The sequence below is a fragment of the Melospiza melodia genome, chromosome 2 (genome assembly GCF_035770615.1).
Source record: "Melospiza melodia melodia isolate bMelMel2 chromosome 2, bMelMel2.pri, whole genome shotgun sequence".
Lineage (NCBI taxonomy): Eukaryota > Metazoa > Chordata > Aves > Passeriformes > Passerellidae > Melospiza > Melospiza melodia.
In genome coordinates this window covers 123,968,099-124,544,814 of record NC_086195.1, presented here as the reverse complement: position 1 = coordinate 124,544,814, position 576,716 = coordinate 123,968,099, and the positions used below count along the sequence as shown (strand labels likewise).

General features: G+C 39.6%; 3 protein-coding genes across 5 annotated transcripts; 2 read left to right on the top strand and 1 right to left on the bottom strand.

Moving 5' to 3' along the window:
* Positions 1 to 181,749: 181,749 nt before the first annotated feature.
* On the top strand, positions 181,750 to 356,468 carry ST6GAL2 (ST6 beta-galactoside alpha-2,6-sialyltransferase 2). Of its 3 annotated transcripts, XM_063149857.1 has the most exons (7): positions 181,750 to 181,822; positions 244,319 to 244,384; positions 330,409 to 331,411; positions 335,317 to 335,414; positions 338,559 to 338,660; positions 339,750 to 339,924; positions 351,555 to 356,468. In XM_063149857.1, the coding sequence occupies exons 3-7, from the start codon at positions 330,466 to 330,468 to the stop codon at positions 351,827 to 351,829; spliced, it is 1,596 nt and encodes a 531-aa protein (XP_063005927.1). In that variant the 5' UTR covers positions 181,750 to 181,822; positions 244,319 to 244,384; positions 330,409 to 330,465; the 3' UTR covers positions 351,830 to 356,468. The 3 variants fall into 3 exon arrangements, with proteins under 3 accessions (XP_063005927.1, XP_063005928.1, XP_063005926.1); XM_063149858.1 differs by lacking the exons at positions 181,750 to 181,822; positions 244,319 to 244,384 and adding an exon at positions 305,836 to 306,001; XM_063149856.1 differs by lacking the exons at positions 181,750 to 181,822; positions 244,319 to 244,384 and adding an exon at positions 306,764 to 306,825.
* On the bottom strand, positions 349,279 to 420,023 carry LOC134414782 (pinopsin-like). Its single transcript, XM_063149859.1, has 4 exons — positions 419,298 to 420,023; positions 396,155 to 396,480; positions 371,575 to 371,808; positions 349,279 to 349,494 (listed from the first exon to the last, which is right to left on the bottom strand). The coding sequence occupies exons 1-4, from the start codon at positions 419,632 to 419,634 to the stop codon at positions 349,279 to 349,281; spliced, it is 1,113 nt and encodes a 370-aa protein (XP_063005929.1). The 5' UTR covers positions 419,635 to 420,023.
* A 97,515-nt stretch (positions 420,024 to 517,538) lies between these two features.
* Positions 517,539 to 572,473, top strand: UXS1 (UDP-glucuronate decarboxylase 1). Its single transcript, XM_063149855.1, has 15 exons — positions 517,539 to 517,690; positions 529,706 to 529,733; positions 532,416 to 532,464; positions 534,561 to 534,604; positions 538,091 to 538,151; positions 542,842 to 543,022; positions 553,679 to 553,783; positions 554,992 to 555,051; positions 557,067 to 557,188; positions 563,689 to 563,808; positions 565,817 to 565,860; positions 566,912 to 566,972; positions 568,416 to 568,473; positions 570,297 to 570,400; positions 571,640 to 572,473. Exons 1-15 carry the CDS (start codon positions 517,594 to 517,596, stop codon positions 571,769 to 571,771), a joined length of 1,266 nt encoding a protein of 421 aa, XP_063005925.1. The 5' UTR covers positions 517,539 to 517,593; the 3' UTR covers positions 571,772 to 572,473.
* The last annotated feature ends 4,243 nt before the right edge of the window (positions 572,474 to 576,716 follow it).

Here is a 576,716-nt window from a genome sequence, read left to right as displayed (position 1 = left end):
GAATGGGTGTACTCTGGAATGCCCACAATAGGAATGAAGTCTTTTTATGAGGAATATTTTTCTCTAGCACATGAAGCAAAATCTTAGTTTGGTAATTAATATTTGTGCAAACACAGCACAGAAAATTGATCAGCTTCCTCCCAGTTCTGGGCAGAAACCTTCAGCACTGTTCGCAGCAACTGCAGTTTAGGGAAGGTGCCCAGACTTCTTGGTTGTTGCGCACAAGTGCCTCTAGATTTACTCATTTCAAACCTAGCTTTTTGCTGCCTCCATGAGTAATGGTTTTGGATGTCACCAAAAATATTCTATATTCACAGGTGGAAAAGGAAAAAGGACAGAACAACACTGTTTGTTTTGTCCCCTGCCTCCAAACCTTATCTGAGAAAACAACTATTTACAGCAAAATAAGCTTCTAAAAAACCAAGGGACAATATGGAAAAGGTTTTTTCTTCCGAATTCACAATTCTGTCCTGATGCTGGCAGAAAGTACAGACATGTTGTAAGCATTGTGTGGCTGCTATGGATAAGCTGAGGCTCTTAGTTTAAATCTTCACTGACCTCAGAGCAAAACTATATCCAGACCTGGCTATTAAAGATGGGCACTTGCTTCTAGTTCAGGTTAGACATTCATGCTTTCTAATAATCAAGGACTTTGTGCATACCTCAGGAGATCTCTGAAGGCATGGATACCACATTCAGGAGGAGAGGATTTGCTATTAGCTATTCTACTGCTATTACTCACTAACGCGTGCTGCTTCATTTGTAGATGAACAACAGCTTAATCTCAGTTTCACCTAGGGATAAGCTGCCTCTCAATTATCTTGTGGTAAACACAAAGAGTTACCACAACATAGCTGACATGTTACAGATCAATGTATTACTTTATGCAGTACTATCTTATTCTTGTGGTCCTGACCAAAATTATGTTCCTGCCATGTGTCATGTGTGGCTTCCCCTTTCCCTGACAAGGGACTTCACCTTCAGCAAGACACCATTATTAAATGACATATTCTAAGAATATATATTTTGTTTTGTAATAATGAGCTTTTCTTGGTGTGTGTTTACATGGTGCATCTCCCTCTGGAGTTGAAATGATTTATACATTGCATAGAAAGGGGGGATTGGATCTATTCTTTCTGTAGCAGAGCCAGCATCAGATCAGAACTGATGCTACTACTTGTGCTAGGCTTAAGTGAAAAAATACAGATGTTCCATTCCTGATGCTGCCAGTTAGAGACGTTCTACAAGTTGAAAACTCATAGAAGTGCCAAAAGAAAAAAAAATAGCGGGAATCTAAATGCAGACATTGGATATTGGAAGAAAAAAATCTTAGTTGCAGCCCCTTTGTCACCAAATGATGAATGAAATTCTTTCAGATTTCAAAGTAAAAAAAAAATTGGAAAGTATAAAAGGGAAGATTTTCAGAGCAGTATGAAGTTGCTGCTTATCCTGTTTGTTTTAGGAGAAAATATAAATCTATATATAAATACCTTATAGGAAGTTATAAACAGTAGCCTAACAATAAAACATGAAGTAATTTGCAGCAACAAAGTAGAAGAAAAAATGTAGGGAACTAATCATTTAAGGAGAAAATAGAATTTTAACATAAGACTATGTAGAGCATATTTCTGTATGATGTGTGTTTAATGTAGTTATGGAGACATTATCTCTTTCAATATCTGAGAATAAACTGTTAGCTCATGAAGAACAGCAAAAAATTCCAAAAGAACTTAAAACTTATGTCTCTCATCCTTTGCATTATGCATTCCTTTGAGGCAGACCTTTGAGGAAATAAGAGATCTGTCTCAGAGAAGAAATTTAAAGATAAAAAGAGCATTAAACAGTGAAACCCTTAGGAGAGATAGAGCTTCACGCAAAGGAGACTGGGGAGTGGTTGCAAGTATTTTTGAGGAATGAGTGATGCTGAACTTGGAAACATGAAGCTAATCCATCTGGAGATAAAAAAATACACATTTATGAAATGAGAAGGAAAAATCTCTGGACCAGTAGTGCTAAAAGCAGAGAGGATGTGGATGCATTTGCAATGCAATATCACTTAGGAAGAAAAGGCTGGTAGAGCGTGCAGCTGGGCGGAGGGGAGAGGGGGGATGTGAGGGCACAGATCAGCTGCTAAGAAGCAACAGCAGCGTTCTTTGCACATGATCCTGCTGCTCCAGGCCTTGCTGGTTACACATGGCTAGAATGACTCCATAGGTAAGTGGGGCTGATTTGTTGTAAATGTTTTAAAATACGAAAAATAATTCACTTTAACTAAAGACAGAACTCAACAGAAGTATCAACTAGCAATTAATTGACAGGTGAAATCAGCAAAGGAAAAAGCTGATTATTATTTTGTATTAACCAATCAAATATTTTCCTAGTGATGAGCACAAAAAATATTCTGGTAATGTGATGTTTTTGAAGACAGAAAAGTAAATAAATCCCTGTGTAAGACATGGAAAAGGGGAAAACAAAGCAATAAAAAAGAAACTGTACTGCTCAAGAAGTTGTTTAAAGCTCTGCTTAAATAAGACTCTCTGTGTGAAAGGTATTGAATGCTCAGGCTTTAAAAGCTAAAGAAACAGTCTTTAGGGTGCAAAACTTATTTCTGGGCTAAACAGATGAATGAGGACACAAGCATCATAAAGTCACCCCAGGATATTGTCCTTGAATTCTTTGACAGATACATCTTTGAATCTCTTCCTTACAGCTAATTTAAACCTATCCACTCTAAGTTTAAATACCCGTTTCCCTGTATAAAGTAGCTCTCCAGATTTCTTGTAAACCCCTTTAAGGGGGAAAGCTAACACACTTTTGTCAGAATAGCTTAATGGCATGTTCTATTTTCATAGTATTTCAGAGTTGCATTTGTGGTCAGACAATGAAATATAGCCCCCAGGAAACGGCTTTGTCTCCTCTATTTTGGAAAGGTCGTGTGCACCTCCTGGGGACAGTGGCAGTGGGATCAGGGACGAGGGGAGCGAGCAGGGCTGCCCCACCAGCAAAGGACAGGGGCAGCTTTCCTTCTCATTTCGAGGGATGCTCTTAGAGAAAAAGAAGTCGGAGGGTTCCACCTGCCGGCCAGACGATCGAGCCACTTGCTTCTGAAAAGGGGAAGGTTTCCATCTGCGATTCTGTGCGTTCGTCCGTGCGGGGCAGAGGGAGACCAGCAGCACAGCTCTGACTGCTTCCCTGCCCATGCCCACCGGCAAGCACAGCCGCATGCAAAGGGGATTTCATTACTGAAATGTTTTCTCTTGCAATGATTTTCTCTTGAGGTTAAATAGATTAGTATCAGAGGTTCCCAAATTTCCTAATTAGCTACAAACAAGCCATCAGCTCAGGTTTATTTACATGCAAACCCCACTGTCCTGTCTGTTCTGCTGGGGGTTGCTGAAATAAATAATATAGCTCTTAAGAAGTCATCTTCCTTATGACTAATAGGGACTGAGAGTTGCAGGTCATGATGCTCATTACCTAATAGGAGGATTTTTTCTGGTGAGTCAGAGCTAACCTGATGCCCTAGAATGGAGAAATGAGACAGTGTTTATTAGTCAAGTGTCACAAACCCTGAAAACTTGTCACTTTTAGAAGCTGAAATTTGAAACACAGGTAATAAATTACTGATTTTCTGTCACCTTTCAAGCACTATCCAAAGTACCAATACAGCAGGTTGAATTTTCTGCAGATCTCGCCTGACTTGATTCATGACCTTGTCAACTGACACATTTTGGAAATCCAAGGAGCAACATTTTGCATCTTTATGATTTTTATTTCAAGTTGTCTTTAGACAGCCTGGGGCAGGTGCTGTTTTGAGTTCCTTCGAGCCCTACTGCAACAGTGGCAAAACCACCTGCAGGAATTTGCCACCATGCTGGGCTTCTGGAAGAAAGAGGAGCTGAGGACTTACCTATCAAAAACTCAATATACATATTATATGGACATAATATATGCAACATGTAATATTGCAGTTAGTAACATTATTTTCACTGAATTTGCACCTATTTTTTGTCTCCTGTGGGATATTGAATAGGATGTAAGGTAGAATACATCTGAAAACTCTGTACAGCCTGCTAGATAGCAATTGATTTCCTTTTTCTCTCTAAAATGTACATTCTTACAGTACATCCTGCAGCAGAGAAAACCACTAACACCAATTATTGAGCATGTTTTGAAAAAAATCTAGTGCATGCTGGGAATATATAAAGTCAGAGACAGACATTAAAAGAAAAAAAGAAAAACCACGAATGTAGACAGTTGAGTCTTCTGCTTCTATAATTCCATAACAGTACCAGAATAAAAACAACAGAAATGTGTGGAATGCAAATCTCCTGAAGTCAAGGATGTTTGCAGTTAGAGTGTGTAAACAGTATCTAATTTTGTGGGGGAACTGATTAGAAGTACCACTCGTCCTTGAAAGAGCCACATAACATATTTAAAAATCAATCTGTAGCTGAATAAATGTACAGTTGAAAAGGCTTAACAAATCCCCAGGATTAAATGGACTCTTGTTGCAGGTTAACCATGATGTAAAGGTAGCATTTGTCTTCTCTCATTACCCTCCTGGGACTCACTTTCCCTCCTGCTATATGTTAATCACCTATTTGATGGGAGAGAGAGATACCACCTTGTGGAACTGGTTAAGCATTCCCTCTTGATTTTAAATTATTGTCATAGAAAAATATTGCCCTTCTGTAGTATGTAAAGATAGAGACAGACATCTCTCAGACATTTCCTCTGTGTAGGCCTGTTGAGATGTGACTGACAAGCGTGCTCCTTAGTGACCAAATGGCAACTCAGTGTGTGAAGGAAGGACCAGTCCAGAATGGAGATCTGGACCTTGTAGCAGGTGAGAATTTGCAAGCTGGCTTCTTACTTTCCTACTTGTGCAGGAACAATTCACCAAATGTGAGAAGTCAGATTCTGCTTTTGTCTTTGCAGTCACAAAAAAATACGAACCTCAAGATTATAATGAGTGCAGAATGAAGAACTTCTCATGTGCTGTACTTACTGGTCAGATATGAAGCTTTAAATTAATTTTAAGGTAATCTTGGCTTTAAACTAGTAGGACCACACTAATCTGTTTTAGGGTGCTGCATGTATATATACTGTCTGCATTCCAAAGAGAAGGCATATGACACATAACATTAATCACTATTTTTGACATGCTGTTGCACTGTAAGATCATGTCAGGAGGATGTAACTAATTACATTGGCTGCTGGTCTCCACAATGCTGCTTTCTATAACACAAAATTAATTGTGGTGCAGCTGACAGATAGACCAGATCCAAACATCCTCCAACATGCTCTTTAAAGTGGAATAATCAAATCCCATTTACTAGTCAGATACATAGAAATAACAATGGCTGCTTAGATGCTGTCATCAAAATTTATTAACTCATTCATCTTGCTTACATTTTGTTAGTACAAATAAGCATGCAGTGATTTTTCTTTTTCAAACACCTGGAGTAGTTTTGCCATCATCAGGAAAAGCTTAGTCACCACTCCTGTGAGCTGAAAGAAAAGAATATGAGAAGAACAACAGAGCAAAATATATATATAAATCTATATATAAAATTTTGCATGCTGCCCAGATCTTGTGCTTGGCTTTAGTTTGGATTTTTTTGTTTGTTTTTTTTTGGTTTTTTTTTGGTGCTGTTTTGGTTTTTTTTAGTTTTGGAGGAAGAGTATGGCAGTATGTGCAATAAAGCTAAAGAAAACAGAATACCAGCTTTGTTTGGTGAATGAATGCCTGAAGATGCAGCAAAATGAAACATGAGGCGGCAGCAGCTGCCCCTCCCAGGCGCTGCTGCTTCGCTAGAGGGAGATAGAGCAGCAGCTTAGAGTTTTGTTTCATCTGTTTTTAGCCCTTGGAAAGTTTTTTTTCTGTGAGAAGGCTTCTTGTTAATTTGCCTTCTAAATCCTTCCCTTCTCTTTCCCGAGTGCCCATGGCTGATAAAAGAGACCCAGCAGAGGCTCCTGCAGAAATGTTTGAGATTCAAAATATACAAAGTGCAGTGCCACTACATATAGTATATGGATCTTTGTAATATGCTGGCATCGGGCCATATTCTAGGATAATTTCTCCCTTATTCCTGCTAGGGAATGGATGACTGGGCATTTGTACTGTGCTTGTGAAAGGAGAAAGTTTCTCTTCAGGCCAGGCAGGGGGCTGGCATCTGCAGTTTGCCTTTCTTTGTGTTGTTTTGCCAATGCCATCAATCTACACCCCCCCCTTGAAAAGAGTGAAAGGCAATCTGAGAATAGTGGAGTAGCTACCTTAAATAAAATAAATCCTCAATGACAGATCAGGCTTGCAGCACAGACCCCACTTGTTTCAGCCCCAGGGTGGCAATAACCTCTTTGCCCTGGCCAAAGTGGCTGGGGCAAAGGAGGGCACATGGATTTGTGGAAAGGGGGTCCTGGTTTCTGAACAAAACCCCCGTTCAGGGCGTGAACTCATGGACATGTCCAGCATAGATGGCCAAGGCAAGGCACAGAATATGCTGAGCAAAGACTATGCTGAATAGGAAGAAACCCACAAGGATCATTAAATCCAACCCTTGGCCCTGTGCTGGACACTCTGAGAGTCCCATCATGAGCCAGAGAGCATGTTCCAAATTTTGAACTCTGTCAGGCTTGGTGCTGTGACTACTTCCCTGGGAAGGATGTTCCAGCGCCCAACATGCTCTGCATGAGGAACATTTTCCTGGTATCCAGCTTCTCCTGACACGACTTCGTGTCATTCCCTTGGGTCTTGTCATTGGTCACCACAGAGGAGAGGTCAGGCCTGCCCCTCTCTTCCCCTTGTGAGGAAGCTGTAGCTGCAATGAGGTCTACCCTCAGTCTCCTCATCTCCAGGCAGAACAAGCCCAGTGATCTCAGGAGCTACAATATGGCTTCCTTCAAGGGCCTTCATTGTCTTTGTGTGCATTCTTTGGGTGCTCTCTAACAGCTTTATATCTTTCCTGAACTGAAGCACCCAAAACTGCCCACAGGACTTGAGGTGAGGCTGCCCCAGTGTAGGGCAGAGAGGGATGGTCACTTCCCTCAGCCTGCTGCTGGAGCTGTGCCTGATGCACCTGAGGACACAGTTGGCCCCTTTGGGTGTTGAGATGGAAAATCTATTCCACTGTGCATGGACATGGAGGCAACATCCCTCTGGAGAGTACTGTGGGCAAGTCTGGGCACTTCAAGGGAAGGAGCAATAGTCCTAGGGGTCAGGACAGGAGGAAATAAGGGAGGAGAAGGGAAAAATGAGAGTGTGCAGAGTTCTCTTTGAGGGAGGAGGGAAATGAGGTGTTAGAACAGACGTAGAAGGAAAATATGCAATCAGGTAGGTTACTGCAACCAGGAACAGCAAGAGATCTTTTTTCTTTTTTTTTTTTTTTTATTCTTTTTAAATTACGGAACAATCAGTACTTCATTTCATTTCAAAATGGAAAACTGTTCCTTTTTCATTAAAAATGTACGTTCCATAAAATATAGATCAGCAGCAGGCCCCTCTGGCGAACAGTGAGTTACAGTCCTCCCAATCTGAGCTAAATTATTTGTGTTGGTTTTACGATCTGAAATGCAAAGTCCTGTGTTCCAGTGCTTCTTTCCAATGACTTTAAGCAATTTTTTATAATATTTGCAGCTTTTTAATGTCTGAACAAAGCAATACATTCAGGAATTATGAGAGGAAAAAGGGGAAGGAAACCAGAAGAACACGACTTACAATGGAAAATAGTAATAAAAAGTTGCAAAGCACTCCTGTGTAGGGGAATGTGGAAAGGGAAGCAGGACTGGGTAATGGAACCTCGGCATATAATCTCTTCAAAAATTAAGTACTACATATTGAATCATTTGACTTGAATCTGAACCAACAGTTATAATTAAAAGCCAGCTCTAGAACATGAAGGGCCTTGCCCCTGCAAAAGGCAGAACATTTTGCCTAAGGATTGCCTTATTCAAACCCAGTTTAGTTCAGCACTGTCTTGTGTTGAAACTCAACTTATCATGTATGACATCCATCATTAGTTGCAGCTACGAAGGAACATCAGAACATGAAGAAGTGTATGTCTTATCTCCAAAGAACAGAATCAAGCTCAGCCTTGGCTTCTTTTAGATTTGAAATTAAAACACTTTTCCATATATTTGCTCAAAACCAAAACTAATAAAGCTGTTGGGCTGTCCTGAGTTGAAAAAAGAAAGTTGGAGAGGGACTTTTTACAAGGGTTTGTAATGATAGGATAAAGGAGAATGGTTGTAAACTGAAAGAGGGCAGGTTTAAATTAGATATTAAGAAGAAATTCTTTACTGTGAGGGTGGTGCAACAGTGGAAGAGGTTGCTCAGAGAAGCTGTGGATGCTCCATCCCTGGAATTGTTCAAGGCCAGGTAGGATGGAGCTCTGAGCAATGTGGTGTAGTGAAAGCTGTCCCTGCCCATGGCAGGGGAGTTTGAGCTAAATGGCTTTCAAGGTCCTTTCCAACCCAAACCATTCTATGATTCTATGACTCCTTAGAAGTTATGCATCATACTTGCCATATTGAAAGAGTAATTTGTACAGATTGTTCAGAGTATTGCCCCAAAACCTCCCTGAACATCTATCAACTTATTTTATTTGAGATGTCTTGAAAACTACCTCATTCTTCTGGGTACTGCATTGCTACATGCTCTATAGGCTCCTTCCACATATATTCACAAATATTGTAGTGCAAATATAAATATATATTATATAGACTTATTCAAATGTAAATGCATTTACTCTGAATGCCTTAGCTGTTTCCTGCTGAACACCCCTCCTTTCACTGAAACTTATTGAAATGACTTTGAATTTTAGAGCTGCTCACCAGTGCCTGATGCAGCTCCCTCTGAAGTCAGTGTGGGCGACTGTTGATTTCAGGGAGAGATAGTTTTGCTCTTCAAAGTAAATTTTGCTGACAGATCCCTGAAGATATTAAGGACAGCAAAACTTCCTTGAGGCTCTTCACACTGAATGTCACAGGTACCTAAGAACAAACCTGTTTAATAATTTTGTTGTAAATTGTAAATGTCAAATAATTATTATGTGCCTCTAACACAGTTAAACCTTTTTTTTCCAAAATTTGAGCCATTGACTCTGTGATCATTAGAGTTTATAAACATAATACCCTTATAACAGTTTTTATAAACAATAAACTTTCAATAGGCAAAATTTCTAGTCTGCCAACAAGACTAATTATGGTTTAAATTTTGTCCCATTCACAGAGATATATAAATTCTCTCTTTCAATATAGCACCTTTTACATAGTACTCCTAATTGTTGCTGTGCAGACTTCTGTTGCTCTCTCTTTGAAATTACTCTCATTTATACATTTAATCTCTTTACAAGGTTTTAACACTTGGCTGTGTATACATTCACAGCCTTGAAAATTTTCACCTCTAAGTCTCAGAGCCTTTTTTCCCATCAATGTTTCACAAAAGTCTATATGGTTGTCCTTAATTTGAAGGAGTGCAGAAGAAGCAACTTGTGGAATCCAGATATTTACCCATATTCCTGAAATCCACAGCAGGCACCTTGGTGTTTTCAGCTGGGAGGTATTCCAGGAGAAGACACAGAGTCAGAAATTCCAAGTGGTTGCTTCCTGCCAGCACATTGCAATTTACTAGGACAGAACAGGTTTGGCACTTCTGAAGATGGGGAAGGGAAACTTTTACCATTTTTCCTACCTTCCCAACTGTGAAAAAGAAAGCTGCTGCACACCAGCAGCATGTGCTGTAATGAGACACAGGACAAAGAGATTGCAAAAGGCAGTCTATGAATTCTCTTCCTGCGATGGCTGGGAAGATATGTAATTGGTACATCACTGTGACAGATGGCTCTTCTTATTCTCCTTAAGCATTTATAAGTGGTAGCAAGCCCAGTAAGAGCAGCCACAGGCCTTTTGCTAACCCTAGCCCTTACCCTGCCTGTCCCTGCCCCGTCCTGCCAGGCTTGTCCCCATCTGGCTGCTGTGAGAGTCTGCTGTGTGGGACAGAGCCAGGAGTGCTTGTGTCTGACGGGGGGTCTGAGTGTGGAATAACAGCTAAGGACTAAAAAGTCAGGGCACAGGTTGTATGTGGAGGGTGCATGGCTATGGACAGCTCCATGACAGTTACTGGCTGTTGGAGAGGAGCAGTCTTGAGGGATGAGAAGAAATCACTTTGTATCAAAATATGAAAATATGACAAAGAAGAGAAGCAGTGGCAAAGCATGGAAACACCCAGGCTGATCAGCAAGGTGCCATCTCTGCCACAGCCTGGAAAAATAACACCCAATGGAGTCCCCCTGTGTTTTGTCTGGAGTGGAGGCCTAACCATTCAGAAATAGAAGTATCTTGCAAGAGCCCCAGATCCTGAATTTGGGGAGAAGAGTGGGATCACCATCTGCTCTTCCTGTATGTCACTGAACTTGGCAGGAACCACATGCAGCAGAGCAAGTGGGTGGGGAGGTTTGAAGATATGCCCAAATTATATATTTTTTATATATATATATAAACCATTATATATATAAACCATTAGCAAAAAATAATAACAGATCAAGAGGTAGGTTCAAGACTTTGTTACTTGCCATCTCTGCCTAAGCACTTATATGAGACTAAGTGGTAGGTGCATAACAATCTATTAAAACAAAATTCCCTAATTACAATACCCATACAAATTGTCCTGTCAGGATTTTAGTGGTAGAAAATTGAGACTTCAGATATGAGCAAATTTGAAAAAAGTGAAATTAATGACTGAAAAGCAATTGGGTAAAGAAAAAATGAAGAAGACAACAGCTGTGAACAAAAGATTTAAACCAATTTCTAGACAGAAAACTGAGTCCAGTATATGCAACTATTCTATATATATTAACAAATCCCTTCAAGTACTTACACTTGCTAGAATGTATGTGAGTATTCTGTGGGAAAATTAAATGTAGGTTGGGAATCTGGGGTATGTAAAAAAGATCCAGGCTGAAATCCAGATGTTGAAGGGTCAGGTCCCAGCACATGCCTTCCACAGTGTTGGCTCAAGATTTCACACCTTTCATTGTTTGATTCTTGGGAAGGAAATCAAGCTGGAATGTTATGGGGAGAGGAACCTAGTGATCTACTTAATACCAGAACAGAATAGCTGTACCCTTCGGTTCAGAGCCTGCTCAGCCTAAATCCTTAAGGAGAGCTATACTCAGCTGTATTTATACATTTATGCCCTCAGTTTATTTGGGCTCAGTTTTAAGATGGTTTTCTGAAGAGATGGAGCCAGGTCCATATGACGGTTCAGAATTAAGCCACACTCTACACTCATGTTATGCACATTCTTTATCTGCCTCCTGGCTTTTGTGAATAATTTAACCAAACTTTAGGCCTGTCCCAATGCCAACACTTACACAGCACTCACATCCTCCAGTAATTGAACCATGCCCCTCTTGGTGAAATTAAGCATCTGGTCTGTTGGGATAAGAAATAAAAATAAATTGCCCCTGCTGTGAAACCTGGAAGAGGCATCTGCAGTAGCAAATACTCTGACAGTGAAAATGTTTAGAGAACCAAAGGTGCATGAGCCACGATGCACAGCAGCATCTCTAGGAAATAAGTGTGTGCTGAAGTCAATGGGAGTAGCAGGAGAGCAGCACCTCTAGGAAAAAGAAAAAAATAAAAGAATCTTCCATATGTTTTGAGTTGGAGGCCAGTACATAAAAGAATGGAATGTGAATCTTTCTAATGCCTAAAGAATACATAAAGAGGGGTGCTTACTAATTATCTTTTAAATTGGCTAATATGTCACCTGATGAGTACGTGCCTCTGCTGGGCCATCTGGGAGTTTAGTAGCTGCATGAGGCATTAGGTTACATTACAAAATACGCAGGAATTCATTATCTGGGGCAATTCTCTTTCAGCCATCAAGCTATTCTCCCTACTTGAAGCCAATGAGTTTACTTTCCCATGAAACCTACTCTGTATTCACTCCCTAAAATAAGTACTAATTAGCTAAAGATAACAGTCAAATAAACCACTTTAATTGGGAAACAGAAATTGGCAGTTAAACATAAAAGTGTGTATGTAAATATGCTGATTATCTTCGGAGTTTGATAAAACATCTGTTTTCTCTGTAGAATGCAGGTATTTCTTCCCAAACCATGAGAACACTACTATTATCTCAATGTCTTAATTATATAAATTAAAAAGAAATCCCAAACAATAAACCTGACATCATTTTTTTTCTATTTAAGAGACTCTGGACTGCATTTTGCCTTAATACACTCCTTTAAGTACTGGTAGTTAAAAAATGAAAAACTCTGTATCCTTTCATTCCTTCTTCATGTTGAGAATGAGAAGATTTTCAAAGAGCAAATTAAAAAGGGTGAGAAACATTGATGTGAGTTTATTGAAAGTCTTCACACTTAGTTTCTTGCTTTGAACTTTATATTGTACCTTATGCATTTCAAATACTGGTGCATTAGTTCAAACAGAGTTTTGAGATCACATTAAGTTGCAAATTATTCAAACAAACAAGGTAAATAATTTTGTGTCAAATTCTTCAGGACAATATATATGTTCTTCTGCAATGTCCCAGTTTTGGGATCATTCTCTAATAGAAAAACATTGTATCAGAACATTTTCAGCCACCTTGACTCTCCAATCTTACCAGGTCATTCACTGGGAAGCAGCAAGGTCATAGAGCAATTATCCTCTCTAGACATCTTGGTTTTATTAGCTTTAGTGTGGTTATTACTGGAATGCTCATCTGCATTCTGTGACAGAATTAACATATTGCTGTAGATGACATCTACTTGGACTGATCTTTCTCTCGTGGAGATTGATTTTTGAGGTTCTTGAGCATGCATTAAATTTTAATTTGCCCAGAATTGTCACAGCTAAACAGGTTTGCAGGACTGAAGCCATTCACAAAGCTAGTGGTCCTGAATTTTTGCAAAAGGTACATGGGATCAGCACAGAACCTCTAGGTTTCCTGATAGCAAAAAAAAAGCTTATAGAATTGTTAAAAATATTAATATTGTTTAATTGGTTGTTTTGAACAGGGAAATCCAAAGCAAATAGTGAGGCAAATGATGCACAGTCATCACTGAAGTGTTATCCTAAAATTATGCCAGAAATTTGTTTGGAAAAGTACCCTGGGATATGGCCCTGGAGAGAAGAGAGATCCAGGAGAGCTGATTGTTTTTCAAGAATCACTTCCTCAATTTCCAAGCATGTTCCATCCTGACACAAAAGAAGTCAAGTAATGATGGCAACAGGTCTGCTAGATGAACAAGGAGATCCTGATGGAACTTGGACATAAGCCCAAAATGTACACAAAGAAGAAACAGGGACAAAATATCCAGGAGAGATGCAGAACCATTGTCTGAAGGATGGGGGCTTTCCCTGGTTACACCAGCTCTGAGCTGGCCATGAACCCCAACGCTGAGGAGGTGGAATGTTCTAATGCCAAAGCCCATCTGAGGCTGAGCACAGCTGTGAAAGACAACAGAAAGGGCTCCTACACATGTATCAGGTTACAGTCAGAGATTTTTATTTTTGCATTTTACTAATACAAGGAAATGGTCAGTTATCATTAATGAAAAAGAAACACTTACTTGACCTTCTTTTTCTCTCCCTTTTTTTCTTCTCTTTAGCTTCTTTCTTTTTATGCTTAACAGCCAAGGCACATGCCTGATTTGGGGGAACATGGATTTATACCAGCTTTCTCCTGGGCAAAGAAGGCAGCAGATTTTAACCCAGTCTTCCTCCATTCTGCAGTGTCAGCTGCCAGCAGAGGACATTGTATGGCAGAGCCAGGGGGAAAAGGGCCTTTCCATCAATTCTGTGTAAAAATGTGAGCAGGTGGCAAGGCATATTGAACACTTAAAATTGATCGCATGGTTCTTAAAGACCTCTGGATGTAGGTCAGTATAAACTTGAACCTTAGGTCAGAGAGTCAAATACACGTGCTCTAATTTGTAAATAAAAATCTGTAGATTAACAGCAAAGTTTCTTCTTCCCTAGCAGTATGCTTACCTCAATCCTGTGGTGTCCTTATTGAATTTGTATATGAGCTTTTATTTCCAAGTTCCTTTAACCTATCTTTATTTGCCTTATTCTGAAAAATAGAAATCCCCCTGCTAGTTTAAACACAGGGCGAGTATGGCAGCAAGGAGACAGCATAGAAACAACAGCTGGTGCAGGAAATTATGCACTTGTTAATAATGACCGTAATAGTAAACAACACTGTTCCTGCACCAGCTTTCACAGAAGGTGCAGTCCTTGGTCTACTTACTCACAATTGTCCCTAGAAAAATGTCCATTGGAAACTGCAAAGCACTGAATATGAAATGCCTTGAGACATTTGTACTAGAATACCAGTTTTCTAAGAGGTTAAAATACTTGGAAAACCTCATGCCCTGCAGTGTATGTTCTGTATTAAGGAGTCACTGCTGGAATGAATACAGCTGTATTTTCACTTGGGTAAACAGTGTTCCATAGACTTGCACTGTTATCTGGGGTCTGCACTCCTGTTTCCAATTATGGGCCTTTATTTTTCTCATTCCAGTGGTGAGGGAAATGTCTTCCCCACATCAATATCACAACAAGAGTTGACTGAAAAGTTCCAAAATATAGGATTAAAAAAAAAAAAAAAAGAGAAAAGAAAAGAAAAAGAAAAAAAAAGGAAGAGATTAAAAATGAATCTTGTGTTTTTGAGTCAGCTGGAGAACTGATGAAAACTATAGTGAGAGAATGCTTTAGCAATGTGGACATCAATGACTAGGCAAGATACAACAGGTATAAATTTTTCACAGCCATTAACAGACTTACTGATGCTTTTTGGTTTCTGGAGAAGGTACGAAGAAACATTTGATTGCAGCAGCAGGGCTCCTGCAGTCTGTAGCCTTTATCAAGAGAGAGGCCAACAATATGCTATTGCTAGAACTAATGTGAGTGCAAAATTCTTACTGGCAGAATTAATCAGACTACCAAAAGATTTATCAACTCCATCTGCTACCTATTCCTATTTCAAATCATAGCACCTCTGCACCAAGACATTTCCACCTTTCTGCAGGCAAAGACAAATGCAACAAGGAGGGCTTGATGAGAATGAAAATGCTCTGAGCATCCTTGCCCAAAGGTCAGTTCATACATCTGAAAGTTCTCCCAGAGATAAAAGCCAAGCAGCAGAGAGACTCTGAAATCTAATTGCTATTGCTAACAAAAGCTCCTCATGCAGCTGTGCCAAAATACATCATCAGCACAAAGTAGCAGCCACGCGGTGAAGGAGTTCATATAATTTTCATCATTTTTGGCAAATGGCAAAAATGCTTACTGAAGACGAGGACTTTAAGTCCTGCCAAACATCAGCCTGCTGATGTTTGAACCCTCCTCCCCTGTGGGCATCCACAGACTTTGGAGCAGGTTGGAAGAGCATGGGGAGGAGCAGCCCTTCTGCCAAGGCTGACCAGCTGGGCAGCAGTGATCGCCCCCGTTTCTTGAGTGGAAAAGCTCATGAAGAGCTGTCTTTAATACATCTCAGCTTTTCCTTGTGCCCAGGCCCCTTAGCATCAGGCTTCGTGTATGGACATAGCACGGGGCCTATTAGTGATCTCCTCAGGGCCAAGGGCACAGCATGAGCATTCACACCTGCATTTTAGAGCAGCCAGAGAAGATCACGAAGTACAGAGGTGGCAGGGTAGGCTTGTGTGCACCCAGCTGGCAATAAGACAGTCTGATTTCCTTCTTTGTGTTGTGGGGTGTTTACGTGTGTTGAAAGTTTGCTTTCTCCCCTGCCTGCCAGTTAAATGCATTTTCTTTCATGTCTGAATTGATTTTTGGTCCCAGAAAGGTGAAGGGGTCTATTAAGCAGAAGTGTGCTGGCTGCAGGGCAGTGTGTTCTGGGGAACTGCAGGCACAGCATGGCAACTCATTTCTTTGCTACTCTGTTGTTTTGCCATGAAAGGAAAGCCTAATTGAAGATAGTCAGTCCTTAATGAATAAAGCTCTCTGTAATTTCCAGCTGTGGCCATGTAATCAGCGTTCATCTGCATGAAAAGGACTTTCTGTGCCCATATTTCATTCTGATGTGCATCTGTGCCTGTGTTTTGCCCTTCTGATTGGGTTGACAGTTTTCATCTTTATTAGCTCTGCCTTTCACTTCTGTCTTCCTATTTGCGTTAGAAAACAGAAACAAAATCCCAGAACTCCCCCCCAAATAGATTATATTATCTAATAGTTTATTAGAGTGTTTCTCTGAACTTGATCATTGAAATTAATTAAATTCTGTTTGGTTTTGCTTACTGTTTTCCAAATCATTTTTGTAGTAGTACTTCAGAATTTTTCTATCATGTTATTTTTGGTCATTCTCTTGCTCCACAGCACCAGTGTGCCACTGCAACACACTTTTTAATTAGTTTCACCACAGTCATCAGCTTTGTGATTATCTCTGCATCTTGAACACCTGGTCTGACTTTAGAAATGACTTGCCATCTGGTCAAATACTGGGTAATTATAACAATTTAATGGCAGGATAAAATAGTGTTGGTTAAGAGAGTTGATTGTTCCCTCCATTCCTTCCTCTCATGCAGTTTGGTTGCATTACTTCAAATTAAATTAAAATCCCATCATCAAGTTATCGCTCTTGGGTGGGTTTTTTATCCCTCATTCACTATACTCATAAACATCTCCTGGAGTTAGTTTAGTTTGAGACTCTCCAGACATTATGTCTCTAAGAACAGTGCAAATTACTGATTTAGATTCACTGATATGATACTTGTTCTATAACTTGCATTGCATATCAATAAATGAAGCAATAAATGGGTCTTGTCTGGAAACTTAATGCTTAGACAACTGCAGGGGAGCCATTTGTCAGGAACACACAAATGGAATCTCACTAATGTTATACAAATGGTAGGGGGTTTTTTTTTCTGTAAAAGTAGTTTAATACTGCTGTATGCTACTCTTGGCAGCTGATATGCATCACCAGATTATAAATAAGCTGATTGTTGTGAAAAAGTCAGTGGATCAGATAACGAATTTGGTGCAGACTTGTCATTTTATGATTGGCTCATTTTATGACACTCGGGTGAATCAGGGTTTATTTTCCCATTAGATATTGGCTGAGAAAGTTATTTGGGAAGCAACTTATCCAGTGTTTTTAGTATACTAATAGAAGCTGCTTTGGAAAAGTAAATATATGTGATTCATATTACTTTCACATTATGCAAAGGAAAAAACACTAGGTTCTTTTACATTTCATTCCTTTCAGCATTTTTAGTTTGCTGAAGTATATTATTATAATTATTCAGATTTCATTATGATAATGATGCTAACAAAAGCAATAATGAAGTATCTTTCCACTGAGAAATGAATGAGAAGAAGAACCCTTTTGAAACTTTTTTTCAGGTACTTCTGGCAAGAAAAAATAGCCTACTTAATTTTCTAGGGATTCTTTCTTGTATAAGTAACAAAGAGTATTGGATTGATTTCTGAACCAGGTCCCTGGGAAATTAAATATTTTTGTCATGTAATACTTCTTCCTAGCACACACCTGTTTTGTCTGTAACAGCACCACATCTATGAAACAAAGAAAACATTATTGAAGGGGACATGGAATTAAATCTGGAAAGCCAATGAAAATCAACAATATTGTCCATGTAGCAAATAAAAATCCCCTTATTATATCCAACACATGTAGGATGTGACAGGGCAGGCTTAAAGTTCATCATTATCCACTGGAGACTGCCCTGCCCACATCTCCCTTTAGGCTGCCCACTCTACTCTTTAGCCTCACAGCACAAGGACTTCTGATGCCAGGCACATTTGCTCTAGGTCCTGGATGTGCCCTTCTCTTTGTCAAGGATATATTTTTATTTAAATTCTTAAAACCTGTTAGCAGCTAGGCCAAAGTACCCATCAGATAGGAGACACCTGGTGCATGCACGAGCTGGTGAGAGAACATCAGTCTCTCCATGAGTCTAATGCACATTCATTTCCCTGCTCACCCGTGGGTGACAAACTAGCACTCTCCAGAGCTTTAGGGATTCTATATAAAAGCTCCTGAAGCCATGAAAGAACTAACTGGTAACAAAATGAAAAAACCCAAAAAAAAAAAAAAAAAGAAAAAAAAAAAAAGACCAAGAAGTATGCATGGTATGCATGTACATCATGAATAGAGAGGAAAATTATTTTTGTTATAAATTCAATCAAAATTCAAATAATTCTTTAATCAGAAAATACAGGGAAATTGAGGTTTTTGCTTAAGTATTTTCATCAGGACCTCATCACTGCTTCCAGTTCTCCTAGGTAAATTTAGGTCTTAGGTCTGCAGTCAATTCCCCTTGGGTAAAGCCTTGTATGGTACCACACTGGTGTCTGATTGCAGAACTGGGGTCATGGCAATGTAGCTACACTGTAGTCCTATGTTCCTCATGTTACAATCCTGACTGACAAATGTCTAAATTTTCACCTATTATTTGACTTACATTATCTAGGAAGTCTGAGGAACAAAACCTCAAGGTTGAAGAAAATTACTTGTTGTTGGCTTGCATGAACATGTAGCAGCAAAATTTCTTTTTTCATTTTTAAGTTATACATTTCCTTCATAAGTAAAATACTCTCTGTTGTAAAATAATAAGAGACGGCAATTGGTTTGTCTCATTTGTGTGTGTGTGACATTTTTAGATAGGGCATGAAGCAGCAGAGAGTTCTTCTCACTGTCATTGCATGTTTTCAGGTGGCATGAGGGATGTGCTGCAGAAAGGAGCAATAGTCCCAACACACATTTGTCTTGCTCCACAGTCTTCCAGGTCCAAATGAAAATATTCTTTCTCTTCACTTGTGTCCCCAGCTGGTGTGATTGTGCTGGCTAAAGAGCACATCTGAGCAGACGGCCAGCTCTGGTTAAAATTCACTGATCCCAGAGCAGGTCCTTGGTCTGGTGCCCCGTCCTTGTTCTTGCTGAAGGGTGAGAGAGGGTGAGGGCAGAGAGCAGGGAGAGAGGAAGGGGCTCCCTTTGGTTGCTGAGCTGTCTGGAACTGCCTGAAGGAGCTCCTGGGCACAGCACATTCCCTGGTTGGTCCAGCACACCCAGGCACCAGGGAGCATTCAGGAGTCGCTTGTTCCTCCATCTTGGCTAAGCATGCCTCAGCTCTGTGGCTCTCCAGGGACCTTTACCAAAATTTCATGGAGGTGCCTCTTTCAAGCAAATTGTTTGCCTGCTCACATCAACTCATCAGGACGCCTTTGGTATACAAAGGGAATGAAAATTGAGGCTTCTAGAAATAAAAGCAAAAGTCCCACTTAGTGCAACAAGGGCCACATGTCACTTGGGAATAGAATAAAAATACTAAAGAGAGGGTGATTTGTCTCAAAATTAAATAAATTTAGGTTATGAACCAGGTGAACAGAGGTGGTCTTAATGCTAAAGAAAGTAACTGCTGTGATGAAACTTAGAGAAATACAGGGAACAACTTGTATTCATAACCCCATTGAAACTCCAGTCCCATCAATTTGTATGTGTGTGTAAGTAAACTTATTTCCCATGTCTTTAATTTTATTTTATAAAAAACTATATCATACTGTTCCAAGCTCACAAATATGAAGCCACTAAATCTAATTTCAGCTAAAAAAGGAAATTATACAGATTGTGAGTTTCATAGTGTTGATCACAGTGTTTCTCCTGAAACATGAGGCACTCCTAGCAGAGGACAGTTGGTTGATCTACAGATACATCAACCAAAAGAACTAAGGACATTTGCAAAACCGCAGGCAGTCCAAACTAGTAAAATAAGCCATGTTTAAAACATCAGCTTCAACTTTGTGCCTTGAAATCATTAAAGGTGTTCTGGCTGATCTTGAGTGAAGCTAATAGGAGACACAGAAAGCATAAACCCCAGACTTTATTCTGTATTTCCTTCCCCATAGGTGTTGCAACAAATGTCAACAGAGACAACTGATCTTACAGTGTACTCTTTTAATTTTTTGTAATGAAAGGATGATGGAAAAGAGAGAAATAAAAATGTGGGGGAGGGAGCTGAGCTGTGTGGCTTAGGCTCTGGATGTGATACTGAGATAGCAGCAGCCAAAAGGCAAAATAGCCATTCTGTCCTTGGCTGTAGCAAGACAATCCCCATGGGAACTCACACATGAAGTACTCATGTTCATGCAATCCCTTACATAAGTTACTTCTCTTAAAGTGTCATCATTTTAGAGAGTGGATCAAATTAATTTTATTCTCTCTCCTTTGCTCCTCTCCTAATATACATTTTTTCTCATGCTGCCAATATGATGGCAGGTTGGTGCAGGCTGCAAACAGGGCACTCAGGACCTCAAGGTGAGAGGATAAGCCAAGTGAACTCAAAGAATAAATTAATTGCTTCAAAGACAGTAGCAGATTCAAAGCTCCAGGTGAAGTCTAACCACTCCTGGAAGAAAGACAGAGGGACAGTGTCAGGGTGCTTTATTCCATGTGTCTCCAGAAAACAAAGAAATAATCAATCAAAGAAATAAAACCTCCCAACTATCATTCTTACAGACTAGTGTTGTATATAGCCTTAGCCAAGCTCCAGGGAAATGCTGTTAATCTTGATGTTCTCCTGGTGCAGACTCAATAACTATACAAGTGAATACAAAGGAAGACTTTCTTGGAAATCAAATGCTATCCTCAAACAAAGAGCCTTTTTTTTCTTCTTTTTTGTGCAGGTACATGACTGTTATTAGCACAGATTCTACTAGTGATTCATCTAGCCTGATATTATTTCTCAGAAAATGGTGAATATTCCCAATAAATGGACAAGAAATCCTTGCTAGCATTTTGCCATAACCCATTAATTTCCCCTCACTAGTATTAGTCCTATGCCTCAAAATGGGAGGGTTTATAGTTTTCTATTGAAATTTCTAACTGATAGCAATGCCACTATATAATATTGTTTCATAGTTTCTTGATATTTTAGTGAAAATTTAATCATTCAGAAAATGCTGCATGATTTCAAATTTTATGGTGAAATGATGACATTATCTGACTGTCCTGCTGTCTGTGTCTGTAGGCAATTCTTCAATCTGAGCAGCTTCTTAAGGACCAGGATTAGCCAGCTTGACTGAGACTCCTTGTAGTGGAAAACAACAAGTTTTCTTTCCTGTGGCTTGTTTTGTGAAATTCATGTATGAATAAAAACAGACCAAGCTGGAATGTACATTGTACTCCATGCCAGTGACTTTTCTTCTTGCTAAATCAATGTAGTGTCCCCAAATGTTGCCATTTTTTTGACCAGGTGAAGAGCATGTCATCAGAAGCATCTGAGAAAATGGAGTCTGAATGAGGGTCTGAGTGTGTATCAGTACTCTTGTAGGGACACCTAAGCCCAGTTGCTAAAAACCGTGGTTTATTGCCTCGAACCAATACTTAGTGCAATAGCATGACTACTAAAGTGATGCTGGTGGAGGCTCAGAGGCCACACCAGCCATGCACCTCAGCTGGAATCATTGCAAGCCTCCCTTTGCTGCCTGTGTGAGAGCCAGTGCCTGCCCACAGCCCACGTTGTGTCTGAGTGAGGTGTGCCTTACCCTGCTGCTCACAGCCCCGGCCAGACACGGTCTGTTGTCACTGTCAGAAGCCACCAGGCACTGCTGAGTGACAGTCCCTTGCTGTTGCAGTCGTCCCACCTGGAGCTGGCCAGAGCCCCACCGACTCTGCCAGCGTGTTTGCACGGAACAATGCTGTCTTTGTTGGGTACTGAGAGCATTTGAACAGCTGCACTTCCATGGGAATATAGCCCACAAATAAAGCTTTGCCTGTATTTAGGCCCAAACAGAATCCCTCCTTCACACCCAATTTCAAGGGTTGAAGATTGAACACAGTATTTACATTTCATATACAGGCAAGATGTCTGGAACCCTTATAAAAACATCATTATTTTTATATTCTGTAGATGCAGAACCACAGGCTCATTATGCCAAAGTGATGCCAAATCAGAGCCTAACACCTACACCTGATTATTAAGCAATAATATTTTTTTGCTAGAAAATATTTGTGTTATATATGGTATTTCCATCATGTCTACAATAGCACCAGTGATCAATTATAAATCTTGCAAAGCTTACTTGCCTCACTTGTCAAGTGGTTTATTATGAAAAGGTCCCTAAAGACTGTCAAGTGACATAAGTTATTCCACATTAAATGGAAAATTGATCTAGTGGCTAAAGAAGCTAATGTTGAGATGTTTTCTGCAGCAGGAATCTTGAATTTCCAGCTAGCTACAGTTTGAAAAGAAATCTAGTGCACTTTATAATGTAACTGAAGTAATCTCTAGTAAAATATTGCAAAGAGGTAGTTTTTCCAAGCAAACAGAAGCGGGAGTAGTTTCTGGATGGACAGCAGCTCACAGGGTGCTTTGCTGAAGCAGCAGAGAGCAGCGCTGTGGGGCAGCCTGTGAGCTTTCCCTGCACCCCAGCACGGGGGTGTCTGTCAGACAGCAGAGCTGAGGAAGCAGCCGAGCCTGCAGAGACTCTGGGACATGCAGGGTCCTGAATGAGCACCTGGAGCCCAGGTTTGGCCCAGACACTGCACCTCCCAGAGACTGGCTGCCCTAGGAATTTGTGAAAGAGCTCAGAAGAGATGTTGTCTGATACCTACTTGCACAAAAACATTTCTGGTACAGCGATCACCTCAGCCTCCTACTATATTTTGGATAATCTTGCTCTCCTGGATGAACTGGGATATTTGAACAAACAATTGATGAATGTGTGTGAAGGCTTCACTGCCTTGGGTGGCTTAGCATTAATCAGGTGGAACCAAAGCAGCAGAGGGTAGTCAGATTGTAGACTGACCTGATTCTGACTGCATCACAGCTGGTCTGGTATGTGCTGCATTTTGGCTTCAGTCTTTCACCTAATAAATGTAAATAGGCTTTATTGTTGTCAGTATATTGACAGTACAAGGTAGTAAAGTCTTTGCAGAGAGCAGAGCAGACTCAATAACATCAATTCTGTCATTGGTCATACAGGACATTTAACACCTCCTCTATCACAGTGTAGCAAACTGAAAGAAACTAAAGAAATTTTTCACGATCAGTTGGAAACCCAGGAAAATCCAACCTTTGCCAAAAATCCAACAGTCACCCATGCATATTCCATGCATGTGTCCAGCAGTTAGTCATTCAGTTCTAAAGGATATGACAAAAATGAGTGGGATATTACAGGCAAAGCTTCTCAGATTTTATTGATTTATTACTATACACATATGCATGGACTGAAATAGGAATCCAAGAGGAGGAAGATATGTTCCCATTGTTTTCTTTCTTTACAAAAAAATGCTTACACATCCACATTTGATTTGACAGCATGACTTATCAGGGCGTGCAGGTTTCCTTCAGTGGCAGAGGTGTCACAGGGAGGCTCTTGGCACAATGTACAAACATGGACTCTGTCTGGTCTTACTGTACATTTCTTGTTCCTTCCTTTGTGTCTCCCACCTGTCAGCTGTGACCCCACACAGCAATCCTGTTTCAGCCAAAGATTATCTGAGTGTTGTTTTGGAATAAGGGCAGCCTGAGACCTCAGTCCTGGTGGATCACTTCTTAGGATGGCCCTGAACATGTTAGTGATATCCCTCATTTGCTGTTGTCCTGGAAGAAGTCCTACTTTCCTAGTTTGTCATCTGACTAAGGAGCTGTACACTCATCAGCAGCTTCCAGATGAGTGTGTAAAACCTCCCTGAACAACAGTGTTTCTTCTTCATTCAGGCAGGAGCACCCATGTCCCTTACAGCTACCATCCAGAGAGCACAGTGCACATACAGAAACACAGAGTGGAAAATGTGCTAGACAGTTAATCAAGTACCATATAATGCTTATGGGGCTTATTCTTAGTTCTTCAAATCAAAACCCAGAGAAGCCACCAAGTCCATCCCACATGGCCTTTGAGAGTTATGCCCCTTTCAACAGTGAGAAAAATGCAAAACCTCTGAAGCAATGTGAAGTGAACAGGGATAGTCAACTTCAATGAGAGCTTCCTTTTCTGGAGGGGCAACAGAACAAGGTCCAGCAGGCAAATGTAGAAACTCAGGGAATCCCAGACAGCTCAGAAATCACCACTGATGTGTTGGTATGAAGTATTTCCTGTGCAGTGAGTTCTGCCCTTGTAAAGGAGATATAGAAAAAGCAAGCAGAAACAATGAAGAGGGAAATTTAATTTAGTAGTATTTCACTCCTACATAGGAGGCTTGCAGATTACTACGCCGAGCTTGTGAAAAGCAGGGTGAGGAATCAAGGAATGTGAGAGTTGGAATTCAGTGCCAATTGGAGCTGCTTATTTATTTCTCTCCATATCACTCTGCCTCCTAAGATATCACATAAACAGGTTAAAGGCATAGATTTTGGAAAAAAAAAAAAAAAAGAAAAGAGCATCCACATGATGCAAATATGGCACCTTTTTTGTCTGGATGTCATTTTTGCTGAGGAGATTGCCAAAGGCTGTAGATGGCCTGGGCTGGTTTTTGCAAAAGAAAAGAATATTCACACTAGGGGATGGGAGGCCACTCTCTATCCAAACTCTGCAAACCAGATGCTGTGAAAAAGCAAGTGGGAAGTTTTATCCTTCCTTTTCCATGTTAAGAGGTCCATTGCAGATTATTTGATAATAGCTGTTTTGATATGATAAATTCTTTCTGCTTGAAAAAGTGACACTTCTCCAAAGTATGTAAAGCTAGGCATTGTCATGGTAAGTTACTCTTTCAAGTAATTGCTCTCTTTGTAAGAGGTCATTCTATGCATTTTTAATAGATTAACTTGAAACTATATAAAAAAGGCAACTGTGTTAATTTTAAATAAGTAACTTCTGTGGTTTATGAAGTTTTATTACTTTCTTTGATATGCAGATTTGTATTAGCTGAGCATGAAATAAAAGACCATGGTGGCTGTACATGAGAGATAAGTAGGAGCATTCACATATTCATGCTTCAGCTCCCTTTTTGGGGTAGGTTTTGTATTTACATTACTATGGACGCTGTCTGAGGGGTGAGATTGTCACCTGCGTTTTAGGCACAGCAAGAGAAGCATGTTAAAGGATTACTTTACTTCTGCTAATTTCTTTCTTAGCTTTGCTTTTTAGGCAAACAGCCTAGCAAGAACCTCTTTTCAAATCAGATAGTTTTAAGAGAGAAAATGTGAGGCTTTGCAGGACTGCCTTACTTACAACAGTTTTATCTTTTGAGCATCCTTTGGTCCTTGCAACTATCCCAAATTAATTTACATTTTGTGTACCTAATCAGAATACATGATGGCAGCAGTGACATTTTACATCCACTTGGTTTAAGAGTAACTAAACATGCAATACTAGGGCAATGAAGAGTGAAAGTCCTAATTTTAACTTCATTCAACTAGTACTTTAGATCCAAGCAATCCATTTCCCAACCTATGCAATTAACTTTGCTCTCATACATTAGCAGAACAGAGTAGCATAGGAATGCATAAGTAAAAAAAAAAATCTATTTTTCCTTGAATTTTAAACAAAGACACCTCAAGTCTGGTGCTTCAAATTTCATTGATTATAATTACTGAGAAGACCTTAAAATTGAAGATGCTGATTCTTAAATGTTCTTACATCCAAGAGTCATGCTATACAAATGCCTTCTTCCTCTTCCATTTTTTTCTTTGAGAAAAATCCCAGAAAAATGAAAAACTCAAATGAAGAATTTGAAAATTTTACTGACCCAATATAGGAACTTATTCTAATAACCACATTAGTATTCTCCCAAATGGCATTGGATGTAAGCAGGAACTGTAGACTTTATGCATTCCATTCAGCTATTCTCTCTTTTTCTTCCATTAAACTGCATTTACAGAGGGATCAAGAAATACCACAGAAAACCCTTTAATGAAGTTCTAACATAATACCCTCTTGAAAGCAGATGTGGTCCTAATTTTTAGAAATGCCCCAGAAATCTGCCTCAGAGCCACGACAATATTTTTTTAACCTATATATTGAAGGAACCCAAACTAAATCCACTTACTGCTCTAAACACAAACTTCTATTTTAAGTCCTGCAGAAGAGAGATTGCCTATAAAAAAGAGGATCTAAATGACAACTGAAGCAACCCAAATTAATGTTGCTCTTGGGCATACAGCTCTCTATAGCAGAAGCAGGCAAGGCCCCAGGCTTCTCTAACCTCCCTCCCCATGTCTACCTAATTGTGGGAGGATAGAATGGAGGAGAATAGTGTACAAGGTATCTCACCCTTGAGGAGTAGCAGCTCTACTGATCACCAGTTAGGAACAGGCCTGCCCTTAACAGGCCACAGCTGTGTCCAACGAGGATGAGTGCTGAAAAAGAGTGGGTTGTGCTGGGAAGAGATTTGGAGTTTGTTGGCTGTGCTGGGAAGAAGGAGTCAGTGCTGTGATGAGATGCCCATGAGAAATCACCAAGAAGGTATTAAGTTTTGCAATATGATAACACCTAATAACCTCCCATGACAAAACACTGATTGGGCCACGAGTTCTTCATTTGGTTACAGAGTTCTGTGGCAGCTGCACTGAAGCTGTATGACAATTTCACTTCACATTTGCATGGAGGATGTCAGAGACCTAGAAGCAACCCTTATGGAAAAGACTTATTCCAGCAAAACTTCTGTTGTAAGAGCTTATTTCTCTGCAGAACTATAATTTGTTAGGTATTATTTCTTTTATGCTTCACCATAGCTTTAAAGTAAACAAAAGGATGTTTTGAACAACATAGAACCCCCCAAAATCAAACCAGCAAACACACACAACCACTCTGCATCTTTTACAACCAAAAAATGAGCAAGATGAGCTGCAGGTTTGCTGCCATTTCTTAGCTACAACTCATCATTGAAATACAATAGTAACTTGTGTAAATACTGAGGCAGATTTACACACCATGAAAGTGCAGCTCTTTTTTCATGAAATCATCTGACACCTTGACTGAACCCCAGTGAATCCAAATGTGCTTTCCAAACTGTTTGGGAACAGAGACTAAGGAATTTGGCTACTCACACAAAAAGCCTTTGAGGCAGGAAAGATGTGAAACAATGTGAGGCAGACTTGCTATGTGGAGGAGGAAAGTTCATTAAAGGTTTGAGGGCTGATAAATGAGATAGGAAAAAGGATGTGTAAATATGAGAGAGATAAGGATATTCCTCTAAAGAATGAGATTTTGGGAGAGGAGGAAGATGGAGCATCAGATATCTTTTAAAAATATCATTTCAAGACCTTTAAAAAAACCCCTAAGTATTTTTTTGTCACTAAGCTCTGAGGAGCAGATCAGATGTCTCATATCTGAACACTTATTCCAGATAGCAGAAACAGTAAAATTTAATGAAAATGTCTTATTAAAAATATTTCATATGGCAAACTATAAAATTAAGGTTGTATTGTATTTCTATTATGTATAGCATACTTAGATTAGGCTATTTAACAGCAGCTTCTTGTGAGATAAGCATATTTTAGGGGCCTGAAGTTTTTTTGTAATTACTTGCATGCACACTGGTTCCTCTCTAATGAAAATAGGAAATACAATGAGAGTGGATGAATACATTACTACCAATATGGGAATAAAAAGCCAATCTACTTTTGTTGGAATGAACACCTAATAGGTTAAAATAATTACTGTGTTATTTTTCCAGTGTTGCATGTGGTTCTTTAAGTATTCCCCTGCTCTTGTTTCACCATTCATGTGGAGTGCTGACAGTATCCTTCCATCTCATGTCTGTGAAACAAATCTTCCTTGCCCAGGCTGACTTGTTCCTGTTATCCTGAAGCTTTAGCTGACAGCTCACTACTATTCAATATCTGAATATTCTGAAAGACCAATATTCTGCCAGTTCCAGAAATGAAACAGCATCAGCTCAAATGCCTGATGTTTCATGTGCTGCTTCACTAAAGCCACAGCAGCAGCAATGTCTGTGTGTGGCTGTGAACAGCCAGTGGCTCATTAAGTTGATTAAGCAAATGATCACCTCATTTCTTGTGGGGAAGTTTCATTTGGCCAAGTCCTTGTCTTGGGCACATCTTCGTTCCCTGAGAAAAGGTCTCATAACCTTTGTGTGCCTTTTGCCATGTTCCCTTCTCAGTGATTCGGGATAACTCAGTGAGTCAAGTTCAGTGTATTTGGCCCACACGCATCTCAGAACACCAAAACTAGAACCATATCAAATCACGTAGCAGAGTATGTGCTAGAAATGCCCAAGACTAGGAAAGCAGTGAGGCTTGCATTTTGTAATTCAGGTTCAGCACCAGACATACTGAGCTGAAGCAACACAATATTATGAAACTAATCACAAATTTGTATGTAAATGAAAAGTCAATAGCTTTTTGTCATGTTGCTGTGAGAGAGTATGATAGAATTATTTGAAACAAATACTTGAGGTCCCAGTAAAGAAGCTGTGTTATGACCATAATAGCTTATGTCACTATAGGTTGTTAAATATAATATTTATAAATATTATGAAGGGGCAACTTTACTGCATACTCCCTCGCTGTAACTTATGGGAATAATGACTATCCTCATTACAATAATAAATAATACTATTTCCTTTGTGCTTCACATATTAGTCAGGAACCATAGGATGGATCTGTTCCCTGCCAGAGTTTGCTGTGTTCACTTGGCAGAGAGTGACACAATTGTATATTGTTACTCTGGGGCAAATGCCAAGAAAGTGTTCCATGGCAGAAGGCAGGGAGCAGAGGAGAGGGTAACCCCTTTGGAGATCCAGAAGTTCCACCAGACTCCATGCTGGTTTTCTCCTGAAGGTTGAAGTTCACAGCAGAGCACTAAATTTTACTCTAGTGCTGGGTCCCCAGGTCCTGCTGCAACTGGAGGCAACAGAGGAGCATTGCTTGCATTCAAACATAAATATGTTCCAGGTGTCATTCCAGCTGAAGGAAAGAGTTATAGCTGATAAAGCCATTCCAACTGTTTTCAAGGCACAAGTGTGCACAGCCCACTGCATCCTGCAACATCTTCAAGCAGCCATGGGAAAGCAAGCAAAGCTTGGAACTTGCCAAGACTGGTCAGTTGTTCTTAGCTAAACTTTGACATGACTGGAGCCTATGGATGGGTTTTCAGTGAATTACTGCTAATGGCATTTATTACCAGCTTTGAGAGTAATTTACCCACTGTAATCAGAGCAGCCAGCTAAGAACTTCTCAGTCATTCTGAGTTCTCACTTTGCCAGTTGACTAAAATATTTTATGCTACCATAAGTCACAAAGCCTCAGTAAACAGCTTGTAAATTTAGACAGAGCCTGGGATCTTGAGAAGTTACACCCTGCTTGTGTCTAATTTATCGTCACTGTTTACATTTGTGCCAAGACTGGGGCTTTCCCACTGATCAAGATTTTAAAATATATAGTAATAAAATGTTCTCCTGGAATGGGCCATCAGATTACTAGTAGAATATCACATTCTGCTTAGTAGAGATATTAGTGGTACTTTCATTACAGGAGAAAGTAGATCTTCCTGTCTGCAAGGCTGGCAGATTTTGCTTGGTTCATTTAACTTGCTACCTGCAGGACTTGCTGAAATTCTCACCCATGTCTGTGTTCACTGAACTGCAGGACACATTTACAGATATGGTGGTGTCAGAGCCTTGTTCAGGACACATGAATAGGCTGTTATCAAGAGAGGGGTCTGGTTCCCCACTTCCCCTGTGGAAGATCCAGCTGTCTCACTTGAACCGAAACTGTAAAAACATCCTTCTGTGTGTCAAGCTATAATATCAGTGACAATTAGTCTTCACTGAAAAACAGGAGAGAAGGGTAACACTGAAAAGCAAAATAATCTCAAGTTAGAACCTCTTTGTGTTTAAAAGGGCAGAAAGGACAGTCTAGCTAGTGATGCATTTATATTAGGGATGCCCAAAGGGAGGGACAAAGAGGGCGGGGGTGCCTTTGTTAACATACCAACCAGCTCTTTATTAATTCATGCCAGAAGCAGAGTCTGTGCTCCCTCCACAAAGTTCTTGTAACAAAAAGCATTTTAGAAGCGAAATGTTTTCTGGAAATCAATTTAAGATGGCCACTCTGCTTAATCAGCATGAAGTTCAGTTCTGCATCAGATTACTAAAGCATACCATTACCCCCAAGGGCTTAAAATTCCTGTAGTTTCATATCAGTCATTTTGCCATGAGCGCTGCAATTCCCATAACATGATCCAGGTCTTGGAAATAAGGATAGGAACACTTAAAGTATCAACATTAACTTGTCTGACACAGGCTACACTGATAAAATATATATTTCCAGATGTTTGGCTTCAGAGCATTATTCAAACTGACATATTGCAAAGACTTATCTTTATCCAGCCTATATGATACAACCTGGTCAGACACAAAAAAAAATGAAATATTTTCTCTTTAAATAAAATGGAAGGTTATTGAAACCTACAAGTGGAATTCTGTCCAGTTTTGATAGTGATTCACTCACCCCCTGGCTGGTTAGCCAGCAGTGTGTCAGAGGGAAGTGGGTGACTGGACATGGAGCAGCCCTAGATGCCAGTGCCCATGGCCTTGGAAGGACTCAGAGGAGGCCAGCCAAGGGAGCTGCTGTTCCCTACATGGGGTACAGTCCTTTCCTCTCCCAGATATTTTTTATGTTTAAACTGCAAAAATTTTTGTTCAAATGGGAATAAAACCAAAACATGCATTTCTTCCTAAAAATGAAGTTATTCTCAGCTCAAGTCTTAACATGTAAATTCCTGCTCTGTCTGTCTGTAGGCAAGTAAGAATTACTGTGTTTGAATAGCTGAAATGGTCTCAGGAAAAATGTGAGTGCTGCGTTTTACGTAGGTGTAATAATTTTGATTAGCTCAGTGAACTATGCTGGACAATACAAATACATTTTGGGCACAATCCTTTCCACAGATATGAAACACAAATGTGTCTAAGACTCTGACTAATAAACTGCTTATATATTTTTTATCTAAAAAAAGCTACTTCCTTATAGCTCTGTGTCCTTCCACGTAATATTTGTGGGTGCTTTTGGTAAGAAGAAATGGTAAAATGGCCCTTGTGTATATCTGGGATCAGATCCTGGATAATTTCCCAAAAAGAAACAGATAGAGAGTACTTTGTTCTGAATTTGCATGCTGTGGCATTGAATTATTTCCTTTCAAGAGTTTAAATGTGAATTTAAGGAACTGCCACTGACACTGGATGTTCTGCTTCAGGGTTACAGTGGTTTTACACAGGCCTGACTCTGCTTTGGCATATTCTTTAACATCTTGATACATGCTGGAAAGGCCCTTTGTCCTGCCCCTGTTAGTGTCTCTCCTGACCCCATGAGAGCAGGTCATGTACTGGTGTACAGTCTGGAGGGTCCTTGGCCCACTGGGAAGGCTGAGAAATGGGCTGGGGATGCCGAGGTTGAGGTATCTGGTTAAGATGTTCCACTACTCCGGTTTGTACATTCCTGCAAATCCTTAGGGAAGGAATGCTTTGCTGTCAGCCAAAATCGCTCTTAATTTCAGCCAAGTTATGGTAGAATGGTGGGGGAGAGTGTGGAAAAGGTGGATTTATTTAAGCAAAATTGACAACAGGGTTGCCAATGTTTATAAAAGACATAGATCAAGAAATGAAAGAAAAGAACTTGCTGACTCTATTTAATTTAAACCAAGGGTTTTTCTCACCTCTCTGCTCCTTGGTTTGCTGTAGACATTCCTAGGTCTACCTGCTTAGAGATTTTGTCTCTGCATTTCTTCTGTCTCAGATTGCATTTGCCACAGAGAAAAGTATTTCCTGATAGGACAATTTTGCTTTCCTAGCTAATCTAACTTTCAGATTCCACCAAATTAATCTTTTTCTTCATAATACATCTCCCTTCTTTTGCAAAAGATATAGTCTTGCTGCTCCCTTTCTAATTGAAATAAACAATGTTATTTTATAGTCAGTCTGCTAAACCAGCTGTTATCTTCTTGATTTTAATTAACCCTTGTGTGACAGTGTTATCAATGCTATTATTGACCAAAGCATAAGTTCCAGATGAAAGCTTGAGGGATCTACCAGAGTTAGATCAGTAGCCAGGATAGTGACAAATGTACGTGGCAGTAGAAGGGAGCTCATATTGAAAGGAAATGGTAACACTTTTCATCCAGATTTTTTTTTTTTTAATTTTCCATCTAAATAGAGTGGAAAAAGTATGTTTTGAGAGATGAGGAAAACATTGGCCCCATGAGGAAAAGCAATATAAAAACAGATAATTAGAAGCTACTGCATGTATCAGGGTTTGAAAACAGTCTGTGAGTCAGTGCTGTCTCCACATTTTACATCTTATGCAGTTTTGGTCATTCCTGTTGCTAAAGGGTAAAACTATAATCCAGATGGAGTAATGAAGTGATTACTGACATAAAAGGTTTCTATGTTATATTAGGAAGAAAGCGAAAACCCCATATTTTCAATACTTTTATTCAAAAAAGGTAATATTTTAACAGATACTGCTTATGATTTTTTTTGTTGCTGGCTAGCTACTGTTATTACTAGTCTAGAGAGGAAATGTATAAGGTGATATTAAACTGTCATCTAAAACGAATGGAAAGATATGTGTTGGATGCTGCAGATAAAAATTTTAAAAAATCAATTGGAAAAGGAAACATTTAAAAACTAACATTTAAAACCAGAGTACATAATTCAGTTCTGTAACCACAAGACAAATATCACTCAAGAGAAACACTTTGCAGAAGGTTAGAAAGGATTAGACACAGATAGGTGATCAAGATGAATATCATTCAGTTACACTTGTTAAAATCAAATTTATAAGGTAAAAAAGCCATTTGCAGGCAAATAGCTCCGTGAAGTGAAAAAGAAACTTTCCTTTAGCCGTATCACAATGCAATAGCTCATTTTAGGTTGTTTTCACCTTTGCTTGAAGCCCTTGCCCTCAGCTGCTGGCAGGCACAGGATATTGATCAGTAATGACTGGTAGCTGAGGGCAGGATGGAGGGGATCTTTTCACAGAGGTTTCCTGCCCTTTTTCCTTGCATGCAATTCTTTCACCTTTTACTCCTCCCACAGTTTTCATTTCATGTCCCCACTTTTTCTACTTCCTATTTCTCCTGCACTTCTGCCTTTAACCAGTTTCTCCCAGTTGTACCTCTCCCTGCAGTTCTTGTCCCTGTGACCTTTTCATGCTGTTTGTTTGGCCTAGACACAGAATCATAACATGGTTGTGTTGAAAGGTACCTTAAAGGCCACCTAGTTCCAGCCTTCCTGCTACTGGCTGGGACATCTGCCACTATAGCAGGTTGCTCAAAGCCCCATCCAACCTGGTCTTGAACACTTCCAAGGAGTTGAACTGCATGACCTTGTAGGCGGACATGGCCTTCAAACAGGGGCTGGGATTGACTTCTGATCACAGCAGCCTGTGACATCTCCAGGACTGTGATCTCTGTGCTATGTTCTGGTTCTGAGATGGACCCATCTGAAGATCACCCAGTCTATTCTAGACTGGTTCCCATGTGCATTGGTTATGCACAGCCTGGTTTTTGGTAGCGGGGGGGGGGGGCCACAAAGATGGTTCCTGTGAGGAGCTGCTGGAAGCTTCCACCATACCTAGCAGAGCCAATCTGATGACTGTGAAAATGGACATGCTGTTGGCCAAAACTGGGCCAATGAGAGAGGTTCGTAATGCCTCTGTGATTACATATTTAAGAAGAAAATCAAAACGAAGGACACATGGTCTTGCTTCTAGTCAGAGGAGAGGAGGAAGTGAGGACATGTGAGGGAATACAACATAGTGGCACCAAGGTCAGTAGAGAGGGAGGGCAGGAGGTGCTCCAGGTGTTGGAGCTGAGATTCCTCACTGCGGTGCAGATCATAGTGAAGCATCTGTGCCCCTGCAGCCTGTGGGAATCCATGGGGGATGCAGAGATCCACCCACAGCCTGTGGGGATCCATGGGGGATGCAGAGATCCACCCACAGCCTGTGGGGATCCATGGGGGATGCAGAGATCCACCTGCAGGCCATGGGGGATGTGCCCATGTAGGTGCAGGTGGATGCCTGCAGGAGGCTGTGATCCAGTGGGAGTCCTGGTGGAGAGAGGGCACCTTTGCTTCCAGGCTGGAGCAGCCTGTCCTTGAAGGAGTGCACCCCATGGAAGAGAGGCCCACGCCACAGCAGTTTCTTGGGACTGTGTGCCCGTGGGGGGAGCTCACACTGCAGCAGGCGTGGTTTGGCTGCTGCTCGAGAGAGGGGACCCAGGCTGGGGCAGTTCACAGAGAGCTGTCTCCTGTGGGAGGGACCCCATGGTGTCACAGGGGAAGGACTCCCCTCTACCAGAGCAGCAGAAGAAAATCTCAGTGATGAACTGACCAAACCCCCATGCCCTGTCTTCCTGTGCTGTCAGTGGGAAGGAGGGAGGGGCTGGAGCAAAAAGGTGTTTTTAAGGGCTTATTTTGATTCTCATTAGCCTCCTCTGATTCTGTTAGTAATAAATTCACTTTGCAACTTTTAGCTGAGCCTGTTTTGCCCTTGAAATGTTTTCTCCTGCTCCTTATCTCAACCCTTCATTGATTTTTTTCTCTCCTCTGCCCAGCTGTGGCAGGAGAGGGTGAGTGAGTGACTCTCCTGGGTGCCTGGTGTTGGGCCAGTGTCAAACCACCACACCATGCCTGCAAGCCAGGCAGCCCATTCTGCATCGTGAAAGCCTCCTTCCTAATGATTTGGTAACACCGAGCAAGCTTGACTCAGAGCACTGAATAAAAGATATTAAGATCTTTGCTATAGTTGGATAAATCAATCAATAGATTGATTTTAGAAAAGTCCACCTTTGCCTGACATAATTATTTTGCTGCTTTGAGACATTGGTATGTGCATCCTGTGAATGCTGAAAAGGAAATTAATCCAGTCAACACAGAGTAGTTTATTTTTCCTCTTTTTTTTTTTTTTTTTTTTTTTTACCATCTTCCATGTACGTGCAGGTACAACTAAGTAAAAATGTCCAAGTGACTAGATGGCAAGAACACCTGGTCAGGATGACTTTGTCTCACTGTTCAACTGTATGAAGCGAAGCGATGCAGAGTCCCCAGGCAAGTGCAAAGAAGAGTCCCTTTATTGCAAAAACCAGGCCTTTTCAAGCAGTTAGCCCATTATCAGCTACATTCCATTTAAGTATAACAAATAAAATTCACCCAACCACCATAAACCATGATGGAGCATGTAATGGTTATATAACTTGTTTTTCTATGTCCAATTCAGCTCAGTTCTTTACCCACAGCCCTTTTCTCCTTAGCTGAAGTAACAGGCCTGAGCCATGATTTTGCAAGGATGACAAGGCCCTTATTTTATAAGACTTTATTTGAGCCATGATTTTGCAAGGATGACAAGGCCCTTATTTTATAAGACTTTATTTGAGCCATGATTTTGCAAGGGTTACAAGGCCCTTATTTTATAAGACTTTATTCACATGCAACATTCAACTTCTACTCTTAAAGAAAATTAGGGCATTATGACTCTTCCATTTGCAGTTCATGAGGATCAAATGGATCCTCATCCAGCATCATCCCCACAGAAAGCATGCAAAAACTACTTAGATGATTACTACATTCACTGCTTTCTGGTGTTTAAAAGGTGACTCAGCTGATGATGACAAACTCTGTTGTCTTTTCATGAACTGCCACTTAGTGGCCCAAATAATTTCACATATATGTAGTCTTTTTCAAACAGCAGCCCTCTTTATATTAATTTCATTTCCTTGACATTCAGCTTCAAAGCAAAATCACAATTTTATTGTCATTTCCTCCCCAAAGGTAAAGCCTGTGAAGATCCAGAAGAAGAGAGATTTGAGGCAGTATACCCATCTTTTACTGATGGTGTAGCTCATGTCCTGGCTGCAGTAACGTTTATTCTTTTAAAATAAACGTTACTGAAAAGTTTATTCTTTTAGAATCTGTGCAATTACCAGATAGTGTTTAAGTATTATACTGTGGAGGTGCATAGATAGTATCACACACAGCACATTCCATCCTGTAAATACTCCAAAACAATAATCATACAGAGGCATGCAGTCTCTTTTCTGTTTGGTCCCAATGAGCCAATTTACAAGAAGAGCATTTCTTCATCCAAAAGGTCCAAGACCTCAAATTATTTGCATAAATTTACTTTGTCCAGTCTTGACAGGTTTTAAAGATTAAATTAAATCCAGACAGTTTCCAGACAGTAAAGAAGGTAGATTCCTCACCCACAGGAATTACAATCAAAGGATGGACAGATGGACAAAAAGCTAGTGAGGGGAAGCCAGGAGACATGAAGTTCAGCACAAATTCAAAAGGTGAATTAAGGAATTGCTTTTAACCCAATCATTTCCAAAACAGAGTGGGAAATGTATCAGAGTGATGTTCATTGTCTTGACAGCTTTTTTTGCCTGCCTTCCTTCTCCTCTTTTCCTTGATTTTTGTTGGCATCTGTTTCCTTTTCTTTGTCTGGTGCATAGCTTATCCTCATGTGTGCAAGAGTAGGTGTTTAAGACAATTGCTCAAGCTTGAAAGGAATTCCTCTCTGCAATCACTGACTGTCTAAGAAGGATTTTCCTCCTGCACAATAATTATCATCCACCTATGACCTCTTTTTGGTAAACTCTTGGTTGTCTCATTATTGCTTTAAAAAAATGGTGCTTGGAATAAGAATGTGTTCCATTAAGCAGGCAAGTTTAAGCAAGTGTCTAATGCCAGTGCCTATGAAGTTCATCAGAGGAATGCAGATTGATTTTCTTTAAATAGACCAGACAAAGGGCAGAGCATTAGGCTTGTCTAAACAATATGCAAGTCAGCATGGGGCTATGTGTTTTCAAGGAGAGCAAAAATGGATTCATTCCAACAGCAGAATATTGCACCAAGAACAGCCTAAGTATAGAAATTTATTCTGAAACTTTTAAAGGCATATTTTCCATTGGATTTAAGAGGAAATATTCCCATCCTTCATGAGCAGATACTTCTACTTTTAAAATTATGGCATTAGCACCTGAATGCAGTTTATTTTTATCAGTGTACCTGAGAGTTTCATAATAGTTGCTGAATGATTGCTCAGAAAGGGATGTGAAGGGGACCTGAATTGAAAAAATAATTTTGGTCCCTAGAACTAGAGTATTAATATATTTTAGAGCTCAAATATTTGTTCATGGAATCATAGAATCACAAAATCATAGAATATGCTGAGTTGGAAAGAATCCATCAGGATTATTTAGTCCAAATCCTGGCCCTGCATAGGAGACCCCAAGAATCACACTCTGTGCCTGGGGGTTTTGTCCAAATGCTTCTTGAACTCAGGCAGGCTTGATGCTGTGATCACTTGTCTTGGGATCCTGTTTCCATGCAGTAACCACCCTCTGGGGGGAAGTTAATTTTCCTGATATCTAACTAAACCTTTCCTGACTCAGTTTCATGCTGCTTTCTTGAGTCTTGTCACCGGTCACGAGCGTGAAGAGATCAGTGCCTGCCCCTCTGCCTGCCCTTGTGAGGATGTTGAAGATAGCAATGAGATGTCTCCTCAATCTCTTCTTCTCCAGGCTGAAGGAACCAAGTGTTAAACACCTAGCACAATTTTCAGGAAGCTGAAATTTGTCTAAGATAGCAGACTTTGGGTTCTTACCTGCTGAAGGAAAGAAAAGACCAGAATCCCTGTGGTCCAGTAAGGCCTGCCCCAAACAATTTTACATCAGAGCAGCATCCAGCAAAATGGAATTTCATATTGCATAGGAAAGGATCCATAATTTGTTTCAGTATGTAAAACTGCTGTCAAACAATCCTAACCATAATTGACAAGATTCCCTCATCTGCCTGGCTTTTCCAGCTGTCTGGCTTCAGAGCTGCTAAGAAGCTCAGTGTCTGGCAGCCTTTACCTGCCTTGATTTTATTCCCAGGCTTTGAGGTTGCCAGGCTTCCTGCTGCAGAGCTGGGCCCCAACTATCAGGACGAGCTGGCAGAAGATCAGTCAGGAAATATTCAGGAGAAGTCCCTTTCCACTGTCAAGTGAATTAAGATTTTCTTTTCCTTATTTGATCTGCATCAGCAGGACAGGAAAATTTGGATGATCGGTTCTGAGCAAAGAGCAACAACCACTCTGATCAAACCCATGTGTTTGTTCAAGGATATCTGCTGGAGACAGGAGTTGTATTTTTAACAATAATGTTGGTTCTTGCATTTGAGTTATGGTTCAGGACAGGTAGTGCCAGTACATCTTGAAGAGATGTTTGCATTGGCAGGAAAGTAAGGGGGCCTGAGGCTCTGTTCCCCTCTCCTTCACCAACATCCAAACACTGCTAATGGCTGCCACTCTGGACAATAGGGAAAATCAAATCCAAGGCTGCACAGATAAATCTCCTTCCCCTCCCCTGCCCCCCCTCCCTCCACTAAATAATAAAGAGCTCCAGCTCTCATGTAATTGTAACGGAGAAGCACACTTGGATTATTCTGAAGCTTTTGGGGACAAATTTTCTTATGTATATTTTCAATCACTTATTCAACTTCTTTGCTGTTCTTGGCATAACTCACAGAACTAATATTTCATGAATGCTTGAAATTGCATCAGCTGTAACCACAGGGTCAGAGCCTATGCTGGTGCAGATTGCCTCAGCTTTCTTGAGCTGCCTGGAGGCAAGTCAGTGTCTGCACTTGAGCAAGCACCCCACGGTGAGTACTCAGAGCACACAGAGGGGGCAGTCCCTTCCAGTCACAGAGGCAGGGAGGAGCAAAGGGCATCTCCAGCCTAATAGCAGCCTTAGCACCTTTATTTACTGTGCAGCCTGGCAGCAGGAGAGGAAGGATAGGGCAGCCTTAATTGAGGGTTTTCCATGTAATGTGCAGCCCCTTGCAGGACAGGGGTGGTAAGCATGGAACAGCAGCAGCGTAAGTGACACCTTTGGGGCAGTCTTTGCTGTCTAACTGAGAGGTGTCTGTGGATTCCTGCTGGCACTGCACAGCCCTTCACAATGCTGCTGCCAATTGTGCTGTGACTCTCTGCTTAGAGACAGTTTTTAAGTGTGCTGTCACAGACATAATTTATGAAAAATCCTTTTGCTAGGCTTTTTTCCCCTGAGAAGCTGAGAGGCCTCAGAAATGAAATGTAAACAATAATTATCTGCTGCTGTGGAATGCAACAGGTGGATCTGTGATTGGTCTCATGTGATTGTTTTTAATTAATGGCAAATCACAGTCCAGCGGTCTCAGACTCTCTGGTGAGTCACAAGATTTTATTATCATTCCTTTCCATTCCTTGCTAGTCTTCTGATGAAATCCTTTCTTCTATTCTTTTAGTATAGCTTTAATATATAATTTTCTTTTAAGATAATATATATCATAAAATAATAAATCAACCTTCTGAAACATGGAGTCAAGATTCTCATCTCTTCCCTCGTCCTGGGACCTCTGCAAACACCACCACAGTGTGCTGATGAGATTTTCTCCAGATAGGTCTTTAACCCAGAGATGTGTTGGCTATCTCTGTATTATTGAAGTCAGTCACATACCTCCTTCTTGGCACAGACTAAACACCCCATGGAAGTCAAAGGATCAGAAGATAAGGGCTCAGTGGGCACTGTAGACTCTCAAATGCTTGCTGACTCATTTCAAATAAACCACCTTCTGTGCTATGTCAGGAGCTAATTCAGGGTCTATATCTGTAAGTTACATGCACTACCATTTTGGTGTAGAGACAAGATGTAGATCAGAAACTGGTGCTAAATGCAGGATGGAAGTTTAAATAAAGCCTGCTTTTCAGAATGAAGCTCATCCCTGGCTCTTCAGCTGGTTTTCAGAATACTCATGATTTTGGAAAGTGTGCTCTGGTTGCACAGAGTCCAAATCAGGACTGCCATGGTTATCTAGCTAGCACAACCCATGCAAATGAATTGCCCTTGACACTGAGTTTATTTTCAGCTGTTTAATCAGCTCATGATTTCAGAGGCTGCTTTGAGAAGACAAACATCTCTCAAACATATATCCCTTCAATTCTCCATAAGCCTCAAAGACTGAGTTGTAGAGAGAAGGAAAAGAGAGTTTTGTTAAAAGGAGCTTTACAAATAATTTATAAGAAATCCAAACCAGCATGGCTGATATTTTGCCCTCAACCAGGACACAGACACCAGCTGTGAGACCAATCCCAAAGATAATTTTTTTGGGTACCATCATCACAGAAAGAAAGTGGCATTTCACCATCCCTGCACAGGATTGGAGGTGCCACATGGACACCTGATGGAGGGATGCTTCCAGTCCTGCTTGACTCCAGTAAGGGCTCCCAAGCTAGACTTTTTCAGTGACTTCTACTCTGGAGTAGCTCACCAACTTCCAAAGTGATCTGCTGCATTTAGGAAAGCCTATTGATATTCCTGTGCATGGTGTGTGAGTCCTAAAGGTGGTAATTTTCTCAGTGTTTGTTGTTCCAAAAAGTATAAAATAAGAACTACACAGCTGGAGGATCCTTTTCCATCTTTTACACTTGACAAATTCACTATTCTATATTTCCCTTATCACAGCCAGTTGCATCAAAATTGAAAATAATATATAGTGATCTGAAGGTGCAGGAAAAGACATATTTAGATACCCACAGAAGGGGGTAGAAATGATTATAAAGAATGTGCTTTCCCTACCTTTGAATTTTATCTATTCTGAAATTGAACGTTACAAGGGTAGAACTCAGTCTAGAATAACATACAATTTAGAAAAAAATTTTCTTTTTCTTTTCTTTTCTTTTCTTTTCTTTTCTTTTCTTTTCTTTTCTTTTCTTTTCTTTTCTTTTCTTTTCTTTTCTTTTCTTTTCTTTTCTTTTCTTTTCTTTTCTTTTCTTTCCTTTTCTTTTCTTTTCCTCTTTCTTTTTTTTTTCTTCCTTTTCTTTTCTCTATTCTTTTCTTCCCTTTCCTTTACCCTTTCCCTTTCCCTTTTTTAATTTGTTTTTTTTTCCACTGGGATTTCATCTTTGGGCCTGGGTTTTCATGAGCTGGTTTGTTATCTGTCATCACTAACTCAATAAAAAAATATGTATTCCTTGATTGAGGATTTCCCAAGTACACAGGGGAGATATGTGCCTTTAAGTCTATTCTGTCTTTTCACGTTATTTACTTGCAGTTCTAAAGATTGTCAGATCAGCAGTTTCACTGGTACCATGATGATTATTACTGCCCCAAAATCCTGCTCTACAGATTTGTGATCTTGCTTTGTAAGTTTTGGAATTGTGTGCCAGTCTTTTTTTTTTTTTTTTTTTTTTTTCATCTTGAGAGTAGAGATTTGTACTTTCAAGGGCAAGGAGTGAATTCAGGGTGAATAACTACATCTGCCCAAAAATCCTCATAAATTCCCTATGGTTTACAAATTATGCCCTTTTGTATTGAGGAATCATAACAAGACAAGTAATGAAGCAGAAGACACTGGTGAATTTCTAAGATCAATGAGGACACTATGGGAGAAGCTGATAGATAATTCAAAATGTGTAGAAAAAGCATGTTATAACATTACCAATATTTCTACATGAAATAATTTCTAAAAACTCAGTCATCTCTTAGCTAACATAATAGTCATATAAGAACATTTTTTTGAGATATTTGTTTCTGAACCTCTATCTTCTTTCACAGCATTCACAGGTTTCATCAAAAAGTCTAAGGGTTTATCAAAATATTTTTCACTTACCTGCCAGAGGATCTTTGGACTTGGATATTGAAAAATTGAAACTATGTCTTAAAAGGAATTTTAAAGCAAACTGTCCTGTGAAGCCCCTGAAGTTTTCAGATGTATGTCTGTTTTAATTTCTCAGATCTCTTCAGTTCCTCTGGCAAACCTTCCCCAGCACTGAAAAGTCCAGGACAGCAACAATGAGCAAAACTCACAACTACAGAAAGAATCTTGCTGTTGGAGTTTCACTGAAGAGAACAATTTTCTGACTATGGTCATGATATCTTCAAGTGATCAAGGGAACAGTGACTCCAACTACCTCTGGAGTACCTATGAGGTTTTCTATGACTTGATCTCTGTGAAGCATTTTATGGATCTCTGCTTCTTAAGCAGGATTTCTCCAAAGTCACAGTTTGAGAAGAATTTGAGGCTTTTCAGGAAACATCAACATTTGACATTTTTTACATCGCACCTCCTCTTAATCCTATTCATGGTCCTATGGCATTTCAAGGATTCTGTATTTAGCACAGACTTTCCCAAAATCTGGTAGCTGTTATAAGCTGAATGCCTGTCACCTGTCTACTCAACATCTGCACTTCAGATATGATACAGCATAGAATCCAGATGTTCCATAAGTACTGTGTTGTGCAGACACAAGTTCCAGTACTTTTGGGAAACTCCTGTACTATACAGTTGTTTTCCTCAAAGAAAGAATGTTTAGACAGATTAGGAGAGAATTAATGGACTTGCTGAGTACAGGCTGTGTGCATGCTGCCTCTGACAAGTTCTGACAGCATCCACATGGAGCTGGAGGAGGAGTTCACAAGGGTGAACCCCCAAAGGACTGGATTGGCATCATCTGTATGTGCACAAATCTCTTCCGAAGTAAATGCTGGTTATTCTTTTAGAAGACCAACATTCTGGGCCTCCCTCTCCTGCACTGGGTACTTGCAAACTGTCTGCAGTGCCGTGGTGAAATCAGATGTGTGACTTTAGGAGGCAGCAGGAGCATTGCACTAATGCAGCGTGGCTCGCCTGCCTCGAAAGGGGGGAAATCTTAGCAAGGTCCTCATAGGAAAATGCAGTGTATTGACACAGGGGTTATGAACAGACATAAACTCAGTATGATAAATAACCAAATGATGGCTAGCACTATATATTTTGTGGAAGAATCCAATTTTTGGCAAAAGTCCTGTCAAAACTGGCTGCTCCTGCCCAAGTATATGATCTGGCAGAATTATCTTCAAAATATGTACACTCTCTAATGGCTATGGTTACAAAATTTTAATCCAAACCTATAAATACTGAAAGGAGCAGAAATAAACCTGACTTCAGAAAGTAATATTTCTTTTAAAATACATTTAAAATGTGCAGCATCCATGATAGCACAAAAAATGTCTGTATTTGAGATGTGTTTGCCACTGTAATTCAGATATACAATACCTCAGGCTTATTGTTGTTTGAGACATCAGGGCCAGCAATGACCACAGTCCCAGTGCATATCCAGCTACATGGGAAACCAGAAAAACACAACTTCTTGGAAAATTAATGTGTGAGGGAACAAACGTAAAGACATTTGAAAACAATTCTACCAAATGTGCTACTACTCTGTAAACTGAAATTGGGTAAATGTGCTTTTTGTTGGGCTGCAGCATACATATGAAATCTGAATTTGTTATCTTAGTGAAAAAAAAGCCCACTGTCTATGCAATGTGGGGTTTTGGTGGGTTTTTTGGGTTTTTTTTTTGTTATGCTCTTTGGCATTCTGTTACTGTTTGATCTAGACCTGTACAAATTTATCTGATCTGTGTGGTTTTCATGGGTACTGTTAACCATCTGCTGTTGTAATCAATTTTATGTTACAGGCACCAAGTTGGACCATCACAAATAAAAAGAAGAAAATCTCAAGGAATAAATAATTTAGTGCTGCCATTCATTGTGCTGGATTCTCTTTGAAACATCTTCTTTGGGAAATGGAATCGAAATCGTTCTACCCTAAAGCAGAGTGTTAGGACTTTTATTTGCATTGGGGAGCTGAAGGTACGTGAACCAGCAATAGATGAGGAAAAGTGCCAGAGTAAACTGTCAAAAGTAAAGACATTTGATCAGTTTAAGAAAAAGGCAGAAGGAGCACAAGTCAACTCCTCAGTATTGCATTTAAGCTTACTTCCTGGTGGATTAGATGAAATTCAAGCTACTCAGGTTGTGTTATGTTTCTCTTCTTACATGGAGCATGCACAGTTTTCCTTCCTCCAGAGGACAAGTGAGCTGTCAATTAACAGAGGGCATGACCTCTGCTCACACAACAATATTTTAGCAGAGGTTAGAGCTGCTGGAATCTGGAAAGCAGCAAAGAATCTGGAGACAATTTTTATGCTAAAATAATCTCCATGGTTTTCATTCTGAAGTTTACATATTTTTGTACTCAATGTGAGACTTTTATGGAATGTACTGATAGAATCTGCATATTTTTTTAAATTATATTTTGGTCTCAATGGCCACTTAGGCCAGACCAGCCTAAGTGGGGAGAAAATGTGCAGCAGTTTCATCTGCTTCAGTAACACCCCAAAAAGCCGGACAAAATACAGAAATACAAAAATCACCATTCAGTCAAGATTTATTGTATTTACTTTGTGCTTTGCTGCACGTTGATCACTATATAAGTCTTTCCTGTGGATCTAGTAGGTCATTGATAAGAAAGGATAAAGATTAAGAAAGTTTATAAGCATTGAAGGAGCACACTTCTGGGAGAGGCTTCCAATTAGAGGAGAAAAGGGTAAAAATCTGAAATGGCTGATAGTAGTTCTATTGTAAAGTGAGAGTAATCCCAGAGGCTGTAATTCAAGCATGTGATTAAGGTTTCCAATGCCTCCTTTGCTGATAGATATAAGTGAGGGTTGAAGACATTTGGTCATGTATTTTTATTCCACATATTGCCAGTGCTTTAAACTGAAACTGTGTTTTAGGGTTCTTGACCACATGCAGGCACAGGATGAAATTTGTGGTTTTGGTGTGGTTTTTCCACTCCAGATATACAAGTTGGCTTTGATGAAGAGGGGGGAGGAATTTGGGGTTTTCCTTCTTTTGGAAGACTGAAAACTAGCCACAGCTAGCAAAAGGACTTTTCATTGGCATCTATAGTGCTAGCAAATTGTCTTTTGGTTAGTGGTATGTGTCTTGCTTATGCATTTAGGACTAAAAAAATTGTGTTATGGGACACAGGAAGGGTTTTTTTACCCCATTATACAATCAAGGACTGCTGACTTTTTTTTTTCCCTTCTGTGTTGTGGTCCACTTCCTAGGAACTTTTGGTCATTTCCACCCCAGATTTGTCATAATATTTCTCAATTGGAAGTCCTCTCATCCTGCAGGCAGAAATTATGTAAAATTCTAGTCATTGTTCTAAAGGGATGAAGACTGTTACATGGGATCAGGGACAGTTTCATGAATTTTGGTTTGGGGACATCTGGATCATATTGATCCAGATGTGTCTTACTGTCATATGACACAGCAAAGCAAACTTAGCAAACAGAATTAGACCCATCATTGGTGGAGCACTCTGATAATCATCCACCAGAATTTAGGGGGTGATGAACTTCAAAGGGCTCAGTCTTGGATGCTGCTCACCTGAAAGGACTTGGCTTCAGAGGCTATATTTAACCAGATACACATCTTTGTTTAAAATACAGACTTTACTAGTGTCAGCTATGATTCTATGTCTTGGTTTATCACCTACATTCCTTAATTTAAAGGTCTGAACTAGAAAAGCAATTGATCTACCATTTTCTCTGTAGGGCAGCAGTGCTTAACATTCTGGACTGGTCTGCTTATTTTTGAAAGGACCGTCATACATTTGTTTAGACTAAGAGTACAAGGTCAGTGAGATTGCTCATGTGTTAAAACTACACACACTGCTGAATCCAGTCTTCCTGCAATTTGAGATTTGCTTATCTGACAGACACCCAACTTTGCTTTATGGAGATATTCAGGCTGTTGGTCTCCTGGCTTAAAAAGAGGGAGTTGGTTTCAGGACAGGGCTTATGAAAATCCTGGCTTAGAACTCACTTTCAGCTTCAGTAAAAAACCCCAGTTTTTAGTACCTTAAAATCATGTTGAAAAGCAGATCTTTACTTTTACTCAGAAGAACCTAAAAAATCTCAAAATGTAAATGGGAGATACTTCCATCAATATGACTTGAAGTTCGTAACTGAGTCTGCCTAGATCAATCTTCCTTTGTTTCTATTAATTGTGCATTTTTCATACTTTATATATAGACATGATAAAACTGTAAAATATAAATATATGTATACATACACATATATGTACATGCAAATGTGATCTGCCTATTTAATATAACATGCTTTGTCAAAATTATAAATCTAAAGAAACAATTAAGGAAAACATAGTTAAAAATTGCTTGAAACATCAAACTGATGAGTCAAGCATTGTGTTTATCTCTTTATTAACCCCAAATATTAGGCACAATACAGAATACATGAGCCAATCAGGCTGCACATGAAAATAATGCCTTGTGAATCACCAAGACTGCTGAAAATTACAGTCATCACCAATGAACCCATCTAATAAACACATGCTCATCATCTTCCTGACTGGTTTTAAAAGATGAACAATATTTCTCCACCTGACCCTCCTACCAAACTACTGATTCAATTTCTCAGTTTTAAAGAGCACTCCTACACACAAAGCCCCCTGGAGCTGGAATGAAGAGGCTTAAGTACCTTCTGATGAAAATATACAACACCTGGTTCCTCAGTGCTTTTTGTAGGCAACCCTGCATGTGTTCAACCAGAGCTATGTGTGGAGGATCTCTGCAGGATGTGGACCTGAGAACATGTGGAATACATATGGATGTATTCAGATTCCTCTTGTAAGAGCAAAGATGAGCACTTGCAGAAAGATCAGAAAGATCAGCACGTGCTGGATTGAGAGAGCCAGAGGTACAAACAGGGCAGATACATTAGTTAGGCAACTTTTCCATGGTCACAGTCTCTGTCTGGGGTGTAAAGGACATTAAAGCAGCCCTCTGGTGATTCTGCCCCTGCTGGGAATATGTCTGTACAGGTGGAATCCCAGGAGTCTTATTAAGGCAGCTTTTAATTTGCTTCTCTGCTTTAGGAGAGATTCAGAATCTGTGCTTCTTGACCCCTGGCTTTAAGAAACATTAATTGTATAATTTCTCAGCAGGGGTTTGGCCAATGTTTATTTTCTGGATTAATAATTTTTAGTATTCACCTCCTAAAGTAAATGTTTTACATCCTTGAGTGAGGCAGATAAATAGTACACCAAGAAAAACTCTGTTTTTCTTTTCTGTGACCCTTTTCTGTGCAGCAAAAGGCAGCTGTATGAGAACTGCAGCTCCAATGTATGCTCATAAAATCATTCATTTATTATTTATATAATTATTTGCAGAGAGCTGTTGCCATGACAACTTTTACACATGGTGAGATAAATCCTTACATAGGCAGTAGTCACGACTCCAAACACTGTCACATGAAGATAAGTCTACATGGACATTTCAGGCTTTGCCAGATTTTTCTAAAGTAGTTATTGATACAAGAATAACTTTCTTCTGCTAAATTAGAGAAAATAGCCTTGTTTTAGCCTGTCTTACTGAAAAAGAAAGTTTAATGAATAATTTTTTCAATCCATCTGCTTATCCTCTCCTAATATCCTCCAAATCTGTTGACATAATTTCAATTACCTTTCCCTATGATGTCTCAAAGATACTTAAATCTGACACACTTCAGGGAAAGTGGTTGTATGAAGGTGCAAGAGTACTAAAATAGTGTGTTACAGAAATAAATATTCCACCATGACTATGACTGTGGTGAACTGCTTTTGTACACTTGTTCAGACAGCATCACACTGGCCAAAACTCCTGCTATTTGTGTTGTAACTAGGGAGGAGTCAAGGCAGAAAAGGTGGAGTTGCAGGAAGGTGGAGGCATGAGGGGTTCTGGTGGAGACTGGAGATGTGGCAGGCAGGACAAGAGGAAAGTTCCTGCGGTGATGGGGCTGTGGGCTTGCAGGACACAAATTAAAATGGAATTAAAGCTTCATTGGATTCTGTCACTCAAGGACAACAGTTTCCAATTTGGCTCCAGGCTAGAGCAACCTCCAGTTTGGAGAGCTAGAGCTTAGCAATATCTGAGACAGTCTAGGCTGCTTGGCTCCTCCAGCCTCACTCTTGGGGCAGAGACTTCCAAGCATAATGAATTACATACACTACATGTGCAGGGCTTAGGAACTTCCCATCAGACAATCCAGGCAATCAGCTGGCACCACAGCCTGGTGTTTGGGAGTGATAGTGCAAGGCAGACTTTATCCTGGGACAACCTGAAATGGATTTTCATCCTTGGACTGAAAGAAATGGAGCTCCTCGAAGTTTCACACCTTCTGGCCACTCAACAGGGACACCTAAAGCCACCAAAAGCTCTCCAGGCCTCCCAGATCTATTGGACTACGGGAATCTGGTTTGATATTTGGAAATACAAGATGGCCTTTTTTGGAAATGCAATATGTGTTTGGAAATGCAATGATAGATATATAGATGTTAGTTTTTGTTGAGCAATTTTATATTTTGTATTTGCACTCACTCAAGTTAGTTGCTCTGAAGTGTTAGGATTGAGGGAAAGAGACACATTCTTTGAATGATAAAATTTAAACCATTCCAATCACAACATTCCAAAGCAAATGAGAAATAAGGTCAGTCTTTTGCACCATAATGCCTAAATAAGTATTCTGTATGTGTTTACTTCACTGACTTCTTTACTGCAGATATTGGTCTCCCTGTTATCAGTGATATAAGTTCAGAATCTTTAAGTCATTCCAGCTTTAGGTGTCTGTACATGAGAGTTTGATGCCTGTGATCAACCATTTTGTTTTAATTTGATTATTATTCACTACAGAACATGTCAAAAGCCTAATAGTATATCAGAAGGCTGGAAGATGTAGTGGATTGACCATGGCTGGATGCCAGATGCCCAAAAAGGCCACTTTATCATTCCCCTTCTGAGCAGGGCAGGACTGGGCGGCACAACATTGCCTCAGATGATGATGAAGAAAGGCAGGTTTCTTTTGTCATCTTAATTTATCCACTGTACTCCTTAAATTGTGCTTTGAAACACATCACATTTAACACTTTTTCTCTCATCACTCCTTCTCTTCCACTCTCAAGGAAGCTTGGCAGTCAAAGATTAGTGATTCATGCACTGCATGATTTTTCAATACAGTAATGAAATTCTCTAAATTCAAAAGGAATTAAATAAAACATTTTCTAAGAGCACAAAGTAAACCTAATAGCCAAACAACAGTGTGAGAAATTTTCAGGCAATGCAGAAATAGCCAATAAAACAAGCCAGTTAAGGCTGCCAAGAAGCCAGATGCTGTGTTAGGAAGAGCATTTTTCACAGCTTTCAATCAGTGTCATGTGATTTCCAGCTGAGGAAAGAAAGAAGACACTCTAATGGTATTCATTTGTTAAGATTGGTGACACCTTAAGTGTTTAATTTCCTAATCTTTTTCTTTAAAGTTTGACAGGAATTTGAGAATAATTAAAAGCCCTTCTGATATCTGGGTCTGATTTTGGTGGCCTCATACTTATCCTCATTCATTTTTATTACCAGATCACCATAAATGTCATCATAATTCATTAACTAGGCACTATTTGAACAAGTATGGGCTGGGACTGAAGTAGAAAGGGTTTTGGAAATCAGGCTATTAGGTACTTAAGCAAGCTTTCCCCTATAGCTCTTCCACAATTTCCTGGCACTATGCCTGGCTTGTGCTAGCACTGATAATATTTCGTTTTCTTAAGCACCACCTTCATTTACAGTTTTGTCCAGAATGAAATAATGCACTCAATCTGTAAGTGGAGAGTATTTTATCTGTGTTTTTTTTCATTCCTCTCTATATGCAGTTCATTCACTTTCAGAAATAGGCAAATAGAATTAATATTTTGACATGAAAGTGGTGAAAAATGTTTGGAACAGTATACAAGATCATTTGAATAGTTTGATTTCAACATGTTTTTTTAACAACTTATAACCATGATATCTTTGGTTTTATGTATCTGTATTGCTTGTGCTACTGAAAAAGTCACAAAACAGAAAAAAAGGGGAAGAAGTTTGATGTGTTTACCTATTCTCACAAACATGACACCTCATTAAATCTGGTTGCCACATGAGGGGCCTGCATACTTTGAAATATTTCTGAGGGTATTCCTGGGGATTCTAGGACAGAGAATACCACCTTGATAGAAAGTCAGTCTGTTGGAAACCCACGCTGCTTCAGGACAGGAATACAGCCTCCTAGATAAGCAGATTTTCTGACAGCGTCAACAAATAAAGCGACAAAGGTTGGCATACTTCCTGGACACTTTCAGCTAAGGCATCAATTTTCTTTTTGTCTTTGCAAATAACTTTTCATTATAAACTTTGGAAAGTTTCCAAGAGGATTTGGACTTAGACCTATCTTTCCCAAATGGAAATAGATTTTCCTACCTGCAATAATCATGTTAGTGTAATGAGGGCCACTTTACTGCTACTAGGCTTTTAGGAATTAGTCACTGAACAAACCACCTGTAACTCTCAATTACTTTCATCCCTCCTGTATTCTGAGAGAGAAAAATCCTTTTATAGACATAGAGAATGCTGGAGGAAGAATGGAGAATTCCTACTAAGCCAGAGAAAGTGAAGCAAAATAATAAAGACATATATTTCCCTTAATATTAGCTGAGAGGTCTAATTGTGTCATCACCACAATTAAACATGCAATGTTGCTGTTACTTAAGGAAAGGGAGGTGCATAAAAAATTTAGAAAACTATGCTGCAAAAAGAACAACATAAACTTCTTACATAGATCTTCTGAAGAAGAAAAGAGTATTCCTCCCTGTCAGTTCAAGGGCATTTCTCAGGAGACTTTCAGCTGAAAGAATGACAGGCTTGCTCCACTACTTGACCTTCCTACCTCAAACTGCAGCAAAGAAATGCATCTTCTTTCACAGGAAAGCATTTTCCTTCAAAGATGATGAATGTGAAGGTAAGAATTAGTCAAGGGCCTATTCCAAGTGCAAGAATTGCAGAAAATGGTGGAAATCATTTAATTCATATTAGCTAGTTAAACTTAGTGATGGGAAACAGAAGGACATATCTCTTTACCCCAGCCTCAGTCATGGAAGTAACAAGTGCAGAGAAATGGCTTTTGTTTTCTTTTTCATCTTTGCACTGCCCACAGCATTCCCAGCTGCAAAAAAGCTTTCATGCCTCTGTGCCAGAGAAACCCAAAGGCAGCACAGGCCCCAGACTGATCACACAGGCATGCCAACACTCATGGCAATTTCAATTGCTGTGTTGTATCAGTTAAATCAACACACCAGTTGATCTGCTGGGTAAAAAATTTGAAAAGCTCTTCTCCCTGAAGAGAATAAAGTCTCAGTGTTGTTTTCCGTTCTTTAATGTACTCTTGTAACTATGCACCCTTCCCTTGGGAACAGCAGGAGAAACCAAGCTACTCAAACTGTGCTTGAACTGCAGACACCTCTGTGGAGATAAGAGGCTATGATGAGCTCTCTTTGGCTGATTCTCAGCTTATTGCTGAGAGTACATGTTGTCACAGCAACGCACCATCTTTCACAAGAATGACATAATCTCTCCATTGGAAAGACTTTTTTAAACAAGACTGCACTCCCATTCACCTCCTAAAACAATCTCTCAGTGACTCTCAGAAACTGAATGCAGACCAGCATGTGTAGCAGAGTGGGTGTCCTTGCATTGTAGGAGGCTCTGGTTGTTATTCACCTTTCTGCTAGAACAAACCTCTCTCAGCATTCATTGATGCCATTGTGAAATACTGGCAAATTAAAATGCAAATGGTTTAACCTCAGATGACACAACAGAAGAAAAAAGCACTTCAGGCTGAAAAGCTAAATTTTCAAAGTGACATATGACATAGACTAAACTGTGTGAGAACTCACCATCCAAGTGTGTTGTTTGGTTCTGAATGGAGACAGTAATTTCAATTAATTATTCCACTCAGGAATGCCTCTCTTTGCTGCCCACCCCAATCCTTCCCTCAGTGGGAAGGATCAATGACACTGGCAGATGACAATCACCTATGTCCTTAAAGAACCTCAAGCTTGCCCAAACAGGTCAGCTCATTTATAACCTGTTCCTAGGAAGAACTCATGTTCCTATGACATTACATCAGTTTTTTTGGTGTTGAGTCCATTAACTCTTGTATGCCTAGTATGGTCATGGAGAACTGGTTCTTCTTCAGCCTTTCAGTAACATTTTCCATCCTTGAAAATTGTTGTCACATCCTCTCTCAGGCTCCTCTTTGCAAGCTAAACTGCCTCAAGTTCAGATTTTTATTGGAACTCATCACCCATTTCTGGATGTCTTGACCAAGCCAAAAGAGAGCATCTGATGCAGCAACTCAGACACACTTAACTTGAAACAAATGATCATTAAAGTATTTTCAAAGTGAAGTTTTGTTTTGTTCCTTTTCATAAGTATTTTATGAGTTCATATCCCAATATGGAATGAAAACAAGTGTAGGAATATCTGATTTTCACATGGAAATTAAATTTTAGCATCCAGGTGGCACTTGTGGGTGGTTTGGCTCCCTGCAGCTTCAAGTCAGAGGATGATGTACATGAACATGCAGGTTGTTAGGTTAAAACTGAAAGATAGAACACATTACCAAACTGCAAAATATCTGTTCTGTTGATTGATAGTGTAGCAGGCAGGTTATTGTAGATTAAGAGCAAAATCTGTTTTGGAGAGTTATTTCTAATGGGTGAATCTTGTACCCCTTAACTTCACTGTGCATAAATTAACAGCACAGTCTGAAAGCCTTGTCTTGCAGCTCACTGGGGTGCACACTGCTTCTCTCTTATTCCCTTATTCAAGTCCCCTATTCTCTGTCTGGGCCAGGGCCTTGACCAGGTTTAACTGTAATTTCAATGGCTACAGTTCTACACTTGATCTCTGACATTTCTCACCCTAATGTTGGGTTTCATTTTTTTTATGGTTGGGGTCTAAATCTGTGTTCCTGCTGACAGGCTTGCTCTCGTCACTGTGGATCTGAATTTTGAACCTCACCTTGTCACCTTCTTAGCATTTAACACTAAGAGTAGGCAGAGAAATGTTGTAAGCATTTCAATTTCTTCCAAGCCGATGTCCACCAGAATACTGAGCTGGCTGAAAATTAATTGTTTGCTGCTGGTTTCAGATTAGGCTTTAGTCCTGCAGCATGTAACCCATGTTTATATAGATAAAGTGCTGGGAATGTGTGACTGGAAATAGGATGGTGTAGAAACATCTTTTTGAGTGGAAACTGAGAGTTTGGCTTAGATTGTTGTGACCCCAATGTATTTAACTACTAACTTTACAATTTCTCCAGTTTCACTGTTGCTTCTGGTCATGTCTGCTCCTTTACAGAGCAATTCAAACATGTTAATCCAGCAGAAAACCACCTAAAAAAATCTACTTAGTTTGCTGCACCTAAAAAAATCCACTTAGTTTGCTGAAATGTCTCAGGAGGGTGTTGGGCAGTAGTGGCACAAGAGTCAACTTTCCTTGTGTGTACCTTCATCTGTGGATTAAGGATGAAGCAAAACCTGGCACTTCAGAACCCTTGGCAACCTTAGGGCTAGCAACATCAAAATGAGATCCCTTGTATGCAGTATGCTCATGTTGCTCTAAGGATGATCACTTTTAAATGTGCTTATCTTCTGTGTTGTTGTGTGCTTCTTTTGCTTAAAATTGTCTCCAATTACCAGCTTTTCATTTATAATCAATACTTCCCCTTTATTTGTCACATCCTCCTGGACATTTGCTTCTCAGATTCTTCAGTACTCATCTGCTACCTCACATGATGCTAAATGACTTTCTTAGAATGATGGAAAGAATCCTCTGTGGAGTAGCACTAAATTAAACAGTAGCAGGTAGCTGAAAATTAACAGTAACAAACTTAACCAGGAGTGTGCAAAGAAAATGTGACTTTTCACTTCACTTATTTCTAAAAAAAAAGCTGCTAAAGTTATAGTACAGCTATTTTGCATATAATTTATTTTTAGATGCAACACATCTATAGAATAGTTTTGGGATTCATTTGATCAAGCATAGGTCTTCTACATCAGAGCTAGTCACTATAGACTTCCTTCACAGCTAGTGGAGAGAATTGCTCTTACTAGATGGCAACATCCTTGTGTAAACTAGGTCATCTAAATTGTATCCTAAATTCTATTGCCTGTAAAGGGAAGTCATAGCTATTGGTTTAGATACAGTATTATTTTATTATGGCGGCACAAAGCCAGAGAAAGACAGGGAAAAGTTGGGTTTTTTTTACATGATGCAATGTCTGTCATTAGGCCAGATAACTATTTTTGAGACAATGACACTAGATTTTGAGTGAGTAATTTTTTTTCCAATATAAAATAAAAGATATAGATTTTTGAGGAAAACACAAACTGAGAACAATTTCTCAGCAGTTATTTAGAAAGAGATGCAAAATTAACAGTCTCTTGCCCTTGCTCTGCCAGTGGCCTGTGTAAGAGTGGTGAAGATAAAAGATAGAGGATAGAGAGAAGATGCAGACTGGGGACAGGCTTGTCAGGCTTGTCAAGAGAAGCAAAAGCAGGAGAAGGAGAGCTCACAGGCCAGCGATCATTGCCTTCATCCACATGAATGACAATGTCAGCTCGAGTAATGACCAAGAAATTATTTGAATATCTGTTCTTCCTCTGTCTGGTTCTGGCTCTTTGGGGTTGTTTTTTCCTGTGTATTAGGTACGACATTCAATAAAACATAAAAACAACTCCAAAAAGGAGAGAGGTTTGCCCTCTGACAGGGGTGTGCCTTCTTCAGTAGACCAAAAAGCTCTTGTAAATATGTTCTGGTGATTCTTTTGTCTATTTCCTCCTCCATCTTATCTCAAATAGTATGAGGATATGAATTGGTGCCTCATCCTGGGGTCTTCAGGCAATCCCCTGACCTGTGACCACTTGGGGACAGGAGAAAACCCAAGGAACAAATGACCTTCAGAAGAAACAGAATCACAGAATGGTTTGGGTTGGAACAGACCTTAACAACATCTGGTTCCAACCCCTCTCTGGCATGGAAAGGGTTCCTTTCCACTAAACAGGATAGTCCAATAGGATCAATCTCTGGGCCAGTGACAGCTCCACATGGTGCCGAGTGACAGGGCTCAGCCTGGACAGCAGAAGACCCTGCCTGGATCCATGGGAACCCACGGAGTTGCCTTTTTAAATTGCTGACAAGGAGTCCCAGGGCTCTGTGGTTGTGTGCCCACAGGGAGCAGCGTCACCCACTGCCGGGGCTCCTTGGAGCTGCAGCTGCCAGTCAGAAGCTGCTCCAGGTGGCTGGGGCAGATGAAGCTCCTCATGAAATGCCTCTGCACTCTCTGGCTGCTTGTTAGGCAGCAAACCTGACCAACCATCAAAATTAAACTACTTCTTCAAAATCCATAATCCAATTTACAATATAATTTGCATTTAGTAAATGTTTGTTAATTGTTAATGAGATAACAGTTGGTAAATATGAATTATTAAGGCCTGGCAAATATGATTTGATGGCTTCTTGGCCAAATTTTCAAGGGAATAATTATAGTAATAGTGAATTAGAGTAAGCTGCATGCTTTTGTCTGTAGAAACTGGCTAATCAGAAGGCTAACCAAACATTCTGTGGTGCAAATTTGACCACACAAGCCAAAAGGCTATGCATGGATCCATAAGCACATTTAAAGTCTGCATGTGAAAGCAAATTACCCTGTGATTTAACAAATCTGTCTTAATCTCTATAACAAAATAATTCCATTTTAGCAATTTTTCACTCTAGCAGACTGCATTTTGTTTTTTTTTTTTTTTGTTTGTTTTTTCTGTTTTATTGTTATGGAAGAAATATGTTCTCATTTATAAAGTATTTATTTTATATTAATTAAATATCTAAATAAATCTAAAAGAAATGTACCTAAAGTATTTAAGTACTACTAAAACTGACAAACAAATAAAATCTCCATGGAAAGGTATAGTCCCAAATCAAGTTTATTTTGACTGCAGTTTTGCTTAGATTTTCATCACCATTTTTGCATACTAATATTTTTAGTATATAAGTGGGCTTCAAGAGCATGTATCCAAGAGCTGAGGATCTCATATAATGAATCTTTTACATCTGCTAGCTCTGTGATTCCACTGTTTGCTATTGAATAATGTATTCAACTTTTCCAGGCTCCTTCTGTTTGCCATATGAGACCTGTAATAGTTTCTTCATGTTCATTTATTCTCTGTATCTGAGTGAGACCACATTAACAGCCATTATGCTGCTGTGGTTTAACAACAGAAATAAATTATAAAATAGGTCAGAGAACCTGCCTAGATTTACCTTTCCACTGAAAACAAGGAAAAAGCATGTAGCACCTTCCTACTGTCAGTGTCCATGTAATGTATGCCTACATGGACATGGAAACACCAGCTGCTAAACATGGAGAACTGTGGTCTTGTCTTCCACTAAGACATGTTAGTTAATTTCAAGGAAAGCAGAGCTGTCAGCAGTGGCATTTGGTGATCTGTGCTCATTTCCACTATTCTGTCTTCGTCATAATTTTCAGGTAAGCTTGCAGCTCATCCTCTGTTTTGATCATGTAAGTATTGTAGTGGAAATCAATTACAGGTGGAAAACTTCCTTTTCTATTAATATTGTGTTTTTCATTATGATTGAGACTGCTAAGGAAGAGACCTGGATATCCCATTACCCCAGTGGAAGAGCAGAGATGGTAGATGAGCTGTAGGTAAAGCTATTGGGAATTAGAAGCGAGGTGAGGTATGCCCGAGCAGCCATTTCATCACTCAGTATATTCACTTGAAAAACACAGGAATAAAGGGCTCCCAGAAGTTAAGTTTTGCAAAGAAATAGTGTGGCTGACATGCTTGTGAGAAAGAGAATTTGGTGTGATTTTTACCTAAGGGGTTGGGAAATGATATGCTAAAGGATGTAGAGGAGAAAACATCTAGGGGTGAAAATTGTCTAAATAGCCACGTAGAGTGAGGACAGGGAAGGTGGGACAGATCAAGCATGCTAGAGCAGACCTGTGAGTCCTGAGAGCATAAATATCTTAATAAAATATCAAGAGAAATATATTAATCCTCCACCCAAACCATATCATATTTATAAGAGAAAAAAGGACCTTCCTCTAGCCAGTTATTAATGACCATGACAAAGTGCAAGGGAATTAGAACCTCTCTCCAGTCACTTAATAATGTCCATGACAATTTTTAAAGGAATTAATCTATTGTGTAAACCCAACTAGAAGGTTTAGTATAATCCCTGTAACACAAAAATAATTTGCATTGTGCAATCAAGAAAGAAGAAATGTACCCATCCAAATGCTATATTAATATATATCATGAACATATTGAATGCTAAAGCAGAATCAAGGAGGACAGTTTATATTCACTTTTGTAAGCCTGCTTTCATCAGGGTTTAATTTCTGAAGTTTTATATCCATTCAGGATCCAGCATTATGAAAGAACAATGTTTTTAAAGTTCAGATCTGAGCAAAGTGGACACTGGTATATGTAGCTATTACACTTCACTACATTAGCACAGTTAATCAGGACTGATCATCCCTCTTCAAGGAGACAGAAAGACCACAATAAACTAGGCTAAAATGTGCTCTTGGGCCTGAAGAAGTTTTACAGCTGCAGAAACATTCATCACTGGTAACTCAAGGCTAATAGCTGTGAAATTTCTAAAGGGAATATTTTGCTTCAACATTGAAATGACCTGAGGTTTAACAATGTTTCATTGCAGATGAATTAAATGTCTTGATATCTGGAGAAATGATGTAAAATCCTCCCTTAACTCATTCTGTGCCCTTTCTGTACATGTGTGTCAATTCTGTTTAATAAGAGAGACTTATGGATCTGTAGATTTGCACAAAAAAAAATAGAAAAACCCCTGAAAACAATCCATCCATAGTCCCATGCTTTTGTTGTGTTGGTTTTATGTTTGTTTGGTTTTTTTTCCTGTTTTCTGGTTTCCTTTTTATTTTGTTTGTTTTTGGAGTTTTGTTTTTTTAATGAAAAATATCCCTAAGCGTAAAAATTTTTCATCCGAGGGAACAGTCAGATATAGGTCATTGCATAGTCCTGGGAACACATTTTCTAATTTTGCCATTGAAGTTATATGGTGCCATTTGGCTTATGCATAGATTCTGGGCATGATTAAAATCTTTGGAGTGATTCTTCAGTTGCTTAAATTAAAAAGGATTTTATCCAGGAAGATGAAATGAAGCTAAATGTTGGTCATTTGCCACAATAGCTAATCTACTTAAAGGTACTATTACCAGAAGGATAACTAAGAGCAATTATTAATGATGAACATTTTGGGGGAAATTCACGCACAAGACCCACTTGAAACAAGTTCATGTTTATCATTGCCTGTCTTTTCTATGCTTAATTAAATCAGCATAAAGACTTTAACAAGAGATGAAATATAGTACTGAAATGAAACAAGTTGTGGCACCTTCGAAGTTCTGTTGAATTTTCCAGTAGGCAAAAGACAAAGAGGCAAAATAAAAACCATGCACCGTCTCTCATGCAAGTGTCACAAGTGAATTTTGTGGGTTTTTGTTTCTGATTTTCATCAGACCTTGCCTATAAACCCTATTTCTCTTCTACCAGTTACCTTGCACTTCTGAAACTTTTCCTACAAAATCTGCAAGACTGAACAAAGACTGTGATGCAAGCCTATCTATATGAACATGAAAAAATATCACCTTAAGGAAGATACATCCTTGCCCTTCTGCCTTCTGTACCCAAGAAGCAAGTACAAGCCCAGTATACCTTTTCATAGTATTTGGGATCTTTCTTGGAAACACCAAAGTAGAATGTAAATTTGGACTGTTGGAAGGACAAGGCATTTTTATCTGTGGTGATTTTAGTAGCTATTGCAGTCACTTTTCTCATTGCCCATAACTTTATACCATCAAATAGTGCATTTCATGTTTCTTAATGAGGGCTTTGCATTAAGGCTGAAGTGCTTTGAACTCTGTCTGCTTCTTTTCAGCACAGCATGGATCCTTGGCAGAAAGTCTACTGATCACAAGGAAGACTGAGAAAAAAGAGTGTAAGGGCAAATTAAGGCATTCTTGTGGAAGCTAAATTTTGTCTTCTACCACCAGTGAAGGCTATATTTTATTTGCTGAGTACATCAAGCTGTGCTGCTAAAGTAATGTGATTGTGGCTCTGCCTGCGGTTCCTTTTTCTACAAACTCCATCTCATTCACAGGAGCTGCATGGAGTAACATAGTCCAGGAAACTGAGGGCTCCGAGCAGCATGTGTTAAAGTGGGGAGAAGAGGAGAAAGTCAAATCATTTGCCAAAGTTCAGAGCAAAGTAGTGGCAAATGTCTTGCTAGACTTCAGGGATATTTTGCTGGGACTTTTGTTTGCCTAGTAACCAGTCAACTTTTAAAAGTGCTTTGGAGGCTTCAGGCCTTCAAGCAGATAAGGTTTATTAAAAGAGAAATCATCATACAATAAAAAATATAACCGAAATCAAACCAAAGCAGTAATGGAAAAGACACTAATTTGCAAGCAATAAGAGAAAGCATGAGTGCAAATCAACCCTGCTTCAATATTACAGGGAGTTTTTCTTGAAATAATTCCAGTCAAATTCATTTGACTGGAAGAAGTTGAAGCTGTCCTGAGAAGTTTTTCCACTGCCCTCACTTCTCCACAGTACTGTGCTAAATGTGACCATGTCAACCCATTTCAGTTACCTTGCAGCTTCCCAAGGAACTGAACTGAGGGCACTCTTATGGCCTAGGGATACAATTATCCTAATTAGCTTAATTAAGTGGTTCCTTTACATCTAGAGCACAGGAAAGGGAACAGTAATTTACATCTATATTTAATCAGAAAATTTGAAAACTCTGCAGGGATACACCACTGGTACAATAAAAGTTACTGCCACTGGTCAATCCTCAGAGACATCTTATGACTCCCATGAATCACAGAGAGGGAGTTCAGATGGCTATCCCAGATGTAAAAAACCCCAGCGAACACACAACCATTTAAATAAACCAGACAGGAGCAATTTCTTTTCCTGTAATCTACAGAAACAAATGCCTCTGCAGGATGGAGAGTCAAACAGGATAGTGAATGACATCTTTCTATGGACAATGTGACTGGTATTCTAAGCTTCTTTCCTTTTGGGGTGGTCATCTACAGCTGTCTAATATTAAATTACATGAAGGGAATCTTGCCCAGCCATTTCCAATGGAGCCCCTAAGCAAGAATGGAAGGATTTTATTTGGCTTCCCAATGGGGAATTTTGTGCCCAGAATGAGCTGAAAAACAATAAAACTTTTTATTGTCACTGATGGAAACAATTATAAAACAGACCAAATCTTGTTACCCTCATAGAACAAGAATGAGGGAATATGTTGTATTTGTACTGTATTGGCAATATTTTCAGTTTCTGAGAACTTTTGGTGACCAGAAAACTGGGCCAGAGGGAATTCTAGGTCAGGTTAGAATATTTAACCATGTGGGCAGGGCATACAAATGCAACTTACGGCTTCAACTTACCATGTGGTAGATTTATACTTCAGGTTGTCTTTTATAGTCAGATGCATTTTAGCAAGAATCACTTTGTTTCACCTTTTTGACTCCTGATGTTATATTTTTTCACTCTCTCAGTGTTTCAGATCAGATTTTTCTTGAAACTCTTAGACTAAATATTACTGAAACTAATGGTCTCTCAGAAATTTTGAAGTAGAAATAGAAATGAATGTGGCTGCAAAATCACACTTGCAGTGGACTTTAATTCTTTTAAATTAATTCCTCTTTTAACTGGTGCTGGAGCTCTACAGAAAGTTCACTATCATTAGTAGAGATCTGGCTGTATTATTGAGGGAAAAGAGTAAACCACAATTCATTACGCTCTGAGATCAAAAACTGAAAGATACTGAACAGAAGATTTTGAGACCAAACCAAAACAGATGTTGGAAGTGTAGGGATAAAGTAAGAGGAGCCTTAACCCTCAGAATGTGCTGACCAATATATTAAAGGAAGAAAAAAAAAAGGAAGAATAAAAAAATCAAACAAAAACAAAACCCCAAATATGAAACTATAGTGGGTTGATGCTGGCTGGGTGCCAAGCATCCACCAAAGCTGCTCTATTGCTGCACTCTGCAGCTGGACAGGGGAGAGAAAATATAATGAAGCGTTCATGGGTTGAGATAAGGACTGGGAAAGAACACTCATCAAATACTGTCGTGGGCAAAACAAGAGAGAAATAGAGATATTAATTGAATTTATTGCTAACAAAACCAGGGCAGAATAATGAGAAGTAGAATAAGACATTAAAAATCCCCTTCCTTCCACCCCCAGGGAACAGGGATTGTGGTCAGTTCATCACCTGTGGTTTGCCCTGCTGCTCAGGGAGGGGAGTCATTCCCCTGCTGCACCATGGGTCCCTCCCATGGGAGACAGTTTTCAATGAACTTCTCAGATGGGATTCCATCTCACAGGTAACAGTTCTCCCCCAACTGCTGCAAAGTGAGTCCCTCCCATGGGCAGCAGTCCTCCCAAAACTGCTGCAACTGAGTCACTCTTCCATGGGGTGCAGTCCTTCAAGGGCAGGCTGTTCCAGCAGGGGCTCCTCTCTCCACGGGTCTCCCATGGCATCACAGCCTCCTCTCAGGAACCCACCTGCCCTAGCATGGGTCTCCTGCATGGGCTGCAGGTGGATCTCTGCATCCCTGGACCTCCATGGGCTAGAGGTGGATCTCTGCATCCCCTGGACCTCCATGGGCTGCAGGGGGACAGCTGCTTCACCATGGGCTGCACCATGGGCTGCAGGGGAATCTCAGCTCCTCCATCTCCTTCTTCACTGACCTTGGTGTCTGCAGAGTTGTTCTTCTCACCTGTTCTCACCCTTGTCTTCTTTGGATGCAAATACAACTGTGCCATAACTTTTTTTGTTTCTTCTTAAATAGTTTATCACAGATTTATTACCACCATTTCTAACTGGCCCAGCCTTGACCAGCAGCACATCAGTCTTTGGACTGATTCTGCCAGGCATGGAGCTGCTTCTGGCAGCTTCTCACTGAAGCCACCCCTGTAGCCCCTCTTGCTACCAAAGCTTGGCCATGCAAACCTAACACAGAAATATATACATGCCATTTAGGAAGACCTGGAAAATATCCTGAAAGGGGAGAAACTCTTAAGTGACCTAATCTTGGCTCCAATTTAAGATTTTTTTAATCCTGGTTTTAGGATTCAGCCTGTCAAATTCTTGCAATGTATGCTAAAATGAATAGGGTGGAGTAAATGAAAAGTCCAATTTTCTAAAATTACATCAGCAGTGTGTTGCAAATTATTGCAGCATGGAAGGAGATCAGAATTTGAAACAGTTGACTTTTTCATTCAAGTACACTTTACTTTTTCATTCAAGTAGAAATTGCTGTTGAAGGCTTAAGAAAATTTAAAAGACACGTTCCAAGCAGTAGCTTTTCTGCTGCCTGCAAGAAGACATAGACATTTTAAAATACCTTTTAATTTAGGATAGCTACTTATTTATCTGTCTATTTTTAAGAGAAAACAGAGAAAGTAAATTGAATGACCGCCCAAAGCATTCTGAATATGCAGCTCAGCTTTCTGAGCTTTATGCATGGACTGTCCTTTTATGTGTAAGAGTGCCACATGGGAGTGATAGGTGCTCAGAAGAGTATAGGTTTTCTGTTGACATAAAGGGCTAGGAGAGCCCAATGTGTTTAGCTATCAAAAAGAATGCTGAGAGGTGATTTGATTACAGTATATGAATACCTCATGGGGAGAAAATACCAAAGGAGTCTTTTGTATAGCTGAGATGTGACTTAGCAAGAATCAGTGATGGGAATAAAAGGCTGAGAATTCACATTGTTAATGACTTTATTTAGTGAAAGCAAAGGTATGTAAGAACTGAAACAAAGTCCTAACCAGACACTGGAATTTATTCTTCAAGTAAGAGAGCAGCTTTTTATACAATGTGTTATTTACATGTTGGACAGATTATAAGGGAAGCAGGGTACAATATAACAGCCACAGTACAAAGGAACTTAATTCAAGCTTTAGAGGTGCTGTGTACAGCTGGGCTAAATCCCACTTAAAATGTAAAACTTTAATGTTCTGTGTCTCTAAGCCTGAGCAAACTGTCAGGGATCTCTCCTTGGAGAGACCGCTCGTCATCCACTGAAGAGCCTCATATCAGTCTGTATCTACATGTTAGTCCACTTGCTACTTTGGCTTGTCCTGATGTTTATACTGTGGTCAGCTTTAAACATGTCCTCCAAAAATACTTTACTTGTGGATGATGCAGTTTTATCAGGATCAGCTGCCACCTTTCTGCAGTGATCTATAGCACATGCCTAGGACACAGAACTTCCTCCCTTCAAGTCTAAGAAGACAGAACTATGTTCACATCTTCTGAATGTCTCAGTCATCACAAAACCAGGACTGAACCACAGACAGGGTCTGGTGGCCTGAGGAAAATACAGACTGACACTTTTGCCTTGGGTAGTGGAGAGAATCTCAATTCCTCTTCTCAGTCTGCTTCTGGCACTTGGGCCACTAAATTTTACAGACAATCACAGAATGACAGAATGGGTGGGTTTGGAATGGATCACAGGGTAACTTGAACGGTAAGGATGTTCTTTCCCATGATCAGGTGGAACTTCCTGTACATCAGTTTCTGCCCATTGCCACTTGTTCTGTTGCTTGGCCCTAGTAAGCAGAGCCTGGCTCCCTCCCTACCTCTTTACACCTCCCTTCAATCCTCATAGACATTCATAAGGTTCTCTCTCAGCACAAAAATGTGAAAACACTTCTGGGAACAGTGGCTTGGGGTACCTCTCTATTCCAGGCATGCTTGTACAAATACCTACACGAGGCACAAGAATTCCATGTAGGACCCATGTGAGGTTACACATTTGTTGAAAGTTATGCATGAGTTACTTCAGTTATGCAAAGCTTTCATTGCAGCAGTGGAGCATGAGTCACAGATTGCACATTGCCCTTCACAGCAGTGCACAGTGCCTAACAGGGAAGAAATAACTCTTTCCAGGCCTGCTTTAGCTGTTATATGAGAGGATTTTTTCTTGTGCAACTTAGAGGGACAGAAGGTAACTGGTGTCATTATATCTGAGATTGTTACAGTTTTCTGCAACTGAAAGTAACAGATTGTCAGACACTGGGCATATGTGTGCTTCATGTTCTTTTCTATTCAGTTAATCAATAAAAATAATATTTTCCACGTCAAAGAGAGAATGTGTTGCCTTTTCACACTGAAATACATTGGGGATGGGGGATGGTGGCAGCAGAAAGCAGCAACTTTAGGAAGTGGAAAGACAGAAATGGATGTGTTCAGTCTTGGGTAAACTGACAAGAAAAAAAGGAGGAAATGAGAAGAATGAATCAAAACTGAGTCAGCTACCTTAACTGTTTTTTAAATGAGGTGTGCTTCAACCTGTGCTGATAAGGATGTTGACCAAACTTCCAAATCCCACTATATCTACTGAAACATGTGTGGCTCTTGTTACCCCAAAATCATGTACCCTTTCAGAGATACCCTGGCTGAAGGAAATAATATTTCTTTGGTTAATCAGACTCACAATGGTCAGACTGGCACATAATTTCTCTCTATCTCAGTCATGGCCAAAAAGCTGGGGGAAAAGACAGGCATTAGACGAGGAAATTGCATCTTTATAAATGAGATGGATAAAAGATATCTTTGTAAGAGATCAAACATATGGCTGGGGTTTTTTTGCAATAGTGTGGTTGTTCAGAGCCCTGGCTGAAAGGGACAACATGAGGAAAAGTTCAGCAAAGGATAACTGAGAGGAGAACAGCTTGAGGATATTGAGATTGCCAGTAGAAAAGACAAGCAAGGCCTTTTTATTTTTTGTTTATAAGTTTGACAGAGGTAATGAGAAAGCAAGGATATAATCCTTTCAGTTGCATGAGTGTGCCTGGGGATTTCTCTGAGTTGTGGTGTATAGGTATCTTGGTTTAACTCAGCCCACCACTAAACACCACTCAACAACTTTCTCAAACCATCCCCAATGGTGGCACGGGAAGAAGAATTGGATAAAAGTAAAAAAATTGCCAAATTTCATGGCTCGTGATAGAACAGTTAAATAACTGAAGCAATATAAAGTTATACAAATAACAATAAAAAAATGAGGAGAAAGCAGGAGAAATAAAACCCAAAAGAAGACCCAAGCAATTCATGATACAAGTGCTCAACACCCAGGTACAAGTGCTCAACACCCTATAAGCAATGCCCACCCCATTACCAGCAATCCTCTGGTGATTGTCCCCTCCGAATTAACTTCCTCCAGTTTGTGTAGTGAGATTGGCATTTTATGGTGTGGAATATCCCTTTGGCAAGTTTGGGGCAGCTGTCCCTGATGTCCTCAAGGCAACTTGTGCAGCTCCTCACTGACAGAGCACGGGCAAATGAGAATTCCTTGACCCAGGTTAAGCACTATTTGGCAACAACCAAAACATCAGTGTGCTGTCAACATTATTCTATACTAGATCCAAAATACAGAACTGTACCAGCTACAAGGAAGAAAATGACCTCTGTATCAGCAGAAATCAGGACAATAGGATCAAAGTTCAAGAGAAGGGCATGCTTTAGGTGTAATGAGCCAAGAATAATGTCAAGTCTCAGAAAATAGGTGGAAATTTTCCTGCAACAAATGCGTATGTAAGAAACTGATTACAAAAAGCAAACACACAGAAGTCAGTCTACTTTATTCGGAGCAGGTTCATTATGCAAGGGCTTGCTGAAAAGTAAGAAGCAGTTTTATATCAATTTTTTACATTTCCCAGGGCAGACATGCTGTCCACAAGAGGATCTCTTCCAGAAATTTATCAGAGTCCTAATCCTTTGGCATTCACCACTTGGATGCCTACAATAAATACATTAAAGTCTGAGACATGCCTAGATTTTGTGCCTTCTCAGCAGAGAGGAATAAATGCTTACAGGACACAAGCCATCTTCTCCTAAGTGGATTGCTGGAAAAGATCAGATGAATCATAAGCCAAAAGTGCCTATTTCTCTTTATTGACTGTAAAGGGAGTACAGGCTCATCCATATGCTGCTATGTGTGTCATTTTCTGTGAAAAGCTCAAACAATTTATTAGTCACCCTCAAACAGTCAGTACTAGAATTAAGTAGAAAAAAGGCTTTGGAGCACTGAGGTGCTCAGATATTTGCTTTCTTTCTAACTTGGAAAGGAAGGACAAAATGTCTGCATTAACCTGTATGAGAAAATGAAGACTCCTCACAGAGTCCTAAGGATCTGTACATTTGAGGACATGTATACAAAGGAGACTTCCAGACAGGAAGGATACTGAGCAGACAAGGAGATAAAGAGCAAAGAAATAGTCTGATGGGAAAGAAATCACATTAGAAGTCTTCCCTTTTTGATGTTTTGCCATGTTTCCCAGTGTTGTCCTCCTTTCAGAGGTCAAAAAGAACCCCAACCCTTTCTAGTTTTGTGATGCACCTGAATTGATTCTTTTACACCAAAATAACTTTCCTCTCTAGAGGACTGAAAGACAGAGGGACTGGCAGATGTTATAGATATGTAATTTTGGAAGCAAACTATTATTTACTAATTATGGGCTGATGATGCTTTGATCTCTCTTGAGAAGTGGTTTTGGGGTCCTACCATACCCAGTACTAAGACCACTCTGTCTTCCATACTGAAGACTACTGTGAACTTTAATTAAGCTCTGAGCCTTATTTCACCATGATCTCCCTACTATAACTGGGGAGGGAATGGCAGACAAGATGGATAGCAGTGGAAATAATTAAGAATGAAAAGTGGAAAGCATGGCAAGACAGCACTAAAAGCCAGCAAGAAGTGGTTTTAGCAGATATGTATAAGATGTAATTTCAAGTCCCTGGAAAAGTCCAAGCTCCCCCAGAGAAGGAGTTTTCCCCACAAGTGGCTCTGCTGACACAATTAGGATGCCCTTTGGTTAAGTTTCTCATCTATGTATCCAAATACTACCTCAGGCAACCACTAAGGTTCAGTCAGTGCTGTTGGTAATGCAGCTTGTGAATCACTGGTGTAGGATGAACCTGGGTGAGACGAAAAGGCATAACCTGACAAGGAAAAAAATCTCATCATGCCTCAGTATTTCTCAGGCTGCCACAGAGGGTTGGGAGGGGTGTAAACTCATTTGTTGGGAAGGCTATGTACTCAGTTTCAGCAGTGTGATGCAGCAGTCATCTCTCCACAGGGATCAAAGAGAGGCACGCAGCTTGACATGCCTCTGGGTCAAACATCAAATGATGGGCAACAACAGAAACAGGAAAATATTTCATCCTAAAGTACATACAGCAGGACAAAGACTTTAGGAACATTATCTCCCCCACTCTGCCTTTTTTTTAAAGTTAAGTACTTAGCTTATTAAAATTGTCTCTCTTTTTCCTACAAATGAAGCAGTTAATGTAAAATTGCTTAACTACTAGCAAGATTTTTTGTCTGTTTGAATTAAAAGAAAAAGAGTGTAATCACACCATTATTAACTGAAATTACATTTAAAGAATTTGAATCCAGTCAGGGTTCTTTTTCTAAGGTTCTCAGCTAAAGCAGATTTCACCCTAGAAGACAGCAAAACTTTGGGCACTCAGTGAATTGACAGCAGAGGCAATATATATGACACCTCAGTATCCTAAAAGACTCTAAAACCTTTTCATAGTTGGACTTTTTATTCCTGTTCCTAGCCTTGACCAATTTTCATTTGAAAGTGTACTTGAGGCCCTCTTGAGACTCAAACCCCACTGTAATTATATTATAATGCTCTTCTAGACATATATTCAAATGAATGGAAACTTCCTAGTCAAAGAATGATAATGCACTTATTTCCTTGATTTTTTTTTTCTAAATGCATTGATTATAATTGTAATCTACAGAGGGAAGGAAATAGAAATAATAGTTTTTATTCTCCCATGAAAATAATAGTTTTCATTCTCCCAAAACCAATGACAAAAACCATGAACCAACAAAACCTAAATCCGAACAACCAAAAACCCCAAACAAAAAATCAACCCTAGACAAAAACAAACAAACAAACAAACAAACAAAAAAAAACCAAACAAAAAACAAAACAGCCCTGAGAACAATGAAAAATAAATTCTCAGTACACTAAGCAGACTGCAGGCAGAGGATGCAACCTGTTCCTTTTTGCCTTGGTACCAATGGGATTGTACTGACAGGGAGCATCAAGATGGAAGATCAGCTCCAAACCATTTAGCACTGCTTGACTGTTTGAACCAGTGGGATACAGGCTGCATGGCAAAAGACACAGGTGGAAGAAATTGCTGAATGTTTTCTGCAAACATTGAGCAATTCCATAAGCTGAAGACAAGGTCTGCAGGGGAGTCTGGCTGCAGCCTTGAGCACCCATAAGTGGGCTTTGGAAAATAATATCACCTATTCCCATTCCTGTCATTTCTGAACCTTCCAGATCCTTCCTGATATCTGTAACAATGACAGAGTTGACAACCCTCCCTGCTGTCAAAGAAAAGTGATGTAGGACAGACACATATATCATTGGATCAAGAGAAAGTTAGAAGTATCCAAATTATGTCTATCTGTGGGAGAGAAATTCCATAGTATGTTCAGAGGGAGTTTAAAAGAAATTTTAAAGTCTTTCCACTGCTTCTAGATAGGCAGCATGAACACCAAGATCCCTTGAAACTCTTTAACATCTGCACTGCGTCACATAAGTTGATGGTCATCACCCACACATGTAAAAAAGTGTGACTGAGAACCTATAGCCCTTATAAAAATGAGTAGTTTTGCAGGAATGACCACTTCAGGTTTGAGAGAAGTTGTTTTGCCCTGTCCTTCAAGTAGAAGTTCCCTTAGAGGGAATGTTTCTTTGATGACTGGTAATTGAAAACTCCTAAAATACAGAAACTCAATCCTGTGATGAACATGAAGTTGGATGCAATGATCCTTATGGGTCAACTTGAGATAATGCATCATTCCATGAAAAAAATCAGCACCATTGCTTACTTTTGCATGGAAAACAGGTGAAAATGAAAAGTTTCATTAGAACTTAGCAGACCACACTCATAACTCTCCTGACCCCAGGGAGGAATCTAGATTTGTACTATTAATCATAATTAATGCTTATGTTTTGGTAATATGACATCTTGTGGGAGCCAAGCCACTGAAAACAGGATCTTACTTCTCCTGAAAATATAATCAACTTTTCAGTGGATTGCTGCTAAATTTTGCAGGTTTGTAGTGAAAACTGATATTTGGGAGCAAAGCAGCAAAATGAGTCAGTATGTGCCAGAGATATGAAAGCAGTATAACAGCTTTTGGAAGCTTACCAGAGGGAAGAAACCAGGTCTACTCATAAATAAGGAAGACATGAAATTAATAATATTTCAGAAGTGACTGAGATAACTTATAGTGGTATCAAGCCTGTCATCAGTAAAAATATACATCAAAAAAATGTTGAAATATTAGGTACAGAGAAAACTTACTCAAATACTTTTGGAAATCTGAATGCATACAATCCAGCTGGTCTTGATCATATCTTAGGGCAATCACCTCCCAGAGTTATATAAGCTGTAGGCTTCACCTACTCTTGAAAGTTACAGCAATAAAACTGATGATGTGGCCCCATATTGAGCATGATTGAATTACTGCAGGTAGGCAAGTTACTTCATGCCAACTGAGCTGTGGTGACTGGCTCGGTGTGCTCTCCTCTAAGTAATGTCTATTGCTTTCACTAGCAGCATAAAAACAATTTACAGAAACTGAAGGTAAAAGGCAGGGCCCCCTTTTCCAGTTAAAGAGTGGCATATTTCACTTTGGCTTAGGTAGATTCATAATTTTGTCTCAAGTAAACTATAAGTTGAGAGGTATAAATATCTGGGGTAAAACTAAGATAAAAGTAAATTACTTAAGAAGTTAATAAAAAAATACTACTGTGGCCTTCAGAATAGGAAGGAATAACCTTTGGAAATGTTCTGTGAAAAAAAATTTCTAAGAATTAGGGGCAGTGAAAATAAAAATCATGTAAAAAAACACAGCTCACAGGCCTGTTTTTTTCCACTATTATTTCATGAATGGATCCTTCTTTTTTAATTCACTTTTCTTGCTTTTCTTTCAGCAAATTGTGGAATAAAATATTTTGAGAAGTCAGTGAATTAATCAAAACAAGGCTCCAGTTACCCCCCTGCTAGACAATACACACAAATTGCTGAAGAACAAACACTGGCCAAAACATTTACTTTTCTATAAGTAATTCAACATATATTTGTATATTTACTTCAGCACTAACCATCCCATTTCCCAAGGTCTTATCTGGAAAAAAATAGTAAGATTACCCTGAGCAGAAGATACCTTCTGTATCAACAGCCTGGAAAAAAGTTTTGAATGCAAGAAAGTTTCAGGAGCATTTTATTTGCACATTACTGAGATTGGAGATTTTTCTCTTAACCTGAGCACCCCATTAATGAGAAAGCAAACAGCACATTATTGAAAGCCTGCAGGTCATATTGCACATGAATTTGTATTAGAGTAACCCAATCAAGCACCAGCTTAGTAACATAAATATAGATAGAGAGAGAATAAAAGGGATTTAGAGAGATTTGAAAACCAGATTCAATTGAAGACTACCCCTACTAATCTAACATATGTTCAGGATGAAAAGAAGCAAAAAAAAAAAAGAGAGGCAACAATGCTGAAAGGTACAGAAAGGTGACAAAACAGCATGCATGAATTTGAAATGTGTGATGGCAGCTGAAAGTGCTTGTGCAAATTGATGCTGTGTATGCAAGTGCTTGGTACACTGCACATGATACTTCTGGCTCTATATTCTCAAGCAGTGTCTTTAAGCCAGGATGCTCAACTCATGCATTTTAAGAGGAGAAGGATGCCAACAAGTTTTAGGAAGCAGAAACACGGGTTATGAGACTGAAAGATATACAAAAATTTGAGGCATCTCATTTAATGAAGCAATAAAAAACCAGGGAAGAGAAGGGAAGAAAGGTAATAAGTGGCAACTGCCTGAAATAAGTAGAAGCCTAAAGAAGGTAAATGGAACTAAGAAATGGAAAAAATAGATATTAGGAATGTAAAATGGTAAATGAGCTTATTTTTCTTTTATTTTTTTACCTTCTGAAATAATCTGCAGATAATCAAAGTTCTTTGACTTGTTATTTTCCTGGAGGCCAAAGTCATCATCATCAAGTCTTTAGTATGAACCACATACTGGCAGCGAGCAGGTTAATGGGAACTAACAAATCTTCATCTTTCCATTAATTTTACCTGCAGTTTTTCTCATTATGTACCAAAGTTTCCTCAGAGGTCCAGTGTTGAGATATATAAAATTAAAAAGCTGCTTGCATTATTTCTGGGTAACCATGATTCTCTGAATATACATTGCCTGATCCGCAAGCTTTCCCCTTACTGGGGAGAGATGTTTCCAACTGGTTGCATATGAAGCAGGTCCTTTCCTTTCTTCTTCTTTCCATCAGGTTTAGAGTGAGTAATGTTCCAAATCCACATTTCATTAGCTTCTTCTTCTTCAGCAGTTTTTCAGCATCTCAAATCACCATTTCCTGTGCTTGTTGCAGAGACAGAAATTCCTCCATATAAACATTGGAGTACCTAAGATCAATTTTCTCCTCTTCTCCTCTTCCAGTTTTCTTCAAACTCAAGCAATCTATCCAAAATTTCACTCTTACATTTTTCTAGCAAACCATACCTCCAAAAACATTATAGAGAAACCCAGTCAGCTTATTTTTTAGAAGCTGTAACTTAAAAAAAAAAAAAAAGCACTGCAGCCTTTGAAAAAATGTTTTGAAAGATGAGTGTCTGCAAAATTACAGTGTATAAGCCCAGAATCTACTAGATTCAGCAAAATCTAAGCAAGATCTGATGGCTCTGGCTGAGTTAAAATAGCCGAGAAGTCTTTTTTCAGACTTGAATAGTCCAGATTTTTATGAAGGTGTCTCCAGTGAGAACAGGTTAAGAATGACATCACTGTGTGCTTTGGCTTTCAGAAGGGATGTGCAGTTGTGAAGGCAAAGGGCAGGTCCCCCAGGGCAGACCAGTCTGAAATCCACAGACCTTTCAGTTGGTGAGCTGAATGCATGTTTTAGTGTTTTTCTTTGCAAAAATGAAACAATTTTCAAGGTTTCTCAGACAGTAAAATAAAATTTTGGAATTGTTCTGATTTCCCTTAATTAAGGTCTTTTTCCTACTGTTTATACATTATCCAAATTGCTGGATTTTAAATTTTTTTTATCACTGCTGAGGAGATCTGTAATTAACATCCCTTGGGTTTGGGTTTTTGGTTTTTCTTTTTTTTCCCTAGATCTGAAGATCTTATCTGGTCAGTAGTGAGTAGCTTGACATAGGCGTGCTTTTCATTTCCCCAGCTGTGGGGATGGGCATCAGCACCACATTGCGATACCTAGATGTGTGCCAGCAGTGCCCGTGTGCACCCTGCAGAGCTCCAGACACTCCTGCCCTGGGGTGTCTGGGGCCATTTGAAGCTCCTGGGTTGCCTGAACCATCTGCACAGGTCAGGCAGTGAGGACAAAACACCCAAGAGTGATCTGGGCTGTTGCAGACAATCCTTGTCTGTAGCTGGGAGGCCCCTGTGGACTTGATGGTCCTGGAGGTCCTTTCCAGCCTTACTGATTTTATGATACTATGATCCCAAGTGACCATAACGGCTTCATTTAGACTGTAGGATTGCTCTCCATGTTCCAATGTTGCCAGCATTGAAGCCTTTGGAATCTTGGACATTTGGTGCACATACAGAAACTAAAATTTATGTGTCTTAATCTGGAAAACAATGCCACCTAAAGGGCAGGATCTTGATGCTTAAATTTACACACCTCATGCCATGTGAGCTATTCTGGGGTATCTAAGAACCCTCATGGGGCAAGCAGATATAACAACAGACACACAGGTAGCTCAGGCCACAGTGGAATAACAGCTGAATGTCAAGTGGGATGCCTAAAATGTCCCACATGGCAGTAGACATCTAAGTTTAGTCAGCTGAATCTACTCTGGATATCTATGACAACTGAATAATTTTTTAAAATCTTATTTTCTACCAAAAAAAAAAAAAAAAAAAAAAAGACAAAAAGGAAAAAAAAGGAAACAAAAGTATCAGACAACTTGGATTCACTCTGTAATCCAACACTGTCTGAGATGATCAGGCTGTCCCACCTGCCCTGCCATTCCAGGTGGAAACATATCTCCCTAAGGATGTCTTAGATACCCTTGTATCTCTCAGATGACAAAGAATACCGATATAATTTACAGAATGAGGCCCTGATGGAGTGCTTTTCTTGCCCTAAGCTTGAGGTCTAAAACAAAGTAGACAAAATAAACTTCAACAGTGCTCTAACTTGACTATGAGGGGATTTTTCACATAACTTAGCCATATAACACCTGAAATGAATCCCATGTAAGGTGTCAGACTCTTCTTAAATAACTGTTGCTCTCAAAGATTAAAGCAATGTTTTGGCAGCTTTTTTTAGCTGCAATGTTCTCCAGGTCAGAGTTTGAAATGTGAACTGTAAAATACATGACAAATGCAAAATCAAGGACAACAGAAAATTATATAAAAATGTACAAGTCAAAATAGCTCAATGTGATAACATTAACATTTGGAATTTTGAAATCTGTAAACTTTCCAAAATAAAAATGTCAAGACATTTTCTTTTTTTATTTCTCCACAGTAACTTTTGCAAAATGATTATCAGGAAATGTTTTGAAAATGGATTTTTGACAGCTCCAGATTTTGAAGAAAACAAGACTGAGATAATAAATGCAGAAGAACTACCAATATGGCATTCCCATCAGCTCCCCAGTATCATGGTGCATAGCTCTTTCTGCAGGCTGCAGAGTAATTGAGACTCAGTCACTATGACTGGTAGGTGGGTGGCTATTACAGATTTCACCAGTTCTCGTTTTCCTGTTAATGAACATGAACATTAGTTTTGATATCTCATGACATACCTCCTTCTTATGGGTACATCAGAGAAATCAAAAATTAGTGTAATTATCAGTAGAAATTTTCGAGGAGGTGATCCTGATGGGGAAACACAATTATCAGGATAGTAAATAAAAAGGTACCAGTGACATTTTCAGAGGTGTTTAATTATTGACCTAATAATGGTCTCACTGGAGGAACTGGTAAATACCCTACTTGTTTAAAGGGCCTAGAGTGTTACACATTTTGTAAAAACCTTAACCTATTGGGAAGAGATGGAAAGAAGAGGAGAGGAGAGGAGAGGAGAGGAGAGGAGAGGAGAGGAGAGGAGAGGAGAGGAGAGGAGAGGAGAGGAGAGGAGAGGAGAGGAGAGGAGAGGAGAGGAGAGGAGAGGAGAGGAGAGGAGAGGAGAGGAGAGGAGAGGAGAGGAGAGGAGAGGAGAGGAGAGGAGAGGAGAGGAGAGGAGAGGAGAGGAGAGGAGAGGAGAGGAGAGGAGAGGAGAGGAGAGGAGAGGAGAGGAGAGGGCCCAAGTATGAGCTCATGTGATTTTGGAGGCTGAGGGAATGAATTTATTTCTGAAGGCAGTTCTGACTTCCTTACATATGAAACACATAAGTGAAAGAAGATGGAAATTTCTTTCAATACTCCCCTATGTGGGAAACACATATGTAAAAGAAGACAGAAATTTCCTCTCCACACTGAAATTTCCATTTGAATTTTGATGGGCTAGGTCTGAAGAGTCACTTTGGCTTGCATTCTTCTGAAATGCCTTGCAGTGCAGTAAAGGAGCACTTACTGCGCAGGCAATGGACCACAGAAGGTGTGTGTTCCCACAGATATGTTGGTAATGATATAATCGTGAGCTAGGAATTCACTGAAGAGGACACTGCAAAGCAGTGCTTGAGCTCCACCTTCCCCACTGGCTCCATCTCTGTCCCTCATGCCAGCAACACATCTCTGCAGAGGACTGGCATTCTTCTCACATGGATCTCCTCCAAGGCTGTTATGACAGGAGCTAGATCAGCATCAGTGCAATGGGCTTTTTATTTCAGCTTCTTTTGAGAAGATCCAAAGATGGCTGATGTGTAGATGGTACTTATGTTTTTTATTTTCTTTCTCTGCAACGAAAGCTTATGCATTCTTACCTCTTGCTGAGACACACTTCAATTCTCCAATTGCCTGCACTGATGTTTTTCCTGTGCCAGTAGTGACATCCAGCTTCTCACTCATTAACCTCTTTCCACTGAGACTACTAATACAGCTATCCATATTTATACATTCATTTCTCCCCTCTTACTTAAGATAACAATTATTTGTAATGGAACAAACTGTGTCTTTGGAATGTATTTTAACATATCAGATGAAATAAGGACTGAAGACTTTTTGTTTTGAGGTCAATTGTAAAATTCACCCAGCAGAAGCAGAACGAGACCCTGAAGCCCAAAGGTAATAGGACAAGAGCAAGCTGAAGAGTGGAGTGCCCATTAATTATTAAGCCTTCATTTCCTCTCTCACCACAATAGCATTAAAAACTAGTACAGACATGTAAATTGAAAATAAATACTCTGTAGTTCAAGACATTAATTTAACCTTAATACTGAGGACTCTCTCTAGGGATACAGGCTGAGGGTTTTTTAATCGCAGGCTGCTAATTCAGTGGATTCTGCTCAAATATAAATTAGAACAATCTTTTTGCATTAAAAACACACAGATTATGTTCCCAGAACACCATTCTCTCATCTTCAGCAAGAGGGGTGACATCTCTGCCACCTTTAGGATGTTTGGTCATCCAGAGTGGAGCTTGGCAACCAACCCTGTCCCCCTGACCATATGGCAGGGAATGGGACTGCTGTGCCTCAGGGGGTGATGGATCTTCTTCTTTCTGTGCATCCCTGTCTTTAGTATGCATGAGGATGGAGATGGAAAAAAACACTACATCAGTAAGAATCCCTGTCCAAATGATGTATACACATCCTCAACCAAATACCACTTTTGCTCCAGTCAGAGGCAGTTGACAGGGGAAGAAGATTACTTCAACTGCTAGCTTAGAAAGAAGAACAAAAATTAAAAATAGAATTTACAGGTGAGGCCAGAAATATTTAATTCCTATGTAGGCTGAGAGGTTAAAAAATGGCACATAAATGGCACTGTATTTAGTTCAGTTAGAATTCATACCCTTCTGCCTGCACCCTTAGTTTCTCACTGTTAGTGATTGAGACAATCCTTACTCTCCATTTATCAACAAGAGACACAGACAATGCCCATATTAAGCACTGTTTGAGAAAATTAATAAGAAGTTGTGACTGAAGTGGGAATTAAACTATATCTTAAGCTGTGTGATAGTGCTTAGTCCTCCAAACTAAAAGCCTGCACAGGCTTTGTTAGGCAACTCCCTCACAGTGAACCGCTCATTTCTCATCTGCATTGTAGGACCATCCTCTACAGCTGACTGTTCTGGAGATATACTGGGAAGGTCTACCAAGGTAAATTAACCTAGTAAATGTAGCCTTCCACTGCCTGGAGCACAGTGCAGACTTCTGTTAACTAACAACAATGGTCATATCACTTCTCACACTTTGTTTGGACTTTGTTTGGCTTTCCTGGAAACTTATTTTAGCTGACACCAGCAATCCTTAAGACAACATACCTGATCTGGATTTTTCTTAGCTTTGGTATAACACTTTATGCTTCATGTATACTTATAATATCATCTACTAATAGTAATAACAAATAGTTCTTTCATGCAGACTGGCTTTTGAGCCCAGAAAGAAATACAGCTTGGAGAACTATAGGCTTGAGAAAATAGAAGACAACCTTGAAAACCTAGGCAAAGGATGTGCTCCCAGGGCTATAAGTAGCTCACCAGTACTCACTAGTACTTACTAATCACCAGAGGAGTGCAACCCTGAGAGATGGGTGAAATGGTTTTAGAAGTGACTTCTATCTGATGTTGTAAATTGTGGCATTGAGAGATTTACTCATAACGTGGACTTGTAGATCAATGAAGAAAGAGAAGAGATTGAAATTTCTTGGCAGACATGCAAAAATTACCCCAAACTTTCCAAGGATGAGAAGGAAGAAATGATCAGTGTTGCATTCCAGCTGGAGAAGGACTTGTTCATAAATTCCCAGTAGCAAGCACTCTCAGGAACCTTGGAGCAGTGATGGGTACCAAAGAAATTTTGCTATTTAAAAGTTTTTGTATATATCGTTTAATGCTATGTACTTTGAAGTATTTGTGTCAGTATCATCATAACTGTACTGATAATTTTTTAACTGGACTATTAAGACTAATTAGAATAACAATGAACTATTGTCTTTGCCTGTATAATGTGCTCATTTTGCCCATAAAAAGACTTTAGGCATAACAAATTAGTGAGAATTCAAGCAAGCTCTTCTGTAACTTGGATGCAACAAGCTGTTAACAATGTGTATCCCAGAAGCTCTTGTTCACCTTTCAAACATTTCTAGGATGAGCAGGGGAGCAGCCTCCTGTTGCCTTTCTGTTCATTTCACCATGGCAGGATGATACAATTTGTTTGACATAATTTTGGCAAGAGAAAGTCTCAGAACCATAAGCAAGAAGGAGCAAAACACTGGATGACTAACTACCTCATCCCACTTGCCACAGACCTTAAATTAATATCTTTTTCAGGGTAGTGGAAATGTCACAGGGGGAAGTCCTGCTGAGTCACCTAGCAACTCCATCCTGTGCCATGCTGCTCTTCTGTGAGGCTCTGGAGGAATAATGCCCCTGCAGTGAGTTAGCATTGGCTGTGGAGCAGCCAGGGTCCTTACCTGGTCCAATACTGGGTAAACAAGGTACTCAAGAGGCTGGCCAGGCCACTGTGCCTACTGGGTTACCTCTGCTGAGTTCACTGTGTTGCAGTGCTATGAAGCGCCCAACATCATGTCCTGTGCCTCTCTGAATGTGTTCCACAGCACTCTGGACATCATTTAGGAAGAGCATCCTGCTCTGGTCTGTTAGGTTGTTTGTAGGAGAGATAGTCTGACTGATAGTCAGAGAGGAGGAAGAGAAGTAGAGGCCATAACTGCTGAAATAGTGAAGGGCCAAAGCCTTGCTAAAAGTTGTGGCAAATTTATTCTGGAAATCTGGAATCTTCATCTTATTACAGCATATCACCTTATTCTTGTACACAAGATTGATGTGGGGGGTGTGATGATGCTAAGCTCAGAGCCAAAATTTATTCCCTGTGCAGTAACAGATGGTGTCTGATCCAGGGATCCTCGCCAGGAGTTCATCAGCTCTGTTTGGGTAGCTCGAGCCACTGTCTGTGAGATCAGCCTGTTGGCAGAGTGAGGAGCAGCATCATCACCATGGCCTGCTGCACATTTCACATGCTGCCAGTGAGTCATGTGGCTGAAGGCAGGCCAGGTGCTCACTGGATCCCACCTCGCCTTAGGCAAACCTGGGGGATTGAATAAGTGACAGCCTCCAATGGTGAAGGAAAGAACACTTAAGCGCAATGCAATACGGGCTCTGCAAGCACCATGGACTTTCTGCCTTGTCCACAATCTCTCCATCCTTTCCTTAAATTATCTTGCCTCCTCAGTCTTGGAGAGAAAAAATTCCTCTCTTTATCATCCTGAGACCAACAGCAAAATGTCCAACATGTTTACAATAGTAGCCCCTAATCTCTTCCCTCAGCATAAAGTAACTCCTTTTGTAAGAAACATTATTCTAGTGAAGAAAGCAAATTCTTATTCTATGCTAAGAACTATCCATTTCTGTCCTTTCCAAACAGTAAACTCACCAGAGGGCTGTGGAAAGAGAGACACCTGATGCCATCCAGACCTCACTGGAACTCACCCCTGACCTGTCATGGGGTCATCCTCAGACAGTCAGAACTCCTAAAAACAGGTGAATCTTGTTTGCTTCAGTTTTAAGGGCAACAGGGACAGTATTCTCATCAAGGAACTGGACTAATAGTGGAATATAATCTATTCAATTTTGGCCCAGTGCAAGCATGGTGATAATATGAGGTTTGAGAAAGCTACTATTCTTTCAAATGGAAGCTAATTTGCAGAAGGGTACATCAATCAGCCAGGCCATAAGTAACAGCTAGGACACACTAGCTATCCCACTGGAAGAAGAAAAAAGATTTGATTTGGCTTGGCCTTTCTTTTTAAATAGATGCCCATGCCTTTTTCATGGGAGATTTCTGGGATTATGTCTTTATTTTGCTCAAGCTTTGAATAAAGTTTATTCTTGTGAGGACTGGCTTGGCTTCTGTGTTTACACATTACTGATTGCCAGACAAGCTATCCTTAATTAGTTAGGCCAGCTGATATTAGTCACAGCCATCAGCACAGTCAGCTGAGGCTGCTGCAGCATCATCTGGAATCACCTAGAACATTCACTTAGAATAGCAGCACTCCTGCACACTCACACTGGCATTTTGCAGGGGAAGAAAAGCAGAGCCTTTGTACCTCTGGTCCATACTGCAATTAGCAGTGGCACAAACGACCTTTGTGTCTGAGACAGGTGTGTACCAAGTGCTCAGGTATACATTCCTGAGTGCAATATCTGATATATTTATTCACTAAACAGTTGCTGGAAATGTTGAGATAATGTTATGTTAGATGTGGTTTTCAAGAGTTGTGAGAATGTCATAGAGAGTCATGGAGGATAGTCTTGGATTAAGTGATTACGCTTTTTCTAAATAGAACAAATTTCAGTAAACTGGGAATACTGATTAGGAAATTCAAATGACCTCAGAAACCAGGGACTAGAATGCTAAAGTTATTTGAGATTTATTTGGATCAAAGTTAAAACAACCAGTCAGCAATGTGCATGACAAGCAAGTTGCAGGCTTCCTTGCTTTAGTAATCTCTCCCTCCTTCCCAAGAGAGGTATTAGAAAGAAGCTGAGAGCTTGGAAGGAGTGAAAAAGGCTAGATCAGCTCAAGCTATGACTGCATTACTTGACTGGGAGTACGTCCAAGTTCCTTTGTCTGGGTCTGTCCTTCTGATGTATCCCAAATCCCATCTCTTGTTCTTCCTCCAAATGCACTCATTTCTGTGCAAGGCAAGTTTTAGGAAATAGCGGATCTGAGTCACTGCAGGACCAGCATCCCTGAACAAACATCAGGTAAGTCTGATGTTTGGAAGCTGGAATCAGGTAATATATTGATACAGTAATAATTTTCCATGGTGGAGACAAGCTAGGTTTAACTTTTAATCTTAAAGCAAGAAACAGGAGATGATTTAGATGTCTGATAGGGAAACTGAGAAAAGAAATGGATAATAATGCAATATATATACATGGGGAAAAGTTAGGACTGTTCTTGTTTTACCCTAGATAACACATGGCAATGACTTTGGGAGACAGGGCAGCCAGAATGAGGGCAGGAAAATGGAAATCATCACAAAACAATGCCTAGACTACGCTGACAAGAGTAGTGCAAATATCTTTGAACAGATGTATCAGCTTGACTTATAAGTAGCCTAACTATGCTTTCAGGAGGGCAAAATCATCTTCTGTAGAGGGAAGTATGTAGCAGGGTCTTCCCTGCTACAGGAGGGCTTATCTGTTCTGCCTGTCAGCTGGAGTGTTAGCTCAGGACATTGTCCCCCTCACATGAATCTGCTGACTGGTGAGATAACCCAAGCTGGACATCTGTCCCATGGGGAGTTACCTCTGGTGCTATGGAGGTGGCATTCCCAGCTGACAATAACCACCTTGCCTTGAGAGCAGATTGAAGGGAGATAAGCCTTGAATTTTTCACTGACAGACACTTCACTTGACAAACTATAAAAGATACACAAAATTTTTACAAAGTAGAAGTCTTGTGCACATTCCCCAGAGGGGATCTCTTCCCAAGGTGTGGGATGCTAGAGTTTGGAGTTTCTCTCCCAGGGACTGAGTGAAAGGAATCTATGTACCCCATCATCAATTTGGTGGTAAGTTACATTGACTGCTAATCTATACTGTCTTTGCTGGCAGTAATATGGGTACCTTTATGTTGTGCACTGTTTTATGTAAATCTACTAGTAGTTCTTTGTTTTAACCTGTGTAGTAAGGAACTTGGTTTGAGGCCTTTTGTTTGTTAGTCTTCTGTCTATCCAATAAATAACTCATTTTATATTAGATCTGATTTGCCATTTTTTAGAACTTGTGAGCCAGGGTGGTTTAGACGTGGGTCACCTGAATTTAAGCTGCTGCCAAAAATCTGAACCTAAGGCAGGGTTGTCTAACACTTTCACTCAGTCCATAACAAAGTAAGGGTGTTGGGAAGAGGCGCAGTGAAAGCACCACCTCTTTTGAGCACCAGCCTGCACTGTCTTAAAATGCCCTCACATGGCATTTCCAAGACAAAGGCTGAAGGAGGTTACTCCCACTCAGCTGCAGAAATGCTTATCCTGAGGGGAGACACTATCTTAGGAAGTTGACTAAAGTCAGCAGAGTCTGTGATAGTAGATATTGGTGAAACTGGGAAGAAATTACTACTAACTGAAGAGCAGCACCTGAACATTTGACATTGAAAGACTCAGGAGTAAACAGATATGAATTGACCATGAATAGGCAGAGGCTGGAGATTAAAAGACTTTTAGACATCAAGGCAGAAAATTTCCAAAGGAGCCTTCCAAAATTGTATAGGACTAAGAAAAATAAATGCTCTAGATAATTTGCAGATGAGTCTTGGCTGGATTGTGAATGAATCCATAAGGAAATCAACCAGGGAGAGAAAGAAAAGTCATGCAGAATTTGCTGTAAGGTTTTTTTCTTCATGTGCAATTTTTTGTAGGCTCATCTTGGATGATATTCCTGCAAAGGAAACAGTTCAATTTACAATTAGTCCTACTTTGACGTGGCTTGTGCTGCTCAACAGCAAGGATAGTGCCAAAAATAGTTCCAGCTCAGGACTGGAAAGTGCTCAGTGATGATACAAGAGTCATCTGACACCCCAAGGAGTTTCCACAGATTTCCATTTCATTTGGCTATATGTTAGAATTAGAATAGTTCTTCTTTTCTCAGGAAGTGTGAAAAATGGTGAAATGCTTTGAAAAAGCCCCTTTTTGGGGTTGTTATGTTAAACCACAGTGCTTCAAGTCAATTTTGCCTTGCTGTGGCAAGTTAATTCTTTGATGTTACTTGCATTGGTTTTCACAAGTTTCCTTCCTAGGCAGAGCCAGCCAAAGAGCAAGAAGGCAGGAGAATTTTCAGGCTTTTCTCACAGTCCCCACTACTCTGTGGCTTCCTGGACCCAATCCATGGGCATGGTGAATTGAAGAAAGCTTAGGAAAAGAGAAGGGGAGAAGTAGTCCAAATCAGATGTTTGCCATGGAGAGTGGCATTGAAGTAGCCCACTTTCATAAACATTGAATAGTACACTTGTGTATTTAAAGCAATTCCTTTTCTCTACTGCTGTAGCCTATGCTGGAGGGGCTAATGGGTTTGCTAAAGAGATGTCAGTAGCAATGAAGATCTGAAAAGTATTGTCATAAGTGATAGCTCTTCATTGGGTGATCCTTTATTGCACAAGACAGCATCTCTAGTGACTGTGTTGCTTCATACATGTGACTTTAGTTGCTTTCCAATGAATTATGCATGAGGTAGATATCCCAAAGTCCCCTCTGCAGACAGGCTAGAGAAATTTGCTTTCATACTAGAGCCTTGTAATGAACTCTCAGCTCACATAATCACCAAGATATTAACAGTGGCATTTACTTTCTCCTATTACAGCAGGTACTCACCTATATGAAATATATATAATGTAAATCTGTTTACTTCAGTCATCTCCCATGTATTTTAAACTGAATTAAAGTGCAGTAGTGCATGCACACATGCCCTTTTATTGTCAATAACACAGGTTTCTGTTTTAGCCAGTCACAAAAAAACATGGTTCCATTTTACCCTGCTGAAGAGTATGAAACAAAGTATTGCACATGTTGGAAGCTAATCTGTGAAATGAGGATTGTATTTTTAGGGGTAAAGTCATAGCATGGCTGAATACACTCACAGTGCTGTTACACAGCACCTCTGTGGGATCTTGCTTCTGCACCAATCTCTTGTAGCCAACACACAACAAACCTGAGGCTATGACTTGCTCTGAGCTACAATAGCTTTTGAAAACAACCTAATGACATCTCTGGGAATCCATCTCTACTTTCCTGTCGCTGTTGATGAATAGCATATGTATATTTTCTCAATCAATAGGCTTAGTGCTCCTGACACCCTCCCAAAAATTTAGCACAAGTATGAGTCTTCCAACAATAAAATTTTCTGCTAAGTGCAATCCATTCTACTCATTGTGTAGAGTCTTAACGCATTGATTAGAGCCATGCTTTTTAAAGATTTAACCCATCCTTTGGAATATATAACCACATTCTTGCTGTGATTGTATAAGAAACCTGAAAGGAATCTAATTCATTTTCATAAATTTGAAAGCAATTTCTATATCCCTCTTTACAGTTTTATCTTAGGAAAATGCTTCTAAACATCAAAAAAGACTCCAAATATGAAGAGGCTTTCCATGATAGAAAATGCCACAATTTCTACAAGGCTATTCCATAGACTCTTTCAATCCTTTGGTGTAAATTCATTTAATTATAAGGTCTATCAAGACCAGTTTATTTTGTCTCTCACTGGGGTGGGGGAAGGTAGTGGCTTGTGGTTTTCTCTCTAGTGTGAGTGCTAAACTGGGGAATATAATTTCTAAACCACAACAGCCACCATGCTTTAGCTTTACCTATATAATTGGTAGTGAGAATTTCAGGAAAGCATGTAGTGATCAGCTACTTTGTGTTTTAAACAGGAAATCAGAAGTTGTCCAAGGGCAACAGAAGGCACTTCTTGACAGTCAGAAACACCCTTCTGGTGGTATTTGATCTTCAGACCTGCTCATGTGAAATCCCAGCCAAAAGCTATAATATTCCTGCAAGAAAAAAAAGCTGGGTTTTTTTGGTACTCTGATAAAACTCAGGCTTTATCTTTGTGAAGAAAGGGAGTAATGTTTTTTTTTTTGGTTTTTTGACAGTTTGATATAGTTAGAAAAAAGACAGAGAAGTATTCAGATACACCAATACTTTTCAGATTTGAAACATAAATCAAAATGCCTATGCTTTCCTCATGCTATTGTGGCATAAAGTATTCTCTGTGTAATAGCAGACTTGGAAAGGTCCACAAAAGATTGGATCATTAATGTTCCTTCTCAAAGGGAAGTCCTACCATACTGCTAAGAAGTTTTCAAACAGCCTTGATGTAGTGGCTTCAGCTACCCAGAGCAAGTCCTATGTCAGAAGTGATTGAGAAGAGTGGAAAGCTTTATTTTATTGGAAAACAACAACAACAAAAGTCCTTTTAGAGTCAGTTCTGGATGACATCGAATGAAGGAACACAACACCAAAGGGATATCACTGGGATTTGAGAAAAACACAAATGCAAGCTGAAATGCAGGAGTTGGTATAACCTACACACCAAGGTAAGACAACTTATTCCCACTTCTACTTTCTGCTAAAAGCAAAATTTTTCAAACCATAAAGAGCTTATATGCTGGCTAATTATGAAGCATAGGTGTATTTTGGCTGGAAGGAGGAGCACAGGAGAAGAAATGCCACTTTTCTACTCTGACAAGGAGTTATAAGTTTATTAAAAATGGATGTTAGTATTGGCTCTGTTATGTCACATTACCAGGACTTTATTGAGTGAGATTCTCAAAGTCAGCCAGAGCAAATGGGCAGCAGGCAGTGGAAGGTGGGCTGCCAATTTGGTTTGGCAGAAAACCAGTGCTTTCTGTACTGGTCTGGTTGAGTTTTTAATGTATAGTGGGAGCAATGAGGCCAGAGCCTCTAGAGAGATGTAAGCTCACTGCTTATTTTTATTTCATGCTTCTGAATATTTTCTACAGATGAAATAACATTAAACCTGTAAATCATGCCCTCTTTCATATTTTGGAGGATCAAGGCATATATTCTGGTGGAGAGTTGGCCTTGAAACTCTTCAGAGGTCTTTTTAACCCACCTGATTTTCTTTGATAACTTATCTTCCCACCACCTACCCCCAGCAGTCAGGTTGGAATACCTTAAGATGGAACAGAGAAAAAATTATTTCCTTGCATTTATTTTACTGAATCTAAGGCCTGAAATAATTCATAGAATGTGCTTTGCAAAACCTTTTTACTACAAGTATTTAATTTTATGACTTGAGCAGAGCTATGCATATACATAAGACATATTTTGAAAAGAGACATTCAGAGACCCTGTGAGATTCAGTATTCAGTAAATTCATTCCTTTGGTACAAAACAGCTAGCAAAATTTGACATAATCACATATTAAAACTCATAGTTTATGGAAAGACTGAAAAATTACAGCTTTCTCTAAGGAGATTTTACAGTCAAAACTTAGCCCTCACAAAAGTAAGAGATTTTAATATCAATTTTCTCCTCCTTCCATGTAACATTTAAAGAAATCTGTTGCAGGTAGATTTTTTAGTGTGTTAGTCCATCAAACAATTTATCAAGATAATCATGACGCTGAAGTCTGGAATTCAGAATGGAGAGAACCAATAAGCATCACATATCAGTGTCCCAAACCAAAACCCCATTCAGTATTTCACAGTACATACAGAAAAATTGGCTCCTCAGTCAGTTGCCTGTATTCTTGTCCACCCTCTGAGTTTTTAAAAAACTTTTGCTGCCACTCCAGAGATGCTAGCCATTCCTTGAATGCTGTTTATCCATAGACTCTTAACATAAATACAAAACTTGTTCCCTAATTTGTCAGAGAGATTTTAGAAGAGGCCCTTTCCTGCTAAAATATCTTTCTCTTTCAATCTGCCATTGCTATCAGTGGAAAGGGATGATTGAGTTGGATGCATTCACCCCCCTTGCATGAGGAAATAGATGCCTTTACAATGCAGTCACTGGAGCATTTTGATTGGTTGTTTCCTTTGAGTGACCACTACAATATTTTATAAGTGGATTTAAATAAAATCTTAGGATATACAGGACTTTCCTTGAAACCAGGAATTCTACTTTTGCAGTACCTTAACCCATGGTTATCCGTCTGAAACCAAGAGGCCAATTTGCCTTTCAAAACATTCTCTTTCATGGATCTCATAGTGATTTTAATGATGTGCTGACATGTTACATGCATCCATGCATTTTAACCAAAAACAATTTAAGAACGCCCATATATTTTAACTTCAAAACCCTCACCTCAAAAGAATTTTACTGTTCAAAGCAATCTATTTAATTTTATTCAGTAAAGTTCAGTTTTTAAAATATAAGAGTTATATGGTGCAAACAGTGAGATAAATTTTCTGGTATTTCTTTATAACACTACTGGTTCACCCTAACAGCTAAGACAAAATTCTTTCTGTACTTGCTATTGTTGATAGGGTTGGGATATTTGTATTTTCTGCTGCTCTGAAACACACAAAAGAGAAATCAAAGTATTTCATTATGAGTGGATAGCTCGCACTCTTGTATAAAATGCTTTTATATGTTTGATCATTCAGGGAAGCAGCAAACACCCACTTAAAATCAGTTGGTAACTGCTTTCTGCTGAGTGACTCATCCTGCAAATCAGTGGGTCTTATTGTTGAGACTTCAGCTTTTAATTTTTTTTTTCAAGTTGCCCTGAATGTTCAGAGGTGAGCCCAAGCAGTCTGGTTATATAAATCAGGTGTTGTTTGATGCTGTCTGTTTTTATGAGACAATGGATGACATTACAGGTGTCATCCACCTTGCTGTTGCTGGCAGCAAACAACTATTTTCTCCTATTCATCTCTTCTCACTACCTTTTCTATCAGTCTCTCTGATGAGCAGTTATCCAGTTACCTTCAGCAACAGGAAAGGTGGCAGTTTGCCAGCACAGGTGTTTTGGGACACAGATTGGCATAAGAGAGCTTCAGTATTTCTGTCTCAGGATGCAAGTGTATATGTCTATATATATATGTATATATATATATATATAAAAGCATGCACAAGTGTACGGATATATATAAAATTGATGTGTATGCATGTTTAAAACACTCTGCACCCTCCCTCTGGTGAGGAGGATGCACACATGGCAGCAGTGACTGGGACCATGCCCAGGCTCCTGGCAGATCACTCAGAGATTTTCTCTCAGGTAGCGAAGGTGAAAGGGATTTGCTGCTTTGTCTCCCATGACAGATGGAGTCACCTACCTGCTTTCAGCATGGACACTGGCCCTCTTCAAGCTGCCTGTCAGCCAACACTCCAATCCCATCATGGAAGCATATTTTGAGTCAAGGTCTAAGACCTTCCCTACCTCTTCTCACCAGCCTGCAGCAGGCTGAGCTTTTCCTCTTTGACTTTCCCTCTTGTAAGGACAGTGCAGCAGAATCCTCTTTCTTTAGCTGCTGAAAGCATTTGAACCATCACAATTAGAGCTTAAACCCATTAAATTATTTCAGAGTGACAAGAAATCCTTTTGTGTCCTTTTGCATTGAAAAGGCTTTGGTGGTGGGTGGCCTGCAGAGGTGGTTTCAGTGAAATGACACCAGGAACTGCTCCATGTCACACAGTGCCAGTTCCAGACAGCTCTGAGACAGACTTGTCACTGCCCAAAGCAGAGCTCATGAGTGGCTGTGCAGGACCTCATGGCAGAGCAGGTGGAGATGCCTTGAAGGAAGCTGGAGCCTGCAGAGAGGCCTTGCTGGAGCTGTAGCCCACAGAGAGAACGCTGTGTAGGAGCATGTTTTCAGGCAGGACCCAGGGCCAGTTCCTGAAGGACTCCACCCTGTTGAAAAGGACCCATGCTGGAGCAGTTCTTTGAGAACTGCAGCCTGTGGGAAGGACCCAGGACACAGGAAAAAGCTGGTATCCTGGAGCTGGGATGCTGTGGGAGGGACTCCATGTGGGAGCAAGGGAACAGTGTGAGAAGGAAAGACTGGCACACAAAGTGTTCTGTACTGACCATAACCACAATTACTGATTCTTGTGGTCTGCTAAGGGGAGGAGAGAAAAGACTCAGCAGTGAATTGGAGGCTGGGAAGAATTGGAGGTGTGAGAAAAGTGTTTCTAGTTTTGGTTTTGCTTTGTTTTATTTCTTTCTGTCCTACCCTGTTAGCAATAAATTAATTTCCCCAAATCAAGTCTGTTTGCCCAGGATGGCAGCTGGTGAGTGATATCCTTGTCCTTACCTCAAGCTATGATTTGTTTGCTTTTTTTATTGCATTTTCTACCCCTGTTTTGTGAGAAGTGTGAGTGGGAAAATGGTTAGAGAGGCAACTGTAATTAAGCTAATTTTAACCTACCACAGTCCTTGGAAGTGTAGAAAGTAATTATTAATGCTTACAATTTTTAGATGTGGTTCTTGGGTAGAGACGGTCTTCTGAGAACACCTGAATTCTCCTATGCTAGCACCCTTTGCTCATCATACCAGCCACCTCCTGCACATTCCCATCTTCTTCAAACAGCCCACAAATACAGGACAGCCAAAATAAATCTGTTCCTTCTTGCAAAATTTTCATTCTGCCGACTCTTCTTTTTACTGAAACCTCTTATCTGGAGGGCCTCAACTAATCTTCCCTATGGAATTGCTCAGTAGGTCTTGAGAACAGATAAAGCTCTGCTAGAGCTGGTGTGACCTTGCTTTATTCCATGCCTCAGCACCTCTCTCTCAACTCCCATATTTACTAGCAAAGTGGACCAGTGCAAGCTCTTGCTCTGCTCTGAGCCTTAATCATGCATTTTAGGCAGTGTGAGGAAAAGCTACCTTAAGAGCACTGTTCAGACCTTAGCTCGAGGATTCAGGATTCCCCTTCCATCCCTGTATTCCAGTGCTTGAAGTGCCAGGAGAAAGCAAAGTGGTTTCCTCAGAGAAACCAAGAAGAAAGGCTATACTCCCAATTGCTGCACCTTTGCCTTCAACAGTATTGTGATAACTCAATTCTCTTCTCATTATTTCCAGGTGATGTGATCCCTGCACTCCACTCCACATGGCTAGAAATAGCCAGGTTCCAAGGAGCATGAAGAAAAACCTTGAATGATAGAGCTCTTTATAAATCAAATCAGATATGCCTTTTTTTCCCCAGATGTATATGCAATAGGAAAGTCAGGTGGGAAAGACCTGTCCCAGGAACTGGTATGTGGCTGAAAGAGAAGCAGACAGCAGTGAAAGTCACTCAGAGATGTACAAACATGAACAAAGCAGGGAAGAGCAATGAGTCATTCTGGAGCAGTAGAAGAAACAGAATATTAGTTAAGCATTTTAATGCCATCTGGGGTAGACTTTCTCCTCAGCACCTTAAACTGAATCTTCCTTTTCTATACAAGTGGGAACTATTACCTTGAGTAGACTTGAATGAAATATTAACCAACTAAAAACTATGTTCTGCAGAGAGATGTAGTTTATGGATGGCTGCCATTCCAAGAAAATTTTAACATTGGAAAACCATCTGACATATTGGGAGTGGAACACAGATATGCAAAGTGCTGCTTGAGAAAGGATCAAAAACACTATTCAACTTTAATCTGGTGCATATTCTGGCAAAAAATCCCCTCAAACCTTAATGGCTGAGATTTGGAAATGCATGTTCTCATATCATGAAGGGATATATCTGGAACTGCTTCTGCTAGAAGTATTTGCTCAACATCAGAACAGAATTATTCAAATGTACTTTACGTTTACTGTGTGGAGACTCCTTGAGCACTTTCCTCCTCAGGGACGCAAAAATGTGTCCATGTTGCAGTGAAACACATGATGGATGGTTTTGTAAACACCCAAACTGGCTTTACCAAATGTAGTCAAATATTGATATTACCTTTCCAAATACTTTCCTTCAGTCCCAAGTCGACTTACAGCCTACATTAATCCACAAATTGCAGAAGTCCTCACTGCTCTGCCAACTTTTCTATTATGAGCTAGACATGAATATGCTTAAGTTATGCTGAGGTCACATCTTTGGCTGCAGCAAAACTTGCTGTAAAACAGTAATGACATATAATCAAGAAAGTCCCTTTCTTTATCACAGAACTGTCCAGCTTGGTGAACCCTGCCAGTTCTCAGGATATTTGGAGTGAAATCCAGCAATTGCATGTCCTGATCTTTAAGACCTGCCTATCACAAGGAAATTTGCACAATAAATAGCAGAGCTATTTATAATGCTAGAGCAAGACAAAACTTTCATTCTGCAAAACGAGAGAGCAAACTGCTCCAGTGCGTGTCTGTTCTGCACCAAAAGCAGTCAGGATTGCAAGGGGGAGCTGTTGAGAAAGGGTTTCTCATTACAGTGCTCAAACCCTTATTTTTAACTAATCAAATACAAAAGTGGTTTTGAAACTAAGGCTCCAATCTGTTAGATTCAGGAGGGAGGATGTAAAGCTGATTTACCCTGAGTGTGTAGGTCAGAAGGATGTGAGAACTGATCCACAGAAAGAAAACCAGAGAGGGAAGATCAATTTGTTTATGAATATCAGTTTCAGAATTAATGAAGCCTGCTTTCCTGTGAGTGTATGTCTCATGGTTGATTGACTTTTTAATTAAATGATATCAAGGCTGCAGCATGAACTCAAGCCTTTAAAGATCCTAGTGAAACTGCAGAGGATACACTGCCTGACTGGAGTCCCTCATGCTGAGCAAGGTAAGAATTAAGACAAAAGAACTCTCAACAATTTCCCTGCATAACTGACCACTAAGTCAATGAATAACCACCTTGCTCCAGTTCTTTAGGAAAACAAGTTTAAAAATGATAATTTAAATGGGACAATATATTTCTGATAAAACTCTCCTTCATACAGACATCCCTTGGGTTATGTGTTCTGTCTCCATCACCCTTTGTCATTTTTACTTTACACTGTACATTCTGCAGGACAAGCACTATGTCTGCTGCTGGTCTGAAAAATACCCAGAATATTTTGGATCCTAACACAATTAAAACAATGTTAATAATGAAACAGGATGGCTTCTAGACCAGAACTTGTAGTCTATGATCCTAGAACAGCTGGATATCAGGTATAGATATTGACCAGAACTGTATTCAATTTACAGCCCTATACATCCACAAGAAATCCATTACTATTTGCAGAAGTACTTCAGATGGCTTTAAATTTTCACCTGAATTGCTGAAGTCAGAATCTGACCCAGGCTCATAGATATTATTGGATCAGGAGTAGGAGTGCAATAAATCATAAACCAGAGAGAGAGGGGAGTTTGGTCTCTCACCAGTGAATTTAATAAAGGGCACTCTAAAGTAAGAGTCTTTGTATTATTCACTTTCTATTAGATTATTTTCCTTTTATATGTCCTCCCAATACCACTCTGGCAGGTAATTTTCACCCACTTTTATCTCCTGTATGTACAGAGGGGAATGGATCTCAGAGCTATGCAGAACTGAAGCCACATATATTTAAGTCAGGAATCTGACAATATTCTCCTGGCACAATGGGCTGCATCTTACAGCTTATTGCATCTGTGTGTAGAAGTGGGATAAACAGGTGAGTCACTTCAGATGCTAGCACCTGGACAGGCTTCATTTTAAAGTGCATTCTCACCCTGATTTCCATTCCTTAAGCTACACAGGTACCATTCAAACTTGCTCAAGATGAAGGTTTCATTTATTGTCCCCAGCTTACCCCTCCTCCTTGACGCTGTGGAATATTTGAAAGAAGTTTGACTAAAATAAACAAGCACATAAAGTCAGATGGGAAGGAAGAATCTCTTTGTGAAATCTTCACAGCTACAGTAACCACCTTCTTCCTTTTGCAGATTCAGGGGACTGGAGGACAGGCAGATGAGAACTTTCTCTTTTATTGATGTGTTTACATCTCATTGGCATTTTTGGACATCATGTTTGATAGTCTTGAATACTAATCATTGGCTACATTAAGGTTGGTTTTTTATATTCCTTACTCTTACTCATGTGTGTGCTCTCACTTTAGGGTGAAAAGACAGCAGTCTGGAGAAAAACCCATTCAAAGAAAATATAAGGTAGAAATAAGCGACTGATGCTGACTTGATGGTCACCATATTTATTCACCCTGCTCAATATAGTTTACAAAACTTGCAGCAGACAAAAAGAAAGAAGCAGAATAATAAGAAGTAACTGCCAGTTTGATTTCTATTCAATACTAAAAATAAAGGGAAAGAAAAAATATCCACATTTGAATTTATTTCCTTTAACTAATTTAGCTGTCTAAAAATGCATAAATCTGCTTGCTCTTCCTTGCTTCTTCAGTTTTGCAACAGAGACCCTTCACTTCACCTTGAACTTCCCAGCAGTGTAATCAGAATTACTAGTAATTATTCTAGAAAGTGCTTTATGGATCTCCATTGCCTCCTTCATGTTTTCCTGCTACTCATCTTTCATGGGGAGCTGTCCTGTATATTCTGGAGACAGACTTCTTTGTTTCACCACACACACCTTCTGCAAGACTGAAAAAATCTCCCCACTGAAAGATGATAAAGATCTGGTTATACAGACTTATCCAAGCATCATGGCAACTTTCCCCACTGTCAAAGGGGATTATTAAAATGATTAATGATTATTAATGATTATTCATGATTACGAAAATATGGAGGTTTATAGGAATCTCATGAAAAATACTTTGACTATTTTGGGCATTGGTTGAATCTAAAGAAATTAACTAAGATGTCTTAAACAAGATTACCAAGTCCAGCTTATGAGTTTGGTGGAAGGTCACCTGGGCAATAAAAAAGGTCAGAAGGTTGAAAATAAAGCACTTCCCAAAGCATTTTGGTGTAATTCATTCATGGTCCAGACAGCAGAAAATGTTCAGAAATACAGTCCTCTCTCCTTTTCTTTTTAAATGCATGGAATTTTAGACTTTGTGAACCCAGATTCTGCTTCCCATATGTAAATTAAAATACCTTTGAAAATCAATTTCTACGATCAGAAAAGCCTATCCAGCACAACAGTGTACACAGAGGATTGCTAATATGCTGAAGTCAGGGAAATACATACGTGCAGTACAATATCATTGTAAGTTCACTGGAAGAGTAATTTAACTTCATGAATGCAATGTATCATTGCCACAAACATGGCTGTAATACCCAGTTCTGAGTAGTGCCAAATGCCACCTAGAAAGTGCTGGTAGGCTGTTGACAAATATGTTCAGCCCAGAAGATTGAGGCCTGAGGGCAGACTGTATCTTTACAAAGGCAGCTCAATCACTGAGCCGTCTGAGCCGTCATTACACATTGCTTTCTGAAACAGTATTTTTCAGCCTTTTAATTATCTTTTGTTTCCCGCAATGGGGCTCAGAAGAAAAATTGTTAGCAAAGCTGTGTGTAGTTATGCCTGCCAAAATCTCCCTGCAGCTATTTCCAAACCGATTTTTTCTATAGAATAATTTAGACTCATACCTGCAATGTCCATGCAAGAATAAAAACAAACAATAGGAAGAGCTGACTGACTGAACTATAAAATTGTTCCCATTGAGTTGAGGTTTGACCTTACAGCTCTAATCTCCTTACTGCATCCCCTAACTCTACATCCTAGCTGCACCTGGGCTGGGGACCAGGGAACTGGACACTGGATCTGGATCTGGACACTGGCAGATCTGCAAGGTCTCACGTGCTGTGCTCCCAGGAGGGTGTGCACACCAGCAAGTGTCTCAGCGCAGGGAGGAGCTCCATTCCTTTCACTAGAACCTGTGCCATAAACTCTGTGCCACTGCCTCTGGTCCAGCAAACATAATTGCAGTCTTCTCCTTATTGCAGGGGGTGGGGAGCAGTCTCCAAGGGCCTGTGTCCACACCAGCCCAAGGTTTCGCCAAAGACTGACTCTGTGAAGCCTCCTAAGTGCAGAACATCCTGCTGTAATCCTGCAGCAACCACAGGGATGAGGCCCCTGCTGCTGCTGGGCACGGGGCTGTACCCTTTCACTATGGTATGGCATCCTTAGATGTGCCTGGAGCAGCTGCAGGTGTTTTCATTCCAGCCTGACAGCTGTGTCACCCACATCCTCTGATGACCACCCTGCAGCTTTGGGTAAGGCAATGTTTACACAAATGCTTATAAAAATGTGTGGGTTTACACTAATAATAAAAATCACACCCTGGTGCACCAGAATTTCCCACTGTCCCCACTAGACTTGTCTGTGTCTTCTTGGCAGCTGAAGCAAGGGCTGGCAAATCTGGACCCACTCACATGGACTTGGTCTGCCTGATGGGCCCAAGACCACTGGAATGTCCTCAATTTTTCACTGAGAACCCTTCTGGGGTTTGGTCATGCCAGAGGGTCCAAGAGAACCTTTAAGAGCAGGGGAAGAAATTGATGAAGGGGGAATTAGGATCCCTTACCTCATACAGATGGTGTGAGTTCAGGAGCTAATGTCCTTCCCTGGGGTACAGCAGGAGACAAGGTGACACTGTAGACATGTAACTGTTTCCCAGTGAGGACCAGAAATAGCGGCTGTTGCCCAGGACAGACAACAGACAAGATCACTGGGACACTTGCATTGTGAGGTATCCCAGATAAACAGATAATTTTCTTGAAGAAATGTGCCAAACATGAGTGAACAAGTCCACTGGGAAAGGAGCAGCTATGGGATATGCTGTACTGCAGTTTGGGCTATTTAATGGCTTCTGCAACATTTTTCAAGCACAGGATACTCTTAAACATGTTTATTGAATCACCCCAGAGGACATTTCAAGGCTGAAATGTTCATCCTAATGTGTGAACAGGAATATCCCTGAAGGTCCTCCGCAGGAAATGTAGGCAATCAACAGGGACTCTAAAACTCAAAACAAACCAGTATTAAAATAATGCTATTGGAGCTCTCTAAAGTGATACATGGAAATCTTCACAAATGCAAGACTTTGTGTATTAAAACCATGTTCATGATGTGAATAGTTCTGTACTTTAAGGGCAAAACCTTTTGTCTGATTGGTCTATGCTGAGAAGAAAATTTTTGATGTTTTTTTTTCCTCCCTGGAAAGGTAGAATGAACCAGTGGGAACAAACACACACAAAATCTTTCAAAAGCTAGCTGCCTTCAAAAGATTTTTTTAAACTTACTTTGGGGAAAAAATAACTCCATAAAACCTATTTGCTTTGTTGCCATGGGATGATTTTTTGAGGAATTATAGAACCATCCAAGAAACACAATCAGTCTGCAGTAAAATGAAGTGCTGAGGCAATGTAGCATATTTAAAAAGCTCTGACAGCATAAAACTAGAGTCAGCATGAAATGTACAGACTTGCCTGTTATGAATTTATAATGAACAAAAATTAATTCTGTTTTAGATATCTATTTAATGGATATTCTCAATACACAGCTGTTCACTGTGCCTTTGAGAAGATGATATGTTTATCTTTCTGTTTATAGCAGTACACAGGAGCTCTTCAGCTCTGTGTAAGTCAGGCAGAATATTCCTTGACATACAGAATATGGCTGAATTGAAGTTTTCTTTAAACAAAGAAATAAAAACTTTGTGATTCATTAAGGTGGTCCATTGCTTTCTTAGCCTTAGTTCACTTATTGTGCTTAATGCTTATCTTTGTTTTTCCAATTCTTCCTGCAAAAGAATTCTGCCCTGCCAAAAATAAACCCCAGATTCACTACGATGACTTCAGAAAAATGACCTCAGGAGAACAGTTAGACAGGGGACCAGCCTATGTTTCTAAAATTCTTTTATTAGTTATTTTACCTTTGATATTAAACCACTCCCCGATTAGATCTTCTTGTATTGTTACTCTATCCATCCTTGCTTTGTTTCTCATGTGTCAGGTGAGCCCATGTGAACCTCATGATGTTCAGCAAGGCCCACAGCAAGATCCTCTATGCCTGGCTGGGGCATCCTTGGTATCAATACAGGCTGGGGATGAACAGACCAAGAGCAGCCCTTGGGGCTGGGCAGGACTTGGGGGTGCTGGGGGATCAGAGGCTGGACATGAGCCAACAGTGTGCACTTGCAGCCCAGAAAGGCAACAGTATCCTGGGCTTCATCTGAAGCAGTATGGGCAGCAGGGCAAGGGAAGTGATTCTCCTTCTCTACCTGTGATTCTCCTCCTCTACTCACCTCAGGAGTCCCCACCTGTGATGCTGCATCCATCTCTGGGCTCCTCAACACAAGAAGGACACAGACCTGTCGGAGTGGGTCCAGGGGAGTAGGTCCAATGATCAGAGGGAACTTTTCATATGTGAAAAGACTGAGAGAGATGGGATTGTTCAGCCTCGAGAAGCTACTGAAAATTCTTCCCTGTGGCCTTTTAATACTTAAAGGGGTCTTGTAAGAAAGACATAGGCACTTTAGCACGGCCTATTGCAATAGGACAAGGGCTAGCTGTTTTAAACTGAAGAATGGTTTATTCACACTATAAGTTTTTCCTACATAAAGGAAAAACTTTTTACAAACAGGTAACAAGTTGCCCAGAGAGATGACAGATATCTCAACCTTGAAAACATTCAAGGTCAGGTTGGATGAGGCTCTGAGCTGATTAAATTGAAGATGTCCATGGCAGGGTAGTTGGACTAGATGACCTTTAAATGTCCCTTCCAGAGGCTATTATATGATAGCAAAACTGCTTTCCATAGAATAGAATTGAAGAAATTTCCTGTGAACTTTTGATTCATTTGGGTTAAACAGGAAGACCAGGCTTTTATAGCCTGGAAGAGCAGGCAGACTGTGTCTTTCATGTCGTTTGTGTGAGAGCTTGCCAGAGTCGATGGTAAGTGAGTTGGAAAGATGATGCATATTACTCACACTAATTGCTGTGACCGCCCCAAGCTTGACATAAACAGCTGGTGTAATAGAAAGATCCATAGCCCATGTCTGATTTCACATCAGCCAGGAGACATAGAGTAATAGGGCTGTTTAATATTTTCCTAGAATATATTTCTAACCCATAACTGTTGTCAGAATATGCACTGATATGCTGTGTCCTCACACACAGTACGACAGTGTCTGGATATTTTGTGTCACTCCTTTCTTGTAATGGCTGCTAACAGGGGAAGAGTGCATGCAGAAATCTGTAAGGTTTGGCAGCAGATATCTGAAAAAAAAATTCCTTTACAATCAAATTTGGATCATATATGCTGCAATATATATGGTTAAACCCTTGCTCTTCAAGCAAACAAAAATCTACATAAGTCATACCAAAATTTTTATCAATAGCAAAATGATATAAAGAATCTCATACAAAGTAGTACCTCTTCTCTGGGAAACATAATGAATAAAAAATACAAAAAACATCCTGTCATAAGCAGAGAACATTGCCTGACACTCAGAAAGTTAGCAAGAAAACAACAGCATCTCCTCTGTATACTTCATTGTATCCCCAAGTACCTAATCCAGGCTTTATAAAGTGTTTATAGTCTTTCAGAAGAAAGTTGCATAAAAGTAAAAAGGGAGTTTAGAGTGGTTTTTGATTGATAAATTGCCCTTTAAAAAGCACATTTTCATTTAAAATACACACTTTTCTCAGGAAAACACATCTTCACTATGTGCTTTCATGTTTGATGGATGATTCTGTAATGTCTTACCTTTTTCCTTCCAGGGCTTGAATGGTATGAAGGCATAGGGCCTTGTTTATTGTTTGTAATCCACAAAACTCTGGAAATTTGAGGAAAAACATCCCATCTCTAACAAATCTATTTGTTTTCTATTTCAAAAATCTCTATTTACCACTCTTGTTGAATGTTTTTCTGTTTTAGGAAAAGAAATTGACATATGCTAGAAACTAGATAATAGCAAAGTTGTTCAGTCAGATCTCACTGTCTTTTCTTACGTGTTGCAGTTGTAGTTATCCCAAGTCTGGATTGTGGGATCTTGTTCTACTTTGCCCCTCCTGCTCTTGGATCCCTCTCTCAACATCGGGATGCTAATCCCACCTCTGCACTGCGGGTCCTTCTGTTAAAGCTGTGCGTGCTAACCCCCTCTGACAACCAAGGTCTGGTACACAGCAATGCTGCCTACATATTTGTTATTAACGTGCTCAATCCAAGAAACTAATAATTTTATAAGGTGATTTCACTTCTTTTTCTTCTTTTACTTCTTTTACTACTTTTACTTTACTTATTTTAATGTTATTGGGTGGATTTCGCCCAACTGGAAAATTGATCCAACTGTAAGATAAACACAATTTTTGGAGAAATGAGTCTGGCCTCATCCAGAGCATGACTCCAAATGCTACTCACTGGAGGCTGCTTGTGGAGATGAAAGGGTAGGTAAGGTTCACTCAGCTCTCAGCATCTTCTGTTAGAACTGTACAGGATAGGGTGACTTGGTGAAGCACAAGACCCTTCTGAGCTCATCATAAAAGATGTGGTAAGTAGATGCTGCTGAGAGAATAACCAGCACAGCTCCCATCCATCCTTTCACCGCCGCCCCTTGGCACACAGCTCACTCTTTGCTCAGGGCCAGCCAGCTGATGGTTTGCCAGCAAAGGGGATTTTGCAGCTGTGTTGTGCTGCTGAAGTCTCCAGCAGTGCCCCTGGCTGACCTTCTGCCTCAAGATCCTTCTGGTAATCTAAGCCACCAGATGCCAGCCTGGAGACTGGAAAAGAGAAGCAGAATTATAACAGAGAAATTAATTTTGCCTAGAAAAAAGGAAGGATGTTCTTTCTGTCCAGTTTCTGTGAGTGAGTGCTACAGGCTGAACACAGACTGGCTATAAAATCTTGAATTGCTGGATCCATGGGGTCTTTCATTTATTTTCTTCTAATAAATCATCAGTGTGAGAATAGACTGATGAGTCAGACCATGCTGACAAGAGCATCTTCTGAAGTGGCTGAGGAACCAGCAGAGACCTTGACGATTTCAGACAATTTTTGATCAGTATTTAAGCCTCTGGGAATAAAAGCTTTAAAATATGCCCCCAAACTAATGGCTGATGCACTGGGGATATGAAGATTTAACATCCCAACAAGCATGGGGGGAAGGACATGTGGCTTGCCAAGCATCCACTGCATGTTTCCAGCCCGCTGGAATACTTTGATGAACATAAAGCATGTCGATGATGGTATTAACCAAATGAGATAGAAAGCACTGTCTCTAAAGAATAAGGGAAGTCTTAAAGATGACATTGTCACATTTAAACTTTTCTCAACAAATGAAATAACTTGGAAGATTCTAGTTTGGTTTTTTTTTAATGAATCTGCAAGGACACAAAAAAAAAAGTAGCTAAAAACCTAGCCTGATATATTTGCAGTTCCCACTGATCCTAAGTTAGAGATACCTTTTCCTCTGGGGCAGGATTTTCAGAAGTTCTTCATGTTCTGTAAACCTCTTCATAAAGTGGATGACAAATATGAGATGCAGATTTGCTTTGAGGGAAGATGGGTTAGTAAGTGGGGATTTAACCCCATGACAATACACAAATTCTGGGTGTTGTGTTTCATGTCACCTGGAAAAAGCTACTTCATCTACACTGGATCAGCATCTCTGCAAATACCTGTGGGAGCTGAGGTGGGCCCAATAAGGAACTATTCAAAAAACCCCAAGTACATTTGTACCGCAGCTGGATAAATACATGTGCAGGGACCAAGTGTAAAATAGTCTGACATTAAAATGAAACCAATGCATACAGCTATGACTGTACAAAATTGCCACAGCTTTATTGTCTCCTTTCTTTTGCAAGTTCACACATGAAATGCCAAGCTTCCCTTAAGACATAGTTTCTTCTTTTGAAGATATTGCATAAACTGTTAGATGTAAAGGTTTAAAAGGCTCTTGCCTCCCTTCAAAATGTACCTTTTGTCTAAATGGCTTTATCTAAGATCTTATAAAAGGGACCTCACTGGTTATTCTTTAGTGTGAAAAATGAAGGTAGCTCATGTTTTTTATAGTACAGGCACTTTTATTAATGCTGTGCAGTAAGAAAGAATATTTGCAGTGCTGCAGTGGTGAGATGGATGTTCAGGATAATAACAGAGGATGCCTACCATGAGCCTAAGAGATTTTGCCCTTTAAAATAATATATAAGGCTAATCTAGGAACATGCTGGAACTATGAATATTTATTTATAATGTGGCTTTATCTCATCAGTGAATTTCCCTTAAGAGAGAAATACTTTCTTTAAGGATATCTATTGTTTGAACAAACCTATGGTATGCACTTTTCTACTTTGTGCCTGTAGTCAGTACACAATGCAAGATTACACTGAAAAAACTACATAGTATTTCTTAGCTTACATACCAAACTTTTAAGGGAAGTAGGTGAAAAAGTACACCAGACCATCAAAGGGAAATAAACTGCAGAAAAATAATACAAGCAACTTTTTAAAAACAGGTTATCTCTTCTAGTTTTTTTTAAGTTACCTTTCATGCTTGCATGTCAGCACCAAATTCCTAAGAGAAAAAATTCTTGGGCCTCCTGCTGTATTGCACTGATGCCAATAATATGGCTTTAACAGTCTTGTTTTAAATTTTGCCTTGAGCTACATTTCTCCAAGGAGGTACAGGTGGTTGTAGCCAAAGCCAGACAGAGGTGTCTGTCTCTGAGAGCAGAGTGGAAAAAGCTCACAAAGAGAAGGCTTCTAAGACCACATTCCCCTCACCTCTGCTCACTGTTGTTACACTGGACAAGACTAAATAGGATCAACCCACCAACCTCAAAGTAAAATCAAGCTGTAGATGTGGTACAGGAGCCAGTGCACAAAAGTGCTCCTTCTGTCTATAAAGTGTCATACTGATGAGTCATCTTGTCATCATTACATAGAAAATGAGTAAGTTTCTTAAATATGTCAGCTAATCTGTTGAAGTTTGATTTAATGGCAATCAATATAATCTATTACACATCACATTAATCCATTAATGAAGCAACATCTGCAAGTCAACTGGCTCCGCTTTTATCTGGTGCATTTAAACGGTGCATTTAAAAAGACTGCCCATAAAATGTGACTATTTATCAAGCCATAAGTGTTCTGCTTAGCATTTAAGGCATTGTTCATTAATAGTCTTCCATTGTGTACTTTAATTGGGCTCTGAGCAGATGAGTGGCATGCCTGTGCAGAGTGATTAATTAATAGTTTTTCAGATACGATTTTAACCATGTAGCTTAAATGACTGAAAACTTTTCTTTCATAATGGGTACAGGCACCTGTATAATGTGTGCTGAAGCTGTTTCTCCAGCTGCAGAGCTCAGTTACATGCAAACAAGCCTTAGCCATTTCAGTCAGACAAAAGAGCATCATCAAAATGACTGGGCTGTCTCATATCATTAAGTTGAGGAGATACAATGTGTGACTGAAATGGATAACTACAGAACTACTCCTTCACACACATCTCTGACATACTTTACACTGAATGACTAAGGAGAAGGGCTGAAAAGTTGAGATTCACCTCACCAAACATAAAACCATTTCAAAAAACTGAGTTTCCTTTAGAAGCAACTGGAAGAAGAGGCATTTTCAAAGTATGATTCACCATTCTGCAGGTGACTAGAATAGGTCACATAAGTTGTGTGCTATTAGTACTGGTTTTGCCCTTTTGACTATAGGTCATCTGACTAGCTTAGGTGTAAACACTTCTTCTGTAGTCATTTAAAATGAATGGTGAGTGTATGCATGGACTGAAGGATGGTGTTGGAGGAGTGGGTTTGTTACTAGTGTCCATCTTGGGCACCAGGACAGTGTCACAACTGCACTGACTACAGATATATGTGGTGTGATAGATGAGTAATGATGGTTGACCCTCAGCATTAAAAGGCAAATATTATATATATGTTAAGAGAAGTTTTAGAGATGTATAGTTATGCTTTACCCCCCCTTGCATTATTATCATGGGATGGCCTGGGTAGTCGGGGCATTTGGGCGGGTTGGCTTGTTACTATGGTAACACCTGACCTCCAATCAAGATGTAAGAAAGTGATCTCCACCTCTGGACAGCAAAGAAGAAGTTGATTAACAAGACTGTGGGAGGGGCTAAAGTGTTAAAAGGAGGAACATCCGTTGTGTGGATGACCACAGGGTGAGAAAAAATCCTTTGCTCCTGGTGCTGTATTAGTTCCTCTGTTCAGTCTTCTGTTGTATTTTATGATAAGATTTTAACAAATTGTGTTAAATTTTTGGAAGTGAGTGGCATTTCTCACATGTGGCATGTGGCCTTTCCCTCCACACTGACATTGAGATGGCTGGGCTCCATGGATCCTCAAGCTGTTGCCTTCATCACAACAGTAGTTTGATCTTGCAGACAAACTCCTCTTTTTAGCATTTCCCCTGACACCTGTTCTCTTCTCCTGACATTGCTCTGCAGCTTGTGGGGGCAGTTTGCTTCAGAAAGTGGCATCTGCCTCTGCCCCTGCCACCAAGGCTCCCACTCCTGACAATGCCAGGCTGAAATCCTTGCTCAGGAAGACATGAGAGGGAGTTGTTCCCTTTCTCCTACTGGTCAGCAAATACAGTTTCCACAGCAAAAGTTTCAGACCAGCAGTTCCTTCTTAATCACAAGTATGACCATCAGTTCCCTATCCCTACTTGTTCTTCAGCAATCTTTTGTAGATTTTCAGTTGCATTTTCACTAACAGAACCAAAATGCACTCACAAATCTCCATATCTCCTTTTTCAATCTTCTTTCTCCACTTTGTCCTCCTAGCCATTGCTGAGCTGCTTTTCAAAGTTTACTTGTAAGGCAATCATACAGGTCCAGCAAGACTACCAAGATAACAAGAACATATGTATGCACATTCAGTTTGCTGCTTACTGAGGAAGGTTTGTGGGGATGCTGTGGTTTTTAAGCCCAGCCGGAGATCAACCATCACACAGGTGCTCATCCAATAGTCCCTTTCTTGCCCCCCAACCCCAGTGAAATTGGGAGGAGAATCAAAGCTCAACCTGTATATGGAGATGAGGACAGTTTAATAACTTAAAATAAAGGAAAATATAACAATAATGTTAAATAATAATAATGGTGATAATAAAAGGAAGAAATCAAGTGCTGCAAAATACCATTGCACACCACCTGCTGACAAATGTCAGACCCCACTTCCTGAACACAGATTAGCTTCTTCCAGGTAAATTCCCCTAGTTCATATTCTAGGTATGATGCTCTATGGTGTGGAACATCCCTTTGGTCAGGGTCACCTGTTTCAGCTATGCTCCCTCCCAGTTTGTTTTGCATCTGTCCTCACTGGCAGACCATGAGAAAAGGAAAAAATGTCCTTGACTTAGGATAAACAAGACTTAGCAAAAAACCCAAAACATCAGTGTGTTATCTACACCATTCTCATTCCAAATCCAAAACACAGCATTGTGACAGCTACTAAGAAGAAATTAACTCTAGCCTAGTTGACAATCAGGACAGGGGAGATAATAATATCCCTTATTTGGACATTTAACACAGTTACAAAAATTACAGTAGGTGTTGGGCATCTCTGAGCTGCTGTTCAGGTTACCTAGTACTGATGATTTAATATTAGGAGAAACTACAGGGTTTTACTATTATTCTTTATTTCACACACAATACTTTAACAGACAATCAATGATGGCCTTTCCCATCTCCCAAGGAGTATATAGACAATTTATGTTTCACAGAAAGAATCTCTTTTGTTCCTTATCTTGTTTCTTTTCTTTCTAATCTGCTATGATCTATTAGCACATGAGAGAATTAATGGTGCAATTTAGGCTTTAAGCCTTCCTTTCATAAATTCTTAATTGAATGTGAATTTCAGGAATGCAGCAAATGCGGAATGAGGATTTTCATCTGTATTCTTCAGGTAGATATTTCTCAGACTGATCTGCAAATAGTGCAAGTTAATAGAGTTATGAAGCGAAGTCTGTGTGGAGTTTTGTAAATTTACACAAGATACACAGGTTTGTTTGGTTTGTTGTTTTGTTTGGGTTTTTTGTTGTGTTGGGTGGTTTTGTTTGTTGGTTTTTTTTTTTTTTTTTTGGTCTGCTTTCCTATTTGTAGTGCAATCTGTATATTCTGCAAGTTTCAAAAGTGACTTAGCTTTGAAATTTTGTGGGCAATGACAAACACTCATTTATACAAATGATCCAGGGGGATCACTCATTTGCCAGCCAAGGATATGGTTTTATTCTGATACTACAAGAATCCATTAAGTGGGTCTTTGATGTTATTTTGGGCCCAGTTTGATGTCATATTCTAGCAGTATGGTGGCTTTTGCTTTTTTATGGTGTGGAAAGCAGGAACCAAGGCAGCATTAGGAACAGGAAGGTAATCAGAACCTATACATGAAAGTGACACAGGAATTTTCTGATTGATGAAAAAGAGGGGCAATCAGATGGATTATCTGTCACTTTTACATCTTTTCCTTATTCTGTTCTTAATCAGTTTTCCTTTTCCTTCACCTGCTTCTTCTCTTTTGTCTCCCAATGCTTTTCACTTATGTTCTCTCTTCCTATGTAACTTCAAATATGGAAAGGTAATGGAGACTGACGTGCTACCTGCAACCATGATTCATTGTTCTGGTGTGCTCTGTCCTTGTCCCACACTGGGATGACTTGTCTGTTTCAAATCTTGTCTGTTCCACATGTCCTTTGAGGACCCACTCACGGATGTCCTAGTTGCATCACCATTAAGTGTGTTAATAAAAATCCACATTTATAAGTGAGTAAACAGAGATTAAAGGGTCTTATCTTCACTAATTCAGATGAAGATGGCCTCCTGCAGCTTTGGAATGATCCCAGCTCATGGGTTTTGATGTCTGCCCTACCAGCTTTTCATTGGTTCAGCTTCTCATTGGTTCTCAAGGTTCAGCTTCTCATTGGGATGAGCTCCAGGGGCATACAAAATTTTCTGCTTGCTACTACTGAGCACTCAGTGGTAAACAATTGTGCAGGCTAGAAATGAGCCATGATGTTCCCTAAAGCCTCTCAGTGTATTCCAATGGAGTATAGGAACCAGTCTGTAAGATGTCCCACAGTGTGTTCTCATCTCTCAGAATTGCCATTGCCCCTGTGGAATAATGGCAGTGCCTTCCCTTTGACAACTCTTTGCTGCTTCATCTCATCTGTCCCTGTCTACTCTCGGAGACTGAACAGCCAGAGTGTAGGTGTGTGCTGCAATGGGAAATGGTCAGCTCTGTTCCCAGTCACTCCTAGTGATCCTGAGCTGAGTGCAACCACAGAGAAACACAGAGCTTTTTCTGGCTCTTCATATTTTAATATAATTTGATTTAGTTTTTTCAAGAGTCTGCAAATAGCAAAGACGTGGAGGAAATACTGTTCATTTTAATATCAGGACACCTGTTCTAACACCAGTGTCTTTCTTTGCTTTACCAAATCTTTTACTTTGCTTTCTTCACACTTCCTAATACAATGCCCAATTGCAAATTAATTATTTAATATGTGTGTTGAATACAGTAGGTGTCTTTTGAAACATTGGTTGTTACAAAACAATTAAGATAGTAGCATAGATACAGAAAGTGTAAAAGCAGCAAGAAAACTATGTTTGGCATTTGCTGATTTCCAAATTTTTGATTTGGCAATTTATGCTGAGGTGTTCTTTCACTGTGAGTGTTTGAATTGAGCATCATTTCCTCCACTGCATTAGTAGGAGGCAATGGGAAGCCAGGCATCAATGTCTGAACTTGAACTTTACAAATAAGCTGCGGCCACCTGATGCAAAGAAGAACCCAAGGAGGAGCTGTCACCCTGCACCAGGCTGGGCTGCTGGGCCACCTGCTCCCTGAGAGTGTGCCTGGTGCCCTGCTCTGCTGCCTCACCCGAGCTGAGCTTTCTTTGCTCCTCTGTGGGCCCTCAGTGAGACTGGAACCTTTCTGTCCATCCCCTCTTCGGCATGAGCTGGACTCACAATGCAAATATGACAACTGGATTTTTCTGTTAATATTATGTACCAGCTAAACGTGTAAAGAATTTTACAGGGTGTTTCCTGAGCCCAGATGGTTTGGAAAGATCTGACTAATGTCAACAGCAGGAGTTTCTCCAGAAAATACCTCTGAAATATTTTTTAACAGAAAATGTTAGGCAGTTTAGTTTTATGAGCTTTAACCATAATTTTCAGTAAGAAATTTACTGTAAATAAATGGAGTTTTCCTGGTGTAAAACTGAGGACAGTGGCAAGTTAGATGCACCTGTGCAGCAGTTCATAACTGATGTATTAGATTTTCTCTTTCATAAGAAATATACTTGCAATTTAAACTAAAACAAACCAGTAAATATTCCTGTCTAAGTTTGAAACTTAGGCCTATTTTTCCTCCACGATCTGTAACTCAAACCCTCTGGTACATATGAAGACTAACTTTTATGCCTTTAATTTTCACTTTTCAGCTATTCAATTTTTAAGATATTTACACCTAAACTTACGACAACAGGCTTATCTGAATTGGTTGCACCTGGTTGTACATGACACAGTTAAAAAGATGAAGACTATGGCATTGGACTGACAAAAGTCCCTATCAAACATGTCCACAAGTGCCAAACTCATCCTTTCTAGTGCTGTGACTCACCCAGTCATCTTGCCTCAAGCAAAGGCAGAAAGATAAACATTCAGTTGCATCCTGAAGGACAGCATTTATCATTGCTAACATCAAGCTAAAGCAGATTTGTAATCTGTTTCCTTTCTGTTTCACAAAAATTAGGTGGTATCTTTTAACTGTGGAGGTGGTATTGTAGACAATGTCCTACTTCCTAGTCATTAAAGACCAATACATTAAAATATTTGGATTTTTGTACTTGTAATTACTATATGTAAAATACATGCCTCTACAGACTGTCTGGATAAGTCTTTTTACAGAAAGTCATCCCTCCCGCTCCCTGACAGCAGGCCAGTCAAGTTGTAATATTTAAAAAGTGGTAAATAAAGATTAAATCTTCTTTAACATGATTGGAAGTCTTTTGCTTCACAACAGAAATATTTGAAATTAGGGACTTGAAATTACAATTTCAATCAAAATTACAGTGTCAGTACTGTGAAGTTATAATCGCCATAGGAGCAATTGTTGCATATATCCTATTATAGAGGAGAATGCCTGAACCAATTAATAGAAGAAAAGTGTTAAGTTGACGAATCAGAACTTCTGCTATGAAGATCAAACCAATAAAATGTTCTGACTTTCTCTGTGTACTTACAGCTTGCATGGAAGTTTGAACACAGTATGAACCCAATTGATCATGCAAACATTCAGATAATAAAGCTACTTGGTCATTACCAAAGCAGGTCAGGCTTCACCCAGCAACCTCATCCATTCTCTCCAGTCATCCATTCCTCAAAGGTCTTTTTTGATGAATTTTACTGTTTTTTTTGCTTCAAGCTAAAGCTGAGTCTTTGTACTGCCAGTTTCTCCCCATGCCATGAGCATTGCCAAGTCAGCCATGGAGCTCACCACGCAGCAATCTCTGCTGATGTTTTGTGTGAGACATCTAATTGGTTTTGCTTATTTTATGCTGTGAGAATTACAGGAAAAGAACAACAGCCCACTGCTCAGTGTTTGTTGCCTCTTCCTGAGAGGCACCTAGATTAAATTCTTTTAGAAGCTCAAAGTAGAGTTTTAATAACATCTTGCAGCTAAAGAAATTCCTCAGTTAGCTGCAGAGCAGTGGCTCTTTATCAGTCCCACTCTCTCTTGCTGCTCTAGCTTTTGGCAAGATCACTATCTTCCTGAAGTGATGAAAGACAATATTAAGTACATACATCAAAATGAAAGACATGGTAAGTCGTTTTTTATCTTAGTGTTTATTAAGACTGTTCATCCATGATTTATTAAGAGTGGTGCTTTTAATTGATAGTAGTGAAAATTAAATCTCTGTCATAATAGATCATATCAATATCTCCTTGTATCCAAGACTACAACCCAAACCCCTGTTATTTACCTCTTATAAGGAATACTGTGCTGCATGATTTCATATGGGAAGTTATTATTTCAGGTTTTACTTCTAGGCTAGAGTGGCAGTTCAGAAATATGGAGTGATAATTCAGATATACTGGTACAATTAGAAACCAAATAAAAATTTACAAATTAGGCAGGCTGGTGAGAGAATGCTAGGAGAGAGAAAGAGTGAGACATAATTATCAGGCAGATATGCAGAGAAGCAGGTAGAAATCAGCAGTCTGGACTGTCACAATATTACAAGAGCAGTTTCAGCTCTTTCTGGTAACACTTCCCCTGTTTTCCTCTCAGAAGTCTAGAATCTGTCAGTAAGAATAGTGCAGCGAGAATATGGCTTGCGGGGGAAAAGTGCCTTGAAAAACATCCAAGGTCCAAGGTACTCGGGAGTGCACAGATTTGTTTTGGCATCCAAACTGCCATCACATAAACTTCAGAGCATTGGACCTGTGTTTCATACTTGCAAACTTCTCACTTTTACAGAAGTGTGTAAAATAAACTGGTTATTTCCTGAGACCAAAACTCATGGTCATTAACTTTGTCTGTGTCCAGCCTTTGATAACAGCTGGCTAACTTAAACTTTGTGATAAGACTAAGGCAATTCACATGTATTTACTGAACCTTTGGGCAAAATGCTGAAAGTACCACCTGTTCCCTGGAAGCTCAGGATGCATTAATATTTCCCACTTGAAGGTAGTTAGGTGATTTCATGTAGGGTGGCCTTAAACACTAAGTTGGTTATTCCCATTTTTATCACTTCCATACTACCCTGCCACTGATGTCAGTCAGCTTCTGACATGTTGCTGGCTGCTCCCTTGGAGACTGGCACTTGCTTTTATATTCACACAGAGAAGGATTTCTTTGCAGGCATTACCATGGGAATTTGCTGGGTACATGAAAATGCAGGAATGTAGCAAGAGGCAAACTCCAAAAAGTGATCCAACTTCAAGGAGAAGCAATCTGCATTACCCTGGATGACTTTTTTTTACCCCAGTAGATACTTAAGATCCACATTTATCTTGAAGCAGATTTCTGTCCTATTACTATATTTTTTCTGAGTTATAATTTCACCCAAAGAGGAGTGAACTATATAGTTGCCAGGGAAAGTAACCTGTTCTCAGGTGTAGAACAAGCAGGATTAGAAGAGACTGTCAAGATCTGATTAGTAAGGTTCTGAGAAATGCCTCTGCCCGAATTAAGGTGCAAACGAGACCACATGTCTGTGACAATAGCGTGGGTAGGAAAATCCAGGTGCCTCCCTTGGGGGAGGATTTGCTGCTGTCTCTTACAGCAGACTCTGGGTTTGCTGCATCACGTGCAGTGCTGTGATGGGTGCAGGGCTTCAGGAATGACTCTGCGGGGCGCTTTGGGGGCCCTTTGGTGGATTAAGGCACCCCCTCAGCTGCCTCTCACATGAATGCCCTGTGGATGTGGCCTTCCCAGGGCTGGGGGTTCCATAGACAGTTGTTTCAGGAAGGATGGGCTCACTGCCCCTGAGCAGAGGTTACAGCACACCAACATCTCCTCCTCCCTACCTCAGCTGGGGAAATCTGTGCAAACCTGCTCCCAGCAAAGGGGTCTGTGGGCTACGGCCTCCCCTGCCCTGAAGCAAACCAAAGATGATTCTTAGCCCAACTGCTGGGTTTGGATCACATTCTTTTCCTTGTTTACTTGTTTGTTTCAGGTGATTTTAGAATGGGTTTTCCCTTTATCTAATCTCAGCAGTTTGATTTTCAGTCCAAAGTCTCCATCAGGTATCTTCAGGGAGGCTTCTTTGGTTGTAGATTCTTCGTACTGCTTTTGTTATAATGAGAAAAACTTTTTATCAATGTTTGAGGCACGAACTATTTAAGTCTCTGACAACATTCTCAGTCACTAAATCTGTTACCTTGCTGTCACAGAAAACTATGTCTCAAAGGCAGGAGTTCAATGTAGCAAGGGGGGCACAGTCCTGCTGAAGGCTTTATCTATGTCACTGTCTTAGAAGGACTGACTGGTTTCCAGTGCATTTCTGTCATCAATAAAATGAGTTAAAATATTTGGCATTGGAGCTACTGCTGCAGTATCTTTTTCCAGAAGCAAAGGTTGAGCCTTTGGTTATCCAATAGGTGCAAAGATAGCCAGCCAAATTCCTGAGTGCTTTCCTCCCAGTGACTTATTCCTTTCTGGCACACTAAGACCCAGCCTTGTGCTGGGCTTAGGCCCTCATTCCTAAGCATTAACCTCCAAGTTTGGTCACCCTGCAGATGAAACTCAGCTTGGCTGGTGACATCAGGCACTCTCTCTGTATGAGCTTTTCATGCTGTAGCTGCATACTTGGTTACAACTCTAAGTATCAGCAAAAGTTCTCTGGTCCTGCAGCCATTGCAGGCAAAACTGCTTTGCCTTCTGCAATTTGTGCTTAGTTTAATCTTTTTGACACAATAAACCAATCATTGACTTTAATTAACACAAGATTCTGATCACTAGTTTTGTCATTAAAAAAATATACAAGCAAACATTTTAAAAGAAAGTTTTTCTTTCCCAGGCTCAACTTCAGCCAAACACTCTTCTCTCACCCTCACATCAAATTCCCTTATTTTCACTGTGGTTACACTCAGGCTCTTCCAATGCCTTCTGTGAAGAGATAGGGAGTATAGGTTGTTTGGATTGTGTGCATGATTTTTCCTGCTAACTTCTGCTTCTTACTAGCTCCCTTCTACCCTATTGTGGCTCACCAATGACTGCAGTCCCTTGGACATGTCCTTGTCCTGGCATCTCTCACACTGGTATTGGAGCAGACTGGATCCATTATGTACATCCCAGGCAGTTCCTATGCTTTCCTTCCACACAGGACACCTGCAGATCCTGCTGCCCAAACCTATTATACCCAGAGGAGGTTATTCCAGAACAACACAGCCCTAAGGGGAACATTTTCTCTTGTCCCTAAGTCCTAGCTCTGTTGGTGTATAATTTATTTCTCTAAAAGCATAGCTCTTTAGCTTTAGTTGTTATCCACCCTTCCAGGTGTTCAGCTGGGACTTGAACCAAATGAAAGAGGAGGAAATTTACAGCAAATCCCAAAACTGTGTTTTGGCCACGTCTCAGTGCTACAGGTAACTCTTTCAAGTTTTCACACACAGTAATATCTTGGTCATTAGCCATTTTCCATGTCTGATATTTAAAGCAGGTACTTATGGTAACTTTATGGTGACTGCTTATTAAGATTGGCCCTTAATAAACTGGTAGGGAGGACCCAGTGGGGAACACTGCAATGAGCAAATGTTTTTAAGGATAACTGCTTCTGACAGGGATTTCCAATAAGAATCGATTGTTCACAGAATCCTTGTGGCTTTAAATAAATTGATTGAAGCATCTGTCACAGCCAAGCTTGGAAAAGAAAATTCCCCAAAAAGCAGATTACATAAAATGTATATTTATGAAAATTTTATGCTGACAGAAACAGCCCATGGATTGCCATGCCATTTCCACTTTCAATTTTTCAGCTTTTAAAATATATGTATTTACATATTCTGCCTTTTACCAGTGATTTCTTATACAGATTGACAATAAGACACAACCATTTCTGCCTTTTCTTTGCTTTTGCTTTTCATTTTGCCATTGTGTTTGAAGTGGAATAATATACACTGGCATAGATTATGTTTTCTGTTACTTTTGATTACTCACCAAATCTTTCCGGAGACTTCATTGGGCTTTTTTCCTAATTATTTGGTTTGATCTCTGCTTGGGGAATAGGGCATTCTTTGCTGTGCTGTCCTGAAAATAATTGCATTTGCAGTAATTGTTTTCTAATAACAGTTCTGTGGAATAAGTGCTTTGAGGCTATATCCGGCTTTATTTATGAGAACAAAAGAATTCTGCCCAAATAATAATTTAGTAAGGACTTTGTGTGTTGGTTCACTATTTGTAAAATATTTATGCACCCCATGAAAGCTACTACATATCTTCACTTCTCCAGTACAATAAAGAACAACCATCATGTCAAACCAACTCTTATAACGTTGTCATCCAGTCTGGGCAGCACAGTGCCTTGGGATGGACATGAGGCTGTCCAGATATTCATGAGAGGTGATGGCCCAGACAGAGCACAAAAATCTGCAGCAAATATCATTCTGTAAGATAATATTTGTTGGGTTTTTTTAATTATAATAACAGGCCAAGGTGATTGTGACACTTTTGGCAACACTGAAAAACTATTTGCTTCCCCAAAGTATTCTCATTTATTTTAGACGGAATATTCAGGATGATAGAAAGGTAATGAGAAAGAATGACAGTGTTTTAACTGGGTTCTCAGCATGTATTTGGGTTTTGAATAATACCTAGTGATTATGTGGCATTCATTCAAAGTGTTCCACAGGTTTGTGCCTAGGTATCCTGCAGTGCCGCTCTTCCTGACTTTCATTTGGAGCAGAGTTCATAACAGTTCAGACAAAGGCTTTCCATTGATATTAGTGGTGGATCAGAGCAAATAATTCCTGCATAGAACAAAGACACTATCATTCTCCAGCTCCTCTTTATTCTTGTGCTACAACTAACATTCAAAGTAGTATTTTCCGTGATATAATTTTTATTTTTAATTTACACTTTGTGGGATATTGAATATTTCAATACATGCTTTTTCCAAGTTTTCTCTTCTCAGCTGCATAAATCTAACACAGAAGCTCTATCCTTAATTATTTATGCTATTCCAGTGCAAGAGTGTAATTCTTTTAACATATCTCGTGGGTTTAATTTTGCTTTTTATATTCTATAACCTGTAAGAGTACAGTTCTTTTAAAAGTTGCTTCAAGAAATAGTTTTTGCTTCTTTGAGAAGTCAAGAATCAAGTATAATAGTTAGAATTATATCTAGAGAATTATCATTCTGAAGAATCATTGTGACAAGCTGTAAAATAAATGAAACCAATTAGTAAACATCAGTTATCCTTGAATACAGAAAATAAACCAAATGGAAACAGAGCTTCCAGAACTCTGTTCTGCGGGTGTCAATTAATTATTTATTATTATTATTTGTCAAACAAAACCTCATTGTTAATGCGATATATTGACCATTATTTTGACATCTGCTAACTGATCTGCCTGCATATACACATTTCAGAGAAGTTATATTGATTAATATGTCATCAGCACTGTTTATACAGTACAGATACAGTGGCTTGTTCAGACTATCAGAAACCCATAAAAAATTATAAATTTAGATATCATTAAGGTTAAATAGCCATAGTTTCTGTCTTTTCCTCTCCCTTCTTAAAAAATCTGGCCATTCCTTTTATTTTGCTATACTGACTTTTACATGTTCCTTTCTCCTTTCTCCCTACATAAACCTATTTTTTCATCAGCCAGCAGGGAGTTATAGTCTGTAATAAAAAAATTGCTGCTTTTCATCCTTTTATAAGGTAACTGTGATTAATTTTCATGGGTATTATACAAAAAGGAAGAGGACAGAATTTATCCCCAATTTGAGGGATACAACAATTAGTGCTTAGGTACAATTAAATGCTTAGGTGTACCTTGCTCAAGTAAACCTTCCAGTGACATAATTTAGAAAAAAATAGATCAACCAAACAAAGTGGAAGACTATGAGGATTGAATTTATTGCTATATATTTTTCCTGACATCACTGATTACTGCAGTGGTCAGAGCCTTGCTGGTAATGACCTATTGATATTCATGAACATCTTGGGGTTGGGCCCCAAACAGAGAAAAATGTGATTGCAAATTCCCTTAATGGCAGCCAAAGTCTTTGTTGGCTCATCTGGCACTTTTCCTTTAGTTATCAGTCCTACATGGACCTGAGATCATAAACTCAGCCATTTTTAGCTCCTAACTCCAGTCATAACCAACAAAGAATCCACGGGATTAAAAGCAATCTTTTTTTACTGCTTCCTCATCTGTTTTATAGGCTATCCTATCAAGAGAGGTTTAAACCATGTATTATAGAGAATTTGTAATGATTTCATATGGCTTTGTTCTTTAATTTAGATGAAGTAAAAGTTGTAAAGGTCGATTAAAATATCAAGTTTCTGCATGCCTTTTCTTTAGTTTCCTTGCTATTTTGGAGCATTCCCTGTGGCAGTAATTTGCAGTTTCAGACTTCCCCCATAAAGAAGTGCCCAGTGAGGGACATTTTCTTTATCTGAAGATGTTATATATTTTTTATATGTGTCACCAAACTTAAAAAAAAATCCTCAGTACATTAATATTTTTGTAGCAGGGTATATGAGGGTATGAACTTCTTTGCCTAAGAAGGCTCTGGTTTGAACAGTGTGATATGGAAGTGTAACAATGCTCTGTTGTCAGGAATGGCTAAGTGTAAATGTATCTCCCCAGATATCTTCCATACTGCAAAAAATTATGGAAGAGTTCAGGTCTACACTCAAAATGGTCTCAGAAAAGAAAATAGGGCTTGAAATCTGAAGAAATTTAGAGAAAAAACACTAATCCAGGATATGGTTTATACTGAAACATGCTGAAGAAGCAGACATGCTTTTATGTACCTTACGTTTTCTGTTGTTGAATATTGTAATATATTCAGCAAATATTCCTGATAGGGTTTGATCATCTCTATCTGATCAATGACTCTTCTCTGAATAATTTATTCAAATATTAATGACAAACCAGATCAAATAAGTTATGGGTTCAGTATTTTTTCAGTGTAGTCACTGGCCCTAAAAGCTATTACAGGCTTTAATTCATAATACATACTATTCTATATATAACAATTTAACAAGCACCATGAATTATGGAAATAAAATTTTATCAAAGGTGACATTGTAAACCAAAAATTAGTCTCCAGCAGTTCAGAGAGACACAAATATTACAAAACAGAGTGATAGCCCCATAATTCAAAGCACACTTACATTTTAATTAATACTAAGATTCTGTGTAACAGTAAATCTTCTTTCTTCTTCACTACATAGCCTTATTTGTCCTCTTTCTACTTCAAGCCCTCTCTGCATAATCAGTTCTGTTCCTCCCAATCCTGGTGCTTCTCCCCAGCTCCCACTGCACCCTCTCAGTAGATGTCAGTGTGCATCAATCTCCATCTAAGAAAAATGCTAAAATTCTTGCTTATAAGGCAAGGGAGTTGTGCTGCTGAAGCCAATGGGACAATGGCACATCTTGACCAGTGCTCAAGGACTTGGAGACTGCCCAAGGGGGTGGATGCCAGAGGGATCCTATTGCCCTGCCTCTTTTCATGTCTCTTTCACACACTGTGCGCAAAATGTTGTCTAATCATATCCTGTTTTTTACAGAAAAGGGAGAGAAAGCTCTTCTCCCCTACCCTTCACACTGGCAATTGTTTTTCAGTAAGTCTCTGTCTAATTTTAAATTTGACTAATAAATATATGATTTGAAAAATAGAAACTAGATGGTTTTGCTGCTGTTCAAAACAGATTATTTTCTTGCCTCTCTAAATAATTTTACTTTTCTGAATTCTTGTAATTTTACTTCTTACTGTTCAGGAAGCATTTCCAGCCTCAGGTTTGGAGTGTTTACATTGTCATTGCTCTCACAGAATGGTGAACAAAGATTGAAAACTAAATCCTGTGCCCTGAAGCATACTAGCTTAAAAAGAGAACCTGGTTCCACCCCATAAAATACACCTGTCTTGAACCATCAAGAAAAGCACTTTGACATTACTGAATTCTGAAAAATTGCATTGAATCCCCTCCTCCCCTATCCCTGTGTAGATTTTTTACCCCCCAGAATTTGGTTTAACACTGTTTTTTGATGGAAATTTTGAGGCACAAAAATGAGAAGGAATATGCTCAGTTGTGTTTGGTACTCTCTAATTTTTCTCCTCTTTTTCCTGCCCTTTAAGCTCCATGGTTGCTTCAGCCTCTCTTTCTCCACATACTGAGGCCAGACATGTTGAGGAATCAGCTTGTGGTCCCTCGACCACAGTTACAGAGTCCCAGGTGCAGGAGAAATTTCTTCCCATACTTAAAGAGTCACTTCAATTTTGCTTCAAAAGAGAGGACTGTCTAGAGGTCTAGAACTGCCAGAATAGTTTAATTCTGTTTAGAAAATGTGTTCTGTGTACTTTGGGTTTAACCACTAGCTGGAGTACTGCAGATACTGTGATGTGACTGCCTCTCTTGCTTTTCCCCCAGCTCATTTTATAAAAGGCTGTATGTAGTTAGTGCTGTTACTTTGAGAGTGTGTCAAGTTGGCAAAAATAGCATCTCAGGTTTCTGTCCTCGGTAGCTTTCTAGTTAGGGGTATCCCTCTTCTACCAGCAGATTTTAACAGAACTCAAGCTACTCTGAGAGTCACAGAGTCTTAATATGATTCAGCTTCCAGATTAATAAAATTTCTCTCTCTAATGAAGGTTCTCTTCTCTTTCATTCATCAGTATTTTGATTTTGCTGGCACTTTGGAAAGTGTCACACATTTTCTTCTTCCCTATTCTAAAGAAATTATATATTTTCTTTAAAAAAAATCTGATCTCCACCAAACCACTGGATATTGTAGGTAAATGCAAAGATAAAACAGTTTTAGGTGATGCTGTCTGGATAGGAGAGAAGGTGATATTCTGGTCTAAGTTGGACCTACCTTGAATGGTTGGAAACAGGTGACTTCTCAAGGTGTTTTACAAACCGAGCTACTCCATGAATCTATGATACTCCTCCCTACTGAGAAAACTGCTTCTTCTCAATGATGCCAGTCGTCTTGAGGCTGGTTCCTGGAACTCCATGAACTCAGATTTTTTTCATTCTGGATGAAGCTCACAGCTACAGCATCACTCTGCATTTGAAATACATAAAAAGCAGATACTACTTTGTTTAAAGCGCATGAAAACGTTTCTTTGTACCACAAGTACAAGAGAATATGAATAAGATTTCTTGTGTTTGTGATGTAAAAGATTAAATGAACAGTGCCTCATTTTCTGAAGAACAAGATCCAGTAAATTGAACAGGAGCAATGCCAGCTGAAAGGACAAGAAGATGTATTTGTCTGTTTCAGGGCCCTGGAAGCGTTTTATCAATTCCTCCAGCCTGCCTTTTCTCTGTCACAGCAGGAAAGACTTCAGAGAGGAATACCAGAGCAAACAGATATACAAACCCTTAATGACAGCAGTGGGTCTTATTACTACAATACACTCCAGAAATGTTATTCCCACCTTTAGCAGTTTGTGGTGGTTGACATTTTAAAAAATAGTCAGAAGGAAGGGTGTTGTGCTTTGTGATATCAAAGTTCATCAGCACCAGGCACTGTGAGAGTAGATTCCAGCTGCAAGTGTGTGAACTTTAATTCGTGTGAAGCTGTTTTATCTTCTAAAAGAGTTTTTTCCCCTTCATGTGCCTTTTCTCAACTTTTTAAAAAGGCCCTTTTGTGCCATCTGAAATGCAATTTCACAAATGGACTGCCAGGATACATTGAATCCTAAGGCTCTCCCACCCAGAAAAGCAAAATTAGAGAAGAATATTCACCCCCAAAGCACCTATTCTGCCATAAAAAGATTTTTCTGGCAGCTCTCTTTTATCTTACTGTACTTTTAAAATAGAATGCTGAGTTTTTTCCTTAAAAGCCTGAGAAAGCTCTCAGGCATTTTAACCTTCTTGACAAGGTAATGTCTGTTGCCATTTCCATATGTTTTGAGTGATGGCTTATGTACCATCCAGTTGAGGGTGGGGCACTTGAGAGGAAGGCAGGACTACAGGACTGTATGTCCCTGTAAACCTTCACCTCAGCTTCTGGCAAAGCCATCCTACTGGCTTGCCCAAACACTGAGAACTTCAGTGCAGGGGTTGGATTGTAATGTATCTCCTGACAAAAATGAGAGGGCTCCAGTTTTTATGAGAGCCATGAGACATTGCAATGTTATCATTAAATCATATCATTAACGTTGTCAGAAAAAGGGCTCACCTCCCTGCCAAAAACCTGAACTCATTGAAGTCCAAACATATACCCCTACCCCACCCTTCTGTTGAAATATTTAAGCCTTAGCAACATTTCAGTTGTTGAAAAGTTCAGGAATGGAAACAACTACTTTTTTCCAAAAACCGATGCTGTTGCAAATAAATAAAGACTTACAACTTACTGTTCAATTGAGACTATTGAGACCAGAGTATGGTTAGACTCCTCAAAGCCCCTTCTCAAGTAGAGACTTACCAGCCATTTGTGTTTATAAAGTCTGTGTTAAAAGCCTCAGTCCAAGACCCAGAAAGCTCTGAAGGGACAGAGAGGAAGTTTCTTTCAACTTCTTAGAAAGTTTATTAAAATCTTGTGTTCACAAGGAAAAAAATCCAGCTTAGGCAAGTATAAATGGTTTGTCTGCCACAATCAGCAGATTTCTTAAATTGGGCTGTTCTTAAAAGCAATGCAAACACTTTCAGGGTGGGTGTAGGTTAAAAGAACCTGGCCATGGGGTCTTCAAGCTCGCATTGCTTCTTTTAGGTGCAGTCATGATTTAGGGATAGAAATCCTTGAAGGCAATGACTTCAGAGCCAGAATGAGAAAGAAGATATTGGACCTTTACAGACACAAAAGGATTTACTGTAAAGGATTATTGCGTAGAAGTTCACTGTCATAGGCTGTAAACAGGTCCAACAGCATTAGGCTGTGGTCACAGCTGATTCCTCAGATCAGTCTAATGGGAGCAGACAGCACTAAAGCTATATGGCCATGATGCCCTCCAAGCCTGGATCCAAGTAGAGAGCAAAGAGGAGGAGCAGAAGTGTGGCATTTGTATAAACACTAAATTAGAAGAAATGTTAAATATTAAGCTAAATCCATAAAAAAAAAAAAAAGTAAAAAAGTAATTTAGGAGATTTGCAGCTCAGTTAAGAACTCTTCAAATGACTCTATTAATGTTAAATTGGGGTGAAAATAGGTCTAATACATAGTAATGAAGCTGAAATTTAGCCTGCAGAGTTAAATGGACAAGCCCGTCATTCCGTGTTAGCGTGAGTGGAAATCAGGAGGGACAAAGGGTGGATAGACAAAATGATAGCATTGGCAGACAAAAGCTGTGGCAAGCTGTTCACCAGATATTCAGTCTCTGCTGAGCAAACTCATCACTCGCTTGCTCTGAAAAGCTCACAAATTCCCTGCCTTTCACCTTTTGGACAGAATGAAAGATGTGCAGGCCGGCTGCCAACTGCTAATTCAAGTGCTTTATTGAGGAGTACGACAGTAATTCAGCCAGGGAGAGACAAGGAGTTTGTGTGGATCCAGAAGAGACTCTTTATATTTTTCCTGGAGATTTCTTGGTTGACCCTGACTAATTTCCTCTTACTGGATTTGCACCCCTAGAAACCTTTCTTTGAAGAACATTTGCTCATCAGAGGAAACTGTTCAGACCATCACAGGTTGGAGAGACAATCACTGAAGGGAAGAAATTCAATCTTTGCTGACCAATGGAAATTCATGAAAGCTTCTCTGAAGCCTTGTAAAAACCTGTCTTTTTAGGACAGCAATGTACACAGTACATAGGGCCAAACCTGGCATCCTCATCCATCCTCATCCTAGAGAACATGGAGGGGTTTTTCGAGCATTTGGCTAGTTTTTTCTTATTCTTTCTCAGCCCCTTGTACTGCCCAATGCCAGCATTTCTTTGAGATAAGAAGAGACAATTTTTCCTGTAGGGAATCATCCTCAAAGTTGAATCCAAACAGTAGTTCCTGAGTGACAGCCTGGAGCCGTGGCAGTGCCGTGTGGCAGAAGGAAGTGCCAGTGACTGGCTGCATGGACCAGCAAGGGAAGCAGAGGGGACGAAAGGATGCAAACACTGCCTCTTCCTTGTGCCTGAGGACAGAGGGAGGGAGAACTTCAGACCCTCTCAAGAGGCTATGAGGGGCCTGGGGTTAAGTGTCTGCCGTTTGAAAGTACTTAATTTTGTTCCATGATTTTAATGCTGGGGGTGCTGGTGGGAGGTGTACTCTTTGACTTCTGTTTCTGCTTTGAACACAATGCAAAATTCACATCCCCTGGTATAAAACTCTGCCTTTACTCTTCCTCCACCTTCCTGTCCTCAGTTACTTTGAGTCCATGGTCTGACCAAATTATAGAACACATAAAAATAAACCTTCTGTTCGAGTGGCAAACCAGACATAGGTTTTGATTTAATATAGAGTATGTCTTATGTTAAGAAATTATTTTATATATTCATTTTATGTTGCTGTCCTGATTTGGCTGTCTGAACAGGTTATATGAGTTATTGAAATGTTATTTTCCTTCCAAAGTTTATGCCTCATTCCTCCACTTGTATCAATGTACTGTATTCTCCTGACCATGTATTTAGAAGTGAAAAAATATGACTATTAAATTTGTATGACATTTACCATCCACAAACATATTAGACTCATGTATGGCATTTGAAATGAGTTATTTGGTCTGCACTGACAACTGTGTAGGGGGGAGTTAAGTCAACAGTGCAGTATTGATGGAAAAGAAAGCTTAATAATATTAAAAACCACTTCTGATAGAAAGAGCAGATAGCAACTCAGTCTCACTGAGATCACGACTTATGTTTTTGTCCTCCCTGAAGTGATGTTTGAGAGCTGCAATCTCCTGTCTTTGTTTTCCAGTCCAAGAAGGATGAATAATAAGAGAAAATAAGAGACCAGAAAACAGGAGGAATCTCTCCAGGAACCTCTAAATACCTGTAAGTACATGCATGCACACCTGAACAGTTTTAGATTTGTTTTAAATACCCAAATGCAAATCATTGGGTGTGTGTGTGTGTGTGTGTCTGTGTGAATTAAATGTGCTAGGTAAAAAATATCACAACGATAATGCACATTAAAAAAAAAAAATGTTCTGCTCATATGATCATTAAGGTGATACTTTTAGCAGAACTGTGGGCTGTCACATCTCTTGAATTGCATGAATAGTTCTCATGTCAAAGGTGAGTTTCAGAGACAGGCACTCCTTTTAGTCTGAATTCCTAAGGAAAAAGGTGCAGTTCCTCAAGTACATGTAACAACATGGCTTTTTTTCAAATCCATCATCCCCCATTTCACAGAGGCAGATGGATGTCTCAGACATGATAATTACTGGCAAAGCTGTTCAAGGTGAGGGGCTGCTCAGAGGAGAGACAGCTCCTGCTGCTTTCACTGAGGGCAGGACGGAGCACTCAGCACTCCTGCAGGCTGCCCAGCTCAGCAGCCCAGCCCTGCCTGCAGCATTGTCTGGGGCCTGTGGCACACACATATTCCCAGCTGGTGGGTGGCAGAGGTACTCAGGGGATGGGGACAATGTCTGGGGTAGCCAAGGGGAATGTGTAGGAGATGTAGAGTGCTTCCCAAGGCAGTTAGAAGGGGTGTGGGGGGCATAGGAGAGTGGGAAGGAAGATCTCTGCTCCAGTGGTAAGCTCACACTGTTTGCCTTCTTACAAAATAATATTTCCTGCATTATTTTCACTACCCTATTACTCCATGATAATTTTTTTTTCCGCTACCTGAGCAGTACCTTATCTAAGATATGTGGTTTATCGTTTGTTCTGACAGAATACAGCTGTTTTTCCTCACCTGATTTTCTAAGCAGAGGATATGGCTGAGCACATTTGTGTTTGCCTTCATCTCGTCAGTAACTGTAAAACTTCATGGCTGACCTCAGTTAAAGGATGGAGGAAGAAAGGAAACCTCAAAAATGCTAAATTCTTAAACGAAATTTAGCTGCAGGTGAGAAGAGGGATGTCTTTAATATTCTGACCAAGGAAAGGGACTACATGTCTCATCCTCAGAAAGGGGAAATCTGTAAGTTAATGAATGAGATTTTATCACTGTCTTTGCTGCAGAAAAGTTACTCTAGAAACCCCAGTCCAGCCCAAGATACCAACCTGGACTGAACCCTGTACTCTGACAGAGCGTTTCTTCCCAAAAGGTGAGACTGGGGAGACACAATTTACTACAGAGGAGAATATGCAGTGTATTTTCTTTCTCAGAACACTTTTTTAACTTTCTTATTTTTTCTCCCTTCATTTGAAATGAATCATTCAATCTGTGTCACTCTTCCACATTAGATTGTACCAGTTTGATTTTGTTTGATGCAGGGGAGAGGGGAAGCAGTGATGGGATGTGACATGCACTTTATCTTGAGTATTATTTGTCTCTACAAGCCTGCGGTGAGATAAAACCTCGGAAAGGCCCATGGTAAAGGACAGTCATTACTTTGTAAGTGCTTACGCAAATGTGTTGGAAGATTACATTTGGAAAAAAAGCTTTTCAGGCTGTCACAGGCTCCACACACATTTTCTCTTTGAGAGCTGAGTTAATCAGAGCACACTGACAGACGGGTGGAGATGATGCAAATTTACAAGTTAGAGGCTTGGTGACTGACAGACACAACACATAATACAGGAGAAGGAACAATATGTGAGAACACTTTCCCCAGATTTAGAGTATTTTGGCTAGAGATAAGAGTATAATTCCAGCTTTATTATTAAGTCATCTTGTAAAGTATATTATTTCAGTGTTATTTATTTTATTGAACAAGTCAGAAAGTATTCCTCACTTTCAGAGAGTAATGAGTTTGTAGGTTTGGGCAGAGAGGAGAGAGGGCACTGCTCTTTTCTTAGAAAGTGTCAAATTCCCAGGTAGAGCACAGGACTCACTATCACCTTTCTGCAATGACTGAGAAATTGTCTTGGAGAAATTAGAGGACAAAATCAAATGGGTGCATATGTATGAAGGCATAAAATCTGACATTTCCTATTTAACCACAAATCTGCAACAGACCTAAGCATGGTAGAAGGAGGGGGATCTGTAGGAGTAGCATAAGTAGATCTGCACTCTAAGAGTTCATGAAAGCCACTTGTAGTGGTATTTATGGTGTGTTACACCATTTGCAGCATTTTTTCTGAACATTTATTGTTTTTCTAAATAATGATGAAAATTACTTCCTTCTGACTTTAATTCAAAACTATTAAGAACTTGATATCAACTGCACCATGTAGTAGCCTTGATGTTTAATGTTGAATAATTTCTAAAAAGTCCTGAAATTCTGGAAGGTTGGGCAGTGGTTCAACAATGAGATGTACTGAGGCAGATATAAAATGGTAAAACACAGCAGTAAGTTGTTATTCTTATTCCATGTTATATCTACACTTTGTATTTCAGGCCTTTAATTTCCTAGTGAGTCCCTATAACATATTCACTTTTCTCCCTGGGAAGATTTCAGCACTCTAGTAGTTTTTTTTTTTGTGTCTCCACTTTGCAAAGGACTTCTATTTAATCAAGCAGTAAAAAAAAAATGATACCATACAAGAGGGCTGACATCCAACCAGAGAACTCTAAATAACAAACACTTGAAGTACTCACAATATTCAGGCTCAGATATGTTTGGAAAAAGCTCTTCATCAGCCAAATAATAAAAGCCATGATAAATTCACAGATAATTCTGGAAGAGATAAAGGGTCAAATCTGATGAATGAATTGTTCATGAGGGCCGTTTTGATGAGCTATAATTATGTGAGCAAAATCCCATCATCTTTTGTCTCCTGATTGCATGATAACCACATAAAAGGAAGAGAATAGCAAGGAGATTAAGTTCTCGCAGTGAGTAAGAGATGTTGCATTGATTCTAAGTTGTTGCTAGGTAAATAATTAAACCATGATTTCACTGTTGATTTTATTTGTCTGCTGTGTGTAAAAGGTTACTTAGATGCATCAGTGAAAAATTAATTAATATATTTCTGGCACTGCTCAAATAATGGAAATCCATGAAAATAAAATTACTGTAGTGGTTTGAAACCACTCATTAATGATCTGCCTCAGCTTCAGAAAATGCCTCAGAAGTCTAATGGTCCTGACAGCTCAAACCATCTTTCTTCCTGTTTTTTTAAAGTCTTCACCACGGTTGCTACAATAAATAGATATCTATGAATGTAGCTTAACCAACCAGATTTGGTGTGTTGAGGTTTACCAAGGCTGTATACTCACCTTGTGTATTCTTGGTGTCCCACCTGGCAGAGCCCATCCCTGTGCAGATCCAAAGCTGTGCTCCTGCAGTGCACTAAGGGAAGGGCAGCGCTGAGCAGGCTGAGGATGTCACACAGGGGTTATCACTGAAAGCTTTCCTTTCCCACAATAAAACTTGGCTGCAATGTGACAGTACCTAGGAACTGCAGGAAAAAAACAAAAGGCATTGAAGGTCTGGATGATGAAGCCTCTGAATAATTAGCATGGTAAAACCTGAGGCACATTTGTTCGCACCACATCCGTGCTAATTGCCCATTTACCAGGCTAATTTAGCATCAGTTATTTCTGGGTTCATTCCATCATCAGTATATTTCTCTTGTAACTAGGCCACTGTAATTTCAACTTCAACTGTGTTTTGACTTACATTCCTTTGTAACCCTTAAATATCCACAGGGGAGCTCAATTTGCTGTGAGTTTTACTGTTTAAATATCTTATATATAAAAAAAGCTGGGGAGTTTGCATTTCAGATACCAACATGCCCATTTCAAGCACACATGATACAGTAACTCCTGATCACCATGTGGTCACCCAATGCAGTTTTGACAGTTCTGTTTTCTGAAGATTTCATACTATTTCATTTCCCCCAAAATTCAATCATTCAAAAAGGTCGCCCAGTCATTAAAATGATTAATTTCTTTTATGGATTTGAATGATTGTGGTAAATAAGAATTAGAAAGGACAAATGATATTGTGTAGTGTGAAACAGAACTTGATTTGCAAGGAGATTAACTAATTGATCTGGTGTGTCCTTTCCCATTTTACTGTGTTGGCTTCTGTGATAGCTATAGACATTCATATTTTTCATTATCTACCAATAAAACTAAAAAAAACATGTTGTTGTTTCTCTTCCTGCAAAGATTTTGTAGGGTTTCATTTTTACTTTTGGGAAAAGATGAATGTTGCCCTTCACATTTGTGAAAGCAGATGAGACATTTGTAGTGGTTTTGATACTAAAGCATTATGCTTTTATTTCCACCTGTGAACGGAAATCTTAGCTATCCTGAAAACCTAAAAACAAGAGGACACTGGTGGATTTCCTGGTAGTTGTCCGAGAGAAAATTGACTTACCAAATGGTGCCCAAACTGTCTGGACTCACTTGGCATCATAAGTGCTCTGGGGATTTTTGGGCATAAGCAAATCTATAGGGCCCCAATGTAGTATAAACATGATAAGTTGTGTTATTGGTAGTTTTCAGTGTTGGATATATGCATGATTGCAAAACTTTTTATAGTAATCAGTGATAAGTGAGAAATACCACATGTACATGCTTAATATTTTCTACTAAGAATGAGGATGTATATTTCTTACTTGTACGCTTAAAATTGATGAGGTGAAAAACACAGAAGAGATCAAAAAATGGATCCGGATAGTTTACTTACATGTCAGGCCTGGTATATCCTCCCTCAAGACAAAACTTAGAAAATATGCAGTGCAGCTGCTGCCTTTCTCTGGAGGCACCAGAAATCCATGGTGTTTGATAGTCTGCTCGCAGAGAGCTGCGAAACCTTAAGCACTCACCAGCAAGGGGACACTGAGCTGGCCTGGAGACCATGGGGAAAAAACGTGCCTGGCTCATCCTAAGGTAGCTTTTCCATCCGTGAGGACAATGGATGGGGAGCTTGTTGCACCTCCTCTGAAACATTGATTGGAGGTAGGTTTTGTCACTGTTTCCCACAAGTCTTGTTTAAGACTTGTCACACCCAGTGGGATTCAGAAGGTACTTATCCCTGCAATTTCCATTTGTAACCATGGTGGGTTTAAGGGGCTTTACCTATCAAACAGGGTCTAAAACATAGGTGAGACTGGAATAACAGCCTGGAGCTTCTTCAGAAGAGACCCCAGGCAACTGTGAATGTATTATAGCAAATGTAGTTTTAACAGAAAAAAATGGAAGGTACATGCAAAGACGTCTTTTGCTTGGCAGTGGAGCACTGTCTTGGCAGCTGGAAGTCACTGCTTGGCAGCTGAATTTTTGGAAGTCATAGGTGTGTACCCAGTCCCTGGCACATGCAAGAGGAAAGTTCTTAACTCCTCAGCAGAAGAGTACAGGAAGGAATTGTCACGGTTACAATGCCCAGCTGCATTTTATAAAAAAATTAATGGGTTTTGTGTCTAGCTCCAGCCTCAAGAGGTGAATCTTTAAGACAAGAAGATGAGGTTTTTCTGTAGATCTATGTTCATTTACAATTTCCTGGTGGTGGCTCCTCATTCATCAACATGCTAAGTGTGTTTCCTTGAAGTAAGATATCTATCAGATATTAGGAGGGTGGACAGCCCAGCAGAGAGCAAAGTACTTTGCTGGGAGTCGTTCTATTCAATGGATAGAGGACACTAGCCCAAAATTTCTGTGCTTCATGGAAAACTGTGTACATAGATTTCTTTCAAAAAGAGTCAAAACCTGGATAGTTCCCTTCTGTCATTTCCTCAAAAGTTTGAAATAGGAGAGTAGGAAATGGAAGCAATTAAAGCCACTGACAGATATTTTTGAACCATAGTCTTACCTGCTTTTTTAATTCCTTGGCCCAAATTTTCCAGAAAATGAGATGTTTAACTATAAAATTAAAAATTGAATATAGAATAATCTTCAGAAAAACAAACATGGGAAGACCAGTTGGTAATTCCTCCATAAAAAGAGCCTGAAAAGTAGAAACCAAGAAAGTTACAAGCTTTTTCCATGTTAACATTATCATCAATACACCACAAAAATGAGAAATGCAAAGCAATTACTGCAGCAGGAAAAAGACACAAAGAGATGCAGCAAAATGCCTTGAATCTATCTCTGCATTTGCATACCACTACCAGAAGTGTCTTGAAATTTGCTGTGAGCATATGGAGGTCTTGATCAAAACCAGAACATACATTTTACACAAGGGGCTTTGTACAGATGCGCTAAATTTACAAAGGCAACTGAAGGACGTTTCAGACAGACTTGACAGATTACAGGCTGCTGCTGTTACTGTCACAATCTCTGTGTAAATCTGGTTTAACAACAAAGAACTGACACCACACAAGGACAAAACTGAAAAACAATTCAGAGGCGCTGTAGAACTTTTCCCATTACAAATACCAAGGTAGCCAAATAAAAAAGATCCTTAAATATAGGGGTCACAGACTGAAACCAAAATGGCGAAAAGGATATGTCATGTGAAAAGTCTTATTTTGCATTATGTTTTTCATGCATTGAAATGATATAGGGAAATATACAGAAGTTTAGATTTGGTACCTTTTTTTAAAGGACTTGTCATCTCAGAATCATTTGAGTGATTTCAGCTGTTTTTACTGAAATTTTATAGTGGTTGAGAAGATGACAGATAAAGTTTCATGGCAGAACTATAACCAATTTCAAAGATGTGTCAAGAATGTGAGGCTAAATTGAGCAGGGACCTAAACGTTCCCTTCTTCTCATTGTCTTGGTTTAAAGTAAAAAAACACATTTAAAAGAGAGTACAGCTCTGGTTACTGCAGGATTCTATCTGTCAGATTGCATGAAGGCATGGAAGGAAGTGTCTGAAAAAGTCAGATTTTGTAAGAACCTTAAAAACAAAAGCCCAGTGCTTCTCCTCAGCCAGTGACCTGCACCCACTCACTTTTGCTTTGACTCAGTAGCAGTCCTAGGAAGCAGCACTGTGCTTCCTGCACAGTTCCTTTCCCTCCAGGTGGTTGCCCATGGCTCCTGAAGTCTGTAATTGATCTCTTCTGCCTCCCAGTATGTCTTCTTTCCCTTGGATCCCAGTGCCTTCCTTGAGTGCTCATATTTCCAAGGCACAGCTTCTTGAACTGTGCTTTGCACCCACAGAGAGCCACAGCCTGTCATAGTCCTAAGGCTAGGGAAATATCTCTGCCCTCTTAACAAAAATCCTGATTACAACTTTGACAACAGTGGTGCTGACCAAAAAGATTTGAGATGCAGCACGACCGGAGAACATCACATACAGTATTGAAGGAACCAGAGAAGAAGCAAGCTTACCTGTGTGGGCCACTGGGAGGACTTGAGGTACCAGTAGAGGAAATGATGGTGGGATCAGGGAAGCAGCTGATGGCTGAGCTATGGCTGAGAATCTGTTTCAGAATGACAGATGTAAGAAATTTCTGAAAACCTTTAATAACAATGTGGTAGCAGTAAATAGGTACCAGGCACCATGCAAATGCCAGCAGCTCCTCAGAGAGCTCATTTCCCAGGTGATTTTTCTGTTTGGCACAATTGCACATGGATTACTGTGAACTCCTAGGATGAATTGACTCTGTTCCCTGCTGTTCCAGGGAATGCCACCAGCACAGCTGCACTGCCTTCAGGAGACGCAGTAACTTTTGTGGAACTAGTCCTGTTTATAGCTAAAGAGTGGCCAGTAATGTATAAAAACTGTATTTATGGTCTTAGGAAACTCAAAAGTGTTTGTTTTTCCCTCTTTCCCTCACCTGCTTCTTCAGAGTGCTTTAGTTGTATTCAGACATGTATTGTGAGTGCAGACCAAGTAAAGGATTTTCTGTTTATTTATTTAAGGAATTTATTTTTTATCCATTATTGAAAAATATATCTGAAGTTAATCTATACACTTTTTCCTAGTAATTATATTCTTCACAGGTCATTTTCACAACAAAAGGCCCTAGTCCTTACAGTCTCAATCCTTAATGCAGGCACTTCTTAAGGTTATGATGTTTTTCACATTCAATATGGATAAACCTATTAAAATTAAATGACAGTTATTAAAAAATATTAATGTATTTCTAGACACAGTAGCAATAAAAATGTGTGAAAAAAAATTAGGCATCATTGTCTGTTAGTTCTGCAAGATGAAAAGCATACCAAAAATGTCAAAGTCTTCTTAGAGGCATTTAATTAGAGTAATTTTGCACCATGCTGTTGTTACTGTGTGTGACTCACCAGTACAGAGTACAACAGGCCATTTAGATCCTAGTGCAGTTTGGCAAGTATTTGTTACAAGTTTTTAATTTTCCAGATTACTTTCCTGAGTGAAGAAATGGGAAAGTGTTCTAAACGGAGGTTATGAAACCTCTTCTGCCAGTTTACCACTTTATGATATTATGCAGGTTTCAGTTTTCCATGGATCTGTCTGACACTAATCCTGACATATTTTGAGCCCGTACCAAGATTGTTCCTGTGACAAACACTTTGCAAGTAAAAAAATTTACCCTTCTTTAAGTAGTGTCAACTTTAAATTTAGGACAATTTCAGTCTGACAGAAAGGCTTAAATTTCATATTTCATTAATTTCTTAGCCAGGAAATCACACTAGCAGCTGATGAGATGCAGGATAATTGTAACACTGACACTAAAAATTATATAAACAAGGATCATATCAATTTGTCTGAGTTCCACTGAGGTAAGTCAAGAAAATACTTTCAACACAAAACAAGCAAATGCTGAGAAGTCAGTCAACACTTTTCCCTCCAGCACAACTGTTCATTGGAATGGATTTTTGGATTTTTATTTTTTTTATTCCCATATTGCTGAAAATTAATGCTGAAGCAGCATCACTTTGATTCCCTTACTTTGATCATAAAAAGTTCTTTATGGGTTTGAGAGTGAAAATTGAGTCTCTACCATGTAGTGCTCAGCCACTCCACACCTTATGAAACAGACACACAACATCTCCCTGTGAACTTGTCTTAGATTTTTCCTGTGTTACTTTAATCTCACTCAGCTTGTTGAAAAAGAGATTTTTCAGTGAGAAACTTTTCTATGTTCTTACATGGAGCAGTGGAATGTCTCAGGAGATCTGAGGAACGGAATTGCTCTGTTGTTTCCATTGATGCATCTCTACCATGTTCAGTTTCAGCTCTGGCTCAGGAGGGTTCCACACTCCTTCCTGTGAAGGGACAACACCTATTTTTATGTCATAAGTATCAAGCACTAAAAACATCAGCATCCATGAAGTTCCTTATGCCATCTTGGACATGTAGGTGCAAAGAAGGAGGGAAGAACATGGAAGGGAAGGACGCTAAAGATAGCTATCTTTTCCCTGTAGAGATCATATGGGTTGTAGGATAAAGATTGTACTTCTGAGCAGTCTGCATTTCCAAAGCAATTCTTTCTCCCTAGTTTACTCTCTAACATTTACTTCTAGACAAATATCTTTAAAGCATGCCTATCCTGGAAAGCTGGAAGACTGTGCTGTAACACTAATTTAGATAGTGGAGATCACAGCAGCTCGAGAACATGCAGGGATGAACTGACTGGCAGGATTTATCAGGCTGGGAACCATGGTCTTGTGCTGCTACCTAGACCAATGCCAGAAGCAAGTGCATTTCTCCTGTTGCTGCCTAGACCAGTGTCAGGTATCCACCTGGGACACCTCTCAGCAGGGCATCCATGACACAGGACACATAATCCACATTTCCAGTCACTTCCTCTATCTTCCCCCACTGTCCTGAATTATTGCATCCACCAAGAGATTACACAACCACACACTTCTTCCTCAGTTCGTGTTCCACATCCTACTTCTTAGCATCCCTGCTAGCTCTATTTTTAAGAGCTTTTCAGTATTAGTAATTCTTTGGTCCAGTTGAGAGTGAGAAAAGATAATGCCTGACTAGAAGCTGGGTGGTGCAATAACCTGCTGACATTCTTCATGTGATAGAAAGTGACTGAGTAAGTCAAATGTGTGGAAAATTTATAAAAATACATAGACACATTTCTAGTGTTATTAAGCTTTAAAGACTAGACTTTCAGCTGGGCTGAATTTGAGATTTAAATCAATTGAGTTATTAGGGATTTCTGGAGTGTGTGAGCTGCTTCTAAGCAGTGATAGAAGATCTCTACAGCTTCCCTTCTTCCCACCTGTGAAGAGTGTGTATTTTTGGTAACTCTGGTTAATGATTAATGAGACCAATTTCTCAAACATAGCTAATGTAATTATCTTTGCAGTGGTTCAGTTTGCATGCCAATTACCAAATTCCAAAGTGAAGATGCACTTGAAAGGTTCTCAGTTTCTTTTTATTCCAATTACTTCAGCGGTCCAGTAATATCGATTACCTCTCTCTATAAACCTAGTTTGGCTTAGATGCCTAGATGTCACTATTATAATAACATTATTACTGTATATGTTATTTATATCATGCGCTTACTTCAACAAGAATAATTTTCTTTTGCCAAAAATTTCCTCTCAAACTTCCATTTTCCTTTTTTTTTAATACACAAATAGGGACTGTGTTCCTGAGATAAATTCTGAAGTGGGTTCACCAGAATTAGCACTGCTTTGTGGTCACTACACCAGGGTAAATGAATTGTCAGATCTGAGGCCATGTGGCAAACCCCTTGTGCTGGTGGCACTTTGCTCCTTCAGTGTCTGCAAGTCTCAAAGCATGCAATGGAGGAGTTAAAGGGGGAGGGTGGTTCGCTGATTGACTCCTCAGGTGCTGAGAGCTGGGAGCAGATGTTTAACCTTGTGCCTGCCACCAGATCATGAGGCCTCACGCTGCCTCAAAGTGCCCCCTCACACCCCAGCCAGTGCAGTGTGGGACTCAATTTCCATTTTAATTACACAATCATTTATCAGTACTTGCCCATAATAAGCAGATAAAGTCCTTCATCTCTGTTTAGCAGTGGATAATTCACTCATGTCTGCTAGTACTGATACTGTCTTTTCCAGGGGCCATACCTCAAGGTTTTTATTCAAGTTCCAACTTAGTTCCCACATTGACATATTTCCTGTGAAAACAAAAAAAGGAAAGTAGTGAGTCTAAGGCAATCAGAGGCTGCTAGTATTGTCCCAAGTCACCATTAAAGAAATATTTTTTTCTCCTGTTTTAATATCTGCTCTGAAGGCTATGGTCTTCCACTGTTACAGTTTTCATAGCCACTTTTTAGTCAGCTTATTATTTTTAAGGCAGATTGTCTGCTTGGGTATTTTCCACATGCGCTATTTTTGTGCAGTCCTGCTTTTGCCAGATCTCTGTACTGATTTCCACCCATGGAGCTGGAATGTCAGAATACCATTGCACTCACCTAAGATTGAATTAATCCCATTTACTTCATCTTTCAATATAGGACATATAGAAACTATCATTGGAGAAATAATGGTAGAATTTCAAATTTCAACTGTATCTGAGTTAGTATAATTTTAATTGGCCAGCACATCAGTATATTCTTAGGTTTTAATATCACTTACACCACAGCCCAAGCAGTTTTTCACAGGCACTCTCAGACTTCACAGTCTCTCAGGGCTGCAGACAGACACAGGCAGTAAAGTCCATGTTCTGCAATTTCTTATGCTTGAAAAATGACACTGGATAGATCATTCTCACTTCTTTGTGATGACTTTTTTTGCCTAACTTCTCCTTTTTGAAGTTTTCTTTTATTTTCAGTTGTCATAAAAATGTTGTCTATTCCACAAAGTTTGTTTTATTTACTAGAAAAAACCAAACCATCTTAAGTTTAAGAGTAGAGGGATTTTTGTCAAAATTTGATAGCAGATTCCCTATATCATGGACTAGAATGAAAAAAAAATAAACTAGCATCCTGCAATGCCACCTATGTTGCCACCCTAACTATTCCTGGATCAATGTGTTAAGAAGAACATTTAAAACTCTAGTCTTCTTAAGAGAGAAAAGATCTTCCTATACTACTCTAAAACGATCTTATGAAGATTGTAAAATGACAAATAAAATAATAATAATAATAATAATAATACAACAACAACAACAACAACAACAACAATGTATTACCGCTATGTTATTTGACTATGATTCCTCCAAATTATTTTTCTTAAGTTATTACTAAAAAGCACAATACATATGATGGTGTTGAGGACTGAGAGAAATATTCCTCCCTTTTTTTCCACAATCTGTTTAAAGCCTGAAAGGTATTAACACTATAATGAAAGTTATACAGATGGATTTTCAAAGACTTCAACAAAAAAAGACTATGTCACCCATGATTGATCAAAGGGATAAGTGGATTTTCCCTATTAAATCTGGAAAGACAAAAGCTTGATATTCAGTATCTAACTGAAACATCGATTTTAAGGGAACAATTTTTGTACAGTTAGGTGGTGAAATATTCTAAATCTGATGACTAGACTGATGAAAACTCTAAATCAATATGATGTAACTATTTTTTATATCTGGCATTAGTCTTCCCATAACATGTAGCTACTATCAGAGTGAAATAAAAGCAATGCCCTTTCATTAAATGGATGCACTCTTCAGCTCACACCAAGATTTCTAACTCATCACCTGCTGTTGTGAAACTTTCTTGGGTCATCATCATTGTGTAAGGAAGTACATATTTAAGTATTTTAAGATGTTTCGTGTGTAGGAAATCTTGTAATTTTGGATAATTTTCTTTTGGTCTTTAAAAAAATTCCTGCTGTAAAGTAATGATGTTTTCAGAACCACCCCAATGCTGTACCAACACAACCAGAGGATAAAAACATTTGCCTTTGTTCCCTAAGGCAAGACTTTTGAGTTGACTTCAGATCATATTCAAATTTTTGATACTGTGCCAAATTGCAGGAATGGTTAATCTGCTTTGTGCTTTCTCTTCAGTCTGGAATGTTAAGTTGTTTTGCTAATTTTAAAAAATCATGGCTAGTTGCCACAAATTTTGTCAGCTAAGGCAGAGACTCTAATGTTGTTGTTGGGGAAGGTTTTATTTAGTCGGACTTTAATTTGCCATTTGATTTAAAAGGAATGTCTCTTTTTTAGAATATTTTGGTGACGGTCATGGGAGACTGAGTGATTTTTTATTTTTTATCTTTTTTTGAGCTTGCAGAAACTGAGAAAATACAAAGCTCATCCTAGCTCAGAAAATTTACGGGCAGGACTGACTAAATACAAAGCTTTTAAAAATTTGCGTGCTGAGTAATCTGTTGACTGGACGACAACTATGAGTTTGCTTATGAGTCAGGAGAGTCAGAGAGAGAGAGAGATGGGATTTGGGTTTTCAATTAGGAAATGTTAAGGTGGATGGAGAAGGCTGCTATAGCACTAGCAAGGAAAACAGCAAATATGGCATAGGCCATGGAGGTGGCTGAAGTTGGGTCTGTAAGATCGGCATCATTTTAGAGCTCATTCTTTATTGAAGATATTTCCTGACAGAGCTTCTGGAGAGGTTTCAGGCCCTAAACATATAAGTGAAGGCGACAACAGACCTTAAAAAAAATTTAGGGATGTGATAGAAAGCTGAGATGATTTGCAGATACCTGGTACCTGAAAAGAAATTCTGTTTAAAAGAAAGGGGAGCACTGGCATCACGCATCTTCCAAGAAAACTCCTGGCTATGTGCAAGAGAAATCAACCACTGGAGCAGTCTCATTCTGTTAAGGAAAAAAAACCCAGCAGCCTGATAAAATGGGATAGCAAGAATCATAGGATCATAGAACAACCTGAGTTGAAAGAAACCCAAAAGGATCATTAAATCGAATTCCTGACCCTGCACAGCAGCATCCCCAAGAATCACACCCTGCACCTGAGAGTGCTGTCCAAATGCTTCTGGAGCTCTGTCAGGCTTGGTGCTGAGACCACTTCCTTGGGGAGCTGTTCTAGTGCCCAGTCATCCCCTGGGTGAAGAAACTTTTCCTGATATTCAACCTAAATCTCTCCTGATTCAGCTCCATGGTGCTCACTCGGATCACGTCACTGGTCATCTGACAGAAGAGATCTATCTATGCCTGCCCCTGCACTGCCCCTCATGAGGAGGCTGTAGACTGTGATAAGGCCTTCCCTCAGTCTCCTCTTCTCCAGGCTGAACGAACCAAGTGTCCTTATCTGCTCTGTGTATGGCTTCTCTTCAAGCCCCTCCACCATCCTTGTTGGTCTACTTTGGACACTCTCTAATAGTTCAATATCTTTTGTGTACTGTGGCACCCAGAACTGCCCCAGCACTCGAGGTGAGGCTGTCCCAGTGCAGAGCAGAGCAGGACAATCCCCTCCCTTGCCCAGCTGGCCATGCTGTGCCTGATGCCCCTCAGGACAGGGCTGGCCCTCCTGGCTGCCAGGGCACTGCTGACTCATGTTCAACTTGTCACTGACCCCCGGGTCCCTTTCCATGGCACTGCTCTCCAGCCTCTTGTTTCCCAGTCTCTCCATACATCCAGGGTTGTCCCATCCCAGGTGCAGAATTTGGCAGTTGCCTATATTAAATTTTACACAACTAGTGATTTCCCAGCTCTCTAATTTGTCTGGGTATCTCTGCAGGTCTCTGCTTTCAACAGAGATGAAGCAAAGAACTAGTCTACAATGAACAGACAATGAGATGATAAAATCCTTCAGAGACAGTGCCCAGGAACAATAGGAGAGTGATCCAGAGAGCAGAGATAGCCAAAGGCAGGATGCAGTGCAGGAAGAAAAATGAGCAAAAAAATAATACCAAGAGAAACAGACATGTCTGTTGCTAGTGCCAGAGCATCAGCAGAGGCTCATTACTGAGAGGAGTGAGAAGGCATGTTATGAAAGAGAACCAAACAGTGCTTGGAGAACAAACTGATTTAAGGAGAAAAAGACCACTGGTTGCTCTTCACATCAGAGCAGGCAGCCATGTACTTGCCATAGAAAACAAACTGTTTAATGCCATGGGGAAACCTAGTCCAAGAATGAAAAAATGGGAATTATTTCTGTTCTGAAAAATGGATTAAAAAGATTAAAGAGTTTGAAAAGTAATAACATACTTCTTGATGATTATAGTATATCCAAACATACACCAGTACAGTACCTATTCATGAGGTTTGACATTACTTTTTCAAAAGAGTGTTGTCAGAGTCAAGTAATTGCAAAAAAAAAAAAAAAGTTGAGTCTCTTGAGTCTCAGGTAACCTCTACTCCCTGCAAAACACCATAACCACTTGAAAATGTCTCTATGCTGTGATTGTATGGCTTTATATCAAAGCTACAGCTGCAAATTAAGGAATACACATAAACATACGTATTCTGTGTGGAAACTCAGTTCATAGTTGGTGAAAACAACTGAAATGTTTATTTTCTGCTTGTGAGCAGACTGAAATTCTTGGGAAGGTTATGAAAGCAGACATTGCAGGAAAAGTGAGAAATTGTAGGAAAGGTAGGGTTAAGTGGAGTGAAAGCATTCTTACATTCAGAAAAGAGAAATGAGGGTGCTGGTTGTTCTGTGTACCCATTAAGTAGCTGATGGAATGAATTGTACTGTGGCAGCAAGAATAAAATGAAATCTTTTCTTATAAAGAATACCCCTAAGAAGGATGATAAAAGCAGAATTACAGACTTTTCAGAGCTGGAGATGGATCTAGCTAATAATGAGAGATACATACAAAGAAATGGTGGGGATGGGGGCGGGAGAGAGAGAGGAAATGTCAGCTTCTCAAATACATGCTGGAGGGATAAAATACCCCACCAAAAAACCCCAAACCACACAACATACCAAACATGGTAAGACCCAGACATCTGGGATGTTATATTTAGCAAAAATTTTGACAAATAGTCAGTGAAACAGTGATACTATTTTAGATTTGGATTACATGAGCAGCAAAAAACATAGAGTAAATAGTCATAGAAAATAATCCTGGATTGGATAGATGTGACAGATTTTGACTTTTTTAAAGTGAGAGATTGAAACATTAGGATAAAACACTGTATGACTTTCTAGGTATAAATGAAAAGAAACAGAGAAAGTTAGTTTGCAAAGCTAATGGGAATTAAACTCAGAGTTCTCATTAGGTATCGGTAGAACTGCTTTGGATCTGCAGTGCAATACTCTGGGTTTTTATTAAGAAGGATGAAATAGTAAAGAAGAAATACAGTTCCCCTGGAAAAATATAAAAGAGAAGTGGATTAGCAAGGAAATTTTATTTTTGTATTAAAAAGTTTCTGTACATTTATGTACAGAAAAGAAAACATAAATGAAACTGAGGTGGGACTTAAAAAGAAAATTAAAATAAATTGCTATGAGTAAGAGAATATGGAACAAATTTCAGGCATTCACTTTTGCATTAAGCATCTTCTGTAAAGCAACTTTGGAGGCCAAGACTCTGAGCCAGATGGTCCCTTCAAACTCTCCCTCTCCTTTCCATTCGATTTCTACACTTTCTGTCTGGCAACATGAGGAGGAAAATAGTGGAAAATTAATTCTTACATTAGCTAGCTTTTGTCTCTGTATCTGGCCCCATTAAGTCAGCCTGCAGACATGAATGTACCAACCTAGAATAATGTTGCTAGCAGCGTTTCCAGGAAATACTCTTGCATTTAGGGCCATAGGGTTCATTCTGATGCTAATGCATCCACTCAGTATTCAGCAGAATTGTCTGCATGATACCAACAGCTCAGGTGTAGAGCCAAGCAGATGCATGATTGCTACCATCCCTTTCCTTATGACAGACTGAAAAAACCCATTCATGATGGGCCAAAGGCACATTTGAGGTGCTTCTGAGTGCACAAAAGTTTCACAAAGCTCAGCTCTATGTCTTTTCTTCTTCAGGATGCATACTATCTCTGTCAGTGAAATGCACAATCCCTGCTTGTGGGTCCACCAAGTAGTGTCCATCCTCATGTCATCAAGTGACTGAGGGTCTTGCCCACCTGCTGCCATTCTAAAAAGGAATACTTTCTAACCAACACACAATTCAGCCCAGTGTACACCAAGATTTTCTCTGTAACAATTAACAGAGAGACTTTTAAAAGTTAGCAGTTTTGAGGGCTCCCACAGAATATTGAAACCAGGCGTAATTCTCTTTGATTTGTGATTGAGAATTAGCAAGTGGCCAGAAACATCCTGATTTCACTTTTGATTGACAAAAGGACTGTGCATGTTCCCCTTACTGAAATAAGCACATTTTAGCTCTTACTCATCTGCTGGGAAACCGTTCCCTACAGCTACTGTAAATTTATGCATGTATATATTATTTTTTCTTACAGTTACTGTGATCAGGAGCATAACATTGATTTTCTGGAATTAATACTGTTTCCACATACAATCTGGATGTACCATATGGTCATAATCCTCTTCATTAGTGGACAAAACCGTAGCTGCTAGAATGGATTTATTTCAAGCACCCTTCTGTATTTCACCAAAGATAGTGATCAGTAAGATGGGTACTTTTCAGAGAACTTTCAGTGGAATTAGTTTTAGGTGAGATAGGATTTTTTGAGTGGACACAGGCCTCACACAGTCCCAAAACACACTAGGAGAAGTTCAATGAACAATATAGGTGGTAATTGAGGAAATGTGTCATTCTGCCTTGGAGAGTTTAAGGAAATACATTCTAATTGAACACCTTCCCCCGCCCCCAGCTTCTATTTTTGTAGCCTCAGCAAGTTTCCTGACTGTAATGGTGAATCCATTACTTTAATTATTATGTCCATTTAAACATATGCTAGATAAAAACCTCTTGTAAAACTGTAATTCAAAAGCTGATGTTCTGTTGTGCTATTTATCCTCAACACAAAGTCTAAAACTAAAACTGCATTTTGAGCTGTAATGTTACCAGACAGTGCAGATCAGCAAGATCATCTTCATTAGCGACTGTATCCTAGATTAGTCTCATCTGTGAAAGAATTGGTCATGACTGACATTTACAAGTGAATAAAGGCACTAGCTGGATAACAGAATAAATAAAAATAAAAACATTCTACTCTCCTTGTGCCTAGACAGACAACAAACAAATTTGGGATAAAAAGTCACTAACATTTTAAAAAAATTGATTGACTTGCTTTAGGGAATAGCTGCAGTGACAATTGCTCCAGACAAAGAATATCACCTCAGCTGAAATCTGCCTCCTCCATACAAATTGGATAAGAAGTGACACTATATATGGCAGAAAACACTCCCAATAAGTGGAAGTGTTTAAATTGCCCTTTGACCTTTATATGTGCCTTGGAGAAACTGAACTGAACAACTCTGAGCAAGTGCACTCACTGCAAACTATTTTCCACCGTTTTACATAGCTTGGCCAGTTTATTTTAATGCATTAGCATTATAATAACTTTCATTTCTGGGCTGTCTCAGAGGCAATGGATAATGATGTACTGTGATGCCAAAAGTCATGCCTTAATGTTGACAGCTGATTTTTCCAATATCTTGCTTCCCAGAATACTTATCCAGTTATTCAAATCTCCTGGGTCAAGGTTTGCTCTGTTAGCATATGTGTCTCACTCATTTTCGGATTCTTTCCTCCACTAGGAAATTGAATTTTATTAATAATATTTTACAGGATTTCTGTGAGCTTCTATTTTAATTCACGGTTGAAAATGCTTAGAGTAGAAATGCTTGGAAAAAAAAATACTCCACCCTTAATAATTCCCCTCCATGTTTTGTCAACAGTTGAATGCAACTGAAATCTTTCTATGTTTGAAAATTTGGGATTAATTCTAATAATATTCTCTGGCGTAGTACTCTAGCAATCCTTTTGGTTTTTATTCTTTACAAGATATGAAGAAAAGTTTTCAGGAGAAAAATTTAGCATATTTCATTTATCCCCACACTTGTACATGTCTCACAATGTCAGGAAGAAAATGCTTTCTCTTCTCTCATACTATTGAGCAGGATGACTTTTCTGATTTATTTTTCTCCTACCATTGAATAGTGCCCTTTGAAACCAAAACACAACATGGAATTTTGAATGTATGAATTCTGACATGTTAATTGTTTGCCATCAAATCCAGGCTTGCTGACAAAGGTTTGGTATTATTCATGTCTGGGATTCTGCACTAGAATAGTTATTTCATATTAAGTGGAAATTTCTGAATGGCTCTTCCCTGCAAACCTCTTGCTGCTGTGTTGCTAACGCTTACTAGAAGCCAGCTGAATTAATCTCAAGCACAGCAGAACCTTCTGTAACGCCACATGAAGAATTTGCCGCAGTGACATTCCTGATTCTTTCCGACAGTTGAATGACACACAGCATTGCTAATTCACAAAGTAATGCTGGGCACTTTTATGCAATGTGACTTTTCATCTTCCCCACAACTGCTTGCTCACATATTTTTTTCCATATTAAATTACTCATATGCATATCTGATATAATCTCTTTCCTGCATTCACATGTGTCTACAAGAATTAGTTATTATCCTGTCTGGAATTAAATCTGGACTCCTCTCTTACAATTAAATAATTATTCTTGCATTTTATATCTCCTTACATTAGCTGCAAAGGATCACATTATCAAAATTGCTGTAGCCTAAGTTAAGGCAGCTTTCCTAATTTCCATTCCACTACCCTTATATACTGGATGAAAGATGGATGTCTTGGTCTGCATCCAAGTGAAACTGTGGTGGCAATTACTGGCAGGTGCATATATATGACAGAATCAATATACTTTATCAAAGTTTTCCCTTAACTTGATTTTATGAAGGTAAAGTTTTAGCCATTTTTAGCATATGATGCAAGATCCATTTTGGTCCTTCTTTACTAAGCCTAGGGTCTGGGACCTCCCTGGTGACTAATCTTTAAATACTCACTCACTCACAACCCTAGTGGTGCAGGGCAGGTGCATGATCCATGTGATATGGAGAGAAGGCTTACAGCCACATCTGAGTGGAAATTTGTGACACTTGAGATTTCACACTTCCTGTGAAGGTTTGCTTAGCTTTCAAGGCAGGTCCACTTCCATTATATTTGTAGGATGTGTTTGCATGCCTCTCAGCTATGACAGTGTCTAAGATTAATGACAGAAGTCAGTCCAGAACCGTCATGTTGTAAGTGAATCTTGTAGACTAATAAAGGAAAAAGGGCTATATATGAAAAAGTTCTGCTGCAGGCAAAGTGTTTGAAAGAGCCCTGCTTAACCAACCAAGGGTCAGAAGATATCAACCCATCGGTAGACCTAAATATGAAATAAAAAGGGGCTGGATTTAGACTGTTCCTTATGAACTTGTAAATCAGACACAGAGTGCTCACACAGATTGCCTCACTGCTTTTCAGTGACAGTGTACTGAGAAAAATCATAGTGTGTGCTTTCAGCAGCCTCCAGCCTGCAGGGGAAGTATTTTCCAGGTACTTTCACAGCAAACATTTGTGACAAATGATGTGTCCATTTAAAATCCCTTGCTCATTGGGACAGTCAGGCACATGGAAAATTGTAGTTTTGATTGCAGAGCAGCGGGCTTGGTGCTGTGGGAGAGGGTCTTGTGTATAGACTGGAGGGTCTCTGCTGTAGTGGAATATAGGCTTGATTATGGCTATCAACATACTCTGGGACCAAGAAGCATTTTCCATCTCTCTTTCCATTTCTACCATGAAAAAAGAATCCTGGTGACCTGTCAGGAAAAACTTTTCATGTGTGCTATTTCTCCACCTACAACCTCTCTCCACACACCTACCACTCCTTTAGAGGGGGATATTTTAAAATGGACATTTCTATCAACTTCTTAATCAATTCCTGCCCCACAGTGAGTGAAGCAGTGCATAAGTTTTGTCTAATCAAGGTTTAAATTGAAGTTTTACAATGTACATTACTGTAATGTCTCCCTAATGCATTCATAGTGATGGTTTCTTTTAGTTAATAATTCTAATCCATCCCTCCTCTTGGAGAAAAAAGGCCAACAGAATCTAATCCAAGACCTAAAATATCTGGTCACAGTGGAGAAGCAAAGGACGCTGATGCTGCCTGATAAATTCTTTAATAACTGGGCATTAGGAGTCCCAGCAAAGCGTGCTCCAGCTGCACCATATTACCCTCTGATGCAAGCCCCAGAGCTGCTGCCTGCTCTGTCCTGGCTGCCTCAGCGTTTGTACTTGACAGGGATTTCTGACTGACTGAAAATCAGCTATTGCAAAACACATGGGTCCCACAGATGGGTCTGTAAAGGCAAAGTATTTTCTTCCTTTTAGAGTTTCCATCAGTCCCACCAATGCTGTGTGTGACATCTGCAGTTGCAGATGAGATACTTTTTAGTGGTTACTATATTTTCACTGTCGGCACCAGTCCCTACTGTGCTGCCACATGTAACTTTTCAGTGGCTCCCTTTGTGCAGTGTGGGGTTTATCAAAGGCAAAGCCATGTTGTCATGAATGAATGTTGTCCTCATGGCACATGGTACTCTGTAATTTGTTTTGGTTCTCTGTGAGTAACTCCTGTAAAGGGATTTTTGTAATGTTCTGTACTTGTACAATAGGTTTCTCATGGCAGTTTTGAACACATGTAGTCAATTTAATTGATTATGCCTCTATTAAAAATAGTCATACAGCAGTGACAGTCTTGACAGCCCATCTGTAAACAACAGAAGCTATTTAAACCCAGCACTGTAATGTTAATTAGTAAAACACTATTTGTGGCTGCATATGAATCTCTTGAGTGAAAGCCTCATACTTTCACTATGGGATGTACTGGGGAATGGGCATGAGGTTCTCCTTTAGAGATCCTCCAGGCATAAGGAGCACCTTTGCAAGGCAGGAGCCTCTGGCAGAGGAGCTGTGATTTTGTTTTGTTGGCTGGAAGCCTTATGCTTATGGAAGCACAGGCTGGTGATTTCTGCAGCATATGCCCCGTCCAAGCATTGGCCTCTCCCTTTGGCCATTTCCTACCCCAAATGCCAGTAGAGAGCAGAAGGGCAGGAATACAGGCACTTCCAATTCTGTTGAAATGCCACATTTCCCCTTTACATTATGGTGACATTTCTGGGCCAAATAAACTGTTATATATGGGAGATTTGACTGGGATGTAGCACAAAGTAGGTATGTAGTAACAGTAAAACACAAGCATTATCCCTGCAGCTCTTTCAGATGCAGTATCATTCTTTTGAAGGAGAAAAGATGCTACAAAAAGAAAGGGTAGGACTGTGAACAGTTTTAATTTGACAGCTCCCTTGTCACTGGAACAACAATGATTTATGCTGGTTGAGAGTGTAGGCCACTGAATTCTTTCTTGCATAACTAACAAAAGATTTCCCTCTTAATCTAATTGTTTCTTCCCTCTTAACTCTCCCTTTGCTCTAGAGCTTCTGCTTTGAGTGGGTTTTAAGGCTTATTGCAGATAAAATGCAAGTGCACAGAGAGCATGTTAAAAAGAAAAGCTGATGTCAAGTGCTGAGCACAAGAAAGCACTCCTGGAAAGCTCCTGCTTTGTTTCCTGAGCATAAGCTAAGGGACCAACCACACTTTTGGGCCCAAGCCTCAGAGGTGCTAATTATCTGTGAAACCCACTGAAAAATGATAAGTCAACAGTAACTTTCAGGATCTAGCCTCTATCCAAAATAGCTGTTTGAGGGAATGCCTTCTTTTTTCTCCAAGATATTTTTCAGTGTTGAAGAAAGTCATAGTTCAGTGACATTCTCTAAATTACTAATTTTCTATTTAATTTTGGTTCTTTGAAAATATTTTTGACAGAATTCCTGTGCATGATTCATCTGAAGTAGATGATGGGGGACATACCTCATATCTAAAGGAAATTTCCCTCAACCCTGCTGTGATGTACTGATTGATACTATAATATGGATCAATACTTCTATTACCAGTACAGTATGAAGTGATCAGCAATTTTCTTACTATTTTTAGCATTTATCTTCCTTTTGAGTACTATGAAGCTGTCATATTACTAATAAAGTCACCAGTTATGATATATATTTGTGTAGATGCATTCTTGGGTATTTTGGTCACATACACAAGCCAGGATAATCCAGCAAAACCCTGATTTTTTTTCTTTTGTGTTTTTTTTTTTTTTTTAATTGGAGCCTATCTTACTTCTTTTGACTTATTCATTTAAAAGCATCAGAAAATTTATCACACATCACCCCTATGACATGCCATAACACTTAAATCCACTTTAGCCATCCCAGGGATTATTTGTCCATTAATGGCTGACAGCAATGAGTGTGCATCCGGCACTTACAGTTTCTGCTTGCTTCTCACTTTCAGCGATGACTTCATTCTGAACATTTTGACAGTGTAGAATTATTCAGTGTAAAAAACACTTTCCAGTACTTGTCCAGCAGTTGCTGCAGTCTATCATCACAGCATATGTGAACTATTGCATTTTAAAATGTTTATAGACACAAGTGTTCTAAATTTGTGCTTCCCAAGAGGTGCCTAAACAACAGTGAAACTTTGTGCCCTAAAATCCTTGTGGTTGCAACAAATATCCAAAATGCAGTGTACATTTGGTATTATACCTATTGGTTTAACCATTTTGCTGAGACATGCCAAGAACTCTAATGCTTCTTCTTATTTCTTTTACTTCTTAGAAGCAAAACTATTCTCTGTAACATTAGACTTTGACCATGTTTAACTGAATAACTGGCAGAATATTTTTTGGTTGATTGGTTGGTTTTTGTTTTGCCAATGGGCTCTCACTGCTATAATGCATTAGGTACACTGACAGTGCAAAGAGTATTTTTACTTCATCCATCTAGAAGCCTTACTCAACACAACATTTGTTTAAACTTATAAGTTACCCACATTTTGCCATTTAGATTTCTATTTATTTTTGGCACTTTTCTCCCACCCTTCCACTTTAGGCCCCTGTCACTTTTAATTACCCAGCTCATCTGTCAAAGGGCTGCAGTTTCTACTTTTTTAGTCAAAGCCTTTTTAACAACTTTTCTTGAGATCATGTGTATTGCAAACTAAGCCAGTATTTTATACAAACAGCTGTGGCAGAGGTGTTCCTCGAAGGTTGCTGCCCAAGAAGTGGAGCACCTGATCAGGCAGCTGGCCAGGGCTGGCTGCACTGTGGTGAAGGTTGTCAAAAGTGCCCTAGAGCTGGACACTCAAATCCCAGTTAAAAGTAATGTTTGGGGCATATATTTACTTTTTTTTTCTCTTTTGAAACTCCAGTCTACCTCATGTATTAAGCCAAAGTTAATTTTGAAGGCTTCTGTACACATAAATAATATCAGCATATTTAAATCAATTTGTAAGGATGATAACTGGATTATATTTTTGTATATCCAGCCCCATCAACAGAGAGGGTTGTTCCTTATTACTCCTGTGTGCCAGTCAGGAAAGCTGTGTCTGTCCTAGCTGGTATTTCATGTTCCTATGTCAGAAGGATTCCTCTCCTCTCCTGTCCTCCTCCTCTCCTCTCCTCTCCTCTCCTCTCCTCTCCTCTCCTCTCCTCTCCTCTCCTCTCCTCTCCTCTCCTCTCCTCTCCTCTCCTCTCCTCTCCTCTCCTCTCCTCTCCTCTCCTCTCCTCTCCTCTCCTCTCCTCTCCTCTCCTCTCCTCTCCTCTCCTCTCCTCTCCTCTCCTCTCCTCTCCTCTCCTCTCCTCTCCTCTCCTCTCCTCTCCTCTCCTCTCCTCTCCTCTCCTCTCCTCTCCTCTCCTCTCCTCTCCTCTCCTCTCCTCTCCTCTCCTCCCAAAAACACTTGAAGTGCCACCAGGCTTGTGTGATGCTGGGAAGACTTACAATGCAGAGGGTAGTTTTTTACAACATAAAAAAGCCTATTGTGGGCTCCAACAGACAATGGGCCACCGGGACAGCTGAGGCTGAGATAACAATTGGGGTCATCTCCTTGCAGGTGCCTGCCCTCTATTGAGGCATTAAAGTCAGAGCTACTAGTCACTGTCTCTATGCTCGAAGCTTGAGGTTTTCAAAAGCTGACTGACAAGCAGAGAAAGTGGGACAGGTAACTAGGTGTTGGTAACCTCAACAACTGAGAAACTGGCTACAATAGAGGGGCTGGACCCCAAAGTAAGCCAGCAGTAGTTAAACAGGGCAAACAAGCTCATTTCTGACTTGCCTCTCTGTTTAGTGGAGTCAAAGGCTGCAGTCACCTCTAGCAACAGCCCATTCCACAGCACACAGGAAGATCTCCTTGGGTTTCTGTGTGCTCCATGGCAGGTGGGCAGGCGGTGCGAGAGGCTTTGCTGAATTGCCCTGAGAAGGGGGAAGAGAGCAGGAAGAGATAGGGGAGCTGTGAATAATCTGATCCATAGCTGCCCATGCCCAGGGGCACAGCTTTGTGTGCTTCTGCCCATATGCACAGGTTTTGCAACGCTAAGCTGCTTGTTTGGTGTGTCAGGCTTAGCAGAAAGATGATTTGGATCCCAGAATCACTGTGTAGGTCTCTTGGTTGAGGAGAAGCTGGGAAGGGAAAAACTGTAAGGGGTGATTTAGTCCAGATTAAGCTGCAGGCAGTGTGAGCAATGTATTTCTCCCTTTCGCATTCAAAATCTTACTTCTTTGGCTAGCAAGTCTTCACTTCTCTGTCTCCTGAATGGAGTAAAACTTCATTTGTTACCTGTCTCTGAAAAAGTGAGGTCTGTATGGGAAATTGATTCATGCAGGACATTGTTCCTGTGGGGACAGCTAATCCGTGCAGCAGGCAGGGTGGTCCAGGAGGGGTCTGTCATCCTGCCTGGATTGCAGGTTTGAGGCTTACACTCTGCATTTGCCATTGCATCATGGTATTATTCATACAAGGCAGTAATCCTCCTTAGAGTATAATTATGCACAGTCTGCTGAGCTCCCAAAACATAATTACCTCTCTATGGGGCTGGGTTATGTTCACAGGCTAAGCCAGGGCATAACTCTGCCTTTCAGGGCCTGGGTGCCACACACTCTCCAAAGAATGTTTTTTCTGTTCTTTCTTGACAGGTAAATGGGAGGAGTGAAAAATAAGCATTTTCTTGACACAGGTGTCAGCTGTACCAGGATGGCTGTGGTGTGGAGCTGAATAATGTGATCTTCTGCCCCTTACAGGCTCAATAAACTGCAAAAAATGTGTCATGGTCTAAAACACAGAAAAAAGATGCCTACATAAATTTCACTGGCCTCGTCAAGTTGAGAAATGGGGCTTGGACTGTTCTAGAGACCTGACAACTTTCCCTTTCCAAGGTATGGTGTGTAAAGCGCTGTCTGCAGGGCCTAAGAAAAGCATTTTGGTAAATCTCATGGGGGCAATCTAGAAAGTGTCTGAAAAATAATAGGGATGCTCATCACTTGTTTTGTGACAAGTTTTTTTTCCTCCTGCTGCTTATCTGTGCCCCTGAACTCTGCCCATTATATTTAGCTAATAAAGAAGGCATATCTATCAAGTTTCCAAAAGGACAGAGGTCATTGTGAGGGGGTTTTGCCAATATGTTCTAATAACTTGTCCCTCTATGCATACACCATTCTTGAATATGGGCCAGGAAAACCCAGTGTGTTTCCAGGGAGATTTCAGCTCTGCTGAGTGCCACATATTACAGTAAGCTCACAAAGAGTGAATTACTATGGAACAGTTTAGATACGGGAACAGGCAAATTGCCACACTAACACATTCTATGTCTCTGAAGGGAGGCAAGAGAAATATTCCTACAGCCTTTCATGAGCTTCCTATTCTGCATCATTGTATAAACCTTTCAGTCAAGAAAATCTTCATGGTACTGGATCTTAGCTGCCCACCTCTTTTGCTCCTCAGCAGGGAAGAGCAGGCTCTGCTGGATGCATCCAGGGCTGTTTTAAGGCCATTTCCCTGAGCAGATTAGCCAAATGTCTTATCTTGACAGCTTTGGAGATGCAGCTTTGTGATACCATTATCCCTAGAGATGAGAGAACACCCTGGGCAGCGCTGAGCTGAGGAAGGCAGCTACCTCTTGTTACTCAGATTGATTGCTTCAGATGATGCAGAGGGCCTCACTTGCTTTAGGGGGAGATGACTGTTTTGGCAATAATTAGAGCATGAATTTTTGCCCCTCCACAAGACTGCTATAGATCAACATCTCATTAACACAAAGTTGGACTTCTGCATTTCACCTATGCTGGGAGAAACAGGATGCCTGTAGAAGAAAACTCCCACTTTTTTGTTCTATGTGATTTTGTTCCTTTTTTTCACCTCATATTGCAGTCTCTATGGTGAAAGATCTGTTTTGGTAGTCAAAGTGTGACTTACCCAGCTAATGAGCACTCCACAGAAATGCAGCGGCTGCTGGCTCTCCTGGTGAAGCATTTCTGCTGTGTTGTGCACCTGCATGCTCCCCAGTGCACAGCAGACACAACTGGTCTTCAAGGCCCCTTCCCAAAAGTCAACATCGACATGGTCTCCCAGCCTTGCACATTTCTCCTCCTTCAACCACCATTCCTACAACTTGTCTTGATGCCTTAAGGTTTAGCTTTTATATTTTCCAGATTCTGTATTGCGTTAATATATAACTCTGAATTTCATATAAAGTGTTAGCAAGTTCTCCTCACAGTTCTGTTAGACAAAACAATCTTTTTCCAGCCCGAGAACCAGAGACATGTTGAAGCTTCAGGCCCAATAAGTATAAACAACAGCAAATTGAGGAGAGCAGTCTGGGAGGATGGGTCTTCATAACCTGAAGCTGTAATTGGACAATTAACCCCAATATGTAATTGGACCAAAACTTATAGAAGTGTGAAAACTCGTGACTCATTGTCCATCTTGGGTGTCCATCTTAGCCTCTGCCAGGCTCTTGTACTGCCCAGGGTGTATCCTTTGAAGGCCTTTTTAATAAATACTTACTTTATTCCTCTAACAAGGTCTAACACAGTTCTAGGCAGCCTCTCAAGGCATCGCTCTTCCTCCAGGCAGCTGAGGTCAGGCTGAGGACAGGGCATTTTTCTGCTGCTATGTTCCGTATAAGATTGTGTATAAAAACTGTGGCCAAAATGAAATAATACTTGAAATGGAAAATTATCAGGTCCTGTGTTTTAAAAGTTTGCAAAGCTCCAACTTTGAAGCTCAACCAAAATGCGGGTTTTTTTTTTTTAAGTCTTTGCTCCAGAAACATCTTTTGAGCAGTCCTGACAGCTTTCAGAAACAAAAGAGCCTTCCAAGAGAATTTTAAAGATTTTTTCAAAAACACTTTTGCCTTTGTATTTGAGAGAGGCTTTGGCAGCGCAGTAAAACAACATTACTTCTCTTCACTCCCTCTTCTCTTTGTCAATCATCTGAATTTACACTGCATTTAGAGTTTAGAATCACATAAAATACTGCAGACCTTAAAACCTTTCCTTATAAACTAGTAATTTTTTAATGGAAAATCTTGCAAGGCTATGTAAAATGGACTCAAACAAATGAGTAATTAAAATAATGATGAAATTCCAAATGTAAATATGTTAAAGAGCAACCATTTTCCCTATTGTTCTTCCTACAACAGACTTCTTGTTCTTTTACTAGGAGGAATACAATTGGTAGGCATTCTGAAAGGAACTGCTGCTGGGCAACTCCACATGATTTTTTTCAAAAATGGATTTTGCTGTAAAGGATCTGATTGAAACACCCATGTGAAAGCAAGAACAGAATTCCCGAATGATTTTTGTTTGTAACTGCACAAAGTAATTTGGAATGCACAAGAGTCAACATTATGTATGTATGAGAAGGTCAAAAGAAGCAATGCAATCTTAATGTGAGTGATGTATTAGTAATTTGTAATATATTAGTTAGAAAGCCTATTTTAAAGCCCAGTAATGAAAACACACCCCTTCCAGCAACAAATCAGTCCTTCCTTGTTTGCTTTCCTTCCTGCAAGTATGGAATATTTCTGTACCAAATCTGTAGAAAACAGAAGTGTGGTTCAGCTAGCCAAGCACAAGTCTACTGTGACTTCATATTTATTATGAAGCAAAGATTCCCTTTCTGTCTTTATTCATCTTTACAGTTTTTATCCAGTATACATTTAGCAGAACTTTACAGTCCTTTACAACATAAAATGATTCATGAAGAAAGTACCGTTAACTAGGTCTATGAAACAGACATTCAAGATATGGCATGGAAAATGGAATAACTATGAATACACACCCTCAAATCAGCAGTATGTTAATATTTCTAGTTTAGTGTTTACAGATATTCCCACAACTTTGAACAGTTCTGTGTTACTGTATTTGTTTGTTGAATGCACACTGTATGACCGTATAATTATTGAACACAATTATGTATGAAGAATTAGTAAAACACATGAAAAATTTTCCACGTTCTTTTAGTGATTAGCAAGATAAAATAAGAATATTGCGCCAAAAGATATGTATATGCCAAATAAAAAATATAAATTAGTTTGACCAGAATTTCCTTAACTGCATACTCACAGTAAGAATAAGGAAATGTATTGAGACAAGCACTCTGGGACTGGATTCATCTGGTTGCATGCAGATGTTAGGAATTTATATTCTTTTGATTGTAAGTGTGAAGAAATTGAAAAAAAAATCTGGGATATGATTAATCCTTTTTAAAGGTAGTCATCTAAAAAATAGACATCTAAAATAGATCATATTGATTTCACCCTCAAAATGCTTACTTTTAAGAGTAGATGGAATTTTTCTCAAACATAAATATTGGTTAGGTAAGAAGATTCTCACCCTTTTAAAGCCTATGTGTTGCTGAAGAATAGAAAGGATGAAGTACTGCCTTCCTTGAAGTCAAAGGCAAAAATCCTTTCATTTTATGAAAGCAAATATTTCATCCAAAATTAATAAAGCTGCATCAATAAACCCTTACTCACTACTATTTTCCCCCTACTCTTCATACTTTCTTTAAAAGCGTTTTAGGATCAATACATGTATTTTCATTTTCTCTCTTTCTCTCTCTCCCAGGAATCTGTATCTTGTTGTTTTTTCAGAACTCAGTTCTTGAAGCCTGATGACTTTTTGCTACCATGTTTAAAGACTCACTATAATGGGGCCAGCATGTTCACATTAGCTGTCTTCTGGAAGGGGAGAAGGGTAGGCAGAATAAGATTTGTAAAACCAATAAATTAATTCTGGCATCTTCACTGAAGCCCATACTCTTGCACTGGTTACTGTTTGATTTATTAGGTGTCTGAAGAAAGTATTGCAGTGCAGGACTAAATGCAGGTTTTCTGGGACATTTCTTTTGAACCCCAGATTTGGATGTGCAGGAAGGCCTGGGTCCTCGTTTCTCTAGAGCTGGCTGGCCTCAGTCAACCACCTCACTGCATAATATTCAACCCTGCATCTCCTTCCATACTTTTATTTGCCATCAAAAAATAAATACATTACTCTTTCAGCTGGTAATGTGAGGAATGCATTGCAACATAACAGACAAGTAGGTTTTGGCATGAACCTGCTTTGCACACTCAGATGTGACTGAGATAATGAAACACAGTGGATCAACACTGTCCCACGCCTGTCCTTTGGTGTGCACATGGTGATCTTTTCAAGTAGCCTTTAGTGTTGTCTGGGGCAGCTTTGCTGTGCTGGAAAATACTACATTGGTTACTGGTGACCAGCTAGACTATCACAGAACAAAGGGAAGTTCAGCGCAGGTGTTCTGTGTTTCTGCAGTTTGTTCTTTCCCTTGTAGACTCCAGCTAAGCAAAAAGTGATGAAGGATTTGCAGGGGGGAGGGATCCATTTTATTAAATGGTTTTATGTATATATCTTAGTTTTGTTTGTTTTTAAGTCACAGCATTAAAGGCTGTAAATGCCAAATTTCAGTATCATCTTTATTGCGGGAGATGCAATTTTTTTTCTTATTAAAATAATCTATTTTCCCAACAAACACCATATTCTTATGGTGTTAAGTGACAAATCAGAAACAGTACTTGCAAGGAACCCTTGAGTACTGGGAACAGGCAGGAGCGAGCTGGTTACTGATCCTTCTGTTTCTGCTGCAGAGAGTGAAATCAGTTCTTAGAGAAGCAAACTGAGTGACTTGCCAGGAGAGTGAGACACAAAAGGCATCACCAAGACCAAGTAATTAGAGAGTGTTCCAATATGCAGAATTACTGCCACCATTAATCAGTACCCATTGCTTTTAATTATCACTGGGCTTAAACAGCATCCCCAAACAATGTCCCATTAAATGATTTTTCTGATTAAGCACATCCCAATTAAGTAGAGTGCACTGTTTGGCACTTGAAAAATGGCACCATTTATGTACAGATCGAATACAGATAGAGTGCTTATCAGATCACCATTAAGGAATCATTTGCTGACATCAGAATATTCTCCTACTGGCACTCTGCAGTGATATATATATAAAAAAAGAGAATGATCTGACTGAGATATTAAAGATGAGACAAAGCAGACTGTTTTTATTTCTCTTGTCACCTGCTATGGAACAGGATAATTTGCAAGGAGCTGGTATTCAGGGAGCCCTTTATGTCTCTTTCAGTTGATGAAACAGAGATTGAAAACACTAGATAATCACTCAGAGAGATGAGCTTGTGCAGAACACTAGAACTTTTGATTGTTTAGTTTTAGGTATTTAGTAACACTTTATCAGAAACTTTCAAGTAAGTTGAAGATGTTTCTTAAAATGTTTGTCATATTTTCTTCTGCCTTTCTAGCAGGTACTTTTAAAATGGCTGTAACAGCTAACCTGTTATTATTTTCATATTACATTAATAATGGCTGTAATAGGAGGTAGTGAGTTTTCTCCTAAAAGAGGTGCATTGATGCATAGTATCAGACTCTGCCTGTGAAGACTGTTCAAGTTCCACATTATTTCCTAAAATAATTCTTGGTAACATGATTCAGATTTTGCACAAAACTATTTACAGAAATTTACTTACCTTTGTAAATGTAAGTAAGGTGCAACTGGTACAATACCACATGATTTCTTTACCAAAAAAAGTCCCAAGTGTATCTATATATGTGTATGTATATATATATATATGTGTGTGTATATATATTTTTTTCCTGTGGCTAATTATATCAATGAAGAAATAATTAAAATGAAAGTTGACCTGCTTCCTAGATTTCTACATATATCCTATCCATTCACCATTCAAAGTACTATTTCATTCTTGGAGCTTTTGAATTGCTGCACAACCTATAATGTTAATGTTTTGTTGTGTTGTGTTTTTTTTTCTTTGGGAAATTCTCTAACAGATGTGTTTTCAGTTAATTTTGGCTGTGGTCAATAGATTTGGAAAGACAGTAATGCCACAGTTCTGTGCAGATGTATCAGAGAGAGCCTTTGGCACAGAGTGCATTTGGCGTTTTCTAAGGGGAAAATATTTGTACATATGCAAAATCTGGAGTTTTAGCAAATCCTCTGCATGCTGCTGGTATGTGTGTTTTCAAAAGTAGGAAACTGAGGGCATGACTAAATTGGGGATCTCAGAATGATATTTATATGAGAAACAAAGAGAAGAGCTCTCACTTTTTACTTTTTTTCCTTTTTTTTTTTTGTCCTGAGTTACATTCTTCTTTGGCTTCTTCCAGTCAAAATATGTGGATAAATACAGTGATATTTTTAAATCCTCCATTCAGCCATTTGTTTAGCTGCCCCATCACGGTGCTAACCACTGCTGTCTAATCACTCTGTGCTTTAGAGGAGAAAAGCCTTGGACTGCCTAGAACATAGTCCATCAGAAACTTCTAAAATGTCAAGTAAAAAAATTTGACCATTTCTTCTTGGAATTTGCAAATGCAGATCAAGTCTGTGTCTCTAAATCACTCCTTTCATATACCTTTGCCATTCCAGTGATTTTGGGAAGATATGAAATTGCTGAGGAAATCTGAGCAGAATGTAAAAGAAGAGGAAGAAATTAGGCAAATTTTACAAATCACATTGTTCCCTGAAAACTTTCCAGTCTGGTTTCCCAGACTTGAAAGATTAAGATGGTTTAAAAAACAGTTGGGATTTTTATCTGAATTTCCTAGTCTATCAAAACTTCTGAGTTGTAGCCATCATATCTTGAAGACACCATAATTGGAACTTAAGATCACAGGCCTGACTCTGCCCTTGCAGCATGAAATATGCAGTGCAGACAGTGAGTCTGTCACTGTGTAAAACTACAGAAATTTAAGATATTGACAGAGCACTAACATAATGCAAAGTCATATGCAGAATATCTGCTCTTTGATTTATGGTTGCTATGGTAAATGTACAGTATATTCTTGGCCAGAGTCAAGTGGCATGGCATGCAATGCAGTGTGGTGGTATACCAGAAACTTAGAAATATTTCTAAATCTAGAAATAATATGATTGAGCCACAGTAATATCTAGCACAGAATCACAGAATTAACCAGATTGGAAAAGACCTCTGCGATCATTGAGTCCAACCTATGACCTAACACCACTTTGTCAACTGGCCATGGCGCTGAGTGTCACATCCAGTCTGTTCTTAAACAGCTCCAGGGGTGGCTCCACCACCTCTCTGGGCAGCTCAATCACCCTTCTGTGAAGAATTTCTTCCTGATGTCCAGCCTAATCCTCCCCTAGCACAGCCCAAGACTACATCCTCTTGTCCTGTCACTTGTTGCCTGGGAGGAGAGGCTGACTCCCACCTGGCTACAGCCTCTTTTCAGGTGTTTGTAGGGAGTGAGAAGGTCCCCTCTGAGCCGCCTCCTCTCCAGGCTGAACAAGCCCAGCTCCCTCAGCCACTCCCTATAGGAATCGTGCTCCCTTCACCAGCCTTGTTGCCCTTATCTGGGCACATTAGAGCTTGTGCAGAACCTTCTTGAACTGTCCGTAACACCTCAGTGCTCATAAGAATTGCTGCAAATTAATCTGTCTATATGAAAACATTTTACTGCTGTTGGGTTTTATTGCCACAGTTCTTATATTGAGAAATTAAAATGCATTCACAACTTTCTGCCCATTCTTTGACCTTGAACAGCCTATCAAAAATTCTAGATTTTCAATGGGAACTGTAAAAGCTCAGATATCGCTCAGATCCGTGCTCGACCTGTGCAAGACCCACTCAATATTAGTTATTACAATGTTTGAATGGTGTGAAACAGAGTTAATAGCCATTATCCGGGTTTGATTTAAATATCCTTGAAATTTGCTCTGAATTCTAAAAAGAACAATTTAATACCAGCTAAAATACCCTAGGAGAGCTCCAAAAGAGAGGAAAACCATTCTGACAAAGCAATTATATCAGCCTTATTCTAACACACTATGATTCAAAAACTAGCAATGAACCAAATCTAATCTTTTCCCCAAGAAGGTATCATTATTTATCAAGCATGTTTTGTGAACCATTTCAAAGATCAGACCAGTAAACAATAAAAGATGTTTCATTCTTCAGTAGCAGAGAGTAGAACAACAGATGTCCTACAATTCAGCTTTTTGGCAGAAAAAATCTAGCAAACCAATATTTCTTCCAAGACTAAATTTTGATTAACTATTTATTCAAGAAAGTTGGGGTTTTTTTTTTCCTTTTCTGCAGAGAAAAAGAAAAATCCACTGAGAAAGAAAGAGGATGGGAAATTGTAAAACTCTAATATTGATATATTGCCAAAAATATGTGTTCGGAGTCTTCTATTAATTATTTTACAAAATCAACCTATTATGTATGATCTCTCTCTCTCTCTCTTGTGCCTGTTTCTCCTCTAAGAAACAAAACCCTCTCTCTGTTATCGATGTGGTAAAAGCCATTTTTTCTGTTAGAGAAGGTTATTTATTGATATATACAGGTGTCACAGAAAAATATGGAGAATATCAATAAAGGAAAATGCATGAAGTTCAATATATAAGGTGGGAAGTGCCACTTAGTTATAAAAAATAAAAATGGATCTCACAGAAAGGGGGGGTTTATTAACACTACATTTATAACAATGCACATCTCAGCCTTCCTGTCAAGGCTGCAAACCACCCATGATCTTGTTTAATTCCCACTCACATCAGCAAAAAGAAATCCTGGTACTCTGTAGGTTAGTGTCTGGTGGTATGTCTTCTTATGTATCTGTTTTGATATCACAGTCACATGATGTTTTTACAAATACATTAATGGTAGAAGGAAAGGTAAGACCAGCCTTTGTTCTTTATTGGACAAAGGAGGGAACTTAGTATCTGAAGATGAGGAAAAGGCAGAAGTGCTTAATGCCTATTTTGCCTCAGTTTTTAGTGGGAAGATGACTTGCCCTCAAGACACCTGCCCACCTGGGCTGGTTGATGGTGACAGGGAGCAGAATGGTCCCCCCATTATCCAAGAGGAGGCAGTCATAGAACTACTGAAATGTTTGGATATTCATAAATCTATGGGACCAGACGGGATCCACCCCAGGGTAATGAGAGAGCTGGCAAATGAGTTTGCAAAGCCACTCTCCATCATTTACCAACAGTCATGGCTCACTGGTGAGGTTCCGGATGACTGGAAGCTGGCCAATGTGATACCCATTCACAAAAAAGGTGCAAAGGAAGATCCTGGTAATTATAGACCAGTCGGCCTGACCTCAGTACCTGGCAAAATAATGGAACAGTTTATATTAAGCGCCATCACGCAAAATTTACAAGATGGCCAGGGTATCAGACCCAGCCAGCATGGATTTAGGAGGGGTAGGTCATGTTTGACCAACCTGGTCACCTTTTATGACCAGGTAACCCGCCTAGTGGATGCAGGGAAGGCTGTAGATGTTGTTTACTTGGATTTCAGCAAGGCCTTTGACACTGTCTCCCACAGCATACTCCTAGACAAGCTGGCAGCCCAGGGCTTGGACAGGAGCACTCTGTGCTGGGTTCAGAACTGGCTGGATGGCCGGGCTCAGAGAGTGGTGGTGAATGGTGCTGCATCCAGCTGGCGACCAGTCACCAGTGGTGTCCCTCAGGGATCTGTGCTGGGGCCAGTTCTGTTTAATATTTTTATTGATGACATGGATGAGGGTTTAGAGTCTTTTATTAGCAAATTTGCAGATGACACTAAGCTGGGAACGTGTGTTGATCTGTTAGAGGGACGTAGGGCTTTGCAGAGGGACTTGGAACGGTTGGATGGATGGGCAGAATCTAATGGGATGAATTTTAGTAAATCCAAGTGCCGAGTCCTGCACTTTGGCCACAATAACCCCCAGCAATGATACAAGCTGGGGACGGTGTGTCTGGACAGTGCTCAGGTGGAAAGGGACCTGGGGGTGCTGGTTGACAGTCGATTGAATATGAGCCAGCAGTGTGCCCAGGTGGCCAAGAAGGCCAATGGCATCCTGGCCAGTATCAGGAACAGTGTGGCCAGCAGGAGCAGGGAGGTCATTCTGCCCCTGTACTCAGCACTGGTGAGGCCTCACCTGGAGTATTGCGTCCAGTTCTGGGCCCCTCACTTTAGGAGGGATGTTGAGATGCTTGAGCGTGTCCAAAGGAGGGCAACGAGGCTGGTGAGGGGCTTGGAACACAAGCCATATGTAGAACGACTGAGGGAGCTGGGGGTGTTCAGCCTGGAGGAAAGGAGACTCAGGGGTGACCTTATCACTCTCTACAACTTCCTGAAGGGTGGCTGTGGTGAGCTGGGGGTCGGCCTCTTTCTCTGGGCAGCAACAGGTAGAACAAGAGGACACAGTCTCAAGCTGCGCCAAGGGAGATACAGGCTAGAATTAAGGAGGAAGTATTTTACAGAATGAGTGGTCAAATACTGGAATCATCTACCCAGGGAGGTGGTAGAGTCTCCATCCCTTGAAGAGTTCAAAAAAAGACTGGATGTGGTACTTGGTGCCATGATCTAGTTGAGGTGTTAGAACATGGGTTGGACTCGATGATCTTAAAGGTCTCTTCCAACCTAGAATTTCTGTGATTCTGTGATTCTGTGATTTCTGGGGCTGGAAGACACTTCTGGAGATCTCCTAGTCCAGCCCACTGGTGAAGGAACCAACTAGAGCCAGTTACCCAGGGTTATTTACTGGCAGGATTTGAACATATCCAGGCATGGCTGCTCCACTGGGCAGCTCCACACTGGGAAATATGCTCCAGTCACTCTTCACAGTAAACCACATTTCTGTTATGTTTAAATCCAGTTTCATCTATTTAGTATCTAACCAAAGCCCATACAAAACTCCTTCTAGTAATTATTGTTAGGTGTAGACACAAGACAGTAAAACATGATGTAAAAATGCATAATAGAAGAGATTCACTGCTTGACAAAAAGCTATTTTACAGCTAATATAAAGATTAAAAAATAATCTCCTAAATAGCAAATTTAAAGTGTGCTGCATGTTTTTCTCTTTCTGTAAGGTAGAATGCGTTTTTTTAAATTTCTATTCACTACTCATGAAGAATTGAAAATACCAATAAATGCCATGGAAACAACTGTGCCATCTCCATGGTGTTTTTGGCTGTATCTGCACTGACTGTTCTGCAGCCTTCAGCCTGTGGCAGCTGAGGCTGCACATCTTGGTCCCAGACTGCACTGACCCTGGGGGAATTTGGTATGTGCTGTCTCTGGAAAGGAAAAAGAAAGGAAAAAGAAAGGAAAAAGAAAAGAAAAGAAAAGAAAAGAAAAGAAAAGAAAAGAAAAGAAAAGAAAAGAAAAGAAAAGAAAAGAAAAGAAAAGAAAAGAAAAGAAAAGAAAAGAAAAGAAAAGAAAAGAAAAGAAAAGAAAAGAAAAGAAAAGAAAAGAAAAGAAAAGAAAAGAAAAGAAAAGAAAAAAGAAAAGAAAGGCTTGAAGAACTATGATGTGCTCTATTAACAAGACAAGAGGAAATGGTCTCCACATGCACGAGGAGATATTTGAATTGGCTATTAGGAAAAATTTCTTCACTTAAAGTGTAGTCAAGCATTGGAACAGGCTGCCCAGGGAAGTGGTGGAATTATCACATCTAAAAGTGTTCAAAAGGCATGTGAATGTGATCCAGGCATTTGGTTTAAAGGTGAATATGGTGGTGCTGTATTGATGGTTGTGAATCAATGATCTTAGAGGTCTTTTCCAACCTCAATTATTCTGTGAATCTATGGTTAAGTCTCTTTATGAGAGGCTGACTGTGACATTGGGACAGATCTCATTATGCCTGGGCAAAATTTTGTCCCACAGTTTAACCACAGCCATAGAAACCCATATTGCAAGACAAAGCTAAGTAATAAGCTTCTTGCCTAAAGTCTGTCAGTAACCATGATAACAAGCAAGTCAAGAGACAACCTCATGCTGGAAAAGAGGATTGAATGATGATTTCCCTTTCTCTGCATTCACACCAGAACAAGAAGGGTCTTTATTACTCAGACCCTCTTTGCAGAGCTGATGGCACCTGAAGTGTCTATAATGAGTGATGTGCCTCTGCAACATGGGCTGAAAGGCATTTAATAAACCATTCAACAAGTTACAAACCATATCAATGGATCATCAAGAAAGACATAATAGTGCACACAGAGTCATAAGACACTCTGAAATTTCCTTCCCCTTTCCCACTTTGCAACAGGAACTACAAGCACAGAATAAAGGACCCATTATATTTTAGAAATTAATGCAGCCACATGTCCTCAAATTTTCAAGGTCCAATTAGGAGAAGCCTAAGCAAGAAATACTCAAAAAGTCATTCAGGAAAGTTGTAAAGAGAAATAACTATTGAAAGTGACAGAACTTAGATGTTACTTCTCCCATTGTCTCCTTTTCAGACTTTTTTAAGGACAATAATAAAGCTCTAATAACCTTTAATATAGATTTTTTTTTTCAATCCTACATCTTCAGACAAAGAGGGATTCCATCAAAAGCAGTAATAATTCCCTGTCACAAAATTAGGTTTGTTAAGAGAAAATGCAACCTACCTCCTGTCTTATTTTAACCTGAGAGTTTTAGACTTAGCATTTGCACTTTTGTACTGAATGTTCTGACCTAAAAGTGCTAAATGAGAAATGTCCTTTTGGGTAGAGACAGCTCCCATCTTAGGGCACTGCTCCTAAGAGCATGGGACGGGAAGGACCCTGTTTAATATCAGCACTGAGTCAGCAGTGGCCATGCAGTAGATAATGCCTCCATGGAGTAGTTATCTGGCTTTGTCCCATGAATCATTTGCCTCATTTACTGCTTTAGCTCTAGCTGGAAGCTTGTTCTAGAACAGCACTGAACTAGTGGTAGGAGACATACTATTTCCAGTCTGAAGTTATTCAGAGCCAGTTATTGTGCTTAGAGCTTTTCTTCTTCCCAAGGGAAAACTTATTCAAAAGTGATCTTTGCTTCCTTATTTACTCAAATATATTCACAAAGGAAATGGTCTCTCCTCCAAGCCTTCCCTGGCTGGCTTTGATGACCAGTATCTTTCTGTTACCTCTTCTTTGCCTTCTTCTATAAATCTCACTAAAAATTACTGAAACTACAGTTAATAAATGCCAACAATCAGCATTCATTGTTTCTTTAAAGCAAAATTTGGGCACGTCTGGCAGTGGTTAGGAACTATTGAACGAGAGACCAGAGTCTTTGTGATTTCCTCTAATGGATGAAGAGAATTAATGTAAATTTTTTAATATATCTATACTATTTTTTAATGAAAAATTGTTCCTGGAATTCTGCCTGATCCAGATGCTTCTTTGTAGGTGTCTGCATTGTGGTCTCAGGGATGCGGACAAGAAAAACTCTCAGAAGATGAAACAACATCCTGTATCAGGTAAAAGTTATAAAGCTGTAGGAAGGAGTCTCAAAAATGCGTCCTCCAGATTTCATTTAAAGGCTGGACCTCTGTGTCCCTGCCTATGGTAAGGGGCCCACCCTGAAGTAGTATCAAGGGGGAAATCCTGTAGGAAGGTAAGTCTGCATGGGAGTTAAGAGGGAACATTTACATTAAAAAAAAAACTCCCAAAACAAACAAACAAACAAAAAAACCCACTAAAAAATATTTAAATTTCAGATTCTCACTCCACAGACCACCAGTGAGCGCTCCAGTTGCTCTTGTCTCTACATCACAGATACAAAATTAAACTTTTGCATTTACTTTAGTGAGGAAGAAAAGAGATAATTTTTCCTTGGGAATGTAGTTTAAAGTGCGTTAAAACACTGCTCAGTTTGTTGGTGTCCAGTTGAAAAAAATGGGAACCCTTCTAGAGACTGTTGCATAGCTCTGTACCCACATATCTTCCATGGGAATTGTGATCATCAACAGGAGAACACAGAAAGGCATTATGCACTTTTCCCTGCTCATGAGTTTCTGGGCTGTTTTAATTTGTTCTGTTCTGCTTTTATATTCTTTTAATAAATCTGAAGGCCTTTCATCACTAATGCAGCACTAGACAAAACAAGTGGGAAGGATTATATGAAATTTGATCAGCAGCAACAAAAAGCCAATTTAACTGGGGGGTTATTGCTCTGCTTGTGGTGTTTTAACTTTTGTGAGAGGCAGAGGCTTAGTTTACACTGGGATTTCCTGCATGATTTGCAAAGCAGGAGTGAAACCCCTCACATCCATTCTGATAGATCTCTCCCTTCATCCATCAGTGTTGACAGTGCTAATCTGTAAAGAATTAGTGAGCTAGAAGTTCAAATCAGCTCTTCCCTTCATCTGGCTATAACCCTATTCATGGAAGCTGCATATAAAAGGTACCAATAAATGTCAGTGTGCAATGGAAACAGAAATGATTGATTGTACATTTTTGCATGAGAAAGTGTTTTATAACAAAAAGGCTGATTATCAAATCATTGACATAAAAATGGTAATGGAGACAATGGAGTCTTCTGTGAAGGACTTGATTTTTGCTAGATAAATTGTTTCTGTTCTCTTTTCAAAAGGCATAATTTGATCAGAATTAAGTGGCAGCACTGACATTGCACCAGAGTGTCTATCTACAAGTCAACTTCTTGTTTCATGTGGGAGAGCTGATGTCTCAGTGGACTAAAAGCATAGATAGTGTGGAGCTGGGCAGGATCATCTATGTCTAATTCATAAACGAAATGGCTTAGTGGCACAGCACAGAGGAAGTCACACTGACTTTAAAGACCCAAACTGGCTGTGATTGGGTCCTGTCTGACTGAACCTGGGAATATCTGCTGCCTTCAGCTGGCCATTTCCAACAGCTTCTGACTGATGCAGCTATTGAAGCCATGAGCTGGAATTGATGTGCACAGTTCAAAGTCAGGACATATAAATCTTTGGTCTTTCCATGAAGAACAGCAGCATATTTTCTCGGCAGGAAAGCATATGAAATATGGTTACTGTACTGCTACAGAAGAGATCAGAAACACAGGCTTTCCTTCTTCTCCCCTCTGAGGTTGCAAAATATGCAGACTGAAGAAAAGAAACTTTTCCGGGACCAAGAAGGCCAAGAGTTCCACACAATTTTTGTCCTCCTGCAGTCTTATGAAAAAACAGTACAAAGTTATAACAAAATAACAAGAGTGCTGACTAGATATCACAGTCATCCAACATTTCTCCCAATAAATTAGTTGACTAATACAACTGAAAGATGAGAGGTAAAATAATTGAAGGTAGCAGTAATTAGGGAATCCAGTATGGCAGTTGTCCTTTTCTAATTCTTAAGGTACCCTTTTAGGCTTCTGAGGACCTTTATTACCATTTGCACTCTAGAGCAAATCTCATGACTATCTAAGGCAAGTCAGGCTAATACTAGGCTGGGCAAATAGTGTGCTTGCTCTGGAGTACTGTATTTTACAGGATTTCCCTGAAATCTCTTGGCTGCATTTCAGCCAACATCTCCTCCTCTACAGGCTTCTTTTCTGTGAGAAGTGGTACCAAGCAGAATGGGTTTGACTTTTATAGGAGGTCAGTACAGGCCTCTCCAACAGACACCTCTTCAAAAACCTGTCTGGATTAGAGATAAGAGAAATTGCTCCTGAATGCAGTTTAAATGTCAGTTTAAAGAGTTCAGAGCTTGATAAGGGGAAATACTTCACAGAACCATAGAGCTCCTGCAATGCTGGGCAGGTGGTCATGACAATTTCTTGGGGGTGGTTAAAGTACTTAAGCACGTTTCATGCTCAGGTGTGCTTGGGCTTGCAGGGTCTGGCAACCTCTTGTCATAGCACCAAATTTCACAAATATCCCTTGGAGGAAGTGAATTGATGCAGGTTGAAAAAATCACTTGGGACTTCTGCTGTGAACAGCTGCTTTCTTGTTCCCTCCAGTACTGCCTTGAATTACTGTAAGGTTTTGGCTGTCTGGAAGATCGTAACACTTGGGTACTCATTTTCACAGCCTCCTTCAAATGCTAAAGCATTATTTCATGATGGAATAGAAAGATTGCAGAAAAATAAATGTCAAAAGAGTGCTGAAAATGAGCTTGAGAACAGCAGATGCATTTCGCATGAAGAAAGACTGTGTGGGTTTGAGGTCCTTGAAAGACAGGAGAGAGGTTTTAGATGATATTCAATGGGTTTGTCATATTTCCCTTTTGATGCAAGATACATCACAAGCCCCAGAAAGCTGTGTTTTAAAGGCAATAGGACAAGCCTTTCCCTTCCCTACAAATCCCAACTTGGAGCAAGGCAGAAGATGGGAAATAATTATCTACTGAGAGAAAATGATGTGACCAGCATATCCCAAAGCAATGCTCACATATCAAAAGAAGTCTTTAATGTGTTCACATATTGACCACCACTGTAAGGAAAAGCTCAAAGTGGACAGTGTCAGAGAGTAGCACTTTTCTGCAATGTGCCTTGAGTGTGTGTCTAGATAGTTTAGGTTGCAGGGAAAACAGGATTTCTGCTTGTCTGGGACAATGAAAGGTAGAAAAAAGGCCTCTTCTTTCTTAGAAATCTATGTACAGTTTGATTTAGACTTTATTCCTGAAATGACTTCAAAAACTGTTTTTAAATATATGGTGGGAATTGGCATGAGATAGCAGGAAGAAATGCAACAGAATTTATTTGTAATGCTTAACTTAAAGTTAGTCCCACAAGAATTATTGTGCTTTTTCAGCTCAGCCTGGAAAGATTATTTGTGAACATGAAGATTCCAAATTTAGCAAGTAGTAGATTTGTGTATATGCAAATGCATACACGTACATTGCACTAACACATCGTTCATATTTCACAGGGCAACAGTTTGGCATCTGCAGCAATGATTTTATTTATCATAATTTTGAAATCAGGGCCTGAAAAATGAAATTTACATTCTCTTAATTGGGTCCCATGGGAACAGCAAGTGTTCAAACAATCTTTTAAGCATTTGTCTTTAAAGCTCTAAGCAGTAATTTGGGGTTAGTTTTATTGGATTGTAAAGCAACTTCAAAAAGGTGGATAGAAAGGTTATATAGAAAGCATAAAGACAAATCATGACAGGGAAGATAGTCTTTCATATTTCCTTCAGTCTTAAGAGCTGTGAGAAAACGGGATGAAAAGACATTTTTTTTGTTGCAATCAAAACCTTTGGGGAAAAGGGTATTGAAAAATATTACTGTCTTGGAGAAATATATAAACTACAGTTATGCCTTAAAAACCAGCTAATGCCAATTCCCTCATCTCTCTGCAACTTAAATCAAAGTTCCGGAGTGACCAAACTGTATTGGCTGATAAGATGGGCATATTCTTGTCACTGAAGAATAATTTGCAGAATGTCCTTAAAAGCTTTTCTGCTGCAATGTATTTGATTTGGTAGTAATACACAGAATTTTCCTGCATCTACAGAGCATGATCATAACTTTTAGGTGTCTATGTCACCAACACTATCTCTGGATTGTTTCTAATCAACACCAAAATCAGAATTTATTTATCTAAGAATAATATTATGCACAGAAAAATCATGTTTTTACTAACATTGACCATAAAGCTATTTGAATAGTAAATGTAGGTGGTACAAAGACACAACTGCTGCTCAAAGGGGCTGCCCAGTCCTTAACTGAACATATGTGGGTGAGGGTTTATGGTGAGAAACATATATTACCTAATGTTCTGTATTATTGTTGGAAAAAAAAGACTAACACATATCAGCTGTACTTCCTTCTGGGAAGGCGTTCCTAGGATTTTTGTACAACATCTAATTTATTTCTTTCATGCAAATTCTCAAAGGTGGCATTGAAAATCTCAAGAAACACTTTTTACATCACCATAGTTTCAGACCATAATATTATTGGCAATTTCTTATTTCATGTACAGCAATGAAGCTGCCACAATGAAATGTATGTCTTTAAACTTTATCCACTGTCCAGCACTGCTTTCTAATCAGGTTGTTTCTTTTTTTTTTTTTTTTGCATATTTTTCTTTGAAACATTATTATAACAACATGCATACACACATGCAATGCACATAAGCATAAGCAGAGTTTGCTTTGAATTGTCATTCTCTTTCTCTTTATATGTATATATATAAAGAGAAAGAGAATGACAATTATATATATATAGGTATAGGTGTATATATATATAAATATGTATGTATAGGTATAGGTATAGGCATGAGTATGTATAAAATCATAATTTCATATAAATGTTCAAGATCAGAAGTAGATTTGGTTCTTTGACAGATTCCTTGTGATCTAAGCTTAAACACATTAATTTCTAAAAAGATATTCCAGAGGAGTCACGATGTAATTATATAGGCTTGTAGTAAGAAACACAGCCTGAGATATATATCCATAATTTACCCTTATACCTTACATGGAAATTTTGAGAGAAAAAATTACTATTTCAAGCCAAGAAACAAACTGTTGGTGTTATTTCTTATGAAGGAAGATACATTTATTGAGTAGCTATACTTAAATGATGACAAGGAATAAGAGGTGGCACAATCTGTCAAGAGAACTTTAAAAATCTGAGTCAATTTAATTAGAATGAGCTATGGTACTGTGCAATAATTTTCTGGTATTTTAGTGTGTCAGCAGATAAGTTTTGCATTGAAGTTCTCTGGTATTTTTACAGCAGAAATCATCTTGGAATATAGTGTTTATGTCTCCACAAGCTTAAGTTAAATTCCCAGGAGAACTATTGAACACTTGCAACTGTGTCATTCATAACAGGACTTGCTTGCTCTCTTTTATTGTACAATAAATTAAGAGCCACTGGAGAGTGGATTCTCTGGCTTGCTCAGTTTGGAGGTTTTCATGACCTCTTGGTTAGATGAGTTCCTTTAGATCCCAAGTCAACAGAGGAATCTTATACGACACCCTGGAGCGGTCAACTACTTTGGACACAAATAAGGAGCAATGTGATGCGTTTGCTGACTGTCCTGTAACAGTTTTTCCAAGAGTCATATTGGAACATTTTGAAATACAGTTGAAGTAAGAACTCTTGTTTGGGACTATATTGCTCTTTCTCCAGGGTACTTATGCTCTTAATTTGGAATGGGAATCCAGAATACAGAGGTCTGGAGACAGTGATTGGTAGGAGACACGTTGCCAGGGAGAAGCCTTGATGCCACTTACATTTACAGAATTAAAATAAAATAAATGGAGCTTTATAGAAAAAACAGGTACTATTTACATGAATAACTTAAAGAATATGAATGCTTTGGTTGCTGTAAGGTTTAAGGTCTTCTGCAACAGTGGTAGACTACAAGGGAAAAATTAGACCTACAAAAATTTCCTTCATGAAAGTGGAACAGACCTTCCCATATTTTTATTTGATTCATTCATCTACAATTTCAGCTAAGACTTGACTCTACAGAGGTTTGTAGGACCTTTAATTTTGATTTCACTGGGCTTTTCCCTGGACAAGAACCACCGAAAGTCATTGCTCTGAAGGAGAAGAGGAAATGGAAATATAAGTGCTTTCCAGTCAAGTCTGAGACTTCCAAAATTTGCTTTTGAGGAGTAATTAATATACATTATTGCTTTGAAATTAGAAATTCTTGAATTGCAGGCCTGAAAAATACTGACACGACACCCTTTGTACAACCCAGAAAGAATGTGTTCCTTCAGAAAGCTTAGTCCTTCCTCTTGTTAGGTCTACAAAGCTAGGGAGATAGTTACTGTTTATCATTAAGAAATATGCCCAGAAGGTGTAACTTATTTGTCATTCAAACCAAAGAAGTGAGAAAGTCTAGACATCAGTTTTCTTGACAGTTGAAATATTGTACTATTAACAACATCTAAATAAATAATACATGCTGTGGAAATTATATTGGCAAGGGACTATTAAAACCATTTCAAACTGAGGTAGTTGGGGAAGAAATGAAAACATTACAGAAATGATAAAGGAAAAGCAATAACTCAAGGGGAAGTACTGAAAGTAAATATAGAGCATTTACATATCCAAAGCATATGTATATATCTGGTATACATGTATATATGTGGACATATCCTTTTTGTGCTCAAAACACACTCATTTATGGAAAGGACCATATATTTGAATATTTCTTGATTTTACCAGATGGGCAACTGGGGCAAGGAGAAGGTTTTTATGAGCTTCCACTTTAGATGGAATATACATAAATCTGTATACATTAATTCTGTGGCAATGTCAAAATGTAATAATCTGAAATCCATTTTCTGGCAAGTCTATTATCCATAATTAATTGCACTAGTAAGTGGTCAATTCCACTTATAGTCCTGATAAATTTCACTGTTACTCCATATCTACTCCTCTCCTTGTAAATGACATGAAATTTCACTGTGCAACTGTAAATTTTAGGGAGGCTTGTATTCCCATTTTCTTGAACTCTTATTTTCATCTTTAATAGTGCCCTAGGTGAATAATACAGACAGCTGTTCCTTCAGTCCAGCCTGCAGACAAAAGCAAAACAACAATTCACCTGCAGACTGTGCTTAGAGTAATATCATGAGATGAATGAGGATCTCAGTTGGCAAAGAAACCAAATTACAGCTCTTCCTGGGAACTAAGGTGGAGGTTGCCAGTGGGGCAAAGTGATTACTGTGACATAATTACAATAGTGAACGATAAATTGATCTATTTCATTTCAAGTGATGGGAAGACCTTACTCTTTGTGTCTACAAACAAATATACACAAAATTCAGTCAGAGGCAGGAGTGGAAAAACAGAATATATTGTTAGAAGGCAATTGCATTGATAAATGTTTCACAGATAGGGTCTAATTAAGTGACTCAGAGAAATTTTTGTCACAGCTTTGCAAATTTGACCAGGAAATGTCCTACTTTGGATACAAGTCTGTATTCAGGCATACCAATGCATTTTCTGTGAAACTAATTGCATTAAAAAAACCCAAACCTCTCTTTTTAAGTAGGATGGGATAAATGTCATGAGACCATACTCTCTAAGCCAGTGTTTGGTTATCAATGGAAAAAATTACTCTCACTGAAGTATCTTAAGTCAATCTTGAAAAAGGGGGAAAAGCACACTAATTATGCCTTCACTAATATTTCTGCATCAGTTTGCTTGCTCAAATCAATGCTATCTTAAAAGCTCATGAAGTCATTTGACATGTTTAGAAAAAATCAATCAGGAAAGACCTTAATGTGGCATATTTTTCTTTAATGTTAATGACAGGAGGACAACCTTCAAGTTTAAATAGCCACATTTTTGGCTTATTACACCAGTCATCAGATGACCCAGTGAGGTGCGCACTATGAGAAACAGGGTGGCAAAAGAAAATGTATTCTTCAAAACATGCTTCACTCTACAACTAAAAGTGACTGTAATTCATTATTAGTATCCACTGGAAGAACTAGGGTCCATTCCCAGAGAGTACTTTTCTGTACCACTAAATATTGATGCGCTGCACTGGTGGGATGTGTCTCTCTGTTTCTCTGCTCTTCCCAGCAGACAAAAACGTGGTGACCCTGGAGCATCCACGCTTGAGTGTGTGAGAGCCTGAAGAGCAACAGGTCAAGCACCAGTTTCCCCTCATACTGTGACAGTTGTAGCCAGACAAAGGCTGTGAAAAGATAATTTAAGGGGGAAAGGAAATTGGAAAAAGCAGGAGGGAGAGAGAGGTATCTAGGAATGAAAACAGAGTTCAGGATTTGGGAACTTGGGCAAGGGCTGTGCAACAAAGAAGGGGAAGAGAACATCAAAACATGGGAAAGAGAGGAAAAAAAGAACTTATAGATGTAAAAAGAATAGTAAGAAAAGAGTGTGAGAGGTGTTATTTGAAAAATTTTGCTGAACTTATGTTGAAAAATTATTAGGTTTTAGTTTACCTGCCAACAACAAAATCCAGACAAAAGGGTGAAAGTCAGAGGGACCACAAAGAAATGAACGCCACCTCACATTACTGCAACCAATGGGAGGAAGAAAGAAAAAGAAAAAATAACTCCAGGACTGGTATCTTGTTTTGGAAATAGGCAAGAGAGATTCCTACAGGCAGGAAAGGCTTCTTTTAGCTTTAGATCCCCACTGACCACATACCATAATTCACTATTCCTCATAAATCAAGCTAAGACAAATTCCTCTTTTGTACCTGAAGACAGCATTGCCTTCAAGGCTCAACACTGTTTAGTTGCCCATCTGCTGATAAAACAAGCCTTGACACCTTATGCAGAGAGTCCCTTCAATGTCAGTTCCATCTCCAACGCCTGTCAGTATTTTTAAAGGGCTGGCTAAGACATAAATCTGCCTACACACAGTTATACCTCATGTTTAGAGCAGTTTTCCTGTTGGCAACTCTGAAAATGAAAAGTAGGGTCTATCATACATATATGTATGACCAGAACTAGAACTCTTATCCTCACAGTGTTTTGGCTTTTTTTTCCCTTGCCATTCTAGAAAACCTGGTTTTTGCTGTTGCTGGTATCTGTCCTTGTTTCCTTCAATCTGTTTAATCATTCCATTACCATTCTGGATATTTGACACCTGGTGAATGTGTCAGCATAATACACTGGTCCATTAATTTTAAATTGACCATGAGAAGCATGTGGAAGAAAACAATTTACCTGTATTTGAAATAACCAATTATGTTAGTATCACAATCATTTTAATATAGCATTAGTATTGCTCATTGCCTTCACAACTCACCAACCATAGAACCAAACCTAGGTAATCCTCAGACGTCAGAAAATTTTTGGGTTATAATTGATATTTCCACTCCAATGGGGGCATCAAATCTTTTAAAAAGGTGAAAAGACCCTTCACCACTCACAGAAGTGAACCTGGAACCACATCTGGATGCTGGTCAAAATAGGCTGTTTAACAATTTATTTACAAGTTTTTCAGCTTCTTTAGGAACTGCATTCCAGCTTTCTTATACCAAGTCTTATCTCTATTGTGTAGATTCTACATTTGTGAAAATATCTATTTACTTAGTGAGGTTGTAACAAGGGAAAGTCTTGCTCCAAAGACAAGATATTGTAGAAAGAGCCAAACAGGTCATCAATAATTGTGTGTGTAGCGATGGACAGGCAGGCATATTAATTAATATAAATATCTGTTGGGACAGAAAGTGTCAAAGTGATTTGGGAATCATGTATTTAGGAGGTTAAATCTTTTATGGATTTAGGTCTAAAAATTCTGTCAATATTAGCAACAGTCTAGATGACTCCTAATTTTGCCATGGACTGTATCTGTGAGATGCCGAGGGCTGCTTATGGTGACTTTAGTAAGGGCTGTGTATTCTGGGCATGTCCCAGGACCAGAACCACAATAATTTGACTCTAACTGCACAATAGATTCTGTACTCACAGCTGTCTGATCTTTCTAATATGTCCATTCCTTTCTCTGTTCCCAGGGAAAGTCTGCAAGAAAATTAGAGATACAGATAATGGCAAAGCAATTTAAGTGAAAAGAGCAAAAGTGTAAGGACCTTTTCCCCAGACGAACAGGGCTCAAGTTAGACAGCTACTGTCTTTCATTGGTTTGTTTGTACACCCAGCCTTCCCATTCTTTACCTCATTCATGTGAGCATATCTCAAAGCACAGCCAGTATGCCATGGCATTTAAAAAAATAGCCTATTTACCCAAAATGTCAGTGCCTGAATGGAATCCTGTGCCCATTCTTAAAGATCCAGCAGACACAGGGGCACCTGCCAGCATGAGGCAACTTAAAGAACTGGCATTTTAACGTTATGTCTTGCAAGAGTTTGCTAAATGCCATCACTCATTGGAATGAGCTCTCTCACCTGAACAATGAGTTAAGTCTGCACGTCTTTTAAGAAAACCCAACAGCCCTGAACTTTGCATACTCTTTTAATCATGTTTTACTGGGAAAGAGTAAAAACTTTCAGAATAACAAGAAATATCTCTACTCTCTCCCCATTCCCATTTTACCTCATTTTTCTTTATAAAGGCAGAGCGTTTCGTTCCCTTGAAATTGTTCTCTTTAGAACTGTAGCACATTTCTTGGGAAATAAAAAAAATAAGGTTAGCTAAAGGAATAGCAATTTGTCTGTGGCGTTTCAGCAAATGTGGCAGTTTTCTCCTGTGCCACTGGATTATTTCAGTTATGGGAATACAACCAACCAATACGTTTCTGAAGCATGAGTGAAAAAAAGCCCACAGAACAAAATCCATCTGTAAGCACAGAATCAATCAGTGTTGCTGTAGTCAAAAAGAAAGATTTTTTCTCATAGTTAAAAAAAGTGTATCAGATTATTACAGACACAGAAGTAAAGTGTGCTAAAGGCAAAATCCAAGATCAATGGAAGTATTTCTATAGGAATTTAACACATCCTATGAAAAAAGCTTTGAAATAAAAGGATTAACACTAGATGAAACTCAGGTACATACATGATGCTCTCATGTTAATGAATGAGACAGATCCTTTCCTTTTATCTGGAGTTGTGCTGAAGGGTGATGATAGCTGTGTGAGCTACCACCTCTTGTGAATGAGAGCAAATCATGAGGTGATTTCATAGGGTCATGTAAACCCTATCTCCTAGATCCTATCTCAGAACAGAGACATGCCACCTCACGTGCTTAGTTGGTATAAGGCTGAGGATGGGTAGCCACTAAATGTCTCTGCCATTAACCTAGGAAGTGATTTCGTTGTAAAAAGGTATTTCCCTTACTTAAGGTGTTTTTCTTGAGTCTCAAACACTGAAGGTGTGAGACTCAGGTGCCTAAACACAGGTTTCTTCCACCATGTGAGGCACTCTGCTGTGTGCTCTGTGATCTGTGTGATTGATGTATCTTTCTCCTCCCATTTCATCCTTCTTATGTGCAGTGTCCTCTACAGAAGTGGCCCCAAGCTCTCTTTCAAAAAATACAGTACAGGAGACACTTTAGTGAAATTAATAAATACCGATAAAAAATTGTTGTAGCCACACTAAACATGGTGTAGCTACTGTTTTTTTCTTTTGTCCTCTCTTCCATCTCTAAGTTGTCTAATTAACTTGCAATCTGTCACAACTGTAAACATGATTATGATGATAATTACTATCAATGGTGTGCTGGCTCTTTATTGAGACACAATGTCTCAGTAACCTGAATTAGTTGAAAATTCTCAAAAATAAAGGTATTTTGATTGTGTAACTTCAGTAGAGCTAGTGACGGTGGAAACAACTTCCCTTGGTTTTCCTGACCTTACTCTAACCTCCTTCTGAGGCCCTTAGGAATAAACAAAAAAGGACAAACTACTGACTTCATTGGGAAATGTCACCATTAACATTGAACTACAATTTTTGTAAGTAAGGACTAGACTTTTCTCAAGTCCTGCGCTGAAATGATGATTTGCAAGACTGAGCATCTGGATTAGTGTGTCAAGAGGATGGAGCCAGGCTGTTATTGGCTGTGCCAAACAATAAGGCAAGCAGCAATGGACAGGAACTGATGCACAGGAAGTTTCATCTGAACATGAGGAAAAAATTCTTTACTATTCAAGTGATTGAGCTGTGGGAGAGATTGCCCAGAGAGGCTGTGAAGTCTCCCTCACTGGAGATATTCAAGAACAGTCTGGATGCAATTCCTGTGCAATGTGGTCTAGGATGTGCTTGAGCAGGGAGGCTGGGCCAGATGACAACTGTGGTCCATGCAGACCTTGTCCATTTTGTTTTCTGTAGCCAAACATTTAGAGTGTGCTGTTGGTGGGCCAGCCTTTGCATCTAGACAATAAAGAACAGAATGCCATGAGCCCTACCTCTATTTCATCTGAACAGGTCTGGATGTCTCTCTAATCAAGCTGTTAATTATCTCATTGTTCAGGAAACCAGATTTTTCCTCTGAAAGAACTCATCTCACACCATTTAAATAAAATATTTCCAAGTAATACCTTGATGGTATTACTTGGAGATATTTTATTAACCAAAAGGTTAAAAAAATGGTGATCCCTAAAAGTGAAGCTACCTATTAATACACCACGATGTAACAGCCAGAGCCACATCCTTGATCAGCTTTCTCACTTGGAAATTGGCATTGTGGTCAAGCTGGGTGCAAATTGCTAAACAGAGTGTTGATGCTTATATTGAGCACAAAGTAACAAAGAATCTAGTCTAGTGTGCTTTAGGTAAATGACACATAATAATAAAACTGAAAATGTATCTCTATGTCTTGAAATCAAACAATTTTTGTTATATAATCAACAGTGCACTGAAGACAGAATTGCAATCAATCTTGGTAGCTGATATTCCTAAAGTTTTGTTCAGATGGATAATTCTCCAACGTTTCTACTCTTCTGTTAAAGCTGATGGGATGGTTTAACTGAGCAAAAGCTGGCAGGAACAGGCCTCTGGTTTTCATTTGGATTTTCTTCTGGGATGAAAATACAAGCAAAAAACAACAACACAACAAAAAAAAACCTCATTAAAAAAACATGAATTCTTTTCAGTTTACACTTAGTGCTGCTTAAAATGCCTTGCATTGGCTTAGTGAACAGCTTGATGCTTCCATAACAACTGTATAATAACTTAACAAGTAAGTGCATCTAAAACTGATGCATTACATACATAAAGATGAAATAATTAATAGATGTTAGGTCTTGCTTTTCTTGCTCTCCTTTTCTTCCAAACCTCTTTATCTACTTTCTTTTGAAGCGCATTCAATTACTCCATTGGGCAATAAACACTCGAGAAATATAGTCAAGATGCATTCTGTGTTGAGAAAATTACTTTTGTAAATACAGAATCTAGTAAAGACTTGCTAAATACAAGAAAAAATAATTTTATAACGCTGGATTTTGATCTCTTTAAACAGGTGATTAGAGACCAACACATTGTACCTTCTGAGAAGTAATACTTGATCTAATGACCAAGTTAATGTTTCGACCCACCAAGATCTGTTGCAAAGTGGTTACAGCAGTTGTGCCAACAGCTTCTCTCTGACCCCAAAGTATAAAGATTAATCATAGGAAAACCTCATGGTCATTGCTAATAACTGACTACTCTTTTCCTTGCAGGGAGTACATGGAAAGTTTGGTCAGTGTTGGCAGAACCACACATCTCAGTTTAGAGATGTCTTGATACAGCTGTCTTTTGAGAGCTGCCTCCCCTTGGGCTGAGTCACCCAACTCTACACTCTTCTTTTCAGCAAGACCTCCACACATTAGCCACTGCTGACACTAGAGCAGCATGCATGTTGCTTGGCCTGGGTACCTTTCAAAATTCCCCATCATCGTCAAGACCCATTTTGGCAGATACTGATAGGAAAAACGTGGAAAAGCCACAGGCTTAAGAGGCCAACTTCCCACATGGACACTTTCCATACTACTGCACTAAATCCCAATTTGCTAAGCTTGTAGTTTCTTAGGTTTTCCATAACTTGTTCACTGCTTTTTTATTTCCTATGGCACTTCCTCCCCGCTCCTTCCCCACCCCTCTCATTCCTGGGCACAGACTGGCTTTTGGTTACCTCTCCAGCTAAATCAAATTCTGCGGGATGCAAGTTCCCTGCCTTAGGCCAGCATAACCCTTTCTCATTGCCATCTTCAAGTTCAACGCTACCTTCAACTCGGAGCAAGCTCTGTCCTTTGGGTACATCTTCAGAGGCACTAAAATCTAGAGTCAATAACACACATGCACACACACAGGCAGTAGCCTGGAAAAAATAATTTGCTGGTAATGCTGTTTAAAGCCAGACAGTCTTCCCAAGCTTCAGACAGCCTGATGGCTTGTCTGGCTCAAATTATGAAGACTACATCTCTTTCTTGCGATCACACATCCAGCAGAGGAGTCCAACCCCAGCTGCAGTGACCTTCTCAAAGCAACAACTTCAATGTGTCAGCCAGAATTCAGAAATTGCAGTAGTTGGATTACTGCAATGATCATATTTCATGGAAGATGCATATGGATACCAACCTTCCATGTCATGTCTGCTGCAGCAGATTCTGCGCTCCACCACAGGTCTTGGCCAGAGCACCCCTGTGCAGTACAAAAGGCAGTACAGACACATCCATTAGCTGCAGCAGGCAGGCATTTTCCGCTTTCCTATGTGGTTGCTTATCCTGAACCAAAATCCTGGCCCTGTCTTTCCTCAGTGGGCTCACTGTGAAAAAGGTTAAGCAGAAGACTGAGATTGTGGAATTTGAATTTGGCTTTCTGAAATCCTTATGTTAAGTCTTCTTGCTCTTCTGGAGGTGCTGACCACCCACGAGATCCAGCCATATTCTTTCCTATGCCCACCTAGTAGCACAGGGTATTATTGCTTCTTCAGAACTGTGGGCTTGTATAGAGAAGGAGGAAAGTCTCAAGCATAAATTATATTTTAAAATTACAACACATTCAATTATGTTTCTGAGGATTTATCATTGCTTTCTAAATGCTCTTATTATTTGTTATTTCTATGCCTTTTGTTCCTCTGTGGACTCGCGTCTGGCGAAAACAACAACCCTACATATGAATTCTTTGAGTTAAAATATAAACTCACAGTTAAGTGCATAGCAACATGGTGAATTTAAACCAAATCTTTGCAAAAATGCCTAGAGCATGCACAGGCAGTGTTGGGGGAATTAACTGAAAATAAAAGGAGCAAACTGATTCAGTGGTATGTTGTTCCTCTGCTACATTTGTCTCAAGTTCCTAGATGCTCTACTGGTGTAAACTGTACTAATTCAGTTTTTAAAGTTTTTAGCTAAAAAGCTATAAAAATATTTTGGCTACAGTGTATGGCCTTTTCATATAAGGAGCAACTTTGCACTATTTTACCTAGGACAGAATAAGAAATAAAAGAGGACTTTCCTACAATGCCCTATTTGTGTAGCTAGGATAATCTCAAGTCTTCTCAGGCTTTCAAGGTTTTCAGACACCAAGTAGAATGCATTTAGATTTGTACATATTCAGAAATCAAAACCCCCTCAAGTACTAATGGCTTAATTTATATTTCATAGAATAAGAAATGTTAGAGTAGGATTTTCTGCGCTGAGTAAACCTTTATCAGCTGTTCTTATGCTTTTGGCATTCTTTGTTCTCATCTCTCTCCCTCAGGGATACAATAAAAATAGCTAATGTTCATTTTCTTCCCCAGTTTGCATCCACTGCTTCCGTTCAGCTTTTATGTGACAATCCAGCTTCCATGGTAGCCAGCATAGGATTTCAATTCCTGCTGCCTCTTTTTCTGGAGGTTGCTGATGATATTTTCTCCCTTGCTGTAGGTGTCATCAGATTGCCTTGTGCCACCAGTGGTTGTGTCCTCACTAACAATACAAGTCTTGGTTCAAAGGCAAAGCCTTCTCTTCCATTAGGGACAACTATTTACCAAGGCATGGCAAGGTGCAACTATCACTCCAGTGGTACTGAGACAGAGCCTGAGTCCCTCAGCCACTCCTCACCTCCTTGTCATATTCCCCCCTCCAGGCTCCTTGCAGTGTGCCAAGGGGCAGAGGCAGTGCAGCTAAGCAGTTATGGCCCAGAAAAGTCTTTTATGCCTCAGGAGGAAGTGAGGAGTCATGGAAAATTAGCAGACAGCAGCCTGGACTTATGTCCTGCAAGCAAGTTAGCGTGGGATGTCAGATTAATGATAGGAAATTTATTTATACTTTCCCTAAAAAGATGTTTTTTGATGTGATCCTGATCTTGTCTGTGTTGTCTCATGTTTTCAACCATCATTTTCTCAGCTAGATTGCATTCATGCTGGATGCACATCCTTCTGTGTCTGGGAGCATCACTGTGTTTTTGGGCACAGGGACAAATCCAGGCAACATCAGGGCAGGGCTGCTCTTCCTCCATGCTCTACTTTCTGCCCGAAGGTGGGATCTGGACAGAAGCTGCAGCATGCCTCAAGGGGGTGATGCCTCTGCCTCCAAACACAACCACTGCATGAACACACTGAATGAACACACACATGCTCTGCTCTCCTAGGTTTAACCACCTCCACCTGTATGGTGAGCAATGCTCTGTGCATAACCCAGGTTTTTGTGTTGTTGTCATGTGAGTTTAGGCTCAGAATGAAGTGAGGACTTCTGTCCCTTTTCCCATTCCATGTTATCTTTTCCCCTTCTTCATGCTGTTAACCCCATTGTCTTTGAAAAGACCTGGGTTAATCAGTAGCCCTTCACATTAAAAGGTCAACAGTGAAATCCTGTTTTTCCTTTCTCTAGGAAAAAGAGAAAAACAACTAGAAGGTTGTTGATTTTTTCTTTTCTCTCTGATAATCTAAAGGAATAGCCCTGGTCTGTTTTAAATCTGGTTTCTTGTAGAGGTGCTCAATTTTCGGGTGGTGCAGTACATTGTTCCTTGTTGATTAAACCTGCATAGCACAATGTTTAATGTAAAACCAGTCTTAAAGGAATCTGTGACTGCAGAGAGTTGCAATGCAGCACAGTAGCTCAGAGGTATGCTCCTGTATGATTTTATGATAAGCTGTGCTCCCTATTGCTGAAAAGGAAGTGTAATAACCTCTGCTCCTCCCTTACCTGGTCCTGGGCTGTTGCTCTGTTTTTCTCGGAGTAAACTCATTCTAATCACTACCACAGAGATCCATCATCGGCTTTTATATGCTGGGTGAATTTTCTGCCTTTTAAATGTGTTGAACTTCTTGTTGTGCACTCAGATGAGAGCCAGCTCTGGCTCAAAATATGACACAAAAATCACAGCTGGGTTGAGGAGAGGAGCTGGGAGGGGATAATAAGACTCTCCCTTTTGACAGAGGCAAGCTGATAATTAATCGTATATTGTATCATGAAACCATGCACAATTAGGCACATCCCAGACACTTTAGTGATTGCCCCACAGTTATGGCACTCAGGTCTGGAAGACATCAACACAATGACTCATTTCAGCTCTTTCAAAGCAAATGGTACAATCCCTGTTTGCAGGTTTCTTTTCCTGTCACGCTTATGTGATTCTTCCTCATCAAGCACAGCAGCACACACACACACATGCTTGTTAACCTCCACCACAGCCATCCAGAGCCAGGAGAAGGAAACAAGCTCCTTTAGATCACTCAGGGGCTACTGGAAGAGCACCTTTATGGTGATGGAGAGGCAGCCTAAACAGACCTGCCGCCAGATCAGTTAACTTGAGTGCTGGTACAAATGCTCTAATGGCTGGGACTGAAATTTTCTGACACGTTCAAAATGCAGAGAGTGATAAAGAAAGCCATGCTCCGTGATGACTTCCTGCTAGATCAAAACATGGGGAATTAAAAACTTGCTGGAAAAACACTGGACTCAGCAGCGACCACTTTTACACCCACCTCACCTGTTTGTGCTGCTGTTTCTCCATGTTTCATAGAGATGTTCTGCTAGCTGTTGCCTTCCCAGGGAAAGTCTGCCCCTGGTATTAGTTTCCTAAAGTCCTTCTTTTCTACTTCTGAGGTCTTTCAATATGCCACACAATGGCAATTACTATGCAAACTGCTTTTTTGTTTCCTCAGATTCAATAGGTGGAGATGGTCATCAAAACTCCTCAAATGTAAATAAAAGCACAAAAATGCTGTTTAAAGTTACTTTAAGTTACTGGTGAGCTTTCAGTTGGGTTGCCCTAACTCAGCTTTGTGGCTTTATAGCAGACACCAGCAGTTTTACATATGCTGAGGGCTTAGCCAGTGTTGATATTTCATCTCTTTCAATCAGCAAGGGTAGAAAATGTAGGGATAGAAGCCCTCCACTACAGGATAGTGAGTGAGACTGAGCTTCTGCATGGATCTGCCTAGAACCTTCCTTACTATGAACACTCCAAAAAGCCCTCAATAGAACATAACTTCAACTCAACATCTCAGGTTTTATAGAAGTAAATAAAAATTAATTTATTTGTTTTATTTTAAAAAGAGAAAAAACAGTCACAAAAGTTTTATAAACAGTTTTCTCCCCAGCTCATCCTGAATTACAAAACATTATGTAATCCTAATTAGTTAATAAACATTACTGTGAATTACCTTTCTCTTCAGCTGACACAAGCAATGCGTTATTGCTGATACACAATTCCAAAGAATTGTCACTCACCATCAACTACTTCTATTTAAGGAGAAACAGCCTCCTCAGAATAATGAATTCAAAATTTCAGTGGCTTAGAAACCCTGAGGGTTTTACAGTTTGACCTTGAGGTTTGGGTTCTGTAATGACATTGCAGAAGTTCCTGCTGATTCTATGTAACTTTATAAAAGACACACATCAATATTCACAGGTGCTAAATCTCTATGTCACAGAGAATCTCTATCTCAGATAGAATTTGCAGGCTTTTTACATGCTATACTAGATTTAACAACACTACCTTGATTAATATTGTGTTGCAGATTACAGTTAGTATTGATGCAAAACATTGGAATTAGGTTTACCTGGATGTAAATGAGAACAGAATATAAGCTTTATCACAGAAATTTCGCTCCTCCCATTCATGAATTTTCCATGAATCAAGGAGTTGATTCTTTTAATCAGTGGGGTGAAATCTTGCACCTGTGATATTAAGATGTACATGCTTAATTCTGGCAATCTAGCACACATAAAAATCACTGTCTGAAAGGCTGTGTCTGTATCTTTGCACTGTAAAATGATTAGAATTTTGTGAGGAAGGAATAAAAGGGGATAGTTATGTCTTCAGAAATCAGTTTTATCTCAGCTAGTGTGGTGTCACTCATGAGGCAGAAGCTGCATGCATGCATGATTTATGTGCTTCCATATATCAGATCATCCAGATTTCTTTTCATTGTAAAACTGATATTGATTCTCCTGTATTAGTAGTACTGACACTGGGATAATTCTGACATCATTATAAAGTATGCACTAATACCTCCTTCCTTAGTGAAACCATTCTGCTCAATAAATCATGGAAAGGGTAAGAAGAAGAAGAGACAAAGAAAAAAATGTTATTAGAACTTGCTGGAATCGCTCAGTGCCCAGTCCAAACTGACTGACAAAGTCTATTCTTTTCAGACAGTAAGCAGGATACCAGTGTGTAAAACTTGTAGTTGATACTGATGGAGAGCAGAATCCATGCAAGAAATAAAACAAACCCAGGTATCACCCTCATTCTCCAGTATATTAAATGCACATTTTACTCCAGAGGTGTATTTCAAGCAAAATGTTGCACATCTCAGAGAAAATGAGAGGTATTTCTTTAAGAACCTGCTTCTACTGGAGGTCAATTACTTTAGTATTACTCATTAAAAATTAAGGATATTTATTGACAAGCAAACCACAGAAATTGGTTTATGTCAAAGAAGAATGGCAAATAGATACATGTATCAGGGACAGAGCCCTGAAGGAAACATTCTTTGCACAATACAATTAGATTCACAGGTCACAGAAGATTTGTTAGTTCGTTCCAAGTTGTAGAACTGTAATTTGTGGAAGAGTTCTCCCAGATTCTTGCACTGCAAAAAAGAATCTTTTTTCATTAAAGTGTAAGTTGCATGCACTCACTAGTGACAACCCACAGATCTGATTAAATTAATCTAATCCCCTAAGAGCAGAACCCTCCTATCATGATGGCAAGAGGTGTTCTTTGAACTCTGTTTCCATTCTTCTCTGTGAACCTTCTCATTAGCAAGCCCGGATGGAAGAATAGCTAAAGGGCTGGACAGTTTGTTTTTAATGCAGAAAGATCTCACATGTCAGCTATTGGGGTTGCCCTCCCAAAGCAAACACGTTGCCACTGCCTGCTTGTAGTTTCTAGAAACAATCTTTTCAAAACCTGCACCTGCAGCTAGCACAGCTCACAAGGCGGGGAGGCTCTGCCTACAGCAGATACCTGCAGCTCTTGCCCAAGCCACGCTCCATCCTGCTGCTGGAGCACGGACATGCCAGCTGTGGGAGTGCAGTGAGGGTGCCTCAGGCCCCCCAGGCCCTGCAGTAAGGGTGCTTGTGATGGGAGAGAGGATGCTGACAGGGATCAGGGTCCCCAATAGTACTGGGGAAAAACTGCTCTCACCTTGGCAGAAGTCCTCTGCCATTTCAAACATGGTAGCTTGCCAATCTCCTGACTAACCTCTCCAGAGGATGAATAGACAGATGAAGAATGTGTTTTGTGAGGCTTTTTTGTGAACTTCCACAGCAAATGAACAACCAGTAGGATGTTGCAATGTATGGTCTATAGGTCACCAATAGTCCCTGCTTTTTATACCAAGACAAACCAAGTCTTGAAAGTCATGGCTGCCTCTGTCTATGCCACTGATGACCCCACATGCCTTTGTGGCCATCTGCATTGGGGCTCCTTTAGGACCAAGAGGTGGCAGACAGTGTTAGTCTGCAGCTTAAACACAAGGTTGTATTTACCACCTGCTGCCTAATCCACTCTGAGCATCAGGAAGGCAGGAGCAACAAAGAACAGAAATTTCCATCTTTTCATCTTCTTCTACTGAGACAAGTCAAAGCCTTGGAAGAAGCTTCTCTCTGTACACTTCATGTTTTATGATTTCCTAATAAACTTACCAGGCCCGAAAATTATTTGTCTTTGATTAAAAGTAAATATTAAGTACATGTTTTGGAGATTAATAATGAGGCAGCTGTGTTTGAAAATATCCCCTGAAAAATGTTAGCAGGCTGAACAAGGCTTTCATGGAACGTTGCAGAGCACTAACATATTTTGGATAGAACTATCAATAAGGAAACTGTCAGTTGTGACTGATTTTTTTTAAATAGGCTTCTGTCAATTATTTTCTCTTCTTTTCTTCCCATTTCCATCCTTGTTTCAAGGTGCATCTGAATGGTGATACCAACTAACAGTCCTTAAAGTCATTGTCACACAGCTCTGCCAAGCTGGCTCACTGGTGCTCCCTGTGTTGCTCATGGGGACAAAGTCAGATTCATACATCCTACTTATATTTTTTCACCCTTTTCTTCAACTGCTTTACAGATGACTCTGTAGTCATTTGAAATGTACCAAGACCTGGACAAAGCCACTGCTTTCTGGGGAATCAGGCTGCTGGTAGATTGAAGGAAGTGTAGGATTTCAGCTCCCCAGTTGTTACATTTGCTATTGTGTTGTGCATGTGTGTAGGTGAGTGTATGGGTGATCATGTGGGAGAAAGAGAGATGGATTGATGGTGGGAAATATTGAAGAACACTTCTCTCTTTTACTTAGGAAGAGGATATTTTTTTATCTCATTTTATCAAAGGTGACATCAGGAGTAATGACAAGATAAATAATTTTAAGGCTTCAAAGAACAAGGATTCTAAAGAATAGGATTCTGAAGAACTTTAAAGAAAGGATCTGTCTTGGAGATTAAGCTTTTTAAAATCCTTCAGATCCCTTTGCCAAATGCAATAATATTCCATTGTAAATCCTTCCACGAATTTACATGTAGCATTGCATTTTTCCTTTAATGGTGTGTGCAGGTACAAAAAGGCAAAGATGTGTATTTACTAAACTGTTACCTTTTCAGTTAGTGAATTGCTTAGCCTGGATGCTTTCTTTCATAAATACAGTCATTAAATGCATGAAATTATTGATCTAAACTGCTTTCCTGGGAGATTGTTCCTTATAAAGAGCAAAGTCAGGTCTCTTTTTGACTGCAAGCTAGGCTAGATTTTATAATAAAACTTTCATCATAAAAAAAATAAAACTCTGATCAACAATAACCTCTCTATGATACATCAATGACTAAATCTCTGTGAGAGCTGGCTTTAATTTTTCTTACAGTGAAAGAGAGTAGGAAGGATGCAATTTTTTGCAAGGGACTCCTTTTTAAAGAGATCATGCTGAAAAGGCTGCTGAAGGGATCTCTTGCTGCTACAATTTGTAGAAAGGAGCTCTCATCATTATAGTCAGAGTTTATTGTGCCTCTCCCTGTCTCCCCCCCTTCCCACTCCCTCCCCTCCCTACCCCCCCGCCCCGTGTGTGTGTGTGCAGAGAGCTGGAGAAAGCTGGCAGCACCACCTGAATAGCTGCTGAAAGAGTGAGACTTCTCAGCTCCTGCTTCATTACTGGGTAGCAGCTATTCCAGTGTGTGCGAGCTCCAAACTGCTTCCTCCCAGCGGAAAGCCCTTGGTAAGTCCCCTCAGCCGACAGAGCTGCGGATTAACTCAGCAAAAGGCAGGATGGGGGGGGGTGGCAGGGAGCTCTGGGGATACTCAGAACCCGTGTGCAGCTTAAGATCCATTAGATTTCAAGGATTCTGTGTAATAAATGTGTAAAATCTTCTGTGGATTGCTGGGATGTGAAGGCAATCATGAGGAATGTTTTGCGTGCTCAAAAGCAATGCTAAGTACATTCAGGAATGCCTGAAAGAGAGCAGAATTTTTCTACATAAGATAAGATTAGTAAATGCTTCTCAGAACTGCCAGAAAAGTGGTTGTGTGTTGCTTTGTTTTGTTTACCCCTACCATCTTTCTCTTGTTGTCCTTTCCCCCATCTCGTCTTTTTGATTGTGTTGAATGTGTTAATAGGCTCAGAAAGAAGAAACTGTATCTTCTTGCAGAGTGATGACATTTGAAATGTAGAACTTTTATCAGAAGAGGGATGAGAGCTGAAGCTAAAGAGGAGATAACGTGTGCTTTTTACTTGCATTTATATTCTTGTGCATGTTTCTGGTGTTGATTGTACAGACTTGCTATGCTCACAAAAAGTTCAAAAAGCTGGGAGATGCACATTTGCTGCTCAAGATGCTGATGTTTGCACTTGCATCACATGTTTTATTAGTCATCCACATGAAAAGTAGCACTCTTCAGGTAGGTCCTTTCAGTAGCAAAAAGCATTCCCCGACACTCTTCTTCTTTGCCTTGATCCTATGAGTCAAGCTCATTGAACTCCACAGAAAATTATAGAGGCCACTGGAGAGGTCAGGTCACAACTCTCCTTGCCCCAGCTGAGCAGTGGCATTTGAAACAAGAGGCTGAAATAATGCTGTCATTTGAGAATCCCAGTACCTTGGACCTGGCTGTGTTTTGATTTGAAAAGTAGGAATGAGTTAAGCAGGGACAGGCTGAGGTTTTTGTCAGGCAGCACAGAGCATTAACAGAATGACTGCCTCTGAACTGAACCTCAGCTACTCAGTCCCCTGATGGATAAATCCAATCTACAAGAGATGACAGCCTGACTAGCTGGGCATGAGGCCACTGGCTCATTTGTTACTGTCTGTCCAGTCCACACCTCTGTTGGCTACATCTGTCTGTCGGATCACACACAGGTGACACAGATGTACTTGTAACTATGGGGGTAACCTGCTCCCTGTATTTAGAAAACATTTACCCATGATGTGAAACTGCCACTCAGTGTCCCTAGACATTATTTCCTTTGCTACTGAGCAAACATGATAGCTCAAAGGATTAGATTTCAGGTCTGCAGTGATGTCTTTCCAGTCTGTATGAGTAAATTTACATCTTTTCTATAGGTCAAAGGAGTGATACTGACAGATTTTCCCTTTCCAAAAGATTTCAATGTTTATTAAGGGACAGCTTTCAAGCAAATATTAAAACAGAGATTAGCCAAGCACAGAATAGATGTTGCTTCCTGAAACTCAGTCATTTTATGTTATGGTGAAGGGGAATCATGGAAAGGGATGCGAAGGACTAGGGGATTGATAAGTGAGTTGATGTAACAGGTAGCAGTGGAAATTGCAAGTAGGAGAATGTCTCATGTTCCAGGTTGTCAGAGTCAACATTAGTTCATCAATAAATTAAAATGTTGTCAAAATTGCATCATCACCTGGGCTGCTTAGTACATTAAGTATGATGCTGGAGTTCAATATAGAGAATATTAATTTCCAGGGGGAAGAAAGTGATAAGTGAAGAAGATGTTTGGGGTCTGGCTGTTGTTGGGGTTCTTTTGTGTTTTCATCCATTAACTACATAAATCTCTGCTGGAATACTCTTGAGTACAACTGAGTGTTCTCTTTTCTAAGTTTGTTTTGCTTTCAACATCTGCTTGGATATATGAAGGAGAAGAAACAGCTCAATGAGAAGAATTCCAGTCTGAAGAAGAGCAGGAACAGGTAGCTCTCCAGCTCAATGCCACATCCTTGTGTCAAATTCAGCCTTGATCACACTCATTTTAGTAAGTGAACTGTGCTGTCTGTTTGCTATCAGCATGGCAGGATGTTCTAAAAAACATCTTAATATCAGATCAGGATGGTGGAGAAATACTGGGGACATTTTGCCAGGGACCAGATGCCATGACCTTTCTGCCTATTGGAAGTTTGCTCTGTGAGGGTGATGCAACTCAGCACAAGAAAAAAAATGAGGAAAGCATCTTTTCTGATAGGCAAAATCTGTGTTTATCATGGGCAGTGTATGCTCTGCAGACCCTCACTCATGTCACAAGAAATCTTCCTCCCCCCTTCTCACAGAAATGTGGGAAGGCAAGAACTATTTGTGTCTTGCTGTAGAATGGATGACCTGTCTCACAGACAAGGCCACCCTCCTTGTGGCTGTGTGCCCACACATCCATACAGGAGCAGATCCCTGGTCAGGGGTGGGCAGGAGGCATTGCCTGTGCTCGGGCTGGTCTGACTGTCACCCTGCAGCCAATATGTGTCACCTGGCAGAGCCTTACTCCATCCTCCCTAGCAGCCCGAGGGGAGTTGTTCCTGGAGGATCACCAGGCATGGTCTTAAGATCTTGCTGATAAAAAGATCTTCAGACCCTGACAGTATGAGCCAGGGAGATCTAAATGTGCCTTCAAGACAACCTGGGTTTTCATCAGAAATTCTCTCTGTTGCATCTCTGAGTGAAAATGAGCTCTTCTCCCTGCCCCCCATCAAAGATTACAATTCATGAAGCAGAAAATGCCAGACACTCAAGCACTGGCAGAGTTCTTTTAAATTATATTTCTGGTTTATCATCCTTTTATATGTCAAAGTTTTATATTTCCCCTATCTATTTTTATATATAGCAAAACTTATCAATCCAGGCATTTCAATATCCATCACTAAAGCATAAAGATCTATATATCATTGTCAACTGAACAAACAGGGATTTTCAAAGAGTATTCCCTGTGCCAGCTGTGCCTTTTGTTTGCATTACTTGACTACAGTTCTGTTTATAAGAATTGCAAAACCAAACCAAGGAAGCAGAGACTGGTGTCTCTGCTTTTAGGTTTATTATCCTAAAAGCCCTCACTGCTGTACTTAGACATCTTCCATCTTTCCCCTTTCCCTGGGAAATCTCCATGGCTGTGATTTAGACCAATGCTCTTTGAAACAGATATCACATCTCCACTCATTGCACACATTTATGTCTATCAGGCTACATGGAAATATGAAATATTAAGTACAGCCAGATTATTTAGCATGTGTAAAAGCCTAGTGCAATCTTCTGATCATAACTGTTCATTTTTTTGTAACTCCTTGCACTTTGGAAGGGTGAAAAGGAGAGAAAACTATTCAAAAGTTCTGTCACTGCCTTTTAGTTTCTGGGCCCAGAGAAACAATTCAAATTCCAAACAACTATTATTTGCTTTTACTGCAGGGCAGTGGGAAGGGTGAAAGGACCTTGAAAAGCCATAATCTTGCAGTTATGAGGGGAATTATGTGTGGCCTTCTCGTGATTAGAATGAATCACAAATTGTTTTTGTCATTGCTAGGAAAAGACTGGAAGTGACATTTAGTAGTATATGAATTCCCCAGCAATTGGTACCCTGTAATATAAATTAGATTAGAGGCAGTTTACCAAGTCCCAGTACAGCAAGTTGTCCTTTCACTATTTTCTCAAAGGAAGATAATCTATAATGTATATTTTAGAAGATGACTGCAGCAAAGGAAAGCTACCATCCTAAAGGAAAAAAAAATTATTTCAATAGGACTTTGCAGTCAAAATTCCTTGCTGATTTAAAGAAGAAAAAATTCCTTGCTGGTCTATATCCAGAAATAATACTGAGTTTGAGTGTTTCCTTTACTGCATTTCTGTGTTAACTCTGCTAAATAATTATAGAAATTAGGAAGAGCAGAACAGATATAACTAGGTAATAGCAGGCATAATCACATCCCATTCCTTTAAACCTGGATCTGAGTTCTTTGACTTGCAATTGGTGTTTTTTACACGGAGAATCTGTGGCAGGATACGTTCCTAGCACTATAACAGATGCTATTAAAGCAGCTTCTTTTCATTATGAAAACAAAGCTGAAGCACTGTAACATATGTTGTGTTGATTCATGTCTCAGAAAACATAATTCCATGGAGATATATTTTATAAATGCAATAAGAAAGCAGCTGACTTCTTGAAAAAATGCATTCGACTGCAGCATTAGCCACTTGCATTTTGTACTTGACAAGTACTCAAATGCAATGTGTTTTAATACATTGCCACAACACCTAGGAATTTTCATTCACATGCAACACTGTTCCTTTCTCTTCACGAACATCTTAAACAATGCTACTGGAAAATGGGAAGCATTGGGAAGCAATTCCTTTTTTGGGACTCTGACCCTCATGTTCAGTGGCTAGTGTTCAGACCTCCAGATTGGATGTCTCCTCATCTGCAAAAAAGAGAAAATATTTCTTCCTCTCCTTCTACCTATGCACCCTTTATCTGTCTTCTGTGCTTATGCAGCATACTGGGGAGAGAGGCTGTGCTTTATATGCACAATACCTACACAGGCAGCACCTACACAGGTCCTGCCTGCTGCCTTTAGGTGCTCCTGTGGAAGAATTCTCCCCACATACCACCAGCTGATATTCTTAGCATCAGCCTCAGACAGCTGATACTGGGGAACATTTCCCTCAGAGTGCAGGGCACAGAAGCACCTGCAGACTCCAGACACTTTCCAGGACTGGTGCAGCAGTCTCAGAAAACTTCTGTTCCCCCATCTACAGCTGATCCTCTCAATAAATACTATAATGTCTTCATCCAAGTGTTTGAAGAAAAGACTCAGCATATCATTTCTGGAATCGGTGTCTGGGAATGTATGTGGCAATTATATCAAGAATACTGAGAAATACCAATTTCTTTGGCAGTTCTATCAGCTGCCCACAACTGACTGCAGTAAATGTTTGTTTCTGACAGCTGACTCGATAAGGTGGATCTGTGATGAGCTGACAAGTGCCCTAACAAAGCATATTCTTGAAGAATTCTCTTTCTGTCCAGAAACCCACTCACATCTCTGACAGCTGGCACCTTCAGTGTAGAACAATCAAAACACCACTCCACAATCCTGCTGTGTTTGTGTCCCAAACAAAAGTTGATGCATTTGGCTGCAACAGGCTGTGTGAAACAGGAGCAGATTTTGGTGTACTGCATGCTCTTATCTTCTTATTTAGTATATTTCATATTAAAATATATTTCAACAAAATTTAAAGGGTGTACTCTGCCCCCTTTAAAGAGTCAGAAACCATCTCTCAGCTGAAGTAAAAATGGTCAGTGAACTGATCTGTGATTAATTTCATCCACCCCAGAGTCATTAAACCTGGTTGTAGGGGCAGCACAGAGTAAACAAGCGCTGTTTCAGGGGACAGGGAACCTGTACAGAACAGCTGCTCTACATCCTTTCTTCTCTTGTTCTCTACTGGGAGCACAATGAGGGGACAATACAAGTTAAAATAGTCACAACACAGGACAGGGAGAAGAGTAAAAATATTAGTGTGAAAAAACAACGCAGAAACTTTACTGGAAATCTTTTTTTATGCTGAGAAAGACAGAATAAAACTGACCACTTCTATAGCTCAACTAAAAGCCTAATTTATGATGATGGTCCTAAAAAGAAAACTCAGATAGTGAGATGCAAAAGGTCTCCTTCAGTTAGTTCTAACAGAATTATATTTCTAACAGAATTGTTGTAAAATGCCTCAAGATAAATCCAGATCCCTCCATCTCATAACTCTTGTTGTCTTTTAGATGCATCCAATCAGAGGTCAATAAGGTGACTCAAGCCAAGGCTCAGCACAGAACATAACTCCCAAGAGGTTTTTTCCAAGCTGCTGTCTTCTTGCTGGAGATTCAAACAGCTCCCCAGAGCTTACTATCAGAGCAAGCACCCAGATTCTGGCATGTTACAAAGCACTCACGTCTTTTCCCTACATGCAGGAAATCTGGCAGTCCCATTTGCTGAAATTGCTGCTTCAGTCCTCTTTCAGGGGCACGTCTGGTGTCAGATTGCTTCCTGTTGCAGGGTCCAAATGCCCCTGTTGAGTGCTTCTAAGATCAGATCCCAGGAGGCATCAGCTCTTATCTCCAAGGTTATCCGCAAACCCACTGGTGAGTCTCCAGGGAAATAATTATAACCTGTCATTCTCCTTTCCCTATGCTTTGAGACAGCAAATTTCCTTTTCTCTTTAGTGTCACAGCATAGTTGACCACTTTCACAGCATTATACAAAGTCATTTGATGGTGAAAATGCTTGACAACAGAAGAGAGCTTATATATTGATTAAACTCCCCACAGATGTTACCTGATGTTGCTGAAGCTTATAGGATCAGTATTTTTCTGCTAGCATATTGAAGAACATAAATTTAGAAATTATAAGTAGATGCAGTGTTAGATTTAAAAATGACAATTTTATTTCTTTATGAGAATGGTGTGCAAAGCAGGCAAACATTTGTTCTGCTATGCTCATTGAGAAGTACCACTAAAATATGCTTTCCAAGGCACTATAGATGCAATGCAGATACAATGCACTGCCTTACTTTCACTAAAGATCCCCTTTGAATTTCCTGAGCATATTTTTCTAGCTCAATATCTCTCAATATCAATATAGACAAGATCCATTAGCCAGATGTGTTTGAGGAAAAAATTAAGGACCATCATATTTCCAGATAATGTATCTTAAAAGCTGATCTCATAATGCAAAGGTCAGATGAAACCAAAATACTGTTTACAGCAGTGCTCTTTCTTTTCAGCTCTGAAGTTATTAAAGGCATTTAGACTGAATTAATTAAAAAAAAAAAAGGAAACTGTTCTTGACTAGCTTAAGGAATACCATGTGGCATGTAATTTGGATTGCTGAGTGATTTAGACAAGTAAGCTGCATTACTCATCCATCTCATTTAAGATATGTCGATTTTGTAATCTTCCATCTGGATTTTCAGACAAACTTTGAGTTGCTTCTTGGTAGTTTGAAGAGGGCTGGAGAAGATGGCTCATCTTAGAATGAATAACGAAGGGTGAAAGCTGTCCAACTGGAAAAAGAGCATATGACAGAAAGCAAAGCTGGTTACAGCAGTACATTTTCAACGTATTTTGAATATATTTTCAAATTATTTTCAGTGACAGAATGACTCTCTAGCTTTGTTTTCCACAGCAAACAATCGCTCTGTATTTAGTACAGACCCATTTAGAATCAGAGGGGCACATTGGTATCCAGCACTCACAAGCTTTGTCTACTCCTGCTGTTCTAGCTACAGCATCATCGTATCAACACATCTGAGGTCATGGACAAGATTCATTAGCAAGTATATCCAAGCCTTCTATTCTTGGGGTGGGGGAAAGGAGGGAAGAGGGAAAGTGTTTTTAAGGGAATTTAAGAGGAAAAACAATACTACCTTTAACCCATCATCCTGCAATGCCAGCACCATTCATTTAAATATGGAATGCAGATAATACAGATGCCCTGTTACTTGCAGAACAAATGGTATTAGTAGTTCAAATTCCTGTGTTTCCACTCATTAACAAGTGCATGGAGGCTGTTTCCAGGCACTCACTATCCATTACACGATGGAGGCCAATCTGTCTAACCAACCAACCAACAAGAAGAGGCCAATCTGTCTAACCAACCAACCAACAAGAAGAGGCCAATCTGTCTAACCAACCAACCAACAAGAAAACATTAGATATGCCTATCTCAGTAGAGGTGAGAAAAAACCTCCTATGGTAAGGCTGCAGATAACAAGGTTTGAACAATGAAATGAAATGAGGAACTGAAAAAAAACAACCCAAGCCCAAATCCCAAACCCAAACAAAATTAAAGAACTCTAATGTTCTTCAAAAAGATATTTACAAACTCAAGGAGCAAATACATCTAAGGCATTTGAGCCATGTTTGTGTGAAATTTATTAGAGGGAAAGGACCAAAATCTAATTTGTTAATTTTGGTTTTGGAAATCAACTGCAAGAAATCCTTAGCCAAAACAATCTCTGGAAATAGATGCTCCACAGAGATAAAGAGAAGTGCCACAAACACCATTTCTCTCCCCCTGCCTCCTGAAAGAACAGTAAAATAGGAGTGGCAGCTTCTTGAAGCTCATTTTTTTTCCCCATGACAAATATTTCTAGCATCAGAAGCTCAGAAAGGTTCATTGAAGCATCCTGATAGACCTCATGGGAAGGCTAGGAATTCCTGCTACTTCAAGATGGAACTTGGTATGGGATAATCTAGACAGATTATCATGAAGGGTGCTCAGAAGTAGGTCATTAAAGGCTCCATGGTAGGTACAGTTCCATAAAGCTCCACAATTGCTTTATAATTCAAAGGATCAAGGGACAGGCTTAAGCATTAAAACTAAATGAAAATAATGAGGTTCTTTTTGTTCTAATTGCTTGTTTGGCAGACTGGTTCACAGTGAGGTGAGATGAGCTTTGTTTAGTTGAACCATCAGCCTAATGTCTTGCTAAGTCCTGGGTACTGTTTTAAATGTATCAGGCACCTGGAGGCTGCTGAAGCCAGAGAATCTGTGAAGGCTGGGTGTGTGGGACAGCACACCCACACCAAGAGCCAGGGGCAGTGCCTCACTGAGGGCCCAGTGACTCACAGGGGAACAGGACTGGCCCAGGCAACAAGGATGCTGACACGTGCTGCTTTGGGCCAGAACACCTTGGTTCTGTGTCACAGTGAGACACTTATCTGAGCCACAGGAAAGCTGAAGGCAGCATCAAATTACACTCCTCTGTCTTGGTTTTAGTATTTTATGTGGTCCCCAGGGGTGGTGGTGGGGTCCCACTCATATTCAGACTCCCTTTTGCAGCAGCAGAACCTGGGAGTTCCATGGAGCCACGAGCAGCCTGTAGTGCAAAGCAAGAGGCAACAGTTCTGTGTCTCCCACCTTCCCCAGTGGGGCTTGGCAGTGTGGGTGAAACAAGGCACTGCTTTCCACAGGCTGGGATTTGCATTAAGCATAAGGTGAGAGCTGTGGGATCAGCTTATGTGGCAGACATGCCTCCAGAGACACAGAAACCATGTTTGATACCAGTGAGAGAACGAGACCTGCTGAAACACACAGAAGTTTGCACGGGGGGGGGGGGGGGGGGGGGGGTGAAATTAAGATGATGGAGGTGATTTTCCTTGCCATCCCTGCCCTGAGCCATCAGACTGCAATAGATGCAGTGCTTTGGGCCAGGCAGCTAAGGGTAACTCTGAACTAAAGGAAATAGAATTTTTGTAGAAAGCATGAAAACTGTATACATGAAAAGGTGATATGGTGAAGTTAGCACTACTGTTGTTTGACAAAGAAAGAGCTGCCAAGCAGAAAGCATTTTTCTTTGGTGTCTTTGGTGGCATTTTGGTTTGCAGTGCCTAGAGTCCAGGCAGCAGCAAGGCAGGGCCAGAAGCAAGAAGAGGGACTTTACTCACAGCACAGATTCTCAAGCCAAGTGGTTCAGAAATTGGTGGCCCAGTACAGGCAATAAACAGCAACATATCAGAACAAATTCAAAGCTCTTATTTCACAGATCCAGAAAAAACAAACAAACAAACAAACAACAACAAAAAAGGAGTTACCAGTGTGAACACAGGGTAATTTGTGTTTGACTTGGCTCCAAATTCATGCTGTGAGATTCTTAACCTGACAGCATCAGCTGTGATTTTTTATTGAGAACAGTTATAAAAGTGAAGATCTGTCAATTAACAGGAACACGATTGACATCGTAGAAAATTATGTACACATCATGTGAAAAAAATTATACTGCTAGTGGCAAGAGGGCACTCAGAAGATGTCACCATTAAAGTTGCTTCCATGAAATTTTCCGTTTTGGGGCTGATGTTTTCATTCCTAGGAAGGTACAAGCTTTGAATAATCACAGAAGAATGAGATGCAGAAAGCAGAAGTGTGAAGGAGCTCCATGCATAAGAATTTAGACAACATTTAACTTTCACTTTAATTTATTGCAGTTGCCTCGTGTTTTGGTAGAGTACGCCCCCCCTTTTATATAGGATGTAATCTGTTTGAAAACAGTGAGTTGCATGATGCCTTGCATATTTACAGGAGTAAGACTATTTTAACATGTTTAGATAGAATAGTTTGACTAGCATTCAATTTTTGGAGCAAAACCTTGCAGGCAAGGTTTTTATAAACAGGAATCCAAACATAGGCATCTGAGACATATCTATATGGGTCTATATAAGTAAAAGTACTAAACTCTAAATATGGATTTCTAGGTTTAGCAATAAGGCGCAATACTGAGTTGCTGAAAGCAACATAGCTGCAATAGGAGGGTATGTTCACCTCGATGGAGACTTTCTGAACAGCACCATGCTGCTTCCAGGATCCACACTAGCCTGGATAACCTCACAAAACCCTGTGTTATGCCACACAAATGCATCCAAAAAGAACTCTGCTAGAAAATGTGACATCCAAGTTAGCAGATCATGTTTGGTTTTACCATTTGTGTTTCAGGACAGACACATTTCTTATTGTCCTGAATTTGGCTGGGACAGTTTCTTTAATCTGTAGTAGCTGGTACTACTGTGCTGTGTTTTGGATTCAGTATGAGGATAGTGCTGATAACACACAGGTGTTCTGACAGTTGTAAAGTAGTGCTTATCCTTAGTCAAGGATTTTTCAGCATCTCATGCTCTGTCAATGAGGAGCTGCACAAAAAGCCAGGAGAGAGGATAGTTTGTCCTGCTGACCCAAACTGGCCAAAGGAGTATTTCACATCATAGAGCATCATGTCCAGTACCTAAAATGGAGGAATTACCCAGAAGGAGCCACCTCTGCTCAGGGATGGGATGGGTATTAGTCAGTGGAAGGTGAGCAATGGTATTGTGCATTGCTTTTGTCTCTTGTGTCCTGTTAGTCTTTCTCCCTCTCCTTATTATTACAATTATTAATATTATTAACATATTTATAATTATAATTATGTTTCAATTATTAAGTTATTTTTATCTCATCCCATGAGGTTTACCTTTCTGTTCCAGTTCTCCTCCCCCTGGGGGCAGGGAGGAGGCTGTGTCAGAGGTAGTAATGTGGTGCTTTGCTGCCGGCTGGGATTAAACCACAGCACTTATCGTCACTACAGTGGAAATTTAGGACACACAAATGTTTTGTTCTTCAAGGCTTGGCTCATAAGACTACTTTTTGACAAGCTGTGACACTGTTAATGCCTATGGAAGCGCTTACACTATGAGTAACAGCTACTAGGAATAGTATGGATAATAGTTAACTGCAGAAGCAATACTCTCTTTATTTAGTCCCTTGCCTGGGCTATTTTCAAAAAACTGCTGTTTATTGTCATTATTGGGTTCAAGAACTGACTCTCTTTGTTCTCTTTCCAAAAACAGAGTAAATCAGGTCTGACATTCGAAGCAGTGTATTTACAGCAGCACGGAGCATGTGTCTCTGGAGCATGGCTGTAACAAAAAACAGAGAACAGCAAAAGCTCTGGTTATGTTTGTCACCCAGGGGAACAAGAGAGCAGGATGGCTTCCTCATCATCCTATTTTTCCTGCTTTTTTTTTGCAAAAACATTTTGAAATAGAATATTAAAGCAGGTTGCTCTTCTTTCAGATTTAGGCCTAAGGAATTTCACAAGGAGGTATTAGTAACTGAATTTTGCATCCACATTGGATGTGTTTTGTCCCTGTCTCCCCATGAAGGGAAGATGCACCAGTTGTCACTGCTTCATTAATTGTTCAATTTCTCCCAGTGGTAAAGGGACAAAATTCTGAATTCCAACTGGCAGGGTTTGCAGGGGTGTATAATTTATGAGCCGTGAGAAACTGGAAAGATAACTACAATCAGTATGAGCATAAGAAAAACATCCAGCATGCAATCTCTGCCACACAGCATAGCTGCCCATGCTTAGTTATCACGCTGCACATATTTTTTACTTTCCCAAAACCTAATTCTCAAGGTTGTTGTTTTGTTTGTGTTTTGGATTTTTAAAGGACTACATTCCTTTTTATAGACTGGAAGGCTTCTCAAGGGAAAGAGAGACAGTCTGGAAAGAACAGGATTTAAAAAGGTATAAAACAAAAATTACATCTTGCCAAAACCATATCAACACTATTGAATATTGTGGACAGCGAAGGATATGTAAAAGCAGAGGTAGGATTTTCACACTAGACATCTTCTTACTAGAAATGGAAAAGATCTGAAGAAAGACAGGCAAGGCAGACAGTCTTTCACAAACAAGAGAGGAAAGAAAAGCAGAAATGTAGGGATTGTGGGTACACCAATCTATTGCTATTAGTTTTTAACTTTTCTAACCAAGCTTTCTGCATTACTGGCAATATCACCAGAACACAAGCCAGGTGTCTGCAGATTTGCATAGATCTACATATTTTTAGCAATATCTGAACCATTGAGCAAGAACAGATAGGATAATATACAAAGGGTAAATAGAAATACATAAATACTTCAGGATTTAAAATAATTTCTTATCCATATATATCCTCCTTCCTTCTGCCTGTCAGTTCTGCTTCCTCCCTCCCAGCAGGAGACTTTCACTCTAGTTTCACACCACCCTTAAAAGGTTTCACTTGATGAACAACCTCATAGCCACATCTCCTCTCCTAAGTTAATTCTAGTCTCCCAACTTCATTTACTATCTGCTTCAGAAAATCAGGAATTTCAGCCCACTCCTAAAGGAAACCAGCCTTGAGTTCTGTACAGCTTGGCTAGATATGAGCACAGATACCATCAGTTTCTTAGTTATGTTATATGTTTCCAATAACTTTCTTAAATAAGAAGCATCTGGCTTAAACAGCACAAAGCACTGATGCCAGCATTGCCAGGAGGGTTTGGCAGAAACCACAGTCTCTGTTCTTGGAGGTGTCGTGGGCTGCAGACAAGAATTTATGTTGTCACGTAAGGAGCTCTAGCCTGGCACACAGACTGTTTGTGCAATTCTCTGTTACATACTTTTATTCATGCGGAACCTTCTTCTGGAGTCGGAGAACTGAGCAAAGGATGAAGCAGACTTCAGCCCAGCATCTCCAGTGTGTGTAGATAACTGAGAGGTGATACCTTAACCTGTGCAGCCCCATGTTCTCCGTGCTAACTTCACCTGAGATGATCCCCTCCCCAAATGGATGTGGGCTGCTCGGGAGAAAATGCTGTTGAAGGGGCCACAGGGCTCGAGTTTAGGGTAGACTTCACCCACCATCATCAGAGTTGAAGCACACTCACAGACAATGAAGATTTGCTTTCCTCTCTACCACCTCTTGTGGGATAAAATGAAAATTCATTTAGCTCGACTTAGTGCATTTTTTCTGTGTGTCTGAATTTCACCCTTAAGTAAGAATAGTGTTCCTGAGTCTATCCATTTAAAACTATATACATATCTCTAAAACATAAAATATGCACTCAGAAGTGAGTCTGATGCTAGCTTTGTTAGACTATCAGTCCTGCTGGAACCGTTTCTAATTGGTGTGGCAGGCTTAGGTTTCTCCATTGTAGTCCATGAATTATTCCCCTGTACTGTGCTGGAGTAGCAGGCAGGGTGGTAGCACACAGAATATTTATCAGGATGAATATAATGAAGTATTGAAGTGGAAAGTGCAAGGAAAGGAAATAAATATCCACTGGAGCAATATGGAATAGTTATTTACTGAAAACATATGAGAATTTACATATGAAAAAGCATGAAAGAAAAAATTATCTTTCCCCAGTGCAAGTAATAGTTTTAGGTGATCTGCTGTCAGAAAATGTTTTCTAAACTAGTTTTGTTTAAAGTACCTCTGAAATGGTAAACTGTCTAGCAATCAAGGAATCAGATTAGTTAATTTACCTTGATTAACATGGTACTTTTCAAGTGCTAATAAATTTTAACTTTTAATAAACTGGAAACAGCACATAAATTGCTAGTACCTAAACTTCTAATCGGTTCTGAAAATCCAAATCAGTGTGCATTTTTATACTATTCTCTTTCAGTCATTGCCTGAACGTCCTTCTTAGCCTTGAATTGTGAGAGAATTTCTGTGTAAAATAGGGGAAAAGATGCCACACTTCAGGATTACAATTTTTTAGTTACAATATAAGTATGAAAGAGAAATGAAGAGCAAAAATGCTTTTAGTAAGTAAGGTGCTCATAAATGGCCTTTTTTTTCCATCCAAAGGGCATTCTTAACATGTTAAGATACAATGTTCTTCAAGCATACAGTGCAAACTGCTGGGTATGCTACTGTAATAGGTTTACTGAAAAGTTGCAGCCAAAAAATTTCTTGCTCTGAAATCCTCATGTTTTGTAAGCTTAGAAATATTCAAAGAACACAGTGAAATTATTGATAATACAAACACATATGAGTTTTCTACGTACGTCTTTCATTTTCCAGGTTGTCACAAATAAGACAGTCATAGGTCTTTAGGAGTATAACTCTGTCTGAAAATGATGAATTTGCAAATGTTAAAGGAAAGACACTTTTTAGCAACCAAATCTAGTCATCAGCTATCTGGAGCTTCTTCCACTTAGACATATACTAGAAGAATAGAGAGGCCTGCTGTCTTCTGTAAAGAAGAAAAGTCCCACTCCTAAATTAATTGATGCATTTTGTTGTACTATACCTACACACACTTTTTTTCTCTGTTTGTTTCAAAAAGAAACCTATTAAACAAGCTAGCAGAAGGCAGACCACAGATACTGATTTAGCAAAAAAAAAAAAAAAAAAAAAAAAAAAGAAAAACAAAACCAAATCTTTATGCTTTATGCTGGAAAGAAATGTCACAAGATAGATAAGTTCTGTGAAAAAATGGCAAACAGCCTGGTGCAATGTGCAATAAGCAGCAGAGCAGTGCTGGCTTCCCCCAAAAGACACAGGTGCATGACAATATTTTCTGATTTAAGTAAGTTAAGTAGGGCAACCAGTGGCCAGACAGTTGTGCCCAATCTTCCCCAAATGGCACCCAGTAAGGCACAGACTGTGTTAAAACTGCTGGTAGTTACATAGATGCCTACATTGGTTTTTAAATTTTCCTGTTCTTCCTGGACAGCCCATGGAAAAATTCCGAATGTCCTTTTTAGGCTTTTTTTTTCAGGAGTAACCCTCATTTGATTGCTTGTAGAGCATGGAAAGTCACCTCATGTAGGAGCTTTTACCTATGTAACATGCAGACTTCTCCCCTGAATGGTCCCGTGTTGTTTGAGCACCATTTGGATCCTGCTGGGATCTGTCTTGGCTTGTGGCCCTGAATGCCAGTGCTGCACATTTGGGGCCTGTGTACTGGGGAGCATTTCCCAGACATTCCCACTGCTCCCAGCTGTGGTGTCCCAGTAAAGCATGTTCAACTCCATTTCCTCAGACACTGGTTCATAGGTAACTCACTTGACATGAATTAATCCATGACTTATGGCTGCCTTTCCCTTGGTTCTGCTGCTTCTATATGGACACATGATTTTCCCAATATCCTCACTCAACACAGAAATTCCTATTAATTCCTGTTTGGCTGGCCAGGGAGAGCCTGAGCTGTCTGCCACTGTGCCACTTCTATTTACTGGAGACATACACAGCCCAAGAAAATGCAAAGTGAAAAGCTTTCTTCTGATGCTATTTTTGTGCTCTTTTCCTTCCAGTCATGTTTTATTTTCTTTCCACAATCTGGATCCTCAGGTCAAGCTCCATTGTGGCTTGGACAGCAAAAGGCATAAGAACTTGTGGATCCTTCACATTCATCAAAACACGAAAGAAATTGTGTCCTTCATTTGCTAAAAGCAATGTGATTTTCAACTTCTCAGACTGAGGAGGGCTGGGATAAAGGCTGAGAAAACATAGTTTAGAAAACAATGTGTTTGTGTCCCAGAATAATCATCATTAGGGGAACTCAGTTGCTTGTCAGTAACTGGTATAGTAGATGTGCAAAAGATATTGGTAATCTGAAATATCAGAATGCTGTTAGTAAACATTTTATGCCTAGAAAGTGAAAGTAAATATGCTAATAAGTTTTTCTGCAAAGGATGATACCCTCCTATCACACAAATTTCAGGATGCCCTGAAAGCTGATAAACATGGGTTGTGGCAGGAAATGGATGTGTGGGGAAGTGCATGCCTGGGACAAGCATTGATTCCTGAAATGCTCTGCTCTGCTCTGCTCACGGACAGTGATTATGAGACTCAGTGCATTCACTTCTCTCAACAGCATAATGAAAATTACATCCAACAATGTAAAATTAAATACAAGTTAATCATCATTAGGCTATTGGTAATAGCAGCAAAAATATAACCATTGTGTGTATTTGAAAGATGGAATAGAGGAAAAGAAAATAGAAGTGAGAAATTAAACTGAACTGAGAAAGATTGAAAAAGGAGACAATTCAGAGAAGACTGAATGGGACAAGAGGAGACAGGAATTCAAGGAAATGGACAGTAAAGTAGCAAGAAGGCACAACCAATATAAAAATTGTCATACCTGATCTGTGCCACTGCCTTGGACACCTAGCATCCCTTTTCTGCTAGAAACTAGGATTAGGTGTGTCAGAAGATGGCACATGAAATCTGTTGAAAATCGGCAATGCAGTCATCCTATCAAGGAGCTCTCCTCTTAAAAGTGATTATTTGAAGTCTAGAAGCATGAAAGATGGGTAAATGATGAAAGATGGGTAAAGGATGAAAGATGAGGTGCAAATAAAAATATAAGGTGGAGATAATTGAGGGTGTGAAGAAAAAACAAACTGGGATATAAAAGGAGCCCAAAAGGTCATAATTTATTTTCCCCCGGTGTTGTGCTCTAGAGATGATCCAGCTCAAAGTCTTCATGTTCAGCTCCTGTACACTGTGCAGAAGAGCACATTACCTTTCATGAGGATGTTTTATATAGTTTCATGTGGTGCTTGTCAATGTTGTAGGATTTCCAAGTTACTAGGTTTGGTTCTCCTTGTAATTCGATTTTTTTAAACAAATCTAGGTATTTTTGAACCTAAATGACTCTATGATTCACTCCTTAATCCTCAAAAGATTTTTTTGAAAAATATCCCTGTCCCTTCCTTATATCTTCTCTGCTTATTAAAACTAATCTGAAACACGTTGGCTTGACTATGGTGACGTTTCTCATTGCCCTTTAAAGCTCTTATTTAAAGTCTGTAATTTGCACAATTTATATTACATACTTACTCTAGTGCCTGCTGTCAGGGCAGGAAATTTTCTTGACTGATACGCACTCTGTATAGACAGCAATCAAGCAACCCCATCATGAGCAGCACTTGCCCCAAGGCAGTTCCAGGAGGAGACTTAGCTGGGGTAACCCCAAGCTTCCCTAAGGCTCTTTCCTAGAGAGGGAGCCTGTTCAGGCTACACCTCTCCAGAGAGCCCAGCAGATGCTGCACTTGGTGCTTACTTAGCCAGCTCTGCTTGTGGTACCTGAAATAAGATATATGGATCTCAGAGAGACGACAGGAACAGCCTTATCCAAGTATTTTTACCTTAGCAATTCAAAACAATGCAAAACACAGCAGCCCCTGAAGAGTAATTTCTTCCAGATGAGTTCCTCTCATGATGGCCCTAGCACCAGGATATGAGAAGTGACAACCAGACCAGGCCTTATGCACCTCTGCATGCCAGATATTCCTTGAGGAGGAGGGGGACTGGGGAAGAGAAGCTGCTGCCTAACAGCATCCAGCTTGTGCAGAGAGAAGGGAACATATTTGAATGGTTTTGTACAAATACATCAGCTCCTGGCAGGATATTGAAACTGATCAGTGGGCCCTGTGATCAGCATATCAGAGCTGACTGATGTGCCAGTAGTGTCAGCCTGTTGTCAGGGGTAATTTTTTTTTTTGTTTATGGTTGTCACTTCAGCTGGAGATTAGATAGCATACCTACTAAATTTGCAGCATTGTTATCTTGCTGCGGACATAAGCTTTGAAACATGCCTTGGACAGAAAATGTTATTACACTGGAGGAAATAGTTCCTATATGCATCCTATATGGCCCAGATTTCTTCAGTTTCTACACTGTAATTGGCTTATGCTTTAGTACAAACTTTGCTTCAAGGATGTAACTGGAATAGCATCATAGCAAGGAATCCTATTCAAGAAAGCATGCAATTTCCTTGTATGCAGAGAAACAAAACCCTTTAAAGACAAAGAGAGAGCTAGAAAAGTTTCCCATGTTACCATAGCAGACTGCCCCTTTACATTGTTGATTTAAATGTTTTCATATTGTGTTAGTGTTTCAATTTCTGCCCCTCCTTGAGTTTAGCTTCTGGGATTTTGCCATTTATAACTCAGTGTTCTGCTTTTCTGTTCCTAGTCTTGCTTACTTTGCCCAAGCCTGTAAAACCAGATGTCAGTCTTGCCATGACAAGTTTGCTCAGGGTCAGCAGGATAAAAAGTCTGAGAGAGGAATCATAAAAAAAAACCAAAAACACAAAGACATGAATGTAGTCTCTCCTCAAGCACAGCTAAATCAGATCTAGGATCAGTCTATGTTTAAGCTACCACTGTTTGTGTTTTGGGGAAAGAAATGAAGTAGTACTGGAGGAATTTGAATATGCTGTACAGAAAACGCATTTGTTTGTCATGCACCTGATAGATCACCTCATCACATGAATGTCTGAAAGTAACAGATTGCTTTTTCTCTGAAATTTAGATTAGAAATTCTTTGTAAATGAAATAAAGGAATGACTGTTTTCTAGAAATAGTAAATTTGTTTTTTCTGAGATAAACCAAGTTATGTGGACCCAAATTAACCGCAATATGTTTCATATTTTCATTTCTTGCTGCTATGTGTATCTCATCAATTCATAGGACACAAAAAATAAAGTGCAAGAGTAGCATTTTTCAGAGGATGAAAAAAAGAGGATGATGTTTCTAGAAAATAAGTTAGTTCTTTGCACAAAGTGGAGGAGCTGGGGGTCAGAATGAAGGATGCTGTGAACCAACTCTCTTCCTCCTAAAGTGAGTTGTGAACATTTGTGTCTGGTTTAAGTCAAACACTAGCCTCTCATGAACTGGAGAAGAAAGGTGCTTTTGTGGAACAGGTGATAAACTGGGACAAAATCCCCCCAGTCAGCCCTTGCCAGGTTTCCTGTGCGATACTGAATGTGTCGCTTTGAGACTCATCCCAGCTGCCTCCAGCCTCACAAAGTTAGTCTCCCTTAAACTACTTAAAAGGAGAGATATGGACATGTGCAGTAAGTAATTAATTCCACGGATCTGAGAAGCCTCCTCAAGTCAGGATGATCTGCCCAGCAGACAGTTTGGCAGCTGCAGCCTGGCATCCAGCCACGGCCCCTGCGCTCCGTCTGCTCCGGTGGGCAGCTGTCCAGAACCGTGTCCTGCCCGGGACAGCCCGCTCTGCTCAGCCTGGCAGCTCCTCAGGACAGGCTCTGTCCAGGCAGCCTGCTCACAGAGTGCTGGGTGTGACAGTGCCCTGCGTGTGCTGGGAGACTGCTTAGCAATTATTATTAACTACAGAGTAATAAGTGAATAATAGCAGCGGAGTGTTGCTTCAGGCTTTGTAAAATTCAAGTTTTATAGCAGGAGGCATTTCAATGCAGAGAACTACAGAGGGTGAACAGCCACTTTAACATCCTCTGTTGTTTTGTGTCTCAGCTTCTGACATTTACACACCCAGTGATAATAAAATGAAGAAAACTGGCCCCACCGAGTGCAATACGCATTGCCCTCTGTCTTTTTCACATTTCATGGTTGGAAGTTCAGTGTAATTAATCTGACAAGGTAAAGCTTTCCAGATCACTGTTATGCTGGTTTCTCTGGTAATCCTGATAGCATCCATGAAAGTGCACCAGGAGTACCATGTGACAGAGCACATCCAGAGGGCTTTCTTGGTTTGTTCAATCACACTGAAAAGCCCCACGGGGATGGTTTAATTAACCAGAAATGTATCTTTTCACTTAGTCACTTCTGCTCTCCACATGCACTTTACCCCTACTGTTGAACCTTGTGGGCACTCAAGCCAGGAAAAGTTGGTTTGAGACAAGAGGTGTGCTCCCACGAGTGTGGCTAACCCACAGCACTTCATCTGAGGGACAATGGTCAGTGCAGGCTGCCATGTGTCCTCTGTACTCTCATACTTTTAACAACACACACATTCCCAGCTTTTCACAGGAGCTCAGAAAAACCTGCTCACAGTGAACACCATGGTGGTGGCCTCAGCCAGTGCCACTCAGCAGCTGGGGCGAGAGAGGAGCACTAGCATGGCAGGGGGTGGTAAAGGCTCAGCTGGCTAGTGGAGTGGACAGACCACTCCAGCTTGAGAGAACATCTCCAGAGATGTGATGCTCAGAACACAGCCTTAGCCTCTGCTCAGTCTTCCTGTGTGTCCTCAGATAAAGTTCACCCCATATCCCCACCTGCTAATGAGGAGGACATAAATTCCTTTCTTGCCTCTGTTCTCTGTTTGCATCAGTGGCCCACCCTCCTGTCATGGTGCAGTACAGCACTGGTGGGGCCACTGCTGAAATGGAGAGAATTATGGTTTGTTACAGCCCCTGGGATTTAACCTGACTGGTTCCTGACTTCCAGAGGTCGGAATCGCCAAAACCCTATTCCCATCTCCTCTACAGGCTGATGTGGAGCAAGTGCAGCTCTCTCCATGATCTGACACAGATTACAAACCAGGTGGCTCTGACAGGCTCAGCCTAATCCCTCGTGGGATCTGCTCTCAAGAAAGTCACAACACAACACAGTTTGGCTCTATCTGTACTAATAGTACTCGACACTTAGAAAACCCAAGGCATCAGAGCAGTAGCAGGTTTTCACATCAGGCTACTCCAGTGGCATACTGAGGGGAAATCTCTCTGCTTCTCTATGCTCAATTTTTGTTAGCACTGCCCCTTTCCACAGGCAAAACTGAGGCACACAAATTGGCTGAGAAGTAGTGTTTGCTACTATCACAGATTTCTGATTCAAATCATTGTTCTTGAGCTGGCCTTGAAATTTTGAAACCCTTCTCATGTAAGTTGACATTCACCCCATTTATTTCCTGTCTCAATTCTTAAAGAAATTAAATTTTACAGATATAAAAGAAGCACATTGAGAATGGATGCACGTTTCATTTACTCTAATTATGCACAGTGAAAAGTTTCCATTTCAACAAACCTCATTGATATTCTGCTGTGAACTTGACTGAGGGAAAAAAAAAGCACTAAAGGAGATTTTACCAGTCAATTAACTTTAACTTAAAAAAAAACCCTTTTGTGGATTTAAGAATATTTCACTTTTCACTTTAATTTCCTTCCACTCTTTCTATGACTACTGTAATGATAAAACCTCTCCCTGGATCACCCTGAGATTCTGCAAGGGCTGTAGTACCTAATACTATGATACAGGAGCTGGTGTTATTTTATGGATTAATTCCAAATAGCAGGATATCATTTGTCAATATTGCACTGGGCTTTGTGCTATATATGAACAGGCCACCTCTCAGGCCTTAGGGAGAAATACTTATTTCTCTCACATATGTGGTTAAATCTTTCAATATTTTGTGACCTCTGTCACTAATGCACTTAGACTCTACATGATCTTTACAAACAGTGTTCACAAAACTTACTTATATGGGGATTTAATAGATCTGAAAGCAAGCTCAAGAGTCATAATGCGAAACAATGAATAATTTATTAGAAAATGTGGAAAACCTCAATGAGAAAATGAGACAAGAGTATTTTTTACTCACAAACCTTATGAACATTGTTCTCTTAGAGGTAGAAACCTAAAGTCGTCTGAGATTTTCTTTATCACTATCAGTAATACATAAATTGAAAATAATAAAATTATATGTTTTGCAACTGTTAGTATCCTTGCTTCCTTCTCAAACAAGGAAGAAAACATTCTGAACTAAGCCTACTGTAGTAATTGTCTGTTCCATGACAAATACAGTGATTTCATTGTATTCTGCTTTCCCAAATATGAAAAATTCTTCATTTAAAGATTTAATTTGTATCAATGGCTTAAAGAATATAAGCACTAGTAGTATTTTACTGATTAAGAGCCTAAACATTAGAAATACAAAACTAACATGACACCAGAAAACATGGTAATCACTGTAAAATAGAGAGAAAAATGCGATGATTTGAGCTTGGTCCCTGTATGTATAATTATCATCCTCTGAAGTTTTTTGTTTGCAGTCCTGATTAAGAAACTGAACAGTTTCCCTCAAAATATATGACAAAGATATGTCCCTGAATTGTGCAAGTACAAATCTGAGTTGAGTTTGGGAAACTTGTCTTTAATATGAGTAGATGCTCATCTTGGTTCTTTTGAGCTACAGTATGCTGTAAGATTCCTCTTTCTGTTCAGCACAGGCTCAAGGCACCCTCCCCAGTGTGCCAGCAATGAATTCACACCATCCTCACCTGTCCTGCAGCAAGCAGAACTCCATGGTGTGCTCCATGCTGAATTTGAATACTTTCATCTGCATTCCCATGTGTCTATGATGTCACAACCTTAATTTGTCTACAAGTTGCATCGACTAAGAATAGCTTTAGACCTAGGTTGCTTTATGTCTATTCCTTTCTTGCAGGATTGCAAGTTGCCCAAAATCCCCCCAGCCCCAGCTGCTCCTTCACCAGGCCACTGTCTCCAAGGAGGCATCTAGACAGAATTTGCTGCAGATTTCAGAGGTCAATATTGCAATATTAAAAGCACAGGCCTTGCAAACTCTAAAAAGAGACATCTTTCCGTGTTTACATACTTTTCAAAGGAGACACCTCCATCTAGTCTTGCCCTGAGTCAAGAATTGTTTTTCAGCCATCCCCTTTTTCTGATACTGCTAGCAAAATAGAGCCAATAAATTTAAACAGATTTAGTAACTTGGAGTTATTGGGAGGGTTTAAGGGAAAATTTGAAATTGTATCATATTGATATAGCTTTTGTTTTGGTTTTTCTTCAACTTTTTTTTTGGTGCTGGAATGCAACAGCACAGTACTGTCAATTGCTACTAATAGTTACTGAAGCAGCTACTAAAATATTCCACACTGAATTCCATATGAATTTGTCATTATGTTTCCCCTCACATCCAACAGAGGATGGAGATAGTCCTTGGCCCTCCTTTTGTTGCTGATGTGTTTGTTAATGAATGAGAAGAAGTGTTAAGAAACAGAAACAAAATAAATACTACAAGATCAACGCATGGAAAACCTTAAGTGAAATAGGGAAAGCCATTATGGCCAAGGGTAGGAAATAAAACATCTTTTAAGAATCTCTGTACTACTGATTTGTGCCAAACAAAGAACCACCCTGCTGTTCTGGGTGTTGCATAGAAAAGTGTGGCATTTGAACCAAGAGGAGAAGTTTCATATGGTAAAGCTGTGTGACATCTGTCAGTTAAAATTTTTTGAGGGACAGAAATGCAGATTTATTTTTTCTGAAAGTTTGAATCAATTAATTTCCTTTTCATTGAAATGCTCTTTTCCACTGAAAGAAAATAAGAGAAAAAAAATGTTCTGTTGTGGCATTTTCCAAGTGAAATTATTCAATTTTTCCATCAAGATTTTAAATTTGAATTTCCCTTTCTCTTCACTCTTTTTGGGAGGAGGAAGGGAAGTTCACAGATTTCAAAATTATTGCAACTGAAAAGAGATATTTCAAGTTGAATATATTAATAATTGAAAAAGTAAATGAGAAACTGTTATTCAACTTAGCACATTTTTTTTTAACGCAAATTTGGTTTTGATTTTTTCTGAGTTTATTTTTTATTTCTCTCTGGAACCACCAACAACACTGTCAAGAAGACTATGTATTATTAATGTACTACAAAATGCTCTTGGAACAGAACTCCAGAGATTGTGTGAACTTTCTGCATATGGTTAGCAAGAGTGAGCAAAAACATTTACAATGACAATGCCCCAAATTATTCTGACTCCACAGTTACTGTAACCTAATAACATGTTTAAGATTAAAGAAAACATCCAGTTTTGCTGTACCTCATGAATAGCAGCACAAACCACTTACTGCCGTGCAACTAAGCATTTTTCCTTGTGTTTCATTCCTGCAAAAGGGACAAATGAGTCCCTGGACTTCATGAGATTTTTTTCTGTCTCGGATGAGAAATATAATGTTACAATTGTGACCACGTTGTGTTCACAGTGAAAATCTTGCCAGCTTTGCTACATGAGAACAGTTGTCCAAGCACTATCCCAAGTCCTGAATATGTGCAAAGAATAGTTATATCATCATTTTGTGTACTGCAACAGTAAGGATGTGTCAGTGTTTCAGTGTAAAATCTGTGGACCAAATCCTCGTGACACCATTGAGGAGCTCAGTGCTTTTTGTCCTCAATGAAATGCTGTCTCTGAATTTTATATCCTTGACTTCCTTCATCAGAAATTAAGGAATGATTGTCAGATTCAGACTTTTGTGCCTATTATTCATCCTGAACTTCAGTCAAGATATTTGAAGTATCTTAAAAAGCAGAGTACATTGGTCTCTAGCCACACATCACTCTCATTGAAGAAAAAATTATTTTGGATTTACACAGGTTTCCTTGGCCTTATTAGATGGACACTTCCAGGAAAGAAGTGCCAGAAGGTTTATTCTGTAATTTAAAACACTATTTGTAGCACATGCTGGTAGCTCTAAGGTAAGTGTAAGAATTAAAAACCAAAACAAGTAAACAAATGATGCCACCTGTCAAAAAAAAGAAAGAAAGAAACAAAAGAGCATAGACATGATTGAAGGGAAAGGAGAAGAGAGGTGAGAGTACTTGAAGGCAGGGGAGTGGAAAGAATTAGCAACAAACTAACAAAAATAATTGTAAAATATTTTTTAAATACGGAAGATGAAGTTAATTGCACCTCAGTGTCCTGCCTCTGAGTATGTCCAGAGCCCAACACACACAAAGCTTTGCACAAGCACTCCCCAGACTCCCAGACACCTGAGGCTGAAGGACTTTGGAGTGAGTCACACTTTCTGTTTGACCATATCCCTCAATGGATTTCTGCTCCTGGTGTATTTTCCCCTTGAAACCATGCAAACTTTTGGAATCTGAAAAAAATTCTTTCAAGTACCAGGTTAACCACCCCAAATTAAAGAACTTTTTGCTTCTTTTGAGCTCTTTTCCCATTGACTTCTTTGAATGCCCCTAATACAGGAATTCAAAGAGTTGGACATAATAGGTGACAATCCCTCTTTACTTGTGTCATGTTATTTCATGCCATCAGAGACTGAAACTCAGATTTTAGTTTTCAAGTATGTAGGTGTTTCTTTTGAATTTAGTACTTTTCAATACACTGGTGGTTTGCAAAGCTGGTGAGGTCTTGCAGCACCCATGGACTTCTCTGGAACATGGTTACTCTGCATGTTGGAAAAATTTGGCTTGTGGTAGCATGTGAAGATGCCTGATCCATGATGCCAACAAGTTTTTACAAAACCATTGCAGGGATAGATTCTGGATGAATTCTACAGAACAATGTGAAAATCATGGTATGTCTAAATAGTTTCACCAATAATGTGTCGTAGATCCCAGTTTTAATCATAATCCTATGTAGTAACAATGGGTTTTGTATGCTTGTAAGTACAATAGAAAACCTAAAGGAAGGAGATCTGAAAGATCAAGAAAATAACACACACCAAGGAATTAATAAAGGGTTTTATTTCTATCTACATAAACAGGGAGATTTCAGAGCTAAACCTGCATTTCCTTTCTTAAGTCATCCTTCTTCTCTTCAGAATTTCAAATGTTTTTCAAAATTCATAGCTTAACTTACAATTACTGCCTTATACTTCATTCAGCCAGGTAAGGTAATACAGCACCATACAGAGGTTTACTTGTATGTAGAGATGAACTCAGACCCTTGGCAGAACTCTAACACAAGTTTCCAGGGGGTTTGGCATGCAAGTAATTAGCTTGTGCAGACAGATGACAGTAGAGCCATGTAAATTGGCATTTCCTAGAGAATGGCAGGGTCAAAGGGAAGAGTTATCTTTTGACTTTATATAATTGTTCTCAATATTGATAGATCATTTGAACTGAAGGTTTAAGCCCTATCAAACCCTCATTTCCAAAGGCCAGTTTCAACTGAACATGGCCTTAGTAATCTTAACTAGCACCACTAGATCAGTAATAAGGCATTGGCAAATTCATTCTACTGTGCACAAATGCTTCAGGTTCTAACAGACAACTTTTCTGCACTCTTTATTGGGTTCTGACCTACTTTGGAAAAAAAAATATTCATAAAATGTCAGGGAAAATACAATTACTGGATGAGGGGACTGCCAGGGAGTGTACCTCTGCTAAGTGCATTCATGCCCAAGAAATGATTAGATGAATCTTACAAGGTGGAGATTTAAATATTTTATAGATAATTCCCTCTGCCTCTCTTTGTTTGTTTGTGTTTTTGTTTGTTTGGCTTCTTTTTTCTCCTCCCATACCCAGAGAGGAGAGACTGCCGATTATTGTCTAAACTCTAGCTTTTCAACTGAAAGCTATTGACCTCTCCTTACAATCTCACCCAAGGTCCTACTGCAGGTTTTAATTTGTGGAGAGCTCTTGTCTGATAGGATTTTTGCTGGCCAGAATTTAAGGAGGACATTCAGCCAGGACATAATTATATTAAAAGAATTTTCACTGAGAAGTGTTCCTGGCAAACATACTGACCCAAAAGGACTGTGTTGTGCTTTCAGGCCTTTAAAAGGGCACCTAAATGAGTTCAGTAGAATAAACTGAATTTCCAGAGGTGATGAAAAACCATCCTTTAGATGCTGCTGTGACTGCTCTTGGAGAGGAAGAACGTGTTGGTTTTGGTTGCTTTCGCTGTAAGCAAATTCTGTACTCCCAGAGCTCAGTAAAATCAGAGGAGATCAGTACTTCCAGAAGAGGATGTAAAAGAGAAAATACATGATAATAATAAATTGAAAAAAGGGGATAGCAAGAGTTCAGATAAGAAAATAAGAAGTATTTTGTGATAGGGTGAAGAGAAAGAACTATGGAGCTACGTGAGGTATGAGCAGGAAAGACGGAGGGCAGATGAAACTAGAAATTGTGGATCAGGGAGAAAAAAAGTCATGGAGGAGAGAACAGGAAATGATTCAAAATAGCATGTGGGAAAGTAAAAGTAACAAGAGAAGTCCTTATATAAGGCAAGTTTACTTGAGAAGACCTGATAAACAATAGAAATCTTGTGAGACTTGAAACATGCAATTACCAAGACCTTCAAAAGGCAGGTACATGGTATAAATAAAAAATGCTTTGATGTTGAAACCTCTGACAGAAATTATGCCTTTTTGTTTCACTCCTTTTTTTTTTTAATTTCATTTTGAAAGTACAAGATATTCTCCATTACACCATGTATTTTCTTTAACTGTCAGAACAAAATACAAGCACAAGTCTACACAGACCAAGAAATGCAGTACAGAGCAATCCAGTGTTCCACAGTAGTTTTTATGGGTAATTTCTTTTATTTACCTAGGTGAAATTAACTGCCTGTAAAAATGTTTATTTTCATTAAAATGCAGATATATTCACCACTACAGTTGGTATAGAAGTAGCCTATAAACATGTATTCATGCAGCCATGCATAAACTTTAGAAATTCACTGGCAAATATTTACTGGAACTGTCATATTACTGTTCAAACCTGTTACTTTTTCCATTTCCATAACTAAGTTTTGGAACACTCAGGTATCTGCCTGCTTGATGACAACGGATTAATTAGCTCCTCAGAGAGTCAAAACAAACAAACAAACAAATGGCAAGAAAGCAGGAAAAAAGGAAAGAGAGAAAGAGAGAGAGAAAGAGAGAGAGAGAGAGAAAAAAAGAGAGAGAAAGAAAGAGAGAAAGAAAGAGAGAAAGAAAGAGAGAAAGAAAGAAAGAAAGAAAGAAAGAAAGAAAGAAAGAAAGAAAGAAAGAAAGAAAGAAAGAAAGAAAGAAAGAAAGAAAGAAAGAAAGAAAGAGAGAAAGAAAGAGAGAAAGAAAGAGAGAAAGAAAGAGAGAAAGAAAGAGAGAAAGAAAGAGAGAAAGAAAGAGAGAAAGAAAGAGAGAAAGAAAGAGAGAAAGAAAGAAAGAAAGAAAGAAAGAAAGAAAGAAAGAAAGAAAGAAAGAAAGAAAGAAAGAAAGAAAGAAAGAAAGAAAGAAAGAAAGAAAGAAAGAAAGAAAGAAAGAAAGAAAGAAAGAAAGAAAGAAAGAAAGAAAGAAAGAAAGAAAGAAAGAAAGGAAAAGAAAAGTATTTGATTAAATGTGCTGGGAACAACGAAGCAATTAAAGGAAGACAATGAATTTTCAGTAATTAGCTTACCTGTCTTCTATGTAGTGAATCTATGAGGGAGAAGATATTACATGGCATCCCTGAATAAATATTGTATCCTCTTGATGTGAGGACACCTAATTTTTTATTTTCTTCTAATTTTGCATACTTTTTCACCTCTATATTAGGTGTGACAGTTTTATTTGCTATAAGTCTTAGAAAAACATGGTAGACTATTCTTAGTTATCACCAGAATAAACCAATAATGGGTTTTGTTTACCTACAGAAATAAGGATACTCTTGAACTGGATTTGTAATTTGATATATGGACTCCTTAACCACCACTCTCCCTGTCCAAAGACAATGATAACAAGATGCATCTTCTGGGGATTTTTTTATCTGTAGCAGCAATCAGTTAAAGTCTGAGGCAGGGATTTAATTTTGTTTGTGTTTGTGTTGCTATTAAAACAGCAGGATTACTTATGAAATTCTAAAGTACATTAAACTATTGCTATGGAGCACTATTTTAGGAGACTGATAAATTAGGAGGTGACATTTAAAAAAGCATTTCTCAATGCCACTCAATGTCACTCTCAGACAGATGTCGAGAATTAAAAAGGAACTTGCCATTATTTCCTTGATAAGTGACTAGTGACCAGAGTTGCTGAATCTCGTTCTTGTTTACAAACGTGTATTTGCACACAGCAGCTTTGCTAAAAACATTTTGTGATTTGGAATAATTATGGCATTTGAAGCACAAAGGTAGAATCCAGGTCTCCTTCAAAGACTAAATATTTACTTGGAGGTTTTCACAAAGATACAGAGACAGCTGATTATTTGAAGTACTGTTCTAAATCTTCATCATCCCCATTGAGATGAAATTCCCCTCTAGAACTACAGGGGCTTTTGTCTCTTCTCCCTTTGGCTTGTCTTTAATGTCAGAGTCTGCAATTCTTTTTTATCTTGATATACTTCTAGGTCTCCATTTCATGCCAACACTTAGAATGCTAAGCACTGCTGACATTATAAAGATCAACATCTTTTTCTAGTGATAACTCCACACTTAGAGAAGTGGGAGTTGGAGAATTATTTCAGGTGCTTTATATCTGACTTGAAGCATAATGTTAGCTTCCATTTGGAAGAGTGGCTTTTCCATTTGTTATGCATATTTATGGATGGGTAAATGAATGGACTTCACCCCTAAATGAAGATAAATACAGACAACTTATATTCCACCACATGTGCCTGTCAGTGTGATCTTAGTAGAAACTTGAGATACTGCAGAAGTTTGGGGTTTTTTTAATTTTCCCCAAAGAATGGGCAAAATTACACTGCATGATCTCTCAAATGGAATTAATTTTAACAACATATTTTACCCAAGGTGAGATCAAAAATTGAGAAAAGTATTACTCCCTGAGAAGACAGACCTTTTTCCTGGGAAAGTGTAGTCATTTGTCTAGTATGTTCCCAGAACCTGAGGACCAACCTGAGGACAGATAATACGCCTGCACACTCATATCTGTTCAGCTGGAATTGAGAACAGGGCCTTCTTTGTACTAACACACAAGTACCAAAGCATCATTTGGGATTTTGAACCAAAAAATGCAGCACATGCTGCTTTATGCACAAATCAGCTGTCAAGATCTGAAATTTTGTCTCCAAGTATCCCTTGACACTACAATAAAGAATGATCCCTATGAAGACAGCTCGATGAACAATATGATTCTGCAAAACTTGATAACAAGAAGCAAAAATAAATTATCATTATTGGCACTGAATTAAACAAATTAGTCCTCTTGTAGGTCTTAATACTGCCCATAATGGAAATTATAAGCCTTGATCTCTTTTGTGATATCGGTCAGATTGGTTTTGTGGTCATCTTCAAATCTATTATCACATAATTTCAAATAAATAAACACAAGAAATAAATTACTGTCTTAACTGCTGATCTAAGCACGAGTCTGATTTTTCTTCCACTTCAAAGCACAGAGATCGGGCATGCTCATTACCAGGAGAAAGCATGAGGACTGATAAGCCTGATGCAGTGAAAAGGAAGGATTGACGGGACCTAGACGAACAGCAATATGCAGTCTATGTAGATTTTCTTTAACATGACTAGAGAAGGAAAGCCATTCAGATTTATATATTTAGAGATTCATTAAATTTCAGAACAGGCAGTCCCTTCAGTGTACTTAGAGAGGCAATGTGACCTTTCCATTCCTGATTAATATTCTTCTATTTACACACGGAAGAACAGCATTAATCCTTTCAGCTCTCTTCTTTCTGTGTTTAATGTGTTTTACATCAGGTACTTCCTCAGCAGGGTGTTCAGGGTCATCAAACTACCAAAAATCATATTCCTCTGATTAGATTTAGGAAATCTAAAAGTTTTTATAGCAGCTCTACTTCCCAGAACTGATCAGCTGTTTTTCTTTATCCATCTTGTGTATGTGTATATATATATATACAGGTATATACATGTATACATGTGTATATATATACACATGCATATACATATATACATATACACACATACACACACACACACACACACACACACACACACACACACACACACACATATATAAAACTACTTGGAAATACATCAAAGTATTTACCAACAATTTAACCAATCATTTCCATTTTTCAATTCCTCCTAGCTCCTTGTTGGACAGAAACTTTCTCCAGCAATGATTCTGTGCTTGTTTCTAGGTTTGTTGGGATGAGTCACACTGCAATCAACCTACACTTGGCTACTTCAGAGCCCTTCTCATCTGTCATTGCACTCAGATGTTAATGAATTCATCTGTTTTAAGCCTCTTACCACAGCCCACACCAAGTTTGCATTTGAGGGGCTGCCTTCAATCCACTCACCAACCAGTTTATCTACATATGCCTTTACTTGTGTCAAGGCCTTTTCCTACTGCCAGACTAATGTGTGGCTGGGAAGATGTTTGAAGCCAAAGACTGGTCATGGTGGGTAAAAGAAACAAAAAGACTGAATGAGCTCGGGCCCACAGTGAGAGTCAGTATCCTGGAGAGAGAAGATGAGAAGCCTGGCTGATGTTGAACAGCCAAAATAGGTGTCTGGGCCTCAGCAGTAACCTGGTGGTGAGAGGAAAGGCTCCAATAGGTGCTGGGGAAGGATGAAAGGTTATGGGGAGACACCAGAGTGTAAAATATCACAGTACAAATAAGAGACATCAGACTGTGATTAAATGGAGGAAGATTTTTTTGAATATGTTAGAGAAATAAAAGAATATTTTGATCATTGTCCTGGTTGGCCCAGGTGCTCGCTAAAGCTGCTTTGTCCCTCCCCTCCTCAGCTGGACAAGGGGAAAAAACACAACAAAAGGCTTTTGGGTCAGGACAAGGGCAAGGAGAGATCACTCAATAGTTACCACAATGGAAAACAGGCTTGATTTTTGGAATCTAGTTTAATTAATTACCAATCATATCAGAGTAGTATAATGAGAAGCAAATCCAGATCTTAAAAACACCCCTCATCCCTTCCTTCTTTCCAGGCTTAATTTTATTCCAAATTCTCTACTTCCTCCTGCCAACAGGTACAGGGGGGCAGGGAATGGGGGTTGCAGTCACTTTATCATGTTATCTCTGCCACTCCTTCCTCCTCAGAGGGAGGACTCTTCACACTTCTGCTCCATTGTGGGGTCCTTTCCATGGGAGACAGTCCTCCAACGTGAGCCCTTCCCAGCAGCTGCAGTTCTTCACAAACTGCTCCAGCGTGGGTTGCTTTCTGAGGGGTGAAGTCTTTCAGGAACAGCCTGCTCCAGTGTGAGTGCCCCACAGGGACTGCAGCGAGGCCTCCTCTCTCCAGGGATCCACAGGTCCTGCCAGAGGCCTGCTGCCATGTGAGCTTCCCACAGGGTCACAGCCTCCTTCAGACAACCACCAGCTGCACTGTGGACCCCCATGGGCTGCAGGGGAATCTCTGCTCCACCACGGACCCCTGTAGGCTGCAGGGGAATCTCTGCTCCACCATGGACCCCCCCATGGGCTGCAGGGGAATCTCTGCTCTGGTGCCTGGATCACCTCCTCCCCTTCCTTCATTGCTCACTGACATTGGTGTCTGCAGGGCTGCTGTTTTCACATATTCTCACTCCTCTCCTTGGCTGCTGTTGCTGCTGCACAGCAATTTTCCCACTTGTTAAATTTGTTGTCCCAGAGGTGCCAACACTGTCATTGATGAGCTTGGCCTTGGCCAGTGGTGGATCCATCTGTAAGCCAGCTGGCATTTGCTCTGTCGGACATGAAAGAAGTTTCTGGCAGCTTCTCACAGAAGCCACACCTACAGTTCCCCCTGTTGCCAAAATGTGGCCATGTAAACCCTGTACAATCATGCAATCTGAGTTAAGTAGTGAGAAAAGCAGCTATCAGCTGTTATGGCTGAATGTTTTTGTTTAAGTAATTTAATATATTGACAACACAAACTTCTGATGGTTCATTCAGGTACTAAGACAAGAAAAAAATAAAAGAGAACAGAGATACTTGGAGCACTTCTAATTCCACCTCCTCAAATTCCCCTATTTTCACCATGAGTTGTACTCACTTTGTCTCAGTTCTGCCTGCGAGGCACAGGAGGTTTGTGGTTGTGGGCATGATGATATTTGTCTGTTACTCCATGTGCTTTGGGGGTCTTTTGTCTGCAGTTTTCTGCTTCTTGCTGATTTTCCTCTGCTGCTCTTTGTTTTGGGGTATCCCAGCTGCTGCATGGTCACTGTGGCTGTAGCGTCTTTGCTGGTGTCCCTGCTCTGGCATGGTCAGTCCTGGGGTGTCTCCCACAGTGGCACACCTCCAGCTCCCACTGTGCCCAGCCCACATTCAAGGGTGACCCTGAGCCAGTCCTTGGGCACAGCCTGGAGTGCTGCAGCCTGCAGATCCTGGCTGGCTCCCAGCAGGCTCCGTCGGAGGCGTTGCACTGGACCAGGGCTGCCCCGAGCTGCTCTGCTGCCTCCTTGTCTCTGCACCGCTCTCCTCTGCACCCTGCAAGCATGCCCAGGCTTGTAAAAGCCTGTCAGAATAACCCTCTTAATCCTCAGAGGAAGGATTTAATTAAGTTATTTCGCTCTGGCATACATGCTGAATGTTGGACTGTGTGTTGGATGACCTCATCGATGGCTTATGAGTGTCACTGTTTTACTGAAGCATATTAACATTTCATTGAGAAAACCACATTAAACATAGCAGCAGGCACAAATACAAAATCAGTTTCCTGAATGGCAAAAAGGTTTATCAATGTAATTATAAATAGTTCCTTCTACTGTTGCCAGCTCTGAAGAACTGTATAGATTAGAAGCAGTCATATCTGGAGATGAGCTTGTGGTGAAGTGTTGAGGTGACATCTATTACTGAATAACATGGAATGCTGCCAAGATAAACTGACACACCATTGTTCTTTAAAAAAAAAAAAAAAGGAAAAGGAAAAAAGAAAGCAAAGGAAAAAGAAAATGTTTTGCTATGCAGCTCAGATATTTGCTGGCCCACAGAATGATCAGACATAGCAATATCCCCAGTAGATCCTTTAAAATCCTTGCATATAATGATTTTTGTTTAATGTAGCTAAATGTGTTGACAGGATTTATTTACAATTTCATACTGTTTCCCTGACACAGATCTGTATAAAAAAATAAAAGGGCTAAAGGCCACTGAGTCATTAACTGGAGCACTGAGGTCATAAAATTTGTGATGGCTTTTCCCTAAACCTCAATTAAAACACTTGAAAACTATAATTATACCTAATCCATGTTCTGGTAACCTACATGGTACACTGGTATTTTTTTCCACACAAGAAAGAAGATAATTTAAAAGTGGTTTTTGAGTGCTGCATCCTGAGAATGTGCAGGCTGTGGTCCATTTGATGATGTGGCAATGGCTGGACCCCTCCATGCTTCAACACTGAGACAGAGCAGGGACTCTGCTTTTTGCTTAGTCCATGTCACGTCCTGATAATTTCTTTGCCTCATATAAAGCTCAGTGATAACAGGCAGAGTTCTGTAGGTTTTGAAAAGCCTTCATGAGCATGTTTTAGAGGGTAAAACAAACAACCTCCCAATAACACCACTTCTAAATCTTTAATTTTTGCAATCTTTTGTGTGGATGTCAGCCCTAAGCCTACAAAACATGAATAAATGACTCATTTGCAGGAAAGAAAAGCAATGCCTGCATTTTATCAGCTCAGGTGAAAGTAGCACAGCCTTCAGACATATGCTGAATTCCATTACCTGTAAAGAGAGCATTGATTTAAAATTTTCCTGTTTTGAAAACCGTGACATGAGAAATGATAGCTTTCCATTTTATTTTTATTAATTGTATACATACAAGGAAGCTGATAGGGAAAGATTGACTTTAATTGAGCCATAAATTTAGCATTGAGAAATGCCATCCATTTAGCTGGACAGTTCTGTGATGAAATACATTTCTAAAGCAAGGATTGCTGGCAGAGTGACTGAGATAACAAATGACAAATGCTTTATGCCTATAGCTACAAAGAGACAGTCCTCAATAAAAAGTGGAAACTTCTCAAAGGGCTACCGTAAGTGATTTTCCCTTGATTTTGCCCCACAAGATTTTTTTAAAATTAAAATACTGTTGAATACATTACTCCTTTTATTTGATAAAAACTTGTAGAAGATACGTTCTGAAGTCCAAAATACCGGACCTCCTATCACTGCTTGATGCATCACTAACCCTCTGCTCCACAGGAAAATCCTTTTACTTTAATCTGATTAAATAAAACTCTTCATATCTGTACACACATGAAAAGGTAAAGTCATGGATACTCCCATTCATGTCTCCAGGTGTTGTAGGCTGCTCTACTGCTATCAAAGTCAATAGAGTTTGAACTGTTTACACCAGACAAGGATCTGCTTCAAAGTGTGTATAAACCTATCTGGAAGCAAATTTCATCACAAGTTATAACATATCTTGAAGGTGACTATGAAAAGCATAATTATCCTCCATGTATTTCTGTTATTTTCCCTATACTGAGTTTCATGAGGAAAAAATCCTGCCTTTTTGATTACAAAGTCTCTTTGAGCAGCTGCAAGAGGATGATTTCTATATCAGAAAGATAAAAGTTGTGCCATGTGGGTAAATGTGGATTTTTAATTTTCAGCCATATAATCAAAATCTTGTTCCTGAATTAATCCTTTTTTTCTAACTACTTAAATCAATCTCATCAGTCAGAGGCCTGAATGTCATTTTAAGTCAGATAGTTCTGCATCCCTTTGGAAATGAGATGATTTGGCTTTGGGATGGAGAAAATGTAAATGGTCTTATGAGAAAGAATGTCAGAAAATAAAATGGTCATAATTAAATGTGAAAACAGTGTAATGGCTGGCCTGACTTCAGCTGTCATGGATCTATGAATGCCTTTGCCTTCGACAGACATAATTATTTTTCATATTGATCACTGGTACATTTCTGTTCATACAATAAAATCTTAGAGGGGATGATAGCAAACAAACGTGGTACTTAACCAGATAAAAAGCTCCTAATCAGTGTTGAGTTTTCTCATGTAGAATGATGCACATAACAAGTATTTTAATGCATGTCCACAAAGCATGACAGAGATATTTAAAGTTCTGTCTTCCTACTTCCTTTGAAGACATTCACTTACCATGTGGGTCAGCAGAGAGAAATAGCAGTGCTGAAACAAGATCACCTGATTCCTCCCTCCAGTTCCCATCCATTGTTTCAGCCTCAGTATGGAGACATACAGGGCTGCTATTTCTAGTGATTCCTGATACTCCAACTAGCAGGAAAACAACAGATTCTTATATATATATATAAAAGTTGTTCTTATATATGAACAACTTGTAAGAGAATATAAACAATAATTTATTTGTAGCATAACCACTCATTATATGTCTGAAAGAAAAAGAATATAGTGTTTTGAGCAGGAGTCAAGTATATGGTTCAATCAGTATTTTAGGTCCTAATGTCTAGATGCTTATTTTGAGTCCTTTACAATGATTTACTTTCTTTGATGAACACTTTATTTGAAGCCAATTTAAAAAAAGTTGTATGAAGCAACAGAACAGCTTTATCCCTATGAAAACAGAAAAGAATTATGATCTGGTTTAAGTGATAGGGGGCTAAAATATAACCAAGGAGTTTCAGTGCTAAAGTGATACCACCTCATATGATAATAAGTGATCTTCATTCCAGAAAAAGTGTCCTAAAACTGATCACTGATATTTTTTTTCTTTAGGAAAAATAACTCTTTGAGGCATTAAGAACTGTTGTCATTTTTATAACAACTTTCTTGGAAGATACTTAGGTTTACATTTTAAAAGAAACCAAAAACAGAGCTCCCAAAATAAAAGGTATAGTGTGTTGGAGATGGAAACAAAACAAATTATTTTTTTTTATTCTTTAAAACAATGTAACAGAAAAATATTAAGTACATGTCCACTGAAGCTCTCTCTCTCTCTGGAGTTAAGCTCTCTCTCACTGGAGTTAAAGCCCAAAAAACCAACAAAATCCCCCAACAAATAAACAAGCAAACAAACAACAACAACAACAAACCCTACGAAAAAGCCCCCAACAAACCAGACAAAAATTGCAAAAAAACCCCTACCCAAACCCATAAAATCTCTGTATCTTTGATTCAACTCAAAGGCAAATAACATTGGAGAATTTCTCTTATCCCTTATCCATCCTGAGCAACGTGGTTTAGGAACTGGATTTGTGCAGATGCAAGGAAGTGCTCACCAGCACAAACATTCTGCTCACATAAGATGCATACAGACCCAGCATTGTGGTTTACTCCTGACACCTAGAATAATAGCTCACATCTTCTGCCAGAGATGAATGACTGCAAATGAGTGTTTAAGACACTCAACTTCATCATTGATTCCACAGGCTTTTTTTGCCACTCAGTCTCCTCTGCCAAACTCAAACCGTTCACAAATTTCTGCCCCTTTTCATTTTGTTTTGCAACAGAAATACATCACCCAGTGTATGCTTTTGAATTTATAAAATACACAACAGATAGTGCATTTTCAGCACTAGCATAACTCTGGGGAGCTCTGAAACACTAATATTGCTGCAGTATTACATCATGCTGTGGATTTGGAAATGTTGCCATTTTATTTTCTTTTGTAATCATAATATTAGTCAAAATCAGCAACACATTAATGCAGGCAATTATAACAGTGATTAAATGGAGGAATCTAGGAGATGGATAGCAAGATGTTACCTCCTGGTAACAAGAAGCACATTCTGCTTGTCATTTGGCATTTCTCCATAACTGTTATGTCTTGGACTTCAATGGTGTTTTGGGATAATAGCTGAAAACTTTCCCCCTTCACCTCAGCAGCATGTCCTTCTGGTTTTTTCACCAGCTGCGTTGGGAGCACATTTAGGGATGTGTGGGTTTGCTTTCCAGGTGACAAAATGGTGTGTGTTACATCTCTCAGCACACAAGTAGTGTCAGCAATCTAAGGAAAAGAGATCTCCTGTCCTCCCATGCTTCCTTTATTGTCTCTCTTTCTGCTGTAGCACTGACAGGCAGGTGTGAATGTGACACGTCTCTAGTGCGGGTGGGATAGCTTTGACTTTGGCAAGTGGCCAGTAACTCTCCTTCTTCATGTCTTTATGGAAGAGTTTGGCTTTCTTGTCTAATTTATTTCATCTGTTTCTGTCTCTGAGTTGGTGGTGCTGTAAAGTGCAGGAGTTTTGTTATATTCTTTTCCCACTTACTACATGTTTTTTGTGCTTGTGGAACCAACATGGAAACCAGAGGACTCGTAAATCACATTTCCACACCCTTTTACCTATTGCAAGCTCAGTCATTACTTCAGAGGCCACACAAATAAGTCTAAAAGCCAATTTACAGTACTAAGGTAGGGACATCTCTGTTTTAAAGCATCGTATCTGAAGAACGCCTTATGAACAGATAAGGTTTATGAAGCCATGTATGGAAAGGGGAACTGTGATGATCAGAGATTTGTAAGCTCTTTTATTACTGTTCAGTTCAATATTCTACCTGGCCATGCTTCTCTTCAGCAACTATTCATTCTTTACTCTTTCTATTTTTGTTTCATGGTTCATAAGTTCATCCTTTTCTTCTTGGGCCTCAGAGCATCCTGTTTCATCCCCTTATTCTGATGTGCTGCAAAAGAGAACTCAGTATGAATGAGAATAAAGCAGGTCTCACTCAGAAAGTGGGGGCAGAGAAAAGTTGAATCTAGAAAAATTAATATAAATAGTCTTAGAAATTATTATTACCAACTGTTTTAATAATCTGTCCTGTTGCTGCCTGCTAAGTAGAATGGAAATGGTGGAAGTTCACAGGTATTTTGACAGAGCAGGACGCTGAGGTTGTAGGAATACACATACTTCTGAAAACTTGCAAAGCATGACATGCTAAATTCTTTCCAAATTTTGTCAGTATTTCCCTGACTGCACTAAGGCCAGGCTTCTACCCTAAATATCAGCATTCTGCTTTGAAATTATGTGCACTGGACCATCCCTTATCAATCTCTGTAAATTCTGGGCACAGAGTTCTTAGAGATACCACTTATAATAAATAGGGTGTGCACTTGTTTTCACTCAAGGTGCAATCCTCAAAAGAAAGGTTTTTGGTATTGTTATATTCTTTTTCTAGTTTTAAATGAGTGCCAATTTTTACATTTATGTTTACAGCCTCAGAATATTAACAGAATATTTACAGGATGCATTTCCAGTGGTAGAATTTCAGGTTGTTGGACTTGAGTTTGCTCTGACTTATGGGAGGATTTTTTATAATTGCTGCATGTAGAAGATTTGAAACTTGGCATCCAAAGCCTGTCATTTTCTTTATGAATATTAATTCATAATTAGTTTCCAGTCTCTGCTATTTACAAAAGACAGTTTTGGTTAATTTTACTCCTTAAGCCTTTTTCCCCTCCAGCTGGAAAAAACCCAGACTGGCTGGATAACTAATTTTCAACAAGATTTTATTTTCCTTTTTATTATAAGAAGATATATGGTCATCTATGTTTCTTGGGCATTCTCTGGTCTTACACAAGCTTTCAGTCTACAGATTCTAGAAAAGGCCTGCAATGGAATGATTAAAGGAAATTCCAGATGGTGTCTGTACACATGACAATTATACTTACATGTCTTTATTTCAGCTATTATCCCAACCAGCACAAGGGATAGCAAATCTCTGCACTAATGGGCAACTTTCAAAGCTCTCACAGCAGGATTGTCTTGGCAGGGGAAAGGTCATGGTAATGGGTTTTGACAAAGAGTTCCTTAGAGTCTCTCTTTTCTTCCAAAAGTTTGGATTTTCCTTTCATCTTGTATCACTGTTCAAATACACTAACGATCATTGCTGTTCTGAAAAAAAAATCCTGAATAGGAGATGTGTCCAAATGGAGCAGTTATCATTCATTCAAGTTCATGACACAGCAAGTTCTGCAAACCAGAGTAGCTGATGAATTCATTGTGCACAGCTAGCCAGGAACTGAAAAAGCTGTTTCCTTGCAAATGATGACAATTCCATGAGGAAAATGAGATTCATAATTAAAAAAAGGCACTAAAAATATGACTTCTGCTCTAAAATGAAAATAGTCTGAAAGCATGCTTATGGAATCAAAACATTTTAATTTGGTAGAATTCAGAGGTTTTTATTTGAATTAAATACTTCTAGATGTTTCAATTCTTTATTTCACGAAAACTTTAAATGTCAACAAAAACATGAACACATGAATGGTATTGAAATTAAAATCTAAACACATAATATACAACACATACAAAATAAATTATATAGACACATAAATACATAGTTATATACACTGTGCCAACCATTGTGCTTTCTGAAATGTTGTCTTCAAACTGCCACCCATGCTACTGTATTTTTAATATTACCATAGAAATGTAGAATCACAGAAGGGTTTTGATTGGAAGAAACCTTAAAGATCCTCTGGTTCCAGCTCTGTTGCATAGCCAGACATGTCCCTCTAGACCAGGTTGCTTGTAGGCTCATCCAATATGTCCTTGAAAAATTCCAGCAACAGGGAAGACACAACTTCCTTGAGCAACCTGTTCGATTGTCTCACCACCCTCAAAATACAGAATTTGTTTCTTCTATTTAATCTAAATCTACTCTCTTTCAATTAAAATTGCTGTCTTTGTAAAAATGTCCTTCCTTTTTTTCCTGCAGGTCCCCTTTACGTACTGGAAAGTGCTCTAAGGTTTCCCCAAAACCTTCTTTTCTCCAGGCAAAACAACCCCAACTTATTCAGCCTGTCTTCATAGGGCAGGTGCTCCATCTCTCTAATAATTTTCATCTTCATGGCCCTCATCTGGACAGGTCCATGTCTTTTTTGTGCTGAGGGCCCCAGATCTGGACATAGTATTCCAGACAGGGAGAGAGAATCACAGAATCACATAATGGGTAAGATTGGAAGGGACCGTGGTGGATCATCTGGTCCAGCCTCCCTGCTCAAGCAGTGTCATCCAGAGCACATTGCACAGAATTGCGTCCAGATGGTTCTTGAGTGTCTCCAGTGAGGGAGACTCTCCAGTCTCTCGGAGTAGTGTCTCTCTTCCAGTTCACAGTTACCTGCACACCAAAGTGCTTCTTCTTGTTCAGGTGGAACTTCCTGTGCATCAGTGTCTACCTGTTGCCACTTGTCCAGTTCCTTGTCACCACTGAGAAGAGCCTGGTTCCACCCTCTTGACACCCTTCCTTCAGATATTTATAGACTTTGATGAAGTCCCCTCTCAGTTGTCTCATGTTGTATCTGGACAGTCTTGGTTCCTTGGTTCTCTTTTCTCCTAAGAGAGGTGCTCCCATCCCCTCATCACTTTTTTCCCCCTCTGCTGGATCTTCTCCAGGAGCTCCATCTCTCTCTTGCACTGAGGAGCCCAGAACTGGGCACAGCACTCCAGATGTGACCTCAAAGGGCTGAGCCAAGGGGCTGGATCACCTCCCTCAGCTTGTTGGCAATGCTCTTCCTAATACTCCCCAGGACACCATGGCCTTCTTGGCCCCCAGGGCCCTGCTGGCACTGCTGGGTCATGGACAGTTTTTTGTTCACCAGGTCCTTCTCCTCAGAGCTGCTTCCCAGCAGGTCAGTCCCCAGCCTGTACACGGAGTTGATCCTCTCCAGGTGCAGGACCCTCCTCTTGCCTTTGTCTGCCCATCTCTCCAACCTGCCGAGGTCCTTCTGAAGGACAACACAATACTCTGGTGGACCAGCCACTCTTCCCAGCTTTGTGTTGTCAAATCAATTCCCTTGACCTTCTGGCCATGCTTCATTTGATGCAGCCTGGGATAAAGTTGACTTTTTGGACTGTAAGAAAGCATTGCTGGGCCATATTCAGTTTTTTATCCACCAGTATACTTAAATCCTTCTCTCCAGTGGCATGCCAGTGGGTGTGAATAAATGAGCTGGAAACTGTGATGAAAGGATTTCAGACTGAGACTAAATGGTGCAGCACAGCATGGGGGCATTGCAATCTCTGCTCTTTCCCTTCCATACCTGGGAAACCACATGCAAACAGACAGCCTTTGGCTTCCAACCCTACTTTCTGACCAGCCCAAAACTGTTCCTGCAGCATTGCCAAACATCCGACACCATGGACAGTCAAGGGACAGTACTTTGTCCTATGCTTCCATTCTTTTTAGCTTGCACACGCAAATGTGGTCATAGATGCTGCTCCAGGAGAGAAAAGTCCAATTCTCCTTTCTGAGGGTTTGATTTCAGAAAGTGCAAACATATCTTGCAGCAGGAAAGCTGAGGAAAAAATAAATGAAATCTCTCTAGAAGAGACGTGTGGAAGGCCAGTGAAACCTCAAGGCCTGATGTGAGGTTATCCACATGACTCAGGAAAAATAATAATGAAATTCTTTGGATTTATTTGACATTAAAGAAGTGTGAGATAGCCACAGACAGCATCCAGATAGGGATACAGAACTAAATTTCCAGCCAAAACATTTGAAGGAAAAAAAATAGCCTTCAGACTACCTGCATATTCATCAATCTTTTAGACTTTAAGTCAACTTCTGTAAAATTTACTCCTTCAGCAATGTTTAATCATGGAGCAGTCTTATTCTTTCCAGACCATAAGGGTATGTATTAAAGCTACACGATTGGGCTTTTAGCTGCATTGTTATAACACATACATCAATTTTTAACATACCCATTATCACACGCATGCAGCACTCAACCAATAGTGATATATGCCTCCACTGTTGTTGTCAATCAGTGGTGACAAGTGTCCTTGCTTCATTCTTCAGGTTTATAGCATAGCAACCTTACTGAAAATTCCTGTTAATGGTGGTAAGGAAGAATGCATCAGCTGTATCTGATGGAAACTCTTATAGCAATGCTGCTCTGACATTATAAAAACCTCTGTAATTTTTCAAAGCAGCAGCCTTTTTTACTTCCTAAACCAGAGCAGAATTGATTCAAGCATAGACACTGCTGAAGTCCCAAATGTATGTAGAGATGCTAGCAGTGTAGATTTTCTTTTAGAAGAATCCTACAGGAGCTCAAATAATCTTAATGTGCTTTTAGGGTTGGTTTAGACAGTAGAGTTCATAAAGTATTCACGACAGATCAGATTTACCCTAACAATAGTTTGTATGGAAATCAACACATCATTAATGATCATTAAGTGCAAAACTTCTGCTCATACAGAAGCATTATGACTGAAAGAGGGTAGAAATATCACTTTTCATTTCTACATCATGTTTTCTTTCACTTACATTCACAGCTGGGTTTCCTCCTCACTTGCAGCAGCATGTCTCTGGGTTTGGCCTGGCGATGAGACTGTCCAAAATGGATATACAACATACAGATATCCTTGTCACATTTTTTCCCAGGTATTTAATTGCTGACATCAGAATGTTTGTCCATATGTAGAAACTGCTGTGGAAAGCGAAGCCTGCCCAGATGACAAAGAGGGCAGATAAGAGTGGGGGATTTTGACAGAATATGAAAATATTGCTGGTACATGTTTATCTGGTGAAAGATATTTCTTACATAGCACAGAAGGCAGATATGGATCAAGTAGCTGGTATAAATAAAATGATAGAAAAAGGAGAAAAGAGAAAATGAAGAGAACAGAAATTAGAAAGGCTAAGAAATGGGTCTGGGATCATATTTTGTATCTTCTTAAATGAGTGTTATTATGAAATACTAACACTCAAATTCTTTTTTTCTCCCTTCCTCATTTAAGACCTTTCAGATCCAAAGTTGAGAGCATAGTTACTTTCAATTCTCTGTGCAGCCTTAGGTACTTAGCTTAGTACCATTCAACAAGATGATCTTTCCTCTCTCTCACAACTATATGGATTAGTTAGGGCTTAAAGTTACAGGTGGGAGAAACCTGAGCAATGGGTTTAAAAAAGACTCCTGTGTATCACTCTGAGGCTGGAGGACATATGCTGTGCAGCATTCAGCTTTTTTATTATGAAGCAGAGGACATTCAGCCCCTTAGGGAAGGAGCTACTTTGAAAACATAGCAGTGGGTCACAAATACTTCATATTCATCCATACAAATGTTGTTTAGAATTTTTCCCTTGCCTTAAGGATTCCCATGTATGAGTTCAGTAAGGTGTAACTATACTTCTGCTAATTATGTTTCTTTGATATTTATTGTCCTTTCAAAAATAGTTTTTAAATAGAGGCTAATAGAGTGGTTTGATGTTTGTATCAATTATTATTGAAATGTAACTCTGCTGACACAGAAAGCTGCTCCAGTGGAGTCAGAGAATTGAAGGTGATCTGCTGGAAAAGCATTGCTTCCTAGGGTTTAGAGAGGATCCAGGCTGGTGGTTCATGCATAACAGCACACAAGTGTCTGCACAGAGCTAATGCACCAGAACAGGGAATTTCTAGCACAGAGCAGTAGCAGAGCAGTAGTAAAGACTCCACATTATGAAATGTGGAGAAATGGAGAACATAGCTGAGAGAGAAAGAGGCCTTCCCAGTGATGTACTACTTGCAATCAGAGACATGTTGAGAACTCTGCAGAAGAAACATACCTGCCACAGGTTCATTTTATAACCAACAGCTTAGGCAGAAACTTTGATAGGGTAGAAAAGAGTATTTGCCAGACAGTTGCAACCATCAGGCTTGATCTTGAAGAAAGAATTGTTCAAAGAGTTTATCTGAATCTTCTTCTAGTTTACCCTGAACCTATATTTGTGAGGGTGAGGGAGGGTAGGGAGAAGAGGAAAGAAAAAAAATCTGTCTCGATTTTAGAATCTTGGGTCCTTGTCATGATTGCTCAGTTGTCTCAAAGACTACACATCATCACAATATGAAATGTGCACCCTGCTTGTGTTCTGAGACTGTTGAACTTCATCTTCCAGCCATTGGCTCTTTTTACTTCACCTTCTGTTAGGTTGCAATCAAGCCTTCTTAAAGCTTCTTTTTTGAGAAATGGAACAGATTTTTCTCATGTCATGTTTCACTCCACAGGACAATTTCCAATTATTTGATCGTGCTGGCTGTCCTCTCTAACAACTACTCTTTCTGCCTTTGAACTCCAAGTCTTACAACCACCTGCCATGTGCTACAAGCCATTTCCCCACTACAGTTCAAAACAGCAGTAATAAAGCCTCTGCTTCCACTTCACATCCCTCAGTTTACACAGTCTTCAGTCTAAATCACCTCTGCTTCCTGTGTTGTTCTAAGATCTCAACCTGACTGCCAAGCAAATCTCTTCTAGAGTCCCTATTCCCAGAAGTGAAGCCTGTATTCACTCTTTGAAAGGTATTTAATTTAATGTTTTGTCTTAGATGTACTAGTTCCACTTCTCCTGTGATTAGAGAGATCCTGTTACATTTTCCCATCATAGCTGGAGACATTTGTTCTACTTCAAAAGGCAGCAGTTCTTATGAGCCATGACAAATTAATTTTCTGTGCTCTCTGGGATTTTTTGGGGAAAAAAGAAGGTCATGGAGGCAGCCAGGCCTCCCACAAAAGTCAAGAGTAGAGCACTTTAATCACACAATGATTTCAACTTTTCAAGTATATATGCTAAAGAGGAGCATTCTTCTGAAAAGGTTTGGGAAAGTGACTGCAAATTTCTTATCTCCTTCCTCATCTCCCTCCTCCCCCACCACCCAAATTCAGCAGACTCAGAGCTCTGGTCTGCTCCATGAATGTTGAGACTGCTTAAGCTGTATTCCATAGTCTATCAGTAGCAAAGGACTTCCAGACTTCTTTAAAAGATAAACAAACAAACAAGCAAACAAACAAAAAACCCCACAAAGCTGATTACACTTTGAATATTAATCACTTCCTCCCCCATTCTGTATGGTTCTTTCAAAGAAATCCGTGAGTGCATGTGTGTGTGTGTGATGTAAACATTGCTTATTAAATGCCCTTATCTGGCAGATCAACCCCATCTCTTGTACAGTCATCTGATGTGTTAGCAGCAGCTGTGAGCAATGGGATCATAGGCCACAATCACTCCTTCAGATCTCCAGGGGTTCTGTAAACCCTCTCTCTCTGGAAGCAGATTTTGGCCCTATTGTATTCCTTGACAGAGTATGGACGACGGAAAGAAAATTTGAAAGGGTATCTTTAAGTCATGCTGAGAAACACTGACTGAAACATTGAAAGTGTGCTATTTTCACATCCACCATGGGGTTTTTCTCCTTCTCCAGGAAGTCATGTGTTCCTTACTGAAGCAAACACAGGGCTATATCTCAGTAAGAGAGCACCAAAATTGCATTAACAGCAGTTAACTACCTTGATTTAGCCCATCTGTAGATTTCCTCCATTATGACATGTTTGAGTATTTCCATTTCACTGAGAGTGGGTGTATTTTTGTGTTTGGGCATGTGGGCATCCATTAGGGTGTAAAGATGTGTACAGGTGTGTGTGTCCATGCTAGCATCCCAAAAGTAAAATATGTTACAGTCATAAGTAGATAACTGAACTACCTAAGTAGATTTCCTTCAAGCCTATGTCCCCAAATTATATATGAGCAAAAACCACAAGTACTAAAACTGTCAGCACAAAGGTAATTTAGAGAAGAAAAAGTTATAAGCTACTGCAAATTAGATCATTGAAGGAGAGTAGCTCTTCTGTGAGAGAAGTTCAATTTCACCTGGTTTTGGCATTGAATTTTTCAGGGAGAAATTATCCTTAGAACTGACTTCAAATATTAAGAAAAGAAAAAGTGCACAAATGCTGATAATAATTGAAATGAGAAAGAACATCAATAATTTAGATTCTAATAATTTCAAATGTAGAATCTGTCAAGGAAACATCTGGGAAGAATGTTAACTAGAAGTCACATTTACAAGGATGGCCTTTAATCACGAATCACACTGAATCAATTAGTGTTATATTTAACTACATATTTGTAAATCCAGAGGCAATTTTGGTTCGTGGATTGCACCCCATGAATAAGATGCCTTCATCTTTATTTTATATTTTTGAAATACAGCAGAACTATCACATGTGTCATGAAGTATGGTGCTTTTTCTTAATGTACTAGATTCTGAATGCAATTATTTTTTTAAAAACTGCACTGAATATTAAGGCTATGTTTAATTATAATCCATGAATTGTAAGCAGTACTGATGCTTCTTCATAAAAAATTGCTATAAAGGAAAATTAATTTGTTTGATCATTTTCTGCTTCTCTTATTTATGTTTTGTCAACCCTACTATTGCTAAAACACAGTTTTGTTATTTTTATTTTGACAATGAATGTGTGTTAATAATCCATGATAATAGTGCAGCAGACAAGATGGGAAATATTTTGTTGTTTTAGCATTGTATTTAAATAGTGGAATAGCCTAGTGTGTTAAACTGCAGTGCTGGGACACTGTAAAATTGGGGATAGAGCAAATTGCACGTGTGTACTTCTTTGATCCAAGGTTTATAGAAATCTGTGCAAACTTTTTCACTGACTTTCACTGAATTTTGATTCATGGTTGCATTGCTAGTAAAGGTCTAATGTCAGATCTTTCAGAACTCATGGGGAATGTGATTTATAGAACACAGAAAGAGCAGTCACAATTTAGCACTTCCTGTCCCGTCATCTGACCTTCCACAGCTAATGATAGAAAAAGACAGAGCAAAGCAGAGCTCTAAACAGTGAGTCCTGGGCATGCAGCTCTTTGTGATCTCTCTTTGCATGGGTTCCTCTCCCTGTGAGTCTTATTTATCCACATACAGTAAAACAGCTTTCACAAAACATGTCCTCTAGAACACAAAAAAGAAAATCCCTTTGCATCAGGTTCCAGACATTCTCTCAGCATAATCATCTCCATGATGTACCCACATATCCAAGATGAATGGTAGTTACAGATACCATTATTCAACTGCACATCACTGATCTTTATCAGCAAAGTGCATAATTTACAGCCAATTCTCTTTTGTGTTTACTGGGCTAGTACACAACCTATCACTCAGTCCTGGAGCTTCTACTTTCCCCCTTGCCTTTCCATTTTCCCACTGCCTTTCCATTTTAAACTTTTAATTACAGAATAATCCAGGCATGGTGACAAACAGAATGAAATCTGAGGATGTTGGAGTAGGCAGAGTGGATAGCAACTGTCAGACACCACTCTTGGAGTTTGGCAATTGTTGGTGGCTGTATCACTGAGGTTTTATGAATATTAAGTTTGGGAAAGCATCAGCAAATACCATACAGGAAAACTAGTTAAGGTTTTGTGCACACTTGAGTTAAGCAGAAATGAAATATCTGAGCCCACAGGGGCACTAATGATTAGAAGAGCTAGGAAGACACAGCATAAAAATTCAAATGCCAAGTACATATTTGCCATAATAAATAAACATTCTGATTTCCCAATGGTTTGGAAAGATGCCTTTTGCAGGTCATTTACCTTTATATTAGCATCCTTCAGATTTGCTATAGTCATTATTTTTTTTAAGATTTCCCTGAATGTTTAGGCATGTTGATATCTCAGTTTAAAATGTCAGTCAGTACCTAATGCTAAGCAGAATATAGTATTTCTTACATAAACCCCATTGAAAATAGCTTTTATAAAGCGCTGGAGTTAATAGGCTCTTCTGATTAATATTAAATTACAAGAACAATTAATGAGGGCTTCTCTACAAAGCAAAACCATGGAATGCCAAATTCACAGCCTCTGCCCAAGGCTCTCTCAAATTATACTGGCTTTTCAACCTTCTGTGCCTTTCCTGTTCCCAGTTTCAGTCTGGACTCCTTGGGATATGCTTCCTCATAAATCCCTTTTGAGAGTGGTCTCACAAAATAAAGCTGGAAAAATCACCCAAAGGAGCCACGTTTTCTGAGGAAAAATATCTGGTATCTTGGCTTTCCCTCTTCCTATTTCATCCTGCCAAGGACTCCTAAAAAGGTTGAAAGGACACAGTGAGCATTTCTGCAAGGCCCATGAGTTCCCTTTTTTGTGACTAGTTTCTGTCTTGTACTCAGGCAATTGAGAGAACAGATACCTGCTCATTTCCTCCTTTTTTTTTCCTTTTGGTATATCTGTCTGACCACAGCTCTGTGTGTTCTGTAATTGTCCAAAGTCAAGGGAAGAGCAGGTTTCATGAAACAGCTACCTCATAAAGTCTGGAGATAAATTTGTGTTCCAGTGCAGTAAGAAGAGAATATTATGTTTCAGGAATAATAATAAAAATTTCTCTGTTTCTTCTGTTGAGGATGGCAAGACAAATGCAAAGTTGAAATAAAACTGGAACTACCATGTCCCTGTTGAAATGCATTCATTTATGCATTTTATTTCTGCTTTATCTGTTCAACCAGTAAATCATGTGGGGGAGAAATGTCTTCTCAAATGAAGACATTGGCCAGAAGGCTCCCTTCTGTCTGCATGGCATGTTGCTTTCAGACCCATGGTGTCTACCTTTAACTGCTCTTCGCAGCTGGCCTGGTGTATGAGGGAAATTAAAATTGGAGAAAGCAGGGCTTGAGAAGTTTTATATACCAGTTCCAACCTGGAATAGCTTCTCTGACATCACTGAAGGACTGTTTTTCAAGCAGTAGAGACCAGAGTTTCCCTTGATGCTCTGTTGTCTGTGCTTAGCAATGTATAAATGCCCTAGAAATACTTCTCTGTGGCTCATGTATGTCTGTTATGGGAGGAAGATTAGGGGAAGGATGAATGAAGCTTTATACAGATGTTTGTTCTATATTTGTATTTCTATATTTTACTATTTTACTTTCAATAAGGCAGTGCTCTGTACTTGTGGTAGAAAAGATCTCATGCTTTAGAAGGAAAATAGCACTGTTTAGGCTTATTTGTTAAAATGAGTCAATTCCTGTCTAAGACAAGCCCTTTTTCCTGTACTTGAACTTGTTAGCATTTAACAGGGAAGGGGAAAATGTCAGCTAGACACTAATAGCCTTCATTAGTAATTAATTTTAAGTAATAATTATGAATCTAAATCAGCATCAGAAACTAATGATTTCATCCATGTCACAAAAGAAAATGACTAATGAGTATGGTCTGTACATAGCTAAACAATGTAAAGTAACTATAACTTATCAAGCAAAAAAATGAATACTGTGAGATCCTGGTCTGACTCTGCTCCCACTGAAGTTAATCAAGAGATTTCTAATTCCCTTCAGGAAGATGAAGTGTGGCAGTGTCTTTTATCACTGAAGAAACAGACATTTTTTTATAGCTTTGATACAGTTTTTTGTGGCAGATAAAAGACAAAGAGAGGAGTATTTATTGAGGGAATGCTGCCAAAATGCTGAGGTTAGACTATCAGAAATGTCTAAGAGGTTTAGATGCTGGACTCTAGACACTTCACTTTAGATACCATTGAAGGAGCATTACAGAGACAAAGAGTGAAACATCCACCCAGCCAATAAGCTGTCAATGCTTAGGGTACCAATTAAGGGGTACCTGTAAAAGAATAATGCCCACTAGTTGGGAAAACAAGCACTAGTTTTTTTACATGGGTCTTTCTATAGCTGTATGAATTTCAATTTATTGTTTCCAACTGACAAATTTGTAAAGAGATTGTATAATAATAGCACAGTCAGTTACTGATGCTTTGGCACTGTGTCGCATCTCAGTACACAGATTCAGAAAGAACAAATTTTCTCCTTCTAACATTGTAGCAATTGGCAAACTAGGTATCATCTTACTCCAGAAGGGATTTTGAGGGAAGAGAGGTGGCCTAGGAATTAATATTCTCTTTCTACTTCTGAGGGGGTGAAAATGTCTTTTCTTTCATGTTTCTTTCATTTGCCATTTTATGCTGCGCACGTGCAGTTTGTAGGCATGCAAAGACTAGTGGCAAATCCCAGCTGTGGCTTAGCATCATATGCCTGGTCTGTTGTTGTGAAGATGCCATATGAAAGATCAGTCCTTCAAGGGAACAAATGTACAGCTATCCTCAGTGCTGTCTAACTGCTATGTTTTCACAGGATCAATCTTAGAGACTGCCTTGAACTTTTATCATGGAGCTGGAAGATGACACAGTGGGAGAAGTGACATTTAGTGGCATTTTTGAAGCAGGGCTATTCATCTGCCCTCCTCTCATCTAATTGCAAAAGTGCTACCAGAACTCTGCTGTACCTTGCCCCAGGACCAACAAGAGCAAACCAGAATAAGGCAGCTTACATTTACTGATCAATAGTGATTTGCAGTGGCCCCAGAACAGAGCCTAAAGAGCCCATGTTTTTAGCTGAAATCACACAAGAAGCACAGCACTAACTACAGGCTGAAATAGAGGCAGGAATGGCAGGTGCTGAGAAAGTCTGGTACTTGTTCAATCCTTTTGCTCTGACATAAATAGTTTTTTTTTGGGACATAATCACTTTTGAATGACATTACATTTTCAATTCTATTTCAACTTCAGAAGCACTCACTCTGAGTTGGTGGAATTCTAGTCAGCTTCATTTCCATTCCCACTTTTCCTTTTCTGTTGCAGGAACCCCAGCCTTGGAAGTTTTGTCTTCTGCAGAGGCAAAAGGGGTCTTCCAGGCATACAGACTTCAGGCTAACTCCTTTCCCAGTTCTGCTCCTGGATTTTTGGGGTGCTCCTCCTAGTCTTGATTTTCTTTGGAAATAAAATGGCCCTGAGATGTCCCTATATCAAGGTCAGTCAGGAAATCAAAAGAAAATAATCTGGATTTGGTTTTAAGTAGAAACCCACTGCTGCAAAGAGGCAATAAATGTGGAATTTATTACAGACAAACTCAGAAAGTTTGTACTGCTGACAAGAATGACATGAAAGAAAGCATGGCAGTGATAGTGCACCCTCTGCTTTAGCTATACAAACACTATACACTTGGACTATGAATAGTATGAAACTCCTCAGTCTCTTGTAAAAGAGAAACTCATAAACTCACAAAGTTTCAGTCTGGCCCACCTCCAGAAGTGCCTGATCTCCTGTTATGCACCATGATCGAGCATCTCTTGGCTTTTCCAGTACAGGATCTTGAGCTTCTACAGAAAAAGTCTCTGCCTCTTTGTCCAATCTTCCACAACTCTGACAGTTAATGCTTCCAAGAAGGTTTTCTGCCCTCTTCTTCTCACTCCTCCTGGTTTTAGGAGACCTGATCCACATTGCTCTTTCGAAAACAAAAAACCAAAAAAAAAAACCCAAACAAACAAAAAAATACAAACCAAAACCCAAACAAAAATAAAACCAAGCAAGAACATGAACAAGAAATCCTTCAAAATTTCTTCTGAAGTATTCATACTCTTTTCTCTTTTTTTGCTCTGCACCATATTTTGAGTTTATGCATTAAGGGGATTCTATTAACCACAGCTCTTTGTTTTGGTTGGTTGGTTGGTTTTTACCAAAATACTTTCATTTCAATTATTTGTTTAGCTGGCATTTTAATAGCCAGCAATTATATCTGAGGGAGTCCTAATGCTGAATTTATTGAAAAATGTGTGGTGGTAACAACGAGACACTTTAGGATTGCAAACATAAATAATTTTCTACATATTTTACATATTTATATATATTTTCTATATTTTTTCATTCATATCATTAATATAATTTCATTTTCTATATATTTTACATCAGGTAACGTCTGGAAATCTCCTTGAAAAAAAAAAAAAGTAACATTTTTTGCATCAAGGACACTTATTCAGAATTTTGAAGCAGAAACATATTTATGAAGGACACAAGACTGTTAAATAGTCAACCCCTTTCCAAGGCAAAGCAGCCTAGTGAAAGTCTAATGCTTACTTTATATCTCAAGATAATCCACTGATCAGTGTGGATTTTAATTCCATTCTGTGTTAGAGATTGTGCATAAATTTCACTCAAATACAGATGAAAAAAACACCTGACATTGAAAAGAGCGTCTGCTCTTAAATCTGTATGGAAAGCACAGAGGGATCAGGTTCCTTTAAAGACACTGTAAACTCATGAGGCTCAACAAATCCCAGTGCCAGATCCTTTATGTGGGTCACAACCACCCCAGGCAGTGCTCCAGGCTGGGGCAGAGTGCCTGGGAAGCTGCCCAGTGGAAAAGGACCTGGGGTGCTGGTGACAGCAGCTGAACATGAGCCAGCAGTGCCCAGGTGCCCAAGGAGGCCAATGGCATCCTGGCCTGGATCAGCAATGGTGTGGCAGCAGGAGCAGGGCAGGGATTGTCCCCCTGTTCTCAGCACCGGTGAGGCCACACCTCAAATCCTGTGCTCACTTTTGGTCCCTCACTTCAAGAAGGACATTGTGGGACTGAAGCCTTTCCAGAGCTGGGGAAGGTCAGGAGCACAAATCTCATGAGGAGTGGCTGAGGGAGCTGGGATTGTTCAGCCTGGAGAAAAGGGGGCTCAGAGGGGACGCTACTGCTCTCTACAACTCCCTGAAGGGAGGTTTGTAGCCAAGTGGGGGTTGGCCTCTTCTTACAAATGTCAAGCATTAAGACAAGAGGAGATGGCCTCAAGATACATCAGAGGAGCTTTAGATTGGATATTAGAAAACATTTATTCACTGAGAGGATTGTCAATCACTGGAACAGGCTGCCCAGGGAAGTGGTGCATTCACCACCCCAGGAGATAGTTAAAGATATGGATGTGGCACCTGGGGACATGGTGTAAGGCTAGACCTGACAGTGCTGGCTTAATGGTTGGATTTGATGATCTTGAAGGTCTTTTCCAACCTAAACAATTCTAGGATTCTGTGGTGTTCTTTGTTGCAGTGTGATGTAATAGCCAACAGTTCTTGAAAGACTAAGTTGCTTTTTCCTGGGCATTCCAGCCACAGGGATTCTTTTACATTTCTCTGGGATAAGTAACATTTTAAAATCTTTAATGTGGCTTTTAGTATGCTGGAGGCATATTAATAACTCATAATATTTTCCTACCCGTCTGTAAGTTTTGAATTGAAGAGGTAGACTTAATTTCCTAAATGTACCAAGAATAGAAAGTTTGGATGGTTTCTTTTTGCCTTCACGAGCTCAACACCTTTTTGTTTCATACAAAATATGAGGAACTAATTTCACAGAATTAACTTGAAAATCCTTTTCTGAATAATTCATTCTGGAACATCTGGCTGACTCATAGAGACTTTGCTGCTGCAAGAAACTTCCAAGTAGAGATTGCTCTGATCATGTCTGCATTTCTTTTGATTATCAATGTGATGGACAGGTTTCACACTGGTTTGTGCAAACATATAGTAGCTGTGCAAATGAAATTTACTCAGAATGTGCCTAATGTTGTGTGAACTACAAGACTTCTTCTACTGAAAGCTTGATTTTTGCTGTCATTGAACTCAGGGAGGAAGGAATAATTTTGTTCTTATGACTAAGGCTGCAAGCTTGACTTTCCATTATCCATATTAGGCCATTTATAAACCTCTTTTTAACATTTACTTGATTTAAAATATTTGTTTCTAATCTGATACAGCACAAGCATTTTGCAATTCCTGTGCCGAAGCAAAATAAATTCATAGTTCAAGTTAATTAAACAGAGAAAAGTAAAAGATGCTAAAAATACTGTTTGATGCAATTTTATAAGCAAATCAATTTACCATAGGAAGAGGTGTCTCCCCAGATCCATGCTCTGAAGTTGTGTTATGTAATCTGTAAAAATGCCTACAGAGAAGAACCCAAATCAGCTTTACTGCTGACTTTTGAAATCTCACTCATTTCTTGATGTCATCTCCCAGCTGCAAATCCGTGCATTCTGTAATCAGTGTTTGCTGCTCTCTGATTGACCCCTCTGCCCCAAATCATACACAACATCCAGCTGTTCATGGCACTGCAGGAGTTACAATTCCAATTAAAGCTCGCTCATGTGACTTATGTGAAGTATGAAGGTGAGACAATATATATTAACATTGGCTTTTTATTTCCCGCATGAATTAATTGTTATTGGCTGCAGGATCAGCTCCTGAGTACCACATGTTTGTTACAGACACCATGGGCTAGAACGTGATGCACATAGAGACACGACTTGTAAACTGGTTAAAGGGTGCACTGGTAAAAGAGCTTTTGTGCCCAGGCAGTGGGCAGCTGATGGATGGACTCAAGTGCCCTGTGTAGTATGGGCTGGGCTGCACAAAGCTGTTGGGAACATGAGGGGTGCCCAGTAGGAGCTTCTGGTGGTCTCCTACCTTAAGCAGTCCACAGGCCAGGCAGCCTGCAGGATCTCACACCAAACCTGGCTGGGTCCCACATTCTCCTCCCTCCTGACCTCCAAGGGCACTGGTAAGCAGAGTGCCCACACTGCCTGCTCACCACCCTGTGCCAGGGCAGAGGCTGGGCCTGGATATCTCTGCTTTTCACAGCAATCCCCATTGTGGGAACTCAGCACATCACTCCTGATGTTGCTGAGATAACCCTTGGGGGGGCTCAGAAAACCTGGAATGTTGCCAGAAGTGCTTGGTGGTTGGATTTTGACCCTGCACGGGATGTGCTACCTATATGAGGGCGAGAGGATCACTTGGGGATAAGTGGTGAAGGAATTGATTATTCACAGGGTGAAAATACAGGTTTTGGAATTTTGGTACAGGGGGGTTTTTAGGAGACAAGATGGAGGAATTAGGGCGTGCCTTGTCCTTCTCCTCTTCTTCTTGTCATCCATCTTTGGTGGTGATGCTGGCACTTTGGGATTGGTTCACATTAAATGTGCACTTGTTAATAAGGGTAAAAGGTATTGGAAGGTAAAGGTAAATATCTTATACGTAGTTTTTAGTATAAAAATAGACGACCGCCCAGAGGGAGGTCAGAGTGCCCATGGCTGTCTTGCTGGGCAGACCTCTGTCAGCCTGGGAGACGACTTTGTAGATAAGAAATAATAAACAATATAGAAGACCAAGAATCTGAAGAGTGCACTCGTCCTTTGGAACGCGGGCTGTCCCAAGGCCATTCTACGCCTAACCTGGCAGAGACAACAGGCCGAGAACGGAGACCCCATAACCAAGCTAGTGTAAGTAACAGCTGTGTTAGGTCTAGACTATTCAGTCAGGTCTAACCTCTGCAGATGCCTTTCCTGCAGTCAGCTCTGCCTGTCACCCAGTGAACAAAAGGGGATCTCATGAGCAGGCCAGATGACAGGACTAAACTGAGTGCCTGTGGCTGAGGGGGAGTGAATTAAATTGACTACAAGAAGGATTCTGGAGGCTTGAAAATAATGACTTTCATTAGAGCTATGACTGTTTCCTTCCTTGTAATTACAAAGTGAAGCAGCTCAATGCTGATCCAAACTAATCAAGGCACTCCCACCTTGAAAAACTGCAACCTTGAGAAGGCCAGACTCTGCCACAGGGATGCTGGGCAAGGTAGGGAGTGGGAGAAATCTTTAGCAATTGGCCAGGAGGTTAAACAACACATTGGAGGCAGTAGCAGCTGCCTCTTCCCCCTTATTGAGGCAAAAACCCTTCAAATCCAGCCTGTAGCAAACATATCCTGCCCTTCTGAGTGGCTATGTATTCTTCTGAAACACTAGCTGCAGCACAAAAAATAATTCTCATCCTGGAAAATATACACCAGCAAATGTTTTTGTTTGTGAGAAGTTGCATAAATGTTTATAAAAAGAAATAGGTCAGAGGAGATGCAGCCTATAAAACTTCAGAAGCCCTATTAGCGAAGTCATTGTGCAAAGAAGCACTACCTAGACTTCAGAAATGATAATAAAATTGCAAAAATCCTCATTAAACTGAAATACTGTCCCAGTAAAGACCTTTTTTTATCAGACATGCTTTTAAGAGTGCTGATAAACACTGAAAGGAAGAAGCTGCAGGAAGAAGGGTTTGAAGCAAATGTGATTCAAGTGCTACCTATTACTGTTATAACATTTGACAAGTTTGAGCAAGAAATGTAAAATGACCCAACTTCACAGCAGCTTGAAAGAATTATCTTAGACTGAGGCTAACAAGAAATAGCCTCAGCACTATGGATAATACAAAAGGCATTGGGATTATGGAGATGAAATAGTTATGTGTGATAAGATTTTTTACCAGGAAAAAGATTGTCACAATAGGGTATCACAAAAGGTCAGCACTGTGGCACAAAATCCACATGGGATGTTGAATAGAGCAGAGCTCACATTGTCTGCTGCTGGTCACAGAAAGGAGCCTGAAGAGAAGCTTGTCCTGGCACAAGCAGTAATGCTGGAGACAATGTACCAAAGGGGGAAATCTATAGTACACTCAGGGAAAACATGTCAGAGAGCCAGCAGCTCCATGTTTAATTCCTGATTGCCCCAAGGCCATGATGGCACAGTCTGAATTAAAAAGACTTTGCATCTTGAATACTTGAATCCATGGTAAGTTTATCTAACAACATGCTTTACATATTTTTTGCCCTGAGATAATCAGTTTCAGAAGTGAGCAGGAAAAGAAAAAAACTTTTAACTCTTGAGCTAAATAAATTAAAGGTAAGCAGACCTGAAATCATGGTGGCAGAGCCCTATGCCAGGCAGAAGGAATAAAGGATATAAATGATGAACACTCACGTGCTAGAGGTAGAAGAGTTTTATATAATAGGACTCTTTTTTTTCTTTTTTTTTTTTTTTTCTTTTTTTAAACACTGTTGCATTGGTATTAAGGCTATTGTATGCCAGTTTCTTTTCCTTTTTCTTTTTCTGATTTTTTGACATGGAAATATTTGCTCTGGTGCAAGACAGTTTCTGTATCATTGTACCTATCCCAATTCTAGGAAAAAACCCTGTTTCTGTTAATGCTGGTGCTCACACACTGTCTGTTAACAACCAAGTCCCTGATCACCACTGCAGATATTCATATTCTTCTTAATTCATTTTGAGGACTCAAAATCCTATTTTTATCCTCCCTTTTAGTAGTATTAGGCATTTTAGGTTGGGCAAACTCAAAGAGAATCCCTAATCAACTCCTGTGTGAGGCACCACAGCATTTGTGAATTCTGTTTTGCAGCAAGAGGGGAAGTACAGGAATCCCTAATCACGTTAATAAGGTGCTAGAGACAGAGAAAATATTTCTAAAAACAACGACAAAGTCCCTCCCCCAAAGATACTCATGTAAATGTCAGAAGTTTCAAGCAAGCAGTCACAAGGATGGATAACACTGCTCAAGTAATTGGAAGTGCTTTCAGCACTACATAAATAAACATTTTCCAGCACTGATATATATTGGATTGGCAAAAGTTAAGCAGCTGTGTAAGACAGATCTGACAAAGATCTAGAGTGCAGAGCAGCCTGAATATGCAATCCTCATTATGTTTGATTCCAAGATTTAAGTATGTTATATATTTTGCCTACTGTTTCCATACTGTAGCTCAAAATGTCTTCTCTGCTTCTCCCCAGTCCTAGAAAGAAGGAACATAAAAAAGTAAAACTTCAAATAAATAAATAATTAGCAGTTATATTGTCATTACCACAAATATGAGTATTTATTAGGAAATTACCTGAGTTCATTGAAAATAACTTTTGGCATATCACTGCAGCTGCTCTTGTGGGGCAAGATACACTCCAAGTATAAATCAGTTTTGGAGAAAGCTGCCATGGAGTAGAGAACAAGTCAGGCCATTCATTGCCACTTTATATATTTATTTTATATTAATTTTGTCGCTTTTATTAATTTTTGTCACTTTATTATATTTATTTTATAGTAATATTTGGCACTACTCAGACTATTACATTATTTTGACAGGTGTATTGAAAAAAATCCCACTTCATTTCAAACTAATTTTATTAATCACTTTTTTTCTTTTAGTTTTGAAAATATACAGTAGCTGAACTATTTTAAAGTGCTATAGAACTTCATTACATTTTTCCTGATTACTACCATCTTCTCTACTATTGGGCTGCCATTGGAACCATTGTGACTTTAGCGGATTTCATTAAAGAATACAGTCCAATTTTGTGTTACTGCTATGAAAAATACTTGAAACAAACAAGTACGAGGAATGGATAGATTTAGATATAAGTCAAATGATTTTATTAATTCTTATTCACTAGATCTGATTCATATTATTCACTTAAATGAAATAAACTTCCCTACATTCTTGGCTTTGTTATCCCATTTATTAACATCCTGCCATTTGGCATTCCTTTTTGATAGGAGAAACCTTTTGAGATTTACTAGATTTTCCAAATTGATGTCCACGTCTCTCACTCATGTAATTATACCAAGTGTACAACCCAGCAGCCAGTCCCAGTGGCTCAGGTGTCAAGCGGTCACCTCCAGTGCCCCTTACCTGACATTTGAGAACAGCAATGTGTCATTTGTCATTCCCTCATCTCCCCCCTTCCCAAGGCCCTTCTAAAATTCTTCAAATCTGTTTCCAGTCTTGACTAATTAAAAATACTTTGTGTTCTCTGCAAATGTTATCACCTCAGGGTCCTGGTGCTTGGAAAAGAATCAGCTTATATGCCTATGTTCTTTCTAGGCATCCACTCCTGGCCACTATTGAAACACCAGGCTAAAAATATTTTTTTTCCAACAAGAACAGTTATTCTTACAGTCACCCATTGCCACCACTATCCTTGGTCATAACTTGTTTCACCAGATGAAGTAGGTGAGACCCTGATAGTGTGTGTCTGCAAAAGGCTGCTTGGCAATGTAAACAGGGAAGCTGTGATTCAGCAGAAGCTCCTTGTCTCAGCAAATGCATAGAAAACACAGGACCATCTCACCAAAACTCATAATGACCTTAGGCCATGCTCAGGAAATCATATTTACTGAATTCAAACACCAAGAAAAAACAGAGAATACGCAAAGGAGTATTTGAAAATAGGCAGAATACACCCACCATGAAAAAATGTCAGTCTCACACAGTTCCAGTTTAGGCAATATTTTGGTTACAATATTACCAAGCAGACTGACTGTTGGAGGAATATATTCTTTGCAGAGTTGTTCAGATTGTTTCTGGGAACAAATTAAAGGGCAAGAAATGATGATTTGATGATTTGATTTTGAGTGGAAAGATTACATCTGATTTATATGCTCTCCATGCAGTCTTGTCTCTGCATTTCTGTATGTGCTATCTGCAGATGATCAGAAAATTGAGGGGATTGCTACATTCTACTAGTTAAAAAGAGATACTCTGAGACTTTTTAAATTAAACTGTTCCTCACTCATAAGTAACTAATGTAAGTTATGTAGGAAACCTTTACCCTTCATCGATCTATCATATTAATGACTATGAAAATGATTAACATTCCACAAAGAGCTCTCATGCAGTTATTACTCAATTTATTTGTAAAACCTTATGCAATTCTTTGCTTGCAAATGTAATTGTTCTGTTGAGGTTCCAGACCTGAATTATCTGCAGTTTTTACAATAAGGTGATGGAAATACAATATTCCACACACTTGCCTTCCAGGAAGAGCTGAAAACACTTCATGCTAACAATAATCTTGGCTCACATTAATCATGATAGAAATCAGAAAGAGCACTGTGGTAATGGAAAATGAAGAAACACACTGGATAATTCCCTGCTTAGAGGGTTATTTCTCTAAACTAAGAGTGAGCTTTTTGGATGATTTATTAAAAACATGTCTTTGAGTCTTGAAAAATGGATAATCAGATTGTTCTGGTGCTAGGCATAAAATAGTAATTAATACTTTAGCTAAGCTGATGCATTTCTTTTTTAAAACACTGTTTGTGTTGTACATTGTTTTATTGCAGTTGTGATAAATGATACAAAGTTATATGAATGGCAGCCTTACCTTGCAAACCAAATCTATTATCTGCAACAGTCACATTTTAATAAATCATGCCCTTTATTTCTTTAAAGCTGCACTACATATTTATAACTGTCATTATTCACCTAAATTAGCAATTCTTTCTGACCTCCTGTGAAATCTATGTTTGTGTTTTCCCAGATTTTTTGTCAGATAGGTGCTTACTTGTACATACAATGTCATATTTGTGTAGAAGCTCTCCATAGCAACAAATGAGCTCTTGAGGGTAAGAAAGCAGTGAAGTTCAACTTTGATTTACAAAAATGAATCAATCTTGTCCACTTTTTTGATAGTAACTTTGATAAGATTTATAGTTCAGCTCTGTTGTCATTCGCTTGTCCTACAATTGTCATAGAAAATTTATCCTTATCCTTCAGAGAAGTACTGCTGTCTGGAACTCCTATGTGTACCCAGGTACACCAGCCTCTGTGCTGGATGTCTTCTTCTTATCGTCTGCCTGGGACAAACTTTGAAAATTCAGTGATCTGCCCCTGAGGAGTGGCACCTATCAACTGAGCTGTAGTTGGGAGGTCTTTTTCTGCCAGCACTAGAGCTATTTCTCCTCTTCTAATGGGCACCAAGTAATTTTCCTTCCATGCTGCTCCATTTGGATGGTGGAAGTTGTCTTGTCAGGTACTCCTCCCCTTGCTCCTCTGAATTCAGAACATAATTCTCATCAGTGTGGAGGAGGAAAGGAACTTTGCCCAGGAAGGTCCCTATCTGAGAACTACTAGAACAACCCCAAATGATGTGCTATTTCACATTTAAAACTTGTCAATTTTAAAGATCTTTGCTGCTGCATTTCAGGATCAATTTTAGTAATTTCTTCATAAGAAAACATAGAGTAGGCATAAAAACTTTTTAATATAGTGTGGCAGAGTGAGTGAAGTTCCTAAATTTCACTGCCATCCATTTTATTCTGCAGACAGGTGCTTCTTTAGGTATGATCATCTATGTTTTAGTCCCTTCAGGTGTGTCTCTGTGAAATAGCTATATGTCAACACTTTCATGCTATTTCCACTATTTCCATGATCCTGTTTTTCACCTTCCTCTTTCAGCCTGGTTGTAGACCTATTCACTTTCTCTATTTCCTCATCATCATCCCAAGAATTTCCTGGAAGCACAATGGATTGTCCTAAAAGACCAACCCAACTAGTACTAGAGGAAATTATAAGCCTCCAATCTTCTTGGTGGTTTGCTCACTAACCAGTGAGCTTGTGTCCATTTTGGATTTCATTCTGAGACTGAGCCATCCTTTTGCTTCAAGTTAAGAAAAGAATTGTCACACTACAGAAATACTGGGAGCAAAAGAACTTGCTTGCACTGAGTGGTTGCCTCTAACTTTCATCCATACTCTCCCTGACAGATTTGTATTCCTGGTGTCTATTAATGGTGGGATAATTCACTGGAAGTTCAAATTCTCTGTCTCTGGCAATAGTTGGAATTCAATATATTTGATAATTCTACCTCTCTGCCATTAAGTTAAAAGTAATCAACACATTCTAAAGTTATATGCCCAGCTCACAGACACAAAAGAGCACAGGCAGCATAGCAGGATAAGTCTTGTTTCCTTAGAAAAACAGGATATAGTTATCCATTCCCCTTTCTCTTGTACAAGATAAATTTCTTTCTCTTATTCCCCCTTGCTATAATATAGAGCAGATAACTTCTTGCTAAAGGTCTTTAAACCTTCAGTTGAACATACACCAGAAAACCACCGAGAAATGCTCACTACTTTTAGTGACAAACTTGTTCAGATGTTATAGAAAAAAAAGGCGAGATTAAGCTAGTCAGGCTGTTCTTTTGGGGTTTTTTGAGATGCTTATAGGAGAAGCAGTGTTTTTAAATTATTATCCATACCCTGTCTCTCTAAATCCTAAACTCTCTCAGCTGTAAAGAGCTATGACCCTTCATGTGGCCTCTCAGAGTTTAACACCTATTGTTTTCTTTATGCAATTTTTTATCCTAGCACACTATTGTTTATAAACATTATTCATCATACCTCTGTTTTCAAGCATATCACTCAATCAAAATCCCCCAGAACATTTTTTCTATATCACAATTCATGAATAACAGTATTTTACCCTTTTGAAGCAAAAACACCTGCAAAAAATGAAAATAATTTTCCAGTATGTGAAAATATTGCAGCATTTTGTATTTCATTAAAATTATAGGCAGACAAGTAGTATTTTTTATAATTTTTGCATGATTTCACATAGTGGTTAAACTCAATTTTTTACCATTTTCCCTCAGGTCAGGTTCCAGTTACCTTTCAAATGGTACAGGGCACCTTGACTTCCCAGGACGCAGAGGAGCAGGGTAAGTGGGTGGCTGTGTAATCCTGCTGTTCTCTAACTAAGACTGCAGTGTAGGGAATAGGAAACACAGTGGGATTTTTTCAGTGTGTAAAACCTGCTGGTGAAAGTGTTCTGCCAGACAACAGCAGCAGCACACACAGGGCTGAGTCTCTTAGAGGGTGAACTTGGCTTTGTTGTCTCCTCTGGACTTGAAAAATATCACTGGAATGAATGGAGTCTCCCAGGATCCTGGCAGCAAAACTAAGGAGTGGGTGCTGGCCTCTGGGTTTTATCAGGGTTTTCAAACCTTCCTGTATTTTCCACAAAGTCCCCTAAACATGGACATTGTTCTTGCCAGTCTTGTTGGCTTTGGCAATGTTTGGCTGTTATGCCAAAGCAATGTCGAAGCATTCCAGAGAGGAACACTAAAACAAGCAAAATGTATGTCATTTCCTGGTATTAAACCAGAGCTTTTTTGTATCTCTTTAGCTTTAACACTTTGATAATCTTTGATCAATTCTCTTCTTTTTTTCCTTTTGCAAAAGTAACATTCAGCTACTTCATTGTCAGAAAGTTTATGATCAGATAGGAAAAGGCAGTGCTAATGAATTGCTTACAACAAATATAATAGTACTGAAACTATTAGCAACAAAAATAGTTTGTGATTTGAGGCACTTCTGCAAAATTACTATTAGATTCTCTTTACTGTAGGCCAAGTGAGAGAATGTCAGACTTCTCATTTCAAATATCTGATGTAGTTACATGCATTTTCTTCTTCCTGAAGCTTCCTCCTTGTGTGAATATTTGTACTGACTGTCCTTGAAGTGGCTAACACAGTTTCTAGTTTTGCAGCTTTACATAAAAGTACGGTTAGGATTTAAGATATGCCATATTTGCCAAAAATCCAATAGTATTTTCCCATAAATACATGAAATCAAGCACTTCCTGAGCTGGATCTCTAGTATGTGTGTGCCATCATGCTATTTATATTACTGTGCTCCTGTTAATGAATACATAAGCATATGTTTTGTTTCAGATAAGAATCAAGCTGATAAATATTTATTTGACTGTCCTTCATGCTTAGGCTGTCACTCCAGTAAAGAAAAGCAAAGCAAAGTTAGATATTGTGCATAAGGTGCCACCCTTTGCCTATTCAGCCCCTCCCCTGTTCAGGGCAAGGACTGGAGATGAAGTTATGACAGTGCTTTGGAGCTCTGGTTTCTGACTGATATTACTATAGCAAAAATAGAGACACAGATATCAATTCTGCCAAACACAGACATGTAGCTGGTGACCTCATCTGCTGGCCACAACAACAGAAATGTCTGGCCACAGACTACAAAGATGGTAAGAATAAAATGAAGAAAGCACATGAGAAATCAAGTGGAAAATCCTAGAGATCACAGAGTGGGGGAATGGTGAAAAAACCAATAAATGTTTCAAGCATACCAGGAGCAAGAGGTCAGTGAGAGATATAGAAATGTTCTTTGAGAAGGAACAAGTAATTTATTGACACAAAAAAATATTTCCTAGGCAGCACACTATCTCCAAAAATTGGTCCTTTTATCTATGAAGTGGGATGGAGAGAAGTCAGAAACAGTCAATGACATTCTTGCAAGGATGAAAAGGGAGGAAAGTAAAAATTCAAGCTCTGCAAAAGAAGGGATTAAATATATATCTATTCCAAGAAAATCTAGTGTACAATAAAATATTAAGTATGATAGGAAATTAGTCACATCAGTTGGATGTGAAAGGATTTTTTTAGTATGTAAACCATGCATTTGGATTCTGAAGACCAAGAGCATGAAAAGAAGAAGTACCACCTTTAGTTTCATCATCCAGTGTATTCATTGTTCTATGACTGTGAGCAAACTCTTCCTTGCTGGCATGGATTTAGGCCAAGGAAGATCCTATAGCCTCCATTCTGCATAGTCAACAGCCTGCTTTTTATGAAATCTGATGTTACTGTTCAAATGAAGGATGCTGAGTGATTTTCTTCCACATTTTATGTCATCTTCAATGCCATCAGATCTGTGTGTATGTGCATGTTGCATTCTTATGTGGGTGTGGGTGTGTCTTGGCATTACCATAAGGAACAGGAAAATTTCTCTTTGGAAACAGGAGATGCTCAGCGGTAACCTGATAGTCTAAACCATCAGTGAATATGTAGGACCCCTATTCTGCCTGACCACAAGTTTGGATATAGGCTTCCTATCTCCCACATGAGTGTCCTGGGCTATTAGTTCTGCTCTTGTAGACCTTTTTCATTCCCAGCTGATGGGGGTTGTATTCAACCTTTATTATATCTGAAGAAAAAGAGAAAAAGGTCTCCAAACTTCCCACTGTCAGCATGCACCAATAATGTGCCAAGGGGTCCAGGTTCATTCCTGTGTGTTTTAGTATGTGTGCACAGTGGTTTGTGTTCAATATGTTTAGAGCCATAAACAAACATACAGTGGATCACTGTTTCTAGCAGAGATGTGAAAGACTGGAGCATCCCAGGGAAGCAGTTCATACCTGCATCTCTCAGCTGCCACAGCCATGTTGTCACACAAGATCAAGCTGAAATGCCTTTTGCTTTGCATGGAACCCCTGCTGGAGACCTGAAAGATCTTCTCTAGCAGCAATTTAGCAAAGAAGCTGCACTTTCCAGCCTCTGAACTCAACAGGAACCATAGTCCCAAGCAGTTTGTTATTCATAGTCTTATGTAACCAAGGGTTTCTTTGCAATGTGTGCCTACACCCTACAGTTTTTGGCATTTCTGGGACATTTTCACAGAAAGGTAGGCATCTGATGTTACATCTGCTTCCTCTGCACCTGTCTGTGCATCCTTTGATATCTATAACTGTCTGAAAATGAAGATTTTCTCTCCTCTCTTGGCACTGCAACAAATCCTGGTGCTGCAATTACTCCTCTGCGTGTCATGAGAGGTGCTCACTCATGCTCAGTGATAAGTTACCCTTGGTACTCAGTGAAAAGTTACTTGTGGTACTCAGTGCAAGGAACCTGGCAGACAAAGAAGAAAGAGGGTACTGAAAGCACTCTCATGGGGAGGCAGCATTGCCAGATCAGGGCAAGGTGGGTGCTAAAAATATTGGAATAGGCAGAACACATGCACGTAGATGGGAAAATGCAGGTACCTCTAGACCAAAGGAAGGTATATGTTATAAATTTGACATATCAAATCCTCACCTAGTATGGTGTGCTTGATAATGGAAAGGAAATTTACAGTTAATTGTGAATCACAGCAGTCATGTCCCACTTTTGCTTCAACTATTAAAGATGGAGGAGTTAATTACCACCTATTTATCCAGCAGAAAGATTCACAATATAAAATACTCTCATGGAAAACAAAGTCAGCATGGTTTCCACCTCCTGTCCTTAATGCAAGAGAATCAGAGAATTGTAGGCTAAACCATGTGATCAATAATTGCCAAAGTGGAATAAAAATACAGCCAGAAAACATGACTATCTGCTTTGAAAGTTTCCATGAAAACATCTCTCACAGAACTGCAAAGAAAAAATATTCAGAGGTTTTTTAAGTGGGAGACAATTTTCCAAAAATACTGTAATTTTACAGTAATTTTGCTTGTGGAATAACAGAAATTTGGCAAAGAAAGTTTTTCACAAATTTCACTCCTTACTTCATCTCCATTGATTGCATAAATATGGTCTTTCAAGTACAAAATAGGCATGCAGCACCATTACCTGGTGGCCAAGTGATCTCACAGAGGCCACCACAACCCGGGGTTCACCAAGCAGTTGAAGGCAGGCACAGACTCAGCATCCCTGAGCCAGCTTTGAGTTCAGGCCTGATGTTGATAACTACATTACACTGCCACTCTTGCTGTTTCCCAGCCCTCAGACTCTATGTACCAAATATCTGGGCAATAAATTAATATTTTCACCTCCATGATTGCTATGATGAGGGAGCTTAAGGTTGGTGCAGATTTGATTCGACCAGACACCTTAGACCTGTGGTATTGTCTGAGACCCCTGTCAAAGGGAGGAATGATGAATCTGACTCCATGTTCTTAGAAGACTAATTTATTATTTTATGATACTATATTATATAAAAGAATACTATACTAAGCTATACTAAGAATACAGAAAGGATAGAGACAAAAGGCTAAAAGATAATAATGGAAACTCGTGACTCCTTCCAGACTCCCAACACAGCCTGACCGTGATTGGTCATTATTTCAAAACAATTCACATGTTGGATAAACCATCTCCAACCACATTCCAAAGCAGCAAAACACAGGAGAAGCAAATCAGATAATTATTGTTTCCTTTTTCTCTGAGGCTTCGCAGCTTCCCAGGGAAGAAATCCTGGGCAAAGAGATTTTTCAGAAAATATGATGGCGACACCGGACCCACCTTGGAGAGGAATTAATTTGTTAGCTCAACTCCTGTGCTGGGATAAATGGTTGAATCTCCAGTGATGCCAGGGGGATTCAGCCCCTCACACCAGCTAAGGAGCTGCCTTGCTGGGAGCACACCAGCGTGCTCTAATGAGCGGCTTTGTAACAGCAGCTGCACTGAGATCCAGAAAGGAGCCTTCCATGGCCTGGGCACAGGACTTTCAGCTGAGTTCATCTCAGTGGGAAGTATTCCTCTGCATATCTTCTGGTACACATGAAAGAGCATAGCTACCTGTTGTTTTGTAGACTGAGCATGAAGAGAACTTTATATTGCCAACAGAAGGTGTGAGCATTATTCCCTTTGAAGTTGAAGGCAGAACTCTAGACTGCAGGAGCAGAAGTATCAGGAGCATCATTAGTAACTTTGCTGTTTCTTCAGCACACAGTTGAAAGGCTTCTGTCATGGCAATTTTAAAACATCCCCTTTGAAATTATTTTAGATACCTTTTTTGCACTTAACCTTACAGTTTTTCATCTGCCTTTTTTCCCAGTTCAAACTGTGAAGCATTCCCTTCATTTAAGTTCCTTATATTTATTTCCTAATATTTAATTTTGTAACACTGATCTGGGCTTGGTTTTACAAAGTAAAATCCAAATGTGTGAGAACTATGTGAGTGAGATGACTGGATAGATAGGCAGATAGACATATAGACACTGGGATTTTCTGTCCTTATAGATTAGCAAATCAAAACCTGGTTAACTTCTCCTATTTATTTCATACTGCTTGTATCTCCTGGTCAAGGAAGTAACCTTTATTTCCTATTTGCTTTGAAGGTGATATCACAGAGCAGTCTAAATATCAGAAATAGAGCTGTACCCCAGCAAGTGCCAGCTGAGTAAAATCTTAGGCCATTTTGCACAAAACAAAGTAGAAATGTTGATAGCTTTAAAACACAGTGGAACTGATGAAGACACAGGATTCTAAGTGCAGATAAACCTTCTGGACTTGGGCCTATTTATGTATTAGTAGGAAATGAAGGCAGCCAAGAACCACTCTGACTTGTTCATTGCGAGGAAAAACTTCTGGTTTCAGGTATTCTCATGATAGGAAAAGACAGAGACATGCTTTTGAAACCACCATGTTGCCATCTCAAGTATGGGGGAGGGTTTGTGGTGAACAGGAGACATTTCTTGTAACCAGTGGTGCTTTTATTAAATACATGTTGTACATTCCAAATGGCTTCAATTACCTGTATGTCAGCAGTAATAAAGTATTTCTTTAGCACTTAATACAAGAAGTTCTTTGTATTTTTAAATCAGAACTGATTTCTGGAAAATACTTCATGGATAGGATAGGTCAATGTACAAAATCATGCATCTCCCTGTGAATTATTTTAGTCCAAGGGTGGGTAGGAACAGAAATTTGCAGGAAAGCTCTGCTCTTCCATACCTGCCTCTCAACAACTCTGGCTTTTTTCTTGGCTTCTCTGCAGTCTGTGAGCAGTGGGTGATGCTGAAGGAGACATGAGAGAGGTCAAAACTCATTCCACCTTGTTAATGCTGTGGCAGAGCCTATTTCAGACAAGGTAAAATCTGAGCTGACCTGCTGCTGCTCTCAGTTGCACTTGCACAGAGAAGGGAGCTGGTCTCAGCCTCTCTCATACACAGACACACATAAAACTTCATGGAATGGCAGTGGGAAGTACCTAGCTCTCATTAAAAATCCCCCTCCCAGCCAATTTTTCAATGATCAGCAAAACCCTCCTTCTTCTCCTAAGAAAGAAGTTCACCTTCCAGCAGGAACAGCTTCCATCACAAGAGAATATTTGATTACACCTCTACCCTGGGCCTAACAAGAAAATAAAGAAATAATGACAGAAAGACTAAAAAGTACTAGGTCATACAGCAAGGGCATGTGTTGACCACATAAATTAGGACTGAAAGGCAGACCTTTGCCACTTCAGCAGAGCTCTGCCAGAAAAATAAACCAAATAGCCTGTATTTCATAACAACAACAGTAGTAAAATTCATGGCAGGGATTCTCATCCAGCTGTGCAGAGGCAGACCTAAACTCCCTGAAGGCATGGCAATGCCTCCACCAATACAGCTGGGTTTGAGTCTGCTCTAGGAGAAGCAGGAGAGGAAAGAGAGCAGAGGTTGCCTCTGATGATCAGGAAAGGGCATGCAGGGCAAGGGCAGGATTGCTGTACTTCTGCCTAGAGGAACCTCTCCCATGTGTACCAGGACAGGAAAACCAGCATGGAAAATTAGGCACAGTGACATTAGGGGTTCATCACAAACTGAATCTCTATCCCAGCTTCAGCCTAAGAAGCTGCTTCCCCATGGCTGTGTGGCCCCATGCAGGAGTCCCCCTCTTCCTGGGCTCAGAATGGACTGCCAAATGCAGGGGTCCAATGTGTTTTTTAATGAGAAGTATAAAAGGGCTTTTCTTTAATTTACTACAGCATCTTGTTTTTCTAAATTCACAGTCCTGTAGGTTTCATGTTAGAAGAAATGAGGAAAAAAACCTAAATGAGTAATGCAGCTTTTAATACAAGCATCTGGTCCTGCAGACTTGCTGAGTGGGAGGAGGAGGATTTTTCCATTTTAAATAAAGCAATGATTATAAAAACATGACAGAAGTGTGTCTTCATATGGGAAAGCCTGTCACCTTTATTATTTCTGCTGGCAGCAGTGACTAGATGTACTTTCTGAAACATAAGCCTTTCACTCACAGACATAGCATTGAAGTATTTCTCTCATGAAATGAAAATAGAAAGCCAGAGGTAGATTCAGATTGTATTGGGAGAGGCTGTTAAAATAATCACTCATTTCCACCTTTATTGTTTGTCACAGCAACACACCTTGGGCCAGGCCCCTCTTTTACAGAGGAAGGCTATGATCTTTCAGAGCAAAGAAGATTATTTCTTTTTATGGATAAGTACTTAGGTAAAGCCTTCAATAAGCCATGTTTTGTGCCTTTGAAACTGATCTTTTTATTTAATGTTTTTTGCATCCAGATTTCCTTGCTGATATTTCGTTATTGAAGATGTGTGAGAAAAACTCTTCACTTTTTTTCACTCCATTTCCCTTTCAATAAGAATGTCTGAAACTTCTTACTCTGGTCTACTGAAAAGAAGAAAACTTTTCAAGTGAGGATAAACAACATAACACCCAAACAAAAAACCAAACATACAAAACCAGGAAAAAACACATCAAATCCCAGAAATTATTGCTGATAAAATGCAGGGATAGTGAAAGAGGCAGAGAAATTATAATATTCCCAAAAAGAAAACAGCTGGGGAAGGAGGAGAGACATGATTCCACCCATGCCATAGTCCTACAAGATATCCAGGATGCAGAGAACAGAGTAATGCTACTGTCCAATCTGGAGGTTGGTTGGCTCAATTTGACCAATTAATTTGTGATAACTTCACTCAATAGCCAGAATTAGTTTATGATAGTACAGGTCATCAGGTTTCAGTGCAAAAAACACAGAAGAGGGTTTCCAAGCAGGGCCTGGAAGTCGTTTGCCCTTCTCACCAATGGCAGATCTAACTACAGAATGACAGAAATAATATTCAAGTATGGATGGTCTCAGGTGGAGAAGATAACTGGCCTGATTTGGTCACTGCTGGGCAAACATTCTGACCCAGGGGGATATACAAGATGGAAGAGGTGGAGGCTTCTAATTTTCCTGTTATGTTTAGGGGGAAAGTAGCAGCCATAACCACAGTTTGCACAGAAACTGATAGAATGGTGAATGTGAAAACAAGAGGAGACCCACGTGTTTGATACATCCCAGGAGGTACAGGCCTGAGGAGTGAAGGTGAAGATCAGCAGAGGTTCAGGGGCAGCTGCCTTAATTCCACCTACATTTCTTGGGTGCCCATCTCTATTATCAGGTTTGCCCCTGCCTGGCTTTGCCCACATTCCCACACCTGTTGAGCAGAGCCAAGAGAATGCCAAGGGCAATTCTGATGGTTGGCTCTTGCAGGGAAAGGGATAGGACTTATTGAGCTATAGTGAAAAAAAAAAAAAAAAAAAAAAAAAAAAAAGGCATTTAAATGTAAAGATTCTAAGAAATCACTGAAATGAGTCCTCAGTTCTGAGGCCAACCCACTCAGCAGACAAATGCCATCTCACAAGCGTGGAGATGGACAGCCAGGCAGACAGAGCCTGTGCACTTCCAATGCAAAATCTAACTCCCAGCCTTCAGAGAAGGGTCTAGCAGCCAGTTACAGCAGTAACTGAGTTTTGTGGTGCTCTGAATCCCACTAGGGTCTGAGGGCTGCTTTGTGCTGGTTATTGCCCAGCAGGTTTGATGGGAGACACAGCATGTCTCAGAACTCTGAGGATGCATACAAGAGGTGAGCAGAAAAAAGCTCCTTTGGTGTGGTAGGAAGAAGGATTGAAAAGAAAGTTCAAAATCAATATTTAAAGCAAAACAGATGCTGGAGGTCCTGAAGGGTAATCCATCCATTTTTCTTGAGGAAATGTGTTTTGAGAAGAATTTAAAAGGAATTAATTATGATCTTGCATGCATCTTGGTGGGAGAAATCCCTAAGCCAAACCACTTGGGTGCAGGCTAAGCTGCAAATTATGTTCATTCAGACCCATGTTTTGAGAAACAAAAGGGAATTTTGGGTGCCATTCTTTGTCCTTCTCTCTTTTTCTGCTGGTCTCAGGCATACATTGAACGTTCACTCTCCAAAACAAAAAAAAAAAAAATCAACTGTCTCTTGGTGCATAGTAAAACTCACTGATCACTTATAGAAACACAGGTACAACATGGCTGTGAGGGAATGCAGTGAGAAAAAGACTCAGTTTTTACTTCTTTTAGGGTTATTTCTGCATCCATTAGGAATCATCTGGAGTTAGCAAAACTCACTCAGGTCACAGAGAAGACATCATAAAATCACATTTTCTGTGTGTCATCATACTTTACTTTCAAGTTAGCCTGGTTTTGGCCACATTATGATTGGATAAAATATAGTTATTTTAATGATAATAGATAATATGCCTAATTCAGTAACACAGTCTTCCTGTGCAGGGTTTTCTTTAACCTTTGTAATTTGTTCTGTCACCATCACTTCCATTATCCCTACTGAGAATCATACCCTTTTCTAAGAATCTCTATAACAGTAAGAGGTCTGTGGATATTACCATGAGACAGACAAAAGCAAATATGGAAAGACACTATAATGTCTCAGTATGCTTCCTACAATTCCATATTCTTGCAAGTCTCTGGTACTCAGAATCATACAATTGATCACAGAGCCCAGCCATTAACCCTTGCCAACCCCCACGTCCCTAAATGCTAAATCTACATGCCTTTTAAATACCACCAGGGATGGTGACTCCACCACTCCCCTGGGCAGCCTATTCCAACATTTAACAACCCTTCAGTGAAGAATGCTATCACAATTTCCAATCTGAACCTTTCCTGGCACATCCTAGGGCCATTTCCTCTTACCACTTGTTACCTGGGAGAAGAGACTGACCCCCACCTGTCTTTCACTTCCTTTCAGGCAATTGCAGAGAGATATAAGGTCCCTCCTGAGCCTCCTTTTCTCCAGGCTAAACAACCTCAGGTCTCTCAGCTGCTCCTCACAGAACTTGTGCTCCAGACCTTTCCCCAGCTCTGAGGCCCTTCTCTGGACTTGCTCCAGCGCCTCAATGTCTTTCTTATAGTGACAGGCCCAGAACTGATGGATTTGATAGGGAAAAAAAAAGCTATATGTTTATCAACATCTTAACTTAATTGACAAGCAAAAGGTATGTTGTTCTGTGGGGTTTTTTAATCCATCTTCATGCAGGAGTGAACAAACTCCTGTACAAAGTACTTTGAACAAAGCACACAGAAGTGGCAGCATCCAGAAGGCCTTACCTCAAATCCAGGTTGTACAGCCATGCAAGCTCAGTCCTCCTGGAATTAATAAGGTCTTAGTGACAGTCTGGAGTGGAATATGAATTTTCAGTGTATTCACTTCCCTGAGCATTCCTGCGCTTTACCCACCAAAGATGTCCTTACACTTTCAGCCCAAAGTGTGTCCCACAGCCTTCTGTTAACAGTTTTCTAATATAACTGTTCACACATTATTTTCAGCTGCAGAAACAGGTACTTCTTCATGCTGAACTGTCAAGGAATAACCTCAAAGTTAACTGAAAATATAAGGGATGACTTGGAAAGGTTATCTCCTAAGGCAATATCTCCTTAAATTAAAAATAAATAGGATTGTTAATGCACAGAAATTGCATGGCATTGTCTTCTCAGCGAACACTTTATTCCAAAATAAATCACAATATTTTGAAATGTTCAGCCCATCCTGAAATACTTCCTGGAAAAAAAATACTAGAATAAAAGCATCACATTCTGGGATGCAGGCATAGTAATTTGGGGTTATTCTTGACAATATTAATGTGGTTGCATCAGAAACATCATTTTGAAAGGGCAAAAGAGTCTTCTCTCAGAAATTATATCTACAGGTTGCTGTAGATACAGGTTGCTACATATGAGGTAGTTTTGAGCTGGAACATCCTCAGATAAACTAGGAAGCTGGGCAAGTATTATTTTGAACTCATTCAGCCCAATCTGCTTCTTGTGGGCTCCCACACCACAATCATCAGTAAGGCACCAAGGGCACACACTCAGATTTGCTCAGAGTTAAGGGACCAGTTTCAGAAGACTGAAATTTAATGTAATAGAGATGAAGACCTCAGAGGATTACAAAGGCTGACTACCTAGAAACAAAAAACCCCAAAACAATGTGGTCTTAAGGTTTGTTTAAATTGACTTTAACGACTCTTCCTCTCAAACCAATAAGCCTGAATGAGCAGTTGCTAATTAGTGTGTCAGTGTCTTAGCTGATTGTCTTTCCTGGGACCACAGTGCAAATAACCCTGTGACTTTTCTTGCACCAAGAGAATGGGTTTACAAAGTCTAATTAGGGCACTGAACAGCTGATTGTGACAAAGAGCCCAACATAGCCTGCTTGTTTTATAAATATCATGGGAGGGTTTCTAAAATTCTCCCTATTAGTGCTTCTCTTTGGAAAAGTAGTTCCACCAAAAGGAGACAAACACAGAAAGAAGTGGGAAGTGTCAATGTCCAAGCAGTTTATGGTTTGGGAGCAGGCCTCTTCTCCATGTGTTATTTAATGAATGAATCAATTTGCTTTCCTCTTCAGAGAAAAATTAAAAAAGGATTTCATCCCACTTAATCAATATTAGTCAATAGTAGTCTTCCTTGGTGAAGCTAGAAGGCAGTTAACATTCACTCACCTCCCACTATAATTTTATCTTCATACAGATAAAATAAATTATCTGTAATGATCCACTTTCCTCCCCCATTTGAACACCATGGTCTATCTTTGGCAGAAATGAGCTAATTCAAGCAACTAAATTGCTATCAGGAAAATAAAATTATGATCTCAACAGCAGAGGATGATGTCTGGTTGTCTGGTACATGCAGGATGATCTATCTGGTACATGCCCTCTGATGCAGCGGGGTGTGGCCTTAAAGTCAGGTGTCGGGCTGGCAGAAGGGCGGCCAACACGCAACTGCAAATGCGTGAGCACCCCTTGGCATCAGAAGGCTTCGGGCTGTGCTCACAGCAGACGGAATCGCTGCTGGCCGACGAGAGCAAAGAGTCCGGACGCTCACTGGGGACTTGTCAGGTTTATTGTCAACCAAGGAGTGACAGACACCCAGATGTTGAATCGCACATGTCTGCCAAAGAGTGCTCTCGAACTAAGGGTGCAGTAGGATTATAAAGGGGGGAGGAATTCATGGGAAGGGTTTACAAGGAACCAATAGGGGAAGGCGAGGGAGTGGACTTGGGATAACGGGCATGAGAGAAAACCCAATAGAAACAATGTAAAGGAGGGGCCCCGGAGCCACAGCCAATCAAGTCTCCCTAAGCACAGAAGATTCTGGCAAACTAGGAGGAGAGGGGAGTGATTGACTGGGCCTAGGGAGGAGAACAAATTCATATATAAGGAAACCCAGGGGAGGGGAAATTATATAACAGAGAGGATTGACATAAACTGAGGCAGGAGTAACCAAAGTAACCAAATGACAGACCATACTATGGCGGGAAGAACTGGTGAGGGCAGAACCATTACAGAAAATGGGGGAACAATTACAGAAAATAGGGGAGCAACTAAATAAACTAGCAGAACACACTACAACACTCTGAGAAGTCTGAAGGGCCACGTATTTTTATGGAGTTTGCTTGGTCAAGTTTTGGTACTGGGAGTGGTGGCATCTGTGAGGTTGTTTGACACTTCTCCCTGTCCAGTGGAGCCAGTGCCAGCCAGCTCCAAGACAGACCCACAGCTGGCCAAGGTCGAGCCCAGCATCAACAGTGACAACAAATGTAAAAGGGAAAGTTACAGCACAACAGCACCTGCAGGCAGAGACAGGAGTGAGAACACGTGAGAGCACCAGCCCTGCAGACACCATGGTCAGTGAGGAAGAAGGGGAGGAGGTGCTCCAGGAGCTGGACCAGTGATTCCCCTGCAGCCTGTGGTGCAGATGCTGGTGAAGCAGCGGTGCCCCTGCTGCCCTTGAAAGTCCATGGTGGAGCAGAGATCCATTTGCAGTGCATGGAGGGCCCCCTAAAAGAGCAGGGGGATGCCTGAAGGAAGCTGTGACCCTGTGGGAAACCCACACTGAAGCAGGATTCTGGCAGGACCTGTGGAGAGAGGAGACCACACTGGAGCAGTCTTGCTGGCAGGATGTGTCACCCCATGTCACCCCATGGGGGACCTGCACTGGAGCAGTTTCTGGAGGCCTGCACCCTGTGCAAGGGACTCATGATGGAAGAAGAAAGGCAGCCCATGGGAAACCCCTACATTGGCAAAGTTTGTGGAGGACCCTCTCCCATGGGAGAGAGAGGCAGCTAGAGAAATATGAGAGTGAATTTAGTTCAAGAAGAAGGGAGGGGTGAGAGACAAGTATTTTAAGAATTGGTTTTACTTCTCACTACCCTACACTGATTTCATTGGTAACAAGTTTAATTAATTTGCCCAAGCTGAGACTGTTTTGCCCATGACAGTAACTGGTGAGTGATATCTCCCTGTTCTTGTCTCAATCCACAAGATTTTCATTGTATTTTCTCTCCCTTCTGCAGCTGAAGAGAGGAGTGATAGAGCAGCTTTGGTGGGCACCTGTTTTCCATGAGGGTCTACCTACCAATAAAGTTGTTTAAGGAATTGTATTTCAATAAATACAGGGGGTTTTTTCTGTAATATCAGCAGAGCTCTTCACAACTGTGGATCCTAATCCATCTACTTTTGTGCAAAGTGCCAAAAAGAGCATGACAGAAGAGACTGGGGGACAGAATAATTCAGATTCTTTGGCTGTCACACCTGTACTGCAGACCAGAATGAGATGTTTTGATATTTCATTGGTGTGGATAAAGACTGCCTAATCTCCTTTCACAGTGTGCAACTGTTTATACACATTCTGCTGACATTTCAGTGGTACTCTTTTTACTCTGCAGTCCCAAATGTCCAGATCTGTGAAAAGCACATTATCTCATTCTAAAGTGAAGTTTAACTTTGAGAAAAAAGGCATTCTAGAACATAAACCAATAAATACCTAGAAGAAGCACAGGGAAATCCAGCTATTGAGTTTTCTTTTGTATCCTATCGATGCATTTTTCTCTGGTAGGAGTATATTTCTGCTACTCATTTTATCAGTTTCTCAGCTCAGCTTTCAGGTTCTATAAAAATATTTATGACTTCTTTTTCTTCTACAGAATATTTTATTGATCTTATATTAAACATGATATAATTTAGAGCAGAGCTCAAGTTTACTCACATTCTCAGTATGCCACATCCTCATCGCTGTCCTATTTTCCTGCCCCTTCCCTCTCCCATCATAGACACAGCTTGTTAAGAGCTAGGGATTGATGTCACCCTCTGTTGGCATTTGCAGAGTAAAGTACCCAGGAATATAATGTTTTTTCACAGTGCCTTTTTCTCATCCTTATGGATCCAATCCGTGTGGTTTGCTACAATCCAGCTAAGCCTTTGTGCTAATCCCCCTTACAAGCATTAGCAGTGTCCAATATAATGAGATCATTTCACTAAGTGAGGTTTGGGGTCTTCACAGAAAAGCCAGTGATGAAGCTCATGGGCAATCTCTGTACAGATGAGATCTTTCTTTGATGGCACCACCTCTGATCCCAGAGAAACACTGTGGGCCTCCTGATCATTCTTCTTCCCAATCATATCTATATCCAACAGGGCAAGCTCAATTCTTACCATTACATTAAAAGTTCTCTGCTATAATTAATTTTTTTTGTTGCACTCCTGCCTGAGTGATTTCCTTTCTAACTAGATATTTCAAAAAGAGGAAGAAAAATGATCCTTGAATTGCAGCTACATTGCTGGCTTTATGAAGATACATGGTACAGCCAGAAAAACAATGACTCCCAACTTGAACAGCCTTCTCTGAAACCACAGATATCAAGCAGACACTGTTCAAAATAAAATGATAAATTTTTAGCAAGGGGGAAAAAATCTCACCTCTTTTAAATCATAGAAATTAATTATTAATGGTCAACTACATCCTTTCATCCTATTCCTGTTTGCTCCTAGGAATGGAGAGGAAACAATTTAAAAAGAAAGGCTGCTGAATTTCCTGTCAAGGGTAAATTGACTTTGTTTTCATGTCCTGAGGGCTGTTCATGGTGATATTGCACACTGCATGTCTGTCAGTGACACTTCAATTGTTGGGACTCCAGTAAGGCTTGACATTCTCTAAATGCCCTGGAAAATGCTCCAAAACTGCTCTAATCTTACATCTGCCCAACCTGCAGAATGACTTTGGAAGTACTTCACATACATTTAAATTAATTAAGGGCCTTCGCAGAGGAACTTCAAGGAAATTTAACAGTGAAACCAACAAATATTTGGCTGAGCTACAGACCCAGAACCAGACCAGTCTTTGCTATTTTGGCTCACAAAGTTTTGCAGAGCCAGACAAAGCAGATCTCCTCCACCTAGCATGGAATAAATACTCGGGCCTTAATCCAACAGATTCACAAATTTAAACCTTTTTTAACACTGTCTCCTTCCGAGGGATCTGTATGTAGAGTTTCATTCTGTGGTTCTTGACTTGCTCTTCACCTTTTTCTGTATTCCTCTTATCCCTTGCTTGGGAAAGGATATGAGGAGCAATGACATTTTAAACCCAGATTATTCACAGATGTTGATTTCTCAGGGACAGAAATGCTCTTGCTACTGCTACTGTTCCTCCAGTGGACATTGTTCTGATGATTCACAGGCTGTTTTGGTTCAAATTCAATCAGTGGGTGATCCTCTGGGTTTGGGATCCCTTGGTTTTAGTGGGGGCCAGGAAATCCCCATCAGCTGGCAACCCTTTGAGTTCCATCAAGAGTATGATCCTGTTGTTGTTGAACACTTGTGAACAAGTAGACCAGATACTTTGCCTGCACTTTTTACATAGGTGACTTATATGATTTAACTTTGTCTACCCACACCTACCTGACTCACAATCAAAAAAAATTACTCCAAACTGAGATTGTCCTGTGATCACAGTGAAAGGCCCTTTGAACTTGTTCAGAGCTTCATCCTTTGCTTCATTTCTGAATATATCTGCACCATTTATCAGCATTAAACCTGGAACATGGGACAAAGCTGCCACTTGTGTTTCAATTACATGTGCTTTAATATCTAATCTTTTACAAATACAGCTGCCTGTTCCTTTGAGAAAAACAACACTGTCTATGTCCTGCTTTCTTGCCAAAATGGAATAGTTGAGAGAAATGTTATGTTAAACATTTGTCAAACCAGGTATCACAGAGGAGGAGTACCAACTTGTGTGGGCTTTTTTACTCTGAAATTTCCTCAGAATGGCAAGCCTACAGTCCCAAGCAGGTGTGTTTACTACACCTGTGCTAGGCCAGATAGATAAATCTACTCTACTCAGGTGCTGTTGACTACTATTTTTTGTCTTATGCCTACAAAAGTTTAGTTTATTCTTGCCCTCCAGAGACAAGTTTCTTCTGTTGCTTTCACAGTGTTAAAATCAATATTCTTAGAGTATTTTCTCGCCTTGTAACATTTCAGGTGTACAACTAGGAAAACATGCTATTCCAATTTTCTGTTGTCCAGCTCCTTGGCTACTGGGTGAAAGGGACAAAATCTGTGTTTATACTAACCAGACTAAGGGAGTTAATTTTCATCTCTCAAGACAATGGTTTTTTATTTCTTTCTTCCTTTTACTGTCTTACATAGATTGTGGGAGAGAATGAGAAGGAAATTTAATGTGTTGGGTTTGTCACCTGAAGTAATTAATCATAACTCTACAAAGCCCAAGGGACTTACTCCAGTTTGCACCAACATTGCAGCCAGTGTGCTAGAACAGTTTTCTGATTGTTATCCTGTTTTTCCAGCATAACTGTCACATCTTTGTTTTATAATAGTTTGCTACTTTTCTATTTTCTTCTGGTAACATCCATTGTTCGTTACACATTCTTGAATACAAGCAGAGGAATGGGGTTTTCTTTGTCAATAAAACCCTACTAAGCAGGTGCCAGTATATATAATTCAGAAACTCTGTAATTGCTTTTAAATAAAAAGTTATCACTAACTCATGCATACAAAACCATAATTTCCAAATAACTTCAATTGTATGTTATAAAAAAGACGAGGAATTACCATGTTGAGACTTTATTCTAGCCAGTGCTCAGGGCTTTGGAAACAGCTGGTTTAAGTTGTGTAAAGTAAGACTAATGTAATCTATACAGCAGCAATAAAAATTTTTTTGTGGGTTTGCTATTGACTTGCAATTATGATGTTTTTTGTTTTAATTATTGGTTATAACCCCAAACCTCAGACCTGTGCAGAAATGACTATTGATATGCAAAGGCATTTGCTGTCAGGAGATAAGCATAGTACCCAAACATGGAATAACTCTTCCTCACCTCTAGACTTTGGGTAAGTTTTACCCTAAAATTCATACAGACTGGCACTGCTGATGGAGGCCTAATCCTGTACTGACCTCAGTGCAGATATTTGTCTGAACTTTTTTCTCTGTCATGACAGAACTTGTCTTAAACTGGAGATGTGAAATGGGCTTGTGTATTGCAAGACAGAGAAAAGACCTGCTCAGGTAATTTCTTCCTGTTTGAAATCTGCAGTTATTTCATCTATAAGACAGCAACCAGATTTTCAAATGGATCACTAGGAGGACACAAAACATTAATTTTAATTTTAACTTTAATTTTTAAATTTTATTTTATTTAGTTTTAGTTTATAGAATTATTATTTTCTCTCTGGAGCTCAAAAAATATTTCAATTAATATTGCCCAATGCACACATTGCAAGCTTTACATAACAAAATTTGCTGTGACTGATCTGACCCAGGAAGACACTATTCCAGGTGAGGAGAAAAGTCCAGTCCCAAATCACACTAATCCAGAACAAACCCGTGCCCAGTGCAGAGCAGCAGCCCCGTGCTGGGATGCAGCGTGCAGGGGATGGCCCTCCCATTCTCTGCACTGCCTCAGGAGATGTGTGCCCTCACTTCCACCTGCACAGCTGCTGTTCCTCAGCACAGCAAGGGGAAAGGGATGAGTCCAGTCCAGGCTGCACACCTCATTCCATGGACTCAGCTGTAAAGTTAATCTCCCAGGAAATTCCATTCCCTGTCACAGGAGTGATTCCTTCCTGTGCCCCTTGATCCTGCCCCCAAGATTCAGCTGGTGTTAATTTGGCAGCACAAGCCCAGGAAGAAATGGGAGAAACAGAATCCAAGGAGCAATATTTGAAGAACATGGCCACTGTCACAGAGGGTACACCAAAAGGAGCTGAGTCTGAACTCACCTGAGCAAAATGCAAAGGGTGGCTCTGAGGCTGGTGCTGAGGCTGATGCAGTAGAGCAGGAGAGGGACAAAGGAATTGGCCAAGGAGAATCAGCTCCACATAAATGAAGGCATCAGAGTAAGGCCTTTCTCTGAGGTCCTCAAAGACTCTTACATCTCTCCACTGACAGTGCTGCTAACTGAAGCACTTTCATCAGAAGACTTTTTCACCAGAAGCTTATAGATAAGTAATTAATATGCATTAATTAAGAGGATGAATCCTATGTAGTGACACTAAGGAAGTGACCTTCATCATTCTAATACTGTTACAAAAAGTAGACTATTCTGGCAACATAGCTGAAACTGTAAAATTTTAAGAACTTGACTTCTTTTTGATCTTCTCAGACTTCCTCAGAAAGCCTCCCTCTGGAGCAGCAAAGCAGAACAAGGATAAGCAGAGCTCTGCCTTGCCCCTCCATTCCCTACTTTTTCCTCCCTGCAGTTTTGGTAACCCTGATGGGAAAAGGAATCAGATGAGAAGATAGTCTAGCATCTCCTTTCTATTCCTTTCTTACAAGGGCCAGGGAAAAAGCTTTTACAGTGTGTGGACAGAGTCATGTCATTGCAATATTTCAGCACTGAATCTTAGTGGAGAGAATTTTACTCTGCTTGGAAGCATAGAAGAACATACAGCTAATTTCTCACTGAGATAACAAAATTGGAAACCAAAGTCTTAGATTTGTAAAAATAACAAATTCTTTTAGAAAGGAAAGGCAGGTCAGGTCAGGTCAGGTTGCTCTGAGTCAGTGCTCAGAAGACTGGGTCAGTCAAGAAAATTGGTGATGATATCATAAAAACTGGTAACTTCAGAGAAACTTGGGTCTGAAAGCAGTAGCTTTGTACTGCTAAGTGTCAGAAGAGAAGCAGACAGCTAATTTCCATGATCCAGAATCAATAAAACCATTGCTTTGCTGAATTGATGTGCTGATGAATATTATCTGCCTCTTTTGAACTTTATCTGGTGCTTTGCCAGTAAATTTGCAAAATTTCTGCACAAACTGCAGACCCTGTCACTGAATGCAGATCAGTGTAAGAGCACAGCATGAGGAAACATGGTGGCTATGGGATAGAAACTGCAGTGAAAGTGTGTGAGAACTTTCACAATCAGTGTGCTCTCCAGGGCTGTAACATTTCTTGAAGAAACCACTTCCAGTGCTGAGTTGGGATCACAGCAGCGTGTACCTTTCTTCTTAGCAGCAATAAACTCAGCTCCAGCCTGGCCTGAAGGAAAGGACAGTGCTGCCTTGTGACTCCATGGCCACATTTCCTGCCTTGAAACAATTGGCAGTCATAGGGCAGAAACAACACCCTAAACCTTTCACCTCCTTTTGGGCCATCTCACCCCCCTGCCACTGGCAAGTCACATAAATAAATTCACACCTGAGCTTCACACTTGAAGATTACTAAGCAAACAACACAAATGGCCAGACATATTGAAAAAATCTTATAGAAATGGAAACATATAATAATACTCTGAACATCAGACAAAATATAGTCAGCCCCATGATTTCTGAAATCCACCCTTGGAACTGCTGCTGTTCACACAGCTCCCAAACCTGCACTGAAGGGATCACTCAGAAAGTCAGTACTACTTGTTATTTAGGGATCTGAGAAATACTTCTGTAGGAGCAATGTGAGTAGTAAATCTGAGTGTAACTCAAATGAGAGGTTAGATGAATATTATATGCATTGCATTGACATTAGTCTCCACTGTGGTGGTGTTAGTGCAGTGGGATGTCTCTTTGCTGTTCTTCTGATAAACATGTGTGTTGTTCTAGGTGTTTTTTGATGACTTCTCAGACTGATGAGCAGCTTTTTGTTTTTATAATAAGCTTAGAAATACAACATGAAAGCAACAAAGCAGTGGATGGCAACAGAGATGTAATTATTTTGAACATGAAAATTGGTAGTTATCATGGGCCAGGTATTGTCAGGCAATAAAGAGTAAAGACATGCCACAAGTGACTGATAGATATGCAGGAAAAGGGAGGATTGCTGACAAGGTAAATGTGGTTAAAGTAAGAATGCCTGTCATAGCAGTATTTACATGCATATAGGTGGAGCAAAATGTCACAGGAAAAAAGCAGCACCCGTTGACACTATTCATTTCTTCCACAGATGCAAGTTACTTTTACATCTGAAAAAGAAAATTTTACTCCCACAAGAGCTGGGAAAATAGTTTCTTCATTTACAGAGAGCAATTTGAAAGATTTAGGAGTAGGTTCCAAACATAGCTGATGCAATATCTTTTTCTCTTTTAGTTAACATAGTTTTATTGATCTGAATATATCATTAACAGAAGTAATTGAGGGGGCAAGGAAATAGAATGTCTACTATAGTTTAATTTTCTGTCAAAATCTATATAGCTGCTCTACTCGGTTTCAAAATGTAGATGTATTGCCACTGGCCCACTACTCATTGAGAAGATTCTGCTTTATTGAGAGCATAATGTTCATGACTTGTCCTCTCACAGTTGTGGAGACAAAAAAAGCATGGACTTGATTTTACTGACTGCAGCTTCAGTAGTAACACCAGAACTGACTAAAGACAGTGCAAGAGCAAATTAGGCCAACAAGTGCCTTTCAGGTATGCATGATCCTACAGCCATTCACCTATGAGTAATCTTTAAAGGTGATTTGCTTGTGTGAATGAGGATTTGGCACATCATTCAGTGAAAGCTGTGGGATTAGATTCTCTGCTCCCTGTGCTGTAAAATATGGGAAAATGGTCCCTTTTCTACAAATGGAATGAGTCTGTCTTTTATTATGTAAAATGACTGAAGCAGGACAATCACAAGTATCACAAAAATTAGAAATCACTTAACATGGAGCTGTAATGCAAGTACCAATGTAACTCTGATGTTTTTACTGTGCTTATTAAAGCATCAAATCCAGTTTCCCCCAAAGCTCCAGGGTGCTTCACAGCCTCAGCACAAACCCTGGGTCCTGCTCAGACCAGTGTGCCTATCTTAGCCCAGATCTGCAGCCCTGCAGCAGGCTCATGTGCTTACCCTATCAGAAATCAGGATACTCAGTGAAAATGAGAAAAGGAGGGGAACAGGGCTAGCATCTGTATTTTTCAGCTGAGGAGCTGGCATCTGCAGCTTCAGAGCAGAAGCCATCCTGGCAGGGCCAGCTGCCAGAGGGATTCAGTGCTCAGAGCAAACTCTGGTTGATCAGAAGCCCTTGGCAGTGAGACTTTGAGAGCAAGTCCCACAACCAAAGCACGGCTAACAGAGACAAGTCCTGTTTTGGCACAGACCAGTCTGAAGTGGCTGATGTGCTGTGGTCTGGAAGCCCTTGCTAGAGGAAAGAGCTCATTTTTTATCCCCGAGAGGTGCACTATGGAGATCCAGGTATTATTTCCTTCAACTTGCCACTTGTTATTACAACCAGCATCTTGTTCTGTTTTCTATGAACCAGAGGGAATGTGTCTCATTTAGCCCAAGACCATTGGGAAGGGCGGGGGGCAGCTATGCTCTGAGTCTGGTGCACGATTTGCAATACAGCTATGGTTGTAACGAGTAGTTTTCCCATTTTCAGGACTTGATAGCCTCTGCTGGTTCACACAGGTTACTTCATGCTTACCTGGATCTTTTCCTAAAAAAAAAAAAAGTGTGAGGGAGATTCTGGGGGCAGTAGGTGTCCTCTTAACCTTGCCAGTGAATCAGAAGGCCTGCTGACCACAGAGGGGCTTCTCCTGGCTACAGGATTTGGTTTGCAGTGATCTTTTCCCCAGATGAAAGCCTTTTTATTTTTTTATTGATTTTTTTTTTGCTAAATCAGAAAACTCTTCCCAGAAGTATGAGATTCTGAGTGCTATAGCTCATCATGGCAGTTCCTGAGTTGTTGCAGACATCTTTTCATTAAAAAATCCTTTTTTAGGATTTTTCTTCCTGGGAAGCTGAGAGGCTTCAGGAACAAATGCAATCAATGGTTATCTGCGGCTGTGGAATGCAACAGGTGCATCTGTGATTGGCCCATCTTGGATGTTTACAATTAATGGCCAATCACAGCCCAGTTAGCTTGGACTCTCTGTCCGAGCCACAAACCCTTATTATTCATTCCTTTCTATTCTTAGCTTAGCTAGCCTTCTGAGGTGAAACTTTTCCTTCTATTCTTTTTAGTATAGTTATAATGTAATATATATAATAAAATAATAATTCAAGCCTTCTGAACATGGAGTCAACATGTCTCTTCCCTCACCTGAAACCCCTGTAAACACCATCACACTGAGTGCTCAAAGAACATTTCAGAAAAGCAAGAAAAGGGTTAAAACCTCTGCATCATCTCACAGTTCTTAGATGCTTATGGATATATGCTTTAGTGGCTAAGTCACAGCTTATTCTCTTGTTTTGCTGCTGCCTTGTAAGATCTTTACTGGCTGACTCTAGGTGGTGTAGGAAGAGTAGCACATCTATAATGCAATAAAATGTAAATTGCCCTTATGTGTGTCTGTTGTGATAGACACAAGACACGCTGAAGTGGCATAACTCTGCTCTTGGTGGCACTGAACCCTGTGTGACTGCTGCTCCAGCAGAATTACCTGTGGACTGCAGCAGGGCACACAAAATCAGGTTCACTCCTGTGTCACATCTTCTTGCTTTTCCTTAACACTCAGAGGCAGCTTCCTGCTTTTACTATTCATTCCTTGCTGAAAGGCAAAAGAGCGCACGGGTTCTCTCCCCAGCCTTTTAATATCACTTCAATCTCTATGGAGGCAGGACAGATTTTCCCCTCCAATAAGGGAAGGGATTAAGAAACTCAGATTTGGCAGAGTAATGGGAAGAGATTAGAGAATTCAAGTAATTGGTACAGGGATGACAGCTCAGTTCTCATAGCACATGAAAGCACTTTGGAAAGAATTTGAGAGGTCAAAACATGAAATTACTTTCTACCATATTGCTAGTTTTTCCTGGCTGATGTCAAAAAAAGCTCACCAGAGGACCATTTCCCCCTTCTCCTTCAAAAATTATTGTTTTTCTCATTACAAAACCACCACATAAAATTTTGTGGTATGCCATATCTGATTCTACTCTCTGTAGCATTTCTGTGAAGAGATCACTAACTACAAGTGCAATATCTTTTTGAAGTTGCACTGCCATGGAATGCCTTGAGCGTGGAGAAAGGCACAGTCCAGGTGTTGAAAACTATTTTGGAATAGGAAATGTTCAACTTTCTTCATTTCACCAGGCATTCAGAAACAAGTATTCTTCCTTTTTAACACAATAGTGCTGCAAAGAACAATTTTAAATTGATTTGACATTGTTATGCTGTAGTAGTCTTCCAAAATCCATGCTGAATTAAATGCTTTCAGAGTATAACTTCTCATGGTCCCTTGCAGCTCAGTTTTCTATGGTTCTCCAACCACAGCAATTTCCCCATGTTTCTCTAGAGAGATTTCCTTCTATATTTCCATAGCATAGCCTACAATTACTTCAAAGTGCAGTAAAATCAAATAAGCATGGAAGCCTGTGCAAAGATCAAAGAAGACCTTATTAACAGTTGTTTTGTATGCGGTTAAATCTTGCAAGAATACAATTCCAGAAAGTCGGTGTTATAAAAAATGTGTCTCCACTGCAAGCCACTATTCCCAAAGCTGGGTGCTTGATCTGTGTGAAGGCTAAGGGGCTGCCCCTTGTGTGCTGGAGTTCAGAAGCAGTCACATGCAGGAGACAGGCACAGGGCTAAAATCTTTTGCACTACTTCACTACTTTTGCACTACTTCCACTGCAGCAAGTGAGATTGGGTTACACTGACAGGCACCAACACAACAGCCCAGGAACTGAGCCCCCTCTTATTGCAAGCTGATGTGAAGAGCTGCGTAGAGGAAACCATGTGCAGCACACAGTAACATGTTTTTATTGGCCCAAAATAAAGCACAGGAAACATAGTAAATATTTTCAAGTGCCACCTCCTGGCATTTCATTTATTATTTACATAAATACAGCTATTTTCCATTTCATAGAGCAGATGAAGGGCTCTAGAAATTGCATAAATCTCATCAGCTGTCTGGCCAACAGTTGAGCAGAATTCAAAGCTAGATGTTACCACATTTTGTGCACAGCACAGATATTGCACCTTTCTCCTGGGAAGTTCAGAGACCTGCAAATGTGAATGAAGTCTCTGTAAATCCAAGTGAAGTAAATGCAATCAGTGGAGAGAATTCCCTTATATGCAGGACCCACCAAGGACAATAGTTATCAATTCTTGGTTCCACTGCAAACCACATGATAAATATCTTGTGAACACTCCAGCTCATGGAGCCAAGAAATTGCAGGAGAATATTAGTTCTATTCAGGAATAAAACTGGTTATGTGTGCAGCTCTGGAAGGCAGTGGTGAGAACCTGAAAATGAGAACCCCCACCGGCCTAAAAAGCAAAGAAACAGGAGGTACTTTCAGAAATAATTTTTTAATCTCAGTGGCTGGTGAAGAGTTGGTTAATTAATTTGCATATTGGGGCTTGGCAGCATTGCAAGAGCTGAATGATGAGGCCAGCATCTGACAGGAACTCTGTGATGCAGCTGGCAGGAAATCCCAGGCTTTCTCACTCCTAACTCCTGCCTGCAAATTGCTTCACTGACCAGTACATCTGATTTTTACTGATGATACATACTAAATATGGCACTGGAGCCTCTGATTTGTTTTGGTTAGTTATTCCTGTTTTGGTTTTAATGTTGCTGTCACTTAATGTGAAATCCCTCTATATGGCTCTTTTCCATGCAGGGTTGAAATGTCTAGAATGTTGTGAGAAGGAATTTTATAGACTTTGAGAAAAAACAAAATTAATTTAATGATGTGAGAAAATGATTCAATATAACCATGAGTTTTTAGGACAAATTATTGGCCTTCTGCAAAAACTACATCCAAGATTTATACTGCCTACAAAACCCACTAATGATATTGAGGCAATAGTCTTATGAACCAGGCTAAAAGAAATTATAAATCTAAATGAGCACATTTGAGCATGAGCCTGCCATTTTCCCCAGACAGAAACAAGATTTACTGTGAGAGTTATGAAACTTTGGACCCTATTATACATTAAAGAATCCTATTTATGACCATGCAGCTAGTTCTGAATTATTATGCTTATTTTAAACATTTCTTTTGCAAGATTTATGTCTCGGTCATTTTACGACTTACAGGGATGAAACTTTCTATTCATGACCACAGCACAACAAAAATTTTTCAAATTTTTGTTTTTAATACATTCAGTCACACTTCAAAACTAGAGAGGTGAAAAAATGTTATTCTTCTTTTAGGGTATCCTCACACCTATTAAAAGATGTTGTAACAATGCTTTGCTTTAAAAATTACTTAATTTTAGAAGCTATGATTGTATATCCTCAGTCCCTGAACTATTCAAGTTCACTATTTACAAAACTGTTTTTCAAATATAAATGTCTTAGAATTATTTCATGTGAAAGGTACTTGTTGTAAACCTAAGTAACATTCATTAAATAATTTCCTTGTTGGTGGAAAAAACCATTCCATTTGAATAAAAATAATTTCTAATTTTGCCAGAATTCTCTTGCAAATTAGTTAGAATTGGGAACAGAGTGTTGCTTAAGAGTGAGGGAAAGAGGGAGTGATTCTCATGTCCAGACATCTAATCTTTAAAGAATTAACTGGGAGAAGTGTTTTGATATCTTGATACCCCCTGGACAAACCATAATTACTTGTCTCTATAGATGGACTAGATAGCCAGCATGTGGCTCTGGATTATAGCTGGATCAATGTAGGTTTGGTTTAGAATTTTGTTTCTTAAACAAAAAGACTAACCAGCATTTACATGTGGGGGCTTTAGCTTGTCACAGCTCCTGTGGCTTGCAGACTCCCACCTACTTAGTGCCTGAAAATATGAAATGGAGTTCTTTCTCAGTGTTTCCAGATGATCAAGGGCAAGGAGAAACAAGAAGAAAACTTCCAGCCACTGTTTAAACTACAGCAAAGTCTCATAGCAGAATTCCAGGTGAGATGGTATGGACAAATTACTCTTAAACTTTGTCATGCAGAAGAGTCCAGTGACACCTCTGAGGTGTTGAAAAAATTTTGCTGTCTGGGCAGGACAATGCATGAAAGAAAATAGCAGAATGTTCCCTACATGCCATCTGTATATGGCCCAGTGTGTAGAGTCTCTGGTGGTATCCCTGCCACACCGACAAGGAGAACCTCAGCACTCCAGCAGGGAGAAGGTCAGACTGAGCTTCATTTATTTAAGTTGGTCAAAGATTTTTATTTTTTTTTTATTTATACACAGTAATACCACCCTCATTCTTAACATAGGCATAATTGTGTTTGGACAAAAATACTTTAAAAATTGTGCGAGAAGAGACTGCCTTCAACAACAGGGAGCTGGAACCAGTTATTTGGTTCCCCCCTCTCATGAAATATTTCATGTGTCTGTATGTCTGCACCAGTAATTTAAAATAACCAAGCTTAAAGGTCTGCACAGTACCCCATTTGCTGTTGCAAAATCATAGCCAGCTCTCTTTTGGAAAGAAACTACAGCTGAATGAAAGTGATGTTGGTCTCAAATCATATTAACTTGTAGAGCCTTGTGCACAAAAGGACCACTCACACAGTTGTACTATGAGGCATAATGCAGAGTTTGGCCCTTTTTAGGAAACTCATTACTTAACAATACATTGTTGTGCTTGATTGAATTGGCTCAGATAAGCCTGCCAAGGCTTCAAGAAAAATCTGTGTTGTCATGCCAAATGTTTTTCAACCTGTGTGTGCCTGTGCTGAGGTCTGATAAGGTTATCCATGGTGCATATGCTTGTCATCAAAAGGTTACATTCTTGTACTGTCCATACAGGCTTCACGGTGGTGGCATTTAAAGCTGAAAAAACCCACCTGGAAAGGAAATTCTAGCACACGACTAGATCAGCACCCCTTGCCCTATTCTGCTTATGTGCCTGTGACTGGTTACACTGTCTCTCAAAAAGAGTGGGACAGCACCCCTTTCAAATTCATCCTCTTTCTATTTTGTGCAGCACTTATGAAGACAAACGTGGGTTTGCACATTTTGGGGATTGATGGGGTGACAGAAGCAACTTCCCCTTACCTCATCATAAGCTTTAGTCACCATACCAGAAAAGAGGGCCTTGCCTTTCTCAAAGGTGTTTTGAAATGAGCCTGGACCTGCTGCTGTTCCTGTACATTGGGTACATGCTGAAAATGCTGCATTCCTGGAAGTGTATGAGGCCAGTTTGGATGGGGCTTCAAGCACCTTGGTCTAGTGGAAGGTGTCCATGCCCACAGGAACTAGATTAAATTTAAGGATCCTTCCAACACAAACCATCCAATGAGTGCTGGCCATATCTGACCAGAGGACTTAAAGAGGAGGATCTGCCTTTGGGTAGGGAAAATATATCCAGCTCACCAGTCTTTTGTCCAAACATGCACTGGCATTCATATTCAGGCATCTGCTAGATTTTGATGACTTTTTAAAAGCTCATCCCAGACTGGAGACTTCTGGGCTGTGGATGGTTTTCAGCGCTGCCATATGAGCTCTTAGTTTAGGTGCCATTGCAGGTTCTTTGATTCTCTTGCCAAAGTAGGGGATGCTGGAAAGTTTTCCCTACCCAAAGCATGGGTACCCTGAAAAATTAAGGATATTGAGCTCCTTGTCAGTCCTGATTAAACCTAATTTGAACACAGGTATTTCATTGTCTTAAATTAGTTAAATTACTTATTTTCTTTTTTAAAATAGTAATAATGGTACAATTCTTACTGTGAACACAATTATGTCAGGCTAAAAAGTGCTTCATATTTGTATGTGTACACAGGAATGAGTACTGGCAATTTTGTTCATACTGAGCTACTGTACCTCTTTATATTAGACTTATCTAAACAATTCATTCCTAACATCTTTTATAGACTTCTGAGTTGCCACTGCTCAGGTTTTGTGTCTGGCTCTCTGATGTGCAGGTGTAGTGGGTTGCTAACCAGCATAGCAGGGTGTTGCATTTTTTAAGGACAAATGCACGTTTCTGTTGCTAGAACAGGGCTCTGAAGTCACACATGCTTGCAAAAGGTCAAGTTTGGTAACCTGGTATTCGTCAGCATCTGTTTTACACTGGTTTCTTCCTTTGGTCTAAAAATGTTCAGTTTTTTAGGCAGCTCCATTTCATGTGCTGCTGTTTCCATGAATCTTCTTTTCACCATTTTGTCTTTACTGTATACAGATGTAGAAGTGCAGGAAGTGTCCTGGATCATCCTCATTTCTCTTTTTCCCATTCTCTATTTCTTTCTTCCTGATCTCATTCCCTAGACAGCTATTAATTTGATACTTGGCAGATTTCCATGTTTTGAGATGCCTTCCCCAACTAATTTCTTAACACCCAACTTCTGATTGCCTCTCTCTTGGCAAAATGCCTCTCTGATGTCAAGAAGAAAATAAAATCTCTGAATCTATAGTATCAGTTCTTACCTGGAAGGTTTTGTTTGCCAGTCTGAGGACTCAAATTTTTTTTCCTGGTTTAATGTCCTGCAGAAAAAAAATAAATTGTTGAGACAGCTGGTTGTTTAGGAACAGATGCTCTTAGTGTCTAGCGATAAGAGCTTTCCTTCCTTGGCTGGGCAAGTTCTTTTTCCTCTGAAGGACAGAAACAGTACTGATTCAAGAAGCCCATTTCTGTAAAAAGTTTCAGATCAAGGTCCTTTGTGAGTTACTATCTCCAAAAGTGATGAAGAGGAAGCCATCTCTGAGTCTCATACTGGGCAAACACATGACATGGTTCATGGTGCCATCTCTGCTCAATCTGCGTAACCAGACATGGCTCAAAAGCACTTTTCTTGGCTTACCTTTATTTTTTTTTGGCTGAACACAAGTCTATTTGTCCTTTCTATTTAGACAACTGCAACTTGTTTGCCCAGGAAGAAAATTGCTTTGGTAGCCTTATCCTTGTTTGTGGCAAAAAGCTGTGGAGAGCAATGTGTCTGCTCTGCTGCAGCCTCCCATAACATCCCTGCATGTACTTCTGCTGTAATTCCTCACAAGTGAAAAAATGGGGTGGAGACAAGGACCCTTCTCTCTTCATCATTGCTGGCATTCAGACGTAGAGAGAAGCTTCATGCCACCCCCTGAGTGAGAGCTGAGCCACCAATTTGTGTCAGTCATGTTCCCCATGTTTATACATGAGAGTAGCAGCAGTTGCTACTCTTTGAGCTCCCACAGATTTGGTAAAAATGCCTTCAGGAGTAGCTCCCTCTGCACCTTCCCCCCGCTGCTGGATGTTGCTTAGAGCCACAATCCAGCCCTTAGACTGCAAATGGCTTAGAGCAGGGATTATGTTTTTCTTTTATGTTAAACAAGAGCAACCCACACTGAGTGTGCTCATTAAAAAATCATGTTGTTCGACACTGTTCCCTTGGGCTATGGTTAGAGCTTTGCAATTTAACATGCAAAAGACAGGTTGGATTCTCAGGCCAGCCAGGCTCAGAAAGGGATGAGTGGATGGCAAAACAGCGTGATGGAAGAATAAACCCCATACCCACGGTGGGGCAACAAGCCTTCAACAGGAGATGTTCATAACAATGTGATTGCTTAAATTAATTTAGAAAAACTCATAACAGGTGTTAAAGAAATGGCTGTTTCTTTCAGAAAGATAAGTTCATTAAAAACCAAGTTAAATAGTACTTTGTGCCATTACTAGAAGGTGCATTTCCCATCCTTCCCTATCAAGGAAGCTTACCCTTCTCTAAAGACCAAATGCATAGGTGGATAAATAACATAGGAAAGAGGAAAAATTACTAAGAAGTTAATAATGTTATACATTGTATTAACTTCATAAATGACCCTAATAATTTTGCTGTGGGTGAAGGGCAAGAGGGAACTAGGAGAGATAAAAGATGTTATATCTATAACAATTCAAGGGTTCCATAAAATAGATGCACCCCCTGAGCTGAACACAGAATGATGTTCTGAGAAAAACATTGAGACTTCAATTTTGTTCCATCCTAAATATCAGGAGCTTTAAATGAAGAGAACAGGCCTACACACACACAGTTTTTGCTTCAGATGTTTTGACCAGTTTCAGCCTCTCTGGGCAAACTCTTCCAGGCAAGGTCATCCTACCGTAGCCTCTTGTTTTGGCTGCCCCCACAATGCTCCTGCTCCAATAAAGTTGCACTGGGCTGTGTGCAGGAGAGATATCTCCAAAGAGAATTAAGGCACAAAGGAGGGAGAAGTGAAACCTCCTCCATTCTAATGGAGGCTGCAAAACCAATTGCATTAATACTCCCTCAATTCCTTAGTGCATCATTTGAAGATGAAATTTGTTAAGCAACTATCTCTGCATCATTATCATGATGAGGCAGGTCAATAGTTAGAGCCTCAACACTCTACCAGCCTGAACCTAGGGAGGCAGAATAAAAACTTCACTCTTAAAATTTCAATTGTGCTGTTCACTGCTGGGATAAAAAAAGATTAAAACTTCTAAGTAGTTGGCAGAGACATAGACATCACAGAAAAGTGGTGTCTTTGTTAGGTTCAGGGTACAAGGTTAAAAGAATTTAAGTAACAGAAGAGTTGAGCATCATTTCTCTGCCTCGGTGGCATAACACCAACTATCTATGAGATATTCAGAGATGATCCTCAAAAAGATTCTACCTAGCTAATTTTCAAAAATAAAGACATTTGCCTACATTATTCCCACTCCTACAGGTAAGTATGCCAGAGAATTTGGGGAAGGAAGCCAAAGGTATTGAAACGACACAAAGTAAATCCTATAGGAATTCACTCAGAGTGAATCCTACTGAAATCATCCTTTGAGGACATCAGAAGAAAATGGGCTAAGAACCTCCAAGCCCTGGAAACATGTTGTCATCTAACTTGATCAACTTGTGAGATTTTCTTTCCTCCTTGTTGCTTTTTGCATTGATATTGTTGTACATTAAAGTCCAGGTCAGATATTAATGGGCTGATCAACTGTGTTTACAGCAAGCTGTAGCCTTTAAAGTACTTTCTTTTTTCCTTCTCCTCTGCAAGGTGGACACAAATCCTACTGCTTCCTGTAGGCTTGATCTGCAGGAAAGGAATTAGAAACTGTTTTGTCAGAAGGCAGGGAAAAAAAGGTGAACAAAGGTTTCGTTATTATCCTTTTGAACCTGAACAACTGCACTAAGGACACAATGGGCTGTCCTGGGGTCAGTATTGACAGAACCTACAAGCTTTGCTGTGTGCATGAGGGAACCATTTGCCTGCAGACATCTTGCTGCTGGAAAAGAATGATGGACTAAACTAAACCTCTCTACTTTGTGCTGGTAAGCACAGTGTCCTCCTGCCTGGACAATTGTGACAGCTGGGTCATGCAAAACATATCATCCTAAAGAAACCTCTCATGCTGCTGAAGCACTCTGTGCAACCAGCACCAGTGATGACCTGACTTTGGGAACAGCACAGGAGAGCTCCTTCCTGACTCCAAACAGGGGATCCCACCCCTTCCCTCCTGGGAAACCTCAGACACATTTTGAAACAATTCCTTGCTTGTGACTGGGAAGAAAAACATTTGGATTTAAATTCTCCAACAGTTTGGCCTATCATGACCCCATCCGAGATAATTTTGTAATCACTATATTTAGTGGGTTAGTGTACACCCTTCCAATAGCTGGAGAAGAACTGATGATAACTACCAAGAGTTTCTTGATTTATAGCGATACTAAGGAAAGTGTTTAATTGTTTACAAAGCTGTTAAACTGCTTTTCTTAATGTAGATGAGTTCAGCAATAAAAATTCGAGATGATCATCAGGAATCTGTTTTAGAGATACACTACTTTATTCTTCTGGAAGCAGAAAAGTTGCCTACTGGTGCATGCCAGGACAGTAGGGCAGTGTCCTTTCCATGGTGTTTTCTTTCCCAAGTGTTATTTTATGCCTCAAATGCTAAAAGATGTTTTGCTGCTGCTCCATGGGAGAAAGGTAGCCTGTAGAGCAGAGTATGCAGGCAGAAGTGGACCAGTATTTTCCAGCTGGAACTAGGTTGTTGCTATAGTAACACTCAAATGATAGACAGATTTTCTGAATGTGCAGTGGTCTACTGTGATAAGAGAGCTTCCAGGATTCCTACCAAATTGCTCCAAACTTGCTGGAGTGCAATACATGAAATGCCACATTTTTGAAATAGCACAAGCAAACAAAAACCAGCACAATAACCAAATAATATTTCCCCCCCCAGCTTTCAATTAAAAACCGCACTTAACACATGGCATTTATATTCCTAGACAATATCTTCCTGACAATCTCTTTTTAGTGCACTGGCATTCCAAATGACAGACCACACTCTAAGTTTAACACCACCTACAGGTAGATATAATACGCAGCATGCAAAGTCTTGCGTGCACACGTCACTAACTCTTTTGGCGTTTTATTTTTGGGTGAACGCAGCCTGTGCACTGGTGAGAATCCCATTGAGTCAGTGGAGTCTTGCAAGAGCACACCACTCTGTTCAGGGCTATATTTTGCAGCATAGAGACCTTAGAGATAAGCACATGGCGGAGCAAATATTACGTTCATAAACCATCCAAAGAGAAGTTTCCCAGGGGCCACTTCCATAAAGTATAAAACTCACTGCCCTTCGTCATGTCCCCCTCGCACACACTGTGCATGTGGTTTTCATTCAAAGCAGTTTCCTCCTCTGCTCTTCCTTCTTGCTCTGCTCCAGGGGAGGAGGGTTCAGGATTTTGGATTTCCAGGAAGAAATCTTTCTCTGAGCACAGCCGGGGCTCGTGAGCATTGCAGAGACATTTTGGCTGTGTCTCTTCATCATCCATTAGCTCTCAGTGGGAGTGCTACTGCACAGTCTGCAGTCTGCAGCTGACAGAGTGTGTTTAATATCCCTGTGCCCCAGTACCCAATCCCCCCAGCATTTCCTCTCCCTAGCAAGCTGCTGCCAATTATATTGGTGAAATCTTCCACTGAACTTAGCCTGATTTTTTGTAAAGGAAATTTCATCCCCACTGAAATGTCCAAGACAGAGGTTTTGACCTGTTTGTATGTGTGAAATACAGTGTGTACTTAGATTACCCTCCCTACCCTTAGACTTGTAACCTAGCTATCACTAGTGCCTTTATCCTCACAAGAGATGTGGGATATAGGAAAGTTTTAACAGCAGCTTTGATGTAAAGGTAGCTGTTAACGTGGAGACCTTTGCACAAAATATTAAATGAGAAGTCTTGAGCTGGAAACCAATTTTCCTCATTTAAGGGCTTAGATCTTATACACACAGTCCTTCTACTATCAAACATTTCTAGATAATAAAGACGAAAGATTTCCTACACCTGTATGACAAAATCTCATCGATTGCGAGAGGAATTACATGTGCTGAAGGGTGTCAGAAGCACTAAATCACATGCATGCCTAGATACAATAGCAGATATATAATTTAGGAATGGATTAATACATGAAAGAATAGCTTGGAATTTGATTAAATAGTTACATGTATTTGCTTGTTATTTTGGGGAGTGGGGGGAGTTCGGTTGTCTTATTTCTTAAGATTGCTTTGGAACTTTTTTTTCTTGTTTACTTGGTTTATACAACTTTGATAATGTCCCACAACAGGGCTTAACTAAACAAAAAGATTAATTGCCTTTATGATTCACAAGGCACTCTGGATAATTAATTACTCAGCATTTATGGTTTGGCATGTGGTCATCAATCGTTCAAAAAATTCATGTTTGTAAACATATCCTTTGCAGCTGGTCTTCTTATGTCAGACTTCAAAATGACTAGTGGAGATATGACAGAGCTATAAATGTCTTCCTTTAAAATTTACTGCTTGTGCTCCAGTTTATTTCTTGTGGGAAAAATTAAGCAACAGATGTGGCAGGGTAGGAGCTGTAAGGAAGAATAGTAAAGCATCTTAAATGGTTCTCAAATATATTTTCTTTTTCTCTTTCTGTTATTAGATGTTGGAATCCTTAACTGCTCTTTGTTATGGCTTCTGTCTGTGAGCATTAGTTCTGATTGTAAGGTGACTTGAAAGAATTCTGAAATGAGACCTGTGGCAGAACAAGAAGAAAAGCTAACCAACACAGTTAGTATCTACTCATCTCTGCCCAGCAGGGGAAGGCAGTGTAAGAACCACAAATCCTGAAAGAATAGGCTTTATTTTTTTATCAGAAAGATCAGCAGCTCTATGGCTTACAAAAAGAATTCTTAATACTCTCCATGGTAAGACTTAAGACTCTCTGGTCATTAGATAGCAGAAATCACAACCATCTGAGCTAGAGTTTTTCATTGGCGTTGAAGTTGATGTACGAGACGTGTCCCACAGCTGACTGATTCTCCCACCGCACAGTCCTGATCATCACCACCCAGGCCCAATGCCCTGAAAGGGGCAGAAATTCTGTGAGGGAAAATAAAATGCCGTCTTATTAAGTTAAGGATCAAATGATCTTTAAAACAGACTCATCTTCAGATTGCTTGGGTTATGTTATTTCTTCATTTCCTAAGTTGCAAACACTTCCATTTCAAGCTGTGCACTTTTTACCAAGTGATTGACAGCCACTATATGCATGCATATATGTATGCAAATACTGAGAGCGTATGCAGCGTCTATTTTTAAAAGTGATACAGGAAAAGGCAACTGAACACCATTTCTATTTAAATTATAGTGTCAGTTCATTGCTTTTTTAAAGACTAACTTGTGCTTTTAAAATCAGATGCCAGCTACTATGCCACACAGTAAAACTTTGATCTGCCTTACGTGTAGGCTTCAGCTTTAGTATAGACCTATTGAAGGACACATATTTAGAATTAGAAGGACCTTCCTGGTTGCCATGAGACCTCTCTACAGGCTATTCTGAAACAGCTGACTTCTTCTGGGAGACCAGAACAAGGGCTTTTGAACAAGAGTAGGTACCATTATAGTGACTGCAGAGACTCCACATGCAAATCAATGTAAATCTTATGCTTGTTTACTTTGACCTACTGTGTCAGAGAGATTTCTGTGCTGCAGTTGTCATTCCCTCAGGTATCTCTGTCCTAGAGTTTGTGGCCGTGTCTCCATGTCTTTCCTCCTAATATCCTCCATGAACCCCCCAGACCTGGTATGTGCTTTCCAAGCCTGTTTTGGGGGGTGGGAGAAAAGGACTCTTTAGTATAAATAGTTTTTCAGCTTAATAATATATTCAAAGGTAAGCAAACTTGATTACCTGCTGCCTGTAACACTTGGACATGCTCAGAGGTGGCAGTGTTAGCACTCTGTCTTGCATCATCTGAACCCCCAGTCTCTCACTGTCATATCTACAATCCACACCACTTTGAGGGGCAGAAGGAGACAAGAGGGCTTTAAGGCTTAAAGTGAAACAAATTCCAGAAACTGAAGAGTTACCTGCTGCATGCAAACAAGACAGGCCACACTCTCTAAGGCTGGGTTCATAGAATCCTATGCTAAAACAGCCTACAGTGTGCATAGTAGAAGCAGGGAAATTATCTATATTTGTCTTTGCTTGCCTCAGATCCTGGTGTGCCGTGTTATTACTGGTTCATTTTTGAGGCAGCTTAGGGAAGAGGAAGGCAGCTGGAAGATTGCCCTGCACAGGGGCAGCTCTGACAGCTCCAAAATCTGGTTGGTAGTGTCAGTTCTTCCCTGGTGAACAGGTGAAGCAAGCAGCAGGCTTTGAGGAGCCTTGGGAAGCCTCATGCAAGGAAACACTTGAACTCATAAGAACAATAAAGAAACCCTTGAGTACCACTGTAGGGCATTTTTTACGTATGTGGAAGGAAGAAGTGGGTAGCTGGTGCTGACAGGACTCAAAGGCTTGGATGCTTGGCAGCAGTACTGAGGTTCACAGAAAGAATCCAGGGGGAATAAATCGACAGCACTGCATTATGTGTTATGAAAAATCTACAGAGAGGCTTAACACAGCTATCTCAATGAATGCTGTGAGCGAGTTTCAGCATAAATTACCCAGACAATTCCTTCTCTTGCTGATGCACATAATAGGGATGGAGATTTTGCATGGCTAAATATAGAAGGAATGTGGGGCAGAGATATTTTGTACACCTTGACTAGAGCTTGCAGTTTACACAAATCTCTATGTGTCAGAGAGTACTACTCAGAATACCATGGTTTTGCCTGCCATTTAGGGCTGGCCTGTGTTAGAGAGGCTTTATGCTGCTATTTTCACTAGCACTCAAAGATACAGGCCCTTTTTTGAGTGTTTTACATCTGTTTCTGGAAGCTGCAGTTTATGTAGTTTGAAAGTACCATTTGTACTAGAGAAACTCATTTTGCAGCTGGAAGCAGAATAAGCTCTGCCACTAGATGAAGCACCTTTAACTGGTATGATTACATGGGGTCTCAGGAAAGTAAGAATGGCTCCTTTACTAGTGCAGCTAAAGCTGAAAGACTTGCTTGCCTAAACAAATCTTTAGATGCACTTTTCCCACTCCAGCTGTTTCCATCCATAACACTCCCAGAGCTCTCAGGTCCTTCACTGCAACATGGAGTGCAGTGGGGGAGATGGAATTGAAAACCACATCTGCTTTCTTTCTGAGTGCCAAACTAGGGGAGTGGGCATGGTATGCAACAATGGTTTATTTTCAACCAATCTGATTACAGTGACAAACCCTGATTAATCTGCATGTGTGAATAATGCCTTTGCATTTTGCCTAGGAATAAGCTCGTTCTGTAAGCACGGCCTGAGCTTGCCAGCCCTCCTTCAGCACACAGTTCCCTCCACAATCCTCCAGATCACTGCACTCACTCTCTTGCTGTCTTATAACCACTGGGAAATGGTCTGCCTACGTTCTGAAGGACACAGTTTCAGCTAGAGCCTTGCCAAGTGCGCAGTGCCTCTGCATAAAGAGAACAGACAAGGGAGAATTTACTTTAAATGGAGCAAACTTAATTACAAAAGAAGAACTTTTCTTGGGTAGAATGATGGCTTTCTCATGGATTTTTCTGTTTCCAGGATTCTTTTTGCCTAATTTATTTTTACTTTTTTTTTTTTTTTTTTTTTTTTTTTAATATGGGTGTGGTGCCTGAGGGCTTGGCTTGGGACAGGCAAGTGCTTCATGCATGTGGCCAGCCTGAGCCACATTCTGACACATCCTTCACTTTCTCAGGGCTTGAGTTTGAGGATTTGTGTTCTGGGACCCTCCCTGCTCAGTGGGGAGCTATTCAATACAGTGATAGAACATGGGGAGAGGTTTATCTCATCCTGAAATTAATGCCTATTAGCTGGTTACCTGAATCCCTTCCAGACTCCAGTGAGTACAGAGAGAAAGAGAAGGAGGTAAGAACATGGTCAAATCAAACTGAATACAACAGCTGTAGACATTTTTATTGATTCTCATCAGGGACAGCATTAATTAGCTAGGATTACCATAATTTTGTGGATTCCAGAGATTCAAAATTGCTGCAAACCTAAGAAACCAACATTTGATGTGTGCACGTATTTAAGATACCTGAGAAAAAAGAGTCTCCAGGACTGAGAAGATCAGTTATATAGACATGGACATTGTTTCTGAAGATTTTCAAGCATACGATCTCACAGATTTTTTTTCCCAAAAGTGTCAGAGACCTGTTCCTAGCAGTAGAGTTATAGAATCATAGTATCATAGAAGAGTTTGAGCTGAAAAGAACCTTTAAAACTCATCTAGTCTCATCACCTGGTAATGAGCAGGGACATCTTCAACTCAGTCGGGTTGTTTAGATCCCCATCTAAACTGATCTTCAATGTTTGCAGGGATGGGGCATCTACCACATCTCTGGGAAATCTGCTTTGGTGCTTTACCACCCTCATTGTAAAATTCTTCCTTATTTCTAATCTAAATAATCTTATCTAAATCATAGCTAAATAATCAACGATCAACTTATTTGTGAGTCCTCCAGTGCTTAAATGAGTAGTAAAGTTTTGAGAATTTGGGGGAAGAGGAGAAGGGGCTGTGCCTGGAATATTTGGAGATCAAGTCCAAATCTGAAGTACTCTGCATGATGGAAGTCTCAGGACAGACCCTCCAGAGTGAAAGGAGGTGATGTGTCTTCCTTTTCGTTATTTCATTCATTACTGCAAGTTTTGTTCCATTATAATGAATACTCAGCTCCTGTATGAAAGCATATTTGTACATACATACTCATTTTCTGGTCCAGCTCTTTTGAATATATTAGGAATTGTATCCAGAAACATTATTATATGGAGGGCGGTTCTATCTCTGAGGACTCTGAAAGTAATCAGAAACAGTAGATGAAGTGAGTACAGAGAACCTACTCCCAGCTGACTGCATACAACACTCCCTGAAATCCTATTCCATATGGAATATGTATCTGTTCCCTATGGATCATATGTGGTGCCTCTGAATTTGCTGCAAGTACAGACTAGTTCCATGCAAATACCTACTATCTGATATTTAATCTTGCACATTCAGTAGTTTGTGCTCTAAAAGCAGGCAAAAAAAAAATTAATTCCCTTTTTTGACTTGACCTTTAAGCACTGTAACATGTACATGGCCCACATCCAGGCTTAACACCTTCAGACATATCACTATTTTTAAAAGCAAGGCTAGCTTCTATTGTAAAAATGCAACATATACACAGACTGTCTCCTCGTTGTTCCTTTGGGCAGAGACAGGAAAAAAACCCACCAGCTGTTCTAGGGGGTAGGGCAAGATATTTGTAAGGGATTAAATTCTCTTGTATAAAGACACTGCTGATTTTCTGCCTAGACATAACTTCCCTGTCTACTGTGTGCTGCTTGTCCATTACAAAGGAATAGTGATGCTCAAATGCCCTGAAGTATGACAGAAATGAAGGTCACGGAACAGATATAGTTAACTCCGATTCTTTGATCCAGCTTTGCATTAAGACCCACCTAGAGGATTGCTGCATTGTGGCTGCATCTTTACCCACCAATAGGGATGGGAAAAACGTGGGAGTTTTCAGAGATGTCAGAATGGGCATCCTTTCTTCATATTAATGTGTTCATCTTGTTTTGAGGACAAATGCAAATAAAGCACCTGAAATGATTACACTGAAGTGTAATTCACAGCTCTGCCTCTAAAATCATGTGACCATGCATGAAATAGGATGCTTCTGACTTCAAAACATATTTTCTCTTATGAAGATCAAACCCTTGTATTTTGACTTAGTGTATATAGTACCATAAATCGGTAAACATGTTTTATAGACAAAAAAAATAAAATTTTTTTACTCTATTGGAGAAAGTAACATGGGGGGGTCTTGAATGTCTTCTGTCACCACAGCTGCTCTGTTTCAATACAACCCAAGTGGAAAGTGCCTTGCAAAAGTACCTGCATCACCTCCATCTCTTACATCTCTGTGGAAGTTCCAGGGATGTGGCAAGTCACAGCTGCTGCCATAGACCTGCCAATTCCTTGTGTGATACCCAACAGCTGTTGGAAGCTCTGTGTTAAAACTCATGCTGGGATTTGAATTTCTATATACTCTTCCTCAGGAAGTGAAAACTGCAAAGCAATCTTTATGTCCCTTAACTCCCAGCCTGTGCTTCCTTATTAATAGGGATTCCACTTTGGCTGAGAATATGCACTACATCATGCTGTTATTCTTAATTTCTTAATTTTTTTTTTTTTTTTCACAAAACTACATTTTGGCATGCGACCACTGCCTCCATCTGCCTACTACACATGCATGTGCTCTCAGTTACAAAGCACTCTGATTTATATCTTATGTAAAAATGCAAAGCTTCGGGAACACATCTCAGGAGGGCTGCAGCTTTCTCAGGACTGGCAGCATCTGTATTCCTCTTCCTCTGCCAAACACCATACAGAGGGCTCAGTTCCAACACCATTAGTGCTGCTGAAGCTGATTTCTGGCTACTGCTACGTTTTTCAAGGGCTGCTGAGGGCTGCATCCCCAGCTGGAGAGTTGAGAACCCAGACACAAGGTGCAGAGAGGAGCAAACAAGGAAGCTGCAGGTAGAGTATTGCTCACCAGTCTAAACAAGTCTCTGCCAGACAGGGTCCAAAAAACTGCAGGAAATTCAGAAAAGGGCAACAAAAAATATTTAAAGGACTTGAGGGATTCATTTCCAGAGAAGATTAAAGAAATAAAAGTTTAGCTCAGTATCACTAACAGACTAAGGGGGAATAGAAAAACTCCATAAAAGCCTCTGCAGGTGCAAAGAAATAGAGAAACCTTGTTTAAAATGATTTAAGGAATAGCTAGTAACAAAAGAGTGGCATTGATTAAAGGAAATGTAGTCAAAACTCCTGGAAGCTTTTTGTAACATTGTTGTAACCTAGAGATGGATCACTGAATTCTAGAATCCAATAGAAGTTCTCTTGCTTTGATAATTTGAAAAACAGACTGGACAAAGTTGCCAGTACTAATTGGGAATGAACAAGATTAATGTTATACGGAAAAATATATACTTTTTCTTTTTTAAGAGGTAGGAAAACACCACTAAGAAGAAGGTGAACCTGTGCAGCAGAGGTGCAAAGGAGACTTTAATGGCTCTCTCAGTGTATGGCACACCAGGAGCTGAGCAGTCTGACTCAGATACCCTCTGTCTGATCCACGGATGCCATCCACATGAGACAAAACCTTTCAGACTTGTTGGTCATGTAGCAATAAGCTGCTTTACCCAGGCAGATTTCTGGTGCTGGACTTAATGCCAGTCCCAGGGTTCACATTTCAGACAGGAACCATGTAGGAGGATGAATCCCATCCTGTCTACCACCCACTCAGACACTTTCTTTTTTTCCTCATGTGGTGCTGAAGTAACCCTGATGAGCAGAAGAACTGCACTGAGAAGATCCGGTGCAGAAATATGCAAAAATGAAAAGTGCCCTCTGTTGTGGTGAAGAAGTCCAAGCTGCAATAAATAGAACTTGAGTCATCATTTGAGGATACATGCTGGGGAGGTTCAGCTCTGCTGAAAAGCTGCTGGGGGTTCTAGTGAGAAGCAGACCAAACATGATCCAGAGTCTGTCCTTAGAACAAGCCATGCCTGAGCCTGTACCAGCAAGAGCACAACCAGCACATCAAGGAAAGTGATTACCTCATAGTAATAGAGGTAATGGTACGTTTTAGGTCTCACATAGAAAGAACACTGTGCCCCAGTTTGACAGAAGCATTGAAAAACTGGATAGGACCCAGAGAAGGGTCATGAAGATGATGAGAAGATTGTAGAATATGCATGAAGAAATCTTGATGAAATTGGCTTTGCTTGTTCTGGAGAATGAAAGGCTCCAGGGGGATGTAGTCACAGTCTTTCAATACCTGAAATGCAGCTACAGAGTTGATGGATGTCCTGACAATGATGCATAGAGTTTCATCAAGAGAAAGTCTGTCTGGATATAAGAAATAATTTTTTGTTGTGAAACAATTAAAACACTGGTTGAGGCTGACCTGAAGTGGTAGAATCTCCCTCATGGCAAACATTCAACACAGAGGTCCCTTTCAGATGAGACTGGCCAAGCTCACTTGGGTTACATGAAAAATATAGAATACTTCTGTCATACAGAAATGATTCTTACTCACTTTCACAAAGCATATCCCTGCATTTCTTTCCTGCAGTTCCTTAGTTAGCTTTCTTTTTAAGGTTGCCTTAGAAAAGACCTTAGTTAACTTGTTCCTTTCCATAGGACAGGTGAATTTTTCTTTCTAAGATCCAAAGGAATAGTTCTCCAGCATGATATCAAGCCACATCCCTTTGATTTCATTGTGGCAAATTTATTTGCTCAGATAATTCCATATGCATTTTGCCCTAAAAGAGATTTCAATATAAAGAGCACATTTCTATCCAAATCAGTTACTTCAAAATGTTACTTCAACCATCTCTTTTAAACAATAGCCCAAGAAAATGATCCAAAAGCTTTAGGCTAATAGTTATTTGTAATGTTTTGTTTCAGTTTTCACATTTTCTCTTTATTAAATCTTTTTCAAGCACGTCTTCACCTTTCTTCATAAGATAGAGAAACTTTCTTTTGAAGCAACAAATTTCTATAAGTGATTTCAGCTACTTTGGTGTGAATCAGAAGATCTGGCAAAGCTGACCCTCTTCTGTGAACTTTCCAATTCAATCAGACAATATCATTTTTCAATGTTGGACCAAGCTGCTTTTCTGGCATATTTCCAAGGCACTGAACTTTGGATACTGAGCAGAGTAATCCACAGAAGTTCAGTATATGTTAGCAAAATGTAAGAGTTATTTCTTTAAATGCTCCTGTGGAGCCCTTGCTGGCCAGGAGCACTGCATCCAAGATGTGAGCTCTGCTTATGAAGGAAGGCTGTGCCCTTTGAAAGAATGGAAGTGTGAGTGGTGAAAGAGGCAATGTACCCACGCTAAGTTGAACACTAATGAAGTTACCTAGCCTCAGAGGAAGAGAATGGATGCTCCATCTTCCTCTGTCAAGCCAACATTTCTATGGGCTTTTAAATCCCATACTTAATGCTGATATGCATCTCTGTAAGTGTGATATTTTTCCTCCTGAGCCAAGCATATTTATCAATCCCATGAGCTGCATTTTAAGTAGTTAGAGATTAGAATGTTTTAAAACAAACCAATGTGTTTTAGTGAGTTACTGAATAAATGGAACCCAGAATGGGCTCTACTTATAAAAAGTAGCTATATTAACTATGCAATCTTATTAATTAAATTGGACTGGAATATATATATATATAAGGTGAAATTTGGTCCAATATTTTTAATTCTCATCTTGTCATGGTCATAAAGGTCAGGAGAGAGGAGGCAAAAAAGAAAAGGAAAAGGAAAAGGAAAAGGAAAAGGAAAAGGAAAAGGAAAAGGAAAAGGAAAAGGAAAAGGAAAAGGAAAAGGAAAAGGAAAAGGAAAAGGAAAAGGAAAAGGAAAGGAAAAGGAAAAGGAAAAGGAAAAGGAAAAGGAAAAGGAAAAGGGAAAGGGAAAGGGAAAGGGAAAGGGAAAAGAAAAGAAAAGAAAAGAAAAGAAAAGAAAAGAAAAGAAAAGAAAAGAAAAGAAAAGAAAAGAAAAGAAAAGAAAAGAAAAGAAAAGAAAAGAAAAGAAAAGAAAAGAAAAGAAAAGAAAAGAAAAAAAGAAAAGAAAAGAAAAGAAAAGAAAAGAAAAGAAAAGAAAAGAAAAGAAAAGAAAAGAAAAGAAAAGAAAAGAAAAGAAAAGAAAAGAAAAGAAAAGAAAAGAAAAAGAAAAGAGAAAAGAAAAGAAAAGAAAAGAAAAGAAAAGAAAAGAAAAGAAAAGAAAAGAAAAGAAAAGAAAAGAAAAGAAAAGAAAAGAAAAGAAAAGAAAAGAAAAGAAAAGAAAAGAAAAAGAAAGAGAAAAGAAAAGAAAAGAAAAGAAAAGAAAAGAAAAGAAAAGAAAAGAAAAGAAAAGAAAAGAAAAGAAAAGAAAAGAAAAGAAAAGAAAAGAAAAGAAAAGAAAAGAAAAGAAAAAGGTCTAAAGAAAAGCTGGAGAAATAGCCTACTAATCTAGGGAAAAAAAGAATCAAACACAATTTCCATAGGCTTATAAGCACACATGTATCATGGGGATTAGTGAGAAACTTAATTGTCAATGTACTGCCTTTGAGAGCTTTGCCAGATCTCATATCTTTGACGATTCTGATTTTCTTCTAGCTGGTGTCCCTGCCTGAGTTTCTAATGCAGCTAATTCCTCAACTAAATCAAAAGAAGAAAGCTTAATTTTAATGCCCTAGAGTCTTTGCAAGTGACTTTCACACTGGAACAAACTTGAAACTATTTTAATATGGAAGAAAAGCAATTAACTTTGTCAGTAACTTTTTCACTTGCATGTTTGATATTATTTCAGCTGCGATTTTAAATGAGTTCTCTGCACCTCACTTTGCTTCTTACTTGATTTGCCAATGAAATCTGATCTCAGTGTTAGTCACATCACGGTCTTACATGAAACTAAGCTGAAGACAGGCTTTGCTCCTAGCTGAACCTGCATAATTTTGATGGAATGTGATACTCAGCCACTTCACTTCTGACTTGGTCAATAAACTACAATCTCTATTGGGGTTGCAGATAAATTGAATGATTTTGAGAAAAACTAGTTGGTTTCAACACGATATTTGTGTTTTACAGCAAATCTGTGTGCTTTGGGGCTCCACAGTTTGTCATACTTTAATCAGGTGGGCTCCATCCAGCAATGAACAGCGATGCCATTTCCCTGTTGGTGTGGTGTGAACTCCCGTGTGCTCCTGCAGGGCTGGCAAGTCTGTGCTGTGGGCACCCCGAAGCTCCCCGAGTGCTAATGAGGAGGAAACACAATTCCTCACACATCCCAGACTTCAGAGTGTGTCCTCATCTCTGCTGCTGGCAGCTGGTGAGGAACATGGTTCTGCATCATGCCTTGGAAAAGCAGGCTGTCAGGACACAGCTAGCAGGCTCAAGTCATTACAGTCAAAGATAATGAGACACTTCAAGGTGGAGCCTCTGGCACAGCAAAAGGATGTTACTTATGGTAACATCAACTTTAGACATGAAAAAATCATAGAATGTTTTGGCCTGGGTTGGGAGAGACCTTAAAGGTCATCTACTTTCAGTCCCCCTACCATGGGCAGGGATACCTTGCACTAGACCAGGCTGTGTAGGGCTCCATCCAAACTGGCCTTGAATGCTTTCAGGGCTACCACAAGTGCTCTGGGCAACCTGTTCCAGTGCCTCACCAATCTCAGAGCCAAGAATTTCCTCTCAGTATCTAATCTAAACCTTTCAATTTAAGGTCATTCCCCCTTGTCCTGTCACTACATGTCCTTGAAAATGATGTCTCTCCATCCTTCTTTTAGGCTCCCTTCAGGTACGGAAGGCTGCAGTTAGGTCACCCCAAAGCGTTCTCCTTTCCAGATGGAACAATCCCAGTTTTCTTAGCCTTTCCTCATAACTTGGAGAGAGGTGCTCCATCCCCCTAATCATCTTCATGGCCCTCCTCTGGACTTGCTTCAACAGGTTGATGTCCTTCTACATTGGGATCCCAGAGCTGGATGCAGTTCCATGTGGGGTCTCACCAGAGCAGAGCCGAGCAGAGGAGAGCAGCGGGGCAGAATCACCTCCCTCACCCTGCTGGCCACACTGCTTTGGATGCAGCCCAGGAAATTGCTTTTCTCAGCTGTGAGAACCCACTGTCAGCTCATGTTCAGCCTCTCATCCACTATCCAAAATGTCATGCTCAGAGAAAATCACAACTGTGTTAAAAGTACATTTCCTTCCAAGTTTTGTGTTTTCCATTTTCCTTCAGTTTTCAAGGTCCTGAAGGCATAGCAGCCTTCCTCTTTTCAAGAGGTTCTTCCTAGCTGCAGAGGCTAAGTCTCATTTTTGTGAAGCTGGAAATGAGGGGTGCTTGGAGAAAAGTGAAACTCCCTTGATACAGCCTTGTGTCATGCCTCCTTAGTGCAGCCCATGCCTCATGTTCCAGCAGCCCAATGCCACCAGCTATTTCCTGGCTGGCACATCTCTCCCTCTAAAGCTCAGTGCTGACAGTCAGTGGCTGTCCTGAGGCGCTCCATTATCCCTGTGTCCTGCCACCTACAGCAACCCACTCTCCCCTCTGATTTGCAAATTTCAGTTGTCCATGCCCACACCACAGTGATTTGTTGCATCTTGTCCACTGCTCATTTTCACTTGGCTGGCAGACAGAGCCTGATTCGTCACCCTCTTGCCTGCTTGGTTTGTGATGTCCTTCCATTTCCTGAAATCTCTAGGCTGTCTCTCATATAACTTCAGAATTGAATTACCTTTCCAAGAAAGATCTTGGCCACAAGTCCTTTCTCAGATTTTTTCTCAGGAAAGAATGGCTGCTTGGGAGAAAGCTGATAGACTGACTGCTGCAGATCCTGTTTCTCATAACACTCACAGCCCAGGGCAGGAGGCACACAATGAACCCTTTACCACCCAGGAGCTCTTGGGCTGCACTCATGCCAAGTCTCAGTCCTGAGTTAGTAATGGTCCACATACATTATTTCTTTTGGTTGTTTCTTATGTGTGACTGTCAGTCATGAACATGTGAAGACAATTAAGTTCTCAACTCAAAAAAAGAGGCTGTGCATTGAGGTCTGTACTCCACCGTACTTCTCTAGGCAGCATTTCCCTCATAATGGATGAACAGCTTGTTTATAATTAATCTGAGCCCAGGGACATCCCTTAGCTTGATTTTCTGTATGCCTTCTTCCTATTCAAGCAGCAGCTAGGCAAGAACAGACAATGGTTGTGTGGAAAATGTGCTAAAGAGTATCTGTATCAAGTTCAAGCAGTACAAACACAGCTTGGGTGAGGAAGGAGATATTTTAACTGAACAGAGCCCCTAAGAATCAGACACCTCTAAATGGAGATCCTTTTGGTGAGGGACATTCACTGGACCATGGCCCCATTTAAACATTGGTGGTCATCTTTAAGAGTTGTGAAAGCATCCCAGCAGCTGCAGGAGTGGGAAAGGATGTCCTGCAGCTGGGTTTGACCATAAAGTTTCCTTTTCTTTCTGTGCATCTTTCTAGAAATGCAGCAACTCCACCACTGTTTTTTGAAACATGGAAGTCAGTCTGTTTTTCCTTTTTCTTCATTTTCTCTGGTGATCAGGGTGATTTTAAGACATTTGGCAAACAACCGATGCTCCATTTCCCAATGAAACAATAAGCCATAAAACAACTTTACTAGAACATTCTTGCAATTCTCAGCATGTCCCTCAAGACTTGGGCAGCAACTGAGTGCTTCCATACTAAACAGTAGGGACCACTGTGAACTCTGGTCATGTAAGGCATCAGCTGACAGGGATGTTCTCTAGGGATCATTGCTAGCCAGTGCTCCTGGAGAGGGCTCTCCAGGGATCAGTGTTAGGGGTGTTTCTGGAATGTGCTACACAGCAATGGGAGGATATTCTGGCCTCTTGCAAGTTTGAAACAAGAGCCAAGAGGGAATATAATTTTCCAAGGCTGGGAGAGCACCATTTCAAAGCAAAGGCTAAATAACCGATGCTCCCATCTAGTGGTGAAACTGTACCCAATGGCTGAGATGTCAGACACCCACCTGACAGGAGCCTCCCAGGAGACATGGAACTGGAAGGGCCATGTCACAGGACAGTGCCACTCCTGGGAACTTCTGTAGGGCTTTGCAATCTGTGGGAGGCTCCCAAAACCATTTAAAAGCTCATGAGAAACCAACTAATAAACTAATTTAAAACTACAAGACTAGTAATAGCAAATAAAATGATAACATCAGGATCAAAGGTGCTTTTAAGGCAAGGGAAGCATTCTCAGCAGCATTCTCAAAATGTCTTAAGTAACCTTCAGTGAGATGCAGGCACCCTCATTATCTTGGCATTGGTTCCTAAAGCATGAAGGCTGCTATCAAAATGCTGCCCAAAGATAGTAACTAGGAACACATTATGGTTGGGTTGTTGCTACAAGATTACCATATAATTAATATGCTAATGTTCTGCTGAACACTGTTGAACTTATAATTATTGGCCAGAAGAATATCATACTTTTGTTTATTTCATTCTTTCTAGTTTACACCTGAAAGCTTACAGTCAGATGTGAGCAATTACCATAGGCTCAATTTATTGGAAATCACCCTGTGACACTATTGTAAATAATTTCATGAGGTCTGCTTAGTTCTTTCTAATATGCTTATTTCCATTTGATATGCTTGGAAGCTGATCAGATCAGCAGGAAAGGGTGCTGTTCTTCTCACTATATTATTTTTAAAGGCATAGCTGATGCCTACAGGATATCCCCAGAAGCAAAATTCGTTAATGATGCTGAGACTGTATTTTGTCACAAGAATGGTAAAAAGGGTTTTAGCATATTCTCTTGTTATACTGTAATTGTTACTGCTCTGTTTTGACTTCACTGCCCTTCTTTACTATACCTACATATGGTAAAGCAAATAGGAAAATAATTCTAACACTGCTCTTGTATGCACACATTTTCCAACATATTTTGGAGCACTTCACAATGCCATAATTCCCATTGTACAGAGTCCTAATTCCCAAATCTCAGTACAATGTAACATAGGATAGGGCTTCACAAAAGCAAAGGGCAGGACACTCCTTGAGAGGACAGAATATTCTGAAGTGCACTCTTAATGTAGCTGAAGGACAGAAAGGCAGCTCTTCTGACAAGCAGTAGGGCTCCAAGCAACAGATAGAGATTGGCTGGCATTTTGCTGCAGGTCACAATAAAGAGGGAACTACACATTTTCTGTTTAACCTGAGTAGGAAGAAGAGGCAGCAACATGGATAGAGCTTGGCTAGATTTTAGCTGAATATCTAAACTGTTCTCTCCAAAAAGCTAATCCAGTATTGGCAAGCCATGAATTTAATGACTTGGAACAAGATCCAAAGGGAGCCCACAGAGTGGTTTATGACACGTTTGCTAATGAAGGATTCTGTGTTTATTTATAGGGAGGAAATTGATCCAATACTAAGTAATATATGAGAAAAAATCAGTAAGAATTCATTTAGGTTGACTGAAACTAAGCAAAAAGTACTGCTAAAACTATTGGGATGATGAAAGTGCTGATAAAATTCATTCCCAATCAAAACATAGCTGTCAGTGTTTGCATCCTATGTGGAGGTTTTACACCTGCAAATGAAGGAAAAGTCTGTGGCAAATGAGTGAGAAGCCACAAACACAGTGGGTGGCTGTCACAAGAAATTATGCTGCCAGAGTAAAAGAAAAATCACTCTTCAAAATGAGAGCAATACATGGGTAGCAAATAGACCAAAGATGCTGCCTTAATGAAGAAGAAAGTTAAAGAAAGAAAAGATCACATCAGAACTAATGTCACCTTGTCGGTAAGAGACCAGGTGTCACTGACAGAGATGATTCCTAGGATGAATGCCACTGCAAAGCCCAAGCAAAATTCCAGCACACCAGTCAAAATAATGCTTGTAAAAGTCCATAAGCAGTCACAGCTCTCAAACCTTGCAAAATTGTCAGGCAGAGATTTTTTTATAAAGGACAGAACTGCTAATCATCATGTCAAGTGTGTCCACAAGCACACTGCATACTCAAGCACATATGGATCTGACATTCAGGTTGTGGAAAACTGCCATTCCTGTACTATAATCCTAAGAACTTCAGTCTAGGATACAACATGACACAAATCTGCATCATGTTCCAGACACCTAAGAAAGGAACAAGTGCATCATCAGAGTAAAATATTTTCATCCTTTTCTTTCAGCTTAGGGTAACCCTAAAAAAATTGGTAGAAAGATGTGCTACTGTTGTTGTGTATTTAACTTAAAAAGATATTAGAGGTTTCAAGTTATCTTGCCAAGCTTTTACCTTATTTTTCAGAAGTCTTGGTAACACTCAGATCTGTTAACGATTGCATTTCAATGGGATGCTGGCAGGAATGCACCTTCATCAAATGGTGTAAATAATAAAAATTCAGATGGATGCATCCAAGAGATGACTTGTGGCTCTGTCACTGCAGGTAGGGCAGTGAGCAGTTTATGCATGCAGCTCTTCCAGCTCGACAGTAATAATGTAAGCACAGATTGAAAAAAAAGACGTGTGCAATTGTGTTTGGCTGAGAGGGCTTCCATCAGGGTGTGTGGGAGAAATGTGATTGTGGAATCTCATCATACGTTACCCATGCTGCCTCTATTGCAAACCAATCTGAAAAACACAATCCATAAATATTTTTATTCCTATTTGAATAATGTGGTTTGTCATTAAATACCAGGGCTCTAAAAGACATATTCTAAGCAATTTTATGTTTATATTAATTGAACTTACCTTATTGCTATTTTACCTCTGTTAGGAATGGAGAAAAAGTAAGGGATCTAGAGGCAAATGTAATAAATATATTTTGATTCGTTTTAGCACAACATTGGTATTGCTGGTGACAGAGAATCATCAGTAAATAAAGTGACCTTGAAACTACCAATTGTGTGAGGCATTAACAAGAGGGAAGACATGACAAAAATGACAGAGCATTTTCACTCCTCCTGCATTCCCCTGTGAAAGAGGAAGCACAGAAAACCATAGCATCTGTGCTAAGGGAACATCTATGAGCATTAATTAATTATAACACTAGTCCTCTGTGTGCTGGATGCAGTGTCACTGTCTCATAAACAGTTTACTCGTTCCACTACCATCAACTCAATTATTTGAGATGCCTCTTGGCAGGTGCAAATGACATGCTCTTTCCAAAGCTCCTTTGTGATTAAATATTCTCAATGGCTTAATGTATATTCCTGTATGCCACAGACTGTTAAAAGCACAGTCACATGCCTAGCTCAAAAACCCCTCAACAACATCCAAGCTGATAATGTAGCAAGAGCCAATCACAATGACAATAAAATTTGTGACTTATCAATTGAGACCAAACAAACCACTCAAAAGCATACCACAGACTGAGTGGGTTGAAGTCTATCCTTGCCCCATCCTCTGGCATGAAGAAGTGTGAGGAGTAAGAGAGTGGGAGCACTTGGAAAAGAGCAGAGCAGCGTGACTTGAAGCCTCCTCTCTAGCCAGTCTGGATGTGGGAGAGAGCCCACACTTGGCACAGACTGGCAGCCTCTGAGACAGCACCACCAGCTTGTATCAGACTCCTGAATAACAACAACCACTCAGTTCAACAGGAGAACATCACACCATGGGGTCCTATTTTCTCTTGTGTGTCAGAAGGAAATCTCTACGCTTCGAGGGTCTCCCATGGTTCAGGTAAGATCTTTAGCTCCTGAAGAGATTTCTCTGTGAGTGTCCTGGTGCTGCCAAAAATAAGACTTAAAGCAAGGGGCTCAGCAGACACCTAAATCAAACCATGGCTGACCATATACATACCAATCCAAAACTACTGGTGTAGCAGCTCCATCCTTGGGACCTCCATGCTTTTTATTTGCTAAAATAGAAATACTCCTCATACCTAGTGTAAAAACAAACAAAAAAAAAAAAGATGCCATCGTAAGTGTTGGCCCATTGGGTGTATGTTATCAAGCACCAGGTTCAGCAGCTGACTTCCACGATAGTGGGTGACGGTACTGGGAGATGGACCCACTTCCATGTGCTTCATACTCATTCCTCATTAAAATCCTTCCCTTCCCCATCCACTGCTAGAGACCAATCTGCTCCCATTGTACAAAACCATGAGAAAACTCTAAATGAGAAGTCTGGCTACAGATATTCAGGCCACAGTGCACTGTATATGCTTTACAGATGTGGAATATAATTAATGGATAATATTACCTGTCTCCACTTTTAAAGCTGTTGTTTCAAGATGATGTCACACACACACAATACTCTCTGGCTAAATTAAACTCCCATGGAAATAGGGAGGGAAGAAATTTAGGGCTATGCTACACAAGCCCAAATCCCATTGCTTCATTTTGCAATAGAAATGATGTACAAGTAGGCTAGCTTGTCTTATTTGCAGTTATTTTGTACTCTGATTTTCCTATATTATGGAGCAGTCAGACCAAAACCATGTTGTTGTTAGAGCCATGTACAATCTGTTCTTTCTACTTTGAGAATGCTTTGTTTATAAAGCTATTTGTTGGAGAGACAGAGGACAAATAGGAGAGGCCCTTTCCATATTGCTAAAACTAAATTCAGATATGATAGAGACACAGAAGTGGTGCCACAGTCCTTCCAGTTTCATCGTGCCTCTGCTTTTGATCCTACCTCTGTGGAAAATAACAGAAAATCCCCATTGATCCCAAGGTTAGAGAGCAGGGCTTGACTTCAAAACATCTGCTGAACAGCTCTCTGGTGAGTGCTGACATTTTTGAGGCTCAAACCCTTCATTAGGGTTTGCTGGCTTGTTTCATACTTAATAAACTTGCTGTGCAGTCATGATGTTCCTGCTGCTATGGGAGACAGCCCATGGATGATATACACCCCCATGAATTCCCATCAGGAGCTGTAGATATTCCATTATAATGCACGTATATTTACAACTACTTCCATCCTGTTTGACATTCACTAGACTTCTTTGTTTGTAATCCATCCAGATTTACATGCTCCTACATTGCTGAAATCTCAGTGTGCTCCTGCATCATCTCTGGCACCAGGCACACTTTCTTGGTCTTCTTCACAGATATCAGGATTTCTCAGAACACAGAGTTTTTGAAACTACACCTGCTGTAGCTTTATTTTGGGTTTATGATTTTGTTCTTCCAGGTGATAATTAGAGCAAAGGGTCTTTCTGGGGTTAAGAAAAACAGCACATCTTTGCCTTAGCAAATACAAGAAGGATACAGATCTTATAGAGCTATAAGCTCAAACTCACGTCCACCATACTATTTCCTTACCCTGCTGAAAGTTTCTTTACCATAAGATCAAAGCCTTGCCAAGCCTTGCCTTGCCTTCCATCTTTCAGCTCTCATTTATATGTTTTTTCCCTTTTTCTCCAAACTGCTAGTGAATTATTAGAACCTTAGCTAGACTTCCCACCAACTTGACTGGTTCAGACTTTTGTAACAGATTTAAGTAATTGTCTGGTTATTTAAGATAAAACCACTTATTAGTCCAAGAGGATTTCCATTTAATGGAGAAACACAGATGTTCTGCAGTTTTCTCTTAATAGGTGAATGTCCCTGCTTCTTTAGTTTTCCTCTGGTGGGCAGATGGGCCAAATGTTCCAAGAGCTGCAATCTGACACAGATATGTATTCATAGTCCCTGATGAGAAACAGAAAAAAACTTTGTATGGAGGCCTCAAATTGATACCATTGTTTGTTGCAAATGTCCCAGATGTTATGATTCAAATGTTTTCATGATGCAGGGGAAAACAGCACTTTCCCTGCAGTCAGAGGAGCTCAAGGCTTTCCAATTATGGTCACACACTCACACTTATTAGCACAAAATTTAATTTCAGTTAATCAGACTGAGGTGGGTAGAGCGCGAAATTAACTTGACTTCCATTTTGCATCATACAGTAAACCAGCTTGGTGAAATCAGTGTAGAAATCTGAGCTGTGCATGATGGATGAGCTGAAAAAAACCCAGAGAATAAACAGAGTTGTGCAATCATCGCTGCACTGAAAGGGACACAATATTCAATTCACTTGTTCAGAGAAATGCTTTACTTCCCTGGCAAACCAAAGGGTGTGTGCCCTCAGCTGCACCCATGTTTTGCCTCTGAAGCCAAGAACAGACTTTGGACCTAAAATAATTTTCTTCAGCATCCCCTCTGTTCTGAGAGTTGTATGTGCTCTGTCAGTCAATCTTGTCAGAATTTTCCAAACCGTTATTTTTGCCAGGAAATGACAATTTAATGAAAATAGAAACACATCAGTTTCAATGAAATTTCCATTTGCAGTTCAAGACTCTTGTTCAAAATCCAGAGGGAAAGAGAAGCATTCACTGGGGGCAAGCCAGAAGCCACAACTTGTCCAAGTGGAAGGGATACGGGTTTCAAGTGCCTGCTCCTTGTGAGGAAGAGTAAGAATATACACCTGAAATTTTCCACAGCTCAGAAAAGTGCAGTGATGACTGGCTCTTCTGGAAGCATGTGTTCCCTTGAACCTATTCAAAAAGCTTCTGTTTCACTTTGATTAAGAACAAAGTCTTGACATTTTCCTTTGATTTTTTTTCGCTTTTTTTCAAACCAAAATTCCATTTTCCAGCAAAGGGTAGCATTAATTTTCCTTTTCCAACTCTCTGCAAAATCTGTGGCTAAAATAAATGTTTGGGAGATGGAAGAGGGCCCATACACTGGAACCATAAGTGCCTCTATCTGAGCCTTATAAACAACTGGAAAAATAAAACAATGCTTCTCAAGCATTGATCTCCAATTTTTTCAGTAAGTTTTTAGCAAGTTGACCCACCTCCTTCTATAAACTGTCTTGGTTTTGGAACAGAGATATTTCTGTCTTTCTGTAAATTTGAGAGGATATCAGCCCAACAAGAAAGCTTCAGAAAATTTTAGAACATCAAAGGGGTAGGTTTGGAGGGGAGAATCTAGAGAGAAAGGCTTCCATTCCCTTCAACAAGAGCATAGACAACAAAAATATTAAAGTTCAATTCTGTGCAGAAGAACTGGGTGAGACAGGGACTGAAGCAATGTCAGATGGGCAAAGGAATCAGGAAAAGGGACATGATCTCACAGCCATGGTGACAGGTGCCCGGATGCCACCTAGCTTCTAACAACAGAGCAAAGCTCCTCCTGTTTATACCTGGTGCTATCTACAGGAGGAGAAGATTCCCTGCACTAAATGGCCATAGTTTTTTTTTCAGGAAAAGACTAAATTTTATCACCAAATGGGAAACAGTGCTTACTGTCTTTAAAATGTGAAATATGCTGGAAAATAAAGACTTCAATTAAAGTTGTCTTTTCAATGCCTATTCCTTGTAGTAAAGTGACACCATTTCAAAACTCAGCTTTTCTCATATGCCTCTATTTGCTTTCTCATTTTTCATACAATAGCTTCTATTTAACCGATTTCAGCAACATATTTAACATTGTTGCAAAAGTAACTGCAATACAAGTTAAAAGCCCGGTAAAGTACGATAAAATTCTATGGTATACTTGGTGTACCCAAAAAAGTGAGGAATACAAGATCAATTAGCCGAAGAGTTGTTTTCCCATATTGACGTCAGAACTCCTGCCTTTGTTATTTAAACAAACCAGAAAATGTTTGCACTGTAAAGTTCTGAAGTGAAAAACACCAAAGCAAGGTAGGAACAGGTTTTGCCAACTCTTCCTATTAACAGTGGAGGCTAAAAGTTGCTGACTCACTTTGTGACACTAATTGGCTAAACCTCCCTGAACTTGAATTGTGGTTTTAACTGTCTTATAAATGTATCTGCATATTTAATGTATGATACATAGCCTGTATGTACGCAAACCACCATTGAACCACAGCACTCTTCATGTTTCTTTACTTGTCTTAAAGCATTAGGAAAGTATGCACGATGAGAGCAGCTTTGCTCCACTGATCTATCTGCACTCCCTCGCAGCAGAGACAATGCCAGGGGCTTTTTTCAGGCTGTGTACAGCAGAAACCAAGGCAGCATTTCCCAGGCCAGATGCAAAGTTACATGAAACAGAGTAGTAACAATCTAGCAATAACCAGCTCTGGAGCAAAGAACGGCCAGCATCCAAGTTACTCCTGGGAAAGAGCCCTTGCATTTTAAATCAAGAAGAAAATGATGACCCATTTTTAAAGCATAAAGTCATTTCTGTAAGAAAACTAACTTTCTTCAGCAGTTCCTACCCAGGCAAAACCAGTGTATGGGACTTCTGCAAAGGCACAATTCCACTTGAGTCTGTGAATCCCATCCGCAGGAACATTGCACATTGCCCTGGAACTGCAAATGCTGTTGGCCAGACAACACTAGGAGGGACACTTGCAGGGGGAGCAGGCAGTAAGGATGAATTCATGAGTGCCTTCTGATCAAGTGGTATCAGGGTACTCTTTTCTGACTTTTTGGATATGTCTGATAAAGCCCTAGTTTAAGGAGAGGAAGGCTGGTCATGGTGATCAGGACAGATGGAAGGATCTTCTGGATTCCTTCAGGTACAAATGCCCTAAATCAGCCTCCACAGGGGTCAGCAGGAGGTCAGAGAAGGGGAAGAGATGGCCGAACAGGAGAGAACTCCTCCTCCAGGCAGGTGCACACCCTGCTGTGCTGCCCGGCTGTGCCTGGCCTTGCCTGCTGCCCTGCCTCGCTCTGACAGCCTGGGCTGCCTCTGAGCTGGGGTCTGCTGCCCTGGCCGGGCTGGGCAGAGCAGCCTCTCTGCCCACAAAAGTTTTGGGAAGTGAATATGTATCTGTCTCCCTCCTGATAACACCATCCAGGCAAATAGGTATTTCTTCTTTGGAAGGAGGTATTCCACTGTACATTGAGAAAACTCTGATTCCAAACACATTTTTTTTCTCTATTCTCCCATCTTGATGATTCAGCAGATAAGACACATTATTTTTCTTCAAAAAGCTGCTACAAAAACCCATGTTTATTTCAGTTAACCTTTTCACCAAAAGAGCCAGCTCACTTCAGTAATGCCTCCATACATCACAACCACTCAGAGTGTAGGCAGAGATTAATTCAATGTAATTTTGCGTATAAAACTTGCTCCAAAACTCATCTGTCTCCAGATATTTATTTACCTATACAGAATATCCAGGGTTTGAATTCTAGCACTGACTGATTTTTAATAAAAATTCCCCAAACACTACAAATTATTTTAGCATCTTCAACTTCCACTAGAAGTTGACAAGGAGTCTAGGCACATAGTACGCAATGAGTGCTGCCCGTAGTAATTAATAACAGTGGGAAAAATGGACAGAAAGTTCCTGTGCTTCAGCAGAAAATTGGGTGAGAATATTGTTCAAGTTCATCAAAGCAGTCAGGTTTTAGGAACATTTTACTGCCCATGTCTTTAGGATGTTGCTTGTCTTTTGCTTGTGTAGGATTTGTGATCTTATTGACATAACAAATTGAGATTTATGACATTTGTGATTTTAGCTGTGTGACTATGCCTATAATGCTTGTTCAGTGCCAGGAAAACACTGGCTGGAGGATGACTGTGAGGTCAGGGGACAGAGCACCACAGGCAACAGCAGGGAGCTCCTGGCCCTGCTGATTTTGATGTCCCAACCCTGTTACTCCCTTGTTTTACGGATGCAGCTGAAGTCCACCTTTTTCACAGCTTGGGGATGACTTCTGCAATGATGTGACAACTAGCAAAAATAAACACAAGCTGAAGGTAGCTCTGGTACCTTTGGCTTTTCATTTCAGCTCTTTGCTGTTTCTTATGAAACTCACTTGATGAAAAGTCAGAGAGGCGACTTGCATGTATCACGGAGTAAATGGACAGGTGACCCTAGTGTTGTTAAAAGTTCATGGAAGTCCATGTTTCCTTCCTAAGGCAAATAGGAGGGAAAGCAAAGAATAGGCTCTGACTCTGCTTATTGGCTTCCACATCTGAGCCAGCACTGAAGGATAAGAATTAGTTATTAATACAGGTCAGGTCAGCAATATGTCAGCACTTTCTTTCAAGACCAGGGAAAACTGGAAAGAAATTGTGTCCATTATATCTTTGAGTCCCAGGGCTGCTTCAGAGATGGTGTAGCTCACACTTGGTGGCCAGACTCTGGATTTGTAATTAATTCTGTTTCCTACTGCACCTTGATCAGACACAAAAAACATTAGCCAGCAACTGGGCTGGCTTTTCAGACACACATGCAACAGGACATACACAGAATTCTTCCTGACATCATCTATGCCATGCTGGCAAATGCTATTTCTTCCCTTCTTTTTTCCCCTGCCAGCTCTGTGCAAGAAAAAAGAGTCCTTGGAAAACTTTGTGCACACATAGAGCAAGGATGTAACTTTATGCAGACATCCATCAGCAAGGATGTAACAAGTCTTGTGAGCACAGCCAAATGTGCATACACCTCTGAAACTAAACCACCCCGCCAATGAGTCAGGGAGAATTTTGTCACGATGTTCCTGAAGGGCAGAGAAACAGCTTGCTTGGGAGAGGAGGCAATTCTGCCAATCATCTGCCATGAGACAATGAGAAAAAGAAACCAGGCCACTCTCTCTCCTAAGGGAGAGCTGTTAATTGAGGTCTGTAGGTTCCAATCCTAAATCCACATAGGCAACTGAACAACTGCAACGCTGAAATGCATCTGATGTGTGCAGAAATCAACAACAGGATCTTCAGCTTATTAAAAATCTGCTTGATGACTAGAAGCAAAATGCAGGTCTGCACTAACAAAAATCCTGGTGTGTGATAACTGCAGGTCCCTCCTGGTGCAGCAGGATACAATGCCAGGCCAAAAGAGCCTCACCCAGAGGCAGCACTGCTGGGATTGACCACCTCATTGCTAAAGGGACCAGTCTGAAGCAGGTTTCTTCCTTCCCACCCCAAGGAGGGAAAGCACACCTCTCCAAGATGTTTGAGGGTTTGCAGAAGGCAGTGGGAGCCCACCTAACAAGTTCCTGCTGAAGTGAACAAGCCCCTTTGGAAGTGATAACAGAAAAATACCTCAGGGAACCATGAGAAGTGGGAGGTGCACAATCTGTGGACACCCAAAGCTTACTCATTCAGGTAACCTTAATAGCGGTTATTTGTTCAATACCAAAAAAGTTCTGAAATAAAATTGCAATTACTTGGGTGAAACTCAGATTTGGTAGACTCAAGAGAAAAATTCTCTTTTCCATCAGTGAAGTCATATTAGCTAAGAATATATTCTGAAAAGGTTAAATAAGCTTGTGCCTGGGGTTTAAGGATCTTTGTGTACTGTACCTGCCAGTTTAAATGATGACTGCAAAGATCTGTCATAAAACTTTTTCCAGAAGAGGAAAAAGCTCTCTCCGTGCCACTGTTTTTAATATACTGTGACTCTTGCTCGTAGTAAATTAGGTTATTTATCCCTTTTATTTATATGCACTGCTCTAACACGGTAACAATCCAAAGTGATAGATACATCTATACCAGTCATCAAACTCAATAACAAAGCAACAGCAACTGTGTGTAACTTTACCCTATTGCTATCAATTTATATAAATGGCAAATTCTTCAAGCTGCAAACATGTGAAAGTAAATTCTATACCATTCTGGACTTCCAGCTATTACTACATCCTCTGATCTAAAATCCTTCCCTGGGCAGTTCCCACCTCATGGAGACCTGATGTTGATCTCACAGACCTTATCCCAATTCACCTCTGGCTACCAGAGAAGCTGTTCTTTATTACTCTGCTGAAATTGAAGGCAGAATCAGGCCAGTGATCAGAAATACACAGGATGCAGAGTTCTTCCATTTTGGAGTTCAGAGTCTAAGCCAAAAGCAGAATGTCAAAGGCCGAAGCAAACCTTATTGGATTGCAGAATAACTCCTTCTGCCTTCTGCAGATAAATTTTACATTTAGATGCATAGGGGAGACTCCCACTGCAGTCAATAAAAATTATGCTCATCCAGTGTTATTTATCACCAACCCAACTGCCCATTCTGCAAGTGCTTGGCTAAAAAAAGGGGAGGCTTCAGGCAACAAGCATTCCTGATACTGTGTTTAAACTGCCTCAGATTCTCACGTAGAATCTCTTAGCTTTATCAGCTTCGCTGAAACACTCACCTAATTTATGCTATTCATTTACATTCTATTCCAAATTGAAGTTCTATTTCACTGGCATATTAAAATGAGCATACTAAAGAATGGTGCATTTTAAAATAGTAACAGATGGATATGTCTGTAGAGTTGTACAGATTTAGATTTCTACTTTAATTATATAATTTTAAAAAATTGAGTAAGCAGTATCCACCTTTCACTTTGTTTCTTGAAACACGTGCTTATAGTTTATTCTGTGAGCCAGCATGCAATATAATTTCATTTTGTAGACAGATGCAGCAAGTCTAGGCACAAAAAATAAAATTACTGGGAAAATATCCATCCCTTAACTGCTAACTATCTTTATAAATTTAGATTTTTGAATTAATGCTCTGCAGGGCTATTCCTCAAGCAGCACTGTTGCCCAAAAAACCCAGTTTGCGGATATGTCTACATCACAGTGCCCCTGAATAGAATTTTTGCTGTCTTTATGTATGTAAGACAAGCTCTCCTATCACACTGGTAAACAAGGATCTTTATTTTTTTGAATTAGCTCTAAGTTTGAAATTTGTTTTCAAAATTTCCTACACTGGGGGAAAATAAGATCTTTTTATTCATTAATTGCTTTGCTATTAATGAAATTCCTCAAAATGGAATAAGTGCATGAACTTACCTAGAATTTAGAAACATTATTTTCTTTTGACATTAAGTGTTATCATTTCAATCAATCATATTATTTAACCTGTTAACCTATTCTTGATTGTGCTTTGCCTTTCACATCCTTGTGATGCCACCTCTTAATTTAGGAAATGGCACCTTTTTTCCTTTAGTTCTAATGGCTTTTACTTCGACACTTGTTTCGCAGCTTAGAAGGCGTGCCTTTTGCAGGCATGCTGCTCCGATCAGCTTACACCTTACAAATACGGGCACAAAGAAGCTTCAGTCTCAGATGCATTTACACAGATGCTTATCTTGGAGCACAGACTCGGCACAAAAAAAAGGTTATCTGTCATTATCCTAATTATTTGTAAGTGACGACTTAGACTATTTGCAAAGTAAACTACTATTAAATTTGAACCAAAAGTAAAATACACTTTAAGGTATTTCTAGCTTTCAGCAAGCTGAGAAAGCACACCAATGACTGCACGGAAAACATTTCCCTTTTCCTGTGCCGCTGGACAGACACTGGAAGTCCCAGCGGAGCGATCAGTGCCGTGGGACCGCGCATTTACCGCGCTCCGGCAGCATTTCCCTGATCGGTCCTTTCCTTTGTGATCGCTGATCCAACAGCCTGTTTCGCATTGGTTTTGTACCCGCTTTATTAGCGAGTTAATGCGTTTCTTCTCAGGAGACCTTTAAGCTTAAAATATTTCTTTAATTAACGGAGCCTAATCTTAAAGAGCCAAAGCTGGCTGCGGCGCTTCCGCACCGCGTGAGTGAGGGAATCCCACCGCCCCGGCTCCCGGGGGATGCTGAGGAAAGGACCATGCCTTCAACTTGCCGGACCGGTCACGGAGAGACCCGGTGTCCCCGGAGCGCCCCGGGGCTCTCCGCGCTCGGCAGCGGGGCTCACAGACACAAGGCGAGAAAGCTGCCGGCCCCTGGCCCGCGCCCCTCCCACCCTTCCCATCGCTTTGAACTTCTCCAGCGCGGACCCCGAAGGTGCAGCGCGGCCCCAGCACGCCGCGCCACGCCGGGGGGAGGCGCAGCGCCAGCGCCCCATCCCCGAGCATCCCCCGTCCCCGCCGGCGCGGAGGGAGCTGCCCCGCTGCCGCCGGCCCCACGCACTGCCCACCGCGGCCAGGACGCCGGGCTGACCCCAGCCCCCGCCCGGAAAGCGCGGCAGTGCCCCCGCCGCCGGGGAGACCCCCTCCCGCCGCCGCTCCCGCCCCTCCCGCCGCTGCCCTTCCCGAACAATGAGCCGGGACGGCGCGGCACGGCCCCGGGGCACCCCCGGCATGTCCGCCCGGGCCCTCCGCCCGCCGCCGTAGCGCCCGGCCCCGCCCGCGAGGTACCGGGGGCGGAGGCACCCCCATCCCGGGAGGGGCGGCGGCGGCGGGGGGGGCGCTCGGCCGCGTGCGGGGGGCGGCTCCCGGGGGCGGGGCGGTGCCGAGCCGTGCCGAGCCGAGCCGTGCCGAGCCGAGCCGAGCCGAGCCGTGCCGTGCTGTGCTGTGCTGAGCCGCCCGTGCCGCCGCGATCCGGCCGCGCCGCGGTGCCGCCCGGGCCGGGCGCTGCCCTGCGCTTTGTGCGTGCGGCGGGCACCAGCACCAGCAGCAGCGGCACCAGCAGCAGCAGCAGCGGCACCAGCAGCAGCAGCAGCGGCAGCAGCAGCGGCAGCATGCGGGGGGAGCGGCTCCGCGTGGGACGCGGCGAGGCGGAGCGCCCGCGCCGCCCCGGCTGCTGCACCTCGGGGGGCAGGGCCCCCAGAGAGCCCTGAGCGCCCGGCGGTACGTGGGGGCACCCCGGGCCGAGAGCTGCTCCCTTTGATTGCTATTATTTTGGGGGGTATTTCTTTTTTTTTTTTTTTTGTTTCTGGGAGGTGGGTGGTGATGGTGAAGGGGAGGATTTCTACTGTGCAGCGTTTGCTGGAAGGAAAACCCTGTAGGTGAAGCCATATGGGTTCTCAGTGGCATGGCTTAGTGGCTTCTTGGCTTAACAGTTTTCGGGCGGGGAGTGTGCAGGGTGTGTTTTAGGAGGGCTCGACTGCTCAAGAGAGCTTGAATAGATACGTTTAGAGAAGCAGCGCTTTCCAGGAATTTAAATGAGACCCTTTTTTTGTGGTTGCTTTTGGAGGCTCTTCTGTTAGTTCTATATTTGCTTTTGCAGATTGCTCTTATCAATAGTTAGGCAGCTGTGGTAGCGTATAAAAATCGATCTTCTCAAAGGAAAAAAGAAAGTCTCGGCGAATTCACCTCTGCTAAGCGGTGTGGATCACTTCTGTGGTCTGGTTTTATAATTTATCGGGAATGTTATAGTCTCTAATGCTCAACTCCCATTTCTAGTTTATTTTGTTATGGCAATGTGTTTCTTTTGGTACTAGAAAAAAATGGTTGGGTTACTCATTCAAGTAATTTAGTTAGTAACTTGGAGGAACGTTTAGTTATCTCAGATGTGGAGGGAAATGCTAAGAGAAAGACAGAAGGCAGTGGCAAACCTCAAGGTTTAGGTTTTTGCGCATTTTTAAATTTGATTTTCCTTTTTCAGTCTTGCAAACTTTCTGAACTTTAACCCTTTTGCAATGAAACTTTCCAGGAGTGGCGTCTGCATCCAGGTAATGTTAATACATGTATATGTATGTATATATCTTTTTCTTGTTTGGAAAACTTAGGTGAAAATGATTCAACTGGTTTGCATAGTGTGGGGCTGTTGGGTATAGGGAAAGAATTACCACATTACCACAGTTTTTCCATTTAAAGATGGAGCTCTTGCAGTTTTTCGGGTTTTTTTTGTTGTTGTTGTTTTTTTGTTTGTTTTTTTTTTTATATTTTATTTTAAGGGTGTTTATAATTTATGTAAATCTGAAGTATGGTTAGGAGGTATTATTCTTTCATGGGCAGTTTCTGATTAAAATATTCTTTGATGCAATCCTGCCATGGATACCTACTAATTTTGTGTGTATCTTGCTAAGACCAACTGCAGCAGTATTTGGAAAATATGTGCTATATTTGCTGAACAAGAAGCTGTGATAAAGGGTCTGGAGGTGAAGTCCCATCCATGTACTCAAACTCAAGGACTCAACACTGATTTCTGCAGCTGACAACTTTGTGGGCACCTGTGCTGTAGGAGGCAGGCTCCTCTTGCCATTTGCTGTGGAAGTGCTGGATTTGAGATCTTCTAAGTGAAGACTTCAAACTATTTGTAGGCAGAAGTCTTCTCTGACTGAGTTTAGGATGTCTAAAACTCCTGGTGTGGTAGTCAGAGAACTCTTTTCTATTCTACACTTCATCTGGGCAGAGGACAGGATTTCCCAGCATTGTCCACACTCGCTGCACATTCAGAGTTGGAGGATGTATACAAAGTGTTGGAGGTTTCTTGCAAGGTTACAGAGTTCCACATCTATGGTTTGTTATGTCTTTTCTTCCAAGGATATGAAAAGAAAGGCCAAACAATAGGGAAAATGTTACGAAAACTTTTTTAAGGGGAGCTTAAAGAGAGGCTAGGGATGCATATGTAAATGTCACAGTGGAAAGACATCATGGACGAAGTTGTGTGTTCATCTGATCTCTTGTTCTTTGGAATCTGCAAAATGATTTTTACATGCCTTCTTAGGTTTAACGTAGACTTGTGCATAAGTAAAATCAGAAAGCATAATTTGTGCATAATTTAAAATCAAGAAAGCAAAATTAAAAAGTAAATGTCATACTACTGATTTTTTTATAATATTTTTTAATGCAGTTTAGTTAAATAACGTAGAGCAGCATCCTGGTGGTAGCATCCTAACAATTGCATTGTGAATTGATGCTGTGTGTGCTGCTTACTGCATAAACTATTGGGGCATGCTGACTTTTACGTGAGTTGTTGGAATGCTACTGGCCCATCAGAAATAGTATGCAAATCTCTCTGCAGTAATTTTCAGACTGTGATTTGGAAACTTCTCTGTACTTGCTAGGGAATTGGCTAGCAGTCTGCAGAGAAGTACTTGGGCATATGGTATAGGCTAATTTTCCGTGTATTTAGCTACTAATGGCATTAAAATAAGCCAAAATACATTAAATAACTCTCTAATATTAATTATCTTGTCAAGAATTTGCTGAAAATACTATTAAAATCACAGATGTGTACAAGGGCAGTGTGATCAGTGTGGAGGCAAATCTGGGGAATAGGGTCAGTGGGAAATCTGTTGATCTGCAAAGGTTTTCTAAGATGCTGCTGTTGCTACAAAAAAAATGTTTGCTTCTGTGGCATTGTAACTTTGGAACAAAGACATAGGGACTTGCTTCAAGGAATGGAAAATCTGGCTTTACTGCTACTTTTGTGGTGAAGGGATCATTTTTGTTGAGTAAGGCTGTTGGCTTCCTCAGCCTAAAGGTTTACAACCCTTAAATAGCTCTTCCTGACACTAAGCAGCATCCCTTTGATGTGTTTCAAGTGTGTTAGAAAGGCTGGCTGGCAACATTGCTACTGATGAATGAAAAAGAGAGAAATTTACAACATCAGATAGTTTCTTTAAATTATTTCCCTTGTTGTTAGTTATTACCAAGCATTAGACTGCCACACTTGAATATAATTAATGTAGTAAATGGCTTATTAGGCGCCATCTGAACTTTTGCCTTGTTTAATTATAGAAGCTTAGTGCAGTGGTCTGTGTACAATATTCACCCCAAATAATTGCTTTCAGACTTTTATTTGACTATGGTTATTTTTGGAGCAGCTGCATACATGGCTTTTCCCTGAACTTTGCACTTCTTAGGCTCTCTGCAGTCCTGATACTACATTTTCATTTGCGTAACTAAAAGCAGTTGTGTTTTGATTTTGCTGGTAGCAATTCAGAGTAATTTTTCTGCATGCCATTCATATGTTAATGTGTTTTAAGCTTCCTTAAAATTCTCTAATTCATATTTAGGTATCAGTCAATCCATGACACATGGGAAAGTTGTAATAATTTTTTTTTTTAATTTTTAAATTGTGACTGAAGTTAAAAGTATTTCTTCCAGTGACATTGTATGTATTGAAAATTATGTTAAAAGTGTGAAAGGAGTGGCATGGGATGAAATCAGCACCAAAAAGGATTTACAATAAAGGGTTCAGATTCAGCAAGCCCTTCTTCATGTGCTTAATTATGTATATTAATTTCACAATAAATTCCATCTTCCTCTAGTAGAACTCATGGTAACATATTTAGAATGCAAGATCATGTGAAAAGCTGAGTACAGCTACCATATTATACCTGTAAAAACCCCTGAGATTGTCTCTTTCCATAAGGAGAAACTCTTGAAGAGTTAAATATCAAGGAATGGTTCCCAGTATTCATGATGAGGGTCCTTGACCTTGGAACTCACAGAGGACAGATGTTTTGGCAGACCTTATTGGTCTGCAGACCTTCAAAGCCCTCTTTGACACCAGTCACTTTGGAGAGGCCAGTTCTTCTTTCAGTGCTCCTGAAGATGGCCAGGGGCTTGGAGGAGCTGAGGAGGTGGAACAGAGTTTACTGAGAGGTGTGGCAGCCTGGATTGCTGTTACATTTCACTGGAGATGCAGCCGTACAGCTAGTTGTGTGTGTGTTAGCATGCTGTGCTTTCTGGGAGGTGTGCTTAAGAAATCTAAATGTAAATTAAAAGTAAATGTTATTCATTGCATAGCTCTGTGGTTGCCATCAGAGCAGGATTCACCACAGGTTTTGTGCAGTCTGCTATTTATTGTATTAAATTGCACCAATGCTCTCCCAGAGCAGGGTGTTACATAGCTGGGGTTGTGAAATGACTGTGAGTACTCTGAGGTATGATCACAAAATCTTTGTCATAACCAAATGGTTGTTAACTTAGGAAAGTTTCTTCTTCACATGTGATGTGTATTTGTCTGGCTGGAAGATGTGTGGCCAACCAGATACAGAGGGCTTAGCCAGATGGAGAGATTTGTTCTGTCTCTTTCTGAATCCCTTATGTCATTGATGGAGCCAGAGCTCTGGAGGGTGTAAAATTTGATTAAGTCTCTTTATAGCATCCTCAGTTTAAAGTAACTTGCTGAGTTCTGTATGTAATTTTGGTAGCGGAGTTGTCTTTCTGTCCATCACTGGGAGGACTACTTTTGGTCTAGTCACTGTCATATTGGGGTCTCAGCAAAGGCTCTGATCCTGTCTCTGTGAAATACCAAGTCACATCTGCCCATGATGTTCTGAGTAAATATCTTCTTTGTATAAAAATGTAGTGATGTACTCTACAATCATAGTCCAAAATGCCCTCAAACTTTGCATAATTGAGTAGTGAAGAATTTGCCATTCTCTTATGAGGCTGATGCCTAGATGAGAAAATGCTAGTTAAGAGTGATGTTTCAAAACAATCTGGAAAATGCAGATATTTTATAATTCACTGTACAAAGCAGGAGTGTGTGGCTCTGGACTGAATAATGGAATATCGGGCCATTCACGCTTTTGCTTTGTCAGGGAAGGGAGGTCGGTAACAAATGAAAGCTGTTACCATCTGATGGCTGCTCAGTCACCTGTGAAATGTGGTTTCTAATAGGCAGGTTTCCACATCATAGGAGCAGCAACCGCAATTAGATGAGCAGAGCCAGCCCCCTTGTCAGAAGCCTTGTTCATCATGCCTCATCTTAGCCTCAGACCGATCCTGCCAGTTAAGTGTTTCCAAACACCGCCCAGGGACCCGGGATTGCTCAGGCTGCTGGTGGAGGAAGAGTGTGTTTATTGTCGAAGCTGTTGGCCTTTCTCTCCTAGAAAGGCTTAAGCTGTGAAAGCAGAAAAAAGTAGAGCCTACAGCAGCATCCATGAGGTCCTGGCTCCATGTGAATCAGTTCCTTGCAAAATGTTCAAAGGCTTTACTGAGTTTAGGATTTCATCCCGTGGAAGCATTATAGAGGGCACCCTGTATCTCCCAGTGAAGCTAGCTAATCATGTCCAGACGTGGTAGTAGTTAGCTGACAAATTGGCTGAGAAGTCAGTGATTAATTTTAACAAATGAGTTGTCTTTGAATGCAAGCTCATGCATGACAATTATAACAGTATGCCTATGATAAAAATAGAGATTTTTATTCTTTAAGCTTCAAACCTAATTGTGTATGATTACTTTTTCCAGTGTCTTAAAACATCTGCCTTTTTTGGGGAGTATCACTGGGGGAAGGGGACAAGCACACATAGAAAAGAAGTGTTCTTTCTTTCCCCAAATATCCTAAATACCAATGAAACAGTCAAAGCGATTGCAAAATTCCTTTTTAGTTCTAAGGATTATTTAATATATGGTATCATATATTCTGTAAGGCCTCTGGTGTCTTCAGTGAACCACAGGTCTAATATCCACTCCCATAAAACTAGTGAAAGGTTTGGTATCACCTTTAGGTGAGCTCAGGGTCTAGACCCCAGTGAATCCTAGTTTGTGTTCTAGCTGCAGGCTCCTCTTAACAGGACACTCTGAACTTGGGTGGTAGGAAACAAAGCTGGTAGCAAACATACCTGAGTTGGGTCACATTTTGATGTATTGAGGAAGGTGCTTTTAAAATCAAGCATGATCGGGCTAAATATATTGTGAGATGTTAGGGAGAAAGCATTAAGAATAAGAGGAGTGTGGGATTTTTTTGAATAAAGCAGTGTAAACTTATGTGGCTTTTTTTTCTCTCCCTAAAGAGTGTGGTGCTAGCACAGGAATTGCATTATAGCTGCACAGACAAGAAGCCTTCTTTCTTAAGAACACAAATGCATCCTATAGGAAAATCAAGCTGTGACCTGTTTTTAGGCATTTAACTTGGATCCAGTCTTACAGATGGATGGAAGTTTGTGATCAAACCACCTTGACTCCACACTCAGATCTTTTTTAGCACAGCTGAAGGGCACAGAGTATCAAGGGTGGCTTAGCAGCAATGAGTTTGTGTGACTAGCAGTGTGGTGTTGACATTTTCTTTGTGATATGCCACCCAATTTTCAGAATCTCATCATTCACCCATAAACCACACATTCTGATATAAAGCGTAGTTAAAAGGTCTATTTAGTGGAAGGAGAAGTTTTAGTAAGTATAAAAATGATAGCTTTGACAAAATAGAGAAGAATGTGGCATTAACAAAGAGAACTCATTTTTCTTTTTCTTTTGTTTTTTTAAACATGCATAACTCTCAGGCACCCTTGGATTTAAAAGGCATTTAGAGAAAGACCTTTAGAAAAATGGAAATCTCTTTAAACATTGTTTCTTTCATTGTCTTGACAAACCTTGAAAACTAGTTTCTGTGCCTGCACATTTCAGAAACAGTTCTTAGGGGTTTTATTATGTGCTGAAACATATGTTTATAAAAAAGACTATAACCTGGTGGAAAAAGTGTCTTATAATAATAAACCTGTCGATGGGCCATATGCTGCCATCAGTATGTTTGAAAAAAAATAAATTCTTCTACAAGTGTTAAGTAAGTTTACAGCCTGAGTGTTAAGTTAGGGTCAGACTGTGAGTCACCCTTTGTGGGCTGACGGGGGGAGGAAAGTGCCTGCGGATCCTCCTCATGCTCTGTTCATTAGCTGACAGGGCGGCAGGCGGGCTGGGGCTGGGAAGCACCCTTCCCAAAGGGCAGCCTGGAGCTCTGGGAGGGACTGCGAGAAGTTCTCCTCCTGTAGCCTTTCCTTGGTGCTCTGCAGGTTTGTGCCGGCCCAGCACAGGCCTGTGTATTTTGTGAAACTTGATCGAGCATTGTGTGGTCTCTGCTGAGAAGAGCGCACCTCCGAGTTAGATTATCTGCATTTTCAAGGTGAAAGACGAGATATGTGAAGTTGCTACAAATAAAAGAGCTCTGATAAATCTCCAACTGGATAAGAAATGTGAAAAAGCCTTCTGTTCTTACTGTCTATTAGGTGGATAATTCTTATTTTATGGGTGTTTTTGGTGATTATAGTACTGGTTTAGGTTTTTATGTAGGGGTCGTAGTCATTGCAAAGTCTTTTGTTTTTGAAGAGCAAAAGTAAGATGCAGAAGGTCAAAGGAAATGTCATTCTTAAAAGGCGCTTTCTGTGTGGGATCAGTGTTTGGTAGATGTAGACACTTTTGAGCCTATTTTACTCTGGATTCGCTGGCGTAGCTCCTGTGAATGGGAGTCATGCATGTGTGCATCTCAAAAAGAATGAGTTTTTTTGTAACACTGTGTCCATGTAGAAACATACTTCACTGGGAAGTGTTTTAATAGCCTAATGTTTCCCTGCACCAGTCAGCTGTGCACTGCTTGTTTTACTGGCAAGGTAGCAGGTGATAGTCATTGTCAAAGGAAATATCAAACACTGAGGAGAATTGTTTAAAGTAGTTGACCATGCTGAAAGCTGTGTCAAGTGGTACATGTGGTTGCCATAGTATCTGTTATCAGAATCAAGATTGTGAACAGAACAGTCCCCATCAGGAGTGAATTCCTTACCCACAGTCTCTCCAGGTTCATCAGGCAAATTAGAAGTTTGTTCAGGGGAGCAAATTTGCTTCTTGAGGGCTGAAATGTTCCCCCTGGGTGTTCCTGTCCAGAAGTCTAATGCCCTATGTTGTGTCTATGTGTACAAGGCTCTTAGTCTAGAAGAGGGCCTTGGAGATCAAGAGAGTGGAGCAGAGAGGGGAAATCTGCTGCAGAAGAAGCACCCAGACCCCAGCACAGATTCTGCAATCAGCATGGAAATGGGAAATAGATTGGATCAGTAATCCATGGAGGAAAGGGTTGGGAACTATGTGGATGTTCACTGAGAAAATTTTTTGAGTTCATCAGAGAGTAAGGCTGAGTATGGATTTAAGGAGTAGGAAAAGGACAGCACTAAGTCAGGGGAGGAAACCATCTGTGTCTGGTGTTTGCTCACCTTTCCAAGAGAGGCACTTTGGTGCTGGCAAGGATGGGAAGCACCCCAGGACTGTTCCTCTCCACCTTGACAGAATGCCTCCCCATGGAATCTATAAACTCCAGCCAAGTTCTTACACCCAGCTGGACCTGAGGGAAGGGTCCTGGGTTTCTGGGCTGCCTCCTGAGCACAGCTGATGAGGTGATGGAGGAGCCTGCAGCGGGCCAGGCTGGCTTGCCTGCGGCACGCACAAGCCAACGTATTGTGTTAACAACTGCAGCACTCAGAGTTTGCACAAACCCACATTCAGTAATAAAATAGCCTGCAACTAGTCAAAGGCACCAGTAGTAGCCAAGCAAATTTGGAATGTGTAAGCCAACCATTTTTAAGTTATGGTGGGCCAAAAAAAATTAGGGAATGGTCCAAGAAATGGAGAACACCTCACTTTTCAGGAACTCTCATATCTTCAAGATGCCTTGGCTGATCTACCTCAAACTTTCCAGAGGAGCTTTTCTTGGCAGGAGACCACGACTGAAATTTCATGTGACTGGTTTTACTTTGTTGAAGTTATGAAGGTTAAAACCAGAGTTTGTTATAGAAAGCTAATCTCTCCATTAGAAATATTTGTGTATATTTAATATTCATTCCATTGTCATTGTTCACTGCTTGTTCAGACTGATTCTATTTTTGCTATTTATTGCACAGTTGTTTCTTTTGGGGGAGTTTTTTTCAAGGGTAAATTCAGACCAGTGTAGGTTGGAGCCAAAGTGTGCATGGCTGGCTATAGGCACATGTGGTAAGGCAGAAGCATTAGCCCTGTACCTGCTGGAGAAGGATTTGCACTTGAAGTCCTACTGCCACCGTACTGTCACTGAGAGCTTTTTGGAGTGTCTGGTTTGAGAGATCACTATTTAGTACAGCTTTTCCCTCTCTGCTTAGTCGAAGAGATTATCTCTGTTGGCCTAGTTATACTCTGACCTCGAGGCAAAAATGTTTTCTTGTTGATGGCCAGCTTGGCATTTAGGGTTTCCCTAGTGGCAGCTCCTGCTGTGGAAAGATGTGAGGGTGGCAGTGGCCTGAGATGGGGATCAGTATTCTCCATGTGTGCTTTTGAGCTGCTCCTCTTTGTGTCTAAAAATCTGTAGGCTGAAATGTCTAGCTTTCAAAATTGCAAGATTTCAGACAGGCATTAGAAAACAGAGAGAAAATGTTTGTGGGCCTGGAAGTGCCTTTTAGTTTTCAACTTAGAGGCACCTTAGTAGTGACTTCTGTTCCAGGGTGAGACCTGGTTGTGCACCAGCCCTTTCCTCTGCTCTGACTGCTGTTTTCTGAATGATGAGAAGACCACAGCATGCTATTGCAGATACTTGTTACTGCTGGATGGAGCCAAATGAGCAAAGGTCTCTAAATATGCTGTATTTCAAGACATTGAATTAGTTTGATTGAGCCACTGTATGGACAGAGCAAGCAGGGCTGGAACAGATGTCAGGCTGGAACGAGCCCTCACCCTGAGGCTCAGGCTGAGACTGTTTGAAGTCACTGCTTGTCTGTATTTTTCTTTCTGGGGCTTAAGTTATAAAGCTCCAGGAGAGACTTGGCAGAAGTCAGGAGGTGCTGCTGCTGATGAGACAGGGTGCTGTACATGACTCTTTGCTAGGGCTGCCTTTTAGGCTGGATCACTCAGCACCTGCCCAGCTCTGCAGTCGATGGGGCCAGGAGTTTCTCTGTCGTCTGTGCAAGGCCAGGCTTTGTCCTGTTTGCCATCTGTGCTGATACTGGCTGGCAGCTGTAGCAGAGGGGCATTCCTGCTTCTTGCCTAATGCACCCCACACCAAAAATACAATTCCTACATTAGTTTACAATGGGTTAATTCCTGTAAAAGGGTATCTGCATAAAATAGTGATCAGTAGGTTTTCTATTTGCTCAGACCTTTTATGATTAGGAGCACTGAAAAGACCAGCAGAATCAGCTAAAAATCAATGTGCCTCTATATGGGCAGCCACTGAGAAGGGTGCAGGTAATGTGATCACAGCTATTTAAACCAGTGATACCACTATTGCCTGCAAAAGTTTCAAGCACGAGAGAAACCCTATGGAAAACTCCTGGACCACGGAATTAAAATATTTGTCTTGCAGTCTCTGAAATATATATTGCCCTTGCAAGGTCATCATGAGATAAATAGGGACACTAGCACTGGGTTGAGCACACTGTGTACATGGAACTTTGCTTCTGTCCCGTGTGACATTAGGCTCTTTATTTTTGTGAAACAATAACTAGTTGCAGTTGAAAGTGCCCTGAGAATTCTTCAGGTGATGATAGCACCAAAACCAGAGCCATCAAAGGGGAAATGCAAAGAAAAATATGTGGATATGAGGATGCATCTTTTGGTTCCTAAGTTAGCTCAGATACATATCACTGCATGGCATTGGAGTGCCTGCATAGTGACTCTCTGCATGATTTCTTCACTAAGCAGGACCTCGAAGGAGGAGGTCACCCCAAAGAATTTTTGTCTTCTTGGTGTTTCTAGAAATAGTGTATCTGCACTCTTCAGGCTGCAGGGCTGCAGAGCTTTGAGTTACTACTGGTGCTGCTCCATCCTGTGCTCCCAGATGAGAGTTTCCAAGGAATGTCATAAACCCGTTGCACAAGCTGAGAGAAGGAACAGAAAACTGCAAAGCCTGTAATACTGCAATATTATAGTATTGTCTGCTGCTGCAATAACCCTGCTGTGCTTGGAAGGTCTCAGGCATACCAGCACCATGGTTAATCAGTCAAGCAGCCAATAGTAATTCATAGCCTTGACTGCTGAGAAATTCAGCACGGCTAAGATAGACATCTGATCTAGCTCAAGAAAGTAAAGGCATCTTCCCACAGCAGTTTTGTTTTTGACTGAGTTGCTTTAACCCTCTTTCCGATTTTTCTTACTTATTTTCTAAATACTTTTCATGTTTCTTTCATTTAGAGTTCCTAAACAAAATGTTCTTTGAAATGTAATATCTTTTAGAGCAAAAGGTTCCCCTCATTTATTTTCTGCCAATCTGAAGTGAGTTACAAAAGAAGTCGGTTGCAAGTCCCATGTATGCAAAGTACATATGGAAAATGTCAAGTGACTTGGAAACAGTCATGCTAAATTAAAGTGTCATCAAGAGAAAGAGAAATTGGGTCAAGACTTATAGCAGTGTGACTGGTTTGTAGGTCTTGGAGTTCAAAATAGAGGTACTACTTCTGAATTTTGGAAATCAAGGTGATTATAGTGATATGGTGATGCTGGAGAAGACACACTGCTGTAATCTGGTGCTTTCAGTCACTGGCTGAAATGCTGGAGAAATAGTAGCAGTAAATGAAGTACATAGAGTACATAAAGTGTTTATTATATTAACAATATTTTTCAAAGAAAGATAATGCTTTTAGAGAGCTAATATTGTACACTAAAAGTCTATTTTTCCCCCTGATTCTCTGATGCCCAAGGCAAGTGAATTGATTTTAAACTGAAGTGTGCCTGTTTTGTACAAGTGTACTTGGCAGAAAAGTGATGCATTAGAATTCACATAAACTTGGATTCTTCAGCTCCTGGAAAAGAGACTGTATATGTTACCCACTGATGGAAACATGGGCTCCTCTACACTGTGCCCTTGGGCATGTTCTGTTTAAGTGTCTTGAAAATACGTGGTTATTCCTCATGTGCTTGTCCACGCTCAGTTTGTTTATGGAGACTGTGACATTTACAGTATCTGCAGTCTGGAATATTGCTTTTGCCATAGCTTTTAATGATTATCTCCTTTTACTAAATAAAACCCTAGGAGATCTAGGCAAGGCAGTTGCATAGAAGACTTGGCAAATACAAATTGTTAACTGTATGTGGTGATAAAGTTAGAAAACACTTTAAAGAAATCAAACTTGCCATTAGCCTGATCTGAACCATACAAATTCTTCTCCTTTAATTTCTCTTCCCTCATGGTATAAAAGTCTGCTCATTCTTTCATCAGAAATGATTCAGACCTGAGGGACACTTGTAATTTGGAAGTAATTAGTAAATAAGTCAGATAAATATTATCCATTGAGATTTGTGAAAGCACATTGGATAGAATTCTTAAAGAGCTGTATCAAATCTGAACAATTAAAGTTTAAAAAATTATCTCTAGTTAGTATGATAAGTCCATTTCATCATAAATTAATTTACTCTTAATAGTTTCTGCTGCTTTTGGAGCAATCTGAAAGGGTTTGGGAATCTGAAAATTAGCTAAAATAGAAGAAAATCTGTAATAGCACAGCATATTTAGATAAAATTTTGACAGTATCCAGATTGTGAGATCTTGCTTGTGTGCAAATGTCATTAGTGGGGGTCTGGGTCCAGAGCTGAACCTCAGATTTGTGGGTGTGAGTACTCACTTCTCACTCCCTATCGAGCTTCAAACAATATTTCTCTTGGTTCTTGTTGGGCATAACATATTGTCTGCCTTCTTGTTTAAGAAAAACTCAGTGGTACTCATTTTCTTATGCTGAATCAAAAATCCCAGGTTATGTGGCTGTTACTGTTCACAGCTTTGGGCTCTTTAAGTAAAAAAACAGAATTTTAGGTACAAGAAATGTTTGAATAAATGTGGTTTGTAAGTAGACTGGCCAACAGCTGCTCCTAAATTTGTCTTAAAATCTTTGTATGCCTCTACCTGAATATACCACTACTTCTACCCTTCCGAATTGTGAGGTGCTCTAGAATTCTCCTGTAGCTTTGCATCAATGCCCTGGTGGGGTACTGGGAGCACACAGAGTTCTGCCATTACCCCCTGGGAATGACCTGGTGACTCTCATGACCCTCCAGGGTGTATTGGATCTGTTACCACTTTCACATTTGGAGGGTTTATATAATAAGAATCACTACAGTTACTGGAAATACTATGAAATTATACAATGCATTAAAATGGATTAAAACATTACTGTTCCCATATAGATTTCCTTCTGCTTTATTGGAATGGTAAATTTGGTTTAATCAATTCACCAAACCAGGTTTGGTGACTGATAGGTTTACTACTGGTGGCAGGTGTCCTGCCTGATTGCCAGCACCTTGCTGTACTGCTGCACGTCCAAATACTGATTTGTAAGAATTCTACTCTTTTCCTGGAACAGAGCAAGCACAACAGACTGTTTTTGCATAGATACTGAAAATTTTGAAAGAGTTTGGAGCAGATTGAACACAGCTGAACACCAGAACAAGAGTCTTGTCACTGCTTGACATCATTCATGATTGCTACTAATATATCTATTTGCATCTTTATACTCATCTTTAGTATGAACTTCAATGCATTTTTCTCCAACATTTAAAAGGACCTAACAATCCAGTGTGATGAAAGTAGGAAAATTTTGCTTTGCTTGCAGTCATCCTGTGTAGTATAGTCTATATCTGCTATAGTAGTTTTAACTGTTAGTAAAGCATCTCTACTAACATGCTGACTAGAAGCATAGATATAAATCAGAAAATAAAAGCAAAAATCCTGAAAATTTTAGAAATCTTAAGCATTAGTTTTTAGATCAGACTAATTTTTCCCCCATTTATTTACTGTCTGAATGGGACTGAAGGAATACTAAACCCCATTAGCAGAATATGTTTGACAGGATTGGATGTTGCTGAGGAATCAATCTATGTTAAAACAAGGATTTCTTTTTCACAAGACTCTTCATGTTGGTAGAGAAAACCTTCTTCTGATTGATTTAGGGCAGTGAATTGGCTTTACTGTATTGCTTACCTCATGTCTTTACCACTTAAGAGCTGCAGGCAAGGGTTGAGGTTGTATCATCCTAGGCAAGGGTCAAAATCACATAAATGTTTCATCTCCACCATTCCAAACCTTTTTCCTAATTCTCCCAGTGGCTGGTTTGAGTGTTGCCAGCAGGTTTTCCTAAATGGCAAATGGTGCCATGGTGAGGGAAAACTCCTATTTCCTGGGAAGGGCACGAGCCAGAAGAGAAGCAAGCACTGTCTCAGAAGAGTTCCCTGGGAGAGGGAGCAGGTGGGTTTGCTAGGGCAGGGTGGGCACACCCCACGTGCCCCTCGCCACAGGTCTGGTTCTGTGTGTCTGTTCCCATGGATGCTGAGTTGTCAGTGTGCAGCAGGAGAGGAGGGAGAGTTTGAGATGTTTCTGACATCTTGATGAGAGGATGGCTGTGCTCTGTGCTGGGCAAGAGGATGCACTTCATCAGCACCTTCTCAGCAGATGCATCTACATCATCTAAACAGAGTGTGCAAAAGGCAGGCAGGGCTTTGCATGTCTTGGATGCTTAAAGGCAGTGTTAGAAGGAGGGCTTTTTAATTGAAATTGGTGGTAACAGGCCTTCCTGTTTGCTGAAAATCAAGAAATGCATATCCAGTATTTGAAATACTAAGAAATATTTTAATGAAAATTTTGATTGTGCCACCTGTTGAACAATCAAAGGAAGGGACTGTATTGCATATATACTGGTTAGCTTCAGGTTTTAAAGTCAGTATTTAAATTGGGACTTTACTCTAGAGATAAAGGCAATAAAAAAAACTCTACCAAGTATCTTGGAAAGTAAAGTATTTACTTTTTCACAGATTCATCTGTAGTAGCCTGTAGGTCTCAAAATAAAAGGTTTTAGGTTTTGCTGTCTCTTTTGATGGTGAAAATTACCATCAAATGGTAACTCCAGTTACATCCAGTGAGGGTGGTCTCAATCTTATCCCATCCTTCTAACTTTTATAACAAAAACAACTACTATAAATAATCTTGGGAGCTAGCCAGCTCTGTATTGCTTCTCACTTACCTCTGTGTCTCATTGTTTTAATGGTGCCAGAGCTTTCAGAGAACCTCATCCTTTTTATGCTACCTTCCATCTTGTAAAAGTCAGTTGTATTTGTAGGGAATGGATGGCAAGTGCTGGGGGAAAAGACATCTTGTGTGCTGCACATGGGCATCAATGATAGACAAAGGGGATGAAGCACCCAGCCAGAAACCTTGATTTGTCACAATTGCTCATGCTAGTTTCATGCTGGTAGTTGTTAGAGATCCTGTTTCTCTTTCAATCTGTAAAATTTCCAGGCAGATAGGATTCAGGTTCCAGTGGTTCATGTCAGGTTAGAAACAGCTGTATCCCCCACAGAAGAGATTTCTGTTGAGCTAGTCATAGTTTAAACTAATTTTGCCCACAGCCATGCATAAAACAGTGCCAGAATGGAGAGAGAAAGAAAGAAGTGGAGGGGGGAAATACTAATACCACTTCATTTTGTTTTAGGAAGCCAACCAAAATATCCCAGCTAGTGTAGGTTGGCTTATTATCAGCATAATCATGTTAAGTATTAAAATATACAAAAAAGAAGGGAAAATTGTTTCAGTCCAGGAAATTTCATTTTTAGATTGTAATGTAACAAAGGGCTTAACTGACTTCATCCTTCAGTTTGGCAAGCCTTCTTCCAGGGTGAAATTTTTTACTCAAGCTTTTAGACTAAGGCAAACAAGCACATAGAAAGAATGTTGTTTGTATGTATATATATGAATATACAGAAATGAGATGTAAACAATGATAATTTTCTAAATATTCTCCTACAATTATTTTGCTAACATAAACAAAATGGGAACTGGCACTGAGATAGAGCTGAGAAACAGGGAACAATTTGTTTAACATTGTTCTATATTAGAGTTTTTAAACAAGGGCTGAATTGCTTGCTTTCTGGAACAAATGTAAAAAGACAAACTACAGTCCAATAAAGAAGTTAGTAATTAAAGGGAAAGTGAAACGGTGCCTACAGTGTTAGAAACATACAGTAAGAGCATACTTGGCAGATGAAAAATACACTGGTACACAGAGATGTGGATAATAGTATATCTCAGAAATGTTGCTTTAGAGTGAAAAATCAAAATTCTCCAATCACTTCTGCTTGGAAGAATGAGTGAATTTGGTCAAGTTTTTGTGATGCGATTGAAGCAGGTCTTTTGTAACTGTACTCTCTGTTCATGTGTGTGTTATTATAAATGTTTCCTTCTTTAAGGAAGCAATTCAGATTGCCCTTTTTCAGGGCAATTACTGCTGTGTTAAGTTCAAGTAATATAGCATCTAAAAACATTTATGGAGCAAAGAAAAGAAGCCTTTTATTCTAACCTTGCCAAGAGCAGAAATAAAATGAGCTGTTGTGCTGGAAGTGTAGAACTGCATGAGGATTTGTAACGTCCTATTTCTCGTGGTTTAGTCTTGTGTGCAGCCTGAGATTTGTGTGATTTAATGAGACTGTGATTCGTTTATCCTGTCAAGCTTTAAATAAAAACCCTCAAAGCACTTCCTTCCTTTTATGAATTATGTGTTTTTGCAAGTATGGTATCAAAAGCTGTCCCTTAAAAAGAGGGAAGGGAACCCAATACAGTTATGTATGTTGGCTGGATTTTTTTCTTCTGTTTTATTAGACACTGAGTGGTATTATCCATTTCTCTGTGCCTCTCTGTCTTGTTTTGGTGCATTAAGAGGTTCCTGGCATTCTGTTCAGTTACACATGAAAGCAAAACATAAGCACAGGCTGCTCCTAAACTCTGCTTTTGCAGGGGGGGATTGGGATTAAAACCTTACTCTGTGGGTGGGAATAAGTCCCACAGAAAGCCAGGCTGTGCCAAAGATGGGCATAAACTCCTGCTCATGTTGTGTGTCCTCAGGCACCATCTGTTGGAGTATCCCTGCATGGGGTGTGAAGTAACCTTCACAGGGGAAATATGTGCAACCTTCACAGGGGAAATGTGTGCAACTCTTTTGGGTGCTGATCCATTGCAAAGCTCAGTCTGAAAGTGCCCTGATGCAAGGGTTGTGCTCCACCTGCAAGGACCAGGCTCAGTGCTCCAGGGTCCCCTTTCCCAGTCACAGGGGTGGCAGGAGGCAGCACACTGACCTGGGAGTGGCCATCCAGAATAAGGGGAAAGACACAGCCTGGGCCCTGCCACTCACCCAGGCTTCCCATCTGCTGAAGGAACGTGGCAGCCTCTTCCCCATCTTGGGGGGAATAGGGTAGGATGCTCGAGTCCAGGGCCTTCCTGGGCTCTCATGCTGCTTCCCCAAAGGGAAGGATGTGATCATTCTGGTGGGAGGAAGTTTTCACTTCCAGTTCTCCTCCCTGTGGTGCTGAGGTGTCGCTGCCTCTCTGGCAGGTGTTGTTTTGCTCCTCCACCAGCACTATGGGTGTAGTTTATTTTCAGTCTCTCTGCCTTCCTGGCCTGTCTGCTGCCCTGCAGCCAGGCTTCCTTCTTTCCTGGCCCAGTGCCACAGCCTCCCCCAGCCCCTGCTTCTTCCTCCCTGTGTTGGTGTACAACTCACTTCCTCCTCATTGGCCTCAGCAATAAAACTGCAGCAATAAAACTAAATACTTTAATAAAGCAGTTATGTGTGAGTGGAGGATGCGCAACTAAGTGATGGCCATCAGTCTGGTCGCCTTGTTTCCACACCTGGCTTTTATCTCCTGCCAGCTTGATCTTTCAGTCTGCACAGCATTCAGCTTCCTAGGACCTTCATGGTGGTCAGGTGTCCTGGGAACAACTGCAGTTCCTCTGCAACCTGCAGTTTGTGAGAGGGAGGAGAGCTGCACAAAGGTGGCACAGAAAAACTACATGCAGCTCTGTGGTTGGATCTGCAGAGGAACTACTGAGGTGGAAGAGTGGAGCCTGCTGGGATGGTGTTTGTGCAAACCTAGATCCCTCCATGACTGTGCAGTGCCATACTGAATTTCACTTTGGAAAAGTGACTTGCACTGGTTTGGATATTTGCAGTGGTTTTATATTGGTGTAGGTACAAGTGGATTCTTTCCCCTGCTATCTGGACCAAGAGACAGTGCTGTGGCCCTGAAATATGACCAAAACCCATCCAAAGCACCCAGCTGGTAGATCTGCAAGGGCAGTGAAAATACTTATCTGCTTCTTTACTGTGTGTGAGGGCATGCCAGGGACTGTGGCCAAAGTGGTGGTTTCTGCACCTGGTTGCTGTGGTGGAACCAAGCTCTGTTGGCAGTTGCAGCAACTTCAGCAGCCTTGAACCTTTTCACCTTGCTGTGAGCAGGACCAGGAAACAGCAAAGGTGTGGCAAGAGCAAAGGGCAAAAAAGGGTCAGAAGTAGATAAGTACAGGCTGAGTACAGGTAGTACAGGACTCTCTGAGACACTCCTTGAGAGGCTCTGGGGGGTGATTTATGTTGTGAAACTCCTTGTCTGCACACAACCCTGTAACACTTCTTCCCCTTTGTAGTTTTGATTAAAGAGCCTGGAAGTGATTTACACTAAAGTTGTACTGAATCCCACATGAAGTGGTATGTATTACATTTCTATAGAAACCCTCACTTAGAATAACAAGACTGTGGTCAGCTCATACCTCTCTGGAAAAGACAGAGGTCCAGTTGTCTCCCCTGACCTGAAATCTGTGAGGAAATCCTGGCTGGAGTGGTGAATCTCAGGGTATGTCAGAGTGAGAGCAGCTCTCATGGCTCCTGAGAAAAGCTGCTGCAGGTTGGGTAGATGGAGGTTCACCTGCAAGGTGCAGTCAGTCACTGGGAAACCAGGTTCTCCCTGACAATTGTCGCTCTGTTAAACATTTCCACTGGTGGTGGGAAGGTCTGCCTGTGAAGGATCAGAGCTGGTGCAGCTTTTCTTTTCTATTTTTACTTCCCTCCTCTCAGCCCACACTCGGACAACCTGTATGTGGTCTGTGGGCTGTGGGAAAGTGATAGCTGGCTTCAATGCCAGGAAGCTTGAACTTGATGATGGAGCATGGAGACTAGATATCAGATGCATAGAAGATAACTTTGACCTTCCACTAAGCCCCAGAGACTGATGCATCTAAGCCTCCGTGCTCCTACAGAATAATCTAGGACGCGTTCCTTGGCAGAAACCCCACTGAGCATTTCTCCAGCTGCCGGGTTGCCAGCTTGAGTGAGTTTTACTGCAAGTTTCACTATATTTGGCGATTATCTAACAGCCTAAGCTCCTGGAAATGGGTCATTAGTAAAAATAAATAAAAAAGTTGCTTCACTCCCACCCCCTTTAACTTGAAATCCTAGGTTTTCAAGTTAAATCTGAGGACTGAAGAACAGGCCCACTGCCTGCCTGCATCCTCAGAAGTAAGAACCTGAGACTGGTCTTTCCAAATGCTCTGACTTGGGACACTCAGATTCAGTAGGTGGTTCAGGTTAGCAATACCATTATTTGAATACCTCTCAAGGAATTTTCTCTAGGTAGATAATTAAATATAGGTTTAAAAGGCAATATTGGAAAAAAAAATCCTACTTCAGATTTCTTTGGGTGTTTTTTCTTTATTTCAGAAGACAGTGTCTTAGGTTGCCGCGAAAAATACTGAATGCAGCTTGACTCCTCTGAAGGAAAGAGCCAGATTTATTGGGACTAACAAGGAAGTTGTCCAAAAGAGATTCATTAATTAGGAGACCTAATCAGAGCCAATAAGACAAATGCACAGGCCATCCATACACTAATATACATCTTTTGGCAGCCACCACTCCCCACAGGCTTGTCTGTCTGTTGCTGCCTAGTGTATGGCTTCCACCATGGCAGAAATGATGTGATAACACTAAAACCAATTTGGCACTTTCCGCATGAGAGGACAAGTGTATTCCCCACCCTGGAAATGCAGCCTCCAGCTGTCTTGCCCTATGCCAGAGGTTTCTTAATACTCTGGAATTAGCTGACTAAGAGATGCAGCGAACTAACAGAGCATTTGCTATCTGTTCAGGCTGCCTAAGCTTTCCATCAAATAACCTTTGGTTTGATTCTCAGCCCTTTGGGAATGGTTGCCCACAGCTAACATTTGCTACCCCAAATAACCCTGTGGTGACCTTTGCTGCAAAGCTGCAGCCAAGAAAAACCCTATTTAACATAACAGTGCACATCTTAGCACATCAACTTGAACCATCCTGACCTCTGAGCTGCCAGGGTCTGTACAAATTAATTTTAACAATAGACAGTGTTGAAAGGAAGGAATGTTTCAAAGGAATTAAAAAAATCTCCCTTATCCATCTCTTCTCATTTAAGAAATAGTCAGGAGGCCTACTTTAGAAAAATGAAAAGTGCTCCTTGTTGCAAAACAATGGGCTTTATAAAGGGAAGGGGAACTCTTTGGTTTCTTGCATCTGAGCTTGGCAAGATGAAATTTCCCACAAGTGGGTGCTGCTTCTGGAAAATCAGCCTTTAATTTCCACTGGGGAATTGCCTTTATTTCCTGAGATGCCTCAAAGATACCATTGGGGTTTGCCTTTCTTTTTCATAGCTGCTGCTAAGACTTCTATTAAGCAAATAAGAAAGTCTTCCCTTTTTGCCCACTTCACTGGTTTGTACCTTGCCTCATGTTTTCCAGGGCTTTTGTGTGAATGGCCAGACTGGGAAAGGAAAAAAGCCATTCTCCATATGGTAGTTGGAACTTAAATCAGTTAATGATTGAGGGAGCCATCGGAAGGGAGATACATAGGAAAATGAGGTCTTCAGCCTCTGGGGCAAAACAGGCTTATCACTTCTGCTGGAGAGGAAGCTGGGTTGGGTTAAGTCTCCAGTGTTTCCCCCAGGGGTAGACTTATTCCTCTGCTCCTCCTCTGCAGCAGCTTTGACTCCAGCAGCCTGTAAGTAAGGAGATTATTACAGTGTGGGGGGGGGGGGTGGTGAATTTGGAGACAATAAGAAATGCTAATGATAATTTTAAAACTTGTGCAGAATTGCTTTAACTGTTTAAAAGCTGTATGGTGAGCGTAGGTAAAAAAGATGGAAGCTTATCCTGAAGCATCCAGTGGACTTCAGTAACTGCACCCATGAAACCACCTGTTTTTATTTATTTAGCCGGTGTAATTCAGCTAAACAAAAAAGTTGCAATTGTCATTTCTGGTTTCCTACACAAATGCTTTTCTCTTTGCAATTGAGATGTGCTGCTGAAGGCAGCACAGGGCAGGAATCCAGGGGCATCCCCTGATGGTGCTGAGGAAGATCCCCCTTGAGCAGCAGAGGGGTCTGCTGCCAGCAGGAGGATGGTGGGGAGCTTGTGGAAGGGCTCCCCTCTCCTCCCAAACATTTTCAAAGCCAGGGACTGTGAGGTGTGAGAAGCTGCAAGGGCTGAGGGGGAGAGGACTGGATGTTTAGTGTAGAGGGAGATAAGATAAACTGATATTTCTCTGAACTTTGTGCAGCTTTCAACACACAGCCTTCAAGATCCTGTGAGGTTGTAGAGGTCCTCTTGCAACTAATACAGTAATGACCTTGAATTTGCTTGCAGCTCAGCTGTACTGCTGGAGGACAAGGCATTTCTTGTGAGCAAAAAACATTAAAGCAGCACAGAGCTCCAGTTTTCAAGAGATTTGAGTATCCTTTCTGAGGCCCCACTTGTAACAAGGAATTGCAGATAAGCTTCTGCAGTAGTTAATGTGTAAAGTTTTTGGATTTATTCTCACTGGTGCCTCATCTTTTGCTTGTAGTGTTAAATACAAATATATTGTTGGGTGCTGTTTTTTTGTTTTATGTGGGTATTTTTTTGCTGCTCTATGAAGCTTATCATATGCATGCTAATATGTGCATGCTGACCAAGATGAGAGTGCTTTCATGACATAAGTGTTGTGGAGGGCTTGGGGGGCAGATTTTTGTTTGCTTTAATTTAAAAATAATTAATAATGCATCTCAGTCCTTTTTCTTATTTTAGGCTGAATACTGAGTCTTGACTTATTATGTTGTGGCAATCTGCTGTGCCTGTTTGATCACAGACAATTAGAAATTTGTAGTCTCACGCCTGATTTAGGACTAAACCTTTCTATTTCTTAGCAACTTCTGGTTATAGGATATAACAAAGCTGGTTGGGGAATGAGTAAATTGTAACATTTATAGATTAAATTGTGTCTGGACTTGCTACGTGACTCAGTGCAAAATATTAGTGACCTCTTCCTTTATGAGTTTGACTTCCTGCAAGCTTATCTGTTAAAAAGATCATGATAGATGCTTCCATTGCAGATCTTGTAAGAAGTGTATATTCAGCAGGAGAAACATCTGACTGAGCAAAGACTAACTTACATAGTGGTTTGGAAGCCACATGTTGAAAAGTGCTGGGGAAACACATCAGGGAAAATGATAAAAAGAGATGAAAGCAGTTCAGATGGGTGAAGAATGCTGATTTTAAAATGCGAACCATCTGAACACTGATGAGTGGGCAGGTTGCAATAACTTCAGGGCAGACCTAACTGGCACAACAGCCATATACTGTAAGGCAACTCCCACAGGACATCACCTGCAGTGATTTAAAATTGGAAGGTGTGGGAGTGTCGAGGTACTGCAGAGAGCAATCTTGCAGCAGCAGAGTGCAAGTAGGAAATGGGTCAGTTGGAGTAATAGCTTTCTTCCGTGTGGTTTCTGTGAGCTGAGCCAAGCCAAACATATGTGGAGCACTGGGTTATCACAATCATGATTTTTTTTCTGTGTATTAGAAATTGCAATGAAATTTGGTCATCCAAGCGTAACTTTATGAATCCTCCCTCTGGCTGGACACTGCCTTGAGCCCCAAAGTCAGTTGTCTTTGTCGAGATCGTTAAAATAGACGGTTTGGAAACGTTATAGTGCAGTCTCACATTCTCTGGAGGTCAGCAGAAACATCTCTCAGTTATCTCTGCTAATGCCACCTGCGGTTTGTTCTCCCTCTACATTGTGGTAGGTGATTTACCCATTTGTGCTGAAACAACTGGATGTGTGACCACACTGAAGTGGATAAAGGGGCTGACCCAGTTAAAAAAAAAAGCAAAAACAAAACCAAAAATAAACAAACCAAAAACCCAAGAAAACCCTCTAACCTGTATTTCCCTCCTGTATCAGTTCCACACACGGGGGTGTTGGCAGCAGCAGAGGCACAATGCAGGAATGAAGGACGGAAGGAGAACGTCTTACACTGCTGTTACTGCTGGCTTCTTTTTCATGTGAAAACACAGTCTTAGTTACAACCTCAGTTTAAACTTTGCACTCAGCTTTGATGTACTTTAGCAGCTTGCAGAAAGGTGATAGCATGTGGTGACTGTGGTTTTGGTCCCTCCTGATGGCCAGGGGGAGCAGGCAGTGTGTTATCACAGGCCTGTAAGCTGTTTGGATGTGTTGTGATGAGATGGTGGCTCCTGAGGCGCAGGCTGGTAATGAAATCCAAGCTTGCCCCTGCTCCCACTCCCCTTTGCTGATCACAGCTGGCTGGTACAAGTGGCTCTTAAGTCCCACCATTAAGTTGCTTTTGACACAAATGGGTTAGAAAGAAAACTCCAGAAAAAGGGGCTTGGTTTATTTTTAATTTGGATCAGGTGAGTGGTCTGTCACTAATTAGTACACTGAGTTACACTGATGATGACTGTGGTGCAGGGAGGTGAATGGTAAGGCTTATGGTGGGGATTTGCTTCAGTCAGGCTTGTAACTGATAGTCACACCACTTGATTAAGCAAGTGAGTTCGTGTAAGGGCATAGTGTGCTCGATGGTCTAGCAATGTGGTATGTATTTTCCTTGGAACACAGCCCCCTCAGTCAAACTTTGTTTCATTTGGACCATGCATCCCTCCACTAATGCACAAGCTGTCCAAAACCCCCAGGTATTAATAGGGCACATATTTCCAGGACTAGGTCTGACATTCTCTACCCACTCCCTTTTTGTAAATCTCAATCTTATCCTAAAGGAATGTATTTAGATAGTTGTGCCACCCATTCTCCTTTTTGGGAAATATAAACCCCCTGGCACCTTGATGTGCACAACTCCTTCATGCCACTTCAGTGTGCGTGCAGCATCCGTAGCAGAGGTGCAGGAGTTGCTCTTACTCAGGTCTGATATCAGGCAAGAAATGATGCAGCCACTGGGGCTGTGCCAGCTCATACCTGCTGAGGAGGAGGCTCCCCTCTGACCCGTTTGTGTGATGCTCTACCCTTCACCCCCTGATGATACGCACAGAACACCATCATTTCCAGGCTGTGGGCAGAGGAGGGCTGCAATGTAGAGCTTGTGCTCCCTGCCTGGTCCCTCTGGAGACAGGCTTGCTCACAGTTCCCCTGCGTGAGGACTTTCAGTGGTAAAGAGAAGACAGCTTCTGTGCATGCAGCCAGGCAGGGGCTTTGCTTTTGCCCTCCCAATGCTACGCTGGATATAGCAGAAGCAGGCAGGCACATGATCTCCCCGAAGGCAGGATCCAGAGTTACTGTAGAAACTGGCCACCAGCTTCTTTTGCAGCTAGCAGCTGTCACGGTGTGGTTACAGCCAAAGCGTGTCACTCCTACAGTGTCTGCAGGCTCTGGAGTGTGTTTCTGCTACTGAATCCTTTGTGCTACTGCCTGAAGATTAATTCTGCAGCATCTATCAATATGTGTTAAGATATTTCTAAGTTGTATTTGTTTTTTGAATGATTTTTAATAGCATTTGATGTTCTCTACAGGTTTCATTTTCCTTCACCAATACTTCAAGGCGCAGAGGAGGTGGTAAAGGCATTGCCATGAAACCTAACTTGAAGCAATGGAAACAACTCATGCTTTTTGGTATCTTTGCATGGGGCCTGCTTTTCTTGGTGATATTCATCTATTTTACAGATAGCAACACTGCTGAACCAGTTCCAAGTTCCTTTTCTTACATTGAAACCAAGAGACTTCTGCCCCTTCAGGGCAAGCAGAGAGTTATCATGGGAGCCATTCATGACCCATCATTCTCTGAAACCATTGATGGGAACGAGGTACTTCTTAATGAAGATCTCCTAGGTACTTTTAAATCTGGGACTGCAAATTCTAAGAAATGGACTGTATTGGAAGAGGACTTTAGAAATGAAGATGAGTTTTTTCCACCCCAGTTAGGAAGAAAATCAAAAAGTGCTTTCTATCAAGTGAATGATGATTATTTATTTGCTGCTGGTCAGCCTCAGTCACACAACCGCCTTCAAGAGATAGAAAAATTCATTTCGGCTGATGTGAATAATCCAAAAGGAAATGTTTTACAGAGCAACTGGAGCCATCAGAGAAGAACGAGGAGAAGGAGCACAAAGCATAGGAGAGGCCAGATGCTTAATGAATCTGATGACTGGGATGGGCTGTATTCCACAATGTCGAAATCCTTTCTTTACAAGCTTTGGAAAGGGGATGTCTCTTCCAAGATGCTAAACCCTCGACTGCAGAAGGCGATGAAAGATTATTTGAGTACCAATAAGCATGGGGTGTGGTTCAAGGGGAAGCGAAACTCCAAGTTGACAGGAGACCAGCTATTCTGTGAGCTAAAAGAAAGAGTGAATGTGAAAACAATAGATGGCAAGGAGGCTCCCTTCTCCACTCTTGGATGGGAAAAGCACGTTCCCCAAATTCCACTGGTCAAATTATATGCACATGGCTTTGGGAGTTGTGCAGTAGTTATGTCTGCTGGTGCAATACTGAACTCCTCTCTGGGGGACGAAATAGGTGGGTGAAATGTATCTATTTGTGTGTGTGTGTGTGTATGTATATGCATGTTCATATTTAAATTTCAAAAGTTTCATGCTTCTCAAGCACAGATCTGTAAAGTCTGGTTGCTCTCTCTTACTACAGTTGCATGAAAGTAAACTAATGGACTTCAGTGAGGCTGTTCCCTTTCAGAACAATATAACTGAAAGGAAAATCAGGCCTGAAGTCATAATCTAATTTAAAGAAAACAATGATGCTTTCTTATCATATTACATCTTGTAGTAGGGAGGCAGAACTGGTTACATCAGATCTGCGATATTCAACATTTGTGTGCAACATGCATTTATTTCTTCAGCAGATTAGAGCTGTGTTCAGGTTTTATTCTGCAAAGCTGTGTTACACTGGTCTTTATTTTGCAGTAGCTCACAACTACTGTTGTGTGGCTGGCCGAGACATTTGTCTCCATGTCAAGAAGCAGTAGAGTGTCCTCTTCCTCTCTTGCTGGTTTAGAGTTCACAGACATAAGGAATTCAGACCCTTGAGTAGCTTCATGCACTGACATCAAGTCCCTTGGCCTCTTTTCCGAGACTGAATTTCAGTGAGTTCAAGTGTGTTCACCCATTGTTTTCCCATTGCCACACTGAGTCAGTGAGGTTACAGGTGTGCTGAGATGTCAGTGTCACTCAGACTCCCCCACCTCGAGGTGGGAGTTTTGTAGTAGCTATTCAGAAAAGGATGGTGGGACCATAAAACTAGTCCAGGTCACTTCTATTTTTTTTTTCTTTTTAGATACTGCTACTACCTGTGTTAATATCTCAGTAGTTCTTCATTTTAGTAGTACATGTGCAGTATGCTAAGAGTGTTGAAAGAAGGATGAAAGGTTCCAGAACTTGTTACTGAAACAAGAAGAGTTATCTCCTTCAGCACTTCATAAAAAACCTTTTGATGTTCACTCATTAATCCTCCCATCTTCCAGGACTTCACATCCCAATACTTGCCTCATCACTCTGTGTCATCTCTTTGACACCGATAGGTTTTCTTTAAATCTCTGGGATATGTTGGAGCTTCTAGGATTATCAAACTCTTGCAATGGGCTTCTAGCACAGCAAAGGTGCCCAGCTAGCCTGCAGCTAAAATCACACCAGGGTAACCCCTAATTCCATAGGAAGCCTTGCTGGTGTAGAAATCTTTGGGGTGAAAAAGCTTAGCAGTTCCTACCTTCTCCAGCATGTTATCTTTGACTGAAACAGAATCTTCTGTCAGTGCTCCCCAGTACAACCAGTTTACACCAGTATGGATTAGTGCTGTACTGTAGAATCCATAGCACATTGTGACATATTTACATAATCACGTATTACAGCGTGTTTCAAGTCATATTTGCACACTCAGGTGCAGCCCAGACATGGACTTGGGTGCTTGACATGGTACCTGGGGCCTGCTTGCTCCTGAGTGCACCCATTTACTTAGGAAGCTTCTGGGCACCGAACCTTATGTCATTTCCTACAGAAGAACTTTGGATTTAAATGGGAAATTGTCATCTGATGCCACCTAAAGGGAGGAAGATTGGGTTTGAAAAAGCCCACATAGAATTTTTAGATCTCATACGTGTTGTGCAAGGAGATATTGGGGCACCAGCAGTCACAGAAGGTTTTTTATAAAACTCTCTCAGGGCAGATACCAGTGACTGAGGAGAGGATTTGGCCCAGACTGTGGGGGGCCAAGTGACTGCTTACAGCAATGGTAGACAAGGGAGAGCAATTTTAAGGTAAAAGAGAAGAGGCTTAAATTAGATGTTAGGAAGAAATTCTTTACAGTGAGGGTGGTGAAGCCCTGGAACAGATTGTCCAGAGAAATTGTGGATGCCCTACCCCTGGAAATGTTCAAGGCCAGGTTGGATGGAGCTCTGAGCAACCTGGTCTAGTGGAAGTGTCCCTGTCTATGGCAGGATGGTTGGAACTAGATGGTCTTAAAGGTCCCTCCCCACCCAAACCATTCTGTGATTCCATGGTTTATTCTCCCAAGAGAGGAAAAAAAATACCTATGAAAGAAGTAGTGAAGGACATTTCCCTTCACAGGCCTTTAGCTCCCTCTTCTGTGTTCCTATTAGAAACACAAGCAAAAATCTTAATTTGTGTTCTGCCTTTTGCCCTCCTCTCCCCCACCCCTCTGACTGTTTTTAAATGAAAGTAGGCATGGAAATACTGTACAAGTGTAGCAAACACTCCCATTGTGATCATGATATTAATTGAGAGAACCAATTATTTTGGCATCATAGGAAGTAAAGGGGATCTGTGATCAAACCCCAAAGGTTTTTGATCTTTAAAATGCTTATCTACAAACACATACTAAGATTAAAATCAGTTTATTCAAAACCAGCTATTTTTGGCAAAGAAGAAGTTTTTCATCTGTCTATGAAGAATCAGCATGAGTGTTGTTGGAAATGCATCACGCTGTCTCACAATTAAGCTGCAAATCATACAATTCCCATTTCATAATCCAGTTCTCAGTCAACAGATTGTCTAAAAGTTGTCAATCATGGGTCCAAATTTATGTTCTTAAATTCATTACAACAAACTTGTGTTTTTCTTTTCCTTCTCCAAATATGTGAAGTACCTGCAGATTCTTCATTTCCTTTAGTTCCTGCACAATCAAGATGCTTGGTAGATTAAGTCTGGGTGTTGAGGCTAGGGCTGTCCCTGCATGGGACACAGAATAAATTTCCACTCATAAGGTTCTGAAGAGTTGGGTTTGGTGGGCATCTGGCAAAATCCCTCTTTTCAGACATGACATATTAATGCTAACATGTATGTCTGAGATCAGACTGCTGGTTGCGTGCCACACCGTGTTTCCCTGTATGGAGTACAAGAAGTGCAGAGTAAAGGAGGGAAAAGATGAAAGATCCCAGTTTGATAGGAGCAAGCCAAGTCTCCATTGGCACATTGGTTATCTTTGGAGACTTTTGTCTCTTCCAGTTTTTGAGCTACAGATAACACATTTTAAATGACTAGAGATGAGCAGCAATACAGACTACCTGTTGGTTAAGGCATTTCATATTCTCAGCTTCCATGGACAGAAGAGATAAAAACAGACCAAATACCACCTACCAGCAGGGGCCGTTGTTTCTAGACAGTGGATAAAATGTCTTGTTCTCTTTCACACCTTTTGGGCTTTGAGATCCCCTTGAAAGAAGCACTGGGAGGGTGATTAGCTCTTATCCAATGGAGGCTTGCATGTGGTGTCTACCCTTGACCCATACTTGACCTAGAGCTGCTTTCTCTTCTCCATGACTCCAAGGTCAACTGCTTGTGCAGTAACTTTGACAGTTCAGCTCTGTTAGATCTTTGCTACCAAGGGATCCTGAGGTTTCTTTGTGTGAGCAGATGTGTGGGCTGGCTGCCATACAGAGGCTCTTTAAGATTTGTACTGAGCTTGAGAATATGTACACAGTATGATTAATAGATTTGGGGTAGTCTGAGATTTTCACGTATTATAAAATACTGTGAAACACAATCTTGTAGTTAAGGATTGTTGTTCATTCAAATGTGCAATTAGATATCCTTGCAGTTTACATGCTTTTCCATGGAGTAATTCTCTGTAAATTTTGTGATAGAAGTGGTAAGCAATTGTGTGTACTGGGTGTGCTAATAGTCTTCCCACAGTAAGTCTATCCAATTAAGAGAAGTATTTTAGTATTGCATGCTAAATTAATAGATTAATCTGAATTTTTTTCCTAGTCGGCTTTTATGTTAATAACATATGGCAGATGCAAGAGGATTTTTGTTTGTGCATAGCAGAACATTCATCATCCTTAGAATATCCAGATTAGGACAAATGTGTAAGCTTTTATTAGTTTAGATAACTGGTTTTATCTTACTGTTCAGCATGCTAAGAAAAAAGAGTTACCCCCTCATTTGTGCTTCTAGATTCTCATGATGCTGTTTTAAGATTTAATTCTGCTCCAACACGTGGCTATGAAAAAGATGTTGGCAATAAAACAACCATGCGGATCATTAATTCTCAGGTAAGATCTTCCTTTTCAGAGTTCAAGTCAGTGTCTCTTCTGCACAATAGGACAGGAAGTTAATAACCTCTGAAAAAGTGTTGGGTAATATGGGAAGCAGGTAGTGATTAAACAGTTGTGATGCAGAGAAGGTGAAAGTTTTCCCTTACAGGGATGTTTGCACTGCTGTCAGTGTAGAGTGGCTCGATAACCTCGTTTCAGAGAACCAGTTTGTAAAGTTTCTCATGTGAACTGATCTGTGAAGGCTCTGCAGGATGCCAGAGAGCTGTCAGCACAGAAGACCTTGACCTCCTGGAGAAGCCATTGCCTCCAGGATTTTCGTGGAGCTCAGGCTGTGGTGATTCCAAAGCTGTTTTCTCATATTTTCCAGTTCCCCAATTATTTCCTTGCTGGAAGGCAAAAGAAATGGGAACTGAGTTTGTGTAACACTAGGCAAGTCATCATGGTTTAAAATTTTGGAAAGAACTAGTGAAAAACTTTAGTGTGTGCGGGGTATTACACATCAGGTGAGTTTGTTCATCTGAATGGAAACAAGAGAAAATGAGATTTTCTGTGTATGGGTGTAAATAAATAATTGTGACTTGAGCTACAGTGACACCTTATGGTTGAGAGTAGTTTTTCAAGTTCAAAAATGCTATTGCCTGAATTCCTGTCTTGGGCAAATCAAACCTCCTTGCTTTTTATGAAATGCAGATAAAAATCAACTAGAGAATTTCAGTGAAATTTTATGACACACTGAAATAAGTTTACTTAGTCAACTCCAGGAGTATGGTTGGCCGTGTAGTAGGCTCTGCACGTGTTGATTCGTGTTGAAGGATTGCAAAATTTTCAATTACTGTAATTAATTTTTTTTAGTTCATTTTTTCTTTTGCTTTGAGTGGCTTCCCAAGCTAAGCCTGTTCTTGTTGGGTGTGTTTTTTATGTGAATAAGTTCATGTTCTTTGCCATCAAAAAGAGGACTGTTTGCTGTCATTCACTTCACCTATTTTGTAGGTATTTGTGAGGCTGCAGAACAGACTAGATTTTTGAAGTGATTTGGGTTAAATATGCCCCCTTTTGTTCACAAGAAGAAAGCAGAAATATCTTATTCTGCCTTAAGTGCTGTAATCAGTGTATCAGGGAACATGGATTTTCATGTATTTTATTTTACTTCTTTTTTTATTTTGTTGGGTTTTTTCCCTTTTCTTTCATGATTCTCTGTTTTACTGTTAGCCAAAATGTCCTGGCATTGACTATGCCTGAATTCCTGAACTGGGCAAGGAAAAAGGTTTAGAAACTCTTTACAGTTTACTAGATTCAGTAGGCTTCCTGTAGAAGAGAGAAATGTTCTCAGGGAGTGATCTGAGCTTTTTATCTCCCCAGAAAATTCGGAGAGATTGTGGTTAAATTACCTACTCCCCATGCAGGGCAGACTGGGGGCTTCTGGCTCCCAGAGCTGCTGCAGTGCATTCCCACTGGGATGGCAGTGGAGGGTCCCATGGTCTTCTCTTCTGCACTGTGCAAGGCTTGCTCCCCATAAGACCTCTCAAGAAAACAGAGAGCAAAGTTCTGACCAGGTCAGCTCACATGGCTTCCTCACAAGTGTTTGCATTCCCACCAGCTTTGTGCTTCTCCAAAGAGGTTAGAAGCCATCCATGGTGGTCTGTGCATCTGGTGAGAAGTTAGCCTTGCCCTCTCTGAGACTGAAATCTGCGCAAGCCACTGATGGAAGTTGCTTTCCCTACCTGTGCTGTCGCTGGGTTACCTGTACAGGTTTACTGACCCTCCTCCCCTCCTCACTGCTGGAAGCTCCTGCATTCATTTAATTAAAAGGCTGCAGTGGCCCCTTCTTCCTTCATATTCTCCACCGTGAAAGCCCAAAGGATATGAAGGAAACCTGTGCACTGGCTGCAATAACAGTACTAATAGATGCTGTTATTGCAGCAAAAACTCATAGGTATGAATGCAGACTCACTGAAAGTGAAATTTGTGTGGACAGCACCTCCAGAGGACTCTTGTTTACTGAAAGGCAAGTAAGAGCTCCTTTGTGTGCTAAGTGTGGAACCAAGCTTTTAAAATCTTGGCCTTTTGGTCAATTTGCTCTGTATACTCAAAAAAGGTGTTTACATTCTGAGGTGAAAATTGTTCTGAGGAAAATTAAGTTGGGGATGCTTGCTGATAGCAGCATGACTAATTCTGTTCTTACTGTAGAAGGCTGATGGAAATCATTAAACTCAAAGTTTATGGTAGGAAGAATATTGCTATGGCAACAATATTATTTTTCTGAAGAAAAATATGCATAATTAAATATGGCTCATTGGATCCTAAAGGGAAATTAAAATTATTATGAATTTATTTGTCTGGAATGTTGATTATTTTAACAGCTGGAAGAAAATTCATGCTGTTTTGACCAATGCTGAACTGCCTGGCATTGGATGCACCAGGAATCAAAGAGATCTAGTTGGACCTGGAGGGTTCTGGAAGGGGTGAGCCAGCAGGAGTGAAGAGTAGACTTCCACTGTGGTGGGATGATCAGGCAAAGTACTGGGAGATGCAGGAAGGAGTTATATGAGAGCAGACGATTAGAGCAAAATGACAATTCCTTCAAAAATAGCCCTGTAACATGCCTGTTGTTGGAATTGTTTCTTTAGGTATTCCAATTTGTACAGTCATGGTCTAATTTGCATTTTTTTCATTGAAATAACACTGATTTTCTGTTAAAATGAGAAAACCTTGAAAAAGGTGGCTGGAGATGGGTGACATTAGAGAAAGACATTACCCTTGGGGGCTGTAGCCCTTCAAAGAAAGCTGCTCCGTGTCCAAGAGGATCCCACAGGTGATCTGACATACTGTTTCATTTTCGAGTTCCAGAGTACAGGGTAATGTTGATACACGATAACACAGCATCTCAAGTGGTACCATCACATCCCTCACAGATGGAGAGTAATTCAGCATACTGCTACTTCAGACTGTCATGAGTGCTGTTTATGGCTAAGCTTTTTTTGTATATTTCTTTAACAAAACAAGATGCTTAAAATCAACCAGAACTGAAGCATAACAAACAGCAGCGTGGGTAGGACTGTTCACTTGAGAGAAGGATTTTGCCATTTTCCTGGATCCCGCTTGCTTTTAATGCTGTGGAATTCTTTGCATTTGTGTTTGCAGATTCTCACCAATCCCAACCATCACTTTGTCGACAGCTCCTTGTATAAAGATGTTATTTTAGTAGCCTGGGATCCTGCTCCCTACTCTGCAAATCTGAATGTGGTAAGATATCCACTTAGACCTTTTTTCCCAATTATTTGAAAGTACTGGAGAAAATTAATTTACTACTTTAGTCTCCTGGTTCTCCCTTTTCACCATCAGCCCCAGGTTCTGTCTGTATCTGAGTGGAGAGTGCTATGTCTATAGGACTTGGTCAAAATTGGTTAATTGGTCACAAACTTTTTAGTAGCCAGCATTTATACTGGAAGGGACTGTTCTGACGTGCTAGGATAGATGAATAGTGGCATTTGTTTGATAACACATTCCTGTTTTCACATAACAGTGAGTTTTCTGTGTGTTTGCCAAGGAGGGAGCATTGCTAGATTTCTGGAGTAGGTTTTATCAGGAAAGGTGAAAAACTGCATCAATTTTTCCCCTTCTTCCCCTCTGCCTTCCCAAACAAAATACAACATCCAAGTGAAAATCTCTCTGGGTGCCTTCCCCATTTCTCAGGCCTCCTCCCCACCAGCATTCCCTTTATGTCCACTGTCCCACTGCCATCTGTGCCCTGCCGTCCACCCCCTCACTGAGAGCAGCAGATGTCCATCTGCTTGTCACTGGGGGAGTCTCCACTTTGGCTGTTGCTGCAGCCCCAGCAGACAAGTTGATCTGATGGCTTTTGGCACAGGGAGCTCGGAGCTGAGCAGGCTGCAGAGTAGAAAGTAAACCTTCATCTGCTGCATTCCCTTAGCAACAGATGCCAGGGGCTGCCTGCTCCCACGCAGGCTCCATCAGCCTGCGTCACGGCTCTGCTGCCTCCGTCAGGGACGGGCACGCTTGCAGAGGAACACTCACCCCCAGGCCCAGATAGCATGCTAAAGCTCTTTGAACCTCTTCTTTAATGTGGATCTGTGGGGGAAAAATGGTCTTGGCTCATCCCACAGCAGTCAATTACATATTGGGAGTTTCTGTATGAAGGGAAGAAACAGAATAGCCCAGAGTGAGTAATGTCTTTCTAGCAGAAGCATCCACCAGTGCAGGCTGCTTTGCTACTGTTCTGTAGAACCCAAATGAAGGCAGTTTATGCTATTGTACATGTAGTGTTCAAAAATGTTTCTTACTATTAAAAACCATGTGACTTTTTTCCTCCAGTGGTATAAGAAACCAGACTACGATCTGTTCACTCCCTACGTACAGCATCGCAGGAAGAATCCAACCCAGCCATTCTACATCCTCCATCCAAAGTTTATATGGCAGCTCTGGGACATCATTCAGGAGAACACTAAAGAGAAGATACAGCCCAACCCTCCTTCTTCAGGGTTTATTGGTAGGTGTACCAAAGATGGTCCCAGTAGACATGTTAGATTAAAAAAATAATTTCAAACGTATACATTGCATGAGGATCAAGTCCATACATGTGTACTGTGTGCTTTATACAGAATCAATGACTAGCAAAAACACACAGTATGAGAACTAGAAAACAGCTGGGTGAATTTGATGTTCTGCTTTCTTGCCCTTTGCATCCATAGTATGTCTATCATATCCATAAAACATGCATAAATCTATGAGAAATTCGTATTATTCCATATTAATATATCTTTTGAGGACCTAGTCAATTCTGAAGTTCCTCATTGGGATCATAGAGCAGAGAATCCTCAGATGGCAGATCATGTAGGCAGGATGAAATCAATGGCAGGCTGAGCTGTATTCTCTACGTAGGCCAAGGGCAGGCCAAGGGCTTCTAGTGCTCAGTCTGAGCACTTCTCTTCTTCACTGGAAGCAATAGAGTTTCACTGTATTTTTTTTGGTCCTTCCTTAGTATTTTGGAGGGCACAATTTGGCACTCTGCCCACAGCAGGTCCTGTGTGTGAACAGGTCTAAAGGATGCAAGTAGGCAGAGTGGCAAGGCTGAGTCAGGGTCATCCTGGCTTATGCTTCTAGACTCACGGGGCAGTAGAGCTTCAAATACCATCTTCTGCTTTGGAAACTCCATCCTTTCCTCACTGACATTGTGAAATTGATCTGATAGGTATTTGCTACAGTCAGAAAATGGTTTGGTTTTTTTTTCTTTGTATTTGAATCTGAAAGCAAAGACACCTGAGATTGCATCTGATATGGGAAAATCAGTTTTGAACATTTATCTTGGGTTCTGTATGCATATCCAAGGTGCACTAGGATGTAGTGGCATCCTAGGTCACCTTGGAGCACACCAAAGGCCTTAGAGAGGATGCAGAAGCTCCCAGAGGGAGAATACAAAGGTTTCTGGGAGATGCCCATCTTTGCCTTGAGTGGGTTGTGCATACCTGGAACATGAGTGGAAGGTAAAGGAGGCCTGGTGTGTTGTTGGAGGGGGCCTTGGCAGTTGGTTACTTCTTGAAGTGAGGTTTTTTTGGAACCTGCTTGTAAAAATTCACAGGGAGAAGACAGTTCATGCGAAATGATCTCACCAGCTGCATTTTGCAAAAGTGTTTCTTGTAGCAATGAAGCTGTTGATAAAAATAGGTTAACAGCTGCTGATTGTAAGAATATTGAAGAGGATCATTGTGCTGTCAATCTGTACTTCCACCATACATAAAAAACACTTCAAAAGCTTTCTTTAAAGAAATGGAATTAATTTCACTATGAGACTAGAACAGAAATCTTCAATCCCAAATCTAAATGTAAAAATATCCTTCAAGCAGAGAAAGCTTTGAAAATATAAACCATTAAACAAGCAAAATTTTAACAACAAAAGCTATGCAGATAAATATACTCTGTGTACAGAGGCAAATTTGCCTTCTTCTCTAGTGGGAATTTTATTTATATTGTTCTTTTCCAAGGAGCAGTGCTTTTTCGTAGGCTGTTACTAACTTTAAAGAACCAAGGTATTAAGATGAGCTTATTGGATGTCATATCCACCCATTTCATAACCAGCTACTGTTCTGATAGATGTATTTTAGATATTTTATTAGGGAGAGTCTTCCTGTTTTGATGACCTTATTGAATTAATGTCTATGTATTGCACAAGTAACATAATCTAAGAAAGAGCAAATGCATATTGTCAGGGACATAAAGGGTAAGATAAAGCATAAAAAATAGAATGCAGCTTGGCAGAAAGTGTTGGTCTTCAGTTCAGGTATCTCTCAATCACTCATGCAGCAAATAATCCTGTTGGAACTGAGGCTGGCAGACACAAATAGTGTACTTGTATGAAAGGGGAATGCTGAATATTGAGCTTCTACCTGATCTTATAAAATCTATAAAATTATTTCCTATAGAATTAGTAGAAAGATTGAGTAAGTGGTGGCCATCATAAAATATGAGTGTCTTAATTTCAACAAGAGAAAATAATTTATTAAATTACCATACTACTAAATGCCACTGTACTTAAAACAGCTAAATTAAGGAAATAGACTGTTGTTAAATAGGGATATGAATTTTTACAGAGATATACATTCCTGAATCTGAGCAATTTCCAGCAAGGACTATGATGATTTTAATCATATAGAAAAGGTTACAAAAATGGTTCTGAGTCAAGTGAGGCACTTTTGTTCCAAGCTTTTTAGCTTCCATTAGACCCAATTTACAAAATTGGACAAATGTATAAATTAAAACATGGAAACAGCAGAATGTTTCTTTTCACAAGTGGCAAGAATGTTTCAGCATGGTCTTACACTGTTTCTTCAGTAATTACATTTTTCTCCTGACAATTGTATATATTCCTGCTGCTTGGCACTATTTATAAGAAACTGAATCTTGCCAAAGGGAGGATGTTGGTGGAATGTGTCCTCAAGGTGTTCTTCTGCAGCAATGAGTCAGCATCCTTCCACAGTGACTTATGTCAGGGGAATCTTTTAACATGGTTAATAACTGTATTACAGTACTTAAGTCACAATATTATTAAGTCTCTCAGAAAGGGAGCCAGTGGGGAAGAGGAAGTCTCTCACGTGCTTTGATTTTAGAGGAATGAGAGAGAGAGAGAAGAGGTAGAACTTGTCCCCTGGTTTTTCACTGCCTGGGAGCTAGGGAAAATAATGGGTTTCGCACTTCCTGGCCCCCCTGCCTCCCTCAAACCTTGCTAGGTCAGCTCTGCACAGGCTCAGTGTTGCTGAGGAGAGGCAGCAGCATTTGATAGCTGTGGATGGGTGAGGGAAGCACAGGGCATGTCCCAGCTGTGGAGGGGAAATGGGAGGATGGGAAGAGCAGGATTGGTTTGGGGAGGGATGGTTTGTGGGTAAATGTCCAACAGGGTAAACCAACCTTTTGATTTTAATCTGGGAGTCTCTTTTGGTTTGTTTCCTGAGACACCAGCATGGACTTTAGCTGGCTTATAACTTTGCCTTTTGTGACATGTCATAGCTTAACTAATGCCACTCCTCACAATAAACCATTTCTTTGTCTTCCTAGTCTAATCCTTATAAGAGCTTTGAGAAGCCATTTCTTCATATTTTTGCATTGCTTTTGCAGCTGCTGCCTTCACGCTTCTAAACAAATTTCTGCACAGTATTCTCATCATCTTGCATTAGCATTAGACAATTGCCATGGTGGCTTTTCACAGTTAAAGTTGTTGGTTCACATTTGGCTGAAAATAAGTTTGCTAAATGAGTATTGATATGTTTACATCTCATCTTGGACTTGGATCTATGCCATTTCTCTCAGAAGATAGATAAGCTTCCAACCATCAAACCTCAGACTTGGATTCCACTGGCAAATCCTAAATTAACACTGTTACTAGGGAAAGATTTGCCCTACCTTTTGGCAGAAGTAAGTCACCTCTCACTTCTGTTAATAAGTCTTTCATTGTGAAATGTGAACTCAGTCTTCCTCCCTTCTTTGTGTACATATCAAAGCTCAGTTTTTAATTGAATCTAGTAGTATATAAAGTGTCAGTCACTAATGTTGCCATTCTGCTGTAAGAACTGACTGTTCCTGTACCGTCTTTGGTAGCCAATGCAAACAGCCTATTCTGACCTTAAATTTTTGTCATCTGAAGACCAGGAGTAAAACTGCGGAGTTTCCCAAGGGCAGCATTCTGTGCTTATTGGATGGGATGGAACATTAGCATTTGGAAATTCTGAGAGCTTTTTAATAATGTCGAGATCATATAAAGGCTTTTCTTTGGAGATTTTGCTCCTGTCCACTGTTTACTTAGTGGATTTTCTATAAATTCCTACTTACCATAGTCCATCGGTACACTTTCCTGATTTACCTCTTCAGAGGTGACTTTAATTGAAATTCACATTTTTGTACTGTTAGAGAGCAGTGACTTTTATCTTTTTAAAAGCTAGCTGAAAGCTGTGACTGCAGTATTTTGGTTTGTTTTCAATCAAAACATGACCTGTGTACATTCTTACATTTTAGGCTGTCACTGTAGGTGGTAGTTTTGATATGTGCTAGAAATTTTAGCATAACATACAGTCCACTGAACACAAAATAACTAAGCCCAGGTTACTTTATTGTTGGGAGAAGGGAAATGTTGCTTGAGGCTTTACAGTTGACATTCCAGCTTTAACAGTTATGCATCAGTAATAGTCGATAACATTATTTTAATCTTCATTTGCATGCATCAAGACAATAGTACAAGCAAGGCTATCATTGCACTGCAACATTAGCAGGTTGTTGTATGACTAAGAACTTAAATTTAAATCATCTTTGGAGAGCATGTTGCATAGCAGTATACAGCTGACCTCCAGCTCTGCCTAGAAAAAATGAACTGAAAGAAACAAATGGACATATTAAGAGTTGCCTTTGTTGCTGTAATTCAGTTGCTTTAACATCAGTTGGTGCAGGAGCAGAATAATGCTCACTTTTGCCAGCTCAGTGTTGTTCAAGTATTAGCCCACAAATAAATAATACCTCAAATACTAAGCTTCAAATTATTCTTACTCCAACAAAAAGCACGCTGAAATTTGAGTGTCTCCTCCCACTTCTCAAAATGGAGACATAAAAGAGCAAACTCTCCTCTTAAATCACATTTAAAAATTTATTATTCTAGTGTGCTACCCAAAATTAAACAATACATTTAGAATTACATTATATTACTGGTCAGTATTTTCCAGTCTATGCTCATATTACAGAATGTATTATTGTGATTAATGTAGAGCTTTTTGCATTCACCAAGTTATAAACATGTAATTTTCAAGGTCTACTATGTAATGCTAGTATCTATACATCAAAGATGACAAGTATTGCACAAATTATTAAGCTTAGGCACAGGGCCATTTGGTGACAATTCTTTGATAAATAATTTGTTTTTCTTGTGGTTTATATTTTTCACATAGTTCATGAACTAACCAGAGGTGAGAGAACCCTCTTTAAGAAACAAAGTGTTTAAAAAAGCCAGAGCTATTTTTACTGCATGTACCAAAGAATAACTGAGGCACATTTGGCCCAGTTTCAAGGAGTTTCCTGTGGTATCTGCAATCCAGTCAAGACAGACTATAGTAGTAGACTATCACATAGAATATTGTAACTTCTAAATGCTTTATGCTTATTTGTAATGCTTTCAAATACACAAACTTACTAGTATATACAGCTAAATTATTTTCTGTAACTGAATTTACAATGTGTGTGAAATGATACATTATGGGAATGAATCAGATTATGTATATTTAAATGTTTTCAACATCTCTTTCATGATGTTATAATGATTCTGTGTTCTTGATGAATGTTTGAGTTACACTTGTAATTCTAGATGCTTTCATACAGCATCTTTTGATTGAGATATATTAAACTATATTTTATTTATTTGTAAACTAGAAAACATTCTTTTTTAAATTAGAGTGCTAACCACAATGCTTAATTGTACCATACAATATTCATGTTGGAAAATCAAAATCTTTGGAATTATTCAAATTGCCAAGAACAAATAACAAAAAACATTTTCTCCTTATGATTAGAATCCATAGAGCATGTTCATTTGTAAAAACCATCCATGCAAGGAATTTAATCTTCATATAATTCTGGTTTAAATGTCCTCAGTGCAGATTGTATAAACTATGTTTATTTGTGCCATTTGGACTGAGTTTAAACTATACCCAACACTTCCTAACATCAAGGGCATCTTCCTAATAGGAAAAAATAAAATTACTACACTACACTTGATCTTAACCAAAATGCCAAGAAGAGAAAACACACTTTTCTAAGATTTTTGAAATGCTGATATATAATATTTCAAAATACGTGATACTCTTTTGGCAATCTACAATTGCCCTGTTATAGCAAAGTTGCATTTGACTGTTTCTCTGACAACCACATCATTTCTTTGGAATAATAAATTTTATAGTATTTCTAAAAGAGTATTCTATGCTCACAATTCTTTTTTTTTCTTTCTTTTTTTAAAATGTTCAGTTGGGTGTTCATGAACATTGCCGTTCAATTATAAAGCATTCACAAAGCACACCTTTGAATGTTCTACCACAAAACAGGCAGAATTATTTTGCATTTTTACATTTTTACAATTGTAATCCAAATGGGACTTAAAAAAATCAAGCAAGGGTATTAGAATTAGATTGGAGTGGCCTATGCAGAATTATCTTCAGTAGTGATTTTGAATGTCTGGTAGCACCAGTTATGTTTGTCAAAACTAAAATCAGGCTGGATAACCCTGAGCTTTTCATTAATGTGAAACATGGATTGGATATTTAAGATCTAAAAAGCTTTTCTATAGTTAGATGCTATAGACAGCCTATAGACTTTCAGGTTTTGCATTTTCTGAAGTTGTGCACGTCTACTGGCCTTCCCTAAATACTTTGTAATTCTGTTCCTACTCCCGTTCCCGTACCTTAGTATTTATGAGTGGTAGAAAAAAACCCCATATCTCCCATCAGCTTAATCCTTGCACCTAAATTTGCCATATCTGTTTGGTCCATGTCTGGGTCAGTCAGAGAGCGGGATTTGTGCTTCCTGACTTCAGCTGGTTCCAGTGCAGGTCTGTACTTGTGTTAGTCACCCTCAGAATTATTAGAGAAAAAAATACCTCAAATATTGCTGTGAGCCCCAAATTGTCCTCAACCTGTGAAATTTTCATCCCATACTGGGAGTACAGCTATCCATGCTGCTGCTCAGGCTTCTCCTATAGCCAACAGAAAAAAAAAAACAGGACATTCTGGGGAATGGCTTGTATGATCCATTAGACATGCACTGCTTCCTAAAAGTGCCTGCTTTCTTGCGCTGGCAGCAAGGGTGCCTGTGATACTGCACCAAGGGCACATTTGATCATGCCTATTTCTTCTCATTGTGCTTCTGGAAAAGAAGCACAGATTATATTATTTTCCATGTTGCTCCAAAAGCTACTTACACAGGAGAGTAGAGGAGAAGGTTCTTGATAGCCAAGTACCAGACTCTTATTTTTGGTTTCAAGTCAATGGAGAGAAACAACACGAAAAAGACAGTTCTCTATAAGTGAACTATTCAACACATCCTAAAGGAGATATCTAAAATAAGTCAGATGAGTTTTGCCCTAGAAATACCTGTCTCCTGCATTGTCTGTAAAGAATGCTTTAAACCAGCAAGGTCAGAGATGGGCATGAACAACTCAGTAAGATTAATTCTGTCCAGACTCTGTATTGTGTTGGGACAATGACTGTCTCATCCTGTTTATTAATAGCTCCTTAGGTCACATGTAAGACAGTCTGTGCTGTTTTATATATATAATGATTGTGCATTGACCTGAAAATTGTTTTAAGGACTGTTAGCAAAGACAAATATTGAAGTGTATCATATGGAAATTCTTCACCTTACAGGCTATCAAACAATGAGGTTTTCATTCATACTTATAATCCTGGAGGAGTGTTGAGATATGGAACAAAGTCGATGCAGATTGAATTGGTTGTGTTGAATTGGGCAGTGATGTGAAAAGTACAGACAAAAGAAATAAGTGCAAAGACCTACTCAGAAGGTGGTACAGGGATAGGACATAAGCAAGGCACACTTTGGCACTACAAGTGTGGGAGAAAATGCCGAGAAATTCAGCCACAAAAGAGAAACTTAGAAAGCAGTAATACAGACAGAAATGTGTAAAGGTAACAATTGGGAAGCAACTTTGGACTTCTCAGAATAGACAGGCAAGCAAAATGAGTTAATGGAGCCCAGATTAAGTCTGAAAGCAGTTAGGCACATTCCTCTTCTTTAGCTTTGAGACTGCAACCAAAACATTAAAGTTCAAACACAATGTAAAAAATATTTTTTGGGGGTCATGTAAGTGGCACAAAGCAATTGGTGATTTAAAAAATGTACATCACTGAAGCTAAATGGAGGAGAGAAGGGAAGGTAGATGAAAATATAGACAGCTTGGCACACTTATATCTGCTGGATAAAGATGTCAGTAGCCCCCTGCACTGTTAAAACCAAGCAAAGAGAGGAGTTAAAGAGTGGTATGAAAAAATATGGGATTGAATGTGAGACCTGTAGTCCAGGGAGCTTTGTTGGCAGTGCTGTTTTAGGGACGTAGGAAAAACAACCTAGACACATGGCATTAGGAAAAATATAGAATAAAACCTGAATATATCTTAGTACATGGGCTGATGTAAATGTCCTAGTGGTCTAAATTGCTGCTATTCTTTTAAAGATGCTCAATTAACATTTTTTGTAAATTGAGTTTGCAGCAATGGCTCTACAACACTAGGGCTGTCCCCTGTGGAGGGGTTTCAAATACTCCAAGGCATGAGACAGAAATTAAACCATTTCTTCTCTATTTTAGAGAGGACTTTATTTGTACAAAAAAGATGGCTTCCTTTCCAAAAAGAACATTTTTTTTATTCTTCTCCATCCCTTTGTTTTCTTGTTTTGGTTTTTTTTGAAAGCAGTGCGGAACAGCAGGAGCAGATCATTTCAAGGGAGAATCTGGGGGCTCTGCCAGCTAAGTAGAGGGCCCCCTCCTCAGATTCATGTGTTATCCTGCATCTCACCCACAGACGGCTTGGATGGAAATCCTGGTTGTACCACACTGTTGGTCCCATGGGCTGGAGGTCTGTAGTGTTAGAGGTGCTAAAGGAAGAACAGCCTGGCACTGACCATTGTTTTTGCCCAGACTAGAGCTTGAGTATTTGACATGTACACAAAGCCTGTTGGAAGTGCCAGGTGTGCTCCTGATTCCACCAGGACAGGTAAGCCTCTAGCACAGGGACAGTTCTGTGTGTGGTAATCTCTAGTAGTTGTTGTAGCTCATCATTCAGACTTCAACACAAGAATATGCTATAACTTAGTGGATACCACTCAAAAATAGTCTGCCAAGTCAATGTCTTTCCTCCTGCCAAACATCATTGTCCAGCACAAGCAAAAATGTAAGCAGAAGTTATGGTTATTTATCAACAACCTAGACTGAAGTCCCAAGACAGAGTCTGAGTGGAACCAGGCAGGAAAAGTAAGGAGCTAAATTAGATAGTCCAGTGTGCCTTTTTGGTTGATTCTGGACAACACTGAACCACTAGAAGGTAAAACTCTTCCACTTCTAAGTCCTCCATTAACTAATTTACAGGAAAGTCAATGATACTGCTTAAAATTTTGTCATTGTTGAACCATATCTGGGGCTAAGTGATTAATTTTCTGTTTTTAAGAAGTCACAATTTTTGTTCTTGGCAGTTTTTCAATCCCACAAATGGCAACTTCCTTTATTACTTGTAGAGCTATCTTGGTAATGTGGTAGTGAAATAATAAAACATACTTTGGTTAAGGCTTTTACTTTCCATCAGAGCCAGTTTTTCTAAGATGTTGGTGGTATAGCTTTTGAAGTTGTCTCTGGGCACAGGAGAGAAGTCATTTTACTGTCTGTTTCTGGATGTGGTTCATTATTGCACACGTTTCCACCATCTGCCTTCTGATCCAGCTGGATAACAGTTACCTTGGAATGGTAGGTGGGCTCTCCATCAGTGGAGGAAGGAGGTTGACAGTGGAAAAGCTGGCGAAAGCATTTGTAAAACTAAAACAACAAAAAACCAAACAATTCTAGATATAGCTGCTTGGCAGGTCGCGGTTCAGAGCATCTCTATAATATCTTCAATGCAAGGAAACTTGGTTTATTAGGATTGTACTTTTTTTTCAAATAGGGATTAAATACTTTTTCACCATGAATATGTGTTTCTTGCTGCTTAAGACTAAAGTACACTCAAATTTGAGAACTTCAGAATCTATATGCTTAGTTTTTCTAACACTGTAGATTCTGTAGAGTGTAAAGCTGTAAACAATTATAAAATATTTTCAGAACCTTTAATTTATGTTAAAATATTTAATCACAGAAGTAATTGGTTTTCAGTTACTTCACACATCAGGCAGGGAAAAGTCATTTTGATAATCTAATGATACACAGCAGGGAGAACATAGGGTTCTTTTCATTAGGAAGCATTGAAATCCCTGCATTCCCAAACTGCAAAATGAACTTCAGAAAATGGCTTTGCTTAATTAAGAAACAAAAGTAATTTTTTATGTTCATTCATTTCACTTCTGAGATCTACCCAAAACACCTTTGATGATGCCAAAGCTGTTGTGTAGACAAAAGCCCCAAACAACAGTTACATTAATTCTCATCTGCAAGTGCCAAGTGAGCAGAGTTACACCCCTACCTCCCCTGAGAGCTGACAATCCTATTCCACAGATAGAGATACCAGTAATGCTACAAGTGCCTCAATACATTTTCTACACAAATTTATTTTCTAAGTGAAATCTTAAAAAAAAAAGAATGGCGTCCAAAACTTACTTCATGTCATTTTCCTTTTGCATGGCTTTATGAAACAGAAAAATCTTCCAGGAGCTGTGATTGATGTGAAAGTATTATAGTTTAGGCAATGTTGTTGGTCATTATCTGGTACTAGTCCATCTGAAAATGTGCAGCTACAACAGCAATATTTCTCTTGTTTCAAGGCTATAAAGACTGCAATTGATGGTGCTGATGATAGTGTGCCATTGGCATGTGGCAGAAAAAAATGGGTTGGCATTTTGTGGATTTCTCCTTGCTGGAACAAGGAAGTGGTGAGGGGCTTTTCCTTATGGCAGCACTACTTTAAGTAGGAATTCATCTCTGGTGCCTCTCCATGAGACTTGTCTGAAGCTGTGGGCTTCTGTGCCACCACTTCGTGGCTGATGTTTCTTTATATGCCCTTCTGCATGTGTTGCTGCTTAGAGAGAAGCAAGTGGATGGGAAAAGTGGAATTGGTTCAATTTCAGACTAAGAAAGACCAACATTGCAGTAAGGTGGAGATGTTTCAAGGATTCTTGTGAGGAACGTTTTGTGGGCAGTCCATAGAGTAAATGGGGGGAAGTGGGAAAGAGCAGTCTTCTCACTCAGGAGGCTGGTGGTGACATGTGTCACAGACATTTCTTCACAGAAATCCTTTTTTTTCAGATTTCTGTGTCTTCTGGAGGGCAGAGGCCTCAGAAGATAATGTAAACAATTGTTATCAGCTGCTGTGGAATGCGATAAGACACACCTATTTTGATTCGTGATTAGTTCATGTTCTCATGTTTATAATTAAGGGCCAATTACAAAGAACAAGCTAGGGACAGAGTCCTTAGACACAACTTTGTTATAGATCCTTTCTTTCTTTCTATTCTTAGCCTAGCTTGAGCAGCTCTGCGAACTTCTCTCTTTATTCCTATTAGTATAGTCATAATGTATTATATATTATATATCAATAAATCCAGCCTTCTGATCAAGAAACAAGATTCACCGTCTCTCTCTCTCACCCCCAGCGACCCACTCAGGTCGCTGTAATAACATGCAAGTTCTTTACAGGCTTTTCTCTCTTTATGACTGTTATCCTACTCTGTTGACTCTACAGGGACCACAATCTTTATGTATCAGGGACAAGTGAAAGCTGCTCAAATAAAAGGAACAATTGCTTCACTTAATGATTATACAGAATGCTTAAGGTGTGTGGCAGCATAGAAAAGAAAGAAAGGAAAAATAGATTGGATGACTGCAGGGAAATTTCTGCAAGAGAAGTGGAAGCTGGTGTTCACTTTTGTTTTCACTTCTTGTGGCAGGTATCCTCATCATGATGTCCATGTGCAATGAAGTGCATGTGTACGAGTACATCCCTTCGGTGCGACAGACCGACCTGTGCCACTACCATGAACTCTACTACGATGCAGCTTGCACCTTAGGGGCCTACCATCCCCTGCTCTACGAGAAGCTGCTGGTGCAGAGGATGAACAAAGGTTTGCAGGATGATCTGTATCGGAAGGGGAAAGTCATTTTGCCAGGGTTCAAAGCTGTCAAGTGCCCCAAACGAAATAATTTCCCACACTTCTGGAAGTAATTATTTCAGAAACAATGTGCAATAAGGTACTACTGCCGTACTATAAACAAGAAGAGAATACTTGAAAAAATATATCTTAGACCAATCTAGTCTTGAGTCTATAAATTGTAATTAAGTAGCAGGCGTGAGAAATTCTTCTTTTCTGAGCCTGAGTATTTATTACTGCTTTGCAAATAGTTACAGAATAAAAGCAAAAGCTTAGTTCATGAAGGTGCAAAGGACATATTTAGGCAGAAATATAATGTATCATTGTTGGTGTGACTGTCAGAATTTGTCGGTGGTCTCATGCCACATATGCTAGACTGTAAGTTTTTTTAAATGAATTTATTTAATTGTCAAACCTGGCATTGTGAAACAGCCTCCGTTGTTCATGTATGTACAGAGCGGCCAGTTGAACAATGCAGCATTTCCTGTGACTCCATGGGATTTTCACACTGTCCCAGAATGAAGCAATTGCTACTCCAAGCTATTCACTAGTGCAGTCCTTCACTAGAGCAGACTTTAGTGCCTGTTCCTACACAGGCTCAGTTCCAGGCCTCCAGCTGAACAGGGGTTTAGGGTAGCCCTGAAGTGTGTGCAGTCAGAGATGGCTGCGCACAGCTAAACCAGCCAAACTACCGGATGTGGTTTTGGATGCCAGTCTCCCATGCTCACACTGACTGAAGAGGGAAGAGAGAAACCATTTCTTTAGAGAAAAAAGAACATATTTGTAACCCAATTAGGAAGAAAAACTCTCCCTGAAAGGACTATCAGGAAGGTGTGAGATGGAAATGGTGCCTTCCCCTGGTCTGTACAGATACAAAAGATCCAAAGAAAGCCAAGGGCGGCTGTGCAGCATTCACTGATTACACTGAAAAGCAAGCATAGAGGGGCTCACCACTTGTCAACAAAGATAGCATTCAGGAATGCAGACATTATTTTTAGGTGTTTCATTGGTATCTGAATCAAAGTCACTTGTTCATAAGTTCTTGCTGTTCAGAAAGGCAAAGTTTTCTGACAAAAGAAGATGATATCAGCATTTTTTACTTAATGCTTGAAAGACTACAACCCAGAAAAGCTGTAATGCCTGCAAAAAAAAACTGACAACAGATTGCATATGGAGATGATTTGATATTTTCATTCATAACACACAAGGACAATATTCTTTAAGGCAATTCTAAAAGTTAATGCTCTAGAGTGGTTTTCTCTCTTTTTTGGTTTGGTTTGGTTTGGTTTTTTCCCACCTGACTGTACATTTTATTTTAGAATAAGTTCAGCAGGAATATGTGTACACAAAAGCACAGGTATATCCTACTCACGTCCATCCAGTAAAAAAAGCAGACAACTGAAAAGGACATTGAAAAGAATAGCTGACTGGTTGTAGTAGAAAGTGGTTTTTGTGTTTTGATTTAAGCAAAAAGCCTTTTGCCAGAAAGGCAAAGAAAAGTAAATAATTTTAATGACTATTTCACCTTCAATTGTAATGTAAGGATAATCATAAAATCCTTTTTCTCTTGCTCAGCTCTTTGGGAAGCGGTATTGGAAGGATCTTTTGGAAGGATTATTTTCCTTCCTCGAAATGAGGAATAAATATCTTACATAGGACTTAGCCTTCTTTTTGGGCTTTATGATGATCTTAAGATTCTTCTTGTTGACAGAAATCATGTAGATGATCTAATAACTGTACTTCTGTGTTGTATGGAAAGTTATGTCCATAAGGCATTTTGGTACATATCAAAATTAATAAGTTTTACTCATACTGGGCTTGGACTTTGGATGTATTACACACCAATTTCTTTTTAATGTTATGTGTGGTGGCAACTTTCATTCTTGAAGTTAATAACATTTAAATGCATGGAGGATAGATAGCCTACACGGAACTAATCTATTTTTTCATATATTTCATACCCTGTTTGCAAATCATAAGCAGTCTGAACACAGTGCAATTAAATATGTCTCTCTCTGCTGTACCCTGGGTTAGCTATGACATAACTCTAAAGGAAGAGATTTTAGCTTTCTAAGACTAGTGAAGATGCTACTTTTCAATAAGCAGGAACTTCTAGAGTTCCAAAAAGAAAAAAAAATCCCTTTGACTGGCCTGCAACCACTAACTTTTAATTTCGATTTTCACAAAGAAGAAAAATGCTAATTACATTGCTCAACGACCCACAGCAAGATTATGTAGTATTATTTATTCTCTCAATAATTTTTCAGAATAATCAACATAGCTGTTGCTTACACAGAACAAGGCAAATTATATCGTTTCATGTAACAAGTGCTAAGCATACCTACTCCATACATCATTTATATACCAATGCAGAATCAGGTCTGTTATATAAGGAACTGTATGTTTTTTAATTTACTGGACTGCACACTCAAGCCCTTGCAGCCAAAACTTTTTCTTTGCCATATCCTTCTTTATATGGCAGTCAGCCCTCCTTCCATAAGTGCAAATGCAGTTGTCGTAGCACCATCACCTCAGAAGATGCTGCAGAGCTGTGCTGCAAACGTTTGCTCACAGAGGAGGAAGACCAACCTTTGATGCCAACCTTTAAAAAATGAGCCTGGAATGGCTTTCTAACACTGGTATCCACTGTGATGTTTTACTGGTCTGCCTGCTCAAACACATTGTGGCTGTTTAAAGAGCATTTTCTCTCCTACCTTGTCTTGTCCTCCTTCGGATTCTGGCACAAGTGCGAGTGTGTTTGATCTGCTAATTGAGGGCTCCCCTCCACTTGCTGCAAGGGGTGAAGGGGCAGAAATTAAGGGGAAACATAGAGGACCTGCAGAGCTGCTTCTCTCACCTCTTCTTACTGTCTGTGGCATTGGCATTCTGGCTTTTATAAGAGCCCTCAGAGTGTTTTTGAAATCATGGGCATTTCCCCCTCCCATGTGAGAGCTGAGAAATGTTTGCAAAGAACCACATTCAGTAAATTTAAAACAGTCAACATGTAACAACACTGAACCACAGCTCTTCTAAAAATAATGGGTGAGAGTGCTGGGTTTAGATGCATGGTAAATGCAGCAATGTGAAAGGAAGTGTATTTTCTCACCAAGACCATGGGACTTTTTGGGGAAAAGATACAGGCTTGGCTTCATAGCTCTCCCATGTGGCTGTCCCACACTAACAGAGTGGGACAGCACCTAGACAAGAGAGGTTTGCACAAACCTGGTGCATCTCAAGGTGCATCATCAGCCAAGCAATTGCCTCTGCTATTGGGCCCCTGAGCTCCCTTTGCACTTGTAGGCTTTAAATTTATGGAATTTTACTGACAAGTAGGAACAAGTTGCCTTCAAACACTATTGAGCCTCATTTCTGTGCCCTGGTGCTGTGGACAACAGTTAAAGTTAACTGGAACAAACCAGAAACACAGCAGCCGTTTAAGGAAATGCACTGAGTTTATGCTGAATTTAATTATGCTCCTCTTTCCCCACTGTGAATTCTGTAACTTTTCTGACTTGCGGTGCTCTATTATTTTATGCATTCAGTTTTGAATGGTTAAATCAAGGTATTCTTTTGTTAAATTAGAAAAAAATTATGAAATATTTTGCCTCATTTGGAGCCAAAATCTTTTTACTAGAAAAGAATCATTATTTTGTTCAATTCCTCTACAGTTTTAAAGGTTACCTCAGCATAAATTCATAGCTCAGTCCGTCCTTGGATTAAACTACTACATCTTTTTTTTACCTTGTTGTGCAATTTTATGCTGTAGAAACTCTGGTAAATTCAGTGAAATTACCATGATGTACCTTTGGAGAGAGAGAAGGGTGATGTAAACACTAATATATTCTGTACAAATTTAATTTAAGCATTTCTTGTCTTTGGTAAAGACATTTTCTTTGGTGAAGACATCCGAATTCTGAACTTGTTGCTGTAGATCTCTTGCCAAAGTCAGAAAAACCAAAAGAGCTGTTTTTTTTAAATGAAGACAAGTGTCTACACTCACTGGTTGCACAGACTGAGCGCAGTCATTTAAGAGACTGATTGAATTGAACAGGAGTTCAAAACACATGTGGAGCAATCCCTAGTGGGGTTTTTTATTTCTTTTTTCTTCAGAAGTTTTTAAGGATGGAAAATGCCATTTGGACGGTGACACAGATGTACTATGAAAGGAGTATCAAATGCATTGGCTGCAACAATAAAATGTTACTATTTTTCCCTTCATGCTTTCTAAAGTTGATGCATATTTAAATGAAATCCTGCTTTGAAGTAGGCAATTCAGAAGCCTGCTGTTAAAATTATTTGAATCTTTCCCAGCATCTGTCCTCTCACACACAAGGAGGATACCTGATTTAAAAATGTTTGAAATTAAAGTAGCCCATGTCAGGGGTACGTGAATCACTTAATGAATTTTGACAGTGCAGATGTCTTCTTTCTGGCTTAGCAATCAGATTCAGAATTTTGTTCTTGAAATAAGAGTTGTGTGTAAAAGCCTTACTTTTTCTCATACCATTTCATCACTCTTTAAAATATGTAGTCATTGAACTATTCAAATATAGACTGTGTACTTTTTTAATAGCTTTGAGAATTATTTTGTATGATGATTTTTTTAAATGAATGTGTACTCTAATAACAAACCTTAAGATTTTACAGGAGTCACATTTTTAAGCAGTGTTTGTATACATTTTAACACTTTTTATATTTTCTATTATGATTTTGTATATTTTTATGTATACACAGTGTACAGATTTTTTCCTGTAAATAAAACATTTGTTTTCATTTGTTTAGGAGTGCTGGTCTTTTCATATTGCCTTAAATGAATGACACTGAAATACAGGTGGAACAAAACAGGGAAGGTGCCTGTCAGTTCTGCCCACAATTTCAATGAGATCTCAAACGGAAATGGACAGCTAATCCGACAAGGAGGTTTCACAGTAAACTACATAAAAGAGGCAAATATTGTAAAGCCAGTTTTATTCTAAAGTGAACATGTGCACCTGAGCAGATGTGCTAGGATTCCCTGGGACAATGTATTCACCATACCGCTCAGTCAATTTCTGAGCAGTAAATTTCTGGTGATTGTCAAGCAAGTAGGTCATGGATTGTCAGGTATGGAGGTCGTGTTCTGACGACTTGGTGATGTACTTGAAATGCTGATACACTTCAGCTAAATGGCTGTGCTACCCATTCAAGGAATCCAGTGTTGTCTTAAAGGGAGAACAGGCTTTTAAATAAATTATTAATTAAAATTAAAAACAGCTTACCAAAGGGAAAATGTAACTTGCCCTTCAGTCTGTGATAAGTACTGTATAATTCAACCACAACAAGCCAGCTCACATCCATTAAGTGTGGGGCATACTGCTGCTTTTTGGTAGTGCTTGAACTACACAGGGGCCTGAGTTGGGCCAGTGGAGGTGCTAATCAGTGTTTTCATCCCAGGGACTCATCTTGAGTCCTTGCCAACGAGACAGCTGGCTACACATTAGTGGAATGATAACAGTTGGATTGCCATCATGTACTCTCCTGGCAGACAGTAATCACACAGCTCATCCTGTGTATTGCACCAGCTCCTGACAGGCTGTGTTGAGGGGCTAGTTACTGCCATGATATGCCAGTAACACCTCTCAGAAAACTCACATCAGTGAGACACTCTAGAGCATAAACTGAATGCTGGGACCTATGCATGAAGCAACTAATTGATACCTTTTAAATCCAGCAACTTTCCTTTTTTTATTTAAAAAACTAGCAAGAAAACATGATCACTGTGTTCACTGCCTATTAAATGCTCAGTCACCTTCACTGTCTGTGACATCAGAGGGGACATTCTTGTCTCACTGCATTCAAACTGTACCTCAGCAGGAGGTGTAAATCCTTTAGTTATATTGTGTGGGGTACAGAGGACATCTTGCTTACACGCTATTCTTCAGCAGGGACAGCTAGAGATTACCTTTCTGATAGTATCTCAGGGAGCCTTGGAGGCAACTCATTTTCAGGTTTATTCCCAAAATTACAATGCCCTTTTTTGAACAACATACCTTTATTGGAAGTACCTTTTATTGTTTTACTCATAGAAGCCAGCTGTGTTTCACTTCAGTAGTTCTTAGGGACACAGTTTTATGGACAGGTGAAACTTCATACAGACATTTTGGTCTGTTTATTTGCATTATTAGCTTGCCTGTTGTGATCTGGCTGGAAGACATATCTCAGGGTTTTTAATTCAGCTTGCTGTCTTGACTGCAGCACAAACTTGTGGAAGTGATTCTCCCCCTCTCCTCTGCTCTGGTGAGACCCCAGCTAGAGTGCTGCATCCAGACCTGGGACCTCCAGCATAAGAAGGACATGGACTTGTTGGAGCAAATCCAGAGGAGGCCCACAAAGAGTTCAGAGGTCTTGAGCACCTCTTTTATGAGGAAAGGCTGAGACAGTTAGGGTTGTTCAACCTGGAGAAGGCTCTGGGGAGACCTTATTGTGGCCTTTCAGTATTTAAAGTGAACTTATAAGAGAGATGGGACAGGCTTTTTAGTGGGGCCTGTAGCAGTAGGACAAGGAGTAATGGTTTTAATCAAAAATAATGTAGATTTTGACTAAATACAAGAAAGAAATTTTTTATGATAAGCACGGTGAAACACTGGAACAGGTTGTCCAGAGAGGTGGTAGGTGTCCCATCCCTGGAAATAGTCAAGGTCAGATTGGATGAAACTTTGAACAACCTGTCTGAGTTGAAGAAGGTCCTGATCATTGCAGGGGGGTAGGACTAGATGAGCTTTAAAAGTGACCTTCCAACCCAAACTGTTCTGTGATACTGTGATAAGAACAGCTAGTCAAGCAAGGGAGGACTCAGTCTTTTACTATAATCACATCCACCATCTTCTGCAGGTAACTGCACCTGCACATCCCCCATCTTACTGTGGGACTGCATCAATCAGTGTGAACAGAGCACTAGCACCTGTGGGTTTCTTTCCAGGACTTACGTTCTAGCTTTCCTGGTATCTTGGTCTTTCTAGGGTCACAAATTTGATTGCTTCATCAGAATAGCATGGATTTATCTGCTGTACCCCAAAATTTACCAATGTCTACTCCACATAGGTATCCTTCCTTGTTTTTTTAGATTCTACTTTCTTACACAGTAAGTTACTCCAAAGACTGCACTTCAAGGAAATGGCAGTACTGTTATGGAAGTATAGTCTGACCCCAAGTCTTTATGCCTTAATAACCAAGGCAAATAAGCCCTGTTATTGCCTTTTCCTAAAATAAAGCTAAGTAAATGCATATTTAATTTGATAAAAATATTAACTGATTATATTAAGCTAACTGAGAAGTATTATAATGAAGTAATATAGTGTTGTTTTTTTTTTTAACTGGTGGCAGAATAGCCAGCAGAAGACTGGCAGCACAAGTAGGTTGTGACAGACCACAGGGGGAATCATTGCTGGTCTGATTGCTGGATTCTTAGAGATTATTAAATAGAGGTCCAGTAAAAGGAAGGGGGAGAGACAAAGAATTATGACAGACACCAAGAAAACAGAAAGAAACAGTTAGAAGATGTACCATAACAGATAGGCAGGACTGTGGCTTTTTCCTAATAGTCACTTGGGTTTGGCATTTTGTTTTCTTATGGTTTTTTCTGCACTTTTTAAAGAAACCCAACTCAACTGTTGGTGCTTATATTGCTGCTGTCAGGTTTAGTGTGCTGGGATGTGATCTTAAAATGAAGAACTATAGCAGAGCTAACAACAGACTTCTGCTGGAGTTCAGCTTCTTTGTAAACAAATTAATCCTACAAATTTAACTGAGAAAAGACTAACAGGGTTACACTGCTACATTCTGAACAACCTCCTCCCTGTGCTTATAGTCATCTGTATGATAACTGAAATAAGACAACTAATTTCCTCTGGTGACCTGTTTCTGCACATAGACAAATACAAATCAAATTTCTACTTGGTTCCAAGATGCTGACAGGCAGGGGATAATTACTGTAGCAATAATTCCTTATAAGCTTGTGAGAGGACTCCAGAACCCTGAGGGTTACTGAAGGCAGGCAATAGGCATCACAGGCGCCTTGGTTTTATGGAAGCAGCCAGAGGGGAAAACTACTGCCAGTGCTGACTCCAGGCTGTGTCAGCTGCTGTTAATTACCTTGCTCCCAGTCAGTTGTCTGACTGCAACTGAGCTGTCTGATTAAAATATTTTACTGTCCCACCTTCTAAACAGTAGCTGTTTTCCACCCTCATTCCTGGAACACTGATGCATCCTGCACTGCTGCTACTGTGTGCAGCAGGTTTGTCCCCTGTGGAAGTGAGGCCCTCGGGGTGGAGGACGTGGGAATGTTGGTAATGGAAGAGGTTTGGGCAAATCTGGATTGTTTTGGTTTGCATAAATCTAAAAGGCTTTGTTTTATCTTTTAAGATAAAAATTTTTATCTTCTTATTTGGTGATAGCAGTTATAGGAAGCATAACGTGAATGCACCTCAAGTTAGAGTTCATGACTTGTGAGTTATCTGATGTTCTGCTAACTAGGCAGCATTCTCAGTCTAAAATATCTACACTTGAGACTAAGACAAGCAAAATGTAAATTTTTCATTTGCCAAATTAAAATTTTTTGGGAAATTAAGGCAAGAAACATGCAACATGTGTCTTGGGCAAGCTAGATGTGCCAGAGGTCTACCCCCAGGCCCAGCCCATGAGGCACATGAGCCAGGAGGTTTATACAAAGTGCTGTGTCCTGAGCATGAAGAAGAAAGTTAACCAGAAAAGAAAAGTGAGGAAGGTTTGGTTCTGGACCTCTTTCTGAGCCTGCTCTTTCAGGAGTCTTAGCTGATGCTTCCAACTGGATCAAGCACCATTACTTTTCTCCCCTAGCAATATTCCTCTTTGGAAGTGTTGGCTTGTTTTTCAGTTATTTCCAGTGCTTGCTTTTTTCTATATAAATGAAATTATAAGCTATCTGATGGGCCTAATTTAGATTTTACAAATGTATGGGGCTGAATGTAGCTGTCAGGACATTAGGCATTTTAATGAGCTACAACCCAAGTAGAGATAAGAAGAAAATGTGTAAGCTGTTACCAAAATAATATCAACAGAGTTGTTCCATGGTAGAAAAGCAAGGAAGGCAGAAACAACAGGGCATATCACATGTCTGAGAAATATTGCCTCATTTTCATGGTTATAACATGCTATTCACATAATTATCTTAAAATACTCCTTTTAGTTAAGTCCCCATGAAACATGTGCTCTCATATAAAGCTAACAAAGTGAGAGATCAAAGCTAAAGGGATCATAAAGCAGGGATAGTTATTTTGTCAGAGGAAACAGAGAGAAACTTTCTTTGCCCATACTTCAGTGTAATCAGCATGGCTGCTGAACTTCAAAGGGATTGATTATGCACATGAAAGCAAATATTAACAATACTCCTGTGTCTTCAATGCACACTGGTTTAAGACAGCACCTGGTTGCTTTCAATGGGTTTATCACTGCAGGAAAACCAGACCAGTTCTCATATTTATCTCATAAATGCTCTTCCCTGGCCTTAAACAGAGTTACTAAACCCCATACAGTATGCAATACAAGTAACATGTGAAGTTAATTCCTCCTACCTAAAAGAAACTTAAGAGTTTCCTAAAGAAAGATGAGGAACTTCAGTAAATAACAAAAAAAAAAAAAAAAAAAAAAAGGATCCTCCCTCTGTTTTCTATTCCCATTTCATAAGTTACATAAGTTAGACTGTTTAGGGTTTTGCAGTGTGATTGATGGATCCTGACTAACAGCTAACAGAGGCAGCAGCAAATTTACCAGTCCCTACAGTAACATTCTACTTTGTAAGGAGAAATGAAGGGTCTATTACCACCATAATATGGGATGAGTGATTCCCAGATAATTTTAAAATAACTCTCATTTTGCTGAAAGTTCAAAGCATAACAATGAGAAGTGTTTTGACACTTGAAAAATCTATGTGTTTGTTTAGTTACAGTTAATATGCTGTTCTGCTGACCTAGTTTTTTCTTTTATTTTCAATCCTTCAGCTATAGACTCTAGATCAGCCCAAATGGATTAAAATGAAGACTATGGCTGACTGTGATGGGTTTATGCTGGTATATTCCTGCCCCAATCTTGCTATGAATATAGTACATTATTAAATATTTGTAAAAATGTCATCTTATTGTGTTGGGGGGGGGGGGGTGTTTGTGATTGGGTGGATTTCTTTTTGGGGGGAGTAGGTTATGAACTGCCTGTCTCTGGCTATGTAACACATTTAGGGAAAGCAGATCTTCCAGATGCTCCTTACAGAGTTTCATTAAGGCTGAAGCCCAGAACACTGCACAAGGAAATCCAAAGTGCTCTTTCCATGAGGTTATTTTTGTAGTAAAATACCAATGGCTATCTTCCCTTGTGAATTTCTCAGGGTCTTTTTGCTTGAGTGTTGGTCACTCTTGCATTCTTTTAAATCACACACACCTAGAAACTTCAGCAGCTCTTGAACATTTTACCTACTGGTTCTTCTTTCTTGGCACTAATTAATTCTACCTTTGGCTAAAGCATAGGTTCTTACAAGCTTCCTTCTCCCCTTGATATACTGACTACCTGCCCTGTTGCTTCTGTTGCCCAAAATTACATTTCCATCAGTTTCTATGAATGAAATACAGGAAGTTTTTTGATATGGGAATGCTGGAAGAACCTTTTAATTGCCAGATAAGCATTCTACTGCTGGATGAGGGCACTTAACACTTTATCAAGAAATGAGAGGTGCAGTACAGTAACCTGTGGGTATAAAGGATGAGGACTGAGTCTTCCCTGGGTTTTACTTTTATCTTGGCTTGCAGACAATTAGGTATTGATTTTAATCAAGGCAGAATTAGAAATTACCTAGAGGGGGTTGATTTGTGACTGTATTTCTGTAGCACTCATTTGGTTTTATGTGTGAGTAATGCAATAACAGAACCCTTTGGGCTGAGAAATCAGAATTTCTCTTCTGACAAAATTTTTAATTCTTCTCTAATTTCTTTCTCATATTGAACAAAACCAAAACAAATTATCAAAAAATTCCAGACAAAACTGCAGACTGTTAAAATATCCAGTTACATGTAGATGTTTTGATGGATTTATAGTTCAACTTCATTCTGACTGTCCCCCTATAAATTAGATCACTGGGCTGGGCTCCATTTCACTGCATGACCTACCCCTCACTGAGCCACTGCTGAGCCATGTGAGGGATGCATTCTGGTAAGAGAGCTTGATCTGCTGGGTGAAAGATACTGTCCTTCTTCAAAAGAAGATACTTTTGACAAGATCCAAGTTGTAGAAGCTTAAGCATGGAGATCTGAGCTGAAATGTCCTTTTTTTTTCCCCACTGAAAATAAAATTGGCCAAATTAACAGCTTCTCTAATATTGAAGAAGCCACATTTCATGCTGAAAAAATGCTTTACTATGAAATTGACTAACAAGTGACACACATGCCTGGTTTTTGTTTTCTAATTCACATAGAAATTCCTTGATTCCACCTGGTGCTTCCTGTGAGAGAGGTGAAGAGTTGTGAAGGTGAAAAGGAAGACAAGTGTTATAAGTTTTTGGTTGACCTTTGAATCCTGCTTGTAGTGAATTTCTATTGGCCTAAAGCCAGCAAACACAGAAGTCCTGTAAAGCCTTGGGTGAGTTGTAAGGTCTTGAGTAAGTGTTTTCCCTGCAGGGTTTGAACATTTCTTCTGAAGCAAGGTCATCCATAAAGTACTCAGCATGCAATGGTTGTTCTTTATGTAGCAGACCTCTTGTGTATATTTCAATGCACCCATTTCTGAAAATCTGATTCTAATTTAGATAAAGGGATTTAAGAGGCCACTGTAGAGCTGATGTTCTTGTTTTCAGTTCAGATTCTGAAGATGATAATAATAATCAAGAGAGTTAGATACTGCAAACAAGACAGAAACAAGATAACTCCTACTACATTGACGTGTTCTTTCTCTATTAACATCCAGTGAATGCCTAAAAAGTTTCCCAGATTAAATACCCAGTTCCAAGCATGCCTACCAACATTATAATTTGAATATTGGTTTTGAACATGAAATTATGCAAAGAACTAAACTAGTTTGCACTAGCAATGTGGGGGTAGAAAGTGATCTGTTTATGGTATCTCAGCATGAAGTAAAGACAACTACCAAAGAAGAAGGGCTTTTTGAGAAATACAGATTTATAAACTAGATACAAATACATTTAGTTTGAGAGCAGTTATTATACTAAACATCAGGGGAACAAAGCTCTGTAATAGCTTCTACTTCAAAAGACAATGATCCTTCAAATTTATTTTCATTTGCACACGGTCAGATTTCTGAATTGCATTAAATTACGCCGTTTATAATGAAAAGGAGGTTATTCTAATGAATTACAGGCCTAGTACAGTTTTATGTTGTATTTTCCATACTGTGGTAATGATTATTTCTTTGAGTACAGCAGATTTTCTGTCTTGGAGGAAGAAGGACTTCAGGATAAAATCATAAAATAAAGTTTTACAGATTTGAATTAGAATTGTCCAACAAGTTCATGAGGGTATGAGCATTAATCTAACTTTTAATCCTCAAATTTCTCCTGCTATAGAACTAGGATGATAATAATCATATGTTTCACAAGGATACCAAGATTAACTCAATTAAAAATATTTATTTAGCGGAGGTTACATAAATGCTGAAAAATATCCTCTGTCTAGGAAAACCCATTTTGGTTTTTCTCCATCCATCTAATCTGAAACAATTGTTGCTTCAATTCTTAGTAAGAGACATGACTGCAAAGATATGCCTGGTACACACAGTAAAACTCTGAGAATTAATCTCAATTGACACAATATGTAGAAAAAATGTCCTGCTCTGAATAAAATTTTAGTATTATGCCACTACCATATGACAAAAGATTACTCAGTTATTGAACAGGAGAGGAAAATTAGAGACTCTGTCACTGCCATGGTTGCGCTTACTTTTCCAATACTTTTTCATCTGTTGAATTTGATTGTTGTCATAAAGCAACTAAAATCTTTGTTTATCTAATATGCTATATTGCACTGCATTACAGAATGTTGCATTCTGTTTTCTTCACCCAAACTGTGCTTATATTTAGCTTTGAAGTGGTAAGTAGTACCAAATGCTTAACTGCAGTCCTACTTATAAAACATAACATTAGACATGTTATAGAAAACCAGGAATATTAGTATTGAAATGGGGAATCCTGAGGCTAAATAAATGTGTGACCTTAATCAAACCAAGGTGTGGGCTAAAATTGATTCTGATTCCTGACCTGCCATTGCAGTTTAGACCACTGCAACAGAACATCCTGTGACATCCATCCATTCAGTGTGGCTTGGCAATGCCATTTTGAAGCATAGCTCAAGTTTAGATTATCTGTGGATCACATATGCCTTTGTAGGACTTTACCTGCCCACACCAAACTTCAAAATCCGTTCAGAAAAAAAACTTAACTGCCAAGTGCTCTCACCCAACTTCTAGATCACGCTGAAGTAATGGAAAGTGAGAAACAGCACAATTGTTTGTATTTCATCCTTTCCCTCCCCTGTATTTCTCTTAGGACTGGATGAGCTCTTGACCCTCTAGACTCTCCCTTGAGGACAGATGTACCTGTGAAGCCAGCGAAGAAACACCACTTTGGCTGAGCTTCCTATGACGTCCACTTGCAAGAGCAATGAGACTACCAAGGGACCTTGCTTACAAAAAAATCCTAACACCTCTCTTTTAGCTGTGAACATACCACGTTTCTTGCTCTACAGTAAGCTCTGAATACTGGAAACTTCCTTTTATCTATCAATCTATCCTTCAGGTTTAATGTTAAAGGTGGAACTCCTTTCAGAAATGCCTGTCTTCTTTTGCAGAGTGGATAGGGACCACAGAGGATCCCATCATTTGCTACAAACCCTGCTCACTGCATTTTCCCCTTGATTTCTGACCCATTTATTTTCCTTGTGTAATGTGGAGGTCTCTTCCCACTTCTGTGATGCCTCATGTATCTCTCTTGCTATGAAAGGAGCAATACAGGAAGGAACATTAACATATTAGGTCCTGTTTAAAATAAGATTTAAAGAGATATTGCTCTCCTTCACTTTCTGTGCCTTCCAGAAGAAGTATCTTTTAAGTGGTTTTCATTTCCATTAATGCATTCCCTAGCCATAAAGTGAAAATCATCACATAGTTAAAAACATGTGCTTATCCAGTGTTTCTCTTCATCATTCACCTGCATTAGTTTTCAACTTTATTCAGTATTTTGCTTGCCTAAGAGGTGGTCTGGCTTCCTGCTCCTAGATTTGCCATGGGTCTAAAAGAAGAAAGTTCTAAACCCCTCTGTGATATTGAAGCCAGTCCAGGACAGGCAGAACATGTCAACATAGACAGGATGTATCAAAGGATATAACCTGGCGCAGCATGAAGTCTGCTGGGGTTGCTTGGAGCCCTAGTCAAATGCCCAAGTTATTTACCTGAACTGATTTTTTTGTCATGAGCTGCAAGAGAAAATCCTAAAGTAATTTAAAACTTACTGTGTGAAATGCAATTATACCTTATGACAGCAGCAAAGGTGCCCTTGAGACCTTTTTTCTCTTTGCCCCTCTGCTTTAGAAAGTCATAACACTACGTGTTGGCAGAGAAGTAAAGTCAAAACATTTCTGAGCTGTACTATGGTAGAGTATTCTGCAGGAAGAGCTCATTTTGACTTGACCTATTTTCAACTGAAGAGCTTGGGTGTGCCATTCTATTTCAACTATTAATTACTCAAAGACAGCTTAGCTACCAGTGAAAGAGGGGAAAAAAAACTAGATCATGAGTGTTGAAATCTAAGTGAATTTTAATGAAAAATTATAACAAGATAATAAATTCTATGGTAACTCCACAAACCTCTCAAAGGTTTGAACCAAGCAAACAAGGACTCTTTTCAGGACTTAATAGAAGTGTCCCAATTTATGTATAAAATGAAATTTGGCACAATTGTGCCTGAATTGCACACTGTCTTTGTGGATCTGTAGTTCTGTGTTCACACACAGCTAAAATATCTTATCTTTCCAAATGTGAAAATGAGCAACTTATAAAATACGCTGTTCATTACACATGCGTTCCCCCAGCCTTAAAAGTTAGCCATTACCTTTTGTTGGAAATACTGAAAACTGCAAAATACCCCATGAAAAATGACTGAAAACATAGCTGTTATAACAGCCAGTGGAGGAATGTTAAGGTTATTTATTTTTTTTTTTAATCAGGATCATGTATATCTCCCTTTCCCAAAGCTCATCTGCATTTCTCCCTGTTCAGTACAAAAAGTAAGATCAAGAAGGATTGAAAAGGAGTGCTAGAAAACTGCATATAGAGAGAAAAAATGGATTATTATTATGGACAGAAAAACTATTTATTCATCTGGCAGCTGGGAAGTTCCATGAAGGCCCTGGAAGAGAAGGCTGGCCTGAGCAACAAGGCAGTCATTAGGGAAGAGGAGGTGGCACAGCTTCCTGGGGACTGTCAGAGTCACAACAGAGGTGCCTGGGAGGTGTCTGATGGATCTTGAGCTCAGGTCCCATTGAGGAACACTCCCTAAGTACATCATTATCATTATTATTCAAATTTCTTCAGGGAAAAAAATTGTCTTAGTTTTATCATTATTTCTCCTTAATTTCTCCCTTGCCCATCATGCTCCATTTCATGATTAATTTGGAAAGGCCACAGTAGTAATGACTTTCATGTAAGTGTGTATATTCTTTTGAGCATCACTTCTCAAGATCCTTGGGGAAAATGAAAGGGTCACCTATTTTTTAAAATTGCAATGATTTTAATACAAGAAGACAGACACTAGAAATCAAATCACTAATCAGGAACATATATTCACATCTAATACATCCCTTTCCTCACACTGTCCCTCCTTATTTTGCTCAGAGGCACTTTCTGATACCAGAAATAGCACATTACTGATCACATGGTGTGAGTGGACCTTTTATCCAATTATAATATGCAACAGAGTATTAGATGTGCTAGCCTGAGTTTCAGCAGTCCAGGGAGACTTAGGTGCACTATCTGAGAAACAAAAAATGTGAAAGAAAGTAGAGTAAAGCTCATGAGCTGCAGGGAAGCAAGGATATTTTGCTTCAGCAAAGATTGTGACTTGTAATCTCATCTATGGTTTTCAAACAATTAATTCTCTAGATCTATAAGTGATACAGGTTTAGACTTGACTAAAATTTGGCTGTCAGTAGCAATGCAGCAAATTTCTATTTTCTCTGAGTTCCATCTTCAAATTTTGTGAAATGAGTGGAGATTCACTCAATCTCACTGAGATCTTATCCATGACCACACCTTCTTGAACACTTGTTATTAGTATCTTGACTATAAAATTTTTCAATAAAAAATGAATTTCTGGTATGTAAAAACAAGGTTTTTGAAGCTGCCACTATTCCAGCTAATAATCCCTGTTTCTTAGTGCAGTATGTCCCCATGCACGGTTATACCAGCCAGAAAGCACTTCCATGTTGGGGTTCCCATGCTGTTCTGTGGAACACACAACAGCTGGATTCATCCAGTGATCACCTCCTCAGCAGCAAACCCACGGCTACAGAGAAACTCCATATCTCCTGATTGGATACATAATACCTGCTTGCATGTAACATGGAAAGAGCAGGGTGTCCCAGAGATCTTTTTGTGAAAATCTTTTCTTTAGGATTTTCTTGCTGAAGCTGAGAAGTTTCAGCAACAAATATAAACAATTATTATCTGCTGCTGTGGAATGCAACAAGTCCACCTGTGATTGGCCCCTCTTGGATGTTTTAATTGATGGCCAATCAAGATGGAGCTATCTCGGACAGAGTCTGAGAGAGCTGCCTTTGTTATCATTCTTTTCTATTCTTAGCTTAGCTAGCCTTCTGAGGAAACCTTTCCTTTCTATTTCTTTATAGTATAGTTATAATGTAATATATATGTATCATAAAATAATAAATCAAGTCTTCTGAACATGGAGTCAACATTCTCGCCTCTCCTCTCCTCCTGAAAACCCCTGTGACCACGGTCACAGCAGAGTCTGTCACACCATCATGGTGAAAGGAAGGCAGTCAGAGCTGCCATTGAAAATCTGTTTGGGGTGGCTGCATGGGTGCAGTTTGAACAATGGGAACTTAACAGGGATGTGTGATGGGAATAAAAGACACTGAGAGATGTAGGAGAAGATGAAACGAAATCTGCACAACTACATTAACTGTATAATTATAAAGAACTGATGCACAGAAAGTGCAGGCTGACCTTGCCCAGCTGCTTGACTCTGTGCTGCCTTTTTGGGACCTGACCCTTGGGGAAGCTGCCCCAGGCACAAACAGTCATACTGCCAAGGGCCAAAAGTGCCTTCCATAAAGAAAAAACAGGGAAAATGGGATCTCCTCTACCTGTCTCCTCCAGCTTCACCCCAGTTTCATTTGGTCTCAGGCAGTTTAGTGCTTTAGTTTTGTCAGTGAATCTTGATGTCTTCCTGGCATGTTATGAGCCCGGTAACACTCCAGCTTAAACAGTACATCTCTCTCCTCCTGGGGCACAGCACAGGAAGAAGGACAGCAGCATTCCTCATGCCATCCCATCTGAGGCAGTTCCTGCAGCTGGAAAGAAATTCACTATTTTCCTCAGTGATTTACCACCTCAGGTCAGTGCAGTAGGCAATGCCAAAGACAAAACTATTTTTCTAGATTTCCAGGATCATGAATGTGACTCAGGGACTGCTTGAGAGTTAATTTAAAGATGTGCTCAGTAGGATGAGTTTTGAAGCTGACTCAGAGGCTGATGGTTCCACAATACTCTGCAGAGATTTATGACAGCTGGAAGCTAACACTACAACTGCAGTCAACCAACAACATTTTCCAGTCTTTGGGGCATTTCCCAGAGCAAAAAGACTTATATTGAGAGAGTTAAAAATTATGCCATATGTTCTGTGTATTTTTAAGGGTTTAAGGGGCAGGAGTAAATACTGTACTGTGGTACCTCACATCTGCAAACAGAGAACTGTGAAAAATGCAGACCAGATAGTTTCTGTGTTGGCAGGCACCAGCCTTCCATGACAATTCTCAGCTAAGCATGAAGACCAGGAAAGATGAGTGCCAGGAAGATGAACAACTTCTTTTCCTGAGGTGTTAAATTTACAAGAAAGCGTGAGAACAACTACAGAGGTGCCAAGAACACCAGTGATGCATTGTATGGGGGTGTTACTATTGTTCTTGTTCTGAAAGGAGGAACAGACAAAAGGATGGGTTTCACCTTCCTGAGCAAAGCACATTTCTCAGTGTCAGTTAAAAACAATTATTTTCATTCAAAACATTCATTCAAAACAATTACTGCTAATACACAGTAGCACAGTAGAGGAGAGCTGCAGGTTAAAGCTGCGCATTAGCTATCATTTTGGTTTGATTAGTAAAAAGTATCTATCCCAAATCTGACCAAGCACCTCCCTTTCAGGGGGGCTCATCACATCTCCATGTGTTAAGACAATGCCAAAATGTATCTGTTATCAATATTATATAACCTGCTCCAGTGATCATAGCACAATCAGATTATCTCTCGGTCAAGGACCTCAGTCAAAGTGCTCAGAGAATTACAAAGCAAGACAGATGCTGCTGTTGAGAAGTTTTCATAAGAATTGTAAAAGGTAGGGGGGGAAAGTTACTGGTTTTCTTCAGCATTAACACTTTTCAAATGGAATGTTCTATTTACTTCAATGTCAGCTCAAACTAGACATTGGAAATGAAGCCCTGGTCCTGGGGAAGGCAACAGAACTTTTTCCTTCTGACTTCAAGGAGGTTTCACAACTTGCTTGAGATTTCCCCCTCAAACTTCAAGAGTAGATTCTTTCATTGTTTAAGAAATTTAGGTTAGATGAAGCAGGAAAAGAATGATCTCAGGCTGTGGCAAAACTTGAATATATTTGGCTGTTACATTCAACTCTTCCCTTGTCTCAGCTCCATGATAATATATTGGTGCTGTTGATAAATATTAAGTGTGGGCTCCAGCATGCACTGAGCAAGAAAAGATGAAGGGTGTTTCTCTGCTTTGTAGTGGACACAATGAGGAAAGAATACAGAACAACCTCCAACACATAATCCAATTAAAAAAGTTTTCATAAACTATGCATATTTTTTTCAGATTTCCTACTGCAAAACAATTTAAAACTTCCAGATCTGCCATTATCGGACTTTAGAGTCAGAATTGTCAATGCAGAAACATTAGGAGGCTCACTTTTGAGTACTGACAATGGCATTTACAGGAATGAGAGACCTGAACTGGATGTAGGTATTTTAGAATATGCCTTGGTGCTCATGAGACAAAATTCATTATGTATTTTGGCATGTAGCTGAACTGTGAATTTAACAGTAAGGATGTAGATGTCCACAAAAATAGCAAAAATAGTAATTGCAATGATATTTAGTTTCAAGGGGATCTACCATGAAAATGGTATTTAAAAATGGTCTCCTTTTTTTTTTGTTTTCAAGGTCATGAAATCCCTTTGTCTCCTTGTCCATTTTTCCCCCCACTCCTTAACCTCAACAAATGTTTGAGTATTCCTCTTGTAAAGGTTTTTGGCAACTAACTCTGAAGGATACACACTAATACCCAGTGTGCCCTCAGAAGAACACAAGCAATTTCAGTAAGCAAACATTTTACCATTTTCCTGTTCTTCCTATCTAGCAATATGCTGTTTGCAAACAGTAGAATTGTTTGGACAAGCTTTCAGAGTCCTTAAAGATACATCTATAAGACAGGTAGTCACAATGGTCAAGAATATCTGATGGACCCTGAAGAAAATACACCTTAAAAATAATGTATGTCTTACCTGCTTATTCATAAGTATGTAGATAATGGGATTGCAAACAGTGCTGCTTTTTGCTAGGATGGAAGGTATGACACTTGTAACTGGAGTCACAGCACCTGGCTTGCCAAATGTTGCAAGTAATGCTATAACCCCATACGGAATCCAGCACACCAGGAAACAGATAACTGTAGTGATCACCATGAACAGGACGTGGTATTCTCTTTTGCGGGCAGCATTCTTGTGGATTTTCCCAACCTAAGGAGAGGTTTAAAAAGAGAGAAAATTTAACAAGCAGAGCTGTTGGATTGACTGCATGAGCAAGCTGGGACTATTGGTCTTGGATCAGCAATAACAATCAACACTGTAGTTCCAGAAGCAAAACAAATGCAAACCCAAAACTAATTGAATGCAGTGAAAAGATTTTCACCATCTCCATCAGACACTAGGGGAAGTTCTGCAGAGACAACAGTGCATGCCAGCACAAACCAGAGTCCCAGTGGAGGCTGGAGCAAATACAGAAAGGTGTCAAAGCATTTAGTCCTAAAGAGATGTTAAGTCATCTGTAGTTGCTTTTAAGGTACAGAATTTTGTATAAATGTACCATGTTTTCATTCAAATTATGCTGGTACACAGAACTTGCTTGAGATGAAGGAGCTTTACATAGCACATCTGAACCACCAGAAGTATTTTCTGTAAAGGGTGTGGAAATACCAGAGCAATACTGGGACTGTGCTTGGTATCTCTGTCCTTGGACATTTTCAACCCTAGATAAAGCCTCAGCTGGCCTGGCATAGTGTTAACCATGGTCATACTTGGAGTGGGAGACCAGAGAAGCCTTGCTGAATCACTTGATCAAGTTTTAAATTGTAGGATTCATTCCTTCTAGACTATTTATTACAGGTACTTAACCATTTTGGTAAATGGGTTTCACTCCTGATAATGATCAGGAACAGATTTTTTGTACTCATAAAAAAAGTGTGCTGAATGCTGATTCATTGTGGTTCATTGGTTTTTTGGGGGAAATGGAGCAGAATTGGCTAAACAAGAAAAGCAGATGTAAATGGGCAGTTTCAAAGTGATGGTACAAGAATCTATCCTGTAACCAGGAATTTGCTAGTAGTTACAGTGTGTGGGCAAATCTGCTGTGGAAGTATTTATAATCTGTGCTTCAAAATTTATTCTCCTTTAACCGATTCTGGATTGAAGCATCATGCCCTTTGGGAGTCTAGAGATTTAAGATAAAGCTTTAACATTAAAATAACAGCCAACTTTTATTTTTAAGCCTTAGTGTGAATACATTTTTCTGTAGAGAGCTACAGAATGCTCTTCCAGTGTTTGGGCAACTGAGTGCATTGGTGGCAACAGTGAGGAATGCTCATTCCCTAAAAATCAAAACCAAATTCTGCAAGGAGGTTAATTTTAGAGACTGTCTCTCCACTGACTCTAGAGGGAAACTCAGCTCACTGGTCTCTTGAAGTTATAGTTGATTCCTCAGCTTTACCCCAGCGTGTGTTTAGCAAACCCAGATGTGCCAGCAGGACTCGAGGAACTATTCAAATGTTTAAACTATATTGATTGAGTCTTGTACTCAGCCAAATCTAATTTATGTCCACTTGAAGGTCTTTTTGCCTCTTGAATGCAGCACTTCAGAGTAAATTGCACCCACGGGAATTAAGCCCATGTGAAACTACAAACACAAATAAGCAAAAAAAACCTGCTCTGTGTAATGGAACACATCCAAACTTCACTTAATCTAGTAATAAAAAAAAAAAAAGTTTTAAATCAATAGGTTTAAACTGATTCAGGTAAATGAATAGAGCACAGTTAAAGGTGGAAGTCACCAACCATCCCAGTCAAATGTCATTTGCTGTTGCCTGACACATACCTTGTGCATGCCAAGAAAATAGAGCTTTCTCTTCCTCTTTGAAGTGTGGGTCTTTTTGCGTAATGTATGTGTTTATGTATCAGATTGTGAGTTAAACATATATATAGTGCTTGTATAAGGCAAAGTAATATGGTTACAGTTTCTTTTAGTTCATTATGACTCCAGGCTTCTAGAGTGCTTGGTTCTATCTGGATTTTCAGTGGAAATATTCCTGTAAATGAAACACACACTAACTTTGCCTGCTCAAAACTAATAAGTTTTTCCTGACTCTTTTTTAATGATTTTCCACAAAAAGGCAACAACAAAATGAAGTCTCTCCTTTCTGAGAAGACTTAGGACTACATTTTTGTAAGACTTCAGCCTGTTTATTTTATAATTACTTTAGCTTGAAAAAAGGATTAATAATAGATAATGGTCCAATCCTGTATCGCTTATTTGAACTAAATTTTAATGACTAATGGGACATGTCTCTGACTGATGAATCTAGGATCCCATGTGAGCTACAGCTATGCTACAAATTAAATATTAACCCAGGAATGCAAAGCCCCAGTTAGCCATGGCATCCACAGCTGAAGATCTTCAATAAACACAGAAGGATCAGGCAACACATTTTTGCTCTGTGTTTAGATGCATATCTTGAAGAGTTTGTAAGAGTTTACTGTCGTCTGCACAGACAAAACAGAGACCATAAATGAAGGAAGGAAAGATGTCTAAAAGTAAAGTGTTTATGGATGTGATTTTGGCATGTATCCTTCCACTTTCACATCTTTAGGTCATTTCCATAGGAAGGGAAGTTTTGAAATCTTGTACCCTATTTGTCCTCACACTTTTGGTTTCGTTGTCTTTGCAGTTTTGCAGCCTACCTTTAGAAGGTGTTACCTTTTAAATTTGTCTGTTTATAGGTACTGGAAGGCCTCCAGCAAGATGTAACTTGGGTTCATGTAACCTACAGAAAGATTACACTTCTGCAGGTGAAAAAGCAGTAGACATTTTAAAATGAAAATAATTCTATTTTTTATTTTAAATCTACTGGAAAATTTACGCAATTGCTACACTGTATTTTCAGTAGTCAAATGGAAATGCCTCCCTGGATATCCAGCTGATAGAAGAGCATCAGATAGTGATGACAAAAAAATAGATTTGAATAATATTCTAGAATAGCTGAGCTTGTGAATCTCTGTCTAAATGCGAACATACAGGGTATATATATGAATTTAAAATACTTAGAAGATCTAACCCACATTTTAAAGTGGCACAAGAAATACTAGCCAAAAGTTGGGATCAGATTGTACTTATGTAGGATTTGCTATAAATTCAGCTGTTTTCTCTGGAACAAAGATCATCTCCGGCCATATTTAGCAATATAAAGGTTGGGAAACCACTATATTTAAAGAAAAGAAGATTGGGGGATTGGTTGTAGAGGGGTTTTTAATGAGGAAATTGTGTTTCTCCCCTGCTTTCATCCTGGGAAGTAACAGAAATGTTTTGGTTTTTCAGAACTCGGCTGGAGGCAGAGAGAGGCCAGCTTGTTTAATCTCAGGCACTGAGCGTAACAGCAACACAATTAGCTCTGGTCTGGATTTGCCCTGCAGCCATGCTGCATCTCACATATACCCAACACTTTTTTCAAGTCAATCTGACACAAAAAATACCACTACTAAGATCACTAGGGCAGCATGCTGAGCACATACATTAGATGTGACAGGCCACAGGGAGAAGCCAGGGTGGCATCAGTGAGGAGGCTGGCATGGTAGAAGTGTCCTCAGAAGGAGGACAAGTGACACATTGATTGGTTGACCTCAAAAGCTGCATCTGCAGCTGGCAAGATGTAGCAGATACATTACTCACCAAGTGATAGGCTGCATTGCTATTCCATGTTTTGGAAAAGATGAAATTGGAGAGATGTGAGAAGAGCATAGAAAATTTCAATAGCACTGGTGAAAGTCTGGAAAGGTCGTAAACCAAAGACAAAGGGACCTTACAATGTGGATATGGAGTGGGTTAGTAAAAAGAGATGCAAAGAGCTTTTGCTGTAACTGTGGAGATTGTTAGGTTGGAGATTAAAGAAAAGGATTCAAAATATCTGTTATGACAGGTACTTTGCCAGGAGAGAGAAAAGCCTTTAAACTGGATGCAGGCAAATGTGTGGGCCTGTCATCACAAGGACCCACAGAAAAGGTATGACCTAGAGGAAGCTTGGCTTCCTCTTAGGAGAACAAGTCTGTCTTTTCCTTAAAGAGAAAAGAGAATGGATCTGTCCTTCCAGAAAACAAGTAAACCTTCCAAACACATAAACACTGTTGTACAGTGGTATGGGAGATGATAATAGGACTGTGGGTCATAGGAAATGATTTTAAGTTAACAGGTTCTGGTTACCCAATTTAGACATTGTGGCTGTCAGTCGAGACCTCATCACTGTCCAAGTCAGTGGGTTCAGTCAGCCTGTTCCTGGAGGGAGCAGCCATTTGGCAACCACAGCTGACTCCATGGGTTTTGGCAGGCCAAACACTGCAGCTTTCATGCCCAGACTAATGAAAACAGCAGCTACCTGCCTCTGGTTAGGGATTTTCTGCTTTAAATATTTTTTTCAACCATCAAACAGCTTCATATGGAGAAAAGCCCTGAGGAGCTCCTTACCCAAGGGGACAGCCTGCCCCTTTCTGTGCTTCAAAGCCAAAAGTTTAACCTACTGCAGCCCCTTGCTCAGCTCTCTCTGGATTTATCTGGGTATGACTTATGAGACCAAGGGCATACTGGTCACACTTACACCCACTCAGAAGAAGGTGCCAGGAAAGATCTGAATGTTTGTTCACAGAGACTGGGGGCAGCTGCAAGGCCAACAGTGCCAGAGGCACATATACAGTCAGTCCATCATACTCCCATCACCCATAGGCAAGCTGGAGTTCTTTACACATGTAAGGCAAGGGAGCTGGGCCAAAGTTAGCTGTTAAGAAGGGGAAGCTTCAGTGATGAAGATCTAACCTGACTGTTTTGAATTCCCTTGTATTTTCTTTGTCATATTTACCCTAGTCTCTCCTCCTTACTTAATGTAGCTATGTGCTTTTCCTCATAAAGTATTTCCTTCATATTTTAATTGCACCCATTTTCAGCTGGGAACATCTTGAAAGGTTGTGAAGAATACATGGCACCCCATCCATCTAACCGCTAGATTGAGAGAATATGCACCATCCAGAGCCACTTCAAGCAGGGGACATGTACGTCATAACATCTTAGAAACCAGGGATCCTGTTTGTAGGTTTTGTTCTTCAAGTCACTTTCTCTTTCTCCAGCTATTTATTAAGACAGAAAATAGTATCAGTTACTACACTCTGTGTACCTAAATAGTGGGTGCTGTAAACATCCTTTATGTAGCTCACTCTAAACAAGCAATATGGAAACAGGGCACAAAGTGCTTTTTTCATCACGGCTGATACATTATTCCTGGATCTGTATTTGTGCATCTTGCACTCATATAACCATGTTTACTTCACTACTTCAGAAGTGCACCGTGAAGAAAAGGCTATTTATGAGCAGCAGTGTTTGTTGCCACCAGCATCTTTCAGTATCAGCTTTAAGTGCTTGTTTTGACATGATCAAATATTCGACAGTACAACCAAAACCAGACAAAAGTAAAAGATTCATTACCATCTTAGGGAAGTCTGCCAATCTTTGAACATTTAGTCTGCTATGGCTTCTTGAAATGAGCAGTAGGAATCTAGACTTTTTATGCAAAGGCTGCAGTAGAGGAAAAAGCTGGAAAAAGATCATCTTCTTCCAACCAGTCAAGTAAGACAACAAAAAGAAAAGAAAATCAGATATGGCCTCCATTAACTAGTATGAACAAACCTCTACTAAACCTTGCAGTCAAACACAGCAGTGACTGAAATGTCAGTGGTGATGACCTTTCTCCTCTCCCATCTCTGTGGATTCTGTCCTCAGGCAGAACAAGGAAAAAAGGAGAAAAAAACCAACCACACCTCCAAAGCATGTAAATAGCTGTAGGAAACACAATCTCCAAGTAATCTATTTCTCAGTGTGAGCTACTCCAGATCCAGTACTGTACAGATTAATAACAAGGGGCATTAAATACTTTGTTGTTTAAAATGGGCAATCCTGGAAAAAGAGGGTTCACTGGCTTAAAAATAAATGCCTCCTTTGTTAGCAGTTAGGTGGCTCAGTTCAAAATAAGTGAACACTGAAGAGATGTATTGTCCTGTGGAAATGGAGAGTGAACAGAAACATCTGTTTTGGGTCATCTTAGAACTCAATGGGCCTTGACTCTGCAAAACATTTACACTTATATATTCAGTGAGCAAACTGAGATTTAAACACGCACATGAGCATTTTGCTCAGCTGGGGCCACATAATGAGGTAATAGCAACAAATACAGAAGATAGAAGCCATAAAACCACACAAGGGGCCATATAGCTAATTATTTTATGTCACTGTTAAGTGTAGGAATTTAAGTCCACGGGAAAGATATTTTATCAGCTGAAAACTGGTTTTATTGTAAATTTTTGTTATTGAAATGGGAATTAGCTGCCTTAATGCCTCAAGGTGAAGTGAGGCTTTAAATACAAAATTTACAGCTTTGTACAGTGCCCTTAAAGCATAACTGCTATTGATGCTAAAATCATGCCAAGTTCTATGGCTGACTTAAGGAACACCATAATCCTCTTAGATGCAGGATTTTTTTTCTATTGCTAAAGGGCTTTTAGCAGCAATTTGACTATCACAGTGAACACATTCCCATATATTAAACAAGGAGCTCATGGTGTTGCTCTCATCATTGATAATTCATGTTTTATCCTGACCTTCTTTATTCATTGTGGATTTTCTAGCACCAGTGAGCATGAGAAGATTAAAGGTGTAAAGGCTTGCTATCATTTGGATTGCATTAACAGCTTGGTTTTAGAAAGAGAAGTGAATGAGATACTCTTAAAAGGATCATCAAAGTCCAACTCCAGCTCTTGCACAGGGCAGCTCCAATAATCACACCATATGACTGACAGCATTGTCCAAACACTAAGTTTTGGAAATTCAGCAAGTCCAAATGCCAGATGCTGCACACAGGTTGGAGAAATCCCAAAAATTAATGCAGACTGAGAAAAGTCCTTGTGACCGTCCCTGCAGAAAAGGAATTCAGGGTTCTCATTGATGAAAATCTTGATGTAAGCTGGCAATGTGCACTCTCAGCCCAGAAAGCCCAAATACATCCTGGGCTGCACCAAGAGAGGACTGGACAGCAGCTTGGGGGAGGTGATTTTCCTCCTCTACTGCCCTCAGGAGAGCCCACCTGGAGTGCTGCATCCAGCCCTGGAGTCCTTAACACAAGGAAGATGTGAAATCTGTCTTATAATATTCCTACACGTGTTGCTGCTCTGCAACACAACTTGCCATTATAAAGGTGGAAAGTGATGAGATGCTTTCAGAAAATCAAGGCAGTAATTTAGTTTAAAATTCCTCTTCTTGAAAAGCTTGCCAACAAATTATATTTTTAACCAATAATTTAATAACCAACTTCTGGTTTGGGTTAAGGTTTTTGTTGTTGTTGTTTTAAATACATTTGTGATGGCTTTGACTGACTGAACAGCCCAGCTGACAATAAAGGAAAGGAAAAATGAAAGGGAAATTAAAGCTGACTTTGATGTATTTTGCATTGAAGAATTTCTGAAGCAGGAAGGGAAAATGTCAGACTTTAATTCCTTCTTGGTTTCTGTGTTCTTTCTTCCAGAGACAGCAAAATGTAGAATGTGTAAATGCAACATCACAAATAAAGCTGAACTCTTCAACAACAGATGAACTGGCAGGTGTAAAATTTCTTTCCAGGTCTCTTTCTATGTTACTTTATGCTAAACAACAATGTTCTACCATCTACATATTAAATGGACTGCACACTTTCCTGCACCTAAAGAAAAAATGTTTTCAATCAATGATAAAAAAATAACACTTTGAAATATGCCTATACATATATTTGTATTTATGCAAAAACGTATACACACCACACATTATGTATCTTACAAATATATATACACACATTTTATACACACACACCCACATATATATTTCCATAATTATGTGAAAACTTTTACACCAGAGTCATCCAAGTTTGGAGAAGAAAGTTAGGAAAAAGCAAGTTGTGATGAAAGTATTACTCACTGCCCTCTTTACCTCATGAATTAAATTAACCACAACCTTTTCTACTCTAACTATCATTACTTTGAATCTGGGGCATGAATTAAAAAAAAAAAAGGTGTCAGGGTAATGTTTTCCCTGAAAATGGAGCTTGGCTATTCCCCTGGGTACATTTTTGCAGATATGTAAGCTCCCACCCACATTTAATGCTACTTTTCACCAGGCTAGCATATGTGGGTGAGAACTCGAGCTTTGCTTCCCTCTGGATTGGTAGCTGCACTCCTAATTGTAACCACAGTTACCCTTTCTCCTGGGAAGAGGGTGGACTTTCCACACTTTACTGACTTTCCCTCCCACTTTCCTGAAAATTTCTGCTGACATAAAGCAAGGAATCATTAAGGACGTGTGAGTATGCTTTTGACATATAGCTATTTATATTTAAATAGGCCTAATAGATAGGCTTGGATCTGCTTGTAAAATCCTATAGACCCTACAAAGAATATAAATATAAAGTGTTCTCAAAGCTCTCATCTAATTGGCATCTTGAATAATACAGGAATCATGCCAAAAATACCCTGAAAATGTTCTCCTCCAGATGCTTTCCCTCAAATTCTAATATACTTGCCATGGCACAGGTGAATTCAGAAAAAAACAAAACAGAACCAACCCAACTCTGAGAAGTCTGTAAGTCTTCAATTCTTCTCCTCTCAGGACCCTTAACACCCTCCTGGTTTTAAATCCCACTCTACAGCATATAATCCTTTTTTCAACACAGAATGACAAACTGGACATCAAAATTAATGTAAATAGCTAGCAGGCAAATTAAATTGAATCAGTAAGACTGAAGCTCAGGGGTACACAGTTTTTTTCCTTGGGAGAGGGGTACTCAGGACTGTGTTGCACCTGAAGAAGTCAGGTGTCTCTAGCTCTCACTCTGACAGGTGACAGGGTAAGCAAGGGAAGTTGGCTTAGTGAGTTGTACCTAGACTGGTGTGCATAAACATTTATTTATCTCCACACACAGAAAAGGAAGATAAATTAATTTTCTGTAGCTTGTGGATTACAGACAGTTCTTTATAAATTATGTAAAGTCAGCTGCTACTGGAAATAACCAGAGCATGAAGTACTTTGGCTGATTTTTACATCTATCTAGAATAAGTACAGTTAATAAAAACCAAACAAAAAAAAATTCCTTTTTATTTTTTTAAGTTTCATTCCTACCCCCACAAAAACAATTTTTAAAAAAATTCCATTGGAGCTGGGCTATTCATAACATTAGACCAAAATTTGACATTACAAGGTTAAGGCAGCATAAAAGAATCTAAGAAAAAGATCAGGAAATAGGTAAGGAACAACTAGACGTCTTCTCTGCAGAGTCAGGAGCATCATTAGAAAATAGAGCAAAAAACCAGATACATGTACGGGGCTTTTTAAAATGTCTCTGAATCATACTTTTACTAGCATACGTGATTGTTCAACTCCAGATTACAGCATTTTTTTTCCTTTGTGTATTTTCAGAAGTTGGACATAATATTTGAAAAGAAAACGAAGTGCATGTTTTCTAATGCAAGAGAAACACTGAAATATGCATCCCAAAGAACAATAAATATGCCATAAAATATTCTCTAAGTGAAAACAAATGCCAAATGTGACAGAGTCAGCAAAGTTTTGCATTATAGTTGTTGTTACATATTCACAAATCTGACATTCTGAAAGTTTATATTTCTTTGTCAGATGCACATTGAAATAAATAGCAGCTGGTGGATACAAAGGACTGAATTTCTCCGCTTTCCTACCATTTCATTTTCATGTTGTCATAAACTACTCTAGTACCATCCATTTCCTGTTACTGTGATGAAGTGATTTTACTATCTTTGCAAATAAACATTAGGAATTCCATGAATTTTATGCATTTAAAATCTTACAGCCAGAGGGCTAGAAGGATTCTCAAGGGATTTGGTGGCATCCTTCATTCCCCTTTCCCCACATGCACTAAATGCAGGATAAATACTCCTCAATCAGCCTGAAATTTATGTCTAATAGAAAGATATTTCATAACCTGAATAACCTTCTCCATGATTTCAACATTTTAGTAACATCTTTTCTAAACTTTAATTTCTAGAAAATTTTTCTTTGTGTCTTTCCATTAGTGTCAGGGTATGCAACCACAAGTCACAACTGCTTCTCTTTAGTAGCAGTGTTTTTACATTTGAAAACTGTTCACATATCAAAATGTGCATATCCTGGTTTAGCAAAACCAAGCAGACAGAACAGAGCACAACCAAGGTCAGGTGTTCCACACCTCTGCTCACCTGTCCCACAATTCTGTTTGCAAAGTTATCATATTCCCAAAATCACACATTGTTTGGGACTCACTATTCAAAGTAGATCCTTTAGACTTTACTGATTGATTCCCAGCCTGTGTTTTTTCATCTTGCATGATTTCTCATTGTGCAAAACCCTGCACTTGCATTGACCTATCCTGATGTTTACTGAGTTTTAATTATAGACCAATCTCATTAATGAAGGTGCTGAAAGCACTTGACAGATCTCTATGAAATGGGCACCTTAAAGGGAGTCCTCCAGGACAGTATTTACCTAGTTGCTAAGGGCATGTCATGTGCAAAGAATTTGAGCTGTATCAGAACTAGCTTCCCTTTTGTCCTCTAGACCAGGTTACCTGTCAAAATGTGAGTACAGTTGATTATGGCCAACTTTTGAGCAACTTATATTGGCAGCTCCAATTCAGAATACTCAACTACAAAGACATCAAAGCCTATTTAGAGTAGTGAGAAGAAGAAAACACTTTAAAAAACACCTTCTACCTCCTGTTTGGTGTTGCCAAACTGCAACTTAGTGGGGCATCCATAGAAAAGGAGGTAATTGGAAATGTCCAGGTAGTGGATCATTATGAAACAAAATTCTTTGGCTGATGTTTCTGCAGTAAATTGCCAGACTGATGGATAGAAAACAAGGCTTTTCTCTTATGAATCCTACTAAGGGTTAGTAGGCCACTACTAAGCCTGTTAATGCTGAGTAAGTGTTAAAATTGCCCATAGCACAGAGCATTCATCCGAGAAGTGGGGATCCACTGAGTATTTCCTGCTGACTTTGCAGCAGGCTACCAATGGTCCTCACTGAAATGAAGTTCACCAAGCTTGCTTAAAGGCAGGTCAGTGATTTTTATAGAGTCACCCTCACCACTGGAGGAAGAAGTGGCAGTTTTATGGCACTAAAAGCCCAGCTGGCAGCTTACTGGCATTTCTAGGAGAAAGCCAAGCATTTGTAAAAGTGATGAGCTGTGTTAACTTTACCAGTCTTAGACAAATCCCTGTCATTTCTCTGTGCTCTGAAAGAGCACAATACAGATAATGCTGACACATGAGTGTAAAGTATACTGATGCTGAATTGTACTGTTGATAGGGAAGAGAAATAGATTATACATTAAAAATAGGATGTGCAACTTTGCAAAACTTGGTCAGTTGGCAAGCTCCATTTCATTTTTATATGTACTGTAATCATATATAAAGTAAAACACATCTTCCTGATGGGCATACTTACTTGGGAAGAAAACAGTGAAAAACACCAGTAGCCCATCAGGTTATATTGGCTTTGATACAACAAATTCTTTTGAATCCTGACAGGTCTGAGCCTGTAAAAGAGTATTATTATAGCAAAGAAACAATTTCAGTAAGAAAAAGACCAAAATAACCTCTTAGAAGATGACTGGGATACAAGATATCTTTGGTTTGGAACTTCTAAATAAAATTGGTTTTCCCTGAAATTTGTTTCTTATTTGTTGAAGGGGAGCAGTGTAGCAAACAGAGCTATATTGCTATTACTCTGCTGCTGTACAAAAGGTAGCATTTTTATAAATTATTTCTTCAGGTAGCACAGATTTCTGGGTTATAGGGGAACACAATGAATAACACAGTACTGATGACAACTGAAAACAATCAATACAGATTCCAAATTTTGTATCCAAGCAGAATAATTGCTATCACTTTGTAATGGTTCGTTTCAGCTACTTGCCATGCATTCTCATGTACTCCAAGGGGACAGACAAAGGTGCAGTACAAGAATGCTAAGAATTATGAATTATGGTAGCTATTCCTTAGTATGTTTTGATTTTTTTTTTTTTTTTGGTGGTGATTAGAGTCCTGAAAGAGTAAAGTAGCAGTTGAACAGATAGCAGACTGGTCTTTTGCCAGTGAGACCACTGACTGTGTCCAAGAAGGTTTCAGTTCATACAGCTGCAGGTTTTTTTCAGGAGCAATCTAAGAGTAATCTAATACAGGGGTTCCATTAGAATGGTTCAGTCAGCAGACATGATCAGGTAGCTACACCTCAATGTGGGCTTTAATTTAGATGAAAACAAGCTTGTTGTCAGCAAGCTTCTTGCTGAGACTAACAGGAATGAGGAGGAGAGAAAAGGACAGGAGAGGATGGAAGAGGAGGGAAAATGGTGGAGAGGGGAGGGAAAGGAGGAGCAAAGGAAAGGAAAATGCTAAGCGAATGGAGAAGGAAGGAATTGGTGTGATACTGTCAATTCTTGCTCACTTATGGAGTTGTACTTGGAAATTCAGAGTTCATGTTCTTCTGAAACACTACCTATATACACAGGGTTCTCTGTGGTACTCTATATGGGCCAGGATGCTTTCCAGCTTGGATCATTTATATTAATCATATGATGTTAATCTTGGAATCTGGGATTTCACCTTGAGTGTCTGAACTGTAGTACCATACTTGAAAGATGATATCTGATTGTTGCTTGCTGAGGATATTTCCCTCACTTTTGATCTCTCCATGAACACTACTTCTGTAGCTCTGATGGCATTTTTTACCCTTTTTGCACTTTTTCCATTTTTCTTATATTCTTTTCAAATGGATGACCAGTATTCCTTGCAATATTCAAGTTTATACAATGGTATAACAACATTGGGCATGTTTCTTTCAATCCCTTTCCCAGCAATTTCTAAGTCTCGTAAAGGGGGCTGTAACTACTGAGGATGTTACACACTAAGGATGGACATTTGGCACATGGCAAGCAGTCACATCTGTGTTTCACTCCCTCAATCTGCAAACTAATACTACTTCCATTTGTATAATATATCCTTTATTTTGCAAAGTAGAGATTGACACTAGAGCAATTTTTTTACAGCCTAATTTTGTTTTGGATATGCTTTTTTTTTTTTAAACAATTACAGCCAGGAAAAATCAACAAAGATGTTTTTAATAATGCTCTAGAATTCCTTCTAATTCTAATTTCAATAGGGTCAATATATCTGGGACAATTAGTGCCCTGATATATATATTATTTTAGCAATGGTTCGAGTCCAACACTCTTCAAGTCAGTATTTATTAAATAAGGATATTGCAACTTCAGCTCACTTGTGAGCAACACTTTCATTTCTGAGTTTTGGAACAGAAAAAATCTTCACAGTGCAATGAGTAAGTAGGGATAGATATAGTTAGAGCCAGTAAAAACCTGTCCAGTGTGAATTTAATGACCTCAGAGCTGGTGTAGTCATATAAAATTCCACTATTCTTCTGGAAAGGCTGAAACTAATCGAGCAATACCTGTACCTCCCTAAGGAAAGGTCAAAGTAAAAAGAAGAATGAGTTAACAAGATGATTCAGCAGGCTGGAATTGTATTACTTTTAACTTGACATTTAGACTGAATTAACATCCTGAACTTACTTGGCAAGCAATGGAGACCAAAGCAAATCCATTTAATTATATATTGAGAAAATCCAAAATGTTCCAGGCTGACATGGCTAAGCACCTACTGAGCCTTGACCATCCTGGAGCACAGAAGCATAAGCAGGACAGAAGAGCGTTTCACTGCTGAATAGTGAAAGAAAATACACAAAAAGAAAATTCTCCCAGGAGTAGCATGCAATTAGCAAAAGGCCAAGGCCAGATTACCAACCAAAGTTACAAATTTTCTTCAGAAAAGATTAAAGATTGATGTAGAAAGGCCAGGTTAGAGCAACGTGAAAGTCAATTCTTTCAACTGACATTTTAACTGAACTGAACATTTATCCTGAAGTTGCTCGGGGATCAGGTAAAGCCTTTAAGGATTTTTATTGAGCTCTTGCAAGCTATAACAATAGAGAAAGTACAAAAATTATTCAAGGTGAATTTGTTAAATGAACTTTCCCAGAGACAGGTGTTTTTAAATGCCCAGGTGCACGTTGAGGGCATCAGAGCAGAGTGCTGCTTATATTTAACCAGGGACAGCTGCAACCAGGAACTAGTGGCAATATTCATTCTATTTTCTGTGTAAGCAGGAGTTTGTATGCAGTGTTTTACAGATATATAACCAAATTTTAAAGTATGTTTAACGGGAATAAAATAATGTGTATATTTCAGTGTGCTCCAGGTAAGGGAAGTTCCATTCTTTATTGGTTGTTTGCACAATTTTTGTTCGTCTGATTGTTTTTAATTTAGTCTCAGAATATTTATTAATTTCTTCCTTTTTAATTTCTGTGCAGGTTGGTTTTATTCAAACTTTGTTTTTATTTAATCTTTAACAGGCCAGATATAAGTAGGAAGATTTCAGGTAAATGGAAATCTATCCTGCCATGTTTGGGGCAGTTTCAAGTGAAGTGTTATATTACAAGATAAAATTAATATTACAGCCTTTTGAAACTGCAATATTGTGTGTCTTCTGCCATGTAAGCGACCAGAAACAAAACAAATATTGCTGAGATTCCCCTTAGAAAATACCTACCATGCTTTTATTACCTCAGAAGATTTTTAGTTGCCAGGTCTCCTATTTAAATTCAGGTTACCACTCCCAAGTACAAGAGGTCTGGAATATACCCTAAGGCAACCCTAGCACCTACTCATCTGTGATTAATGTAGCTGCTTAGCAGATGTCAGTTGTACTACTAAAAGTCAAATAATCACCCATTCGTTGTAAGCCCAGGTGACTCCACCTCAAGCCAGAGACCACTGTTTGTTGTTTTAAGATGCATATGGTGTAGACATTTTAAAAGAAGAACCATTGAAAAAAAAAATGCTTAATTAACAGGGAAGTGAAGTCTCAGGACCCTAAACACTGTAAATGACGAGTGAATGCTCACCTCCTTAATTTTATACATTGCAATAACAAGAAAAGAATGAATAAGACCACAAAGGGGACAGCAGTTATGAAAACTGTACAAAATAGAAAAGTTGGAGAGTCAACAGATCAAAAATAACTTGAGAAGTAGAGTAAAGCACATTATACATATTCCTCTGAAGGAAACACTGGCTAAATAAGATCTTATCCTTTTCTTTCCTATCCTTTACTTGTGCACAGGGACATCTATTTACTGCACAAGGATTCCTGAGCTTTTAAATATGAAGATCTTTATAAAAGATCTTTATAATTCAGCAGCTGAAGAGTTCATCCAACAACTGCATTACCAGTGAAGTGAAATACAAAGAACACATCTGCCTAATAAGAAGAAACGGTCTACATGATGTTACAGATGGGTATCAATTCTCCTGGGAAGGCTTGGACAAGCACTCCTTCACTAAAGGAAGCTCCCCATAAAGCAAGTGTCAGGGGCAAACTGGAAAGTGCCTGAACTGTATCGCTTTTCTTCCAGCAGGAGCAGAAATTTTGAAAAGTTATATGTTAGTACTTAATTTTAAAACGCCTCAGAAGCCTCTGTACTACATAGCTCACAAGGATGGGTTTCACTCTGCTGGAAGCTGCAGTGCCTTTTCCCAGACCTGCCCAGGAGCAGCCACCTGGCCCCCACAAACTGCACCAATTCTCTGCTGTGGCCGAGGCACTGGCCTTGGTCTGCAGACAGACCTTCAGAAGTTTTCCTCTAGGGGACAATGCCACATCGCTGCTACACGTGGGACAATTCATTTTCCTCCTAGTCTTCAGTCAGGGAGTTTGCCTGAGGTCACAAGTTAGTCTCTGAAGTGGAGTTAAACTACAGAAGGGTAAGTAAGTGTAGCTAAGTTCTTGCATGCTGAAATGTAAGTACAAAACTGCATGTTTTACAGTGCAAAACACCCTTCTGTACATTTAACCTTTCCAGTTTTATAAGGGGTGAGCAAAAAAGAAAAAAAACAACAAAAATCCCCCACCAAACAAAAAAAACTCATGCTTTTCTTATCAGGAAAAAGCTTTACTATATCATACCCTGAACTGAGTTGTTATGAGTGCGTGGTATTGAAATACACCATTTGCTGTAAACTAAAAGACTCATTAAACCACAAGCTATTTTTTGTGGACATAATGCATCCAGAGACTAATGGATCAGGTCTTAAATTTCTATTAGCTTGCTATTAAAGATTATGACAGACTTATTTTCTCCTTAGTTTATCCGAAGTATGAAAAGTGGCAAACATAATGAATTCCTGTTTTCTGACCAGCCATTAATTTGATTTACAATGAATTTGTACAGTACCTGATTTACACTTAAGTTTTACCACTGCTTCTCTGCAAAACGCAATTAAGTAATGATTTATACTCCTGCAAGCACAGGGGAAAGAAGATCATAATCTTTTCTCATGTCTGCTTCCCTTCCAGCATGATCAGGCCTCAAAGACGAATCTGATTACATGCTGTAACATTCGGTTGACACTTTTTAATCAGAAATGCTGAGAACAGCCCCGAGTGAGTGTCCCTGTCACTCGTGAGCTAGAGGTGTCTGTGCAAGCACAGCTGTTGATGCCCTTAAAGACTTTGAAAGGTATTTTAGGTAGGATTGATGCACCATACCTTTACTCTCCTAAAAGCTGAGATGGTGAACTTATAAGCCTTTCAGCTATACACAAAGAAAATAAAATGTGAGCTTTCTCCTTTATTTCTCAGGATTTGACATTTTTCTCCGCTGTTACAGCAAACACTGAACTTTATTCCATTGAGACAGAATCCTTTAATAAAAACTGGTATAACTGTAGTGCACAAAACTGAAATATTTTTTGCAGTTGAAAGCAGAAAACTCCAAAAATCAATACTATATTTACAGTGTTTTCATGATAGCTACCTAATAATCACTCCAACTCCTGGGAAAACCTTAATAGTTAGAAAAAAGTACAAGACTAATTAACCACTTTAAAAATTAAGTATGCTAGTAAATCTTCTTCCTAGCTAATGAAAGCAACTTTTTATTCAAACAGGTTTCCCATGAAAATAAAATGAAAAAAAATATCAGCTAAAAGGAATAATTAACACTTTCACCACTGAAATATTCTTGAACAAAAATGTAAGGCTATAACTGTCTGAAACCTGAATTACTGGCATCTGAAAATTGCTGTTTATAAAAGTATAAATGTCAGAAGTTAGTGTCAGAATGCTACAGATTTTTCTTCAAGTTATGTTTATGTTTGTACTTTATGTTATGACCTGGCATTAAATACCAATGACATAATGACATAATAATTCAACTATTTTAGCATTTTTTTGAAAATAATTGAAAACATGTACCATTAAAAATATAATAATTATTGATATGCCATATCCTCTTTTTAAGGTGAAACTATTTCCTTGTTTTGTTATAATATAATTTGCTTCTTTTAATGCTACTCATCTTATGTACCAGCAGCTGAAAAAAATTTGCTGGTTTTGAGAATAATCTCCTTGATGTGATTTTCTTTCTCTACTCAGTACAGAGGGAACATAGAGCAAAAAAATAGGATAGACAGATTCTTAAAATGCCTTGAATTCCCACAGGTAATTCCTCCAAACCATGTGCTTTCCTTCAGTACGACAGGAATAGTAGTATCAGCTTTGCAAAGCCTTGGAAAATCAGTGTATATTCACAGCATCTTCAAACCATCAAAGGACAAAAATGTATTGAAATCAGGAAGGAAGAAAGGAAGGAGGAGAATGCTGCGCAGGTAAAGGAGAAAAGAAGCAGTGGGACTCATGGGCTGTGAAGATGAGAATGCTTACAGAAACTATCAAAAATTTTTAAACAGAAAGACTTGATATGCAAGGATTTCTTATGTATGTAATACCATCTACAGATTGCAATCTGAGTCTAAATAAATTATTCAACAGAATTTAATAACTTACTAAGAAATAGTGAGACACAGCTTTTTTTTTTCCAAGTATTCCATGGCTTTTTTTATTCCAGGTATCAGTTCGCCTACAGAGTTCTAATAATTTGGATCATGTTTAGAAGCCAAGAAGACTTGAAAATAATCAGAACTTCAAAGAACTGATCACAGATACATGCTATATGCAGTCTAATGTCTTTCAGTGCTCCTCTGCGACTGTGTTCACAGGGGTCCGAGGATGAGGGAAGAGACGAGGATCTGACTCCGTGTTTCAGAAGACTTGATTTACATTTTATTATATATATTATATTAAAACTATACTAAAAGAATAGAAGAAAGGGTTTCATCAGAAGGCTAGCTAAGAATAGAAAAAAGAGGAATAAATTACAAAGGCTGGTGTCTCGGACAGAGAGCCCAAGGCAGCTGACTGTGATTGGCCATTAATTAGAAACAACCACATGAGACCAATCACAGATGCACCTGTTGCATTCCACAGCAGCAGATAACCATTGTTTACATTTTGTTCCTGAGGCCTCTCAGCTTCTCAGGAGAAAAAACTCTAAGGAAAGGATTTTTCATAAAACATGTCTGACACTCCTCTACATTGAAACAACAAAAAGCAGTCAGCTCTTCTACTGGAGATATGATCTAGAAATTATGAAAAAAATATGTTACACAGCAATGCAAATTGCTCTCTTAAGGCCCATTCTTATGGCAAATACCATAGAATCAAACAATAAAAAAAAAAAAAACAGTGTCTGTTATCAAAAAATATTCCTGTTATCACAGAATCCAAAAAAATGGTCTGTTGCCAGCTTTGAGTTCTGGCTATAGAGTGGCTTGCCATGAGGAATTTGGCAAAAGTCAAATGACTGCCTGGTAAGCAGATGTTGAAAATTTACTGCTAGATGCTTGCTGAATCCTGCGCAGAAAATTTGGAAGTATTTATTTTTGTTATTTTTTTACAATAGGTTGTATCGCTTTATAGCAGTTGATAATCCAGCCAATGCCTTTCATTATATTTTGTAAATTTATTACAATTCTCTCAACCTGAGACTTCTATTTTAATAATAGAAGTTATTAAAATAATGAAGTTCCATTTTCTTCATGATGATATGACAGAAGACGTCTATTAATTAATTTGCAAACTAAATATCTTTTTCATTTGAATGAGATGTAATTACTATATATTTATGGCAAGGTTTAAAAAAAAAAGGCAAAACAATTTATCATTTTTCCTCTACGCCACCAGAAACTAAGAGGCAAAGGGTATATGAAGATCCAAAGGAAAGAAATAAAATTTATGGGTATGTGGTAAAAAAAAAAAAACAAAACAAAACCAAAAAACCCCCAACAGATATGGCTTTCTAATGAGTCTATCTGTCTGTTTAGGCTTAGATGCTGCAATGGTCAAACACACCTGAAATCAAGTCAAATCCCAAATGTACTTAATCACATTTGAAAGGGATGATCTCTACATCCTACATACATTGTAGGAACTCTACAAACAGGTCTAGATCATCTTCACCTAAATTACTTTTCTTAGGGCTTATTTTTTTAATTAAACAAGTAGAAAAATTTTGAACTCTGCTTCTATGACTACAAATCTTGTTTTATTTAGGGTTCCAAGAAGTTAAGATTTAATGTTGCCTTATAGCTTTATCAGTTTTCTCAACATAAATTGTAACTTCAGTGCCATGAAATATGAACTTTCAGAAAATCAAGTTTCTCTATAGATAGGCATATGAAGCACATGAAGGAATGATGGAACAATAATTACGTTCCCATCCTGTTCTTTGTATTATGTGAAGATTTTTTTATCAGTTTAAATCACTAAGCGTTCAGCCCTAATGTGCTCTCTTCCTCCAAATGATCATTTCCAAAAGAGATGGAAAACTGGAAACATTCACAGGCATGGCCCTTCTACTTTGCTGTCCTTTCCTGACTACTTTAATGAATAATGATACAATAAATGCTTTTACAGGTATTGTTTAACTGTTCCAAATAGTACAGATATAAAACAAGATTAAGGAATCAGAAATGATAAAAATTTATCTCTCTTCATTCCTTTTTCTCTTAGATTTCCTGTGGGCACAGGAGATTTCAAAACCACCACTGCTGTTTATACCAAATCTTAAAAAATAACCTAGAGTCAAAATCTCACCATACAGATTTAAAAATTAGTTTCCTTTATAACCAAGTGATAATTTCACTCTGGGCCATTACTTTTGGTATAAGAGATGGAAGCACTTTTCCTCTGTTAAATTTGGTACTTTGAAATCTGGAAGAAGAGTAAGAAAGAGGAATAGACAGCTCTCTACTGTGTAAGTCTGACTTTCCCAGTTCCCCAACAAGATGACAAGACATATAAAAGTCAGGAGATGGGACAATAAAAGGAGTTCTGGGTCTCCTATATTATCTGGAAGTCAGAAATCACATGGCACTTCTCAAAAGAAACAAAAAAATTGCTGTAAAGGGAAATAGTTGGGTAATTTCACTACCTGGACTCACATTTTGATCACTAGTTAAAGCTAGATGTTTTTGAGGAATTAAGCAAGAACAGGTGCATCACAGGATGGAGGACCAGACATACTGGTAAGGCAAACTTCTGCCTCATATAGTCTTTAAGTTTTCCCTAAATATTTTTTCTGTTTTCTTTCTTTCTTTTTTTCAAAGACAAACACAAAGTAGAACAGGAATAGTGACAGGAAAAATAAACAAAACAAAAACCATCATACTGTAGGACTATCAGGTCACATTGTAAGTCCATCTACTCCAGAACTGCATAAAACATTGGCCCTTTGCCCACTTCAACACACAGTTTCTTGCAGAGTAAAAATTGCATGTTTAAGTCTTTGTGCTCTGCTTTCAGTCCTTTTTCTTGTTTTCCACATCCTAGCTACATTTCACAAAAAGTTCCAAGATTTGTTCAAGCACGTCTTTCAATGAAAGAAGACTGACAATGAGATGAGAGTCTTTCATGAAACCAAACTGAAAACTTTTCTTGAAACATCCTTCTGGGACCCTTCTTGTCCTTGGGCAGGATTTTTGCGTGTAAGTAGGAGATAATGCAGGCTGAAGAGATCCCTTTTTAAAAGTTTTTCTTATTTTCATTAGGCTGGTTCACATGAGTTCTCTGGGTCCCTCAGTGGAGGATTTTAATCACATTGTGTCTTTTGCGCTACAGTGATCACAATGCTAATCTCTGTAATTCCACATTGGGGAGCACACTTTTCAAAGTGTAAACAACTGACAGTGACTTCAGAAAGAACATTTTTCCAGAGGGAATCAAAGAGTAGAGTCACAGAGAAGCATCATAAGCCAAAAACTGAAAAAAAATTTCCCATGATTGTACAAAGAAAAGTAAACCATCCTCAATTTCCTTCCCTTGTGCTGTAGAATGTGCATGAATAAAATACATGTGAATAAAATTTGTGAGGGAGAAAACTTTACCCCTTTGATCAGACTCAACCATCCAGATAAAGCCAGCCTGGGGAAAAAAACCCCCATAACTTTAAAGAAAAATGTAATTCCTAAGGATCTTCAAGTGTGATAAATGGCAAGAGCTCTGAGATAGTGGTGGAGTTGTGTTTTAATGCTGTTTAATAGCATTTGCTATTAACATAATTTATACAAGGATGTCATTGACTTTTAATTCCTTGAAAAGATGATCTTTCATAAAACCAGTATTAATGAAATCCTTTATACCATTATGTCAGCTTGCAGCTGACTTTATGGGATCTATTGATGCTTCAAGTGACAAAATGCTACAGCATCTGACTAAATTTAGGAAGAAAAAGAGAAAGGCAGACTTATAATCATTGCCCACACAAAGAAAAAATGGAGGCATTGTGCCAGTTCTTGCATTAGCTATCCTAAATATCTTAAGATATTTCTTCCACATCAATAAATTTACACTGCACTATTAAACAATGGCATAACTACTCCACTCTTGATTTCAGGATGCAATACAATTGTTGCTTCAATGCTCTAACATAAAAAAATTCTATAGATCTGGAAAAATTATGAAATGCAGTCTGAAAATGTAGCAAGGAGCTGAATTTGGGACAATGCACCTACTACGCTTGACATGCTCCCATAATTCTTCAAATACATACCACAGAGGGTCACCGAAGGACTTTAATCTACAAGGCCAGAAAATTGCAAGATATTTTTTTTTTTTTTGTCCACACCAGAAAGGCACAGCATTACAATGAATGCAACTCTCTTGACCTTTTTTAAATTATCCTACCTACCCTTTGTACTTTTATATAAGAACTACTATATGTTCATTTGCATATTGCTCATCTCTTCCTCTAGTTTGAAACATGACATACTTTAGCATTTCATGAACTATCCCATTTATTACAGAACAGTAAAAGGACCTCAGATCAAAAGGAAAGTACTGCACTTCAGTGAGTGTGCAATGGTATGGACTGGGCTCCCCAGTGACTGTGTCATGGCATGTTCATTAGAAATTTATATATATGTCACAAAAAATTATGAAATGCAAGGTTTTAGGATTATGGTGGTGAAAATAGTTCCTGGTACCTCACAGAAAGCTAAGGACTGGTAAGATTTCTGATTGAGAGTTTATTTGGTGATTATAACTTATCCAGAAAATCTTTTATAAGCACCAGGAAAGCATTAGATATGTTGTGTAAAATTTTAGGGTTTAGCTATTCAAGACTTCACAAATACTCAGGCAGCTGTTAGGACCCCTAGTCATAACAACTTTAAAGACATGATCTAATCCTCACAGAAATGCCTTTGCATTTAACAAGTGTTGGTTCCTTGCCTGTCCCTCCCACAGGTTATGCAAGATTGGGTTCAATTTTCTTTCACTTCCACCATTTACAAAATTTCTCAGGATCCTCTGACTTCAACACCCCACAGGCTCGCGGATCACTCTGGAAGGCATGAGGGGAATGGAGGAGAGGGGATTGTGGAAAATGCTCTTCCTCCCCTCTTTTTTTTCCCCTCTGCACAGCTGATTAATCAATCAACCTCATCTGCCCAGTCTACCCAGTCTTCATGACCAAATAGAAAATGGTTATAGAGTGCATATATCATTTCTATAATGCTTTGTTCCCTCAGTATGTTTGCCACAACTTCTTGAGACCAATCAGGCAGATCAGTGAGATGATGATTGCCTTTGATATAATTGAATATAAAATATAATTGAATTTTTTAAAAAAAGTGATTTGAATAACACAAGTCTACATTTAGCACTAGAGGCTAAAGTATGTGCTACAGAAGCTTCATCCACGCAGGTATTTGTATTCTGTGGGTGATTACTGTTGTCAGCAAGGGCAGTGAGGGCTGAAGGAAAGAGCAGCCAACATTTTAACAAACAAGTATCTTCTGCATGGTTTTAGTACCACATATTCCAAGATCCTGCTTTTTACTTTGAGGTGATGGCAAAAGAAACTGCTGTCCAGAGATCAGATACGGACTGATATTTCAATTGAATGGTTTACAATGACAGGAATTGTTTTCTATAATAATATTGCACAACTTTTAAGAAGAGTACTAATGTGTGATTCATAAAAGGGATTTTATTGGCCTGCTCAATACTCAAAGAGGAGAAGATTTCCCATTTGGGCTTAAAGTGTTCTCAAGGTTTTGACAAATTGTGTAAAATAATCAAACTTAATTCCTTATGACTAATCAAATCAAACTACATTCACTTTAATTCTGTAGGAGTGCCTCAATTCAGGGGTTTACTGCTTTATTTCCCTTTTAACACCCTTAGTTAATTCATATGAACATTTTAGAGAATTGCTTTATAGAGAACGCCTATACATTAATTTCTCTCTCATTATTAATCATTAAACCATTTCATTACTGTCCCAAGAGTATTCAAACTTCACAACACCACACCCTTTTCAGGGTCTTTTGCTTCATTTTGGAATATCTGCAGTGCACCTTAAACCACTGAGAGAAGTATCATTGTAGTAGTAAAAGTAGTAGTAGTAGTAGGTAGTAGTGGTAATGGTGGTTGTAGTTAGAAGGAAAATTTAAATGTGGCCTAGAATTACAAGGAGAAGATGATCCTTGGGATAATTCAAAAAATCACAGTAGAATTACATTACTGTAGAGTTGAAATTCCAGAGATTAAGGAGCAGAAATTATTAAATTTTATACTCCAAAACCAGGAATTATTTGCATGGGTGTCTAATTCCTAAACAGGTAAACTTGTATTTTTACTTCATTACAAATGCAAACTTCACTCTGATATGCTGTTTTTCCCATATACTGTTTTCCACAGTATTACCAATCACAAAATCAGTATCTGCATGATACTGATCAGTATCTGTTATCTGCTTCTGTATAATCTGTATAATCAGTATCTGTTATCTCTTTGTTTTGACTGGAGCTTCAGGAGAAATAAGATTGTTGAAGACCTCATGCTCCTTCCTTGGGGATTTCTGCGGTCTTTTCAATTTCTTTTTGGCTTGCTGATTTGCTCTCTACCACCAGAACGTCCAAATTAGATAAAAACAGATAAACAGATAAAACAGAAATGCAGCACCTGCCTGAGAGCAGTCTGCACTGCTTACCTGTTTGACCGCGTACAGGAGGCGCCCGTAGCAGTACATCATGACCAGCACGGGCACAGCCAAGCAGAAGATGAACAGACAGATGATGTAGGACGTGGACTCGGCCGACTCTGAGGACCAGCGTACTGAACAGCTCGTGCCTGCACCTTCTACCCCGTAACTGCTCCAACCAAGCAGAGGTGGCACGGTCCAGACCAAGGAATAAATCCAAGAACCACCAACAGCCAGCAGAGCCTTGCGGAAATCATCGCTGCGCTTGTGGCACAGGGTGAGAGTGCTGTAGCGCTCGTAGGACAGCACGGCCAGGGAGATCAGCGACACCACACCTGCAATGAACCCAGCATTAGAAATGCTCACTTCCATTATTTTGCGTGTATCCATTCCAAGTCCCAAGAAAGCAGATGGTTTTTTTGGTTATTATGCGTTTGAAGCAACAGTGAAAACTATTTCCATTATTCTCTATATGTTAATCCTCACTGCTCCTGGTGGCTCTGTCCTTCCTGTCAAATTTTGTTTAACTCAGATTTATCTTACATTGGAAGACTTTTATACTTGACAGATATTCATCTTCTAGTCAGGTTTTCAGCTTTATCTGTTTTAGTATTACTCAGGAGAAATCCATTTTCTATCTGAGCGAATAAAATGGTGAAAGATTCCCTTGATAAAAACTATTCAACTTTTTAAATCCATGAGCATTTTAAAATAGTGTATTGACTTTTACAGGGAAAAAAAATGCCATATATTTAAGACTGGGAGTCTGAAAGTGAAAGAAGCTTTTGCTTCTTTTGCTCTCCCCATCAGCTAGATGAACCTTCAGTTTTGACCACTCATATGTGGAAAAAACAGACAACCACATCATGACTGAGATATGGCAAGCTGCAACTTTATTTACATACATATTACACAATCAGTTTTAAAAGTGATTTAGGTCAATATTAAGCCCTAGGTGTCATAAACCCATTGTATCTTGCAGAGGAAGACTTTAAAATTCTGGTTGTAGGATATTTCCATTCTCTTTTTCAAGTTTTAGCAGCCAAGCCCCTCTTCAAAACTCTATGGGTTTTCATGGTAGATTCTTAGTCACAGCTCAATGGAGAGGGGTTTATTATTTCCTATGGTTTTCTTCTCCTTGCAGCTTCCTTCAAATTCTGTGTGACAAAACACTGGATACCACTCCCAGGACTTATGGCAGAAGGAACTTGTTTGAAGAGCTTTAAAACCATATTTTAAAACCATATTTTCCAATATGCTTTCCAGTCCCCTTCCTTTTGCTCCTGTAAGAAGAAAAACCTGAATAGATCAATGTCAGTCCAGCTCTCCATGAGTTTTTTCTTGATCTTTGCTATTAGCAGCAGCCAACTATACAGCAGCACTGAGATATATAGCCTGCCAAAATTCTCTGCTTTTGAGTGGTACCTACTCCCAGCAAATGGGTTAAAAGGAAAGGTGTTCTTCAGGGCAATCCATAGCTGTAATCCATTTTCCCCATTTAACTGTCAGCTTCTCCTATAGCTGTTTCCCTGGCACGGAATAGAGGTGAGTCAGAGACTTCCCTTGGGAATAGCACTACTCCATCCTTTACCTGGGAATGAAACCCACACACAGACCCACACAGGGCACAGTGGGATATTTTCCCCAGGCACAGCATTTTGCTCCACTTTTCCTTACAATTCAGTGACTCATTTCTGAGTTAACTGGATGCAGGCACAGCTATTTCTGTCATGCTGACAATTTGCAGTTACTTAATGCAGAGCTGGGGAGGCAAAGGACCCATGGGAAATGCAAGCACTGCTTGCTGCAATAGGATGCTTTATTTCTCAGGAGGAAAGAAAGCAAAAGGGTGTGAGGAGAAGGCAACTTTTGAAGAAGAAATGTCTTTCTTGTTACAAGAGTCTACTAAATTATTTTCTGTACATTACTAGGAGGTCAGTCCTAAAGAGTAGATACATTTACAGTTGTAATAGCTCCACTAAATTCAGGTGACTTATAAACTTGCTTTAAAGCTAGGCTGCTTTAGAGACAGGGAGACTTTCTCACCATCCCTCACCTAATCTGATTTCCTACATAACACCACTCTTGAAAGCCCTTGGACTCGAAAGCAAAGAATCTACTACTGTCTTCATGCTCCCAGCCCACACTTAATTATTTTCACTTTCTTAGCATTGCTGCTTTCCATATTTTTATCTGCTTGACTAAAGAGCTCCTCTCTATCAAAAACATTTAGCTCATGTAGGCATCTAAGGCAAAAATCCAGATTTTATATTTGAAACCTAGGCCTCTCTGTCAGGTGTTACAGATCTATTTCTGTTCTTTAGATTAGACAATCATGGACTAACAGAAAACTGTCTCAGGAACAAGAAATCTCTCCCTTCCCAGCTGGGTGCTGTACAGCAAGGATCTATTGTTCTCACTGTACCTCTGATGCCAATTGAGACTGCATTTTCCCTACTTTGACGAGATAGCAAGTGAGCTGTACTTTTGTGGAGCATATCCTACATTCCTGCATGTGTGGGGCTGCCTAGAAAACCCAGACAGGATGTTCAGATTTCCCTAGCTTGGGGCCCTGATTCCTGGATTTCTGCTTTCACCGCTGGGCTCTCAGGTCCAGCCTGGCTGCCAGCTCTGCCTGCTCATCCCTGTGGCTGAGCCACTGCCCAGCAGCTTCTTCTGGTGTGTATTGTCATGATTTATGGCATCATTTACACCACAAATGCAGGATTACTTGTTTTCAGATGCAGAAAAGTTCTGTCTTACACCAGCATAGAATTAATGTTCAGATATTAAATTAGGATCGTGGTGATGTCAGTCAAGAATAAATCAAATATTAGCTATCAGACAAACACACAAAAGTTGCCTTTAAATTATAGAAAATAATTTTCTTCTCTATACAGAAGAAAATTAATGACATTTAATTGCAAATCTTGGCAGCACCCAATTCATCTTTGCTCACCATATTATTGAGTCCCACTGACATGACACCAACTACACTTTTCTCTGGAGGACAAAAATTGTAATTTATGGAATCCCAGACTGCAAAAGCTCATGAAAAAATTCCATTATTTTCATGTTCAGCACAGTAAGACTTCAAGGTTTGAACTTTTTAATAACACTACAATTAATACCACTACACACTGACTTCTATTACTTTCAAGACAAGGGAAAATGAGGAGTACACTGAAGAGGTAGTTCATAAGAGATAAAAGAATTCAACATTCTTTATGTGGTTCAAACTTAGTAAGTCCAACTAACTTTTCAGAAAAATTAGAATTACTTTGAAAGAACTGGTGCTTTGAAAGACAAAAACATAAATTCAAATCCAAAATCCAAATAAAAAATTAACAAGTACAAGTAGCTTTTTCCAACAGTGAGATACATTTGGTTCAACTGGCTGCGAGTAATTAAAGCACCTATTACCCAGGTGAGGAAGAAACAGGAACAACAGAGGCCACTGTAACCCTCTCTGTTTACTTTGTGTGACATTGGGCAGTGAACACAAAGTCACAAGACGTGCCCCAACAATGCAGCTCCATCCAGCCTTAGTGATGGAGGGCATTTCACCTTAACACAGAAGCCAAGACCGATCAAAACAATACTACATCAAGAGTAACCTTGTTGCAATGTTGGGAGAGAGCAGCTCCAGTGTCCCTGGTTGCTAAGAATATTTTCAGTTTTTTAATTAACAAAAAAACCCAACCAAACAGTTGGGTTTTTTTTTTAATCTCACTCTTTTATTAGTTCAATAACTGAATCCTAGAAATACACCACTATCCTTTCATCAATTATAACAGATACTCGTGTGTTGGACTGAAACAACATTGTTTCATAAAAAAAGGCAAAACCAGGTTTTGTGTTCAAAACTTAATTTAACAATGGCTGGAAATAAAATATGAGGATCAGGTGTACATGACCTGTCAGTTTGCAGTGAAGGAGCTGCCAGCAAAAAACCTGATGATTGCCTTGTCCTTTACATGCTTTTCTTGAGCACCCAGTGTCATCCTCTCCATAATTTTTCCAGGTACTGACTTTAGACTAACGGGCTTGTAGTTTCCTCAGCCCTTCCTCATGACCTTCTTGTAATCTGTTTTGGCTGAAGTGGAATAAAGCCTCCCAGTTTTCATTATGCCTCCTAGCTTTGCATACAGAGTTTTCTTAATGCCAGGTGCACTTAACAGTTGTGACCTTTGTTAGAAATCCTGCAGCTATCTGGTATTCTATTTTATGCACTATCTGTTGCAGTTGGAGGAACTAGTGAGAATCTCAGCTTAAAAACAAAACGCAATTAAATACTTTAGGATTGTCTCTAAAGAAAATACTTGAGTGCAATCTCCACAGCACTAACAACCAAAAAACAAATTAAAAAAATTAATGCAAGCTATAAAAAGAAGAAAATAATTGTAATTTTTTATGCCAATGTTTTATTTATTGAGTAATAACATTTATGACTGTGTAGACTGTGTATATTAATTTCAAATGAATAATTTTTTCTAGAATTGCAACAAAATTAGGTTCACAAATTGCAAATCTAAATGGAATTTGCTTCCAACAAACATTTAAAGCCTCAAGCTGATACCTAGACAAATAACTCCACAGGAGTCAATCATACTGAGAAATGTAATTTGCTCCCCCAACATTTCATGTACACATAGCAACAAAAATGAGATTCTCACTGAACAGTACTGAAAAATGTCAAAAATTCCTATACACAGATTGCATTACAGGAATAGATAATTATTCAAAAGTTAACCATGGAAATAAGTGACTTTGATACTAGCTGGGTGTGGAGCATAAACGTTTCTACATGGCAATTAGGTGCAGTGAGCAGAGTGCATGGAATTAAATTTCAAGTCATAAACCAGGACAGACATCTATTTATAGGGCTATCATCTGAGACATTATCTATTATTTATTTTTATTTAAGGATCTGTACATTTCTCCCTGGCAGCACAGCAGAGAGTATGCTGTAAAAGGCGCAGCAAATCATTACACTTTGTTCCCATGGGTTCTAGCTAAAAGTGTTACATTTTCTTATTCATTTTTGATGGTTTATGCTGTTCACTGATGTAGTAACTGGAAAGGAGATGCAGCTCACCCATGGTCTGGAGGCTATGAAAAACTGAGAATCCCAGGAATTCAGCCTACACTGGATCAATGTTTTGACTTCTAATTTAGACATATATGCCTCCTCAAATGGCCTCTAGGTCATTAGACTACATCATGGTTTGAGTCCTGGGACTTCCTGGAGCAGTCCTGATTACATGTGGAAAGGGATACCCTGCACTGTGGTCCAGTTAGCAACACTGGCTGCCAGGACAAGGTCAGGGTGATGGCCATTCCCATGCCCGGCACCACCTGGTTTCTCCAGATGAAGAAAAGCTGTTGGGCACTTTCTGCAGTCAGCACTCCTGTTCCCAAGCCTGAGACACTGAAAACCATGATGGACAAATCCCCCAAAAGCTGGATAATCTGTGCTGTGATGCCTGTTTTTTTCCCAGATCGCTGTGCTCCACTGGTTCAGTTCCATGCGACACGGCCGCTTTGAACTGTTCCGCCCTGCTCCGCCCGGCTCCACTCTGCTCCTTCTGGCTCACCTTGGCTGGAACCAGGCTCCCCTCCACCCCTCTGTTTCCTGCAGTTGCTTCCTGCCCCGCTGCTGCTTTTCAGCCCAGTGTCTTGGAGACAAGGCTGCCACTTTTTCAGAACCATGTCTCCAAGCCATGTCTTGGAGGAACTGGGAAGGGGACAGGCAGTGGCAACAGAGGACAGGGTCCACACAGCTGATCCCAGCAATCCCCCCAGTGAAGAGTGAGACAAAATGACACACTTCCAGGGGGGCATTCACCTTTTCTTTCCCCCAAAACCATACCTGCAGTGATGATGCAAGTGTTATGGAATAGCAACCTGGACACATCCAAACAGGGCGGAGCTGCACCCCCTCTCCACAGCCAGGACACCTGGGAAGGACAACATGCAGCTGGAAGTGCAAGAGGAACGTGAACCAGCAGCTGGGACCCACCAAAATTGCACCTTTCCTTTTGAAGTCAGGCCACCATGGACAGTGAACTCGGAGACACAGCAAGCAAGGAAGAGCACTGTGCTGGAATGACATTGGTAGAGATGGAACAGGAATGCTCTGGTCTCCACTTACAAATGCTGTGCTGTTTCTCTTAACAGGAGAAACAGGTAGGTCTCTCAGAGATTTTATGCATCACAACATAGCTATGTTCCCTTTTTTCTAGTTCCTCACTTTTCAGCTGCTAAATCTGCTGTTCCATTAGCTGGAGAATATGCTAAAAAGCTCTGTGGCACAATAAGATGGAGGAAGTAAGATGGAGATACACTCCAAGTTGAGAATATTGGGGAATCCTGTGCTGAAGTATTTTTCTGCTGTTTTTTGTGGATGATACCTTTCATTGTGCTTGCCCATGGACTTAAAGACAGAAGAATAGCACTAAGAAACAGGTCTCTTCAAATGAAGCCTCTTAATACCTCAAATCTCATGTTCTGAGCTTAATTAGAAGTTGTTCTACTGAATGGTGTTACATAAATATGTTATTGAGTTATACAAAGCTCATTTGATCAGTGACTCAGTACTGTTTTCAAGGGAAATAACTTTCCTGAATATAAATGAAAGCCTTTCTGATAGTTCTCTACAGAAATAAAATACTCCACACATTAAAATGAAACATAAAAAATTTAAGCAACTTAAAAGTCATGACATTTCCAACATATTTGTACTTCTGTATCTCCTTAGAAGTCTTTCTGAAAACATATCTCAGTATCATCTGCCAGGGACTATGCATGAAATACAATTTGTAGGTCTAGTATTCACAAGAGAGGTTTAGAAGCAGTGAGATGTAAAAAGAAAAGAAACAGTCTTTTTCTAATGGTTGCTTATTCTTCAGTTGCAATTCTGTTGCTCTGGGCCAAAGTATCTTACCCAACAATTGCCACAGCATCAGAGACTTTGTAGGAGCAATCCATTCTATCATCACCTTTGTTTCCATTTTCTATATACCACTCAACGTTAATGCTTATAAGTAAAACTCTTGGGCTCTGCTTCCATTAAAATCAATATATTTCTTCCACAAAACCACAGTGGTACTCACTTCAGTAGCTGCTCCCATCAGAGATGTCTTTGCAAGCAAGGAGGTAAGAATATTATAATGATAAAAGCAGAAACTTTCAAAAGTTGACTGATTGACTTGGTTTTCTCATAGCATATTTTCCTGGGGTGACTTCAAGATGCTGAATTGTATCCCCATTCATCTGTTTAGCCCAGTAAAAAGTTCTCCATCTTTAAAACTAGATCTGAGAGCAAAGGGAATGAGAAGGAAAAGCAGTGGAATTTTTTTCGCAGCTGTATTAAAAACACAGAGATAAGCAGTGCTCTCGGAGTTCTCTGCTCTGCAGATGGACAGGGAGTTTCCCCTTGCTGTTTTTCCTGGTTTTTCTCTCATTAGCTTAGGCCAGAAGGTTTTTTCGGAACTGTTCAGCCATTGTTCATCCGGGGAACACCAGGATTATCATCTGGGGCCCCCTCCAAGCTGCACAGGGCCTTGGTCACTGGACCCGAGCCCAGAGAGACTGAGAGAAAGGCAAGGACACCCCCACAACAAGGACTCTGAACTGCAAAAGGACTCTCTTTGAATTTGCCATCTCTTCAGGACAATGAGAGGTTCCACCATTTAATATTACTCACTTTCTCATGTTTGTGAATACTTTGCTTGTTGAATCAACAGTTTTTTTCCACTTTTCCTGAAGGAGATTTATGTCTCCCGAACTAGTGCGGGAAGGATTTGCTTGAATTTGCTTTCTAGAGGGACCCCTTTGGAGTTTTCCTCCCAAATTTGCCCTAAACCATGACACATATGAACTTTAGTAAAATATTAAAAACTTTTAAATCACAGCACCACAGAGGAAAAAAGAACAAAACCTTTTAATTGTTTAAATAAAAATTAAAATTCCATTTTGCCTTCTAACTCTGAGTCTTACGGTAGACATTTCATTGCTAGGGAAAAATATGTCGTATATAGTCTCTAGTGAGGTTCTGCAGGTTACACTTCTTTTCCCATTATACTGGAATTGCCAAAAAGTGGCAGCGAGAATGTTGATTGGTCTGGGAAATCTGGGATAGGCGGCCTGGAATGAAACAAGTGCAGTTAAATTGATAGAACACAGTTAAGTTAGATAGCAACTTTCATTGACAGTAGGGCTAGTGGGAAGGTACCATAAAATGAGCAAATCTGAGAGAGAAACACATGAGAGATTGTAAATATGGGATTTCACAAAATATTATTATCAAAGGTTCTAGTTTTTGTTGAGGGGGTTTGGTGTTTGGGTTTTGGGTTTTTTTTTTTTTTTCATTTTTTGTGATGAAAAACACAAATGAATATTCAGAAGGGATTCAAACAGGTCTGGAGAGTGGCAGACATAAATGGATACTGCTCCTTCTTCATTAAACCTCCAGAACTTTGTCCACTTTTCCCTTTTCTGTACCAAACAGAGTTAAGATGAATGGACTCAAAGTGAGGTCTGGGCTTGGAGGACAACCACCCAGTAGTAGTCTGACTTGCCTGAAGTTCAGTGAATAAAGAAATCACAGCAGAACTTTTATGATATAGCAAAACCACAACGTGAATATAACTGATAAGTTCAGGGCTAATATAAAGGATATGAACTTCAGAGGAGTGGATGGATGCCTCAAAAACAGACAGAGGCAGCTGAGAATGGGGTGTGCTTCAAAACACTATTGTCTTTATTTGGATATGCCTATTAAATATTTGTATGATAAACATAGAATAAATGGTCAAAAAATTAAATATTCTTTAATAGACTCTTATTCTAGTTGCTGCCACACACTAGTCATCAGAGCACAATTTCCTTTTGATATTCAATGCATTAAAAGAATTTCTGCTTATTTGAAATTGAGAAAATATTTCCCACAATAATTTGTTGAACGTTAGCAGTTACAACCATTTTCCAAATACAGGCTACCTCAGATATCAACTATTCAATTTGAATAGAAATAAATCCACCAATTGCCATTTATCTAATGCCTGCAATTATCTGTTCTCTTTCGCTAAGATGACTTGGAATCATGAGTCCATTAGAACAGACAATCATTCCCTTCTCCAAAGAAATATCTTCCTGCTTAACTCTAATGGGAGTCACAGTTTAAGATTGCACTTGAAAGAAATTACTGAAAAATCTCTGTTGGATCCAACCCTGCTGGGAGAAATATGACAATGAGTATTACTGGTCCTATTCAATAAATCTTTCTTGTTCTTTTCTCAATGGCCATTTCTCTGTTTCATCCTTTGTACAACATACCCTTTCCTTTGTGTTTGGTGGTGTCTTCAATACAGACAGCATGTATTACTTTTAATAGGAAAAAAAATATCTTGGGTTTTTCCTCTTTCTTTCCCCCTCCTTTTCTGAATTTTTAAAGGTGTTTATTTTGTGCTTTAAAGGTTGTCTTAATTTCTAAATGTATCTGGTGACTTAATGTGCATCACTGAGTACTAATATATTTTTCTGCAACGTTATTAATATGCCTATCCATCCAAACAACAAATTCCCGGCGGCATAAACAGTGCAAAGAATTCCCTTTTGCATCTCAATGATACCAGCATAGTACAGAAACATCCCTGAACGTTCACTTCTGTCTCACTTTCCGTATGTTGGGCAGGACCCCTCTGCATTCTGGAAAGCAGGCTGGCCCTGGCAAATTCAGCTTCCTGACTCGGCTGCCTCTATACCAGTGTACTTATTCTGCTGCCTTAAGGAATGGGAATAAGAAATGTCAGCACTAGATGGAGCTCATGTACAGCAACATCTCGGCAAAAATCTTTGGGGCTTGCGTGCACGAGAAAAGCAGGAATGGATGTGCAGCCCTGATGCAGCAGCAGGACGCTCTCAGGGCAGTCAGGTTCACTGCTGCACCCCCATGCCCACACCATCCTGGAGGGACCCCATCTCCTGCCAGGACTGCTCCTTTTGAAACCTGGGGGCATCCCCAGGACCTTCCTTCATGCCGAGGATGTGCGCAGCTGCAATACATCACATGCAGGCTCAGGGGGTTTCTGTATGTGGGACATGGCACCGAATCAGCTAAGAGGTGAAATGACAGGGTTAGCATCTGCTAGCCAGTGAGCCAAGTGTCCACCAGAGCACACAACCAACGTCCTTCCAATGAGCTCCTCCTTTTGCACTGAACCCAGCTGCTTATTTTTAATAATAAAGGTATATTTATAAAGATTTTCTATAATCTGGGGGGTTCCTTTGGCAGTCACCATTCCTAGGGGTGGAGCACACTACAAATACTAACTCTTCTGAGTCAAGTTTTTCAAAACGTCTGGCAGTCAAACTGGTTTTTATTCTAATTAGATATTAACTGGTTAATAAATAGTCATACCTGATACTATGAATGCAGTCTCAAAATATGATGACCAGGCTTTGAGCTGGCATTTTCTTGTGCAGCTTTACATCCCCACAATCTCACATGGTGTGGAGGTGAGCTGAAACACCAGAGAAGGCTGCTCCTGCCTCTATCCAAGATCACTGTGATGGCTGAAGGATGTGCAAAGAGGAAAAGCAGTATTCCCCACTCCTTAACCCCTCAAAAGGACCTCAAGGAGGAGATCTTTTCCTACATCCATTAAAAAATTAAATATAACCAATGCAGACAAAAATCCTTTGCAGTTCATTTTCACCCAACCAATAAGTCTAATCCTCAGCACTGGATAGATGGGTGGAAATTGCACTAGAAAGTGTAGCAGTGGAGGTGTGACATATTGGGACAAGTGTGGCTGTCATGGAGGGAAGCCATACCGTACTTAATACATACATATTTAATTCATCAGAGGTCCTTGACAGCGCCGATGCCTACTTGGATAAAACCTACCTGGATTTTCAAACAACTTTGACTAGCCCAAAGGCTTTTAAGGATAGTAAGCTGCCATTCAATAACAGAAGTCTTCATGTGAATGAATAAAGAAATAGAGGTAGGAAATAAAAAACAGGAGAAAAAAATTAGTTTTCTTAGTGAAAACTGTGGACACCAAAGTTCCCCATGGATCTGTCCTAGGCCCTGGGCTATTCATCACATTAATAAATGATCTGGAAAAGATGGGGAAAAGTGACAAGTTTTCTGATCGTACTACACAGAATAACTCAAAATCAACAAAAACTGACTGTGAAGTACTGCAGCACAGCCACGTGAAACAGAGCAATCGAGCAGATGAGATGCAGTACTGATGTGAACTGCCACTTGTGGAAGAAAACAGACCTGGCTTTAAATACACAGCAATTGTTTCTGACTTACTGTTCTGCAAAGAGAGTTATGATAGAGAACTTTACACAAACCACTTCCACTAAGCAGTAATGCTCAGCAACTTTTAGAAAAGCAAACATCAGGACTTATTAGAACAGGAAAACAGAGAAAAGAAAGAAAAGGTGAGCAGGGAAAGATTATTTAGTGTTTCCTAAAATAAGTAGGTTTTCAAATTAAATCACCATGTTGCAGACTCAGAATAAACAAATTAGAGAAGATACTTCTCTTTGCATAGTACATAGTTAGTACACAGTTAATAAGTAGAATTTCTTTATATATTATATTGTGCATACCAAAATTTTGCAGGTTTCCTGAGAGCAAGGGAATGGGAGATAAACACAGGAAGACCTAATAGATTCAAAAGTACTGCTTCAGGAAAGATAGGTGTCCCTACACCACAAATCACAGGCTGTGGTACTACATATTGGAAAAATATCATTGGATGCTGAAAATTATCCCAGCTTTAAGTTTACTATTCTAGAAGAATAGCTAGGCAAAATACCTTGAATGGCATATACTTGATATCTATACAAAAACACTTTGCAAGGCATAACTTATTGAAATGATAAGAAAAAACAATTACAGCTCAGTAAAAGGCTAATACCTATTGTATCTGATATCAGTATTTCTTTTCCAAAGGTCTGAGTGCGCACAACCCTAGAAAAGATATTAACTTGTAAAATTCTTACTCATTCTCAAATTCCATGTTGAACAGCACTTGGTGCACTGACCTGTAGAGAGAAACTGCTCCATGAAGCAAACCAGATGGTGATATGGTACTATCTACTGCTCTTATCTCAGTGTATATTAAGCTAAGGCTTTATCTTGCCTCATAACCTGCTTTCTACCCATTAGAAAGTCTATTTAAATTCTGACTGACATATTTATCTGGCAGCCTTTCATCCTACTCCTGTGATGTGGTCTTTGCCTCTCTCAAGGATATTAAATAGAAATACATTTTCAATTTTGACACATCCTCAGAATCAATCCTCAGAAGCAATCCTCAGAAGCAATCCTCAGAAAAATCATGCAGCCTCTGCTGGACCTTGGCCCTCTTGCACTGACACATGTTTTTTCTCTGAAAATTGAACAATTTAAAAACAGTGCAAAATTTCAAAGTTTGGATAAATTAGGGCAAACTGCTGTGATTTGTTATAAATTTGTTACATGGAGAAGAGTTACTTGGTGCACCACAGTCAGTGTACAGAACATATTGAAAACATATACACAAATGCCATGTACATACTCCACGCTTTTACTGAGAGGCAGGATCTGTAACTTGTCCTCGCTGCCATATTAACTCCTACCCTAGAGCTGTTTCTAGTTAACTCCTGCAGGGCTCACACTGAGGCAGACAGGGATGGGGATGGCCACCAGCCTCCCATGCAGTGCCTGCTCTGCTGCCAGCACTGCCGGGGAGAGCAGCGCCCACCCCGCTCTGCCTTGGGCTGCCTGCTGGGCACTGCCCAAACAGCTCGCCTAATTTCATTAGGGTGATTAAACGCTCACTCTAAAGAGGTCCCCTGGTAACCCCACAAACTGCCTGAACGCAGAACACAACCCCCAAACTGTAAATCTGGCAAACAATAATGCTTCAGCGTGCACATGCACATAAGGATTAAGTCTGACCGTTGTGTGTCCTAAAATTCTCATAAGGTCAAGTTCAACGGGATTATCTATGGTTTTGTAAAATTCATACCATTTCTCAGCTGAAAGCAAATCTTGCCAGATGTTAATGTGCTATTCCAGTACTCAGAGGTCTGTACTAGACTCAGACAACTCTTAGATATTGAGCAATAAAATGCCATATATGTGAATTGACTAATGGTTTTGAATTTTAGAAATCACCAAAGTCCTAATCTAAGCAAAGTTTTACATGGCTTTTGATTTGTAAACATGATTGATCTATTCCTTATGAAATTTTTTACAATCAAGTCTTCTTTTTGTTACCTTGTGTTCTGATAGCCACTTGGTCCCGAACAAATTTCTACTGTTATAAATCTCTACAAAAATAATTAAACATAAAGATTCTTTTGATTCATCTGAAGCCTGTTGACTTTAATTCCTTTGACTTTGATTCTTGCCATAGTTATCTACTATTTCTGCTCTTAATTGCATTAGTGAAACCAATAGAAACAAATAATAGGAGTAGGGGAAAGAAACAATAGAAGACATAATTGAAAACAACACTAGAAGATTAGAATGTCTGCCTCCAATAGAACACTGAGAAATAGATGTAGAGATTGCCAGCTTAGCCCAGTGAGTCTCTATCTTCCTGCTTTGTGGCTGCTATACTTTCTTAAGGAACAGCTGAAGTTTGTATCTGACCACAGGACAAGATTGTACTTCATCACATTGGAATCTTTGAAATAGACTTAAGAAACTGCAAATAGGAGAAGTAACATCATTTTACAACATGCTGGGAAGACTTGTTGGTGGAAATAGCCCAGAGCAATTGAGCCTGATGCTGATAGCCGGCACAAGAAACCTTCAGCTGAAGCAGGTGAAGTCAGGTGTAATGATAAAAAGATGGTACCCAGGTGACCTTGATAGAGGCCTTACCATCCAGACCATGGAGGGATGCCTGGGGAGTCAGCAGCCCCGGGAACCTGAGGTTTCACCCTTGCATGGGGTGATCCCCTGATTGCAGCCCCTGGTCCTCGCTGGGCCAGCACAGCATGGAGGGGAGAGAGGGGCAAACAGGTCCCACACTGCTCAGGAGGGAAAGCACAGGGACATCTCACAGAAATGGGATGGGGACATGTCATGGGGGTGAAATGCCTACTCAGAGTGGTACTCTGCATTTGCTGTCTGCAGATTCCAAATGTTCCTCCCGCCTGTATCAATTATGGGAAAATCTATAGCAGACAGAGGTAATTTTGAGTTAGTTTTAAAAAAGCCCAAACAATCCATAACAAAACCAAATCCACAAATCTCCCCAAATCCACAAATGTATTGGGAGGCATTTGGATTATTTAAGAAGTGAATCATGTTAGCTGAGAAATCCACAGAAGCAATTAAGTGGTCTGTGACTCAGTAGAGACGGAGTTTATTGACATTACTGAATCTTTAATTTCAGAAGCAGTTTCTCAGCTAGTGTGGATATGTAGAAAATCACAAATGTAAACAGAATACTTTCAGATTTCAAATAAACTTATTTTTCTTTTTTAGTGTCAGCACACTAATTTAACACAATTATTTTCTCACTTAATGCACTTTTAAAATTAGAAACATAGCAGCAACACTAACATAAAAAAGCCCCAAGTAATAGGAAAAAGAATACAAACCCTAATAATTACTTTTAAGTATGAAGTATTTGCCACAGCTGAGGGGAAAAAAAGAACTTTATCACCTATTATTATGTCATTATTTGGAACTGTGCCAATGGTTCTGTAGCCTTTTTATCACTGAAAGACTGTAAATTTCATTTGCTTACTGGACTGGAAGATTCTGCTTAAATGCTTCCTGAAAGGAAAAAGATATAGAAAATTAATGTCTTGAGTTAGGAAATGGTCACTAGGTGTATAACTTGGATGTGAACAGCCAAAGATGATACCCTTTCTCTGGCATACTTCAGGGGCTACAAAGGAAGCCTAAAAGTTTTCCAAAAAATAACTAATTCTGTTCAGATGTGTCAATATGTGGATGGTCTTAAAGTTCCTAGAGATTATTCAACACTGTTAAACACTAGAGATTATTAAACACTATTAAACACAATTAAACACTAGAGATTATTAAACACTATTAAACACAGAGTTAAAAAATATGATTTAATAGCCCTTCACAAGCAAAGTCCATTGCTCTCTAATATGGTTTTGACTGAATATTGCTTATTTACTGGCCTCTATTTTATTTCATTATACCCACCGAGGGACCAAAAAGCCAGCTACATTTTAATGACATATTTTTTCACATGTGTGTGACCTGACTACCAACAGAGTTGGTTTCTGCCTTTTCCTAAATTAAAAGAAAACCAACATCAGACATTGCCTTGTCTGGGTTAATACCATGACCCAGGATTAGGGAAAAGGGCCTGGAAATATCAACGATTAAACTCGAACTCTGGCAGAAATGCTGTTTCACCATCTCCAGCAGTGCTTATAGCCATGACCTTTTAGACTCAATTCACCATCAGGATAATTCTGCAAGAAATCCAACATAATCTTTGCCTTTACACTCTTGTTTGAGGTGTCCATGTGAACTGATGCTGTTTGTATATTTCTTTGCATAAAGTCTCCAGCATTCTGCAACCTGTGGCCATAACATAGAACCAAAAGTATACAACTGTACTGCAGGATGGCTGCCCAACTGGAAAGGATCAAACACTGGCAGAAATCTGTAGTCACTTGCACAGAAACAGACCTTGGGCACAAGCAGAACACTATTTTGCACTGACAGCTGACATCTGTACACAAAAAATGCCAAAGGGCTGATCAATTTCCTTACAGAATTCTTCTGTTCTTGTGTCCTTCTTTTCAGGGACATGCACACACACAAACTGTTGTCCAGCCTTCACTGTTATTATTTCTGCAGGTTTTTTGCTGTTTTCTTTTGTACAGGCATTAGGAAAACGGACTCTAAATTCTTGATCACACAACAGAACGTCAGAAAACATTAAGGATAGCAGCTGAGGGAAAAAATGTTTCCATCTACACGTGGCTGCTGGTGCAAACTGAGGGTACCTGAGGATGTTTTCAGAGCATTCTCCAGCTCCTGTTTGAGCCATTGCTTGAATTTCTGCAGTGGTGAAAGATGAGAGAGGGGAAGAGGAGGGAAGTCTGGGGGTTTTTAACCACAGGATCTTAACGCTGTTAGCATCAACAATTATAGTCTGCAACACCTTGTAAGTGGGTATATTGAATGACACTGCCCTGCTTTCCAGCTAGGGTAGAGTTAATTTCTTCTCAGTGGCTCTCACAGTACTATGTTTTCTATTCAGAATGAGAATGGTGTTGATAACACACCGATATTTTGGGGGTTTTTGCTAAATCATGTTTATCCTAGGTTTCTTTTCCTTGTCTCATGGTGTGCCAGTGAGGAGGTGCACAAATGAAACTGTGAGGGAGCATAGCTGGAACAGGTGACCAAACCAAAGGGATATTTCAGACCACAGAACAACATGCCCAGTATATAAGCTGAGAGGAGTTATCCAGAAAGGCAGCTGGTAAGGGTCTGACATTGATCAGCAGGTGGTGAGAAACTGCATTGTGCACCAATTTTTTTCCCCTCTTATATTGTCATAGCTGTTATTGTTTACCATTATTATTATTTATCTTCAATTATTAAACTGTTCTTATGTCAAGAAAAATTTTTGGTTTGATTCTCCTCCCCATTCCCCAGGGAGAAGAGAGGAGGGCTTGAGTAAGGGGCTGCACAGTGCTTCACCTCCAGCCCAGCACACATCTTGGGTGATACTCTGCTGTAACCAAGGCAAAATCTTCTCTTATCTCAAGAAGGTGTTAAAGTGCCTTCCAGAGTGAAGTCTCTGATTTCAGGAATAACATTCAAAGTAGGACATTAGGTTTTCCCTTTTCACTTTCTTTTTCAAGGCATGATTCCTTCTTTATCATGTTGTCCAAAAGTTTTGCCCAAGTTGTCTCCCTGCTTTAAGCATGTAAATTGAATGCAGAAGTCCAGTACTCATGCTCTACAAATTACCTGCAGAAAGGGCTGACATCATTTTCCCTACATTATGAATTTGAGATTGTAAAATTGGTAAGAGGACTAGGACAACTCTTCATGGAAACACATCAAACATCTTAAAAATGCTCATTCTAGCACAACTATTCTAGGCAATTTCAACTCTGTACAGTGTTTAATGCATATAGGAAACAGAAATTCCTGAAAACATCCTGGAAGAGGATACTGAAGTGGGGAGGGAACTATAAGCAAAAGTAGGAAAATTAGAAAAAGAAAAAAGAAGTAATAAACACCCCATTTTTGAGGATCATCTCATGACTTCAGAGAGGTACAGAGCAGGTATCCACCCCTGAGCTTGGGTTCCTTTCATAGTCCATGGAGATAATGGGTGCATGGAGGACACATCTCATATCTTCCTGAAGAGAACATCTCAAATGTGTTGAACAGTGTGCATGCTAGCAGTACAGATCTGGTTTACTATTGCTTATAAAAAAGCCTTGGGGATTGGAAAATGTCTGGTTTTAGTCAGACGATTCCCATCTGTCTCTAAGTGGTTGAGCATTTCATTTTTTCCAAGTAGGTATGGCCCTGAGAAGTGTATTTAATAATATACACTTTCCTCATTGATTAGTTATTTAAATAAAAAAGTATAGCAGGCTAACTTTGGTTTCTCTAAAAGAGGAGATGCCAAAAGAGGAATTCAGATTACATATCTTCTTAATAACTACTTTTGTACTTTTGTTTACTATAAAAATCTAATACATATCAAGTGATGGAAATTACGTAGAAAAATTCAGGATAAACTGTCAACGGTTACACTGTATTAAAATAACTAAATCACTCTAGGCCATGACAGCATTTCTCCTTTTTTTTTTTTTTTTTTTTAGCTAAAGAGACCGTAAACACTTTTGACTCATTCCCATGAGTCAGGCACTGGTTTTCTCCTCTCTCTGTTTGAACCCGCAGATCATTTCTGATACTGATCAGCTACTGAGGAAAGCTTGCATGGGTCACAATGACTGCAGGCATAACAGAGTCTGTGCACTTCAAACAGAGAATGTTTTAAGGATCTGTTGCAGAACTGTTTTCCTAAGCAATACTGATTAGCTGTGCTTGCTACCAGCTTTATGTATAGAAATATCACCTTTAATGCCATCCCAAGCCCACCAGGAAAGGAGCAATCAATGATGAGTGGGCAGGTAAGGAGCTGCTAAGAGTGGTTTCTCACTGGGAGATGAGTACTTGCTGCATCAAAGCTCAAAAACCATCAGATGAGCTCTTGCAGGATCAAGCCAAGTGAGATGGTGTCTTTTATGTGGAAAAAACCCCATATCTTTTCACAGAAGAGTTGTTTATTACATCTCAGATCTCAGCTGCATCCCATAAACAGAGAGTTTCCAGTATGTCAGAAGTTTATGCTCTAAATGAAACTACCTTAGTTTAATGCAGTGAGTCTAAGACACAGCATATAAAACCAAGGTAAAATACTAAGAAGAAAAATTATTTGTTTATGATCACGAGGCAGCTGAACTTTAAAGCAAAACCATGAGCAGGCCCATTTCTCATTCATTGTGCTCTCTGGCAGTTTACAAGGGAATAAATCAATAATAGCTTTAATATGACTGAAAAGATTATCTACCCACTGAGTTGAGTACAGGGTTTCTAAAAAGGCTGAAGTCCTCATTTAGGTATGACCTTGAATTATCAATGGACATTAGGACACATCTACATGCCTTACTTCAGTTCAAACAGGACTGCAGCCCTCTGCTGCACCCAGGACTGACAGGATGCTGTGTGGGAAGACACAGACACCAAGTCACACAGATTTTGTATGACACAGGCATCTCTGGCTCCTCTAGAATGGTGATGTTCTTTTACACAACACTAATCAGAATTCATTTTTTACAATGAAATATTGGAAACAACTTCTTGGCCAAGCTGCCAGGTATTTTAAGCACCATTAAGGTTAAGAAAGAGAAAAACAACCAGCTGAAAACAACAGCTGAGTTCAACAGGCACAAAAATTTCCCTGCTAGTAATGTGCCTTGGAACTTTTCCAGCATTAGAATCTAGTGTTGGATTTCTGTAGCCAGAGACAGCTTTGTCTTTCTCATGTGTATCAATCTACTTAATATTTAATCCTAATATGACATGGCATAGAGTAGTGGTTCTAAAAATGAACTCCAGGAGTTCAAATTGTCAAATTCTGCCTGTCCTACATGTTTGGGAAGTTTACATTAGTCCAAGTATCTTGAGAAAAGAAAATTTTTTTTGAAAGTTTGCATCTGTCCAGAGAGTTGAAATGTTTAATAAGGCACTGTGCAGATATTACATGTGAGATGGTCAAAACTGCAAGACAAACCTAATCTTAGGATGGCATGTCACTTCCTGTGTATGTGGTCTCTATGGGAGTGCCTTAAAAATATACATTTTTCCTAAATTAAAATCTAATGCTTAGTAATTTCATGATATATTTAACCATCCTTTTTTTCACCTTGCCTGCAAAGTTTACTGAGAGTTCAGCTGTGAAAATAGATCCTGTCCCTGTGTCACTTTCCGTGTTTGCTTAAATGTATAACCATGAGCCTGTCGAACCATGATGAAGTGGTGTGTAATGGCAGCAAATTTTAAAAATCCATCCATTTCCCCAACTCAGTGACATGTGCAATTTCCACTGCAGTGACCTACTTAAAAGAGCTGCAATCAAGGACGAGCACCAGGTCAAAATCCTTTACTCTGGGAACAGACCATGCTGTTTCTCCTCTAGCTCCATTCCTGGTGCTTCCCCATATCAAGACCCAACAGCTTATACTTCCAAAGCAGATCTCACAGTATTTAATTTTCTCCTTAATATCCCCATTACATGCTTATTGATCAGCATCTGCACTTCCCATTGGCTTCCAAACCTTGTGCTTTCCACATATGGTTTGAAACCACAAAGCAGATATAGGGATAGCAGCAAGTAATTAAACCAAAAAACTACACTTTGTCCATCATTTTCCTCCCCTGGTGGTCATTCTTGGGTCATGTTTTTTCAGTGCCTGGGATAGGAAATGAATTGCCTGGTAAACAGCTTACTCAATTTCCCACTAGGTGACATCAACGTACGTGGCACTGTCAATACCGCTGGGAGAGGAATCAGAAGTGTTCTGCAGATCACCTCCCAGGCATGTGATTTTTTAAAAAGTGATCTCTCACCTTGTGCTCACATTTGAAACAAATCCCAGCTTTCTACTGTCACTCCCTCAGGTTTCATCCAAGCCACAGACCTGAAGGATAACACCTTCACTCTCCATGTGGTTTAAAACACAAAGGAGGCTTTCACCTTATCATAAAACAAGTGGGAGGGGTGGGAAATGACCTTCAAATTACAGTCCTGCTAGAAGATTTGCAAGAATGAAGTGCATTTATAAATATTTTAACAATTTGAATCTGGCTTATGTGTGTCTTAGAGATCATGAAATAATCACCAAGTCATGAAGATTAGTTACCTGCCTAAAGTTTCTTCATGATTTAGAAAAATACTGCAGTTAGAAAAAGAAACAAAAAAAAAAAAAAAAAAAAAAACAGTAACAGTGCATATCTTCATTATCTTCATTTAGTACAAGAAAGTGCAATTCTAGTGGGGCCACTGAACTTAGAGCATCACAGAACCATCAAGCTTGTAAGGGATCTTCAAGATTATCTAGTCCAACCAGCAACCCAGCACCACCATCATTACCCCAAAACCATATTCCTAAACACTTAGCATCATTAACACTTAACATCATTAACAGTATGTTCCTATACTGTTATTTGTCCTAGAAGGATCATCTACCCCATTACAAAAATAACCCCAAACAGATAAGAATGTTGAAGCATTTCCTCTTACCAACCTTGATGCTGAACTTCCATTCATCTTAATTACCTTTCCTATTACACAGCTCTTTTCTGAATCTTAGTGCCCTTTCTCTTATCTTTGGTGGGCCAAAATCAGACATGAGGTTCCATCAAGGACAGAAAGCTAATTTTTTAGCTAATAAATGTATGAGATTTTTTTAGGAATAGCTAAAGAGTGAATAATTATATTTATCAGAAGATAAAATTTGTTTGTAAGGACACATAAATATTAGGCAATCCTCTACTGGTATTTGCTTTTACTCATGCTATATCCTAATCAATATTGTTTATTTATAACTCTGCAAGCAAACTTTTTCATTATGCCCTTTATACACTCTAATGAGAGAACATATATGAGTGTTGCAAGACTTTCACATGAACTATGCACAGTTTAATAACTACCTGCATTTAGGTAGTTATTAAATATCAGCTTCCCAGGATACCCCATTGACAGTACCAACATCACTCAGAGGAGCTGAGGTCACTTTTGTCATTCTGGGTTTTGCTGTTTTGTTTGCTTGTGTGTTCCTTGATGATCTAATCAATTTTAAGAATCACAGCAGAAACTATCACATGAAAACAGGTATCACAATAGCACAGAAATCTGCACTCCTGCCATGCATCCAATTCATGTAGATCTGACTTTGAAGAATTGTTCCACAAACAGAATACCCTGGCAGAAACTAACCCATTTGCAGGTTTAATTCCACGGTCAGTGAAATGGTAACTCACATGTATTCAGACAGGAGCCAGCAGGCTCAAAAGGGCACCTTTAACATACCATTTTTCTAAGCCCTTGAACACCTACCTCTTTTTAGCCCTCTCTTCAAATATTATTCCTCCCTCCCATTAGTAAATAATAAGAAGAAAGCTCAAAGTATGGAGAAAAGAAACAGTCCTGGCTTCTTTCTGTCTGAGAAAACTACTTACAGAAATACTGGAATATATAAAACAAACAAAAATGGAAATGAAACCTGGAAGGAGACATGTCATTCTGCTCAGCACAGACCAAACTGAAAACAACTTACCAAAACAAGGTACTCTTGACCATAAAGTCTATTTTTGGATGGCCAAAGTACTCATATGTTACAAGCATTCCTAACTCCTGAGACTTCACTTTGTGCAAAGCAGCAGTTTCCCAGAGGAAGCTGCCAGGATGAGTCAATGGTCATGAGTGGAACACACATATGAGGAAAGGACAGGTACCAGAGACACACCATTGGAAGCAGCAAAGAGTTTATAATTCAGGTTCAGAATGTGTGTTTGCATTCAGCACCTGATTTCACATCAATAGCTGTTGGGAGCACTTCTTGGGTCAAGGGGCCTACACAGGACATGCTGCCATCCAGGGCTGGAGAAGAGCCAGGAATGCCTTTGTCCTGTCCTTGTGGCCTGAAGGCACCAAAGCAAGGATGCAGAGCAAGAGGGAGCTGTGGCAAATCCTCTGGTCTGGGTTAGATAAGGATCACACCTAGACATGCACCCACAGGCCAGTTCATGCTTTAGTGGATCTTTTTATGAATGTAGGAATAAATGAAGAAAGGGTCATTGCTTGGTGATGCCACAGGCCTCATCCTTGGAGGGATGAAGGCTGCCCTCTGACTGTTCATTGTCCTTTATCTTCTTTTAATTAAAAAAATCCAGTTACAACACTTGCATCTAGCAGTGCAAAAGATAGTGGCAAAAATATTTTGTCTGGACAGGAGAGCAACACTGAACACTTTTCCCATCACTTCTGGCAAATCTATTCCTGCAACTTAATTTTCTACTAAAGCTGCAAGCCAAATATTTTGCTTTGCAAAACAGAAATCATCTGATAAGAACTCACTACTATCTGGGACATGAGTAATTCATATTATAGATTGAGAGATAATTAAACATGGTAAATATAGTACTTTCAGGAGACTTTGCTCATAACAGAAACCACACTGAGGGACCTGCAGTTCAGCAATGGCACAGATTTTCCTGAAAAAGAGGGAAGTATTATATATGTTCATACACTTAAACTCTCTCCAGTGGCTTGCTTTTTTTTAGATTCCATTTTTAGCTCTTAAGAAATAAGTAATTTTGAAGAATGAAATATGTTAGGAAATATTTATTAGACCTAAGCTACTCTTTCATAAAGTCTTTTTTTTTTAATGTTTTAAACTGTGCAGATCACTTATGCTTGACCATAACAAGGCAACAAGACGATCCTTCTGTTCAACACAGAAGAGCATTTAGCTCCCTAATCATGTTGCTTAGTGCATCAGTGCTAAAAAGAATAGCAAAGAATCATCATTGAACTCTTACCAAAGCAGGAATTGACAAAGCCATACCACCTACAAGCATGGTCCCCTCCGATCCATTTGCCACGGATGTTGGAGACAAAACTGAGGGTAGTGCCCGAGATGCACACTAACATGTCACTGACACTGATGTTCAGGAGAAGCATGTTGACTGGGTTACGCAGGGTTTTAAACTTGCAGAAGAGGATGAGGACAATCAAGTTATTCAAGAAACCAAAAAACAAGATTAATCCAAGAAAAACAGCCACTACTGTGTGCCCACTTCGTGAGAGTCCAGCCCTCGGCTCAAGAGGATGTGCAGGTGCACCAAAGCTCAGGTTATACATCCAAGTGTGGTTCATTTCGGACTCTGTCACGGATCAGTGAGGGCAGAGATGCTGGGTGCCCTTTGCTGAAGCAGTTTCCCAGAAGTCATTCCATCACAGATTAAATCCTCTCAGGAGCCTTGTCATCTTCACTCAGATGAGGCATCTCTTTGATGGTTATGCAGGTGTGAAACACTGTATTGCAGCACAGGACTATTTTCCTGCACTGTGTCTTTCCAGGGGTCTGCTCTGCAGTAACTCCAGGGCAACAGAATCAAGTGAAAAATCACCTCAAATTCATCTTTCTTGCTTAAACCTAGGATAATAGTAGGTGATCTTTTTTAATGTTCAAAATGGAAGATATCTTAAAAAGATGCTTCAGCATGGTCTCCTCCTTCAGAGCAAAGGACAGCCCTATCAAAGGCAGCTACCCTCCTTTCCTCTGACTATGGGTGTCCTTCTGAAAACACAGAAAAAACAAATAGTTAAAACCAAACAACTTTTTCCACACAAAAACCAAAAAATAAGTGCATCGTTTATTAACAGCTCCTCCTGTTTTGAACTGTAACAAATATCTCTCATTTTCAGTTTTTACTCTGATTTTTAACAGAAACATCAGTTTGTTTACATTTCCTTGGATGTTTTAAGCAATTTTTCCCTAGCTCACAGTTTAGCATGGAGAAGGTTGTTTGCACCTTCCTAGCAGAGTTCCTCATGTGAGAAAATGCATGCTGAAACTTATCTTTTGCATCAGCTTCCCAGAGGAAGAACTCTATCTTCCTTCACATTAAGTCAATCTACACCAAATTAAGTTTAATTCTTGGCTTGACCTTAATTAAAATGATGACACTTTTAGGAGGAGAAGGTATTTCTTTACCCAGAAAGAAAAATATCAAATGCAGTCCCTCAAGCTCTCATGTGCACGCAAAAGTTTGCAGATCTGTGATAACAATATCTCTCCTCCCACATTTACCAGTAAACAGATGTCTTCCTTTATTATTTACAAAACAGCCAGACACCCAAAGGCTCACATCTCTCCTATCACAGGCATAAATTTAATCCACATGGAGTGAACACATTGCTTGTGTGCTTTGTGAAACAATAGTGTTTAGTATGGATTCACAATTACATTGCCTACCTTCTCTGTGGTTGCAGGCAGATCCTGCACAGAATTTTCCATAAAAATGGAGATATGTGTATATGTGTGTGTATATATATATATATATATATGAATTTCCACTCCTCAGTGCAAAATGCATGATACCCATAGCTTGCTGGACTAAAAAAATTTGAAAGCTTCTCTTTCATGTGTCATGTACTCCTAGAATGATTGCACACATGTTAAAATGGAGCATCTCCTATATTACTCCTAACTGTTGTTTCCTGGAAATTGTTTTGTAGAAAAATATGTATTTAGCAACTGGAAAATTGCGAGTTCAGTTTACTGAAGATTCAGAGGTTGCTTGCTTTTTTCTTTTATATCTTGGTGTCATGATAAGAATTTAGAATAAGTATTTTGTCTTTTTATTTCTCTACTTTCACAAATTCACTGTGCTAAATGTTACAGTGATTTTAAAGTCTAACATATACAAATTGTCTTAAGGATTTTTTCTTGTGAGTAAATTATGTACACTCACAGATCGTCTACTGTTTGGTCATTGAGAATCTGAAACACTGATGCTTTCTGATTTTTGCCTCCCCCTTTAGGAGGTACATGCTAATTTATGTTGGAAAGGGTCCCAGGTAGCATATCTAAGAGAAAGAACTTTTTAAGTCCTCTTCCTTCAATTTTGAAAAAAAAAAAATCACCTACCCAATTCTGATTGCAGGTTATAGAAGGAAACTAACTGGGCCTAACCATCAATATACCCAAAATTGTATATAGCATTTAAAAGAATAGAGTGAAAATTTAGTGGAACAAAAACCAAACCTTAAAAATACTCTTCTGAGCATTTCTCACATGCAAACAGGCTGAGATAGTTGGGACTGTTCAGCCTGGAGAAGAGAAAGCTCTGGAGAGGCCTTGTTGCAGCCTTTCGGTACTTAAAGAGGACTTTAGAAAAATGGGGAGAAACTTCTTGGCAGAGCCTGTAGCAAAGGGGTAAGGGTTTAAAACTGGTTAATTTAGGGTCAATAATGAACAAGTTTTTTTGACAAGGTGAGGTGAAACACTGGAACAGGTTGCACAGAGAAATGCTAGATGCTCATCCCTGGAAGTGTTGAAGGCGAGGTTGGACAGGGCTCTGAACAACCTGATTGACTTGAAGATGTCCTTGCTTATTGTAGGAGGGTTATACTAGATGACCTTTAAATGTCTGTTCCAACACAAATTACCCCATGATTAAAAATTCAGCTCAAAATATAAATAATAAATAGGTCTATTATACAGTCATCCTGCATTATTAAAAACATATCAAGAGTTCATATTTTTAGTGCTTACAAAAGGACATTTACTCTAGGATGGCACTGAGCTGATTGCAATTTAGCAGTGTGACACCAGGTGTGCAGGTCCAGCCCAGTGTCCGGGTCATTTCCCCGCTGGCCACCACTCACACAACTTTAGCTGGGCAAGTTCTGCCCTGGTGTGGTGGGAAATTATATTCTAATGCACAGGTCCTGAAAGTTCAGTGTAAGACACATTTAAAAACAATATTACTTGATATCAAAAGATGACAAACATGATGCACAAAGATGAGCTTCAAAAAGTTTTGGGTGAATTTAAGAGACAAAGGTCTGCAGAGGATCTGAAGATCTGGGCTATGTAGGAGTAAGTCTTGTTTTAGGAGCTCGTTTTAAGTTTTTTACACTTATGGATGAGGTAAAAACTAAATTCAGATTTCAAAAAAGCTTCTAAACTCCCATAACTAATCCCTTGAAGAATGGGTCCAAGTTTACCTAATGTTAGCATTTAACTGAAAAATACACATTATTGTTGAAAAACACTTGTAGATGAGCTTTGTGCTCAAAGCTTTTGTGTTCATTTGATTTTCTTTTTTTTTTTTTTCTCCTCCAGAGAGATAGCTTGGTTTAATAGAGGTTACTCTGGAACTCTATAAACCCTGTCTTACAGGTGACACTCTGCATTCCCTAGGGCTCCATGACCTAGGACAGCCTGAACCCTCCCAGTTCTTAGCAGGAAGCTAGGAGCTTGCAGAATTGCCAATTCTGCTTCTCAAAAAATGTTTAAAAACCCCAAAACAATAAAACCTACAATACCATCCAAGGCAAGTAAGTGAGCATCCAGTTTGTCCCCTTGAATTTGTCAGAGTTGACAGGGAATGGAAAACATACCCAAAGTGATACAAAACATATGGCCAGGTGAAATGGGCCAAAAGTTTGTTTAATGTCACCACTGATTAAATCCTGCATCTGTTGACTGGCTCTGACAGTAAAAGTCTAAAGATGCAGCAAAACAGACACCCATCACTGCTTTTATTTTCTCTGAAGTAGTCTGTTGGAAAAAAATAAGGTTTCAGAAGATGTTAGATCAGCTTCTGGGAGCACAGGCTTTAATACTGAGAATGAGAGGCTTCTTTTCACACTTGACACCATGCATTAGTTTGAGCAGTGAAGCTGGTTTGTTTCCTTTCTCACTTTTCTACCAAATAACTTATTGAACACATTAGCTTCACGGGTTTCCAGCTGGGAGATTCTTTACCATCTTCTCTTGCAACATTGTGCAACATGCCAAAGATCATGCTGAATTCACTTTAAATATTTAAAATCTGAAGAAAAGGCATAAAATAAATCAAACTTCATATTACTAAAAAAACCTTATCCTTTTCCATCATATCTACATTGTACTCTTGGGGTATAAAAGAGCTATAAAAAGCCCTCTTATGTTTACATATCCATACAATCTAAATCAACTCATTGCTCACTTCATACAAAAATCAATTTTTAAACAGTTGTTTTCCTTCATTTAAGAACTTGTATTTCTAATGAAAAGTTAAATTAAAAACAAACAAAAAACATCCAGACATAATATTCAAGGACAATCCCTCTACATAATATTTCAAAGTCAATCCCAGACGAAATTTTATGAAGAATCGCTTTTTTGACCTGCTAACAGAATTTTGACAGCAATAGTGTATTTTTAAGTTGACATACATTTAACCTTGTGTTCCAGATGAGAAACTGAATTGTTTTTAACAGAAAACATCGAAAAACAGAGGTATCATCTGAAACAATTGTTTTAAAACACAGCTGAAAGTTGGGGATCTTCATGGGACTTCACAACACTGAAGTCAGAATTCCCATCTGTTCTGGATTATTTTTCCATGCTCCAAACCATGCTGCAAGATTTCAAGAGATCCAGAGAGATGTTTAGAGCTAAGCTAGAAGACTGAGAGGAGGTTCTATGGTTCAGAAGTTTGGTTATCTCCCAGCTCCCAAAACCTCCTGTCTGTGCAAGAATCTCTTGTATGCAGGTCAGCAGATTTATTTTCAGCAGTTCACGTTCACGACAGAGACAGACATGGAAATGAGAACAGCGTAAGTACAGAACACATGTAGTGATGAAGCTCACACGTTTGAATGCCGTACTATTTGCTCAAGGGGAAACTCTAAGTGTGGCAAACCCATGCTTTTGAAAAAAAAAAAAAATAAAAGCTACTATCATTTAGAATATTCAAAGTTAAGGCACCCCTCTTACGTACGAAGAGGAAGTTTAGAAATGCCTGCGGTACGAGTAGATCAGACAGAGCCATTCCCGACCTGGCTGAAGCCATCAGAGCCCGAGCCGGGACGGCGGCGGCAGCGAGGACTGAAAGCGCCTCCCGAATGCCCGGGCTCACCCCAGGCTTCTGAACACCGCACCGAGCAAAAGCCTCTCCAGCCGACCTCCGCGTCCTTCACAAACTTTTTACACTTCTTTGGGAGGGGACTGGAGGGTGGCACAGTGCGCTGGGAGAAGAACCCACCTGTATCTTTCATCCACAGCAACCCAGAGGGAAAACGCGCACCCAGGCGTGCGGCAAACGCGTCCCGAGCGGCGGCACCGGGAGCGCCGGTACCGGGCTGCCCTCCCGGGCGGAGCGGAGCCGCGGGGCGCTCACGCTGCGCGGGATGGAGGCGGCGGGCTCGCCCTGCCCGCACACATCCTTCTCCTTCTCCCCTCCCGGTGGGCTGCGAGGACATCCAGCTCCGAGAGGGCGGGCAGAGTGAGCAGATGGCTTTGCTAAGTTAAAGAATAGGAGCGAAGAGCATCTCGTCCCGTTCCCTCCCGCGGCTCCCGGCGCTGCCCCCCAAGCTCCGCCCGCGCCGGGGCGGTGCCGCAGCCCGAGCGCCCAGCACGGGGGGCACCCAGCGCCCCGGGATCCGCACCCAGCGCACAGCCATCCGCACCCAGTGCCCTACGATCCGCACCCAGCGCCCGGCACAGCGGGCGCCCAGAGCCCCGGGATCCGCACCCAGCGCCCCGCCATCCGCACCCAGCGCCCCGGGATCCGCACCCAGCGCCCCGCCATCCGCACCCAGCGCCCCGGGATCCGCACCCAGCGCACAGCCATCCGCACCCAGTGCCCTACGATCCGCACCCAGCGCCCGGCACAGCGGGCGCCCAGAGCCCCGGGATCCCCACCCAGCGCACAGCCATCCGCACCCAGCGCCCCGGGATCCGCACCCAGCGCCCAGCACGGCGGGCTCCCAGCGCCCCGGGATCCCCACCCAGCGCCCCGGGATCCGCACCCAGCGCCCCGGGATCCGCACCCAGTGCCCTACGATCCGCACCCAGCGCCCGGCACAGCGGGCACCCAGCGCCCTGCGGTCCGCGCCCTGCCCGGCCGCCCCTCCTGCGCCGGGGCTGCTCCCCCAGGGCATCCCTGGTGGTGCCGCGCGGCTGCACAGCGAGCTTGGGCTGGGCGCTCTTCTCACGCTTACTGCTGGGAAACACTTTTTTTGGTGTTGTTAAGCAAGCAGGTATAAACACCTGCTCGAAAGCGGTCAGGAATGCAGTTTAAACACGTGTCAGAATGTGGCGGGTTTGACGTGACAAAACTAAACCCAGACATATCTCAAGTGTAACTTTTCACTCATCTGCTTTGTCTGTGTTTTCCAGAAATCTTTACATTTTAAGCATTTACAGAGTGAGCAAGCACTGTGGTTGCTGTGTGCTGAAACCAATGTTTTCAGAACTATGTCTGTTTATCACAGAAATAGCATGTGGCTTGAAAAGCTGTGTAGTATTGTGTCTCCCTGTCACTACTACTGCCTACTACTATACTGCTCTTTGGGACATACTGCTCTGGTCTTTCTACAGAGGGAAAAAAATGTGCCCATGGGGAATGAATTGCTGGATAAAACTGCTCAGAGAAAAATATTCTTGAGTATACTTTGCTTTGTTGAACGTCTCTTAGCTCTAGTTCTTGTTGAATTTCTAATGAGCCTTCTAAATTTGTAGATCACAGTTAAAGCCTGTAAAGTAAACATCGTAGTCATATCAGTCCATCTAGATTTAACCTCTTGTCTGATCACACTTGCAGCTTTTTCACCATCTCTGCCTTCAAGACAGACCAGCCAATGCACCTATTGTTATAGAAAAACAATCCAGCAAAAACAAAGATGCTGTGAAGTTTACTCATATAATCTTTCCCCAGTGAAGTCTAAGCAGACCTCATAAGTTGTACTAATAACAATATTTTGTTCCACAATTCAGCCTAAGTAAAACTATTTCATAAAATAAAATAAGAATTTTCTGAAGGAATAAATCAGGAAAATACTTAATACCATCATTTTCAGAAAACACACTGTATCACAATTTTGCTGATTAGAATTCTACTGTAAACTAAGAATTGCTTCTCCCAGAAAAAAAAAAAAAAAAAAAAAAAGTCCAAAATATTGTGCAAATGTCACATTCAGAGATTCAGAGAGAGAGCAGGAGTGGTACCTCCTTTAGAGATGCCACCTTAAAATTAAAATTAAGAGTGTTCATTTTTTAAAATATCACTTGTAAAATGTCTACCTTTGACATTCTCCATTATGGTATCTAGTTACAAAAACAACCACAGTCACTAGTTGCATGTACTTATAATAACTTTTCAACAGCATGAAAATATGTGGTGTTAAAGTGAACTTCATTACCAGATGCAAAGTCAGGCAAAACTGCTTACTAAGAATACTATTAAAATTATTTTGGAATTCACTTACCTGCTATGAACTTGGACGAGTTTAAAAAGTGGATTGTAGCAGCAAAAAAAAAACCTTGTCAATACAAAAAAATTGTCAGGCAGTTTACATTCATTGAATCTCCTTTTGTGTCACAGATTCAGAGCAGCATTACTAATCCAGGGTGTGTCAGTGAAGAGTTGCCATGCTCTGGATGGTGTCCCTTTGGGTTGTAATTCTGACATCCTGGTGAGGCTTCAGAAATTAGGTATGAGCCCTTGATTTTAATTTCTGGTTTGGTTTAATTTAAAAAAATTAGCCAATTCCAGCATCTTCCATTAATTTCCTGCTTACCTCTTGCTTTCAAACAAATCTTGTGACTTTTAGTGAAGTCTCAAATATCACATAGAAGAAGGGACAGCAAATTAATCAAGTGGGGAGCAGTACTGAGAACACATGCTGTTGTGCTCACCTACATCTGTACAACATGTGGGAAGTTGAGATTATGTCCAGATACCAGTTGCCTGAAAGCATGTAAGAGTTCTTTAAGTTGATTTCTTATGTTTCAATGGGAACTGCTTTTAGTATCCTCATTTATAATCTCTAACTTTGCTCTTTTTGAAAGACCAGTTATTCCAGCTTAGCACTAGGGGTAACCTCTGTTCTGGCATTCTAAAAAGAAAAAAATTTCCTGACTCTTTCCTTACTTTTACAAGAAAGACATCAGCCATCATGGTTCCATTGGCTCAATATATGCTGCAGGGCAGTTCCTGGGCTCAGCGACATGCTGTGCATACCCAGGATACTGAAGAGTGGGGGTGCATTCCAAGGTTTTGCCAAGTAGCTGCCATGATAACATTGGAATAATTTTGTTTTGCATGACAGTAACAAAATAAGAAGAAAACATAGGGAAAGCAAGGGAAACTTCTTTTCTGCCTGTCCACAGCTGTGAGCACTAATAATTCTCAAAATAATTACAGTAATGTGATGGCATTTGAAAATGAAGCAAAACCAAAGTATCCTCAGATTTATCACAGTATCCCACAGCCTGTGCCTAGGAAATCAACTCATTGATTGCTTTTAAAGAATGGCAGCAGATGACAAATGCATTGGCCTGGATTACATATTTAGATGTTTTGGATGGCACAGATTCCACAGTTTGTGAATTTGGAGAGAGAACACTAGATGTGAGTCCAAGATTGAAATTGCTCATAATCTCCTTATTCTGCAGAAATCATATGAAGGAAGACTGAAAGCAGCCACAAAAATTTAGGATTATATATAAAAATACAATCATTCCTGTTTTAGAATTAAGATAAGAACATGTTACATCATATTAAAACCACTATTAAAAGATTTTGAAATGCCTTCAGAACAGTGTGGAAGAAGATAATTTTAATTCCATATAAACTAAGGAAGAATTTGTGAGTCAAAGCCAAGTTTCTTCACCTTAAAACAATTTTTAGGTTCGGTTACCCACACAGAGATATCTAATGTGTTTGAGGCATCCTTGAAAATCCCATCCAACTCTTTTCTAAGAGACAATAAGCCAGAGGAGTGTGGGCCTCCAAAATGCAGTCTAATAGAAGATATTATTTGTAATAGAGACTAGAAGCTGTACATAAGGTTTATCTAGTTTTCCAAGTATATTATCTGGCCTAATAAAAGATGCTAGAAATTTTGTGTAGAAACTTTGCCTTGCATGCCTTTTGTCTATCACAGCAAGAGCAGTGTGACCATTCGGTGAATCAGCTCTTTCAGTTGATGTCTTATTTCTGGGACATGATTTTCCCCAGGCTTCTGTGAGGTTCTGAAATGCCTACATGAGCTTCTTTCTCATTTTTGGACCTCCTCTGAGTTTTTAATTATTATCAGCTTGTATTTGATTTACCTAAAGATTCCAAAGAGGCATCTAATTTGTGAGACAGAGAAGTATTTTGCAGAGTCTGGATCTAGACAACAGATCTATGCTTCTCCCTCACTTCACAGTGTGTGAACAACAGTTGTGGTCATGTACCCTCCTCTTTCTCTCACCAATTTTATTGCTCTCACTTTCAGTGTGGCTGAGAGCTACCCCAAAGTCCAGGTACCACACAGCATATCTAGGCAGCATTAGAATGTTTATCTTTATGGCAGCTTTCTTTCTGAGGGTCATTGTAAATGTAAACCATCCTTCCTGTAGCTTTGCTTTGCCAACTTTTGCCACTCATCTGGTCAACAGCCAGATGAGTGTGAGTTGGCAGAGTTCCCAGCCAAGAAATCCAGCGACATCCTGGTTGGGACCAGCAATAGAGTGGCCAGCAGGACAGGGCAGGGATTGTCCCCTTGTACTCAGCACTGGTGAGGCCACACCTGGAGTTGTGTGTTGAGTTTTGGCGTCCTCACTAAACAAAGGACATTGAGGTGCTGGAGCCTGTCCAGAGGAGGGCAGTGGGGCTGGGGAAGGGTCTGGAGCACAGGTCCTGTCATGAGTGGCTGAGGGAACTGGGAGTGTTTGGCCTGGAGAAACAGAGGCTCAGGGGTGACCTTATCACTCTCTACAACCACCTGAAAGGAGGCTGGAGCCAGGTGGGGGTTGGCCTCTTCTCTCAGGCAGCCAACAACAGGACAAGAGAAAATGGTCTCAAGTTGAGCCAGGGGATGTTTAAATTGGATGTTAGAAAAAATTCCTTCACTGAATAGGTGAAAGGCATTGGAATAGTCTGCTCAGGGAACTGATGGAATTACCTTCCCTGAAGCATTTAAAAGATGTGTGGATGTAGCACCTGGGAATATAGTTTAGTGGTGGATGTGGCAGTGCTGGGTTGGCAGTTGGATGTGATTATCTTAGAGGTCCTTTCCAACCTTAATAATTCGACAAATAGATGCTTAGTAGAGATTATTTTGAAGTTGCCGAAAAAGATTCTGTGCTTTTCTATTCACAACTCATGCCTAGAGTCTTCTGCCATCAGCACAGGAAAGCTCTCAGGAGTCCAGACATAGTTAGAAGTTGCTCCAGAAGGCAAGAGATTCCAGGTAACAGATGTATGCCTCACTTCCCTAGTGTCATGGGGGATGGATAAAAAACATAATTCTTAGCTGCAGCAAAGGGGAAACTGAGGCAGCAAAGGGAACTTGTTCAGAAAGACCTATGAAGGATCTATAGAGGAAGCTCAGTTTGCTATTAGGGCTTTACCCAATGTACCTTACATTTATGCAAGATGGAAGCAAGCTTACATTATTGTTCCCTCTGGAGATCATATGTTACTCTGAACAGCTGTCATCCAGAAAGAACAGGGGTAACCAGAGCCAGACCAGGGATGGGAGAGCTTCACAGCCCAGTGGATAGCACAAGTTTCATCCTCCAAACCACTGCTGGCATCTCTCGTGCTTTCCCATGGAAGCCAAGAGAGGGCAGAGCATACATTACTGACATTGGTTGTCAGAATACAGATATTCAGTGCAGATGCTGATTGAAAATAAAAACGCAGAGGAAAAAAAGCTCAAAGGACTACAGATGACAGGTCTGGCATTCCATGTTTGCACTCCTCATATTTGTTTTCGTCTGGGAGAGCCCTTCCCTAGCAGAAGATTCCCAGAGATCTCCATCCTGCCTCATTGTCTGCACATACCCTAGAAAAACATTACAGGCATTTCTCTCTCCTTCTTCCCTCTGTCAGCACCCCCATTTCCAGCACTCACACTGGAAAACAGGAGGGCCACAGCCTTGCCCAGAGGCACCTTCTGTTTCCTTCATTGCCTGGCCACAGTAAAGGTGGCTCAGAGACAAGAAGGATTTCAGAATGTTATTTTGCAGTATGCCAAATAATAAAGACTAAATATCATCAAGATTCTCTCCGATAAAATGGACTTATGAAGGCCTGGTTATTTAAGCCAGGTTTCAGTTTGCATTGCCCAGCTGGGACAGCACACCTTCAGGTGTGTGTCTGAGTAATGATGTGAGTGGCAGAAACAGAGGGGAGTATTTGTGGTGCTTGCCATTGCATATTTAACTCTTGCAAACACATCTGTTCACTGTGTGCCCAGGAATTATTGCCAAACAGTATACAGCCTCCTTAACAGCCTCTACTACATCTGCTTCTTTATGGCCATACTATAACCCAACAGTTGTTTTCATCAACCATGTCTACTTCCCCAATTCTTTTGTCAGTCCCTCTAGCACCTTGAGGAATTTTACTTCCATCTCATCAAAGCCCAAGGGGCTCCAGAAGTCTAAGACACCTATCCAGAGCTCTTCCCCCCTGAACCATTTTCTGATCTGATTTTCCTTTGAGGAAGGGTTTTCTCCTGGCCAATAGAAAGGGAACAAAATTTGTGAGTTTCCTGATTCTTATTCAGAAGTCACTGCTTGAGATGAGGAAGGCAAAGCACTACTTTTCTCTAGCTTTGTTCTGTCTGGCCATTCTACCCTCCACCAGTGGTTGAGACAATTGGGTACCAGTCAGTTTATCATTAATTTGTTAGACAGCTGAGGCAGTTTGCTTTCTAGCATTATCTCCAGCTCAGCTGAAATCTGTTATCTCCCTACTTATGACACAAGCCAGCAGGAATATTAATGGAAAATACTGAGCTATTTGTCCGTTCAAGCTAGCAATGCACACAAATGTCAGATCTGTCACAGGGAGAAGGTAGGGCTCTGAGCTGTTTGGTATTTCTGAACATGCTCTTGCCCTAGTGCTACATCTTCATTTTCTTTGCAATTGCTTAGCTGTTCCTTTGAATCAAAGATGAATTTTTTTACAGTAGATACGTTTCATACTGGATGTGAGACTTGCTTCCTTTAACTGGCAAACTGTTTTCAGCAAAAGGAAGGAGGCAGGTGTAGAGCCCACCAAGATCAGATGCACAGAAGAATAGACTAAGGTGCAGAAAAGGATGAGAGGTCATCACAGAGGAGGATGAAATTGCATGTATTGAAAGACTGGCAAGAGTCTTCAATTTGTTTCACAGTATGGAGGTTATCAGGTAGCTGGAAAGTAATGTTTGTATTAGAGTGGGAAACTCAGTTGTACCCTGTGAATACTTCCTCTTCTTCCTGGGCATTCTTGGTAACAGTTTTTTGTAAGAGACACTGATTTGGGCACCAACCATCTGGGCCATGCTGGTTCTGTACAACTCTGAAATATATGATGCTGTGTTTCACTGCTGAAGGCACCTGTGCTGTGCTCTTAAAGCCAGTTCTGTTATTTCTCAGCACTGATAAGGTACATTTTAGAGCAGATAGCTGCCCTGTTCAATTTCAATAGGTTTTCTCACATGTGTAGGACACTGGCTTTGTCTAAACTACAGACCCACAGACACCTTCCATGCTGTCAGGTCCAAAGGTATAAACCTTGCTTAATATCCACACAGGATCTCAGCTCACAATTCCTGCCTTCTCCTGTACCTTGGTTTGGAAGGAGAACTAAGCATAAAAATCAGCTTCTTGTCCTGGATTATCCCCTCCATATCTCTGGGCTGGACATCCAGGAGCCACAAGCAAGCAGTGAGTGGCTGAGATATAGACATGCCATGTCAACACCATGACTGAGTAGCAATAGAGATGGTGGGATAAAGGGCACAAATGTTTTATGATCTGTCCCTCAGAATTTATCAGCAGCTGTTATTGCTTGTGCTCTGGAAATGTTAATGGTTGCATTCTTGATGATCAGTGCTGTGGTCTTTTATCATTATTTCCTTAGTAAAAGGAGATACTTAGTGTAGGACCTTTTTCTTCCTTCTGTTTTATTAGGTAAATCTCTAGTGTCCAGCTTAATTTTGTTCTGTGACAATCAAAATTTTCATTTATAAAAGCTTTTAATTATTTAAAGACTCTTCAAGCATTAAACCAGTTAAAATTTACATGAAAAGCTCAGAAATAGGGCTTCAAAATTACTCGTTTTGTATAAGATACTTTAAAAAAAAAAAAAAAAAGCTAAGTAAAAAGAAAGTCAAATTCTGTAAATCTTGGAAGCCTCAGAAGTTAAATGAATTTGAGGTAACTATAGGTTTTAAAATGGAATAATGTGCAACAAGCCCAACAGTGAATATACACATTTGATTTATACACACATAAAAAGACACATTTTATGTCATTCTGAGAATTTCATTAATATTTAAAAATCTGGCTAGGGACACAAAATTACCAGCTAGTAAATTTTTCTATATAAGTCGGGAGCAGAATCAATTTTTCTAAAGGGCTGTCCCATTCTTTTCTCTTTCTTAGCAATTTGTCCTGAAGGGGTAGTTTTTCCGTCAACTCATTCTGCTTTCTGGAGGATGAAAATTATTTCCATCTGTTTTCAAGCAAAGCACAGTCAGTCAAAGCATTGTAACAAGATTTCCAATGGAACACAAACTGAACTACTTATGAGCTGGTATCTCAGAGAATTTAAAAAGAATATTTTCAGCTCCATAATTGTCATTATTCTGATCACTTCCAGTTCATGTACTCCAGTCTATCCTTATGGAGAAAAAAAAGGAACTTCTTATGGAAATCTTCCTCCCTTGCTTACAATTCCCTGCAGCGAAATGCTTCTATGCTAGAAAAATGTGTCCTACCTGGACCAAGATTTCATTTTTGTCAAAATTATAAGTGGAATTTGAAAATGCATGTCTCATATGTCTTTTGGTTGCTTTACCAACGCCTTTTTTTTCTCCTAGGGTCTCTCCCAAACTTTCTTTTTCTTACTCTTTCTGTGTTATCTTTCTTCAGGTAAAATCTCAAATCTTTTAAGCCTGTCATGATGGAGTGGGACTAAATCTTGACTTTCAATTTTCAGGATAAAAATTCAGTTTAGCTTAATAAAATAATTTTTTTTTTCTGAAGGTTTAGTGATAAAAAAAGTTGGTGGAAATGGAAGACAAAGATGGTTTCAGTCTCCGAATATTTCTCTCAGAAAAAAATATATCAGATGATGTCCTACAAAATCATCAATTCCATGACATTTTCTACCACTCAGGAAAAACAACGATTGTCTTATTTCTGAATCACTTGTGTGTGAAGCTGTAGTAGGTGATAGCTTTGCAGTTGGTCTGTGAAGACATGATGAGCAGTGAAAAGAATGGTCTCCTTATTTTTATTAAATTAAAAGTTAGTTTTAATTGGTCAATGCTAAGCATGCATTTTGCTCTATGAGAAATTGAGAGAGCTGCTATTTCTCTGATTCCAAAATTAGAAATATACAGTCTCCCACAATTTCATTAAATACCTATAAAACTAGCACTAGATTTCATTCTTCATGAAAAATATATCTATGCATCAAGTTCATCTTTTGACACAAATTGTCTATCAGCATTTGCCCACACAGTTCACATCTATCTCTCAGATGTAGCCAAGGCATAATTTGTGCTTAATTTACAGAAAAAAAAAATTAATAACCATGTTACAGGCATTTCAGAGTGTTACACATTCAGAAGCAGGCATAATTTGTAAAATAAGTTTTAAGCAGGCATCATTTGTAAAATGTTTATTTGCTTTCTATTTCCCTTTAGATCTAATTGTATCTATTTGAAGCAGATCTATTTCCCTTTAGATCTAATTGTATCTATTTGAAGGTTTTGAAGCAGATGTAATACACGCTGCCAACAGGAGCAGCCATGTTACGTAAGACAAAGGTTTCTTACGAAATTCAGTAGATTTTTTAGCAAGATGACAGCTGCTTTTTCTTGGCATTAGTGATCCCAAATCCCTAGGAGAATGCTTAGGAGGCTTTATGACAATCCTGGCCAAAAACATAATTGAATGAGATCCACATTCACATTCTGCAAAAACCAATTTGCTGAATAGTTGTCATGTTCCATAGTTAGCATTGCCGCTTTCTGAAAACGAGAACAGACATCTCTGTCAAATGTCTGCCAAGCCTGTGTCATAACTTTGACAATAACCAGCAATCCACAGTAGAAATGGCTGGTTGAGGAAACCAGCCACCTGATCACCTGTGTGGCAAGCACCATGTGAAATGCCCAGTGTTTCCCTCCTTGTCTCCTCGGTGACCCAGTGGAAGGCCAGGATGCACATCCCGTGCACTGGGATCTGCTACAAAGTGTGATGGCAGGTTTGCTCTGATGTTCCAGGATGTGTCCTCAGACAAAAATTCCACTCCTAATCCAGAGTAATGACCCAGATTGCAAATATTAATGGGTAATCCAGCACCTGGACTGGGACTCTGAATTTTCTGAAATTCAGCTCTGCTTATATTGCTTTCTTGACTTCCGCCAGTGATGGAATTCAGCTCCTGTCACCTGCCGGGCTGTTGGGACTTGAGAGAACAGGACCGTGCCAGCAGCAAGTATTACTGCTGTGCCAACCACCACAGCTTCTGCCTTTCATTTTGATTCCATGACTTGAGTGCAGCAGAGCATAAAATGTCGGTGTCCTTGGACTTTGAGCATCAAAGAGAATGGATTTCTTTGGGGTTTGGTTTAGACTCGTTCTAATAAAAGAGGAGTTTATCTCATCTTTGTGGTTATCCTAGAAACTGAGCTGTGCTAGGGGAGGAAGTGGCATTGGGCTCTGGGGCTGGAAGGAAGAACGTCTTCTCTCAGCCAGGTTTCTGCCAGGAGCATGGAAGCACAGCACAGTATCTATTCCCTCCTGGCACAGGGTGTTCTTTGGATATAGCTACTGGTATGTCTGAGAGGGAACATCTCTTGCTGACTTGTAGATTCAGTGATAGGGAAGGTAGACTTTAGCCTTTATGACCAAGATTATGCTATGTTTGGTAAAAATATGAACAAGAACAATATATATCCATGGAATAATACCTGTATAAATCTGGGCTGTGTATATTTAAAAGTAATACATTTTGTAGATGAGTGTTATTCCGAGTCTGTCTCAAAATATATCAATTTACCTTACAGGATCCCTAAATGCTTTTAGGTGGCTCATCAGTGATAATTTGCCAAATCTTGATGCATTCAACCCAACCACTAGCAAACTAAATTCTACAAGACCCTCAAATGCAGTGTATGCATGTGGAATAATCCTTAACCTAATGAGCAATGATCCTTGCAAAGCATAGGCTTTAGTTTTTCTGACAGAGTGAGTCCCTTGACAGTATTAGAATGTAAAAGGAGGGTTGAGAAATATTTATGTGCTGGGGAGGTGTTAATTGCTGCTGAGTTTACAACTGACAATTACATTTTAACAAAGTGTGGACAATTCAATTTTTTTTCTATTCACTCCTTTGCAAAAGGATAACAAATGTTCAAATAGTAGTGCTTAAATATCCCCTGGATTTATGGATTATTGAGTTCTGAAAACATATTTTTGCTGCAGCATGCTGCAGATCTCTGAGAGAGAGAAGTAACAGTGTGCAGTAGAAAAGCCTTACTTAACATGAAAGAAATAGATGTTGGACTCCAGAATGGAAGGAGAGGAAACACAGCATTGCATTTTTCCTTATATCCTAGGGTTTTCTGCCATTAGATTAATTCTCCCATTAATCCATCCCCCCTGCCCTCATTATTTGGGGGTTTTTTTGATGGGGTTTGTCTTTTGGGTTGTTTCTTAAGTTTTTTTCACTATCCGGAAAAAGGCACATTTTTTGTTCAGCACCTATGAAGTTACAGACCATGACAGTGACCATGAACAATACCCTTGGGAGCAACTGCTGCAGAAGTAGCAATGGTTTCTCGTCTTTCTGAAGGTAAAATCTTGTAGAAATTTTCCTACCTGTTCCTGTCGAGTGCAGCCAAAAGATGGCAGCATTTTACTCAGCATCGGGGTGTAGCCTTGGGCTAATCACGGGCTGCGACTCAACACCCTTTCTGAGAAGAAGCAATAAAATACTTCTAATGGAGAATACAGAATTTCATTTTAATCCTTGCTGAATATTAACCATTCCAAAATGTGCTTATACTGTAAGTAAGAATAATTGCTATTGTAAGTAAGAATAATTGCTATCATATTTTTTTCAGTAGTTTAACTTTAAAATGTTGAACTATTATTTGAAGATATTAGAATCAGATTTATTTTCTGCATACTTTTGTGTCTCCCATCAACTCACGGCTGTAGTCAGTCCTGAAATTCAATCTGATAATTTTGGACATGTGAAAGGAGAGAGTGGAAAATTTTGATAACTCCATGGGAGTTTTCTCTGCAGTGAAACCTATACAGATTTTTGTTTGTTTAATAATCACTTGCAGCAAACTTTCTATTCCCATGAGATGCAGATCAGCATTATTTCAGTCACAGTAATGTAAAAAGTGAGGCCAATAGTTGGAACCCTGGATGGTGAGAATTTTAAACTTTCTGTGCTTAAAGGCACACAAGAGAATACTGCAATTGACCTGAGGCTGTGGAGAAGGCTTCCAAAATTGACTGATAGCACTGGGATTACGGGTGTGTAGTTTGTTAGAAGTGTGTAATATCACAGGGTGGAATACTCAAAGTTTGGGGTTTTAGAATATAGAAATAAATATAAAGCAAGATGGAGGTTTTAGGGTGAAGGCAGTTTGTTCTTCTTTACCTTCTTCTTCCTTCTTCTTCATGGGTTTGGGTGATGTTTTGTAATTGGGCAGAGAAGTCCGCATTGCGGGCTTCGAGGGATCAGTTATTGGGTTAAAAGGAAAAATAATCTAGGTGTCAGTTCTTAATTGGATAATTTAGTCTTAAAAGACCTTATAACGAGATAGTTAGCCATTTTGGGCCTTGCTAATGAAAGGCTGCAGAGCTCATGGTTGTGTGCCTGTTTCACTGATAAGAAATAATAAGCACCTGAGTCTGAACATGAACTACCATCTCAAGTGCCTTCAATCCCAACCTTGAGAATCCACAGCCAATAGAGTTATCCAGCTGCTTAACTGGTGCTCTCTTGGCACCCTTTACTTGGATATCTGCATAAATTTTTCCAAATGCCACAAAGCATTCCTGCAGGTGTGAAACACATTTGAAACCCCAGCCTGAAGTGACTCATGGTGTTTTAGAACTTTCTGTACACACTTGCCTTTGATTCTGGACCACATTATAAAGGGAGCTCAAACCCTTGCAACTAGCTTTCCAAACAGGTATCTTAGCTGACACTATAAAACAGATCAGGTTGTTTATATCTTAATTAGTAAAAATAATAATAAAGTCTTTTCTTTTTCCGCAAGGTTTTTTCTACCCCCAAGTTTATCAACACTAATGGTTTTGCTAAAGTCCTTGCAGTTACTTTCCAGATGACATCTTGCAACCTCATGTAAGTAAACCAGCTAATCAATGCCTTGAATAATACATGTACTTCATTCGTGTGCTTAGATTTAAGGGTATTATTATTAGTGTGCAGTAGATTGTCTAGCTTTGTCTTAAAGCCTTTCAGAGTTACTTGGCTAATTCAGATGAAGAAAACATTCTTCTCAGGTCTGCTGTCTCTTTGCCTTGAGACTCCAAAAGCCTCCTGGATACTGATTGACATTTTGAGGCCTATCAGAGTAATTAAGAGGGCTGAAATATCAATTTGTAAATGCAGCCCCGGTGTTGTGTGCTGAATATTTCATCTGTGATGCTGGTAGATGTCTGCACTTGTTGATATTGGATCAATACACCAGTGCACATGCCTGCACTTGCAGAAATGGCACTCAGATGAAAACTGTTCAAGCAGTCTGGAACTCATAGATTATCCATTACCATCACTACAGAGTCCCAGCAGGGACTGTGGGCAACAGGCTGTCACCAGCACAATGCAGTAAATCTATTTGTTTGCTAGTTTTCATCATCTTTTAACACTAGGGGAAAAAATGCTTTCAGCTTAAAACAAATGGCAGGCTGTTTTGCACTGGAGAAAAAAATTATTGCATGGGAATGTAAAGATCTTCAGCTAATCCAAACAGAATGTGAGAGACCAGCCAAAATTACTTCTACTAACAAGCAATGGGTTTCAAACTTTTCAAGAATTCATTTTTTTAAGATGCTACAAAAATAGGCCACTCTATTGAGAAGGTTCTTCATACTTGATTGGTGGCAGAACTTTATTAAATATGATCACTGTGTGAAAGAGGCTCCTCAACCCCTATTATCTGTAAAACTTGTTCAAGTTTACATGGTCATTACATCTTGGCTATAGAGGAACTGACAATAATCAAGGCAGAGGGGACCAATGGTGAGAACAATCATTGTCCTCAGGAGTAGAAGAAATTAAGGGGTCCTGTAAGTCCTCATCCCTTACCTGTGACCTAGCCAAGATGATATAATCATCTGCTTTTTACTCCTTGAGGGCTCTGACTGCAACCCCATTTTTCTTTGAGACAAAGGAGAATAATATCACTCATGCACAGAGCTTTGGCCCTGTGAGGTTAAGCAGTCAAACCCTGGGTGCCAAGGGGATCCTGGGGAAAACAAGCAAGGTTATGAGTTCCAAAAGGATTAATAGATCAAATTCAAGCAAAGAGATATTAGAAAGTTTTCTATGCCATCCAATGCTTTTAATTTGGTTATTTTTAACCGTCAAAGTAAATCTGAGAGTAGCTGTGACTGTTAGTGACACTGAAATGACAGTCTCAGTGGAAATAGTGTTGGCACATGGAATGAGTCAATCCACTTGAACATAATTCTCAACACAGAAAATATTGTCTAGAGGTTTATTTATGGGCAGTGAGCATAAAGAGTCTGTCCATTTGGCCAGAGCCTCCAGTGGGAATGGAAGTGAAGCTGAATATTACGGTCCTCAGATCTCCAGCCACAAACAGAGGCCTTCTTTACAGAAAGAAAGTGGACCTCTGGACCCCTCTCTTTCTGCAAAGCAAAAGAAACACATTATTCTTTCCGCAGACTGGAGAACTGTTCTTCTTCAGTTTGGTTTTTCTTCTGTTTGTAACCTAATTCCACCCTTTCCTGAATGTGAATCACACCAGAGTTGATTGAGAACACATACACACTTGATGTAATTTGACCCAAGGTTTCCACACCCATAATTATTGGGAGTTTTCCCCTGGGATCCATTGGCATGGCCACAACCTGAGAAGGTAAAAAATTGAAAATAAAATTATTCTCAAACATTTTTCTATGTCACAGTCTTGTGCTCCTATGTGTATATATATATCTACTGAGGTTTATAATTTTGATTTGGCATAAAGTCCTAAAAAATGCCACTTATGAAAAAATCCTTGGTATGTTTAGTTGCAATTCCAAGTGTGACACCAAAGCAACTGGACAGAAAAATGAAGGAACTAACTTCTTCTTTCCAAGATTTCATGTCACTCAGGTGTTGATTTAAGAATCTGATTTTCTTCCATCTGGAAAAATAAACTAGGTTGATGCACTTTTTCTCATTCCCAAAGTTTTATAGTCTATGTTTCAATGGGTTATTTTGTGATGAGCACTTCAATTTTACAAATTTCTCAAAACTACTGGAGAAAACTCACAGCTTTGAACATTCATGAAAGTCAGTAGATTTAATCCGAGATTTTCAATGCTTACATAGTCTGTTCCTCATTTGCAGTCTATTGTACCTAGAGTGTATTCCCCATTGGAACAGAAAGCAATCCACCTTATATTTGTGTGAAATATGAGTGCAGGGTGCCATAGGCATTACAAAATTTCACTGTTGGTTCTTACTTCTCCATTACTTCACCTCTAATTTTACTAGACTAGCAAAGAAAGAGGTGTTACAATTCCACCTCAAAGTTCTACTGACTTCATTAGCAGCCTGAATATCCACCAAGGACAAGATTTCCAAAATTTCCATTTATCATGAAGAATAATAGCTGCTTTCTCTCGGTCTTCTCAAGAAGACTGTCAGAAGAACATCTGCAGTTTCTAATAAAAAGTGAAAGAGTATTCCTCCAGTTAAGCTGAGAAATAAAATCTTGTAAAACCCTACTAGAGATTGCTAAATTCCATCTGATTAGTAAGAGATTACATTTTCTTTTGCTGTCTCTCTGCATTTAGCTTTCCTTATAGTATTTGCATTAGCATTAGCTAAAATGGGCACTTAACCAAATTACGTGGTTTCAGTCATACATTTCTATTAAGATGAACTTTCTATTGGTTAGTCAGACGTACTCTTGATGATTTTGTGTGACTCCAGCTGCTAATTAGAAGTGGTGGTGGCCAGCAGAGCAGGGTGAGATCATGTCTCCTGTAACGATCAATATTCTCCTCCAGAAGCACTTTGTCCCTCCAAGCCTTTGCTGGAGTCATTGCTACCACTTCCATTGAACTGGATGGGGTAATTGAGGGTAATTAATGCTTTAAGAGAACAAAGTTTACATCCAAAGAAAGGCCTGACAGGACTTAGGCTGCAACAGCCAAATGCATGAATCCGAGGCCTTCACTCCATATCCACCAAAACCAGAAGGTTTCCAAACTTTTGTTTGATGGGAAGTTTCTCAAGCCCTCTCGGGCTCGTTTCTGCAAGCACACAGAGCGGTGCCTGTCAAGCAGTGAGTGGCTCACACTGGCCAGTGTCTCAGAAGATTGCAGTCCCTGCACAGAGTGCAGAGATACTGAGCTGCTCATGGCACCAGCAGCCCTGTCACAGCCTGGTTAGCACCACTGGGCCAGCCAGCCCTCACCACTCCTCCCTGCAATGGACACATTCACATGGAAGTCCCTCAGTACAAGATAGTTGCTCTCACCTGAACAAATTCAGCTGGAGGAACCTTCATCCAAGCTGGACCTGTCCTTGGATTCCTGGATTCATCCTTGAGACTTTTTTTCCATTTACATTGAAGAGACCACCATTTAAAACAAGAGCAGAAACTCAAACCACTCCTCCAAGAAATGTGCACTCTTCAAGCACCTTCTCTTCACATGTGCTCGTTGTATTCCCCCTGCACCAAGGCAGAGTTCAAGTGAGAAGGTGGAGGTGCAAGGTGTGGTAGTTGTTGCCACTTTCCTTGGCAGCAGAGGGCTCAACTTCAGTGCTAAACTGGAGCTTTTTACACCTTCCCTGTGATTCCTTTTTCTGATAAATAAATACCATCAAATGAGGTCAGGTCAGAAGCAGGTGAAAAATCTTCCTAGATCTGTATTTCCCCTTTTTCTTGCATGAGCTGTATCTGCTGAGTCTGCCAGAGGCACACAGTGGCCTGCTTGCATGTCATTTCATGCCCTGCTGGCAATGTCACCTCTTCGGCAGCATCCTGCCACCATGAAAAAGCAGGTAATGCCAGCTGCTCTCCTGGATGCTTGGTGCTCACTCCAAGGCCCAGCACAGAAACATGTGCTGCTGCTCACAAACCTCCACACCTCTGGCATCACATGGGCATTAAGAATATGGATAACTCATGGAATATGGGAAAAACAGAAAAGGAATACCAACACTTTCTCTTTTCTGAATTTGAAAAAAAAACTTTTGACGTTCCTCAGTTCCTACAAATGGCAGCAATGAATGCAGGAGGTCTGTGTTTGTGTTCCATTTCACATCAGGGGTGTGCTTTTGGTGGAATTATCCCAACTGTCACTACTCAGTGTGCTTCAGTTTACATTTTAGAGGAATCTCTCTTGCAGATGACTAGCATATCTAGAATGCCTAGACCTCAATACCCCTCAAAATGCAAATTATATGTGTGTAAATGAGATACCCAAATCCAGCTGGTTCACTCTACAGGAATCTTTTCATTGCCCTCACTGACACAAAGCCAAAGCTGGCTGCTCCCAGCCCTGACTGGGCACCTCAAGTGCCTTCAGCCACACCAGTGCTCAACCTTTCCCACCATGCAGCTCTGTCCCTGTCTGTGGGAGAAAAAGGTAATGACTTAACACCTGGGTTCTGCTGGAGCTAACCCTGCATAAGAAACATTTATAGCCTTTAAAAATAAAATAAAAATAAATGTCACAAATGCCTTCATGCTGAAATATTGGAAATTTCTCAAATCAAGAAAATGCTCTGTATGAAAACAATCTTTGTAGGAACCAGTCATCTGGTGCACACTGCTCTTTAGCAGACCAAGTTTTGCCCATAAAATAAGTTTGGGGATTTTTCATGATGAAATAGAGAAGGCAAACTTCAGGAACCCTGTTTGATCTTTACATTTCCAGTTTATCTTAATCTAAACAACAAATCTCATAGCTACTTGTTGAAATAATATATGCTAAAATTATATTTTTTCCTGAAAACCAGTAAAACAATGCATATTTGAAAATCTGATAGACTGTAGACATTTTTTTCTCTTCTTTGTTGGAGCCAAAGTAATGTGTTGTTTCAGACTTTTTTAGCCAGTGCAATACAATACTATTGTTAATTTCTTCTGTCTAAAACAAGCCACCCTTAATTGAGTCATAAAATTTTCCCACTAAACTGTGGGAAACCATTTAGAACATAAGATGGTAAATAATGCTGTAGAGACAAAGAAAATCAATTACCAGTGCCAGAACCATCTGAAAATATCATTCTAGTATGACTCAACAACCTAATAGATTCCATTTCTGCTTTCCTTAGAAAACCTATTATTTGAGCTTCTCTCATACTGTGGTATAACTCAATCTTCAAATTGTTTGTTTTGACCCTTTCAAAAGGCTGAATAGACTTTAGGACTAGGCATCTGTGCATTTGGTCATACGCCGGCTTTCCTCTTTTGCATAAATATTTCATCTTCCTATAATATCTACTCCACAGAAGCAGTTTAACAGAGGAATTGTATCCTGCCTCAGCCTTTTCTTACTAGACTACATAAACTGTGGATATCTATCCCTTCAGTGGAGTTTATTCTGAACTGTGGAACCTAGGAGCAGCATGGGTGCATTCATGGGTTGCTGTGCCTGACCTAATCTGTCTCTCAGCTGGCACTATCACCCTTGTTAGATTAATTTCTGCTGTGCTCGTTTGACATAACACCTTCCCAAGAGTTTTGAAGTTTTCATCATAAGCAACTTGCAGTGTTGACACGAGAGCTTTGATGTCTCACTTCCATTCACCTTCCTGGCACCACCTGGGGGTGGAATATGGATGCAGACATGGATGGGAATCAGAATGGAATGACATAAAACTGAAGTGAGACCAGAGGAGCATGCAGAGCTTCTGAAGTTCTGTGAACTCTCATCTCCTGTGAGAAACGTGTGAACACACATATTCTGTTCAAAAGGGCTGAACAGATGGCTTTTTTAACATTTATCTCTGTCAATATGAACTTAATTCTTCAAACGTGCAATAAAAATGTGTCTGCACTGTAAAACACAGAAAAATTTACCGGGATCATGTAAATAAGAGCAGTGATAACAGATGCATAAATAAACAGGATATCATGGCATTCAATTTTCATTTGGCAGCTATCTCAAAAGCTGTTCCTGTGGGAAAGTTATCACACATAACAAGTCTTTACTAACCCATGTAAATAAATTTGTCTGGTTCCTAATTGCCTTGTTACTGATCTAAGTTGGAAAGCTGCCATCTCAGAGAGCAGGCTTGGGCTCTCAGCACTATTACAAAGTTTCTGGCTTTGCACTGAGGTGTGTCGTGGCTCCTGAAGTCAGAGTCCATCCATACACAGATCAACAGAAGGGGTTTGATGCCTGAAATTCACACAATCAGATCCCCTTCTGATTGTCAGATGTTTTCACCAAAAAAACCCCAGTTTTCTGTACCATGAATTGAATGGTGGTGAATTCTCTCAGATTAATACATACACATGAAATTGAGTGTATTTTTTCAGTTAGCTGTCTCTGTTTAGAGTATTAGGTAACTTTCTTCAAGACAATTCATGCAAATTGGTGTTGCAAATGTGACACCAAAAGATTCAGCTGCAGTAAACATGCCAACAGTATCAAATAGTCATATCAACAATGCGAGAACAGTGTAGAAAAGTGAGAAAAAGCAATAAATACAGAAAAACTGTCATGACTTCTTTGTGCTTGTACCATTGTACTCTAGTGGCCAGAGTTTTCAGTTTTTATTATTTTTTCCAACAGTAAGCATTGTAGGAGAGAGTCTGTAGGTATGACCTTACGTCAAGTGAGAAACTGAAATATTCAGGCTTTTGTTTCCTTGGGAAATGAGGGAAAGGAAGAGAAACATCTGTGTTTCCTTGGTAAGAAGGCATAAGGGATGCATAAAACTGCAGCTTATGGGCTCTTATGGGACCAAATACACTTGAGCGTATAGGAAATGGTGGCTGGAGAAGAGATTGCTTGAAATTTATTTGAGAGAATTATGAGAGCCTGGAGCCAGGAAAGAGAGAGAAGTTCGTAGTCCATCTCTTGTTATCTAACAATATCTGCATATTGATCTGGCTTTGAAAAACAAAGCCAGGACCTCCGCTGAGACAGATTGCAGAGTTTGACACAAACATGCATCAGCCATTATTCAGGATCTTACATTAAGGACACAACCCCAGTTCAGAGAGAGCTGTGTGAGGCTGGAGCTTTGGGTAGCCTTATTATAGAAATAAATTCGGGAAGCCACTTGGAGCTCTGTCTTATGAGATTGCCTTTGCAGAGCCTTGTACAAATGTGCAGGAATCCAGAAAATGTGAAGTGGCGGAAAAAGAGAAAAGAGACAATTTCAGGAAATAATAATTCATTACAAAATCAGGAATAATTTAAAAATATTTTACCAATTTTAATAATTTCTTGCCTTCTTTCCTTTTCACTAAAATTTTTCACTATTTTGCTCTTGTTTTCTCTCCAGTTCTCTCTTCACAGAATGAGCTTATTGGAAAGATTCATTAAGGTATTAAAAGCTAATGGATACTTGTATTTTTTCATTTGTTAGAGTAAAGTCAGTATATGAAATCTTATGAAAGACAAGAGCAGTAATTGCTGTCACCTGTTACAAAGAACTTCCTGCAAGGTTTTCCTTTCTAAATTAAGAAGAGTGCATAGAAGAAAGAGTGCAAGTCAAAAAATATAGAGACAATTCCAGGAATGTAAAATAGAAAATAAAATCTTATCAAACATTCTTAAATTCACAAGATACTCTTTGTCAAGCATCAAAATGTCATTGTTTGTAATTCATCTGGATGCTTACGCCCTAAGGGATCTATGTTCAGCTGAAATAAAGAAAACCAGATGCTAACTCAAATATAATGAAGAGCACACGTTCTAAAAGCTATTTCTATCCTTTGCTTCTCCTTTGGGTGGTGTAGCTGGGACCACAGAGGGCTCAGATTGAACATAAATATATTGGCTATTTATGCTTGTCCTGCAGTGTCCCCTTCTCTGGCTACATTGCTTGCAGCACTTAAAAACCATCCCTTTGACTTGGGACTTTAGGGTTAGCATGATAATCTACATGAGAGCACCCAGATACGGTGACACACCTCATCCGAGGAAAACTTTTATGGGGAAGTCTAAGGAAATGTCATACAGGTAATCCTGCCAAGCTCAGAAAAGCATCCTGAGAAACTGGTTGGTGCAAAGACACGGGCCCAGCTGGCTGAGGAGAACTGCATCGTGGCACTGGAGCTGGCTGAAGTTTAGTTGCTGCCCAATTACGCTTTGTAATTTGCAGTATTGTGAGTCAGACACACAGGGGATAGATGCTGCATCCAAAGCTGTGGCAGCTGTTAGAAACAAAGCCTGGGATGAATTTCTTTAGGTCTGTCACCCACTATGATAAATTCAGGCAGCTGAACCTGCACACATTTCCTTGCAAATGACAGCTGACATTTTCTAACACTATTACATGGAGAAATCGTGACAGATGGACAATCTTGTCAGGAGCAGCATTTGCTCATTTGCTTTCTGTGCTACTGTGCTGAAATTCAAGATAACTTGAAAAAAATAGCTGTATTAAAAATGTGCAAGCTGCAAATCTGAACACTTGAGAAGTTTCTAGTGTCCTTATGGCCCCTTCCACATATGAACCACTATAAATCTTTAATTACATGCTCACACACTGTTTTGCACTGAACCTTGTGTTGGGCAGTAGCTGGGTATTCAGTGTTTCTCTTTCTGTCATTCAGAGGGACCTAGTTTAACACATTTCACCCAAACTGAACACAGAAAATTGTACTTGATGAACCTGTGATGTTCCCACCATTGTCACTGAGAGTGACAGAGAATGACATAAGTCTTGACCTTGTTTCAAGGATCCTTTTCTTTATTTAAGTATTTCTTATTTAAAATGGGGAAACGAGCTACAGGCAGAGAGTGGTCAAAGTTGGCAAGTGTCCATCCAACTGCAGGAGTCCAACTTGAGATTGGTCTTGTCTTGTAATATTTTATTATCAAGCACAGTCCACCCTTTCACCCCTCTCTGGTGAAAGGTATTGCTGGTACCGTTCATGTGTCCTATCTTCTCTGCTGAGGTTCCCAGGACACTTCAATTATTCATTGTGGGACTGGCTTAATGTATTATCTTGTACCAATTAATGTCAGTAGCTTGTCAATAGCAGTTGGAAGTTTTCACTTCTGTAATTCATTTAAGAGCCTTCCTAACAGTGCTTTGCACAAGGTCTGCATCACCTCCCTCCTCAGAAGCTGCTGTCTTAATGGCATCTTCTATGAAGGGCTAAGAAATAAATGTGGACTGACTTTTCATGATTGTCACCCTTCAGAATGGCAGCATGGAAATGCTAACATGGTTTTACTTCATTGCCACTGCCTGTGCCAGATCTGCTACAGACATGTGTAATCCCACAATGTCAGAGTCTTGTTTTGACAGTACAAAATGTTTTCAAAGGGTGCTTTGCCACACACTCACAATTAGTCTTAAATGAAATTTAGAACTTCTGATTTGGAAATTCTTACAATGAAAATTAAATATAATCTGAAAGTTAGCCAACATTTTAAACTTAAATGGCTAAAGATTTTCTCTTACTCCCATCCGGTAGAACACTCTCATGAAAGAAAACATAGTGAGCATTGTGAAGCACGTCTTCTTCTGAAGGTGAAATTCTTCATTTTACATTCCTACAGAGCATGCTGCCTGAACTACCAACACTTCCTGTGCTGCAGAACTGATACTGCCCAGAAGCCAGCCTTCTGAGCACAGCTTCTCAAAGCATCTATGGTTTCTATTTTACTCAAACTCAAGCACCGGCAGGTGGAGTTCACTTATTCAAACATAGTATTATATTTCAACTTTCCTGCTAGAAGCCTGAAGCATTCCACAAGGAAACTTTAGCCCTACTATAATCTTTTCAACTCAGCATTTTCTACCAATTCATTTCACAGGAAATTACTCTCCCATTATTATTATTTATTAGCTTTCATTTGTGTGTTTCTCTCATGTTTTTTTCTTGTAAGAAAATCTAGTATGGTATCCTTTCGCAATCCCCCAGGAAACTCCAGTACCTTCTGAGTACACCTGTTTTTCCCATTCCTTTCTTTCCCTGTTTTTGCCTACTAAACCCTTTGAGCCTTTGAATGAATTAAATTCCATATGTGGAGGTTTTGTTCTCCTCTTGTGATTTCTGGTATAAAGAGTACTGTATACCTTAATTTAAAAGAACTCATACTCTTTGTTTCCAGGTGTTTTTTTGAGTATTCAACTGCTGCTTGAGGAGGAAAGTCAGACAAGAAATTAGGGGCAGCTTGACAGTGGTTGAACATGAGGCACTGTGCGCCAAGGGGGTCCCAAAAGCCATCCTGTACCAGCAATAGTGTGGCCAGCAGGGCCAGGACAGGGGCACTGATGCCCTGTACTGGTGAGACCTCACCTCAAATCCTGTGCTTGGTTCTGGACACTGAGGTGCTGGAGTGTGTTCAGAGAAGGGCAGTGGAGCTGGTGAGGAGTCTGGAGCACAAGTCTTATGTGGAGTGGCTGAGACATCCACGGGGTTTTCTGCATGTTTTAAAGAGATGTTGACCTCTAGGTCCTCAAAACGTCTTTGGAGTTGTAGAGTATGAGAGTTGATAATTTTGTTGAGCTCATCCTAAATTCATTCCCATGTACTTGCAAAACACTGGTGCAATCTTTAATTCATATTTCTCTTTCATCCTCTGTGACTGGCACAAATTTCAGACCTCGGTTTGCAAAGTGCTGCAAACTGGGAATCTTGCTGTGGTTTTTATCAAATTAGCATCCTGCTTTGAATTATTAAATTCATACTCCACACTTCAGTGTCTCATTCAGAGAGATTTTCACAGTATTTAATTTGGCAAGTATTTGGAGATTTACTGCTCTTCAAAGAGAAAACCCTAACTTTCATAAATAATTGTGAAAACCCTTACCTTTTCCTGTCCAGAAGGCAGCACTCTGGAGCTGTCTTTGCAGGTATTTTTGCAACTTAGAACAATGGACTGCATGGATACAATCCCATAGCAGCGTTCCCTAGAACAGCAACTTAGAATGACTGTGCTTAAATTGAGAAAATTCAATATTTAAAAAGCTTAAGGACTCTAGGAGGGCCAGTGGCATCCCAGTGTCCATTTTTCCCTGATTGTATTCACAGAATGGGACTTCTTGCCATGTGAACAATGATCACTTCACTTTCTTCTTTACTGTCTTAGCATCATGGAATAGTATTAGCAGTTGTGCACCTTTTTTTCCCCCCTTTGAGTGCAAACAAGAGATTTAGATGAATTACTGGAGTCTGTGGGGCATGACTTCAGCCTAGTGTGCTAGAAGAAAAATCAAGAAACAGCTAGAAAGTGGCCATTTTATTTTTCATCGTGTAGTATTTATTGGGGGGAAAACATTTTAGAATTATGTCAGTAAACATAAAGGAAAAAGGCAGAAACATTACCAAGAAATCTTCAATATTAGAAAGAAAATTGTTTATCCATTTGCTAGGGAAATAAAGCCTCATTATGACTTGTCAGGATCACTGTCCATGAAGGCAGAAGGCGTATCATGGAGAAATGGAACGGAGGTGCAAAGGGTATATTGACAAGCCAGATAGGAAGGTGAGAACTGGGGTATCATACCAGTCCCAGTGAGAGAACTGGGCATCTACAGGGAGCAGGAAAAGCTGGGGCTGCAAAAGAGGGAGCAGAGGTGAGGAATAACGGTGGAGAGGGGTGAAGAGAAGACATCAGGAAGAACTGGGACTGGCTGAGACAACAGTGTAGACAAGGAGACAAAAGAAGCTGAGATACCTTCTGAAGGTGTTAGTGAAAGGAAGAAAGAATAAAAGAGGAAAATGTGTATGTGAGACAGAGGGGGCAGGCAGAAAGGGCCTGAGAAGTGATAGGGCACAAAAAGAACTGGCTACCAGAGCACACAAGAGCTGGAAGGAGTAGAGGAGAGGAGCTAGAGGAAATAAGACTGGAGCTGGCAGGATAAGAAGAGCAGTAAGGGCAAGAGAAGGGCATGGTGGAAAGGAATCAGCAGAGGAATTCCTGGATAACAGCACACCATCAGGTAAAATCTAGAGCTGGGCTGTGACTAGAGCATGTCCTGTCTCCTGTCTGCTGAGTGCATATGGATTGCCTTCAATGAAAGCCAAGATGCGATAGACAAATCAGGGCAAAGTCACATCCAACAGGAGGCTACATCTTAGCTGGGTGAACTCCTGGATCCAGGCAATTGAAAGTATTCCAACATCCACGAGTTAAATGCAGTCTCTCCATGTTCAAATGGCCAGAGTCCCTGTTGTCAATCTGAAGGCTCAAAACTGTGCTGCTGCCACAGGTGAGTAGAAAAACTTAGCAGAAAGAGGTAAAATATACTGATTGTTTTCTGAGAACATGATCGTTATGGCAGGCAAATATCTTCATGCAACCTTACAACAAAATGAATGTTTCTCATGGAAACTCATTTTGAGTCCCTTGTATTGGGAACAAAATCTTAACAATTCAGTATGGTAAATGTTCATATCATAATTATGGAAAGTGTTTAGTGCATTCATAGTGATGAGGTTTCACAGTGCTCAGTTCAGCCTGATCTAAAGGGCTGACATTTTTTAATGCAATTTTAATTTAGTTTGTTTTTAAACACAGAATTAAGCTCCACGTCAGTACATCAGCTCAGAAGAACAAAGGCGTAAGTTCAACCACCCAAACTGTGTTGTTACACTGTTGATCTCTGCTGTCTAGCTACCTTTGTTTAAAACTGAAAGTGGAACGTGATTTTAAAGGATCAGTAGGTTCAGTGAATAAATTGAAACTCAGTGTGATAAGAAGCTCTAAAAGGAACACATTATTCCAGCTACTTGGATCACAGTCAACAGCACTCTTGAGTGCTCCTCAGAGGAACTCATAATCATAGAGCACACAAAACCACCCAGGTGAACCTGTTTTAGTTACCTCCTAGCTTCTCAGGAGGGCAATTTCTTAACATTTGAAAGATTTTGATTGAGACAAGTGGTCAGCGCCTATTGTCTCAATTTAGACATTAAGTGGTAACTTAGGTGCTGAATGAGGCATAAGCAGGCTATAGCCACAGCTCCTGATAGTATCTGAAGTTCATCCCGGTGTGACAACGGCACACAAGACAAGAAATGAGCTCAGCAACAACAATACCTGCAAGCAAATGACAGGTTTGAACTCTGGCACACATAGTTCCCCAAGAAAAGGCAAAACCTGAGCCTGAATCACTTTTCAGATATGGATTCATCACTTGGTTAAAAACTGCAAATTCAGTGGATAAGCTGAAGCACTATCTCATAAGCAGCCACTGTTTCCTCTTTCTGCCCATCCTTTTCTCAGCAGCAGATCAATCAGTCTAGGCTAACTGAGGCAGAAATTATTATTTTTTACAGAATCCAGCTGGACAGGCTGTACAGCCACTTGCTGATAGTGAATTTAGTTGCAAAATTAAGCTAAGACAGTTTCTGTCATGCCCTGCCTGTGCTAGCCCAGAAAAATCTTATACTGCTTTTTTTCCAACTGCTATTGACAATCATTGCACACAAATGTGCCCATAACCTGACAAATCTTTCTTCTGAAGTCTGACTGCCACAGGGACTCCAACCCAACACTTCTTCCTTTTAGTAGAACATGTTTTTTCAAGATTTATGGAAGATAATCTTACCTCTGCTTGTATAAATAATCTGAGGGATGAACACATTCTTTCATGCCTTGTGCTCCTCTGGAAATTAAAATAGATATAAAGTACTGTAAATGTATTTCTGTACACTCCTGTATGATCTCATCAAATATGGCCATCATTATTTTCTAGTTCTCTTGTACTGAGACTATTAAGAATAACTGTAAGATAATTTGAATTGAATATTCAAGAAGTCCTCTTAAAAGTGGGGAGTTTTTTCCCCAGAATGTCTGTTATCTTTGTTTTGTAAAACCTTCTGGGCAAAAGAAGGCACCAATAGCAATTTTAATCTAGATCAGAATTCCCTCTAATGAGCCAACATACAAACCCACCAGTAAAAGTTAGAATTTCTGGAATTCTGCCTGATTCTTTTCCAGTACTACTCATGCAGAAAAAAAGGAAAGACCTTGAACATTTTAAATAGTAAGGGGCCTTGGAATGGGCCTTGTATGTAGGAGAAGAACAATTTACTCACTGATTAACCAGAAATGTGTAGTGGTTACTGAGTATAAACTTGTATCTGTCAGGTACTTAAATGGACTCCTTTCTGTTCTTGACATACTTCTAATTGTTCCACTGCTTTCATACATTGTAAGATTTCTCAGTGAAGATTATGCTTTCTTACAGGGATAAGCAGGTGTATAAAAATGAGTATAAACTTCTTCTGGGAAAAAAAATTATTTTAAACAAGTACATTGTGCATTGTGAGCTTTCTCATGGAAACAAAGAATCTTGTAAAAATATACTCCCCAAATATCATCACACTTTGTGTGACAATTGGAAAGTATTTAAATTCAGAAGAATAGTGATTCAATAGCAATTTAAAAAGCAATACAGCTTTTTATGAGAGAAGTGGGGGAAATATTACTTTCAGGCAGAAGGAGGAACAGATATGAATTAAAATCTGCATTTGAGAGTAACAGGCTATTAAAGTATACTGTATGCAGATACAAGCCAAAGACAAGGCCTACAGGTTAGAAATTGGAGTTCTTTCAAGCCCTTGTTTTGCTGACACTGTAAACAGACTAATCAATATGTCAGGAAGCAGCAGTAAAGCCATGGGATGTCAAAAAAAAAAAAAAAAAGAAAAGAGTGACTATTGTTCCCTAGGAGGACAACCTCTAGACATCTGAAGATGTTTACCAGTTTCTGTGGTGTCTGAGGATTATACCCAAGAGGGAGAATTAGCAGTTACTATTTGAGAACACACTCTGGGGACATGAAATATCAAAATATGTAAAATTGAAAAGATTACCCTTGCATTTATTAACTTTTTAAGCACTGTCAGGCACAGAAGCAGGTTAGTGGTGTAATATTGGGTTGGCATCCCCAGAGAGAGGGCCTTGGATCCCACCACCAGGCAGATGAAAATCATCATGATGAGACCAAAAAGGCCTAGAAAAGTTATAAATAACCTCATTTTTATCCTATAAAAGAGACTGGTGACTCAGGTTGTTCTGCTAGATGATTTATGATCTGCTCTAGCTAGAATACAGAAAGATTCTTTATGTGTATGCAATAGATTCTTAAGGCAGGAGCTGAGCTCCTTTTCCCATATCTTTTCCCGTTGTTAGACAGGACATAGGCTGTGCGTTTAATTTCTGCTGGATTAATACCACAATGTGGATTACATCAGACTTCTCTTTAACAGCCATTTGGTGTCAGAACATGAATTCATTTTAAATATACAGGAACTGATGCAGACAAGACAGGTTTCTTCTCTGCTTGAAAAATAAAGTGAAGTTCATGAGAGGAACTGAACAAAGGTAATGTCATTATTACAGGAGAATTAATGAGTCATGCAGGACAAACCACAGACATAAAGACAAAGGACTTACAGATTGGATAAAGAATTGTCAGTCACAGATGTAACCTGGCTAGCACTTGAAGAAAATAATGAAAAGCCAAGTGCATTTTGCTTTAAAAACCAGATCCAATATTAATATATTTTCAACCCCTGTCACACACTTTCTAGGCTTTATTTTGTCATGGGCAGAGACAGTGTGATATAAACTGACAATGTGCACAATGCCTGAAAAAACAGCATGTCAATGGCAAGGCATCCCATTGAAGAGTAGAGACAAATATCTGCAAGGGATTATTTGTGTGACAGTGTTTGCTCAATTTAGGAATGTGCTGTAAGGGATATACTCATTATAGTTCTGCCTTAAAAGATGCAGAATTAATTGGAGAAAAAGGAGAGGTTGAAGACCTATAGTACCTAGAGATGGCATCAGGAGGCCTGTCCCTAAAATGTTGTCAAACAGCATGAACTACAGATGGGGGGATTATGTGAGAAATGCACAACTGGAAACCAAAGTTGCCACTTTGGCCACCTTTGCGGTGCTAAATTTTACAGTTTTTAGTGCTTCTGTGGGCTGCCTGAATGTCATTGGGTGAATAGTTTCCATTTCTTGAAAGACTGTTTTATGCTTGGGTCAGCTCTTGGTAGAACATCAGTACAGCAGAATGATAAATCATTCTTAAAAATGCACTGATTCTCTCAGTCAGGAAATGCAGCAGCTTGAAGCAAACAGTTTAAAGCACAGCAGTACTGGAAATCGAGGCACTAACTGAGCCTCCAAACTCCTGTTGGAAACCTGGCATTTTGGTGCTGTAATCACAGAAATAGCAAAAGCTTGATTAGGTCTAAGCACCAGGATATGGGGTGGTAGTTGCAAAAGAAAAAAATTCTGGCATACTCTCATTGCCAGATCTCCATAATGCTCACCTTAATCACCTTAAAATACTAATCCTGGAGTTGCAGAGTTCATAAGAAATATTCTCTAGCTGTGTACAGAGGTGAATATATGCCAGAGCCATGACTCTGCTGTGACACAGGGAAATGGATTTGACTCTGGATAAACATCAACAGAAAGTTGATTCTCTGAGGAATGCACAGTATAATGAATCTGCTGGCTCTGGGCTCCTTAGAGCACCCATCCCATCGTGCTCCTGGTTACACACACCCACTCTTCACTTAACAATCATCACAATCAAAATAACACAATGCAGCCTTATATATTTTCTAAAGGTTTTCTAACTGAGATTCCTTTCCTCCAAAGACAGATTTTCCCTCTTCCCTTGTACTGAGCTGTTCAGGTATGGTTTGGCTCACAGGAGCAGAGCACAGCCCAGAGGCAGGTCTTGTCAAAGTTTGGTTTACAGGAAGTGGGACAAAAGGTACCTGCTCAGCAATGTCTGGGGGCAGAATGGTTGTTTTGTTGCCCACTGTCCTGCTGTGATAGCTGCCTGCTTGTATGACTTCAGCTATATGCACACAATGCTCTGAGGTATAGAAAATTTAATCTGTTGTTACTGCTCATGTGCTCTTATGGCACATTTGGAGGCAACTCTGCTTAAAACTGCTTAGATAAAGCCAGATGCATTTGATGAATATTACAGGGGGAAAAATCCTTTTTAACCATTTCAAAATAAGGCTATGTTTTTTTATTGCCCATGCTTGGTTACCTCTAACATTTCTTATAATCTAATGGAATTAGAAAAATAAAAGTTTATGCCTTCTAATTTCAACTCTCATTGAACGGATCACTTTGAATGGATCGCTTTGAACGGATTTAAAGCTAAAAGCATATCCAGGAGAATCTTGTCAGGGAAGGGCACTGGGATGAAGAGAAAACAGATGTGCTGTGGTTATACATCATCCCATCTTTCCTAATGATATGCAGTTGTATCAGAAAACTACTCAGAGGTCATAAATGCTTATTTCATCAGTATGCAACACTGAAAGCATGGATACATTATAATGAGCCACTAGGGAGTGCTGGAGGAAAACTCAATATCTAAGAATATAATAGAGTTTTCCCTATCACAACAGTACCATATTTTGCCCTTTAGTTTTAGGTTGTTTAGTTGATTGTTTGGGTTTTTTTTTCCTTTTCCCAGAGCCTGGATTAATTAGCTAGACACTAATTACCTGAGCCATTTCCTGCACAGCTGTAAATGGGTAATGTATTAGTCCCTCAGAGCAGCACTGCTGTAACACATCTGTCATCTACAATGACTGCAATTGCAAGAAAACATTGCAGATATTATTGTTATTACTCCCAAGATTATAATCAACGGTTGGTCTCATTTTCTACATTTGAAAGCCTATCAGGTAGAGGACATCTGTACAGAAAGGAGATTTATTTACATAGGTACTAATTGTTTTGATGAAAATATCAGTAGCAGACCAACAGTGTGGAATTGTCTTCTGCTTCATTTATCTCAGAGGTCATTTATCAGCCATACATCTTCAAATGCATATCTTTCCACTGCCTGGCTTTCAGTCTTAAAACTAATTGTGTGTTTTAACTGGTTACTCAGATGCAACAAGCAATATTTCAAGATTTTATTGCCTCTCCTTATCTTTTAAGCTTTACAGAGCACTGGTAGCTTTTCAGGACAAAGAGAAAGCAATTTTTGTCGAGTTGAGCACAATGAGTAAAACTGAGTACATTGGTTCCTAGACTGAATATCCACTGCCACCAGCTGAGGGAGAGTTTCTGTCCCCTCATGTACTGACAGCCACGGCTCGTGCCAACCCCAGCTCACCCTCTGAATCCACACAGAGTGTCTTCCATGCTGTTCATCCTTATGAGGCATGTATGCTGCCCTGACAGCTAAACCCCATCTCTCTGACCCCCCCACGCTTCTCTACGGTAGGCGTTTGTAGAGACCAGAAGCACACTCAGCAAAAAATTCCACTTTTCTTTAAAGGTTCTAGAGCATTCCTCCAGTTATCAAGTGGGGAAACCAAAAGCAGTGCAGGGCCATCAACTCTTGACATGCAATTTTTCCTGACAGAAGAGAAGCTTAGAAATATTTAGAGGTATTTTCATTCACAAAATGTTCTCTAATTTTCTAGATTTTATCTCAATTATTCATATCAATTTTCACTACCCAAGCATAAAAACACATGTTTTGAGTTATTAGCAGAGTGTGAGAAGAATTCTTTTTAATTCAAAGAAGATTGACCTGTTTTAAACTGAAATAACATTTAATTCCATAAATTAACTTTCTCAAATGAATATATTTATTGACATGATATCATTTAAGTTCTGGTGGGAAGTACTGTGCTTTTCCTTGCAACAAAAATAAGAGTTTTCCAGTGGCATTCAGCAAGACCACAACTTTACAACTGGTACCAAGCAGACTACAAGAAAATGGACCAGGAATACATGCCATGCAGTACAAAGGGCCAAATCATGACACAAAGAAGCTCACATATGTTACAAAAACAGGAGAAAAAATCAAAGAGGAAGACACAATTTTATGGGGAAGAAATGAGAGACATGGCAAGGATACTTAAAAAAAAAAAAATCGTGGCCAAAGTGAAAGCCATCAAAAGGCATGGGATGCCATCAAGGGCAAGGACATGCACCAAAGCTTGCCAAAATTGATCCCCGCTGAAGGCTGAAACAGAAAAGAAGGACTTATGAACTCTGAAATGGAGATGCCATCAAAGGAAATGAAATTGAAAGAGAAAAAACAAGGGAAATTTAGTGACTACAAGAAAATGGACTGGGATTACATCAGGTGCAGTGGAAAGGACCAAAAGAGGCCAAAACGAACCTCACAGATGTTGCAAAAGCAGGGGAAAAAAATCAAGGAGGAAGACACAGCTTGGAGGGGAAGATACGAGAGAGATGCCATGGATACAGAAGGAAAAATTAAAAAGTACAAAGAACAGCATGGCAGAGAATTTAGATGGTTTAATTATAGCCTCCAAATTAAGGAAAATACTCTTGGCTCTCTGTCAATGGCTCTATTCCATTGACAGTCATGGACATACACTTTTTAAATTCTTGAGTCTATATCATAAGCCTAGGAGAACCCATGAAGTAATAAAGTGTAATGTTTAAAGTATCTTTTAATATTTTTTCATGAAATATCCTGCCTTGTGGGAGATTAACAATAGATAAAAAGCATTTGTCAGCAGATTGTCACTGGCCTCCAAATACACAATAAGGCTTTGATTTGGCTTAGTGCATGGCGTTTAAGTGTTTTTATGTATGATGTTCCTGGAAGAGATGTGTGTGGGCAAAAAGCTGTGCCCTCACATATTTCACACAAAACACATTTCTCTGTGTTTCACTGCACTGAGAGTGTTCCATGTTTGTTACAGTTGCTAAGGATGCTCCAGCTCCTTCATCTGTGGAAACTTTTTTCCAGGCAGTGTCTGCTGGCACTCAGGACTAAGTCTTCTCCTTAGATGGATTAAAACACTTGGGCAGAGCAGCTTGAGTATTGCCTAGCCTTCCCATCTAGTCTTTCTCTCCACCTCCCATGAAGCCTAGGAAAAACTCCCATGGTGTTGGCTGTGCTGTGGAAGTCAACATTTGGGCTCACATAAAAGGAGCACAAAAAGCAAAAAGAAAGCACAAGTACAAGACAACCTATGAATGTGAAGCATAAAAACCTGCAGCATATAGTTTGTGCCTCCCTGTGATAGAAGGTGGAGTAGCTACCACAGTGCAGCAGTTCCTTATACATGGGTGGGAACCATGAGCTTCTGTAACTCAGATCCTGCCATCCCTGAAATCTGCTTCACCTTATTTGCACATTTTTCCAGCCACTTCTGCTGTCAGGTGTGTGACCAGTTATCCTTTCCAGTCTGGTTCTCCACCAGCTTGTCCTGCAACATGCGGGGTGCCTGTGCCCCCAAATTGTCACTTCCCACTCATGTTTATGGAAACAGGTGGGAAGCTGGGGTTGCTGAGAGAGAGTTCAGTCCTGGATGTGCAGATGCGTCACTTGAATACAGGTATTGATTGAAGGGGAAGAATAAATCAAGTTTAAACCTAACCCACGGCTATACAAGTGATGTCTGTGGCACAGAAGGGGATTTCTTTGGTTGGTTTTTATAGCTTCTATGGTTGTTTCATGCCATAGCTGCCAATCTAAAAGAGCACTGGTTTCCTCTATGTCCCATGTCAGCTCCTAAGGCATCTTAGATGACTCCAGGCTCCTACACATGGCCAACAAACTAATACCCTGGCACATAGAGTCAATGGAGAAGACATCAGATGAGTAAAACTGAGGTGCCTACTTCAGAACTGAGTTGTGCTCCAGGCTACACTGGCTGGATTGGCCAGACCTGTCCATATGGAGAGACACAAACCAATGAGCTTGGAGCTCTCCTGCACAGAGGTTGTTACAGAAAAATGTGTTAATCTCAAACCAATCTCACCAGAGGGATCTCTCCAAACCTGTGCTGCTGGCAGTTAGGGATGCTTTGAGCTGGGGCATCACAGTCCCAGAGCTGAGCAAGGCACATGCATCCTGTGGTGCGCTGTGCCCCCCTGGCTGTCCCAGCAGTGGCACTAGGCAGAGATGTGATGCTGTCCTTTGGAAGTCAAACTAGTACAGAAGTTATGTCATTTAGCTATTTTCAGCTTTTATCACAGCTTTAGGCTCCTTACATACGGAATATGCAGTTGTGAGGACTTCACTTGACTTTGCTAGCTCTGTTGATACTAGAAATGAAATCAGCTCTGCAAACAGCTGGGATCAGCGTGATGAGATGTGAATTTCTAGGCTCTGGAAGTAAATTTTTAGCCTGTCCATTCTTGTAAACTTTTCATTTCATCTGCTGTATGTGACACAAGTGTTAACTAGGAAATGAGGTGGTGGAACATGAATGCTATTCTATACAATACAGAGCAACAGGACGGTTTAAAATATAATCATAGTGGCTCTTGGTGAAATAAACCATTAAATTGTAGATTAGCTTTCAAGTGCCTCAGGATAACAAGTTGCCACCATCAAATCCAGGCATTATAGCATTTTATAAAAATATAAAAAGACAATTTTTATAAATTCTGAATAATTTTATAAATTATTAGAAAACCAGAGTGACACAGAGTTTCCTATTCTACACAGTATTTCCATGCAATCAGGACCACAAAGGTCCTCCACAAAACAAATGAGAAACATGAACAACTTTGGTGATGGTTTCTTCTGACCTATCAGTACAAGTGCTGTCACGCATATTTCAATTGCAAATCACTAGTCTGTAAAGTAAAGGAAAAAAAATCTATTACATGTGACAATGGAACAGTGCTGTACACTTAACAGCCAAAGGATTTATTTCCTCTCTATCTAAGAGCACTCCAAAAACCACTATCTATAATCCTCCTGCTTTGGGGACCTACATTTGGTGGGATAATCCCACAATGCATTTGTCCAGCCATGTGACGTCAATACTCTAAGGCTTAATTTATGTAAGACTTTTTTATCCAGATCCTATGCAAATGTGTGAACCAAAAGATTTTGGGTAAATATACGTATATATAAAAAATACACTTCAGTCATGCATGAATCATATTAAGTTTGGGACTGCTGACCTTAGGAGAATGCTTTGTATGTTAGACAAGGAAAGCACTGGTATCTCCATAAGAAAAGTATTTTGACCTTAGTATCCAAATGCAATATTACTGTATTTCACTTTTCAGAAAATTATCAAACCCTTTAGACTTGGTTTTCCATGGGAACATCAATATCAGTATTTTAAGGCCAACAGGGATTACAGGATGCAAGCATGCATGTGGGGAATTTATTGAGAAACAAAACAAGCCCCCGTTGTAGATAACATTTGCATTCAATGCCTCATTCTGGGTCATCTCAAGGCATTAAAAAGCTCTGGGCTCACCTCTTGTGTAGGCAGCTGTGCAAACAACAATCTCCTGGAGATCTGCTGCAGTCCCTAAGGATGAGGGATCCTTCCCACATGCACCATCAGTCCTGCCCTGAGCACACAGGCAGCTGTTTCTGTCTATCAGGTATTGTCAGTGGCCCACAAAGGGAGAGCAAAGCTCTGCAGCAGTGAGATTAGTGAGCTGGATGCAATGGGACAGCAGACATCAGGTAAGATCAATAATAAGTACAGTGTCCCATGCAAGAAGCAAGGAGGCATGAGACAGCAATCCAATCCACGGAATTTGGTGGGAGGATTGCCTTGAGCTGACACGCTGTTTTCTCTGGGTGCCTGACTACCCATTGATTTTCATTCTGATTCTCAGTCTGTGTGTACACAACACCAAAAAGTGAGGTGCTTGTCTTCACTGGAGTACCTGGGTGCTATGGAAACACAGCTCAGTCTAAACCCAAAATCTGCAAATTTCTAGCTATTGATAGAAGAGCTGTGGTCCTCATTTGTAATAGTATTCAAACAGTACAAAACATATTATCTTACTGAAAAAGTATTATCTTGTCTAACCATAGAATCCTTTAGCTCAGTGAATGTTCAGGTTTTGCTATAGGAATAGCCACTCTTATACAGTCCCTACTCTTAATTGCTTCGATCTTTTCATTTGCTCTGAAGTAAAGAGCCAACTTCCAAAAGCAAAACCAAACATCCTCCGGGCTTTCCCAGGTTAATGTACTTGTCCAAGACATTCCCAGTCTTAACTAGTTGAAGTAGTCACTGTCAAGAAATTTACACCAAAGAACTCAGTTTGGGTTTTGTCTCTTTATGATTCAAGCATACAGTGATAGTTTATTGTGGTTTGTTGGTAGATGCATTCTTAGAAATATTTTCCATATGTGAAAAAAAAATTTGGAAAATAAACATGATTATACATTTTATAAGACAACACCATAACCATTTCAACATAAGTGAGCTATACTTTACATACCAAAGAGAAAACATGAACAGTAGTAACACAGTCCAACAGAAACAATGTTCTTTTGTTCAAGCTATTACCATTACCTGAGTTATAATAGCTCTTTTAAGGAGATACACAACAGTGTCAGAGGTACTCACTGCACTGGCCCAGAGCTAATAATATTGTGGAGGGCAGGGGCATGAAATATCTGAAATTTCCTTTCAAAAAAGATTCTTTTGCAGAAGAATTTACCATTTTGTGTTTACTCTCCTCCACTGAGCAAAGTTCACTTGACAAAGTCTGGGGAAGCTGCTGGGTTTTCTTTTTTTCAAGTAACATTCAAGTAACATGTGCACAGGCTCAGAGGCTGATGGCACAAAGTGATGGTTAGAAAGGGGGAATTGCTGAATCTATTAGATATTGTTCACATTGACATTGTTGCAAGAACTATACTAATGATTTTCAGAGGAGGCAGGAGGATGGCTTTTATCCCAGGGAATATAAGACAACGTAATTTCATTGGTATTGCTTCTCTACTGCAGATAGAAAATTAAACAACTTCATCTTGCGCAGTTTGCACTATGAAACTCTAAGTGGAAACTAGGGCAGCTCTAAAACAAGGCCTGTGAAGGTCAGCAGATGTGCCAGACATTGCCCTCTTCATCCTCATGCATTAGAGAGTTGGATGTCTTTTGATCTGATACTTTAACACACCGAGATTGGGCGGGGTTTATGGTTACAGGAAAAGACATAAACCCACAGAGAATGAAATAATTTATTTGGAAGGAGGCTGAGTTTCAGCATCCTGCCAACACTTCTGTATCTGGACAGTTTTACAGTTAAGGGAAGGCTTTTGTCACAGTTGTCTTTAACCATCTGACTTATTTGCTCAGCTCCATTCAGTAATCTACCTACCCTCATAGTAATTGGAAAGACAACATTCCCAGGTTCAGCTGCTGGTCTTAGGATGGAGTGAATTACTCTATAAAGTAGACTTATTTTAGATCACTGTCTTATAAGAACAGCCTGTTTTTCAGGTGAGTGGCATGAATCCCACCTAGAATGTCAACATCTAAGTTAGTTCTAGCCAACAAGAAATCTTCTGTGGATTTTAGTGAGGACTGCTCCACCATCCAAATATCTGAAAAACTTCTCTCTGTATCTGGTTTAAAAATACTGATGTAGAGTATTCTTACAAATTTTAATGTTGATACTAAAGCCACCACTTGGCAGGAAGTGTCTCTAATAGCAAGTAGAAAAACTGGAAACAAGATGAATGAGATATGAAGTGAAAATATCCTTCTTTAGGGTCAAGTCTGTGTCTTGTGCTAAAATGAAAGCCTGCTCCCTGAAGTGGTGAAATTTTGCTCCTGAAGGGGCTATTTATTCACAGAAAAAGATAAAATCTCCACTGAGTCTTTTTTTCCTTCGCTAAACATCCTTGGAGATCTGTCCCCACTGTGGGCATCCTCTGCAGTCCTTGGGGTGAGTTTTGGCACTCCTGTAAATCATTCCAACAGCCAGAGAAGGCAGCTCTGCTCTCTGCAAGTACAGCACCGAGATATCTCCAAGAAGAAGGAAAGAGACAAGCAATATAAAGAGACAACCTTATGATTGCATGTGGTTTTTCCTTTTTCTCACTGCAAAGAAACAAAATAGCACTTGCCCAACTCAGCTGGGAACTGCATTCACCTCGCCAGTGAGGCAAAGTGTAAATTTTCCAGGGTATAAATCCATTTTGATTTAGGTGAAATGTACATTTTTGAGTTGAGTCTGTGGTTAGAAACCGTAGCGATTTAGCCTAACTGCAGAACCTAGGCTCAATGAAGTTGCTTCAGTAAAGGACAGAGTTAAGAGAGAAGAGACAGAGGATGATAGAGGGAGACAGACTGCTGTGAGAACAGGTCAACCTGATCTAGGAATTCTTTCTGATAAAGAAGAACTGGCAGCAAATGTAATGCAAAATTCGTAAAAATGAATATGTATGGACCTATTGTGAAACTGTATGCATATGTATCTGAGAGGGGGATAAAAAGGGACCTGAAGTTCCCAGAGGTACGCGTGCCTTTTAAGGAGAGAAATCTCCGCATGCGTCCGGCGCTGTAATAATAAACAAACCGGCTTTACAACTCTCACAAAGCTGTGGAGTTTTTGGCTATCTCCGCAAAACACCAGCACATCTTCATCCACCTTCTGAGCTCCTGCAGGGCGCCAGTGGTCTGAGGATGCAAGAGAACACAGCAACTGTGACACACACCAGGGACAGGCAGGATGTGTAAGCTGTCCTTCAGCAAGCAGCTCCCATTCCTACCTTGTCCCTCTTTCCCATGCCTCAGCCTCCCACCATGAGCGATGCTCACACCTGGAATAAACCTCTTCTTGGCTTCCAGATTATCTTTCCAGCCTGATAACCTGGCAGAGGTCATGAAGGAACAACTCTGCTGCCTGTAGCCAGTGCATTATCCCATATCTGAGCTTGAACCTGAGCCAGGACAAACTCACAGGGCAGGTTCTCTGCCCTGGCTATAGGGCAATAGGAAAGTAGCAGGACCTCTTGATGAACTGATGCTCTCAGAGTAGAATAGTTCCTTACAAAAGTAACCTGAGTGTTTTTTCCCTCTGCTTTCTTGTATTTCTGTCTCCTTCCTATCTCTCCTTAATTTGACTAGGATTTTAATTTATCCAACTGTGCTTTTAAGTTCTAAAAATACATTTATAATATGTGTACCATTTAAAACTATGGCTTGAATTATTTATGTACACATTATTTTAAAAAGTATAATGTGACTTGGTTTTTTTCCCTCGCAAGTACAAATACAAATAATTAGGCCTTCAATTTTCTTTTCATAATACAAATGATTGGGTGAATTACCTAAGCTACAAGGATGTTATAAGATATCCCTGTAAAACTTTCAGTCCCCAGTTTTATAAGAGATGTCATGAGCTTTTCAAACGGATCAGATCTACACACTTGAAAAATATAAATCTTGAATATCCTTGGCTTTTGAAATCCATTTGGAGGTTATATCTTTAACAGCTCTTAATTTGAGGGTAGATAAGTAAGCTGACAGATAAACACTCTAGGGGCCTGCAGGATGCATTTTAATTAGTCATGAACTGTCATGCTTCCACACAGAAATTATTTTATATTTGAAAAGACATTTGAAGACTCTAGGAACTAAAATAACTTCAGTCTGCACGCTGATTTCTGTTCTTATGCCTGCCTTCAGCTCTACATTATCCCTGATAATAGAGAGACTTTTAGTGTCTTGGACATAAACACAGTAAGAACAATGGCAATTCAGCAGCTGTTCCTGAAGTAAGGAGGAAATTCTAACCAAGAAGTGAGAATAATATTGCTGTTACACACACACACACTAAAATAATACAAAATTATAGAAGAGAAAGGCAAAATTCCTCTGTCAACCTCAGAAAATCATGAAAAAAGTACATATTTTTTCAAGAATGACTGCATTTTTGGTCACAATGTGTTACATAATGAAATATATAGTAGATGTCTGATGATCAAGAAATGAACAGTGAAGCTTTTTTTTTTGAATGAGCTGCATATTATGCTGAAGTGTGCAATAGAGGATCTAAACGTCATCTGGCATTTTTGACCAATTATTTTTTTTTAATTAAGTAAAAATTGTTTGGGAGATTATTTTGGTTTCAGATACAGAATCTATATATTTAGGAATCTTATTAACTCTCTTCAATAAGATTTTTTATCCTCTCCTGCACACACTTCTGTATGACATGTAATACTACATATAAATTTATATCTTATAGTAAAATGTGCAGTTTTACTAGCATTTTTATTTATTAGCTTCTGGCAGTCGAAAAGGAAAAAGGAACATGGTGAGGGGCTAGAGTCAAATTCACATTTTCATTAATATTGAAAAATAATCATTACATATCAGCTGGGTCAATTTTATTATATGCTTCATCTCTATTGTATCTTGTCTAACAAATTTATTGATTGCACTGTGTTACACTTGTCAGCAGATACAAACAACATTTTCAATTGATAATAAATAATTTTCAAATTTTTGGAAAACTAAATTTTTCCAAGCTGTGTCTCAGAAATCCACTTTACTGTGGCCAGAAGTCCTGTACTTCTCTTCAGGAACAACATGACCAAAATTCAGAAGGAGCTCTCTATAACTCAGTTAGAAGGAAAATAACTTGGATCTGATTTTATTAGAATGAGTTTCTCCAGAGGAACATGTTTTAGCCTAAGATGTATCATAGCAAAGTCAAAGCTAAGTATTCCATGTACCTGATTTAATTTATTTTTATAATTATGTTCTGCTTATGTTTTCCTTTGTTTTTTAAATAGTATTTCCCATTTAGCTTGGCTAATAAACAGATCACTGTTTAAGTTTATAAACTACTGCTTTTACTCTGTGTGAAGATGAAATATGACAAAATAATTTGTGTAGATCCAAAAAAGATGTCTACTGGATTAGAGATATAGAGAGGAGTCTGCATTATTTTACGGAAAGATCATAATAAGAAATGTTAGATAAAAAATAATATTCTAGCCAAAAAAGGGGAAGCCAAAAAGTTCCTTTTGTTTTTTGAATATTTTTAATGACTTTTTACTAGCTCTGCAAAGTATACAAATACAAATCTGCTTTCCAAATATCAACCCTGCAAACTCAGGACAGTTTATATATTATAAAGTCAAGTTGTGGTATTTGTTGGCTTCTATACTGTTAGGAATAAAATAATTTTGTAAAAGTTAGTATTTTGCATTCTTGCACAGATCAGCATCTCTAAAATTCCAATGTGATTTTTTATTCTGTGATGGCACTAACTTGGTAATAGTGAAAGGAATAAAATACCATTATTGATGCTGCATTTTAAGCTCCTTACAAAGCACTCAGAATTTCTACTTACCCTTTCCCACGTAGTTTTTAAAAACTCTTTTTGTTATTTTAGGTATATTATACCATCTATCATCATTGGTATAAACAAAACTCCACTGTAGTGAAAACAGTAAACCCCGTGGAGGTACAGATAAATATATTTATATATTCTGACCCATGTTTTGCTCCCCCTTACTATTTTAATATTGCAGAAATGTACAGAGAGTTGGGACTTCTAATCTCTATGTCTGGGGATTTATTTTAACTATAAAAGAGTTACAATATCTGTGTTTGTGCCTGGAAATTCCTATGACTAAGAAAATAACTTTTATGAAATGGATAATGTATGAGGAGGCTAGTGGGCTGTTGTTTCAATAAAAGCAGTGTAAAACTGTACTCTCTTGCTTGAAAATTCCTAATTTTTATTATTTCTCTCAGAGATTGCAAAAAAAAAGGCATTAAAAAATCTTTCACCAGTACACATAGCCTTTTGTGCAATTAGAATAGGGTTAGATTACTGTAGGTTTAGCTACGATCAAAGCTGAATTTTTGCCTGGCAAAAACCAAGCCAGTTGATATGATTGTTTAGCACTGAACCACCACTCTGACTTTTGTGATTATGCTCCTTCTGTCACTGAACCACCTCTATTCTTTTATTGCTGAATGCCCTCTTCTGAGATATTTAACTTAAAGCAATTAACTTTAAACACGTTCTTAAAAACCCTACCTTCCAATTCATGCCTTAAACATTTATGTAAGTCATATGCTTTGAATGGGTTTTCCAGAGCTAGTTCCCAGGGGTATAAAATATGCAAGAAAGATATTCTGTATTCAGAAACCCCTTTTCCATCTCTTGAACCAAAATTACATAGGCTTTTATGCTGGCACCCACCCAAGCTTCCCAGATGCTGCTATATTATTCATAATTAGAACTACATACCCTTTTCAGTGATTTCATTACAGTACTGTAATTCACGCACACAGAAACAAAAACCACGAAGATAAATTAATTCCTAAATAACACCTCATTTATCAATACACATTTGTAAATGGATTTTGCATCCACATTTACAATTGTGATCTGAAAGATACCAAGAAAGCTGCAGGTTTCTTGATTTTCTTTTTTTTCCTATCAGAAAAATGTAATAACAATAAATTCCTCTCAGCAGCACGAAGGTTGCATGTGTGCCACACAATTGCCTGATTATTGACCACATTGTTTATCAATACTATATAATGCTCAACATTATGGCTGAATATGTTTGCTAGCTATTTCTCCTCTCTAAAGACTTATTAAGAGATTACCAGTGCATAAGACTATGGGCCTAATATATTAAAGCATTATAAGTATACGGCTTATATAAATTATAAGTTTATAATGGAAGGAAGAAGAAGAGGGGCAAGAGGAAGAGAGTCAGCCATGACCATTGCTCACAAAGATAAAATAATACAGGTTTTTTTGCAATTTGAACTTGGTGAGTACAGAAAACTTGTTGATCCTCTAAACAGTGAAAGCCTGTTAATTAGCCAGAACATGTGCTAATAACAAAGAAAAACATAGAAGTGCTGCAGTGTACATCTATGGCACTTTTAAAGGCAAACATTTTAAAGATTTTGTTGTTTTTACATTCAGAAAACTGCATTATTCTAGTCTAGTGTATTATTCTTTAAGAACAAATTCAGTTTTGTGCTTAAAAATGTCAAAAAAAACAAGGCTGGGGACTAAACCTCTGAAGAATGTGACCACCAAGAAACTCACTCTTTAAACAGATTTAAGATAATAATGTAGCAATGTAGGACACAAGGGAAATTTCTAGGCCACGGGTGAGCTAACAGCTGGCTAGAAATTGGGGAATAGAAAAGCATTTTTCTCCTGCCTGTCTGCTTCTGCCACCAAGTTGTGAACAGCCTGAAATAAGGACATAGGGTTCTCATGTACCCAAATATTCAATGGGTCACACAAATGTGAGTCACTGTAACCATAATTTGTTCCATAATTTGTAACCATCGTCCCTTTGTTTGCACAAAACATTTTGGGAACAGAGGAGGGAGAGGCATTCACATTCATGCCGTATCTATAGGCCACCCTCACACAAAACATTGCTTTTCAAAGCATTGCTACTGCTGAACTGTAAGTTCTCCACTCCTACCTCTCTGTTCTCCTTGCTCTCTCATCTGAAGTGCCTGATTTTTAGAGTGAAGAATAATCTCTGATTCATACAGAAGCTGGAGCAGGAACTCTTTAGATGGATTCACCCAGACGAATTTATCACTTTTTTTTCCTGTCACTGAAAACAGGTCTAGCTGACCTACTGCTGTGGAAAGCCTCCTCAGGGCCCCTCTTTCTTCTCTCTTTTTAACTTAGCTCAACAAATATCTTCCAGATAATTCTGTATTCCTAAGAGAATTCTTTATCTCTCCTTTATGTGTGTGTGTATGTTTGGGTTTTATATATTTGTTTGGTTGTTATTGTTTGAGGTTTTTTCCTTGGTTTCTTCCACACTTATATTATTTTACCAACAGAATTCTCATGAAGTCAGTGATCTTCTCTCAATATAGTTTCAATATCCCACATCTGATTTCCCTTTGGCACCCTCTTGCTGCCTCTAGTATTTGGAGACTATTTATTATGTCTTCCTTTTTAAAATTCATAATACTCTGAGAAGAATGGAAAGCCTTATGGCCATCACCATGTGGTGATGGATGAAAAAGGCATAAACACACTTCCAGATTTTTGTATCTTACATTTTCTTATTCACCTGAACAATCATTGCTTCACTTTAATAAGATACAGTTAATTAGAATATGATCATTTGAATATGGCTATTTACCTTTTGTTTTTCTGATCTAAAAATCACTATACAATGGGCTTTATGGTTTGTCTGTAGTTAGCATACCATTGTACATACCATATCAGAGATATATTACATAGATAAAACTATATATAAATTGTTTACTATGAACTGCAGACATCAAAGATTATGCTTTGTTTTATTTGAAAACTGCTTTGATAAGCACTTTTCTTGGCTTTGGGTTCCACCACAAACAGTAAATTAATAATGAACTCTCGGTTTTCTCTCCAGCTACTTAGCTTAATGTATTTTCTTCTCTTCATACACCATTAAGACATACTAAACTTATCAAAATAATTGCTTTGCTTTTTACATATTTGCCATTTGGAAAGCTGAATTTCTGAGTGATAAAGAAATGTTTTTCAAAAGAAAATCAGATTGAAAAAGTGGAAACAAAGGGAAAAGGAAAACAAGATGGTAAAAAGAGAACTTCTACAGAATCACTTGCATTCCAGGCCATGAGACAACTACACATGGATGCTTTTATCAAAAGACTTCCAAGTGTCTGAGTTTATGACATCCCATGATTTTTACCAAACTATACCAAGACTGAGTTTCCTCTCTGATGACTTTAACCACTTTAAAATTACAAATGTGAACTGAGCTACCTTCCTAGGCTCACTAGGAACAGATAACTACTTCTGAGCAATGGTCATCTCACACTTAGGTGTCTGAACTGAAAAGGTTGAGTCACCCACTTGATAGTCTGCCAACACTGCGTGAAACCCTAAAAGGTTCAAAGAGTTGAAAGAATATGATATGCTTCAATGACTAATAACAAAGTTTTGTCTCACACAGAACATTAAGGAATGGCTTTCTTCTGTCCAAGAAAAAAAGAATTACACAAATAATGGACTCACTTAGAAATGGAAAATATTGTTCCCAGGAAACCACATTTGTTTTATGTCACTACCAAGTGGAAAAAATGCAAAATTCTTTTCCATTATTGAATCAACCAGGGTGGATAAAGATCCCCACCAACCTACTATTGCTGTTTACTTCTACCGTAAGAAACCACTCCCTCAGTCTCTGTGCAGAGAAAAAGCTGCCCATGAGAGGGCAGAAGGAGTAGGAATCAAGATGGTGGCACTCATGACAAAGGCACCACACAATTAAACGATGACCTGAAATCTTCCTTAGAGCTGCACTGCCTGGTGTATGATAAACTGTGAGATAAACTCTAACACTAGTCTCAAAGCCGGGGAGCAAAAGCTTAATTAAGTTGACTAACCCAATTAATCCTTTTAATTCTCAGTACAAGAGACTTCGTGACACAAGCTGCAAGGCTGGACACTGCTTGTGTATGATTTTATGCTCTCCAGCAAAATGTCAAGTGTCTTAGATATTACCATAAATTGAATCTGGTGCCAGTAATGTCACATGTATAAGAATATATAAATATATTCTCTGTCTTAAGACACTGGTGCTTAATTTTGTTTATGCAGATAAAACTCTGTAGTGATACCATTTTTAATACTTACGGAGATTTTTCAGCTTTAGGGGTTCTTATTCCTCTGCTGCTAGTCTGTGATTTATCATTCATCTAATTTACCAGTAGTGACATATGACTTGTTCCCACCTGCTGGCTTTTTCTTCATCAGATGCACCTAATGTTTCCTTTCTGCCAGAGCATATATATCTGTAAAAGCTCCTATTTCAGACCTGAGTGGAAGGGTGATTCAATTTTCATTTCTTTGCTTTTTTCCTGGAACATAAACTTTTTCAAAATTAAGAGAGACCTTTCTCAGTAATTATCAACTGTTCATTTCTCTCAACACAATGATAACTGATGCTATTAGCTTTCTTTAATACATGTTGTTAATACCTATATAAACAAGCACAAAAATTCATACTTTAGCCACAGTAATGTCCTGATTTTTCCTAGTGGCTTGTAAAATATGGAGTACAATTAGCAGGACTAGAAGGTGTACCTTCTATCCTGAAATCTAATATCTCTGCCATGTTTTCATAGTCCTGTTTTTCTGAACAAAACTAAAATAATTATAAAAATGTGTATTTGCAAATAATGTCTTGCATTTCACTGAATTACTATCATAGTGACATAGAAATTATAATTCTACTCTGCTGTATACTGTAAAATTAGTCAAGATGCTTGATTATGGCCCTACATTATGAAGAGCTGATTAGTACATATTTCCATTATATTCTTCATGCTATACCCTTGGACATGCACATTGCTTTCTGTAGGCAATACAGGCTCAATCCTTTTCCCATTGGCAGTCAATAAATCTTCCCAAGAGATGCTGTTGCTGTGGAAGGCTTGCAGGGTGTTTGTCTGCCAGATGTTTAGATGGCTGGATTCTATATCTGACTATTTTTACCACAGCCAGAGAAAAAATAATCGATTTTTGAACTTTGTAATAAGCATTGTCAGTCTGGGTCAGCATTTTTGACAGCTGAGAAGCTCTGTTCAGCACAAGGTGTTGAGATGATTATTCTGCTCTAAATAGGAAAAGGAAAGTAAAGGGCAAAGGAAAAAAAAAAAAAAAAACAAAACAAAAACGACAGAGGTTGGAGACCTCATCTTGCAAAATGTGACATGAGCAACAAAGACAGTACTGTGCCTAGTAAGATTAACATCATTGTGCCAAAATACAATTCCCCAGGCAACTTCACCCACATTTAAAAAGATTTTGCCCAGAAGCGCTATCTTCTTAGCATCTTTGGGATAGTGATGTTTACAGACACATAAAGCATTCCCTCAAGTGGTGGTTAAACACTAACAATCCGTTAAGAACATGCACTGACAAAACCTTTACAGATCATTAGCATCACCCCATTGGCCTCTAAAAGACCTTTGAAGCATACTCACAGTTCACCATCTCCAAAGAAATATTACAAAGTAACTAAACAGGAAAACTCACTCAAAATTTCCAGGGCACGGGAGGTATTTTAGCCTCTTCTCTCACATCTCTTCAGTGAGAGTCTGGTTGATAGGAGCAAAACCACAAAAGGCTTCCAGGGGACTCTGTGGTCTCAGAGACACAGCGACGCCAGCTACCTGAGGATGTCTGTCCATACCAAACTTCCTATCAGCTTCTCTAGAGGCCTTATTGGAAGGTCGAAAGGGTGCAGAGGAGTGGGGGCAGATCTTTCTGGTGTAATGCAGTGGATGCAGGGGGCCAAGAGGCAGCTTAAGAACCACATTCTGAAGACCTCGTTTATGAACTAAGGTGTGGTACTAGAATGTGTAAGAATATAAACTCATGGTGCTGCACAGTGGTGAACAGGGTCACATTACCACTTTGAGCTCACCCACAGAAGCACTGACACAACAACTTTCAGAGAACTTAAAGAACCCAGCGAGCAGTGGTGAAGAGATGACATAATCTGTCCTTTTTCTCTTTGTGTTGCTCAGCATCTCTGAGGTGTTGCCACATGGAGGCTTTCTGCAAGAGGGACAGTTTTATCCCCACTTGAATCTGAGTAAAGGCACAACTTGTCACCCAGCATCCTTTGCATCTACATTCCTTCTGAGGTGCTACACTTGGGGTGTTTTTCTTCTTTCAATCTCTTCAGGACAGACCTCCCACTGGACACTTTCCATCAGGTAGAAGAGGATTCACAGCACTAATGGGAACCTTCCTTGGAGGGGTTTTGCCCTCTTTTTAGGCTATGCACTGTATACTCTTTCTGGGTGAACAGACAATTTTTTCAACAAGGGTATCCTGCAGCTTATGACTGAATTAGGACACATCTCACATATTAACATCATGATTTGTAGTATAATTTTGTGCCATGAAAATGCCATCATATGTCATTTAAAAAAGAGAATCATTTGCAGTTGAAAATGTTTTAATTATTTCTTCTTGAAATTACTTGGTCATTCAGCATCTCACACTATGTGGCCTATTTGACAGAAGGAAACAAATAACATCAGCAAGATCTTTGGAAGCCAGATAATGAGCTCTCCTGGTATCAGTATTTCAGTTACATTCATCTTACCATTTATTAAAACATTACCATGTTTTAAGCTCTCCAGTTGGTCTCAGTAGTTGTAATAGATAATACACAGAACTTCAGAGTCTTAAAATGAGAGCTGCTGAGTGCACCTCTATTTTTGTCTTAATAGCTCTCAGGCTTTTTGCATGGGAATAATTGAAGGTTATGAAAACTTTCACAAAAATGAACAAACTAATTTTAACACCTAATTTAAAAACTCTTGTTCTAATATGGTAATGTTTTACTGATGTGGAATGCATTTGAAGTAGAGCTGTATGCAGATAAAGTAAGGCAGATTTTAGCCTTAACTTCATTTAGTGAGCCCATTCTCCCAGTTGCAGACAGGTTGTTGCATGTCTGCTTAGTACTGTTATTATAGAAATATCTGGACCCTCTTCTGTTATTTCCTTTAAGGTCTGCAGAGTCATCCTCTCATTTCTTGTCTTTTTTTTTTTCCAAAACTGCCTACAAGACTCTGACCCTTTGACAATTCTGATATTTCTTCTGGCACTTTTTGAAGTTAATCACTTCAGCTCATTACAAAAACAAAAATAAGATCAAGGGCAATCAAGTAATCCAAATGACAGCTTAAAGTATCTTCACAATTATAGACTAAAATATTTTTTCTCCTTTCCCTTTTCCATTGTAAGATATTTTCATGCTGTTCATTTGAAACTAAATCTGAGTAAGTTCTCATGCAGCTGTGGTCTGGAAATCGGCTTCAGAAAACCAGCAACCTGTAGAAATGAGGTGCCAGAGCAATGGTCATTCTTTCTGCCACCAAGCCACCTGTAGCTCAAATCGACATGTGAGTCCAGATTCCCTGAATGCAGCTGGAGAATGAAGCCATGGGGAATGGAGCTCTCCTGGCATGGCAGGGTAATGCCCCTTGCAGCAAATGTCACCTTTCTCTGCAGTATTGCTATGGCCACAGCCTGAACCATTTCTTCTGAAAATTTAACCCCAAGCTTCAGCACAGTTTTCAAATGTCTTGTTCTCATATATTTCATAATGCAATACATAAAGGGAGGTGAGAGCAGCACTTTGTGTCCTCTGGAGTCTGCAATGCTGGTCAGCCTGCAGGTAGCATCCAGAGGTACCAACATCTTTGTAAGAGAGACAGCTGTGAATCTCTACAACAGCTAACAGTGGCAGGAAAAATATTTTAGCCACTGTTTCCATCTATCCAATCAGGATTCCAGTTATCTTGGAAAAAACCCGTCCCTCTGGTATTTGTGTGCAAAGTGTCTTGTGCAAGGGAACCTTGGTCCCTCAGAAGAATCCCTGATTTTCTGCAGTTGAAATACCCATACTGTGCACAAATAGGCTAAAGGTTTCACACTATAGCCTCCTAATGTATTTTTTCAAATGCTATAACAGCCTTTTATTCTTTAACTGCTCTTTACTTTGTTAACTTTTTTTCCTTGAAGTAAAGTTTGCCAAGGAGCCAATTCTAACATGTATGTCAGATATGAAAGCATTAATGTCTTATTTAAAATCCTGACTATAAATTTGCTTTTCCTAGTGGGGTTCCAACAGACAACTAGTTCATTTTTTCCTTTCCTAGTGGAAGTTTTGTATTCATTTGTAGCAGAAATTTGTGAGTCAAGCTCAGCAGCGGGAAAGCAGTAGCAGCCTGAAAACACAGCAAAGTGCATCATGAGCGTATGTACCTGAATTACCACTACACTTCACAGCAATAATATTACTATTTAAAAAAAATCTGAGCTTCCAAAAAAAAACAAACAGAACAACCCTGCTACAGATAAGACAGGCTCTTTCCCAGAAAATGTTATATTTTAATATAATATCCCAGCAAATATGTAATACGATGCTATCTTTTCAGCATCTCTGAGAGGCATTTCCATGTGTCTCTTAGCCAGAAGTGATATTCAGCAACTGGGGCAGAGTGGTGATGAGAAGCTGCGGTAGCCGTGTGACCCCTGCTGGCAGGAAATAATTGAGAGTGAAACGTGAGAGGAAATGAGACTCTGATCGTAATGAATGACACGCTGTGACTGAATCAGTAACCTACATAAAGATTTGCAGTACCAATAGAAGAAATAAATAAAAGGTCCAGTCGTTGTGAAACGGAAGACAAATGAGTAAAAATTCTTCATCTAAAATGTCAGTTTAACATTTTACCTCTGCTAGTCCACCAAGTCTAACCCACTAGACTTGTCCTGATGCATTGTGCCTCATTTTCACCCCCAAGAGCCAAACCCATCTGTGATGCAGGATGTGCTGACAAACCACCCCTCCTGGAACTAAGGCAGCGCTCAGAGCTTCCCTTCTGTCCCAGAGACTGCAGTTAACCCAGGCCAGCATCCAGGCTGCTGCAGGAATGTCTGACACATTACCTTCTCTTGCTGTTTAAGTGCCAATCTTGGACATGGCTACTGGACTTTTCTAATGATTTTGGCCTCTACCACTGGCCACAACAAATCCAGGCCTCAGTGGCACAGAGTTGAGTGTAGTCCAGAACTGACACTTACTTCCTAGATGGATCACACTGAATTCAATAGTATACTATGGCATATTTCATGCTGCACTTTTTCTTGAACCCAAGTAAAACTTAGGAGATACAGAAAGGAAAATGCTCCAGACTCTGTGATCTTGTTAGTATATAACAAATACCTTAATTTGGATTACACATTATTCCCCTTTCCATGTTGATAAACTGTCATGCATTTTATTGGTAATTAGCATTACCATGAGACTGACTCATGACTCAGCCACTGAATTACACTCCCAAACTGAGGGCCTTTCCCATGGAGTGGTCAGTTGAGCTCTCTTCTATAACTCACAAAGTTATTTTCTTCTCTGAAATACCTACAAGGTAATGAATTTACATGGGAGGAACAACCTCAGGCAGCATTACATGATGGGGCCACCCAGAGATGAAAAGCAGATATGCAGAAAAGGACCTGGATGTTCTGGTGGCCACTAAGTTCAAGCCAGACACGTACCCTTGCCATCAAAAACCATTTGCCACAAACCCTACAAAAGCTGGATTTTGTAAATCATCAAAACTCACCAAAATTGGTAAATTTGGGTAAATTGGTAATTGACTGGTAAATCATCAAAATTGAAAGCTCATAGTGTATAGGAAATATTTACAATTCTGGTATTGCTCATGCAGCTAATTAAAATTACTGCATATTTGCCAGACTAAATGTATATAAACAGTCCACACCCCACCCCTTCCCTCAAGTCTGCCATTTTACAGAGGGTCAGCTTTTCCCAGTTTTTGATTCACTGATCATTCCAAAACTCCATTTCACATTTCAGCTCCATGTTACAGAGACCAATATACAAACAATTTTACACATCTTGCAATCCCAATGCACAAGGTTTCCTCAGCAGGTACATGTTCCCACCTCCCATAGACAGAGGAGACATGGAATAAATAAGATGTATTTTCTCAAGAAGGTGTCCAAACAAGAAGATGAAATCAGCTGCGTGGGAGTTAACAAGCAAGACTGCACAGGAGAGGACAGAAGAAATTACTGATTTTCCATGCAGGTAGGACATGCCACAGGGCTTTGGCTTCCAGTGGGGATAGAAACAAACCTGTTTAACTCATTAGCCAAGGGCTGAACTTGGGTAAAGAGTAATTAACTTGGGTGAGATTTTTGGTCTAGCAATTTTACAAAAAGTTTTCTTAAGTTTAGGGAAATTCAATATGACAAAGGACTGAAGTGCCTCCTGCTAGAAATTTGTGACTTAAAGCACTACAAGGCAAACACATACTGCAAGTAAGACTGGTGAAAGGTCTTATTAAAGACATCACTCCTCAGGTGAGTCCCAAGAGCTGAAGTACAAATTTGGATGCAGTAATGGCATTCAAAATAGAGCTAACCCTTCACTCAGTGAGCTGGAAAAGTATTTTTCATTTATTTCTCATGTGTGTTCCTGCTTCTGCCTCTGCACTCTAGAGATATAAACACTGAATATGTGCTTTCTATAAGAAAACTCTTCAGGAAAATGGCAGTGAAGAATGACTTGGTGCTTTTATAATTGGTGCTAATATATGCATGGAAATTGCTGGTCTTAAACAAGCTAAGCAGGGTTTGGAAACATTACAACATTTCTATTTGGTTGTGTATATAACAAGCTGTTGAATGCTATTCTGACAGTATTTGCAGGGTAAATATTTCTTTGTCTTAAACACAAAGGCAAATATTCTGCAGATTTGTGGGCTTGCAGATTATGATTATTAATTAATATCCTCAGTGTAACTTTCGACACTAAATTTGTTAAGTATAGTAGTCTACAAAAATAAGCAAGCAGTTCATTTTTGGACAAAACCAGTATGAAACTTGAATTTAGCTAGCACTCACTGGACATATGTGGCTTGACCACACATATCAGTAGAGTAGATCCATTTTATAGAGCAAGCTTATAAAGGAAAAATTAATGCCCTTATTTAAAAAAAAAAAAAACTTATGAAGATATGACTGTTCTCAATATAAATTACTTCAGAGGAACTAAGAACCCATGGTAGGTGTATTGGTGGGCAGAAATAAACTAACAGCTGAGGTCACCCAGACAGAAGCCTTCCCACCAGAAAGAATGTTTGAGTTCACACACATTATCTTGTGTCAGGGTCACAACCAGCAGACAAACCAGACACTGATGACCACAAAAGCATCGTGACAGGAATCAGCCAGACATGGTTTCTTTTGTCTCTTTTCACACTTTGCACATTGTGCTTTTACAAATCCTCTCTACCCTTTTAGCTGTTTTCGCTGGTTTTAGCACTTCTCCTATCACAACACTTCATGTTGCCATTCCCAATCAATTCCACTCCTCTGTGCTGGATTTTCTCTTTCTGACCTTTTCTTTTCAGAATGAATGAAGATAAACACAAACAGGCATATAACTGCAGCAGAATGTCCCCACGTACAGCTAATCAGCAATAGCTGCAGTACATTCAATTCACACTTGAAAAAAAAAGGTAATTTAGATTGATTTTCAAGGGAAGCTGTGCTTGGAAAACAATAAACTTCAATTTTCAAAGGTATAATAAGAGAGAATAAGAACACATTACCACAGCTCCTGTACTATCCTTCCTCCCCCCCAAAAAAAAATTAAACCGTGCATGAAACAACCATTAGAGGGTGCATATACATCATGAGTTTGCCTTGATCCCTATTTTAGTGTTAGTCCCTGGTACATTAGCTGCTCATACACATAAAATGTGTTCATTTCAACTCTTGGACCCGAAGTTCCAATTGCTCCCCTGAGGATTCAGCCCCAGCCTAAAGGATGTGGGTCAGATCTCATTAATTAGTCTGAAGGAGCTCATAAAAGTTGTATGAATGCACTTGTAGCATTCTTTTCCTAAAAGAGGAGGACTGACCCTTAATTTATAGACTGATATGAGTGTGAAGGATATTTCCATCTCTGTTGATAGATACTTCGAGATAAGAATGGACTTGGAAGGTGTAAAGAATTTTCTCACTTCCTACTACATAGCCCATGGAAAACAAATCAAAGAAGAAGAATTTAAAATATAAATAGGGTAGTTACGAATAAGTTATATTCAGATTTGTCTGTGCAATGGTCCAGATACCTCCCAGTCATATGTTTCCAACTATAAGCATCAAAAACTGCTATATTGAAACTGAGCAGAAGCTTTAAACTATGACAAGAAGCAATCTGTCAGGAGAAAACCAAGACCTAATGCAAAAGTTACAATCATATGATTTTGTAGTAGTGGTAGTTGTCATGATTACTGAACTAGCCATGATGGTATTTCTATAGCTATTAAAGAAAGAAACTCAAACACTTAATGTAGAATGTCCAGAAATAAGGCAAAAGTTCTGCTGTTAGATAAAAAGGGACAGCAATTGTCTCTTGGAGAAACTCACTGGCATGTATGAGGCTATATTTCACAATCCTGTTTCCCATGGTTCAGAATTTTACTTAAGTCAACAGGGAGGTGAAGCACCAAGTTTCGTCTTCAAAATTTGGCTGTACTTCGTTTATGGGTGCCAAAAGAAGGAAAAAACAATATTGCTATTTTAGAGGGAGAAATGAAATTTTCCACTCCCCTCTTAATTAAAAAATAAAAAATTGAGAGTTAGTCATGGTTTTTTAAAGCCATCTATTGTCAGACTGAAACCAAGACAGAATGCCACAAACTGGGAAGTAGCAATTTGATAATCTGTTTGATCTTTCATTCCTAATGCCAGTGCAAGTTCCACACTTTCACTCTGAATTATGTTCACTGAACACAGTTCAACACATCATTTTGGACAACACCTGAAGATAGATCTGCTCTGAAACATTCTGATGAAAAGAAGTAATCACGTGGCTTTAGCCTATGCTAATACTTTAACACTTTCTCTTGTTTTGCACATCCATAGATTCATATGGTTTAGCACATTGGTGTGCTACACATCCATACACACAGCAACATTTAGAGTATAGCCCACTCACAGCAAATGCCTCTTTTATGAAAAATATTAAGTATAGAACCTTATAAAAATGGGTTAGGGGAAAGATAAATACCAAATCACAGGATTGTTAAGGTTGGAAGGCAATGCCAGAGACCTTCTAGTTCAATCCTGCACTCAAAGCAGGGTCAACTAAAGCAACACTGAACACTGACCAGGACAGGTCTGGATCTCTCCAAGGATGGAGGCTCCAGAACCTCTCAGAACAGCAGAGTACCACTGTTTGATAACTTCCACTGGAAAAAATACAAATCTTGTATTTCATTTTAATTTCCAGTATTTAGTTTTTATGCACTGCCTCTTGTCCTGCTACTGGCCATCACTTAGCACAATCTGGTTTTGACTTTTATTTTCTCCCGCAAATATTCAAACATTTGAATAAGACTTCCTGAGCCTTCTCTTCTTCAGGCTGAACAATCCGAACTCTCAGCCTCTCCTCATACAAGAGATGCTCTGTTGCTGGGCTTGCAAGGGTTCCTCAGGGGTGAAGAGATAGATGAGAATCTTGTCTCCATGATCAGAAGGCTGGATTTATTAATTTATGATATATAAGACATTATGACTATGCTAATAGGAATAGAGAGAAAAGTTCAGAAGCTGCTAAGCTAAGAATAGAAAAGGAATGCCTAAACAAAGGAGCTCTCTCTGACTCTGTCCCAGAGAAAGCTTGGTCTGTGATTGGCCCTTAATTGTAAACATGGAACATGGGCCAATCACAGATGCACCTGTTGCATTCCACAGCAGCAGATAACCATTGTTTACATTCCCCTTCTGGGGCCTCAGCTTCCCAGAAGGGGGAAAAATCCTAAAGAAAGGATTTTTATGAAAAGATGTCTGTGACAATGCTCCAGTACCTTAATCATCTTAGTGGCCCTAGTTGGACACACTCTAGTCCATGTCTTTCTTTTACTAGGGAGCCTAGAACTGAACCTGGAATTCCAAATATGTTTCACCAGAGCCAGTTAGAGATGAAGAATCACCTCCCAAAATCTGCTGACAGTACCCTTTCCCATTCAGCCGAGGATGCTGGAACTATTGTGCAACTTTCTAATATTTACAGCATTAGCATCCTACAGCATCTCTTCATAAAACTGGTATCTTCACATAAACTTGATTTTTTACATGGAAAACCCCAACTATTTACATACATGATGCTTACATAAAAGAATATGTGACTCCAGAATGTACAGCTTACAGAAAATCCAGTCTGTTTAATAATAAAAAATACTTTATCTTGGAGCAACTGGGAAAAGACACAAGCTCTTTAGACAACAGTTGCTCATAAAACAAAAACATGAAAGTCAAAGCCATTTATAGTGCCTGAGATTGTACAACTTCAGGAAAAAAGAAATCATTAAGAAAAGATTTCTCAGTTTCCCCAGTCTGTTTCTGAAGTTGTTTGATCTAGATAAGCAAATAAATTTAATTACTTGGAATAAAATAAAAAAACTGTACGCATGATCAGAAATATCATTCTTTCACCAAGGTGCAGATAGGATGCAACATGTACAATTTAAAGGAGAATAATCACTTCCTGCGCTATATGAAAAAGAATTCTCTCTGCTTTCTTGGGTATTTCTACTGCAATTGCCAATGGATTAATATCCTAAAGTGTAGCAGGGGCTGGAAAATCTCTGTCCATAGTAGTTTCAAGACCTGACAAGGCAGTCCTAACAAATCTGGTCTTATCAGATAGCTAAGTCTTCTTTGAGAAAGTTGCTGGACTAACAACCCTCCAAGTCTTCTTGCAACCTGAGTAATTCCATTATTTGATGGTCCAGATAATTGGATTTATTCTTTGATATATATAGTGTTTGGAGACCTGAAAGGCCATGTGGTCCCAGATGGAAAATAAGTTCTTTGCAAATTTGTTGTGCATTTCTTACTTTATTTGTACTGTGCTGCATATGAAGCAGGAGGAAATATTATAATTTGAAAGTGGAAATCCACTCAGAAAATTCATTTATGGTACTTAAACTGTAAGTAATTTCTTCCTTCCCTCAAGACTGTCAACAAAAGAATAAACTCTAAGACTATCCAAGGAGATTGGAGATTTGCAATCTGACAAAATAGGGGATGGGAAAATGTGACAGAGACTTATCCTGTTTAAGCCTATCCCAAGATCTGAATGCCTTTTATGTGTTACAGAATTAATCCCACTTCTCCTGATTTTCTCCAGACTTTGGTACTCAAAGAATTAGGTTCATCTTTCCCTACACCCCCAAGCAAGATATGGAATAGCTTCAGAATGAGAGGTACCTCTTTATGTTAAAACACGTGTATTTCCTTGATATTTGTTTTTCAGATAATTTCACAAAAATGGAATGCAGAATTTCACATTATATAAAAGATTTTATGAAGTAAACATGACTGAAAAGCATTTGTCAATTGATCAGAAGAAAAAGCTATTCTCTGTGGAGGAGAAGCTTTTACAGGATAAGAAAAGCTTTTACAACACAATCCAAAGCCAAACAACATCCATTTCACTCCAAGTCTGTCTTCCCGAGTGTTTTGCAGAGTTTTACAAACCTAAAAATAAGTTTAGTTTAGTACAGAGTAACCTTGGTATAAAAACTCCAGAACCTGAGTTTAGAATCAAAATATCACCACTGTTTTAATCACCTTCTAAACAAAATCTGTCAAAAGTGCAACTTGTAAAGAACTTTCCTCTGGAATTTTTCACTAAGAAAAAAATCCCTGCTTTCTAATTTAAATAATTTAGTTAAAGAATAAAAAAAAATCAAGAATTCTAGCCAACTGAAAATGATATACTTCATATAGTGTGGGAACTAGGAGACAAGATGGAGGAATTAGGGCGTGTCTCCTGTCCTTCTTCTTCTTGTCATCCATCTTCAATGGTGATGGTGGCACTTTGAGATTGGTTCTTACTGAATGTGCACTTGTCAATAAGAGTGAAAGGTATTGGGAGGAAAAGGTAAATATCTTACATGTAGTTTTTGGTATAAAAATAAGCGGCCGCCCCAAGGGCAGTCAGCGTGCTCATGGCTGGCTTGCTGTGCGGACCTCTGTCTGGCCGGGAGAAAATACTGTAGATAAGAATTAATAAACAACACTGAAGAACTGAAAAACCTGAAGACTCCTTTCGTCTTTTGGAGCGTGGGCTGCCTCAAGGCCATCCAGAGCCTTACCAGGCCATTTCAACAGCCGAGACGGGACAATACAGCTTTTTCTGTGAAGGTCTATTGACCTGGTATCCCTAAAGCATCATAGTGCTTTAAGATTTGCTAGGCAGTTCATTTCCAAAATACGCAAAATAGTGAATCTCACCAATGTAGTGTAAGGAGTGAATTGAGACACAGCAGGACTAATTCAAAAGGAATTATAAAACTCAGTTTGATAACTACTAAAATTTCAAACAAACGGGTAAAATTGAAGGGCTTTTTCCCCTTTGCTGTGGCTTCACACACACACTTAGTGCTGAGCATCTCTGTAACCTCCAGCTTCACAACTCTCTTCTTTCTCCACTCCCACTCTGTCTCCCTGCAGACAAGACCCAAATTGTTGTACCCTGTGGGACCCCCAGTGTTTGGTGACTGTGTGTGAGTGTTGGTGCCACAGGCAGTGTCTGTACGTGCATGCGAAAGCCAGGGCAGGCTGAGAAGGATGTCTGTCCTGAGAAGGCACCCCAAGAGGACTAATGTATTTACAGAACAAAATCTTCCTCCCTAATCTGTGTTTGCACAAAGAGCTGTGCAGGGAGGATTCTCCATACCTCTCTTTCAATGAGCACAGCCCTTCTTCCAAATAAGATTACGAGGCACAGCCACCACCCTTGCATCCTGCCCCAGGCACCACAATGCCACCTTGGTAGTCCCTGTACATGCCAACCCATGTGCTTGCCAGTCAGTACGTGCCTGGGTGTATCATTAAAGGCCTTTTCTGCATGGAAGCTGGAGGAAATGGCTCAGGACAACACCCCATGGCTCTCCTGGGCTAGCAACCAGGAAGGTAAACAGCTCCACATACTTAACAAACAGGAGCAGAGGTCCCACAGGGGAAGTGCAAAGAAACTGTTTTTAAAAATGGTTTGCAAAGTCTTTTTCTACTTATTTATTTATATCCTGAATGGCACAGGCTGAAGATTGAAAGACAGAAGTGTCATTAGGGAGCGACTAGAGACAAATAAATATTCTGCATTAGAAAGCAAACAAGCCAAAACAAGGTGCTTTTTGCTCTGTGAATATTCCCTCTAGGTCTCATTAACTGTCAGAAATTAGGCAAAGTTCTAAACATTTTCCACTGTGGCTCTTGCTGCTGGGAACATTCATATTGATGTCACCATTTCAGAAGTGATTCAGAGCAACTTGAAGGCAGAAGTCAGACAAACTTTCTACTGACACTATCGCTGGCTGTCATTTTACATTAAAATTTTGTTCCCTGTGCTGCAGCAGTGCTCAGTTTGTGTGACCTTCCTGGTACTGAAGTGTCAGGAAAAAAAGCTCAGACATAGCTTTTATGTTTGTTTCTGTGAGTTTTCATTGTGACCTTGCCTGCCCTGGGAAGAAATGGACCAAAAGTTGCCCTTTATTGTTACTGCTCTTTAAACTCTGTCTTTGTTAACAGCTTTGGGAACCCCTAGGTAGACAGTGGTTTTAGGACTGTGCCATGCTCCTTTTCAGTGCAGCTCTTCTGGCACTGGGATAAGAGGGGAGCTATGCCAGAACACCTCTTCTACTTCCCATTCTGTGCTTCTGAGCACAGATACTCAAAAGCACATCAGCAGCTAATGCAGCCCCAATAGACACCTGGCTCTCCCAGGAGGTGCCCAAAGCTCTTTTTAAAATCCAAAAGAACTACAGGGGGGAAACACACATGGGTTAAGTTGAACACAACTATGACTGCAGGAATCTGTCCTCTGAATTCGTTCCCCCTGCGCTTACAAAATGAATACATGCGATAAAATTAAGGGTCTACCAGCACAGCTAGGAAACAGCTCAAAAACTGTGTTCTTTATGGCTGATATTCAGATTTTCTGCTTCTTACTGTACCTAGAATTACTACTGCATATGAAAGCTAATCAAAAATAATTTTCATTAGTTAAAACTGAATAGCAGGATGAGGAACAAGAATCTAGGGCAGAGTCACTGCAGACAAGATGAAACCAATTAAGTTAGTTGATGATTTGCCATTTTTCCTGTTGCAAAAAGTATGGATATTAATGATCTACACATTTTTAAAAGAAAAGAAAATGTATGCACTGAATATCATGACTTTGGAGGTAGTCCAATTAATATACCATTTCTGCTAGATCATCTATTCTCAGCAGTAGAAAAATTTAATGTCTCTGATAAATATATTGAAGTCTAAAAGAATTTTTACCACACTGCTCAAAGATTCTAACAAACAGGGTAAAAGCTAAATCTAGAAAGGTCTGCTCTACTCTTGAGTGGGCATCATGGTCTCACCAATCCTCAAGAGAGCAATGTTCCGCTGTTAGCTTAGCTTCTTTTAGGAGCTACTGTTGCACATCTTGTCAAGATCAGTAATACTTCTGGGAAAGAACAATTTAAAAAAATTTGGGTAATCAGCTTTTACCTTGAGAGAGGGTATCCAAGTAGAGCTGCAATGAGCAGTTTAGAGCAAATGCCAAATGAAACTCACAACTTCGCCCACGATCTCCATTAGCTGCCAAGGCATTGATCTTGGGTTTGTCTGTTTGCAGCAAGGAAGAACAGAGCAGTGAGAATTATCTGCTCTAAAAGAAGTCTGCATTCTAATTTTCTTTTTAGAATCTGAGCCAGAGCTTTATAAAGCCCCATTCCTACATGCCTTTATAAATAGTAGAGCTTCAGAAGTCCTGTAAATTGTATTCTAAAACAGCTTGGAGTGATTTCTTTCAGAATGAAGCATAATTAGATGTGTCAGATGTTCTATCAGCATTTTCTTCAGCACAATGTAAACAGGTACAAAAAAAAAATCCTTGGGCTAGCAGCTTAAAGCACAATGAATTACTGAAAATTAAAACAAAGTTTAACTTGGTCGCTCTTTTGCATCAGCTACTCAGTAGAAGATGACCTTTGGGTGAAGCAAGAAATCCCATGTTGTGGCTGAAAGAAACCCATACAGGTTTACCTATATATAAGTTATGCAAAATAGAATTTAATTCATTCTTATCAACCAGTCTTAGATATACCAAACAGATGGAATTTAAGATACTGTTACCTATGTGGGAAGCACATGTTGATCACCTCATCCATTATGGCAACACACTGCTCCTTCATTCTCACTACACATAGATTCATGAGAAAGCTTGTTCATATATTCTTTCTAATCAATTGGGTAATAATGAGACAATATATAACTTAAAATATAACTGAGAACATATAGATTAAAATAGCAAAGATGCAAGGCTTTGAGGTTTTCTTGGGGGTGGTGCTGGAAATAGTTATAATGAAATCTAGAGGCAGGAAAATGGAAATGCATGTTATATAGCTTCCCCTCAGTGACAGGGTGTTGGAAGAAAAAGTCAATCCTGCCATATGCAATGTATTATTTATACACTGTCAGACTAGTATGTAGTTTTAGCAGTGAAAAACTAACCTGGGTAGAAATAGAAATCAGTAGTATACAGGCACATGAATATGAAGGTGGCCATAAACAATTCTAATTTAAAAGTGTTACAGCAAAATTGTACTTTTTTTAACATATCTGCAGGGCTGCAACCTACATTATCAAGCAGTGCAGAACAGGAGACCCTGAAGAGTGTGTGACAGCAGTTGTGCCTGACTCCCATCACCCAGGGGGTGTTCTCTGTCACACATTAAACCAGAATACAGTGAAATGTGTAACCATAAGGCATGAGCTCTTGTTTCCATCTCAAAATGCCCAGCACGGTACTTTGGGCTGGAATGGTCCTGCACAATTTCCTACACTTTTCCCTTCTTTCTTTAGGGTTCACTTATCACACAGCTCTTTGTGTCATCTATTTTGCACACACCAGTAGGAAGCACAGTGTATCATATGCTGCCTCCAGAGAAAGAAGACAGCAGAAACAATGACTTTGGCAGGATCAAATTTTCATCATTTGGAAAACCAACATCAAAGCAAGTTGGCAGAAGTGAAAGCAGATATAGCAGAAGGAATGACACAGTATATAAGACTGGTCTCTCATTCAGTAGCAAGCCACAGAGTCTTCTCAATGCATCATCCCCATCTTTGTTCTTGGTGGGAGTTGGAAAAAAGGAAGGAAGCTGCTCTTTAAACACCTGTGCAGCTGGATGTATGATCACTAGTAAAGTCTAGTACTCAACACATAATATTTATTTATTGACCTCAGATGGAATGACTTTACTAGAAGTCCAGCATGACACAGAGAGATAAGACCTGAGGCTGCCAAACACTAAATAGTGGTGAGCCTTGTTTTGAGCTTCTCTCTGCATTAAGTGGAGAGAGGGAGAGATGAAAAGAGATGTTTTCAGAAGACAGCATGCATGGTTTTGAATGGGAAGATAGGAGGAATCACTAGAGGCATCTAGATCTCCCTAAACTCTGTACAGTGCTTGTAAGCAAAAAGATATTCTAAAGTCCTAGGTTAAATTAAACTATACTTAATAATTCTAACACTAACTCTTGTTAATTTCTGCAAGATCCCTTTCAAATTGTCTGTAGCTAAGCAACAAATGGCCAAAGATCTCTTTATCTTCTTGTAGATTGAACGGAAAACCATCCTTCAGGAAAACCTCTAGGAAAACCTGGACAGAATAAAGAAATGGGCTGGCTGGAATCTCATGGAGTTCTACAGAACCAAATACAAGTTCTTGATGTGGGGCAGAACAATCCTCTGCACTATTGCAGGCTGGGGCTGGCTGGCTGGGGAGCAGCTCTGCACACGAAGCTGACAAGGGGATTAGACTTGATGACCTCCAGAGGTCCATTATAAACCAAAATATTTGGTGATTCTGTCTTTCTATGAAAAATCCTGTGCACAGGAATACTAGAGGAGCAAAGGCAAAACTTCCAGCTGCTATGCAAGGCAAATGATGGAAACACAATTCTGTCAGGTCTGAAAAGTATTGGAGAGGGAATAGAAAAATGCAAATGTCCTACATACCAGAGAAACACAGATTTGGACTAAAACATTGGAGACAAAAATGAAAAAGAAAATTTTGACAAAATATTGTGTGTTTTCTTAAGTTAAAAGCAATTTTTCTTCAGCTACTGTTAAGCTACTGTTTTTTCATATTTAAAAACTGAAATAAAATAAATTGAAAATACATTGCTTTCATGGAAAACAATGAGTAGAAATACTTCAAATAGTAACATATAAAATGGAAAAAAATTAAACTTTTGACTGAAAAGAGAAACAGAAACCTAAGATATGAGAAATAAACCCAAAAATAAACCTAGCCATAATTTAAAAAAATCAGTTCTTAAAAACTGGTCAAAGTGCCCCTTTTGGGATACATGTCTTCTTTTAAAGAAAACCTGTTTACAAAGGGCCTGGAATTAATTAAATTATATTGTTTTGTACAACAGAACAACTGAGTTCTGCAGCTTTCATCTAGCCATACTTTTGGCAATGCAAACCTGTAAAATGTAGTTTAATAACCTATAGCTGTCATTTCTCTCAAAGACAACTTTTCAGTAAACAAAAAGCAGACATACTAATATTTATAAAGAGGCAGCAGCATGAATATGACAGCCTTTTATCATACTGCTGTGACAAAATCTATTCTGTCATCTTGCTTTAAAAAAATTTGTTGCAAGACAGCATTCCATTTCCTTTTAGATGAATGATAAAATGGTTTTGTTTAACTTCTTTTTGTACTCTAACAAGAAGCAGGTCATGATTCACCTGCACACTGTTGAACCTGGATAAATACCTAATTATATATAGTCAATATTTAAAAATACAATATCTAATACAATAGAACAGATGTGACTCCTGCAGTATCTGCTCTTTACCACTAAATGGTGGTGAGAGTGACCTGCAGCTGTTTCAGAAGCTAAATGCCTAATGTATACATGATTCCAGAATATTCAGCAATATTCCACAATGTTCATCCCTTAGGAGCACTTGAAAGCTCCTGCCTCTCTTTTCAAAAGTTCAGTCTTTTACAGAAAATCAAACTAAGAACAGGGTTTGAGACAGCTGCCACAAAAGTGGCCTGGTACTTAGTGACCCTTTAATAATTACACAGCATATTATCCAGAGATGCTAGAAGTGGGGAAGAAGCAATAAAATTATTTCAAACAAAAATGATTCAAATGAAAACAGTAAAAAGCTAAAACACTGAAAGAGTTTACAAAAGCAATAATAAAAAGAACCCAAATTATCTATTGTTAGCACTCTCCTTTCTGCCATCATTATAAACCACTCTAGCTTATAAACACCTTTTTATATTTTGCAATCATGACAGGCTTGTGAAATGGGAAGTGGAGCTTAAAAGCCCAGAAAAGATGCCTGCCCAGAAATGTAACTTTGGAGTTTGGATCAATACTGTTTCCATTCAATCTCTGAATTTTAACTAAGGTGGTGTGTTTTTAGGAAGCTCTGATGTATTAAATTCTCTTGGTTGGAAGTGTTTTGTTAGGGGGATTACATTATAAGTTTTCCATTTGGTTCTGCAGAACCAAGCTTCTGCATCTTTCAGAAATCTTGCTTATGTAAATATCTCTATTTTATGATTTGAGTAGTAGTATTAAAACTTTTCATAGTTTTCCTCTCAAATGCCTGGGTACAACCTGAAGATTTTGGTACAGTTTGAAAAATGGAAAAACCAAAAACATTCAATGCTTTAGCCATTCTGAAGAATATAAGTTGCAACAGGTAAAACTGGCTGAAACAGCAAGAAAACCACAATCTAATTCAGACATCATTAACTTCCCAAGGCCCACAATATCCCTATGTTTTTTGGCTGCAATGACAGGATTTTCTCTTGTGAGGCTGCTGCTGTTTTTTAAAAATCTTTTTGACTGGGTCACCAGAATGTTGTTATGGTTACTAATATCTTGCTTTTGAAGAGCCTCATCATGAAAAGCAGCTTTTTCTATCATATGTGGAAGGACCATGAAAACATGGGGAAAATTATTAAATTGCAGTGGATTATATTTATAAGTGCAATACTCGAGCACCTAAGAACAATGACAACAAGGGGAAAAAAGTGAAATTAATCTGATATAGAATAAATGCTATTGTATTTCCAGACTTACTCTGGGCACTTGAAGAACCATAAATGAACAGACACAATGTTTTTCCCTAACTGTAAAATAAACCTAGAAATCCATCAAGAAATTTATCCAGTGTCCTAGTAAGCCAATTAAAAGGAAAAAAAATTACCTCTGAAAATGTTTGATTCACTTGTAATAAGACTGTCATACTTTTCAGAAAAACTTTATTTCTACTTCTGTGATATTTATCAGGATGAGCTATATGCTGAGCTGAGATCAGTGGGATAAAAGTCAGCTCCACTGACTTGACCAGAACCATTTGTGCTCAAAGACTTGAACCACTTTCTTTTTTGATATTTATGGAACTATCAAACATTGGGGCTCCTACTGTAGCAAGCTTTCCTGTAACTAGTATGTAAGCCAGCTAAGGAACATGACATAGCAGCCTGTGCTACCTTAATTATGCAAAATGCAGAGCTGGGTACTGTGAGTTGAAAGTAAGAATCCTGATTACATAGATCTCCATAAGGGTTGATGGTGCTATATCTTGCAAAACAAGCTGCTTTTTATAAATCTTGCTTCTCACAAAGAGAGCTGTTAGACCATGAGAGCTTAACTGCTCTCATTATTTGCACTAGACAGTTCATTACTTTGTGTTATTATCCTAACAGCCATTCAAGGCAGAAATGACACAGGTGCTTTACTCTCTATTATTATAATATTACTATTTCAGATGGCAAAATCAATCATTCATGTGTATTCTAGGTGATTGCAATGTATTGACCTAGGCAGCAATTTTGAAAATGCATTCAAGAGCTATGTTGAAAATAGATTTTGATGATATGTTGCTGAGTACTTTTCCCAGTTTTGAGAATGCTGTGAAATTCCTTTATTCTTTTTATTATAAAACATATTCAAGGCAACCTTAAATACTCAAGCAACTTTTAAGTTTTGCCCTACAGATATTAAACTGATTCATTTGAAAAAGTCAACTACAAATTTTCATTAGGAGAAAACCAAAACTTTAGCCAGAATTCACTCTGGCATTTCTTGAACAACACATTTTCATAAGATAATATATTAATATAAGATAAGAACTTCAGTGCAGTGTGAATTACTACATATACGAGGGAGATTTTGGTGGCTTATGCTGAAGGGTGAACAGTACCTTGGGAATACAATCATGGAATCATAGGTTGACTCATAGAATCACAGAACAGTTTGGGTTGGAAAGGACTTTACTGATTGCCTGGCTCCAGCCCTCCTGCCCTTTATGGCCCTTCTCTGGATTTTCTCCAACAGGCCCACATCCTTCTCATATTGGAGGTCCTAGATCTGGAAGCAGCAGTCCAGGTGGGATCTCATAGAAAGTAGAGAGGTAGAATTCTCTCCCTCGACCTGCTGGCCTGTTGCTTTTGGTACAGCCCAGGATGAGTTTGCCTTTCTGGGCTGTGAGCCCACAATAGCTGGTACAGGGCTTCCAGTCCCCATCCTCACTGTCACCCTCTGGCTTAAGAGCATGTGCTGCTTTTCACCCACTCTGCATTTTTATACATAATATGCAAATTCTGGTCCAAGTCTGACGCAAAACTTCTATCTTCTGTCCAGCCATCAGATCTGCAATCTCTCCAGTGGCAAAAGGGACAGAATAGGAAAAGGTCTGTACCATGGCAATCCTTGGGATTCCCTGAAAGAAGGGTTTTGACTTGTGCTTGTGAATGAAATAATAAAGCTTTCTTTCCATTGCTCATAGAACAATTTTAGTCAGGATACCAGCATGAACAGTGAATTTGTGAGAATTAAGGAGTGCAAAAGTCTCATCTAATAAAATACAACCACATCCAGCAAAATACCAGAGCACTAATACTGGAGATGCTTAGTGAAGTGAAAGAATAAATCTCATAACCACAATCACAAACATTCTGATTCTGGTCTTGTAGAGAATGATCTCTTTTCTACTCTTCTCACTTTGGATCCTCATCTAGCAGTAGATACTAAGCAAAGTCTTCAAAACATGATATTATACAGAAATAATGCAAAAATTACAGCTCCAGTGAAACACAGGGAGTTAAACAATACTCAACCATGTGAAATTAATCAAATTGAGGACAAATTAAAATTAATTATTTCAGAACACTGATGCATTCATGCATTTCCTTCCTGACTGCTACTGAGAAATGTTAAATTACAAACTTTGTTTTCACATTCACTCTTTATTTTTTCTCATAGATATAGGTTTCCCCAGGGACAGGAAAATACTGCAAATACAGCTTTGAAGAAATGCATTTTAAATTTTATATTGTAAGCATATATAACACCAGAACAGATTGCTGTGAGGTGGCTTGCCTTACTGCATTAGAGGGTTAGAATTTTGTACCCAAGTCAGTTCCTTGTAGGCTCCCTGTGGGCACTGGGTTTGGTACCAAGGGATCAAGTCTCAGCAAGAACAGGAGCAAATCAAAAACAAAAGCACAATTAAATATACAATGAGATAATCCACAAGATCTTTAAGCAGGTAAACTCTCACCTGAAGGTCCCTTCAGAGATCAGTGCAATGCTAGACTTGCACTGCTGTACATGAACAAAGATCAATGTTTCTGCAGTGGTTTTTCTTCCGCTACTGCTGCCCTGGGTAATAGCTTGTAATCAACTGCTTAAACCAGGAAAGGGACAGTTTGTACTGTGGTCATACAAGGAAATAAAGCTTGTGGAGTCATGTTGTGTATTTAGTGCTTCCATTAAGGGGTGGTTTTACTCGCCATTAAACACCAGAAGTTCTTCTAGTAGGGGTGAGGAAGCAGGGCATAGATGAAGAGACACAGCAAGTTGGACTATCTCAGTTCTGTTGTGCAGAGAATTCCTTGCTTTTCATGTGGTCATTGACAGATGGTCTTAGCAGACACAGTTTTCATCCTCAAAGAGATGACTGTGACACCTATGCCTTTGAAGAACTGATCAGAAATACTATCACAGAAAAATACCTTTTCCTGTGTCCCTTCAGAAACCAAGTGATGAAGGCTGCCTTTAGACCATGTCCCTTGCTTTCTTCACCTCCAAACCATCCTGAAGCTGCTATGTTATCCAGAAATCACAAGCTAAAGTGAAGGAAGAGCCATCACAGCACAAGTCAAAGCAAGACTGTCTAGTCTCCTTAACTGATTTCTGATATCTCAGGGAAAGAGTTATGTGCAATTTGGGAAATGAGTGGCTACGTTTCTGTCAGGCCATGTTACCAAAATCTTTCTAGAATGGTTGATTTCCAGTGAAAGCTTGAACCTCTGGTAAGAAAATTATTCCAACTTCATGTCATATTTGTTTACTTATATTTTTACACAGTTTGTTTATTCAATCAGTCACTAGTTTTATGCAGATCACACTTTGTAGAAGACTCACTTTTAATCCTCTCTTATCCTTTATCATGGCCTAGACCCTCTGCAGTTTCCTTGAAATACAATCTGCCAACTGCACTACATGCCACCTCACAAACAATACTTCTCTTTCCTTGTGCAGTAGAAGTGTTCTTAGCACAGTCCTTCTAAGTAACACCTTTTTAAAATGCTTATCACTGATACACCTCAACCTTCTATTCACTGCACCTTAGTTGCTGCTCATCACTGGCAGAAAAATGACACTCCAGAAGCAAATAGATATTTCACTGTGAGGCAGCAGGGAGAGATTTATTTTTCACCAGCTTGTATGACAGTTCTCACTGTCTAACACACCACTTGTGACCATCTGAGAGGCACCTGTATTCTTGCTTTTGCAATTCCTCCACTTTAAAAAATCTCTGGCTCCCTTGGAAATAGAGAGTTTTTATGAAATAAACTCATTCCAGTCTCCCTAGAAACACAGCTGAGCAGCCTTCCCAGCCATGCCAGGAACACTTGCACCTTCCATTTGCATAGCAGGTCTTAAAAACCCCAGCGAATCTCCACTCAAAAGCATGGGAATTACTTATTTCCCCTTTCATGTTTCATTCCCAGGCAGCAATTCCTTATCTGCAAGTATCAAATCTGTACAGAAGACACAAAGTCAAATGGGACAGCATCAATATAGGAAACTTTATACACTACCTAAAAATAAAATAATGACATTCTCATCTTTATGATAGCTGACTTGGTCCCCTGCCCATTAAAATGAAATTACATCACCCCTCCACCTTGTTTTCCCTCTCACTTGTCTGCCCTTTTGACTCAGGTACCATTATCTTTGGTGAGAGAAAGCACTCAAAGCCATTCCACCTCCTCTCCCCTTTCTTCTCCCCCATCCCACTGTGACAGAAAGGCCATCCCAAACAGGCCTGAGAGAGAGGGGGAATTAAATTGATAGGACTTCTCCATTAATTTGCTCATTCTCCTAGCTCTGTTAAATGAAATCTGTGTGCTGAGACTTGCTACAAAATACATATCCCAAAATTATTTTTGCTACAGTTAATTTACAGCTACCAGATAAAGCATTCATTTGTAGTTTACAGGGAATAGAGGGGGAGAGGGAAGTGGTATTTTTGTGGGTTTTACACTTTTAAAAATGCATACAATATGTAAATGAACTGTATTGTTCAATTTAGTCATTGAATTAAATTTTTCTCATTAAAAATAAATAAAAAGGAGAATTGATAAGATTACAACCCAGGAAACAATTAAGAGTGGTAACAATTCAGAGTAATAGCTAAGCCTTCTGCATATCTTGAAAATACTGAAAATAGAGAGAGCACTCCATTGCTTTCACTTAAAACTAGCTCAAGCTCAGCAATCACTTGCACTACAAGAAGAGAGGCAGTAATATTTAATTTTAAATTTTCTTTTGAACAAAAAATAGATTAAGACTTAGATTTAGACTAGTTCAAGGAGCAAATGTACAAAAATAGCAAAAGCCAGAGGTGACATGAAAATAAAACACAAAAGGTGTCAAAATTCTGCTTTCATAACATAATAGAAAAATGCTGTGCTAGCCAACTAATTACCATCTAATTTTTTCCTGAAATGTTTTCCCACTCAGATTGCCCATTTGTTCTTTTTAAGCTGCTACTTCAAACACATGAAATTATATGATTGCATTTGTAGCATACATAGTAATGCAATTGGCATTAAAGAAAAAATCATGCTCAGAACAAAAGCTTTAATTAGATCTAAATATAGAATTATAGTGCCACTAGTTGTTTCAAAAGCCTTTTGAATTATCAAAGGTTAATTGTCAAGATAACACTGGCATGATTAAATGGAATAAATGTCACATTGATTTGGCTCAGCATTAATGCACTAAGTAAATCCTAAATTGCTGCACTCCCTCTAAATCAGACTACTGAAAATGGATTCTTAAAAAAACCTGAAATTATCTGCTTCCATGCCAGGGATTATTGTTCTAGATAATTGAAATGTTATATATCTGAACAAGCTGTCAATATATGAAGGTATTGCACTGATTTAGTAAAGCAACTACTAGACTAGGAAATCCTATGGGATTTCAGCACTTTCTGAGCTGTTTTGCTTTTTTTATAATTAAAAAAAATAGGAAAACAAAGAGGCATGTAAGAGATGAAAGTGAAATTAGATTAAAATATTTCATAGGAAGTGAAGAATCAGAAGCAACATTCAACTTCAGCAAGTACTTGGCTATGAAGTGGGTCAACAGGGAAGCACCCAGTGTTTGTCTTTTATAGCTGTACAAGATGGCACAGAATTTTCACCTTCATCCACCCCTCTGGAAGCAGACTGAAGTTGTCCAAAGGATCATTGTTGATTTAGACCTTTAGGTCTCTTTAGGATTGGGATGCACCTGATCCACAGTAGGAGCACCAAACAAATTCTTGATTAATACTTATCAGAAGAACATTGAGTTTGTACGTATCCAATTGGCCTACAAGTCACAGCAGCCAACATGCAGCCAGAGATAATTACAGGAATTCACTATGTGGCTTTAGTTGTATATCAAAGAAAACTGTAATGCAGATGCAGCTACAGATGCCCATAATCTGCTTCAGCAAATGGCAAGTAATGTCTCCTATGACCAGCTTATCTCTACATCAGGAGAATTAGTATGGAGCCATTAGAAAAATATAGATTGAAACATAGCTTTTGGACACACACATTAGCTCTTTTTCATATTTGGTAGGCATGTAAAATACTCATGAAAATTTGAAGCTTTAGGGGAGAGAACAAGATTGTGGAAATGAATCCCACTCTTTCAATTAAAAATCACAATAGAACTAATACAACTTTATTATTTCCTACTTATTTTTGAACAGACATGAAATCATATATAAATCTCACTGGATAAAAGCTCAACTAGTCAGAACATTTTTTAAAAGCAGAATAGAGAGACTCTGAGAAACTGCACACTTCTTCAGGCATTACTCCCTGTGTTGAAAAGCTTCAGCAGTTACTCATTGTGCCTGTCAGCAATTTCATCTGTCACATTAAAAAATAAATAAATTATTTTTCTGCCATACAAGAACTTTTTCTGGACTACACTTGTCTCCACAATGTGTCCTCAGCTTGGAAATTAAATCCAAACTGTGATTCACTCTTTCTGTTACTAATTCTACAAAGGGGTTGCTTACTAATTCTACAAAATCGTATTGCAGGGGTTCCATACTGTCGTCTCCTTATTGCAAAGGTGCCATATCTTCTGGGTGTTTCTCATGGTCATCTCCTCAGAGCAGTGACTCTCTCTTTTCACAAAGGTAGCCAACTGACTCCAGTTCCCTCTCAACCAGCCACCCCACCCTTTTATAGCAGTCTTCTTCTCATTGGTTACAGCTGTAGCCTGTTCCTAATCTTTGATAATCAGCTCAGCTGCAACTCCTTAGGGGTAAGATTACTTTCTACACTATCTTTATTTTCTTATATTCTATCCCCCTACACCAAAGCATGTTCTTGTTTAACTTGTCCTGGGACACTTCTGGTGATACGCAGTGCATTATTAAGATAACAAATTAATAAAATAAAAATTCTCAAATTCAAAGTAGAACTTTCAGAATTTCAGTTTCTTTGGTGGAGACAGCCTGTCAAAGTCCACATTTGTGGGTTTCTTGTTCTTTTGCTATGAGTTTGGGAATCAGAGCATATCATTGCCCTTTGTATTCAATACATGGCTTTTTGGCCTTCATATGTTATATAGCAAATGTTGTTAGCTTGCTGTTATATTCCATATTTCTAAAGTCCCATACTGTCACAATCATATTCCTAAAGTCCCATACCTTCTCAGTGATATTTCTTGGGGGCAGTTCTTCACAGCACAGACTTCTGGTTGTTGCTGCTTCTTAGTCAGGACTCCTTCCAGGCTCTCCTTGATTAGCCAAGCCCAGCCCCTTTTATCCCAGTTATCTTCACTAGCTACAGCTGCAGCCCAATTAAGGACATTGCAGCTGCAGCCCATCAAAACCAGCCAGTGCTTATCAGGGCCAGGCCTATATACAGATATTCAATATACAAGACAGATATTTTACTAGGACTCCTACAATAAGCAAATCCATTAATTTTGGTCTTACTGGATTTAAATACATGCATACCTGAATTTATAATTTCTGCTTCAATTTGAGTAATTAATCATGCCTAGATACAGTTTAAAATAAGTATTTAAACTTTCTTCATCATTATCTGCAAAGGCTCAGAATAAAATAGCTTTGTAAGCAGTGGAGTGAACACTGCCTGGGAAAATGAACAGAATGGAAAAGATGCATCCAGAAGTGGAATCAATTGTTTTCTGTTCCCTTTCTGATTCAGCATGGCCCAATATGCTGAGCAACTGATGACAAATTGAATAATGTCAAGGGGGAAAGGTGGAAAATAAAAAATAGTGACTAAGCAGCAAGTCTGTGCTTCAATATATAACTTTTTTCTTATCCCCTACCATGTGAAAAATTAGGTGTTATGATTTTTCAATCTTATTCTTGGTCAACATACTCTCCAACTATTTATTTACAAATCCAAGACAACCTTCTTTTTTAACTAATAGGCTACACAAAGAGTCAGCATTGCTTACCATCACACTCATATAAAGAGCATAGAAGTAGGGAAGACAATATTCTAAGAAGTATTAAAAATCAGTGCTCTATTCATCATACATTCTTTCTTCTGACTAAAAGAACTATGTAAATTTTGAACAAAACCAATTTTTAAAATTTTCAATTCAAAGTTTTCAAAATCATGAACATCAGAGTCACACTTTTCTCCCTGAAAAAAGTCTTCCTGAAAAATAAAAAATAATTTCTTTTTTGGGAAGATAAATATTTCAGTAATCAAAAGGAACTTACTTAAGAACTCCTATAATAAAGCCTCATGAAAATTCATTGTCTCAAGTGTCTTTGTTTTCCTTAGGTCAAAATCCCAAGCATGATTCAATTTCCCAATATGGATTTTATATGAGTACTCTTGGTGCAACCTCAGATGGCTTATCTAGAAGGAAAACCAGAAAACATAGCTGTGGCTTTATTTGAATCAAGGAACTTCATCGACACAGAAAAGCATGCCATGAGAAACCTAACAACAGTTCCTGTGAGTACTTCTGAAACAGATTTATTTTAATTTCTGAATTTTTGTCTAATTCTTCCATAAGTAAAAAAGCCTAAAAATGTTGGCATGAAATGACAGAAAACAAAGTTAAATGTTCTCAAGGATTCATTGAGTTCACAGTGTCAAATAGACGCACGTGACTTTCAGAGAAGTTAATCTACTGTGGTTTCAGCTTTTAGTGGTGCAGTTTCATAACGGAGTTTATAAGACACAAAACAGCAAATGAGCAATGTGTATGTTCTGCAGCACAAGAACCATTTTCCTTGACAAATATCCTTCTTTGTTGTTGTGAAGGCAATATCTTAAGTTCTGGTAAATCTCAGAGCCTGCTACAAGACATGCTGACACATCTACTACATTTTGTGCCAGTAATGGCTGGAAAGGAGAAGACATCTGCTGAGGGAAATGCCTTATGGTGGAGAAGAGATGATGGGCAATCTGTGAAAGGATGGGACTACTGAATGTTTTAATGTTACCTTCTCCATCATTTTTGACTGATCTTGTTCACTTCACTGATGTTATAGTTTGAAAAGTTTTGAGAAATACAGAGCTGCAACCTGTGAATGAGATTTAAGCTTCCCTGTGATGGTAAACTTGGTTAAAAAGTAACCTTTCTTCACTTTTTCAAGAAATAGCTAACACTTCTTGTAAAGGATTTGTAATATCAAAATAATTGCTGTGTGACAATCAATTCTGAAAACTACAAGACCTACTCAAGTCCCACACAACAATGAGTTGTCCTCCAGTCTGGAATAACTAGAGCAAGTCAGTAAATAAAAAATAATTGCCAAACTGCAATATGTACAACAGCTGTCTATGTTCTAGGTGTCTGTGAGAGAGGGCTCAGGGGAGGGCAGAGGGCAGAGAAGAGTTGTGGTGCACTAAGTAATTTTTTTGCCATGGTCCTGGTGATCTCTGTGTTTAAGTTGCTGGACATCTCAGCAACTTCTTTAGCAAGTGAATATTCCTAATTTGCCCATAAAACAGAGTATGGAAAGAAGACTCAGTTTTCAATTCTTTCTTTGCAGCAAAACTCAAATATGTTTAAAAGAGATCAATTCCTTGTCTCTGAAATTATTGCCACTAGAGACTTTTAAGGCTTTTTCTTTCCAAAACTGTAATACTACAAGATGCTGTGAGTTCAGTTCTGTTGCCCGAGTGAAACTGATTTTCTGCTGATGAAATCACTGCCATCCCTGAAATTTCTGAATCAACCCTTCCTCCCCAAAAAGCTATCTTTATGAAAAGCAGCTGGTTTAAGGGAAACATTGCCTTTCCTAATGTAATTTGGTGAAGAAATAAAAAGTGGTTTGAAGAATCAAGCGTACTGGAGATATATTTTTCCCCTTCCATTGAAGGAATGGAACTACTGCAGCAATTCCATATAGAGCTCAGAGTCCCCATTAGGTGCTCAGCAAATAATTCCCAGAAATGTAAGGTAAGGCAGATGTGTTGGTGAAACCCAAAGGTTCCTTCCAACTCACTTTGCCACACTACTCTGACAGCAGTCCAGCATCCTCCATAGCAGACCTAAGATTTTCATAGCCTTTAGCAGACTGTTCTTCCCTGTTTCATTGCCATCAGGACTGTCAGTGCTGCCATTAACATCACTTCAGAAATAGCTGCTATTCTGAAATTCTCATCTGCTCCTATGTCAGAACTCTAGAAGGCTTCAGAAACTCTCAGCAGAGTTGTCATTATCAAACCAGCAGCATCACAGTCGCAGCAGGAACCAACATGCTCAATTAGTCTTAATGTACTGTATTTCTGTTCCTAATTTAATAGCCTTGCAACCTTTTCTGCAGCATCTGTTAGCTGCAGCAAGGTCATCAACTCTTTCATTAGTGCTGAATGAGAGAAAGAACTGGCAACATGCAGAGTTTCCTCAGAAAACCCAGTTTTCCTGAGTGTCACTTTTGGTTATTAGTACAAATAGCACTTTCCTACAGAATCACTCTGCCCTTTGGTGGAGCAGGAACTGGGTTAGAAACTGACAATTCTTCAAACTACACTAATTACAAAGATGGGAAATTCAGGGAAGGAAGAGCTACAGCCAAAAAGTTTTTTAAAGGGTGGGGAGTTTAATAATATAAAACTTACCTTTTCAGCAGCAGGGGGAAAAAAAAGTCAGAGAAATGTGTAAAAGTGTCAAAGGTACTGACAGTAGTCACTTCTAACTAGCACTGTTAGAATTCAGTTCTCCATAAGGAATTCATGAAAGAAGTGCAAAAATAAACTAGTCAGTTCAATTAAAGCATCTAAAGCAGTAGTATAGAGAGGATAATCCAGAAGAAAATAGATATCTTCTCTGGACTAAGTAGACATTGGTCATCTAAACTGTAATAAGTTACCATTTATTAATCTAACCGTTCAATATGTAGACATAAAAACATAGATAGAATATAAATAATGGAAACTAGAAGTTCAAAATTCTGATGCACCCATAGGTTCTAAAGAAAATAGAGAGCAATGGCAGGGTTGTGATATAACATATCAAAGAAATCAGGCTCACCAGGTAAAGAAAATGAGATCATTATTTAGACTGTTTGAAACACCTCAGTTGAGAATTTTGTTGGGGTTTTATTAGAAACAGTTTACATGAATTTAATTAAACTATTCAAAAGAAGTACTATCTGTGTAAATCACTCAACAATTCTGCACTTTTAACTAAATTCTGAATAAATCTTTTAGCAAATGTATAAGGGTCAAGATTTCTGTTCCTGATATTTCTAACATTAGAAATAAGGCCAGAAAAAAAGTCTCTGTAGAGTGCTGCTCATTCTCCAAACATGAGGCTTTTATTATTATTCTTCTTCTTCTGTATTTATTCTTTTAAAAAGAACTGATAAACTTCTTTGCAGGTCCCCTATAGTGAAATAGCAGATACGTTCTCACTTGCTGATCAAAAATCAGATAAATTTGGACCAAGATCAGAGCACTAAATTATATTTCATCTCTGTACAGCTGCATAGGATGGAATATGGCATGCCAAGACTCAGTGCTACATGCCAATTTTGCAGATTAACCTTTCCAAAGCAACTAATATATCAAATTGTTCCAGCCATTTGATAAAAATATTTTACTTTGTCTAGGTCAAGATAGAGCCATGGGGTTTTAAAAATTAGTTTATTCCCTTAATCTTAAACACATTTCATTACTATGACACTGAATAAGCATGAGTAAAGGAAATATAAACAGTTTTCATCAGGAATCATTCTTATCAGCTACTCCTTGTCAAAGGTTAATACCCTGCAAAGCACCTACACAAATATGGGCTTGTGTTTGCAAATACATTCAATGAATATGCAGAGAAACTAAATGTTGATACCACTGGTCCTCCTATTCCAACCCCTGTATTGCCAGGCTTGTGCTGCTTTGCTGTATTTCTCCTGTACTGTGCATTTCTCGTTTTATTTCTGTTACATCTCAGAGACACCAACGGAGAATACAGATTGCCAGGAGCTGACAGCAATCTTCTGGTAAGCTGTGGTATGGTACCAGTAAAACACACCAAGAGGGAAAATATACTTACGGCTACATTTTTATGATTAGCATCCAAAAAAAGAGGCAAGGAGGTAGGGAAATCAGCTCACTGCACTACAAATCACATGCTGGTTGGCAGACTGAATTCCTTAATGACATTCTTACTAAGTTTTTTCTGCCAAATCCTGTTTGTTTTTGCTGTCAGAACTGTCTGCATTTATAATGAATAACTGCTTAGAAGCTACTTACATAAAGCACTGCCATAGATGGCATCTCTAGGCAGATCAGAGAGCACCTTGTGAATGAGTTCACTGAACAGTAATTTTTAACACATTTGTGCTGGGACAGGGTTTCTATAGACACAGTCACACTGGTTTGGACTACAGCATCCTGAGGATGAAGACCTCCAGATGTAACATACTCTTAATCTGAGTGATCTGATACCACATTTTCACTATGTTTGCAGTTGGGTTAGCTCTACAGTGAAGGCAGGCTATCAGAGTAGTTTGAGAGTAGTGAGGTGCAGTGGCTGTGGAAACCCTCCAGACAAATGTAAATACACAGTATGCCAATACCTCAGTGTAATACAGTCCCAGAGGCAGAAGCCTCTTGGCAGATGGGGAAGCGTTGCAACACATAAATGAGCTTGCAGGGTAGTCTTGTAAAATTTTCCCAAAATTACAGTTTACACAACAAATAAAGCAGAGGAAGATGTCTCTTTCCACACACTGCAGTTCTTACCTTTATGCTTTTATCTCCAATGTTTAATTTCCCCTGGTCAACACCAGCTCTGTATGCAGAACATGTAAAGAATGCATAATTTAGAGTGAATGTCTCACAGTAAAATTTCCATTATGGAGCTGGTTTGCTTGCAGTACTTTTTACTGCGATGATGTGACCAGTGTGAATCCTGGATATTACCTGAAAGTTTCTACAGCAAAACTTGTTCTTTGTGAATAATTTTGTGTATAAATGTAATTCAGTAACTGTTGATGGATCACTAATATGTCTCTTCCAAATAAAGTGTGACACAGATTGAACCCTGGGCAATGAAACTGTTTTTGAAAACATCTAGACTTTTAAAAGTAAGCCATATATAGCATGCACTAGAGTCCTTCTCAGCTTTAAGAACGTATTACTACAAACAAGTTTTTTAACATGGAACAAAACATGTGGTGGTACTAAGAATTTAAAAGAGAGAAAACCATAGAAGAAGCCTAAAACCTTCCAAAGGCAAGAAGGTCAATCCTAAAATGCAGTAGTCAAGGTCAATGGTGCAAATAGGTGGAAAAGAGCCTTTCAGGCTGATGTAATCCCACAAGTATTTACTTATCATCAGATATGTAATCCACACCTACCCCCATCACATTGGCTCCAGTGTGATTTTACCACCTGCATGTTAGGTAGTTGTTTTCATGTAGTGTAAAGTGTGACTGCGAACTGCTCAGAGAGACAAAAAGAAAAAAGTTGTATATGTACCTCTAAGCATTGTTGCATAGAATTATAGGACAAACTTTCTCACTATGCCTGGATTTGACTTTACTGGTAAGGAGCACAGAATCATTGTTTGGGTAACTCGAATACCAGATAAAATCACATCAAAAGAAAAAAATTGGAGTCTAATGCATATGTAAAATTTTGCCTTTTTTAAGTACAGTGGCGAGAGGGTGTATGATTTTTTTTTTTTTTTGCCATATTAGAAAATTCTAGCTGCCATGTATTTCATGCAGTTCAGAATACACCCTCAGCCTTTCATAGTAGGTCAAACAATAACATTCCTACCCTGCTGAGAGTACATCTCAGTGGGTGGGTGATGGGGGAAGACAGAACATTCTTCTGGCAGAATTGCAAAGGGAAGAATTGTCAAGGGAAGAATTGTCAAGGTCTTAGCATGACTATTCCTTATCCTGCACAAGAGCCCTCTTCACCTTTCAAATGCCTTTTCTTTCTTCAGGCAGGCATTGCACAGTATGATACTCAGGCTACTGCTAAAATCCATGCCTGCTGCCATGAATCTCCCTGTCAGGAAGCAGCAAGGTCCAACTGTGCCATAAGGAAAAGGCAGTGGGAAACCAAGGATGATGAAGCAGCTGGCAGACAGAGGGGCCATGACAGCAAGGGTCAAGTCCCACAGTACATGACTGAGGTAACCAGAGAAGGTGTGGTGACAGCACTCAGCTGGGCTGAGAGTTCAGATCACGAGAAAAGATCACGGGGACAAAGCAAAATGACCAAGTCACAGAGTCAAGCCAACACGTCAAATCAGAGTCTGGATCAACAGTGTCCACAGCTGGGGATGGGCATGACTGTGGCACAACTTCAAGGTAAATCAGGTGGGCAGAGCTGAGAAACTCGGGGGCAAGAAACTCAGCTTAAAAGCAAATCTGAAGGAAAGGAATGGGGATCCATAGGGCATCTTCAATCTTATTTTCACAAGAGATCTTAATGAGCCAGCCTGAACACAGATAGCTACACTCTTGACACCAAGCCCAGGCAGGAAAACTCCCAGGAGGGGAGGGGAATGTGCTGATACCCTCTGGACTTCCAACATAAGCACTCAGTCTGGGTTCTCCTTCTAAGTGATGATGATCTCTTGAAAGAAATAAGAACACAGCTCTAGTGGAATTATGGATTTTTAGAAAGACTGTAATATACTTTTAGAGTAAATCTTACTGTTTTCTCTATGGTAAAAAAAGACATGGCTGTAAGAAAACTTGTCAACCACACTATCTGAGGATACTGATTCTCAGAAAAATGGAAAAATGAACTGCCATCTGGTTGTGTTCAAAAATGGATAGAGACTGTTGCATTTTCGGTGACATGCATCCTATTTCTCAGTGACAGATGGAAAAAGAATATATACTCACACAATTTAACTCAGACAAGTCTTTATTCTTAGTATTGAATTCAGACTCCTTGTCAATGAAAAACATTGAATCAGAATGTGAGATTATAATTAGATGACTAGTTAGCTGAGTACAGCTGAACTACCAAATTAATTTAGATGGAAAAATCAGCGAGAGACTCAGCTAAGAGCCTTGTTATGAAGTTCTTTATAAAATCCCCATTAATCGATAAAGTAGGCATTCCTCCAAGCTTACAGAGACCACCTTTGTTATTGAAATCATGTAATACTGATTTTGCTAGCTCTTGTGCAACCACACCAACCTGCAACCCCATGATATTATAGGTTGCTCCAGTTTTCCTCTTTTTCACTATAAATAAGGGGGAAGATATTTTTGATCTAGTCCCATCATAACTGGTGCAAGAAAGGGCCAGTCAGAATGATGTCCAAAAGAGAACTAGTTCTTGTGGGAACCTGAGCTAGAGCTGATAATGGACTTCATCACCTCAAACTTGAATCCCACAATTGACTAATGCTTAGACATCTGACCCAAAATTGAAGCTATAACCCTGTGCCTTGAATTATCTGCATAAAGTATGAGGAGAATTGGCTAGCTCAGAGTAGAGTCCATCCAAACAATGAATTATAAATTGACTCATGTGGTCCTGGCATCAAGTAAGTTGTGTTCCCAGTAGGTTCAGAACCTGTAAGGAGTTCGCCTAAATTATATTAACCATTTTGCTATTGTGCCCGTGGGTGGGTGAAGATTCCACTCATATTTTTCAACTTAGTAGGTGCCATTAACTTCTGCAACACAGTTACAGCTGAAGTGGGGTCTCAAAAACTTTTGTACTTTGCAATTGTGCTACAATTACACAATTGTAACACATGCTTACCTGTGAATTGCAGATACAGCCTTTAAGAAACAAAAGAACTATCATTCTGCAAATGCATACAGAAGAGTAGGGGTTTCTGGAATTCATGTTTGGTAGCAAATTTAGTGTCTCAATATTTATTTTGGAAAAGGTCTGCATGGAAGCGATGCAGTTTTTCTTAGAACAGCCAGACAAGATTCTGCTTCAGCCTTCACGTATCCTTTGTTACCAATCTCCCAATCCACAGTTTAGTTTGGGACTTACACTGCATCCAAAGAAGAGCAACAAAGCTGACAAAGAATCTAAAACACAAGTCCTGTGATAAAGATCTAAGAGAACTGCAGTCTCTGTCCTTGAGTAAAAGCCAAAACAAGATGAAAAGGTTGTCAAGCATTGGAACAGTCTGCCCAGAGACGTGGTAAAACACTGGTGGTTTAACACTGCCCTGGCAGTGTTAAAAAAAAAAAAAAGAAGTGAATGCGGCACTTACGGGCATGGTTTAGTGGTAGGCTTGGCAGTTTTACCTTTATGATTGGACTTGATATGTTAAGGGTTTTTCCAACCTAAATCATTCTATGAAATGGTCATTAAATAGGTGCTTTAACTCTGTGTCTACAACAAATCATCTACTTATTCATCTTTTTGAAATATGCTTTCCTTGCTTCCTTACTTTTAGCTCATACCTCAAGGAATTAATCTGGTTTCATGTATGAAGAACTTTACAGACTTTTCAATGACCCTCGTTCATAAAAAGGCATGTTTTGTACGTACAGCCTCCATTAAATTCGCAGGGGGCTGTGACTTTAACAGTTCTTCTACTGAAGGACTGTTAAAAAGTATATTCTGGAAGAAGGGCAACATATTAACATATATTGAAAATTGAAGCCTCTGAGTAGCAGCCTCTTAGCTGTTGTCTTCCCTCTCCTTGAGTTAGCTTGCTCCTAGAGGATTAGAGTGAGACAGGGATATATAAATAAAATATTACTCTCTTTTGCAAACTAATCAGTGAGTAGGTAAATCATAAATAGACATTTCTTAATTTTATCAGATTGAAGTAGAATTATATAAACTATAGGATTGATTCTGCTGATGGAAGAGATTTTAAATAACATTTCTCCAGGCTTTATTTGGAAACTGGATGGTCAGATGATAATTACCCTATTTGCATTTTTAAATTACTGCCAGCAGAGCCTTAGCTACAGCAATCTAGCAGAGACCAACACTTCATTGGGCTCAAGAGGCAATTAAGCTACTGAAATCTAAAAAAAAGGGAAGCATGAACAGTTTTTCAGTGTCTTGCATTAACAGTTCTAAAGGCTTTACTTACCTTCTTGAGATTGTCTGATCTGTAAACTGGGATGATCATTTGCATTATGATAATGAAAATACCATACACATCAAAAGGATGAAAAAATCCTCTAACTGCCTCATTTTTAGTGATTGATTTCCAATAATAAACCTGAGCAGGTTCAAGGCAAAGGATCTCACCGGGTAAGTTGCAGATATGAGCTGCAGACTGAATGCTTGCTCTGGCTTTACTGCCGGGATGCAAAAATTCTACATGGCTTACTTCATTACATAAGTGGAGTAAGCTTACATACAAATTCTACATAGCTTACCTCACTATTTTCAGGGTTGTGACTATCCAAACTATTCAAGTATATAAAAAAAGAAAAATATTTGAGGAAGGTAGTATCTGTGTGTTTGGGGGTAATTAACAAATGAAAAGCTGAAGAGTAAAAAACTAAAAATCATCTCAAGCAGAAGCAATACCCAGGAACAGGCTCAGTGCTGAAAGAAATGTTTTACAGATAAAGACAATGAAAGTAAAAAATCTGAAGTACAGAAAGCTATTGCACTAAAACTCTTCCTAGTTTCCTCTCTCTCTCCTTTCAGCCCGCATTTTTCCTATTTGACTAATGAATATTAATGACCTGAGTTTCCAGGCCAAGTGAACCAACAACCAGATGCTGTTGCCATATCAATGTACAAACCCCAGCTGGAAAGCCCCACTCAAGACCACAGAGCATGCTTTTGCAGCCCCATGTGAGTAGATCTCAGTGGTCTGCTCACATCTACAGACAACATGGAATGTACTAGGCCACAATGCCTATGTGACAAACCCAGTCAACATCCCACACCTTTCCTGGACCCTTCTTCATGCACTCGTTTGCACATGTGTACTGGTTTGGTCTAGCACAGGGTTAATTTTCTTCCTAGCACTTCATATGGTGGATTTGTGGCCAAAAGAGTGTTGGTAATTCAGGGGTATTTTTGCTATTGCTGACATGGCTTGCACAGTGTCAAGGCTTTTTCTGTTTCTCATCCCATCAGTGAGAGGGATGGAGTGCACAAGGAACTGGGAGAGGACACAGCTGGAACAGCTGACCCCAGCTGACCAAAGGGATATCCCAGACCGTATGAAGTTTTGTTCAGATATAAAAGATGAGGAGAAAAGGGGGAAGAAGGAATATTTGGAGTTATGGCATTCATCTTTGCTAGTAACCCTTAGAGTGATGGAGCCTGGCTTTCCTGGAGATGGCTAAACACCTGCCCGACCATGAGAAGTGTTGAATTAATTCCTTATTTTGCTTTGCTTATGTGCAGCTCTTGCTTTACTTATTAGAGTGTTTTTATCTCAATCTACAAGTTTTCCCATTTTAACCTTTCTGATTCTACCCCCTCCCCACAGCAGGGGCGGTGGATGATGGGAGAGCAGTGATCAAGCAGCTGCATGGGGTTGAGCTACCTCCAGTGGTGAATCAAAAACACCACACCAGCTCTGCACCCCTCTTCATAAAGAGTCTTCATTTTTACTTACTTTGTCCAGTATCTTAGCTTAGCTTTATGTAGGGAAGATGAAAATTTTTGTCAGGAGTTTATGTCTCTGGACTATTGTCATTCCATACTGTTTGACTGTGGTATCCCCAGGACCAGCACTTGGCAATTCTGCAGGTGGAGCTGTGAGCATTTGAACCCAAAGGACTCACCAAGACTGGCAGTGGGACATACCAGACGAGAGATGAAAGCTGGGGAGCACAAAGATCTTTGTGCTGTTCTAACAGCTGTTGTACTCTAATGATGCTTTGATGCATGGTCTGAGAAAAGAACAGTGAGCAACAACAGGAATTTGGTACTAGGTACTTCAGCTCCCAGTGAGGACAGTGGTCCTACAGAGAGCATCTCACCTAACTGCGGGGTGCAATATAGACAGCAACTACAGCTAAAAAGAGAGGTTTCTTTGCCCTTGGTGATAAACTGTAACTATTTCCCAAAGTGTGTGACTATGTTGAAGGGCATCAGAGGTACTTAACAGCTGGGGATTCAATAAATTTTTGGTTCAGGCCCATAAATGTATGAGCAAAGCCTTTACTAAAGCTAGACAAATGTGAAAGGTAGCACCTCAAACAGACTCTGCAGTCTTACAAGATTAATTTAGGTGCTGTAAACCATGTCTACCTGGCTATAAACATTTAAATAAATTATAAAGGTAGTCAGGAATATAATGTTGGAATTTCTGGAGAACAGCACACAAATTTCTATACAAAGCTTCTTGATATGATACTTCAGCATGATCATTTTTTTAAAAAAAGAAAATGGAAAACAAGGCCTTCAAATTTCTTTTCTTTTGCACTGTCTGTTGATGTGTGAAAACCATACAGAAGACAAGTGCATGGCCTGACAGATGGAATACAAAACTGGATTTACTTGCACTTGCTCTCCAGTTGGCTGGATTTAGCAAATGGAGGCTGCATGAGATGAATGAGTAATTGGAGTCTCTACAGCCAAGTTCACTTTGGGTGAGAGTGATGGGCTGAGTCAAGGCACACAAGTGCCATTCATGTGGATGTCACCCTTCATTCTATTCTACTCACACAAACAAACACTTCTTTTTTGTAAAGCCATGGAGTACTGGGTATGAGGAGAGAGAAAAGGATCAGAAATCTACTTTAGATTGTTATCATCTAGCATTGTTCTCAAAACTATTGAGAGAAACATGGGTAGTTAAAATTTTTATTTCAAGATATTTTGGCACAGTTTCAACAGACTACTTTCTTTTCCTTTCCCTCTTTCCATAGTACTTTCCATCTTCTGTAGGTTTCTCTTCTTCTGAGGGCTTATTCCTTTCTTCCAGGAAGCTGTCACTATGGTGCTTGCTCTCAAGTTTTGCTACAAGGATTAGTAGCTCCAGGAAGACAAAAGTTCATCAACTCTGGTCTCCAAAGTATTTGTGTTTTGTGGTTGTACTGTTTCATATCTAACAAATTGTGAGATCTGATTGGAACTCTCATGGTCTAAGCGTTCATATGTGTCTTTCCCCTGCATAGAATTTTTTCTGCTAAACAAGACAAGAATAACATATATACTTCCCATCTGCCTATCACAAATAAATATATGGGGAAATTAACATCTTTAAGAGCTATGCTATTTCAGATTAAACAAGTTGATGATTAAAAAATTACTGAGGGACCAGAGAGACAGGAGAGCAGGGAGGGAGACATAGAGAGACATAGGAAGCTATACATACATTTATGAAGGCATGTACCAAGGCTAAAAAATTCACAGCCATCGCCATCACAGACTTTAGGGCAAAATCTACATTAACAGCTCATCTTACCAACATTGCCTGATTCTTTTCAGGGCACCAGTTTAAGTTATTTTGGCAAGAGAGTAATTTTCCAATAATCTATGCAGGCATATTTGTACCATTTGGAAGTGCACCTATCCAGTACTACCCAGTACAACTGGGAATACACAAAATGCTTTTGTATATATAAGTTCCTGAGCCACCTATTTGCTGGAATTACCAAAGACTTGATTCAACATAATGATATTCCATTCAATTTGCACTAGGGTTTGAGATACTGTTCGTACTTAGTCAGCTATGATGTGTGCATAGAAGAAAGGTTTCCAAATCTTTTTGATCTACAGCCTCCCCCAGACTTCAGATGTAAATCTGACAATAGATTTTTTTTTTTTTTTTTTTTTGCAGAACCTTTTGTAGAACGCTTCAACATAATTCACACACTGAAAGTTTAGGACCCAGGAATATTTCCCAAATGTAGTTCAGGTGTATGATCCAGCTTTGCCTCATTGTAATCCTTCCTCAATTCATGATTCACCTCACAGTATGGTTTCCATAGCTAAAAGCAGAAGGCTGAATAAACCAGTAAGGTCATATGCTCAATCCAAGCCTGGCCTTCTCAAATCAGTTTAAGTGCCCACTGTGGAGCCTATGATAAATGTAAACTTGTTTATCTAAAAAACCTTCCCACAGAAGCCTTGGCACAACATGGAAAGATAAATTTCTGATAATTATTTTTGATCTAATAATGCAAATGCTGTATACATCAGATTTTGTGGTCTTTTGCTCGTTGTTTTTAGTAAGCACTGCAGTAATAAATCTTCAGTGCCAATGAGAGGCATAAGATGTGCACCTAAGAATTGTCCTTTTTTCTATGAATAAGTTTCATACTCAAAAGTTCACATTGCTTGTAGATTAGTTGCAAATCTATGGAATATTGCTTTCACCAGCAGTGAATTTATTCTCTGTATAACAAGAAAATTCAAAGGTTCTTTAGCTAGGTTTGGTTGGTTATTGGGCTGCAAAACAATTTCCAAATTCATTTAACTGGTATTCACCAGGAGAATTTACTGTTTATGTAAGACCATAATTTAACTTTGGAAGGCAGCAGTGAAAATTTATTTGGTTAAATTTCATTAGCTACTGGAAAACCTATCTGGAAATTCCTAATCTTCCTCACTTTAAAACAGAAATTTGATACTGTAAATAGCCTTGACTATAGGCTATAATTCTAAAGCCTGTAATTGCAAACAAGAGTAAGTTTACACACAAGGCTGGTTATTACTGTCCTTCCTCACAGGAATATTTCTACTGAGATAACTAAAGCTAGTTTATACCAAGGTAGGCACTTGTCTGGCTTTGTATCTATTCAGCTGTATCCTGGAAAAGAACAAAAGCACACATCTAAATAAAATATGTGGATCTGTGCTTTTGTTTGCTTTGTAAACATCAAATCACAAAATGTTTTAAGTTGGCAGACACTTGTGGAGGTGATTTAGTCCAATCCTCTTGCTCAAGCAGGGCTACCCAAAGCCAGTTGCCTAGTTCCTGTTCAGATGGCTTTTGAGTATCTCCAGGAATGGATATTTCACAGCATCCTGTGCCAGTGCTCAGTCACTCTCGCAATACAAATGTGTTTATTGATTTCATAGGGAACCAAAGTGTTTCACTTTGTGCCCACTGTCTCTGGTTTTGTCACTGGGCACCCCTGAAAAGTGCCGGGCTCCATCCTCCTTGGACTCTCCCTTCAGTTATTTGTACACATGGATGAGATCCCTCCTGAGCCTTCTCTTCTCTAGGCTGAGAAGTCCCAGCTCTTTGAGCTTTTCTTAATATGAGAGATGCTCCAGAGCATTAATCACCTTAGGAGCCATTTACTGTGCTCTCTCCAGTATATCCATGTATATTTTGTACTGGGAAGCCCAGAACTGGACCCAACACTCCAGGTGTGGCCTCACCAGTGCTGAGTAGAGGGAAAAGCTCACTTCCCTTCATCTGCTCCCAGGATACCTTTTAATGCAGCCCAAGATACCATTACCCTTCTTCCTATTTGGACACATGGCTAGTTCATGTTCAATTTGGTGTCTACCAGGACCTCCAGCTGTTTGTCCCCCAGCCTGTACTGCTGCCTGGGGCTCTTCCTCCCAATGTGCAGCGCTTTGTGCTTTTCCTTGTTGAATTTTGAGAGGTTCCTCTAAGCCCATTTCTCTAGCCTGGCAAGGTTTGTCTAGATGTCAGCCCTCTGGCATATCAGCCTCTTCTCCCAGTTTGGTGTCACCTGTAAATATGCTCAGGGTACACTTTGCCCCATCACTCACTCAGATGATACATGATACATGATGCTCTTCTCTTTGCAGCTGTCCTAGATCCCTCTTCATAAGGTCATGGGCTGTCATAGCTAAGGACTTCATAAACTTAATAATGCTTCTGTGCTACATTTACAGAAATGTCTGCGTGTACATGTCCTCTCTGTCATCCATCTAACTTCTCCGACACTACAGCTAGAAAAATTCACGAAAGAGTAATAACATAAACCAGCAGTTTTGGAATGTTTGCACTCCAAATGCAATTCAACTGCACTGTGATACAGACACTTCTCAGTAATGTCTTTCTATAAATTCAACTGTATAAGTTCTTGAACACCTTTAATGACCGTATTTGCTTTCTACTTCACTGACAGCCCGAGAGAAATTGAACAGCACTAAGACTTTCCTTGCCTCAGAGGAGAGAACAGCAATATCTAGACTGCAGAGTAGATATATTCTCCAGCATGTTGCAGTCCTGCTCCTTCAGTTACTTAGCATCAGCTCCTTATTCCCAATTAAGATGATAATCCTCACATTGCTGTAACACAGAAGCACTTCCACTAAAGTGGCTTGAAAGTCATGTGCCTGAGCTTTGAAAGAGGAAAGGAGAGGCAGACCTTTTATGAAGCACATGACTAACACAGGTAAAGTCCCATCCAGCTAGTACTACTGCAAGAAGTAGTACTAGCACAAGGAAAAGGGCTTCCTCTTACTAGTGCTGTAGTGGCCAGCACAGACTTCCAGCATAAACCCCAAGCAGCTTTTCTTAACAAGGAGCAGGCCTCAGCCACTATGCCACATGCAAAGTACATGCATATACATCCCTAGCCCACCCAGGGTATATTTATTTTTGTTCACTTTCTGGGCCAGTGATATAAAAGTAAACAGGGGCATGCAGATTTGACTGCTGTATATCATCAGAGGAAGGCATGGGCTTCTTCAGTACTAATTCCATCTTGCTCTGGATTAAATACAGCCCAAAATGGATGCATGCGAAGGCATTACTTCCAAAGTGCTCTAGGGTAGAGCAATACCAATTAAAAAGATCCAAAGGGCTTGGGAAATTATGAAATGTAAAACAGCAGTGAATGAGTAACTTGCTGACCCAGCCTAATAAACTAGCTTCTTTGATGTATGATATAAGAACTTTGAGGAACAGTGGTTTTATCTGCTCACAAGTTTTTATTATCACTAATTTAGCACTATATCTGCTATTTCATTCTGACCCAATTACCAAGGGATCTCGCATGTGGCCTTCTGCACTTTCAGAAGAGATAAAGCACCTTAAAATCTTTTTCCAACTTTGAAAATGTACATGGCTGCTTTCAGTTAACTCAGGGGGAAAATGCATCATGAAGAACAAGTACTTTATGTACTTGCTACATTACTAGCTTAAGTAATGCTACAAATCAATTTAGAAATGTTGTTTAATTATTTTTTTTTTCAATTGAGTCAGTATATCAATTTAAAGCCTGAAGCCTGAAGCAACTTTTTTGAGTGTTGTCTCTTGGGTTTCTATACACTTGGTGTGAAAAAAAGAGCCTCAAATTTTAGAAAATGAAATACTGGGGATACTCCCACATGAACAAAACTGCTTAACAAAATAGATAGACCTCACTGTAGTCTGAAATACAATTATTGCCTCAGATGTTATAAGCTTATTCTTTGCAAATAACTGTCTAAATCATTAAATGATTCACATAATTTCTGCAAATCCACATATAAGTAGTCATTTTCATATTATGTTTTGACACTTGTTTGCTTGCATTCACTGGATGATCTGTCTCTTAATTTGTATGTTTTCAATGGCTGGGATTGTCTCAATTCTGCTCAGAACTGTTATGATACAATTGTTTTTGAAATGGTTTGTTACCCTCCAGATAACAAATAATAACTGTCTGCAGCACTTAGCAGTTTTCTTTTCCTTCAGAGATGTTAATAGAAAAGAATAAACTCTCTTCCCAGAACTGCATATTCTCTTTTCATTAGCCTTTATAAAAACCAGAAACCCTCAAAATTCTAACTTTTCCTGAAGAGAAACACTGCAAGTTTTAACTCATTTTTGTCTGAGTTCTCTTTCCTGCTATGATCTGTTGTTAAAAGTAGAACAAACCAAGACAAATAATCACATTCCAATCTTTATTTTTTTTTCTTTTAAATTGTTTTACAATATGTTCATGCATGAATGCCATTAGTTCTTCAAGATTGTCTTGGCCTTTATACATCTGGGTCAGTGTACCTGTGCAATACAACAGTGCAACTCCACAGAATCATCTATTTTTAGAGGAGGGTAACAATACCAGAACAATTCCTCCCAGGTAAGCATCACTAGGATGCAGCTGAATGGTGAGGAAGCATACAAGTAGCTGGGCAACTCTGTGTTACTTCCTCGGCTACACTGAGCTTTCTAACTTAAGAGACCAAAGTTATAAGAGATGAAAGTAGAGTGCTGGTAATGGCTTGATTTTATTCTTGCATTTTCTTCAGTACTTTATAACTCTTTTTGTTATCTTGTACATAGCAATTCTCTCTGCTCAGGTCTCAGCGCCCAGGGTCCACTTATGTCTCCCACATCATACTGTGAAACATCATCTCTTGCAGAAACATGAATGGGACAGAAAGCAAACATTTTTCAGGTATTTCCACATGGCAGAAGAGTCTCTTGCATGCAGCATCATGTGAAAATTCTACAAATTGTAGCAGTTGGTTTTGTGGGGTTTTTTTCCCCAATTCTGGAACAACAGCTGGGCACTTGCATAGTTTTGATCTGGTGTCAAGGAAAAGTACATTGCAAGGGTGCTGTGAATTCTTAACTCATACTGGTTGTTCAGGTAGATATACCTGCACACACATTTTTAATCATTATCAAAAGTTATTTAAAAATCCCATCATTCAAAATCCCCCATTATGTTACAGGCTATGTTACAGGCCATGATTTAGTGAACAAAAAAAAATCAAAATGCTCTCATAAAGCACTTCGAGAACTAAAGTTGAAAACTGCAATGTGGGAGACAGGGTGTACTGCCTGCAAACCATCTCAGTGAAGACTGCCATTAGCTGATGTCATGTGATCAGCCTGACCAAAATAACAACCCAAAGGCAGATGGATGCATACTGCCTGATTTATAGCACATTAAGACTCAGCACTCAAAACTATCATCCCTGTCTTGGCACATTTAGCAGCCACTACATACCAGAACCTCTGCTACTGGTGCCAGTCCTTGGCACAAGGTTGTGAATGTGACCAGCTGTGTCCTGAAATAAGTTGGCTGTTGGCCTGCTGTTGGCCGTCGTGGGTCTGGAGAAATTTATAGTCCTTACAAGGTACATGTGGACAGTTACAGCTGAGATGGGACAGACTTACAGTCACCCCCCCCTGCAGTTAAGTTAGACACATTCTGTCTCATTTGCAGAGTGACACAGACACAGCTGGCCCTAATGTCACGCATGACAAACAGCTGGCCCTGCAGAGAGCATGGCCAGCCTGCCTCCTGCAGAGTTCAAGTCTCCTCCACCATGAAATTCCATAATGCATCCTGCTCCTTTGCTCTCCTTTTCCCATCCTCACAGATTGCAGCCTGTCTGAACATGCTTCTGCAGCACAACTGGCATGAAGGCTGAGCGAGGTGCCAAGCAAGGTGCTTTACAGAGGCAGCATGATTTGAGTCACACACTGAGCAGCCCAGCTTAGGGCAGGGCAGCTGTTAAAAGCACCTGGGGCACCCCTAAAGGCTTGTGGATTTTGTACTGTGCATATGAATATGTCCTGTAATATTCTCTAGCTTTCATGCAGCACTGTTCAGCTGTAGATTTTTGATGGCCAAATTTACTGCTGGTATAAAATTCTGCTACTTTTTGAGAGATTACTACACAAGATGAATTTGGAGCTAGGTCATGTTTTAAATGATGATCTGTTATTCCCCTTACTCCATGTAGCCAGAAGCAGCGGAATGAACTCACAAGTTAGAAATAGCAAAGACAAATCAAAGGAAACAAAAATCAAGAGGAAAGGAGTGGCCTTATAATCAGAGCCCAGGGTTAGGAAATCTCAATTCTTAAGGCTTCCTGAAAAAGTCCCTTTTCTTCCATGGGTCTCACAGAGGGGGATATTCTTAATCACTCTGCACAGCACCTCACTGCACTTACCCTTCTGACTCTCCCACATTTGTTTCACTGACTTTACTCCTTGTAATAAGGAGTTAACGCTTGTTAACTGTGTGAGCCTCTGTTTGACTGAGGTCATAGTTTCTTGCTGTAAACAAGCTGCATTTCTATACTGAAAAGAAGAATTTATTTCAAGAACATTTGCTCTTGCAGTCTTCTCCCGTGGGAGGCAAGTGTGAGAAAGAATATCCCGTACAAAGTGTGTGGAGGCCACACTACTCAAGGGGAAGGTCAGGTTGTGGAGAGAGATTTCTCTTCAGATTAAGTGTAGTTGCTGGCAGGAGAACATGTTTTGACACATGAAGAAGGCACCTACCCCTCCAGGCAAATACCAATCTGCAGTTTGCAACAGGCCACTAGGACTTGAGATAGAAGCTGCAGTAAAAATGTAATTGATTTTAAACCAACTGCAATCTTGTTATCCTGAACAGGGGTAAAGTCATAAACTACAAGCTGGCAGAGATGTGGGGGAGAAGGGGGAAATCCTCACATTTTTCATTTACAGAATCACGGAAAGGGCAAGATTGGAAGGCACCAGAGCAGTTCATCTGATCCAGCCTCCGTGTTCAAACAGCATCATCCTACTGCACCTTGAGGGGGGACGTCATCACAGTCTACAGCTTCTCACATGGTGGAGGGGCACGCACTGACACCCCTTCTCTGGCAGCCAACAACAGGACCCGAGGGAATGGCCTGAAGTTATGGCAGGGGAGGTTCAGGCTGGGTACCTGGGCTTTTCACCCAGAGTGTGGTCAGGCATTGGGACAAGGCTCCCCAGGGAAGTGGTTACAGCACCTAGCCTGGCAGAAGCATCTGGATAATGCTCTCATACACATGATTTAATTATTGGGCGTGTCCTTTGCAGGGTCAAGAATTGGACTTCATTATCTTTGCGGGTCCTTTCCAACTTAAGACTATTCTGTGATTCTGAAAAATTGCATCCAGGTGGTTGTCCTTACAATGCAGATACGGAAAGCACATTGAGGACGACGCAAACACCGCTTTCAAAGCACCAGGTACCGAAGGTGCCAGCGCCACACGTGTTGCGTATGAGTGTGTCCACGCCTGCCTGCTCATTCCAGCAGGTCACTTTCCAAGGACCTCCACAGTGGCAGGCGACAAGTGACCAGGCCCGTCCGACACTGAAGGGCCCTGAAAGACCGGATGAGGCCAGCGGGAGGCTGCGGGCGCGCTCCATTTCCCGGGCACCCCGCAGGGAACCCGCGGCCGGCACCGAACCGCTTGTCATGAGGCAAGCGCGGGCCACGCGCATGCGCCGCCACCGCTCCGGCCGCGTCCGCGGCCCGGGAGGGAAGGGGCGGGCGGGGGAGCGGGCGCGCGCTGCCGCCGCCGCGCCTGCGCGGGCGGTTCCGGGGCGGGCGGAGCGGCGCCGAGCGGAGCCGTGGGTGGCCGCGGCCGTGCCCGGCGCTCTGCGTGCCGCTGCCGCGGGGCATGGTGAGCAAGGGGCCGCTGCTGCGCCTGCTGACCGCCATCAACCGCAGGAGGATGAAGCTGCTCATGGGGCTCGCCTTCGTCGCCTACGTCGCCTGTGAGTGGGTGGGGGCGGGTCTGGCACGGCCATTCATTGCCCGCTGGCACGGCGCCCCCGTGCCCTCCGCCCGCCGTGCGGGAGAGGAGGAGGAAGGGGACGAGGAAGATGTGGCGGCGGCGCCTCCCGCGCCCCGTTGCGCTGCCCGGTTGCGGGCGCGCCGCAGCGCGGCTGCTCCGGCCCGGCGGGGCAGGGGCTCCCCGCGGGAGGCTCCGGGCGCGGGGCTCGGGGCTCCTGCCCTGCCGGAACTTTCCCGCCTGCGGCCCTGCCGGTCTCCCCCGGCAGCCGGCGCTCCCCTGCCCCGTCCCGAGGGCTTGCGGGCACCGGTGCGGGCGGGACGCGGCTCCGCGAGTGTTTCCGCAGCCGCTCCTGCCCTCAGACCGCGCTTTGTCCGCCCCGATCGCCACCTGGTAGCGGTGAGCAGCCCTCAGGGAAGTTTTTCCAGGGTAGGCCTCGTGTCTGGTTTTTGTAAAATCCTCCCAAGTCCTTTGGGGGCTAAATAAATGTTTGTTTATTAACTCAGCGCGTAGCTGGAGTCTTGAGAGCCGGGGAAGAGGCACAGAGGTACTTTAGAAAATCTTAGAATAGCCAGTGACGGGGATGTTTATGACTTCACTTACCAGCAGTGAGTCAGATAGATTTAAAATGGATTTAAAACGCTGTCCTGTCAGCTCTCTTCCCGCTCTCTTGTTTCTTCTGTTGCAATTTTAATTTATTTTGTTTTAGCCGGTTTTGTTTTCAGACTCGGGTAGATTCTATGCGGACAGCGCGATACCTTGTCAGTTCAGGTAGGGAGCAAGCCATTCTCTTGAAGGCACACAGGTATAGGTGAGCTAGCTTTGGGGCTGAGTGTGTGCATCACATTTGAGATCCTTCCTTCGGGTTTGGGAAGGTGGAGAGGTAGAGCACAAATAATTTTGTTAGAGGAGTGGTGTTTCCTACCACAGAAACACAGCAATTCCCTTCATTGCCATATGTTATGGTCTTTACTGGACCTCACTATTTAGGTACCTCTGTTACCACTGAAGTTGTGTTTCAGCTCTGACTTTCAGGACAGTTTGTCCAAATGACTTCAGGTCCCTTGCATCCTGACAGCTTAATGTCAGTTCTTATTTTGAAGGGCTTACACGTTTTGCTAAGAGTGATAGTTTTCAAAACGAGAGTTAATAGGCGGCTGTGAAAACTGGATTTGAGTGGCAGATGACGTGGTCATTGGGACCTAGCTATTGATTATATTCCCTGGACAGTAATTGGTGTTTAGTTTCTAACTTGTAAGTAAAAGTTAGCCCTAAAGAGAAGCCTTCTGACTGCTTGGTTTTTTGGGATTCAGAAAAAAAGTGCAGGAGGAGAGGGACTGCAGGTCAGTGTGGCAAAAAAGTGGCTTCAAAAGGCAGTAAGTTGATGTCTGATGGGAACATGTTTTTTGCAAATCTAACATGCTGTGCTTTCCCATCTTTTGACCAGAGATCAAAAGTTGTGGAATCCTTAGGTGTCAGCTGCACAGTATGGTATGGTAGCAGATGCCACAGCTCTATCAGATTCTAGAGAATATTTTTTGTTTGCTTTTCTCAGGAGTAATTATTTATGATCCCATTCACCTACCCTAAAAGGGTACTCCTCACAATGTTACTGAATCATCACTACGCTCTGCTTGCAGTCAGATAATGCCTGACTGAAATAGCAGAGAATCTGAGAAAACTGAGCAGCTGGTGTAGGTGTATGTGCTGGCACTTCTTACATTCCTTCTTTCTGAAGTACTCTCCAAATGACTAAGTGTTTTTAGGCTGTGTGCCTCCTTTCCATGAATTTCCATTCAGTATTAGGGCATGGGCATTCAGACTTGCAGCACATTTTACAGGGAATGGAATAGTTGGCAAGGATATTATTTTTTTCTGAACTAGAGGGTAAGACTTTTTAAATAGTGCCATTTTGTCAGCCTGTGTGTGAAAGCCTGAGCAAATGTTTTGGGAATATAATTTAGAAAAATGTTGTATTTCATAGAAATCGTTTGCCTTTGAATGCAAATTGGTTACAAAGGTGCCTGAAGAACTCTCTGTGCGAGTTTGCAAACTAGAGAAATAACTTTTTGCATGCAGTTGAAAGGCTGTGAGCTATTTCACTCTCAGGAGTCATTGAGTGGCTCTCTTGGTAGTGTCACACAGTGGTGGATGGCTGGGCTGTTTCAGTATCTCTGCTCCCCATCCGTACAATGACTGAAATGTCTTTGTTGTGCCCCAGATGAAGGAGCTGGTCTGGACTGAGATCACCCGCTTGTGTTACAGCAGTTTGACGATGTGGGTATTCAGCAGCTGTTTGGGCCCAGCTGGAGGAGGTGGGGCACGGTGGTGGGATGGGATAGAAGCTGGCAGGGTTGCCATCACATGCTTTGCAGGTCTGCAGTTAGCAGCCTGTCTCTGAAGGAGTCCTGTTTACTTTGGTTGAGGTAGCATCATGACATGATATACACTGTTAAGAGTCATATTATAAAACCCCTAGAACTCCTTGATGGATTTCACTTGGTTCCCTAGTAGTGCTTAGAGCCAGAAAGATCCTTACTTTGGATTTGAATTAAGGTAGTATTTGATGCCTCATTTCTGTAAGTCTAATTTATATTAGTTTTAAAAAATCATTCGCTTGAAACATTGTGCTGTTCATGGTTTGTATGTATAAAAATAGAATCCAAAAGGAACATTTCTATGTAGTAGGCAATTAAAAGCTGTTGTGACTTAAACAACTGTTTTCTGGAAAAAGGAAGTGAATAAAGTTTAAAATTTACCTTTACCTTTTCTGTAGGCCCTGGGTGAAAGGGGTGATGAAGTTCCCCACTGCCCAGGTGATGAATTTGGAGATGGTGCAGCTAGCAAGCTGTCTGAATCACTCTGTAGTATGTCAGACTGCTAGTCAATTTTTTATTGATACTCTTCATAATTAACTCAGTTGACTCACCTTCAGCTCTGTCTTCTTCTGTGAACATTGCATGAGTATACTCTGCTACATATAGTGGGAAGCCTTGCCCTGAGGTTGAGTTTGCATTGCCCTTTTTTAAAGGGAAAAAAACTTCTGCTCCAACTTGCCTGTGATTTAACCCCCAGCAGAATAGTGCAGGAGTGCTAATGCTAACCAGAGTGGGGTGGAGGGGAGTGTGGAGGTGGACTCAACAAATTCTTTCAGTCATGAGCTCCACTTACATCATCTTGAAGCTGTTGTGAAACCACAGCTTCAGAGCATGAGGTGATTATAGAAGTGAAGTGGGTTTAATTGATTTTTGTTTCTCTGTAATGAGAAATGTAGACAGATCATAAAAGAGCAGTGAATTAAATCAATAATGTTAAAAAACTTCAGTGTCACCACAATATGAATAACTTATATGCAGGCTGAGAGTGTTATGTTTTTAAAAACCCCATTTGTGTGTTGGGATGTCAATACATAGACACCTTCAACTCACTCCCTTGGAAGTTTTAAGAGTATATTCAGCTTTATATGGACATGCAACTGTGCCTCAGTCGTACTGTCTTTGCAGAATCAGAACCTATTTAAGTTGTTGGAAATACACTTAGAATCTTGTAGTCAGGATTTAAAGACCAGAGCTCATCAATCTGCATGGTTTGGTCTAATCTTGATGCTACTGTAAATAATCTGCTGATGTATGACAGGGCAGTTCTTAATGCGTGTTCTTAATGAAAAAGTTAAGAGCTCTATTTTGGTAAAGTAGAACAGTTCTCTTTACTCATTTGTAGATCAAATGGTTCTCAGGAAGTGTATTAGTTGCCTTGTTCCTTTTCCAAGGGGAAAATGGAATAGTAGGGTGCTGTCATGAGACCCAAGCTTAAGACCTCATTTCCTTTGTAAGATAAGATATGGCAGAGCTATTAGAACAACTTAAAAATGAAATGTCAAAATAATGTGAGGGAAGTACATCCTGTAGTATAGTGGCCTGACTTTTCACAGCATTGTTAGTTTCCATGGTTGTTATCCTTTGTTTTATAGGATTAGCCATTTATTTTTGTCAGATTTTCATCAGCTAGGAAGAATGCAATGTTCTCTTCTCAAAATATCGAGGTGTGAGTGAGCTTTTCAGTTTGAATCTCACCAGCCCCTTGCATGCTGCTTGTCTTGCATATGTTCAAATGTTACTTAATGTTTTGTTTTGATAAGCTTTTACTTCCACTTTTCATAGTAGAAGAGCAGTTATCAAGTTGGTCCTGCCCTATTGCTTCAGGCTGTCTCAATGTTATACAGCATCAGAAATCTTCCTTCCCCAGCCATTTTTTAACTAGATGTCAGGACTGATTGGCCATGGAAGGGTTCGAAATGGTTGTGCAGGACATCAGGCTTACTGGCTGGGTTCACATTCACCAAGTTGCCTTTTGTTTGTGGGTTTATGCAGATAAGCTCACTGTTGTAAGAGCTTCCACTTCCCTGCTCATCAGGCTTGCAACTACCTGTACTCCTGTAGCTTATGAAAATTTGGTCATGCTTCAGTTGTTTGTCAGGAATAGGTGGACTCTGAGTATGCCTTGCTAGCCATGATGTTTTAAAACAATTTTTGACATCCTGGAAAAATTAATCTCTCTCTTATCCTCTCTTATTCCTCTCTTATCTCCTTTTAATATTTGTCTTTAATCCTTTTACCTGCACTTAGTATTTGTCTCTTCTGCTCCATGTGCAGGAGACAGCCCTTCATCATTGCACTCAAGGATGAACACTCCTAGAGCTTCCACCTTCTTTACCCTCTTTTTTTGCAAAGGGGAGTATTTCTCTGACATTTATATTGCTTGTCTCTTATTTTCTAAGGTTAGTTGACCAAAGCAGAGTTTGGATGAAACTGGTAGTTTTCAGCATCTCTTTTATGGACTGGAGAGAAGGAGAGGTGGGAGTTATGGCATCAATTTACCTCAAGGGGTTTGTGAAAGGTAGCTGGGAAAAGTGAATTTGTTTGTTACAGTGCTGACCATTGGGACATTCTGTGAGTCTACTGAAATCAATCTTAGCTATCACCAGATGGGTCAGTGGAGGAGCGGTGGTAAGAATGATATGCTGAAGATACAAGGCAGGAAGGAGTAGGAACAGAGAACTGGAAAAAAGACTTAATAGAAAATTTCAAGAGAATTTTCCATCTGGAAAACTAAGAACAAAATTCAGCTATAAAGTGATGATGCTAATTGCAATGTAAGAAAAAGTACCCTTGGCTACCTTCCCATGCAGTATGAAGCTCCATTAACTCTTGTAAAGAAGAAAAATTTGCATAATGTTATATCTCACAGCTGTGTGAGAGTATGGGCTTGCCAAGGTTTAAGCATTTGTTCTTAAGAGAGTGGAGAAATTTCCTGGTGATTGTGTTGCCTTTGTTTTGCTAGTTGATGACTAGCTGAAGGGTTGACATAGAGCTGCAGTAATGCTGTCCAAGATACAGAGAGAGCATCTTTCCCTTAGCAAGCCCTGTGTCGTCGTGTCTGTGATACTTCTCATGTGGGAAAAGTTCTTATCTGCTGTCTTTGATTTGGGGCAGGAAATCTTGTACTGTTGAGCAAGGCATCAGTTCAGGAGATGCAACAAGAACTATTTGCCATACAGAGGTCTGTGTAGACTTACCAGAGGGGTATTTTTAAAAAATCTTTTTAAATATTCAAGTTGTTGTACTTTCCCCAAAGCCATAATCATAAACTTCACTCAGGAAAGTGACATTTCTCAATACAAAGTTATGATTAGTAATCGTATGTTGTTATCTTCACTAATATTGCAAAATACTCTCATCAGTAAAATAATTTTCTAAAGCAAATTGACATTCTGCTGGAATTACACATGGGCTACAGCTGAGACGGTTTTTTTTATTCTTATGGAATCAAGACTATAAAAGGTGATTTGAAATATATTGGCCAAATCATAAAATGGTTTGCATTGGATGAGACTTTTAAAGATCATCTAATCCAGCCCCCCACTTCCCAGGGGGAGTGTTCTACATCTTTTAGTAGAACAGGTTGCTTAGAGCCCTGTCCAACCTCATGTTGTTTACAGGTGTGGGCCATCCACAACTTTTCTGGGCAACCTGTTCAGGCTTGCCACTTCCATAGTAAAGAATTGCTTCCTTGCATCTTACTTAAACCTACTGTCTTTCAGGCTAACACCATTGCTTCTTAAGGGTCCTCTCACTACAGGCCTTGCTAGAAAGTTTTTCTTCATTGTTCTTGTAAGCCCCCTTTAAGTAAAGCCACGGTAAGGTCTCTTCAGAGCCTTTTCTTCTCCAGGCTTTTCTAGCCAGCTCTCTCAGACAGTCCTGGTAAGAGAGGTGTTCTGTTCCTCTGACCATGTTTTGTGACCCTCTCTAACAAGTCAATGTGTTTCTTGTCCTGGGAGCCCTAGAGCTGTATGCAGGTGTGTCTCATGAGAGTGGAGTAGAGAGGAAGGATCACCTCAGTTGACAGGGTGACCACACTTCTTTTGGTGCTGCCCGGTGTTTTTGATTTGTTTTCTGAGCTGAAGGTGCACATTGCCATTTCATGTCCAAATTTTCTACCAGTACCCCCAGGACCTGCTTGACAGGGCTGCTCTCAGTCCTCTTGTAACCCAGTCTGTACTGGTACTGGTGATTGCTCCAACCCAGGGGCAGGACCTTGCACTCTATGAGGTTCATGTTTGCCCATTCCTTAAGCTTGTCCTTGTCCCTCTGGATGGCATCCCTTCCCTCAATACACTTAACAGCTTCACCTGCAGACTTGCTGAGGATGCACTCAGTGCTGTGTCTGTGTCCTTAAGGGAGATACTGAGCAGTGCTGGTCCCAGTGCACCCCTCTGATGGACACCAGTTGTTACTGAGCCCTGGGTGCAGCCACCCAGCTGCCATCTCTTGAGTAGTACATCAAAGTCATATTTCTCCAGTTTAGCCACAAGATGTTGTGTGGGAAATAATGGTTTCCTAAAGAAAATAATTGTTTTATTTATGTTATTAAATATGTACAATAATTAAATTAAAACTTTAATGCAATTGTATTTAAAAGTATTTTATTATTTCCCTTTACATATTCTCCCTTTTTGTCAGGTTTGTGTCTGGAAACTAAAACCTTATTTCTTCTAGGAGACTGAAGTTGCTGAGTGACTGTTGAGAGTCAGATTTAAGCAAAAAAAAAAAAAAAAAAAAAAAAAAAAAAGAAACCCAAACCCTTTTTTGAATGCTGTTGCATCTCTCTGAAATGGAAAGTTTGAAGCAATTCACTTTGGATGTTCAGAGCATACGAGTTTGCTCTAAAAATTCTGATTATGACTATATCTATTCATATTATTCCTGCAGGCTGTTTCTGTTGATAGTGAAATCTATTTGTAACAAACATCATCTTGTAATCTCTATATTTTGTGGAACAGAAGTTGAAATGTGGCTGATACAGGGAAGAATCTCTGTGTTTTCAGCTAAATCTATTTAGACAAAAGTTTGTATAGAAGTTTCTTTAACAGTCCTGAAAATGCAAACAACAAAGCAATTGGGAAAGAATATGGTTTTAAAAGAGATTGCATCTGTTTTGGTACCCTATGGACATCATGGTTTTGATTTTTAAAATATCTGTTTTAAAATGTACGTGATGCTGAAACTAGTGATGTCACTAATAATTTCAGATTGAGTGTATATTACTGTTGAGGGCCTGTGGTAGTTTGTGACTTGATTTTAATGTCATTTAAAGAGACCCAGAAAGGAGGGATAAAGATACAGGCTTCTTTCAGGATTGTGTTTTTTCCCACCTTTGGGTTGTCACAGAGTTGTTTTCTGGTTCCTCAGCCTGTTATGGATGAATTAATGATGGCATGCAAGGTTCTCTTGGTGTAGTAACCTGTATTTGATAGAAACCTGTACAAAAAGTATTATTGCAAAGATGACAAATTTAAAGAATATTCAGATGAAAACATACATCCAATTCCTGTGTTTGGAGGACCTGGAAAGGGAACGCTTGCTATGAAATGCAGCTGGTTAGAGTTAGAAAGTCTGACTGTGATATTGAAGTGTACATTTAATAGTAGATGCTCAGCAAAACCCTAGCCAAATACTTGGGGTTTCTGTTGTATTTTTCAAGTGTGATTTAACAGATTTTATATCTTGTGTTGTTGTGATTTGGTTTTTTTTTTTTTTTTTTGGTTTGTTGTTGTTGTTTGGGTGATTTCTTTTTTTCTTTTTTTTTTTTTTGGTTGTGTTTTTTCTTAATGTAGGCATGGTTGGTTTGTATCCAAAGGATAGCTCCTGGACTATTCCTTTGCTATCAGTATCCCTGTCATTGCAGTCCTCTGCATTCAGCATCATTTCAGAATGGGGCTTCTCTAGAAAAACTAAACAAACTTTTAAATTTTCAGGAATGTAAATATATTCAGTAGGAACAAAACCAACACTGAATTCTTTACTCATATATGGCTAATTGCCTTTAAGGGAGGTTTGAGATGTCTTGAAAACCTACAACAATTTTACTGTAAGACTGTGCCTGCCAGGTACTTACAGCTTAATCTCAGTGGCTGGGGAAAGCAACAAAAAAGTGTTTGGGTTTTCTACAAACCCTGAGTGATTAATGTTTAGTCAGATAAATGGAAATACCTCTTTAATAAAAATACCGTGATTGCAGCATTAAGAAACCTTTTTTTTCTTTTATTTATTTTATTTCTTTTTCTTTTTTTAAAACAGGCTATTTTAGAGAGTTCTTCATCATTTTACTCAAGAGATGATCCTTGAGTCCTTCCCTGGAAGCCTTCACTTTAAAGTATAATGTCTGTGGGAATGATTAATGATTAATGTGCTTTACTCTTCATAGTACTTGCAATTAATCCTTGCAAAAATGCTACAATAAAAATTATTTCTTTTTTTTGTGAAAAGGATGCAACGGGGAAAAAAACACCTCAAATAGGTGTAGTCCTATTTTTACTCTTCCAACAGCCCATTAAACCAGGCTCCAACAATTCAGATATTCTGCTCACTTCCCTAATGCCAATTTACCATGACCTTAATCAGTCATTGGGTGAGGTTTACAATCCGTCTTTGAAAGTAGAACCCGTCTCCTTCTGTTGTAGGTGAATGTCTGAATTGTTAAGATACAAGTCATGCTTCTTCCAGTGAATGATGAATTCTTCTCTTGCACAGAGTTTCAGTAGATGGCAGGAAGAGTATATTTATGAATGCCTTCTAGTTGGATAAGTTGGAAGTTCTTCACAGAGTATGTTCTGTGTGGCTGTGGGGGGTGAGGATGTTAAATCTCTACAGTCTGAGAATTGGCACAGGACTATTATCCTGGATTAATACCTTTTGGCTTAAAAGATTTGGCTTTAGACTTGAATTTTTAAAACTGGCTTTTACAGTGAAGTTCTGGGTTGTGTTAGTGTTTGCTCAAATTTGGTCCATTAGGAGTCTCATGCTTTTGAAAGCTGGGTTTGTGTAGTGCCTAATTCGTGACCTTGCTGATGTGGAAGATTTTTTTAACCATCTGTGTTTGCAGCTTTTGGGGCCTGAACTTGATGGGCCTGTCAAGTGGTTTTGTGATGCCTGTAAGGATTTTCATCTTGAATTTAGGCTTATAATTTTCATCATTCTGCTTGTGGATTTGGACCTACTTACCTCTGTGTTTCCATGATTCTTGCCTGAGTGTCAAACCAGCATTGACTTGACCTTTAGGGCAAGGAAATCCTCTGCGAGCCAGGCGTGATTCTGGTTCTGCTGCTGGGTAAGCACGTTATATAAACAGCTCTGTATTTGGAAGAAAAACAGCCAAACCTTATTTCCACTCTTGTACAAAAATGTTAGCTCTGATCCCTTCAACCTTGGTGTAAGCTCCATGGGAGCACCAGTAGCCAAAGAGGTCCTTTTGAGAATTGCACATTCAGAATCCTTTATGAAGGCAGTCAGTATGTTGAAGTGAGTTTTTCCAACATCTCTGTACACATGAGAGACTTCAGGGTTCTTCATATCTCTCTGTATGATAGTTCCTGAGTGATAAATTTTGCAAATTTTTTTGCAGTTTTTTTTTTTTTTAGCAGTACCCAATACAATTTGTAAAAGTTTAATGCAAGGTCATGTTCTCCTGCAGAACTGAGATATCTGAGATATCAAAAGCAGTGTTTCTGCAAGGATGTGAATGCCTTTCTGAGCTTCCCTTCCCTGCTGTGGACACTGAGCACACACAAGTCACATGTTTTCTTTAGGAAGCCAGTTCCTTGTGTGCAATGTGGCTTCACTGTCTTTGCAACAAAACTGGGAGGGTGGTATTTCTTGCAACTGGCAACTCCTTTTTTTTTTTTTTTTCCTTCAGTCAATTCCTACTTCACCAGCTAAGCCAGATGCTTCCCGCCACTGCATAACCACTTACATTCTGTTTTCTGTAGCCCAGAAAAATCATTCTGTGTAAGTGTAGCTCAGTCCTGTTTAACTGAAGAATTCTGTACCTGTTACCGCCAGATTGTCATCACTCATTGAAAGAAAAGTGTTTTTTTCATTAGTGTTGTCATACATAATTCTAAAATCCTAGCCAGAGGGTGAATAACTTGAATTTACTGTGCTGAACACTGTATTCCGTTTTCACCACATTAAATTTACTTTATCTAGTTAACACAAAATCCAGGTTATTTAAAAATTCAATTGGATTTTATGGGTCATTTGTTGTAATATAATAAAGCTTCCCTATCTTTCCCCCAGAAGATGACAGGTGGTTTTATGGTAGCACCACAGATAACACAGAGCCCTCCTACAGTTTATTTCTTATTCTGTCATGGATTCCTTTGAGTTACTCGTGAGTTACTCAGCAGCACTCAGCACTTACAAACAGTTCAGTAGCTTTCCCATCCCCTGAAGGCTAGAACAACTGCATTACTGAATCCTTATTTGTGTCCTCCCCACTCCTCCTTCCTGGGAATCTCTCATTTCTCCTGCCTGGAAGGTGCCTGTGACTGTAGCAGTATTTTTTGTTTTGTTTCTGTAACACCTTATCCATGAGCTCATTGAGTAATAGTGATGGAAATGTATGTGCAAAGCCTGAAGATAGGCAAAATATTTTACAGCTTACAAAATCTGTGGACACTTTAGAAATTTTCTGTATGTATGGTAATGCTGTGTATAGGCTACTCCCTAAGACCCAATGTGATTTGGTCCTTAGCTTGAGCCTTGTCTCTTAAAGAGCAACTCCAGAATGATTTTCTGGGGATGTTTGGAGTATATTTCTTGTGTTGCTTGTTTTGCAAAATCCCTTACATAACTGTTCCACGTTAAACTTGTTTATCTTGATGATGCAAAGTTGTCGAGTGTTCCTTGTCAGTGTAGCCTGGTTTATGGCTTCTAATTTTTTCACTTTAAACTGCATTCTGTTTCCTAGTTGAAAGTTAAAAGTAAAGTCAGTGTTCTCATAGTCTTCCTATAATCTCCTAAGCCCTGACCAGTTACATCTTTTGGTCTTTGATTTTTATATTGTGATTTATCTTTCTATCAAACTTTTTCCATACAAACAGTAATAAATGAGTTTTGTTTGCTTACTGAAGCATTGTAAGTGATATTGCTTAGGTGTCTTTTGTGTTTACATCACATTATATATGTATTTAGACACAATTGTATGTGCATACAAGCACTTGCTACCTTTAATGCAGGACTCCTGAGGCACCTCCTTGGAGTGGTTCAGCTCTAGTCTGTAGTGGCCAGTCTTTTGTCACTCTGCAGTTTCCAATTTGTGTGGTTCAGGTCCACAGGGCTGGTTTCTTGCTCTTGTCATTTTTTCCAGTATCCTTAATAAACAAGTTGAGTGTTCTGATTCATCCAATCTGTGTGCAATCCCAAATTACAGGTTAAATAATTTCTGTGTATTTTTTTACAGTCCCATGTAATCTCATCATAATTCCACCCATACTCTGAAACTGTGTTCTAGACACTTACGTATGGGAGGTGTATATGTAACTTGGTTTGTGATTGACATACTTAATATTGTCTTAAATTCCTTCTGATAATAATAGGAAAAAATTACTTCAGGTACTGCTGTATGACATTGTAATGTTTTCTCTCTTCTTATTTTCCAGCTGTATGGGGAAACTTTGTCAATATGAGGTAAAGTATAAAATTTTTGTATTGACTATCCTTATGTTTAATAAAATTAACTTACTTTCCTATCAATATATATAAAGCAGGGAGAAAAACAGCAGCTCACGCTGTTGTTTGGGTGGTTGCTGAGCAGCTGATACCATTTTTTTTTAAAATACAAATTGTTCAGTCTCAAAATTATTGTATATTTGCTATAGATCTCATCTGGAATTTTACTGGCACTTCATCTGCTTTTGTTTGCACAAATTCATCTTCTGATTTTGGCCAGTTGGTTGGCATACCTGTTTGTATAGGCTTGGATTCTGCTTTTCCTTAGCACAGATGTGACTGTATCTCAGTGATAATGTGGGCTTAAATATTGAAGAGCAGCACATTCTCCACTGCTTCCCATTATTAAATTTCTATACCTAGAATCAGAAATGTTCTTTGGAGAGTTTTTCCTCCTCCACAGTTAATTGGTAGAAAATCTGATTATTTAACTGCTGAAAAGCAGAAAATCCTGCATTGTCCTCTAGAATTTTTTTCCTTTAGAAACAGAAAGACAATATGTATGCAGAACATGCAGATTTCCACATTTCTGCTTGCATGTGAATTTGTCCTGCAGGAAAATTCACTGGGAAGACACAGCTGCAAAAGAAATAGAAGAGAATGTGGCGACAGCTTATTCCCTACAGCAAAGTCATTGTGTATAGAGGACAGAATATTTTACCATGTTGTTTTGCTAGTAAAGGATTTTGGTTTTCTGTTGCCACTTCTAGCAGCATGTAGTAAGGAAAGATTGAGACAAAATAAGAATAATAATAATGAATTTTGTCTAGGCTCTAATGCCCCCATGACAGCTTACCCTGGGATCTGTTCCTGTCACAGGTGGTCCACTCTGCTCCTCTCAGAGTTTCCCACCCTTGATGCAAAGAGTGCTCAGCTGTCAGGCAAACAGCTGCTGGGCTGCTGTGGGTTGCAGATGGAGATATCAGTTAGATTACCATGTTATCATGACCAGTGAACTATGGCAGCTTAGCAGCTGTTACATGAGCAGCTGAGCATTTCTTAACAAAGGACAAGAACCTCAGAGAGGGGTTTGAGGAGGACAGGTGGGTGTGGGATCCTGATATTCCTGTTTATTTCCTGATAAGCTGTTTTTAAAAATTCTGCCGCTAGCTGCCTCTGAATTCTTATTTGAGATGTCCTTTTTGGAGCTGTTGAGGGTGAAAATTATTTCTGAGGGACTGATGTTGGTCCTCAGCCAGTAGGATTGTCTTCATTAGGAGGAAATGCCCATGAAAAATTAGGTTGCAGAGTGAGTTGCAGGATTTTACTGTGAGTAAAAAACAGTAGGAACTATTTTTGAGGGGAACTTTTTAAATTCTGAGGGGGTTTCCATATTTTCCTTCCTCACTTACAAGAGAGGAAAGACTATGTTCCACAGTTGTTTGCATAGTTTTTTGTAAATTTCTGTTACTTCGGTAAACATTTTCAAAATCCTCCAGGATAGCTTAATACCATTTCCTCATAGTACATTCATTCAACATTAGCTTCAGGGTTTTTATTGCCACTAGTGCAATAAATGACAACTTGGTTTGAACAGATGGTTCAGGGAATGTGTGTCTTACTGTTGGAATTTACTGTATTCTTTAGAGATACAAATGAATCTGGTCAGTAAGGTCTTTGGCTCAGTAATAGGCAGTTGACTTTCTTAAAAAGTGAGAGTTTTACACAGGGTTATGAAGGGAATCATTGCTTTAACTTCTAACAGTGTGGTATATATATATATATATATCTGCTTAACAAAGGATCTTCTGTTTCTCTAGGTGCAATGAGTTCAGGTCCCAAGTAAAGGAGCTCTGTTTTTCACTTGAAAGAACTGCATTTTATGTTGGATACCCATGATTCCTCTAGTATGCAAAAACTTTAACTACTGTGAGATAAATAATTCCCCTTTCAGAAGGTTTAATTGAAAAAAACCCCAAAAACATAGTAACACAAATGTTAGGAAAATTGCATAACCTTGATACAAGAGGTAGAATTTAAAAATACATATTCTACATTTGTGAAAGTTTACTCAAAAGTGAACATAACTGAGACAATTTACCCAATTTGATGCTAAATAAGACCACACAGATTTGTGTAAGACACTGGCCTTTTTAGACAGTATTCTATTTTCATGAGTTACCACAACATACTTCATCCTTGGCCTCATGTCAAATGAGTAACATTTGTGTGAGAAGCCAGTATTGCCCATCAGGCTGTTACTGAAGATGTGGTTTAGTGCAGTTGGGGGTTTTTCCCATGTGTTTGGCAAAGTTCAAAGTCAAAGTGGGATACATTTGCCAAAGGGAAAAAGTGTCAGCATACAGTAAACAGAGACCCTCAAAGAGACATTTTGGGTCTTTGCACAGTAAATTTGCACCCAAAACCAGTAATTAGACACTTTTCTAAAATACAGGTAATTTTCTATGTAAAATGAGTGTCATTTTTATTTGTACTGGTTTTTCTTGTGGGCTTGGTTCACTTTCTGCCGAACTGATGGATTTCAATGGAAATTAGACCATCCTCTTTAATTTGTTCTAATTATGTTTTTGAAAAATACTAACTTGAGGTGCTTTGAGAATGCTGCTTTAATATGATGCAGGTGCAGTGGAGCAATTATTGCTTAGGTGTGGATTATTTTTTTTCTTTTCTTGCCCACAGGTCTCTTCAAGAAAATGGGGATCAGAAGGTGGAAAGTAGAATAGAGGAGGTTAGTTTGCTAATAGTTGTAATCTGTTTGGAGTACTCCATTTTACTCATTTCATGTTGAAGTGGTATATTTAGTTGTATCTCCTTACTCTTGATTCTGCTAAAACCAAAGCATTGGATTTTTGTCTGGACATAAGTTTTTGAACTATTCTTTGCTCTGGTGGAGTTTCTAGCATTGATCTCTGACTCCACTTTATTTTCATTAAAACCTTTCTTGATAGTGATGGATCTGCTGATACATTTGCTGCAGAGACTATGGTAGAATCCTCCCAAGAACTGTTTTATTTGTAACTTTAAGGATGTACACAAATTCGTTCCTCTGACTGCCTTACAAAATGTGAAGTATTTACAAGGCGCATTACAAATTTGAAGGTGCCTAAAATTGCTTTGCTTTGTTCTTAACTAGTGAATAAATATAGCAATGTTTGTGGCTGGGAAGGGTGTGCAGTGCCAAGGCTTTAAGCACAAGTCCTGACAATTTCTGGAGTAGATATGGGGACTGAACTTACTGGTGGTTCAGGACTGCTGTACAATACCTCTGAATTTCCATTTCAGCCTCAGTTTATTGTGAAATATTGAGAATGTGTGCAATGGATGTTTCTCCAAATGTTTCAGCCTTCCAGTGTAATAACAATAAAACAAAGTATTAAATGGATAGAGAAGTCCTTGAGCTCGATACCCCCTTACCCTTGTTGTGGGTATGTGTTCCTGTACTAGTGTAGCCTGGTCTGCCTAGTGTCTTGTATTCCAGCAGGTTTGTATAGCAGTTGTTCCTCTGAACACAGTGAGCAGCCTACTGAGATTGCTTAAAGTCAGTGGAGAGCCTGTTTTCTTAGTTTGCCTTTTGCATTCCTCTTTCTCTTTTTTTTTTGATTGGTTTGTTTGAATTTTAAAAAAAGAGATTCTGATAAGTGTTGCAGCAAGCATTGTGAAAATTCCAGTTGTTTAAGAATGATGAAATATTTAAAATTCAATGTGTAGATAAGAGTTACTGTAAGGTCTGAGAAGGTGGATGTTTCTGGATCTTATTTTTAAAGTTGCACTTGTATAATGTCTTACACCATCAGAATAACTGTTTCAAGAATTTTTTGCTATTCCACAGAGCTAAATATTTAATGAATATAAATGATAACACCATATTATTTCCTCTTAACATGAATCTGCAGTTTTATTCAGTTTATGAAGTTACTGAATTGTCTAGCTCTAACCAGAAGTATTTGTATAAAACAAATTAATGGTGGTTGCTGATGTGCTGCCACTTAGTACCAGTTAGAACCTCTGACAGCTTTCAACTTATGTACAGCCCAAGAAGGTAAATTTTGTGACAAGGCTTTAGTAAACTTAAAAACAAGAGTTCAGAGACTCCTGTTGAAATCCAGCAGGACTGTTAGAAATTTGGGTCCTGTGATAAAGATATTGAAACTGATGCCAGCCTAAATGATTCTCTTTTCTAAAGCCGTGAAAATGCAAACAGAAGTCTTGGTAGGTGAACTATATTTTCTAACAAATTTCAAGATTCTATTAAGCCTAAATATAACCTCAAATCATGATGCAGAACATACTTAGGTATTTAAATGTGATATATCTTTGAATTTGCATAGCATGTTCTGAGAGAATTACAGACATTTCACTGGAGCTAATGCCCCTCTGACTGTGTCCTCTGTGTGCTTGTCTGTTGTCCATTTAAATAGTTGATGTTTCAATTACTGTCCCATTGTTGTGTTGCTGGATATAGATTACCTTTGACAACCTCAGACAAGTCACTTATGACTTCACTTTGTCAAATAGGAATCATAACATTGGATGTCCTTGTCAAGACTATGGTACTCATAGCCTTGAGATGTTTTGTTTTCAATGGTAAGTTAAGGGATTTCATATCACACTTTTCTAGGTGATTTGATTTTTGGTGGAAAAGGTTCAAGGGTTTTTTATGTAAAGGAGGCTTTGAAATGTAAGTTTCTTGGAGTGTCTTCAGTAAAGAGCTCCATAGGAGACTGCTTGCATGATTTCTGCTCTAAGGCAACTTCCTATGTGTGTCTTTTGTGATGTGAATCCTATTTTATTCTTCAAAGATTAAATGTTTTTCCTTTAATTTAGGTTGTTGCACCTCTAAGGGAGAAAATCAAAGATCTGGAAAAAAGGTATGTTATCTGCTGAATTTGGGAAGCAGCTCAAAGGCACTTTTTTTCTGTAGCAGTCAGTTCTGCAGTTATAGGCTTGAAATAAATTGTTGGAATACCTCGAGAACCTTTGATTTGTTGTCATTTATAAGTGAGGGCAGGGCATTGAATGCTGAGGCATTAAAGGTTAAGCTATTCTGGCTGATTGATCCTACCAGATCAAGCTGGGCATGCTGGGCTCTGTAAAGTTCAAATCCAGTGGAGGTATTTGCTATTTGGAGTCCAGGTGATGAATGGGTTACTGTGGTTTATGTCTGCTAGGACATACTGGTTTCATCTTCAAGAGACTTAAAGTGTGTTTTACCACACTTTTCCCATACTTGTGGTTGGTTACTCTGCTTCAGCTACTGTGCAGTGACTTGCTTGTGCATCTTAGCCTGTGTGTGGGCTTTGGATGAGCCTGGCTGACCTGCTTCTCTCAGGATGTGTAAGGGAATGTGTTAGCCCTCACACTCTGCCTGCTCACCCTTGGGTCACATCAGTTCTCTGATCTGGGTGTCCTCCTGGACAGATGATTTCATCACAGAATGAGGTCTGGTATGGCAGTGGGAACTGTCAGCTCTGACAAGGACATGCTGCTTTTGCCAGTGCTGTAGGGTTTTGCAGGTGACACTGTTGGTGTCCCAGGCAAAGCAGAGAGTGCTGCATTCCAAAGGGTTAAGACTGGACTGTCCAAGCAGTATCAGTAAGCCCTCGTGGAGTATTGCCTACTGGTGGCTGTGCCCTCTTCCTCTGGAGAGGGGGCAGAATACCATTGCTGCTGGCCAGAGGTATGCTTGACACCTGCAGTACTTTGGTGTTCAGAGTTTTGTCTTGCCAGTGAGCAGCTGCCCTTCCTCCACCCACCCCTCCTGGGCTGTAAGGAAAAAAAAAAAATTCAGTTATGTTTTTTACAATTGATTTGAAAGGTTCAGTGACCTGCCACATCCAATTTATTTCAGTGAGAATACTGAGCTGGTTGCTCATCTCTTAATATGCACATGAACTTCATAGGTTGAACTAGGTGTATATTGGCAATGTGAAACAAATTGTCAAACAATTGGCAAATGTGAAACAAAGTGTCACCACCTTGCTATTTACAATATTAAATTGATTTATTTAATCTTTGTTGATAGTTCAGTAAGCCTTCAGCTTCAGTGGTGGGTAATCCAGGTATTTTCTTCTGCCATCCACAGAAGACCTCTGTGGGAGGGTATCCTGATTGGCTCTTGTTTATTAAATAATTGTTGTATTTTTTCAAATGAGCAATGAGTTTTTGAGTAGAACCATTAAGTTAAAACTTCTCCTATAAGCCATATAAATACTATAAATACTATTTTCATGTGTATTGATAAGTCTTGTTTCAGAACTCTAGGAAAAAGGAGAAGGAATCAAGATATTTTTTAGCTCTGTATGACCCAATCTGGAGATTATACTTTGACAAAAAGGGTGGTCTTATTATTGTGTTTTTATTATTTTTCAAATAATGTAGCCCTTTACCTCTGGTTTAGCTGAGTGTGGGTTGTTGCAATTAATATTTTTTAAATTTTATATCTGTGTGAAATGGCAGTAAATGACTACTCACTGTCACATGCCTGAAAGCTGATCCTGCTTGCAAAGCTTATTCTAGTGTCAATATTTTCTTACTTCATAAGCAGATAAAACTTGAAAGCAAGCCATCTTCATGCTTTTGAGAAGCAGGAAAGACAAGAATTCCTTAATGCTAGTCTCATGACCAGAGATTGTTTAACTGAAGCTAGACCTGTAAAGTTTTTATAAAGAATTTGCGCAGCAAAAGCATTGCCATGTCATCATCAAAGCAAGCATCAAGTCAAGATAATCTCTGTTTTGTTGCCAAAAGGTTTTTGGCTGCCAGACTCTATCCCACTGCCTCTAAACTGCTACTGGTGTAATAGAAGGAGCAGAAATGGTTGCGAAGTCCTTTGGCAGCAATATGACCCCAGGCTGGATTACTACAACCTTAAAATAGTGGTCTTCAGAATAGAGGAGAGAGACTTGCCTTGCATCTTGTTATTTGGCACTTAAACTTATTTTGAACTCAAAAAATCTCTTGTTATGAGTGAATTTTCCTCTCTATCTCAGAAAGGATAAGGATTCCACATCTGCATTGTGCTTGTGCATTGTCTTTCATTTCTTCAGCATAAATCAAAGAAATTGTTAGTGACCTGTATAGTGATGTAAGGCAAGTGTACGTAGCTTCTTTTTCAGTCTCTCTGTGTGGTTAACATTGGAAGGTTCCATTGCCATATTTCCCCTATCTGAGAAACTGAAAGCAGCTTTCATGCTGTGATGAAAATTGGATAAAGTATTGAAGCATCTGTGCTCTGGTGCTGAAGAATTCCTGTTGAGCCAGTACTGCAGGTTAGAAGCAGAGGAGGAGGGGGTGCTTCAGGATCACAGTTGTAGGGTCAGTTCAGTGAGTAGCTTTTGGTGAGGATAAGAAAATGTAACTTTTGGCATTTTTGGCTCTTGCATGCTACACCAGGCTATCTCTCACCTGTGGACTTACTGGAGGAGAAGAGTAACCACAGCGTGTCCAGTGTCATGCTGATGTTTAGTTTGAGGGAAACCTGAGCTATTGAATTGCTAAGACTATGAAGCTAATTACTGAAATAAATAAAATTTACACCTTCTTTCAGAAGACTTTGTTGCAGAATGCGTGCCAGGGAGAGAGAGAAGTTCTTCTAAGGTTTGAAGCATCAAGAGCTTGAGAGAGCACTTAAGATTCATATGTTGCCTCATTTTATTTTATGGTGGTTTTGGTTTGATTAAGTTCTTGTAAAGAAGATGCAAAAATTAAATTACTAGCTTGAAGATCATGAAATAAATGGCAGTCTAGCATGTCTAAGAAAATTAAGATTGGTTTTTATACTGAATAAAGACTCTTGTGGAAATTGTTAAAATATATTAAAATGTGTTTTTTCAACATTCTGATTGTAAACTTTATATTGATTTTTGTAAAACTTTAAAGCAAATTAAAACTTTATATTGTAAGTTTCACATTGAAACTTCAAGAAGTGTTTGAAGTCAATGTGGTAAGTCAACAAAATGTGTTCGAGAGCTGTTAAGAGGGTTGTTTGCCTTTTAAAACTTTAAAAAGAAGGCATCCAGTCACTGCTCATGTTTTATTGTTTTATTCTCTTCTGATGTTATGCCTGACACTTGTTCAGCTCTCAAAAGATAAAAGTCAGGTGTTTCATTAAATAAAATCAGGGGTAAATTTTAAAAGCACTGTATGCAGATGAATTTTGATATTTTAGCATGCAAAGGCATTGTCTTGTGTTGACCCAGATTCTTTTTTAGAATAAAGGACTAAATATACTCTTAGCAGAACTTTAAGAGTGGAAGATTTTCAGAGTAGTTTCTTATGCTGCAAAGAGAGGTATTTGAAAGAAACCAGGCTGAAACTTACTTTGTTTTTCTTCTTTGTTTTGAAATGTTCCACAGTTTCACCCAGAAATACCCACCAGTGAAATTTTTATCAGAAAAGGATCGTAAAAGAATCCTGGTAAGTTTGTGTTTACTCGGAGGCTGTTTTGGGGAAATACCAAAAAATTCTGTGGAATGTAATCTGTTTTGTAGGATTAAAGATACGAGAAGGGATGAAGGGAATTACCTTGGCTGTCATATGTGTTGCACAGGTTTTTTAGGGCACTGCTTCTCTTACTTGTGTTGATGTTCTCAAACTCAGCATATGACAATACATGTGGACTCTGCTTTGGAAGTGTGACTTGCCAACTAAACTGCTTTTCCCTGTAACTTCTCAGAATCCCATTGTTAAAGAGTCTTTGTGCTCTCAGATGGCTTAAACTTTCAGAGACTGGGAAACTTTTAATGCACATCTTAACAGGAACCTTGTGTGTCCAAATTGGGCAAAATCTAGTCATAAGGGTAGAAGAGAAGTTGCCCTGCAGGGAATGTTCATCTCTCTCTATCTTCTCTGTTGTTTCTGTTATTTTGAAGCATCATAAGCAGTTGAGAGTTGAAGAGGATGGCAAGTTAACTCAGGAAAAGGAGTTGTCCAGGGCATTCTTAAACTTAGTGAATTGTGCTGGAAACCAGCTTTCCAGCTTTGTCTGCAAAAATTTTGATGTTATCTGTGACCTAGATTTTTCCTTGTTTCTCTGTGTCTTTGTTGGGGTGGGGGGAATTGTCCTCATGTTTTGAATTTAGAGAAATTATAGCTATTTGAGATGTGGAAAATAGAGTATGAACTTCTGCTTCTGTAGTAATGAAAGTAAAGTCCACAACAAAACCCTGCTAACGTGCCTAACTTTACTGGTGCTTTTGTTTGCTTTGACTTCAAAATCCTGAAAAAAAAAACTGAAAATATGCAGAGAAAATTATTTTTCTGCATGTTTAGGCAATAATCTTCATTGCTACTGAAAACTTTCACAAAGTGTTACCAAATTAGTTTAGTTCTGCAATGGTGTTCCGTTATTTTTATAACAGTCTGATGGAGACCTGTAAACTCCCAGTGCCCCTGTTGACTACAGAAAATAAACTGAGGAAAATAGAGGTTTAATTTTGAAAATTCCTAAATTGTGTATTTTGTGTGTTTGCAAGGGTCTTAATGTCATGTTGTCTGTGGAAGTGAGAATGTACTTCCATCAAAAGTGTCAGTGAAAGCTGTTAACAGGCTGTGGAGCTCTTAATGTTCACTTCCAGACTTTGCCACTGAAAAATACTGGATATTTTGTTGAAATTTGTTGCTTCAACAGAGATGGCAAATAGTTGGAATAGGAGAGTTTTCAGGGGACCTGGAGGTGAATAGCTTTTTGGTTCCCAGTGTATTTTGTAGAGTTTAAATGACTACAGAGAAAACTGGCCAAAAGGAGTGGCAGATTGTTCTGACTAGTTTTGCGCCCGCTCGGATGGGCATTCATAGGCCTCCTGCCCATGGGGCCAGTTACCTTCTGCTACAGTGTTGCTGTCACACTTCTAGAGGAAATAATCCCATGGTTTTTTGAGTAGCTGAAGTTCCCATAAAAATGTTGCATGACACTTCAAAATTCTCAAGAACTAGCCAGCCCAGTGAATTCTGCTAGATCACGTATTTTGCTTTGTATTTTGTTAATACTGCATCTTTTTTCTAGAATGCATTCTTAAGTGAACTTTTTTTTAATTCTGACTGCAGTCTCCAGCTCCAGCCTGGAGATCCTCACAGCACTGTCCTGACAGAACAGCTCTACCAGTTAGTTTTTATTAAACAGCATTTCTCTGGAGATGATTTCTGGTTGTGGTGGTATCTCAGCTGAGACCAGATATCCTGCCACTTTCATTGAAAAGAGGTCTTCACCTTGTTGTGCATGATTTATCTATTTCCTGAGTTCTCTGAAGTGACTAGGCTGCAGACTTTCATATGCAAGAGAAACAGTTCTGTTATGTGGAAGACAGTGTTGCCGTTGGTTCGATCTGTTGGGTGTTTTTTTTCTGAATTGAATATAGTAAAGTGATAAAAGCAGAGAACAAAAATATTAATATAATTTCCTTATGGGGCATAAGATGTTTTGAATCTGATTTCAGACAGCAGAAACATGTAATAAATAGACAAACCTGTAAGTGCCTGTGGTGAAGATAATTATCTCTAATATTTGTGCCTTTTAGTAGGTACTGAAGTTACCAAGCATACTAAGTAATGAAATATTTTCATTAATGTTGTCTTAATAAAGAATTCCTTTTTAAGACCCAAGCTGGTGCTCCAGTTCTGATATGGATATGATTCTTGTACAACTTCTGATTATTTGGATTAATATGTCATTGTGATTTGCAGGAAGTAATATTTAGAAGTGATGCTTGTATCAGTAATTACAGGAAGGTTGTACAAAGAACTTCAGTGATAAATCATCTTTTCTTTTTTTTTAATGTTGCATCAAGTAATGATAAAAAACATAATTTACATAGTTTTTTTATTTTTCCAGGGGAAATTCAACTCCTTTTTCAATCATTTCTCAAGTTCTTTGTCTAATACCCATGGAAGTGATATGTTAATAAAGCCAACTTAGTTTCATCATAAAACCTACTTGTAGGTTTAAGGTAATTGGAAAGTTCTTTCCAGACAGAATTGGTTTGTGCTTTTTTTTAACCTTTTTTTGTGCTTTTTTTCCTTCTTACTGTGGGTGTGCAGTTTTTTTCTGTGCTTTTAATGCTTTTTTGCCTTTTTTGGTTGGCCTTGTGTTTGTTTTTGGGTTTTTTTTTAAGGGATATTGGGAAGAAGGCACTTCCTTTTACTGCACCAAAGACATATCTTGCAAGCATTGAGTTTATCTTCTCTTAGTATCTTGGCAATAGAAGTAGCAGCAGGAGATTTCCTTGGGCCTCAGTTGAAGGAGTAGGTTCAAGTCTTCTACAGAAAAATTTATCCTGGTCACCACAGAAAAGCCAAAACCCTTGGAACATTCAGCAGGGCTGCATCTTGTTTGCAAGTCAGGATAAACTCATGGCATTAGGTTTGCCATGCATGGGTTTGGATTTTTTCCTCTGGTAAGTGGTGACACATGGCAAAGGGCTGTTCTCCCTCAGTTACTGGTCTTCTGTCCTCATTCTCAGCATTCTGCAGGAAACCTGCTCTTCCCTCCTCTCTCTTGCAGCAAAAGATGAGCCTTGAGATTCTTTCTTTTATTCCAGAGGGAATTTCTCCTAAGTCCTGTTTCTTCTTCAGGTTTGTCAGGGAACTGAATAAGATGTTGAATCTGCCACAAGAAAGCCCTGACAAACTCAGAAGAATGCTAAATAAACCAACTAAATGATTCTTTTTAATAAGAAAAGGAAGGATGAGAATACAAGAAGTGGACATGCAAGTTTTTGCAAAAGAAAACATTTAATTTCTGTATGGTTTTTCCACTTTTCAATCTTTGGAGGTTTTCCTTTGCTTTTTTTCTAGTTTAAAAAAAAAATCTGCTAATCTTGCTTTTTTAAAGCAGTGGATGGCAGGGTAGTGGACAGGGTAAATGTTTAGTCTTTGACTAACCCAAAGGAAAAGAACTTCAGGCATCTATCCTTTTCCACACAGCACTTTGTCATTTCAGTGCGCTATCCATTCATTAGATTCCTGCTTGATTCCATTTTGTCCTTTCATTGTTTAGTTAGTTGTCTCTACAGCTGAAGAATGGACATCAATAGCTGAATCACTTTGAAAATGTGAATTTGACCATGCAGATATCTTTTGTAGCTGATACCACACAGGTCTTTTACAATTCTGCTTTTCGAGTTTTGTGATCTGTCATGTCTTGATTCTTGAAAACAGTTTATGAAATGCAGAGAAAATAATTGCTTCTGTAGGTGGGTCTGGGTGTGTCACACAACTTGCAGTTCTACTTATTGTGCTGACTGATTCAGTACTAAATAAGTGATTTTTTTTTTTGCTTGTTTACTGTTGAAGTCTGTGGTGTAAAAAAGGAAAAATTAATTAGCTTGTTTCTTCAATGAAACAGGAGTCCAGAGTTTTAAATATTTTATTTCTGCTTGTTTCTTTGCAGCAGAACATCAGAGTTTCAAGACAGGCAAATGCTGCATGTCAGAGCTAGTGATGTAGAATAGAGTTTTTTCAGTTGTAAGGGACATGCAGAGATCATCTAATCCAACTGACTGACCTCCTCAGACCAGGATGATGTGAGCTGTGGATGTGTTACGACACAGAAAGAATTATTTTGGTTTTAGGAGATATTTCAAATGAAAGGTCTTCAGAGAATTCCCTTCCTCCTTTCTGGGTGAAAAATTACAGTACTTACTTAGAACACCCAGCATGTCTTCCATGTAAACCAGCCAGAAGCTGGACTTGACGTGTCTGATAAATCTGATGTGAAAATAACCTGGCATTCTGTCATACCTTTTTTTTTCCTCTGAGAAGTGGGCTTTGCAGAAATTTCTTCTAATACCTTTCTGCATATTTTTAGACTTGGCTGTCACAAAAAAGAGCACAATCCAATTTGAAGTAAATAAAGGAAAATAATCTGAAAAAGAGTTTTTGTTGATATGAATAGATAGCTAACCTTCTAGCCTGACAGTGATGAAACATGTCAAGTATATCTCTCAAAATTTTAAAATCTGTAAATCTTGGAAAAAATACATGGAAATGGAGTTGTTTCCCCTGGAGTAAGCAAAGATCTGAAACCTACTGTTCTGTCTTCATGTTTGTAGACTTTGTCTAGTGTTTCTGTAAAAAGAAAAAGAAATTTATACCAACTGTCCTAACGCAGATAACTGGAGGAGCAGGGTTTGTGGGTTCTCATCTTACTGACAAACTAATGATGGATGGCCATGAGGTTACAGTTGTGGACAACTTCTTTACGGGCAGGAAAAGAAATGTGGAGCACTGGATTGGTCATGAGAACTTCGAACTGATAAATCATGATGTCGTTGAGCCCCTGTACATTGAAGGTAGGTAGTCTCTGCTTTGGTATGTGCATTTTTTTGTGCCTTTCCCTTCTAAGTGTGAGCATCTGTGAAGAAATGAAACTTATGTGTTGAGTTCTGGGTTGATCTATCTGGTATCTGTATGCATTGTTTATTATTAGCCTGTTTTCCATGACCAGTATGGAGTAAGGTTCAGAGCACTTTTGTCTGAAATCAGTTCTTCTTTTCTGAGTGGACAGGAGGAAAGAGACCTTAAAAACATCCTGATATGTCTGATTTGTGAGAAGGCAAGATGGCAGGGGTCAGTCTGTCTGTCCCATCCGTTGTCCCACTTTCCTATGTGCCTGCACAGGTTTACACACACAGAATGTGTGGTCCAGATGTTTCATGAACTGAAGTGTATTTGAGGGCTGCAGCTACACTAGACATGCATCCTGCAACTGTGGATGGTCAGTTGAGATGAAATTAACTTTCCTTATTTGTCTTCAGTGTCTTCTGTAGAAAACATTGCTCCCTCTTTAGGTACAGGCATTCTACAACCTGAAGAGTTGGAAAACAGCAGCACTGAATTTTCCTAATTTTCAACAGAAAAAAAGAAAAAAAAATACACCAATTTTAAAGAAAGAAGCAAACAAACAAAACTGTGTCCTGCTTTAAAGTAGTAGTTCAACTATTAAATAGTCAGATTTTAAGGCACCATTAGCATGGCTATATTGGAGAGAGACATGCATTTATAGACTTCTATGGGAGTATCTAACCATATAATGAGTCAGTGAAAGCATTGCTCAATGCTTTTCACCCACTGCAGATCTGGTGGGTGTGCTCCATCCTTTTAAAACTCTGTAGCAATATACTTGTTCATTTTAAGAAAGAAAAAGACTGAGTGGTTTGGGTTTTTTTAATTCCTGATGGATTCTAGTGGATGGAATTTCACAGGAAACATCTCTAGTAATTTCATCTCTTGTGTTATTGCTTCTGATGAATTCCTGGCAACACTACTGAAACAGTCCTGCAAAAACACATGCTCCTGCTCTGTTCTGACAATGCACTGCTTCAGTTACTGCCTGTTATTTAGAAGTTATTTCAAACTTCTTCCACTGACAGGATAATGGAACAAGGATCTTATTAACTGACTCCAGGTGCTGGTAGCTCATACCTCAGCCAGATCAATTTGTCAGCTTTTCTAATCTTTTCCATTCTTTTCCTGCTTTCTGACTGATTACATTTGAGACTTTCTCAGAGAATTATCATCATTGCTATATTGTTGCCCAGCTAACTAGGCACTAATGAAAGGGAATTCTGAGATCCATCAGCTACTTTTCCTATGGCTTGTGTAATTAAGACACCAATTCCCTATTTAGTCCTGACAGCTAATTATTTTATTTTATTCAGTGGGTCGTTTATTGAATGCCTTTTCATCTTCCAACAGTGTAAATTGAGGCTGGCATGGCTAAAATAAAATTAACTTTCGTACACTAAGAACACGGTAAAATTTCATTTCATTGCAGAGTTTCTAGTCCAATGAGGCAATGGCGAGACAGTTTTTTAACAGATCAGCAAGTTGGCATATAGATGAAATACTTCTTTTCTTACTCCCAGTTTCTCCTTTTTACTTGTAAATAGAAGTTGGAATGACTGTGCAGTCATGATAAAAAGTAGGTTTGTGTCTAAAGAATTTCTCTGTATTTGCTGTCCTGTTTAAACCAGGTTACATAAGGTTGTTTGACAGCTCAGTTCCAGAGAGGATAATCAGTGCTTTATTTCTGAGAGAGACCTCATTTTTGGTCTAGAAAGAGCAGTGCTTTCTCTTTGGATGTGGAAAAGTGAATTTAGTCTCAAGATGGGGAGCTTTCAGCTTCACAGTGGTGCCTACGCACAATCTGCCTTGGCTGCGTCATTATCTTTGAACCATGACACCAAGTGGGACTCAGCATTCTTGGATCTTCATCTAGGTTGGCCAGAGACAATAATAAATCACATAAACACACATTTTATTTTTTAGCCTTGTGACAGCTGTAGTTATCTCTAGTGGTGAATGTCTTTCTCCTCTACTAGGATTTTATTTGCTTTAGCATTTGGAAATGTCAATAGGAGATGCTCAAGTTTTCACGTTTGTTTTTTTCAAGCAGAAGAAAAAGGGTTTTGAGTTCTTTAGTGGAATGAAAGTAGTTCAGGAATCTTGAAAGATAAAAAATAGTAAAAAAAAAGTTGGAAATAGCTATATTAACCCATTTTTCCTATTATAGTTCAGTTCTGTGTTTTTAAAGATATTTTCATTTCAGCCTGATCCCTCACATACAGCTTAAATACACTATTAAATAGGCACTTTTTTGGTACAGGAAGACAGGGTTTTTTTCTGAAGGCTAGTCTGGAAAGAAAATCTCTTAGCACTCTTTTTTGTTGTATCAGAGAAAAAAATAGAAATACGCCTTTACTTATATTCTGCCTCATTCTCTGCATTCATGAACGTTACAAGTGCCCCAAGATAGTCACTTGAGAGCACTGTAGCTCATGTTCCTACAAACCATATTGTAAGGACTCATAGATGTTAATTGGAAAACAAATGAGAATTAATGCTTTATCTGGTGTTGCTGTGATGTACCCCAATTTAGGGTAATAGATAAACTGCATTAGAAAATGCCAAAGGAAATTCTGTATTAAATAAATGTATGTTATTAGTAATGTACTTGGTTTCCATAGTGACATAAGCATTAGTGCTGTTTTGTTTATACTCACCTTTGCATTCGAGTTGACTCTGTGTTTGTTGTAAAAAGAGTTTGTTTTTATATCACTTCAAGCCACCCAAGTCTCTATTTCTATTGTGAAATATTGTTATACTTAAATATGTGTTTTAAAAAAGAAAAAAAAAAAACAAAGCCACAACAAAACAAACAAAAAAGAACCCCCCCTAAAAACAGCCAAAAATATGCTGCCCATATACCTGAAAAAAATCCCCAAAACTACACACATGAAAAACCAAGCCACTTTCAAGGTGCATGTCAAGAAGGCACATGATCATTTCACAAACTGGACCCCTAAGAAGGAAAAAATGCCTCTCAGTTCTCAGTCTTGATGTCTGGCTTTCAACTGCCCTTAGGCACACTCAGCTGTTGAATAAATCTGAAAAAATCATCAGACGCTTATACTTAGCCCATATCCTTCTCCCACTGGTGTTTCTTCTTCCTGCTTCCTCAGCAACTTTTGGAAGCCTTAAAACAATCTTCTGGAAAGTGATAGGTGCACACTTCCTTTAAACCCAGCTATCTGCTCTATCTGAAAAATGTCCTCAGCTGAACTGCTGCACGGTTCACAGGAACACACTTTAGCCTTGTATTTCTTTTTGGTTGCTTGGTAGTGTTGTTTTGGTTTGCTTTTACTACACCTTTCACAAATTGGAAATAAAAATAGGCCTGAAAATGCCACAGATTTACAGTCAACAGTGGAAACAGTTGAGTCAGTTGAACTGATTTCACTCCCCTAATCAAAGGTGCACAGTATGTTTTGAAAAATGCTGTATGATACTTCTAAAATTGCAGTCTGTGGCAGCTGAAATTGCTGCCCAAACTCTTTTTGGGCAGAGCAGTGAGGAGTTGGTCCATTCTGATGCTCAAAAACTTTTATTTAAAATAAGTGCATGTGCATTACTTAAGTAATATAAAATGAAATGAGAGAGAAGTGCAGTGTAAGTGGTGGGTAATGATCAACTGTTTTATGGCTTATGTTCTGAGATTAACTGATCTTCAGTTAAATAAAGGTGTTCAGTTTTGCTGTTGGTTTGTTGTTCTGTTTAAATTCCTCATGCCAGCAGTCCAGTTTCTGGAAAGACATTTCTTAAGTGTTGGCTCTAATTTCTGTGACTGTTGTGAACACAAAGGTAGTTTTGGCTCTTTTGACTCTCACTGAAAATGTTTAAAAAATTATATAATAACACATTTTGCATGTTGAGAGACAGTGTGTTAGCACATGATACACATAGTGGCAAGGATATTGTCTTTCAGAGTTTGCAGGAGGTGTTGTAGTTGCTAGTTATATGTGCATAGGTAAGTAAAGTAACAGTATTTATAGAATTTTAATAAATCATTTGCTTGACTTGGACTAAAAAAAACTTTTATTTTTAAGGACTTTGCTGGCTTGTAGGCCTGAGAGTTGATTTTTAAGGCTAAGACCAACAGTCTAACAAAATTGGTCAAAAGAATAGTCTATAGCCTTCAAAAGAATAGTCTATAGCCTTCTTGGGAATAACAGCCTTCCACATGTCAGGATGGTAGCATTTTACTAAACAGTGTTCTACAGTATCCCGGAATTGTTCAGTCTTCAGGTCCTCTCACAAGTAATTGAAAACACATACAAATACAAACACAAAGGATATCTTCAATACACGGCACTTTTTTTGGTTTTTCTTTGGCTTCCATACTTCCCAGATTTTTCCCTTCCTAGTCTTTGTTCTCTGTGCTTAACATGTTCCGCTTGCTGGTTTTAAATTGTTTGGTCAGGAAAGTCTATAGCAAGGCAGAGGGTAACAAATGCTACTTTATTTTGTTTGTTCAGAGCCAAGTGCAGTGGTGCCTTGATCTTGGTCTGGTGTGAGGCTCTCCAAAACTGCTCCAGTATGAGCAATATGATAAATCTTTATAAAGTTATTCCAGTTTGCCTGACATTACAAACAGCATCTTTAGCATCAGGTAAATGAACTAGTATTTGTCCTTTTTAGTTCTGGGCAATAGGAATGTCTCACTTCACTGTGTCAGCTTCTCTGGCCTGACCTCCAGTAATGAAATCAGTGTAGCTGTTGTTTTCTTTTTTTACAAGAAAAGTCCGTACATTCAAGCTGTAGAAACCTATTTGTATGCTTCTGATCAAAGCTTTTCTGCTCAGTGCTTCCTGACTAGCAGATGCAGTGATGGATGCAGGTGCTTAGTGGAGTTAGTGACCCGTTTAGTCCTTTCTGGACCGTGACACATGTGGAAGGCAGAAATTGAAGATGTAGGTCATTTCCTGTCATAGGGAAGGCAGTAGATTTCTCCCTTATCATTCACTTAGGAAGCATGGAGAATATATGAAGTATTAGGGCTAGAAAATCAAGATGATATGAAAGAAAGTAGTTAATGACAGTATTTTGGAGTTTTATGGAGTATTTTGTCATAGTCACCCTAGGACAAGTGGTTTTACTGATCATTCTTGTTTAGCATTAAGGAAAACACAGTACTGAATATTTGTGTCCAAATTTAGATATTGCAGATTCCATGTATGCTAAATTTTAGGGGATTTTTTTAGCTTTTCACATAGAGAAGGGCATAATTGGCAAACATTAGTTGCTGTTTATCTTGCAATATGTTGCTTAAACCTTATGTTGAGCACAGACTTCTATATTTGCCACAGTGTACCTTGTGTACCTGACTTGAATGTTTATGCCAGCTTCTGTGTCTGTGCTATTTTGAAATGAATTTGATTTTTTAGCCTTTTTTTCCAATGAAATTGTAACATAACAAATTTGTTTAATTTGTCTTTATCAGTTGTCTACGATCCTGTGCTTGCTAAACTTCTTGCTGCTGCATTCATAGTTAGCAAAGTTCTAGTCTCCCATGTGAGCTACACATAAAAGTTGCAGAATTTTATTGTTATCATTTGTTATTCTGTTCTGGTCCTTAACATAACACTTTGCACAACTGTTCACATGGTTATTTTCAAATAACTGCTCTATGACTTTATTGCAAAGCCAGCTCAAGGCTTTGTATTAAATGTTGTAAATCTTCTTTACCTCGTGTAGCAAGAAAGAGTTGTGGAAGTCAGTTACTAGATATATTTCTTTCTGTCCTTCTGTAGATACTGTCCCAGGCACAAAACAGTGAATCCTTTGAAAAGCTGTTAGTTTGGAGAGCTTTCCTCAGCTCTGGCTGGAACAGAGTTAAGTTTCCTGCTATCTTAAATAACTGTTAACTTTGTGCTACAATGCACAAGGTTGTCAGCCAGGCTGGGTGGATGGCTTTGTCCAGCCAGTCTGTTGAAATTCTAAGAGAGAAAAAAAAAAGGAGATATTTTTCAGATCTGTCAGTTAATAGAGGGAAGGTGGAATGAGAAGCAATTATTCTTATTTCAACATTGTCAGATTGATGGATCAAATATGAAAAGTTTGTGGTAGAAACTTTACACCTTACTGAAATGTCCAGCATTCTCCAAATGTTTTGGAAAAATGGTGATATTTTCATTGGTCTGAGACTTGATATAGTAAAGAGTCCTTCCCAGGCAAGAGGCAGAGGTCTCCTGTAGCTGCCTGGTTGCCTGTCCTGATCCAGAAGATGGCCATCTGACACTTGACAAATTCCCCATCTTCCATCTCTCTGCTAGTTCTGCTCTTGCTGAGCCTTTTCCATACAGGGATCAATTTTGGCTTTATGCATGAGGGGAAAGTACATTGAAGCAAATAAGAAGGGCAAGACTATACATCTGGCAAGGAAAACCTTTTTTTCCCCCCAGCTCCTTCTTTGTTTCATTTAAAACAATTGCTAGCTGGGAAACAAAGGAAGAATGAAGGACTAAAATAAGGAGAGTGCTTTCTTGCTTGCTGCCTTGCTTTCCATCTTTATTTTGCACTGTTCTTCACACTTACTTTATTGTTTAAAAATAAGTAAATAAACTTGAATAATATAAGGAGTTTTTGAGGTTTTGTATTTTACATGCATTTCTTTATAGCTAACAGTTATATGACCACTTGGATGATCACAGGCCTAGCTGTATCCTTGTGGAGCAAAAGGAATGGTAATTTTTGACCTTCTGTATCTGAATTACCACATGCCATTAAAGGAACCATTCCTATATGGGTTGCTGTGTGTCAAAAATTAGCAGTATTGGAAAAAAAAAAAAAAAACAAAAAACAAAGAAACCACAAAACAAAATGAAAGGAGGGGAGGCAGGAAAGATTTCATTTCTGCTTTGACAGGTTAGGATTGGGCAGTAAATTACTAACAGACCAAAATGTTTTTGACTTTTTTTCTCTTTCCAAAATTCCACCAGAGCTTGTCAAAACTAATTTAGAAAGCATTATGAAGAAATAGGTAGAAAAAAACAGCATAAAACTCAGGTCAGACTTCAGCTTTGAGTTGGCTGTAGGTGACCTCAGCAATTACTTTGTTAATTTTTCTGCACCACTGTGTTTGTGTTGTGCTTGCTGCTTGGAAGCATCAGTCAGCATCTTTACAGAGCATTCCTTATCCCAGCTTCCAGTCTACCCCTTCTCTTTGGTTTTATGACAGTAGCATGCTGTGGGAAGAGGATGCTTAAAGCAAAACTTGGGGCAGTTATGTATTTTATTCATGTTCAAAATTCATCTGTAGGAAGTGTGTTGAAGTTCAGTAATCCAGTTAAAATTTACCCCATGCTACATTTTTCCATCATTTCCCCAGCACAAAAATTGATTCCAGCTTTATTCACTGCTTAAGTTTACAGTGTCACAGTGACCAAAGTAAGGAGTAGTTATTCCATGTCTCACTTCATCATGCAGAACAATTAACTAGCTTCATGTTGCAGAAGAAACTCCTGCAAGTTTCATTTGGATTAGCAATGCAGGCAGGGCTTGGAATTGAGCCTGAGCTGGGAGCTTTGTTCTGCCAGCTCTCACTGCATCAGGTCATCTTTGGATGCTGTTTGTATTGCTATTACAGGTGCCTTTTGTGACAAACTCTTGATGCTGCACCAGAGTTGATAGGGGTTGCATGTACTGTTCCCTGATCATTCAACAACAAATAGCAGAGAACCTGCTACATGAAATTTTACTGCTCTGCACCTTTTTATGTGAGAATAAATATTCAACATTACGCATCTGCCAAAACCGTCTCTCTTTACCTTTCTGGGCTGTTTTGACAAATTCTAGGCAGCAATTCATCCCTGCTCTGTAGAGATAAACAGCTGTAGACCAAAGAGAGAATGGCAACATAAAAGCAAATATATTTTGTGGCATCTGCATGAGCATACTGTCAAATATCATTACTCTGTCAAGACAGTAAAACTTGCAGTAACAGTCATTAAGTTTGCCTTAGGAGCTCATCTTATGTTTATGTTGATAGTTAATTGTTCTCTGGGGTGAGGTATGGCTTGAAATAATTTCTCCTTATTTTGGTCACTTGACATTGTGAGTTTAATCAGTGAATAAAATTATTTTGCATGATTTCTTGTGTTGCAGTGATAATGCAGGGCTGCAGTATGTGGTGAACTTTGAAAAGCTTCCCCCGGATGAGCCAGTGTGTGCTTATCCAAGCTGTGTTACATAAAAATCAGGAGCTGAGCTTGCCCAGTAGACAATAGACACAACAGTTAATCTAGAAAAACTTGATTTATATACAAGCACACTTCATTAGGGATTCAGAAAGAAAGTAGGTTGAATATTTTACCATGCTAATATTGCTGGTATTTTTAAAGTGTTATTACCAGAACATGTGCTTATCTTAAAAAGAATGTGATTTTTTACTGTGAAGGAGATGCTTGTTCTTTGACGGCTTACCTACTTTTCATTTTTTCATTGCTTAATAGGCTGTTGAAGAATAAGGGGTGACTTTCACATGGATAATTCAAGCCACTTATTTATGCTCTTGCCCTACTAGTCTGCTTTTTTTAAACTATATTAGAGGTCTGAAAGCGAAGGTTTGCATATTTGCTTTGTCAGATGACATTTGAGAATGGGAAGGAAGTCTTCAACAGGAGGCACATTCCTCTAATATTTCAGTGTTCTCAGCATGTTAAAAGCAGGTGATAACTTCATAGTTGATATTTTATTTTTTCATATCGTGATATGATAAGGGGAGATGGCTTTAAACTGTGAGAAGGTCTAGATTAGAAGAAGGAAACAGAAGCACTCCTGTGAGGGTGGTGAGGCACCAGAACAGGTTGTCCAGAGAAGCTGTGGATGCCTGATGAACACTTGAAAGTGTTCAAGTCCAGGCTGGATGGGGCTTTGATCAGCCTTGTCTAGTGGAATGTGTGGTGGGATTGAGGTGCTCTTTAAGGTCTCTTCCAATTCAAACCATTTCTGATTTTTTTATTTTTTCCCTACTAGATGTAACTCATATACAGCTTGTGCTGTTTAACTAAGTATGGTTGTATTTAAATAGAGAAAAAGGAAAACTTTTTTGGTTTTGTTTTTGGGTTTGGGTTTTTTTGGGTTTTTTTTTTTTTTTTTTGATAGTCAAGGGTGCTTCTAACCTGTTTTAAGTAGGAAAAGTAATTTATTAGAGGAAAAAGTTCATAATGTCACAGATACTGTGGAAGTTAAAGCCCCCAACAGAAGGCTATGAGAAATCAACATGTGGTCAAAGTACAGATTATTTTTTAATGCTGTGATTTTCTATTGCTTTTTAATAATAAGACACCTAAGGAAATTGAAAGAAAACATTTGTTTGACCAGTAGTGTTCTGTTCTAGGGCAGGGCAGCCTTATGCCGTGCAGTATTTTCTTCTGTCAGAATAGCAACTAGCCTTGACTTTTCCAGCTTCTTTCTGGTTTCAATGTCAAGTCTTCTTAAAAAAAACTAAACCCCTCACTTTTCTTTTAAAACACAAAGGAGTAATTTTCCCTTTCTTTTATCAGGCCATTCTAATTATTACTTCACCTTTTGATTGCTTTTCTTGAATGACCTTGGTGTAGGGGATTTGTCCTTCCTTAAATATCTCATTTGAGCTTATGTTTAATTTTTACTTTTGCAGTTGCTTATCCAAGAGTGTTTTTTTTTTTTTTAAGATAGTTCTGGCTTGCTGTGATTCAAGTTACATAGAAGACAGAGAGACGTTAACATATTTACAAGAGTCATGTTATGAAAGGCTTGCAGGTTGAGCTTTTTAATATCAGATACTGCCTATGACACTGAATCCAATTTTCGTTGCTTTGTTTTTATTGTAATTTAACAAATTTGTTGCCAACAGTCTTGTTTCTAATACCTCCAACCTTCAATCATCTCAGACAATGAATTTCAACTAGTTCTTTGGTTAATTGTATTTCACAACAGGGAGTGGAGGAGTGTGTCAAAATCTCTTTACTGGGTTTTGATTTGTGTGTTTGTTTTTTAATTAAAGCTAAAATACTGTATTATCCAAAGCATTGCATATATGTGACAAAAGTAACAGGGAAAAAAAGACAAAAGTTGCATGCTTGTATCTTGCAATGTATATTTAATATATAAATAATGCAAAGCTGATTAATGTTTCATTGACAGATTATCTAGAAATAAAAATACAGTATTTATTTTTCCCAGAAGGTTTCTCATATTGAAAAAATGTTTCTATCATTTTTGCTTCACAGTGTATTTTAGAAAAATACTCTGAAACTTGTAGCCACTTAAAAACTTGAGGATAACAGAATGTTACAAATACTTTTGCAGCTTCTAAACATTTTGGAAGTTCTCAGCTAAATTTTTTATAAGTGGAAAAGTGTGAACACCAACACAGACATTTATATCCATGTCAACAGTGTTGATATATTACATTATGCCTCTAGGTTTTGTTTTACTAAAAATTAAGTTTTTCTTAGAGTTACAACAGGTTTGTGTACATATAATCTGTAAGTAGTGATACAGGAAGTGCTGGATGCCAGTGCTAGGAATTGCACAAAGCAATACTTATTTCTTGACTTCAGTGTTTTCTCATTTAATATCTTATGTGGGAAAATAATAATGCTATCCCCTCCATTTTTCTGTAGTGGACCAGATCTACCATCTAGCATCTCCTGCTTCTCCTCCTAATTACATGTATAATCCTATAAAAACATTGAAGACCAACACTATTGGGACATTAAACATGCTGGGTAAGTGGAATTTATTTTTATTACTTGGTTAGACATCATATAATCCTGACAGAGTTGCTGTGGAGATGGGAGGATGAAGCAAATGAGTTGTACATTTTAAAAAGTTGTTTCTTTACGCCAAATAAGGTTGGGGGTATTTTTACCCTCTTTGAAGACTTTTGGTTTCCTTTAAATATATCTGCAAATGAACACTGATAACATGGCTGTCAAAGGACAAGAACTTTGTGCCTGTAAGCTGGCTATGGAGTGTGCAGTAATGTCAGAAGTAATAGGAACAATTAAGAGCATGGGATTTTTATAGTACAGTTGTGTTCATGATTGCTAGCAAATTCTGAAAGAGTGTTTAATGTCAAGCATCATGCTGAATAATTACAAGGCCATGTTTTCAGCTTTTTCTGCTAGTTTTGATGCTGGGAATGGGTCAGTGAAAAGAAGGCCTCAAGACTTCACTACTTTTTCCTCCCATCTTTCTGCCATTTGGTATGATGCAGGCTGATCTGAGTGTCAGTGTCAGTGATCCTAAGAATTGTTGAGTCAGAAAAACTCCTGGGCATTAGCATAGCTGAGTTTCTTATTTGAGTGATACTCTAGAGAGTAGAGTTCTGAGAATCAAGTGATTCAGAAGCTATTGAGGTACCAGAATGACAGAGGTGAGAAATTTGTCTGATTTGCCATGCCAACTTGAAGAACAGAAAGCCATTGAAATGGAATGGAGAATAATCTCAAGTTATGGGTAGGATGATCCAAGCAGTTTAAAAGGGCCTAATAAAGGAGAAATTATTGATTTTTGTCCTATAACATGTTATTCTGTGTAAGTTTCTTTACATGGCTTTTCTTTAATCTATGTAAGGAAGGATTTGGTAATCATAATATACTATGTTGTTTCAAGATCCTGATTTCCTAAGTGGAATGCTTCCCTGGGCTTTATTTAGATTGTAATAGATTAATTTCTTGGATCTTGATTCAGTGCAACTGCTAGTCTCAGAAGCAAACACGTCCCATGTAGGTGCTGCTCTGCTATTTCTTAATTTTTCTAGTTTTGAAGTGGGAGCTATGGATGTGATTTACAACTAAATTTGCCTACAGAAAGAGATCAAATTGTCTTTAAAAACCCGTAAAACAGAATCACACTAAAGCAGCTAGCATGAGTGAAGGATTCTTGCACTTGCTCTAATTGTGTTCTTCTTTCTCCGTTGTCCAAAATCTAGGTTTAGCTAAACGTGTTGGAGCACGGCTGCTGCTGGCCTCTACATCAGAGGTTTATGGAGGTAAGAAGAATAAAACAGTATTTAGAGCTCTTCAGATATGACTGTGTAAAAGGATATTTACATCTTTTGTCAGATACCAGAATGATAGATTTTCATCACTGTCTTAGCTTGCTTTTTTAGGAGATGTTCTTACAGTTTAAAATGTGAGAAGGGCATTTACAGTGCTTGCTTTATATCTATTTTTTTTGTATCTAGTCAAGAGTGGTGGCAGGAGACTTGCAGTGTTGACTGTATCTTTCCCGTGTCCTGGTTTATATCTCTTTTTCCAAAGGGCTTGTGGGGAAAATTGAGTGTTGTACTCTAAAGTCCAGATGCCATAATGAAAACCTGAGAAGAAAGATTTCAATATTAAATGTGCATATCTTTTCCCCATCACATAGGAATTGTGTTGTTAAGATTTAGCAATTGCCCTGATGTCTAAGAGACAAAGGATGTAACTAAGCTAAGAAAATACTGGTTGTGCATGCAGGTTCTTCAGGTGTCTCTTATAATGTGTTATTTGGCAATACTCTCCATCTTCCTCTTGCTGTTAAAAGTGAAGGAGTGAAAGAATAATGGATAGAATGGTGACTGGATGCAGCAAGAATCTTTAGTACTTCCTAGAGTCTGTACCAGACCCTGTGCCTGCTAGAGAACCTTCCTTCTGCTCTGAACTATTGTGTAATTGATAACAGCAGTGTTGAAAGATTAGTGCAGATACACAGGCACAGTACCCTCCTCAGTGGGAGTAGATTTGAGTCTCAGCTCAAAAGAACAAACAAGTAAACAAAAATGGTCAAAGGTACAAGATACAAAGCTTTGTGAGCAAGAAGTGAGGAAGGACAAAGAACACAGCTCCAGGTGTACAGTTTTGGTGGAGCAGCTTCAGAAGATGGAAAGTAAATGTCCAAGCAAGGGATCACTAAGATGGTTGGCCAGCCAAAGTGGCCTGAGCATATGCGGCATTCCTATTGCCTCCCAAGCCTTAGATTATCTATGGTCATGCTCTACAGAGAAAAATGATAGCCTCAAGGACTCTTCTGCAACTGAACAATCTCCCTTCTGGAGTATCTCCTTTCCCACAGCATCTTTTCAGGCCTTTTTAGGATTGTTGTGAGTTTTTATAATCATGTAAAACTTCTGTGCATTTACCATTGCTCTGTGGCTGCCATATGGCACAAATTCATTCATAATCATGTCTGAACAGCATAAAATCTGGAAGGTTTAATCAGAACTGACTGTCAAGGTTGTTTCAAAAAATTAGCTCTCAGCACTAGGAAGTTCTATAGTAATGCAAACTTCAAACCCAGTGGAAATTATACCATTCTAAAGACAACAGAGGGGAAGATTTAACCAATAGTTTGTAATTTTTCAAGCACATAAAGCACACACTAATAAGGTTCCTAGGTGATTGTTGTTTGATTGTTTGTTTTTTTATAATCAAGAACTTCTATGCTGGATCAAACCAAAGGATTGTCTAACCTGATTGTGCCCAGTCATAGCTAGTAAAAATGCTTAGGGTAAAATAGAAGAAATGTAAGTATTTTGTGGTGCATCACTCTTACCTCAGTAAGGAATGCAGTACATCTCTATTTTCTCTATTTTTCTTTCCTTGTTTCCTATTTTATGAAATTTGAGTACGTTTTACTTTCCTACATAACCTATAATGCCTCTTACATAACTGCTGCCTACATAACCTGTAATATTTCCTCTGAAACACATTAGGTAAAAGTTGTGTTTATGCCCTTGAGCCTTTAACCCTCTGCTCACACACTCTTTTAGGGAAAGCAGTTGCTGGCTGTTGTTTGCTTGTACTCAGTTATTTTACTAGTCTTTCATCTGCCACTGCTGTTTTCAGTTTCCAGTGATTGCACTTTAAAGAAATTGTGTGAAAACATAAGATTTTTCTAAAGTGCAGTATTCAGAGAGAAGGTGTGCTGGCTTGTATAACACAAATGCTCTCCTGAAAGTTTCATCACATATAGTCATCTTTTGATATACCATAATCTAAGGTGGTTTTTTTTTTTTCCCCACAGATCCTGAAGTTCACCCTCAAAATGAGGATTACTGGGGCCATGTGAATCCAATAGGTCCAAGAGCCTGCTATGATGAAGGGAAGCGGGTTGCAGAGACCATGTGCTATGCATACATGAAGCAGGTATTAAACTTGTACCAGATTCAGTGTTTTTTCTGTAATTACTGAAGGCCCAATGTATGGCAAGACTGGAATATGTGTATTTAGGGGGAGGAGGGCAAAAGAGAATGTCTTAAGTAGGAGCACTTATCGTGTTTTTGCAAAATCTGTTTTCTTTAATGGGAAGGTTTTATTGCTCCCATCTGTTGTGTGTTTTCAGATGAGCAGTCTTCTTGTGGAAAATGTGCTTTAGTGTTCTTAATAGGTATAATATGTCTTTCAGTATAGTAAATAGTTTTTAGACAGATTAAACTGAGGTGACCTTAGTGTGCTTAAAAGTCAATGGGATTGAATAAAGTCATTACTGATAAACGTGTAATGTTGAAGGAGAATAATCAAAATCAGAAAATACAGATAAGAATGGGAAAGATCTTTAATGAGTACTTACATAGAAGCAATGTATTTTAAGCACTTTTGAAATGTCTTAAAATGATGTAGGTATAAATTACAGACCTTAATGAATATCTAGCTGTGTAATGCCTGTTTTCAGACAAAGACAGTAACATGAGGATAAAAATTTAATTTAAAATATGTTTAAGAAATTATACAGGCCAGTTTTCTTGTGTTTCCTAACCAGCAAGTAGAAACTCATCATTAACTAATGTAGCATTGACTGTTTACCTATAAGTAAATCTTGCTTAATTGAGGTTCATCTAAGCTCTAGGAGACTATTCAATTAGCAAATATGGCACACTAAAGAAAATAGTATCAGTATTTCTTGCTATTTGCATCCTTAATATAAAAACATATAAATCATAGTATATTGTATAGAATTTTAAACCTTTAAATTATAAAATTCTAAGTACTTTATAAACCTTGAAAACAGAATCAAGCTGAAGTGGTAAGACTTTAAGAGATGGTATTTTAATATAGAGTAGTAATTTTGTCTTATCTCTTCTACCAGACAGAGAAGGCAGAGGGTTCTGTCTGCTTTGTTCTCTTTTAAATCATTTAAGGTCCAATATGCCAATACTGCTCCCGTTCAGGATGACATCTCCAGTATTTCACTGTAGCATAATATTCCTTGTCAGTCTGGAAACCCATTTGCAGTTGAAGATTACAGTTTTTATGAAAAATTCTTGTGCTCTAGGGTGTTGCATTTTTTGCAGTGTTCTTTTAGAAGGCATGAGTAGGTAATTTTTAAAATCATGGGCTATATCTTAAAACCACAGAGTGAGTCATGATAGCATCTCAGAGCTTTTATGCAGGATTTACAATGAATAGGAAAGGTTTATAAGGTGGAACTGCAGTGCACATGTACATTAAGTAAAAACTCATTATGCAAATGACCTGCCTGTCCTAGAGGCAGCTCTGTGACATATTTCTTTTACTTTGTTATGGGCTAGTGAAGTCTGCCTAAGCTTGTCCTAAGTTCAGCTATATTCTGAAACACTGTTGAGCTGGTGTGGGGAAAAGAGAGGGGGTGAGCAGTGTTTAGGTGATATCCTGTTACTAGTGGAACAAACCTTACCTTTTGAAAAGGTTTGATTTCCTCTATGTAGATAAGCATTGTGCTTTTAAAATGATTTTCAGCAGGAGTGAATTAGCCCCAAACAGTAGGATTTGCAGTATTTCAAGCTAAAATATTTCCAGAATCTCTCCGCTTCAATAAAAATAAGAAACAGGCAAAGTTATTCTGCATTTTTTGGTCATTTCTTAAAAAGATTTCCGTCATCATGCACATTACTAGATACCTTAAATACATAATAGTGTTTCCAAAAAATGTGAAGTAAAACTAACCTTCTGCACTATACTTCAGACAGCCTGTTTGAATCAGAATGGTTTTTGAATCTAGTCGAAGTTGACTGTTTGCTGTTGTCAGAGTTTCTCAGTAGCTTGTCCTGTCCTGACCAAGGCATTTTTAGTGTGTTCTTTTCTGCTGGTGGTGTTGTTTTGTTCACTTATTTTGACCTTGTGAATTAAGCATTTCTTGATGTTACCACCTGAAAAAATGGTGAGAGGGGAGTTCCAGCACATTATGGCAGTGTGAATTTTGTGCTTCTTTCAGGACTTGCCATTCAATTATCTGTGCTATCTTAAAAAATTGTATTTGACATTCTGGAGCTACCTGGGAATCTTAGTATTAATGTTTGTGCCACTACTCTGGATTAATTTAAATACTGTCTAGAATCTGATACTACCTTCATAGCAGAGATTTGCATCATCTGTTTAGCTGTGTTGTAAGTAAAAATACTCAACAATTAAAATGCTGTGCATATTAAGGGTGTTTTGTGAACTGGATTTCTTTCTTCTCTTACACTACTGACCTGTAAGGAAGTTCTCCAGAGCTGAAGAAACACTCAGGTCACTAGGGAATGTCGGAGGAGAATTTTTATTCTCCTTCCACTTTCTTCATCCATTTTTTCATACCAGCTGTGTGACTCTGAAAGCTTTGGTGGTAAGAAATGGGCTTGATTGTGATACAACTATCACATTAAATGATAATTTTGGAATTGCCTTAGAATAGCTGAAATGTTGAACTATAAGCATAACATTTCAACTGTAAAATTGTAGGCTGTGTTCAGGGACCTGCATTATGCCCAAAGTATAGAGTCAGATGATTGAGGCTATCCTTCCTAGCTTGTTTAGGAGCTTTTGTGTTTATGTAGTTCAGATCACATCACTGTTTCTGCAAAATAGTTCTAAAAATCTATTAGTAGAGTGTTAATGGCATTTTTTATACAAATGACAGTACATACAAATAAAATTCCTTGGACTCAGCCTCACTATAGAGTATTGTAGCTTAAACACATTGTAGATGGATCCAGTGTACACAGTGCTAGTAGTTCTGCTGTGATTTTAATTCAGAGGTTTGGGAACAATTTTGAGAGTTAATGATCTGTGAAATACATGGGAAAGAATATGAATCAGTGAGAAAGAGACTATTAGAGAAAGGAATGCTGACAACAATCTAAGTAATTTTGGCTGAGACACTGGTAAAGATTTTTGTCAGGTCACAGTGATACCGCTGCTACTGTCTGGACTTCTCCAGCAGATTTGTTTCATTCCAGTTGTCTGCTGGAGAGCAGACATTTGTAGCTTTTCCTTTCCTGATCTTTTATGCAGGGAGGTCTGGCTCATGCTTGCTGTTTAGATAGATCCAGAGACTTTACAAAGAAGGAAGCACTGGTAATTAACAGGAGAAGCTTATCTCATATCCTTGTGAATTATGGCCACAACATGTCATATTCAAATTATTTTGGTTAAAAGAAACTTGGTATTTGAATTGTATTGATCTATTTTCTGAGACAGTCAGCACAAGAAAAGGCCTGTTCTTAAAAAGTTTATTAAATTAAAATATGTCTTTTTAAGTTATGGAGTTATTATAGCATCCTTGATACCCTTGATAGTTTGTGGACCTGGGATCTCTAAAACTAAATCACCAGCAAAGACTCATGCTGAAAACCATGGACAGCTTTGTTTTGCAAGGAAGACTGCGTAAATTAATACTACATTTTAACTGACAGCTACAGATCAGCCTTGAGTACTTATTATACAGAGATACAGAGGTATCTCTGTAAGCAATAACAACCTTTTCTGCTTCTTTACTGTTTCTTTTCATCTGTACAGGCACAGTCTCTGTGACGAAATTCATACTGATAAATAATAGAGTGAGCTGAAGTGTTCTGCTAGTCCACAATCCTGCATTTTATGATCTTGCTCTCAGGCTCTTTTTTGGATTGCTCAAGGAATTTTCTTTCTGATCAGTCTGCTGTGGGAAGACATTGTCTTAAACTGTGAGGGCAGGAGGCAGTTGATCGCCTTTTATCTCAGCATTAGGGATAAATCTCAAGCTCTCTTATATTTAGCAGTATAAATATGTGCCAAAGGGATTTTTTTCTTTCTCTAGGATGTAATAAAATACTGTACATGACTTACTGGTGCAAATCTGGGAAAGTAATTGACTTTGATAGTGGGAATATGGGAGAGGTAGTCAGTCATTACTACATGTTATTGATAATATTCAGAGTAACAGGACGTAGCTAAGCTAGAGTTCATACAAAAAGGAGTAGAGTTACTCAGCATATAAAAAGGATCACTTCAAATGAGATGTTCATGAAACAGCAAAAGCAGCATTATGACAATTTTTAAATTACTGTCTCCAAAACCTCTTTGTCTGTGGAAGAGTTTCTTTTGAGGAGACAGATTCCAGTTTTAAAGGGGCAAATGAAAAATTAGCTGCATAGAAAATAGATTTTTCAAAGCACTAGGCTGCAGGGAAAAGCTTTGCTAAATGATACTATAAATAAAAGGTTACTCATTTTAAAAGACAACATTACAGTGGGGTGAGGTGAATAAATAGAAGGGAGAAGAAATAATGGGTTCATTGTTGCTATGAGCAGTGCCTACAGAGAATGTGTTGTTTTTCTTTTCTAGATCCCTTGCTAGTTCCCAACCAATACTGGAAAACAAGGCTGCTGCTGTAGCTTGTGCAGTGCAAGAGAAGCTTTTTGGTCAGCATTGTTGAATGAGTTATTTTTATCTTGAATACTAGCTTCCAAGTGCCCTATTTTCTGTACTTGTTAATGGCAGTATCTGGAAAGCCCATGGGAAATACAACCCCTTCCTGAAGGAGTCAGTGGCCTTCTTAAGATAAAGTGCCAGGCAAAACAAAGGAAGGAGCAGCTCTATAAGAGTATGTATTTCCAAAGCTGTGAAGGCTTTGGGCATGGTTCTGTAATGTGCTGCTGGGAGTATACATTTGAAATGTTACATTGCTGTACTTTTTTAGCTAGCAAGAAATAAAGAGTATGGTCCCAGCTGATGCGCTTTGCATAGAAAGAGACTTCTGCTCTTTCTAGAGTCTCTTTCAGCAGGAAGGACCCAGTGGATGTTGAGAGGTTATTTTTTTTGCCTCTGTTGTGGATACAAGCTTGTTGGACAAAGACTTTGTGTCTTTTCCTGTGGCACAATAGTTACCCCCCTTGTAACTGTTAGTTTACCATTTAGTTGCGGTTGCAAACAAGGTTTGATGATGAGGAATGAAATCTTGCCTGCCGTTAAATGGAATTGAATGTTGTTTGACTTCCTCCACACTGGGAGATGTTGGGCTTTACCTGTACTACTTGGTGTTTCTGATTTCCCAACACCAAGTAGTAGTTGATGTACTGAATGTCCCTTTTGCCTGTCTCTTGCCTGTAAAAAGCTACTTCTTCTGCTTTCACAAAACATCTTTGAGGATTTGTTTAAGAGGCACTTGGAGACCTAAGAGAGAAGGTCACATTTTCCTCTAAGTGGCTCTTGTAGGTGAAGCTACATTTATTTCCAAGAAAAATGTGTTTCTAGATCTCTTCTGAGTGAAGTGTGTGTGAGCTGCAGCTTTCAGCCATGAATGTACTGACAATACACTTCTTCCACATACACCCCCTCTTCCAAGACAAGAGCAAGCGTTGGTCTAAGCCTTAGTAAAATACATGGAAAATACAAGATGGTCTGTGTATCCTCTGAAGGAATGGTTATGGAAGGAATGTTTGCAACTCCAGAACACTGTGGTTGTGACTTCAGTTGAATCAGAGCACACAGTTTGCTTCAGACAATTTTTTTCAAGTAACTGATATGAGGATGTCTTTTTCTAGGAGGTGGGAGGACTAGGTAATTCGAAGAGGATACATAGGCCTGTACTGAGGTTGATATCTTCTTCCCTACCTTGTGACTGTCACTTTCAGATGGTAGCATCTATCTGCTTACAGCATACCATATTGCTCTGAGCTCAGCACTATCCTGTTTTAGCTCACAAGGGCCAAACATCCTGCTTGTAGGCTTTATCGTAAACTGCAGCTTGTCCAAATGAACATGCCAGTCAAAATAACTCAAGAGAGATTACTTCAGTCTGCAGTCTCTAACTGTTAAAATGCTTTCTGTAGAAAAAACTTCTGGAAACGATAAAAATGTTTCTTGGACAAAACTACACCATTGAAGACTTTGATTGTAATGCATGTATTTACATGGCCTAATAAGAAGGGCACTAGAAAACATTAGGGCTGTAGTTACAAAACCACTTCATGGCCTTTGTAAAAGATACTTCTCTGACATGCTCAGCTTTTCTAAAATATGGACTTCTGTAATCTATGGAAATGTGGCCTTGGTAATATATGTGCTGATTGTGAGACTTCACTTTTATGTGCAAAGAAAGTAGCTAAGTCCCAGGTGAAATAACTTGTTATTGGAAAATCTTAAAAGTTCTTAATGGAAGAAAATGCACGTGCTAAAATCATGAGCTGTTCTAGCACTGATTTAGATTTGCATTACAAATACTGAGAACTAGTATAAATTACCTTGGTGTATGCACTGCATTTTTCAGGAGGGCTGAGGAGAGATTTGAAGTGCTGCATTATTAGAAAATAATGCATGTTAAAGCTGAAGGAGAGATGCTTAAAAAGCTTTTTGTCAGGGTAGAGTTTACACTTTTAGGGAGAGAGATGCTTTTATTAAGGAAGTAACAATTCTTTTTTCTTTGGCTACAGGAAGGAGTTGAAGTGAGGGTTGCCAGAATATTCAATACCTTTGGTCCTCGAATGCATATGAATGATGGAAGAGTTGTCAGTAATTTTATCCTACAAGCTCTGCAGGGAGAACCACTAACAGTAAGTGATGACCTCCTGGTGATATGAAGAACAATTCACCTTTATATCTTGTCCTGATGTGTTGCAACTGATGGTAGATTTTAGACAATACTGATGTTCCCTTCCTCCAAATGTAGTTTTCCAGCATACTGAACTTAAATGTAAGAAAGTACATGTCTGAAGATGTGCTCTGTCAATGGGGTTGATCTTTCCCAGAAAGAAACAAGGCTACCAGTTGAAATTTGCACAAACATCTCAGCATTCTTTATATTGGGGATATAAACAAAATCCAATAATTCCCATGCTGACTAAACTTCAGCAAGAATATTATTGTAATAGGGGTTAAAATAGAATGTTCTACCCAACATCACTGTTTTGTAGGAAATAACTGTTTGATGTTGAAAATTACTGAATCTGAGAAAAGAAGTTAGGGGAGAGTTCTTTAGCTGACCAGGTCAAATAAAATTAATTATCAGCAATAAGCAATGACTGAGACCTAAAAAAAAACACTTTTACATGTCACAGAATTTGGCTGACAGGAATACCAAGTGTGTTGATCTCTTTAGAAATGCTATGTATTTGGTCTCTCAGTTCAGAGTACTTGTTTAAATGGGGAAAATAATCTCCTGAGGGAACAGTGTCACCGAGTTGTAAAAATTGTGGCCTATGCAAACATTATGATTGCTGTTTTGTTATTGTAAAGGAAGATTTGTTAAGAGAAACTGAAAGATAGAATCTCTATTGTATTTTCCAGCCATTGCCTGTATGTGGGAAAGATAACCACATGGGTGACCTTGCAAAAATCATGAACAAATACTTAGTTGTGTAAAACTTACCCCACGTGCTATAAGTTAAGCTAAATGTAGGAAGCTCTACATAAATACATAAATCTGCTTCCTGTTTGTTTGGGAGTCCATCAGGCTGATGTTTAGCTCCTGGTGTGTTCCTATCTGAATCAGTTTTTGGATAAACTCTTAGACCCCTGATCCTACCCAATGTGTGGTTTTGGGCTCTGAATCAGCCTTGGAGAGCACAAGGCTTACCAAGTAACAGATGGCCTGTGTACCATTGTACTGCCCTTTCTGTCCTCAAGGAAAACAAGCATGCTTTCTGTTTCTGTCCTTCCAAAAGCCTTTCTGTTGCAGCAGGTTGGTGGCAAAATGTGTTTCCCCCCAGTTAAACTGAAATGTTTTCTCCTCTTAAATGTGCCTACCTATAGCTTTCAGAATGTAAGTATTCATGTTCTAGAGACTTCAGTACTGCACTTGGTTAAACTGTGAAAAAAATAATGGTATCAAATACCATTCTGTACATTTCAAGTATACATCAATGTCTGTTTGAACTTCAGCAATGTGCTCCAAAATACCAGCCTGTAACCTGAGGAGACTTCTTTTTTTCCCCTCTAAGGTTTTGATACAAATCTGTACAGGTGACTTTGTGTGTTGTAGCATGTAGAAGTTACTTTGCTTCCCATTTCCCTAGATAGTAATATTTAGAGCCACATGATTTTTGGTTTTTTTGTGTCCTGATTGCTTTAAACACAGCACTTTTTCTCAACAATTTTTTAGCAACCACTAACATTTAGTGGTGTCTTTGAAGCTGGCTGTTGTTAATGTGCAAATCAAAACTGCTCATCATAAGCACATCTTAGTAGTCTGAAGTTTGCTTTAAATGTTTGGCACTCTTTTCTGGCTGTGAGTGCAGGCTGCACCTTCTTCCAGTGTTCCAGAAGAGGACAAGGCATCACTCTGTCCTACACCCCTGAGAAGGTTTTCTTCATGCAGAGGTCTGGTTAACAAAATGCCTTGGGATATGTTTATTGGAGACAGATCCAAGAGGAAGACAACCTTTAGTGAACTGATACTTTGCCAAAGGCTCTGCAAGCACATTTTTTACCATTCCTGTAACATTGAGCTTGTGTCTCAAGTGTTTCTTCTTGAGGCTGTTTTCTAGAATGGTTAGGAGAAGATAATTGGGCTAAAGAGGGCTTCTGTATTTATTAACTTCCCTCTTTTTCATGTGGTTTTAGGTCTATGGACCTGGAACTCAGACAAGAGCTTTCCAGTATGTCAGGTAAGCCTTGTTTGTTCTTGCTGATAATTTACTTCATGGTTCACATAGCATGGTCAGCTTTGTATGCACGTGCAGTTGCTTTACTTTTTAAAATCACTTTTTAATACAAGCACTCAAAAAGCATGCACCCATCAAAATCTGATTTCAGCATTCCTCAGCTGCCCAATCTGCTTTACTGGAGCTCTTAGGATCCAGCTTTACTTTCAGAAGGGAGACATGAAAGTTTTTGAAAATATCAAGGAGAAAAATATTAATTGGTTTAGATTTTTACTTGAGATACTAACATGCTCTTCCCTTCCAGAGACAGCAAATAGCAGACAAGTTTTTAGTGCTGAACAGTTTGTCACTCCTTGCATTTTAGTGCAATGCTGCCACCTCGTGTCCTTGGGACAGCTGTGGTTGCTGTGCAGACTGTGCACAAAAAAAAAAGCTAAAAAAAACCCCATGCTGGACTTCTGGGTCGTTTTAAGCATTCTTGGCTTGGAAATATTCTTTCCCTTTGCTTAAGGAAGTATCAGTGGTATCAGATTTTAAAGAAACCCGACCAGGTCAAAGTACCCATTCCTTTCTTGATTATAAGTAATAATGAAAAGGATATGGATTTCTATGTCTAGGGCCAAGGTGCTACATCTGTGGCTAATAATCCAAAATAGCTTTGGGTTATATTGCTGGGAGAAAGTAACACCAAAATACTGGTTTTTAACCAACTTGGTTTAAGAAATTTTGAAAATAAGAAGACAAGTCAAACAGCAGGCTGCAAAGCAGGTGGTAGTGTTATGTGCCTCTGCATTACAGCTTGCTTTATTCTGTTTGAAATTCATTGGAAATCAGCCTCCAGATATGTTTGGATATTGGAAAGAAAAGGAAATATTAATCATTTTTTAATACAAACACTTGAGAAAACGTGCACCCATTGAAACCTGATTTCAGCATTCCTCAGCTGCCTGATCTGCTTTACTGGAGCTCTTAGGAGTCAGCTCTCTTTTTAAATCAAGAATATTATTTATAGAGAAGTGGAAATTGCGCCAATCTGTTCTTCCCTCTTTTACAGTGATCTTGTGAACGGGTTGGTGGCATTGATGAACAGCAATGTCAGCAGTCCTGTCAACTTGGTGAGTATGAGTGCTCCCCTCTCCTGAGTTACAGTGCACTGGTCAACACCATCTCTGTTTTCCTCTTTGTCACTGATAGTGATCTCTATAAAAAATAAATGGAACAATAAAATGTCCTTCCATTATGAAGAACATATTCTCCCATTCTCTTTATAAATAAGAAGACTGAGCCCCTGATATTGAGATCTTACATCTCCAAGAACAGGATAAAGTTGCTGGAGTTTTTAATTTGTTTTAGGAAGATGTATGTAATCAGAACATTAAGGGGAAAAATATGTGGGGCACATATGCAAAGTGCAGCAAGAAAATGACTGAAGACTGATTTTAGTAGGAAAAAAGCACTGAAGGAATGCTTAGCTCTAGATAAATAGAAATAGTTTCATACTACCCTGGATTCAAGGAAAATGTGATAGTATTTTATGGTATAGTTCTCTAATACTGTTTAAAGTGCTTGGAACTTAACTTGTCAAGTAAGATTTTTGTTCTGTCCTGTTTGTTGTCACCTTATTCTTAGTAGTGGATTTAAGAATAGAAAAGGATGCATATCCCAGGTAATTTCTTGTGTGTGCTTTTGCCAAATCAGATACTCAACTCTGCAGGGCAGTTCACTAGATTTTCCTTTTCTCCTGTGGCCATGAGTTAATTTCTGTGTTTCTATACAAGTGCTGATATGTTTAAACTCTATCACATACTTTGTCTTCAGAAAACTCAGTATTTAAATCTATATGTATCTTAAGTGCTCTGCTTTTGGTCAAACGAGATGGTGTAAAGCAGTGTTTTGAAACAAGGAAAGCTGGGGATGGAGGGAATTGAGTCTGATGAAGGGGAGCTAATGCTAGCAGAAAGTGTTCAGCATTTGATTGTAAAATATTGAAATTAGGAGATTATGTGGTTAAAATAAATAAATAATTATGTGGTTAAAAAAATATGGTTTAAAAAAAAGAAAAGGAATATTGTATAGGAAAGCAAATAGCCCTTATGTGTTGATATGTAAGCTGTAGTAGATTCAGAAGCAATTGTTGGCAGCTAAATGAGCCTGTGTTCCTAACTTTGGATGAGCCAAGAACTTGGCATACTTCATGATACCTCAACTGGGCACAGTCCTTGAATCCAGATTTCCAAATGATGTGGCTGTGGGCCGCTCAGTGACATAGGCCTTTTCTGTGATTTCCAGCCCTTTACAGACTGACATTTTTTTGGGGAGCAGGGGGGGAGGCAGGGAACAACACCTCTCTACATACACTGAATTACCAACAGGAATATAATGGAGGACAAATTTTCTAATGAGTAAGGAACTTGTTAAAGTTGGTTTTTTTTTCAACAAAGTAGAATAAAGCTTGAAGTTTAGCTTTCTCAGAGCTTAACCTGCCCCTGTTGGAACCATGTCTAGCACATTGTAAGGTGTTTAATTGTTATTGAAATGAGTGTCTCTTTTATTTGTAGGGAAATCCGGAAGAGCACACTATCCTAGAGTTTGCCCAGTTAATTAAAAAGCTTGTTGGTGAGTGCAATCATTAATTCTTTTTAAAGTTTATGAAGTACTTATTGTCATTAGATAATTATTACTTGATTAGTGTGTGTAATATGTGGATAATTTAATTAGTCTTTGGATTTCTTAATAATTTTATCAAAGTCATTTAATCATATCATTAAATATTAATAAGATAATGCAAATCATCTCAATTGTCTGTACATTCCAGAAGTGCTTCTGACAGATCTGAGAAAGATGAGTTCAGACATATAATGCAGAAGCTGATGCATGTGTTGTTTCTAATAAAAGACTGTTCCACTGGAAAACTTTTGTGAATTCACAGATCGGGGAAGGAAATGGAAAAATCACAGCAACAAACCCATCAGACACATGGATTAATTGTCACCTCTGTTTGTCTGTTCACAAACAACTTGATGTGTTCCAGTCCACTTGGGGAGGTGCTTTAGTTCTAAAATGGCATGTGAACTATTTGCTAGATTGGGGTAGAAGAATTGGCCTCTTTCTGTGTGTTGTTCTGAGGAAAGGCAAGTGCCTGGTTATTTAAATCAGACTGGAGATTATGGGCAAAAAGAAACTGATGCCCTTTTGTAATGCCAAAGTGCCAACAATCATGGAATGGCTGAGGTTGGAAAGGACCTCTGGAGGTCACTTGGTCCAACCCCTCAGGTCAGGCAGGGCAACCTACAACCAGCAGTGGCCCAAGACCATGTGCAGATGGCTTTTAAGTATCTCCAAGAGTAGAGACTCCACATCCTTCTGTGTTTCAGTTTGTGCCCACTGTCTCTGATCCTGTCACTGGGCACCACTGGAAGGAGCCTGGCTTTCTCTTCTTAATCCTCTCCATCTGGTATTTATACACAAGGGTTAAATTCCCTGTAGCCTTTTCTTCTCCAGATTGAAGGGCCCCAGGTCTTTCAGCCTCTCCTCATATTCCAGTCCTTTCATCATTACTGTGGCCCCTTTGTGCACTCACTCTGTATGTCTCTGCCTCTCTTGTACTGGGGAGCCTAGAACTGGACCCAGTTCTCCATATGGATCTCATCAGTGTTGATTAGTGGGAAAGCTGATCTCCCTTGTCCTGCTGGCAGCACTTCTGCACCCCAAAGATATAATTTTCCTTCTCTGTGGCACGCACACATGGGTTCCTATTCAGCTTGGAGCCCACCAGGACCCTCAATCTTTTCCTGCCAAGTTGTATTCCAGCTGGTTGGCCCCCAGCCTGTGCTTCCCAAATTCAGGACTTTGAACTCATTGAATATCATGAGGTTCCTGTGAGCCCTTTCTCCAGCTGCCTTTCTCGAGCTCTGGATGGCAGCACAGTGCTCTGGTGTATCAGCAAATCAGTATTGATCCAACATTGACCCTTGGGATATAGCCTGAGTTACCAGTCTCTAAATAATCACCATCCTCTGGGCCTGGCCATGCAGTTTTCAGTCCTTCTAACTGGTCATCCAGCTCATCCACTCAGTGAGGATGTTGTGGGATCAAAAGCATCACTGAAGTCAAAGCAGGTGATACCCACTGCTCTGTCCTTTGCTACTGAAACTGTAATTTCCTCATAGAAGGGTAATAGACTGGTCTGTGAGTATAACTTGATTTTTGTGAATCCATGCTGAAATCTTTGTGAAATGCTTTGTGAGCCCACGTTGCTGTGGGACAGGTGGATCACCCAGCTGTTGCATGCAGTGCACCTGTGTCTGTGCAAAGCATTTCAGTGATTTAATTATGAAGCAGAGAGCTGCAGAAAGACCTGCTGCTCCAGTTGGTAGAAAAAAAGTAAATGCAAAGCATAGTGAATTGCAGATGATAAATCACAGTGTCTTGTTTAATAGGCAGTGGGAGTGAAATCCAGTTTCTCTCAGAAGCACAGGATGATCCTCAGAAACGAAAACCTGACATCAGAAAAGCCAAGTTACTGCTTGGCTGGGAACCCGTGGTACGTACAGATGAATTACTGTTGCTGTGTGGTAAAACACCAGGAGGCAGAGGGGGCTGAGGAGGGGACACATGATAACAGTAGATTTCCCTTACTGGAACATCTGCCTAATGCCATCTCCAGAACAGTTTTAACATTTTAACTTTTTCACTTGCATATTATGAGATTACCTTTCTGTAAGCCCAGTGAATCATTTGCAGCATATGGTACATAATTAATTACATTGCCAAGCCCATAGCTAATGGGTTTGCTGGTGTTGCTGCAATCCTCATTCCTGTTGCTGGCAATAGGAGTTGGTTTGCTTGGAGAGGTAAGATCTGCCTAATTCCCAGAAAAAGTGTGACTTTCATAGCCAGCTCCCCATTCTAACTAGCACAATGGTTTGTACCCTTCTTTAAATCTGCAGACAAAAATCATTCCAGGAAACATGTTAACCTACCTGGTAAATGTAAGCCTAGTAATAGAAAAAGATCCAGATCCTTCTGAAAGGATTCACTGATATTGATAGACTATGTCTGACAGCACAAGGGTGATAGCAAACTGTTGCAAACACAGAAGGCTTAACTTTTGTATTTCTGGCTTTCTGTGTTTGGCACAGGCAGTAGGAAAACTTGCTCTGAAGTAGCAGTGCAGAGTTGGTACAGCAAGGCAAGCAGTTTCTGTGCTGCTGTTTTTATCTTCCTGTACTGATGATGGTGTCAGCAAGCATATCAGAGCATATGGCTCCTGAGAAGACAACTCCTCTGTTGTTCCTGTCTCCATATTCTATGCCTGTATTTAAGCACTGCAATTTGTAGGATTACAATTATTTGTATAGGGTTGAAGAATATCAAATGAGATACTGGTTGCCAGCTTTATACCATGCTGTGAAAGATGATCTTTAATCCTTACAAACAGAAGGGGCTTAAATGATGGGTGTTTGTCTCTCTCAATGCATTAGGAACTGAAAGTAGAATTATGCATGTCTGTTTTGATACTAAACAGACCCATCATAACCATGTGTGAGATTTGAATTTGTTGAGTTTTCTACTTATGTCAGAAAATACTTGTGCTGTTTAAAAGCTGAGCTGCATCAGCAGTGAGGAGATGTAACCAGCATGTGGTGCTGTTAATACTTAGATTGGCTAAGAGTGAGATTCCCTGGCTGCCTTGTGATAGCTGTTTTATAAAAGATACTGTTGTGAAGTGAGCTGATGTGAACCTAGAGTGATACAATTCTCTCCTCACTTTTGGGAACAGGTCCCATTGGAAGAAGGTTTGAATAAAGCAATTCATTACTTCCGTAAAGAACTTGAGTATCAGGCAAACAATCAGTATATTCCCAAACCAAAACCTGCAAGGATGAAAAAAGGAAGAACAAGACATAACTGAAGACTATTAGTTGGACAGGAAATTCCCTGCTTGACATTTGATGGATGTAATTTTTTTTTAATTTTTTTTTTTTTTTTTGAGAGAGAGAGACTTTAAAACAGGTATCATGAAGAACGAACTGGAATTTCATTCTGAAGCTTGCTTTAAAGAAGTGGATGTGCCTAAAAATAACATAAATATTCCCTTTCCCTGCAAATCTTGCCTTGCACTTTTTAAATCTGTCTTTTTATGTAAAATAGAGTAGAAGCATCTTTTAGTATCTTCAAGTTTTATATCTTGATGTGAGATCATTTTGTTGTGACTGTCCTTGACAGTTTTATTTACTGGTTTCTTTGTGAAGCTGATGATAAACACAAATGGGATGAAAAATGCCAATTTATTTATAAAATGGGTACTATAAAATATGAGATGTTCTACTATGCATAAGAAAAAATTAGTGGTATTGTCAGGTGAGAGACACTGACATCTGCATATAGAAGAGTTTAAAAGAATTCTGTATGAGAGCTTTATGTATTCTTTAAAGGAGAGATTTTTTCAAAAGTTTAGTTTTAGTTGTACACTTGAATTTGAGATATTTTCATTGATTACCATGGATAAGGATATTTTGAATCACTACTGTGTTGTGCGTACTCTGGGAATAAAGTTAATGTATTATTGGTTACAGTGGTTGAATATGCTATTTTAATAAAATACTGAAACTTCTGTTTGCTCGTTTCAAGGTTTCACTGTGGGAATTTCTCTGGATTTACACATCTGTGGATTTATTGTGTATTAAATATGAAGTAACAGTCTGTAAATAATCCACTCAAAGTTAATAACTTTGGTCTTGCATTGCTTGTCTCCTAACAGATGTATAGTAAGGGCTGCAGGATGTCTGTTGAATTAGATCAGACAAAACCATCCTGATTTATTCCAATTCAGGTAGTTGATAGTGATGCAGGAATATAATATTTCTTTAAACATGGAGCCTAACTTCAGCCTTCCTGAGGAAATACTGAGGAAGTCTTTCTATTTTAAGCAGTTACCAAAGTGCCAGTAAATGCTTTCAACTTTGGTAACTATGCCCTGTTATCTTAGGAAAAACAAAACAAAAAACAACAACAACAACAAAACCACTTCAATTCCCCTTATTTTTAATATTTCTTCTAGTTTTTAAAAGGTATTTAAAAGGTATTTTGGCTTAGTACCACTCAAAATTGAAAATCCGAAACCTCATCAAGCAAAGTGACTTGACTTTATCTCGTTAGAGCTTGATGTTTTCATTAGCTTTTGAGTATCTCTAGGTGATGGTGAATTGGGAGTTAGCAGTAGCAGAGGTGTTATGCCCAGCCCTGGGAAGACTCCAGAGCAGTGTGGCATTTAGGCCCCTTTGTCTGACTGTCTGCCAGAGCCTCACAGTGGCTTGGAGTCCCTTCCAGTCTGTGTGCTCAAGTTCCCAGGGACTCCAGCAGGGTGGGATTGCTGCATTCATTGCTGTGCCCTGCCTGGAGTGGGGCTGCAGGGATCCTTTTAAGACTAATGGGTTTTTCCTTGCTCACAAGTGCACATTTTCTCCCATTGGAAATCTGCCATACAGCTGAGATGGGGAGCCATGGTGCATTTTCCTGTCTGGATTCAGAGGTGAAATTTAGATATTATACATTACTTCCATCTTTTCACAGCCAAGCAGCTTGAGATCTGCTTTTTTTGTATGAAGCCTTTTTCTAGGTCCTTGATCTGGGTTTTTATTCCACATTAAATTGCCTGAAAAGTGCACCATGGTGTGCTGCTCCAAATGTGCCTGTAACCTGTCATTACAGAAACACTCACAAAGCACAGCCTCTCCCTGTACTCGAAGCCACAGCTGGACACATGTGAAAGTAGTGCCCACTTCTTCAATAGTTCTTTGGAGAGAACTGTAATCAGCTCCCAGCACGGAGGTTTTAACCCTTAGAACTCTTAAGATGGAGATTATATTTGGAGGATGCTGCTCTTTCTCCTTAGGTTTCACTCCTTGTGCAAATTGTGCCATTGAATGCCAAAGTGTGTGAAGAGGTGGGACAGGGGTACACCCCATGTCCCACATTCAGCTCAGCCATGGAGAGTAAATGGGAGCTCTGGCTACCAGCTGTTACTTCCAGGGCTGCTTTTTGTTTAATCCAGTGACTTCAGTACTACGTATGTGAATTTGTACAGGCACAAACAAGCTACTACAGACTAGCACAAAATGTGTATGTTCAAAAAAAAAAAAAAATCCCCTGGGAAGTCTGAACCTTTAGATTCAAGAGAGAAGGATTTAAAAGCTCCTTAGGTTACATCTCAGCCTGACTTCCTTCATAAAAGGAGCAGATTGGAGAGGCCAAGTGGCTGGTACCAGTACAACCCATCTGTGGGTGTGTTTGATGCCTCCCACTGGGCCCGAATGACAAGATGCAGATTTGCTACTTTCCTCTTACTGTTCCTGATTTTTGTTTCAGAGGTTCCTGATTCAGCTCCCATATTCTTTTTTAAAAGTGTCTTCCAGCAGCAGGAGCTGAGGTAGCTGTTGCCCTTAGGTTTTGAAACAAGTGACGTGGGGCTGGTTCAAAAGGCATGAATCATGTTAAGAGTCTGTTGATGCTTGAGACTGAAAGTCTGGGGTACTTTGAAGTTGTCTGGTCTGAACTGAGTCTTCAAAAAGGCAGATGGAGGTTTTTATGTTGATGTTCTGCTCCTGTCTGGGGTTAGACATAGCAGCAGGAGAAAGGCATCAAGTGTGTTGGGAGCCACAGGTAAGAAAGAGCTGCTGCCTCTCTGGAAGAGCCACTTTTGAAGGAGGGTACTAGAATACAGCACTGAAAGCTTGGAAATACAGAATTTGGGAGTAAATGAAGCAGAGACATGCTCTCAGGACTTTTTTTTTTCCTTTAGAAAATTTGAGAATTGAAATTTTCTGCTGTCATCTGGTCAGGCAAACAAGGTAAAACTAACATGACCAAACTTGAGGTGCCTATTTACTCACAATTTACTGTACAAATGGGGAGCTCAGCTGGTGCTGGGTGCAAGTCCTCACTCTCAGTAGGAAATGCGCAATGCAGCAGAGGGAACTGGCTAGCTTGGTGCTGCTGGATGGGACCAGCTTTCCAGAAGGAAGCGTGTGCAAGGCAGCTGCTGCTGTGCATCCTTTGATCCTCACAAGTAGGACCACTCCTGTTGCTGGAGGTTACAACAGCATGAGATCCACAGTTGGATTTTATTCTTTATTTCAAGCATGATGTACTTTTCATATGTAGGCTGCTGAGGAGCATTGTCGGGCACATTGCTAGTCTACAGACAAGCTACAGAGGGGCTTGCAGACCTAATTTATTTTAAGTAGTTTCATGAATATGTAATCTAGAGAAGCCTCATGCCTAACTTTTTGCTATATGGGGAAATAATGATCTGGTAGTTTCTATGTCTAAGGTCTTTGCAGCTTCCCTTAACCTATATAGACTGGTGGATTTAGTAGCCAGTGAGTTCACTGCCATCCACGTATTTATGTCTTAATCTGCTTTTTTCAATAAATTTTTAGAAACATAATGTATTGGGAAAAAGCCTTCACTTTTTCCCAGGGTTTGATTTGAGTTTCAGAGTTGAAAGAGGCATAATTGCCTTGGAGAGGAGGCTACAGAGGGCAGAACAAGGCTTCGATTAGTTTGATGGATTGAGCCAGTCCCCAGCCTTGCTGGTATTGAGTTTAATGCTGCTTGAGGCCAGGGGGTCTCTCAGGGTTGTTAGGGGCTGGCCCACAGGAAGAAGATGCTTTGTGAACAGCAAGGGAACTGTGCACTCAACACTGCTGGCCCTAACAACCCTACATCCCTTCCCTGAAGTTGCTGGGAATGGAGCTGCCACAAATCCATAGTTCCTCTGTTTGTGAGCATTTCCCTGTGCAGGGATTTCAGGTGTCAGAAGGGAATACCTTATTGCAGCTCTTGACTCTGTAGAGGTACCATGAAGAGCAGCAGTAGTTCTGAAGCAAAACAGGGCTCTTTCTATGTGGCAGGAGGCTCCTGAATGCAATTCTGTATCAACAGGGAGGCTTTGCTAAAATAACAATTCATATTTCTTGTAAAAAACCCCCCAGATTCTGGCTTTCTGTTCCTTGTCTCAGTCCTTCTCTTGCTTATTTCATAATAGCAGATCTGACAAGTCTTTATCCATCTTGGTTTGTTGCCATATACAGCCTGGGACAGGCACCAGCTTGTTTATTCTTGCAGTGTTTTCCCTGGATGCTGGCGTGCTCTTCAGCAAGGAGCAGGATCCTGTGAATACTCTGGTCCCTGCCGTGCTGAAACAGCTGGAAGGTCCAAAGCACAAAGTCACAGGCAACAGTGGCCTTAAGTGCTGTCAAAGCCACGCACAGCAATCTAGGCTCTGTCCACCCCACTGCAGAGAAAGCTGTTCTAAGCAAGGAAGGCTACATCTTCCACCTGGGAAACAGTCCTGGGATGGAAGTGCTCAATCCCCCATCCCCAACATGTTTGTGTCACAAGTAGGAGCTTAAAGGGAATGATGACCTGTCTTCCTCCAAAAAAAAAAAAAAAAAAAATACAGCCATAATACTTCTATTCTTTGGCAGAATGGAAAGAGGCAGCACTGCCCTGTGAGTCTGATGGACCTGCCTGGCTGACATGGACAAACTCGGGGATGTTGCAGCATCAGGCTTTGAAACATGAAGCCCTGGAACATGGCCAAGCTGTTCCTGCTCTGAAAAGAGCCACAATGAACACTTGCTGCTCTTCTGTCTTGTTGGAGAGGTTACATTATGTCAGTGCTGGGGTGGTGAGGGTGATAGTGATGTGAAGTGCTCTGTGCTGTCTCCACAGCAGCATGGAAATGCTGAGAGGAGGTGCACAGTTCTGTCTATGTTTTGGGACAGAAATAGTCAAAGGAAATGAAACTTTGAAGCACTCCATGCATGTCTGATGAAATTTTTTTTTTCCCC

Coding starts and splice junctions, on each gene's coding strand:
- LOC134414782 (XM_063149859.1), bottom strand. CDS start 419,634: ATGAACCACACTTGGATGTATAACCTGAGCTTTGGTGCACCTGCACAT. Junction 371,809..396,154: donor TCCTGTACGCGGTCAAACAG/GTAAGCAGTGCA, acceptor ACCTCTCCTTAG/GTTGGGAAAATCCACAAGAA. Junction 349,495..371,574: donor ACATACTTATGAATAAGCAG/GTAAGACATACA, acceptor TTGTTGTTTTAG/TTTTACAAATGCTTTCGCCA.
- UXS1 (XM_063149855.1), top strand. CDS start 517,594: ATGGTGAGCAAGGGGCCGCTGCTGCGCCTGCTGACCGCCATCAACCGC. Junction 543,023..553,678: donor TGAGCCCCTGTACATTGAAG/GTAGGTAGTCTC, acceptor ATTTTTCTGTAG/TGGACCAGATCTACCATCTA. Junction 553,784..554,991: donor TGGGACATTAAACATGCTGG/GTAAGTGGAATT, acceptor TCCAAAATCTAG/GTTTAGCTAAACGTGTTGGA.
- ST6GAL2 (XM_063149856.1), top strand. CDS start 306,793: ATGAAACTTTCCAGGAGTGGCGTCTGCATCCAG. Junction 306,826..330,408: donor GGAGTGGCGTCTGCATCCAG/GTAATGTTAATA, acceptor TGTTCTCTACAG/GTTTCATTTTCCTTCACCAA. Junction 338,661..339,749: donor ACTCTGCAAATCTGAATGTG/GTAAGATATCCA, acceptor TTTTTCCTCCAG/TGGTATAAGAAACCAGACTA.